Source organism: Pseudophryne corroboree, chromosome 4 (assembly GCF_028390025.1).
Source record: "Pseudophryne corroboree isolate aPseCor3 chromosome 4, aPseCor3.hap2, whole genome shotgun sequence".
NCBI classification, from domain to species: domain Eukaryota; kingdom Metazoa; phylum Chordata; class Amphibia; order Anura; family Myobatrachidae; genus Pseudophryne; species Pseudophryne corroboree.
Genome location: NC_086447.1, coordinates 398,550,534 through 399,127,249, shown reverse-complemented (window position 1 = coordinate 399,127,249; position 576,716 = coordinate 398,550,534). Strand labels below are relative to the sequence as shown.

The following is a 576,716-nucleotide window of genomic DNA, read 5'->3' as shown; positions in this document are numbered from 1 at the left end:
CTGCTATATAATACAGCTGCTCCCCAGTCCCCACAATTAAGCAGTGTGAGCACAGATATATGCAGCACACTGAGCACAGATAAGGAGCATTTTTTTCAGGCAGAGAACGGATAAAACTGGTGGTCACTGATCAGCAAAACTCTGCACTGTACTCCTCCTATATTAATATAAAGCTGCTCCCCAGTCCCCACAATGATATAAGCAAGCACAAATATTTGCATCAACTCAACAATGAATAAACGGAGAGGACGCCAGCCACGTCCTCTCCCTAACATTTCCAATGCACGAGTGAAAATGGCGGCGACGCGCGGCTGCTTATATAGAATCCGAATCTCGCGAGAATCCGACAGTGGGATGATGACGTTCGGGCGCGCTCGGGTTAACCGAGCCATACGGGAGAATCCGAGTATGGCTCGGACCCGTGTAAAATGGGAGAAGTTCGGGGGGTTCGGTTTCCGAGAAACCGAACCCGCTCATCACTAGGTAGAATTACTTTCAATCTATCAGCCCGAAGTTTAGCTAATAATTTATAATCAAGGTTCAACAATGAGATGGGTCTGTAAGAACACGTCTGAGCTAAATCCTTTCCTGGTTTGGGTAAAAATCTTTAGAATTGCTGAATTAAAATAAAGTGGTACCATTTTAGAAGAAATAGTATTGAAAATGGATACTAGGACCTCGCTTATTCTGGGAGACAGAATTTTATAAAATTCCCCACTAAGTCCTTACGGGCGAGGGGCCTTTACTGGCTTAAGAATTTGAATCACATTAGACACCTAATCAACTTTTATAGGTAATACCAAGGAAGAAGCCAATACATGGGGTTCTAAGGGATAAGGCAGCAATTCCCAATCAATAGAGGAAAGATCAATGACTGGTGGGGGAGAATACAAAGTAGAAAAGCTCAAATACAATTTGGTATAAAAGGAGTGCATTACTTCTGAAATTTGGGCATTAGAGAATGTGAGCGAACCATCAGGTTGGACCACCATTTGCAGACTGGAGCCTTTAAGAAGGTCCGTCCGTAAATGCCCTGTTTTTTTGCCAAATTTGTGAAAATGGAAATCAACGGCAAAAAGGTAACAATCATCTATAGTTTGGAGGAGTTCATCCAAGTGGGTTTTAGCTATCAAATCATCCAGTTTAGTCTGCGAATCTGGATGGGATTTAAGGCCATCACCGCCACCGCCCCCTCGCCAGCACTTAGACTGCGATTATCAAATAGCAATTTCCACACTTTTGCTAACAAAGCTGAATCGGGCCCTTAAAACGTTGGTATGCATCCAACAAAGAGAACTGGAGTTGTTGATAGGATAAAGCATATTTTTGTTTGTGGTTTTCCCACATTATAGATTTCAGTCTCCTGGAGGCCGTCTAAAAGGACAATTTATGAAGGATGTCGAGATACCGAAACAGTGTCAACCTAGGGCAACAGGTACAGAGCCAACTCTGTGGACTCTTTCAATGACTAGGTCAAAGCATTCATAGTCTTTCTTTAAAATGGCTAGCAGTGTATTGTGGAAAAAATGGGCTAAAGCCTGGCCGTTAACGGATTCCAGCAACATATATTGTTCCTGCATGATCTAGTTTCTATTTTATTTAGCTTGTTCCGTAATTTTCAATTTTCTGCTCTCAATTGCATGTTTGACAACAGTTACATCATGCATGGAGGACTCTAACTTCAGCTCTTTGACAAATAATCTCAGGTACCCCTTTCACACCGCCAATGCCGGATCCCACCCGGGAATTGGAATCGGGTCCTTCCCGGGTGGGATCTGGCAATGGACGCTGCTGCTGGCTCCCCCGCCCTGCAATATGCCGGGCGGGTTGCCATAGCGGCGGGGGGTGGAGACGGCGCCTACGCTGCCACTGACTCAGTATTCAACCCGGGAATAACACTGCTTTACTCCTGGGTTGAATTACTGGGTCAGATGACCCGGGATTTCAACTACGGCGCTTTCACACCACGCCGTCCCGTGTCGACCCAGCAATATGCCGGGTCGATACCAGGTTATATGTGCGGTGTGAAAGGGGTATGAGAAAGCTGCTGATATGTAAGTGACTGTCTGAGCCAAAAGAGGGCCCATGGTAGCTTTTATGGCCTCTACCTCATCCCTACAGGTGACAGGTGCATCAGTAGGGTGGATCACCTTATTAGCTGGATCAACAATGGGGTCAGCTGTGGCTTTCTTGGAGGCCGGGGAGACAGCATCCTGTTCCTTCTCGGGTGCCATAATGGAAGTGTATATCTCCTGCCAGGCCTGTTGAAAGGCCAACTGCGATCGGGGAGCCAGGAATCACTATATAGCTGCTCTCTGACACAATCCCACTGCTTTTATCATTATAAATCCGCCCCCCTTCCTGTTTTGACCTGTGGGAAGGAACACTTGTAACCCCTACACAGCAGATATGAGACAGTGCATCTGCATTAGCTATTTGTGTTCAACTGAAAATGTTACATTTTGTAATGCCAAGAACCATCTTGTTAATTCTTCCATTACTATCTTTATTTTCAGATATCCATTTTAATGGAGCATGGGCAGTAATTAATCTGAATTTTCTACCCAAGAGATAGTACCTGAGAGTTTCTAGTGCTCACTTAATCACCAAGGCTTCTTTTTCAATAGAGGCATAGTTTTCTCATGTACATTCAGTTTTCTACTCAAATAAATCAGAGGATGCTCTTCCCCATTTTTGTTCTGAGACAGGACAGCGCCTATCCCTACATCTGATGCATCAGTTTGCACCACAAACTCACGTTTAAAGTCACTGGTTAGGTGCATAGTGCTACCTTCAATGCCTGAAAAGCTCTTTCTGCATCCATATTCCACTTCATCATAACTGACTGTTTACCCTTAGTAAGATCAGTTAAAGGTACAGCAATGGTGGCATCAGTTTACCCTGTTTCAGTGATTATGCCATGCTTAATGAGTAACGTTTTACCTGGTACCTCATAAAACAAATTTCTATTTCTTACAAGAAACTCTTTAGCATCTTCCTATTGACTATTTGAGAGGATTTTGGCTATTGTCACTTCAGGAACCAAAGGTACTGAGGCTACTGGAGGGACCCGGTTTGCTGACGGAGCCACTATGTCCTTTCAAGGCTTTATAATATTTACATTGTATATCTGTCAAGGTTTTCTTTTCCCGGGATGGTATACTTTATAATTAACCTCACCCACTTGTTCTACTGTTTAAAAGGGTCCTTGCCATATTGTCAAAAACATTCTTTCTACTTGGGAACCAATATAAAAACTCTGGGCCTTATTCAGGTTTGTTAGCAAACCAAAAAAGCACACTAATGGGCAAAACCATATTGCACTGCAGGTGGGGCAGATGTAACCTGTGCAGAGAGATTTAAGATGTGCATACACTATACAATTGTCTGGCAGATTATCTGCAGGATCTGGCTGGTTGGAATGAAAATCTGTTAATGGATGATAGCAAATGCCAATCAACTATTTGCTCCCAAACACTGAAAAATGCACAAAACCTGTCATTCAGACAAATTGCTTAAATCACGGCTTTAACCAATTTGTAGGAACAGGAAGCAGTTACCTTCCCGACGAACGGGAATCCGGCAGTTAATATACTGACACTGGAATCCTGAGGCAAGACACAAACCCGGCATCAGAATGCCAGCGTCCTGCCGCACGCGCGGGGGGTAGGTTTAGCCAGTGCCGTGACTAGGCATTTTAGCGCTGTGTGCAAGAAATGACAGTGGCGCCCCCCCATGTAAGATAGGGGCAGTGCGTGCCGTAGGTGCGCGAAAAATTTATAGGGGCGTGGCTTCACGGGAAGGGGCGTGGCCACAAAATAATAGCAATTCATACTACAGTGCACAGTAGTCTACATTATTCAAATTACGCTGCACAGTAGCGCCACTACACCAGGTAGAGCCCCTTTTATACATTACAGCAGACAGCGTCCCCCTTTTTACACATTACAGCAGACAGTCCCCCTTTTTACACATTGCGGCAGCCAGTCCCCCTTTTTACACATTGCGGCAGCCAGGCCCCCTTTTTACACATTGCGGCAGCCAGTCCCCCTTTTTACACATTGCGGCAGCCAGGCCCCCTCTTTACACATTGCGGCAGCCAGGACCCCTTTTTACACATTGCGGCAGCCAGGACCCCTTTTTACACATTGCGGCAGCCGGTCCTCCTTTTTACACATTGCGGCAGCCAGGACCCCTTTTTACACATTGCGGCAGCCAGGCCCCCTTTTTACACATTGCGGCAGCCAGGCCCCCTCTTTACACATTGCGGCAGCCAGGCCCCCTTTTTACACATTGCGGCAGCCAGGCCCCCTTTTTACACATTGCGGCAGCCATTCCCCCTTTTTACACATTATGGCAGCCAGTCCCCCTTTTTACACATTGCGGCAGCCAGTCCCCCTTTTTACACATTGCGGTAGCCAGGACCCCTTTTTACACATTGCGGCAGCCAGGACCTTTTTTTACACATTGCGGCAGCCGGTCCCCCTTTTTACACATTGCGGCAGCCGGTCCCCCTTTTTACACATTGCGGCAGCCAGGCCCCCTCTTTACACATTGCGGCAGCCAGGCCCCCTCTTTACACATTGTGGCAGCCAGTCCCCCGTTGCGGCAGCCAGGACCCCTTTTTACACATTGCGGCAGCCAGTCCTCCATTGGGGCAGCCAGGACCCTTTTTTACACATTGCGGCAGCCAGGACCCCTTTTTACACATTGCGGCAGCCAGGACCCCTTTTTACACATTGCGGCAGCCAGGACCCCTTTTTACACATTGCGTCAGCCAGGCCCCCTTTTTACACATTGCGGCAGACGGTGTCCCCCTGAGAGAGAGAGAGAGAGAGAGAGAGAGAGAGAGAAAGAGAGAGAGAGGGATATACTTACCTTATCCCCGCTGACAGGCTCCTCATGCTGGCATCTCTCTCTCGGTGCAGGCAGTGAGGTGAGGAGGAGGGAGGGGGAGCAGGGAGCCGCAGCAGCGCTATTTCATTGGTAGTAAGCGCCGCTGCAGCATCCCCCTCTTCTTCCGTATTGGCTGCCTGGCACTGCTGTGGATGCTGGGATGAAGGAACCGCATCCCAGCATCCATAGCAGCGCCGGGCAGCCAATACAGAAGGAGAGGGGCATGCTGCAGCGGCGCTTACTACCAATGAAATAGCGCTGCTGCAGCTCCCTGCTCCCCCTCCCTCCTCCTCCTTGTCCGCTGCCCGGCGCTGGTCTCTTCTCCCTCCAGCGCGGCGCACGGCGCACACAGCAGAGGCGGCATGTAATGAGTCAATTTGACTCATTACATGCAGCTGGCCGTGCGCCCTCAGGGCAACTGCGCTGTGTGCCAAGCCCACTTGGCACACACGTAGTTACGGCCCTGGGTTTAGCCAGCAGAAGGGGGAATAGGGTGCAGCCGCAGGAAGGTTAGGGTCAGGTACATAGAAGGGGAAGTTAGGCACCCAGCGGGGAGGGTTAGGTTTAGGCAGCGGGGAAAGGAGGGATAGGGTTTGGCACCAAGCGGGGATGGTTACAGTTAGGCACCACTGGGAGGGCTAGGTTTAGGCACCCACAAAAGAGGGTTAGGTTGGGATGGGGAAAAGGTGTGGGTTAGGGGGCTTAATGGGGGGCTGTCAGGATTCCTATGGATGGGATGATGCTGTTGGTATACTGAACGAACACAGGCAACCCGTCCATCGGTGACTCATACGGACCCGTATGAATAATTTCTCTATTTTTCAGTGTTTGGGAGAAAATTGTCATTTGCTCTCATCCATTACCAGATTTTCATTCCAACCAACTAGATCTGGCAGATAATCTGCCAGATAATTGTATAGAATATGCCCAGCTTTAGATTTGGGTGGGGTGTGTTCAAACTGAAATCTAAATTGCATTGTAAAAAATAAAGCAGCCAGTATTTACCCTGCACAGAAACAAAATAACCCACCCAAATATAAGTCTATCTGCACGTTACATCTGCCCCACCTGTAGTGCAACATGGTGATGCCCATTAGTGTGCTTTTTTTGGTTTGATAACAAACCTGAAAACTCCCCTCTGTCCCCAGGAGCAAAGGTGCATACTTGAGCATTACGATTGTACACCTTTTATTGTTCCTGCTCCAAGTGTTCTCTCACTATCGGCACCACTGCAGCTATTCTCTCCTGCATCTGAGCTACATGTTCAATAACCGTTTTAAGAGGGATGGGTTGTCCCCCCATGTCTCTTTTGCAATATCCAGCCATCTCATTGGGAGTCTCCCATATAGTAAGTCAAAAGGAGAGAACCCTGTGCAGGATTATGGAACGTCTCTATTAGCCAGCAACATTATTAATTCTTTCCACCAAACCATCAGTTTAAAGACGATACACAGAGGTCTTTAGTTGAGTAACCTTAAAAAGGCAGCACAATTCTTTCATGATTTTGGACATAAATGGGGAACACTGATCTGTAAAATTTCCTTGGGTATTACTACTCTGCTAAAGACATGTACCAGTTCTCTAGCAATCCTCTTTGTTGATATTTTGCGCAACTGTGTATTTCCGGGTATCTCGATGCATAATCCATTATTACTAATATGTATTGATGACCCCAGGAAGACTTTTAACAGAGGTCCTACCAAATCCATAGCGTTTCTTTCAAATGGGCCCTCAATAATGGGCAACGGGACAAGTGGACTTTTATAGTGTGACCTAGGAGCATGGTACTCAGGTCAGGAGGCACAATATTCCGTTACATCTTCATGTATCCCTGGCCAGAAAAAAACGTTGTAAGATTTTCTCAACAGTTTTCTCTTTACCTAGATGTCCATCATGTAAGTGACTATGAACAAAGTCTAACACGCTTCTCCTATACATCTTAGGTGCTATCAATTGTACCCCAATATCAGCCCCCCTTTTAGACACTTTGTACAAGAATTCTTGATGTAATGACATATGGAGGTAGGCCAGCCTACTATCCAGATTCACTGGCTTTCCATCAATCACTTTTATATTATTTCTAGCCATCACCAGAGTAGGGTCTTTTAACTGCTCTGAGGCAAAGATCTCCTTACTCACTTCAAGGTCAGGCATACAATCAACTGGTTCAACATTTCCTACTTCAGTAGGAGGTACATTCATTTGCTTCCCACTGCTATTTTAATTATTCACAGACCCCAAACCAGACTAGCCCCATAGTATATCCATAACTTCCAGAAGTATGAAAAGTCAGTCACAAATATCGCATCATACACTAAATCATTAACTAAACCAACAGTGACAACAGTGGGCCCACATAGGGTTAATATGTTCACGTTCGTGGTAGCATAATACTGAGCATCCCCATTTGTGCATTTTACCCCAAATTCTCTTGCCATTTTGAGAGGTTGACCAACTCATCATTTATAAGATTCTCCAGACTACCAGAATCCAATAGAGCCTCTGCTCATTTGCCTTCGACAGGGATTACAAATAAATGTTTTGTTGGCTCAGCCTGTCGTTCTTCTGCACAGGCTAGCTGAGCAAAGCATGACATTCTACGATTTACATAGGCATAATCACATTGCATGGGTTCAGAGGTAAGTTAACAGCTGTTAGCAATTTGACCACTAGCCACCACAACGAAAATATGTGATCATATTATTTTCAAGTATTTTATCTCGAGGGAACCTTCCTGACACAGAGTGGCAGTCTCCAGGTCCCAAGCCCACAGTTTTAAATTAATTCCACCACCCAGTACCCTTGTTCCCTGGAACAGTCTTATCAGAAGACACTTGAGATCGCCGTTGCGGGACTTGGGTACATTGGGGTACACTCAATAGTTCCTCAATCGACACATACCTCTCCACAAATTGGTCTGCTGTATTGTGCTCTGTGCGGATCACTCATTTGCGTAGAGAAGTTGGCAGTGATCACAGATATCAGTTCATAACGACCCTATCAATGATCTGTGGACCCGTTAGAGTCTCTGGTTCTAGCCACCTCTTGGTGAGGTGATTGAGGTCATGCATTTGAGAGCGCAGAGGTTTATCCACTTTTTATTCCCAGCAATGCACTTGTTGTGCTTGTACCGACAGTCTAACACCCAAACGAGCTAAAATTTCTCATACATCCTAGAGGATGCTGGGGACAACATCAAGACCATGAGGTATAGAAGGGTTCCGCAGGAGACATGGGCACTCTAAAGACTTTTCATTGGGTGTGAACTGGCTCCTCCCTCTATGCCCCTCCTCCAGACCTCAGTTTTAGAAATGTGCCCAGGTCGACTGGATGCACTCTGAGGAGCTCTACTGAGTTTCTCTGAAAAGACTTATGTTAGGCTTTTTATTTTCAGGGAGATCTGCTGGCATCAGACTCCCTGCTTCGTGGGACTGAGGGGGCAGAATTAGGAAACAACTTCCTAAAGAGTTTCATGGCTCTGCTTCTGGCTGACAGGACACCATTAGCTCCTGAAAGGAACTGAATGCTAGCCGTGCCTAGATGCTCACTCCCACAGCATGCCGTCATCCCCCTCACAGAGCCAGAAGTCAGAAGACAGGTGAGTGTTAGAAGATAGATCTTCAATCAAGAAAGTGACGGCTAAAGGTACCGCGCGGCTGGCGGGAGCGCAGCGCGCCATGTTGCCCACACATACACAGGCACTGCGGGGTGCAGGGCACGGGGGGGGGGGGGGGGGCACCCTGGGCAGCATGAAAGCTATGGAAACTGGCATAAATAAGGGGCATAAGTTGCTGAGGCACAGTCCTACCCCCGCTAGTATAAAAAATTACCTCATAAAAGCTGAGGAGAAACACACCATTGAAGAGTGGAGCTTCCTCCTCAGTCAGCCAGCACACTGCTCAGCGCCATTTTCTCTCTCTCCTCAGGCTGCAGAGACAACACTGGTCCTCCTCCACTACTGAACAAGTATCAGGGTGCAAAACAGGGAAGGCCACAGTGAATTTGGTGCTATATAATTGTGTGATTAACACTATAAAAGCGCTGAATGTCAGTGGGCATTTTGTGTTCACAGACATTGTGTTACTGGCGCTGGGTTGTGAACTGGCAAAATCCTATCTGTGTCCCTCTGACAGATTTTACTGTGGGTCTGTCCCCTATAAATCCCGGAGTGTCTGTGGTGTGGTTCTGCACGTGTGTGACATGTCTGTGGCAGGGAACTCTGTGGAGACATGTTAGGGACACAGAGGTGTAATATGACACCAAGAGCCTGACTGGGTGAAAGGTTACATGATAGTGTGAATCATATCAGTAAGAGGTTGGACTGAATCTCATACAGAAAATGAAAATAATCTGTTGAAGATGTGATTTTTAATAGTTCTGCCTTTCATCCACAGGGACCTTTCTGGGTCACATACAAATTTGCACAAGTAGTACAAACTGATACCGACACGGACTCTGATTCCTGTGTCGACACTAGTGATTCCAGGGAATAGGTCCTAAGTTAGCAAAAAAGCATCCAAAACATGTTTTAGCTATAAAGGAGGTGTTAGAAGTTACAAAGCCCCCTCTCTTTTACCACAAGGAGAGGGTTTACTTTAGTAATGAAGTAATGTAATTTTCCCTCCACCTCAGGTCTGATTTAACCTGAAAATAAATTTCTGATTCCCAAAAGGATATCAGGCAGCTTACCTTTTTCCAAAAAAAGGTGGGAGTCACCCCAATTTTAGACAGGGCCCTGTCATAAAAGAGAAAAGGTGTTTCTCCATGCGCCTGGAATGGCTTCACTTAAGGAGCCGACAGACCGCAAGTGAGTGAGGTGATCTATTGATGTGGCCAATGGGACACTACTCAGTCTGTGCGTGGGTGAGTAGTGCTATTGAAAAGTGGTCAGAAAACTTGTCATTAGACTAGGGGTGGGCAACATGCGGCCCGCGGGCCGGATGCGGCCCGCGAACCGATCCTGCCTGTGCGCAATGACAAGCGGCCCGACTGGCTGAGCCGCTTCTCATTGCGCTACAGCAGCTCCGAGAGACGCGGCGCCGCTGAGGAAATCCTGGTCACGTCACAGGGGCTGCTGACCGGGATTTCCTTTTCGACGTCTCAGGCGCTGGGCGGTGCGGGGGGCGGATCCACATCAAGAAGAGTGTGGATCTGTACAGTGGCCAGCGGATCTCTCTCATGCGGGCAGCGGGCAGCGTGCAGCGGGAGCTGAGCTCTCCAGCGGGCAGCGGATCATGTGGGCAGCGGGAGCTGATCTGTCCCTAAAAAAAACAAACTCAAAGGTTGGTTAATTCATAGCTGGCACTGCCTGTTGAGGGGGGCTGGGGTCCCGAGTAGGGGGAGGAAACAGCAACCTGTGTCCAGGGAGGGAGGGAGTCTGTTGTTTAAAAGCTGCTATATGGGTCCAGGGGAGGGGGGTGGGTGGCATACAGACTGTCATATGAGTTCAGGGGAGGGGGGGGATAGAGAATGCCCAATCCCACCCACTCTGCCATCAGAGCCCAGACACCACCCCCTCAGGTAACACTGAGCGTCCCAACAACAGGCGCGCAGTTTACAGTGCAGCCTGACCAGTGACCACCCCCTACCCCTGATGGAGTGTGAGCCGTGGGCAATACTGCCCGATCTCCCTGTTGCCGCCGGAGTTAATGGTGAGCCGCGGGCTGTAATGCCCGACCCCCCTTCCCATCTCCATGTCGCTGCTGCAATTTAAATCCGTCCTCCTAATCTTGAGCATGTGACCCACAGGCTGTAACGCCCAATCCCCCCGCAGCCGTAGGAGTTTACTGTGAGGTTGAGCCGTTATGCCCAAGCCCACTCCCCCTCTCACTGCCAGCGCAGCATCTTAAAATCCAACCCACCCCAAAAGCTTATAGTGACCTGTGGGCTGTAATGCCCCACACCCGCCCCCACTCCTCCCTGCCACAACTTAAAGTCCACCACCACCAAAGCTGACAGAGAGCCATGTCTGTAACGCCCGATTACCCCCCTCCTCTCAAAGTTGTGTGTAAAAGGGGGCTCTGTCTGCCATAATATGTAAAAGGAGGGACTCTGCCTGCCGTAATGTGTAAAAGGGCAGGTAGAGCCCCCTTTTACACATTACGGCAGACAGAGCCGTCTGCCGTAATGTGTAAAAGGGGGCTCTACCTGCCGTAATGTGTAAAAGGGACCTCTACCTACTGTGCAGAGTAATTTGAATAATAGAGGCTGTTGTGCAGCCTAATATGAATTTGTATTGTTTTGTGGCCACGCCCCTTCCCCATGAAGCCACACCCCTATATTTTTGGCACATGCCTATGGCGGCCCTCGAATACTCATTGGAAAGTGTTAAGTGGCCCTTCAGCTGAAATAATTGCCCACCCCTGCATTAGACATTGCCACAATAGATGGAGACGAGATACTCCTAACGTTAGGTCATATCAAAGACGCTGCTGCGTACGTACTAGAAACCATGAAATATATTGGTCTCTTGGGATCAAGAACCGCTACCATGGCAGTATCAGCTCGGAGGGCGTTGTGGATTCGCCAGTGGAATGCTGATGCAGATTCCAAAAGAAATATGGAGGCTCTCCCGTATAAAGGTGAGGCCTTGTTTGGTGATGGGCTGGATGCGTTAGTCTCGGCGGCTACCGCAGGTAAGTCGACATTCTTGCCTTGTGCTCCTACACTGGCGAAAAAGACACATCACTCTCACATGCAGTCCTTTCGGCCCAACAAATACAAAAAGGCCAAAGGTTCCCCCTTTTTTTTGCAGGTAGGGGAAGGGGAAAAGGAAAGAAATCCGCAGCGTCTCCCGACCACCCCTGCTTCTGCCAAAACTGCAGCATAACGCTGGGGCTCCCTTGCGGGAGTCCGCTATGGTGGGAGCACGTCTGAAACTTTTCAGCCAAATCTGGATTCAATCTGGCCTGGACCAATGGGTCTTACAAATAGTGTCCCATGGGTACAAACTAGAGTTTCAAGACTCCCCCCATGACGATTTTTCAAATCGACCTTGCCAGCTTCTCTTCCGGGAAGAGAGGCAGTAACAACGGCAATTCAGAAATTATGTCAGGATCAGGTCATTGTCCTGGTACCCTTGGCACAGCAAGGAGAAGGTTTTTATTCAAGCCTTTTCGTAGTTCCGAAGCCGGACAGCTCGATCAGACCGATTTTAAACCTGAAAAATCTGAATCTCTACCTGAAAAGGTTCAAGTTCAAGATGGAATCCCTGAGGGTAGTGATTTCCAGTCTGGAGGAGGGGGACTTCATGGTGTCAGTAGACATAAAGGATGCTTACTTGAATGTTCCCATTTATCCTCCTCACCAAGCTTATCTGAGATTCGCAGTACAGGATTGCCATTACCAGTTCCAGACGTTGCCGTTCGGACTCTCCACGGCACCGAGGGTATTCACCAAGGTGATGGCAGAGATGATGGTCCTCCTTCGTTAAAAAGGAGTCAATATATTTCCTTATCTGGACGATCTCCTAATAAAAGCGAGATCCAGGGAACAGTTGGTGCAGAACATCGCACTCTCCCGGTCAATACTCCAACAACACGGTTGGATCATGAATTTTCCAAAGTTGCAGTTGGAACCGACAACAAGATCGTCCTTTTTAGGGATGATTCTGGACACAGAAGTACGGAGAGAATTTGTTCCAGTGGAAAAGGCTCTGGAAATCCAGAAAATGGTCAAACAAATATTGAAACCAACAAGGGTGTCGATCCATCAATGCATTCGGTTGTTGGGGAAAATGGTAGCGTCCTACGAGGCCATACAGTTTGGCCGATTTCATGCCAGAGTATTCCAGTGGGACCTGTTGGACAAGTGGTCCGGATCCCACCTACACATGCACTGGAAAATAATCCTGTCCCCCAAAGCCAGGATTTCGCTCTAGAGGGACGCAGGTTTGGGATTCACGACTGGGTCCTAATAACCACGGATGCAAGTCTCTGAGGCTGGGGAGCTGTCACACAGGGGGAAAGCTTCCAAGGAAAATGGTCAAGTCAGGAAGCCTGCCTTCACATAAACGTTCTGGAATTGAGAGCCATTTACAACGGCCTTCTACAAGCGGTACATCTTCTTCAAGATCCCATGCAGATCCAGTCGGACAATGTAACAGCAGTCGCATACATAAACAGACAAGGCGGAACAAAAAGCAGAGCAGCAATGGCAGAGGTGACAAGGATTCTCCTCTGGGCAGAAAGACATGTTAGAGCTCTGTCAGCAATTTTCATTCTGGAAGTGGACAACTGAGAAGCAGACTTCCTCAGCAGACACGATCTCCATCCAGGAGAGTGGGGCCTCCACCAAGAAGTCTTCGCAGAGGTGACAAGTCTTTGGGGAGTTCCTCAAGTAGACATGATGGCATCTCGTCTAGACAAGAAGCTTCAGAGATATTGTTACAGGTCGAGAGACCCTCAAGCAATAACAGTGGATACACTGGTGACCCAGTGGGTGTTTCGGTCGGTATATGTTTTCTCTCCACTTCCACTGATTCCAAAAGTTCTCAAAATAATAAGAAGAACAAGAGTTTGAGCAATCTTCATTGCCCCAGACTGGCCAAGGAGGGCTTGGTATCCAGATCTTCAGGAGTTGCTCATAGAAGATCCTCTGCCTCTTCCTCCTCGAGAGGACCTACTACAGCAGGGGCCGTGCGTCGGATCCTAGCCCGAAAGGGTATTCCTAAGTAAGTCATCCCCACTATTATTCAGGCCAGGAAAGGAGTAACGTCTAAACATTACCACCGTATTTTGAGAAAATATGTGTCTTAGTATGAATCCAAGAAGGCTCCTACGGAAGAGTTTGAGTTGGGACGTTTTCTCCATTTTCTACAGGCTGGTGTGGATGCGTGCCTTAGATTGGGGTCAATCAAGGTCCAGATTTCGGCCTTATCAGTTTTCTTTCAAAAACAATTGGCCTCCTTTCCAGAAGTTCAGACGTTCGTGAAAGGGGTTCTGCACATCCAGCCTCCATTTGTGCCTCCAGTGGCACCATGGGACCTTAATGTGGTGTTGCAGTCCTTCAATCAGATTGGTTTGAACCTCTGCAGGAGATAGAATTGAAGTTTCTCACTTGGAAAGTGGTGATGCTTTTGGCCTTGGCATCCGCAAGGCGGGTGTATGAGTTGGGGGCCTTGTCTCACAAGAGCCCTTACCTGATCTTCCATGAAGACAGGGCAGAGTTAAGAACTTGTCAACAATTTCTTCCAAAGGTGGTTTCGTCCTTCCACATAAATCAACCTATTGTGGTGCCAGTAGCTACTGACACTTTCACTGAGTCACAGTCTCTAGATGTGGTTAGAGCTTTGAAGATTTATGTCGCAAGAGCAGCTCGGTTAGGGAAAACAGACGCTCTGTTTGTCCTATATGCTCCCAACAAGATTGGGTGTCCTGCTTCTAAGCAGAATATTGCGCGCTGGATCAGAGGGACAATTCAGCACGCTCATTCTACGGCAGGCTTGCCGGTACCGAAGTCGGTGAAGGCCCATTCTACTACGAAAGTGGGCTCATCCTGGGCGGCTGCCCGGGGCGTCTCGGCTTTACAACTTTGCCGAGCAGCTACTTGGTCAGGGTCAAACACATTTGCTACATTTTATAAGTTTGACACCTTGGCCGATGAGGTCCTCAAGTTTGGTCAATCGGTGCTGCAGGGTCATCCGCACACTCCCGCCCGTACTGGAGCTTTGGTATAGACCCCATGGTCTTGATGTCATCCCCAGCATCCTCTAGGACATAAGAGAAAATAGGATTTTGATAACCTACCAGTAAATCCTTTTCTCCTAGTCCGTAGAGGATGCTGGGCGCCCGTCCCAGTGCATAATTTACTTGCAGTTTAGTTATTACAGTTACAGAAGTTGTGTTATCTTGGTTTCAGCATGTTGTGCAATTAGTTCATGCCTGTTGGCGTGTGTTATGTTGAATGCAATGTGTGCGGCATGGTTGTGGGTGTGAGTTGGTAGATATCTCACCACTAGTTAAGTAATTCCTTTCCTCGAAATGTCAGTCTCCCTGGGCACAGTTCCTACAACTGAGGTCTGGAGGAGGTGCATAGAGGGAGGAGCCAGTTCACACCCAATGAAAAGTCTTTAGAGTGCCCATGTCTCCTGCGGATCCCGTCTATACCCCATGGTCTATATGTCATCCCCAGCATCCTCTACAGACTTGGGGAAAATGATTTACCGGTAGGTTATCAAAATCCTATTTTCTGCTTTTAAATTATCATAGTCCCGACCATCATTAATACTTAGGTCATTATAGGCCTTTTGCGGCTCTCCTGACAGAAAGGGTACCAAAATTCCAGCCTATTGAGCTTTAAGCCAACTCTCTTTGAACATCGTCAAAAAGGCAACGTTAGAGAGAGAACTGGCCCATATGGAGCAGGTATTCACGTCTGTGGAAACATCTCCATACCGGGATACTAACTGCCGTATCACCTCTTTTAAGGCCTCACAGTTCTGGAGATTTTGTCTGCAGATATACTGAATGACCAACAGTTGTACTCTGGTGGCTTCATGCTGCACCATCGTAGCCTGCAGCAAGGCCTTAACAATGTCTTCCATGTTATCTGGTGGTGTAGAAGTGAAGCAGAATCTAGCTTTCCTACTCATCAGATGATGACCCCACCATAAAGATCACTCTTTTCAGCAACAACAACAAACAATTGGGCTTCTGTCACTATAAATTTGAAACTTTTTTCTTACAGTTGCAATTTCAGTGCATACTTGCATTCTCCATCATGTGTGAGCAGATCAGGGTAAGGAGACCATCTTCTGGGGTAGACGAATGGACTTTCTTACAGCAGCCCAAATAGTGACACACCAGTCCAGGGTGTTTGGTGCAAATATCCTCAGCTATTTTTATTGGCAGCAAAAGTAAAACAAAGTATAAACATAAATACTAGCCCATCTGGGCACTAACTATACAAGGTTTTCCTCTCTGTGTGTGAGAAGGATCTACCGTCCAGCTCACCAAAACAACAGTTCAACACAGCAGTCACTTCAGGCAATAATGGTGTATCTCTCTGCAAGCCAGTAGCTTGGTCCCCAGGCAATGAGCAACTTCCTGTCCAGACTGACAGGCTTTTATTAGGTGTAAGCACTAAGTAGCCTTCTCTAATCAAGTCTGTTGTGCAGGCCATTCCCTGGGGGTTTAATCTCATAAAACAGAAAACTAGGAAATATATACCTGCCCTCAAACACAATTCCACCTTTGATCACATTATTTCTATATAACACTAACATCAGCCCAATAGTCTTATCAAAACAATAAAAGGTATTTTATTATTTAGTGGATTATAAATAGTTTGCACAGTCCAAAAAATGTATACATTATAATTGTGTTTTATTTTAGTTTGACCTTCATTGAAGATACAGGTCAAATATTTTGATACACATTACTATAAAATGAATGTCTGTTATAATTCATTACAAAAATAAAAAATAAGTCAGTAATTTATCAAATACAGAACAATGTTTCCCAAATGTGTTTCCTTTCACAGTTTGGAACACGTTTTAAGTTTCATTACTGATTGTATTCCCTTGATAGCCATTCAACAAAATGTGTTGACAATAATGACTTTATGAAGTTCTTTTCCTGAAAGGATGGCAAATTAAGTCAACTGGCTGTTTTGGGCACTTTGAATAATAACACAATTAAAATGTAAGCACTCAAAGATTTAAAACGTAGGTCATTGTTTCCAGTAAAGGGAAATCTTGGGCCCACATTTTGCATCTTCTTTTGTAGCTTGAACCATAAGTTAAAAGCACTCCCGGTGAGTATACAGCTTGATTGGTTAAAATGGCTATGAGCGAGAGGACCAATAGGGAATTACACACTTTTATTGTATTATATAGCATTGGCTCCAAATGTATTCTGCAGCAGGACAAACATACAGCCAATGTCATTAAGAATTGTCTTCAGCGTAAATAAGAACAAGGAGTCCTGGAAGTGATGATATGGTCCCCACAGAGCCCTGATGTCAACATCAAGTCTGGCTTGTATTACATGAAAAGACAGAAGAATTTGAGCAAGCCTACACCCACAGATGTGAATTGATACTGTTTTGAATGCAAAGGGTGGTCACACCAAATACTGATTTGATTTAGATTTCTCTTCTGTTCATTCACTACACATTTTGTTAATTGGTAAAAAAAAAAAAAAAACTTCAAACACTTCCATTTTGTAAAGCATTCTTACTTTTCAGCATATTTTTCACACCTGCCTAAATTTTTTGCAGTGCAGTACAGTATGTTTTTTACTGGCCACAAGAAATATATTTAGTGGTTTTAAATTTACTTTTTTTTTTCATTTATATTTGTTTCATATGCTTTGAAAATGTAGAGTGTTTTTTCTAAATCAGTACTGGTACTCATATATTAAGTGTTATACCAGAACCAAACACTTATTTTATCAGGACTGCAAATACCAAGAGAGTGAAACTTAACACTAAGTGAAGACTCAATTGGGACTTTCCATAACAAGTGGGTGAGTTGCTGACTACAGGTGTCAGCCCCCCTTAAAGGAAGCCAACTACTAGGACCCTTTAATCCTAGAAACTGTACATTCCTGGATATGGATAAATAAAGGTCCAAAAGTCAGATAAGTAGAAGCTTTGAAGAACAAGTATCAACTCTAAATACCAAGCCCATCAAAAAGCGATACAAATAGAAGATTAACTCAATATTTGAAGTCCCTCTACGACCTTGAACACCCCTGATGAAGTCACGTCGGGTGATATACTGTTTGAGAATGCACTGAAACAAAGAAAACACACAGCTTATCTGTGTATACATTACATTTTATATATGCCTCATTGGGCTGTTATTTTATTGCTCTAAGTGTCTTAGATATTTTAATTCAGTTTATTTGGTTGCACTCAACCAAACGGGGACAGACTATCACTCAGGAATTCTTATGTGCATAATAATTTAGGTTCTGTTGGTGGACAATGTACAACAGGTGGGTGCTTTTCATAAAATCCACTAAGCCCATCTACCATCATGCTGTTTACACTACTGTACTACTGTAATCTTTCTGGAATACACAGAGATTAAAATCAAAAGATTCATGACGTAATTTCTTGTATAGATAGAGCATCATTCATTAATTTGTGATTATCACCTCGACAAGGGCCATGTTCTGTGGAACATTGTCTGTTGGCCTTCATTGCTGATTTTGTCCTGCTTCTTTTTTTTTATTAGCTAGATTAGTTGAACTTGATCTTGGTAGTTTGAAAGATTTACAAAGAATCCGAGGCAACAACAGGCTAAAAGCTTTGACTGTTCCCAAGATGCACAGCACCGCTTCCTCTGTAACCCCGCCTCCGTGCACAGGAGCTCAGTTTTGTTAACCAGTCCAATGCAGTACAAGGTAAAAGAGACAACAACTGTTAGTAGCCACATATACCACAATCTCGCGACAGGAGAAGGTACCAGCGGCTAATGCCATACAAAACCCAAAGAAGCTAAGTGCGTCAGGGTGGGCGCCCTGTGGAACCCAGTGTACCTCGCAGAAAGAGATTTAACAAAGGTAAGTTCTTACCATAAATCTCCTTTTCTGCAGCGGAGTACACTGGGGTTCCACAGGGAATAACATCAGGGATGTCCTAAAGCAGTTCCTCATGGAGGCATCCTGGGAGGCGGAAGTATAGAAGGCATACAACCTTATGAACATGTTCACTGAGGAACACGTAGCCACCTTGCACAATTGTTCAAGGGTTGCACCACGTTGGGCCGCCCAAGAAGGTCCAACAGACCGAGTAGAATGGGCTTTGATGGTAGCAGGATCTGGAAGACCAGCCTGTATATAAGTATGGGCAATCACCATTCTAATCCATCTGGCCAAGGTCTGCTTATTAGCAGGCCAGCCATGTTTGTGAAAATCAAAAAGGACAAAGAGGGAATCAGATCTCCTAAGAGAAGCTGTTCTCTTCACATAAATACGGAGAGCCCATACCACATCCAAAGACCACTCTTTGGAGGAAAAACCTGGAGAGGTAAATGCCAGAACCACAATTTCCTGGTTAAGGTGGAAAGACGACACCAACTTAGGCAAATAACCAGGACGAGTTCTAAGAACCGCCTGGTCACGGTGAAAAATTAGAAAGGCAGATCTACAGGACAAGGCCCAAGTCTGAAACCCGTCTAGTACAGGCAATAGCCAGCAAGAACAAGACCTTAAAAGTAAGCCACTTAAGGTCCACAGACTCAAGAGGTTCAAAAGGAGACTCTTGTAAAGCGACAACTGACAAATCCCAAGGAGCCACAGGTGGGACATAGGAAGGTTGTATCCGTAAAACACCCTAAGTGAATGTATGAACATCAGGCAGAGTCGCAATTTTTCTCTGAAACCATATCGACAAGGCAGAAATATGAACCTTGAGGGATGCCAGACGAAGGCCTAAGTCCAGGCCCTGTTACAGGAAAGCCAAAAGCTTGGCAGTACTGAACTTATATGCATCATAATGGTTAGTCGCACACCAGGCGAAGTAAGAATTCCAGACCCTATAATAAATCCGAGCAGACGCCGGTTTGTGGGCCTTCAACATAGTTTGAACGACCGCCTCAGAAAATCCTTTGGCCCTCAGTACGGAAGCTTCAAGAGCCATGCTGTCAAAGCCAGCTGGGCCAAATCCTGGTAGACACAAGGGCCCTGAACGAGGAGGTCTGGGCGCTGTGGAAGTAGAAGAGGAAGCTCTATCGAGAGACCCTGCAGGTCTGAGAACCAATGCCATCTGGGCCACGCTGGAGCGATTAGAAGTAGTATTCCTCCTTCTTGCTTGAACTTTCTTTTCACCCTGGCAGAAGTGATACTGGAGGGAACACGTATGGCAGTTGAAAGTTCCATGGAATTGCCAGTGCATCCATGAACGCTGCTTGAGGATCCCTTGTCCTTGCTCCGGAAACCAAAACCTTGTGATTGTGTCGAGACGCCATCAGGTCTACATCTGGTAGGCCCCACTTGTCCACTAGGAGTTGAAAGACTTCTGGATGAAGGCTCCACCCTCCGGCGTGTACGTCCTGATGACTGAGGAAGTCCGATTTCCAGTTGAGGACTCCCGAAATGAACACTGCGGATATGGCTGGCAGATGGCGTTCCGCCCAACAAAGGATTTTTGACACTTCCATCATTGCCATGTGGCTTCGAGTGCCACCTTGATGATTTATGTACGCCACCATTGTGGCATTGTCCGACTGTACTTGAACAGGTCTGTTCTGTACTAGAGGCAGGGCTAGTGTCAAAGCATTGAACACTGCCCACAATTCCAGAATGTTTATCGGGAGGAGAGATTCCTCCCTGGTCCACCAACCCTGAAGAGAGTGTTGCTCCAACATCGCTCCTCAGCCCTGCAGACTCGCATCTGTTGTCAGAAGGACCCAGTTGGGAGATCCAGAAGGGACGACCCCTGCTCAGTTGCTGGTCCTGTAGCCACCAGCTCAGTGACAAGCGGACCTCCAGAGTCAAGGAGCTCATGTAAATCCTGATCTGGTGAGGCAGGCCATCCCACTTGGAGAGTATCAACTGCTGCAGAAGGCGGGAATGAAATTGAGCATACTCTACCATGTCGAAATCCGACACCATGAGGCCTAGTACTTGCATCGCCGAGTGTACCGACACACGTGGGCATGAGAGGAAGCATCTTATCTTGTCCTGAAGTTTCAGGACCTTCTTTGGAAACAAAAACAACTGCTGGTTGTGGGTGTCCAATAGTACTCCCAGGTGCACCATGCTCTGAGCAGGGACCAGGAAAGATTTCTTCCAGTTGATGAGCCACCCGTGGGCTTTCAGGAATTGGACCATCAGTTCCAGATGACAGTGGAGAACCTCTGGAGAGTTCGCCAGGATCAACAAGTCATCCAGATACGGTAGGATCCTGATTCCCTGATGGCGGAGCAGAGCCGTCATGATGGCCATGACCTTGGTGAAAATTCTTGGAGCCATGGTCAGACCGAAAAGGTAAGGCCTGGAATTGAAAATGTAGGTTGCCAATATCAAACCGCAGGTATTGCTGATGCGATACTGCAATAGGTATATGCAGGTAAGCATCCTGTATGTCCAGGGATACCATATAGTCCTTGGGCTCCAAAGCCAGAACAATAAAGTGTTTCCATATGGAATTTGGAAACTTTCACAAATTTGTTCAAAGACTTGATGTTGAGAATGGGCTGAGAGGACCCATTCGGTTTCGGGACTAGGAAAAGTGTGGAATAGTACCTGCTGCCTCTCTGAGCCAGAGGCACCGGCACTATCACTCCTGTATGTAGAGATTGTACCACCAAATGGAGAGATTTTGCTTTTACCTGATCCAAAGGGATGTTTGTTGAGCAAAATTGGCGAGGGGGATGTTTCTTGAAATATATGGCGTATCGGTGAGTGACGAATTCCCTTACCCAGGCATCCGAAGTGGTCTGTAACCACGCCTTAGCAAACCGTAGAAGTCGGCCTCCCACCCTGGGATCCCACAGGAGGAGGCCCGCCCCGTCATGCAGCAGGCTTGTCTGTTTTGGAAGCAGGCTGACGGGCAGCCCAGGCACGTTTAGGTTTGGCAAAGCAAATAAATCGATATCATATGCGCTATGACAATAGGGTAAGAGATCATATGAAACCGTTTCTGGAAAGTCCACCAGGTGGAAACTTCAAGCTGTAACGATGGTTCTCTCTCTTTTTTTGCTTACATAAAAGCAGTGAGATGAAGCATGTAAAGGTATCTTTAGATTCCTATAAGGGAAATGTCTTCTTATGAAATGTGATTTTCTGATGTTTCAGGCTTACGTGTATGCTTACTTGAAAAACCTGCTGTATGTTCCCGTAGCAGTTTCTTTAATTCATATTCACGTCACAGACCCATTGAATCAAACCGTAGTACATATGCCTGGTGTGTTTCTCTGTCCATTATCACTTTCCTCGAGGGAATCTTCCTCACTTTCCAGCCTGCTCTCTGTCCTTCTTCCACCTTGTGTGTGTGTTTTTTGATGTATCAGAATACTGAGACTGTGTTCAGGGGAGGACTCAAGGAGACAGCTTGTTGGTTATGGATTCGGATATAGAAGTGATTGCATTATTCATATCTGGAGGAAGGTGGAAGAAGGACAGAGAGCGGGCTGGAAAGTGAGGAAGATTCCCTTGAGGAAAGTGATAATGGACAGAGAAACACACCAGGCATATGTACTACGGTTTGATTCAATGGGTCTGTGACGTGAATATGAACTAAAAGAAACTGCTACGGGAACATACAGCAGGTTTTTCAAGTAAGCATACACGTAAGCCTGAAACATCAGAAAATCACATTTCATAAGAAGACATTTCCCATATAGGAATCTAAAGATACCTTTACATGCTTCATCTCACTGCTTTTATGTAAGCAAAAGAGAGAGAACCATCGTTACAGCTTGAAGTTTCCACCTGGTGGACTTTCCAGAAACGGTTTAATTTGATCTCTTACCCTATTGTCATAGTGCATATGATATCGATTTATTTGCTTTGTCTTTCTGTTGAATCTTGGAGATAACACCAGAAGATATCAAATTTTGCTGCTGTTTCATATCCAGAGCAGGAAACTACCCCCATTTTCTTTATCTACGTTTAGGTTTGGGCTTAGAGGTCTTGGAAGTGCGAGCCTGTTTTGGGTACGCCTGACCCTTTGGAGGTCGAAAGGAACAAAAGGAAGTACTCTTAGCCTTTGGAGCCGAAGGAGAAGTACTAGGCAGACATGCAGTCTTTGCTGATACCAAGTCAGCAACAATCTTGTTGAGACCTTCCCGAAAAAGAATGTTTCCCTTAAAAGGGATCACCTCCAAGGTTTATTTAGAGTCCAGATCTACAGACCAAGGGGTAAATTTACAAAGGTGAGAGATTTTTAGAACTAGTGATGTAGCCCATAGCAACCAATCAGATTGTATCTATTATCTTCTAGAAGCAGCTCGACAAATGTTAAGTAGAATCTGATTGGTTGCTATGGGCAACATCACCAGTTCTAAAAAACTCCCACCTTAGTAAATTTACCCCCAGGACTGCAACCAAAGAATCCGGCGAGCCAGAATGGACGTAGTAGACGCCTTGGCCACCAGGACACCTGCATCAGATGCCGCCTCCTGAATATAATGAGAGGCTGTAATAATATATGAAAGACACTGTCCAGCATTATCAGGAAAATACGGCGGCAGTTTTGCTTCAACTTCCTGAACCCAGGCTTCAATATCTTTTGCCGCCCAAGAAGCCGCAATAGTGGGCCTATGCACAGCTCCAGCAAGAGTGTAAATGGACTTCAAGCAACCCTCCACACGCTTATCTGTCGGTTCCTTCAGTGAGGTGATGGTAGTGACAGGCAGAGCAGAGGACACCACCAGACGTGCGACTTGTGAATCCATCAGCGGTGTTTCCCAATTTTTAACTTAACTCTGCAGCGAGAGGATAACAAGCTAGCATCTTATTAGACAGGGAAAATTACTTTCCTGGATATCCCAGGATTCCTGATGAACTAATTTAGTAACTTTCTGATGTTTAAACTTATCTGGTTTCTTAGAGGTAGCTGGAGGCTCTTCGTCATCATCGATTTGAAGAATCAGCCTGATAGCCTCCAAGAGGTCAGGAACATCCACTTGTGTCAGAGATTCCCCATCAGAAGCATCTGCATCAGTGTCTGAAGGGTCAGTGTAAGCGCCATCTTCATCGGATGAGGTATCCAAAACGTGTGGATTGTGAGGAAGTAATGGTCGGTTTAGATGACCCCTTGGTCTTAGGCGGGCGAGAGTCAGGATTTTGCTTAGCCAGAGACTGATTTAATTGCTGTAATTGAGAGGACAGTGTAACTGCCCAAGGCGGATTAACAGCAGGGACAATATGTGGCTGTAATAGCACAGGAGGTCCCATAGGGGGCACAAGTCTAGTTACTAGCGTAGTCAGTAAATTAGAGAAAGCAGCCCAAGGTGGGTCTTGATTTGCCCCCATTGCTGCAGACTGACCATGGGTTATAGAACCCCCAGTACCTGAACCCCCAGCTGCTATGTTTTCCTTTGAGCAATCCGTGGCATCAGCACTGCATGGTGCAGGATCAGCCATGGATCTACCACCCTGTTTAGCAGACATTACATGTAAGCATACTTTAAGGGTGAAATAGTAAAAAATAAGCAGACAAATTACATGATAAAAAAAACCCTGTATAGTGTGACTACAAGCAGAGCACAAACAGGATTTAAGAGGTATGTGGTGACTAAAACACAGAGAAAAATACCAAGGTAGTATATCCTGTGAAACAGTATATTATATGATAACCCTGAAGCACTTAGTCCCCCTCAGGGTACAGAATATAGGGATAGCAATATGTGTGAGATACACGAAATAGAAATCACACAGCAGCTATTGGGACACACTCAGTTACATATACAATGCAGAAATTATTACAAACAAAAAATCTGCACTGGACTAGCAATACTAAGTACAAACTGTACCACTAAGTAATGCTATATAGGTATATAGATATAACAATGCACAGTAAAGACTGGATGTATATCACAGGATATTTGTACTAACTATCCCTGTAGTAATGCACTTGTTCTTAACGAACACTGTCTAAACGACATGTAGAATACTTAAGTGTCCTGTAAATGCACAGCGCTGATGATGCAGGCGGCTTTACAGAGGAGACATTGCCGAGCAGTCCCAGAATCAGCTCAGCACGTGTGTAATGGTGCCCAAATGCTGACAGGGAGTGAGGGAGACAGAGAAATGCAGCTCCATGGCGGGAACATTTGCAGTAAATGGCGCCTGGGGCAGGGGCTACAGGTCAGAGCCTTATCCCCTTGCTGGACTTCACCACCGGGTAATGCGGGGCCTACTAAAGTGGATTATGAGGTAATTCGACCTGTGGCCTGTCTCCTAGAGACCGCAGTGGATCGCGGTTTTCAGCAGGTCCTGCCTGGGGGACCCTCTTACCTCCTCCCTGTAATGCGGCCACGCGATCCTGGAGAGCTGCAGCAAGTGTATGTGCCTGAAGAGGAACCAGAGACCTCCGCTGTAAGTACCCGGCAACCAGGGCGCGGGAGTATACAGCGCGCTGGGGGAGGTGAGGGAGCCACAGCACGATATGTCAGAATGACATATAGCACTTTTAAGTGCCTGTGATGCGGCCCTTGAAGTCTTGTCTTCTTAAAAAAAGCTCTTTTCAGGGCAGCCCTCCCTGTTAGCTGCCTGAACTGAAGGCACCAACTTACAAACTGAGCTCCTGTGCACTGAGGCGGGGATATAGAGGAGGCAGCGCTGTGCATCTTGGCAACAGTCAAAGCTTTTAGCCTGTTGGTGCTTCGGATCAAGATCCAACTCTACACCCCAATGTTATTCCCTGTGGAACCCCAGTGTACCCCGCTGCAGAAAGGGACAGTATTTTTCCAAAAAGTCGGGAATTCCTGACTCATCGGAAAACACGTGGATCGGCGGAATAGCTGCCGATCCGCGTGGTTTTGGCCCCGTTTCTGACAATTTCAATCTGACTTTAAAAAAAGTGGATTGAGGTGAGGAGATGGGGGTGGGATGCGGTGGGCTATGGGGAACGGTGCAGCGGGCTACGGGGAGCAGGGCTGGCAGTTACCCTATGACGGCCATCCCCCGGCCATGCACCTCTCTCCCTGCACTGGGCTACACGGCTGTGATGTGTGGCTCCAGTAGCTCCCTGTGTTCTCACACACTGAGCTGCTGACAGCAGCTGCACAGACACCGGCCAAATCCGACAGTCAGATTTCGCCACTCTATTGAATAGGGATTGTAGGATCCATTCCGACAAATGTATGTCGGAATGGATCCAACTCTTATTGAATATACCCCATAGTGTGCATTCCTGTATATAAGATTCTGTGATCCTGGCATGTTTGCCTGTATTGCTGCTGACCTTGACCTTTAGCTTGCCTATTCTCTTGGATCCTGACTTTGTCATGTCTCTCCCAGTTTCTACAACTATCACAACTACTGTAGCTATGTGAAAGGGACCGCTAGAGGTGTCATTCCAATCCGCCTCACAGTGGTTGCTGGTGAAAACAGGGGGCTTTGCAGTGGCGTGCGGTGAGGTCAGTGGCTGGTGAGGCACTACAGCCATAATATATGCCGCATCCTGCCGATGACCCCTACCGCCTCCGAGCCAATGCCCGCTGCCACCGCCAATGGCTTACAAACTCGCCCACCATCAACTGACCCAGCCCTCCGACACTAATTTGCATCTCAGTCCGATGCCGCCAATGCCCGCTGCCTGCCTGCTCATCATACTTGTATATTGTACATTTTTATAGAGAAAAAAAATAAAAATAGTGTTTGGGACTGGGAAGGGAGTGGGAGGAGGGCATGAATGCAATTTTTTTGTCCAGAGCTTCCATTAACTTAATGGAGAAGGGTCTGAATGGGTTAAAAAATTGTAAGAAAAAAAATGCGTGAGGTCCCCTCTCCTAAGTATAACCAGCCTCGGGCTCTTTGAGCCGGTCCTGGTTGTTTAAATACTGGGGGGAAAATTGGACAGGGGTTCCCCGTATTTAGACAACCAGCACCGGGCACTTAGTCCGGTCCTGGTTCCAAAAATACCGGGAACAAAAGATGTAGGGGTCCCCCGTATTTTTAAAACCAGCACCGGGCTCCACTAGCCAGGGACATAATGCCACAGCCGGGGGACACATTTATGTAGGTCCCTGCGGCCGTGGCATTACCCCCCCAACTAGTCACCCCTGGCCGGGGTTCCCTGGAAGAGTGGGGACCCATTAAATCAAGGGGTCACCCCCCCTCCAGGCACCCAAGGGCCAGGGGTGAAGCCCGAGGCTGTCCCCAGCACCCCTGGGCGGTGGGTGCCGGGCTGATAGTCATGTGTGTAAAAAAAAGAATATTGTTTTTTGTTGTGGAACTACAAGGCCCAGCAAGCCTCCCCCGCTTGCTGGTACTTGGAGAACCTCAAGTACCAGCATGCGGGGAAATAACGGGCCCGTTGGTACCTGTAGTTCTACAACAACAACAAAATACCCAAATAAAAACACAACTCACACACCGTGAAAGTAAAAATTTATTAAAACACACTTACACACTCACACATACTTACCTACATCCCAAGCCGGTCACGTCCACTTGTCCAGTAGAATCCAATAGGGGTACCTGTAAAAATGAGAGACAGATTACTTACCTACATCCCACGCCGATTACGTCCACTTGTCCAGTAGAATCCAATAGGGTAGGGGTACCTGTAAAAATAAACATTATACTTACAAACTGAGAGAGAGAGAGAGAGAGAGAGAGAGAGTGTGAGGGCGGGATGTACTAAGCAGTAATATAGCGGTAAAACCTGTTACCGGCCCGATGTCTTTTCCCCGTATGTTCTGTTAATCCTCACCCTACTGCGCTGTCAGTTGCTTCTGCATCTCCTGTTACACGTGACTTCTTTGGCACGGTACCTGCTGTCATAGGTAGCCTATTGTTCCACCACGGGCACCGTATGTATGAACGTACAGGACCTGTCACCACCAGGCATATGTGCCATCGTTTAATGATCGGAGGTGATGGGTCCCGTACGTTCGTATATACGGTGCCCGCGGTGGACCAATAGGCTACCTATGAGAGCAGGTATCGTGCAGAAGTCACGTGTAACAGGTGCAAGTGACAGCGTGGCAGGCTGGGGGTTAATTAAATACGGGGAAAAGATACTGCGCTGGTAGGACACACACACACCCCTACCTGCTGCTGGGTAGAGCCGCACGAGACCGACACACACACACACACACACCCCTACCTGCTGCTGCACACACACACACACCCCTACCTGCTGCTGCACACACACCCCCTCCCCCCTACCTGCTGCTGCTGGACCCCCCCCCCCACACACACACACACACACACCTGCTGCTGCTGGACACACACACACACACACTACCTCTGCTGCTGCTGCTGCTGGACGACCCCCCACCCCTACCGGCTGCTACTGGACACACACACACACAACACACACAAACACTACCTCTGCTGCTGCTGGACACCCCCCCCCCCCACACACACACACACACCTGCTGCTGCTGGACACACACACACACACACACACACACACTACCTCTGCTGCTGCTGCTGGACGACCCCCCCCCCCCACCCCTACCTGCTGCTGCTGGACACACACACACACACACAAACACTACCTCTGCTGCTGCTGCTGGACACCCCCCCCCCCCCCCTCCCCCACACACACCTGCTGCTGCTGGACACACACACACACACACAAACACACACTACCTCTGCTGCTGCTGCTGGACGCCCCCCCCCCCCCCCCCCGCACCTCCCCCACCCACCCCTACCTGCTGCTGCTGGACACACACACACACAAACAGTACCTCTGCTGCTGCTGGGGAGAGACGCTCCGGTCAGCGGGAGGGTGGAGGAGGGGGAGAGCCGCACATCACGGCGCTTTGGTCAGCAGGAAGACGGAGGAGGTCGGGGGAGAGCCGCACTCCCGCCTACTTCCAGCGACACTCACCGCTGGGACCCGCCGCCTCCAGCGCCGCATGTGTGGGATTGGACAGCAGATCCAGCACTGGATCCGCTGTCCAATCACAGGTGCCTCGTTGACATGGGGGTGGTGTCCCTGTCAGCGAGGCACTTGTATAAGTGCCGCTTCCCCATCTGTTTTGAATGGGCTTTTACAGCCCAGTGCTTGGCCCCGCCCCCCGCTCAATCCCGTTTCAATTCTGTATGGGAGGCACCTGCTGTCAGTGCCTCGCAAGCACATTAAACTGCAAAAATTATTAGAATTAATTAAAGAAGATACTTATGACACAGAATATGTGTCATAAGTATCTTCTTTATATTATTTTAATAATTAATCACAGGGGAGGCACTGCCTCCCCTGCCTCCACGTCCCTGGGGCTTTGTGGCTTAACACTTTCAGTGCAAATCCCTTAATAGCTATAGTAATTCTTCTGTGTGTACAAGTGCAACTGCTCTTTGAGTGCTTACCATCAGAGTATGCATCCACTAAGGGGGTAATTCCAAGTTGATAGCAGCAGGAAATTTTTTAGCAGTTGGGCAAAACAATGTGCACTGCAGGGGGGGCAGATATAACATTTGCAGAGAGAGTTAGATTTGGGTGGGTTATTTTGTTTCTGTGCAGGGTAAATACTGGCTGCTTTATTTTTACACTGCAATTTAGATTGCAGATTGAACTCACCACACCTAAATCTATCTCTCTCTGCACATGTTATATCTGCCCCCCTGCAGTGCACATGGTTTTGCCCAACTGCTAAAAAATTTCCTGCTGCGATCAACTTGGAATTACCCCATAAGTCTAATGAATGTCAACAGTTGAGGACTAGCTCCTGCCAAAAGCCCAATACAAATCAATGCCTCATGCATAAGTTATGCTGCTCTCTGTAAATCATTTTAAGTTCTCTCCTCTTGATTTTATCTTGAATATTCTTCTTAAGTTAATTTCCATAAACATGCAAGGCCATTGCTTATGCTTCTTCTTTTATGAATCATTTTCATTGATTCTTAAAAGAAGCAGCACCATATATCTTTTATAAACCACTTTAAATCTTTCTATCCATAATGAAAAGTGTTCAGGGAACAGTTGTATCAACTCGTAAAATGGAGTGACACTTGATATGTCCAATATCTTGATCAGAGACCAAGGGATGGCAGCCTTCGATAAATGAGAAATTCAATTTGCCATAAGCCAGGATGGGATGTAGTTAAAATAAGGCCAGCGTGAAAATCCCGACAGAGCTCGGTATCCCGGGACCCCAGCACTTTAACATGTTATTTAGTTTCCACTTTTTTGGGAAGTGACATCTCACAATTTTGGAGTAGGAGAGAATATGTTTGTTTGCATACAGCTATTACATTCTTCAGAATTCACCTCCAGATAAACTGATCACAGCTACTATCCATTGCTCCTTAGGAAACATATTCTTTGAAGTGTGTCTAGTTTCTATTTGTATTTTTACGTATTCCATTAGTAACAAACGTGTCTTACATTATGGTCTGATAATGAACAATGGGGTCAATTCAACATCAGTCGCTATTGTGCTGAAAATAAGAATTTACTTACCGATAATTCTATTTCTCGGAGTCCGTAGTGGATGCTGGGGTTCCTGAAAGGACCATGGGGAATAGCGGCTCCGCAGGAGACAGGGCACAAAAAGTAAAGCTTTAGGATCAGGTGGTGTGCACTGGCTCCTCCCCCTATGACCCTCCTCCAAGCCTCAGTTAGGATACTGTGCCCGGACGAGCGTACACAATAAGGAAGGATTTATGAATCCCGGGTAAGACTCATACCAGCCACACCAATCACACTGTACAACCTGTGATCTGAACCCAGTTAACAGTATGATAACAGCGGAGCCTCTGAAAGATGGCTCACAACAATAATAACCCGATTTTTGTAACTATGTACAAGTATTGCAGATAATCCGCACTTGGGATGGGCGCCCAGCATCCACTACGGACTCCGAGAAATAGAATTATCGGTAAGTAAATTCTTATTTTCTCTATCGTCCTAGTGGATGCTGGGGTTCCTGAAAGGACCATGGGGATTATACCAAAGCTCCCAAACGGGCGGGAGAGTGCGGATGACTCTGCAGCACCGAATGAGAGAACTCCAGGTCCTCCTTAGCCAGGTTATCAAATTTGTAGGATTTTACAAACGTGTTTGCCCCTGACTAAATAGCCGCTCGGCAAAGTTGTAAAGCCGAGACCCCTCGGGCAGCCGCCCAAGATGAGCCCACCTTCCTTGTGGAATGGGCATTTACATATTTTGGCTGTGGCAGGCCTGCCACAGAATGTGCAAGCTGAATTGTATTACACATCCAACTAGCAAAAGTCTGCTTAGAAGCAAGAGCACCCAGTTTGTTGGGTGCATACAGGATAACAGCAAGTCAGTTTTCCTGACTCCAGCCGTCCTGGAACCTATATTTTCAGGGCCCTGACCACATCTAGCAACTTGGAGTCCTCCAAGTCCCTAGTAGGCGCAAGACACCACAATAAGCTGGTTCAGGTGAAACACTGACACCACCTTAGGGAGAGAACTGGGGACGAGTCCGCAGCTCTGCCCTGTCCGAATGGACAAACAGATATGGGCTTTTTTGAGAAAAAAAACACCAATTTGACACTCGCCTGGTCCAGGCCAGGTCCAAGAGCATGTTCACTTTTCATGTGAGATGCTTCAAATCCACAGATTTGACTGGTTTTAAACCAATGTGTTTTGAGGAATCCCAGAACTACGTTGAGATCCCACAGTGCCACTGGAGGCACAAAAGGGGGTTGTATATGCAATACTCCCTTGACAAACTTCTGGACTTCAGGAACTGAAGCCAATTCTTTCTGGAAGAAAAATCGACAGGGCCGAAATTTGAACCTTAATGGACCCCAATTTGAGGCCCATAGACACTCCTGTTTGCAGGAAATGCAGGAATCGACCGAGTTGAAATTTCTTCGTGGGGCCTTCCTGGCCTCACACCACGCAACATATTTTCGCCACATGTGGTGATAATGTTGTGCGGTCACCTCCTTTCTGGCTTTGACCAGGGTAGGAATGACCTCTTCCTGAATGCCTTTTCGCTTAGGATCCGGCGTTCCACCGCCATGCCGTCAAACGCAGCTGCGGTAAGTCTTGGAACAGACATGGTACTTGCTGAAACAAGTCCCTTCTTAGCGGCAGAGGCCATAAGTCCTCTGTGAGCATCTCTTGAAGTTCCGGGTACCAAGTCCTTCTTGGCCAATCCGGAGCCATGAGTATAGTTCTTACTCCTCTACGTCTTATAATTCTCAGTACCTTAGGTATGAAAAGCAGAGGATGGAACACATACACCGACTGGTACACCCACGGTGTTACCAGAACGTCCACAGCTATTGCCTGAGGGTCTCTTAACCTGGCGCAATACCTGTCCCGTTTTTTGTTCAGACGGGACGCCATCATGTCCACCTTTGGTAATTCCCAACGGTTTACAATCATGTGGAAAACTTCCCCATGAAGTTCCCACTCTGCCGGGTGGAGGTCGTGCCTACTGAGGAAGTCTGCTTCCCAGTTTCCATTCCCGGAATGAAACACTGCTGACAGTGCTATCACATGATTTTCCGCCCAGCGAAAAGCCCTTGCAGTTTTTGCCACTGCCCTCCTGCTTCTTGTGCCGCCCTGTCTATTTACGTGGGCGACTGCCGTGATGTTTTATCCCACTGGATCAATACCGGCTGACCTTGAAGCAGAGGTCTTGCTAAGCTTAGAGCATTATAAATTTACCCTTAGCTATATTTATGTGGAGAAAAGTCTCCAGACTTGATCACACTCCCTGGAAATTTTTTCCTTGTGTGACTGCTCCCCAGCCTCTCGGGCTGGCCTCCGTGGTCACCAACATCCAAAACTGAATGCCGAATCTGCGGCCCTCTAGAAGATGAACACTCTGTAACCACCACAGGAGAGACACCCTTGTCCTTGGATATAGGGTTATCCGCTGATGCATCTGAAGATGCGATCCGGACCATTTGTCCAGCAGATCCCACTGAAAAGTTCTTGCATGAAATCTGCCGACTGGAATTGCTTCGAAGGAAGTCACCATTTTTTTACCATGGCCCTTGTGCAATGATGCACTGATTTTAGGAGGTTCCTGACTAGCTCGGATAACTCCCTGGCTTTCTCTTCCGGGAGAAACACCTTTTTCTGGACTGTGTCCAGAATCATCCCTAAGCACAGGAGACTTGTTGTCGGGATCAGCTGCGATTTTGGAATATTTAGAATCCACCCCTGCTGTTGTAACAGTATCCGAGATAGTGCTACTCCGACCTCCAACTGTTCCCTGGACTTTGCCCTTATCAGGAGATCGTCCAAGTAAGGGATAATTAAGACGCCTTTTCTTCGAAGAAGAACCATCATTTCGGCCATTACCTTGGTAAAGACCCGGGGTGCCGTGGACAATCCAAACGGCAGCGTCAGAAACTGATAGTGACAGTTCTGTACCACGAACCTGAGGTACCCTTAGTGATAAGGGCAAATTTGGGACATGGAGGTAAGCATCCCTGATGTCTCGGGACACCATATAGTCCCCTTCTTCCCGGTTCGTTATCACTGCTCTGAGTGACTCCATCTTGATTTGAACCTTTGTAAGTGTTCAAATTTTTTTAGATTTAGAATAGGTCTCACCTAGCCTTCTGGCTTCAGTACCACAATATAGTGTGGAATAATACCCTTTTTCTTGTTGTAGGAGGGGTAATTTAATTATCACCTGCTGGGAATACAGCTCGTGAATTTTTTCCCATACTGCCTCCTTGTCGGAGGGAGACCTTGGTAAAGCAGACTTCAGGAGCCTGCGCAGGGGAAACGTCTCGACATTCCAATCTGTACCCCTGGGATACTACTTGTAGGATCCAGGGGTCCTGTACGGTCTCAGCGTCATGCTGAGAGCTTGTCAGAAGCGGTGGAACGCTTCTGTTCCTGGGAATGGGCTGCCTGCTGCAGTCTTCTTCCCTTTCCTCTATCCCTGGGCAGATATGACTCTTATAGGGACGAAAGGACTGAAGCTGAAAAGACGGTGTCTTTTTCTGCAGAGATGTGACTTAGGGTAAAAAACGGTGGATTTTCCAGCAGTTGCCGTGGCCACCAGGTCCGATGGACCGACCCCAAATAACTCCTCTTCCTTTATACGGCAATACACCTTTGTGCCGTTTGGAATCTGCATCACCTGACCACTGTCGTGTCCATAAACATCTTCTGGCAGATATGGACATCGCACTTACTCTTGATGCCAGAGTGCAAATATCCCTCTGTGCATCTCGCATATATAGAAATGCATCCTTTAAATGCTCTATAGTCAATAAAATACTGTCCCTGTCAAGGGTATCAATATTTTTAGTCAGGGAATCCGACCAAGCCACCCCAGCTCTGCACATCCAGGCTGAGGCGATCGCTGGTCGCAGTATAACACCAGTATGTGTGTATATACTTTTTATGATATTTTCCAGCCTCCTGTCAGCTGGCTCCTTGAGGACGGCCCTATCTATAGACGGTACCGCCACTTGTTCTGATAAGCGTGTGAGTGCCTTATCCACCCTAAGGGGTGTTTCCCAACGCGCCCTAACTTCTGGCGGGAAAGGGTATACCGCCCATATTTTCTATCGGGGGGAACCCACGCATCATCACACACTTCATTTAATTTATCTGATTCAGGAAAAACTACGGTAGTTTTTTCACATCCCACATAATACCCTCTTTTGTGGTACTTGTAGTATCAGAAATATGTAACACCTCCTTCATTGCCCTTAACGTGTGGCCCTAATAAGGAATACGTTTGTTTATTCACCGTCGACACTGGATTCAGTGTCCCTGTCTGTGTGGACCGACTAAAGTAAACGGGCGTTTTAAAACCCCTGACGGTGTTTTTGAGACGTCTGGACCGGTACTAATTGTTTGTCGGCCGTCTCATGTCGTCAACCGACCTTGCCGCGTGTTGACATTATCACGTAATTCCCTAAATAAGCCATCCATTCCGGTGTCGACTCCCTAGAGAGTGACATCACCATTACAGGCAATTGCTCCGCCTCCTCACCAACATCGTCCTCATACATGTCGACACACACGTACCGACACACAGCACACACACAGGGAATGCTCTGATAGAGGACAGGACCTACTAGCCCTTTGGAGAGACAGAGGGAGAGTTTGCCAGCACACACCAAAAACGCTATAATTATATAGGGACAACCTTATATAAGTGTTTTCCCTTATAGCATCTTTTTTATATATTTCTAACGCCAAATTAGTGCCCCCCCTCTCTGTTTTAACCCTGTTTCTGTAGTGCAGTGCAGGGGAGAGCCTGGGAGCCTTCCCTCCAGCCTTTCTGTGAGGGAAAATGGCGCTGTGTGCTGAGGAGATAGGCCCCGCCCCTTTTTCGGCGGCCTCGTCTCCCGCTCTTAACGGATTCTGGCAGGGGTTAAATATCTCCATATAGCCCCCGGAGGCTATATGTGAGGTATTTTTAGCCAAAAATAGGTTTTCATTGCCTCCCAGGGCGCCCCCCTTCCAGCGCCCTGCACCCTCAGTGACTGCCGTGTGAAGTGTGCTGAGAGGAAATGGCGCACAGCTGCAGTGCTGTGCGCTACCTTAAGAAGACTGAGGAGTCTTCATGCCGCCGATTCTGGACCTTCTTCTTGTTTCAGCATCTGCAAGGGGGCCGGCGGCGAGGCTCCGGTGACCATCCAGGCTGTACCTGTGATCGTCCCTCTGGAGCTAATGTCCAGTAGCCAAAGAAGCCAATCCATCCTGCACGCAGGTGAGTTCACTTCTTCTCCCCTAAGTCCCTCGTTGCAGTGATCCTGTTGCCAGCAGGACTCACTGTAAAATAAAAAACCTAAGCTAAACTTTTCTAAGCAGCTCTTTAGGAGAGCCACCTAGATTGCACCCTTCTCGGCCGGGCACAAAAATCTAACTGAGGCTTGGAGGAGGGTCATAGGGGGAGGAGCCAGTGCACACCACCTGATCCTAAAGCTTTACTTTTTGTGCCCTGTCTCCTGCGGAGCCGCTATTCCCCATGGTCCTTTCAGGAACCCCAGCATCCACTAGGACGATAGAGAAATCGCTATGAAGCTATTTCAGAATATGTGCGCATGCGCAAGGTCTTAAACTGCATTCTCTTCAGATGCCATGTTTTGTGGGCGTCAACGCACCATTTGGATGGCGGGCTGCGGGTCACCCAAAACATGGTGGCCCTCCGTCTGCCTACACTGAGCAAAGCGTTCGCATGTTAGCGGGTGTAAGAAGGGCTCAGCATGTGGGGCAACCTGTGCTGGGCGTCCCACTCATGTTAGTGTAAAGAGTTGTAGTTGTGCATTTTAACTGCAACTGCTTTACCCAATACTAGATACTTGATATAGCACTTGTGGGGTTGGTTCTGCACTGGACTGGGGTGACAATGTTTCTTATTACAATTATTGTCAAGATGACCAATGGTAAAAGTTACTTATTATACCCTCAGAGGGTGTGAGTAATTTCACCTGTTCGTGGTGCTCCCAGAGTCAGTAGTATTAGTCAAAAGAATAAAAAGAGGTAAGAAAGACTATTTATTGTAGCACACTTAATACAGTAAAGAAAAAGATTTAAAAAATTACCTTTTAATTAATTATTTAAAAGACAGTAAGGTTACACACATAGTCTATAATCTAAAGATTCATTTTGAGGTGTTCAGAATGTAACATAGATGAACAAAGTAATGTGAAAATATTATGTTATGATAATGTGGCACTTTAATTTGGATATCAATATCTGTTTATTAATCATGCCAAAATAATAATTCCTGGTTGTTCTGTCAAGAGAAAGGGCTTGATTGTCTGCATGGGGGACGGGATAGACCTATACGTATTGATGGAATAGTAGGTAAGAAATGTGTGGTCTGTAAATAGAGAAGGTAAAAATGTGCAGGGCTACCTTCTAGTCGAGAAGATAAAGGGCCTAATTCAGCTTGGAACGTAGGTACGAATGCGTTCGCATGCTGAATCTTTCTGGAGTGTGAGCACGCGGCAGAAGCCACACTGTGCGTGCGCACACAGTGAGATGTAGCAGCATCTCACATTTGCGAACGCTCCTGCATAACTGACAGGCAGAGTTATTTGCAGGACTGGAGGCAACTTCACGTCAGCGTTTCGTGGGCGGCATTGTGAGGGGGGGGGGGGAGGCGGTTAGGACATCACAGGCATGTCCGGACTGTTTGAGGGGCGTGATGTCACACACAGCCACTGTGAATCAAAAGATGGCGGGTTGCTGTCTGCCGTAGCAGCTAGGCTGCATAAGCAGAGGGCAATGCTAAACATGTGAGAGCATGACCATTGTGCGATGCGCTCACGTTTTTGCGTGGGGGGGTTCAGGGCAGCAGGACCCGGCAAGCAGGGCGGACTCGCCCTGTGCTGGGCGCCCCCCGCATGTCATTGTAATGGGTTGTAGAGGTGCAATTTTTCGCACATCTACGACCCAAGCTGAATTAGGCCCAGAGTAATAGCTCAGGTTGAGGGTTTCTCCATTACTTCTGCTTTCTGTGTCAGAATGATGTAATTACTGCACCTAGTATTCCTAGGGGGTCTCCCATCCAAGTTCTGACCATGTCTTTCACTGCTTAGCTACCAAGACCAGATGAGATTAGGTGTAGCCAGTAAAGTATGGCAGTACTGATTATAATGTCACAGATGAGAGAGTGTGGTTAACAACTTTTGAGCAGCAGGGTGTACTTTTGCTTTCCAGGTATTGTGTGCTCGGAATCCCTGTTAGATTTCCATTGCAGGGATTAGTAACTGGATGAAAGAGTACATGGAAGCGGAGAGTAGTATAAATGCCAGGAAAGGGTATAGGAACAGGTTAAAACAAAATTGCTTCTGCTGTCAGTCTTCATATATACAGTAATTCTGATGATAATATATGATCATATAGAGGACAAATGATGAGAGAGTTAAAATGTGGATTCGTTTGAAAGTAAGAGTAGAAATTTATATGCCCAAATGCAGGTTAGAGCTTGTGTGCAGTGGGTGGGGTCCTAGGATACATTGGGGATCCCAAACATGTGTAGGAGACACTGATTGTGCTGTGTGTTGCTAATTGCCACCATATCATAGCAAAAGCATGATAATGTGTTCAGGCAGGTAGGTTTAATAGGTCTAATATAATAAATGATTCTAGGGCCCAAGTGGGCAGATAAATCAGACAGGTGAACCAAGAAAACATGTATTTTAAATTCAAGGAGAAGGTGTACAGTATTCATTGGATGGCATAAAGATATGCAGGTGATTTAATAAGGCGTTCATGCAGATAGATTTATCAAGTATAATTTTGTAGGTAATACAGGAGGCCAAATGGGCAGGTAGGATCAGACAGGTAAATCAAGAAAACATGTATTTCTCAAATCAAGCAGATATTACATAACAAACATTAAGTAGCATAGAAATATGGAGGCAAAAAAGAAAGTCTTTGTAAAAAAACTTCCAAGTAGTCCCACATGGGCTATAGCAGCTGGTAATATGTCTTTATATTGCCGAAATTTGTGGGACTAAAAATGGAAGGCGCTTTTTACCAATACACACATATACCACAAAATACGTCCCTGAGGTTGCAGATAGACAAGATCTCCATAGAACAGCTTCAGAATCCTTTCCTTTTCCTTTAATGGTTGTCTTCTCTGAGGGCGATATCAGCATGCAAAAAAACAATAATATATATATACATATATATATATATATATATATGTGTGTAGTAAAATTTTAAACTAACAAAGTTTCTCTTAATATATAATACACGCAGCAAAATTCTCAGAAAGGGGGTGGGCTTTATCCACTAAAGGAGTGTACCCAAACTCACATTCCCATTCTAGACGATGTACAGGTATTGTACATATAAAGGTATCTGTATGCACCACAGTGTTAGAAGCACCAACATGTAACAGACCCCTTTAGATGGAAAATAAGCGTACCCCACTCACACAGCAATGGGTTAGATTGAAGCACATAAAGGTTTCTTTTATGCTCAAGGAAACATTCTCAACTGTTGATATGAAGCACTGATATTTCCCTACTCACGGGAAAGTCACTTGTATTCAAGAGTATCTGGGTTTCTTTCATAAACTCGATATATATGTTGTCATCATTATTTCATCCCCGTGTGTAAATCATCCCAAAGTGGGTACCAAAAACGATTTCAGCAGCAGAGATCCACATGAAAAATATTTAATTTATTTAAAAAACCACACAGTTGGGGTGCAACATAAAAAGACACTTTAAAATACAAAGAGTCCGAAAGATGGTACTGCAACAGGACTCGAAGGTGTATGAATTCACACAAAAATTCCGATATCCAGGACAAACGACTTTCTTTAAAAAATAATTGAATAAAAATATATATGAATCAGTTCATACCTAGATGGCATAAAGGATTGTCCACACTCTCTGCTGGTCAACGCGTTTCGGCGCTTCATAGGCCTTTATCAAGGCATACTGTACTAAGAGAGTGGAGAGACCAAATATTTATATGTGGAACAACCAATCAAATATTTCCCATTTGTGACATCATCAATCAGGGACATCCTTAGTAATACATAACCAAATGGAAAAAGAAATGTGCTTAATAAAAAAAAACATTTAAAAATTCAATAAGTAATTTGCCAGTGGTAAAGAAACTCCATGGCAACCATACCCCAACAAGAGATAATCTTCCATTTTTAGAGTTAAAATGGATACAAACAAAAATGATCTAAAGCTAGTTTCTTAATTTAAATGATATAATTCATCTTGTAAGGGCAATATAAACTAACACATAAATCTGGGTTATCCAAAACAATATTTTACAAGGGCTCCTACCATTGTCATGGCAACCGGACCTCAGGAGGAAGAGGTGGCGTCAATGCGAGTGTTGAACCGCACCATGAGACGCACGCAGGGCCGCAACTTCCTGTTTAGTCACTGAAAGTGTAAGGGCGGCCATGTTGACGAAAGGCGCGTCTATTATCAGGTTGGCCGGAAGTGTAAAGAGGCCATATTAAAAGGATGCACGCCATTGTCATGGTAACCAAAATAAATAAACTGGCGTGACGTTTAACAAATAATAGAGACACCAAGTGGTGACACTTACTGAATGCAAGTTGCCTATGAAAACATAGGGAACAGTCCGGCAGAAAGCAAGGGTTACCTCCCAGCGCTAGTTCAATCAAGTATGATGTTGACTCACACCACTCAAAATTTCTTAGAGTTCTATTAGTAATAATAAAAATTACAAACAAATAAAAGTTTTTTCAATCTTTCTAATTTTATTAATTTAAGCAAAAAGAGAAATAATGATCATCTATTCAATGAACATTTTTAAAAAATTGAACAAAAAAGGAAAAAGTTTAGTAGAGATTATGAGGATTATAAAGGAGATCACAGAAATTGGAAAGTAGAAAGAAGGGTGCGGAATATGATAGAAGAAAGAAAGAGAACCCCCTTTAAATATCAGATGAATTATCAATCTTCTAAGAGGTGGGATAGTAATCCAACCCCCTATAGAAGGGATCCCTATGACCACTCTAGAGAAAGAATCCATCATCCTTATACAGAAGCCAATAGGGACTTTGAAAACTATAGAAATAAGTCAAGGAGAAGGAATGATGAATATCGAAGATTCCCGGAAAAGAAAAGGATGCCACCACAAAGAAGAAGAACACAGGAAAGAGAGGTCTATGAGTCAAAGACGGAAAATAATAGATATCGGATGATGAAACAAACAACTAAGAAAGATTCTGAAAAGAAAGAGAAGAAACATGAAGAACCTATCACAGAAACCCCTATGAGGAATTCAAGGAATTATAAGGAGGACCATCAAGAAATCCTGGATACATCCGCTAGAACTTTGATGGAACGCCTCAATAATAGAGGTAGAAAAGATGAGAGAATGGGAGATAAACATCAAATCATGGAAGAGGAGGACTTTGAAGATACAGAAGCATTTCTGGATGCTTTTTTAGAATTAGCTCAGAGGAACAACTCGTCACAAAATCTGGGAGCAATCCCGAAGAAAACACCAGATTCAGAAACAAGAAAAAGAAGAAGACGAAAAAGAAGCTCAGTATCCACAAACGAGGAAAGCGGGGAGGGATCAAGAACCGGCCTAAAGAAAAGACCAAAGAAAACAAGAAAAAACCGCAGGGGATATTCAACATAAGTAACTATGTATTGAATACCTCTGAGTTAAAAATCCTGGAAAAAGGATTAAAATTTGCCCCAACAAATCAGCTAAATAAATTCAACACTATTATTGACCTTCAGAAGTTTATGAGGAAGATCACTCTGAGAAAATTCTTCAATCGTAAAAATCAAGGGAATAATATAGAGAAGAAAGAAAGTTATGACCCATTTGAACATACAGATTTGAAAGAAAAATCAACATTTTACCCTACATATTTAAAAGGACATTTTCTCAATACATTTCAAAAAATGGTAGAAGAAGATATAAAAAGTATTCCTGAAAATATGGGATATAAAGGGAAATATAACTTGACTAGGAAAGAGAAAGAGGCATTGGAAAAACTAAAACAGAACAAAGAGATTGTGATAAAACAAGCGGATAAGGGGGGGGGGTATCGTGATAATGGATAGAGTGAAATATGACGCAGAGTGTACCAGACTCTTGGGAGATACCACAACATATCAACAATTACAAAACAACCCCATGGAGAGATTTAAGAAGGATTTGGAAAAAATCCTCAGAAAAGCATTGGAAAAGGGGATTTTGACTAAAGATGAGTATAAATTCCTATATCCAGAACATCCGAAAATAGCAGTGTTCTATCATCTGCCAAAAATCCATAAGGATGCAAACTCTCCCCCAGGAAGACCCATAGTGGCGGGGATGCAATCCTTAACGGCACATCTTTCATGCTATATTGATACTTTCCTTAAGAAAATGGTCACTACACAACGTAGTTATATTAAGGATACTACACAAATCCTTAATATATTGAGTGGCATCACCTGGAAAAAGGGATATTTGCTGGCAACTTGTGATGTGAAGTCACTGTATACCTCAGTCCAACATCAACAGGGAGTGGAGAACGTTCGAAAAATTATGATCAATGAATCAAAGATGAAGAAAGCTCAAATAGACTTCATTTTAGAAGGTATTGAGTTTACGTTGAACCATAATTTTTTCTGGTACGACGGAAAATTCTTTATACAGACCCAAGGAACAGCTATGGGTACAAATTTTGCCCCTTCATATGCAAATTTGTTCCTTGCTCAATGGGAGAATGAATTTATATGGACGAACAATGAACACCTTTCAAATCTTACATTATGGGCGAGATATATCGACGATGTAATCATTGTATGGAATGGAACAAGAGAAGACTTGGAGCAGTTCATCATAAGGATTAACAATAACACGTTCAATCTGGAGTTTACAAAGGAAGTTAGTGACACCAGTATAAACTTCCTGGACCTAACCATTTTTATTGAGAACAATAAAATTGAGACTAAGACCTTCAATAAGGAAGTGGATTGTAATAGCTATTTAGACTCCCGGAGTAACCACCACCCGAAATGGTTGTCGAATATTCCCAAAGGCCAGATGAAAAGAGTTAGACGAAATTGTTCAAAAAAAGAAGACTATGAAACACAAACAATAGGCCTAATAGAACAATTTGAAGAGAGAAACTATAATAGAAATACTCTGGAGAAAAATAAAGAAGAGGTAGACAAAATAGATAGAAGAGATCTGCTCAAATACAAAGAAAAAGACAAACACGAGAGAAAGGATGTACTTTTCCTGACAGACTATTCCAGCCAACGCACATTTTTAGAACAAAGTATATACAAACATTGGCATATCCTGACTAGAGATGAAGATCTGAAGGATATCTTACCTCAGAAACCCAAAATTATATATAGAAGAGCAGCCACGATCAAGAACAGCATAGTACGAAGCTATCAGAAAATGGATAACAAGGGACAGACAACCTGGCTAAAAGATCTGGAGCCGGGTTTCTATAGATGCAATAATTGCATTGTCTGTAGAAAAACGAAGACAGCTACAACGAAACCCACCCTGAGCTATAAATCAAACAATACAGGCAAGGAATATAAGATTAAGGATAAGATTACATGTAATTCAAAAGGAGTCATCTATTTGCTGACATGTCCCTGCGGCCTTCAGTATGTAGGCAAGACCTACCGATGTCTCCATACCAGAATTAATGAACATCTTAACAATATAAGGACAAAAAAAGAGAACCACAGCATTCCGGAACACTTCACGAAAATCCATAATAGTGATCCCACATTTCTAAATTTTATTGGGATTAAATTAATACAAAAAGCATGGAGAGGAGGAGACTGGGATACTGAAATACTGAAGGAAGAAGCACGAATGATTTTCGAACTTGGGACTCTAATACCAAAGGGTCTCAATATAGATTGGGACCTTCATCCTTTCTTAAAAGAAGGATAAACAAATAAATACGAACAATGCATTTCCCTGCAAATACCAATTATATCCATTGAAGTGGAAAATTTATAGTTCAAGAGGGAGGGGGGGAAGGGGAAAAAAAAAAATGTAGTAAACAGAACATCTATATACAAATAGAGAATCAGATTAGTATTTATTTTTAAAAATAAATTTAAATATATGTTCTAAGTTTTAGGAAGTACGTTTTTAAATATATATTTTTATGTTTAATTTTATTCACTTTGTTTTATGTATGTTTTATGTTATTCTATATAAATTCAATAATGGGTGTAATATATAGGTGAATATGACCACCCATATACATATATACATTGAATATATATTTACATTGAAAAAGCCGCGAATATAAAACAGAACTTTTCACCATGATGGGCAAAATGTGTATATGATCATTTTTATGGACGTGGCCTACTAAGAGAACGTGTGGGGGACAAAGAAAATCTGAGAGAAAATCAACATCTATATAGAAACTACACGGCTTGTCCGAGAAGTGGGCGGAAGTAACGATGAATGAGAACCGCTGTAAAGCTTTATAGGAAGGGCGGAAGTGATGCGGCCGGAGTCTAGGCAACCGTAGTATACTATGAGGAGGAGAAGCCCGGACGGAAGAAAAACGAACTGGCGGAAGTGACGGAGAGAAGACCCATAGAAAGGGCGGAAGTGACGCGGCCGTTACTAAGACAACCATATAAACACATCACGGAGAAAGACAAACCTAAAAGGGGAGGAAATTATGTGATCACGTCCCTGGCAATTAAGGCACGCCAATAGGAGGACGTGATGCCAAGGTTACCATGACTACAGGCAACTGGAGGAGCATAAATAACGGGGTAAGAGGTGTGCTCTGGTATCCTGATGAAGCCTGCTTAGACAGGTGAAACTAGTAGATCACAGAGGCACCAGCAAACGTCTGCCGGCAGACACCTGTTGTTTATGCTTTCCTGCTACAAGAGAACACAGTAAGTCTTGATTGGATACAAAACTTTGGGAAACAACAGAGGAGAAATTTACATGTTGTTGCTCCCCTTGAGATATGTCCTATTGAAAAACTGACTTTAGCATTATTTAAGAGGAAGAAAAAACGCAAGAAGGAGACTCTAGAATGTAATTATGCTATTCCAGCAATTTAACTAAACACTGGAGTGATATATCCAAGGTGTATTGGATTTAGATTGAAAAATTTCACGGCTAAGAAAGTGAGTAAATCGCAAATAGGCGTATCACTAGCCCATATATGTTATATGTATGTATGTTATGTCCATGTCTTAGTATACCGGTATTAGGAATCACTATCGATATTTTAGTTATTTTTTAAAAATGTTCATTGAATAGATGATCATTATTTCTCTTTTTGCTTAAATTAATAAAATTAGAAAGATTGAAAAAACTTTTATTTGTTTGTAATTTTTATTATTACTAATAGAACTCTAAGAAATTTTGAGTGGTGTGAGTCAACATCATACTTGATTGAACTAGCGCTGGGAGGTAACCCTTGCTTTGTGTATTTGTATAGATTGAGAGGAACGTGGAATCCTCTTACTCCTCCATAAGCAGCTTACTATATCAAGTAAAGCAAGAAGCGCAGTCCTCGACTTTGTATTTGTTTCAACAGTCCGGCAGACATATTATGAAGGTCAAATCGACCTAAAAGGAAGTAGTGATTAAATATAAGGGCCTCTTATAAAATACTAAAATCCACAAACCTGACATTAAAAACAAATTATGAATCTTAATAATTCATTACAAAAATGAAGGTATATAATTGAAGATTTGTGCTCTTATGTACGTGATATAAAGTTGCCATGGAGATCCCCCACCACTTTTCTTATGACATTCTAGATCCAGATACAGGTGGGCAATCTTCTTAGACGAGGACCAATTCAAAGATACTCATAGACCTAAAAGCTAAAAAATAACAATCAGTGTCATATTGCATCACAAAATCATACTGCCAAATTTATAAGAACCACTTAAGCTGAAAATCGCTGTTCAATCCTCCTGGGGACAAGGTGTGACACTTGTAAATCATATGCATCTCAGTTTTTGCCAGCAGTTTTGAGCTATCATTATGTCTAATATTGCCCTTAATTGCCTTAATACCACAAAAGGATATTAACCCTGAAACAGAACAATCATGTACTTGTTTGAAGTGGGTAGAGAGTGCATGTGTCTCTAACTCTTTCTTGATGTTGCATATATGTTCGCTAAGTCTAATTTTTAAAGGTCGTGAAGTTCTTCCAATACTTTATCACAAGTACATCTCAAAGCATATAGAACATTTTTTACTTTACAGGTAATAAATTCATGTTTATTTCATATCCATTGATGCTAACTTGTTCAACCTTACTCCCACCTTGGTTTTTTACATTTTTACATCCAGGAGCCACATCGGTAAAAACCAAATGATGTAATATTTGATACAGTTGGTGCAGAAGGTAAAGCACTGAATACAAATTTAGATTTTAAAGTTGGTGCCCTCTAATAAATAAGCTTGGGTTTACCTGGTAATAAAGGTCCTAGTATTGTGTTTTTTTTTAAATAAGGGCCAGTGTTTATTAAAAACTTTTTCGACCATTTTATTATCTTTTATATAATTTTGTGACAAAAGACAGACCATAATCATTTCCTTCTTTTGGCACATTTTTCTTAGACAGTAAATATTTGCGATCAATGGTTTTCACAACCTCTATAGGATGGTCTACCTTATTTGTGTTGTACCCACATGCTTTGAATTTTCTTCCCATGGTTTGTGCTTGTGCTTGATCTAAAAAGACTTTTTCATTAGTACAGATTCTTTTGAGTCTTTTTAATTGGCCACTGGGTATCGAGCCAATCCAGTTGTTATGATGGCAACTATTCGCTAGAAGATATTCCCCTGTAGGTTTAGTATACATTTTTGAGCATATTTTACCATACTCTATATACACAGTAACATCTAGAAAATGAATAATTTCTTCCTGAATATCAAATGTAAGTACAATATTCTTATCATTGGAATTTAGATCTGCACAAAACTGGGCCAAACTTGTTCTATCACCTCGCCAAATAAAAAAATATTGTCTATATATCTAGCATAGGACACCAGGTTCACTCCGAGCTCATCATTGGACCATATAGTGTTGAGTTCCCATGCGCCCATAAACAGGTTCGCATAGCTCGGAGCGAACCTGGTGCCCATGGCAGTGCCCATTTTCTGTAAATAAAAATAGTCTTTGAATAAAATAAAATTATTTTGTCAAACAAATGCAATCACTTCCAACAAATTTTTTGGGAGATTCACTGATAAATCCACACACGGGTGGCTTGTATACCATCCTTATGGTTTATAATCGTATACAATGCGCTGACATCTGCTGTCACCAAAAGGAAATCTTTCTCCTCTGTCAGTATCTAGTAATTGTAAGAAACTAGTAGTATCTTTAAGATATGATCTATTCAAACCAACTAAAGGCTGTAAATAATAATCTATAAAGTTGGAAAGATTCGCTGTAATCGAGTCTACCCCCGATATGATCGGTCGCCCAGGGAGCTTTTCTAGACTCTTATGAATCTTAGGTAAGAGATATATTACCGGAACCACTGGGTCGCTGTTAATGATAAATTTGGCTTCCCTATCTGTGATAGTGCCTTTTACTGTGGCTCTATCAACTGACATAATCTCAGTTGTGTCTGTTTCAACTGGTCTCACCGTAATTTTTTATAGGTCTTAGAATCTTGTAGTTGTCTCAAAATTTCAACCTCATAGTCCCCTATATCCATAAGGACAATCCCCCCCCCACACACACACACTTTATCGGCTGGTTTTATTATAAACCCTTTATCATGTAAATCTTTTATAGCTCTTCTTTTCTTTAATAGTCAGATTTGAACCTTGAAACCCTTTTATCTATTTTAATTTTATTAAGATCCTCCAATACCAATGAATTGAAGGTTTCAATAAATCGGCCTTTAACATGTTGGGGGGAAAAATAGTCTTGGGACGAAATGGGGTGAGGGACTTCGCCTCGCCCAAGTCAGCCCTTTCCGGTGTGGCAAAGAATTTTTAAACAGTAAGTTTCCGTATAAATTTTTGCACATCCACATATATATATCGAAAGATTTTACATGGTTTGTCGGGGGCATATTTAAGGCCCTTCTGAAGAAGAGTATTTTCCTCACTAGACGGCACGTTTACTTAAATCAAATATTTTTTATCAGTGGGGGATTCTCATTTAATATTTCTGTAGGTGGGAAATTTTCATTTTTCCCTAAGACCTCTAGCGCTGTTTTACATTTTCTTTTATTTCTATTCTTGGGAGTCTTTTTTTGTTGTGTGTATCTCTTTCTACCTCCTTTTTCCTCTTGAACGGTGGGATCTACTTATCTGTATGGAATCCTCTCCCTATCTCTCTCTAAAAAAGTGGAATCATTTTTTAGAGATACTTATTGGATTTTTAAATGTTCTTTTTATTAAGCACATTTGTTAAACTATATAAAAAGGATCTATGTATATTTTATTGTCTTTTTCCATTTGGTTATGTATTACTATGGATATCCCTGATTGATGATGTCACAAATGGGAAATATTTGATTGGTTGTTCCACATATAAATATTTGGTCTCTCCACTCTCTCAGTATGTCTTGATAAAGGCCTATGAAGGGCCGAAACGCATTGACCAGCTGAGTGTGGACAATCCTTTATACCATCTAGGTATGAACTGATTCATATATATTTTTATGCAATTATTTTTTCAAGAAAGTCGTTTGTCCTGGATATTGGAATTTTTGTGTGAATTCATACACCTGTGAGTCCTGTTGCAGTACCATCTTCCGGACTCTGTGTATTTTAAAGTGTCATTAATGTTGTACCCCAACTGTGTTTTTTTTTTTTAAATAAAAATATTTTTTCACGTGGATCTCTGCTGCTGAAATCATTTTTGGTACCCACTTTGGGATGATTTACACACGGGGATGAAATTATGATGACAACATATATATTGAATCTTTGAAAGAAACCCAGATATGCTTGAATACAATGGACTTTCCCGTGAGTAGGGTACCCTTCATATCAACAGCTGAGAATGTTTATTTGAGCATAAAAGAAACCTTTATGTGCTTCACTCTAACCCATTGCTGTGTGAGTGGGTTACGCTTATTTTCCATCTAAAGGAGTCTGTTACATGTTGGTGCTTCTAACACTGTGGTGGATACAGATACCTTTATATGTATAATACATTGTCTGGAATGTGAGTTGGGGTACGCTCTTTTAGTGGATGAAGCCCACCCACTTTCCGAGAATTTTGCTGTGTACTATACATTAAGACAGACTTTATGTTGGTTTAAAACTTTACAACACACATATATATATATATATATATATATATATATATATATTATTGTTTTTTTGCATGCTGATATCACCCTGAGAGAAGACAACCATTAAAGGAAAAGGAAAGGATTCTGAAGCTGTTCTATGGGGATCTTATCTGCAACCTCAGGGATGTATTTTGTGGTATATGTTTGTACTGGTACAAAGCCCCTTCCATTTTGAGTCCCTCAAATTTCTGTATAATAATAGGTTGTTGTCTTTTGAACTTTTGGTGAGGTTCATTCGTGGTGAATCATTTTGTGGGCTGCTACTAGTGCGCCATATACCAGGGATCCACAAATACTATTTTTTTCTTTATATTGCAGTCTGCAGTGGTTGGTGTAGGTGCTTCCCTTTGTACTCACCATTGGCAGCATGTTTTTACCATGAATTACTTCACTGTGCCACTTTGGGATGTAGCTCTGGTATCTGTCAGCAGACAATCGATGAGCTCCGGGATCGACGTGCTTTACATGGCTAAGCAGGCTTCGTCAGGATGCCAGAGCTGGGTCTCTGTCTGGGGCTTTATCCCATTGCTTCATTGGATGCGGTGCGTCACTTCCGCCCTTCTCTACAGTTGTGGTGGTTCATCACTACCACCCTTACCTCGTGATATCACTCCTCGGTTTAGGCCAGTGGGACTGTTTTTTCCATTCGGGGTAATGAGCTTCTGGGTTTCTTATGTGTGTATCTGAAGTCTCATTTTGGCAGCAGTCCATCAGGAGTACCACATTTGTTTCTTAATGTTTACTGGACAAAATTTTACAGAAATCAGCACAGTCGCTGGATGTATAAATACCTAAGTAACAACACTGATGACATACTGTACATATATAGCTCATAATCATATACGCCCAATCTCATCTGACCTTAGAAGCTAAGCAGTGAAAGGCCTGGTCAGTACTTGGACGGGAGACCACCTAGGAACACCAGGTACAGAAATTATATCATCTTGACACAAAAAGCAGAAGTAGTGGAGAAAATAAGAATTTACTTACCGATAATTCTATTTCTCGGAGTCCGTAGTGGATGCTGGGGTTCCTGAAAGGACCATGGGGAATAGCGGCTCCGCAGGAGACAGGGCACAAAAGTAAAGCTTTCCGATCAGGTGGTGTGCACTGGCTCCTCCCCCTATGACCCTCCTCCAAGCCAGTTAGGTACTGTGCCCGGACGAGCGTACACAATAAGGGAGGAATTTTGAATCCCGGGTAAGACTCATACCAGCCACACCAATCACACCGTACAACTTGTGATCAAAACCAGTTAACAGTATGATAACAGAGGAGCCTCTGAAAGATGGCTTCTTAACAATAACCCGAATTAGTTAACAATAACTATGTACAATTATTGCAGATAATCCGCACTTGGGATGGGCGCCCAGCATCCACTACGGACTCCGAGAAATAGAATTATCGGTAAGTAAATTCTTATTTTCTCTATCGTCCTAGTGGATGCTGGGGTTCCTGAAAGGACCATGGGGATTATACCAAAGCTCCCAAACGGGCGGGAGAGTGCGGATGACTCTGCAGCACCGAATGAGAGAACTCCAGGTCCTCCTTAGCCAGAGTATCAAATTTGTAAAATTTTACAAACGTGTTCTCCCCTGACCACGTAGCTGCTCGGCAAAGTTGTAATGCCGAGACCCCTCGGGCAGCCGCCCAAGATGAGCCCACCTTCCTTGTGGAGTGGGCCTTTACAGATTTAGGCTGTGGCAGGCCTGCCACAGAATGTGCAAGTTGGATTGTGCTACAGATCCAACGAGCAATCGTCTGCTTAGACGCAGGAGCACCCATCTTGTTGGGTGCATACAATATAAACAACGAGTCAGATTTTCTGACTCCAGCTGTCCTTGCAATATATATTTTTAATGCTCTGACAACGTCCAGTAACTTGGAGTCCTCCAAGTCACTTGTAGCCGCAGGCACTACAATAGGCTGGTTCAGATGAAATGCTGACACCACCTTAGGGAGAAAATGCGGACGAGTCCGCAGTTCTGCCCTGTCCGAATGGAAAATCAGATATGGGCTTTTGTAAGATAAAGCTGCCAGTTCTGACACTCTCCTGGCCGAAGCCAGGGCTAGTAACATGGTCACTTTCCATGTGAGATATTTTAAATCCACCTTTTTTAGTGGTTCAAACCAATGAGATTTTAGAAATTCCAAAACCACATTGAGATCCCACGGTGCCACTGGAGGCACCACAGGAGGCTGTATATGCAGCACTCCCTTAACAAAAGTCTGGACTTCAGGAACTGAAGCCAATTCTTTTTGAAAGAAAATCGACAGGGCCGAAATTTGAACCTTAATAGATCCCAATTTGAGACCCATAGACAATCCTGATTGCAGGAAATGTAGGAATCGACCCAGTTGAAATTCCTCCGTCGGAGCACTCCGATCCTCGCACCACGCAACATATCTTCGCCAAATGCGGTGATAGTGTTGCACGGTTACTTCCTTCCTTGCTTTAATCAAAGTAGGAATGACTTCTTCCGGCATGCCTTTTTCCTTTAGGATCCGGCGTTCAACCGCCATGCCGTCAAACGCAGCCGCGGTAAGTCTTGAAACAGACAGGGACCCTGCTGAAGCAAGTCCCTCCTTAGAGGTAGAGGCCACGGATCTTCCGTGATCATCTCTTGAAGTTCCGGGTACCAAGTCCTTCTTGGCCAATCCGGAACCACTAGTATCGTTCTTACGCCTCTTTGCCGTATAATTCTCAATACTTTTGGTATGAGAGGCAGAGGAGGAAACACATACACCGACTGGTACACCCAAGGCGTTACCAGCGCGTCCACAGCTATTGCCTGCGGATCTCTTGACCTGGCGCAATACCTGTCCAGTTTTTTGTTGAGGCGAGACGCCATCATGTCCACAATTGGTCTTTCCCAACGGGTTACCAGCATGTGGAAGACTTCCGGATGAAGTCCCCACTCTCCCGGGTGAAGGTCGTGTCTGCTGAGGAAGTCTGCTTCCCAGTTGTCCACTCCCGGGATGAACACTGCTGACAGTGCTATCACATGATTCTCTGCCCAGCGAAGAATCCTTGCAGCTTCTGCCATTGCACTCCTGCTTCTTGTGCCGCCCTGTCTGTTCACATGGGCGACTGCCGTGATGTTGTCCGACTGGATCAACACCGGTTTTCCTTGAAGCAGAGGTTCTGCCTGGCTTAGAGCATTGTAGATTGCTCTTAGTTCCAGAATGTTTATGTGAAGAGACGTTTCCAGGCTCGTCCACACTCCCTGGAAGTTTCTTCCTTGTGTGACTGCTCCCCAGCCTCTCAGGCTGGCGTCCGTGGTCACCAGGATCCAATCCTGTATGCCGAATCTGCGGCCCTCCAATAGATGAGCACTCTGCAACCACCACAGAAGAGATACCCTTGTCCTTGGAGACAGGGTTATCCGCTGGTGCATCTGAAGATGCGACCCTGACCATTTGTTTAACAGATCCCTCTGGAAAATTCGTGCATGGAATCTGCCGAATGGAATTGCTTCGTAAGAAGCCACCATTTTCCCCAGGACTCTTGTGCATTGATGTACAGACACCTTTCCTGGTTTTAGGAGGTTCCTGACAAGCTCGGACAACTCCTTGGCTTTTTCCTCCGGGAGAAAAACCTTTTTCTGAACCGTGTCCAGAATCATCCCTAGGAACAGCAGACGAGTTGTCGGCATTAACTGGGATTTTGGAATATTCAGAATCCAGCCGTGCTGTTTTAGCACTTCTTGAGACAGTGCTAATCCCCTCTCTAGCTGTTCTCTGGACCTTGCCCTTATTAGGAGATCGTCCAAGTATGGGATAATTAATACGCCTTTTCTTCGAAGGAGAATCATCATCTCGGCCATTACCTTTGTAAAGACCCGAGGTGCCGTGGACAATCCGAACGGCAGCGTCTGAAACTGATAGTGACAGTTTTGTACAACGAACCTGAGGTACCCCTGGTGTGAGGGGTAAATTGGAACGTGGAGGTACGCATCCTTGATGTCCAAGGACACCATAAAGTCCCCTTCTTCCAGGTTCGCTATCACTGCTCTGAGTGACTCCATTTTGAACTTGAACTTCTTTATGTACAGGTTCAAGGACTTCAGATTTAGAATAGGTCTTACCGAGCCGTCCGGCTTCGGTACCACAAATAGAGTGGAATAATACCCCTTTCTCCTGTTGTAGAAGAGGTACCTTGACTATCACCTGCTGAGAGTACAGCTTGTGAATGGCTTCCAAAACCGTCTCCCTTTCGGAGGGGGACGTTGGTAAAGCAGACTTCAGGAAACGGCGAGGCGGATCTGTCTCTAGTTCCAACCTGTACCCCTGAGATATTATCTGCAGGATCCAGGGATCTACCTGCGAGTGAGCCCACTGCGCGCTGAAATGCTTGAGACGACCGCCCACCGCCCCCGAGTCCGCTTGAGAAGCCCCAGCGTCATGCTGAGGCTTTTGTAGAAGCGGGGGAGGGCTTCTGTTCCTGGGAAGGAGCTGCCTGTTGCTGTCTCTTTCCCCTTCCTCTGCCTCGTGGAAGATATGAATATCCCTTTGCTCTCTTGTTTTTAAAGGAACGAAAGGACTGCGGTTGAAAAGTCGGTGTCTTTTTCTGTTGGGGAGTAGCTTGAGGTAAAAAGGTGGATTTCCCGGCTGTAGCCGTGGCCACCAAATCTGATAGACCGACTCCAAATAACTCCTCCCCTTTATACGGCAAAACTTCCTTATGCCGTTTTGAGTCCGCATCGCCTGACCACTGTCGCGTCCATAAACTTCTTCTGGCCGAAATGGACATAGCACTTACCCGTGATGCCAGTGTGCAGATATCCCTCTGTGCATCACGCATATAAAGAAATGCATCCTTTATTTGCTCTAAAGACAGTAAAACATTGTCCCTATCCAGGGTATCAATATTTTCAATCAGGGACTCTGACCAAACTACTCCAGCACTGCACATCCAGGCTGACGCTATAGCTGGTCGTAGTATAACACCTGTATGTGTGTATATGGGCCCTCATTCCGAGTTGATCGGTCGCAAGGCGAATTTAGCAGAGTTACACACGCTAAGCCGCCGCCTACTGGGAGTGAATCTTAGCTTCTTAAAATTGCGACCGATGTATTCGCAATAATGCGATTACTAACTACTTAGCAGTTTCAGAGTAGCTCCAGACTTACTCTGCCTGTGCGATCATTTCAGTGCTTGTCGTTCCTGGTTGACGTCACAAACACACCCAGCGTTCGCCCAGGCACTCCCACCGTTTCTCCGGCCACTCCTGCGTTTTTTCCGGAAACGGTAGCGTTTTCAGCCACACGCCCCTGAAACGCAGTGTTTCCGCCCAGTAACACCCATTTCCTGTCAATCACATTACGATCGCCGGAGCGAAGAAAAAGCCGTGAGTAAAAATACTTTCTTCATAGTAAAGTTACTTGGCGCAGTCGCAGTGCGAACATTGCGCATGCGTACTAAGCGGATTTTCACTGCGATGCGATGAAAAATACCGAGCGAACAACTCGGAATGAGGGCCATACTTTTTTGGATATTTTCCATCCTCCTATCTATTGGATCTTTAAGTGCGGCCGTCTCAGGAGAGGGTAACGCCACTTGTTTAGATAAGCGTGTGAGCGCCTTATCCACCCTAGGAGGTGTTTCCCAGCGCGCCCTAACCTCTGACGGGAAAGGGTATAAAGCTAATAACTTCTTTGAAATTAGCATCTTTTTATCGGGGGCAACCCACGCTTCATCACATACATCATTTAGTTCTTCTGATTCAGGAAAAACTATAGGTAGTTTTTTCACACCCCACATAATACCCTGTTTAGTGGTACCAGTAGTATCAGCTAAATGTAACGCCTCCTTCATTGCCAAAATCATATAACGTGTGGCCCTACTGGAAAATACGGTTGATTCGTCACCGTCGCCACTGGAATCAGTGCCTGTGTCTGGGTCTGTGTCGACCGACTGAGGCAAAGGGCGTTTTACAGCCCCTGACGGTGTTTGAGGCGCCTGGACAGGCACTAACTGATTGTCCGGCCGTCTCATGTCGACAAACGACTGCTTTAGCGTGTTGACACTATCCCGTAATTCCATAAATAAAGGCATCCATTCTGGTGTCGACCCCCTAGGAGGTGACATCCCCATATTTGGCAATTGCTCCGCCTCCACACCAATATCGTCCTCATACATGTCGACACACACATACCGACACACAGCAGACACACAGGGAATGCTCTTAACGAAGACAGGACCCCACTAGCCCTTTGGGGAGACAGAGGGAGAGTTTGCCAGCACACACCAAAAGCGCTATATATGACAGGGATAGCCTTATAATAAGTGCTCCCTGTATAGCTGCTTTTATAATATAATTTTTGCCACTATTTTGCCCCCCCTCTCTTGTTTTACCCTGTTTCTGTAGTGCAGTGCAGGGGAGAGACCTGGGAGCCGTCCTGACCAGCGGAGCTGTGTAAGGAAAATGGCGCTGTGTGCTGAGGAGATAGGCCCCGCCCCTTTTCCGGCGGGCTCGTCTCCCGCTCTTTAGTGTATTCTGGCAGGGGTTAAATATCTCCATATAGCCCCGGAGGCTATATGTGAGGTATTTTTTAGCCAAATAGGTTTTCATTTGCCTCCCAGGGCGCTCCCCTCCCAGCGCCCTGCACCCTCAGTGACTGCCGTGTGAAGTGTGCTGAGAGGAAAATGGCGCACAGCTGCAGTGCTGTGCGCTACCTTTTGAAGACTGAGGAGTCTTCTGCCGCCGATTCTGGACCTCTTCATGTTTCAGCATCTGCAAGGGGGCCGGCGGCGAGGCTCCGGTGACCATCCAGGCTGTACCTGTGATCGTCCCTCTGGAGCTGATGTCCAGTAGCCAAGAAGCCAATCCATCCTGCACGCAGGTGAGTTCACTTCTTCTCCCCTAAGTCCCTCGTTGCAGTGATCCTGTTGCCAGCAGGACTCACTGTAAAATAAAAAACCTAAGCTAAACTTTCTCTAAGCAGCTCTTTAGGAGAGCCACCTAGATTGCACCCTTCTCGGCCGGGCACAAAAATCTAACTGGCTTGGAGGAGGGTCATAGGGGGAGGAGCCAGTGCACACCACCTGATCGGAAAGCTTTACTTTTGTGCCCTGTCTCCTGCGGAGCCGCTATTCCCCATGGTCCTTTCAGGAACCCCAGCATCCACTAGGACGATAGAGAAACCCTCAACCTGAGCTTTTACTCTATCCTCTGCACTAGAAGATAGCCCTGCACATTTTTACCTTGCCATATTTATTTACAGACCACACACTTTTTACCTACTCTTCCATCAATAAGTATAGGTCTATCACGTCCCCCATGCAGACAATCAAGCCCTTTCTCTTGACAGAACATTAAGTCTTTGCTTACAACCAGGAATGATTATCTATTGGCATGATTAAGAAACCGATATTGATATCCAAATTAAAGTGCCACATTATCATAACATAATATTTTCACCTTACTTTGTTATTTATATTATATTTTGAATACTTCAAAATTAATCTTTTAATCATTATAGACTACATGTTACTCCCTTTGAGGGTCCATTGGAGATGGTCACCTTGTTCTAATATTTTACTGAGTAACTTTATCCTTGTAAATTTCTGTGTGCAACCTTACTGTCTTTTTAATAGTTGATTAAAAGGTAATTTTTTTAAATCTTTTTCATTACTGTTGTAAAAGTTGACAACATTTAAAAACAAGTGCAATCGTTAATGTAACCGGACGCAACACTGCATCAATTAGCGTACGGCACCTCTGGTGCTATGAATACGCAAACTCAAGCCTGTGAGCGTATCGACGCAACTCTGATGAGAAGTGCGGCACTTTACCTTAAATAAACACGTTACAAGTGTACTGCGCTCCAACCGGCAAACAATTAATAAAGAGAAAAGGGAAAAACAGATACAGAATGCAGTAACAATTGATCAAACAATAAACACAGGTATACAGAGAAATGCAAGTACAGTATAATACACCAATAAGGACTTACAGGTAACAGACCAAATACATATGCAAGCGCCCATAGATACAGGCCCAAGTCATCAGCAGATAACCGTTATGATTTGAGATAGATCTAATGCTTACTGTAGCTTGTCTTATATTTATACAGGATTTCCAATCCCCACCGTGCACTGGGGGATGCACTACTACAATTGGTTAGTAAAGTACAGTTTCAAATTTTGATAGTCCGTTGGTCCCCTTCAAAGGTATTGTCTTCAGGAATGCGACTGTTACTGTCCTCAGGGTCACACCAGACAACTAGTTTCTGTGTACCTAATTACTTATTGATAATATGTTCACATATCTGATACTTGGTAATATCTTGTGAATGCTACGGTCTTTTCGCTACTATTGGATATTAGCTAATGAACTGACGATCATTTTGATACATGACATGGGGAGATAATATGTCCCTGCGTGTCTATAAGCGTTATTGCGCAATTGTCACTGTTACACATGTTACAATATATTTATATAAACGGTGTGTTGGGTAGATGGTGCCTATGTGTATATTATCTGTAAGAAATATTTGCTATGTGTTACTGTATATTAATTAACAAATGCGTCTTCTACCGTAATGTGCACAGTAACTCACCGTTACGGTCATTCACGCCCTACCGTATTACCTATAGCATGCGTATTTGACGCATGCGTCGTACACGCGTCCATTAGTTAATGCCATAGTGTATTATAAATATCGAAACATGTAATTTGACTTTGACACACCACCCTTTGATAGTAACCAAAACTATCACATAAATTTCATAATTCATAATACGTATACACAACATTTGAGTAAGTACCTTAGAAGAAGAATTGTAGATGGGAATATATCTATTATTGTATGACCTAGTGGGATAGGTAAAGTGTGTATGTATGGGTGTGTGTTTGAGGGGAATGTATCATTGTGCCACAATAAGTCCTAGTTCTACAAAAAGCTTCCAAGTCTGCAAAGTATTCATTTAGTACTTCTCATCCCGTATTAAGGGTCTGTAGATGTTCAACCATACCAAGCTTTTTTACAAAATGGCATTTCTAGCTGCCCTCATAATAAATGGGGAAGCACATTTACTCGATGATACATTTGGGTAGATGTATGTGTATGCCATTATGTGTTGATAATGTTTCTTCATCGGCTATATGTATTAACTGGAGATTACAGAACAGAGGGTAAGACAACCTATATACACACTCAGCGGGTATGTAAGGCCCATGGGTAAGACGTGGGAGTGCATCCAACTTATAAAGGATGTTTAGGAATTCCAAATCCAGGCGTTGTTGAGACGATGCATACATATATTGGTATTTACAAAGTATCCCTTATCTGATCACTGTTTCCACTTCAGGGTTATAGACTAGGTCTTCTTCCGCAGTACTGCTTCTCCTTAATCTCACTAAATTTGTGCTAACATCTTCCGGTCTCTCACGCCTACTTTTCCTCTGGTTTATCACCCAAACAATTGAATCACTAAATCGATAATAATGATGACACCACAGAGACACAGGAGCAGCTTCCCTATGCTGGTTATCATTTCCTGAGCCCATTCTTCTAAACCAGAAAACCATTTAAGCGGATTCAACCAGGAGGTCCATCCCACAATCTTCTCCCCCACGACCGATAAAGTAAGATTGTGCCTCCTCCTAAAATTCCCATTTGAGTTGTAAGATCTTGTCCATTTTGTGGTCTATCACCTCCTTTGGGTCCTCAGTACTATTCGTGATATATGTGCAACATTTGACTCCAAATTGTGTTGTCAATGTTACACAATGGGGGTAATTCTGAGTTGATTGTAGCAGGAACTTTGTTAGCAGTTGGGCAAAACCATGTGCACTGCAGGGGAGGTAGATATAACATGTGCAGAGAGAGTTAGATTTGGGTGGGGTGTGTTCAATCTGCAATCTAAATTGCAGTGTAAAAATAAAGCAGCCAGTATTTACCCTGCAGAAACAAAATAACCCACCCAAATCTAACTCTCTCTGCATATGTTATATCTGCCTCCCCGTGCAGTGCACATGGTTTTGCCCAACTGCTAACAAAGTTCCTGCTGCGATCAACTCAGAATTACCCCCAATATCCGCTAGTTACAGCTGTTACACAATTCAGAACCATACGGTGCTGCACCAGTTCTTTCTTATATGCCTGTAACTCCCAGCCCGTATATCTGAAGGTGTCATCATACATTTCAGTTATATTAGCAATCAAGACAGTAGAAAAAATTCTTCCTAAGGCGCTGCAAATTGGAGCAGCAGTAGACAGTATGGATAGGTCACCAACCTACAAAGACAATATAAAACAGAAAAATACAGTCTCACTTTCTGCGCTCCAAATGTCCCCTTGTTTTTAAACGATCCTCACAGCGATGTCATATTGTTCATGAAAAAAAGACAAACAAAATATAATAGTGTAATCCTGTATGAGCATAAAAGTTCTTTCCACTGTGTTAAGGGAGAACTAGGTGATGATGGTCCCAAAAGAGAAATGAGCCGTCCACCTTCTTTATAGGGTCACCCAAAGTGATGCCGTGAAGATACGGTAATAGATCCTTACGTGTATGCTTACTTGAAAATGGAGGATAGAAAGCACATAAAGGTTTCTTTTCCGTAAGGTTTTTTTTTTTTCCCCTCTGTGACACCGTATATTGAGTATGAATATCACTCATATGGTGAGTATGCAATTAAAAAAGAAAGGGGGAAGCCAATTAGGGCCAAAAGAACCCTCCTTTTATTAAAATATACAATTGAAACATAAATAGACAACCTGCCGTACCAAATGGGGGGCAGAGATGGAAATCAACTGACATGAAGTGATCCGGATATCATAAATGTCATATGCCCCCTTCAATGGATGTACTGGTTTAGGACATCAATATAGCACTGTATCAACGCGTTTTGACGCTCTACGGCGTCTTTGTCAAGATTTAACAGTGTGTTTCAACTACACGTTGCAGGAGGAAGGAGGAGAAGGAACCACCGTTGCTGTCACCGGAAAGCATAGGCAATGTGAGAGGGTGCCTAGCTCAGCAGAGCCTGTGTGTAATCACATTGCCTATCGTTTCCGGTGACAGCAGCGGTGGTTCCTTCTCCTTCTTCCTCCTGCAACGTGTAGTTGAAACACACTGTTAAATCTTGACAAAGACGCCGCAAAGCGTCGAAACGCGTTGATACAGTGCTATATTGATGTCCTAAACCAGTACATCCATTGAAGGGGGCATATGACATTTATGATATCCGGATCACTTCATGTCAGTTGATTTCCATCTCTGCCCCCCATTTGGTACGGCTGGTTGTCTATTTATGTTTCAATTGTATATTTTAATAAAAGGAGGGTTCTTTTGGCCCTAATTGGCTTCCCCCTTTCTTTTTTAATTGCATACTCACCATATGAGTGATATTCATACTCAATATACGGTGTCACAGAGGAAAAAAAAAACCCTTACGGAAAAGAAACCTTTATGTGCTTTCTATCCTCCATTTTCAAGTAAGCATACACGTAAGGATCTATTACCGTATCTTCACGGCATCACTTTGGGTGACCCTATAAGAAGGTGGACGGCTCATTTCTCTTTTGGGACCATCTTCATCACCTAGTTCTCCCTTAACACAGTGGAAAGAACTTTTATGCTCATACAGGATTACACTATTATATTTTTTTTGTCTTTTTTTCATGAACAATATGACATCGCTGTGAGGATTGTTTAAAAACAAGGGGACATTTGGAGCGCAGAAAGTGAGACTGTATTTTTCTGTTTTTTATGTTAGCAATCAAATTCGCCAATGCTTGGATGTACTTATAATTTACGATTCCTCTGGCAGTTTGAGTTATATCTAATGCCATCAGAATCTGAATCCCCGTGGATTCTTGGATCAAATTAGATGCATCGGTTCTACTCCATCTACATAATTTCTCCCATGAATGTGTTCATATTGGGTGTGAGTGTAAGGAAAAGGAATACTTTTGTGAATATTTACAATGTGGTCATGGGTAAGGGTCATTACCTCTGGCAGTATCCTCCCAAGGGAGCATAACCCTTCGGAGTTCGGAGAGAGCCACTTGTATGCTTTTCTACTACAGATAAAATAGATGTCATCTGGGAGTACATAGGGAACAGAGTCAATCATTATCATGTCACAAAATTCTGACAAAGAACCCTGTCCCCATTTCTTTTATTTGGGTATAACAAGTTTCTGGCTTTATGATTTTCATACAATAGTCTTCTATCACTTTGCCGACCATTATCTTGCTATACCCTCTTGTATACCTATACCTGTAGTGTTTTCCTCTAGTGATGATCCCTCTTACAGTTTCTGTATCGAGAGGCTCCCTATCAGCTCGATGTGAGTAGGTCATTGTCTGATTGTTCCATATTTTCTCCCAATTTCCTGATTTCTGGGAATTGGTGAAATCTAAACATATCAGGGATATATCTACATGGTACTGGTATAGTCTTAGGCTAGGGGACTTAGTTAAATTATATTTTTTATCCACCGGTCTCCCTCCAATCAATTCAAGCACCTCAGATAACTTTAGTGGGTATGGGACTAATCCTACATTACTTTGTCCTTGAGGTACCTGTGAGCACAACCAACATTCTGTTTGGTTTAAGACCTTACCCACTAGTGAGTGGTAATCACTCAAGGAATGTCTGTCAAATTCTGCCTTATTGCTAGACTGACAACTTTGCATGCACTCATCTTCAATTACAGGGTCACAATACTTACAAATACAGTATTCCTCAGACAATAATCCTTCACATTGTCTCCAAACTCCGTGCTCTCCAGACCTCTTACTCACTCCTGCTTTCAGCAAAGTATCAGACTGTGCCTGGGATTCTATCTAGTCATCGCTGTTTCCTGAAAAGCCTGTCCCAGGCCCCCACTCAATTCTTTCCAAACCTTCGCAAAAATGAACAGTCTTGAGAAAAATAAAGGCAAAAAGGAAAAAATAGTAAAATAAAAATGTTGATTGCCGCCGATCTTACATCTCTCAACCAAAAGTCCTGTGTGACCACTTTATACGCTTGGGGGGGGGGGGGATGTCCACTGTTCTCACCTCTCAGTTCTCCCAGAATAGGTTCTCTAGTGATATTCTCCATTTCACTTCTTTCCTGAGCTTCTTCCGGGTTACTGGCTTTCTTGCAATGTGGCGAATGGACCCAAGTCTCTCTCTCTCTGCTACCTTCAATGAAGTGGTGCTGGTCAACAAAATTTGGTACAGTCCCTCCCAACAATCTATCAAACAACCTGAGCGTAAATTTTTTTTGAATCATCACATACAGTAGTCCCCTGGTTCAATATCATGGCAGTTTGAACTTGGCATATCTGGAATCAACATTTTTAAGTTCTTTTGCTATTCTCTCAATTGCTTTTTATTTTTTTATGAGATATTGAACTGTCACCTCATTGTTGCATTTCAAATCGTCCTGAGGGTCTATCATCAAATGAGGTTGCCTTCCAAAAAAGAATTCCAAAGGATGATAAATTGAGAGGAGCCCTGGGATTGGTCCTGATGCTATACAACACTAGTGGCCACGGTAGTCCAGTTTCAGTCATCACTTTGCTCAATTTGTTCTTGATCGTACTATTCACTCTCTCCACCTTTGTACTGGCTATCAATCCCCAGGAGTTTACACATGACCTGAAAGACCTCTCGTCTGGGGGGACGGGGGGAAGAAGGGGTGGTGTGCATGTGCTCCCCTGTTAGGTGGACCTTGGTTACACCTATATGAATCATAATCCCTTCTATGTGTGTCATAACTCCAAGTGTTCCTAAGTCCAGGGCAGTCTCTAGAATAGTGCCCATCTCTCCCACAGGTGTAGTATCGGATAGGTCTTTCACATGGTTCCCAGTGCGTATTAGTCTGTTTTGGTCTTGTTGCTGTGTTCTCTAATACCTAGATACTTACCATCATTAGTTTCTCATTTTGTCTTTATACTTACCTATTTTCCTATCGTGTTCTAGTGTAGATTCCCTGAGGAATCCCACCTCAGTTTGATAAGGATGTTTGCACTCTTACTTTTAAACTTTCCTTAGGCCATCTATAAGCACTGAGACAGCCACCTCCCTATGGTGCGCATCTAGTTCCTGTGTATCAGTAATACCTGTGTATTTAGACATTGCTAGCAAACCTCAAGCAAAATAATCTGCGGCCGTTTTATTATCCTTTTGTTTTATGGAAAAAGTTGTGCTCCAGTCCACTACTACTAGAAAGTACATTCCTAACTGGGTATTTATATGGATCACATTGGTTTGGTTGTCGGCACCCGTTAAGATCTTATCTTCCTCTAACTGACAATCTTTGATAAATGTAAAAATATCAATATAAGGAGGAAGACATGACCTCAATACTACCCGCCAGCCTTTTTTTTTTTAAGGAACTTTTTATTAAGCAGATCACATAAATATACATCATACAAATAGCCAAAACATTGGAGCATCGAAATGTAGGCTGAAACGGATGCAACTGCTATAAACATACAAAAACATACTGCAAAAGTGACCCAATTTTGAAAGGAAGAGAGAGCGAGCCATATGTGCCTTCTCAAAGGCACTAACAAAAGGAAATAAAAGAGAATCGAAAGTGTAGAATGGATAGGAAAAAAAGGATTTTCTTGTAGTTCGTAAAGGATAATGGGGTTCCATTTAGTACCATAGGGTATAGACGGGTCCACTAGGAGCCATGGGCACTTTAAGGATTTGTTAGTGTGGGCTGGCTCCTCCCTCTATGCTCCTCCTACCAGACTCAGTCTAGGAAACTGTGCCCGAGGAGACGGACATACTTTGAGAGAAGGATAGATAAAGATAGTGGTAAGATTCCGAACCAGCACACCCAAACAGAGGAAAGCTATGCTAACCCAACTTTAAACAAGAACAGCAACAGCTGAACCAACAATACTTAAGCAAGTAACAGTGCAAGAAGAACGAAGCACCGGGCGGGCGCCCAGTATCCTAAACGGACTACAAGAAAAGGATTTACCAGTAGGTAATTAAAATCCTATTTTCTCTTACGTCCTAGAGGATGCTGGGGATCCATTTAGTACCATGGGGATGTACCAAAGCTCCCTAACCGGATGGGAGAGAGCTGAGGTTCCTGCAGAACTGATTGACCAAACTGAAGGTCCTCAGAGGCCAAAGTATCGAACTTGTAGAACTTAGAAAACGTGTTAGAACCAGACTGTCACAACTGAGGGCTGGTGTTGGTGTGAGGCTGCCTCAGTTGTAGGGGCTGGTGTATAGGTGAATCTAGGTGGCTGTATAGGACTCCTAGACATAGTGGACTTCTACCACCAATGCCCGAAGATGTGACCACGACAACAAAGATAAAAATATATGTTTGTTTATTAGACACAGTTCTGGTGGTACACCGGCAGTTAGCACAAGATGATATGAAAGATGATTAAAAACAGTACATGGTTCCAAGAACAACAACAGCTGCAATGTTTCCTTAGGTGTGGTATCCGCACAAGACTAGCTTGGGAGTTTAAGGAGATGGACAGTCCTTACCAACACCTAGGTGCTGTAGAATAGGTGATAGCTGGAACTAATCAGCAGATGGAATACGGAGGCTGAATGTACTGCAGAAGAATGAGTATCTGTAGACTGCCGGTTTTGCCGGATGAAACGGTAGGTGAAGAACTGTGGATGAAGTACAGGTCCGGATGAAACGGACAATGAAACTGAATAACACAAATGATGCTAGAGATCGATGAATTGAGAAACAGATGACTTGGTACTGTAAATATCAGCAACACTAATGACAGTAGACAGGTGAACACCACTGGGAGCACAATGCTGGAAGCTGGTGTTTATACAAATCCCTGCCACTCGCAGAGAACACTGATGATACAAGGAAGTCAGGCAGGCACCGCAGGGTGATGATTGGCGCTGGTCTCTGTAGAACTGGAGACTTCAGGAGCTGGAATACCTGGAACACAGTTAGAGTAACAGAGAGCAGAGACAGGATACACTTGGTGATGACAACCAAAGCACTGACGATTTCCTGGTCTAAGATCAGTACCTTTATATCCTCAGCAGTGCAGGGATTGGATCAGCAATCAGGCAAGCTCAGCAGGACTGTGGATTGGTAGAAACAGTGTCACATGATCAGAACCAACACGGCTGCGCCCATACTGATTCTTGGAGGGAAACCTGGCTTGTATTCTAAACGGACTTTCACAGCAATGGCAGCAGTGGCCACAGGACCCAGAGAATGACAATACTAGACAGCATTCCCCCAGCGCCAGCAACAGACGCTACAGCGGGTGAGAGGTGCTGCACAGACCCGTAGTGTTCTAACAAGGTAATCGCGGCAAGCGGCCGCGGCTGACAGGAGACGTCACACAGATCCATCCACACGCTGGAAGCGGAGCAAAAGTGGTGGAGGCCGCAACTGACAGGATGTGTAATGCAGAGCCGTCCACAAGCTGAGGGTCCAGTAATGGCGGCGGAGGCCGCAGTGATCCAGAAACGCCATTCCATTAAAGAGTTTCTTATGACAGCACCTGCAAGCTAACAGGGAGGGAATATGAAGTAAGGACATAACATCATGACTGAGACCCGGCCCTGGAACGCTGAGCCAGCCTCAGAAAACACCTGAAAGGTAAAAAACAATGTCCAGTAGTCCCGATCGTGACATAGACCAAGAAGCTGCTCAGCAGAGCTGTAAAGCCGAGACACATCGGGCAGCCACCCAGGAAGAACCCACGACCTAGTAGAAAGGGCCTGTACAGATTTTGGAACCGGCAAACCTGTCAGGGAATAAGCATGCTGGATAGTGAGCCTGATCCAGCGTGCAATTGTCTGCTTTGAAGCAGGACACCTAATTTTATTTGGATCATATAGAACGAACAGCGAGAAGGATTTCATGTGACGAGCTGTCCTTTTTACGTATACTTTCAAAGCCCTCACAACATCCAAAGATGTAGCGGAAGTGTCGGTGATAACCGGAACCACAATAGGTTGGTTGATGTGAATTGCTGACACCACTTTCGGAAGAAATTGCTGACAAGTTCTGAGTTTAGCTCTGTCCTCATGGAAAATTAAATAGGTGCTCTTGTGAGACAAAGCCCCCAGCTCCGACACACGTCTTGCTGGAGCCAAGGCCAACAGTGTGACGGTCTCCCACGTCAGATATTTTACGTCCACCTCCTGTAATGGTTCAAACCAGTCCGATTGGAGGAACTGAAGCACCAAATTGAGATCCCAAGGTGCCGTGGGAGGCACAAAGGGAGGTTGGATGCGCAGAACACCTTTCAAAAATGTCTGGACTTCAGGGAGAGAAGCCAATTGTTTCTGAAAGAAAATGGACATGGCCAAAATCTGGACTTTTATGGAGCCCAGAAGAAGGTCCACATCCACACCTGCCTGCAGAAAAAGCAGGAAATGTCCCAGGTGAAATTCCACCGCAGAATAATTTCTGCTCTCACACCAGGAGACGAATTTCTTCCAAATACGGTGGTAATGTTTAGACGTTACCCCCTTCCTGGCTTGGATCATAGTCGGGATAACTTTGTTAGGGATCCCTCTTCCGGGTAGAATCAGCCGCTCAACTCCATGCCGTCAAACGTAGCCACGGTAAGTCCTGATAGACGAACGTACCCTGTTGCAGAAGATCTTCACGAAGAGGTAGAGGCCACGGATCTTCGAGGAGCATCTCCAGAAGGTTGATAAAGCTGGATTCCTTTATCGTATAAACAACCCTTTATGAGGTCTAAGAACACTGTATGCTGTTTACTTAAGAAGTACCGTAAGGGTACGCTAGTTGCGTAACGATCGCTCAGCCGTAGGCGAGACGCTCAAGCGTCACGTTCGCTCACGGCCCAGAGATCACAGGCAGGCACGCTATTGGCTGTTGACTAACGTAATGATTCGCTATGGCGTAGCAGACGCTCGAGACCACGAGGAGATCACCAGCGGCGCAGACGCTCACAACGCTATACCTTGATATCTATACCTTTAACAATGAGATACACAGTATACCTTTATGTAGAGACAATGTGTAAGTGCAACCTGGTGTAACCTGATTAACTACAAAGCTGCTTGAGAGTCACCGACGCTCAAGTGAACACTTAACACTATAAGAAATACACAGATACTTGTTTAGGGTCCAAAGCCTATTATATGTATTATAACTAATATACTTGCAAAAAGGAATCACAGTACAAATGATACACTACAATATAACAGAGACTTCCTAACCAAAATAGCTACACTAGAAATACAATACAATACCAATCTAATACAATACAATACTAGTCAAGGGGAGATATGGGAGAAAAGAGAAGGGAGAGAGAGAGAGAGAGAGAGACGGAGAGAGAGAGAGAGAGAGAGATAGGGAGAGAGATGAGAGAAATGGCTCACAGTAAGACAATATGATTACGGAGAGAACTTACGCACAAGGGTAACGATCGCAAGCGCTTCTGGACATCCAGCTTCCCGATTATCAGCAATGAGAACCGTTTGATGAGAAGTGCAAGCTGGATGCCACAGGCCCGTCTTTTATGCTACTCACACAATGCAATCCAATGGTCCCTACAATCTCATTGTCCATTGGACGCAGGAATTCGGCTTCGCATTATAACAAAGGTCATAGGTTGATTCATACAGGTGGGCTGTCTTGTATCAGTGGCCTTGGTTATGCAACACAATGGGTGATGACCAACACATTCCTGTCTTCTGGAGAGCTATTGTTTGACGAATACAAAACAGAATCCTGTCTGGGTTTTGTTCTATATTCATGATGTCCACTTTCAGTTGAGACAATGACATCTCAGCCCTCATTCTCCTGGATACAAACCCTAATCCATTCGTAAACACAGGTGTTGGCCCTCCTCATTGAGTCTCAAAGCTCAGTGTAATTAAAGGCTATTGTACTCCGTCTGCGGGAAAGATACTGATTTGGAGTACAATTGATCTTCAATTACTATTCCGGTGCTTACCTTATGCATGTAAAGATATGAGGCCCTCCCAACATGCAAACTATTGTTTGGGGGATCTCTGAGGTCAAAGAGCCATTTGAGACCCACTGATACCTGTCTCCAACTGTTCAGGTGCATGACTAAGTAAGAACAAATAATAATAAATGGACATAACTTCTTATGTCCATAACTATTCGCACGAGCGATTAATCCGCTCCAAACCAACACCGGAATATTGCTATTTAAATACTCTTCCGATGGGTACCAAACACCACTGTATGACTCCTGTTAGACCCTTCGCACAATACAAAGAGGGATCCCTCCGTTCAGGGACATTCTATATTAACCAAACTTTCAGAATCTATCAAAGGGACCATGATCTACAAACTACCTTATTAATGAAAATATGTAACGATTGAGTCGCACGCTACGATTACATAAACTCTACCGTAAATACGCATACCGTGCGCCTGCGGGTGCACGCTATTGCGGGTATGCGCCTTCACGGGAGAGCGTACGCATGCGCAGCGCGGACCAGTGTGCGGTGCAAATATGGCAGTGTGCATAGAGATATTTTTCTGACTTTGACAGTCTACCCTTTGGCAGTCAATAATAACTGCCACCTTCTAAAACATTTCAAAAGGAGAAAAATATAGGTCAGGGGTTAATTCATTTCCATGGTTGGGTAGGGGAGGAGAGAGGAGTAGGTGTGAAGAGGGTATGACCTAGTGAGATAGCAGAAGCGTGTGTGTATGAGTCCATGTTTGGTGGGTCATGTATCATCGTGCCGTACGTGTTGTAAATCAAGCTTCGAGGTATTGCGAAGTATACATTTGAATTCCTTCTTATCCCGTATCAAGGGTCTGTGGATGGGCTGTCAAACTCTACCGAGCTCATTTTGGCTTTTAGTTGTAACAAAATGGGGATGCACATTTTAGTTGATGATACATGAATGGGGGAGGTATGTGGTTGCTGATATCTGTGCCTGTATTCCCTATCGACTATGTGTGTCATTACCTGAGGGTTGTAGAGATGAAGATAAAGAACACTTATGGAAAATGCAATGATATTCTATGTCAGGTAAATGTACATCTGTCGTCGAAGTTTTGTTCGGTATCAGTTGAAAGTCGTCTTCTTTGCGCTGTTTTGCTCCTTAGGCGTGAGCAATAAGCTTTGTCAGTGCCATTAGATTTACAAAAAATGTTGGGCTAGCGTGAGTTTAAAAATACTAGGGAAACTGGGGATCCATGGCAAAGTTCATCAAATGTCCATTTCTCAAGTGGTCAAAACTTCTTCTTTGGTCCATCCGTTGTCTGTATAGCGTCTCGTCAACTTCCTCGTCCAAGGGGGTCTTTTTATCTTGGAGAAAAGCAGAAAAACAGGTGAAAGAAACGGACCGTATAATCGCATTTTCATCACATCCTGGTTTCTATCATTGGGTCATAAATCAAATCCAGGTTAATTACAGTTTCCTCACTCCTCAAGCTCATCACTCTTGTACTTTGTTTGCACTTCATTAAAGCCTGCCCGCATCTAAATATCAATCCAATAAATATAACAACACCCAAAATACATAGGAGAAACTTCCCAACATCCATTATGACTCCTTGAGCCCAGTCTCCCAAACCGGAGAACCAATTTCGCGGGTTCAACCATGACACCCAACTAGTCAGCTCATTACCTACAGCAGCAAGGGTGAGATTGTGTTTTTGGCGAAATTCCCACTTTAATTGGAGAATATCGTCCATCTTTTGGTCTATGACCTCTACCGGATCCTCGGTGCTATTTGTGATATATGTGCAACACTTCACGCCGTACTGCGTTGCCAATGTAACACAATATCCGCCTGTCACTGCTGTGAGGTAATTAAGAACCATTCTATGCTGTACCAGTTCTGTTTTATAAGCTTGGAGTTCTCTTCCAGTGTATCTAAACGTGTCATCATACATTTCAGTGATATTATCTAACAAATTGGCGAGTGCGGAAATGTATCTATAATTCATCACTCCTCGAGCGGTGCGAGTGAAATCTAACGCTACCAGAACCTGAATCCCGGTGGATTCATGGATTAGGTCAGAGGCCGGATGCTCTAACCTTTCTGACAGTTGTCTTTTAACTCGGTGCTCGTAATGAGTGTGAGTATAAGGAGCTTGGGCACCACGGTGTATGTCTTTCATTTTGTCATGTGTTACAGTCATCACTTCAGGCAATACTTTTCCAATATAACACAATCCTTCAGAGTTTGGGGCAAGCCACTTGTACGCCTTTCTCCCGCATATGAAATATGCATCATCGGGGAGAACATAAGGGACGGAGAAGGACATGACCATGTTACATACTTTCCAGGTGAAATCTCCTGACCCTAATTCTTCCATCTGCTTAATGCACGTATCAGGCTGTACGATATGTGCACAGTATCCTGGTGATACTTCTCCAACTCTAGTAATCCTATTCCCTAAGGTGTACCTATACCGGAAAGATTTTCCTCTACTGGCTATGTGGCGTACAAGCTCTGTATCTGTAGGCATTCTATCTGCTCTATGCGAGAAGGTCATGGTTAAGTTGCTCCATGACACTTCCCAATTTCCCGGCTTTCGGGGATTGGAGATGTTAAAACATAAGAGGGACCTATCCACATGGTATTGGTGGAGCTTCAAGCTAGGAGGGCTGGAGATGTTAAATCTCCTGTCCACCGGTCTCCCACCCTTTAGCTCAAGTACCTCCCCTACCGTTAAAGGAAATGGTACTAGCCCTGATTTACGATGACCCTGAGGTACCTGAGAGCATACCCAACAATCTGTTTTGTTTAACACATTACCCACTAAGGAGTGATAGTCACTCAATGGATGCCGGTCCATATGGTTATTAAAACTGGATTGGCATTATTGTTACAGAGCCTACAGATACAGTTTTCTTTTTAACTAACAATCCTTCAAAGAAAATGTTTACAGATAACATGGTTGTTAGATCGTGCCCGGTACTCGCCTTTGCTTGGTGATTGGGTTGCTATTGGAAATTTACACCTCCGTCTCAGTCATCAGGACCTTTCTGGATCCTTTCTCGACCTCACTGGTACTCTCACCGAAACAGACTGTTCTGGTCAACATCATGGTCAACAGGAAAATCCATATCACAGTCTCTTGGGGCAAGTCCATCTTACAGGAGGAGAAAAGAAGAAATTTGTAAAGGGGGTATAAGAAAACAGTTTGAGGGGGAGAGAACTTGTTACGATAATAAGTTCTCTCGTCTTGTTGTTCTTCTTGTTCTGCTGTCCTCTCAAAGGTGCTGTCTCTCAGTCTTCCAAACGAACATTCTGGTGATGCAATATTCCTTCCTAACCGGCGATCTTTCTGTAAGGAGCAAAAATCTGGCATTACCATTGGTCCAACTGAGGGGTGACATACCATCTTTAAACCATGAAAACATGAGTGAGAAGAGAGAGAAAACACAAAAAAAAACAAAAGAGATAGAGAACAATTCATGTGCATATATACATTACATAACTCGACAATAACCATCAATAAGAAAAGAGAAACAAAACATTTTTAAACATTGTCAACATTAAGAAAACATTGTTAGCATTAGAAAAACATTGTCAGACTTATTAGGCTGTCATATCTATGTGTCTAATGGTCTCCTTGAGCAGTCCCTCCCCACCAGCACCTCCATATTCCATTGTCTGTATCTGGCCAGAATACATTGGTGCGGATAGGTCATGCTGGGGTTTGGTAGACTTCTGCAAGGACCAAGTGGATATGCAATGTGTGAATTCTTACCAATATTCATCAGAGATGGGGATAGAGAGAGAGAGAAAAAACATTTTTCACAAATACATTTACAACTTTTCACCTGGTCATTCCTGTGTCTTCAGTGAATGACCTCCCACTTTGTTAACCGTTACCTCAGGCTTACCATCCGTCGTATGCTCATCTTTCTTGACTACCTATCATGGGTGTGGCTCAAAATTCCTCCTATCTGATCTCTGATTATAATGGTGTGTGTTGTAATTTTGCTCATTTCTTGGTCTAGGGGGTCTAACTTTATGTGGGTTATTACAGTTGTTGGCATAATGCCCTTCTCTTCTACAATGGTAACAGATCCTTGGCTTTCTCCAAGTGTCAGTGAACTGGGGTCTTGGCTGATTTGATGCCTCCTCAAACGCTTGGATGCTCATCACCCTCAACCGCTTTCCCTGTACCTCCCTGCTTCCTTGGATATCATGGTTATGTTGTTGTCTAGGGGGTGTATATACCTTGTGTGTGCTTCTAGGCCTGCAATTTCTTGCATAATGACCTTCCTCCTGGCAGTTATAACAGACTTTCAGATTTGAATTTTTCGCAGTGGTGTGGGGCTTTTGTTGAGGTGGTCTTGTGGTTAGGGCCTGTATACTTGTTGCTATTAATCTGTTACTTGGTGACTCTCTGTATCTGGTGATGTTCTGATCCTGACTAATGATGGCCTCCCTTAATGCGTCCACCGAGATATCTTTCCAGTCTGGGTTGGTGGTCTGTACCCTTGTTTTTAATTCATCCTTTAAACCATTCATTAGCACATATACTGCTGTTTCTCTGTGCGGTGTGCTTGCTTCAATGTTTTCTATACCCGTATACCTAGTCAGGTCCTGCAATGCCCGGTGGAAATAATTGGAAGTACTTTCCCTTTCGTTTTGTCTTATGGAGAAAATTTTGTTCCACTCGACAATGGCTGGGAAATGTACTTCCAACTGTCGGTTGATCTGCTTAATACATTCCTGATTGTGTTCCTCCGTCCAAGGTACCTCCGTGTCTAATTTACAATCAGCAATAAATTTCGCAGGGTCAACACTGGAGGGCAAACATACCCTCAGCACTATCCGCCAATCTTTGTTGGTGGGTTCTGTGGAGTTTCCTAGTTCTTTAATAAATCTTTGGCAGGCTACTAGATCTTTCCTAGGATCAGGGAATTCAGACATAATTGATCCCAATTCGGTCCGGGACCAAAGACAGTGCATTGCACTGTCCTTGACGGAAATGATTCCCTGATCGTCAGTCTTCCCATTGGGGACTGCAATCACCCTGACCGGATCGAACTCAGCTACATCATCTGGTGTTGGTTTTACAATATGTGGTTCCCCTGTTGGTGCGTGATATAAAACATTGTACGTACCTGTGGACACGTCCTCACCTGACCCTCCGTTAGGGGGTTTGATTATTGCCTTTACCGATTTGATCGTGTCCACCTGGATGTCTTGTAGGATGGCTTCTGGAAGAGGTGCCGACATTGTTCTGGGCTCACTTTCTTGTTTGTATTCCTGAGGGAAGTTTGACATGGGGTGCAACTTGCATAGGTTAATAGTTGTACATTCAACAACATTACAATAATCATTGTTACATTTATTACACTTATTCTTATGATCTATACTACAGTTGCTAAGAGCGTTTTTATTGTTCAACCTTGTGCTTTTCTCCGCAACCACAATCCTCCCTGATGCCATGTCTCTCTTCTCAAGATAAGAGTCAGAAAAGTCAATTGAATCTCTTTGTAATTCACCTTCCTGTTGCCCTAACTGCAAATAATCATAATGTTTACTTCGTCTCTTTGTTGGTTCAATGAGACATATCCTCCTCCTTAAATTTTGTAACACTTTTGGGCTAAAGCTGCCTATATTTGGGAACTTCTCCCCATCATGTACAGTCATTCTTTCCCATTCATCACATAAAACTTCTGTGTGACTTCCGTATTTCTCACACATTATGTACCTGGCCGATCCTACTGGACGGTCTTCTGAATCAACCCGAACCGAGGTTGATCGCCCCCTACCTGAACAACTGGCCCCCATAATCTGCAGGTGTTGCTTACTACTCCTTTGATCTTTATATCACGGTCTTCAGCGAACCCTTACAGCAAACCAAATTATTCAAAATAGGCCGGCGGTGGCGGTTTACCGAGTACCCCACTCACTCGCCCACCTCGACCAATACGACCTGATCACACCGATATGGTGCTGGCGTACTCGATACAGGGCACCTACCAAAAACCTTCTGTTTACTGGAACATGTGAGGGTTACCCGCAGGACACTTACTCTTTCCAGTAAAGGTGGGGTTGTTAGACAGTTCCTGAGTGACCAGCGAACTTCCCTTCCAAAAATAAAAAATTACACAAATCACGTCAGAATGTACAACTAGCGTTTATGACCTTTGTATGCAAAATGATACTGGTCAGGTTTACTAATGCACACAATGACGTGCGGTACAATCGTTCAGTACATAAGACTACTTCTTATGTACAGAGAGATCAATGGAATCGAAAATTTCGGCTGCGAATTCCTTCAGCCAGAGCTTATATGGCCTATATGGGTTCTGCACCAACACCCCCCGGGGTTGTGCCTCTTCTCTTTATAGCGGACTTCTTTGTCCTTATGACCTCCTGGTCTGTGTGGTCCGCTATACTCTAATGCTCAAATATTTTATTTAACCAAGGATGCCTCCTTAGCCACCGTATATGTCACTTACACGTATGTTCCTGACGAGTACCCGACTTTCCTTTTGGTTCAACCTCTAAGTTATATAAACTTATGTAATAAAAAACACACTCACTCAACACATGTACACTTTCGTTTCTATATCTATTTCTGCGCAGAAATTTTCTTTAGCCCAGCTGTGTTACCAATTAGGAGCAGGATCTGTTAAACTAAATTTCAGATTTCCAAAAATAGACTTGCGTTATTTACCGCGTCGCGTTATCTACCGCTTTGCGCTAATTCAACTTATCGTGACTTGAGCTACGTGGGCGTAGCCGGACACTCCGCTGCGTAATGTACGCTGCGTGCCTCGGCCTTTGGATTGCGTACGCAAGTCTCAGTTAGGGACACGTGTACGCAAAACAAAGATCCACCGTAACACAATTTATACTTTTATCAATGTAGATGATCCCTGATCATCCACCGCGTACCCCACTGGCTTTGCCTTATCTCCCAGGCAAACCGTGTGTTGGTCTATACTTTAACTATTACCTCTATTCTTAAACTATGAAATAACAGCAAGTCTCTTTTAGCGCTTTTCTATCAACTATAAAACTGGCAAACAGGATAGTGATATACGAAAATTTTAAATGAAAAGGAAATACAGATGTATACGTAAAGCAGAAGAAAAATACAGTTTTTAAAAGACACAAGCGTTTTGTTCTTACCTCCGGTTCCCGGATTCCTTCAGCACTCTTTATCTAAGCAAAGCAGACGCTTATCCCGTCAGCACTGCGAGACAACCTCCCGCCCTTTGCTGAGGGATAATGTCTGCTGATCTACCTAGTGCAGATATGTGAAGGACTGGACGGCCCCCAATTGATAAAGCTGGATTCCTTTATCGTATAAACAACCCTTTATGAGGTCTAAGAACACTGTATGCTGTTTACTTAAGAAGTACCGTAAGGGTACGCTAGTTGCGTAACGATCGCTCAGCCGTAGGCGAGACGCTCAAGCGTCACGTTCGCTCACGGCCCAGAGATCACAGGCAGGCACGCTATTGGCTGTTGACTAACGTAATGATTCGCTATGGCGTAGCAGACGCTCGAGACCACGAGGAGATCACCAGCGGCGCAGACGCTCACAACGCTATACCTTGATATCTATACCTTTAACAATGAGATACACAGTATACCTTTATGTAGAGACAATGTGTAAGTGCAACCTGGTGTAACCTGATTAACTACAAAGCTGCTTGAGAGTCACCGACGCTCAAGTGAACACTTAACACTATAAGAAATACACAGATACTTGTTTAGGGTCCAAAGCCTATTATATGTATTATAACTAATATACTTGCAAAAAGGAATCACAGTACAAATGATACACTACAATATAACAGAGACTTCCTAACCAAAATAGCTACACTAGAAATACAATACAATACCAATCTAATACAATACAATACAATACTAGTCAAGGGGAGATATGGGAGAAAAGAGAAGGGAGGGAGAGAGAGAGAGAGAGAGAGAGAGAGAGAGAGACGGAGAGAGAGAGAGATAGGGAGAGAGATGAGAAAAATGGCTCACAGTAAGACAATATGATTACGGAGAGAACTTACGCACAAGGGTAACGATCGCAAGCGCTTCTGGACATCCAGCTTCCCGATTATCAGCAATGAGAACCGTTTGATGAGAAGTGCAAGCTGGATGCCACAGGCCCGTCTTTTATGCTACTCACACAATGCAATCCAATGGTCCCTACAATCTCATTGTCCATTGGACGCAGGAATTCGGCTTCGCATTATAACAAAGGTCATAGGTTGATTCATACAGGTGGGCTGTCTTGTATCAGTGGCCTTGGTTATGCAACACAATGGGTGATGACCAACACATTCCTGTCTTCTGGAGAGCTATTGTTTGACGAATACAAAACAGAATCCTGTCTGGGTTTTGTTCTATATTCATGATGTCCACTTTCAGTTGAGACAATGACATCTCAGCCCTCATTCTCCTGGATACAAACCCTAATCCATTCGTAAACACAGGTGTTGGCCCTCCTCATTGAGTCTCAAAGCTCAGTGTAATTAAAGGCTATTGTACTCCGTCTGCGGGAAAGATACTGATTTGGAGTACAATTGATCTTCAATTACTATTCCGGTGCTTACCTTATGCATGTAAAGATATGAGGCCCTCCCAACATGCAAACTATTGTTTGGGGGATCTCTGAGGTCAAAGAGCCATTTGAGACCCACTGATACCTGTCTCCAACTGTTCAGGTGCATGACTAAGTAAGAACAAATAATAATAAATGGACATAACTTCTTATGTCCATAACTATTCGCACGAGCGATTAATCCGCTCCAAACCAACACCGGAATATTGCTATTTAAATACTCTTCCGATGGGTACCAAACACCACTGTATGACTCCTGTTAGACCCTTCGCACAATACAAAGAGGGATCCCTCCGTTCAGGGACATTCTATATTAACCAAACTTTCAGAATCTATCAAAGGGCCCATGATCTACAAACTACCTTATTAATGAAAATATGTAACGATTGAGTCGCACGCTACGATTACATAAACTCTACCGTAAATACGCATACCGTGCGCCTGCGGGTGCACGCTATTGCGGGTATGCGCCTTCACGGGAGAGCGTACGCATGCGCAGCGCGGACCAGTGTGCGGTGCAAATATGGCAGTGTGCATAGAGATATTTTTCTGACTTTGACAAGGTCCGCGTACCAGGCCCTTCTTGGCCAGTGCGAAGCAATGAGGATTGCTTGAACATTTTCCCTTTTTATTCTTTTGAGAATTATTGGGATCAGAGGAAGTGAAGGAAACACGTACACCATCTGATAAACCCATGGAGTCATCAGAGCGTCTACCGCCACTGCCTGTGGGTCTCTCAACCTGGAACAATACCGCTTGAGCTTCTTGTTGAGGCGAGAGGTCATCATGTCGATTTGTGGATATCCCCACTGACGTGTCAAGAACCCGAACACTTCCGGGTGAAGGCCACACTTCCTCAGGTGCAGGTCGTGTCTGCTGAGGAAATCTGCTTCCCAGTTGTCTACTCCCGGAATGAAGACCGCTGACAATGCCACAGCGTTTTTTTTTCTGCACAGAGGAGAATTCTGACATTGCTGCGCTGCTTTTCGTTCCGCCCTGTCGGTTTATGTACGTCACTGCCGTTACATTGTTCGATTGGACTTGAATGGCCTGATCCTGAAGAAGATAAGAAGCCTGGAGAAGGGAGTTGTATATGGCCCTGAGTTCCAGAATGTTGATTGGAAGGACAACTTCCTAACTTGACCATCTTCCTTGAAACTGCACCCCCTGGGTGACTGCTCCACAAACCTCGGATGTTTGCATCCGGGGTTAACAGGATCCAGTCCTGAATTCAGAACCTCGACAAGGTGTGAGGTCTGTAGCCACCACAGAAGGGAGATCCTGGCTTTTGGTGACAGATGCGATCCGGACCATTTGTCCAACAGATCGAGCTGGAAGGGTCTTGCGCGAAACCTTCCGTATTGAAGAGCCTCGTAAGAGCCCACCATTTTCCACAGAAGGCGAATGCACAGATGTACAGATATCCAGGTTGACTTCAGGACATCTCGAACCATCGACTCGATTACCAATGCCTTTTCCAATGGAAGGAACACTTTCTGTGACTCCATATCCAGTATCATTCCCAGGAATGGGAGCCTCCGTGTTGGCTCTAGGTGCGATTTTGGAAGGTTCAGAATCCACCCGTGATCCTGGAGAAGTTTGATTGAGAGGCCAATGCTGTCCAGCAACCTCTCCCTGGATGGAGCCTTTATCAGAAGATAGTCCAGGTATGGAATTATGTTCACTCCCTGCTTGCGGAGTATAAACATCATCTCTGCCATCACTTTGGTGAACACCCTCGGTGCCGTGGAGAAACCAAATGGCAGGGCCTGGAACTGGTAGTGACAGTCCTGTAGTGCAAAAAGTAGATAAGCCTGGTGAGGCGGCCAGATCGGAATGTGAAGGTATGCATCCTTGATATCCAGAGACACAATGATTTCCCCTTCCTCCAGACCTGAGACCACCGCTCTCAGAGACTCCATCTTGAACTTGAACACTATAAAGAATGGGTTCAAGGACTTAAGGTTAAGAATCGGACGTACTGAACCATCCGGTTTCGGTACTACAAACAAGTTGGAATAGTACCTCTTGTTGTGTAGATGAGGTGGAACTGGAACAAAGACTTGAGTCTGTACCAGTTTTTGGATGGCCTGCTGTAAAGTTATTCTGGCCTCTTGTGAAGCTGGTAAGCCTGATTTGAAGAATCTGTGAGGTGGGAGCTCTTGGAACTCTAGTTTGTAGCCCTGGGAAATAAGATCTATTGTCCAGGGATCCCGTCACGAACTTGACCAGATGTGACTGAAAAATTGTAGTCGGACTCCCCACCTGACAGACCTCCAGGACTCGCGGTCCACCGTCATGCTGAAGGCTTTGAGGAACTAGAATCTGAACTCTATTCCTGAACACCTGCAGTTGCCGGTTTGCGTGGTTTACCTCTTGCGCCCCTGGAGGCTGTAGAAGCACCTCTGGATTTTCCCTTAAACTTGGCTGTCCGAAAGGACTGTAAATTTGAAGCTGAATAAGCTTTCCTGGCTGGGGGAGCTGCGGAAGGAAGATACGTAGACCTACCCACAGTAGCTTTGGAGATTCATTTGTCTAGTTCGTCTCCAAACAAGGCCTCTCCTGTGAATGGTAGGCCTTCCACGCCTTTCCTGGAGTCCGCATCAGCTGTCCACTGGCGTAGCCATAAGCCCCTGCGTGCTGACACTGCCATAGCCATGGTGCGTGCATAAAGCAAACTAATCTCTTTTATGGCTTTACCAATAAAGTTGGCAGAGTCCTGTATATGCTGCAGGAGTAAAACAACCCCCCCCCCCAGACAAGGAATCTAACCCCTCAATTAGGTTACCTGACCATTTAGCAATGGCTTTTGTGATCCACGCACATGCAATAGTGGGTCTCTGGGCCACCCCAGCAGCTGTGTACAATGATTTGAGTGTAGTTTCAATTTTACGATGAGCCGTATCTTTTAGGGAGGCTGCACAGGGGCAGGCAATACAATTTTACGGCCTAGAGACTGATGCATCCACTATCGGTGGATTTTCCCATTTTTTTCCTATCCTCCAGAGGAAAAGATGAGAGCAACATTTTAGGGATTTGAAATTTCTTATCAGGATTAACCCACGGTTCTTCAAACAGGGTATTAAATTCCTTTGACGCAGGAAAAGTGACTGAGGACTTCTTTTTTACATTAAAATAAGATTCCTCACACTCCTCTGACACCTTATCAGGAATTTGCAGAACATCTATGATAGCCTCTATAAGAGCTTCTATTCCCCCCCCCCCCTCTAAATCCACCTCATCCTCCTCCATGTCTGATCCGTCAGTGTCAGACTGCAGGATATAGGCCAGAGATCGTTTTTGCGGACAAATGGGAGGGGATTGAGACGTTGGTTTGGGGACTGAGTCTCTATTCATCAACTCATCCACAGTCTAACCACAGTATTCCTAGCGCCGTAATTAACAGATTTGTAAGCAGCCTTCTCAGGGGTAATAGGTCATTTAACCCCTTATACTGAAAACTAAAAAAAGAACAATCGAGAATGCGCTGTTCAAATCTGATGTATATTTTAAAAAAAGTTATTTTTTATTAAAAAATAAGTATCATTACTAATCACAAATGTATTCAGTGCTGGCCGGCATCTCAAAAAACAATATACTACCACAATATAAATTATATATGCACAATGAAAAAAACTGTATGAATCTTAGATATATTGCTCATAAGCCTCATATATACCCCATTAATTTTTTAGGCATGCATGTTATTCTCACATACTGTATGTGATATATTGTACTTAAGTCCATTCATCCATTAGTCAGATTAGTAGCTATTGCAAAGCATGTAATTAGTAGCAGTTTTGCTTAAACAAATCCTTTCTCACGGCTAAGCGGTGATGATAGAGCAGTTCATGCAGTTAGTTTAGTATAAACAGTCACTGTTTTGGGAGGGCTGTGTAGCAAAAACAAATTTTTTGTATATATGTTTTTGGTATACCATACAAAGTGCCACTGTCGTCCACAGTATATAAGGTGTCCCTCCTGGCTGGTGCTCTCACCGTCAGCTTTTCTGTCTTAAGTATTGCATCTCATTCTCATTGCGGGATAGCTTTGTAGAAATATTTGAGATCATTCCCTTAATGGAAATAACCCATTCCGGTTCAGCCCTGCTATTCTGGTAAGGTGCACTGCCCTGAGTACCCAGTAGTGAGCGCCCTGGTGAAGAGCAACACTCCGCTGTACAAGAAACACTCTTTTCCTGACATAATGTAAATGTGACAGCTCACACACACACACAGGAAAAGGTTAACCACAATTAACCTTCAGGGAGACAGAGTAATTAGGAGCCAGCCCCCACCACGCCCTTATCGCTAATACCAAGCTTAGCTGGGTCACAGACTAAGTACCCTGATAAGGGACTTAGTACACTAATAGTCGCTCCCCCCTGCTATGACCCCCTGGTAACGCTGAGGTAATCTGGAGTCACACTGGATGAGCTGCGCACCAGTCAGTCAGCGTCTGTGTCCACTGCTGAGGTAAAATAGCGCTGGTGAGCTACTGGATCCACTCATAATAAAGCCCCGCCACTTCACTGGCGCGTGGTCTTCCTGCTTTTTTTTATACTGGCTGAGGTAATCTGTTGCTTAAAATGTAGAGAAAAACGTTATAAGGCTTTTTTTTGCCAGTGTGGGTACTGTGTACAGTGTACTGAGACGCAGCTGTGTACTGTGTCTGGAGACGCAATCCGCCCCGGTTAGAAGCCGTGCTTCTCCGTACCCTCATGCTGCCATAATGGATAGAACCAGCATATGGCGCCCTTATCGCTAAAGCCAAGCTTAGCTGGGTCGCAAATCCGATGGTAATGTTTAGACGTTACCCCCTTCCAAGCTTGGATCAGAGTAGGAATGACCTTGTTTGGAACGCCCTTCCGAGCTAAGATGTTGGTGTTCAACCTCCATGCCGTCAAACGTAGCCACGGTAAGTCTTGATAAGCGAACGGCCCCTGTTGTAGAAGGTCCTCGCAAAAAGGAAGATGCCTCGGATCCTCCAGCAGTAATGCCAGAAGATACGCGTACCAAGCCCTTCTTGGCCAGTCCGGAGCAATGAGGATCGCCGGAGTTCCTGATCTTTTTATCAGTCTTAGAACCCTTGGGATGAGTGGAAGTGGAGGGAACACATACACTTACTGGAACACCCATGGAGTCACCAGGGCGTCCACCGCCACTTCTTGTGGGTCTCGTGACCCGGAACAGTACCTCCAAAGCTTCATGTTGAGGCTTGTTACCTCTGCGAACAAATCCGGGTGGAGGCCCCATTCTCCAGGATGGAGATTGTGTCTGCTGAGGAAGTCCGCTTCCCAGTTGTCCACTCCCGGAATGAAGATCGCCGACAGCGCCAGCGCATGCCTTTCTGCCCAGAGGAGGATTCTTGTTACCTCTGACATTGCAGCCCTGCTCTTCGTTCCGCCTTGCCTGTTTATGTAGGACACTGCTGTGACGTCCGACTGAACCTGAATGGCTCGATCTTGCAGAAGATGTGCTGATTGGAGAAGGCCGTTGTAGATGGCCCTTAGTTCCAGAATGTTTATTGGAAGCACAGATTACTGACTTGACCATCTTCTTTCTAAGTTTTCCCCCTGGGTGACTCCCCCCCAACCTCTGAGGCTTGCAACTGTGGTTAAAAGAATCCAATTCTGAATTCCGAACCTGCGGCCCTCGAGCAGGTGAGAAGTTTGCAGCAACCAGAAAAGTGAAATTCTGGCTTTCGACGACAGGCATATCACAGGCGTATCCGCTGGTGCATGTGAAGATGTGAGACTGACCACTTGTCCAGGAGATTCAGCTGGAAGAACCTTGCATGTAATCTTCCGTACTGTAGAGCCTCGTAGGAGGCTACCATCTACCCAAGAAGGCGAATGCACTGATGAACCGATACCCGGGCTGGTCGCAAGACATCCCAGACCTTTGATTGGATCACCAATGCTTTCCCCAGTTGTAGAAACACCCTCTGCACTTCCGTGTCAAGTATCATCCCCAGGAAGGGCAGTCTCCTTGTCGGTTCCAAATGTGACTTTGGAAGGTTCAGTATCCACCCATGATCCCGGAGTAGTTGAGTTGAGAGTGCAATACTCTGCAACAGCTTCTCCTTGGAAGATGCTTTTATCAGCAGATCATCCAGATACGGAATTATGTTCATTCCCTGTTTGCGGAGGAGGAGCATCATCTCCGCTATGACCTTGGTGAACACCCTCGGTGCTGTGGAGAGGCCGAATGGTAATGTCTGGAACTGATAGTGACAGTCCTGTAGTGCAAACCGTAGGTAGGCCTGGTGAGGCGGCCAGATCGGAATGTGAAGGTACGCATCCTTGATATCCAGGGATACCAGGAATTCCCCCTCCTCCAGACCAGAGACCACCACTCACAGAGACTCCATCTTGAATTGGAAAACCCTCAAGTAAGTGTTCAATGACTTCAGGTTCAAAACAGGCCTTACCGAACCGACAGGTTTCTTTCGGTACCACAAACAGGTTTGAGTAATAACCCTTGGTTTTTAGGTGAGGTGGAACTGGAACAATGACATTTGTTCGTACCAATTTTTGAATGGCTTCCTGTAGGATAGCACTTTCTATCAGCGAAACTGGTAAGCCTGATTTGAAGAATCTTTGAGGTGGGAGTTTTTGAAACTCCAGTCTGTACACCTGGGCAACAATATCTGTCACCCAGGGATCCAGGCATGATGACACCCAGATGTGACTGAAATCTTTTAGTCTCACTCCCACCTGACCGATCTCCAGGCTGGGAAGTCCAGCATCATGCTGAAGATTTTGAGGAAGCAGAACCTGGTTTCTGTTCCTGGGAACATGTTTAAGGTTTTCTGGACTTTACCCACCCTCCTCTAAAGGTGGGTTTTTTGGGGGGATTTTTTAAATTTAGCGGTCCGAAAGGACTACAGTGTAGGCGTAGGATAAGACTTCAGAGCCGGTGCAGCTGCGGAGGAAAGAAAGGCTGACTTACCCGCAGTTGCCGTGGATATCCACGCATCCAGAGCTTCCCCAAACAGGGCCTGACCTGTGAAGGGTAGGTTCTCCACACTTTTCTTGGATTGCGCATCCGCAGTCCATTGGCATAGCCAGAGTCCTCTGCGTGCTGGGACTGCCATGGAAGTAGCCCTTGCATTAAGCAGGCCAATGTACTTCATGGCCTCCACCATGAAACCTGCAGAATCCTGTATGTGACGTAAAAACAAGTTAATGTCACTCCTATCCATAGTATCTAAATCCTCAAGTAATGTGCCTGACCACTTTACTATAGCTTTAGAAATCCACGCACAAGCAATACTGGGCCTTAATGCCATGCCTGTAGCCATGTATAGTGATTTGAGCATAGTCTCAATCTTGCGGTCAGCCATCTCCTTTAATTCGGTTGAACCGGGGACAGGTAAAACCACCTTTTTTGACAATCTAGCTACAGAAGTCAACTACAGGTGGGTTTTCCCACTTTCTTCTGTATTCTTCAGGGAAAGGAAAAGCTATGAGAATTCTTTTAGGAATCTGGAATTTTTTCTCTGGGTTTCCCAGGACTTTTCAAACAAGGAGTTTAACTCATTAGAAGCAGGGAAGGTAAGCAAGGATTTCTTATTTACTGTAAAATAAGATTCTTCTTCTTGCTCAGGCACTTTCTCAGAATATGCAACACATCCCTAATTACTTCAATCATCAATTCCACCCCTATAGCAAGGGATGCATCTCCCCCCTGCATATCCCCATCACCTTCCCCAGCATCAGTCGGTATCAGTGTCAACTTGCATTATCTGGGCAAGTGTACATTTTTGAGGGTATGTAGGTGGGACCATAGTAGTAGGGGCTGAAATAAGCTCTCCACAGATTTTTATTCAATACCTGCATCTCCCTTTCAGTATGGGACATCCTAGTAGAAAATAGGATTTTAATTACCTACCAGTAAATCCTTTTCTCGTAGACCGTAGAGGATGCTGGGTCCACATTAGTACCATGGGGTATAGACGGGTCCACTAGGAGCCATTGGCACTTTAAGAGTTTGAGAGTGCTGGCTGGCTCCTCCCTCTATACTCCTCCTACCAGACCCAGTCTAGAAACTGTGCCCAAGGAGACGGACATCTTCGAGAGAAGGATTACACAGATACTGGTGATATTCACACCAGCTCACACACAAGGCATTCAAAGCTAACTAGATTAAAACATCAGCAACGGCTGAACCGGATTACTTACCAAGTAACAAAACAGTACTTACCAAGAACTAAGCAGTACCGAACGAAATAACCACTGCAGGATAACGAAAACGCTGGGCGGGCGTCCAGCATCCTCTACGGACTAAGAGAAAAGAATTTACCGGTAGGTAATTAAAATCCTATTTTCGCTTACGTCCTAGAGGTTGCTGGGGACGAGTACCATGGGGATGTACCAAAGCTCCCAGAACGGGAGGGAGAGCGCGGAGGCTCCTGCAGAACCAATTGACTGAACTTAAGGTCCTCAGAGGCCAAAGTATCTGCTCAGCAGAGTTGTAAAGCCGAGACACCCCGGGCAGCCGCCCAGGAAGAACCCACCTTACGAGTCGAGTGGGCCTTAACAGACGTAGGACACTGCAAGCCTGACGTAGAATACGCATGCTGGATAGTGAACCTGATCCAGCGAGAGATCGTCTGCTTAGAAGCAGGACACCCAATTTTCTTAGGATCATACAGGACAAACAGAGTCCGATTTTCTGTGACGAGCAGTCCTCCTCACATAGATTTTTAGAGCCCTTACAATATCTAAGGACTTTGCTGAAATTGAGGAGTCAGTCGCAACTGGCACCACAATAGGTTGGTTGATATGAAATGCCAACACAATCTTCGGAAGAAACTGCTGACGTGTCCGAAGCTCAGCTCAGTCTTCATGGAAGATGAAGTATGGGCTTTTACATGACAGAGCCCCCAACTCCGACACACGTCTAGCAGAAGCTAAGGCCAACAAAGTGACAGCCTTCCACGTGAGAAACTTGACTTCAACCTCCTGAAGAGGTTCAAACCAGTCCGACTGGAGGAACTGCAACAGCACGTTAAGATCCCAAGGTGCCATAGGCGGTACAAAGGGAGGTTGGATGTGCAGAACTCCCTTCAAAAAAGTCTGAACTTCAGGGAGGGCAGCCAACTGTTTCTGGAAAAAAATGGATAGAGCCGAAATTTGGACCTTTATGGATCCTAACCTCAGGCCCATATCCACACCTGCTTGCAGGAAAAGGAGAAAACATCCCAGTTGAAACTCCACCACAGGAAACTTCTTGGACTCACACCAAGATACATAGTTTTTCCAAATACGATGGTAATGTTTTGACGTTACCCCTTTCCTAGCTTGTATCATGTTAGGAATAACCTTGTTCGGAATGCCCTTCTGAGCTAGTATCTAGCGTTCAACCTCCATGCCGTCAAACGTAGCCACGGTAAGTCTTGATAGGCGAACAGCCCATGCTGCAGCAGGTCCAACGGAAGAGGAAGAGGTCTCGGATCTTCTAGCAGTAGATCCAGAAGATCCCTCGACCTGTAATAATACAGCCAAAGCTTCTTGTTGAGATGAGAGGCCATCATATCGATCTGGGGTATGCACCAAAGATCTGTTACCTCCCTGAACACCTCCGGATGGAGACTCCACTCCCCCCGGATGGAGATCGTGGGGTATATTTACTAAGGTCCCGATTTTGACCGATTTGGTGTTTTTTCTCCAAAGTGTCATCTCGGGAATTTACTAAACCAAAATCTCGGCAGTGATGAGGGCATTCGTATTGGAAGTCAAAGAAAAAAATTACGAATGAATACACCATCGGTCAAATACGCCTGTTATTTTATACAACTCGGTAACTTACTAAAAATTCTAAATCACAAACACTGCCGGCAATAGCCAAACACTGTCGTGAAAAAATACAATTCGTTAAAAAAAGCAGTTTTAAAATAGACCTGCTTTTTTTTACCGTGTTCTGATAGGCATGCACGGATCCGTGAGAAGGGGTGGGAAAGTGTTAAAAATCACACAAAAAAATGCGTGGGGTCCCCCCTCCTAAGCATAACCAGCCTCGGGCTCTTTGAGCCGGTCCTCGTTGTAAAAATATGGGGGGGAAATTGACAGGGGTTCCCCCATATTTGAACAACCAGCACCGGGCTCTGCGCCTGGTCCTGGTGCCAAAAATACGGGGGACAAAAGACGTAGGGGTCCCCCGTATTTTTAACACCAGCACCGGGCTCCACTAGTCAGAGAGATAATGCCACAGCCGGGGGACACTTTTATATAGGTCCCTGCGGCCCTGGCATTAAATCACTAACTAGTCACCCCTGGCCGGGGTACCCTGGAGGAGTGGGGACCCCTTAAATCAAGGGGTCCCCCCCCCTCCAGCCACCCAAGGGCCAGGGGTGAAGCCCGAGGCTGTCCCCCCCAGACAAGGGCGGCGGATGAGGGGTTGATAGCCAAGTGTAAAAATAAGAATATTGTTATTTGTAGCAGCACTACAAGTCCCAGCAAGCCTCCCCCGCAAGCTGGTACTTGGAGAACCACAAGTACCAGCATGCGGAGGAAAAATGGGCCCGCTGGTACCTGTAGTACTACTACAATAAAAATACCCAACAAAAAACAGAACACACACCGTGACAGTAAAACTTTATTACATACATGCACACCTACATACACACATACTTACCTATGTTCACACGAGGCTCGGTCCACTTCTCCATGTAGAATCCACGGGGTACCTGTGAATAAAATTATACTCACACAATCCAGTGTAGCTTGTGTCCTCTTTGTAATCCACGTACTTGGCAAAAAAACAAACCGTAAAACCCGAACCATGCACTGAAGGGGTCCCATGTTTACACATGGGACCCCTTTCCCCGACTGCCGGGACCCCCCGTGGCTCCTGTCAAAGAGGGTCCCTTCAGCCAATCAGGGAGCGCCACGTCGTGGCACTCTCCTGATTGGCTGTGCGCTCCTGATCTGTCAGTCAGGCTGAGCACTGAAGATACAATGTAGTGCATAGGCGCTCCATTGTATCCAATGGTGGGAACTTTGCGGTCAGCGGTTGACCGCGAGTTACCTCAACCGCTGACCGCAAAGTTCCCACCATTAGATACAATGGAGCGCCTATGCACTACATTGTATCTTCAGTGCGCAGCCTGACTGACAGATCAGGAGCGCACAGCCAATCAGGAGAGTGCCACGACGTGGTGCTCCCTGATTAGCTGAAGGGACCCTCTTTGACAGGAGTCACGGGGGGTCCCGGCAGTCGGGCAAAGGGGTCCCATGTGTAAACATGGGACCACTTTCAGTGCGTGGTACGGGTTTTCCGGTTTGTTTTTTTGCCAAGTACGTGGATTACAAAGAAGACACAAGCTACACTGGATTGTGTGAGTATAATTTTATTCACAGGTACCCCGTGGATTCTACATGGAGAAGTGGACCGAGCCTCGTGTGAACATAGGTAAGATGTGTGTATGTAGGTGTGCATGTATGTAATAAAGTTTTACTGTCACGGTGTGTGTGTTCTGTTTTTTGTTGGGTATTTTTTTTGTAGTAGTACTTCTACAGGTACCAGCGGGCCCGTTTTTCCACCGCATGCTGGTACTTGTGGTTCTCCAAGTACCAGCTTGCGGGGGAGGCTTGCTGGGACTTGTAGTACTGCTACAAAAAACAATATTCTTATTTTTACACTTGGCTATCAGCCCCCCATCCGCCGCCCTTGGATGGGGGGGGGACAGCCTCGGGCTTCACCCCTGGCCCTTGGGTGGCTGGAGGGGGGGGGGACACCCTTTGATTTAAGGGGTCCTCACTCCTCCAGGGTACCCCGGCCAAGGGTGACTAGTTAGTGATTTAATGCCAGGGCCGCAGGGACCTATATAAAAGTGTCCCCCGGCTGTGGCATTATCTCTCTGACTAGTGGAGCCCGGTGCTGGTGTTAAAAATACGGGGGACCCCTACTTTTGTCCCCCCGTATTTTTGGCACCAGGACCAGAGCCCGGTGCTGGTTGTTCAAATATGGGGGAACCCCTGTCAATTTCCCCCCCATATTTTTACAACCAGGACCGGCTCAAAGAGCCCGAGGTTGGTTATGCTTAGGAGGGGGGACCCCACGCATTTTTTTTTGTGAATTTTAACTCTGTAAACATCTTTTTAAGGTACACAATGAAGCCCTGCACGGATCTCACAGATCCGGCCGGGATTCATTGTTAAGTTCGGCAGTGTTTTACTAATCACTCCCGTAAAACACTGGCCGAAATAACGAATGACATCGACATCGGAAAAAACGAAAATGCAGAATACAACAGCATAGTAAATGTGACGTAAAAAATTCAAAAAGTTGCAAATTCACACATTCGATGTCATTCGTGTTTAATCTCCCTCCAAATCGACACAAATACGAATTTTAGTAAATATAACCCCGTGTCTGCTGAGGAAGTCCGCTTCCAAGTTGTCTGCTCCCGGAATGAAGATTGCTGACAGTGCCAACGCGTGCTTTTCTGCCCAGAGGATGATTCTTGTTACCTCTGACATTGCAGCCCTGCTCTTCGTTCTGCCCTGTCGGTTTATGTAAGCCACTGTCGTTACATTGTCCGACTGCACTTGAATGGCCCGATTTCTCAGAAGAGGGGCCGCTTGGAGAAGACCGTTGTAGACGGCTCTTAGTTCCAGAATGTTTATTGGCAGGCCGGCTTCCAGACTTGACCATCTTCCTTGGAAAGTTTCCGCTTGAGTGACTGCGCCTTGCATCCGTAGTTAGGATTCAGTCCTGAATCCCGAACCTGCAGCCCTCCAGAAGGTGAGGTAATTGTAGCCACCAGAGGAGTGAAATCATGACCTTTGGCGAAAAACGTATTCTCTGGTGCATGTGTAGATGGGATCCCGACCACTTGTCCAGGAGATCCAGTTGGAAGGGCCGAGCATGAAACCTCCGGTACTGCAGAGCCTCGTAAGAGGCCACCATCTTTCCCAGAAGACGAATGCACTGATGAACTGACACCCAGGATGGCTTCAGGACATCCCGGACCACTGTTTGTATCACCAATGCTTTTTCCACCAGAAGAAACACCCTCTGCACTTCCGTGTCGAGAATCATTCCCAGAAAGGACAACCTCCTGGTTGGTTCCAAATGTGATTTTGGGATATTCAGGATCCAACCATGTTCCCCGAGAAGCTGGGTCGTGAGAGCTATTGACCGTAAGAGCTTCTCTTCGGACGATGCCTTTATCAGCAGATCATCCAGATATGGAATTATGTTCACCCCCTGCCTGCGGAGGAGAACCATCATTTCCGCCATCACCTTGGTGAATATCCTTGGTGCTGTGGAGAGAACGAATGGTAGGACCTGTAACTGAAAATGACAGTCCGACAGTGCGAATCGGTGATAAGCTTGATGCGGCAGCCAAATTGGAATGTGCAGGTACGCATCCTTGATATCCAGGGATACCAGGAATTCCCCCTCTTCCAGACCTGATATCACCGCCCTTAGAGCCTCCATTTTGAACTTGAACTCACTCAGAGAGGGGTTTAGTGATTTTTAGTTCAGAATGGGCCTGACCGAACCATCCGGTTTCGGTACCATGAAAAGGTTCGAATAGTAACCTGTGTTTTGCATTTGAGGAGGGACTGGTACAATGACCTGTGCCTCCACCAACTTCTGGATGGCTCCCTGTAGGGTAGCCCTGTCTGCCGGCAAAGCTGGCAAGCCCGATTTGAAGAACTGATGAGAAGATCTTGAAATTTCAGCCAGTACCCCTGGGACACAATATCTAGTACCCAGGGATCCAGGCCGGACGACACCCAGACGTGTCTGAGTCTCGCCCACACCGGCCCTACCTCCAGGCTGCGCTGTTCACCGTCATGCAGAGGACTTTTGCGCACCTGAAGCAGGCTTCTGTTCCTGGGAACCCGCCACAGCAGTTTCTTTGATTTTGGTCGTCCCCCTCTAAAGAAGGTGTTGGACGGTTCGGCCTTTCTCAGTTTAGTAACCCGAAAGGACTGAGATGCAGGTGAAGAAAACGGTTTCTTCTTAGCAGGAGCTGCTGAGGGAAGAAAAGGGGACTTACCCGCTGTAGCCGTGGAGATCCACGCATCCAGTGCTTCCCCAAAGAGAGCCTGACCTGTGTAGGGTAGGGTCTCCACACCTCTCCTGGATTCTGCGTCGCCAGACCACTGGCACAGCCACAGTCCTCGACGAGCTGAGACGGACATGGTAGAAATTACTGCAGCCATTGAACCCAGGTCTTTCATGGATTCCACCATAAAACCTGCAGAATCCTGAATGTTACGGAGAAACAATTCAACGTCACTCTTATCTAGCGTATCCACATCCTCAAGTAAAGAACCTGACCATTTTACTATAGCCTTGGAAATCCATGCACAGGCAATAGTGGGTCACGCCCCTAAAGCCGTGTATATGGATTTGAGCGTAGTATAAATTTTGCGATCAGCCGGCTCCTTTAAGGCGGTAGAACCTGGGACAGGTAAAACCACATTTTTTGAGAGTCTGGATACAGACGCTCCACTATGGGTGGGTATTCCCATTTCCTTCTATCCTCCTCAGGGAAGGGGAAAGCAACCAGAACCTTCCCAGGGATCTGGAATTTTTTCTATGGATTTTCCCATGCTTTTTCAAAAATAGCATTTAATTCTTTGGACGCAGGGAAGGTTAGCGAGGCTTTTTTATTGTCAGTGAAGTAAGCTTCCTCATCCTGTTCAGGTGTCTTTTGCAAGAGATGTGGCCCCTCCGAGTATGTCCCCATCACCGCCTGCCGTGTCAGAGACGATATCCGTGTCGTCTTGCATGATCTGGGCAAGAGCACGTTTGTGGGAACCTGGGGGGTCCTGAGGTAACAGAACCAGACCAAACTGCCACAGAATTCTGTAAAACCTGAGTTGCAGATTCATTCTGAGCAGCCCTAGCAGAAATCAGAGAAATCATAGTTATGATAGAGCATAACCACTCAGGCTCCCTTGCTGGTGTCTGTGCTACAATAGTGCAATCCTGATTACATGGAATGAGATCATCCTGACAGGACATATCCTCAGCTGCATATGACACAGTCCCTGGACATAGCTAACTGGACACCCCAAACACTACACACACACACACACACACACACACACACACACACACACACACACACACGGTAGGTTAGACAGAGTTTCCCCCCTGAGAATGGCAAGAGAGACACAGAGTTCAGAGCCAACCCACACAAAGCGCTGTTATATATAAAGGACACCCCTTATCAGCGAAACTGTGTACTGTAATAGTTACACAGATCTAATTCACCACCTTCCCCCCTTCTACAACCCCCTGGTATCGCACAGGATAACTGGAGTTGCTTGGAGGGACAGCTCTTTCAGCGTCTGTGTACAGGAACTGCAGGCAGGAAAGTGGCGCTGAATGCTGCTGGGTCTGCTCTGAGAAGCTCCGCCCCCTGAAGATGGCGCATCTTCCCGCACAATTTTTTTATACTGGCCTGAGGACTCCGTCGCAAGGCGGGGGATTCCGTCCCCTGTGAGCGTCTGAGTATGGAGGATTCTGATGCTAGCCTGGGGATTCAGTCTCCGGTTAGCGTCTGTGACCAGTGTAGGGTATTAAGACGCTAGCTCAGGACGCCCCTCAAAGCGCCAACACTGTGTGCCGCTGAGCCCTCCCGGAGCGCAGCTGCTCAGAGCTGCGCTCGTACCCTTGTGCCGTCATATCTCGTCTCTTCTGATCTTCTGACTCTGTAAGGGGGTGGCGGCATGCTGCCGGGGTGAGTGATCCTCCGTGGCGGGGAACGTTTGATCCCCTCAGGAGCTCTGTGTCCTGTCAGCGGAGATAGTGGCTCAGACCCTGCAGGGCGGTCACTACTCCACCCCCTTAGTCCCTCGAAGCAGGGAACCTATTGCCAGCAGCCTTCCTGTAAAATAATAAACTCTAAAATAAACTTTTACTAAAGAAGCTCTGTAGAGCTCCCCTAGCTGTGACCTGCTCCTCCGGGCACATTTTCTAAACTGGGTCTGGCAGGAGGGGCATAGAGGGAGAAGCCAGCCCACACTCTCAAACTCTTGACTCTCCTGGTAGACCCGTCTATACCCCATGGTACTAATGTGAACCACTCTTAGAGGAAGCCCCGCCCCCCGACATGGCACGCTGCTTCCCGCACTAAATGTTTAAACTGGCCTGAGGTTTCCTAGAGCTAACAGCGGGATTAGCCCCTGTTAGCAGCATGACCAGTGTAGGCTGTTCCGCGCTGGCTCAGGATGCCCCTCACAGCGCCTACACATAGTGTTGCTGAGCCTTCCTGGAGCGCAGCCTGTCAGTGCTGCGCTACCACCCTTGTGCCGCCATACCCACCGGCGACCCGCTACCGGGACGCCGGCACTGTACTCACCACTCTTCTTTCTTCTGGCTGTTAGGGGATGGCGGCCATACTGCGGGAGTGAGCGGTCGCCTCGTGGGCTTGCGATCAGCACCCTCAGGAGCTCAGTGTCCTGTCAGAGGTGTAGAGGACCATTAGCTCTTTAGGAAGTTGATTCCTACTCCCCCCCCTAAGTCCCACGAAGCAGGGAGGCTGTTGCCAGCAGCCTCCCTGTAACCTAACTTACTCTAAAAAATAAAAAAACAAGAAAACTCCTAGGAGCTCCCCTAGCTGTGATCGGCTCCTCTGGGCACATTTTCTAAACTGATTCTGGTAAGAGGGGCATAGAGGGAGGGGCCAGCCCACACTATTAAACTCTTAAAGTGCCAGTGTCTCCCAAATGACCCGTCTATACCCCATGGTAAATTGGACCCCAGCATCCTCTAGGACGTAAGAGAAAATGGAGTAAGCCCCTGTTTAAGCCTGTATTGCCAGTGTGGGTACTGTGTACACTAGTGTACTAAAGTCTAGAGACTCATTCCGCCCCAGTTAGAAGCTGTGCGTCTCCGTACCCTTATGCCGCCATAATGGCCGGCGACCCGGTAACTGGGCTGCCGGCTTAGTACTCTTCTTTCTTCTGGCTGTTAGGGGTGGTGGCATGCTGCGGGAATGTGCGCTCGCCGTGGTGGGGCTTGCGAATAATTCCCTTGGGAGCTCAGTGTCCTGTCAGTGGGGAATGGGACCATTAACCCTTCAACAGGTTGGGCTGTACCCCCCCTTCCCCAAGTCCCATGAAGTAGACAGGCTGGTGCCAACCAGCCCTGCCTGAAAATAACATATAAATTAAATGCAGAAAACTCTTCAGGAGCTTCCATAAGCGTGACCGGCTCCTCCGAGTCTGGTAGGAGGGGCAAAGAGGGAGGAGCCAGTCCACACTATCAAATTCTTAAAGTGCCCATGGTTCCTAGTGGACCTGTCTATACCCCATGGTACTAAATGGAACCCCAGTATCCTCTAGGACGTAAGAGAAAAAGAGTTGTAGGAAAGAGAGAGGTGTAGAGCAGTTAGGGAGGACCGCGGCTAGAGGCTACAGCAGTGAAACCAGGTAAGTAAATCAGCTACGAAACGGGGATGCAGCATTCTGGGTGGTTAGCCAGGGGCCCCAGACTTTATCAAATTACTTAGATGAATGGTTAATTATATTGGTCATATACTCCATTTTATGAACATACCAGATCCGTGACAGGATTGACTGCATGGGGGATGGAATAGTTTTTTTTTCCCAATCTATAGCTATTTGACATGTCATGGCAGTGGAGATATGTCGCAGCAGTTTATTTTGGTGTCTAGAAAGGGTGGGAAGGTAAAGAGGAAGAAGGAAAAATCTAGGGTCAGAAGGGATGGGAACCTTGAATAGGTGCGAGAGGAGGGTGATGATCTCTTGCAATATTGCAGAGATCCGTGGACAGGTCCACCATATATGTAAGAAGGTGCATTCTTCTGAACAACCTCTCCAACACCTATCCGAGGTGTCCAGAAACATGGCCTTTAACCGGGAAGGTATATAGTACCATCGGTATAAAAGCTTATAAGTATTTTCTTTAATTTTGACAGAGATGGAACTAGAAGCAGCATTATCCCATATTTCTTACCATTCCTCAGAATCTAAGTTGGTTCCCAAATCCGCTTTCCATGCCAACTCATGGGAATCCCGTGTAGGGGACTCATCTTCAATAAACAATGTATTTACCTTAGAGATTAGTCCTCTGGTTGAAGATTACCCAAGCAAATAGATTCAAAGGAAGATAAAGACCTTCTTGTCAATAGGGAATTCATCTTGGAATGAAAGTGGCGTATTTGTAGAAAACTAAAAAATTCCCTAGCAGGGATTGCTGCTCGTTCCTGAATACCCGAAACTTGAAGGAAGATGTCATTTAAATACAGAATGTTCCCTGCCTTCCAGACCCGGAAAGATGACTTACACATGCCAGGGGGAAGTCAGGATTATGAAATAGTGGGATAAGGGGAGATGAGCCCACTGAGTTTAAACCGCCTGTTAGTAAAATCCCAGATGGCCAATGAGCGAGAAACTATAGGATGAGAGGACACAGTCTGAGGACGGCGAGTCCAGGGGAGCCACAAGAGGGAGGAGTGTGTTGATAAACCCAGCTCCTCTGGCTCAATGTTAACTCAGACCTTCCCTGCATCAGAAGCGCACCACTGCAAACATTGCGAGAGCTGCGCTGCGTAATAGTATTTCTGGAAATTGGGAATACCCAGCCCGCCACCACGGGAGGAACGCTGAAGAACTACCCGACAGTCTTTATTCGTGGGTTCATGAGCATTGCCCAAGTCCCTGATGAATTTCTGACACACTACTATATCCTTTTGAGGATCTGGAAATTCAGTCATAATGGACCTTAATTCAGCTCTGGTCCATGGACAGTGCATGGCGATATTATTAATGGGAATTACACCTTGTTTGTCTGCTTTCCCGCTTGGGACAGCCAGAGTACGTATGGGGTACATTCCTGTCACTGCGCTACTTACCGATTCGATTACAGGAAGTTCTGTTTCAGTGCTATGAACGGCCTCATACTCACTATGGGGGTAATTCCGACCCGTTCGCACGCAGCGGTTTATCGCTGCGGTGCGAATGGGTGCGGAATGCGCAGCGGACGCAGTGCGCGACGTTGCCCGGCGACAGGGGTCGCCGGGTTACGTCGCAGCTAAAGAAGAAAGCGGTCGCAGGACGGACCGCAAAGATTGACAGGAAGAGGGCGATGCAGGGCGGATCCAGACCATTTGGAGCCATTTTCGGGGAGTGGTAATTAAAGCGCAGGCGTGCCCAGGTGAACGGAGGGCGGAGGAGTGACGTCAAAGCCGAGCCCATCATGGCTGGATCCATCGCACAGGGTAAGTAGGTATAGGCCTAGTCTTGTTTTGAGTGAATTTTTTTTTGCTTAGCAGGGCTGCACAAGCGATCGCAGCCCTGCTAAGCTAAAATACACTCCCCCATAGACGTGGACTATTGATCGCAGCAGCAGCAAAAAGTTGCTGGCTGCGATCAACTCGGAATGACCACCTATGTTCACTGATCTCAGCTGTCTCCTCATCCTGAGGAGCAGCCCCTCCTTTTCCTTGTTGGGTCTGTCCCTCCTGCAGGCTAATACTAATAGCCTGTGAAATAGCCGAGATCAGTGCAGCTTTGTCCACCTCTCCTGCTCCGTTACCTTGGAACTTACTTAAGACAGGATATAAATTGCAAGGGTTAGTCTTATCACTTTATTGGCTGTTACCTTTTCCCCATCCACATATGGTGGTGGTGGTGCAGTTCCCCCTTATTGGTGTTATAGTTGCATTTGCTCCATACCCTATTCCTCTCTGAGCATCACCTTCATGCCGTCACAAATTTAAACAGTCATTATGTCTTATCCTCAGTTTATGGGCTTTTATAAGATATATTCTATTTCTTACAGTATGCAATACCTCTGGGTCAAAACTACCAATAATAGGAAAATAAGAATTTACTTACCGATAATTCTCTTTCTCGTAGTCCGTAGTGGATGCTGGGACTTCCGTAAGGACCATGGGGAATAGCGGCTCCGCAGGAGACTGGGCACAAAAGTAAAAGCTTTAGACTAGCTGGTGTGCACTGGCTCCTCCCCCTATGACCCTCCTTCAAGCCTCAGTTAGGATACTGTGCCCGGACGAGCGTACATAATAAGGAAGGATTTTGAATCCCGGGTAAAACTCATACCAGCCACACCAATCACACCGTACAACCTGTGATCTGAACCCAGTTAACAGTATGATAAACGTAGGAGCCTCTGAAAAGATGGCTCACAACAATAAACAACCCGATTTTTTTGTAACAATAACTATATACAAGTATTGCAGACAATCCGCACTTGGGATGGGCGCCCAGCATCCACTACGAACTACGAGAAATAGAATTATCGGTAAGTAAATTCTTATTTTCTCTGACGTCCTAGTGGATGCTGGGACTTCCGTAAGGACCATGGGGATTATACCAAAGCTCCCAAACGGGCGGGAGAGTGCGGATGACTCTGCAGCACCGAATGAGAGAACTCCAGGTCCTCCTCAGCCAGGATATCAAATTTGTAGAATTTAGCAAACGTGTTTGCCCCTGACCAAGTAGCTGCTCGGCAAAGTTGTAAAGCCGAGACCCCTCGGGCAGCCGCCCAAGATGAGCCCACTTTCCTTGTGGAATGGGCTTTTACAGATTTTGGCTGTGGCAGGCCTGCCACAGAATGTGCAAGCTGAATTGTACTACAAATCCAACGAGCAATCGTCTGCTTAGAAGCAGGAGCACCCAGCTTGTTGGGTGCATACAGGATAAACAGCGAGTCAGATTTTCTGACTCCAGCCGTCCTGGAAACATATATTTTCAGGGCCCTGACTACGTCCAGCAACTTGGAGTCCTCCAAGTCCCTAGTCGCCGCAGGTACCACGATAGGCTGGTTCATGTGAAACGCTGAAACCACCTTAGGGAGAAATTGAGGGCGAGTCCTCAGTTCTGCCCTGTCTGAATGAAAAATTAGGTAAGGGCTTTTATATGATAAAGCCGCCAATTCAGAGACACGCCTGGCTGAAGCCAGGGCTAACAGCATGACCACTTTCCATGTGAGATATTTCAAATCCACAGTGGTGAGTGGTTCAAACCAATGTGATTTTAGGAGACTCAACACTACATTGAGATCCCAAGGTGCCACTGGAGGCACAAAGGGAGGCTGTATATGCAGTACCCCTTTGACAAACGTCTGAACTTCAGGCACTGAAGCCAGTTCTTTTTGGAAGAAGATTGACAGGGCCGAAATTTGAACCTTAATGGACCCTAATTTTAGGCCCATAGATAGTCCTGTTTGCAGGAAATGCAGGAAACGACCCAGTTGAAATTCCTCTGTAGGGGCCTTCTTGGCCTCACACCACGCAACATATTTCCGCCAAATGCGGTGATAATGTTTTGCGGTTACATCCTTTCTGGCCTTGACCAGGGTAGGTATGACTTCATCTGGAATGCCTTTTTCCTTCAGGATCCGGCGTTCAACCTCCATGCCGTCAAACGCAGCCGCGGTAAGTCTTGAAACAGACAAGGTCCCTGCTGGAGCAGGTCCTTTCTGAGAGGTAGAGGCCACGGGTCCTCCGTGAGCATCTCTTGCAGTTCCGGGTACCAAGTTCTTCTTGGCCAATCCGGAGCCACGAGTAAAGTTCTTACTCCTCTCCTTCTTATGATTCTCAGTACTTTGGGTATGAGAGGCAGAGGAGGGAACACATACACCGACTGGTACACCCACGGTGTTACCAGAGCGTCCACCGCTATTGCCTGAGGGTCCCTTGACCTGGCGCAATATCTGTCCAGTTTTTTGTTGAGACGGGACGCCATCATGTCCACCTTTGGTTTTTCCCAACGGTTTACAATCACTTGGAAGACTTCTGGGTGAAGTCCCCACTCCCCCGGGTGGAGGTCGTGTCTGCTGAGGAAGTCTGCTTCCCAGTTGTCCACTCCCGGAATGAACACTGCTGACAGTGCTACCACATGATTTTCCGCCTAGCGGAGAATCCTTGCAGCTTCTGCCATTGCCCTCCTGCTTCTTGTGCCGCCCTGTCTGTTGACGTGGGCGACTGCCGTGATGTTGTCCGATTGGATCAATACCGACTGACCCTGAAGCAGAGGCCTTGCTTGACTTAGGGCATTGTAAATGGCCCTTAGTTCCAGGATATTTATGTGAAGAGACGTTTCCATGCTTGACCACAAGCCCTGGAAATTTCTTCCCTGTGTGACTGCTCCCCAGCCTCTCAGACTGGCATCCGTGGTCACCAGCATCCAATCCTGAATGCCGAATCTGCGGCCCTCTAGAAGATGAGCACTCTGTAACCACCACAGGAGAGACACCCTTGTCCTTGGATATAGGGTTATCCGCTGATGCATCTGAAGATGCGATCCGGACCATTTGTCCAGCAGATCCCACTGAAAAGTTCTTGCATGGAATCTTCCGAATGGAATTGCTTCGTAAGAAGCTACCATTTTTCCCAGGACTCTCGTGCATTGATGCACTGACACTTGGCCTGGTTTTAGGAGGTTCCTGACTAGCTCGGATAACTCCCTGGCCTTCTCCTCCGGGAGAAACACCTTTTTCTGGACTGTGTCCAGAATCATCCCCAGGAACAGTAGACGTGTTGTTGGAATCAGCTGTGATTTTGGGATATTTAGAATCCACCCGTGCTGACGTAGCACTACTTGAGACAGTGCTACTCCGAACTCTAACTGTTCCCTGGATCTTGCCCTTATCAGGAGATCATCCAAGTAAGGGATAATTAAGACGCCTTTTCTTCGAAGAAGAATCATTTCGGCCATTACCTTGGTAAAGACCCGGGGTGCCGTGGACAATCCAAACGGCAGCGTCTGAAACTGATAATGACAGTTTTGAACCACAAACCTGAGGTACCCTTGGTGAGGAGGGAAGATTGGGACATGGAGATAAGCATCTTTGATGTCCAGAGATACCATATAGTCCCCTTCTTCCAGGTTCGCTATCACTGCTCTGAGTGATTCCATCTTGAATTTGAACCTTTTTATGTAAGTGTTCAAGGATTTCAGATTTAAAATTGGTCTCACCGAGCCGTCCGGCTTCGGTACCACAAACAGCGTGGAATAATACCCCTTTCCCTGTTGTAGGAGGGGTACCTTGATTATCACCTGCTGGGAATACAGCTTGTGAATAGCTTCCAATACTGCCTCCCTGTCGGAGGGAGGCGTTGGAAGAGCAGACTTCAGGAACCGGCGAGGGGGAGACGTCTCGAATTCCAATTTGTACCCCTGTGATACTACCTGCAGGATCCAGGGGTCCACTTGCGAGTGAGCCCACTGCGCGTTGAAATTTTTGAGACGGGCCCCCACCGTGCCTGAGTCCGCTTGTAAAGCCCCAGCGTCATGCTGAAGACTTGGCAGAAGCGGGGGAGGGCTTCTGCTCCTGGGAAGAGGCTGCCTGGTGCTTCCTCTTCCTCTGCCCCGGGGCAGAAATGAGTGGCCTTTTGCTCGCTTGTTCTTATAGGAACGAAAGGACTGAGTTTGAAAAGACGGTGTCTTTTTCTGCTGAGAGGTGACCTGGGGTAAAAAGGTGGACTTTCCAGCCGTTGCCGTCAGGTCTGATAGACCGACCCCAAATAACTCCTCCCCTTTATACGGCAATACTTCCATATGTCGTGTGGAATCTGCATCACCTGACCACTGTCGCGTCCATAACGCCCTTCTGGCAGAAATGGACATCGCACTCACTCTTGATGCCAGGGTGCAAATATCCCTCTGTGCATCTCGCATATATAGAAATGCATCCTTTAAATGCTCTATAGTTAATAAAATACTGTCCCTATCCAGGGTATCAATATTTTCAGTCAGGGAATCCGACCAAGCCACTCCAGCGCTGCACATCCAGGCTGAGGCGATTGCTGGTCGCAGTATAACACCAGTATGTGTGTATATACCTTTTAGGATATGTTCCAGCCTTCTATCAGCTGGTTCCTTGAGGGCGGCCGTATCAGGAGACGGTAACGCCACTTGTTTTGATAAGCGTGTGAGCGCCTTATCTACCCTAGGGGGTGTTTCCCAACGTGCCCTAACCTCTGGCGGGAAAGGGTATAGTGCCAATAATTTGTTAGAAATCAGCAGTTTTTTATCGGGGGAAACCCACGCTTTATTTAATTCCTCTGATTCAGGAAAAACTACTGGTAGTTTTTTCACACCCCACATAATACCCTTTTTTGTGGTACTTGTAGTGTCAGAAATGTTCAATGCCTCCTTCATTGCCGTGATCATGTAACGTGTGGCCCTACTGGACATTACGTTTGTCTCCTCACCGTCGACACTGGATTCAGTATCCGTGTCTGGGTCTGTGTCGACCATCTGAGGTAACGGGCGTTTTTTTTGCAAAGTGCTGACATTGTCACGTAATTCTTTAAATACGACCATCCAGTCAGGTGTCGACTCCCTAGGGGGTGACATCACTAACACAGGCAATTGCTCTGCTTCCACATCATTTTCCTCCTCATACATGTCGACACAATCGTACCGACACCCAGCACACACACAGGGAATGCTCTGATAGAGGACAGGACCCCACTAGCCCTTTGGGGAGACAGAGGGAGAGTTTGCCAGCACACACCAGAGCGCTATATATATGCAGGGATAACCTTATATAAGTGTTACTCCCTGTTATAGCTGCTGTATTATATATTAGCTGCCAATAGTGCCCCCCCTCTCTTGTTTTACCCTGATTCTTGTAGCAGGACTGCAGGGGAGAGTCAGGGAGCCGTCCTTCCAGCGGAGCTGTGAGGGAAAATGGCGCTCGTGTGCTGAGGAGATAGGCTCCGCCCCCTTCTCGGCGGCCTTTTCTCCCGCTTTTTTCAGGAAAACTGGCAGGGGTTAAATGCATCCATATAGCCCAGGAGCTATATGTGATGCATTTCTTTAGCCATATAAGGTTTTTATAGTGTTTTATTGCGTCTCAGGGCGCTCCCCCCCAGCGCCCTGCACCCTCAGTGACCGGAGTGTGAAGTGTGCTGAGAGCAATGGCGCACAGCTGCAGTGCTGTGCGCTACCTTATTTGAAGACAGGAACGTCTTCTGCCGCCGCTTTCTCCGGACCTCTTCGCTCTTCTGGCTCTGTAAGGGGGCCGGCGGCGCGGCTCCGGGACCCATCCAGGCTGAACCTGTGATCGTCCCTCTGGAGCTAATGTCCAGTAGCCAAGAAGCCCAATCCACTCTGCACGCAGGTGAGTTCGCTTCTTCTCCCCTTAGTCCCACGATGCAGTGAGCCTGTTGCCAGCAGTACTCACTGAAAATAAAAAACCTATTTAAACTTTTACTTCTAAGCAGCTCAGGAGAGCCACCTAGCATGCACCCTTCTCGTTCGGGCACAAAAATCTAACTGAGGCTTGGAGGAGGGTCATAGGGGGAGGAGCCAGTGCACACCAGCTAGTCTAAAGCTTTTACTTTTGTGCCCAGTCTCCTGCGGAGCCGCTATTCCCCATGGTCCTTACGGAAGTCCCAGCATCCACTAGGACGTCAGAGAAATTATGTTTTACCATTCTCATTCATACGTATTTATTAATTCATTCACGAAAGCCAGTGTCTGCCTACCATATTTCTGCATCATTATAGATATCGCTGACCCTTTTGGCCCGATATCTCCCGCAAGCTGAACCTGAGTCGCAACAATGCCCATTCCAAGTGAACCTTTAGCTCCCATTGCGGCTTTCTGCAATCTTTAAAGGTTTCCCCGAGAAATGCCGGTGAGGGATTCCTGAGCTGCCCTCAAACACTCCCTCCAACTATTGAACAACTAACAAACAAGTAAGAAGTTAGCGTAACGGACTGGTCTGATTCTTTTGACCTGTTTCTTTCAACCCTTACCTCCCCCTTAGTAGAAGCTATAACTTAGAAGTTATGTGGCCTGTACTCTCTGTTGTGATAGGACAACAGATTTCCTCACAGTATCTCACACCAGCGGAGACGTTTGAACGACTGGTCTGGTTCTTTCAACCTGCTTGCTTTACACAAATCACATTTGCGTTTAATATGCAATGCGAATGACAGTGTCTCACACCAGCGGAGTCGTTTGCACGACTGGTCTGGTTCTTTTAACCTGACACAATGCGGATTGATGTACAGAGGCGCGGTCCGGCTATAAAACACACAGGTACTTGTTATCTTTATGTCTTATGGTTATGGAGACATTTGGTGAAGGTACGCCTCTCCTAACCCTGCCTATCAATTCTTCGTATTGTCGCTAATCGTACCTTCTACGAATTGACCTCATCCGTAGGCTATACACAAATCAATTTAACATACGGTATAAAGCCTGTATGCCGCTGGGACTCTCTACCCAGGCGTCACCTCGGTATACCCTTTTCTGGGTTCACTCCACACACACACTTTACTTTCAACCCACACAAATTCACAATATTTTTCTGTACAGAAAAGAATCAGTTCCCAAAACTGGTAATGTCCCAGGGGGTCTTACTATGCCCTAGCAAGATGTGCACTAGTAAGGTTACAATATATATATATATATATACACACACACACATATATAAACGGTGTGTTGGGTAGATGGTGCCTATCGGTACATTATCTGTAAGAAATATTTGCTGTGTTACAGTATGATATTTATTAACAAATGCGTCTTCTACCGTTATATACACAGTAACTCGCCGTTGCGGTCATTCGCGCCCTACCGTATTACCTATAGCATGCGTCGTAGACGCGTCCATTAGTAAATGCCATAGTGTATTCTAAATATTGAAATATGTAATTTCACTTTGACACTGTATTAAGTGTGCCTCAAAGAGAGTCTTTCCTAGTTTTTCATCTGAATACTTGATAAGCAGGATATGTTGAAGACAGGTTTTAGAATTTCTGGATGAAGTGGACGCCGAGACCTTTGCGCACTTTTGTACATTGGCTAATCAGAGGAATTGCACTGGAGCGGTACACAGTACTTCTTCCAGCTATCCAACAGTTTCTTATACAGAGTTCTCATGTACAACCTGAAACAGAGGCTTTTCAATCTAGCCTTTTCACAAATTTAAAATCTGCAGAAAAGAAACATTTCCCTGCAGGAAAAAAAACCTCATACCCATTGTTACAAATGTGAAAAAAATCATGATCACGTTATCAAAGAAGCCCTAAGAGTTCTGATGACTTTCAAACTCAGTACAGTGCATAAGATCACTTTGACATGCACACTGTACTAGGGGGGATATGTACTAAGCCTTGAAAAGTGATACATTTCACAGTGATAAAGTATCAGCCAATCAGCTCCTAACTTTAGTGTCACAGGCTAGGTGTGAAAAATAACAGTTAGGAGCTGTTTGGCTGATACTTTATCAATGTGAAATGTATCACTTTTTAAGGCTTAGTACATCTCCCAAAAACAGCAAATGTATATTCTATACTAAATTACCTGAAGCCCATCCTGTCTTAGCTCACTAATCCATTCAATTTGGATTTTGGGAAGAGTGGCATTATATGTGAGAGATTTGACGTAGTTTAGAAACATTCTGAGGAACAGTTCATTCATGTGCAAGCACTTGAGGAAGACCAAGTTAAACACTTCAAATAAAATTTTCCTTAACTTTGGCAAACCTTCCTGGGCCAAGTTCTGCACCAACGTGCTGCAAAGTTATTTATTTTCTGTTCCACTTATACATGTGAGCAGACAAGTTCTAAGATGGGGCAAACTAAAAACTACAAGCTCAATAGGTTAACAAATGGAAATCTCTCAGCAGAATTGCATTGTTTGGACCAGTCTTTCTAAAACCAGTGAAAAATCTAATAATCCAGTGTGTTTCTAAAACATACTGGATTATTAGTTATTTGTTATACTCATAATAAAATACAAGTTAATATGTTATTACAAAGGTGTCTTTCTGTGATTAAAAATACGGTGTATTGTGATTAAGGGTAAAATGCAGCCCCTGAAGTGTATCTAATTTCCAATCACTGCCATATACTGTCTGGGCCAAGCCCTGGGTTTATATGCATGTTGAAAAACAACACATAGAATAACAAATACAAGGCACATCTTTATTTTTTTTTAAATGTTTGACATACAGTACATATTCAGTAATGCAGAATAGCAAAACATTAAAAAATAAATGAATAACATCAGTGGCAAGTCACTGCATAAATGGAGATTCAGCATTCATTGAAAAATTGTTCCAGAACATCCATATCTTCAGGTTGCGTGTTTGTGATTTGTGAACCAGAGGTTGAAGTAGTTGTTATCTGGCTTGCAGAGGTTGATGGAGAACTTTCCACAGGTGTCTGCTCTTTCTTGATATCTCGGCCACCGGTAAGCAGTTTCTGACTTTCAGCAAAGTACTGATTTGGATGATTCAGTGAAAACCCACAATCATCAACCTATATGGAAATATTAACAAAATAACATTGTTTGTGACTATAGCAGTACTACTGCGAAAATATCTGAAAGACTTTCATTTAAAGAATAAAAAATGTCCTGATTGTTAAGAAACACTATAAAGCAACTGTTTAAATAAAAGAGGGAGCAAAAAAAAAAAAAAAAAAAAGATACACAGAGATAATCAGCTGTCCATACAATACACAATTAAATGGGGACAAATGCTACAATGACAAATATGTCACAGATGAACCTTTCATTGGCGGCGCCAACCTCTTTGGAGGAGAGGGACTGCCGCTGTCCATAGGAGGAGAGGAGAGCCCTGGCCAGCCTGGTACGAGCACCTGCACATTGAATCTGGCAGGCTCCAGTGCATGCGCATAAACGGCAGCAGGACTGCGCATGCGCAAACACCGGCTTCTATGGACTGCATCGGCTGCAGCACATAGAAGCCAAATAGGGCTGCCCGGAAGGAAGGAGTGGCTTCCCACAGAAAGCACACACTCTGCTAATCGCAGCCCGTATAGGCAGTCCCAGAGGGAGAAAACACCTCCCAATGCGACTGCCTGTCCTGCGGGTGATTGACAGGTAGCACTTCCAATAGAAAGTCACTGCCAGTCACAGTGAAGCCAGGCTTACTGATGTAGTTGATTTTACTGAGGGAACTTCAGCCCATAGGTAAAATACGCCACTGGTTGGTTTGTGTTTTGATGAAAAAAAAATTGTTAGGAAATTCATCCATTTGTCAGTGTTATATAGGCCTAATTAAACAAAAACTAAAAACAAAAAAACATGCTTCTACTCATAAATATGAGTAAGCAACCATAGACAGTCTCAGCTATTTTCCTATCTACAGTACTTCAGTACCAAATGTTTGTATGTAATAGAAATGTTTGTTTACAGCTCTATAACATGGTAGTTTTTTCACTTCATAACCAGGGCAGTTTTCAGGCTTTTACAATGTCATATTATCACTGTTTCACTTTGCTCACCCAGTAAATTTTTCTATTGCTTTTTAGGAACAGATAGGGCTTTCTTTTAGCAGCATATTATTCTTACAGATAATGTATATGGAGTAAAAATTAAACATTTTATAATACATAAAGTCTAATTTATTTCACTTCAAAATTGTTTTTATTACACAGAACTCAAATATAAGCATATTCAAAATAAGACAACAGCTGCATGTTTTACAAACATAATTTTCTAATTATTATTTTTCTTATATAATAGTACTAGCTGTTCTTCACATGGGAGTTTCTCATTTTCATGGTTGTAAATATACATGAGTGTTAAAAATTTGGTAATTCTATACAGCTGTAAATTTGAGACGTCTTAATGTAAGTACGTATTAATCCATGGTTCTTGGCGTTACCTGAGGAGCATCTATAGCAGATACAGTAAAAAGTGACAGGACCATTTGTGTAGTTTATTCAATTCTACACACTGGAGGCGTAATCTAAATTTTGATCCGATTGTCCGTTTGGGCGTTATTGTTCATGCACCGCAAGCCACGCATCGGTAATGACATCATTATGTCAACCCCTTTTTCATCCCCTTAGGGGAGGTTTATTAAAATTCTAATTACGCAGTTTTCCTATTTTCCAACTGAAGAATACCTATGTTAAATTTCATCTTCCTAACATATCGGGAAGTAAGAGAATTAGTGATGAGTCAGTCAGTCTGTGAGTCAGGGCTTTCACATTTATATATATATAGAAACTATTCCATATGCTCTCATACTTCTTTAAGCTAGCTACAGTATAGCACAACAGTAACCGTACACTATAACAACAGATACCATGGAATCACTGCTTCAAGCAAATGAGCACTTCTGCCGACAGTAGCAGGGAGTGGGCGTTCATGTGGAACACACCTCAATGGTGCCTGGGAGAAGGGGAGTGACTTGGGAGAAGCGTTAATGCAGTCAACCCAGGCTGGAAGGTGGTTCTGATAGGCTGGGCAGAGGTGAGGGCAGCAGCGGCTGCTCTGAGCTCGGGCTGCAGGAAGATTGCCTTCCTGCAGCCAAGGGTGGGTAATACAATTAGGATAGCCCTTCTATGGCCACTGAGTAGAAGATGACTGGGGGAAGGTTGCCAAGGTAACAGGGGGGAAGGGAAGTGCATAGCCCTGACAATGCTGGAAGATTGTCAATTCCCTGTCCAGGAAAGCTTAGCGTGATGTGGCCATGCCAAATAATTAGAGCCCCCACAGTGGTGGACACTTATTACTGGAGTTTACACCAAATATGGAAGCCATCACTCCTGCACAGAATTTTATAAAATGCAGCAATACTGTAACTAAGAGTCAGAAACCGTAAAGTTCCTGACCAAGTTTCTGAAATCCTCTTCATAGACATACAGTAGATAGGCATTATTCATTCAAGTGTCAAATGATATACTGGTAGAGGGTAGGTCGGTGTGTACACCCGTTATGTCTGTGAACGATGTTGTTCACAGACATATCGCATCGGCCCTACAGTAGAGCCGATGCTGATCTATCTTGCAGATTTATCGGCAAGTCTGTGAGTATGGGCAACCCGCCAACTGCCCGTACACTAGCTGTAGGGACTGACATCACAGCTGGACGGGCAAATTTAAAAAAAACACCCAGTTAAATGTCTGCACAGATATATCAAGCAGCCAAATGGTAAGTGTGTATGCTTACCAAATCAGCTCGAAAGTGCCACCTTGGTGAGGTTAGTGAGCCTAATCTCTTCTTTAAAAAACAATTAAACAAGCCCGTAACTGTCTCCGCTGTAATGATTTATAGTTTAAAACTACTGTATGTAGTAGGAACATATATTATAAGCATACAGTACTGTAGCTAGTGAAAGCAAAGACATAACATTTATATTACAAGACAATATACATATAATTATAGGTACATTAAGAATTATTAGACTACACCTTCAAAACTGTCAAACATCTAAAGCCAATAATTAATTGCCAGCATAAATTGGTTATACTAAAGTTTAATATTATTGTTACTGATGCTATCGTTCACGTCTTAGGGATTCTACATTTTAGGAATTGTGACTTTCTAATAAACAAAAGCTTCAGGTTTCAGGCAAAACAAAAGTGTTTTCTGAGCAATTAATGCTCTGACTGCAACACTTAAGAATTTCTCTTGGGTCTAATTAAGTGGTTTAGAGAAGCCAACTGATGAGACAGTTCATGTTACTAATGTCACAATTCACAATGCTTTGTGGTTACCAGGATTAATGAACAGGAAGCGGTGTCTTAGTTTAGAGGGCACTTTTGGACTTCCTATAGAAATTCAAGTTAGAAACAATGTGATACTCTATTACAGTTTGACCTTCTCATGGATCTTCAGTCTTAAAATGAACATGCACTAATATTGATATGTTATCGGCATAAAACAGATTAGAATATTAAAGTTCAAATGGCAATAAAAAAAAAAAAAGGCTCATAAACCTAGAACAAGGTATAATCTTTGGGTTCATAACAGACTACTGTAACAAGAATCAAATAGAAAATGAAACCAAGTGAATGCTGCATTTTATATATCATGAGGCCCAATCACCATGCATGTTTGAACAGTTTAGTCACAGAGTTGGTTAATAAGACCAGATAACCAACTCTGCCTATGTGAAGGCACCTTACATAGCATAAATATAAACTATTTCAGACAACGACTGATAATGATTGGCATTGCTGGCCAGCACATATTAATTAGCCCATTACTCCACAGTGTCAACCCTTGTGTTAAGGGTTACGTGATAAAGAGATATCGTGGTAGCAATCCATGATGACTCAGCCGCGTTATCCCCATGATGAATATTGGGTTTGACCCCTTTTTCTCCAGAAGTTTATGAAAAAGAATCCCCTGCTTGCATGGGTTAGGCACACCAAGTAGGTAGCTACATAGTCTCTTAGGTTCTATGTGAAGTGTGCGGGCGATATTCAAATGATATATCCCTCCCAATCTCCTTTCTAAAGTGATCCCCTGGGGTAGCAAGCTGAAATGATACCAGCAGAAACAGAATGGGTGTGGAAAAGGGCAGAAAGAATTTAATACTGCCTTGCGACTGCTGAGTACCCACTACTGTACATCCAGTCAGACAGTCCGTTCCCACTTAAAAGCAAAAATGACCTATGGGTGCCCTGTGGAAATGTTCTAGACAAACTCAAAACACATTGGCACACCAGTGTGTTCCATCTGCTTACCGATTGGTGTCTCCATCTGGAATCACCTACTAGCAACTGTTTGGAGTTTAAAGGGATCTGGAGTCATTCATTCCAATCCAAATGCTACAAAATTTCTTGGTTCTTGTGCAAGTACACCTCTTTGTGAGTTTATGTATAGTATATGTTGATGCTCTTATGTATGTGATTTTACCAATAAATGTGTTTCTCTGACGTCCTAGTGGATGCTGGGAACTCCGTAAGGACCATGGGGAATAGCGGGCTCCGAAGGAGGCTGGGCACTCTAGAAAGATTTATGATTACCTGGTGTGCACTGGCTCCTCCCACTATGACCCTCCTCCAAGCCTCAGTTAGATCTTGTGCCCGGCCGAGGTTGGATGCACACTAGGGGCTCTCCTGAGCCCTTAGAAAGAAAGTATAGATTTAGGTTTTTTATTTTCAGTGAGACCTGCTGGCAACAGGCTCACTGCAGCGAGGGACTAAGGGGAGAAGAAGCGAACTCGCCTGCTTGCAGCCGGATTGGGCTTCTTAGGCTACTGGACACCATTAGCTCCAGAGGGACCGACCGCAGGCCCAGTCCTTGGTGTTCGGTCCCGGAGCCGCGCCGCCGTCCCCCTTACAGAGCCAGAAGCAAGAAGAGGTCCGGAAAAACGGCGGCAGAAGACATCAGTCTTCACCAAGGTAGCGCACAGCACTGCAGCTGTGCGCCATTGCTCCTCATACACACTTCACACTCCGGTCACTGAGGGTGCAGGGCGCTTGGGGGGGGCGCCCTGAGCAGCAATAAAAACACCTTGGCTGGCAAAAATACCACAATATATGGCCCCAGAGGCTATATATATGTCTTAAATACCCCTGCCAGAATCCAGAAAAAAGCGGGAGAATAGGCCGCAGAAAAGGGGCGGAGTTATCTCCCTCAGACACACTGGCGCCATTTTCTCTTCACAGTGCAACTGGAAGAAAGCTCCCCAGGCTCTCCCCTGTAGTTTTCAGGCTCAAAGGGTAAAAAAGAGAGGGGGGGGCCACTAAATTTAGGCGCAATATTGTATATACAAGCAGCTATGGGGGAAAATTCACTCAGTTATAGTGTTAATCCCCTCATTATATAGCGCTCTGGTGTGTGCTGGCATACTCTCTCTCTGTCTCCCCAAAGGGCTTTGTGGGTCCTGTCCTCAGTCAGAGCATTCCCTGTGTGTGTGCGGTGTGTCGGTACAGCTGTGTCGACATGTTTGAGGAGGAGGCTTATATAGTGACGGAGCAGATGCCGATAAATGTGATGTCGCCCGCTGTGGGGCCGACACCAGAGTGGATGGTTAGGTAAAAGGTATTAACCGACAGTGTCAACTCCTTACATAAAAGGGTGGATGACGTAACAGCTGTGGGACAGCCGGCTTCTCAGCCCGTGCCTGCCCAGGCGTCTCAAAGGCCATCAGGGGCTCAAAAACGCCTGCTCATTCAGATGGCAGACACAGATGTCGACACGGAGTCTGACTCCAGTGTCGACAAGGTTGAGACATATACACAATCCACTAGGAACATCCGTGACTTGATCCCGGCAATAAAAAGAATGTGTTACACATTTCTGACATTAACCTCTAAAAATGGGGTTTTTATGTTTGGGGAGAAAAAGCAGGCAGTGTTTTGTTCCCCCATCAGATGAATGAATGAAGTGTGTGAAAAGCGTGGGTTCCCCCTGATAAGAAACTGGTAATTTCTAAAAAGTTACTGATGGCGTACCTTTTCCCGCCAGAGGATAAGTTACGCTGGGAGATATCCCCTAGGGTGGATAAGGCGCTCACACTGTTGTCAAAATAGGTGGCACTGCCGTTTTAGGAACGGCCACTTTGAAGGTACCTGTTGATAAAAAGCAGGAGGCTATCCTGAAGTCTGTATTTACACACTCAGGTACTAGACTGAAACCTGCAGAGCGTGCTGCTGCAGCGTGGTCGGTGACCCTGTCAAACATACTAGTTTGCTAACATGAGAACATATTAAAGACGTCGTCTTATATATGAGGGATGCACAGAGGGATATTTTGCCGGCTGGCATCCAAAATGAATGTAATGTCCATTCTGTCAGGAGGGTATTAGAGACCTGTCACTGGACAGGTGATGCTGACCTTAAAAGGCGCATAGAGATTCTGCCTTATAAGGGTGAGGAATTATTTGGGGATGGTCTCTGGGACCTCGTATCCGCAGCAACAGCTGGGAAGAAATATTTTTACCTCAGTTTTCCTCACAGACTAAGAAAGCACTGTATTATCAGGTACAGTCCTTTCGGCTTCAGAAAAGCAAGCGGGTCAAAGGCGCTTCCTTTCTGTACAAAGACAAGGGAAGAGGGAAAAAGCTGCACCAGTCAGCCTGTTCCCAGAATCATAATTCTTCTCTCGCCTCCTCTGAGTCCACAGCATGACGCGGGGGCTCCACAGGTGTAGCCAGGTACGGTGGGGGGCCGTCTCAAAAATTTCAGCGATCAGTGGGCTCGCTCACAGGTGGATCCCTGTTTCATTCAAGTACTGTTTCAGGGGTACAAGCTGGAATTCGAGATGTCTTCCCCCCGCCGTTTCCTCAAATATGCCTTGCCGACAACTCCCTCAGGCAGGGAGGCTGTGCTAGAGGCAATTAATAAGCTGTATTCCCAGCAGGTAATACTTAAGGTGCCCCTACTTCAACAAGGACGGGGTTACTATTCCACACGGTTTGGGGTACCGAAACCGCATGGTTCGGTGTGACCCTTCTTTATATTTAAAATCCTTGAACACATGCATAAAAAATTCAAGTTCAAGATGGAATCGCTCAGGGCGGTTATTGCAAGCCTGGACGAGGGGGATTACATGGTATCCCGGGATATCAAGGATGCTTACCTGCATGTCCCTATTTACTATCCTCGTCAGGAGTACCTCAGATTTGTGGTACAGGATTACCATTACCAAGTCCAGACTCTGCCGGTTGGACTGTACATGGCACCGAGGGTGTTACCAAGGTAATGGCCGGAATGATAATACTCCTTCAAAAAAGGGGAGTTTTAATTATCCCGTACTTGGACAATCTCCTTATAAGGGCGAGGTCCAAGGAGCAGTTGCTAGTCGGGGTAGCACTATTTTGGAAAGTGCTACAACAGCACGGTTGGATTCTAAACAGTCCAGAGTCACAGCTGGTTCCTACGACACGTCTACTGTTCCTGGGGATGGTTCTGGACACAGACCAGAAATAAGTGTTTCTCCCGGTGGAGAAAGCCAAGGAGCTGTCATCTCTAGTCAGAGACCTCCTGAAGCCAAAACAGCTATCGGTGCATCATTGCACGCGAGTCTTGGGAAAAATGTTAGCTTCCTACGAAGCAATCCCATTCGGCAGGTTCCATGCAAGAACTTTTCAGGGGGACCTGTTAGACAAGTGGTCCGGGTCGCATCTTCAGATGCATTAGGCTGATAACCCTGTCTCCAAGGACCAGGGTATCTCTACTGTAGTGGCTGCAGAGTGCCCATCTTCAAGAGGGCCGCAGGTTCAACATACAGGACTAGGTCCTAGTGACCATGGATGCCAGCCTTTGAGGCTGGGGGGCAGTCACACAGGGAAGAAGCTTCCAGGGACTTTGGTCAAGTCAGGTGACTTCCCTACATAAATATTCTGGAACTGAGGGCCATTTACAATGCCCTGAGTCAGGCAAGGCCTCTGCTTCAAAACCGGCCGGTCCTGATCCAATCGGACAACATCACGGCAGTCGCCCATGTAAACCAACAGGGCGGCACAAGAAGCAGGATGGCGATGGCAGAAGCCACAAGGATTCTCCGATGGGCGGAAAATCATGTGTTAGCACTGTCAGCAGTGTTCATTCCCGGAGTGGACAACTGGGAAGCAGATCTTCTCAGCAGACACGACTTCCACCCGAGAGAGTGGGGACTTCATCCAGAAGTCTTCCAAAGGATTGTACACCATTGGGAAAGGCCACAGGTGGACATGAAGGCGTCCCGCCTCAACAAAAAGCTATAAAAGATATTGCGCCAGGTCAAGGGACCTTCAGGCGATAGCTGTGGACGCTCTGGTAACACCGTGGGTGTACCAGTCTGTTTATGTGTTCCCCCCTCTGCCTCTCATACCAAAGGTACTGAGAATAATAAGGCGAGGAGTAAGAACGATACTCGTGGTTCAGGATTGGCCAAGAAGAGCCTTGTACCCAGAACTTCAAGAAATTATATCAGAGGACCCATGGCCTCTGCCGCTCAGACAGGACCTGCTGCAGCAGGGGCCCTGTCTGTTCCAAGACTTACCGCGGCTACGTTTTGATGGCATGGCGGTTGAACGCCGGATCCTAAAGGAAAAGGGCATTCCGGAGGAAGTCATTCCTACGCTGATTCAAGCCAGGAAAGATGTAACTGCAAAACATTATCACCGCATATGGCGGAAATATGTTGCTTGGTGTGAGGCCACAAAAGGCCCCAACAGAGGAATTTCAACTAGGTCGATTTCTGCATTTCCTACAAGCAGGAGTGTCTATGGGCCTAAAATTAGGCTCCATTAAGATACAGATCTCGGCTCTGTCGATTTTCTTCCAGAAAGAATTAGCTTCAGTACCTGAAGTTCAGACATTGTGAAAGGAGTGCTGCATATTCAGCCCCCGGTTGTGCCTCCAGTGGCACCTTGGGATCTCAACGTGGTGTTGAGTTTCTTAAAATCACATTGGTTTGAACCACTAAAAACCGTGGATCTAAAATATCTCACGCGGAAAGTGGTCATGTTATTGGCCTTGGCTTCGGCCAGGCGTGTATCAGAATTGGCGGCTTTGTTATATAAAAGTCCTTATCTGATTTTCCATATGGATAGGGCAGAATTGAGGACTCATCCCCAGTTTCTCCCTAAGGTGGTATCAGGTTTTCACTTGAACCAACCTATTGTGGTGCCTGCGGCTACTAGGGACTTGGAGGATTCCAAGTTACTGGACGTAGTCAGGGCCTTGAAAAATTATGTTTCCAGGACGGCTAGAGTCAGGAAAATTGACTCGCTATTTATCCTGTATGCACCCAACAGGCTGGGTGCTCCTGCTTCTAAGCAGCCTATCGCTCGCTGGATCTGTGACACGATTCAGCAGGCGCATTCTGCGGCTGGACTGCCGCATCTTAAATCAGTGAAAGCCCATTCCACAGGGAAGGTGGGCTCATCTTGGGCGGCTGCCCGAGGGGTCTCGGCTTTACAACTTTGCCGAGCTGTTACTTGGTCAGGGGCAAACACGTTTGCAAAATTCTACAAAATTGATACCCTGGCTGAGGAGGACCTGGAGTTCTCTCATTCGGTGCTGCAGAGTCACCCGCACTCTCCCGCCCGTTTGGGAGCTTTGGTATAATCCCCATGGTCCTTACGGAGTTCCCAGCATCCACTAGGACGTCAGAGAAAATAAGATTTTACTCACCGGTAAATCTATTTCTCGTAGTCCGTAGTGGATGCTGGGCGCCCATCCCAAGTGCGGATTGTCTGCAATACTTGTATATAGTTATTGCCTAACTAAAGGGTTATTGTTGAGCCATCTGTTGAGAGGCTCAGTTATATTCATACTGTTAACTGGGTATAGTATCACGAGTTATACGGTGTGATTGGTGTGGCTGGTATGAGTCTTACCCGGGATTCAAAATCCTTCCTTATTATGTCAGCTCGTCCGGGCACAGTGTCCTAACTGAGGCTTGGAGGAGGGTCATAGTGGGAGGAGCCAGTGCACACCAGGTAGTCATAAATCTTTCTAGAGTGCCCAGCCTCCTTCGGAGCCCGCTATTCCCCATGGTCCTTACGGAGTTCCCAGCATCCACTACGGACTACGAGAAATAGATTTACCGGTGAGTAAAATCTTATTTTTAGGATATCACACCAATATATCATTCCTTGTATCTAGTTGGGGTAAGGAGAATATTCTTATCTTCACACCACATTTTGAGCCAAGGGGAGAGCATCTGCTCCACAGACTGATGCTGAGGATACGTTCTAACGATTTATTTAATAAGGATAACTCGGTTAAGGAAAGTAGCTACGTGAATACATAATATTTACTAGGAAAGAAAAGAGAATCTTTTTGTATATGGGTGGACTAGTTCCCTTGCCAACATTATTATTATCAGTTATTTATATAATGCACACATATTCCGCAGCGCTTTACAGAGAATATTTGCCCATTCACATCAGTTCCTGCCCCAGTGGAGCTTACAACCTATATTCCCTATCACATGTACAGGCACACACATTCATGCTAGAGTTCATTTTTGCTGGGAGTCAATTAACATACCAGTATATTTTTGGATTGTGGGAGGAAACCGGAGTACACGGAGGAAACCCATGCAAGTACGGGGAGAACATACAAACTCCACACAGTTAGGGCTATGGTGGGAATTGAACCCATGACCTCAATACTGTGAGGCAGTAATACAAACCATTACACCATCCGTACTGCCCAAACATAAATTATAAAAACACTCCTTGTTAGATATACTTTAAAAGGTATCTGTACCCATATTAAACATGTCAACGGCTGTTTATTGCTCTTATTTCTTAATGCTAAATATGTTAATATGCCCTATGATAGTGCTATTGGAGCGAAGTGTTAAAAAAAACAATTGACAGAAAAGTATTTAAAGTATGCTAAAGAAAAATATACAATTTTGTAAATAAAAGATTAAAAACAAGGCTACATGTCATCTTTATTTCTTAGTTTCATAATTTTTGTTGCTGAGCTTTCAAATATGTGTAATACATAATTTCTTATATTTCCATACACCAAAACCACCTATTAAATCATAAGCCATTTCAGCATTATTTGCACAGTACATAATATTTTAAAACACTCAGCACATTAATCATTTATCAAAATACACATATAAATGTTTTCAATGGCACACAACAAAACCAATGCTCATTTCACCCCCTAAGAGCTTTGTCAAGGCTATACTGTCAATAATGCTGAAATGGCATAGGATATAATTACTGAATATAGGTGGTTTTTGGGTATGGAAGGATAAGAGATACCATATGCAAAAGTAACAAAACTGTATTTAGATTGTATTTAAGGTATATAAATGTTTATAATAAAAGTGTTTATGATGCACAGAGAATTGTCTGACTTTATATCCTTTTTGTGTAAAGAACTCTGATAAATTGCATTGTAAAGCACCTCTTTTCCTGACATAAATTAAACATTTGTAATGGGAATCTTTGAAAGCTCTAATTTAAAGAAATTATATAAATAACACGTGTTATTTATAGCACCGTGTGTACGCAGCTTTAGACAGATTGTTATATACAAGGGGATACTAAGTATCCTAATGATTGTAAGCAGTCTTCTGTAAACTTATCAGAGCACTTGATTCCCTCAGATACATCAAACATTATTAATGTGAATTTTTGAAAGCTAAGACACAAAGAAATTATAAAATTAAGAAATAAAAATGACAGCCTTGTTTTTAATAATTTGTAAATCTTTTTCTTTAGCACACTTTATAGATACTTTTCTTTCAATTGTTTTTTTTAACACTTTGCTCTAATAGCCCTATCACAGTGCATATTAACAATTAGAATTAAGAAATAAGAGCAATTCACAGCCTTTGACACATTTTATATAGATGCAATTATTATTTAAAGTATACCTAACAAGGAGTGTTTTATAATGTATGCATGCTGGTTGTGAGGTTCAGAGCTATAATAGAATCTCAATATATTCAGGTAGTTAAAAATATGTTGTTTTTAAAATGGGGTTATGAATTTGATGCCCATTTATCGTATATACTCGAGTATAAGCCGACTTTTTCAGCACATTTTTCTATGCTGAAAAAGCCACCCTCGGCTTATACTCGAATCAGCCAACGGAGGTGAGGGTGGAGCCTATGGTGAGTGGCGGGCGGCTTTTATAGGTGTGTGACTGAGGGAGGGTGGGTACGTACGCCCCCGGAGAGGGTCCTCCTGCAACTCCAGCCCGTCCCGCGGGTCCCGCCACCTGGGAAGACATCGCCTCCACTGCCGCCTGCCGTGCTTGGTGAGTCCGCAACTCCCGCTGCCCGGCAATACATTGCCGCCGGGCCCAGGCCGTTGCTGCCCGCACTGGGTGTGTTAGAGATGGTGCAGAGTCTGTCAGGGGGGGCACTGGCTGCTAAACACAGACTGACTCTCACTCTTAGTCTGTGTGTAATGTTTTTTAATATCTATGTGGCCTTTATCTTGATTAAATGACACTGGGGGCATATGTGTTTCTGGCACTATGGGGGCATGTTTTTATCTGGCATTGTGGGGGGATATCTGTCACTGGGGGTATGTGTGGCACTGGGGGCATAGCCCTAGCAACAAGCATTACCCCCTGGCAACAAGCATAACACCTACAGCATGAAACCCCTGGCAACGTGCATGACACCCTGAGCATGAAAACCCCTGGCACCGTGTATTTCCCACCCTAGGCTTATACTCGAGTCAATCATTTTTTCCAGTTTTTTTTGTGGTAAAATTAGGTGCCTCGCCTTATATTCGGGTCGATTTATACTCGAGTATATACAGTATCTATAAATTGATTAGTTTCTATGATGCAGGAGTTTGCTTTGTCAATTAACAGAGACAGCAGATTTAGGGAAGCCCTTATTAGCTCACAAAAGGTAATATTGGCATTCTAATGTTACTGTAATTCATGCATAGGAGATCCCTTGGTAAACATGTCCTGGGTTTCCAGCAGAGATAATCTGATCCAGGACACTTCAATAAATGAATACCTGTTAGGTTCATTAGAATGCATAAGCTGTGTGTCCATTTGACATGTACTGTATGTTCTCTATCTCTGATGGATCTCTGTATATTCTTGAAAAACCTCTTCACACTTATGAGATATTAATGTTAAGAAGTGTTAATTGGGACATAGAATGAGACAGGAGCTGGTAATCAGATTAACATCTGACAGCCACAGTAGTAACCAAATTGCCCAGTCATCTGAAAAGGACCACTTTAAAGGTAATTGGATTAAGAGGAAAATGGCAATTACCAGACAGGACAGACTCCTGTCTGGGTCAGCATCTCAAAAGAGGCACCCCATAGGTGGTCACTAGACCACATGTGTATTGAGTTGTCCACACAAGGTTACTACACTACATTAGATTATGGGAACATCATATGGGATATGGTATATGGAATAAAATGAATCTCTGAGAAGCATCATTTCTAAGATATAAAACCTCTCCACTATCCCATGTCACAAACACATGATATTCATATACCGGTAGTTGCTAAAATAGCAAAGAATAATCTGGACACCCCCATATTTTAGATCATCCTCCTGTGGGGGACGTTATGCCCAAATATGTGAATGTGAGTTATAAGAGCATTTCAGGGGAGGTCCCCGCAATAGTTATCGAATGAGCCAATCAGCAGGAACTGCGACTATTCACAGCCAGCAGTCGCTCTATTAATTGCTAAAGGAATTAATGAAGCCACCATTGGCTGTGAATAGCCTCAGCCTGGCATGTCATACAGCATGCCGTCATCTCTATTTGCATAATTATAGGGAAGGATCAACGATCCATACATGCAGAAAGAAGTTTGGTCAATTCCCTTGTTGATTATTTCTCATATTAACAATTTTTTGTTTCTGGTGCAATTTTTTTTGTGTTGAGTTAAGATACCTTTATATATTTTTTACCTTCATACTATATCACCCTTATTTGTCTAGCGCATGTGTATACTCCTAATGTCCTATTAATGTCCCAATTGCATCACCTAGGCCCTAGAGGGGGGCCTGAAGAGTATAAACAGGTGTATAGAAGTGCACAGGGTTAGACCTGGTACCCTTTTTGTTAACAACAAATCATACTACTGCATAAAAAAATGCAAAAAAGTGACCCCTGTTAACCACTAACATACTAAATAATTCATGTCCTAATAATGTCCTGCATTGAGCACTATAATTTTATTTTATTGGGTTCCCTGAAGCCTATATTGCTAACCTCCAATCTATCCAAAATGCTCTGCTTTGCTCAGCACTCTGTACTGGCTGCCTCAATGTCTGGACACCCTATCAAGTTTTTCTGTTAGCATAAAACGCCAGACAATTTCTGTACACCTATTACACTTCTTTTCTAAATATAAACCTTCAGCCCTCTCTACACCTACTGCTGTATACCATCTGAAGCTGTTTTTGTTCAGTGCTCCATACCTCTAGATTTTTAACCCACCCAAGTCACAGCTGAAGGCTACAATCTTCAATAAAGACTGATTGGAATTCTAATTCACTATAATGTGTGTCTGTAATTTTGGGTTTTTTTCTGACCAACAAAAACATTTTTTTCCTTGTTAAAGTCAACAAAAAATAGGATTTTAATTACCTACCGGTAAATCTTTTTTTCTCGTAGTCCGTAGGGGATACTGAGAATCCATTTAGTACCATGGGGTATAGATAGGTCCACTTGGAGCCATGGACACTATAGAAGTTTGTTAACATGTGCTGGCTCCTCCCTCTATGCCGCTCCTACCAGACTCTGTCTAGGAAAATGTGCCCGAGGAAACGGACATATTTTGAGAGAAGGAAAACAGTTGAGTAAAAGTGGTGAGATTTTGAACCAGCACAACCATGACAAGAGGATAGCCACGCTAACCATAACTTGAAAACCGGAACAGCAACAGCTGAACCAAACAACATTAGTTAAACCAGTAACCTTGCAGGAAGAACGAAGCACCAGGCGGGCGCCCAGTATCCACTACGGACTACGAGAAAATTATTTACCGGTAGGTAATTAAAATCCTATTTTCTTTTACGTCCTAGGGGATAATGGGAATCCATTTAGTACCATGGGGAAGTACCAAATCTCCCAAACCGGGTGGCAGAGTGCTGAGGTTCCTGCAGAACTGACTGACCAAACTGAAGGTCCTCAGAGGCCAAGGTATCGAACTTGTAAAACTTGGCAAACGTGTTCGAACCCGACCAAGAAGCTGCTCGGCAGAGCAGCAATGCCGAGACACCCCGGGCAGCCGCCCAAGAGGAACCAGTAACCTTGCAGGAAGAACGAAGCACCAGGCGGGCGCCCAGTATCCACTACAGACTACGAGAAAATGATTTACCGGTAGGTAATTAAAATCCTATTTTCTTTTACGTCCTAGGGGATAATGGGAATCCATTTAGTACCATGGGGAAGTACCAAATCTCCCAAACCGGGTGGCAGAATGCTGAGGTTCCTGCAGAACTGACTGACCAAACTGAAGGTCCTCAGAGGCCAAGGTATCGAACTTGTAAAACTTGGCAAACGTGTTCGAACCCGACCAAGAAGCTGCTCGGCAGAGCTGCAATGCCGAGACACCCCGGGCAGCCGCCCAAGAGGAACCCACCAACCTAGTAGAGTGGGCTTGTACAGATTTTGGAATCGGCAAGCCTGCCATGGAATAAGCATGTTGGATAGAGAGCCTGATCCAGCAAGCAATTGACTGCTTTGAAGCAGGACACCCAATCTTGTTGGCATCATATAAATCGAATAGCGAGTCAGATTTCCTGTGACGAGCAGTTCGCTTTACATATACAGTACCTTCAAAGCCCCTACAACATACAAGAACTTTGAAGTAGCAGAGGTGTCAGTAACAACCGGGACCACAATTGGATGGTTGATGTGAAACGCAGACACCACCTTAGGAAGGAATTTCTGACGAGTCCTGAGTTCAGCCCTGTCTTCATGGAAAATCAAGTAGGGGCTCTTGTGAGACAACGCCCCCAGCTCCGACACGCGCCTTGTTGAAGCCGAAGCAAAGGCCAACAGCGTGACGGTCTTCCACGTAAGATACTTTACATCTACCTCCTGTAACGGTTCAAACCAGTCCCATTGGAGGAAAGTCAGAACCAACTTTAGATCCCAAGGTGCCGTTGGAGGCACAAAGGGAGGTTGGATGTGAAGAACACCCTTCAAGTACTTTTGAAACTCAGGGAGAGAAGCCAATTGCTTCTGAAAGAAAAATGACAAGGTCGATATCTGAACTTTTATGGAGCCCAGGCCCACATCAATTCCCGACTGCAGAAAAAGGAAACGTCCCAGATGAAAGTTCACCGTAGAATATTGTCTGCTCTCACACCAAGAGACATAATTCTTCCACATACGATGGTAATGTTTTGGCGTCACCCCTTTCCTGGCTTGGATCATAGTCGGGATAACCTTGTTAGGAATCCATCTCCTGGCTAGAATCAGCCGTTCAACTTCCATGCCGTCAAACTTAGCCATGGTAAGTCTTGATAGGCGAACGGGCCCTGTTGCAGAATATCCTCTCAAAGAGGCAGAGGCCACAGATCTATCTCGAGAAGATCCGCATAGCAGGCCCTTCATGGGCAATCCAGAGCAATGAGAATTGCTTGAACTCTTTCCATTTTTATTCTTTTGAGAATTTTGGGATCAGAGGAATGGGAGGAAACATGTACACCAGCTGGTAGACCCACGGAGTTGTCAGGGAGTCTACCGCTACAGCTTATGGGTCCCTCGACCTGGAACAATACCGCTTGAGCTTATTATTGAGTCGAGAGGCCATTATGTTGATTTGTGGATAACCCCACAGATGTGTGTCAGCCACTGGAACACCTCCAGGTGGAGGCCCCATTCCCCCGGGTGCAGGTCGTGTCTGCTCAGGAAGTCTGCTCCCCAGTTGTCTACTCCCGGAATGTAGATCGTCAACAATGCCACGGCGTGTTTTTCCGCCCGGGTTGGCTTCAAGACAGCCCGAACCATCGACTGGATCACCATTGCCTTTTCCAAGGGGAGGAACACTCTCTGAGACTCGGTGTCCAGTATCATTCCCAGGAAATGAAGCTTCTGCGTTGGTTCTAGGTGAGATTTTGGTACGTTTGGAATCCACCCATGATCCAGGAGTAATCTGGTCGTGAGACAACTGCTCCCTGGATGAAGCCTTTATCAGAAGATCGTCCAGGTAAGGAATTATGTTTAAAACCTCTCTGCTGAGTAACATCATCATCTCTGCCATTACTTTGGTTAACACCCTGGTGCTGTGGAGAGACCAAATGGCAGGGACTGAAACTGGTAGTGACAGTCCTGCAGTGCAAATCGTAGAGAAACCTGATGAGGCGGCCAGATCAGAATGTGAAGGTACGCATCCTTGACATCCAGAGACGCTAGGAATTCCCCCTCTTCCAGACCTGAGATCACAGCTCTCAGAGACTCTATCTTAAACTTGAACTCTTTGCCTGACATACTGCAACAGTGACAGCACACACACAGGAAAAGGTTAAAAGCACAATTGACCCACAAAGAGCCCTTCATCAGAGACACAGAGAGAGGTCAGAGCCAGCACATGGCGCCCTTATCGCTAAAGCCAAGTTTAGCTGGGTCGCAGACTAAGTACCTAGATTAGGGACTTAGTACACTAGTATAACACCCCCCACTGCTATGAGCCTCTGGTACTGCTGAGGAAATCTGGAGGCTCTCCGGAAAAGTTGCGCGTCCCTGTAGTCAGTGTCTGTGTGGCTGCAGTAGGGTAGAATGGCGCCTGTGAGCTGCTGGATCCGCTCATAGTGAAGCCCCGCCCCTTCAATGGCGCGCGGCCTTCTTACTCTTCTTTATACTGGCATTATGTGTCTGTGTGCATAAAATGGAGTAAGCCCCCTTTTAAGCCTGTATTGCCAGTCTGGGTACTGTGTACACTATAGTGTACTAAGTCTGGAGACTCAATCCACCCCGTGTAGAAGCCGTGCGTCTCCGTACCCTCATGCCGCCATAATGGCCGGCGACCCGCTAACCGGGACGCTGGCTTAGTACTCACCACTCTTCTTTCTTCTGGCTGTGTTAGGGGTGGCGGTGTGATGCGTGAATGTACGCTCGCCGTGGTGGGGCTTGCAAATAGGTCCCTCAAAAGCTTGTGTCCTGTCAGCGGGGAACAGGACCATTAACCCTTAAAGGTGATGGGCAGTTCTCTCCCCCCCCACAAAGCAGGCCGGTAGCCATCCAGTCCTGCCTGAAAATAACAAACTTTAAAAATAATAAATGCAGAAAACTCTTCAGGAGCTTCCAGAGATGTGACCGGCTCCTTCGGGCACATTTTCTAAACTGAGTCTGGTGGGAGGGGCATAGAGGGAGGAGCCAGCACACGTTAACAAACTTCTATAGTGCCCATGGCTCCAAGTGGACCCGTCTATAGCTAGCACATGATAATAAATGGATTCCCAGTATCCCCTAGGACGTAAGAGAAATTCTATTACAACCTGTGCTTTTTCTCTTTTCTGTAACTTGCACTATGGTAAGGTGTTGTGTACACTGGTGGCGCTAAATAATAAATTATACACATGCATGAAAACATTAACTTACATTGTGTGTCAGCTCAAAATACTTCTGGCACGCCAGCTGGCAATGCATACCCTTTACCAGGTCCAAAACCTGAAACATAAATAGGAATCAATGCGTAAATGAAATCCAGTGAATTATACACACCAGCTATATTACAATATTAAAGAGAAAATTAAAGTACATTTAAGAGTACAATAATATTGACCAAAATATAGCACTAGAATTAAGTAAACATACATAAAAATGTAGAAGGTGTATCTACTGTAAGTCTAACATCCAAATGGATGAGCAGTGGACAGATTATACTATTAAAAATGTTATGCTGAACAGTGACCCTCCAGCATAGCAATACATGAAAACAATGTGCTTTTACCACTTTTAAAGAATAACTATTTATTAAGGCACAATGAAACTCAACACTGTTATATAATCAGATTTAGCAATGTTTCAGTTAAGTGAACACAGCTCTACAAGAGTTCTATTTTAAACATCTGTTAAAATGACAACCTTTTAAAAATACAATTTGCTCCTTAATATTATTTTATGTAATCTCTTCAGAGTTGAATGCTCTCCAATTCTTATCAACAAAATGCAATGCTGGATGACCTTTATAGTGGATAGACAACATCCCTTCGTAAGTCCCATATAACAATCAAAATAAGTCCTTTGCCAGCTTATCAAATACAGGAAATTGCTGCTATGAAGAGATAACCTAGAAGAGTACACAATTGAAGAAAGGTGACATTTTACCCCTCCTTTCTAGAGCCATGATTTTCCATGTCAGACACAGCAACTGAGTAAGCCTAAAATCCCTGCTGTCCACATTATTAGATACTGCATTACAGTTATTGAAGGCTGAAGAAATACTGTAAATTGCATTTATGGAATGGATTAAATCATAAGATACTACTAAAAAGTGCTAACTATATGGATTTCACCGTTATAGCAATATATTCTATTACTGTTTATTCCTTCATGTAAAGCTAGGTAAACACAATACAAATATTGAGACGATTTGCCAATAATGGGGTTCTCTGACAAATTTATTGTATAGTGTGTACGAAGGATAATTTTGTTGTTTCACCCATAATTCTGGAATATCTTGCACACACACACACACACACACACACACACACACACACGAGCGAGCGATTCTGCGATCTGTCAGACACAATCTGCCGATACCAAGCAGTGTGCACATTCTCAATAATCTGGCCATATTTCCTCTGTTTTCCTGCCACTATGTCATCCTCCATGCGGGCGGACATATGCAAATGCAGAGCGATGTGGCAGAACATCGGTAACTTTAAAAAAACAACAACAAAAAAACTTGTTAGTGTGCAACTCAGATATTCGTGCCTACAATTTCCCGAAAAATCGGACAATCAGGCCAGCCAAAAAAATCTGAGACTGGGTACTTAGCTTTAGAATGAATAAAATCCATATTGCTCCTGCAGCATGTATCGCAAATAAGGCGCCGTTTTGTTAGTCAATTAGAGCTCGCGAACCGCCAGCGGTGGCTCCTGATTGCCTGCCAGAATCCGAGTTTTCATTGGCTCCTGATTTAAGAAACATGCCACCGGAGATCAGACTGAGGGGCAGGAGAGGCGCGAGCTGCGCTCTCCTCCCCTCAGACACATCAGCAGCAAGAGCAGCAGTAGCGGTGAGCAGCACTGTAGGGGCATGTGTGTACCTGGCACTGCAGGGGAATATCTGGCACTCTGGGGGCATATGTGTATCAGGCACTGTGGGAGCATATCTGGCACTGTGGGGTATATTTGTATCTGTCAATGCACTATTGGGGCGCATATGTGTATCTGGCACGGGTCTGGGGGTCGACAGCACAAAGGTCGACACACCTTAGGTCGACGCCAATTGGTCGACACACCTTAGGTCGACATGGATAAAAGGTCGACAGGAACAAGGTCGACATGGAAAAAGGTCGACATGAGCTTTTTATGTTTTTTTGGTGTCGTTTTCTTCGTAGAGTGACCGGGAACCCCAATTAGTGCACCGCGTCCCCTCGCATGGCTCGCTTCGCTCGCCATGCTTCGGGCATGGTGCCTTCGCTCCGCTACCGCTTCGCTCGGCACACTTTACCGTTCCAATCGTAGTCCACGTGGATCGTTAAGTATGAAAAGGTTCAAAAAAAGAAAAAAATCGTGAAAAACTCATGTCGACCTTTTTCCATGTTGACCTTGTTCCTATCGACCTTTTGTCCATGTCGACCTTTTGTCCACGTCGACCTAAGGTGTGTCGACCTTTGTCCTGTCGACCTGGAGTCCGGATACCATCTGGCACTGCACTATTGGAGTCATATGTGTATCACTCCCCCATTTTCATTGGCATGTTGCCATTTTTTTGGGCGCACGCGCCTACCTCTAACACATTTTTTCTACTTGCACCACAGGTACACATAAGCAAGAAGGATTTCTTACCTTAATTCATAAATCTAATTTTTTATTTTTTTTTGTAAGTGGAATTCTATTGATAATCAAAAATGGCAATGAAAATGAAAGTGTAAAGGTATTGTTAAAAGATTTTACAAAAGAAACCAGATATTCAGCTTCAGATTTTTTACTTTTTAACCACTTGCCTGGCATGGTCGCATCAGATGCGACCATGCCTACAAGTGCTTTATCTGACCTGGTCGCACAGGATGCGACCAGTCAGATAAACAGTGTTAGCAGCGGCAGGGAAGGGAAACTTCCCTCCGCTGCTGCTGGCAGAGGGACCGGAGGGATCGGTCAGCACATCAGGATCCCCCCCTCCAGCGGCTGCAGACAATGGCAGCCATGGGGAGTGTAAATTAAACCCCGCCAAGCCACCCGCAGACCCCCCCGGTATACCTGGAGGCTATCCCAGCTTTCAAAATGATAGCCGCGATGGTCGCAATGTTTCCGATGGTCACAATTTTCCTGATCAATGTTTTGATGTTTGGATGGGGGGGATAATAAGAATTTACTTACCGATAATTCTATTTCTCGGAGTCCGTAGTGGATGCTGGGGTTCCTGAAAGGACCATGGGGAATAGCGGCTCCGCAGGAGACAGGGTACAAAAAGTAAAGCTTTAGGATCAGGTGGTGTGCACTGGCTCCTCCCCCTATGACCCTCCTCCAAGCCTCAGTTAGGTACTGTGCCCGGACGAGCGTACACAATAAGGAAGGATTTATGAATCCCGGGTAAGACTCATACCAGCCACACCAATCACACTGTACAACCTGTGATCTGAACCCAGTTAACAGTATGATAACAGCGGAGCCTCTGAAAAGATGGCTCACAACAATAATAACCCGATTTTTGTAACTATGTACAAGTAATGCAGATAATCCGCACTTGGGATGGGCGCCCAGCATCCACTACGGACTCCGAGAAATAGAATTATCGGTAAGTAAATTCTTATTTTCTCTATCGTCCTAGTGGATGCTGGGGTTCCTGAAAGGACCATGGGGATTATACCAAAGCTCCCAAACGGGCGGGAGAGTGCGGATGACTCTGCAGCACCGAATGAGAGAACTCCAGGTCCTCCTTAGCCAGGGTATCAATATTGTAGGATTTTACAAACGTGTTTGCCCCTGACTAAATAGCCGCTCGGCAAAGTTGTAAAGCCGAGACCCCTCGGGCAGCCGCCCAAGATGAGCCCACCTTCCCTGTGGAATGGGCATTTACATATTTTGGCTGTGGCAGGCCTGCCACAGAATGTGCAAGCTGAATTGTATTACACATCCAACTAGCAAAAGTCTGCTTAAAAGCAAGAGCACCCAGTTTGTTGGGTGCATACAGGATAACAGCAAGTCAGTTTTCCTGACTCCAGCCGTCCTGGAACCTATATTTTCAGGGCCCTGACCACATCTAGCAACTTGGAGTCCTCCAAGTCCCTAGTAGGCGCAAGACACCACAATAAGCTGGTTCAGGTGAAACACTGACACCACCTTAGGGAGAGAACTGGGGACGAGTCCGCAGCTCTGCCCTGTCCGAATGGACAAACAGATATGGGCTTTTTTGAGAAAAAAACCACCAATTTGACACTCGCCTGGTCCAGGCCAGGTCCAAGAGCATGTTCACTTTTCATGTGAGATGCTTCAAATCCACAGATTTGACTGGTTTTAAACCAATGTGTTTTGAGGAATCCCAGAACTACGTTGAGATCCCACAGTGCCACTGGAGGCACAAAAGGGGGTTGTATATGCAATACTCCCTTGACAAACTTCTGGACTTCAGGAACTGAAGCCAATTCTTTCTGGAAGAAAAATCGACAGGGCCGAAATTTGAACCTTAATGGACCCCAATTTGAGGCCCATAGACACTCCTGTTTGCAAGAAATGCAGGAATCGACCGAGTTGAAATTTCTTCGTGGGGCCTTCCTGGCCTCACACCACGCAACATATTTTCGCCACATGTGGTGATAATGTTGTGCGGTCACCTCCTTTCTGGCTTTGACCAGGGTAGGAATGACCTCTTCCTGAATGCCTTTTCCCTTAGGATCCGGCGTTCCACCGCCATGCCGTCAAACGCAGCTGCGGTAAGTCTTGGAACAGACATGGTACTTGCTGAAACAAGTCCCTTCTTAGCGGCAGAAGGCATAAGTCCTCTGTGAGCATCTCTTGAAGTTCCGGGTACCAAGTCCTTCTTGGCCAATCCGGAGCCATGAGTATAGTTCTTACTCCTCTACGTCTTATAATTCTCAGTACCTTAGGTATGAAAAGCAGAGGATGGAACACATACACCGACTGGTACACCCACGGTGTTACCAGAACGTCCACAGCTATTGCCTGAGGGTCTCTTAACCTGGCGCAATACCTGTCCCGTTTTTTGTTCAGACGGGACGCCATCATGTCCACCTTTGGTAATTCCCAACGGTTTACAATTATGTGGAAAACTTCCCCATGAAGTTCCCACTCTGCCGGGTGGAGGTCGTGCCTACTGAGGAAGTCTGCTTCCCAGTTTCCATTCCCGGAATGAAACACTGCTGACAGTGCTATCACATGATTTTCCGCCCAGCGAAAAGTCCTTGCAGTTTTTGCCACTGCCCTCCTGCTTCTTGTGCCGCCCTGTCTATTTACGTGGGCGACTGCCGTGATGTTTTATCCCACTGGATCAATACCGGCTGACCTTGAAGCAGAGGTCTTGCTAAGCTTAGAGCATTATAAATTTACCCTTAGCTATATTTATGTGGAGAAAAATCTCCAGACTTGATCACACTCCCTGGAAATTTTTTCCTTGTGTGACTGCTCCCCAGCCTCTCGGGCTGGCCTCCGTGGTCACCAACATCCAAAACTGAATGCCGAATCTGCGGCCCTCTAGAAGATGAGCACTCTGTAACCACCACAGGAGAGACACCCTTGTCCTTGGATATAGGGTTATCCGCTGATGCATCTGAAGATGCGATCCGGACCATTTGTCCAGCAGATCCCACTGAAAAGTTCTTGCATGAAATCTGCCGACTGGAATTGCTTCGAAGGAAGTCACCATTTTTTTACCATGGCCCTTGTGCAATGATGCACTGATTTTAGGAGGTTCCTGACTAGCTCGGATAACTCCCTGGCTTTCTCTTCCGGGAGAAACACCTTTTTCTGGACTGTGTCCAGAATCATCCCTAAGCACAGGAGACTTGTTGTCGGGATCAGCTGCGATTTTGGAATCTTTAGAATCCACCCCTGCTGTTGTAACAGTATCCGAGATAGTGCTACTCCGACCTCCAACTGTTCCCTGGACTTTGCCCTTATCAGGAGATCGTCCAAGTAAGGGATAATTTAGACGCCTTTTCTTCGAAGAAGAACCATCATTTCGGCCATTACCTTGGTAAAGACCCGGGGTGCCGTAGACAATCCAAACGGCAGCGTCTGAAACTGATAGTGACAGTTCTGTACCACGAACCTGAGGTACCCTTAGTGATAAGGGCAAATTTGGGACATGGAGGTAAGCATCCCTGATGTCTCGGGACACCAGATAGTCCCCTTCTTCCCGGTTCGTTATCACTGCTCTGAGTGACTCCATCTTGATTTGAACCTTTGTAAGTGTTCAAATTTTTTTAGATTTAGAATAGGTCTCACCTAGCCTTCTGGCTTCAGTACCACAATATAGTGTGGAATAATACCCCTTTTCTTGTTGTAGGAGGGGTAATTTAATTATCACCTGCTGGGAATACAGCTCGTGAATTTTTTCCCATACTGCCTCCTTGTCGGAGGGAGACCTTGGTAAAGCAGCCTTCAGGAGCCTGCGCAGGGGAAACGTCTCGACATTCCAAACTGTACCCCTGGGATACTACTTGTAGGATCCAGGGGTCCTGTACGGTCTCAGCGTCATGCTGAGAGCTTGTCAGAAGCGGTGGAACGCTTCTGTTCCTGGGAATGGGCTGCCTGCTGCAGTCTTCTTCCCTTTCCTCTATCCCTGGGCAGATATGACTCTTATAGGGACGAAAGGACTGAAGCTGAAAAGACGGTGTCTTTTTCTGCAGAGATGTGACTTAGGGTAAAAACGGTGGATTTTCCAGCAGTTGCCGTGGCCACCAGGTCCGATGGACCGACCCCAAATAACTCCTCTTCCTTTATACGGCAATACACCTTTGTGCCGTTTGGAATCTGCATCACCTGACCACTGTCGTGTCCATAAACATCTTCTGGCAGATATGGACATCGCACTTACTCTTGATGCCAGAGTGCAAATATCCCTCTGTGCATCTCGCATATATAGAAATACATCCTTTAAATGCTCTATAGTCAATAAAATACTGTCCCTGTCAAGGGTATCAATATTTTTAGTCAGGGAATCCGACCAAGCCACCCCAGCTCTGCACATCCAGGCTGAGGCGATCGCTGGTCGCAGTATAACACCAGTATGTGTGTATATACTTTTTATGATATTTTTCCAGCCTCCTGTCAGCTGGCTCCTTGAGGACGGCCCTATCTATAGACGGTACCGCCACTTGTTCTGATAAGCGTGTGAGCGCCTTATCCACCCTAAGGGGTGTTTCCCAACGCGCCCTAACTTCTGGCGGGAAAAGGTATACCGCCCATATTTTCTATCGGGGGGAACCCACGCATCATCACACACTTCATTTAATTTATCTGATTCAGGAAAAACTACGGTAGTTTTTTCACATCCCACATAATACCCTCTTTTGTGGTACTTGTAGTATCAGAAATATGTAACACCTCCTTCATTGCCCTTAACGTGTGGCCCTAATAAGGAATACGTTTGTTTATTCACCGTCGACACTGGATTCAGTGTCCCTGTCTGTGTCTGTGTCGACCGACTAAAGTAAACGGGCGTTTTAAAACGCCTGACGGTGTTTTTGAGACGTCTGGACCGGTACTAATTGTTTGTCGGCCGTCTCATGTCGTCAACCGACCTTGGCGCGTGTTGACATTATCACGTAATTCCCTAAATAAGCCATCCATTCCGGTGTCGACTCCCTAGAGAGTGACATCACCATTACAGGCAATTGCTCCGCCTCCTCACCAACATCGTCCTCATACATGTCGACACACACGTACCGACACACAGCACACACACAGGGAATGCTCTGATAGAGGACAGGACCCACTAGCCCTTTGGAGAGACAGAGGGAGAGTTTGCCAGCACACACCAAAAACGCTATAATTATATAGGGACAACCTTATATAAGTGTTTTCCCTTATAGCATCTTTTTTATATATTTCTAACGCCAAATTAGTGCCCCCCCTCTCTGTTTTAACCCTGTTTCTGTAGTGCAGTGCAGGGGAGAGCCTGGGAGCCTTCCCTCCAGCCTTTCTGTGAGGGAAAATGGCGCTGTGTGCTGAGGAGATAGGCCCCGCCCCTTTTTCGGCGGCCTCGTCTCCCGCTCTTAACGGATTCTGGCAGGGGTTAAATATCTCCATATAGCCCCCGGAGGCTATATGTGAGGTATTTTTAGCCAAAAAAGGTTTTCATTTGCCTCCCAGGGCGCCCCCCTCCCAGCGCCCTGCACCCTCAGTGACTGCCGTGTGAAGTGTGCTGAGAGGAAAATGGCGCACAGCTGCAGTGCTGTGCGCTACCTTAAGAAGACTGAGGAGTCTTCTGCCGCCGATTCTGGACCTCTTCTCGTTTCAGCATCTGCAAGGGGGCCGGCGGCGAGGCTCCGGTGACCATCCAGGCTGTACCTGTGATCGTCCCTCTGGAGCTAATGTCCAGTAGCCAAGAAGCCAATCCATCCTGCACGCAGGTGAGTTCACTTCTTCTCCCCTAAGTCCCTCGTTGCAGTGATCCTGTTGCCAGCAGGACTCACTGTAAAATAAAAAACCTAAGCTAAACTTTTCTAAGCAGCTCTTTAGGAGAGCCACCTAGATTGCACCCTTCTCGGCCGGGCACAAAAATCTAACTGAGGCTTGGAGGAGGGTCATAGGGGGAGGAGCCAGTGCACACCACCTGATCCTAAAGCTTTACTTTTTGTGCCCTGTCTCCTGCGGAGCCGCTATTCCCCATGGTCCTTTCAGGAACCCCAGCATCCACTAGGACGATAGAGAAAATTAAAAATAAAAATAAAAAAAATCACTTTTTTTTAAAATCATTTTGGATAGGGTTAAATTTAAGTTCTTCACCTAATTCACTCATAAAAAAAAAAAAAACCCAGACAATTTCGGAGTGGTTTTCTTGGGGGGGAGAAATAGTCAGTTAAGTGGTTAACAAGTGATTTATATGTACAATACTTTATAAATCTCAATAACATGGCTATCCTTAAAACTGGACTGTTTGTGTGCCTTGAAGACCGTGGTTCAGAAGGCCTGTATTAATTGGTCTCTTCAACTGGAGGTGGACATCTCTGGGACACCAGTTAGGCCCTCACTTGCTCCGTATCGCAGGGTGCGCCACCCTCTCCATGAGCACGTGGTGGCTCTAGCACACGGGGGTCAGGGACTATACTTTTTATTCTCGGCCACACAATATTTACTCCATACTTGATTATTTCTTTCTGCCCCACAGATTTCTGCATTTAATACAGTATACAGATATTGGGCTGATCGCCTCGTCTGACCCTTGAGACGTCCTGCCCTCATTTCAAACAGTGTACTTGGTTTTTAAACAAAGAGATCTTAATGGATCTACGGTTTTAACCTCAGTTGATCGAGACCACAGAAGACTACTTTACAGTTAACGAGATGCCGGATGTTTCCAGGGTCACGGTGTGGGAAGCACATAAATGTGTCCTGTGCAGGAAGTTTATCCAAGTAGGCTCAATGTTGAAAAAGGAAAAATTGGGGGAAAAAATTGCCTTGCTTCATCATTTGAAAGACCTGGAGACAACACACAAGGCTGGACCATCTGACCAAGTTTTGACTGAGTTGAACGAGACCAGGTCAGCCCTTAATGCTCTGCTATTTGAGGACATTAAGAAGGACAATAGGCCATGCAGAAACCACTTCTTTCAATAGGGTAACAAACCAGGGAAGCTTTTGCCTCGAGCGCTTCGCTCCGAAAGAACTACTTTATACAAACTGTAGAGGATGCGGTAGGTACCCGTCATACCCTTAAAAGAGACATAGCCGACACATTCCACTCCTACTATACTAAACTGCACAATCTCCAAGACCCTCGGTCCCCGAAGACTCTACCAGCTACCCGGGATCTAGTAGATCAATATTTATGTGAAGCAGGACTCCCAAGGCTGTCAGAAGATGACATCGACCGGCTGGATTTCCTGTTTTCCCTTCCTGAACTAGAATGGGCTCTTAAAGAGACACCCTCTGGGAAAAGCCCAGGCCCTGATGGCTATACTATCTCGTATTACAAACTCTTTAAAGAGTCTCTTTTACCTAAACTGTTGACGTCTTTTAATGAAGTCTCTGATGAGTGTGGGTTTTCATCCGCAACATTAGAGGCCTTCATTACAGTCATACTGAAGGAAGGGAAGGACCCGGCAAAATGTGCCAGTTACCGCCCAATATCCCTCCTTAACACAAACATCAAGCTGTTTGCTAAACCTATAGCAATCAGATTGAAGTTATTGCTCCCCAATATTATTCAGATCAGGTGGGATTTGTGCCTGGGAGGGAGGCACGTGATAACACGACCAAAATAATTGATCTGATACATTTAGCCTCGCAAAGTCAAACCCCAGTAGTAGTGATGTCCACCGACACCGAAAAATAAGATTTTACTTACCGATAAATCTATTTCTCGTAGTCCGTAATGGATGCTGGGGACTCCGTCAGGACCATGGGGATTAGCGGCTCCGCAGGAGACAGGGCACAAAACTAAAGCTTTAGGATCAGGTGGTGTGTACTGGCTCCTCCCCCTATGACCCTCCTCCAAGCCTCAGTTAGGATACTGTGCCCGGACGAGCGTACACAATAAGGAAGGATATTGAATCCCGGGTAAGACTCATACCAGCTACACCAATCACACCGTATAACTTGTGATCTAAACCCAGTTAACAGTATGACAAACGTAGGAGCCTCTGAACAGACGGCTCACAACAATAACAACCCGATTTTTTTTTTTTTTTTGTAACAATAACTATGTACAAGTATTGCAGACAATCCGCACTTGGGATGGGCGCCCAGCATCCACTACGGACTACGAGAAATAGATTTATCGGTAAGTAAAATCTTATTTTCTCTGACGTCCTAAGTGGATGCTGGGGACTCCGTCAGGACCATGGGGATTATACCAAAGCTCCCAAACAGGCGGGAAAGTGCGGATGACTCTGCAGCACCGAGTGAGAGAACTCCAGGTCCTCCTCAGCCAGGGTGTGCCCCTGACCAAGTAGCAGCTCGGCAAAGTTGTAAAGCCGAGACCCCTCGGGCAGTCGCCCAAGATGAGCCCCCTTCCTTGTGGAATGGGCATTTATATATTTTGGCTGTGGCAGTCCTGCCACAGAATGTGCAAGCTGAATTGTACTACACATTCAACTAGCAATCGTCTGCTTAGAAGCAAGAGCACCCAGTTTTTTGGGTGCATACAGGATAACAGCAAGTCAGTTTTCCTGACTCCAGCCGTCCTGGAAATCTATATTTTCAGGGCCCTGACAACATCTAGCAACTTGGAGTCCTCCAAGTCTCTAGTAGCCGCAGGTACCACAATAAGCTGGTTCAGATGAAACGCTGACACCACCTTAGGGAGAAACTGGGGACGAGTCCGCAGCTCTGCCCTGTCCGAATGGACAATCAGATATGGGCTTTTGTGAGACAAAGCCGCCAATTCTGACACTCGCCTGGCCGAGGCCAGGGCCAACATCATGGTCACTTTCCATGTGAGATATTTCAAATCCACAGATTTGAGCGGTTTAAACCAACGTGATTTGAGGAATCCCAGGACTACGTTGAGATCCCACAGTGCCACTGGAGGCACAAAAGGGGGTTGTATATGCAGTACTCCCTTGTCAAATTTCTGGACTTCAGGAACTGAAGCCAATTCTTTCTGGAAGAAAATCGACAGGGCCGAAATTTGAACCTTAATGGACCCCAATTTGAGGCCCATAGACACTCCTGTTTGCAGGAAATGCAGGAATCGACCGAGTTGAAATTTCTTCGTGGGGCCTTCCTGGCCTCTCACCACGCAACATATTTTCGCCACATGTGGTGATAATGTTGTGCGGTCACCTCCTTCCTGGCTTTGACCAGGGTAGGAATGACCTCTTCCGGAATGCCTTTTTTCCCTTAGGATCCGGCGTTCAACCGCCATGCCGTCAAACGCACCCGCGGTAAGTCTTGGAACAGACATGGTACTTGCTGAAGCAAGTCCCTTCTTATCGGCAGAGGCCCTGAGTCCTCTGTGAGCATCTCATGAAGTTCCGGGTACCAAGTCCTTCTTGGCCCATCCGGAGCCACGAGTATAGTTCTTACTCCTCTACGTCTTATAATTCTCAGTACCTTTGGTATGAGAAGCAGAGGAGGGAACACATACACCGACTGGTACACCCATGGTGTTACCAGAACGTCCACAGCTATTTCCTGAGGGTCTCTTGACCTGGCGCAATACCTGTCCAGTTTTTTGTTCAGGCGGGACGCCATCATGTCCACCTTTGGTCTTTCCCAACGGTGCACAATCATGTGGAAACAACTTCTCGATTAAGTCCCCACTCTCCCGGGTGGAGGTCGTGCTGAGGAAGTCTGCTTCCCAGTTGTCCACTCCCGGAATGAAAACTGCTGACAGTTCTATCACATGATTTTCCGCCCAGCGAAGAATCCTTGCAGTTTCTGCCATTGTCCTCCTGCTTCTTGTGCCGCCCTGTCTGTTTACGTGGGCGACTGCCGTGATGTTGTCCCACTGGATCACTACCGGCTGACCTTGAAGCAGAGGTCTTGCTAAGCTTAGAGCATTGTAAATTGCTCTTAGCTCCAGTATATTTATGCGGAGAGAAGTCCCCAGACTTGATCACACTCCCTGGAAATTTTTCCCCTGTGTGACTGCTCCCCAGCCTTTCAAGCTGGAATCCGTGGTCACCAGGACCCAGTCCTGAATGCATAACTGTGGCACTTTAGTAGATGAGCACTCTGCAGCCACCACAGAAGAGACACCCTTGTCCTAGGAGACAGGGTTATCCGCTGATGCATCTGAAGATGCGATCCGGACCATTTGTCCAGCAGATCCCACTGAAAAGTTCTTGCGTGAAATCTGCCGAATGGAATCGCTTCGTAAGAAGCCACCATTTTTCCCAGGACCCTTGTGCAATGATGCACTGACACTTTTCCTGGTTTTTGGAGGTTCCTGACTAGCTCGGATAACTCCCTGGCTTTCTCCTCCGGGAGAAACACCTTTTTCTGGACTGTGTCCAGAATCATCCCTAGGGACAGCAGACGTGTCGTCGGAGACAGCTGCGATTTTGGAATATTTAGAATCCACCCGTGCTGTCGTAAAACTACTTGAGATAGTGCTACTCAGACCTCCAACTGTTCTCTGGACCTTGCCCTTATCAGGAGATCGTCCAAATAAGGGATAATTAAGACGCCTTTTCTTTGAAGAAGAATCATCATTTCGGCCATTACCTTGGTAAAGACCCGGGGTGCCGTGGACAATCCAAACGGCAGCGTCTGAAACTGATAGTGACAGTTTTGTACCACGAACCTGAGGTACCCTTTGTGAGAAGGGCAAATTTGGACATGGAGGTAAGCATCCTTGATGTCCAGGGACACCATATAGTCCCCTTCTTCCTGGTTCGCTATCACTGCTCTGAGTGACTCCATTTAGAATAGGTCTCACCGAGCCGTCTGGCTTCAGTACCACAATATAGTGTGGAATAATACCCCTTTACTTGTTGTAGGAGGGGTACTTTGATTATCACCTGCTGGGAATACAGCTTGTGAATTGTTTCCAATACTGCCTCCCTGTCGGAGGTAGACGTTGGTAAAGCAAACTTCAGGAACCTGCGAGGAGGAGACGTCTCGAATTTCCAATCTGTACCCCTGGGATACTACTTGTAGGATCCAGGGGTCCACTTGCGAGTGAGCCCACTGCATGCTGAAACTCTTGAGACGACCCCCCCACCGCACCTGTTTGTACGGCCCCAGCGTCATGCTGAGGACTTGGCAGAAGCGGTGGAAGGCTTCTGTTCCTGGGAATGGGCTGCCTGCTGCAGTCTTCTTCCCTTACCTCTATTTCTAAGCAGCTCCTTAAGAGAGCCACCTAGATTGCACCCTGCTCGGACGGGCACAAAAACCTAACTGAGGCTTGGAGGAGGGTCATAGGGGGAGGAGCCAGTACACACCACCTGATCCTAAAGCTTTAGTTTTGTGCCCTGTCTCCTGCGGAGCCGCTAATCCCCATGGTCCTGACGGAGTCCCCAGCATCCACTTAGGACGTCAGAGAAAGGCTTTTGATAGCATTAGCTGGGTCTTCATGGAAGGAGTCCTAAGACATCTAGGACTCTGACCAGTTAGTCTATGCCGCATTTTGGCTCTCTATAATTCCCCTACAGCGAGGATTAAAATTAATGGGGCCCTATCCGAGCCAGTTTTGATTTGGAATGGGACTAGAAACTGCTGCCCTCTCTCGCCCCTCATTTTCATCCATCCATTAGGCTTAATCCAAATATCTCTGGACTTACAGTAGGGGAAAAAGAATATAAGCTCGCATTATTTGCGGATGATCTGTTAGTTGTCCTATCGAACCCAACTGTCTCAATCCCCAACCTGATGACTGAATTTCGTAGATTTGGTTCCTGTCTAATATTAAAATTAATTTCTCTAAGCCCATGGCAGTGAATGTGTCGGCTCCCTCTCAATGCCTGCTGGGCCTTCAAACATCCATTTCATTTACCTAGCATCCCACTAGCTGCGCTCCGAATTTAGGGACTGGGGTAACAGAAGGCTTTCTTGGTTGGGAAGACTTAGTGTAATTAAAATTAACGTCCTGCCCAGGGTTCTATACCTCCTCCAGGTGCTCCCAGTTCATATATCTAAAATTTGGTTTCGGGACTTACACAATGCAGTTAGAGAATTTGTTTGGGGGAACAAGAGGCCTCGTTTCCAACATGCCATACTTTTCCCCCGCAAACAAATGGGAGGCATTCAGTTGACCAATTTCTCATTGTACTACGACGCCACTGTCCTTAATAGGATAATGGAGTGGTCTCGATTATATGATACTAAACAATGGGTCCATATAGAGAGTGCCACCATACCCTCACCAATTGCTCAATATACCTGGTACTCGAAGCTCCCTATCATTTCTCATCCCACTATTGGCCCCACATGATTACGCTGGAATAGACTACGGATCCTTCAGTATATATCCTACACATTCTCCCCCCTGACCCCACTGTTTAATAATTCTGACTTTCTCCTGGGTGCATCCGGTCAGGGGTTTGATTCACGGAAACTGAAGGGGGTGACACGTGTCGGCTAGCTGGTGGAGGACAGGGAGATAATCCCCTTTCCTACCTTGCAGTTGAGATGGAGCCTTCAGTCATTGGAGATTTGGAAGTACCTTCAACTGCAGCACTTTGTATTGGGGAGTAAAGTTTGCTCTGATATTACTAGACCTCTGATTTTCGAGAGCATGTGCTTGGATTCCTCCCGTCCGGCGCACTTCCACTCAAAATGCTGTAGATTCCTGATTGAAAATAAGTTCCCAGACCTCCCTAAATACAAAAGAGATTATGGAAGGGACCTACAGATTGACCTAACGGAGGGGGACTGGGAAGAGAGTTTTAAGGCCACCTTCGTTAGCTTGATTAGTTACTCAGTGATTGAGACGCAATTCAAGGTTTTGTCACGCTGGCACAGGTGCCCCTCGACACATGCAAAAATGTTTCTTGGTGTACCGGATACGTGTTGGCGGTGTAACAACGAAATGGGCTCCCCACAACCTATCTGGTGGGACTGTCATGCACTTCGGCCCTTTTGGAACAAAGTTATATCAATCTCAAGGTTGATCGTGGGAATTGAAGTTCCTTCAGAGCCCGCCTTCTGGCTTCTTAACTTAGTTGCAGGTTCGCCTAACTACATATAAAAAAATCCCTATTAAAGTTCCTTAATAGTACCGCTAAAGCGGTTATCCCTGTTTGTTGGCGGAGCACTACCCCACCTACTGTGAAGGAGTAGTTCATTAGAATAGACATGTATATGTCAATGGAAGAATTACGGGTGACACCAGAAAGGTATAGGGATTTCCGGCTACTTGGTTTTCTTGGCTTGACTTCAAGTCCTCACAGGCATACTTAGTGAATATGACTTAAGAATGAGTCTAAACTATCACGTCCTCTATCGAGTCTGACTGCTTAATGTTGACTTGAGAATTGTATCCTTGCAGGTTTGAACAGATGGTAGAAATACCACACAACCCTAACTGCTCTCCCCTTCCTCTAGCCTCTCTATCTCTTTCCTTCGACTTTCTCTTTTGTCTTCTCTTTCTTTTCTTTGCTTATTTGTAAAGATTTTTGTAGTTTAGGCAGGAACGGATATGTTATTAACAGGTTGATTGAATTTTATGGGACGATAATTCAGGTATTGATTGTTTATTTCTGTGCTGCATTTTTCTGACCAAAAGCAGATGCTCAATATACTGTACGTGCACTGTGTTTTCCTGTATTACCTGGCTATATGTTTACTATGTATACAATGTTTATTATGCTAGAAATTCAAATACACATTTATTGGATAAAAAAAGAACCTTTAAACGGCTACTAATTTATAATTTCAGTGATATTGCAAAATGTTTCCAAGAATTCTATTTAAAACTCCACAAACCTGATCAATCAGAATTACAATCCTGAAAATATATATATTTTTCTTTAACTAAAAAAAAAATAAAAAAATAAGATTTCACTTACCGGTAAATCTATTTCTCGTAGTCCGTAGATGATGCTGGGGACTCCGTAAGGACCATGGGGAATAGACGGGCTCCGCAGGAGATAGGGCACTTTAAGAAAGCTTTGGATTCTGGGTGTGCACTGGCTCCTCCCTCTATGTCCCTCCTCCAGACCTCAGTTAGAGAAACTGTGCCCAGAGGATATGAACAGTACGAGGAAAGGATTTTTGTAATCTAAGGGCGAGATTCATACCAGCCACACCAATCACACCGTATAACTTGTGATAAATTACCCAGTTAACAGTATGAACAATTAACATAGCCTCGGTTCAAGACTGACCAACTATAACATAACCCTTATGTAAGCAATAGCTATATACAAGTCTTGCAGAAGAAGTCCGCACTTGGGACGGGCGCCCAGCATCCTCTACGGACTATGAGAAATAGATTTACCGGTAAGTAAAATCTTATTTTCTCTAACGTCCTAGAGGATGCTGGGGACTCCGTAAGGACCATGGGGATTATACCAAAGCTCCCAAACGGGCGGGAGAGTGCGGATGACTCTGCAGCACCGATTGAGCAAACCGGAGGTCCTCCTCAGCCAGGGTATCAAACTTAAAATAAGAATTTACTTACCGATAATTCTATTTCTCGGAGTCCGTAGTGGATGCTGGGGTTCCTGAAAGGACCATGGGGAATAGCGGCTCCGCAGGAGACAGGGCACAAAAAGTAAAGCTTTAGGATCAGGTGGTGTGCACTGGCTCCTCCCCCTATGACCCTCCTCCAAGCCAGTTAGGTACTGTGCCCGGACGAGCGTACACAATAAGGGAGGAATTATGAATCCCGGGTAAGACTCATACCAGCCACACCAATCACACCGTACAACTTGTGATCTAAACCCAGTTAACAGTATGATAACAGCGGAGCCTCTGAAAAGATGGCTCACAACAATAATAACCCGATTTTTGTAACTATGTACAAGTATTGCAGATAATCCGCACTTGGGATGGGCGCCCAGCATCCACTACGGACTCCGAGAAATAGAATTATCGGTAAGTAAATTCTTATTTTCTCTATCGTCCTAGTGGATGCTGGGGTTCCTGAAAGGACCATGGGGATTATACCAAAGCTCCCAAACGGGCGGGAGAGTGCGGATGACTCTGCAGCACCGAATGAGAGAACTCCAGGTCCTCTTTTGCCAGGATATCAAATTTGTAGAATTTTACAAACGTGTTCTCCCCTGACCACGTAGCTGCTCGGCAGAGTTGTAATGCCGAGACCTCTCGGGCAGCCGCCCAAGATGAGCCCACCTTCCTTGTGGAATGGGCCTTAACCGATTTAGACTGTGGCAGGCCTGCCTCAGAATGTGCAAGTTGAATTGTGTTACAAATCCAACGAGCAATCGCCTGCTTAGAAGCAGGCGCACCCAACTTGTTGGGTGCATACAGTATAAACAGCGAGTCAGATTTTCTGACTCCAGCTGTCCTGGAACATATTTTCAGGGCCCTGACAACTCCTAGCAACTTGGAGTCCTCCAAGTCCCTAGTAGGTGCAAGGCACCACAATAAGCTGGTTCAGGTGAAACACTGACACCACCTTAGGGAGAGAACTGGGGACGAGTCCGCAGCTCTGCCCTGTCCGAATGGACAAACAGATATGGGCTTTTTTGAGAAAAAACCACCAATTTGACACTCGCCTGGTCCAGGCCAGGGCCAAGAGCATGGTCACTTTTTATGTGAGATGCTTCAAATCCACATATTTGACTGGTTTTAAACCAATGTGATTTGAGGAATCCCAGAACTACGTTGAGATCCCACAGTGCCACTGGAGGCACAAAAAAGGGGTTTGTATATGCAATACTCCCTTGACAAACTTCTGGACTTCAGGAACTGAAGCCAATTCTTTCTGGAAGAAAATTTACAGGGCCGAATTTGAACCTTAATGGACCCCAATTTGAGGCCCATAGACACTCCTGTTTGCAGGAAATGCAGGAAACGACCGAGTTGAAATTTCTTTGTGGGGCCTTCCTGGCCTCACACCACGCAACATATTTTCGCCACACGTGGTGATAATGTTGTGCGGTCACCTCCTTTCTGGCTTTGACCAGGGTAGGAATGACCTCTTCCGGAATGCCTTTTTTCCCTTAGGATCCGGCTTTCCATCGCCATGCCGACAAACGCAGCTGCGTTAAGTCTTGGAACAGACATGGTACTTGCTGAAGCAAGTCCCTTCTTAGCGGCAGAGGCCATAAGACCTCTGTAAGCATCTCTTGAAGTTCCGGGTACCAAGTCCTTCTTGGCCAATCCGGAGCCATGAGTATAGTTCTTACTCCTCTACGTCTTATAATTCTCAGCACCTTAGGTATGAGAAGCAGAGGAGGGAACACATACACCGACTGGTACACCCACGGTGTTACCAGAACGTCCACATCTATTGCCTGAGGGTCTCTTGACCTGGCGCAATACCTGTCCCGTTTTTTTGTTCAGACGGGACGCCATCATGTCCACCTTTGGTATTTCCCAACGGTTTACAATCATGTGGAAAAAACTTCTCAATGAAGTTTCCACTCTCCCGGGTGGAGGTCGTGCTGAGGAAGTCTGCTTCCCAGTTTCCATTCCCGGGATGAAAAACTGCTGACAGTGTTATCACATGATTTTCCGCCCAGCGAAAAGTCCTTGCAGTTTCTGCCATTGCCCTCCTGCTTCTTGTGTCGCCCTGTCTGTTTACGTGGGCGACTGCCGTGATGTTTTTCCCACTGGATCAATACCGGCTGACCTTGAAGCAGAGGTCTTGCTAAGCTTAGAGCATTATAAATTTACCCTTAGCTCCAGTATATTTATGTGGAGAAAAATCTCCATACTTGATCACACTCCCTGGAAATTTTTTCCTTGTGTGACTGGTCCCCAACCTCTCAGGCTGGGCTCCGTGGTTACCAGCATCCAATCCTGAATGCCGAATCTGCTGCCCTCTAGAAGATGAGCACTCTATAACCACCACAGGAGAGACACCCTTGTCCTTGGATATTGGGTTATCCGCTGATGCATCTGAAGATGCGATCCGGACCATTTGTCCAGCAGATCCCACTGAAAAGTTCTTACGTGAAATCTGCCGAATGGAATTGCTTCGTAGGAAGCCACCATTTTTACCAGGACCCTTGTGCAATGATGCACTGTTTTTAGGAGGTTCCTGACTTGCTCGGATAACTCCCTGGCTTTCTCTTCCGGGAGAAACACCTTTTTCTGGACTGTGTCCAGAATCATCCCTAGGCACAGCAGACGTGTCGTCGGGATCAGCTGCGATTTTGGAATATTTAGAATCCACCCGTGCTGATTGTAGCAGTATCCGAGATAGTGCTACTCCGACCTCCAACTGTTCCCTGGACTATGCCCCTATCAGGAGATCGTCCAAGTAAGGGATAATTAAGACGCCTTTTCTTCGAAGAAGAATCATCAATTCGGCCATTACCTTGGTAAAGACCCCAGGGTGCCGTGGACAATCCAAACGGCAGCGTCTGAAACTGATAGTGACAGTTCTGCACCACGAACCTGAGGTACCCTTAGTGAGAAGGGCAAATTTGGGACATAGAGGTAAGCATCCCTGATGTCCCGGGACACTATATAGTCCCCTTATTCCTGGTTCGTTATCACTGCTCTGAGTGACTTCATCTTAATTTGAACCTTTGTAAGTGTTCAAAAACAAATTTTTAGAATAAGTCTCACCTAGCCTTCTGGCTTCAGTACCACAATATAGTGTGGAATAATACCCCTTTTCTGTAGTAGGAGGGGTAATTTAATTATCACCTGCTGGGAATACAGCTTGTGAATTTTTTCCCATACTACCTCCTTGTCGGAGGGAGACTTGGTAAAGCAGACTTCAGGAGCCTGCGAAGGGGAAACGTCTCGACATTCCCATCTGTACCCCCGGGATACTACTTGTAGGATCCAGGGGTCCTGTACGGTCTCAGCGCCATGCTGAGAACTTGTCAGACGCGGTGGAACGCTTCTGTTCCTGGGAATGGGCTGCCTGCTGCAGTCTTCTTCCCTTTCCTCTATCCCTGGGCAGATATGATCTTATAGGGACGAGAGGACTGAGGCTGAAAAGACGGTGTCTTTTTCTGCAGAGATGTGACTTAGGGTAAAAAACGGTGGATTTTCCAGCAGTTGCCGTGACCACCAGGTCCGATGGACCGACCCCAAACAAGTCCTCTTCCTGTATACGGCCATACTGTGCCGTTTGGAATCTGCATCACCTGACCACTGTCGTGTCCATAACATCTTCTGGCAGTTATGGACATCGCGTTTATTCATGATGCCAGAGTGCAAATATCCCTCTGTGCATCTCGCATATATAGAAATGCTCTATAGTCAATAAAATACTGTCCCTGTCAAGGGTATCAATATTTTTAGTCAGGGAATCCGACCAAGCCATCCTAGCTCTGCACATCCAGGCTGAGGCGATCGCTGGCCGCAGTATAACACCAGTATGTGTGTATATACTTTTTATTATATTTTCCAGCCTTGTCAGCTGGTCCTTGAGGACGGCCCTATCTATAGACGGTACCGCCACTTTTTTTGATAAGCGTGTGAGCGCCTTATCCACCTTAAAGGGTGTTTCCCAACGCGCCCTAACTTCTGGCGGGAAAGGGTATACCGCCCATAATTTTCTATCGGGGGGAACCCACGCATCATCACACACTTTATTTAATTTATCTGATTCAGGAAAAACTATGGTAGTTTTTTCACATCCCACATAATACCCTCTTTTGTGGTACTTGTAGTATCAGAAATACGTAACACCTCCTTCATTGCCTTTAACGTGTGGCCCTAATAAGGAATACGTTTGTTTATTCACCGTCGACACTGGATTCAGTGTCCCTGTCTGTGTCTGTGTCGACCGACTAAAGTAAACGGGCGTTTTAAAACCCTTGACGGTGTTTTTGAGACGTCTGGACCGTACTAATTGTTTGTCGGCCGTCTCATGTCGTCAACCGACCTTGCAGCGTGTTGACATTATCACGTAATTTCCTAAATAAGCCATCCATTCCGGTGTCGACTCCCTAGAGAGTGACATCACCATTACAGGCAATTGCTCCGCCTCCTCACCAACATCGTCCTCCTACCTGTCGACACACACGTACCGACACACAGCACACACACAGGGAATGCTCTGATAGAGGACAGGACCCACTAGCCCTTTGGAGAGACAGAGGGAGAGTTTGCCAGCACACACCAAAAACGCTATAATTATATAGGGACAACCTTATATAAGTGTTTTCCCTTATAGCATCTTAATATATATATAAGCATATCGCCAAATTAGTGCCCCCCCTCTCTGTTTTAACCCTGTTTCTGTAGTGCAGTGCAGGGGAGAGCCTGGGAGCCTTCCCTCCAGCCTTTCTGTGAGGGAAAATGGCGCTGTGTGCTGAGGAGATAGGCCCCGCCCCTTTTTCGGCGGCCTCGTCTCCCGCTCTTAACGGATTCTGGCAGGGGTTAAATATCTCCATATAGCCTCCGGAGGCTATATGTGAGGTATTTTTAGCCAAAATAGGTATTCATTTGCCTCCCAGGGCGCCCCCCTCCCAGCGCCCTGCACCCTCAGTGACTGCCGTGTGAAGTGTGCTGAGAGGAAAATGGCGCACAGCTGCAGTGCTGTGCGCTACCTTTAGAAGACTGAGGAGTCTTCTGCCGCCGATTCTGGACCTCTTCTTACTTCAGCATCTGCAAGGGGGCCGGCGGCAAGGCTCCGGTGACCATCCAGGCTGTACCTGTGATCGTCCCTCTGGAGCTGATGTCCAGTAGCCAAGAAGCCAATCCATCCTGCACGCAGGTGAGTTCACTTCTTCTCCCCTAAGTCCCTCGTTGCAGTGATCCTGTTGCCAGCAGGACTCACTGTAAAATAAAAAACCTAAGCTAAACTTTCCTAAGCAGCTCTTTAGGAGAGCCACCTAGATTGCACCCTTCTCGGCCGGGCACAAAAATCTAACTGGCTTGGAGGAGGGTCATAGGGGGAGGAGCCAGTGCACACCACCTGATCCTAAAGCTTTACTTTTTGTGCCCTGTCTCCTGCGGAGCCGCTATTCCCCATGGTCCTTTCAGGAACCCCAGCATCCACTAGGACGATAGAGAAAGAACTTTGCAAAGGTATTTGACCCCGACCAAGTAGCAGCTCGGCACAGTTGTGGAATGAGCCTTAACCGATTTAGGCAATGGCAATCCTGCCGTAGAATGCGCCTGCTGAATCGTGTTACAGATCCAGCGAGCAATTGTCTGCTTTGAAGCAGGAGGCCGCATACAGAACAAACAGAGCTTCGGTCTTCCTGATCCTAGCTGTTCTGGTCACATAAATCTTCAAAGCCCTGACCACATCGAGGGACTCGGAATCCTCCAAGTCCCGTGTAGCCACAGGCACGACAATAGGTTGGTTCATATGAAAAGATGAGACCACCTTTGGCAGAAATTGAGGACGAGTCCTCAACTCTGCCCTATCCACGTGAAAAATCAGGTATGGGCTTTTATATGATAAAGCCGCTAATTCCGAAACACGCCTTGCAGAAGCTAAGGCCAACAACATGACCACTTTCCAAGTGAGGTATTTCAACTCCACTGTTTTGAGTGGCTCAAACCAAGGTGACTTGAGGAAACTTAATACCACGTTAAGATCCCAAGGCGCCACCGGAGGTACAAAGGGAGGCTGAATATGCAGCACGCCCTTCACAAAAGTCTGCACTTCAGGAAGAGAAGCCAATTCTCTTTGAAAGAAAATGGATAAGGCCGAAATTTGGACCTTTATGGACCCTAATTTCAGGCCCAAATTCACTCCCGTTTGAAGGAAGTGAAGCAGACGGCCCAAATGGAACTCCTCCGTTGGAGCAGCTCTGGCCTGACACCAAGAAACATATTTCCGCCATATACGGTGATAATGTTTCGATGTCACATCCTTCCTAGCCTTGATCAGGGTAGCAATGACCTCCTCCGGAATCCCTTTTTCCGCTAGGATCCAGCGTTCAACCGCCATGCCGTCAAACGCAGCCGCGGTAAGTCTTGGAACAGACAGGGCCCCTGCTGCAGCAGGTCCTGCCTTAGAGGAAGAGGCCACGGATCTTCTGTGAGCAACTCTTGCAGATCCGGATACCAAGTCCTCCTTGGCCAATCTGGAACAATGAGAATTGTTCTGACCCTTCTTAGTCTTATTAAGCTCAACACTTGGGTATGAGAGGCAGAGGAGGAACCACATAGACCGATCTGAACACCCATGGTGTCACCAGAGCGTCTACCGCTACCGCTTGAGGGTCTCTTGACCTGGCGCAATACCTCTTTAGCTTTTTGTTGAGACGGGACGCCATCATGTCTATTTGAGGCAGTCCCCACCGATCCACGATCTGTGTGAAGACTTCTTGATGAAGTCCCCACTCTCCCGGATGCAGGTCCTCTGCTCCTTGTGCCGCCTTGTCGGTTTACATGAGCCACTGCCGTGACATTGTCCAACTGAATCAGAACCGGTTTGTTCTGAAGCCATTCCTCCGCCTGGCGTAGGGCATTGTAAATGGCCCTTAACTCCAGGACATTGATGTGGAGACAAGTCTCTAGGCTTGACCAGAGACCTTGGAAATTTCTTCCCAGTGCGACAGCTCCCCAACCTCGGAGGCTCGCGTCCGTGGTCACCAGGATCCAGTCCTGAATGCCGAACCTGCGACCCTCTAGGAGGTGAGCACTGTGCAGCCACCACAGGAGAGATATCCTGGCCCTGGGAGACAGGGTGATCCGTTTCTGCAAATGTAGATGGGACCCGGACCATTTGTCCAATAGGTCCCATTGGAAGGTCCTCGCATGGAACCTGCCGAAGGGGATGGCCTCTTATGAAGCCACCATCTTCCCCAGAACTTTTGTGCAATGATGTACAGAAACCTTTTTCAGCTTTAAAAGGTTCCTGACCAGGGCTATGAGCTCCTGAGCCTTCTCCACCGGAAGAAAAACTCTTTTTTGGTCTGTGTCTAGAATCAGGCCCAAAAAGGTCAGATGCGTTGCAGGTACTAGCTGGGATTTTGGTAAATTGAGAATCCAACCATGCCTCTGCAACGTCTTCACGGACAGAGACACGCTGTCCAGCAACTTCTCCCGAGATCTCGCCTATATAAGGAGATCGTCCAAGTACGGGATAATTGTAACTCCCTGCTTGCACAGGAGCACCATCATTTCCGCCATTACCTTGGTGAAAATTCTCGGGGCCGCGGAAAGACCAAACGGCAACGTCTGAAATTGGTAGTGACAATCCTGTACTGCAAATCTCAGAAACGCCTGGTGAGGGGGAAAAATCGGAACATGAAGGTACGCATCCTTTATGTCCAGGGACACCATCCAATCCCCTCCCTCCAGGCTGGCGATGACCATTCTGAGCGATTCCATCTTGAACTTGAACCTCTTCAGGTACAGGTTCAGGGATTTTAGATTTAGAATGGGTCTGACCGAACCGTCCGGTTTCGGTACCACAAACAGGGATGAATAATAACCCTCTCCTTGCTGGAGATGAGGAACCTTGATTATCACCTGTTGAATGTACAATTTGTGAATTGCCGCTAACACTAGCTCCCGCTCTGACGGGGAAGCCGGCAGAGCCGATTTGAAAAACCGGCGAGGGGGCATGTCTTCGAATTCCAGTCTGTATCCCTGGGAAACAATCTCTATTGCCCAGGGATCCACCTGTGATTGAACCCAGACGTGGCTGAAAAGACGAAGACGTGCCCCCACTTGATCTGACCCCCCTTCCCCCGGAAAGCCCCAGCGTCATGCTGTGGACTTTGCGGAAGTAGGGTAGGACTTCTGCTCCTGGGAACTAGCTGAGTGCAGCCTTTTTCCCTTGCCTTTACCTCTGGCAACGAAGGACGATCCTCGTACCTTCTTGTTTTTATTGGAACGAAAGGACTGCATTTGATAATGTGGTACCTTCTTAGAATGCTGCGGGGGAACATAAGGTAAAAAATTTGATTTACCGGCCGTAGCAGTAGAGACTAGGTCCGAGAGGCCTTCTCCAAACAACTCCTCCCCCTTGTACGGCAATGACTCCATATGCCGCTTTGAGCCGGCGTCTCCCGTCCAATGTTGGGTCCACAAGAGCCGCCTAGCAGAAATAGACATAGCGTTTATTCTAGAGCTTAGTAAACAAATGTCTCTCTGAGCATCCCTCATATACAAGGCAGCATCTCTGATATGCTCCATGGTCATTAGGATGGTATCCCTATCTAAGGTGTCAAACTCCGTAGATAAGTAGTCTGCCCATGCCACGACAGCACTACAAACCCAGGCCGACGCCGTGGCCGGCCTAACTATCGTTCCTGAATGTGTGTAAATGTGCTTCAGGGTAATTTCCTGCTTGCGATCAGCAGGATCCTTGAGGGAAGCAGTATCCGGAGACGGCAGTGCCACCTTCTTGGATAAGCGTGTCAGCGCCTTGTCTACTTTAGGCGCAGATTCCCATCATATCCGATCCTTCTGTGGAAAAGGATACGCCATGAGAATCCTTTTGGGAACCTGTAGTCTCCGATCCGGAGATTCCCAAGCCTTTTCGCATAATTCGCTTAGCTCAAATGAGGACGGAAACGTGACCTCAGGCTTTTTCCCTTTATACATGTGAACCCTCGTGTCAGGGACAGGGGGTTCCTCAGTGATATGCAAAACCTCTTTTATGGCATAATCATGTACCTAATACCTTTTGCCACCTTCGGCTGTAATTTTGCATCCTCATAGTCGACACTAGAGTCAGTATCTGTGTCGGTATCTGTGTCAGCGACCTGGGAGATGGGGCGCTTTTGAGACCCTGAAGGTCCTGACTCCACAGGGACAGGCACGGGTTGGCTACCTGACTGATCCCTAGCTTCAGCCTTGTCTAATCTTTTATGCAGAAGATTTACATTTGCATTCAAGACATTTAGCATATCCACCCAGTCCGGTGTCGGCGTTGGCGACGGCGACCTGACATTCAAGCACTCCCCCTCCACATTACGCGAGCCTTCCTCACCAAACATGTCGGCACACACGTACCGACACACCGCACACACCCAGGGAAACTTTTCTGAAGACAGTATCCCCTGAGAGGCCCTTAGGAGAGACAGAGTATGCCAGCACACACCCCAGCGCAACAACCTGGAGACCAACACAGAATTTTTTTCCCCAGCAGCGCCGTATTATACTGTATCCGCCAATTATGTGCCCTCCCCCCCTCTCTTATGTGCCCCCCCCTCTCTTTTTAAACCCCCTTCACCGTGTGTAAGCATGGGAGAGTCCGGGGAGCTTTCTCTAAGCGTTCTGTGGAGAGAAAGATGTCGCTGGTGAGTGCTGAGGTAGAAGCCCCGCCCCCTCGGCGGCGGGCTTCTATCCCGCTCAAAATCGTGAAAAAATGGCGGGGGCTCAATTGTATACATGTACAGTGCCCAGCTGTACATGTATATACCTATTTGCCATCCAAGAGGTGTTACTATTGCTGCCCAGGGCGCCCCCCCCCCTGCGCCCTGCACCCATACAGTGACCGGAGTGTGTGAGGTGATGTGGAGCAATGACGCACAGCTGCAGTGCTGTGCGTTACCTCTGTGAAGCTGAAGGCTTCTGCCGCCTGAGACGTCGTCTTGCTTCTTCTCTTCTGGCTCTGTGAGAACGGCGGCGCGGCTCCGGGGGTGGACGCCCAGGACGAACCTGTGTTCACCCCCTCTGAAGCTAATGGTGTTCAGTAGCCGAGGCAGCAGATCCTAGCAGTTAAGTGGGTCTGCCCCTCTCTCCTCAGTCCCTCGATGCAGGGAGCCTGTTGCCAGCAGTGCTCCCTGTGAAAAGGTAAAAATCCAAACAAAAATGCTTTCAGTAGCAAAGAACTCAAGAGAGCTCCCTGCAGTGCGCCCTTCATCCTCTGGGCACAATTTAAAACTGAGGTCTGGAGGAGGGACATAGAGGGAGGAGCCAGTGCACACCCAGAATCCAAAGCTTTCTTAAAGTGCCCTATCTCCTGCGGAGCCCGTCTATTCCCCATGGTCCTTACGGAGTCCCCAGCATCCTCTAGGACGTTAGAGAAACAGGATTTTAATAACCTACCGGTAAATCCTTTTCTGGTAGTCCATAAGGGATATTGGGGAGACTTAGTACGGTGGGGTATAGAAAGGGTCCAAAGGAGCCGATGCACTTCACTGGGTGTGCTGGCTCCTGCCCTCTAAGCCCCCTCCCATAAGCAGTTATAGGTAAAACGGGGCACCAGCGATGAACGAGCGCGGGGCAGCGCATCGGTCATCGTTGGTGCCTCCACATTGAAAGATACGAACGGTATCTCGTTCATTAATGAACAAGATCGTTCATATCTTTCAGTATTATCTGCCAGTGTGTAGTGCCCATTAGGAACAGGTAAGGCTGCTGACACACAGGCCTGTTGGATAGTAAGCCTAAGCCAACGAGCAATGGACTGCTTCGAAGCAAGACAACCCTTTTTGTGCGCATCATAGAGCACGAACAAGGAATGCGTCTTTTTGATCCAAGCCGTTCGTTTGACATAGATCTTCAAGGCTCACACAGCATCCAATGCCTCCGGAGGAGCAGAGGTGTCAGAACTGGACGGAACCACAATAGGTTGATTCAGGTGAAACGCAGAGACAACCTTCGGCAGGAACTGTAGCCTAGTCCTGAGCTACGCTCTGTCCTCATAAAAGACCAAGTATGGGCTCTTACACGATAAGGCCCCCAATTCTGAGACACGTCTAGCAGAAGGCAGGGCCAGTAACATCACTGTATGCCACGTGAGGTACTTATCTTCTACCGTCATCAGAGGCTCAAACTAGGATGACTGTAGAAATTCCAACACCACATTCAAATCCCAGGGTGCCATAGGCGTCACAAAAGGAGGTTGTATGTGGAGTACGCCTTGCAAGAAGGTCTGAACTTCTGGCAACACTGCCAATTTCCACTTTAAGAAAATGGAGACCTGAAATCTGGACCTTAATGGAACCCAGACGCTAGCCCTTATCCAAACCAGCCTGCGGGAAACGCAAGAAACATCCCAAGTGGAACTCTGCAGGTGGATACGTGCGTTCATCGCACCAAAAGACATATCTTCTCCAGATACGATAAGTGTTTTGACGTCACAGGTTTCCTGGCCTAAACCATGGTAGCAATAACCTTTTTGGAAAGTACTTTATGAGCTAGGATGTTTTGCTCAACCACCATGCCATCAAACAAAGTCGTCATAAGTCTGGGTAAACGAAGGTCCTTGTTTAAGAAGATCGCTTCTTAGTGGTAGAGGTCAAGGGTCTTCGACGGTCATGTCCAGAAAATCCGCGTACCACGCCCACCAAGGCCAATTCGGGGCAATCAGAATTGCCTAAACGCCTTGATTCCTGATTCGCTTAGGCACCCTTGGAAGCAACAAAATCGTAGGAAATAGGTAGACCAGCCGGTAAGGCCAAGGTGACGTCAGTGCATCTACTGCCCTCGCCTGAGGGTCCATGGTTCGTGAGCAATACCAGTGAAGCTTCTTGTTTAGACGAGAAGCCATCATGTCTATCTGCAGGCAGCCCCACCGGTGGATGATCTGTTTGAAAAGTTGATGGTGGAGACCCCACTTCCCCGGGTGGAGATTGTGACGACTCAGGAAGTCTGCTTCCCAATTGTCCACACCCGGAATAAAAAATTGCCGACATTGCTCTTTCATTTCTTTCCGCCCAGACGAGTATTTTTGACACCTCTAGCATGCAGGCTCTGCTTTTTGTTCCTCCTTGTCGATTGATGTACGCCACTGCTGTGGTGATGTCCGACTGAACTTGAATAGGGTGATCCATGAGCAGAGGAGAGGCCTGAAGCAGAGCATTGTAGATAGCCTGAAGTTCCAGATTGTTGATTGGAAGAACGGGTTCGTGGGCTGACCACCTGCCCTGGAACTGTGCTCCCTGGGTGACAGCACCACATCCTCGCATCCATCATGAGGAAGGTCCAATCCTGATTCACGAAACTCCGGCCTACCAGTAGGTTGAAGGACTGCAGCCACCACAGGAGAGAAATCCTTGCCTGAGGTGACAGCCAAATCACCCGCTGCATCTGTAAACGTGATCCTGACCTCTTGCTCAGGAGATCCAACTGAAATTTTCTGGCATGGAACCTCCCATATTGGATCGCCTCGTATGAGGCGACCATCTTCCCCAACAATCTGATGCAAAGATGGAGTAGCACCATGCGGACCATCTCCTGAAGTTGTCTCGCTTTGTCCTCCGAGAGGAACACCCTCTTTGCCACTGTATCCAGCAACATCCCCAGGAACAGGAGCCGTTGGGTCTGCTCCAGGTGGGACTTCTGTAGATTGAGAATCCACCCATGGTGTGAAAGAAGTTGGATAGTGTGGTCGATATGGAGAAATAAAAGCTCCCTGGATCTTGCTTTTATCAGAAGATCGTCCAGGTAAGGGACAACATTGACCCCCTGGAACCGGAGTTGGAGCATCATTTCCGTCATCACCTTTGTGAATACCCTCGGAGCCATCAACAGGCCAAAGGGTAGTGCCTGGAACTGGTAATGAGCGTCCAGTAAGGCAAACCTCAGATGAGCCTGATGAGGTGGCCAAATTGGAATATGAAGGTAGGCGTCCTTGATATCCAAGGAAACCAGGAATTCCTTTTCTTCCAGGCCCGGAAGCACTGCCCTCAGGTATTCCATTTTGAACTTGAAAACCTTCAGATAAGGATTCAAGGACTTCAGATTCAAAATGGGCCGTACCGAGCCGTCCGGCTTTGGTACCACAAACAGGTTGGCGTAATAACCCGACTCGTTGTGGTATCGGTACTGGAACAATGATGTGGGACTGGACAAACTTTCGGATGGCCTGTTGCAACGTAACCTGCGTATCTTCCATAGCTGGTAAGCTTGATTTGAAAAATTGTTGGGGAGGAGCACCGTCGAATTCCAGCTTGTAGCCCTGAGAAAAGAGTTCCCTTACCCAGGTATTCTGGCAGGAGCCTTCCCGGATGCGGCTGAAGTGACGCAGTCGAGCTCCTACCTCAAGATCTCCTCGGGGTGGGTGGGCACCATCATGCTGAGGACTAAGTGGAAGCAGAACTGGTGCTCCCTTCATGAGAACCGGGGTTGGCAGGTCTTTTTGACTTAACTCTGGTGCCTCTATTCGCATTGGAGGAACCTCTGGCCCTAGATCAAAATCCGTTAGACTGAAAGGACTGCACAGACGGACCCGGGTAGGAACGCCTAGCCAGCGGGGCCCCAGAGGGGAGAAAAGTGTTTTTTCCAGCCGTGACTTTGGAAATCCACGTATACAACTCAACTCCAAAGAGCCATTTCCCAGAAAAGGGGAGGGACTCCACACTGCACTTTGATTTTGTGTCCGCTATCCACTGACCCAACCACAAAACCCTGTGTAACAACACTGCCATGGCAGAAGTCCTAACATTAATATTCCCCATCTCCTTAAGCGAGTCACACTGGACGCTTGTAGTGTCCTGAATGTGCTTGAGGAGAGTCACCATAGTGACCAGAGGCATATCCACGGAGAGGCACCCCTGTATTTGAGTAGCCCACGTATGAATGGCATGGGTCATCCAGCACCCTGCTATGACCGGCCTCTGCGATACACCTGCTGCCATGTAAATAGATTTGAGTGTAGCTTTTATTTTTCTGTCCCCAGGGTCCTTAATAGAAAAGGAGCCTGGGGCAGGTAGCACCGCCTTTTTGGACAGTCGAGAGACTGCTACATCAACCCCCGGGGTTCCTCCCAAAATTAACTTCAGGAGCAAGTGGGAAAGTACGCAAAAACTTTTTTGACACTTGGAATTTTTTGTCTGGATTTTTCCATGCTAACTTGAATAGGTCATCTAACTCTGCAGAATCAGGGAAAGTGACATTAGGCTTGTTTTGTGTAAAGAAAAATTACTGTTGGGACGCAGCGTCCTCTAGAGGGAGCTTTAACACGTCCCGTATAGCTAGAATGAGGGGTTTAATACCCTGAGCAGCATCGGGATCCCCACTAATGGGATCCAAGTCCTCCCCATTCTCCTGTATTTCCTCATCTGAATCAGAGAGAAGAGCAGGCAAACCACGCTTCAGTGGTGCTGCATGAGTGGGGGGTGGGGGGGGCCCTGTGTAACATCTGACCTAGCAGCCTGTTGCAAAAGCTGAGTTTTTTGTACATTAGAAGTGAGCTGGGATGACATATCAGACATCATAGTTTTAAGAGATCCTAGCCAGGAGGGCCTCTGGACCCACTTCCCCAGCCCCTTCACCGATTTGTGAAGATTGGCTGCATTGCTCACAAGAAACAGAATCAGATGATATTGGAGAGAATGACAGGATAAAATGTTGATTTAAATTGGGGATAGCAAGCCTTCCTTCCTTGCAGACCTGTGGAGGCCTTGCATTTTTACTCAAGGGTCTCTACGTGCACACAAGAACAGCGTGAAATTAGCGCAAGCGCATTGTCTTTGAGGAAATTCCTAGTGGTACTGTTGAAAAACATGTTATCTTGGTAATGAATTCTTAAGTGAATTAACTTGTCCAGTCAGAAAGATAAAGTGAAAATTCAATCTACTGAGATCTGCTGCCATAATTTGCGAAAGGTCAGGATAGATTGCTGCATACAACTGATCATCTGCTTATGAAATTTCTACGAATTTTTTTCACTGCTAATTTTCAAACAACTTTTTTTTTTTTTTTTAATTTAAAACGGCCTTGTAAGGTGCAGAGCCGCTTTCACGCTGCAGGACCAGTGTCCTGAGGGGTTGTTGTTCAGCGGGCCACTGCACCTTGGCTGTCACAATCGCAGCACGCCGCACACCCCTAACATATGCCTGAAGGTGACGACTGTGGTGAGTACAAACAGGGGGTCCCCTGGTTCAAAGTGCGGCTGAACGTGGTCGCGGCATACGGGACCCACTAGAGCCCCCCGTGTAGACTGGCTTTAAACTAGCTTGAACTAGCATTTGTGTGGTGTTTTTAAGCAAACAGGAGACATTGCCAGGATAAAAATAACTGTACCTTTGGCGCCATTAGAGGTGCGTTCCGCTGCGTAATGCAGTCACAGATAGCACACACTGCGCTTCCTGCCTCACAAGCCACGCTGGATATCTGGTACAGGGTGTGGTAAAGGGGGAGAGCCGCTTTTGTTTACACTATCTGGGTCCTCTACACGACAGAAATTATTAGTGTTACTGGTATATAATTAGCTGTCAGCCTCACTGGGGCTGTGCAGCTAGGTGTGTGCTGGGGTCTCTCTCTCTCTCTCTCTCTTCTCACATACAGTAAGGGCAGGCTTGAAAAGTATACTGTCTGTGTATATCTGTATGTTATTGTGCTTACTGTGAAACATGGTTAAACACTAGCTGTGCAGTGTATGTCACACTAGATTCTCATACTTCCTCCACGGTTTAGGTGTTAAATTAATTGGAACTCACAAGTACAATATTAATTTTCTCTTCATTTTGGATTTATCCTGCTATTAGAGGTTTCACTTTTCCAAATATTCCATACAACAGCCAATATTTGGGACTTCTCTGTTAGGAAAAAGGAGATTTATGGTAAGAACTTACCTTTGTTAAATCTCTTTCTGCGAGGTACACTGGGTTCCACAGGGAATAACATTGGGGTGTAGAGTTGGATCTAGATCTGAGGTACCAACAGGCTAAAATCTTTGACTGTTCCCAAGATGCGCAGCCCCGCCTCCTCTATAACCCCACCTCCCTGCACAGGAGCTCAGTTTTATTAACCAGTCCAATGCAGTAGCAGGTAAAATAGACAATCGTTAGTAGCCACATATACCACATTTTCGCGACAGGAGAAGGTACCAGCGACTAATGCCATACAAACCCAAAGAAGTTAAGTGCGTCAGGGTGGGCGCCCTGTGGAACCCAGTGTACCTCACAGAAAGAGATTTAACAAAGGTAAGTTCTTACCATAAATCTCCTTTTCTGCAGCGGGGTACACTGAGGTTCCACAGGAAATAACATCGGGGATGTTCTAAAGCAGTTCCTTATGAGAAGGGACGCACTGTAGCGGGCACAAGTCCAAAGGAGGCATCCTGGGAGGCGGAAGTATCGAAGGCACAGAACTTTATGAACGTGTTCACGGATGACCACGTAGCCGCCTTGCACAATTGTTCAAGGGTCGCACCACGTCGGGCCACCCGAGAAGGTCCAACAGACCAAGTAGAATGGGCTTTGATGGTAGCAGGATCTGGAAGACCAGCCTGTATATAAGTATGGGCAATCACCATTCTAATCCATCTGGCCAAGGTCTGCTTATTAGTATGCCAGCCACGTTTGTGAAAACCAAAAAGGACAAAGAGGGAATCAGATCTCCTAAGAGAGGCTGATCTCTTTACATAAATATGGAGAGCACGTACCACATACTAAGACCGCTCTTTGGAGGATAAACCTGGAGAGGTAAAGGCCGGAACAACAATCTCTTGGTTAAGGTGGAAAGATGACACCACCTTAGACAGATAACCAGGGCGAGTTCAAAGAACCGCCCAGTCACGGTGAAAAATCAGAAAGAGTGACCGACAGAACAAGGCACCCAAGTCTGAAACCCATTTAGCAGAGGAAATAGCCAGTAAAAACAGGACCTTAAGAGTAAGCCACTTAAGGGCCACAGACTTGAGAGGTTCAAACGGAGACAGTTGTAAAGCATCCAGAACAACCGACAAATCCCAAGGAACTACAGGCGGGACATAGGAAGGTTGTATCCGTAAAACACCCTGAGTGAATGTATGAAAATCAGGCAGAGTCGCAATTTTCCTCTGAAACCAAATCGACAAGGCTGAAATATGAACCTTGAGGGAGGCCAGACTAAGACCTAAGTCCAGGCCCTGTTGCAGGAAAGGCAAAAGCTTGGCAGTACTGAACTTATATGCGTCATAATGGTTAGTCGCACACCAGGCGAAGTAAGAATTCCAGACCCTATAATAAATCCAAGCCGAAGTCGGTTTACGGTCCTTCAACATAGTTTGAATGACCGCCTCAGATAATCCTTTGGCCCAAAAAACTGAAGCTTCAAGAGCCAGGCGTGCCAAATCCTGGTAGACACAAGGGCCCTGAACGAGGAGGTCTGGGCACTGCAGAAGTAGAAGTGGACGTTCTATCGAGAGACCCTGCAGGTCTGCGAACCAATGCCGTCTGGGCCACGCTGGAGCGATTAGAAGTAGTATTCCTCCTTCTTGTTTGAATTTCCTTATCACCCTGGACAGAAGTGACACCGGAGGGAACACGTATGGCAGCCGAAAGTTCCATGGAATTGCCACTGCGTCCACAAACGCAGCTTGAGGATCCCTTGTCCTTGCTCCAAAGACCGAAACCTGGTGACTGTGTCGAGACGCCATCAGGTCTACATCTGGTAGGCCCCACTTGTCCACTAGGAGTTGAAAGACTTCCGGATGAAGACTTCACTCTCTGGCGTGTACGTCCTGGCAACTGAGGAAGTCTGCTTCCCAGTGGAGGACTCCCGGAATGAACACTGCCGATATAGCTGGCAGATGGCGTTCCGCCCAACAAAGGATTTTTGACACTTCCTTCATTGCCAGGCGGCTTCGAGTGCCGCCTTGATTCTGTTCTGTACTAGAGGCAGGGTTAGTGTCAATACATTGAACACTGCCCTCAATTCCAGAATGTTTATCGGGAGGAGAGATTCCTACCTGGTCCACCGACCCTGAAGAGAGTGTTGCTCCAACACCGCGCCCCAGCGCCGCAGACTGGAATTTTTCGTCAGAAGTACCCAGTTGGAGATTAAGAACGGACGACCCCTGCTCAGTTGCTGGTCCTGTAGCCACCAGCTCAGTGACAAGCGGACCTCCGGAGTCAAGGAGATCATGTGGGTCTTGATCCGGTGAGGCAGGCCGTCCCACTTGCAGATTATCAACCTATGCAGGGGGCGGGAATGAAATTGAGCGTACTCTACCATGTCGAAAGCCGACATCATGAGGCCTAGTACTTGCATCGCCGAATGTATCGACACACGTGGGCGAGAGAGGAAGCCTTTTTGTCTTGTCCTGAAGTTTCAGGATCTTTTCCGGGGACAAAAACAACCGCTGTTTGTGGGTGTCCAATAGTGCTCCCAGGTGCACCATGCTCTGAGCAGGGACCAGGGAAGATTTCTTCCAGTTGATGTGCCACCCGTGGGCTTGCAGGAATTGGACCGTCAGTTCCAGATGACAGAGGAGAACCTCTGGAGTGTTCACCAGGATCAACAAGTGGTCCAGATACGGTAGGATCCCGATTCCCTGACAGTGAAGTAGAGCCGCCATGACCTTGGTGAAAATTCTTGGAGCCGTAGTCAGACCGAAAGGTAAGGTCTGGTATTGAAAATGTAGGTTGCCAATAGCAAACCGCAGGTATTGTTGATGCGACACTGCAATAGGAATATGCAGGTAAGCATCCTGTATGTCCAGGGATACCATATAGTCATTGGGTTCCAAAGCCAGAACAAGAGCGAAGCGTTTCCATAGGGAATTTGGAAACTTTCACATATTTGTTCAAAGACTTGAGGTTGAGAATATGCTGAGAGGAACCATTCGGTTTCGGGACTAGGAACAGCGTGGAATAGTACCCCCTGCTTCTCTGAGCCAGAGGCAGCGGAACTATCACTCCTGTATCCAGGAGAGATTGCACCACTAAATGTAGAGTTTTTGCTTTTACCTGATCCAAAGGGATGTTTGTTGAGCAAAACTGGCGAGGGGGACATTTCTTGAAAGAGATGGCGTATCCGTGAGTGACGACTTCCCTTACCCAGGCGTCCGAAGTAGTCTGTAACCACGTCTGAGCAAACCGTAGAACTCGGCCTCCCACCCTGGGATCCCCCATGGGGAGGCCTGCCCCGTCATGCAGCAGGCTTGTCTGTTTTGGAAGCAGGCTGACGGGCAGCCCAGTCACGTTTAGGTTTGGGCTTAGAGGTTTTGGAAGTGCGAGCCTGTTTCGGGTACGCCTGACCCTTTGTTTTACCTGGAGGTCGAAAGGAAGTACTCTTAGCCTTTGGAGCCGAAGGAGAAGTACTAGGCAGACATGCAGTCTTAGCTGAAGCTAAGTCAGCAACAATCTTGTTGAGATCTTCCCCAAAAAGAATGTTTCCCTTAAAAGGGATCACCACCAAGGTCTTAAGAGTCCAGATCTATGGACCAGGATCGCAATCAGAGGATCCGGCGAGCCAGAATAGACATAGTAGACGCTTTGGCCGCCAGGATACTTGCATCAGATGCCGCCTCCAGAATATAATGAGAAGATGTAATAATGTATGAAAGACACTGTCTAGCATCATCAGGAAAATCAGCCGGTAGTTCCGCTTCCACTTCCTGAACCCAGGCCTCTATAGCCTTAACAGCACAAGAGGCCGCAATAGTGGGCCTATGCACAGCTCCAGCAAGAGTGTAAATGGACTTCAAGCAACCCTCCACACGCTTATCCGTCGGTTCCTTCAACGAGGTGACGGTAGTGAGAGGCAGAGCAGAGGACACCACCAGATGTGCGACTTGTGAATCCACCGGCGGAGGTGTTTCCCAATTTTTACTCAACTCTGCAGCGAGGGGATAAGGGGCTAGCATCTTTTTAGACAGAGCTAATTTCTTTCCTGGATTTTCCCAGGATTCCTGACGAATGTCAACCAAGTGGTCAGAATGAGGTAAAACTAATTTAGTAACCTTCTGACGTTTAAACTTATCTGATTCCTTAGAGGTAGCTGGAGGCTCTTCGTCATCATTGATTTGAAGAATCAGCCTGATAGCCTCCAAGAGGAACATCCACTTATGTCAGAGATTTCCCATCAGAAACATCTGCATCAATGTCTGAAGGATCAGTGTAAGCACCATCTTCATCGGATGAGATATCCGAAACATGTGTGGATTGTGAGGAAGTAATGGTCCGTTTAGATGACCCCTTGGTCTTAGTTGGGCGAGAGTCAGGATTTTGCTTAGCCAGAGACTGATTTAATTGCTGTAACTCAGAAGACAGAGTATCTGCCCATGGCGGATTAACTGCAGGGAAAATATGTGGCTGTAATGGCACAGGAGGTCCCATAGTGGGCGCAAGTCTAATTACTAGCGTAGTCAGTAAATTAGAGAAAGCAGCCCAAGGTGGGTCTTGATTTGCCCCCATTGCTGCAGACTGACCAGGGGGGTATAGAACCCCCAGTACCTGAACCCTCAGCTGCTATGCTTTCTTCCAAGTAATATGTGGCATCAGCACTGCATGGTGCAGGATCAGCCATAGATCGACCACCCTGTTTAGCAGACATTATATGTAAGCGTAACCTTAGGGTGTAACAGTACAATATAAGCAGACAAATTACCTGACAAAAACCCCCTGTATAGTGTGACTACAAGCAGAGCACAATCAGAGGATTTAAAAGGTATATGGTGACTGAAACACACAGAGAAAAATAGTAGTATATCCTGTGAAATACTATATTTATGAGGACCCTGACGCACTTAGCCCCCTCAGGGTACAGAATATAGGGATACCAATATGTGTGGGATACACAAAATATAGATCACACAGCAGCTATTGGCACACACTAAGTAAAACTATATAGGTATATATACATAATAATGCACAGTAAACACTGGATGTATATCACAGGGTACTTGTACTAAATATCACTGTAGTAATGCACTTGCTCTTAACTAACACTGTCTAAATGACATGTAGAATACTTAAGTGTCCTGTAAATGCACAGCGCTGATGATGCAGGCGGCTTTACAGAGGAGACATTGCCTAGCAGTCCCAGAATCAGCTCAGCATGTTGTGATGGCGCAAAAAGCTGACAGGGAGTGAGTGAGACAGAGAGATGCAGCGCCAGGGTGGGCGAATTTACTGTAAATGGCACCCAGGGGCTGGGGGAGGGGCTACAGGTCAGAGACTTATCCCCTTGCTGGACTTCACCACCGGGTACTGCGGGCCTCAATAAAATGAATTATAGGAGAATCCGACCTGTGCCCCTGCCCTGGTGGTCTAGTGGGGTTCCTGTACCAACACGGTGTCCACGCCAGCATGTGCGGCCCATCTCCTAATGGCCGCGCCGGATCGCGGTTTGCAGCGGGTCCTGCCTGGGGGACCCTCTTACCTCCTCACTAGATGCGGCCATGCGATCCCGGAGAGCTGTGGTGAGTGTGTGCGCCTGAGGAGAAAAACCAGAGCCCTCCGCTGTAAGTACCCGGCACCCAGGGCGCAGGAGTATACAGCGCCACCGGGAGAGGTGATGGCGCTGCAGCATGAGATGTCAAAATGACATCTAGCACTAGTAGTGCCTATGCTGCAGCCCTTGAAGTCTTCTATCTTCTTATAAAAGCTCTTTTCAGGGCTGCTCCTGCTAGTGTCTTGCCTGCAGTGCACCAACTTACAAACTAAGCTCCTGTGCACGGAGGCGGGGTTATAGAGGAGACGGCGCTGTGCATCTTGGGAACAGTCAAAGCTTTTAGCCTGTAGGTGCCCCGGATCAAGATCCAACTCTACATCCCAATGTTATTCCTTGTGGAACCCAGTGTACCCTGCTGCAGAAAACACAATTTAGTCTTCTATGGTATCCGGACTCTAGGTCGACACCCATTGGTCGACAGTGGATAGGGCGACACGACCATTAGGTCGACATGAGCAAGGTCAACATTAGTTTAAAAAAAATTGGGACTTTTTCATACTTTACGATCCACGTGGACTACGATTGGGAACTGTACCCTTTTCGTGAGCCATGCAAGGGGACACGGTGCACTAATATGGGTTCCCGGTCACTTGATGGAGAAAACTACACCAATTTTTTTTTTAAATCTAATGTCGACCTATTTCTAGTGTCGACCTACTCGGTGTCAACGAATGGGTGTCGACCTAATTGCCGTCAACCCTGTGTCCCATACCCATCTTCTACATCTCTAACTCCGATGTGAAACAACCCATTTTTTCCCCATGGACTACATCATATCAGATTTGCTTTGTGGTTCCTCTTTCTTACAGATATTGCCCTCTCGAAAGCTTTGATTCCTTTGTGGACATAAAAGATAGGAATTACATCCCAGTAACTTCTCTATTCCAAAACTATCAGCAGTAATTTTTAGAATGCTGTCAACATAACAAAACCCGGAACCTTATGCTGGCTCTTTTGTAGACTGCAAACACACTGGTGTGTTTGGTCAAAGGAATAGCAGAATTTGGCATGGCAGAGGAATATGGGGAAACCCTTGATCTAATCATATACCATCATAATATTAGGTTATCCTCCACTTTTGTTTTATTTTTTGGCACTAGAGTAAACTGTCTGAAAGCTTTGCAATCTCAGTATTTTGTCCCTGTGCATCATCAGAAATTAAGTTTGAGGTGTATACTCGGGTGTAGTACGGGTGACCGGCGGTCTCCTGACCGCCGGTCACCTTACCGACGCCGGGATCCCGGCAGCATACCGACGCCGGGATCCCGGCGGGGAGGGGCGAGTGCAGCAAGCCCCTTGCGGGCTCGCTGCGCTCGCCACCTTCGGGCTCGGTGGCAACCTGCGGTCGCCACGGGTTCTATTCCCACTCTATGGGTGTCGTGGACACCCACGAGTGGAAATAGTCCCTGTTGGTCGGCATGCCGACCATCGGGATAGTGAGCCGTCGGGCTCACGGAGGAGGTCATGTGACTGTCGGTCAGCCGACCGGCGGTCACATGACTACCACCCGTATACTCTGTCCTTTATTTTCGTCACCAGTGTGAAATCAATTGTCTGATTTAGAATGTCATTGGTGTAGACATGACAAGTTCTTAGTTACACTCAATAGCGCCCTTAGGCCAATTCCCAATACTCAGAAACATCTCCAAAAATGTATTTGGCAGGTACTGAATGCTAGAAAATGCTGAACTGCTTTCTGCTGGCAGTACGTGGGATCCATTCATTTGATCAGAGAATGGATGGTCAAATATCTGTCGAATACAATAACTTCTCCTCATAAAAAAAACGAAAAACTAGTAAATTTGGTGAACACATTGTGTTGCCTGCTCCGCACATCAAGGCCAATGCCTTGGATAGGTCTCACCTTTTACACTACTGTGACTTGTTTCACTGCCACAAAATTATAGTGAAAGTTTATTTATATCTCATCATACTCTCTATCGACTGACTAAGGGGGATATTCAATTAGTGCTGAGCTTTCAGACTGTCGGAAAACCGGCACTAGTTCGACCAATGGTTATTCAATCGGTGGCGTTTTCAACAAGAATTTGCTCTGTTTTCACCATGCCATTTCAATTTCTTTTTTCTCGAATTGGTATGGGCGAAAATGGACTAAAAAACTGTTGAAACCACCCGCAAATTCGACAAAACACATGGATCAAATTGAAAAATTGGGCCGGGCTTTGAATAGGTCAAATGTGAATTCGACATGCAAACTGGCGGAAATACCCTCCTAAGGGGAAATTCAAATAACCCCACAAATTTTCAAGGAGGAAAAAAAAAGAAAAAACAGGCTTTTACAGCAAAGTTTTGCCTGATGTTATTTTTCAAACAATTGAATTGGGACACATAGAATCTGGAGAAAGTTCCCAGACCTTTGTGTTTTAGCGGTTGCGATCGTGAAAACAGGGCAATTATTGGAATTTTTTTTCTAGACCTCAGCAAGTCCCGAAAAAAATCCAGAGAGGTGCCGGCATCGGGCTGCCTTCTGGGCTAATCGGATAGCCCTGGGGGATCAATTAGCCTTTGGTAAATTATCATGGCCAATTGAATTTCCTCCTGAATGTGCTATATGTGTATAAAGAAATTCTGGTTGAAGAAAGAAAAGGGTGTTCCACCTATTAAAAAAAAAAACAAACACACAGGTTTTAAGACACATATTAAGAAAGGCGTGAGTGATTTTTATGAATAAGCTTCTATAATTAGCACTGAAAACAGAATTTTAATACCTACCGGTAAATCCTTTTCTCTTAGTCCGTAGAGGATGCTGGGGACTCCAAAAGGACCATGGGGTATAGACGGGATCCGCAGGAGACATGGGCACAGTATAAGACATTGAATGGGTGTGAACTGACTCCTCCCTCTATGCCCCTCCTCCAGACTCCAGTTATAGAACTGTGCCCAGGGAGACGGACATTTCGAGGAAAGAAATTATTGTTTAAACACGGTGAGTGTCATACCAGCTCACACCTTGAACATGCCGCAGAACGTGGCATTCAATGGAACACAAGCTGACGGCATGAAAAACATACAGCAATATGCTGACCGAAAATGTAACACAACCTGTGTGTAAACACGACCAATAATCACATACCGCATGCCACGGCATGAATAACAGCAGCAACAGACTTGACTGAAAAGAAACACCACATGAGTGTAACCACAACCAATAGCTGCAGATATAGTACGCACTGGGACGGGCACCCAGCATCCTCTACGGACTAAGAGAAAAGGATTTACCGGTAGGTATTAAAGTCTTATTTTCTCATACGTCCTAGAAGATGTTGGGGACTCCAAAATGACCATGGGGTCTATACCAAAGCTCCAGACCGGGCGGGAGAGTGCGTATGACTCTGTAGCACTGATTGAGCAAACATGAGGTCCTCATCAGCCAGGGTATCAAACTTGTAAAACTTAGCAAAATTGTCTGAACCCGACCAAGTAGCTGCTTGGCAAAGTTGAACCGCCGAGCCTCCTTGGGCATCCGCCCAAAAAGAGCCAACCTTCCTGGTAGAATGGGCCTTCACTGACTTCGGTAACGGCAATCCAGCCGTAGAATGAGCATACCGAATCACATCACCGATCCAGCATGCAACCGTCTGCGTAGAAGCAGGACCCCCAATATTTGTTGGGAGCATACCGGGTAAACAGAGTCTCTGTTTCTCCAATCTGAGCCATTCTGGCGACATAAATATTCAAAACTCTGACTACCTCAAGAGACTTCGAATCAGCCAAGGCTTCAGTAGCCACAGACACCACAATAGATTGGTTCATGTGAAACGCAGAAACCACTTTTGGCAGAAATTGTTGCCGAGTTCTCAACTCCACTCTATGCACATGGAAGATCAAATGGGGCCTCTTGTGAGACAAAGCCGCTAATTTTAACACCCGCCTTGCGGACGCCAAGGCCAATAGCATGACCACTGCCCAAGTGAGAAATTATAACTCAACCTTTCGTAAAGGTTCCAACCAGTGTGACATAAGAAACTGCAACACCACGTTAAGGTCCCATGGTGCCACTGGAGGCACAAACGGAGTTTGGATGTGCAGCACTCCTTTCACGAAAGTCTGAACTTCTGGAAGGGTGGCCAAGTCTTTTTGAAAGAAAATTGATAAGGACCAAATCTGCACTTTAATGGAGCCTAACTTTAGGCCTGCATCCACACCTGCTTGCAAAAAAATGGAGAAAACGACCCAGCTGAAATTCTTCCGTAGGAGCCTTCTTGGATACCCTCCAAGACACATACTTCCTCCAAATACGGTGGTAAAGCTTCGCCGTTACTCCGTTCCTAGCCTGAAGCAATGTGGGAATGACTTCACCGGAAATACCCCATCGGGCTAGGATATGGCATTCAAACGCCGGCGTGTTAAGTCTTGATACATGCCCGGTCCTTGCCCTAACAGGCCATCTCGTAATAGAAAAGTCCAGGGATCTTCTATGAGTAAGTCTTGAAGATCTGGATACCAAGCCCTCCTTGGCTAGACCGGAGCAATGAGGATCGCCTGAACCTTTATTTTTCTCATGTTTATCACCTTTGGAAAGAGTGAAAATGGAGGGAACACATAGACTGACGGAAACACCCATGGTGTCACGAGGGCGTCCATTGCTATTGCTTGAGAGTCCCTAGACCTGAAACAATATTCCTGAAGTTTCTTGTTGAGGCGAGACGCCATCAAGTCTAATTGAGGAATTCCCCAAAGACTTGCTACTTCTGTAAAAACTCCTTGATGAAGACCCCACTCTCCTGAATGGAGATCGTGTCTGCTGAGGAAGTCTATTTTTCCGTTGTCTACACCGGGAACGAAGACCTCTATACATGCCTTTCCGCTCAGCGGAAACTTTTGCAGCTTCTACCATTTCCGCTTTTCTCCTTGTTCCGCCCTAGCGGCTTACTTACGCCACTGCTGTTAAGTCGTCCGACAGAATTAAGATGGGCAGATCGCTAAGAAGAAGTAGTCCCGTTGTAAATAGCTCTTAATTCAAGAATGCTTATTGCAGATAAGTATCCCGGCTTGACCTTTTCCCCTGGAAATTCTTCCCCTAGAAAGACGGCTCCCCAGCCTCGGAGACTTGTATCCCTGGACACCAGGATCTAATCCTGGATCCCGAACCTTAGTCCCTCTAGGAGGTGAGAACTGTGAAGCCACCACAGGAGAGATATCCTAGTCCTGGAAAATAAGACTATTTCCCGGTGCATGTGCAGGTGAGATCCGGACCACATGTCCAACTGGTCCCGCAAAAAACCACTCTGGTATTTGACCTGCTCACCGAATGGCCTCGTAGGCCTCAACCGTCTTCTGCATCAACGGAACGTATTGATGGGTTTACACTGTTGCAAATCTGATCCGACTCTGGATCCTCAGATCTCTTTCCACCGGAAAAACAAACTCTTAACAGTTCAGTAACTAATCTTATTCCCAACTCCGACCTCTGTGTCGTTGGGATCAACAGCGATTCTCTGTGTTGAAGAACTGTCAGAGAGAAACAACGATTTGTACCACTTGTTTCTTGACCTCACCGTAGTCAGGAGAGCGTCCCAGTACAGACTAAAAATGGCTGCTACTATTGAAGGAAACCCATCATACAGCCATCACTCCTCTGAAAAGCAATGACAATCCAGAATAGCAAACGCAGATAAGTTTAATGCGGATGAAACCGCATTTAAATCCTCTTTCTTTTTGGGATTGTTCTGACCAAGCTGTCTGGGCTCATAAGCACGAAAAAGCTTGAACAACAGCTTTTTTTATTTATTTATTTTTTGTGTGTGTCAGGGACAGCAGGACAATGTCCTGATCCTAACCCAACTCTTGTATGGTGTCGCACACTACCACCCCGTCCAGAGGAGAATTGATAAGATCTGTTTTAAAAATCAGCGAGGGGAATCATCTGGAAACTCCAGTATGTACCCCTTTGGACTCTATTCTTAACTCACTGGTCCTAGTCCATTCCAGGAATAACCGAAGAGTATTAGACGAGTTCCCACCGGTGTGGGCTCCAGCAAGATAGACCCAGCGACATACGGTGGATGTGGTAGAAAACAGAGGACGATATCTGCTTCTGTGACCTTAAAAAAGGCTGCAGACCTCTTACCTTTACACCTTCCTTTTCCTGCAAAGAAGGGGAAACAAACGGTATCCAACCGGTTAAAATGACTGCATCCTACAAAAAATGCGTCACCACCCGCTGTGAGAGAACATAGCTCAAGAAGGTAAACTTACCAGGTATCTGCCGAGATCAACTTAACAAAGCCATCCCCAAACCAGGTTTCACCTTCATAGGGAAGATACTCCAGCATTTCTCGGAGTCAGCCTCAGCATTCCCTTGGCGAATCCACAATGCCCTCCTAGTCGAGACGGTCATGGAATTGGCCCGCCAACCCGAGAGTTCCATACCTCTTGTAGTAGAAGGGCAGCAAGCTGCAATGTTCTAGATAAGACCCAACTCAAGGAATATCTCATCTCTCCCCAGGGTAATTATATTGGATGACAAGGTAACCGACCATTTCTGAATACAAGCACTCCCCCATGCGTATGTAATGCCAATATCTTCAAAGCATATAATTAAAATATCACTTAGCTTCCTGTATACGATCCTTTGTGACAGGGCCCCGTGCAGACCAGGGGTTGACTTTCACTTTATTCTATCCACGGCGGGAAAAGAATAAACACTCGGACTCCTCGTGAGGATTTGTCATCTTGTCACGGCTGACCTAGAGCTTTAACAACAGAGCGACCAGCACATGAGAAGGAACAACATCACTTCAGCATTCATTAGAAATTGTAATATAAATATACACCTTTAAATACACATATACACACATATATCTATATATACATCTCATATATATATATATATATATATATATATATATTTTGTCAGGAATAGCAGGGTCCCTAGTGACATTAATGTGTTCTGAATGTGTATGAACATGTACTGAATGCCAAAGTTGTGGATCTAACCAGGAAACATTATGGTCGACAGAAGACATAGTATTCGTCGACAACAGGGAGTAGTAACAGGGCAAAATAACATTCCTGCAACTCCGAGGGGTCTGAGGGGAATATATATATATATATATATATATATACATCATTTTAATATCACGTATGTGCTCGAGTTACCTCTCAATGCAACCGTACCATACATATATACAGGTACAGGTTTTCACATTATCATGTTAAATTACACCCAGTTCTAACAGTTGGTGCCGACAGGGTCACCCACATACGACTGTGTCTCCCATACAGTGTTTACTTTGTAAAAGCTTACAACACTGACATTTCATCTCCTGAATCAAGTACCATCAGGAGTCAGCAATGTCGACATAGGGATTCCAATAGTTGTTACTGGCAGAGCACTCACACATGTCGACCCACGTGTACTAAAACACCGCCCGACATCGCTATAATGGATAGCTTCCAGCATGACAGGGAAAACATAGAAATTTTTTAACAACTCCTTAACCACAACGCTCATTTATATATATATATATATATATATATATATATATATATAGGTGGTTGGGATCCAGTGAGGTTGTGCTTGTTCCTGTGAAAAAGGAGTAGCGCTGTTCAGGATTGGAAATTTCTCAAAGTCCTTCCTTTTGGTGATACTTATTGAAACAGAGGTGGACTGTAGGGCTCCACCATCCCTGATGAGAATAGGGAATATAACATCATCTAACTTCAACCTAATTGTTATTTTCTGTTACGATGAAGTCTATTTAGATACCATATTTATTGAATCGAACGTGTGATTGGATGTAACATTGAAAATTCTAACCAGTTCTAACCAGTGGTAATCCATTCTATTATAAGAACTGATTGTAAACCCCTGATGAAGTCCTAACGGACGAAACGCGTTGGGTTTCGCGACATCTGGTTAATAAAGCCTTTACCACAAGCACCTGGTTGGAGACATATCTCTTTCAAGTTCTGACTGTGATCACCTGATTGTAAATTCCTCACATCAACCGAAATATGTTTATGTATAAGATTGTAATATTGTTTTATTGAATTTTTAGAAATTTGTACTAATGACGAATGTTTAGGATATAAATATCGTTTGTTTATGTATGAATAAAAACTTTTAATAATTGTCATACTAAAGGCGTATTGGCTCCCACGAGAATCTTTTTGCATTTCAAATCTACTCTTAATACCTCATCTGACAGAGGGTATTTCTTAGTGGTTTGAGACTAGTGGTATAGCGCAAAAAAGGGGTTAATTTTTGTTTTGTATATATATATATATATATATATATATATATACATACATACACACATATATATGAATCTATAATGCACCAAACAACTGTGCCCCCCCTCGTTTTTCACTGTTTGTGTTCAACAGTGTTTGTGGCGGGGCCAGCGTCTCTGTGAGGAGAAAATGGCGCTGTATAGAGTTGTGAGGGCTAAGCCACGCCCCCTTCTCGGCGCGCTTCAGTCCCGCTATTTTTTTACTTTTTTTACACTGGCGGAGGTCGGTATACAGTGCCTATGCACTGTATACCTCTTTGCCAGGCCTGTATGTGAGGTATTTTTGCTGCCCAGGGCCCCCCCATTCCCCTCCCCCCCGCCTCCCACTGCGCCCTGCACCCTTGTAGTGCTGCTCGTGTGTGGGAGCAATGGCACACAGAGCTACCGCTACGGGTACCTCCTAGACTCTGAAGTCTTCTACCGTCACTGAAGTCTTCTGTTCTTCTAATACTCACCCGGCTTCTTTCTTCTGGCTTTGTGAGGGGGGTGACGGCGCGGCTCCGGGAACGAGCAACTAGGCGAACCAAGTGATCAGACCCTCTGGAGCTAATGGTGTCCAGTAGCCTAAGAAGCAGAGCCCCTGAACTCAGAAGAAGTAGGTCTGCTTCTCTCCCCTCACTCCCACGATGCAGGGAGCCTGTAGCCAACAGGTCTCCCTGAAAATAATAAACCTAACAAAGTCTTTTCAGAGAAACTCAGGAGAGCTCTGCTAGCGTGTGTCCAGTCTCTCTGGGCAGAGTCTAACTGGAGTCTGGAGGAGGGGCATAAAGGGAGGAACCAGTTCATACCCATTCAAAGTCTTATAGTGTGCCCATGTCTTCTGCGGATCCCGTCTATACCTTATGGTCCTTTTGGAGTCCCCAGCATCCTCTAGGACGTATGAGAAATGTATATTCTATGGCTCTGTATATACTATTCTATATAAAAAGCATTTTTTGCAGGCTAAATAATGGTGATGCAAGGGTACAGTACTTAAAGATCTTCAGTTGTGATAATTTAGCGGGTTGGGTACGGAATTCCGGTGAGTATTGTAATCCTAACTCACCCCTCTCACCCTCTCTTTCCGTCGGCATTGTAATCATCGGGATTCCACTGTCGGGATCCTGACTACATCCCCATTTAGCTACACAAAAGGAAACACGTCTGACATGAAACTTATCAGTGTAAACCATAGGTCTGCAAACTCTGTCCTCATTACCCCACACAGTGAATGTTTTGCAGGTAACCCAGCAGTTGCACAGGTGTATTAATTACTCACAGACCCATTTTAAAAGGTCCAGAGGTGGAGCTAATTATTTCACTTGTGATTCTGTGAGAAGACCTGCAAAACATGCACTGTGTGGGGTAACAAGGACCGAGTTTGCAGAACTACGGTGTAAACTGTTCTCTTGGCTAGCTTCATCTACCCCTATACAGTAACTCAAAAATGTTACGGCGATGGTACCAAAACAAAAGCATTTATGAAGAACTCCCTTTCCATCAAAGAAAAACACCCTAAAGTATATTTAGACTGTATAATAAATTCAGACTACTTGGACAATACAATATGTAAGTACACATACAGTACAGAATGTTCCCCATATAAGTTGTTTTGCCTAAAATGCTAGATTAGAGTAAAATTAATCACTATAGGGACTGTTTGGCTGATTGATTCCAGATCACAAAAAGACATGTGCCAAGCCCAGATGGTCTATCTTCCAGCACACTGAACTAAATTGCAATCAGATATAAAGATGGTGTCACTTTATAGTGATGCCGTTCTTTGAACATCAGCCAGAAGAGCAATAGCTCCCGGTGACTATAAACACATGTATTCCCAGTAACCAAAGGAATAAGCAATCTCTAAATAATTCCACAGTTCCACAGCTGGTATGAACGTCACTACTGCAGAACACAAGTGACTAAATTATGATAATGTTAACAAAGTGCTTACATGCAGATAAAACCATACTGAGCCAAAAACAGATGATAGTTACACACAAAAACATACCAATGCTTACGGCTAAAGTATAAACATTAAAAAAACTATTTATCAAATTTGCATGGCAACTACCTGTCTATGTCAATTCATTTTTTATTTTTTTTAACAAAGCAGGGGTGCACATCCCTCACTCCTATACTCATAGCAGGCTTCTCTGTAATAGGATGTTTTCTTCTCTCTAACCACCATGTAGAACAGCACATTCTCTTTATCTTCCCCCTAACAATCACAGGTAAATTATCCAGAGAACTATACTGTGTTCCTATTCCGCCTGCAGTACTGTTAGGAAGGCATACTACTTTCCGCCTGTCAGTGTTCTTCTAACTCCCACTTGTCTCTTCCCCACATCACAGCTCTTCTCTATCGATCGATCTACTGTATCTTCGCAAACCAGTCACCTGATGATGCTCTTACTAGCTTTTTATAACACTAGTACAATAAAATAAATGACATGGGGATGGAATGTATTATGGAGAACAAATAGTAAAGAATTAGTCCCAAGACACAAAACTGATCTCTCTTGAAGTCGACTGAAAAAAACAAGGACTACTAAGAGGTCCTGTTTGTCATCTGAAAACAAAAAAAACAAAACAGGCTAATATTGCGATATAAGCCCGATGATGAGTATCGGCCCATCCTATTCTAGCCCATTTTTCCAGCTGAAAAATTCAGTTTTCAGGCAGTAACACGTGATTTAGGATAATTTCCCAGGCCCATGTGTTATCGTGACTCTGAAGGGCTGCTTATTGGGGATTATGCGTCGCAGCATAATATCCAATAGGTGCCAGCATCAGGGCTTAGGATAGCACCCTTAATCCTGTTAACTGAGTAGAACAAACTAAAAAAATTAAGAAAGCCTAGTTGGTTATCTACTTACTATAGATATTCTTGAGATTCAGTACGTAATGGTTTCTTTCCCATCATCAGTGGTCCTCCCAGGCAGTATGTAAACAGATTATGGGGGGTATTCATTTAGTGCTTTTTTTTTTTTTTTTTTGTCCAGGCTGAAAACGGCACTTTTTGGCTGTTTATAGGTCAAATTTACATTCGACCTATTCAATGCCCTTGACGTTTTTTCGACTGGTCAAAAAAAACGGCACAGGCGAAAACCACGTGGACTGGCGGACTTTGCTGCAGATCCACGTGTTTTGGCGTATTTGTGGGTGTTTTCACCCATTTTTGGGTCCATTTTCGCCCATGCCAATTCGTCCACAAAAAGAAAAACGAAAGGCATGGGTGAAAAGTGACTCAAAAATGGGCGAAAACGTCCGCAATGGAATACACGGACATCGAATTAGTGCCATTTTTTTGGCTAGGCGAAGAAAACAGCATTAAATGAATACCCCCCCATGAGAGAAGAACAGAGAACTCTATTGGGTGGGACACTCCGTATATAAAATAAACAAAACTTTATTAAATAATTGGGACTCACAAACACACAAAAAACATTAAAACAGTGGTGGTTCATATGTGCATTATATTGGAACCACTCTCAGTGCTGCAAAGATTTTCTACACAATCCAATGTTAAAATATGTACAATTTATCAGTACTATATCACCATGAATGTATAAATAATATATATATAAAAAAAAACATTGTACTCAGCAGTTCTGCATACATACTCTTAGTGGGCAGTCTACAATACCAAAGTTTTGCCATACATATAATATGTGAGTACACAGATAAGATGATATCAAAATTATACAAAAACAAGGTAGTTTGTGTAATAAGTAGGAAGGAAGGCACACACAACATATATGCCACGTTCTTTTTTGAATATTATGTAGATGTTCATGGTGATATATTATTGACAATTGATACATTTTTTTAACAAAGGATTGAGTAGAACAGGGGTGGGCCAGACATTTTGAGTCAGTGATCTACTTTGAAAGCTGAAAAGCTTTTGTGATCTACCTAGGTGGGATAATAGCGCGTGCGTGCCTGCCCAAAAAGGTGGCGTTGCAAACAAAAAGGGAGCATGGTATAACAAAAAAAGGGGCGTAGCCTTGCTGCACAGTGTGTAATGACTGTCTTGCACGAAATCACGCATTGGCCCCACAGGTAAAAACCTCAAACACATATGCCCCCAAAGTGCCAGATACACATATGCCCCCACAGTGCCAGATACACATATGCCCCACAGTGCCAGATATGACCCCAAAGTGCCCTGTGCCCACAGTGCTAGATATGCACCCACAGTGCCAGATATGCCCCCACAGTGCCAGATATGGCCCCACAGTGCCAGATATGTCCCCACAATGCCATATATGCCCCCACAAGTGCCACATATGCCCCCACAGTGCCATGTGCTTTGCTGCTGTGGTGAGGAGAGCGCAGCGCGCGCCTCTCCTGCCTGACGCCCTGCCCCTCAGTCTGGTCTCTGGCGGTGGCGACAGCGTGTATATCTGAAATCAGGCGCCGGTCCGCGAACTCTGATTGGCTAATTAACTGGCGCCTGATTTGAGATATACACTCCGCCGTCACCGCCAGAGACCAGACTGAGGGGCAGGGCGGCAGGCGAGGCGCGCGCTGCGCTCTCCTCACCTCTGTGGATGGGGGGCGGATTGCGATCGACTGGTTGCATGTCCGCGTTCGACCAGTCGATCGCGATCGACTGTTTGGCCACCCCTGGAGTAGAAGATCTTTGCAGCACAGAGTGGTTCCAATATAATGCACATACGAATCCCCACTGATTAATGTTTTTTTGTGTTTGTGAGCCCTAATTTCAATAAAAGTTAGATTTTATTTTATGTACTCTCGTAAAATGTTTATTTATTACTCTTGGGCGCACCACCGGTTCTTTTCTATGCGGTTTAATACTTTAAGACCACTATAAGTGGAAACCAGTGCGCCTGTCCAGCCCCACCTTTTTTATACAGTATGTAAACAGACCATGGCATAGCATATACAAATTGAATATTTAGGGAGGTATTGGAGAATTGCGACTTTTATTGGAAAGCAGGCGGATCAGCGGAATAGCCACCAATCTGCATGCTTCTGACGGAAACGGGGCCATTTCCGACAGGTTTTGGCCCTGTTTCTGACGATCTCAATCCGACTTTAAAAAAAAGTCAGATTGAGATGAGGGAGCTGAAAGGAGCAGAGGGGGGGAGGGGACCATCGGGGAGATAGGGGAGAGCAGCAGCTATAGCAGCGTAGCAGGAGGATGTGGCACAGCAAGCGAGGTCTCGTTTGCTGTAGCTGGGTGGACACTGCCGTGAGGTCTGGCGGCATTGCCACATTCTCCTGCTATGCTGCTGTAACCGCTGCTCTCCCCCGTCTCCCCGCGGCTCTTCCCCGTCTCACCCCCTCTCCTCCTATCAGCTCCCTCATCTCAATTCGGCTTTTTTTTAAAGTCGGATTGAGATGGTCTTTGAATAGCCCTTGTTGGATCCAGTCCGACAAATGCATGTCAGAATGGATCCAACTTTAATTGAATATACCCACATGATTGGTGTATATTTCGAAATGAATGCATACTGTACCTATGTTTACTTTGTTCAGTTGGAATGTATTATGCTTGTGACAAACTCTGTGTACTATTATTATTATTACTACTACCAGTTACTTAAATAGCGAACTCGTATTCCGCAGCGCTTTACTGAGAATATTTGCCCATTCACATCAGTCCCTGCCCCAGTGGAGTTTAGAATCTATATTCCCTATCACATGTACACACAGACACATTCACGCTAGGGTTAATTTTGTTGGAAGCCAATTAAACCTACCAGTATATTTTTGGATTGTGGGAGGAAACCGGAGTACCCGGAGGAAACACAAGCAAGTACGGGGCGAATATACAAACTCCGCACAGTTAGGGCCATGGTGGGAATCGAACCCATGATATCAGTGCTGTGAGGCAGTAATGCTAACCATTACACCATCCGTACTGCCCTATCACCTCTATTTATTCAGATTTACTACAATTAGCCCACTCACCCATTACCTTAAAGCAAGGCGGTAGCTTTCAAACATGTATATTAAACTTTGGAGGGGAGGGAGGAGAGAGATCGAAGTGCAATAAATCTTGAACCTGGGCTGTACTCGTCAGATATAATTAAAGTATAAATAGACCCTGCTCCAGAAAGCCTAACTTTATATTGGGACAGTACATTTATTTACTTTTTATTGATAAATATTAACTATGGCTATGTATAACCAGCTTAAATTAATTAAATGCATTTTAGAAGTTCAGCAACACACAAATTAACACAGTGTTGGTCTAGATAAAAAAAAACAGGATTTTGATACCTACCAGTAAATCCTTTTCTCCTAGTCCGTAGAGGATGCTGGGGTCCACTTCATGACCATGGGGTATAGACGGTTCCGCAGGAGCCATGGGCACTCTTAAAACTTTTCAATGGGTGTGAACTGGCTCCTCCCTCTATGCCCCTCCTCCAGACCTCAGTTATAGGAACTGTGCCCAGGGAGACGGACATTTCGAGGAAAGGATTTACTTTAATACTAATGGTGAGATACATACCAGCTCACACCTCAACCATGCCGCACAACATGACATTCAACATAACACACGCCAACAGGCATGAACCAATTACAGCAAACATGCTGAAACTAATAAAACACAACATGTGTAACTCTAATAAACAAAACTGCAGGTAAAGTACGCACAGGGACGGGCGCCCAGCATCCTCTACGGACAAGGAGAAAAGGATTTACTGGTAGGTATCAAAATCCTGTTTTCTCATACGTCCTAGAGGATGCTGGGATCCACTTCATGACCATGGGGTTTATACCAAAGCTCCAGTACGGGCGGGAGAGTGCGGATGACCCTACAGCACCGATTGACCGAACTTGAGGTCTTCATTGGCCAAGATGTCAAACTTGTAGAATTTTGCAAATGTGTTTGACCCCGACCAAGTAGCTGCTCGGCAAAGTTGCAATGCCGAGACCCCCCGGGCAGCCGCACAGGATGAGCCCACCTTCCTAGTGGAATGGGCCTTCACCGACGTCGATAACGGCAATCCAGCCGTAGTATGAGCGTGCTGAATCGTACTTCTGATCCAACGCGCAATAGTCTGCTTGGAAGTAGGACACCCAATCTTGTTGGGGGCATACAGGACAAACAAAGACTCTGTTTTCCGTATTCGAGCTGTTCTAGCGACATAAATCTTCAAAGCTCTAACCACATCTAGAGACTTTGACTCAGTGAACATGTCAGTAACTACTGGCACCACAATAGGTTGGTTTATGTGGAAAGATGAAACCACCTTTGGAAGAAAATGTTGACGAGTTCTCAACTCTGCCCTATCTTCATGGAAGATCAGGTAAGGGCTCTTATGAGACAAGGCCCCCAACTCAGACACCCGCCGTGCGGATGCCAATGCTAAAAGCATCACCACTTTCCAAGTGAGAAACTGCAACTCTATCTCTTGTACAGGTTCAAACCAATCCGATTGTAGAACTGCAACACCACATTAAGGTCCCATGGTGCCACTGGAGGCACAAATGGAGGCTGGATGTGCAGAAACCCTTTCACGAAGGTCTGAACCTCTGGAAGAGAGGCCAATTGTTTTTGGAAGAACACTGACAAGGCCGAAATCTGGACCTTGATTGACCGCAATCGGAGGCCCGCCTCCACACCAGCCTGCAGAAAATGGAGAAAACATCCCAACTGAAACTCTTCCGTAGGAGCCTTCTTGGATTCACACCAAGACACATTTTCTCCAAATGCGGTGGTAATGTTTCGACGTTACTCCTTTCCTGGCCTGAGTAAGGGTGGGGATGACTTCCTTGGGAATATCCTTACGGGCTAGGATCCGGCGCTCAACAGCCATGCCGTCAAACGTAGCCGCGGTAAGTCTTGATACACGCACGGCCCCTGCTGCAGCAGGTCCTCGCGAAGAGGAAGAGGCCAAGGATCTTCTATGAGCAACTCCTGAAGATCTGGGTACCAAGCCATCCTTGGCCAGTCTGGGGCAATGAAGATTGCTCGAACTCTTGTTCTCCTTATGATCCTGAGCACCTTTGGGATCAGCGGAAGTGGAGGGAAGACATACACCGACCGGAACACCCACTGGGCCACTAGCGCATCCACTGCTATTGCTTGCGGGCCTCTCAACCTAGAACAATATTTTTGAAGCTTCTTGTTGAGACGAGATGCCATCATGTCTACTTGAGGAACTCTCCCCCCATTACTTGAGGAACTCCCCAAAGACTTGTCACCTCTGCAAAGACTTCTTGGTGGAGGCTCCACTCTCTTGGATGGAGATCGTGTTTGCTGAGGAAGTCTGCTTCCCAGTTGTCTACTCCCGGAATGAAAATTGCCGACAGAGCCTTTACATGTCTTTCTGCCCAGAGGAGGATCTTCGTCACCTCTGCCATTGCCGCTCTGCTTTTCGTTCCGCCCTGCCTGTCTATGTAGGCGACTGCTGTTACATTGTCCGACTGGATCTGCACTGGATGATCTTGAAGAAGATGTACTGCTTGTAGAAGGCCGTTGTAAATGGCTCTCAATTCCAGAACGTTTATGTGAAGGCAGGCTTCCTGATCCTTGGAAGCTTTCCCCCTGAGTGACAGCTCCACAGCCTCGGAGACTTGCATCCGTGGTTACCAGGACCCAGTCCTGAATCCCGAACCTGCGTCCCTCTAGTAGGTGAGAACTGTGTAGCCACCACAGGAGCGAAATCCTGGCTTTTGACGACAGGATTATCTTCCGGTGCATGTGTAGGTGGGATCCCGACCACTTGTCCAACAGGTCCCACTGGAATACCCTGGCATGGAACCTGCCAAACTGTATGGCCTCGTAGGCCGCCACCATCTTCCCCAACAATCGAATGCACTGATGGATCGACACACTCGATGGTTTCAATATCTGTTTTACAATTTTCTGGATTTCCAGAGCCTTTTCCACCGGAAGAAATACTCTCTGAACTTCTGTGTCCAGAATCATCCCGAGAAAAGACAATCTTGTCGTCGGTTTCAACTGTGACTTTGGATAATTTATGATCCAACCGTGTTGTTGGAGTATTGACAGGGAGAGTGTGATGTTTTGTAACAACTGCTCCCTGGATCTCGCCTTTATCAGGAGATCGTCTAGATAAGGAATTATATTGACTCCTTTTTGACGTAGGAGAACCATCATCTTCGCCATCACCTTGGTAATTACCCTCTGCGCCGTGGAGAGACCGAAAGGTAACGTCTGGAATTGGTAAATGGCAATCCTGAACAGCAAATCTCAGATAAGCCTGGTGAGGAGGATAAATGGGAACATGCAGGTAAGCATCTTTTATGTCTACAGATACCATGTAGTACCACTCCTCCAGACTGGAAATCACTGCCCTCAGGGATTCCATTTTGAACTTGAATCGTTTCAAGTAGAGATACAGATTTTTCAGGTTTAGGACCGATCTGACTGAGCCGTCCGGCTTCGGAACTACAAAAAGGCTTGAATAAAACCCCTCCCCTTGTTGTGACAAAGGTACCAGGACTATGACCTGATCCTGACATAATTTTTGGATTGTCACTGTTACTGTTTCCCTTTCTGGAAGAGAAGCTGGCAAGATCGATTTGAAAAATCAGCATGGGGGAACGTCTTGAAACTCCAGCTTGTATCCCTGGGACACTATTTGCAACACCCAGGGATCCAGGCCAGACAGAATCCAACCTTGGCTGAACAGGTTGGGACGTGCCCCCTCCCGAGCGGCCTCCCGCAAAGGAGTCCCAGCGTCATGCTGAAGATTTGGCAGAAGTAGGGGTAGACTTCTGCTCCTGGGAACCTGAAGCTGCTGTGGACTTCTTTCCTTTTCCCCTACCCGCAAAGGGGGAACCTCTCGCTTTTTTGAATTTATTGGGCCGAAAGGACTGCATGTGCGGGTGATATGTCTTTTTTGCCGATGCAGGCGCAGAGGGTAAAAATGTCGACGTACCCGCCGAGACTAACGCATCCAGTCCATCGCCAAATAAGGCCTCACCTTTATATGGGAGAGCCTCCATATTTCTTTTGGAATCTGCATCCGCGTTCCACTGGCGAATCCACAACGCCCGCTGAGCCGATACTTCCATGGTAGCGGCTTGTGAACTCAAGAGTCCAATATCTTTCATCGCTTCTAGCATGTATGCGGCAGCGTCTTTGATATTCCCTAACTTAAGGAGTATCTCATCTTTATCAATCATGTCAATTTCTGATGACACGCTTTCTGAACATTTTTCAATTGCGCGACTCACCGACGCGCAAGCAATTGTGGGCCTGAGCAGCGTACCATTGGCAACATAAATGGATTTCAATGTAGTTTCCATCTTTCGGTCTGCCCGCTCTTTTAGTGAAGACGTGCCAGGTGCAGGGAGAATGACCTTCTTTGTCAACCTGGACAGTGCACTGTCTAACACAGGGGGTGACTCCCATTTTTTCCTGTCCTCCACTGGGAAAGGATAAGCTATCTGAATTCTCTTGGGAATACGAAAATTTATTTTCGGTATTCACCCACATCCCTTCAAAGAGTGTATTAAGCTCATGGGAAGAAGGGAAAGTGACCTTAGATTTCTTTTCTTTATAGAAATAAGCCTTCTCCTGAGGTACGTCACGTCCAGAACTTCCCTTATAGCCACAATCATATATTGTATATTTTTTGCCAATTTATGATCTATTTCTCTGGAGTCACTATTGTCGACACAAGAATCAGTGTCCGTGTCGGTATCAGTATTCACAATATTCGCAAATGGTCTCTTTTGTGACCCAGAATGGTCGCCTGCGGATGGAAGAACAGAGCCCTGAAAAATCATATCCTCCACAGATTCATCCAGCACTCAGCATGAGATTCAGACTTATCTAATCTCCTATTGATATGATGCATACTATCACGTATTTCTTTCACCCATGCAGGCTCTTGGTGTGCCGGCAGCGCCACCACATTACACTTCTGTATCCCTAAAATGGTTTCCTCCGGGGAGGAACTCCCTGCCTCTGACATGTCTAACACACGTGTACAACACACACACACAGACACACTGGGACTTATAGGGGACAGACCCACAGTAAAATCTGTCCGAGGGACACAGTTTAGGAGCAGCCAGTTCACAACCCCAGCGCCAGTATCTAATGCCTGTGAACACAGAATGCTCACTGACATGCATCACTTTTTACACAGTAAAACACACTTGTAAAGCACCAAATTCGCTTGTGCCCCCCGTTTTGCACCCTGATAATGTAGTCAGAAGTGAAGGAGGACCAGCAATGTCTCTGCAGCCTGAGGAGAGAGAAAATGGCACTGAGCAGTGTGCTGGCTGCCTGAGGAAGAGGCTCCGCCCTTTTTACCTCAGAAACTTTTAATAATATTTATACTGGCGGGAGTAGGGCTGTGCCTGGGCATCTTATGCCCCCTTTTTGCCAGTTTATAGAGGTGTTTTTGCTGCCCAGGGCGCCCCCCCCACCCGCACCCTGCAGTGCCTATGTGTGTGGGCAGCAATGGCGCGCTGCGCTCCCGCCAACCGCGCTGTACCTCTGCCGTCACTTTTCTTGATAGAGGATCTGTCTTCTTCTACTCACCTGTCTTCTGACTTCTGGCTCTGTGAGGGGTGTGACGGTGTGCTGTGGGAGTGAGCATCTAGACACGGCTAGCGTTCAGTACCCTTCAGGAGCTAATCGTGTCCTGCCAGCCAGAAGCAGAGCCATGAAACTCTTCAGGAAGTTGGTTCCTACTTCTCTCCCCTCAGTCCCACAAAGCAGAGACTGTTGCCAGCAGTTATCCCTGAAAATAAAAAACCTAACATAAGTCTTTTCAGAGAAGCTCAGTAGAGCTCCCCTAGAGTGTATCCAGTCTGCCTGGGCACATTTCTAAAACTGAAGTCTGGAGGAGGGGCATAGAGGGAGGAGCCAGTTCACACCCATTGAAAGGTCTTAAGAGTGCCCATGGCTCCTGTGGAACCGTCTATACCCCATGGTCATGAAGGGGACCCCAGCATCCTCTAGGACGTATGAGAAATATTAAGGCACGGCTCGACAAATCTGCCAGACTACCAGATTACGCAGGGAGGGAGGAATCACGGGTGTGCCTGTGTTGCAGCTGCCATTTCACGCATAGGAGTGCATGTGCTGAGTGTCTGTTCCGGCCTGCACAAACTGCTGTGCCTCTCCATCCCAGTCGCCGCTGTCTGCATAGAGCTCTCTAACCGGGAGTTGAGCCTTTAAAGGTGGGTAGTGATGTCGCCACTAAGGAGGGGGGATTGTTTGCACAGGGGATGGCTGCATTGGGGTTGTTTGCCCGTGGGGTAGCTGCACAGCAGTGTGGCTACAGTGGGCTAGTTTGCCTGGGGGTGAACCCTTAGTTGTGTGGCCGTGGGGGTTGGTGGGTGTGGGGGACGCTGCTCAGTAATGTGGCTGTGGGGGAGTCTCAGTTATTTATGTAGACAGTGCTCTGGCTCCTACACTTTCATCCTGGCTCCTAAATTTTAGAAATATTTGTCAAGCACTGTATTAGTGGACTAAATGTGGCATTTGACACCTCATGGTCCTGGCGGATTATTCGGTTATTGCTCCTATAACGCCATCTGCATTATAATGGTTAATCCCCCTCTCCCACATGTTATTATAACTAGAGGCGATGTTCCCCAAACATTTCTAGAACTTAAGAAAAACAGCAATTGATTCATCCGTATCTCACTAACTGATTCCTCTGGGATGTAACGGTCTTTCCTACAAAAAAAAGAAAACTTAAAAATAACCCATCCCACAAAAGTGATCCTTGTTGTATAAGGGAAGGTTGAAGGGTGAGGCCTAGCAGCAAGGGTAAATTGCTTATTTACCAGAAAGAAAAAAAACTGTGTTCAGCAACTATTTACAGTACACACAACACAAAATGGACTGATATTCATATAATGGGGTGTATAGTGTATGTGCCCTAATAATCTATATTAAGACTACCTGATTGATCCCTGCAGAGGAAACTTTAAATGACTGCAACTTCTGTTTCAGCAACTCAGGATCACTGTGTTTAAAAGGACAACCTAAGAGAAGAAAACATAAAAAGAAGATTGTTTACCCAAGGATGATAACAATAAACATTGTTGATGCTTACTAAACTGACTAAATTACTTCTAATTGCTTTGAAGCCCAATAATGATAAAACGAAAGTTAATTATTTATACTTGGGACTGTTGCATTGTTTTATTTTTCATCCAAAAAAACTCTATTGTGTTTATTAGAGCATTGCAGATTAAAGATTTCCGTGGAGCATTATAGAAGAAACAAGGCAATACTTACTTCCTATGAAGAAAATTAGATAATTAAAAAAAAACATGTGAGCCAACAATGGCACAGGAAAAAACCTGATCATATTTGCGTCTCTGGTCTTTAAATGTCATTGCCACATAAGCTGGGTGCACACTAGGCAATATATCTGCAGTTTCAGCAAACGGTTAATATATACTGTGAGCCTGTCGACATGTGTGTACCCCCATTATGTCTGTGAACGATGTAATTCACAGGCATCCAGTCTCTAGGCCAATAAAACTTAGGTCGACAGTGTCTAGGTCGACAGGGTGTCTAGGTCACATTTTTTTCATTTTTGGAACTTTTTCATACTTTACGTTTCGCGTGGAATACATTGGGAACGGTAACCTTTACCAAGCGCAGCAAGGCACCTTGCCCGAAGGGGACACGGTGCACTAACTGGGGTTCCCGGTCACTGTACGGCGAAAATTACACCAAATTTTTTTTTTAAAACCTCATGACGACCTTTTGACCTGTCGACAGACCATGTCGACCTAGAGACCCTGTCAACCTAGAATACCTGTCGAACTGGATACTGGCGATCAATAGTGGTTGACCTAGACACTGTGGACCTAAGTGTGATCGACCTTGCATACCACACCCAATTCACAGACATATCGCATAGGTGATGCAGCACAGCCGTTTGCGGATATAAAAAGATATATATCGGGTGCATCTGGCTGTGTGTATGGGTGGTCGCCACTTGCTGCAGGGGGGGTGATGTTAAAGCTGGGCAGGTAAATTCAAATGGACCGACACATTGATCGCCGATCAGTAAGTGTGTATACTTACCTGAATTGGCCGCTCTGTCAGTGCAATGATGGGTCCACTGAAATGTCTGTCTGATGTGTGCCCAGTTTAGTTATATAAAGCTCGCTCTTTACACCACCCATTTTATAATGTAATGTGCTCTTAAAAATAGGATTTTAATACCTACCGGTAAATCCTTTTCTCTTAGTCCGTAGAGGATGCTGGGGATGCTCCAAGAACCATGAGGTAAAGACGGGATCCGCAGGAGACATGGGCACTTTAAGACTTTAAAAGGGTTGTGAACTGGCTCCTCCCTCTATGCCCCTCCTCCAGACTCCAGTTCTAGGAACTGTGCCCAGGGAGACGGACATTTAGAGGAAAGAATTTATTGTTAAACCATGGTGAGCATTTTACCAGCTCACACCTCGAGTATGCCAGAGAACGTGGCATTCAATAGAACACCAGCCAACGGCACAAAGAATTTGCAGCAATATGCTGACATAAAACGTAACACAATCTATGTGTGTAAACACAACCAGTAACAGCATAACGCATGCTATGGCCTGAATAACGTCAGCACCAGGCTGACAAACACAACACACCATGTGTGTAAACATACCCAATGACTGCAGATACAGTACGCACTGGGACGGGCGCCCAGCATCCTCTACGGACTAAGAAAAAGGATTTACCAGTAGGTATTAAAATCCTATTTTCTCATACGTCCTAGAGGATGCTGGGGATGCTTCAAGAACCATGGGGTTTATACCAAAGCTTTAGAATGGGCGGGAGAGTGCAGATGACTCTGCAGCACCGATTGACCCAACAAGAGGTCCTCATCAGCCAGGGTATCAAACTTGTAAAACTTCGCAAAGGTGTTTGAACCCGACCAAGTAGCTGCCCGGCAGAGTTGTAATGCCGAGACCCCCTGGGCAGCCGCCCAGGATGAGCCCACCTTCAGGTAGAATGGGCCTTCACCGATTTTGGTAACGGCAAACCTGCCGTAGAATGAGCCAGCTGAATCGTACTACAGATGCAGCGTGCAATAGTCTGCTTGGAAGCAGGAGCCCCAATCTTGTTGGGAGGCACAGGACAAACAGAGCCTCTGTTTTCCTAATCTGAGAAGTTCTGGCGACATAGATTTTCAAAGCTCTGACCACATCGAGAGACTTAGATTCCGCCAAGACGTCAGTAGCCACTGGCACCACAACAGGTTGGTTTACGTGAAACGATGAAACCACTTTTGGCAGAAATTGCTGACGAGTTCTCAACTCCGCTCTATCTGCATGGAAGATTAACTAGGGGCTTTTGTGAGACAAAGCCGCCAATTCAGACACCCGCTTTGCGGATGCCAAGGCCAACAGCATGACCACTTTCCGAGTAAGCAATTTCAACTCAACCTTACGTAAAGGTTCAAACCAATGGGAATTGCAGGAACTGCAACACCACATTAAGATCCCATGGTGCCACTGGGGGCACAAAGGGAGATTGGATGTGCATCACGCCCTTCAGGAAGGTCTGAACTTCTGGAAGGGAGGCCAATTCTTTCTGAAAGAAAATAGATAAGGCCGAAATTTGTACTTTAATGGAGCCTAAGTTTAGGCCCACATCCACACCTGCTTGCAAAAAAATGGAGCAAACGCCCCAGCTGAAAATCTTCCGTAGAAGCCTTCTTGGATTCACACCAAGACACATATTTTCTCCAAATACGGTGGTAAAGCTTCGCCGTTACTTCTTTTCTAGCCTGAAGCAGTGTGGGAATGACTTCACTGGGAACACCCTTTCGGGCTAGGATATGGCGTTCAACCGCCATGCCGTCAAACGCAGCCGCGGTAAGTCTTGATACACGCACGGTCCTTGCTGTAACAGGTCCTCTCGTAGAGGAAGAGGCCAAGGATCTTCTATGAGTAATTCTTGAAGATCTGGATACCAAGCCTGAGGATCGCCTGAACCTATGTTCTTCTTATGATCTTTATCACCTTCGGAAAGAGTGGAAGTGGAGGGAACACATAGACCGACTGAAACACCCACGGTGTCACCAGGGCGTCCACCGCTATTGCTTGAGGGTCCCTCGATCTGGAACAATATCTCTGAAGTTTCTTGTTGAGGCGAGACGCCATCATGTCTATTTGAGGAATTCCCCAAAGACTTGTCACTTCTGTGAAAACCTCTTGATAAAGACCTAACTCTCCTGGATGGAGATCGTGTCTGCTGAGGAAGTTTGTTTCTCAGTTGTCTACACCCGGAAATGAAGACCGCTAACCGAGCGTTTACATGCCTTTCCGCCCAGCGGAAAACTTTTGTGGCTTCTGCCATTGCCGCTTTGCTCTTCGTTCCGCCCTAGCGGTTTACTTACGCCACTGCTGTTAAGTTGTCCGACTGAATTAAGACAGACAGATCGCGAAGAAGATGATACGTTGTAAATAGTCCTTAATTCCAGAATGCTTATGGCAGACAAGCTTCCCGGCTTGACCTTTTTCCCTGGAAATTCTTCCCCTTGAAAGACTGATCCCCAGCCTCGGAGACTTATATCCATGGATACAAGGATCCAATCCTGGATCCCGAACCTTCGACCCTCTAGGAGGTGAGAACTGTGCAGCCACCACAGGAGAGATATTCTGGTTCTGGAAAAAAAGATTATTTTGATTATTTTCCGGTGCATGCACAGGTGAGACCCCGGCCACATGTCCAACTGGTCCCGCTAAAACCATTCTGGCATTTAACCTGCTCACCGAATGGCCTTGTCGGCCGCAACCATCTTCTTCATCAACGGAACGTATTGATGGATTTACACTGTTGCAAATCTGATCCGACTATGGATCCTCAGATCTCTTTCCACTGGAAAAAACAACTTTCAACAGTTCTGTTTTTAACCTTATTCCCAACTCGAACATCCGCGTCTTTGGGATCAACAGTGATTCTGGAAAGTTCAGGAGCCAACCACTGTGTTGAAGAACTGTCAGAAAGAAATCAACAATTTGCACCACTTGTTTCTTAACCTCGCCGTAGTCAGGAGAGCGTCCCAGGACAGAAAAATAATGGCTTTTACTACTGAAGGAAAACCATCATACTGCCATCACTCCGGTAAAATGGCAATGACAATCTTGAATAGGAAACCCAGGTAAGCCTAATGCGGAAGAAACCGTATTTAGACCCTCTTCCTCCTTTAACAGATTGGAGATCCCTGCCCTGAGAGATTCCATTTTGTAGTTCAACTTCTTAAGTAGAAATTTTTGGAATTGTTCTGACCGAGCTGTCTGGGCTCAGAAGCACGAAAAAGCTTGAATAACAGCTTTTTTTGTGTGACAGGGACAGCAGGCTAATGTCCTGATCCTGACCCAACTCTAGTATGGAGTCGCATACTACCTCCCCGTCCAGAGGAGAATCGGTAAGATCTATTTGAAAAATCAGTGAGGGGAATAATCTGGACACTCCAGTATGTCCCCTTTGGGACTCTAGTCTTAACTCACTGGTCCATGTCCACTCCAGGACTGACTGAAGAGTATTAGATATGGTCCCACCGGTGTGGGCTCCCGCAAGAAAGACCCAGCGAAATGCGGTGGATGTGGTAGAAACAGAGGATGATTTCTGCTTCTGCGAACTTGAAAAGGCTGCTGACCTTTTACCTTTTCACCTTCCTCTACCTGCAAAGAAGGGGAAAAACCGTATCCATCCGGTCGAAATGACTGCATCCTACAAAAATGCGTCACCAACCGTTGTGAGGGAACACAGCTCAAGAAGGTAGACTTACCAGTGGTATCTGCCGAGATCAACATAACAAAGCCATCCCCAAACCAGGTTTCACCTTCATAGGGAAGATACTCCAGTACTTCTCGGAGTCAGCCTCAGCATTCCATTGGTGAATCCACAACGCCCTCCTAGCCGAGACCGCCATGGAATTGGGCCGCGAACCCAAGAGTCCCATACCTCTTGTAGTCGCACGGCAGTATGCTGCAATGTTTCAGATATGACCCAACTTAAGGAGTATCCCATCTCTCCCCAGGGTAATTATATCGGATGACAAGGTAACCGACCATTTCTGAATACAAGCACTCCCTCATGCGCATGTAATGCAAATATAATCAAAGCATTTAATTAAAATATCACTTAGCTTCCTGTATACGATCCTTTGTGACAGGGCCCCGTGCAGAACAGGGGTTGACTCTCACTTTATTCTATCCACGGCGGGAAAAGAATAAACACTCGGACTCCTCGTGAGGATTTGAAAACATCTTGTCACGGCTGACCTAGAGCTTTTCAACAGAGCGACCAGCACATGAGAAGGAATAACTTTACTTCAGCATTCATTATAAATTTTAATATGAATATACACATTTAAATACACATATACACAGACATATATCTATATATAGATATTTTATCTATTTTTGTCAGGAACAGCAGGGTCCCTATTGACGTTAATACGTTTTTAATGTGTATGAAACATGTACTGAATGCCGATGTTGAGGATCTAATCAGGAAACATCATGGTCGACATAAGAAATAGTATTCGTGTCGATATCAGGGAGTAGTAACAGGGCAAAATAAAATTTTTGCGACCCCGAGAGGTCTGAGGGAAATAAATTATAAATATTACGCCCTCCACAAAAATTACCACGTCTGTGTTAGAGCCACAGATGTATGCCACTGTACCATACATATATATATATATATATATATATACATACATACATACATACATACAGGTATAGCTTTCTGAAATGCATCACATTATCAAGTAAATTTTTACCCAGTCAGATTAGTTGGTGCCGATAGGGTCACCCACACACGTCTGTGTCTCCCATATAGTTTTCTCACTGGAAAAACATACATCTACTGTACCATCAGGAGTCGGCGGTGCCGACAGACATTCCCATAGCCGTTTGTGGCAGAGCCCTCAGCCTCAGACATTTCGACTATAAGGGATAGACCAAGTACTTTCTGTCAGGGAAACACAGCAGACGTTTTCCAGCTCTTTTGCAGCCCACTCATTATATATTGTGCTTTATTTTTAACAGATATGGCACTAAACACTGTGCCCCCCCTTCCCCCCGTTTTCCACTGTGATCTGTTCAGCAGTGCTTTGGCAGGGCCAGCGTCTCTAAGGAGAAAATGGCGCTGGTTAGAGCTGTGAGGGCTAAGCCACGCCCCCTTGATGGCGCGCTTCAGTCCCGCTATTTTCTATATATTTATACTGGCGGGGGTCTGTATTTAGTGCCCAGGCACTTAATATCTCTCTTGCCAGTTTCACTCTGAGGTATACATGCTGCCCAGGGCCCCCCCCCCTGGGCCCTGCACCCTTGTAGTTTGTGTGAGTGGGAGCAATGGCGCGCAGCGCGGCCGTTGCGCAGTACCTCAGAGTCACAAAGTCTTCTGTCGTCACTGAAGTCTTCTGTTCTTCATTTACTCACCCGGTTTCTTTCTTCTGGCTCTGCAAGGGGGGTGACGGCGCGGCTCCGGGAACGAGCAGCTAGGCGTACCAAGTGATCACACCCTCTGGAGCTAATGGTGTCCAGTAGCCTAAGAAGCAGAGCCTTTGAACTCAGAGAAGTAGGTCTGCTTCTCTCCCCTCAGTCCCACGATGCAGGGAGTCTGTTGCCAGCAGTGCTCCCTGAAAATAATAAACCTAACAAAGTCTTTTCTAAGAAACTCAGTAGAGCTCCTCAGTGTGTGACCAGTCTCTCTGGGAACAGAATCTAACAGGAGTCTGGAGGAGGGGCATAGAGGGAGGAGCCAGTTCACACCACTTTTAAAGTCTTAAAGTGCCCATGTGTCCTGCGGATCCCGTCTATACCCCATGGTGTTGGGGCGGCACTCACTACTCAGTAGGGAGCTGCTGTCGCAGCTGTGGCAGTCACTCAGAATGGGAGCGGCAGGCTGACATCCAGAGCTGCAGACACGTGGCTGCACCGTTATGCAGTCAGCCAGAAGTACTGTACACTGTATGTATATATGCAAAAATATGTGTGTGAGAAAATAAGAATTTACTCACCGGTAATTCTATTTCTCGTAGTCCGTAGTGGATGCTGGGAACTCCGTAAGGACCATGGGGAATAGACGGGCTCTGCAGGAGACTGGGCACTCTAAAAGAAAGATTAGGTACTATCTGGTGTACACTGGCTCCTCCCTCTATGCCCCTCCTCCAGACCTCAGTTAGGGAAACTGTGCCCGGAAGAGCTGACACTACAAGGAAAGGATTTGGAATCCAGGGTAAGACTCATACCAGCCACACCAATCACACCGTATAACTTGTGATAACCATACCCAGTAAACAGTATGAACAACAACTGAGCCTCAATCAACGGATGGCTCATAACAATAACCCTTTAGTAAGCAATAACTATATACACGTATTGCAGAAGAAGTCCGCACTTGGGACGGGCGCCCAGCATCCACTACGGACTACGAGAAATAGAATTACCGGTGAGTAAATTCTTATTTTCTCTGACGTCCTAGTGGATGCTGGGGACTCCGTAAGGACCATGGGGATTATACCAAAGCTCCCAAACGGGCGGGAGAGTGCGGACGACTCTGCAGCACCGAATGAGCAAACTCAAGGTCCTCCTCAGCCAGGGTATCAAACTTGTAGAACTTAGCAAATGTGTTTGAACCCGACCAAGTAGCAGCTCGGCAAAGCTGTAAAGCCGAGACCCCTCGGGCAGCCGCCCAAGAAGAGCCCACCTTCCTTGTGGAATGGGCTTTTACTGATTTTGAATGTGGCAATCAAGCCGCAGAGTGAGCCAGCTGAATCGTGCTACAGATCCAGCTAGCAATAGTCTACTTTGAAGCAGGAGCGCCAACCTTGTTGGCTGCATACAGAATAAACAGCGAGTCAGACTTTCTGACTCCCGCCGTTCTGGAAACATAAATTTTCAAAGCCCGGACTACGTCCAGCAACTTGGAATCCTCCAAGTACCTAGTAGCCGCAGGCACCACAATAGGTTGGTTCAAATGAAACGATGATACCACCTTAGGGAGAAATTGGGGACGAGTCCTCAATTCAGCCCTGTCCATATGGAAGATCAGATAGGGGCTTTTACATGACAAAGCCGCCAATTCTGACACACGCCTAGCCGAAGCTAAGGCCAATAGCATGACCACTTTCCACGTGAGATATTTTAGCTCCACGGTCTTAAGTGGCTCAAACCAGTGGGATTTCAGGAAATCCAACACAACGTTAAGATCCCAAGGTGCCACTGGTGGCACAAAAGGAGGCTGAATATGCAGCACTCCCTTTACAAACGTCTGAACCTCAGGCAGTGAAGCCAGTTCTTTTTGAAAGAAAATGGACAGGGCCGAGATCTGAACCTTTATGGACCCTAATTTGAGGCCCATAGTCACACCTGACTGTAGGAAATGCAGAAAACGACCCAACTGGAAGTCCTCTGTAGGGGCCTTCCTGGCCTCACACCAAGCAACATATTTCCGCCATATGCGGTGATAATGCTTTGCTGTCACATCCTTCCTAGCTCTTATCAGCGTAGGAATTACTTAATCAGGTATACCCTTTTCCGCTATGATCCGGCGTTCAACCGCCATGCCGTCAAACGCAGCCGCGGTAAGTCTTGTAACAGACAGGGCCCCTGCTGCAACAGGTCCTGTCTGAGAGGCAAAGGCCATGGGTCCTCTGTGACCATCTCTTGAAGTTCTGGGTACCAAGTCCTTCTTGGCCAATCCGGAACAATGAGTATCGTTCTCACTCCTCTTTTTCTTACTATTCTCAGTACCTTGTGTATGAGAGGAAGAGGAGGAAACACATATACCGACTGGAACACCCACGGAGTTACCAGTGCGTCCACAGCTATCGCCTGAGGGTCCCTTGACCTGGCGCAATATTTTTTTAGCTTTTTGTTTAGGCGGGACGCCATCATGTCTACCTGTGGCCGTTCCCACCGATTTGCAATCTGCTCAAAGACTTCTTGATGAATTCCCCACTCTCCCGGGTGGAGGTCGTGCCTGCTGAGGAAGTCTGCTTCCCAGTTGTCCACTCCCGGAATGAACACTGCTGACAGTGCTTGTACGTGATTCTCCGCCCAACGAAGAATCCTTGTGGCTTCCGCCATCGCCACCCTGCTTCTTGTGCCGCCCTGTCGGTTTACATGGGCGACTGCCGTGATGTTCTCTGACTGAATCAGCACTGGTTGGTCTCGAAGCAGGGGCTTCGCTTGACTCAGGGCGTTGTATATGGCCCTTAATTCCAGCATGTTTATGTGCAGACGAGTCTCCTAACTTGGCCACAGCCCCTGGAAGTTTCTTCCCTGAGTGACTGCCCCCCATCCGCGGAGGCTTGCATCCGTGGTCACCAGGACCCAGTCCTGTATGCCGAACCTGCGGCCCTAGAGAAGATGAGCACTCTGCAGCCACCACAGAAGAGACACCCTGGCCCTCGGGGACAGGGCGATCAGCCGATGCATCTGAAGATACGATCCGGACCACTTGTCCAACAGATCCCACTGAAAGATCCTGGCATGGTACCTGCCGAAAGGAATGGCTTCGTATGACGCTACCATCTTTCCCAGGACTCGCGTGCAGTGATGCACCGACACCTGCTTTGGTTTCAGGAGATCCCTGACCATGGTCACTAACTCCTGAGCCTTCTCCTCCGGGAGAAATACCTTCTTCTGTTCTGTGTCCAGAATCATGCCCAGGAAGGGCAGACGCGTCGTAGGAATCAGCTGCGACTTTGGAATATTCAGAATCCAGCCGTGCCGTAGCAACACTTCCTGAGAGTACGCTACGCTGACCAACAACTGCTCTCTGGACCTCGCCTTTATGAGATCATCATCCAAGTACGGGATAACTGTAACTCCTTGCTTCCGGAGGAGTACCATCATCTCCGCCATTACCTTGGTAAAGACTCTCGGTGCCGTGGATAGACCAAACGGCAACGTCTGGAATTGGTAATGACAGTCCTGTACCACAAACCTGAGGTACTCCTGGTGAGGCGGATAAATGTGGACATGCAAGTACGCATCCTTGATGTCCAGAGATACCATAAAATCCCCCTCTTCCAGGCTGGCAATGACCGCTCTGAGCGATTCCATTTTGAACTTGAACTTTTTCATGTAAATGTTCAAGGATTTAGAATGGGTCTTACCGAACCGTCCGGTTTCGGTACCACAAATAGTGTGGAATAGTAACCCCTTCCCTGCTGAAGGGGGGGTACCATTATTATCACTTGCTGGAGGTACAGCTTGTGAATAGCCATTAGGACTATCTCCCTCCTTGTGGGAGAAGCTGGCAAGGCGGATTTTAGGTAACGGTGAGGGGGCGCCACTTCGAATTCCAGCTTGTATCCCTGAGATACAATTTGTATAGCCCAAGGATCCACTTGTGAGTGAACCCACTGGTTGCAGAAAATTTGGAGACGCGCCCCCACCGCTCCTGGCTCTGCCTGTGGAGCCCCAGCGTCATGCGGTGGACTTAGTGGAAGCAGGGGAGGACTTTTGTTCCTGAGAACTGGCTGCATGGTGCAGCTTCTTTCCTCTAACCCTGCCTCTGGCAAGAAAGGATGCACCTCTGACTCTCTTGCTTTTTTGAGAACGAAAGGACTGCATTTGGTAATACGGTGCTTTCTTAGGCTGTGAGGAAACCTGTGGCAAGAAAGTCGACTTTCCAGCTGTCGCTGTGGATACGAGGTCCGAGAGACCGTCCCCAAACAATTCCTCACCCTTATAAGGCAAAACCTCCATGTGTTTTTTAGAGTCGGCATCCCCTGTCCATTGCCGAGTCCATAAGACCCTCCTGGCAAAAATGGACATTGCATTTATTCGAGAGCCCAGCAGGCAAATGTCCCTCTGGGCATCCCGCATATATAAGACGACATCTTTAATATGGCTAAGTGTTAGCAATACGGTATTCCCTGTCCAGGGTATCCAACCCCTCTGACAGAGTATCTGTCCATGCTGCAACAGCACTGCACATCCAAGCTGAAGCAATAGCCGGTCTCAGTAGAGTACCAGAGTGTGTATACACAGACTTCAAGATACCTTCCTGCTTCCTATCCGCAGGTTCCTTTAGGGCGGCCGTATCCTGAGACGGCAGGGCCACTCTTTTAGATAAGCGCGTCAGGGCCTTGTCAACCCTAGGGGAGGATTCCCAGCGTAACCTATCCGTTGGCGGGAAAGGGTACGCCATTAGTATTCTCTTGGGAATCACCACTTTCTTATCAGGGGAAGACCACGCTTCTTCACATAACTCATTTAATTCATGTGACGGGGGAAAAGTCACTGGCTGCTTTTTCTCCCCAAACATATTTACCCTCTTGTCAGGGACAGGGTCAGCCTCTGAAATGTGTAATACATTTTTCATTGCAATAATCATGTATCGGATGGCCTTAGTCATTTTGGGCTGTAATAGTGCCTCATCCTCGTCGACGCTGGAGTCGGACTCCGTGTCGACATCTGTGTCAACCAACTGAGATATGGGCGTTTTTGAGACGCTGACGGCCTCTGAGGCGCCTGGGCAGGCCCGGGTTGAGAGCCCGGCTGTCCCCCGGCAGCAACATAATCAAATCTCTTATGTAATGAGTTTACATTGTCATTTAAGACCTTCCACATATCCATCCAATCAGGTGTCGGCACCGACGGGGGCGACACCACATTTATCTGCACTTGCTCCGCCTCCACGTAACCCTCCTCATCAAACATGTCGACACAGCCGTACCGACACACAGCACACACAAGGGAATGCTCTGACTGAGGACAGGACCCCACAAGGTCTATGGGGAGACAGAGAAAGAGTATGCCAGCACACACCGCAGCGCTATATACACAGGGATACACACTACCAGAAGTGAATTTTTCCCAATAGCTGCTGTATCAATACACCTTTTGCCTAAATTTATGTGCCCCCCCCCCCCCTCTTTTTACCCTCTTAGTGCCAGGAGACTGCAGGGGAGAGCCTGGAGAGCGTCCTTCCAGCGGAGCTGTGAAGAGAAATGGCGCTGGTGTGCTGAGGAAGAAGGCCCCGCCCCCTCAGCGGCGGGATTCTGTCCCGCTGTTTCTGACTAAAAAATTGCGGGGGTTTTACACATATACAGCCACAGACTGTATTATGTGTCTTTTTTATGCCAAAGGTATTGTTATTGCTGCCCAGGGCGCCCCCCCAGCGCCCTGCACCCTACAGTGACCGGAGTGTGTGGTGTGCAGTGGGAGCAATGGCACACAGCTGCGGTGCTGTGCGCTACCTTAATGAAGACAGGAGTCTTCTGCCGCCGAATTCATCACCAACTTCTGATCTTCTGGCTCTGCGAGGGGGACGGCGGCGCGGCTCCGGGAACGGACGACCGAGGACCTTTGCCTGTGTTCGAACCCTCTGGAGCTAATTGTGTCCAGTAGCCTAAGAAGCACAACCTAGCTGTGAACAGTTACGTTTGCTTCTCTCCCATCGGTCCCACGTAGCAGTGAGTCTGTTGCCAGCAGATCTCACTGAAAATAAAAAACCTAACATTACTTTCTTTACTAGCAGGCTCAGGAGAGCCCACTAGGTGCATCCAGCTCTGGCCGGGCACAGATTCTAACTGAGGTCTGGAGGAGGGGCATAGAGGGAGGAGCCAGTGCACACCAGATAGTACCTAATCTTTCTTTTAGAGTGCCCAGTCTCCTGCGGAGCCCGTCTATTCCCCATGGTCCTTACGGAGTCCCCAGCATCCACTAGGACGTCAGAGAAATATATATATATATATATATATATATACACTGCTCAAAAAAATAAAGGGAACACTAAAACAACACATCCTAGATCTGAATGAATTAAATATTCTTATTAAATACTTTGTTCTTTACATAGTTGAATGTGCTGACAACAAAATCACACAAAAATTATCAATGGAAATCAAATTTATTAACCCATGGAGGTCTGGATTTGGAGTCACCCTCAAAATTAAAGTGGAAAAACACACTACATGCTGATCCAACTTTGATGTAATGTCCTTAAAACAAGTCAAAATGAGGCTCAGTAGTGTGTGTGGCCTCCACGTGCCTGTATGACCTCCCTACAACCCACACAAGTGGCTCAGGTAGTGTAGATCATCCAGGATGGCACATCAATGCGATCTGTGGCAAGAAGGTTTGCTGTGTCTGTCAGCGTAGTGTCCAGAGCATGGAGGCGCTACCAGGAGACAGGCCAGTACATCAGGAGATGTGGAGGAGGCCGTAGGAGGGCAACAACCCAGCAGCAGGACCGCTACCTCTGCCTTTGTGCAAGGAGGAACAGGAGGAGCACTGCCAGAGCCCTGCAAAATGACCTCCAGCAAGCCACAAATGTGCATGTGTCTACTCAAATGATCAGAAACAGACTCCATGAGGGTGGTATGAGGGCCCGACGTCCACAGGTGGGGGTTGTGCTTACAGGCCAACACCGTGCAGGACGTTTGGCATTTGCCAGAGAACACCAAGATTGGCAAATTCGCCACTGGCACCCTGCGCTCTTTACAGATGAAAGCAGGTTCTCACTGAGCACGTGACAGATGTGACAGAGTCTGGAGACGTCAAGGAGAACGTTCTGCTGCCTGCAACATCCTCCAGCATGATCGGTTTGGCAGGTGGCCAGTAATGGTGTGGGGTGGCATTTCTTTGGGGGGGCCGCATAGCCCTCCATGTGCTCGCCAGAGGTAGCCTGACTGCCATTAGGTACCAAGATGAGATCCTCAGACCCCTTGTGAGACCATATGCTGGTGCGGTTGGCCCTGGGTTCCTCCTAATGCAAGACAATGCTAGACCTCATGTGACTGGAGTGTGTCAGCAGTTCCTGCAAGACGAAGGCATTGATGCTATGGACAGGCCCGCCCGTTCCCCAGACCTGAATCCAATTGAGCACATCTGGGACATCATGTCTCGCTCCATCCACCAACGCTACGTTGCACCACAGACTGTCCAGGAGTTGGCGGATGCTTTAGTCCAGGTCTGGGAGGAGATCCCTCAGGAGACCATCCGCCACCTCATCAGGAGCATGCCCAGGCATTGTAGGGAGGTCATTCAGGCACGTGGAGGCCACACACACTACTGAGCCTCATTTTGACTTGTTTTATGGACATTACATCAAAGTTGGATCAGACTGTAGTGTGTTTTTCCACTTTAATTTTGAGGGTGTCTCCAAATCCAGACCTCCATGGGTTAATACATTTGATTTCCATTGATAATTTTTGTGTGATTTTGTTGTCAGCACATTCAACTATGTAAAGTACAAAGTATTTAATAAGAATATTTCATTCATTCAGATCTAGGATGTGTTGTTTAAGTGTTCCCTTTATTTTTTTAAGCAGTGTATATATATATATATATATATATATATACACACAAACACACACATATATATATATATATATATATATATATATAAGTATGTATGTACATCTATAGCAATATATATCTCAGCAAATATCTCGTTTCCGAATGATATGTCAGTGTGAAGTAGTATTGATTTATGCCAGGAGTGCTTGCTACATTGGTGGGATATAAATGTGTGTGCGTGTGTGTGTGTATATATATATATACACACACACACACACACACACACACACACACACACACATACATAACTATAGCACGTACTGTATTTAAAGCAGGTAACAAACAGGAGACTGTAATAAAAAATTGAGAAATATCTATAAAAAGGTATTGTTTCTTTCCAAACACATTCCTATTGAAAGCCACTAAGGGTAGCATAATTAGCTGTTTTTGACCAATAAGGGACTGCAGCTTCGTCTGTGTTTTAAAGAGTTACCCTTTAGTTTGTTAGGTAATCAGTCTGGCGGTGGAGCACAAATTACACAAATAGCTGACACAAAACAGGCACAAAGCACTGGAAAATACATATTTAAATCACAGAGTATTACCATGATAGTCGCCTTGACCTGGTGGGTTTGATAAAATAATTTTCATACAACTGTATGGTGTATAGTCTGTTCTTTTTCCTTCTCTACCATAGTTGTGGCGAATGGAATATGCATACACCTTGTCAAACTGAAAACAAAATAATTTTTATTATAATATATACGCAGCTATCAAGATGAAAACACAAACAATACATCAAGCAATTCTAATGCTGTATAAAACATGTATACAAATTAAGCATTATTCTTGAAGATAAACAGCAGTTGTCAGAGCATAAAAATAAGAATTTACTCACCGGTAATTCTATTTCTCGTAGTCCGTAGTGGATGCTGGGGACTCCGTAAGGACCATGGGGAATAGACGGCTCCGCAGGAGACTGGGCACATCTAAAGAAAGATTTAGGACTATCTGGTGTGCACTGGCTCCTCCCCCTATGATCCTCCTCCAAGCCTCAGTTAGGAACTGTGCCCGGAAGAGCTGACACAATAAGGAAGGATTTTTGAATCCCGGGTAAGACTCATACCAGCCACACCAATCACACCATATAACACGTGATAGGAACCCCGGTTAACAGTATGATAACAAATGGAGCCACTGAAGAGATGGCTCACAACAAAACCCGATTTTTGTAACAATAACTATGTACAGGTATTGCAGACAATCCGCACTTGGGATGGGCGCCCAGCATCCACTACGGACTACGAGAAATAGAATTACCGGTGAGTAAATTCTTATTTTCTCTGACGTCCTAGTGGATGCTGGGGACTCCGTAAGGACCATGGGGATTATACCAAAGCTCCCAAACGGGCGGGAGAGTGCGGATGACTCTGCAGCACCGAATGAGAGAATTCCAGGTCCTCCTCAGCCAGGGTATCAAATTTGTAGAATTTTGCAAACGTGTTTGCCCCCGACCAAGTAGCTGCTCGGCAAAGTTGAAAAGCCGAGACCCCTCGGGCAGCAGCCCAAGATGAGCCCACCTTCCGTGTGGAATGGGCTTTTACAGATTTAGGCTGCGGTAAGCCTACCGCAGAATATGCCAGCTGAATAGTGCTACAAATCCAGCGCGCAATCGACTGCTTAGAAGCAGGAGCACCCAGCTTGGTGGGTGCATACAGGATAAACAGCGAGTCAGTCTTTCTGACTCCAGCCGTCCTGGAAATATAAATTTTTAGGGCCCTGACTACGTCCAGCAACTTGGAATCCTCCAAGTCCCTAGTAGCCGCAGGCACCACAATAGGTTGGTTCAAGTGAAAAGCTGAGACCACCTTTGGGAGAAACTGAGGACGAGTCCTCAATTCTGCCCTATCCATATGGAAAATCAGATAAGGGCTTTTACAAGACAAAGCCGCCAATTCTGAAACCCGCCTGGCCGACGCCAAGGCCAACAGCATGACCACTTTCCACGTGAGATATTTTAATTCCACAGTCTTAAGTGGTTCGAACCAATGTGATTTCAGGAATGCCAAAACCACATTGAGATCCCAAGGTGCCACTGGGGCACAAAAGGAGGCTGAATATGCAGTACTCCTTTGACAAAAGTCTGAACTTCGGGCAGTGAAGCCAGTTCTTTTTTTGGAAGAAAATCGACAGAGCCGAAATCTGGACCTTTATGGACCCCAATTTGCCCTGCTTGCAGGAATCGACCCAGTTGAAATTCCTCCGTCGGGGCCTTCATGGCCTCGCACCAAGCAACATATTTTCGCCAAATGCGGTGATAATGTCTTGCGGTGACATCCTTCCTGGCTTTGATCAGGGTAGGAATGACTTCTTCCGGAATGCCCTTTTCCTTTAGGATCCGGAATTCATCCGCCATGCCGTCAAACGCAGCCACGGTAAGTCTTGGAACAGACAGGGCCCCTGCTGTAGCAGATCCTCTCTGAGCGGTAGAGGCCATGGGTCCTCTGATATCATTTCTTGAAGTTCTGGGTACCAAGCTCTTCTTGGCCCATCCGGAACCACGAGTATCGTTCTTACTCCTCGTTTTCTTATTATTCTCAGTACCTTTGGTATGAGAGGCAGAGGAGGGAATACATAAACCGACTGGTACACCCACGGTGTCACTAGAGCGTCCACAGCTATTGCCTGAGGGTCCCTTGACCTGGCGCAATATCTCTCTAGTTTTTTGTTTAGGCGGGACGCCATCATGTCCACCTGTGGCCTTTCCCAACGGTTTACCAACAGTTGGAAGACTTCTGGATGAAGTCCCCACTCTCCCGGGTGTAGATCGTGTCTGCTGAGGAAGTCTGCTTCCCTGTTGTCCACTCCCGGAATGAACACTGCTGACAGTGCTAAGACGTGATTTTCCGCCCATCGGAGAATCCTTGTGGCTTCTGCTATCGCCATCCTGCTTCTTGTGCCGCCCTGTCGGTTTACATGGGCGACTGCCGTGATATTTTCTGATTGGATCAGTACCGGCTGGTTTTGAAGCAGAGGCCTTGCCAGACTTAGGGCATTGTAAATGGCCCTCAGTTCCAGAATATTTATGTGTAGGGACGACTCCTGACTTGACCAAAGTCCTTGGAAATTTCTTCCCTGTGTGACTGCCCCCCAGCCTCGAAGGCTGGCATCCGTGGTTACCAGGACCCAGTCCTGTATGCCGAATCTGCGGCCCTCTTGAAGATGAGCACTCTGCAGCCAACACAGTAGAGATACCCTGGTCCTTGGAGACAGGGTTATCAGCCGATGCATCTGAAGATGCGATCCCGACCACTTGTCCAAGAGGTCCCACTGAAAGGTTCTTGCATGGAACCTGCCGAATGGAATTTTGCTTCGTAAGAAGCTACCATTTTTCCCAGGACTCGTGTGCAGTGATGCACCGATACCTGTTTTGGTTTCAGGAGGTCTCTGACTAGAGATGACAGCTCCTTGGCTTTCTCCTGCGGGAGAAACACTTTTTTCTGTTCTGTATCCAGAACCATCCCCAGGAACAGTAGGCGTGTGGTAGGAACCAGCTGTGACTTTGGAATGTATAGAATCCATCCGTGCTGTTGTAGCACTTCCCGAGATAGTGCTACTCCGACCAACAACTGCTCCTTGGACCTCGCCTTTATAAGGAGATCGTCCAAGTACGGGATAATTAAAACTCCCTTTTTTCGAAGGAGTATCATCATTTCTGCCATTACCTTGGTAAAGACCCTCGGTGCCGTGGACAGTCCAAACGGCAGTGTTTGGAATTGGTAATGGCAATCTTGTACCACAAATCTGAGGTACTCCTGGTGAGGATGGTAAATGGGGAGATGTAGGTAAGCATCCTTGATGTCCAGGGATACCATGTAATCCCCCTCCTCCAGGCTTGCAATAACCGCCCTGAGCGATTCCATCTTGAACTTGAATTTTTTTATGTATGTGTTCAAGGATTTCAAATTTAAAATGGGTCTCACCGAACCGTCCGGTTTCGGTACCACAAACAGTGTGGAATAGTAACCCCGTCCTTGTTGAAGTAGGGGCACCTTGACTATCACCTGCTGGGAATACAGCTTGTGAATTGCCTCTAGCACAGCCTCCCTGCCTGAGGGAGTTGTCGGCAAGGCAGATTTGAGGAAACGGCGGGGGGGAGACGCCTCGAATTCCAGCTTGTACCCTGAGATACTACTTGAAGGATCCAGGGATCCACCTGTGAGCGAGCCCACTGATCGCTGAAATTTTTGAGGCGGCCCCCCACCGTACCTGGCTACGCCTGTGGAGCCCCCGCGTCATGCGGTGGACTCAGAGGAAGCGGGGGAAGAATTTTGATTCTGGGAACTGGCTGACTGGTGCAGCTTTTTCCCTCTTCCCTCGTCTCTGTGCAGAAAGGAAGCGCCTTTGACCCACTTGCTTTTCTGAAGCCGAAAGGACTGTACCTGATAATACAGTGCTTTCTTAGGCTGTGAGGAAACCTGAGGTAAAAATTTTTCTTCCCAGCTGTTGCTGTGGATACGAGGTCCCAGAGACCATCCCCAAACAATTCCTCGCCCTTATAAGGCTCTATGTGCCTTTTAAAGTCAGCATCACCTGTCCAGTGTCGGGTCTCTAATACCCTCCTGACAGAATGGACATTGCATTAATTCTGGATGCCAGCCGGCAAAATATCCCTCTGTGCATCCCTCATATATAAGACGACGTCTTATGTTCGCAAAATAGTATCCCTGTTTGACAGGGTTACAGACCACGCTGCAGCAGCACTATCTGCAGGTCTCAGTCTAGTACCTGAGTGTGTAAATACAGACTTCAGGATAGCCTCCTGCTTTTTATCAGCAGGTACCTTCAAAGTGGCCGTATCCTAAGACGGCAGTGCCACCTTTTTTGACAAACGTGTGAGCGCCCTATCCACCCTAGGGGATATCTCCCAGCGTAACTTATCCTCTGGCAGGAAAGGGTACGCCATCAGTAACTTTTTAGAAATTACCAGTTTCTTATCGGGGGAACCCACGCTTTTTCACACTTCATTCACTCATTTGATGGGGGAACAAAACACTGCCTGCTTTTTCTCCCCAAACATAAAACCCTTTTTTAGTGGTACTTGGGTTAATGTCAGAAATATGTAACACATTTTTTATTGCCGGGATCATGTAACGGATGTTCCTAGTGGATTGTGTATATGTCTCAACCTCGTCGACACTGGAGTCAGACTCCGTGTCGACATCTGTGTCTGCCATCTGAGGGAGCGGGCGTTTTTGAGCCCCTGATGGCCTTTGAGACGCATGGGCAGGCGCGGGCTGAGAAGCCGGCTGTCCCATAGCTGTTACGTCATCCAGCCTTTTATGTAAGGAGTTGACACTGTCGGTTTATACCTTCCACCTATCCATCCACTCTGGTGTCGGCCCCACAGGGGGCGACATCACATTTATCGGCATCTGCTCTGCCATCACATAAGCCTCCTCATCAAACGTGTCGACACAGCCGTACCGACACACCGCACACACACAGGGAATGCTCTGACTGAGGACAGGACCCCACACAGCCCTTTGGGGAGACAGAGAGAGAGTATGCCAGCACACACCAGAGCGCTATATAATTTTGGGATTAACACTATATTGAGTGAATTTTTCCCAATAGCTGCTTGTATATACAATATTGCGCCAAAATTTTGTGGCCCCCCCCCCCCTCTCTTTTTAACCCTTTGAGCCTGAAAACTACAGGGGAGAGCCTGGGGAGCTGTCTTCCAGCTGCACTGTGAAGAGAAAATGGCGCCAGTGTGCTGAGGGAGAAGCCCCGCCCCTTTTTCAACTGACTTTCTCCCGCTTTTTCTGGAATACTGGCAGGGGTAATTTTACATCTATATAGCCTCTAGGACTATATATGATGTAGATTTGCCAGCCAAGGTGTCATATATTGCCCTCAGGGCGCCCCCCCCCCAGCGCCCTGCACCCTCAGTGACCGGAGTGTGAAGTGTGCATGAGGAGCAATGGCGCACAGCTGCAGTGCTGTGCGCTACCTTGGTGAAGACCGAAGTCTTCTGCCGCCGATTTTCCGGACCTCTTCTTGCTTCTGGCTCTGTAAGGGGGACGGCGGCGCGGCTCCGGGAACGAACACCAAGGCCAGTTCCATGCGGTCGATCCCTCTGGAGCTAATGGTGTCCAGTAGCCTAAGAAGCCCAAGCTAGCTGCAAGCAGGTAGGTTCGCTTCTTCTCCCCTTGATGCAGTGAGCCTGTTGCCAGCAGGTCTCACTGTAAAATAAAAAACCTAAAATAAACTTTCTTTCTAGGAGCTCAGGAGAGCCCCTAGTGTGCATCCAGCTCGGCCGGGCACAGAAATCTAACTGAGGTCTGGAGGAGGGTCATAGTGGGAGGAGCCAGTGCACACCAGATAGTACCTAATCTTTCTTTTAGAGTGTCCAGTCTCCTGCGGAGCCCGTCTATTCCCCATGGTCCTTACGGAGTTCCCAGCATCCACTAGGACGTCAGAGAAATAGGATTTTAATACCTACCGGTAAATCCTTTTCTCTTAAGGCCCATACACATTAGACGATGTCGCTCTGTAATGTTTCCCCCTCCCGGGCCGGCGGCCGCCTGTACGCACTGAGCGATATGACCGCTCATATCGCTCAGTGACGTCACGTCCCCGCCAGCCCTGCATGAAGGTCGTGGACGACAGTCCACATCCTTCATGCATGCCCTACCGACAGCGACGATCGTTGCCGACCCGCGGGGATCGCGCATCGGTCGTCGCTGGCGGCATACACACTTGATGATAAAATGAGCGACGTCGCTCAAGGAGGGGGAAAATGAGCGACGTCGCTCATTTTATCGTTAAGTGTGTATGGACCTTAAGTCCGTAGAGGATGCTGGGGTCACATCAAGAACCATGGTGGGTATAGATGGGATCCGCAGGAGACATGGGCACTTTAAGACTTTGAATGGGTGTGAACTGGCTCCTCCCTCTATGCCCCTCCTCCAGACTCCAGTTATAGGAACTGTGCCCAGGGAGACGGACATTTCGAGGAAAGGAATTATTGTTAAACCACGGTGAGCATCTTACCAGCTCACACCTCAAGCACGCCGCTGAACGTGGCATTCCACAGAATACAAGCCAACGGCATGAACAATTGCAGCACCTGGCTGACAAAAAACGTAACACAACATGTGTGTAACCACAAATAATCACTGCAGATATAGTTCGCACTGGGACGGGCGCCCAGCATCCTCTACGGACTAAGAGAAAAGGATTTACCGGTAGGTATTAAAATCCTATTTTCTCATACGTGCTAGAGGATGCTGGGGTCACATCAATAACCGTGGGGTTATACCAAAGCTCTAGAATGGGCGGGAGAGTGCAGACGACTCTGCAGTACCGAATGACCAAACGTGAGGTCAACCTCGGCCAAGGTATTAAACTGTATTACTTAGCCAAATTGTTTGCTAAAGCTGCTCGGCAAAGTTGCAATGCCGAGACTCCCCGGTCAACCGCCCCGGACGAGCCCACCTTTCTAGTAGAATGGGCCTTCACCTATTTCGGTAACGGCAATCCTGCCGTGAGATAAACATGCTGAATCGTACCACAGATCCAGTGCGCAACGGTCTGCTTGGAAGCAGGACACCCAATCTCGTTGGGAGCAAACAGGACAAACAGAGCCTGTGTTCTTAAACGGAGCCGTCCTGGCGACATAAATTTTCAGAACTCTGACCACATGCAGAGACATCGACTCAGCGAAGGCGTCGGTAGTCACAGGCACCACAAAGGTTGGTACATGTGGAAAGAAGAAACAACCTTCGGTAGAAATTGTAGACGAGTTTCCAACTCTGCTCTATCTTAATGGAAGATCAAATAAGGTCTCTTGTGAGACCAGGCCGCTAACTCAGACATTCGCCTTGCGTATACCAAGGCCAACCTGACGACCACGAAAATTCACTCCTCCTTACTTAAAGGTTCAAACCAAAGTGATTGAAGGAACTGCAACACCCCATTAAGATCTCATGGTGCCACTGGGGCACAAATGGAGGTTGGATGTGCAACACGCCCTTCACGACAGTCTGAACTTCTGGAAGGGAGTCCAATTTATTCTGAAAGAAACCCGCTAAGGCCGATTTTAATTGAGCCCAAGTTTAGGCCTGCATCCACACCTGCTTGTAGAAAATGGAGAAAACGTCCTAGCTGAAAACTCCGCCGTAGGAGTCTTCTTGGATTCACACCAAGAAACTTATTTTCTCCAAATACGGCAGTAATGTTTATACGTTACCCCTTTTCTAGCCCGAATAAGCGTGGAGAACTAATTCCGTGGGAATACCCTTACGGACTAGGATTTGGCGGTCAACCGCCATGTAGTCAAACGTAGCCGCGGTACATCCTAATACACGCACGGCCCCTGTCGCAACAGGTCCTCACGCAAAGGAAAAAAACAGGGATCTCCTATGAGTAATTCCTGAGATCTGGATACCAAGCTCCCCTTGGCCAGTCTGGGACCATGAGGCTCGCTCGAATTTCCTTTTTATGCTCCCAGAACTTTTGGAATGAGAGAAAACGTAGGGAATACATATACCGACTGAAAACACCCACGGTGTCACTAGTGCATTCACTGTTCCTGTTTTAGGGACCCTTGACCTGGAACTCTGAAGCTTCTTGTTGAGACGAGATGCCATCATTCCTACTTGAGGAAATCGTAACGACATGTCACCTCTTCGTAGACTACTTGGAGGAGGTCTCCCCTCTCCTGGATGGAGATCGTGCCTGCTGAGGAAGTCTGCTTCTCAGTTGTCCACTCTTGGAACAACCATCGCCGACAGATCGCATGTATGTTTTTCCGACCCAGCGGAAAATCCTTGTGGTTTCTGCCATTGCTTTTCTGCTCTTCGTTTGTAGAAAACCGTTGTAAACGGCCCTTAACTCTAGACCATTTATGTGGTGACAAGTTTCCTAACTTGACCATCTTCCTTGGAAGTTTTCCCCCCTGTGTGACTGCACCACAGGAGTGAGATTCTGGTCTTGGAAGGCAGGATTATCCTACGGTGTATATGTAGGTGGGAACCGGACCACTTGTCCAACAGGTCCCACTGGAACACCCTAGCATGGAACCTGCCATGAGTGGCCTCGTAGGCCGCAACCATCTTTACTAGCAACCAAATGTATTGATGAATTGACACTCTTGCTGGTCTCGGAATTTGTTTGACCCAGACTCTGGATCTCCAGAGCCTTTTCCCGTGGAAGAAAAATCTCTCTGTATTTCTTTGTTTAGTATTCTACCCAAAACAGACAACCGCGTCGTTGGGACCAACAGTGATTCTGGCAAGTTCAGGAGCCAACCATGTTGTTGAAGAACTGTCAGGGTGAGTGCAATGTTTTGCACCAACTGGTTCCTTGACCTCGCCGTTATCAGGAGACAGTCCCAGTACGGGATAATTGTGACTCTTTACTAGCGACGGAGAACCATCATTACCGCCATCACCTTGGTGAAAATCCTTAGAGCCGTGGACAGACCAAACGGCAACATCTGAAATTGGTAATGACAGCCCTGAATTGCAAACCTCAGGTAAGCCTAATGAGAAGGAAAATTTAATTAGGCCTCCATTATGTCTGCTGATACCATAAAAAAAACTCATTTTTTTAAATTGGAAATCACTGCCTGAGAGATTCCATCTTGGATTTGAATTTCTTTAAGTAGAAATTGAGGGATTTCAGATTTAGGATTGGTCTGACCGAGCCGTCTGGCTCGGTCAGACCAAAATCGGTAATTGAAAAATTGGTGAGGAGAAAACGTCTGGAAACTCCAGTACGAACCCTTGGGACACTATTCGTAAAAGCCCCCGGGTCCAGATCCGTTCCAGGACTGACTAAAGAGTTTTAGACGTGGTCCCACCAGTGTGGGCTCCCGCAAGAGAGTCCCAGCGTCATGCGGTGGATGTGGCAGAAACCAGAGGATGATCTCTTCTCCTGTGATCTTGAAGAGGTTGCGGACCTCTTCCCTTTTCTCCTTCCTCTACCTGCAAAGAAAGAGGAATATGTATCTATTGGGCCGAAATGACTGCATCTGACAATGGTGTGTCATCATCCCTAGTGAGGGAACATAGGGCAAGAAGGCGGACATACTAGCGGCAGCTGTCGAGATCAAATTAACTAGGCCGTCACCCAACCAGGCTTCACCTTCATAGGGAAGAGACTCCCCTTCTTCTCGGACTCAGCATCAGCATTGCATTGGTGAATCCACAACGCCCTCCTAGCCGAGACCGCCATGGAATTGGCCCGTGAACCCAAGAGTCCTATATCTCTTGCAGTCGCACGAAAGTATGCTGCCGTGTCCTTGATATGACCCAACATAAGGAGTATTCCCCAGTTTATCTACATCGGATGACAAGGTACCCAACCATATTTGAATACTACTACTCCCCCATGTGCATGTAATGGCAGGACTAACTAACGTAGTCGTGGACACATAACTAGAATATAAAAAAAGTAATAAGAAAATCACTTAAAACCCATTGGAACATCCTCCTAATGGACCCAGTGCTTAAGGAGATCCTACCACCCCAACCGGAACTTATTTTTAAGAAGTCAAGAAATCTGAATGACATATTTGCACCAAGTATGTTAAGAGAAGAATCCGTCTGCAAGACCCTGAGGCTGAATGCACAGGTTCATATAAGTGTGGAAAATGCCACATATGCAGATACCTACACCGGGACCAGAAAAACTTTTAGCGGCACAGAAGGCAATAAGGAATATACCATAAAGGACTTTATGAACTGCAATACAACATCCGTGATTTACCTCCTGGAGTGTACCTGCAAAATGAAGTATGTGGGAAAGACAAAGAGACCGTTAAAATTACGGATCCAGGAGCATATAAGGAACATTAAAAACAAAGTGGAAAGCCATACAGTTTCCAGACACTTTGCGTTACAACATAATTCCAATCCAGAGGAAATTACATTCAAGGCTATTGAACATGTGGCTTTGGGTGAGAGAGGAGGGGACCTCGCTAATAAACTTTCCAGACCGGAAATGTACTGGATATTCCAGCTACAGACTCTACATCCAGCTGGTTTGAATGAAGGATACAAAATCGCACCTTTTCTTTAAGGTGTAGTATCCTTTACCCCCCTCTCTTCTCTTCATCGCTTTTCCTGTATCTCACGTCATGTAAGAAGGCACATTTAGCACTTTAAGATTAAAAATTTTAAACAACCTATTTTTTGTTGTCATGGTGTCTGTTTGATCCGCGTACAGTCACACCACACTGGTACGCCCAATCTCGTCTGATCTTGGAAGCTAAGCAGTGTCTGGGCCTGACCAGTACCAGGGAGGGAGACTACCTGGGAAGATCGGGTACTGTAAGGAGGACAGACGATGTATAATAAATATTGACCAAATAGCAGCACCACTATAGAATCACAGAATTTAGTGACAACCTGGTTTTTGGTGTCATGGTGTGTGTTAAAATTCACGTACAGTCAAACCACACTGGTACGCCCAATCTCGCCTGATCTTGGAAGCTAAGCAGTGGAAGCCTGACCAGAAGCTAAGCAGTGGAACCCTGACCAGTACCAGGGAGGGAGACTACCTGGGAAGATCAGGTACTGTAATGATGACCGACGATTTCCAATGAATATTCACCAAATAACAGCACTAGTATAGAACCACGTAGTTTGGTAGTTTGAATACCACATATTCGGATACACTGTTCCCTCTGATGCACTTATACACAGCCTCATGCACCAGTCATATATATATATTAATAGTCACGGGGCCCATCATCTAAATAAGCCTTTACGGTTATGTTTGCACTATCATTATCATTAGTAATATCCTAGGTCACCTTAGATTCACTTATATTGCACTTATATTACACTAGCACCTTTAGCATACTGGCAAGGGTTAAAGTTAATATATCTATTTATTTTGAGCTGTTGCTATGAAAACTGTGCCTCTAATATGCATATGTACCATTACTTTGAAATTACCACTTGTTTCTATTATTCCATGCATGTAACCCGTTGCTATGGAAACCGAGGAGCCTGGATCCTAAGAGTGTCTGCTGATCTACTTAAAGATGGCCGCCGCAGCCTGATTGAAAAGTATTCCAAGTATCCCACACAAAATGGACTCTGTCTGATGCAGCCCAAGAAGACAAAACACCTCCCTCTGTCTAGGAGCAGCTCAGAACAGCCGCGGGCGCATGCACAATGGGACTTGTGAAGCCGGGTGCCGCCGCGGGCGCATGCGCAGTCGCCGGCGGAAGTGACGAGCAGAGTCCTCTGTCACCGGAAGTGTGGCGGAAGTGACTCCAAATTGTACCGAGGATGTTTTTAAACGTTTTTCACTGCTGTAACCCACTCGTTTTTAGTAATATTAAGCATATCTGATCTGTTTCTTACTCCAGCTTTGATGTGAAATGAGCTTTGTTAACTTTTGTAACGTATAATGTATAATTGCATCACATGATCTATTATGATGTCACAACCCTCTAACCAAGTGATATGGGTATAAATAGACATGCAGCTTCATTCTGTCCCTACCCCTTGAAGAAGTCTGCTGAGACGAAACGCGTTGGGCCTGTACTGACCACCCATTGTTCTCAAGTTAAGTTTGAATTCCTATCCTTTTATTTCTCGGTAGTTTAATATGGGAAAAAAAATTTCTTGTATTTTAAAAATCATTTTTTTAAACTGTTTTTACTCTCGTATATATTAAAAACTTACTTTTATAATTGTATAACATCTTTTGGCGTTTTTAAAGCATATAAAAACAGTGTTTTTAGCCACACTTGTCGCCGGTACCCCTATCCCCCCATTTCTTATACTTTTTAACAATACTATACCAGTGTTGTATTTTTAGGGTTGGGCTGACACCATATTACAAGGTTACGTGGGCTTTTAGCTTTTTATCGAAATTTTGTAATTTATTTATATAGTTTTACTGAGATTTCACCTCACAAGTGGCGCTGTACTATCTTTTTGCACATATATATATATATATATATATACACACACACACACACACACACACACACACACATATATATATACAGGTTGAGTCTCCCTTATCCAAAATGCTTGGGACCAGAGGTATTTTGGATATAGGATTTTTCCGTATTTTAGAATAATTGCATACCATAATGAGATATCATGGTGATGGGACCTAAATCTAAGCACAGAATGCATTTATGTTTCATATACACCTTATTCACACAGCTTGAAGGTCATTTTAGCCAATATTTTTTTATAACTTTGTGCATTAAACAAAGTGTGTGTACATTCACACAATTTATTTATGTTTCATATACACCTTGTACACACAGCCTGCAGGTCATTTAATACAATATTTTTAATAACTTTGTGTATTAAACAAAGTTTGTGTACATTGAGCCATCAAAAACAAAGGTTTCACTATCTCAGTCTCACTCAAAAAAGTCCGTATTTCTGAATATTTGGATATGGGATACTCAACCTGTATATCCCTTCTGATAGGCAAATTTTTACCCAGTCAGATATTGGTGGTGCCTACATGGCCACCCACACACGTCTGTGTCCCTAATATCTTTTTCTCTTGGGAAAAACATTCAGCCACCGACGTGTCGACGCACATGTACCAAGTACCATCAGGAACCAGCGGTGCCGACAGGGTCACTCCCACAGGCATTTGTGGGAGGAGCACTCAGCCTCAGACATGCCGACACAAGTGTACCAAAACCCAGCGACACATCGGGCATATAGGGGACAGACCCACAGTAAAGTCTGTCAGAGAGACACAGAGGAATATTGCCAGCCCACAACCCAGCACCTAATCACCAGTTCTGAAACAATAAGGAATGCCCCAGACTTGCAGCGCTTTTATATTAAATATATATATATTGCACCAATATTTCTGATATTTATTCAGAAGCGTGAGGAAGGACCAGCATGTGCATAGAAAATGGCGCTGAGCTGTGTGAGCTGAGAGGGCTAAGCCCCGCCCCTTCAATGGCGCGCTTCAGTCCCGCTTTTTTTACCTAAATCTTTATACAGTCGGGGGTTAGGACAGTGCCTAGGCATCTATGTCCCCTCTTGCCAGTTTTAGTTTTGAGGTTTATATGCTGCCCAGGGCGCCCTGCAGTGCCTCTGTGTGTGGGAGCATGGCGCGCACCTCAGAAGCCGTCACTGAAGTCTTCTTTTCTTCTTCTACTCACCTGTCTTCTGACTTCTGGCTCTGCAAGGGGGATGACGGCCGGCTCTGGGAATGAGCTCCTAGGCGTACTTAGTGATCAAACCCTCAGGAGCTAATGGTGTCCTGTAGCCAAAGAAGCAGAGCCTTGAAACTCACAGAAGTAGGTCTGACTTCTCTCCCCTAAGTCCCACGAAGCAGGGAGACTGTTGCCAGCAGTTCTCCCTGAAAATAAAAAACCTAACATAAGTCTTTTCAGAGAAACTCAGTAGAGCTCCTCAGTGTGCATCCAGTCTCCCTGGGCACAATTCTAAACTGGAATCTGGAGGAGGGGCATAGAGGGAGGAGCCAGTTCACACCCATTCAAAGTCTTAAAGTGCCCATGTCTCCTGCGGATCCCGTCTATACCCCCCCATGGTTCTTGATGTGACCCCAGCATCCTCTAGGACGTATGACAAATGTGCACTGCACTCAAAACAGAATACAAAGACCTAAGCAAGGTATCATAGATAGAAAGGCTAACACACTTTACCGCTCTTCAGTTCTAGGAGATAAGGGAAGATTTTTTTTTCTAGTTTTACAGATTCATTCCCCAGCAGGGTCCACAGGTTATCCACAGGATAACATTGGGATATGATGTAAAGACAGCGGTTTTGCACCAATCAGTCAAAGCTCTCCCAGCATGCAACGGGCCCGTCCATATATCCCCGCCTTCTGGTTCAGGCAAATCAGTTTTGTTTGGTGCGGCAGGAGCCGGCCCATGGTCAGAGGGCTGCTGGTTTTTAGCAGCCCTAAGCTTTCTTAATTTTTTTTTATAGTCTTACTATTTTTTCTTGAGTGATCTTTCTAAAAAGAGTCTTATACGAACCTTAGAAAGAGTCGCTCCAACAACTCTCCGCCGGGTCGCGACAACGCTTACCCACGAGTACAGGGCGTGTGTCGGATATACTAGCAGGTCCAGCAGACGTTACCAGGCTGTGGCCGGAGCACGGGGAGAAGGTAAGGCATCGGTTTCGCTTAGAAGGGAAATACGGACATAGCCGTACTGTTTTGGGAGGAGACTACCAAACAGTCGCTGACGTGGCTGCAACCTCCAGTGCACCAGCTCTAGGCCTTAGGGATCAGAGGCTACAGGAATAATATGAGGCCGCGATCCCTATGGGTTGATGTCGGCAGTGGGGAGTCAGACGCTCTCCTGATCACCCCTCCCCCGGTTCATGACCAGTTTCCTCCAAGTCTCCCGCCATGAACTGTTCTCCGGCTTCCATTGGAGACACTGTATACGAAGGGGACCCAGTCACATCATAGACGGTTGTGTGACTGGTGCATCTGAATTCACTGGAGCGGCAGTGTGCACTAGTAGCGTCTGGATCCACTCAGCATTCGCAAACGTATTGATCGGTCTTGGAAGCGGGGTGAGTCTCCCTGTATCCCAATCTAACTGAATATGGGTAATACAGCACTAAGTCTCTATCTACCTTTTGAGCTAGATAAGTGCCTATTGCATATGAGTCTGTATAATATTACTGTGGTTTCTTTCGTTATGCGTCTGAATACAGTAGATCTGTTTAAACATGATTCAGTAATATGTTCTCCTACATACTTGAAATTTAGTTGTAGTTGATGATGTGCTCATATTGCTTATTAGACTAATGTATAACATGTGACTGACTGCTAGTGTGATTGCTGACTTTACTATATATTCTGTCAGTTTGTTCTAATCCGATCCTCAATACTGGTGAATGGGTAGGGTCGGATTGTATGTCACTTTAAAAAGCTTAAAGTGATTACAGTCACAAATTGTGTAGTACTCTGTGGAAGTGTTGATTATTTATCATGTCTAAGAGCGGCAAGGGAGAGGAAGATACACTCACAGCAACACCAACACTCATATTATGTTTGTCTTGCAAAGCTGGGTTAACCTCTCAGGATCTGGTTCAGGATGGTTTGTGTGCAAATTGTTTTACCTTTACCAGGGTCTCTTGAAAAATACAAGGCAGATTCAGGTGCAGGTTGATCCACCTTGGGCTATGTCTGCACAGACATTATCCAGTATAGCTGAACGGATAATTCCAACTCCTGTACCAGGGATAGGTTACACGATTAACCCTTACATGCAGCTTCCCACCCGTGTTTTATCACTTCCAGCAGCAGCCTCTCAAAAGAAGCAAACTGATAAGCCATTGGTAAGTAAATTTTCATCATCACAGGCTACAGGTTTCAGATAAATTCTGCTTCGGCATACGAAGAGGAGAAGGAATGTCTCAGCTCAGTGGATATAGCCGAGTTAATTAAAGCAATGAAAGCCATTATATCCTCAGAGGATTCAGCAGAGCCTGTGTTAAAAACCAAGGCACCTGTGTCCAAAAACAGTTAAGACTGAGTTTCCGGGGTCAGATCAGCTGACGGAATTCATGGAAGTGGCTTGGGCTATGCCAAATAAGAAGTTTAGAATTCCTAGGAAATGGAATTCCAGTTATCCTCTCCCAGCTGGGGATTGTTTAAAAAGGGAGGTGGGTCATAAGGTAGATACGCATGTGATTCGATTAGTGCGAAAATCTACATAATCTTTGCCTTCAACATCATTAAATGATGTCACGGATAGGAGAGTGGATGGGTTTTTAAAAACCATTTTTTCCCTGTCTGGGGCAGTCATAAGGCCAGCTATTGCTTCAGCTTGGATGGCAAAGGCAGTGGACTGCCTGGGCTGATGCATCGGAGGGGGATTTTTCAATAGCATCTACAGAGCAAAAATCCCATATAGCACATATAAAACAGGCTGCAATGTTCTTGGAAGAAGCAGCATTGGATATGGGTACTATTGCCTCCAGGGCATAAGCTTCAACAATAGCTGCTCGCAGAGCAGTTTGGCTACGTACGTGGAAAGCTGATTTAGAATCTAAGAAGGTTTTGGAATCTTTGCCTTTTTCTGGAGATATTCTTTTTGGTAAAGAATTGACAGATATGTTGGAGTCAGTAGCAGACTCCAAGAAGGTAGTTTCCTTCCACATACAATTTCAAACCCAAAGTTCCAGCTTTTCGGCCCTTTTGGTCTCAGGGAAAAGCTAAAGGAAAAAGTGATGGCAGGCAGTCCCAATACAACAAATCAGGTAAGACTAAAAAGCATTGAGCTACCAGTGGACCGGTTGGTAGAACAGATGATAAGCCATCAGCCTGATGGTGTGGGCCTCCAACTGGGGGATCCCAGGGTGGGGGGCCGGCTTTTCCCTTTCCACAGATCTGGCAGCAGTCTACAACAGATGCCTGGGTGCAATAAGCGGTATCTCAATGTTAAGCTTTTGCCTTCAAGAAATACCCTCCTCGAAGGATTTCTGGACCAGCCCGTCTTGGGTAGAGACGAAGGCAAGGGTTTTGCAAGAGGCAGTTCAGAAATTGCTTCAGTCAGGAGTAGTCATTCCAGTTCCTCCTGCACAACGAGGACAGGGTTTTAACTCCAACCTGTTTCTAGTTCAGAAACCAAATGGGTCATTCTGGCCCATTCTCAATCTCAGAGTGCTGAACATTTGGGTACCTCGGTTTCATATGGAGACTTTACGTTACATCATTTTGGCCATGGAGCCAGGGGATTATACGGTATCCCTGGATCTACATGATGCTTACCTAAATGTTCCTATAGCACTGTCCCATCAGTGCTGTCTCAGGTTCGCTAACCTTCAACAGCATTTTCAGTTCCAGGCCCTACCTTTTGGGTTAGCCACAGCCCCCAGAGAATTTACCAAAATTATGGTGGTAATGGCAGCTTATCTCCACCAGCAGGGGATAAGAATATTTCCATACCTCAACGCTCTTTTAATCCTGGCACAGTCACAGGAATTGTTCCTATGTCATCTGCAACAGACAATAACGTGTCTGCAAAGTCACGGGTGGCTCATAAATTGGGCAAAATCGTCTTTGGTTCCATCACAGCGGATGATTCACTTGGAGGCTGTACTGGATTCAAGCCTTCAGAGAGTAAATTTACCTCTGAACAAGATATCCAAGGTTCAGTCAAGGATTCAGCAGTTGCTACACAGTCAAAAGGTATCCATTCACGCAGCAATGCATGTGATGGGATTGATGGTGTCAACATTCAACATGGTGGAGTATGCACAGTTCCACTTGAGGCCTCTGCAGCATCTGATCCTTGCCAAGTGGGTTGCAGAAGATGATAGAAACGCAGACTATGGTTCTTACAATGGAAGTAAGAAGGTCATTAGCCTGGTGGCTACAGACATCCCATCTGGACAAGGGGAGACCCTTTTGGATATCAGATTGGGAAATTCTAATGATAGACACCAGTCTCCAGAGCTGTGGAGCAGTGTCAGGAAGGTTGTGTTTCCAGGGGCAATGGACCAAGGAAGAAGGTTGCCTGCCAATAAATATATTGGAACTTTCGGGACATATACATGGCACTGATTCAGGCAAAGGACATTCTTCGGGGAAAACCAGTTCAGATCCGCTCGGAACAATGTAACGGCAGAAGTGTACCTCAACCATCAGGGAGGAACTCGCAGCCGAAAAGCGATGAAGGAGGTAAGTCACACACTAAAGTGGGCAGAACTTCATCATCCAGCCTTGTCCACAGTGTTAGTCCCGGGAGACCTAAACTGGGAAGCGGCACGCCATTCAGGCAAGTGAATGGGCTCCACACCTGGAGGTATTCCAGACTCTAGTAGACAAGTGGGGGTTGCCAGAGATAGATCTCATGGCATCCCGTCAGAACAACAAAGTGCTCGTACACGGGTCAAGAACAAAGGATCCCAGAGCGATCTTTGTGGATGCCCTGTTGGTGAGATGGGACTTTCATCTGGCCTATGTATTTCCTCCAATTACCCTATTACCCAGGGAGGTGAGAAAGATAAAGCAAGGAAAGGGTGCCGTGATACTAATAACTCCGGCTTGGCCCAGAAGACATTGGTACACAGATCTGCAGAAAATGTTGATGGATGCTCAACTCCTGCTCCCTCAACGTCCAGATCTACTGATGCAGGGTCCTTGTTATCACAGACATCTGGATCGACTGTCTTTGACGGTGTGGCTGTTGAAACCTCTATCCTGAAGTCAAGACGATTCTCACAACAGGTAATTCAAACAATGCTCAGAGCAGGGAAACCTTCTTCAGCTCGCATTTATCACCGAATATGGCAAACCTATATTGATTGGTGCAGTGTACGGAAAATGGACCCTAAGTCTTTCAGAGTATCCAGGGTCTTAGCATTTCTTCAGGCAGGAATGGATAAAGGTTTGAAGGTGGCTTCCTTGAGAGTGCAAGTGTCAGCATTGACTGTATGGTTCCAAAAGAAAATTGCCAACTTACAAGACGTGCGTACTTTTTCCAGGGAATGCTGCGCTTTCAACCACCTTTTGTTCCTCTTACAGTGCCTTGGGACATTAATTTAGTCCTAAAGACCCTTCAAGTTGACCCATTTGAACCACTTAATAAAGTGGATCTTAAATGGTTGACAGCTAAAGTTCTCTTTCTACTGGCCATGGCGTCAGCTAGAAGAGTGTCAGATTTAGAGGCATTGTCATGTCGTTCCCCATTTCTGATTTTTTATCCAGATAAAGCAGTTCTCAGAACTAGATCTGGGTATCTTCCAAAGGTGGTGTCTAAATTCCACCTTAAAGAAGAAATTGTAGTACCGGCTTTCCAGGTACCGGGCCTTTCTGTGGGAGATGCATCGCTGGACGTGGTCCATGCCTTAAGGATCTACGTGGATCGTACCAGTGCCATCAGAAAGACAGATTCTCTCTTCCTTCTCTACGGATTTCACAAGAGAGGATGGCCTGCTGATGACGATTTCAGAAGAATATTCTCAAGCTGATCTCCTTGTTCCAGCTAATGTCTCTGCTCACTCTACTCATAAGGTAGGTCCATCATGGTCAGCACAAAGTGGTGCTTCAGCAGAACAGATATGTAAGGCATCCACATGGTGTTCCATTAACACATTCATTAGACATTATGTCATGAATACCTTTGCCTCTCACGACGCTGAATTCGGGCAAAGGATTCTTCTGTCCAATCAGGAGCGTCCCCACCACTAAATTGCTTTGGGAAATCCCAATGTTATCCTGTAGATAACCTTTGGACCCTGCCAGATAAATATACGTTATGGTAAGAACTTACCGTTGATAACGCTCCTAAGTACACAGGTTCCACAGGGATCCCACCCTGACACACCTGATTTGAGGATCCTGTTATTCACTAACCTCTTCCTTCTTGTACGGAAGGGTGTGCATGTGTTCATCTCGCCTGATTAGGGCTATCTATGTTGCTCCTGCCTTGAGCTTTGGGAATACAACCGATTTGCCTAAACCAAAAGGCGGGGATATATTGACGGGCCCGTTGCATGCTGGGAGGCCGAATAGCTTTGACCGTTTGGTGCTGTTGCTTCATCATATCCAAATGTTATCCTGTGGAACCTATGGACTTAGGAGATCATAGGATTTTAGTTACCTACCGGAAAATCCTTTTCTCGTAGTCCGTAGAGGATGCTGGGGTCCACATTAGTACCATGGGGTATAGACGGGTCCACCAGGAGCCATTGGTACTTTAAGAGTTTGAGAGTGTGAGCTGGCTCCTCCCTCTATGTCCCTCCTACCAGACAGTCTAGAAACTGTGCCCGAGGAGACTGATATCTACGAGAGAAAGATTATACAGATAGTGGCGAGATTCACACCAGCTCATACATACAAGGCACATCAAGCTAACTAGTTGAAAACTCAGCAACAGCTGAAACATTACTTACCAAGTAATAATGCAGTACGTAACCAAAACAAATTTGTACTGAACTAGATAACAATTTGCAGGAAAACGAAGCGCTGGGCGAGCGCCCAGCATCCTTTACGGACTACAAGAAAAGGATTTACGGTAGGTAACCAAAATCCTATTTTCTCTTACGTCCTAGAGGATGCTGGGGTCCACATTAGTACCATGGGGATGTACCAAAGCTCCCAGAATGAGAGGGAGAGCGCGGAGGCTCCTGCAGAACTGATAAACCAAACTTCAGGTCCTCAGAGGCCAAAGTATCGAACTTGTAGAACTTTGCAAACGTGTTCGACCCAGACCAAGTTGCTGCTCGGCAAAGTTGTAACGCCGAGACCCCCCTGGAAGCCGCCCAGGAAGACCCCACCTTACGAGTAGAGTGGGCCTTAACAGACGTAGGACACGGCAATCCTGTCGTAGAATACGCATGTTGGATAGTGAACCTGATCCAGCGAGAGAGAGTCTGCATAGATGCAGGACACACAATTTTCTTGGGATCATATAAGACAAACAGAGAATCCGATTTTCTGTGACGAGCAGTCCTCTTCACATAGATTTTCAGAGCCCTTACAAAATCCAAGGACTTTGAAGAAATTGAGGAGTCAGAAGCCACTGGCACCACAATAGGTTGGTTGATATGAAATGCTGACACAACCTTCGGAAGAAACTGCTGACGTGTCCGGACCCTCAGCTCTATCTTCATGGAAGATCAAGTATGGGCTTTTACAGGACAAAGCCCCCAACTCCGACACACGTCTAGCAGAAGCTAAAGCCAACAAAGTGACAGCCTTCCACGTGAGAAATTTGACCTCAACTTCCTGTAGAGGTTCAAACCAGTCAGATTGGAGAAACTGCAACACCACATTAAGATCCCATGGCACCGTAGGCGGTACAAAGGGAGATTGGATGTGCAGAACTTTCTTTAAAAAAGTCTGTACATCAGGGAGGGCAGCAAACTGTGTCTGGTAGAAAATGGATAGGGCAGAAATTTGGACTTTTACGGATCCTAAACTCAGGCCCATATCCACACCTGTTTGCAGAAAGACGAGAAACAGTGCCAGTTGAAACTCCACCACAGGAAACTTCTTGGACTCACACCTAGATACATATTTTTTCCAAATATGTTGGTAATCTTTTGATGTCACTCCTTTCCTAGCCTGTATCAGGGTAGGAATAACCTTGTCGGAATACCCTTCCTAGCTAGTATCTGGCGTTCAACCTCCATGCCGTCAAACGTAGCCGTGGTAAGTCTTGATAGGCGAACGGACCCTGCTGCAGCAGGTCCTCCCGAAGAGGCCTCGGCTCTTCTAGCAGTAGATCCAGAAGATCCGGATACCAAGCCCTTCTTGGCCTGTCCGGACCAATGAGGATTGCCTGAACTCTTGTTATCCTTATGATTTTGAGAACTCTTGGAATGAGTGGAAGTGGAGGAAACACATACACCGACTGGAACACCCACGGAGTCACTAGGGCGTCCACCGCCACTGCTTGAGGATCCCTCGACCTGGAACAATACCGCCAAAGCTACTTGTTGAGATGAGAGGCTATCGTAGATTTGGGGTACGCCCCAAAGATCTGTTACTTCCTTGAACACGAAAGCTCTTGTGTGGGCGCACTCTTGGAAAAAGAAAAAGAGAGGAGAAGAAAAATGGGTACTGGCGCTGTCAGTCATCCCACTCCCACCCGCGTGACTAATGTATTCCCAAGCCGATTGGCTGCTATCCCTACTACAGGGCTTTTAAACCTTGTATGCACAACATGCTGTGAGATCCCGGAAGTGAACAAGCCTGCGGGCGAAACGCGTTTTCCACGGACTCTACAGCAGGACCTGCTTATGGAGGCTTCTCTGGTTACCCTTTATCTGCTGCATCTGACCTTTTGAGTATCCTTGGCATTTTGTTGCCAACATTAATATCCATTGTATTTAACTTTATGTGTATATGGGTCTCTGTTTCCAACACAAGTCATTATTTTGATAATTTTCTGTCATATGCACCTACTCAGTATGATAAAAACCTTTCTTGCTGCATGGATAATATATTTCACAGGTAGTAGTTATACACACACATATGATAAGGTCTTTTTGTGTATAACCTAGCTCATTCATTTGAGTGATAAGAGGGTGATTCCAATCCCTTTATATTACAGGATCATATCTGCCTTAGTTAAATATACTGTATCACATGTGTTTATTTGGCTATCCAAAATCACCTACTACCTGATTTTGATTCATAACAGCTGTACTCAGTACTTCTTAACAGATGCACCTTTTCCACTTACAACTACGTAAGGGTTAGTATTTTTGCATATATTTAGATTTAGATTGGCTTTATGCAAAGAATGTATAGACAGCTTGCTTTTTGCTTTTGAAGCGGTCTGATTCCTTTTCTTTCCATTGGACATTTGTTCTCCAAATAATGAATGGTCTTTTAACCTCATAAAGTCCAATCCTCTTATTTTTCGTCCCCCTCTCCCCCCCCCCCCCCCTTTTTTTCTTATCTGGCTATTGTCGAGTGGACTCTCATCCCCGATCCAGGGTATACGGCGCCACTGTGTGACAGCCGCTTTTCCTTGCCTAACGAGGAAAGTAGATCCACGCACTACACTTTTTCTATCCTTTCTATCATTCTATATTTTCATATATAGGTGCACTCTCATTGGTAGATATCCTTCCTACTATCATACCACGCTGCTTATGCCCGATCTCGTCCGATCTTGGAAGCTAAACAGCGTCGGGCTGGGTTAGTACCACGAGAGGAGACTCCCTGGGAATACCCGGTGTTGTAGGATAGGAACTATTCCCCTTCCTCTGAAGGGTGGACACCAACAGCAGTATCACCACTGAATATACTTATTTCTGCCTTCCTTTTCTATATCACTCTTCATGAGGACATAGTTTCCATTAGCATTACTAGACTTACAATCTAAAACTATAACATTTGAATTTATGGGTAACCAGCTAAGTGTATAGCATTGACCAAAGTGGTCTTTCTATGACAAAATTTGCACACTGACCTCCTTCGTGGGTCCCATTAATACAGAATATCTGTACTGGTCAGGAGAAACGGCTGTCAGACTGTCCAGTGTCGGCAACCTTTCCAATCTTTCTCTCAGGATTCACAGACCAGAACATTCCCTATATATATATATATATATATATATATATATATATATATATCTCCAGCCAATTGAATCAGAGGGCGCTCTCAATCACTTAAACTGGTTACCAACTAAAAATTGACCAAATGATTATGGCTTTACACAATTTATTAAAAGCAAAGTATTGCCCAATCTAGACAGAGGTAACCCTTTTTCACAATTACAGATCACAATATATGTCAAATGTACAATAGTGTAGGGTTTCTTTTCTCTCTGTCTTCAACCCTGACGCGTTTCGTCCTTCGTGGACTTCTTCAGAGGGATGGTCAACACAGCAAATGGTCAGTCCATGAAGCAACCATATATGAATTAAATGGGTTGAAACACTCTAATGCTCAATAGTGTTGAACACTTTAGACTAAATTAGCAATGGACCTCTTTCCAAAAAACACGCTGGTCCAAATGGTATATGGGTAAATATCAGATACAGCAGTAGTTCCTATGTGCTCTCCCAAGTGCAACACATAGGAACTACTGCTGTATCTGATATTTACCCATATACCATTTGGACCAGCGTGTTTTTTGGAAAGAGGTCCATTGCTAATTTTAATTAAAATATATTATTATTATCTTTTTGCATTTTCTGTGCACTTTCTTTATTGGATCGTAGAAGGGTATTTGTTTTAACTACTCAATAAAATAATCTTTTTCCAATTGAAGAATTTTTCTTCTCCTCTCTTTTTCTTTTTCCAAGAGTGCGCCCACACAAGAGCTTTCTTTCTCTCCCACTGCCAGTACTTGTACTCTCTAGCTCTGGGCGCACCACCAAGAAGGACTATTATTGAAAGAACGTATCTCTCTTTCTTATAGTTTAATTGTCCGCCTTTGGTTTTCTACAATACTATAAACAACCAATTTCATACCAGTGCCCAGTCGCCCCTTTTCTTTGTACATTGCAATTGTCTATGCTGTAGGTTAAATACAGCCTCTGACTGGAGCACGGTTTTTCTGATAATTAGTGTTTTTTTCTATCACCTCTTTTCTATATCTTTCCCCTACGATCCTTCTTTTTAGCAGCCCTTTATCAGTTTTTCAACACCCATATTCCTGGGAAGACAAATAATAATTTTCAATTAGGCTCCTCTAACTGAGCATGACCACCTTCTCACTTAAGACGGAGCTATCCAAACGGCCTAATACTATCACAGATCCTTTCTCTGACACGTACGAACATACTATTCCCAACTCAGATTGGCGCTCCTCTTTCTCCAAATTACAGAAAAATTTACAAAAAAGAACACGTCTATCATGGGATGTTACTACATTAGAGAGTTATATCAAGCATAAAATTGTACCCCGTGGTCTCAGACCTAAAGTTTTTCCTTCCTTCCCACTCGCAAGTGATAATTTGAAGAGTGAGTGGGAAGCAGCGCTATTAAAGTGCTCTCATGAATTACTTCACCTTTTGGTGAAACATGACACTCTGTTACTCGACCAGGTAGAGAAAGAGATAGACGAAATTGGCAAGACTTTGGAAATCTGGGAGAAGGACGCACTTTTTCAAGCAGCTTTTGAAAAACACAAAAAAGAGATTGAACTATATGAACAGACTATAGTGGATCGCAAGAGGACCAAGTTCATCCGTGACAAACGGGATTTTGCAAGAGGGGACATCTTTAGGTGGAATCCCGTACCACCAAGCAGAAATCGTCCACTGAGGGATGATCCTACCTTTTCAGAATTTGAGTCATCTACCAGCGGTGAATCAGCAGGGGAAACCTTTGAAAGTCAAGAAGATTTCGCCAGTTTTCATCCTCGTTTTTTAGGACCGGGCCAGAGATCGAGAGGCCGCATCAGAACTCGAGGAAAACAAGGAGAGGGGGAAAGGAGAAGCGACGGAAGAAACTCAGATTGGGACCCACCAAGGACGGCGCGATATCCGGCTCGACAGAGGAAAACAGTGAGATAGACTCCAACAACCATTTAGAAGTTATCAATCTAACCAATAGATCCCTCTCTCCCGATCATATGGCGGTACTTTCCAAAGGACTCTCCTTCTCACCATCCAAGTCTTTCAATAGATTCGCCTGGGAAAAAGACCTTCGACTTTTTGGAAGGAAACTCCTCCTCAAAAAATTCTTTGCCAGGCAGCAAGGGAGTCAAGTGGAGAACACCCTCGATCCCGAATTCACCATGGATGACCTTAATGCGATCCAAGAACTGGAAGAACTACAAGCGGAATCCTGCATGGGTGCATCTACCATACACAGACCCAAATCTTCCTTCTTTCCCCCGGATAATAACAACCCTGAGATAAGGGTCTTTTTGAATAGAGTCGCCAAAGAATTCGACGATATATATGCCCAAACCAGACAGGGCCTCTACCGCTTCCCCAAGAACCTCAAATTCCGGGAACGCAAAGCCCTACAAGAACTGGAATCTTGGCACGATGTCATCTTCAAACCATCTGACAAAGGTGGGAATATCGTACTTTGGCCACGGGATATGTATATCACTGAGGCACAACGACAACTCAATAATACCTCCTGTTATAAGAAACTCCTCAATAACCCAACAACGAGATTCTTACAAACCTCCAATTCTTTAATACAGAACGCAGCAACTCAGGGCAGCATTACCAAAGTAGAATTCAAATACTTGACAGTTCAGAACCCCAAAACTCCTACCTACTTCCCAAGGTACATAAAAATGTTTCTGTACCCCCTGGAAGACCCATAATGTCCGGAAATGGTGGCTTATTAGAACAACCAAGTCGGTTCCTCGATCTTCACCTCCGGGATTTTGTCTTATCATTACCTTCCTATTTACAAGATACGTCGGATCTAATACGTAAGATACACAATATATACTGCGAAGATAATTTTTTACTGGTAACACTAGATGTAGAATCACTCTACACGAGTATCAATCATCATCACGGAATCCAAGCTGTCAAATATTTTCTGGATCAAGGAGGAATGAGTGCCTTTTCTGAATTTCTGTTGATGCTACTGGACTTTGTTCTGTCCAAGAACTACTTTGTCTTTCAAGACCATTTCTTTCTGCAAATAAGAGGAACAGCAATGGGCGCAGCGTGCGCCCCCACCTAAGCCAATTTATTCTTAGGGTGGTGGGAACACTTCCAGGTTTTTTGTCCTAACAACGAGAAGTATACCAATCATGTGGAATTATGGTTACGATATATCGACAATGTTTTCATCATCTGGAATGGAGAAAGGGATCTTCTAATGGAATTTATCGAATTGCTTAACAAGAATTAGTTGAACATCAAGCTGACTTACACAGTTAGCACAGAGAGGGTTCCCTTTCTTGACCTTAGTGTGTACAGATCACACACAGGTTTCTTAGAAACAGAGCTATATCAGAAGGAGACTGCTACCAACAGTCTCCTTTTCCAAACTAGTTCGCACTTTCCCCCCACCATTGAAAATATACCCAAGGGGAATACCTCAGACGAAACTGCTCGGAGGATCATATTTTTAAAAGTAAGAGTTGGGAACTCACCAATCGCCTTCTAGCCAGGGGCTATAGTAAATGGTCACTCAAACGAGCCTACCAAGCCACAACATTGGTGAAAAGGGATTGTTTGATTTTTGGGACTAACAACAAAAAAATTCCAGAACAAGAGGACACACGTTAGATTTATAGGAACCTTTTGTCCCGAATGGAAAATGCTGAAAGAGGCTATCACCAAACATCTCCCCATACTTCGAATGGACCCTGTTCTGTCTCCCATTGTTAGTCCCACGGTACAGATGAGCTGGCGAAGATCCAGAAACATCAAGGACCAATTAGTTCAGAGCCATCTATCAACATCAACACGCAAGAAACCAGTCACATCAGGCTCTTTTCCCTGTGGCCAATGTAAGGCATGCACACACATATTACAAACCAATATGGTTACTGATAAGTATGGACAAATAACAAAGATACGGCACTTCTTCAATTGCAATACCCAAGCAATAATTTATTGCATTACTTGCAGTTGCAACATTAAATATGTTGGTATGACTTCTCGCAAATTAAAAGATAGGACCCTGGAACATTTGGGGAACATTCGGAACGCGGAAAAAGACCTAACACGGATGAAACAACTTACTACAGTCGCCAAACACTTTCACCATCGGCACAAGGGTTCTACCAAAGAATTAAAAGTCTTTGGTCTAGACCGCATCCACTTGGGCATACGTGGAGGGGACCTGACTAAAGAATTATACAAGAAAGAGAGCGAATGGATTTTTCGGCTCGGGAGTCTTCGACCTGATGGACTCAATGAAAATATTAACTACGGTGCTTTTCTTTAACTCACAATACATAGAATGGTATCCATCCTCAATTTTTAACTTTTAAGATTTTCTCCTTATTTTAATCTATTCCTTATTCCTACGCTTTTATCAGTGTTTTTCCTACCAGTTCTTTTCACCCACCATGCCATCACCCTTTTTCCCCCCTTATATATATTCCCCCCCCCCCTTTCCTCCCCCCCTTATTATTATATTTTTTTCCCTCCTCTTTTCTTTCCTCCTTTCAAATGCATTCCTATCTGTCACTATCACAACCTCTTTACCCTTCCTCCACCCTTCCTTTCTCCCCCCCCCATACCCTCTTCCCCCTTATCCCCTCCGCTACCCACACCACATATCCCCTTCCCTCTCCATCAACCTCCCTCATTCCTGTTATTCCCACCTTCTCACCCATAATTTCCAATCATGCAACCGTTTTCACTGCAATCCCCTCATACACCCAACTCCTCACCCACACCCTGTTCCTTTACAGTGAGGTCTCCCTGCACTGCCCTATCTTTCACCCAGTATAGCATCAAGTATCCAATATTTATTAATATTTATTATTATAATTTTTTAAGTAATGATACCTCTAGCGTCTTTCCTCTACCTCAGCACAATTCCCCTGCTTCACCTCCTCCAACTCAAATAAATGTTTTTATTTTATTTTATTTAGTTATTCATATTATTTTTTTTGCATATTTTTTATTTTATTATATTATTTTATTATTTATTATTTTTTTTTATTTATTTAATATATATTTTTTTACACTACTTACCCTAGTCATTTTTACACCCTTCACTTTAATTTTCACACCTATACCAGACAAATGGTATTGTTATTATTTTTCTCCACTATACAACACCCCTATGCCCCACTTGTCCCTAAAACGGCACCCTCATTCTCTGCCCCCCTGTCATTTATAGTGCACCTTACACATACATCTTAGCCTCAGGTTGCCCTGCAGTTATTAAATTAATCAGGCATCCCCGGCCTGGCTATGACACGCCGTGTACACGCCCCCACTGGTTACTCACCAATACCACTCCTATTAATCTCAGATGCTGTAACGCATAGAGACCTGGTATTCCCTCTTTCAACATGGCGCCATACTACCTCCCCAGCAAGTGCGCCGTCCACAGTCCGTGCCTAGAGCACACACCCCCGGAGCGTCATCACGCCAGTGTGCCGTCTCCAGTGTATTGAGCACACACTCCCCCTGAGCGTCATGCACTTTACAGACGCGTCACCGCATCAGACGCGTCACTGAGGCATCGCATACTCTTCTCCATTGGGTACTGGCGCTGTCAGTCATCCCACTCCCGCCCGCATGACTAATGTATTCCCAAGCCGATTGGCTGCTATCCTACTACAGGGCTTTTAAACCTTGTATGCACAACATGCTGTGAGATCCCGGAAGTGAACAAGCCTGCGGGCGAAACGCGTTTTCCACGGACTCTACAGCGGGACCTGCTTATGGAGGCTTCTCTGGTTACCCTTTATCTGCTGCATCTGACCTTTTGAGTATCCTTGGCATTTTGTTGCCAACATTAATATCCATTGTATTTAACTTTATGTGTATATGGGTCTCTGTTTCCAACACAAGTCATTATTTTGATAATTTTCTGTCATATGCACCTACTCAGTATGATAAAAACCTTTCTTGCTGCATGGATAATATATTTCACAGGTAGTAGTTATACACACACATATGATAAGGTCTTTTTGTGTATAACCTAGCTCATTCATTTGAGTGATAAGAGGGTGATTCCAATCCCTTTATATTACAGGATCATATCTGCCTTAGTTAAATATACTGTATCACATGTGTTTATTTGGCTATCCATAATCACCTACTACCTGATTTTGATTCATAACAGCTGTACTCAGTACTTCTTAACAGATGCACCTTTTCCACTTACAACTACGTAAGGGTTAGTATTTTTGCATATATTTAGATTTAGATTGGCTTTATGCAAAGAATGTATAGACAGCTTGCTTTTTGCTTTTGAAGCTGTCTGAATCCTTTTCTTTCCATTGGACATTTGTTCTCCAAATAATGAATGGTCTTTTAACCTCATAAAGTCCAATCCTCTTATTTTTCTTTCCCCCCCCCCCTCTTTCCCCCCCCCCTTTTTTCCTATCTGGCTATTGTCGAGTGGACTCTCATCCCCGATCCAGGGTATACGGCGCCACTGTGTGACAGCCGCTTTTCCTTGCCTAACGAGGAAAGTAGATCCACGCACTACACTTTCTATCCTTTCTATCATTCTATATTTTCATATATAGGTGCACTCTCATTGGTAGATATCCTTCCTACTATCATACCACGCTGCTTATGCCCGATCTCGTCCGATCTTGGAAGCTAAACAGCGTCGGGCTGGGTTAGTACCACGAGAGGAGACTCCCTGGGAATACCCGGTGTTGTAGGATAGGAACTGTTCCCCTTCCTCTGAAGGGTGGACACCAACAGCAGTATCACCACTGAATATACTTATTTCTGCCTTCCTTTTCTATATCACTCTTCATGAGGACATAGTTTCCATTAGCATTACTAGACTTACAATCTAAAACTATAACATTTGAATTTATGGGTAACCAGCTAAGTGTATAGCATTGACCTAACCAAAGTGGTCTTTCTATGACAAAATTTGCACACTGACCTCCTTCGTGGGTCCCATTAATACAGAATATCTGTACTGGTCAGGAGAAACGGCTGTCAGACTGTCCAGTGTCGGCAACCTTTCCAATCTTTCTCTCAGGATTCACAGACCAGAACATTCCCTATATATATATATATATATATTATCTTTTTGCATTTTCTGTGCACTTTCTTTATTGGATCGTAGAAGGGTATTTGTTTTAACTACTCAATAAAATAATGTTTTAACATAATCTTTTTCCAATTGAAGAATTTTTCTTCTCCTCTCTTTTTCTTTTTCCAAGAGTGCGCCCACACAAGAGCTTTCTTTCTCTCCCACTGCCAGTACTTGTACTCTCTAGCTCTGGGCGCACCACCAAGAAGGACTATTATTGAAAGAACGTATCTCTCTTTCTTATAGTTTAATTGTCCGCCTTTGGTTTTCTACAATACTATAAACAACCAATTTCATACCAGTGCCCAGTCGCCCCTTTTCTTTGTACTTCCTTGAACACCTCCGGATGGAGATCGTGTCTGCTGAGAAAGTCCACTTCCCAGTTGTCTACTCCCGGAATGAAGACTGCTGATAGCGCCAACATGTGTTTTTCTGCCCAGAGGATGATTCTTGTTACCTCTGACACTGCAGCTCTGCTCTACGTTCCGCCCTGTCGGTTTATGTAAGCCACTGTTGTCACATTGTCCGACTGCACTTGAATGGCCCGATTTCTCAGAAGATGGGCAGCTTGGAGAAGCTCTTCGTTCCAGAATGTTTATCGGCAGGCCGGCTTCCAGACTTGACCACCTTCCTTGGAAGGTTTCCCCTTCAGTGATTGAACCCCAGCCCCGGAGACTTGCATCCGTCGTTAGAAGGATCCAGTCCTGAACACCGAACCTGCGGCCCTCCAGAAGGTGAGGTAATTGCAGCCACCAGAGGAGTGAAATCCTGGCCTTTGGCGACAGACGTATTCTCTGGTGCATGTGTAGATGGGATCCGGACCAGTTGTCCAGGAGATCCAGTTGGAAGGACCGAGCGTGAAACCTCCCGTACGGCAGAGCCTCGTAAGAGGCCACCATCTTCCCCAGAAGGCAAATGCACTGATTAATTGAGACCCGGGCTGGCTTCAGGACATCCCACACCATCGTTTGAAGCACCAACGCCTTTTCCTCTGGGAGAAACACCCACTGCATCTCCGTATCGAGGATCATTCCCAGAAAGGACAACTTTCTGGTTGGTTTCAAATGTGACTTTGGAAGATTCAGGATCCAATCATGTTTCCTGAGAAGCTGAGTCGTGAGTGTTATGGACCGTAACAGCTTCTCCTTGGACGATGCTTTTATCAGCAGATCGTCCAGATACGGAATTATATTCACCCCCTGTCTGCGGAGGATAATCATCATTTCCGCCATCACCTTGGTGAAAACCCTTGGTGCTGTGGAGAAACCAAATGGGAGGGCCTGGAACTGAAAATGACAGTCCAACAGTGCAAATCGCAGATAAGCTTGATGCGGTAGCCAGATCGGAATGTGGAGGTACGCATACTTGATATCCAGGGATACTAGGAATTCTCCCTCCTCCAGACCTGATATCACTGCCCTTAGGGACTCCATTTTGAACTTGAACTCCTTTAGAAAGGAGTTAGTGATTTTAAGTTCAGAATGGGTCTGACCGAACCATTCTGTTTCAGTAACACAATAAGGTTTGAATAGTAACCTTTGTTTTGCAGATGAGGTGGTACTGGCACAATGACCTGTGCCTCCACCAACTTCTGGACGACTTCTTGCAGGACAGTCCTGTCTGCCAGATTTGAAAAATCAGTGAGGAGGGAGATTTTGAAATTCCAGCCTGTACCCCTGAGACATAATATCTTGCACCCAGGGGTCCAGGCCGGATGACATCCAGAAGTGACTGAAATGCCTGAATCTCGCTCCCACCGGCCCCACCTCCGGGGGCGTGCAGTCCACCGTCATGCGGATGACTTTGGTGTACCTGAAGCAGGTTTCTGTTCCTGGGAACCTGCAGCAGCAGGTTTGTTGGACTTGGGCCGATCTCCCCGAAAGAAGGTGTTGGACGGCTTGGCCTTTCTGGGCTTGGTAGGCCGAAAAGGGCTGTGATGCAGCTGTAGAAAAGGATTTCTTCGGAGCAGGTGTAGCTGAGGGAAGAAAAGGTGACTTACCTGCCGTAGCCGTGGAGATCCACGCATCTAACTCTTCCCCAAAGAAAGCATGACCTGTGTAGGGTAGGGTCTCCACATTTCTCCTGGATTCCGCGTCGGCAGACCACTGGCGCAACCACAGTCCTCGACGAGCTGATACAGACATGGAAGAAATTCCCTCAGCCATGGAACCCAGGTCTTTCATGGATTCTACCAGAAATCCTGCCGAATCCTGAATGTTACGTATAAACAATTCAACATCACATTTCTCCATAGTATCCAAATCTTCAAGTAACGTGCCTGACCACTTTACTATAGCTTTTGCAATCCAAGCACTGGCAATAGTGGGATGTAGTATCGCTCCAAAAGCCGTGTACATGGATTTGAGCGTATTATCAATTTTACGATCAGCTGGCTCTTTCAAGGCGGTAGTTCCTGGAACAGGTAAAACCACCTTTTTTGAGAGTCTGGATACTGACGCGTCAACAATAGGCGGGTTTTCCCATTTTTTGCTATCCTCTACCGGGAAAAGAAATGCCAACTGAACCCTTTTAGGTATCTGGAATTTTTCATCCGGGTTTTCCCAAGCCTCTTCAAAAATAGCATTTAATTCCTTTGACGCAGGAGAGGTTAGCGAGACTTTCTTATTCTCAGTGAAGTAAGCCTCCTCAACCTGCTCAGGTGTTGTATCAGCAATATTCAACACATCTCTAATAGCCTCTATCATCAACTGCACCCCTTTAGCAAGAGATGCTGCCCCCCGGCAACACATCCCCATCACCGTCTGCAGTGTCAGAGTCGGTATCTGTGTCATCCTGCATGATCTGCGCAAGAGCACGTTTATGTGAATATACAGCAGGGGGCCCTGAGGTACCAGAACTGGGCCAGACTGCCATAGAGTTCTGTAAAGCCTGAGTTGCAGATTCATTTTGTGCAACCCTATTTGAAGTCTGAGAAATCATAGATTTGATAGAGGATAACCACTCAGGCTCCCTTGCTGGTATCTGTGCTAAACCAGTGCAATCCTGATTACATGGAATGGGATCATCCTGAGAGGACATATCCTCTGCAGCATATGACACAGAGTCCCTGGACATAGCTTAATGGAGACCATAGACACTCCACACACACACAGGGGAGGACATAGTTTCACCACCAAGAATGGCAAGAGAGACACAGAGACTGGAGCCAACCCACACCCACCGCTCCTAATAAAGGGAGAGCCTTACCAGCGCTGAATGTGCACCTTATTAGGTTACACAGCCTTTCTCATATGTCCTAGAGGATGCTGGGGACGCTTCAAGAACCATGGGGTATAGACGGGATCCGCAGGAGACATGGGCACTTTAAGACTTTGAAAGGGGTGTGAACTGGTTGATCCCTCTATGCCCCTCCTCCAGACTCCAGTTTAGAATCTGTGCCCAGGCAGACTGGATGCACAACTGAGGAGCTCTACTGTGTTTCTCGGAAAAGACTTTATGTTAGATTTTTTATTTTCAGGGAGGCTGCTGGCAACGGTCTCCCTGCACCGTGGGACTTAGGGGAGAGAAGTCAGACCTACTTCTAGGGAGTTTAAAGGCTCTGCTTCTTGGCTACAGGACACCATTAGCTCCTGAGGTTTTGGAACACTAGGTACGCCTAGGGGTTCACTCCCAGAGCCCGCCGTCACCCCCCTTGCAGAGCCAAAAGTCAGAAGACAGGTGAGTAGAAGAAGACTTTAGTGACGGCTTCTGAGGTACCGCACAGCGATCGCGCTGCGTGCCATGCTCCCATACACAGCGGCACGGCAGGGTGCAGGGCGTGGGGAGGGCCCTGGCCTGGGCAGCATTAGAAACCTCTTTTCAGGCTGGCAGAGTGGTAATGTAGTGCCTTGGCACTAAATTTGTACCCCCGCCAGCATTATTTGTTTTAAAAAAGAGCGGGCTGATGAAGCGCACCATGAAGGGGGCGGGGCTTAGCCCTCATAGCTCTCATCAGCGCCATTTTCTCTTCAGAGCTGCAGAGACGCTGGTCCTTCCTCACCACTGCTAACAAGTAATAGGGTGCAAAACGGGGGCGGGCGCACAGCAAATTTGGTGCTAAATTAAGTGATTATAAAGCGCTGCAGGGTCTGAGGCATTATATATTAAGGTTTCAGAACCGGGACAGGCGCTGGGTTGTGAGCTGGCAAACTCCCTCTGTGTTTCTCAGACAGGCTTTACTGTGGGTCTGTCCCCCTTTTGGCCCAGTGTGTCTGTGGGTGTCGGTACAGGTGTGTCGGCATGTCTGAGGCGGAGTGCTCTTCCAAGGAGGAGACTGTGTTGGGGGCAGAAACGGCTGTGGGAGTGACCCTGTCGGCACCGCCGACTCCTGACTGGGTAAATGTGTTGAATGCTTTGAATGCTAATGTGGCTCTTATTAATAAGAGATTAGATAAATCTGAGTCTCAGAACCAGGTATGGAAAAAACCTGTGGAGGATGTGTTATCACAGGTCCAGACACCCACGGGGTCACTTAAACGTTCGTTTGCTCAGTTAGCAGACACAGATACCGTCACGGACACTGACTCCAGTGTCGACTATAGTGATACCAGATTAGACCCAAAATTGGCAAAGAGAATTCAGTACATGATTGCGGCAATAAAAGACATGTTGCATATCACCGAGGACCCTGCTGTTCCTGATACTAGGGTCTGTATGTTTAAGGGAAAGAAACCTGAGGTAACGTTTACTCCCTCTCGTGTACTGAATGCCCTTTTTGAAAAAATGTGGGAAAATCCTGACAGAAAGTTTCTGATTCCCAAAAGGATTCAAATGGCGTATCCGTTCCCCTCTGGGGATAGAGAGAAGTGGGAGTCACCTCCCACTGTAGACAAGGCGCTGTCACGGTTGTCTAAAAAGGTGGCTTTACCGTCTCCTGACACGGCAGCCCTTACGGATCCTGTGGATCGTAGACCGGAAAATACGCTAAAATCCATTTACGTCACCACAGGTACACTACTCAGACCAGCTATTGCATCTGCGTGGGTGAGTGGTGCTATCGAAAAGTGGGCAGACTTGTCATCTGATATAGATACCCTGGATAGGGAGGCCATCCTTTTAATGCTAGGTTATATCAGGGACGCTGCAGCCTACTTAAAGGAAGCGGCGAGAGATATTGGCCTCTTGGGATCAAGGGAAAATGCCATGGCAGTCTCAGCTAGGAGAGCATTGTGGATTCATCAATGGAATGCTGATGCTGACTCTAAGAAAGCTATGGAGTCTCTACCGTATAAAGGTGGTGTGTTTGGTGAAGGTCTCGCTGAGTTGGTGTCTACGGCTACCGCGGGTAAGTCGTAATTCTTGCCTTATGTTCCTCCACAACAAAAGAAAGCTCACCACTTGCAGATGCAGTCCTTTCGGCCAAATAAATACAAAAAAGGCCGAGGTTATTCCTTCCTTGCTAATAGAGGAAGAGGAAAAGGTAAAAGATCTCCGGCCGTGGCAGGTTCTCAGGAGCAGAAGTCCTCCCCGGCTTCCGCCAAATCCACCGCAGGACGCTGGGGCTCTGCGGGAGTCCGCACCGGTGGGGGCACGTCTCAAGCTTTTGAGTCATTTCTGGGCTCGTTCGGCCCTAGAACCATGGATTCTAGAAATAGTGTCCCAGGGGTACAAACTGGAGTTTCAAGACGTACCCCATCGACATTTTTTTTTTCAAATCAGCCTTACCAGCTTCTCTTCTGAACAGGGAGGTAGTATGCAATGAATACAAAAGTAGTGTTGGAATCAAGTCATTGTCAGGGTTCCCCCGGCACAACAGGGAGAAGGCTTTTATTCAAACCTATTTGTGGTCGCGAACCCGGACGGCTCGGTCAGAACAATTCTGAACCTAAAATCCCTCAATCTTTACTTAAGAAAATTTAAATTCAAGATGGAATCTCTCCGAGCAGTGATCTCCAGTCTCGAGGAAGGGGATTTCATGGTGTCGGTCGACATAAAGGATGCCTACTTACACATCCCCATATATCCTCCGCATCAGTCTTACCTGCGGTTTGGTACTCAGGATTGTCATTACCAATTTCAGACGCTGCCGTTTGGTCTATCCACGGCTCCAAGGATTTTCACCAAGGTAATGGTGGAAATGATGGTTCTCCTTCGCAAGCAAGGAGTCACAATTATCCCTTACTTGGACGATCTCCTGATAAAGGCGAGATCCAAAGACAAGCTGAAGCAGGACATTGTGCTCTCCCTGACAGTTCTGCAACAACATGGTTGGCTCCTAAACCTGCCGAAGTCATAGCTGAATCCGACGAAGCGGCTGTTGTTTTTGGGAATGATTCTTGACACGGAATTACAGAGAGTTTTCCTTCCAGAAGAGAAGGCTCTGAGTTTGGTCAAACAAATTCTGAAACCAGTGAGAGCATCAATTCATCAATGCACTCGGTTGCTGGTGGCGGCCTGCGAGGCCATTCAATTTGGCAGATTCCATGCCGGGGTGTTTCAGTGGGACCTGTTCGACAAGTGGTCCGGATCCCATCTGCACATACACCTGAAAATAATCCTATCCTCCAAGACCAGAATCTCACTCCTGTGGTGGCTGCACAGCTCTCACCTCCTAGAGGGACGCAGGTTCGCGATCCAGGACTGGATAATAAGAACCACGGATGCGAGTCTCCGAGGCCGGGGAGCAGTCACACAAAGGGAAACCTTCCAGGGAAAATGGTCAAGCCAGGAAGTTTGTCTACACATAAACGTTCTGGAGTTAAGGGCCATTTACAACGGCCTTCTTCAAGCGGAACGCCTTCTTCACAACCGGCCCGTCCTAATACAATCGGACAATATAACAGCAGTAGCGCACATAAACCGCCAGGGCAGAACAAAGAGCAGGGCGGCAATGGCAGAGGCCACAAAAGTTCTCCGCTGGGCGGAAAGACATACAAGCGCTCTGTCAGCGATCTTCATTCCAGGAGTGGACAACTGGGAAGCAGACTTCCTCAGCAGACACGATCTCCATCCAGGAGAGTGGGGTCCTCATCAAGAGGTTTTCACAGAAGAAGTGACAAGTCATTGGGGAATTCCTCAAATAGCCTCCCTCCTTCTACAACCCTCTGGTACCGTGAGACATAGCTGGAGTTGCTGTGTAGGGACTTGCTCTTCCTGGACAGCGCTGTGCAGGCAGGTAAATGGCGCTGAACGCTGCTGGGTCCGCTCTGAGAAGCTCCGCCCCCAAAATGGTGCTGTCTTCCTGCTCTTCACAAGGATTAAACTGGCCTGAGGTAAAATGCTGGCTGAGATCCACGGATCCCGACAGGCTTGCTGAGCAGTGCAGGGTTCAGGCGCTGGCTCAGGGCGCCCCTCACAGCGCCGCACTAAGTACCGCTGAGCCTCCGGTGCGCAGTTAGTACTGCAATCCCACCCTGTTGCAGCCGTCTTCACACCAGAGCGCCGCTTGCTGGGGGGGGGCGGTGACTCACTCGCCACTGATCTTCTGGCTCTGTAAGGGGGTGGCGGCATGCTACTGGGGTGAGCGATCCCCTGTGGCGGGGAACGATCTATCCCCTCTGGAGCTCAGTGTCCTGTCAGCAGAGATAGTGGCTCAGACCCCGCAGGGTGGACACTACTTACCCCCCCCTTAGTCCCACGAAGCAGGGAGGCTGTTGCCAGCAGCCTCCCTGTAAAATAATGAACTCTAAAAAAACAACTTAACCAAAGAAGCTCTGTAGTGCTCCCCTAACTGTGACCGGATCCTCCGGGCACATTTTCTAAACTGAGTCTGGTAGGAGAGGCATAGAGGGAGGAGCCAGCCCACACTCTCAAACTCTTAAAGTGCCAATGGCTCCTGGTGGAACTGTCTATACCCCATGGTACTAATGTGGACCCCAGCATCCTCTAGAACGTACGAGAAATACCGTTATCAACGGTAAGTTCTTACCATAACGTATATTTTTTAAAGCCAAAATCTCATTTTTATCAAGATCATAGAAAAATAATAATGCCTTAACCCCACCAAGTATGCATTTTAACACAGATGCCTATGAAACATGATAAATTTGTTATTTGCAGCAATATTTAATTTCTTTAGATTCTTTTGGATGTTGGCACTTCTGCTTGACATATCTGATGTAACATTATGAAAACATACAGTGGTCATATCTAATATAAATTCTAAACACTATTGCTTCAGTGTATACATTTCCTATATGAAACATAAGGACTTAAAGGGTCCACACTATGGTGTTAATTGAATTAGCTGCAAGCCTGCTAAACCATGAGCAAGGTGGCACACATGCGTCACTTACAGCAGCTCTAAATTCCAAGATTTTTGTTTTAACCCCATTAACTCATCGTACAGCAATGCACCCAGACATATTGTATACAATTCTGACCCCATGGTAAAAATCGACAGAAATTACTGTTTCAATGCAAGACCAATGTATAGAGCCCTATGGGTTCGTATAGAGCGGTTATTAAAAAAAAAGATGCTGATCTAAAGGAAGAGTCAGTATCCAAAGAGTAAGGGCTAAAAAAATGGTAAAGGTAAACAGTGCCACATATGATATCAAATGGTACAATAATAAATAATAGATATGTGGATCATAAACAGGATTGCCATATCCATTTCATGTGGACTTTGATTAGGAAACGGACTGTGCAGTTCTAAAACCACAAGAGAGAGCTTTTATGTGGGTATTTACAATTGGGTTTTTTTCTGGTAAGGAGTTTAAATAAAATAAAAAAGGAGTTTAAAATTATAAGGACAAATAAATCTATCAACAATATATAACATATATAACCTTCTGTAAGAAGGTTTATCAACTTTGTGCATTCAGAAAGGTACTGTATAGTAAAGGAAACAATATATGAAAAAGTGAGGACATGACTTTAAAGTCTCACACATCTAATATGCAAAATTGTATTCAATCCACAGGTAAGTACTGTGAAATAAACATGGCAGACTTGAATATCGGGTTAACCAGAGAGGAAATTATCCAGAAAGTGCTGTGATATGTAAAGTGTTTTAAAGCCATGAGTACCATCTGCAAATTGATGGATACTGATCAAAAACTTTCATTCTGCATTATTTATTCCTAAATGGAAGGAAATTCATTTCCAACTGTTTATTGTGCTGAATACAAACAGAGTCTGGGACAGCTGCTAAAAAATAAAAATTTTCCCTTGTCATATTTTTTAACATTCAAAACCAAAATTCATCTGTTTTACCACAGTCCGTCACTGTAATTCACCTTATTACTGAAATGCGTGGACACATTCTGTTTATCTGTTTCCAGCTATATTCTTACGGAAACGTGAAATTGATAATACCTTAATACCATTTTAAATCATAAGAGCAAAACAGACTACCCCTTATAACCTGACATAAAAGCATTATTATTCCTGCTTGATCATTCAATATATTAAACTTTACATTACCATAAGCCTTTGTATTAGCATGTTAAGCGGAGCAGGGAAGGCAACTTGTCAGTGTTTCTGATTTAAAGAAAATGAATCTACATATTAAGTGAGTGGCTAGTTGACTTGTGATTTAGAAAGTGAAGTCATCACCCATAAAATGTCTGGCTTTGCCTTTGAGCGGTCAACCTTTACCACAGATCTTGCTTGTTTCTGCTATGCACCAAAATTATTCAGTAATCTAATGAGATGTGCTGTACAAATAATTATCCCCAGAACAGAACAGCCGTACTCTGCAGAAACAGATGGGATACTACCATACTTATGAATATATAATTTACAGCCAGCAAAGGCATTGAATAAACAGCAGGAGAATAAACTCATCCGTTACGAGATGCTGGTGTACTAGGAAAAAGCAGTCAAACCTGGACATTTATACACTTCATCATGTAACGCCTTTCAAGTCACTATGAAACTACTTAAAGGAACAGCCCAACAATGTTACTTGACTTGCAGCCACTGTAAGTCTTTGAGCCTGCCAACACAGAATGGTAATGCATTCTGAAAGTGTTGATACAGCAATTGAATGCAGAGGTTTGTGATAATTCCCATAATGAAAACTGCTGTAAAGTAATGACAGCGATATACTGTAGTACAGGCAGGGATTTGTGTGTAATGAAGCCAAGTTAAGGAACTGTCTCAAGCAGGTGATTTGAGGAAAAAAAGTGAAAAATTTAACTTGTGACACTTGGAGTTTTAGGCTGTTATACACTGCTCAAAAAAATAAAGGGAACACTAAAATAACACATCCTAGATCTGAAAGAATGAAATATTATTGCGGCAGACAGCACCCCCCTTTTTACACATTACGGCAGACAGCACCCCCCTTTTTACACATTACGGCAGACAGCGTCTCCTTTTTACACATTACGGCAGGCACAGTCCCCCTTTTTACACATTGCGGCAGACAGCGTCCCCCTTTTTACACATAAAGGCAGACAAGATAGAGAGAGACAGAGAAAGAGAGAGATACTTACCATCTCTCCTGCTGGCAGTCACGCTTCTCGTGCTGGCAGCTCCGGAGGCAGGGGAGGAGGAGGAGGAGGGAGGGGGAATGGAGCTGCAGCAGCGCTATTTCATTGGTAGTAAGCGCCACTGCAGCTGTCCCCTCTCCTTCCGTATTGGCTGCCCGGCGCTGCTGTGGATGAAGGAACTGCATCCCAGCATCCACAGCAGCGGCGCTTACTACCAATTACATTGTGCTGCTGCGGCTCCAGTCCCCCTTCCTCCTCCTCCTTCTCCGCTGCCCGGCGCTGCGCTCTCCTCCACAGCGTGGCGGCGGCGCACACAGCAGAGGCGGCATGTAATGAGTCAATTTGACTCATTACATGCCGCTGGCCGTTGAGCCCTTAGGGCAGGCATGTCCAAACTGCGGCCCTCCAGCTGTTGAGAAACTACACATCCCAGCATGCCCTGACACAGCTTTAGCATTCTCTGACAGCAAAACTGTGTCAGGGCATGCTGGGATATGTAGTTTCACAACAGCTGGAGGGCCGCAGTTTGGACATGCCTGCCTTAGGGCAACTGCGCTGTGTGCCAGGCACACCTGGCACACAGGTAGTTACGGCCCTGCATTATGGTCCGGGTTTCTTTCGGTTTATTATTTTGAACCCTGTGGATACCTACATGGACAGAAGAGGACTGAACTACACTGGAATTAGGCGAATATTTTTTTTTTTTTTATTACAGGTGACCTATGGATTCTACATGGACAAGGGGACCGGTTTTACACGTACCAGTATGCGGAGGTGGCTTGCTGGGACCTATAGTTCCACTGTAAAAGGCAATATTTCTCATTTTACACTTAATAGCTATCAGCCTGGCATCCACCGGCAACGGGTGCTGGGGAAAGTCTCGGGCTTCAGCCCTAGACCTTGGGTGCCTGTAAGGTGGGGACATCTTTTTGGGGAGGTCCCCACTCCCTCAATGAACCTCGGCCATGGCTGACTAGGTGGGGGTGTGATTGTGCGGCCACAGGGACCAATATAAAGTGTCCCCCAGCTGCGGCATTACCTCCCTGGGTAGTAAAGTCTGGTGCTGGTTTAAAAAATAAGGGGGACCGCTACGTCTTTTCCCCTCCGTACTTTTGGAACAAGAACTGGTCCAAAAGCCCTGTGCTGGTTGTTAAAATACGGGGGACCCCTGGTCAATTTTCTCCCCTGTATTTCAAAAATCAGGACCGGCTCAAAGAGCCCAGGGCTGGTTATGCTTTGGGGGGTGGGAGCTGGTCTACTTATTGAAGAGATTTTGGTAATGTTTTAGGTGCAAGTTGTAAGCTAGCACCCTATTAATTTAACCGAGTAGTATGTTTGCAATGGCAAAACATCTGGATGCGAGTTTTGCAATTGCAGGAAACATGCGAGTTTGCATGTCCCCGCACCCCATTACATTGATCGAGTTTGCAAAATGTGCGAGTTTAGCGATAAAATCACACCCCCATTACATCCCGCAGCTCATGTGTCGACCTTTAAAACCATATATATATTAATTACATTATGAACTGTTTTTTGTTTTTCTTCTGACAAAAATGCCATACCCACAAACGGGTTCTAGAATTCCATGTTGTATAAAAATCAGGCTACAGTGCCTATCTCCTGTGGTGCCATGCACTGCATGTCCGTCACCTACAATCAATGCTATGTCATGCTGTGCTTGGATGATTAATGTATTTGGCAGCAGGGAGCTCTATAATGAGCTCTCTGTTTTGACTGGCAATACCAGCATCTAATTGACTTCCATAATAAAACACTGCTTAGAAGAGAACTCAGCGATCACATATTGGTTGCACTCTGACAATCATGCTAGTAGAGGAGGGATAATAATAATGCACAATGGATGTGTTTAAAATTATAGATGCAAGGATTAATTATATAAAATAGGGGTTGATGATGCAAGGCGGTAATAATGATTGAGGTCAGTAAATATGAGAGGGTTAATTAAGACTGTGGCGGGGCATAATTATGATGGCAATAGTGATAAAAGCGACATGTTGATAAGGGGATTATTAGGTGGGTGATGAGTGGGGCAATGGAATGAAGGTGGTTTCAGTAGGCAATAATAATGCTAGGGAGGGTGGAGAATGGGTTTGAGTTGTAAGATGAATCGAGTAGAAACTTAAGCTGGTGAGATAGAGGTGTGAGATGAAAAGGATTGAGGGGTAGATAGAGCCGAAGTAAAAATTGTTATTAATGTGAACTGAATGGCAAGTAATTAGATGAGCTGAGTGTACAGTGAGTTTAGGTTAATGGCAGCATTCAATTAAACTCAGTACTTACTACGGCCTTGTAGCTTCAGATTTTAAATTCTGGAGCTATTCAATTATAAGCCAACTGAATTCTGCAGCTAACATGCGTTCACCCATAAATTCTGGGTTAACGCCCCAGAGCAAAGGGGTAACGCATTAGCAGCGGTAAAGGCAGAAAGGCGTACTTGGTGCGAATTACTGTTCTAGCCCTCAGGAGGAGGCGAACAGAAATCTGCATTAAGTACAGCCTGCGGGCTTATCGCCGGCTGTAATAGCCAGTGACACGATCCTGCGGCAATTACCACAGCCAATTGAATCCGCCTCTAAGTGTACGGTCAGATAGGTATTAGCAGATATCATGAAGAAATAATTTAAACTTTGCATGACTTCTAAAATATTTAAGCTGGTTACTAGATTCTTAAAAGGAAAAACAAATTATCTAGCCTCCCACACAAATATTATGCATTCTCTTAAAGCTCATATTGCAGTTTTGATGAAATAATCTATCCAAATCGTAGAACACATTTTCAAAAGAGTGTCTATTGCATAAAAAAAAAATTGTGAAAGTGTTTTGTTGTCTTTGGCAAAATACACCTTAAAATGTATATGTTGGAAATGCGTCAAATGGTCATAAACAAATGAAGATGTCTAAATACTATATTTTTTGAGTGTATTTACATTAAATGCTAAAAAAGCATACAAACTGAAGTAATCAGTAGGTGGTGTAAAGTAAATAAACAGAACAGGGACGTAAACTGCATTGCCAACAGAAATGTTAAGGCAGGAGTAAATAATAGAGTTGAAAATCTGGTTACAAGTACAAGGAAAGATACTGCAATAGGTTTTAATGCTGAATAAGGTAAAAATAAGATTTTACTTACCGGTAAATCTATTTCTCATAGTCCGTAGAGGATGCTGGGACTCCGTAAGGACCATGGGGAATAGACGGGCTCCACAGGAGATAGGGCACTTTAAGAAAGCTTTGGACTGGGTGTGCACTGGCTCCTCCCTCTATGCCCCACCTCCAGACCTCAGTTAGGGAAACTGTGCCCAGAGGAGATGGACAGTACGAGGAAAGATTTTTGTAAATCTAAGGGCGAGATCCATACCAGCCACACCATATAACTTGTGATAAACTTACCCAGTTAACAGTATGAACAACAACATAGCCACGGTTCCACCGAAAAACTATAACATAACCCTTATGTAAGCAATAACTATATACAAGTCTTGCAGAAGAAGTCCGCACATGGGGGGTCATTCCGAGTTGTTCGCTCGCAAGCTGCTTTTAGCAGCTTTGCACACGCTAAGCCGCCGCCCACTGGGAGTGAATCTTAGCTTATCAAAATTGCGAACGAAAGATTAGCAAAATTGCGAATAGACACTTCTTAGCAGTTTCTGAGTAGCTCCACACTTACTCGGCATCTGCGATCAGTTCAGTGCTTGTCGTTCCAGGTTTGACGTCACAAACACACCCAGCGTTCGCCCAGACACTCCTCCGTTTCTCCAGCCACTCCCGCGTTTTTCCCAGAAACGGTACCGTTTTTTTGCACACACCCATAAAACGGCCAGTTTCCGCCCAGAAACACCCACTTCCTGTCAATCACATTACGATCACCAGAACGAAGAAAAAACCTCGTAATGCCGTGAGTAAAATTCCTAACTGCATAGCAAATTTACTTGGCGCAGTCGCACTGCGGACATCGCGCATGCGCATTAGCGACTAATCGCTCCGTTGCGAGAAAAAAATAATGAGCGAACAACTCGGAATGACCCCCATGGGACGGGCGCCCAGCATCCTCTACGGACTACGAGAAATAGATTTACCGGTAAGTAAAATCTTATTTTCTCGAACGTCCTTGAGGATGCTGGGACTCCGTAAGGACCATGGGGATTATATACCAAAGCTCCCAAATGGGCGGGAGAGTGCGGATGACTCTGCAGCACCGATTGAGCAAACAGGAGGTCCTCCTCAGCCAAGGAATCAAACTTATAGAACTTTGCAAAGGTGTTTGTCCCCGACCAAGTAGCTGCTCGGCACAACTGTATTGCCGAGACCCCTCGGGCAGCCGCCCAAGAAGAGCCCACTTTCCTAGTGGAGTGGGCCTTAACCGATTTCGGTAACGGCAATCCTGCCGTAGAATGCGCCTGCTGAATCGTGTTACAGATCCAGCGAGCAATAGTCTGCTTTGAAGCAGGAGCGCCAACCTTGTTGGCCGCATACAGAACGAACAAAGCTTCAGTCTTCCTGATTCTAGCCGTTCTGGTCACATAAATCTTCAAAGCCCTGACTACATCCAGGGACTCGGAATCCTCCAAGTCCCGTGTAGCCACAGGCACGACAATAGGTTCGTTCACATGAAAAGATGAGACCACTTTTGGCAGAAAGTGAGGGCGAGTCCTCAACTCTGCCCTATCCACGTGAAAAAGCAAGTATGGGCTTTTATGCGATAAAGCCGCAAATTCGGAAACACGTCTTGCCGAAGCTAACGCCAACAACATGACCACTTTCCACGTGAGGTATTTCAACTCCACAGTTTTGAGTGGTTAAAACCAAGGTGACTTGAGGAAACGTAACACCACGTTAAGATCCCAAGGCGCCACCGGAGGCACAAGGGGAGGCTGAATATGCAGCACTCCCTTCACAAAGGTCTGCACTTCAGGAATAGAGGCCAATTCTCTTTGAAAGAAAATGGATAAGGCCGAAATCTGGACCTTTATGGACCCTAATTTTAGGCCCAAAGTCACTCCTGTTTGAAGGAAGTGAAGTAGACGGCCCAAATGGAACTCCTCCGTAGGAGCAGCTCTGGCCTCACACCAAGACACATATTTCCGCCATATACGGTGATAATGTTTTAACGTCACGTCTTTCCTAGCCTTGATCAGGGTAGGAATGACTTCCTCCGGAATCCCTTTTTCCACTAGGATCCGGCGTTCAACCGCCATGCCGTCAAACGCAGCCGCGGTAAGTCTTGGAACAGACAGGGCCCCTGCCGCAGCAGGTCCTGCCTTAGAGGAAGAGGCCACGGATCCCCTGCGAGCAACTCTTGCAGCTCCGGATACCAAGTCCTCCGTGGCCAATCCGGAACAATGAGTATTGTTCTGACCCTGCTTCTTCGTATTATTCTCAACACCTTGGGTATGAGAGGAAGAGGAGGAAACACATAGACCGATCTGAACACCCAAAGTGTCACCAGAGCGTCTACCGCTACCGCCTGAGGGTCCCTTGACCTGGCGCAATACCGCTTTAGCTTTTTGTTGAGACGGGATGCCATCATGTCGATTTGAGGCAGTCCCCAACGATCCGTGATCTGTGCGAAGACTTCTTGATGAAGTCCCCACTCTCCCGGATGCAGGTCGTGCTTGCTGAGGAAGTCCGCCTCCCGTGACATTGTCTGACTGAATCAGAACCGCTTTTCTCCGAAGCAATTCCTCCGCTTGACGCAGGGCGTTGTATATGGCCCTCAACTCCAGGACTTTGATGTGGAGACAAGACTCTAGGCTTGACCAGAGACCTTGGAAATTTCTTCCCAGTGTCACTGCTCCCAAGCCTCGGAGGCTTGCGTCCGTGGTCACCAGGACCCAGTCCTGAATGCCGAACCTGCGACCTTCTAGTAGGTGAGCACTGTTCAGCCACCACAGGAGAGATACCCTGGTCCTGGGAGACAGGGTGATCCTTTAATGCATTTGTAAATGGGACCCGGACCACTTGTCCAAGAGGTCCCATTGAAAAGTCTTCGCATGGAACCTGCCGAAAGGGATGGCCTCGTAGGAAGCCACCATCTTCCCCAGGACCCGCGTGCAATGATGCACTGAAACCTTTTTTGGTTTTAATAGGTTCCTGACCATGGCTATGAGTTCCTGAACCTTTTCGATCGGAAGAAAAACCTTTTTCTGGCCTGTGTCTAGAATCAGCCCCAAAAAGGTCAGACGCGTTGTAGGGACTAGCTGGGACTTCGGTGTATTGAGAATCCAACCGTGTATCTGCAACGTCTTCATGGACAGAGACACGCTGTCCAGCAACCTCTCCCGAGATCTCGCCTTTATGAGGAGATCGTCCAAGTATAAGATAATTGTGACCCCCTGCCTGCGCAGGAGCACCATCATTTCCGCCATTACCTTGGTGAAAATTCTCGGGGCCGTGGAAAGCCCAAACGGCAACGTCTGAAATTGGTAATGACAGTCCTGCACTGCCAATCTCAGGAACGCCTGATGCGGGGGGAATATCGGAACATGAAGGTAAGCATCCTTTATGTCCAGGGACACCATCCAATCCCCCCCTCCAGGCTGGCGATGACTGCCCTGAGTGATTCCATTTTGAACTTGAACCTCTTCAAGTACAGGTTCAGATATTTCAGGTTTAAAATGGGTCTGACCGAACCGTCCGGTTTCGGGACCACAAACAGGGTAGAGTAATATCCCTCTCTTTGCTGGAGATGAGGAACTGTGACAATCACCTGTTGAATATACAATTTTGGGATTGCTGCCAACACTATCTCCCTCTCTGACGGGGAAGCCGGAAAAGCCGATTTGAAAAATCGGCGAGGAGGCAAGTCTTCGAATTCCAGCCTGAATCCCTGAGAAACAATCTCTAATGCCCAGGGATCCACCTGCGAGTGAACCCAGACGTGGCTGAAAAACCGAAGACGAGCCCCCACCAGATCTGCCTCCCCTCAGGAAGCCCCAGCGTCATGCGGTGGACTTTGCAGACGCAGGGGAGGACTTCTGCTGGGAACTAGCTGTGTGCAGCTTTTTTCCCCTGCCTTTCCCTCTGGCAACAAAGGATGATCCACGTACCTTCTTGTTTTTATTGGAACGAAAGGACTGCATTTGATAATGAGGTGTCTTTTTAATAAGGAATCTGCCCATGCCACAACCGCACTACAAACCAAGGCCGACGCCATAGCCGGTCGAGCAATAGTACCGGAATGATTGTTAATGTGCTTTAAGGTAATTTCCTGCCTGCGATCAGCAGGTTCCTTGAGGGAAGCCGTATCCTGAGAAGGCAGTGTCACCTTTTTGGACAAACGTGTCAGCTCCTTGTCAACTTTTGGCGAAGATTCCCAGCGTATCCTATCAGTTTGTGGAAAAGGATACGCCATGAGAATCCTTTTGGGAACTTGTGGTCTCCTATCCGGAGATTCCCAAGCCTTTTCGCACAAGTCACTTAATTCAAATAAGGATGGAAAAGTGACTTCAGGCTTTTTCCCTTTATACATGTGTACCCTCGTGTCAGGGACAGGGGGTTCCTCAGTAATATGCAAAACCTCTTTAATGGCAATAATCATGTACCGTATACCCTTAGCCACCTTCGGCTGAATTTTGCATCTTCATAGTCGACACTAGTCAGTATCTGTGTCGGTATCTGTGTCATCGATCTGGGATATGGTGCGCTTCTGAGACCCCGAAGGACCTGGCACCCCAGGGACAGGCATTGACTGGCTACCTGACTGATCCCTAGCTTCTGCCTTGTCTAATCTTTTATGCAATAGATTGACATTTGCATTCAAGACATTCAGCATATCCACCCATTCCGGTGTCGGCGTTGCCGACGGCAACCTGACATTCAAGCACTCCCCCTCCACATTAAGCGAGCTTTCCTCGTCAAACATGTCGACACACGCGTACCGACACACTTCACACACACACACAGGGAACCCCTTTCCTGAAGACAGTATCCCTGTCAAGGCCCTTTGGAGAGACAGAGAGAGAGTATGCCAGCACACACCCCAGCGCAATAACCTTGGAGACCAACACAAAATGTATTTCCCCAGCAGCGCTGTATAATATGTAAACCGCCAATTATGTGCCTCCCCCCTCTCTTTTAAGCACCCTTTCACCGTGTGTAAGCAGGGGAGAGTTTGGGGAGCTTCCTCTCAGCAGTGCTGTGGAGAGAAAATGGCGCTGGTGAGTGCTGAGGGAGAAGCCCCACCCCCTCGGCGGCGGGCTTCTGTCCCGCTCAAACTTAGTAAAATATGGCGGGGGCTCTTTTATATACATGTACAGAGCCCACCTGTACATGTATATAGTCTTTTTGCCATGCAGAGGTTTATATTGCTGCCCAGGGCGCCCCCCCCTCCTGCGCCCTGCACCCTTACAGTGACCGGAGTATGTGAGGTGTATGGGAGCAATGACGCACAGCTGCAGTGCTGTGCGTTACCTCAGTGAAGCTGAAGGCTTCTGCCGCCTGACGACTTCTGTCTTCTGTACTTCTAGCTCTGTGAGGAGAGCGGCGGCGCGGCTCCGGGGGTGGACGCCCAGTAAGAACCTGCGTTCACCCCCTCTGGAGCTAATGGTGTCCAGTAGCCGAGGAAGCAGAGCCTATCTTTGACAAGAAGGTCTGCTCCTCTCTCCTCAGTCCCTCGATGCAGGGAGCCTGTTGCCAGCAGTGCTCCCTGTGAAAAAGTAGTAAAAGGTAGGAAAAAAAATCCAAACAAAAATGCTTCTAGGCAGAGAACTCTGGAGAGCTCTCTGCAGTGCACCCATCTTGCTCTGGGCACAGTGTAAAACTGAGGTCTGGAGGAGGGGCATAGAGGGAGGAGCCAGTGCACACCCAGAGTCCAAAGCTTTCTTAAAGTGCCCTATCTCCTGCGGAACCCGTCTATTCCCCATGGTCCTTACAGAGTCAAAGCATCCTCAAGGACGTTAGAGAAATATGGATTTTCTTGCACTGACCAATTGGCAGTTATAGACGTATAATGGCTGCTGCTCTAAACCCCCCACTGATTTCATATTTTATATAAACAGAATGAGACTGCGCTTCTCACTTTGATATATTTTATATATATATATATATATAACATCAATGAAAATACAAACATATAGATACCGGCGAGTATCACACAATAAAAAACATACAATATAAACCATAATATTTATGATGAGCCAATTACACTTTAGCACCACAAGTGGCAATCATAAGCCCCTACAGCTTGTTTGCACATTAATTTTTTAAAAAAGCTAAAAACTCAATCCTGATGAGGCTTCCGCTAAGGATAATTTAATGTTTCAGTCCACGTTAATGTGAGTTAGTAAAGCACTTGTTATTTAAGCATGCATCATATCCAGCTGGTAAGTATTTTTACAAGCAGTAGAAAAATAAAATGCCCAAATGCATTGCAGCAATAGATTAGTAAGGCACTTTTGATTCAGCATGCAGTTTTTCCCACTAGAGGGACTTGGAGCACAGTTAGTATGTTGTATTAGCCACACACAATGCAGTAATTGAATAAACGTTCAGCCAGGATTTAGAGTACACTTTACAAAGCACTCAATAAGATATCTTCTCCTTGTTGCTGTAAAGGCAAGCAGCCAATTAGCCAGGTGTCAGCCTGACAGCTGGGCTCCAATTTTTCCTTCCCCTTAGCACTGAGGCATATATTTCAACAATCAATCGGCCGGTATATGCAAATTATGAGACACCCAGATAATTACTGCAGTAATAGGGAGTATTCTCCTGTCCCACAACAACTCTCCTGTCCCACAAACGCGTTTCTCGGCCTCAGGGTCTGTTTCAGCGGACACTGAGGAAGCGCAGATGGCGGCGGGGGTAAGCTGGGCGGCGGGGAGAGTACAGATCGGCGGCCGACGGGAGGAGCTAGCTGTGGATCGGCTATTCCGCCGATCCACGTGTTTTCTGACAAGTCTGAAATTCCCGACTTGTCGGAAAAAATCAGCCCCTACTGAATAGGTCGGAACACCTTCCGACCTATTCCAGTCGGAAGCTGCCGTCTTTTCGACAAGACGACAGCTTCCGACAGTTATTGAATACACCCCCATAACTGTAATGAAAGAGCATGAACCCTTATAAATATCTTCCAAAACTACCAAGGTATACAGTTATATAGTACAGTTGTTTTTGCCTAACACTTTATTATTCACTTCAGGCCCCCTACAACAATATGTTGGAAACTTCCAATTAAGACAACCATTTGTTATGCCAGGGACAGTTGTGAAATAATTCAACATACATTTTTTTTCTTTTTTTCTTAAAGAACAGTCTACGTGATGATGAAATTCATTTCAATTGTCAACATTTACATAGTGTATTTAACCTTGGGGCGCACCAATGAATGTAGTTATTTAGGGTCTCGGTAATGAAAGTGCTTCACTGAAAAATACACAGAGGTATAATTAAATTCAATTGGAATTCACATTAGCTGTGCAGAATAATTAAAAGTGCATTACTATTTTAAATCTACATAACTAAGTCCTGGAGATATTCTCATTAGTAATACTTTAACTACTGTTCTACCAAAAGAGACCTTAGTTTCCAAGGTCAAACACCAAGTTAAGCAAACAGAAATCTGTAATTGCTGTAAAGATAAAAAAGAAAAAACATTTTTTTTTTCTTATTGTGGAGGTTATAATGCCCTTAGGCGCTTGAACACAAAATCACAAGAGGACAGTTAACCTTTGTTATTTACTAATACCTAACAAGTAAATACATACTATGACAGAAAGAGACACTGCCCTTCTCCATCATTATAAGGGCGTATAATGCATATACCGTGTACTGTTTTTCCTTTATAAATACAGATGTGTCCTCATACACCTATCCCACTCCACAAGCGCCGCGAGAAGCCGGTGTGATTCCCATGCTGTGGACATTTTGTTTAGTTTTGCTACTTTTTCCTCAACTGTGCTACTTTTTCCTGCTTCTTCCTCAGTCATGAGACTTTGATTTCGAAACACTATTCTAGGTTTCTGTCCGAAAGGAACGGGCATAAAGTTGCAGAATCAGCTTAATGCTACATTGCGAGTTTGCTTGTATTGAACTGCCCTGTTTACTTTTTCTTCAACTTTGCTACTTTATCCTCAATCTTGCATCTTAAGGCCCGTACACACTGGCCGATATATCAGGGAATTCGCTTGAACTGCCGATATATCGCGGCTCCGTCGGCCAGTGTGTACGGCCGATACGTCTGTGAACTCCGTCGTTCACAGACGTATCGCGTTGGCCCCGCAGCACAGCCGACGGCCAAAATAGCTACCGATATATTGGCGCGTCGCTGTGTGTGTACGGTGGTCGGCCGACCGCCCTTACACATGCTGCGGCGGCTGAACTGAGCGGGCTTGTGTACACGCCCACCCAGTTCATGACGTCAGTCCCCGACGGATCGGGCAGCGTGTATGCACAGCACACTGCCCGATCCATCCATAGATATATCTGCAGATCAATTGATCTGCAGATATATCTTTCTAGTGTGTACCCACTTTTACAGTAGTTCAAAAAGTGTGTACTAGTTTTTTGTTACAAATAAACTATTAATAAAAATAATAGTATATAGTTGCAAAATAAGAATAATTATGCATGTGGGGGATCACACATATCGTACCTGCACTGTGTACTTCTTGCTTCTTTTTCCTCAATTCTGCATCTTACTTTACAAACTGTGTACCACTGTAGGTACTTAGGATTAGTCTACTGGCTAAGTAGCAAAGTCTGTGTCACCATAAATGGGGCTATATTGTGAAATGTAAGGATACTGTAGGTGTATTTGGAAGCATCTGCACATTTTACTTCATGTTAAATTGTAGTTTGTAGTCTGGCCTGTTTAAGCCTTTATTGTGTAATAAAGGCTTAAGCAGGCCAGACTACAGGCATCAAACATCAAGGGGTGATAGCGCAGTTAGGTTTACAAACCCACCTTATTCCAATGACTTGAAAAGGGGAGTGGACATACCCCAGAACTGCAGCTACATATTAGTAATATACCTCAGTGCGCAGACCTTTCCATACCTTTACAATCATGTTAATTGGTTTATTCTAATTGTTTTGATTGCCAGTGTTCTTAGTGCCCAGAGTGTGCACCAGCATTTTCCTTTTTTTCTGTGTGACACTACAAACCTCACCAAGGTAGCACCTTTTATTTTAAAAATGAGGGTGTGCAGTCCAGCAAATCCCTCCCCCCCACCACCACCACCTCCCCCCTACTCTGTAACTGTACATGTATGTACACTTGAAGGAGGAGACTCTTCTATCTGGTCTAGTACCCCACTCACCTGCCCTTAGGTGTTTTCAATTAGTATGAGTCCTTGCATTTCCTGTCTACATATCAGAATGGGCACTAAGATAGGTAAGACCTGGATACATTTACTGTATATAATATGTCAGTATTAGGGAGGTTAGTGACCCATCTGATGAGGCCACCCGGACGTCGTAGGTGGACCTACATTTTTTTTGTCTAAGAACCTCAGTTTTACGCCATGTTAAATTGTAGTATATTATAATTATGTTGCGTACAAGTGTCCTTACTGCTTAGTGTGCACCTGCATTTTCCTTTTATTCTGTGATGCAGTACAAATCTCAGCACAGTATCACCTGTTATGTTTAAAATTAGTGTGTGTAGTCCAGCCCTCTCCCCCCCCCCCCCCCCCCACTTCATTACATTTTACAGACCTTACCTGGCTTCACAGTATACCAAATGGATGTGGTAAATTAGGGGTGCACAACCATTTTTGGTTTGAGGGCCACATTGAGAGATAGCACTTAGCTGAAGGGATCATAATAAAACGGAGCATACGTAAATATGAAAAATACGTAGTATATACACTACAGAAAAATAGTAATCTTACTGCTGTTCTTAAAAGCCTTAGTTACAGGATACCTTGTCGACATTGCCAAATAGTCCCCTGTGGAGACAGAAGTGTCTGTACTAACATGTATTGGATATTACATGATGTTAACTAGGGAGCTGTTGCTCTTTCTGGCACTACATGTCTTTGCACTTTTCTTATATGATCTTCTTGCAACAATAAACTCCGCATTAGTACATGGCAGTATGGTGGAGAATCAGAGTAAAGTTCATTCATTCTGATGTGCTTGCAGACTAAACTTACTGACAAATCACCATGTCTCAATATGATGGCGGTGGCGGTCATCCACACTCAGAGGGAACCACTGTACAATGATAACAAATAAATGGGGACCAGGATACAAATACTACAGTGGTATGTCTACATGTATCTGGCCACCCATCCCACAGACCACTAAAAATGGCCTAATGGACTGCATTACAGAGATGATCTGACAACCATAGCTGCATGCAGCATGTGCACTAATGTGGTACATAAACCTTTGTCATAGAGGTTTGCAGACACCTGACTAATATAAATGTACAACTGGCATGCCATAAACATAGGCACCAGGTTAATAAGAGTAATTTTACATACTATCCAGTTTCTCTGGAGTAAGAGGCCACCATCTTCCCCAACAGGTGTATGTAAAGATGTACTGATTTGGTTCCAGTAACTCCCGAACCACCTCCTTGCTTTGTCTGCCGGAAGGAAAACTTTCTGAGCCACCGTGTCCAGAATCATTCCCAGAAACTGACATTTTTGAGTCGGCTCGAGGTGAGATTTCTGTAAATTGAGAATCCACCATGGTGTGACAATAGCTGTGTAGTGCAGCTGATGCTGTCCAACAGATGCTCCCTGGATCTTGCTTTTATTAAAAGGTCGTCCAGCTAGGGGACAATATTGACCCCCTGAATTCGGAGCTGAAACATCATCTCCGCCAACACCTTTGTGAAGACCTTCGGTGCCGTAGACAGGCCGAAAGGCAGTGCTTGGAACTGGTAGTTTTCGTCCAGTAGAACAAACCTGAGGTAAGCCTGATGAGGATGCCAAATTGTAATATGGAGGTAGGTGTCCTTTATATCCAAAGATACGAAGAACTCCCCCTCCTCCAGTCCGGAGAACACTGCTCTCAAGGACTCCATCTTGAACTTGAAGATCCGCAGATACGGGTTTAAGGATTTGAGTTCAAAATGGGCCTTACCAAACCGTCCGGTTTGGGTACCACGAACAGGTTGAAATCATATACCTCGCCCTGTTGTCGAAGTCGAACTGGAACGATGAACTGGAATGATGATCTGGGTCTGAACCAACTTCTGAATTGCCTCTTGTGGCGTAACTCTGCGAAATTGGTAAGCTTGACATGAAATATCTGTGAGGTACAGAACTTACGAACTCCAGTTTGTAGCCCTGGGAGATCAGTTCTTTTACCCAGGCATCCTGGCAAGAGCTTCTCCAAATGAGGCTGAAAAACCTTAAGTGAGCTCCCACCTCGAGATCCCCCAGGGGTGGATGGATACTGTTATGCTGAGGCCTTGGTAGAAGCAGAGCTGGTGCTCTGTTCATGTGATCCTGGAATGGCAGGTTTTCGTGCCTTACCTCTGGTGCCTCTTGCTGCATTGGAGGAGCCTCTTGATTTCCCCTTAAACCTTGCAGTCCGAAAGGACTGCATGGAGGGTCCCGAGTAAGAGCATCTGGCCAGTGGAGCCGCAGATGGAAGAAACTTGGATTTTCCAGCAGTAGCCTTTGAAATCCATGCATCTAATTCACCCCCCAATAACCACTATCCTGTGAAAGGCAGAGCTTCAACACTCCTTTATGATTCGGCGTCCGCTACCCACCGACGCAGCCACAAGGCTCTCCCTTGTATAACACCCCTGTACCAAGTGTCCTGGTTGCTGGAGTATCTCTGGAGGAGCTGGCAATCGTGCTGCAGCGCTGGAAATGCAGAGAATAGTGCCAGGAAGCCTCTGGTACCGCTCTGAGTTAGCTCTGCCCCCTCCAATGGCGCCGGAGCTATACATATATTTATACTGGCAATGTCTCCGAAATGGTGCAAAATAAGGCCCCAGCACCTCCTTTCACCACCGCTGGCCAGTCTACACAGGGGGGGGCTATGGGATCACCCCAGGGGGAGTCCGCATGCCTGCCCCGCGATCACGCCGCACCAAGAACCAGGGGACCCCCCTGGCGGGTCTCCCGTTGTCACTCACTCTTCTGACCTTCAGGCTGCTCTTAGGGGTGTGCGGCGTGCTGCGGGTATGTGCGCTATAGCGCAATGCCATGCGGTACACTGCACATCAGGACCGGTGTCCTGTCAGCGGGGATACGGCTCAGCACCGAATGAGGTCGGTATCCGTCCTCCAGTGCAGGTCGGCTGTTGCCCAGAGAGCCTACCTGAAATAAATGTTTAAAAGAAATTGAAGAAAAAATCCCTGGAGCTCCAGAGTGTGCATCCTCTCCTGAGGCCACATTTTTCTAAACTGGCTGTGGGAGGGGTCATAGGGGGAAGGAGCCAGCACATCTAGTTTGAAGAATTTAAAGTGCACCGGCTCCTTTGGACCCCATCTATACCCCATCGTACTAAGTGGCCTCAGTATCCCTTATGGATGTTAGAGAAAGGTCGATTGTCATTTGCTCTAATCCATTACAACCAGCCATGATCTGCAAGATAATTGTATAGTGTATGCCCAGCTTTAGAGTGGCATCATTTACAAAATGAGAGCAGAAAAACTTTCTAAATGATTATTGCAGCAGTAAAATCCCAGCAGCCAGTGAACTCAACACAAGCTGCCATACTCCTCAGCTGTCAAGACATGCCAGATAACCCATTTATTTTAAATCAGTACTGCACTCCCTTTGTTCCCTCTTTCATTAAGCGTAAAAATACAAATTTCTCTGCATGAAACTGAAGTAAACAAAGTTTCAATATGAAGCAAAACTATTTAAAATAAATATGTACACATATATGCTTTAAAAATCAATTGTACACTAATGAAAATATGGAGAATAATATACTATACAAAAACAGACTATTGAATTTCAATTTACAAACAAGTCTGTGTGTACTGTAAATGACTTTTATACTGCAGAACAAAATTACTAATAGATTCTTTGCATTCTACAAGAGTTCAATACTCTGGTCTAATCTTATAATAAAAAAACATACTGACAACTAGTCATTCTACCAGTTCTCCAGAAAGCAGTCTTTATGAAATGAACAGCAACATTGTTTTGAATTTTTTAAATAATCAGTGATAGTAATTCAGGGGCAGATATATTAAACCTGGAGAAGTGATAAAGCAGTGATAAGTGGAAGGTGATAACGCACCAGCCAATCATTACGGGTTTGAAAAATGACAGGAGGTGATTGCCTGGTGCGTTATCACCTTCCACTTATCACTGCTTTATCACTTCTCCAGGCTTAATACATTTGCCCCTCAGTCACTAGTATAAAATAATGGAAAACAATAAATGTGATGATCAGCCTGCATTCCAACAGTAATCCAAATAAGGGTAGAAAATGTCACAAAGAATGAGAAGTGAGAAAACAAGTAAACCAAATTGTAAATAAAGCAACAAAAAGCGGGAAAGCCCTAAGCCAATGTTTCCGAATGACACCAAGACGTCATTCTGGCCGCTTGCCTTGTGAAATATTTCACATTTGTAGGGTGATATTTTGAAAATAACTTTTCAACTCTATTTTCCACATCCAATCAGCATTCCATTCAATCCATTTGGTATAGATAAAATAGGATTTTAATTACCTACCGGTAAATCATTTTCTCGTAGTCCGTAGAGGATGCTGGGGTCCACATTAGTACCATGGGGTATAGACGGGTCCACTAGGAGCTATGGGCACTTTGAGAGTTTAATTGTGTGAGCTGGCTCCTCCCTCTATGCCCTTCCTACCAGACAGTCTAGAAACTGTGCCCGAGGAGACGGACATACTTCGAGAGAAGAAAATACACAGATAGTGGGGAGATTCACACCAGCTCACACATAACAAGGCAAACCAGGCCAAACAGCCTGAACAACCTCAGCAACAGCTGAAAACAGTACTTAATCAAGTAACAACACAGTACTAAACCAAGTAACAAGGCAGTACTGAACCAAGTAACCACTGTAGGAAAACGTATTGCCGGGCGGGGGCCCAGCATCCTCTACGTACTACGAGAAAAGGATTTACCGGTAGGTAATTAAAATCCTATTTTCTCTTACGTCCTAGAGGATGCTGAGGTCCACATTAGTACCATGGGGATGTACCAAAGCTCCCAGTACGGGAGGGAGAGCGCAGAGGCTCCTGCAGAACCAACTGACCAAAACTTTAGGTCCTCAGAGGCCAAAGTATCGAACTTGTAGAACTTAGCAAACGTGTTCAATCCTGACCAAGTAGCTGCTCGCCAAAGCTGTAAAGCCGAGACACCCCGGGCAGCAGCCCAGGAAGAACCCACTTTACGAGTAGAGTGAGCCTTAACAGATTTTGGACACAGCAAGCCTGCCGTAGAATAAGCATGCTGGATAGTGAACCTGAGTCAGCAAGAACTTGTCTGCTTAGAAGCAGGACACCCAATCTTGTTGGGATCATAAAGGACAAACAGAGAGTCCGACTTTCTGTGACGTGAAGTCCTCTTCACATAAATCCTCAAAGACCTCACAACATCCAAGGACTTTGAGGAGTCAGTAGCCACTGGCACCACAATAAGTTGGTTGATATGAAAAGCTGACACAACCTTTGGAAGAAACTTCTGACGCATCCTGAGCTCAGCTCTATCTTCATGGAAAATCAAGTAGGGGCTCTTGCAGGACAATGCCCCCAATTCAGACACATGCCTAGCCGATGCTAATGCCAACAGTGTGACCGCCGTCAAGTGAGAAACTTGACCTCAACCTCCTATAGAGGCTCAAACCAATCCGATTGCAGGAACTGCAACTCCACGTTAAGATCCCAAGGTGCTGTAGGAGGCACAAAGGGAGGCTGGATGTGCAGCACCTCTTACAAGAAAGTCTGAACCTCAGGGAGGGAAACCAACTGTTTCTGGAAGTAAATGGATAGGGCCGAAATCTGGACTTTTATGGAGCCCAACCGTAGGCCCACATCCACACCTGCTTGCTGGAAGAGGAGAAACCGCCCAAGTTGAAACTCCAACCGTAGGAAACTTTTTGGATTCACACCAAGACACATACTTCTTCCAAATGCGATGGTAATGTTTAGACGTTACTCCTTTCATAGCCTGTATCAGGGTAGGAATAACCTTTTCGGAATGCCTTTCCGAGCTAAGATCTGGCGTTCAACCTCCATGCCATCAAAAGTAGCCATGGTAAGTCTTGATAAGCGAACGGCCCCTGTTGCAGAAGGTCCTCTTGAAGAGGAAGAGGCCTCAGATCTTCGAGCAGTAACTCCAGAAGATCCGCGTACCAGGCCTTCTTGGCCAATCTGGATCGCCTGAATTCTTGTTCTTTTGATTATTTTGAGAATCCTTGGGATGAGTGGAAGTAGAGGGAACACATACACTGACTTGAACACCCACGGAGTTACCAGGGCATCCACCGCCACTGGCTATGGGTCTTTTGACCTGAACCAATACCTACGAAGCTTCTTGTTGAGGTGTGAGGCCATAATGTCTATTAGAGGTACGCCCCAAAGACTCTGCAAACACCTCTGGGTGTAGGCCCCACTATCCCGGATGGAGATCGTGTCTGCTGAGGAAGGCCCAGTTGTCCACTCCCGGAATGAAGATTGCTGACAGCGCCACCGCGTGTTTTTCTGCCCAGAGGATGATTCTTGTTACCTCTGACAATGCAGCTCTGCTCGTCTTTCCGCCTTGTTGGTTTATGTAGGCCACTGTTGTTACATTGTCCGATTGAACTTGAATGGCCCGATCTTTTAAAAGATGAGCCACCTGTAGAAGACCGTTGTACACGGCTCTTAGTTCCAGAATATTTATCGGAAGGCTGGATTCCAGACTTGACCACCTTCCTTGGAAGTTTTCCCCCTGGGTGACTGCTCCCCAAACTCTGAGACTTGCATCCGTGGTTAGAAGGATCCAATTCTGAATCCCGAACTTGCGGCCCTCCAGCAGGTGAAAAGTTTGCAGCCACCAGAGGAGCGAGACTCAGGCTTTCGGCGACAGACATATCCTCTGGTGCATGTGCAGATGCGACCATGACCATTTGGCCAGGAGATCCAGCTGGAAAGACCGTGCATGAAATTTTCCGTACTGTAGAGCCTCGTAGGAAGCAACCATCTTCCCCATAAGGCGAATGCACTGATGAACCGACACTCGGACAGGATTCAGGACATCCCGTACCACTGATTGGATCACCAATGCTTTCTCCACCAGCAGAAACACCCTCTGCACTTCCGTGTCTAGAATCATCCCCAGGAAGGACAGTCTTCTCGTCGGCTCCAAATGTGACTTTGGAAGATTCAGGATCCAACCATGATCCCTGTGCAGTCGAGTTGTGAGAGCAATGGACTGCAACAACTTCTCCCTGGATGATGCTTTTTTCAGCAGATCGTCCAGATATGGAATTATGTTCACACTCTGTTTGCGGAGTAGAAGCATCATCTCTGCCATCACCTAGGTGAACACCCTCGGTGCTGTGAATAGGCCGAATGGCAGCGCCTGGAACTGATAGTGTCAGTATAACAGCGCAAACCTGAGATAAGCCTGGTGTGGTGGCCAAATAGGAATGTGAAGGTATGCATCCTTGCTATCTAAGGACACCAGGAATTCCCCCTCCTCCAAACCTGAGATCACCGCTCTCAGAGATTATATTTTTAACTTGAATTCCTTCAAATATGGATTTAACGATTTGAGGTTCAATATTGGTCTGACCGAACCATCCGGCTTCGGCACCACAAAAAGGTTTTAGTAGATAAACTTTGTTTTCCAGGTGAGACGGAACTGGAACAATGACATTTGCCCTTTCCAATTTTTGAATGGCTTCTTGTCAGATAGCCCTTTCTGTCAGCAAATCTTGTCAGATAGCCCTTTCGGTAAGCCTGATTTGAAAAATCTGTGAGGTGGGAGCTCTTGAAATTCCAGTCTGTACCCCTGAGATACAATATCTTGAACCCAAGGGTCCAGGCCTGAGGACGCCCAAACCTGACTGACATTTCGTAGACGTGCTCCCACCTGCCCGACCTCCAGGCTGGGAGGTCCATGCTGAGGATTTTGAGTAAACAGAACCCGGCTTCTGTTCCTGGGAACCTGCCGGTGCAGGTTTTCTGGATTTTCCCCGACCACCTCTGAAGAAGGTAGAAGGGGATTTGGACTTCTTAAACTTTGCAATCTGAAAGGACCACATTGTAGACGCAGAAAAGGATTTCTTTGGCGTTGGAGTGGCTGAGGGAAGAAAGGTCGACTTGCCAGCGGTTGCCGTGGAGATCCATGCATCCAAAGCTTCCCCAAATAGAGTCTGACCTGTGTAGGGTAGGTTCTCCACACTCTTCTTGGATTCCGCATCCGCAGACCATTGGTGCAGCCAGAGTCCCCTGCGTGCCAAGACAGCCATGGAAGACGTCCGTGAAGTCAGATTACCAAGGTCCATCAAGGCATCCACCATGAAACCCGCAGAATCCTGTGTGACGTAACATTTCAATGTCACTTCTATCTATAGTATCTAAATCCTCTAGTAACGTTCCTGACCACTTTACTATGGCTTTAGAAATCCATGCGCAAGCAATAGTGGGCTTAAGCGCCACGCCTGAAGCAGTGTATGTGGATTTGAGCGTAGTCTCAATCTTGCGGTCTGCCGGTTCTTTCAAAGCGGTACACCCAGGGACAGGTAAAACCACCTTTTTAGACAATCTAGAAACAGAAGCATCTACTATAGGAGGATTTTCCCACTTTTTCCTATCCTCTTCAGGGAAAGGAAAAGCAACCAGAACTCTCTTTGGGATCTGGAATTTTTTCTCTGGGTTTTCCCAGGATTTTTCAAATATTGCGTTTAATTCCCTAGAAGCAGGAAAGGTTAGGGAGACTTTCTTATTGTCTGTAAAGAAAGCCTCCTCGACCTGTTCAGGAACCTTGTCAGTAATGTGTAAAACATCCCGAATGGCCTCAATCATTAGCAGCACCCCTTTAGCAAGGGATGCCTCCCCCGGCAGTATCTCCCCATCACCGTCACCCGTATCAGAGTCGGTATCCGTGTCGACTTGCATTACCTGGGCAAGTGCACGCTTTTGGGGGCATATACCAGGGGACTTAGATGAGGTAGTGGGAGTTGAATATGATAAAACCTCTACAGATTGTTTTAAAACCTGTGTTTCAGTCTCATAATGAGCTATACTAGATGAAATCTGGGATATCATACCCTTAATAGAAGCCACCCACTTGGGTTCGGGTTCAGAGGGCTGAGACAGTGCATTGCATTCCTGAGTACATGGAATAGACACTTCTGGAGAAGATACATACTCTGCAACACAAGAGACAGAGTCCCTAGACATGGTAATGTGAGATATATAGCATACACACACATACACAGGAAAATGTCAGACACAGTTTCCCCCAAGTACCTTCAGAGAGACACAAAGTTATGGAGCCTGCCCACACAGCGCCCCAGTAGACAGTTATATAATAAATGCCTGGCGATGACTGTGCAACCTTAATATACTACACAGTATACTAAACACTCTCTCCCCTCCCCGCCCTTCTATAACCACCTGGTACCGCACAGGATAGCTGGAGTTATGTGGAGGGTCAGCGCTCCCTGTCAGCGTCTCTTTAGTGTGATCTGCAGGGAGAAAATGGCGCTGGTGAGTGATGGATCCGCTCTGAGGAGAAGCTCCGCCCCCTGAAATGGCACATCTTCCCGCACTTCTAGAGATTATACTGGCTTGAGGTAATGACTGCTAGCAGTAGTACAGTGTCCCTGTAATACTGCGTCTGTGACCAGTGTAAGGGTGTTGGCGCTGGCCCAGGGCGCCCCTCACAGCGCCGCACTCTGTACCTCTGAGCCTTCAGGAGCGCAGCCTCAGCGCTGCACTCCCACCCTGTTGCCGCCATTCTCACCGGATCCCCGCTTGTCGGGTCACCGGTGTCCAACTCACCACCGACGTCTTCTGGCTCTGTTAGGGGGTGGCGGCAGTGCTGCAGGAGCGAGCGGTCGCCTCGGGGGCTTCGCGATCGACACCCTCAGGAGCTCAGTGTCCTGTCAGCGGAGCTAGTGGCCATTAACCTCAGAGGGTTGGACACTACTCCCCCCTAAGTCCCACGAAGTAGGGAGGCTGTTGCAAGCAGCCTCCCTGTGCCTAACTCTAACTAAAAACAATAAAACTAGAAAAACTCCTATGGAGCTCCCCTAGCTGTGCCCGGCTCCTCCGGGCACATTTTCTAAACTGAGTCTGGTAGGACGGGCATAGAGGGAGGAGCCAGCCCACACTATTATTAAACTCTTAAAGTGCCCATGGCTCCTAGTGGACCCATCTATACCCCATGGTACTAATGTGGACCCCATCATCCTCTAGGACGTAAGAGAAATTAGCTTAGGAAACATTAAAGAAATAGAAGCGGCCCCAGTGTCAACCCACTGGGATAGAATGGTCTTATTCACAGCAGCAACCACCTAATAACAGAGTGCCTAACCAACATGCCAGATAATTATGGGTATGAAGATCCCATAGAGGTTATGCAGAATCAATTTGAAAGGTAACACCTAGATGCTAAGGGTATGTATGACTGAACGGGCTGCCAGAAACTCTACACCCTGTCACATAACCACATACAGTGCATCCGGAAAGTATTCACAGCGCTTCACTTTTTCCACATTTTGTTATGTTACAGCCTTATTCCAAAATGGAATACATTTATTTTTTCCCCTCAAAATTCTACACACACTACCCCATTAATGACAACGTGAAAAAAGGTTGTTGTTTTTTTCAATTTTTTCAAATGTATTAGAAATAAAAAAAAACTAAGAAATCACATGTACATTGCATGAGGTCTGTATCGGGATGAAAGCACCTGAAGCAATTTCAGTCAATAAAACAGCTGTAAGGCATCTCAATTTACAAGTATAGTTTAATCTGTGAAGTAATTTAAAGTGCATTTCTGCATAGAAAGAAGAAACTAGTCTGTTCAGTCATACACAGGCCTTAATGATATCTTGTAATTCAACCCCCAGGAATACAGTTTGCCACTTTACCATAACACTAGTCAAGTCGAGAACGTCTATATATATATGATGTAGGGTGTAGCAGCAGCGGCCTATGCCTTAAACTAGCATCTACTGGGCAACTAATGTATGAGGCAGATCAACACAATAATGTCATCATGGCATAACTGAGGACATGAAAATACAAAAATAAAGGAAACATCAATTGGGATATTTCTTCTGATGCAGAGAACCGAGGAGCAACCATCCATGAATTGATACACATAGCGCAGACCAGATAGATCCCAAGCATGTGCCACACAAAAATTATTCCAGTTTTAAAAACCAGGATTAGAAATAATGGAGAGAAAAAAAGAATGAGTAGCAGTACAACACTTCCTAAGGGCACACCATGCATGACATGGTACAGATTGCAACAGGTTTTCTTTAATAGAGGGTGGGTGTCCTATGGGATGCATATCGAGTAGACAAGCTAAGTGGACATCTGAATTAAATGCATGTTCAACAGACACATAAGCAAAGGCATCTTACCAGCATATCCAGTCCTGCATATAGCAATAATTAGCGGCCAGTGGGGAGTCATGGAGACTAGATAGATTAACACCATAACTCAGGGAGTTGCAGCGTTTAGAAAAAGATAAATACTTGGGTGTGTATTGAAACGGACTATGTGCCGTATTCAAAGTGCAGAAATCAGTGTTATCCCCAGAATTTTTTTTGGCAGGCAGCATTCTGAGGAATCACAACAGGTAAGCAGCAGTCCATCGTGCACCCTCTACCCCTCCCATCCAGCTTCTTACTGTTTGGCAGGCTCAGGGTAGGAAAGGGGGAGGCTGTGAGGCTGCAGTGCTCACCTCCAGTACAGGGTGGGCTGGTGTCAAGGTGGAGGGGGCGGCCGGCATACTCCTTCCTACGGCAGCAGCTCCAAGCATTAAGCTGTACTGTGACACGCCCAAAAAGTCGACCTGTGCTGAAGTTTCTATTTGAAACATCAGTGCAGCACGACTTTTAGATTCAGCAGGCAAATTTTGCTTTGTGGGTCTTCCATGTAGGGAGAAAACTGAGCAATATTTCCTGGCTAACACGAATGGTAGCATTTTACTAAAATAGAGTAGCTGGGGCAAACTAATAATTTGAAATAAGTGACAGCAAAAAAAAAAAGAAAGAAGGGAAAATGCTTTCAAAGTTGAAAGTTTGCCGAATGAATTTAATTGCGCGGCTTCAGGTGGGATGTTAAGACCTACATATGCAATACTGTTACTAGCCCATTTGAAAGGAAACAAATTTCCCCAGCCTAATTTAGACTCCTCATGGAAGCTGCAGTTTTGCTTACATTTATAAGGAAACCAGAGATTGAGTGTTAATCTCTGCGGGTATTTTAGATCTAACTGAATCTAGATCTAACTGAACGATATGAACGTTCCCATTCATTAATGAACGAGAACTCGTTCATATATCATTCAGTGTATAGGCATCAACGATGAACGATGCGCGGCCCTGCACTCGTTCATCGTTGGAGCTGGGTCGTTTATGCATGCAAGCCAATATGGACAATCTCGTCCATATTAGCATGCACTGCTATGGAGCTGGGTGACGGGGGGGGAAGTAAAGAAACCACACACACACCCCCGCCGCCAGATCGCCTGTATCCGCCGTCGGGCAACTCGGCGGCGGATCGCACAGTGTGTAGGGGGCATTACTATAGTACAGTAAATAAATCCTCACCAACAATCTATTCCAACTCTAATGGCCAAAAATGAACTATACTGTTCCACTTAAATGTCAAGAATGATTTTTTTTTTGTTTTCTTTTGTTAAAAACCTAGTCATAACTTACATCCTTTCATGGTTCAACAGAGGTTTTACTTACTCTATACATTGTAAGAGAAACCCAAAATTTAATTTCTTGCCTTGAAACTTATGTCCTAATCTACAGTTACCAGCACAGCACTAAATACAGCGATTATTTTCTACACAAATTTTATGCCGTGTTGACTTACAATTCCATTACTGCCATATGAACATTTCTCAGGAGTTGTTCAAATAAACACAAGCAACTATTTTAATTACCGTATATACTCGAGTATAAGTCGACCCGAATATAAGCCGAAGCACCTAATTTTACCACAAAAAAATGGGAAAAATTACTGACTCGATCAGGGTGTCATGCTCGTTGCCAGGGGTTTCATGCGGTAGGTGTTATGCTTGTTGCCAGGGGGTAATGCTTGTTGCTAGGGTTGTGCCCCCAGTGCCATATATACCCCCAGTGCCAGATAAAAACATGCCACCGTTGCTTTGCCCCCAGTAGTTATGCCCCTTCTTTGCCCCCAGTAGTTGTGCCCCCTCTTTCATTGCCCCCAGTAGTTATGCCCTCTCTTTCTTTGCCCCCAGTAGTTGTGCCCCCTCTTTCATTGCCCCCAGTAGTTATGACCCCTTTCTTTGCCCCCAGTAGTTGTGCCCCCTTTGTTTGCCCCCAGTAGTTGTGCCCCCTCTTTCTTTGCCCCCTGTTGCTGTGCCCCCGTCGCCGCTTACAAACACACAAACACACACAAAAACAATACTTACCACTGCCCCGCTCCTGCTTCCCGACCGCTTCTTCTGCTGCTGCGCTGCTCCGCTCAGTCTGTCCGCCCGCTCCGTCTGGCCGCCCGCTCCGGCGCCCGCTTCCCGGCACCTGATCATCTCTATGGGAGAGACGTCATGACGTCTCTCCCATAGCAACGACGCACAGACACTAGAGGTCAATAATGACCTCTAGTGTCTGTCCCTGGAGCCGGCTGCAGCGGACGCCCACACAGCCCACTGCGTCTGCTGCAGCCATTGACTCGAGTATAAGCCGAGGGGTTTTTTTCAGCATAGAAAAATGTGCTGAAAAAGTCGGCTTATACTCGAGTATATACGGTATGTTTTAAGTTCCTCGGTTTATCCCAGAAATAGCTTTCAAAAAGTAATTGGAAAGCTTTGTTGAAGTTCTGTACTTTAAGTCATAAACTTTATGTGATCAACCAAATGTACAGTTATAAAAACCAAACACTTCACATAAATCTTATCACCTCAAACCAAACAAGACAGACACATTCACCTCCCAATCCCCCCAAAAAACAAAGATATGGAACAATAATAATTTTCATTATACAAATACAGCCACTTTGTACAAATATTAAACCTTCAAGAATAAGCCATTACTATGACAAATATTTACCTTAATAATTGCGACAGAACAGATTAGTGAAGGGTAGTGTTACACAGGTGTTTTGAATGCTTGCATATATCCATCTTAAAACCCACTGATATTGCTCTGTGCTGACACATGGAAGTGAATGGGGAACACTTATCGCCTGTCATGCACTCTGCAATGCTTTCTTAAGCCTAAGCACTCCTGTGTGACAAGGGATGAGCCTTTTCCAATTACTTCAACGTGTAAGCACAGAACAATGGGAGCGCTTTGAGCAGTAACAGGTTTCTATCAGGAAACCTGACACTGGCACAACCCTTGACCTTAAAAGTTGAGCAGTAACTTAAGAAATTAAATATTGCAAAACATATAAATACCTTTTCTGGGTCAACTTTTCCCTTTATGAATTCCATTTTCCAGAACTGCAGAGCCTGTTCTAGTGTTAAACCAATTCCCTTGAGGAAAAGGCCATATTGCATGCGTCCACCGTGACGAAGGTGATGGTGCTCTCTCAAAGACTTATGCAGCTGACGCATGCAGAGAGGAAAGGACTTTGAAGCAAGCTGAAAATGTGAAACATATCATAATCACTACAATTATATGAGAGCCACTTATGCTGGGTACAAACTGGACGATATATTGTCCATTCTATCATTATGCGGATCAGACGGTGTGTACACGCAATATGTCTCAACAACATCGTTCACAGACATATTGCGTCGGCCCTGCAGCACAGCTGATCTCTGATATATCTGCAAATATCTCAGCGCACCTAGTTGTGTGTACGGGCAACCCACCGACAGCTCACGCATTTGCTGCAGGGTCCGCCAATGACTGACATATCAAATGGACGGGTAAATTCATATGCACTCCCAGTTGTGATGTCAGCACAGACACATTGAGCAGCCGATCGTTAAGTGTGTATGCTTACCGGAATTGCACACTCGAAGATAGATCTACCAGGTGCATTATTTTAACACTAAAAATGCCAATCTGACAATTGAGTTTTATTTATATATTTGTATTTTTAGGTTCAGTTAAGTTGTCGACATTCAGAAAGTTAACAATCCAAATGTTGACAGGTTCTGAATGCCAACTTATTTAGAATATCAACAGGGTACACTATTTTACAGCTACAGTATTTCTATCATTTTTTGAGCAGTGGTATCTGTTTTGTTTTAAATGTGCATACAGTATTTAGCAAAGTTATGGAATGAAAAACAAAAACTTTCCCAAGAGTGAAAAAAGTTGGTTCACCTGTGAGTGAAGGCACTCATTTTGGGGACCAAATCAGTTTGCAGCCAATTCAGTTTCTAAAAACCAGTAAGATCACTGAGGCAATTTCGGACTCATATTCATGGTGGCTTCCCTGGTTTGTAGGTGACATTTCCATTTTAAAATAAGTAGCCCATATGAGAACTTCCAAAGTTGTAATTTTATTAGCAAGGACTAAAACGTGTCATAGTTTTACAATACTTACAGCATCAATTTGGTCAAGGGAAATTTTCCCAGCGTTTCTTTGTGAACTGAAATCTTGACCAACGTATGAATGACTAAAAAAAAAAAAAAAAAAAAAATGTTTTTAAAACATACATTTTCACAGATAATGCCATCTTTGTGGCTTGTAAAGATATGAAAGGTGTTATCTGAATTCAAACATTCTTATCTACAGTCAGGAAAGCTGGGGTTACATTACTCCATTATTACTAAACCATTCTGCTAGTAATTAGCATGTCGGGATGTGCCAGATATACTTTCAGTACAACCCTGTAGACTATTTCAAAGCTGATGATTTCCACAGAAAAATTATTAAACCAGACCCCTTCACTTCAAGAGATACAAACAATTTTTTAACAGTATAGTATACCAGGTTGTTCTCCTAATTTATAAGTTACATTATTGTAACACATTGTAATGTGCGAGAACACCAAATTAGCTCCAACATGTTAACAAGAGCTGAGCGCCAAATATCTCCTGCCACTATTAGCACAAGAAACAGCCATTAGATGAATTAGAAGATAAAGACTGTCCAAACAATGGTGACAATATCTCACAAACATCAAGGGTCCTGTAGATAAACATTGGTAACTTTAAACATGCACTTAGGGGTCTATTTATATATAAGAGAAATTGTTACTTAGCACTATACATTGCATCAGTTTGATGCGATATACAGCTTAGATAAGTAGCAATTCATGTGTACTTACCCTTCCATCAATGCGAACAAGTATCCAGGGCTCCAGCGATGACTTCTTCTTACGTGGCCCCTCTACGTGATGTTGGAGTCAGCAGGCGGATCCTCTCTGCACATGCACAGGCATCGGAGGAAAAGGGAGGCTGCTGGGAGGTTAGCTGGCGGAGCCTGCAAAGGTGCCAGAGAGATAAGGGAAGCATTGAGCTTCCCTGTAGTTACCACGCCAGAGTTCAGAATCGACATCCTGAGATGGCAAATCTGAACAACATGGAGAAGCGGAAAGCAAAGCTTTCCATTCCTTCATGAAACGCACTCACCATACTAAAGTATGGTGATGCGATTCCACCATTTAAGGTGAAAAGAAGACACCACCTTAGGTAAATAACCTGAGCGAGTTCTAAGAACTGCCAGGTCACGAAGAAATGTTAGAAAGGGTGGACGACAGGACAATGCACCTAAGTCCGACACCCTTCTAGCAGAGGCAATAGCCAGTAAAAACAAGACCTTGGCCGTGAGACATTTAAGATCCACCATCTCAAGAGATTCAAATGGATACTCTTGCAGGGCATTAAGGACAACAGCCTGATCCCATGGAGCCACAGGAGGGACATAGGAAGGCTGAATCCGTAAGACACCCTGAGTGAATGTATGAATGTTAGGTATAGACGCAATTTTTCTCTGAAACCATACCGACAAGACATATATGTGAACCTTGAGGGAGGCCAGACGAAGGCCTAAGTCCAGGCCTCTTTGCAGAAAAGCCAGAAGTTTGGAAGTTCTGAATCTGAATGCATCATAATTCTTATCGGAACACCAGGTGAAGTAAGAATTCCAGACCCTATAATAAATGCGAGCTGCAGGCGGTTTACAGGCTTTTAACATAGTTTGGATGACTGCCTCAGAGAATCCTTTGACTCTCAGAAGAGATGGCTCAAGAGTCACGCCGTCAAAGCCAGCCTGGCCAAGTCCAGATAAAGACAAGGGCCCTGTACGAGAAGGTCTCGGTGCCGAGGAAGAGGATGCTCTGTCGATAGGCCCTGCAGGTCTGAGAACCAATGCCGTCTGGGCCACGCTGAAGCGACTAGAAGTAGAAATCCTCCTTCTTGTTTGAACATCCGCAGGACCCTGGGCAGGAGTGACACTGGAGGGAACATGTAGGGCAGCCGAAAAGTTGCATTGAATTGCTAGTGCATCCACGAATGCTGCTTGAGGATCCCTGGTCCTTGATCCGCAGACCGGAACCTTGTGATTGTGTCGAGACGCCATCAGGTCTACGTCTGGTAGGGCCCCACTTGTCCACTAGAAATTGAAAGACTTCTGGATGAAGACCCCACTCTCCGGCGTGCAAGTCCTGGCGACTGAGGAAGTCCGCTTCCAAGTTTAGGATGCCCAGACTGAACACTGCCGATATTGCTGGCAGATGGCGCTCCGCCCAACAAAGTAATTTTTACACTATCATCATAGCCATGTGGCTTCGAGTGTCACCTTGATGGTTTATGTATGCCACCGTAGTGGCATTGTCTGATTGTACTTGAACTGGCCTGTTCTGCACCAAAGGCAGGGCGAGAGTCAATGCATTGAACACCGCCCGCAACTCCAGATTGTTTATTGGGAGGAGTGAATCCTCCTTGGTCCAGCGACCTTGAAAAGAAAGTTGCTCCAACACCACACCCCATCCCCTCAGACTGGCGTCCGTTGGCAACCGAACCCAGTCGGGAATCCAGAAGGGATGGCCCCTGTTCAACTGTTGGTCCTATAGATACCAGCTCAGTGACAAACGAACCTCCGGAGTCAAGGAGATCATTTGAGACCTGATCCGATGAGGCAGGCCATCCCACTTGGAAAGGATTAACCTCTGCAGAAGGCGGGAATGAAACGGATCGTACTCTACCATGTCGAACGCTGACACCATGAGGCCTAGTACCTAGTATCGACACTCTTGGGCGAGAGAGGAAGCATTGTATCCTGTCCTGAAGTTTTTAGGACTTTCTCTGGAGACAGAAACAGTATTTGGCTTTGTGTGTTCAGCAGTGCCCCCAGGTGCACCAGGCTCCGAGCAGGGACCAGAGAGGACTTCTTCCAGATGACGAGCCACCCATGGGCTTATAGGAAGTTTACAGTCAGTTGTAGATAACGGAGAAGGACATCTTGGGAGATCGGCAGGATCAGCAAGTCGTCCAAATACGGCAGGATCCTGATACCCTGACGACGCAGATGAGCAGTCAACACGGTCATAACCTTGGTGAAGATCCAAGGGGCCGTGGCCAGTCCAAACGGCAGAGCCTGGAATTGATAATGAAGGTTGCCAATAGCAAACCGCAGATATTGCTGATGCGATATGGCAATCGGTATATGCAGATAGGCAATTTATATATCCAGGGATACCATATAATCTCCGGGTTCCATGACCAGTACAATCGAGTGCAACGTTTCCATATGGAACTTGGACACTCTCACAAATTTGTTCAGTGATTTGAGGTTGAGTATAGGCCGGAAAGAACCATTCAGTTTCGGGACTAGAAACAGGGTTGAGTAGTATCCTCCGCCTCTCTGGGACGGGGGGACCGGCACTACCACTCCTGTATCCAGGAGGGAACGCACAACCAGGTGTAGAGCTTGCACCTTCAACGGGTCCGAAGGGAAAAATGTCGGTCGGAAATGGCGAGGGGGACGTCTATTGAAAGAGACTGCATACCAATGAGAGACAACTTCTTACACCCATGCGTCTGAAGTGATGCTAAACCAGACCTGGGTGAATCACAGAAGTCGGCCTCCCACCCTGAGATCCCCCAAGGGGAGGCCCGCCCCGTCATGCAACAGGGATGTGTTGTTTGGAATCAGGCTGATGGGCAGCCCAAGATTATTTTGTTTTGGGCTTGGTGGTTTTGGGAGCACGAGCTTGTCTTTTGCTTTGCCTTGAGGTCGAAATAAACGAAAAGTGGTACCCTTTGCCTTTTGTGTAGAAGGATTAGTATTTGGGAGAAACACAGTCTTAGAAGCTGCTAAGTCAGTCACAATCTTATTCAGATCCTCCCCAAACAAGATGTTTCCCTTAAAAGGGAGTACCCTCCAAGGTCTTTTTGGAGTCCAGGTCCACCTTCCATGACCTCAACCACAGAATTCGGTGAGCCAGGATGGACGTAGTTGACGCCTTGGCCGCCATTACACCTGCCTCAGAGGACGTCTCCTGAATGTAATAGGAGGCGGTGGCAATATGAGACAGATATTGTCTGGCAGTGTCAGATATATCCTGAGGCAGCTCTTCCTCTAGTGCCTGAACCCATGCTTCATTCCTTTTTGCGGCTCAGGAGGCTGTTATAGTGGATCTATGTACAGCACCTGTAAGGGAGTAAATAGACTTCAGGCATCCTTCGACACGCTTATCGGTCGGTTCCTTCAGTGAGGTGACAGTGGTGACAGGCAGAGCAGATGACACCACAAGACGGGTGATATGGGAATCCCCCCGCCCTTTGTTAGACCAGTGGCTCTCCAGCTGTCGTGAAACTACAATCCCTACATGCCCTGCAACAGTTTTGCTATTAGGGAATACTAAACCTTTTGCAAAGCATGCTGAGATATGTAGTTTCACAACAGCTGGAGAGCCACAGGTTGGACATGCATGTGTTATACATTTTAGTGAATGTAACCGCAGAGCGAATGAGTACGATACAGCCAGACAGAATACACTACCTGCGAAGAAATCCCCTAGTATGTGACTGCATATACAGTACACAACACCAGCATCTAAATCTGGTACTATGTGACTGCGTACACAGTACACAACACCAGCAAATAAATCCGGTATTGGGTGATTGAGTATACAGTAGAATACACTTAACGGTAGATACAGTGCAGCACTATATATGAGACCCTGATGCACCTAGTCCTAGGGTACAGAGTACAGTGATAGATAAAGCTGGGATACACTGAAAGTGAAAATCACACTGCAGATACAGGCACACACAGTCACAGCGACAATGCAGAGAATTATTTTAGTAAGACAATAAAACTGCACTGGACTAGATAGATATATATATATATATATATGCTGGAAGTATCGGCGGCACTCAAACAGACTGATGGAATGATGCAAACGATGTCCCTTTATTGCCTACATGTTTCGGGGAAACTCCCCGTCCTCAGGGCTAAACAACAGTGAAAATCCACAAAAAAAACATTTATACACTACACAGACACAGACATTAGTGCAACAATTGTACTCACCTGTCCCCACGGCGCTGCCGCCTGCCTGCACATGCTGCGCGCTTCCGCGTCGCCGGGCAATGACGTCACGGTGCGTCACAGGACGGGAGGTTACCATGGTGACAAACAAAACAACTTCACAGGCTCCAACAATTCAGAGCCTGTATGTGATATATAAAAAAACAACACATTAAACACATTTAAAATACATAAACATCACCTTAGGTAGGGTCTCGGTTTAACCCCTATCTATTAATGCATTAATTAATCGCACACATGGATGCTACTGGTGCCTATCCCAGGATTAATTATATTACTACGTGCCTATCCATAGAAGCATATTACTCTATCTACAAGAACGCTGGCAGCCCCAGCGGCGCACTAAACCCCAGATAATTGTGTAATGGCCTTAAAGAATAAATAAGCTATAGATAAACTATAGGTAAATTAAAGGAAATACTGTAACCCCAGGTTATCATTTAGGCCACCAGGGGACAGTGTTCCCAAATTAAAGATCCACCGCGACTCTTTTTGCAAAAGTAGCCTATCCCTATTGCCACCCCTCAAAGTAATAGGGGTATGGTCAATAAGGATGGCTCTAATGCTAGCCACCCCATGCTTCGCCAACAGGCAGTGGCGAGCAAATGGCTGGTCGCTGGACCCTTTTTCGAACGCCTTTTTGATTGCACTCCTGTGGAGCGCCATCCTTTCCCTAAATTGTCGTATGGTCTTGCCCACATAAGCAAGACCACACGGACAAGTAAGTAAATGGGGGTAGATGGGTATTTTCTTGCCTGTTTGTGGATGATTAAATGTCATGCCAGTCTGCAAAGTATTGCAGGTGGCACATCCTAGACACCTATAGCATCCCATCTTAGGTCTAAGGAAACGAACTTGATCAGGTCTGGTCATGTTGGTAACATCAAGTCGAACCACATGATCCCCTATGTTGCTACCCCGAGTATGACTAGGCAATAAGCTGGTGTTAGATAAATTACTCAAGGCTACTTCCGTTTGAATAATAGGCCACAGTTGTTTTGCTTTTTTAACTGTCCGCTTTGAACATGTGGTGAATTTGCTTATCCATGGCAGTCTGTCTGCTTTAGTATCTTGGCAAGCCCTGGGTCTTAATAATTGTTCCCTAGGTATACAGAGTACTGCTTCCTTAGATTTTTCTAATTCCCTTATCGGGTAGCCTATCTGGGCAAACTTAAGCAACATGTCATCTAAGGCCTTGATGGTATCTTGGGGATCTGACGTGATTCGCTGCACTCGCAAAAATTGCGAGTACGGCAATCCTTTCTTTAAAGAAAGTGGGTGAAAACTTTGATGATTCAAAAAAGTATTCCTATCTGTGGCTTTAACAAATAAGGAAGTACTAAGTTGGCCATTCTTATGAGTGATAGTAACATTCAGATAGTTAATTTGCTTGTCAATCAATCACATACGTAAATTTCACCACATGGGCTGTCGCATTATGTTGGTCCCATAATTGTATGAGCTCTTCCCTGGGACCATTCCAACATACTATAAGGTCGTCAATGTAGCATCTGTAATAGATTACACCGGAGCTAACTAGAGGATCCAAATGAAACATAGTATTCTCAAGATGGTACTTAAAAGCATTAGTGTACGATGGGGCCACAGCGGACCCCATCGCACACCCCAATGTCTGTAAATAAAAAGCCCCATTAAATACGAAATAATTTCTTTTCAAGACCAAACTCAATAAATGTAAGAAAAAAGACAACTCTGGACCCTGGTAGGTCACATTACCTTCAATAAGTGCTCTTACCACCTCCACACCTGCATCATGTGGGATGCAGGTGTAGAGGCTGGTAACATCAGCACTACATAATAGTGTATCAGCAGGTAACGGTCCCAATTGTTGCAATTGCAGCAAGAGTGAGGAAGTATCCTTTAGAAAGGAAGGCAAAGCTTGAATACAGGGATTAAGGTAGGCGTCCAGATAGACGGCAATGGGTTGATATAAAGACCCCCTCGCTGACACAATTGGGTGGCCTGAGGGGTTCTCCAAGGTCTTATGCACCTTTGGTAAGGTGTAAAAGAGAGGTGCTATCGGGAAGTCTACCACAAGGGCAGCACACATTTCTTGTGATATGATACCTAAACCAGTAGACTCCCTTAAATAAGTGTCCAACTCGTTCTTAAAGTCCCTAATAGGGTCCTTACTAAGGCATGGATAGACTGTAGAATCATTCAACTGACGGTCACACTCAGCTATATAAGCCCCAATGTCTTGGACAACTATAGACCCCCCTTATCCGCTTTACGGATTACAATATCGGTCCTACTGGATAAGTTCCTGAGTGTGGCACGCTATTCCCTGGTGAGATTGAAGTACACCGGATCATTCATAGCCTGAAGGCCTTCGCTCTCCACCATACTAACAAATGTCCTAATGGACGAATTCTGACTCGGGGGGTCAAACTGTGATTTAGGGGCTATCTTTCGGAGTTGTGAAGGTATCTCTGTAGAGGTTACCTCTAGGGGTGCCTGGGAAGGAGATCTACAGTTAAAATATTCCTTACACTTCAAAGTCCTATTAAGGCGGTGAACTTCGGCTTTCCATTCAAGTGGATCCGGGATTGTTGTAGGTAGGACTTTCCTTTGTGCCTACCTTAATCCCTGTATTCAAGTTTTGCCTTCCTTTCTAAAGGATACTTCGTCACTCTTGCTGCAATTGCAACAATTGGGACCATTACCTGCTGATACACTATTATGTAGTGCTGATGTTACCAGCCTCTACACCTGCATCCCACATGATGCAGGTGTGGAGGCGGTAAGAGCACTTATTGAAGGTAATGTGACCTACCAGGGTCCAGAGTTGTCTTTTTTCTTACATTTATTGAGTTTGGTCTTAAAAAGAAATTATTTTGTATTTAATGGGGCTTTTTATTTACAGACATTGGGGTGTGCGATGGGGTCCGCTGTGGCCCCATCGTACACTAATGCTTTTATGTACCATCTTGAGAATATTATGTTTCATTTGGATGCTCTAGTTAGCTCCGGTGTAATCTATTACAGACACTACATTGACGACCTTATAGTATGTTGGAATGGTCCCAGGGAAGAGCTCATGCAATTATGGGACCAACATAATGCGACAGCCCATGTGGTGAAATTTACGTATGTGATTGATTGACAAGCAAATTAACTATCTGGATGTTACTATCACTCATAAGAATGGCCAACTTAGTACTTCCTTATTTGTTAAAGCCACAGATAGGAATACTTTTTTGAATCATCAAAGTTTTCACCCACTTTCTTTAAAGAAAGGATTGCCGTACTCGCAATTTTTACGAGTGCAGCGAATCACGTCAGATCCCCAAGATACCATCAAGGCCTTAGATGACATGTTGCTTAAGTTTGCCCAGATAGGCTACCCGATAAGGGAATTAGAAAAATCTAAGGAAGCAGTACTCTGTATACCTAGGGAACAATTATTAAGACCCAGGGCTTGCCAAGATACTAAAGCAGACAGACTGCCATGGATAAGCAAATTCACCACATGTTCAAAGCGGACAGTTAAAAAAGCAAAACAACTGTGGCCTATTATTCAAACGGAAGTAGCCTTGAGTAATTTATCTAACACCAGCTTATTGCCTAGTCATACTCGGGGTAGCAACATAGGGGATCATGTGGTCCGACTTGATGCTACCAACATGACCAGACCTGATCAAGTTCGTTTCCTTAGACCTAAGATGGGATGCTATAGGTGTCTAGGATGTGCCACCTGCAATACTTTGCAGACTGGCATGACATTTAATCATCCAAAAATAAGCAAGAAAATACCCATCAAATATTGACTTACATGTACCACTACTTATGTGATTTATTTACTTACTTGTCCGTGTGGTCTTGCTTATGTGGGCAAGACCATACGACAATTTAGGGAAAGGATGGCGCTCCACAGGAGTGCAATCAAAAAGGCGTTCGAAAAAGGGTCCAGCGACCAGCCATTTGCTCGCCACTGCCTGTTGGCGAAGCATGGGGTGGCTAGCATTAGAGCCATCCTTATTGACCATACCCCTATTACTTTGAGGGGTGGCAATAGGGATAGGCTACTTTTGCAAAAAGAGTCGCAGTGGATCTTTAATTTGGGAACACTGTCCCCTGGTGGACTAAATGAAAACCTGGGGTTACAGTGTTTCCTTTAATTTACCTATAGTTTATCTATAGCTTATTTATTCTTTAAGGCCATTACACAATTATCTGGGGTTTAGTGCGCCGCTGGGGCTGCCAGCGTTCTTATAGATAGAGTAATATGCTTCTATGGATAGGCACGTAGCAATATAATTAATCCTGGGATAGGCACCAGTAGCATCCATGTGTGTGATTAATTAATGCATTAATAGATAGGGGTTAAACCGAGGCCCTACCTAAGGTGGTTTATGTATTTTAAATGTGTTGTTTAATGTGTTGTTTTTTTATATATCACATACAGGCTCTGTATTGTTGGAGCCTGTGAAGTTGTTTTGTTTGTCACCATGGTAACCTCCCGTCCCGCGACGCACCGTGACGTCATAGCCCGGCGACGCGGAAGCAGGCGGGCGGCAGTGCCGTGGGGATAGGTGAGTACAATTGTTGCACTAATGTCTGTGTCTGTGTAATGTATAAATGTTTTGTTTGTGGATTTTCACTGTTGTCTAGCCCTGAGGACGGGGAGTTTCCCCGAAACATGAAGGCAATAAAGGGACATCGTTTGCATCATGCCATCACTCTGTTTGAGTGCCGCCGATACTTCCAGCCTGTACAGCAGCGGTGGCCAACCTGTGGCTCTTGAGCCACATGTGGCTCTTTCTTTCTTCAAATGTGGCTCCTAACACACAAAGTCACATGACCACAACAGATCCGGTAACCACTGCTCTCCAGAAAAACACGTAGCAGCACTACGGGGACTTAGAACTGAGGGAGCCAAATACTAGAGATGAGACACCCACCAGCCAACAGAGGACACATAAGGGGTTGCTGCAGTGGCATGAATTGGGGGAAGCTGAAGTGACACATGAGGGTGCTGGCTGAAGTGACAGCAGGGTGCTGGCTGAAGTGACAAGAGGGTGCTGGTTGGAGTGACAAGAGGGGGCTGGTTGGAGTGACACATGGGGGAGCTGAAGTGTATTATGTGAATCTGGATCTTTTATATATATATTATGTGGATCTGGCTTTTACAATTATTTTATGTGGAAGTGGCTTTTGTTCAATGTATTTTATGTTGTATCTGGCTTTTTCAATGTATTTTATACCAGGGGCGTGGCCTAGAAGGCACAAGGCCACACCCCATTTTTGCATGTGCGCTTTCGGCTCGAAGTCGGCTCTTTGACGCACCTAACACATTTTTTGGGGCTCTTTGTCTCTGACTGGTTGGCCACCCCTGCTGTACAGTCACTATTTGACCTGGAGGGCACCGCAGCAAAGTACTTATTGAAGTCTGGAGTGCCGGTAAAAATCCTTTCTTTTATATATATATATATATATATATATATATATATATTGATAATGCTGATTTATCATTAGGAATGAAAGCTATACCTTAAACACACCTTAAATACACTTTACCATGGAGCCGTTGCGGCCGCTGTACTTAATACACACTCTACGTACTTTGTACGCTATTAGCGTACAAAGTCCCGTGCTGTGTACGGACTTAGCGTACAAACGCCGCGCTGACGGTACAAATTACACACAGCGCGTACACACCCAGAGATACACTGTAAACCCTTAACAGCTATGCAATGCAATGATAATACACTTTAAACCTTAGCAGGGCAATGAAGACACGACACCAGATTATAATTAAACCGCTGGGTTCCGACACCACAGCGTATTATTGCTGAAAGGGGGTTACAATACAAACAATAAAATAAGAATTTACTTACCGATAATTCTATTTCTCGTAGTCCGTAGTGGATGCTGGGGACTCCGTAAGGACCATGGGGAATAGCGGCTCCGCAGGAGACTGGGCACATCTAAAGAAAGCTTTAGGATTATCTGGTGTGCACTGGCTCCTCCCCCTATGACCCTCCTCCAAGCCTCAGTTAGGATACTGTGCCCGGACGAGCGTACACAATAAGGAAGGATTTTGAATCCCGGGTAAGACTCATACCAGCCACACCAATCACACTGTACAACTTGTGATCTGAACCCAGTTAACAGCATGATAACAGAGGAGCCTCTAGAAAAGATGGCTCACTACAGCAATAACCCGATTTTATGGTAACAATAACTATGTACCAGTATTGCAGACAATCCGCACTTCGGATGGGCGCCCAGCATCCACTACGGACTACGAGAAATAGAATTATCGGTAAGTAAATTCTTATTTTCTCTAACGTCCTAAGTGGATGCTGGGGACTCCGTAAGGACCATGGGGATTATACCAAAGCTCCCAAACGGGCGGGAGAGTGCGGATGACTCTGCAGCACCAATTGAGAGAACTCCAGGTCCTCCTCAGCCAGGGTATCAATTTTGTAGAATTTTACAAACGTATTTGCTCCTGACCAAGTAGCTGCTCGGCAAAGTTGTAAAGCCGAGACCCCTCGGGCAGCCGCCCAAGATGAGCCCACCTTCCTTGTGGAGTGGGCATTTACAGATTTTTGGCTGTGGCAGGCCTGCCACAGAATGTGCAAGCTGAATTGTACTACAAATCCAACGAGCAATAGTCTGCTTAGAAGCAGGAGCACCCAGCTTGTTGGGTGCATACAGGATAAACAGCGAGTCAGATTTTCTGACTCCAGCCGTCCTGGAAACATATATTTTCAGGGCCCTGACAACGTCTAGCAACTTGGAGTCCTCCAAGTCCCTAGTAGCCGCAGGCACCACAATAGGTTGGTTCAGGTGAAACGCTGAAACCACCTTAGGGAGAAACGGAGGACGAGTCCTCAATTCCGCCCTGTCCAAATGGAAAATCAGATAAGGGCTTTTACAGGATAAAGCCGCCAATTCTGACAAGCGCCTGGCCCAGGCCAGGGCCAACAGCATGACCACTTTCCATGTGAGATATTTTAACTCCACAGATTTAAGTGGTTCAAACCAATGTGACTTTTGGAACCCAAAAAACTACATTGAGATCCCAAAGTGCCACTGGAGGCACAAAAGGAGGCTGTATATGCAGTACCCCTTTTACAAACGTCTGAACTTCAGGGACTGAAGCTAGTTCTTTTTGGAAGAAAATTGACAGGGCCGAAATCTGAACCTTAATGGACCCCAATTTCAGGCCCATAGACACTCCTGTTTGCAGGAAATGTAGGAATCGACCCAGTTGAATTTCCTCCGTCGGGCCTTACTGGCGTCGCACCACGCAACATATTTTCGCCAAATGCGGTGATAATGTTTTGCGGTTACATCCTTCCTGGCTTTGATCAGGATAGGGATGACTTCATCCGGAATGCCTTTTTTCCTTCAGGATCCGGCGTTCAACCGCCATGCCGTCAAAAGCAGCCGCGGTAAGTCTTGGAACAGACAGGGTCCTTGCTGGAGCAGGTCCCTTCTTAGAGGTAGAGGCCACGGATCCTCCGTGAGCCTCTCTTGAAGTTCCGGTTACCAAGTCCTTCTTGGCCAATCCGGAGCCACGAATATAGTGCTTACTCCTCTCCATCTTATCAATCTCAGTACCTTGGGTATGAGAGGCAGAGGAGGGAACACATACACTGACTGGTACACCCACGGTGTTACCAGAGCGTCTACAGCTATTGCCTGAGGGTCCCTTGACCTGGCGCAATACCTGTCGAGTTTTTCCCAACGGTTTATAATCATGTGGAAGACTTCTGGGTGAAGTCCCCACTCTCCCGGGTGGAGGTCGTGCTGAGGAAGTCTGCTTCCCAGTTGTCCACTCCCGGAATGAATACTGCTGACAGTGCTATCACATGATTTTCCGCCCAGCGAAGAATCCTTGCAGCTTCTGCCATTGCCCTCCTGCTTCTTGTGGCACCCTGTCTGTTTACGTGGGTGACTGCCGTGATGTTGTCCGACTGGATCAACACCGGCTGACCTTGAAGCAGAGGTCTTGCTAAGCTTAGAGCATTGTAAATGGCCCTTAGCTTCAGGATATTTATGTGAAGTGATGTCTCCAGGCTTGACCATAAGCCCTGGATATTCCTTCCCTGTGTGACTGCTCCTCAGCCTCGCAGGCTGGCATCCGTGGTCACCAGGACCCAGTCCTGAATGCCGAATCTGCGGCCCTCTAGAAGATGAGCACTCTGCAACCACCACAGGAGGGACACCCTTGTCCTTGGTGACAGGGTTATCCGCTGATGCATCTGAAGATGCGACCCGGACCATTTGTCCAGCAGGTCCCACTGGAAAGTTCTTGCGTGGAATCTGCCGAATGGGATTGCTTCGTAGGAAGCCACCATTTTACCCAGAACCCTTGTGCATTGATGCACTGAGACTTGGCTCGGTTTTAGGAGGTTCCTGACTAGCTCGGATAACTCCCTGTCTTTCCCCTCCGGGAGAAACACCTTTTTCTGGACTGTGTCCAGGATCATCCCTAGGAACCGAAGACAAGTCGTCGGAACCAGCTGCGATTTTGGAATATTGAGAATCCAATCGTGCTGCCGCAACACTACCTGAGATAGTGCTACACCGACCTCCAACTGTTCCCTGGATCTTACCCTTATCAGGGAATCGTCCAAGTAAGGGATAACTAAAATTCCCTTCCTTCGAAGGAATATCATCATTTCGGCCATTACCTTGGTAAAGACCCGGGGTGCCGTGAACCATCCATACGGCAGCGTCTGAACTGATAGTGACAGTTCTGTACCATAAACCTGAGGTACCCTTGGTGAGAAGGGTAAATTTTGACATGAAGGTAAGCATCCTTGATGTCCCGAGACATCATGTAGTCCCCTTCTTCCAGGTTCGCAATCACTGCTCTGAGTGACTCAATCTTGAATTTGAACCTCTGTATGTAAGTGTTCAAAGATTTTAGATTTAGAATCGGTCTCACCGAGCCGTCCGGCTTCGGTACCACAACAGTGTGGAATAATACCCCGTTCCCTGTTGCAGGAGGGGTACCTTGATTATCACCTGCTGGGAATACAGCTTGTGAATGGCTTCCAAAACTGTCTCCCTGTCAGAAGGAGACATCGGTAAAGCCGACTTTAGGAAAACGGCGAGGGGGAGACGTCTCGAATTCTAATTTGTACCCCTGAGATATCACCTGAAGGATCCAGGGGTCTACTTGCGAGTGAGCCCACTGCGCGCTGAAATTCATTGAGACGGGCCCCCCACCGTGCCTGATTCTGCTTGTAAAGCCCCAGCGTCATACTGAGGGCTTGGCAGAGGCGGGAGAGGGTTTCTGTTCCAGGGAACTGGCTGATTTCTGCAGCCTTTTTCCTCTCCCTCTGTCACGGGGCAGAAATGAGGAACATTTTGCCCGCTTGTCCACGAAAAGACTGCGCCTGATAATACGGCGTCTTCTCATGTTGAGAGGCGACCTGGGGTACAAACGTGGATTTCCCAGCTGTTGCCGTGGCCACCAGGTCTGAAAGACCGACCCCAAATAACTCCTCCCCTTATTAAGGCAATACTTCCAAATGCCGTTTGGAATACGCATCACCTGACCACTGACGTGTCCATAATCCTCTACTGGTAGAAATGGACAACGCACTTAGACTTGATGCCAGTCGGCAAATATTCCGCTGTGCATCACGCATATATAGAAATGCATCTTTTAAATGCTCTATAGGCAAAAATATACTGTCCCTATCTAGGGTATCAATATTTTCAGTCAGGGAATCCGACCACGCCAACCCAGCACTGCACATCCAGGCTGCGGCGATTGCTGGTCGCAGTATAACACCAGTATGTGTGTAAATACATTTTAGGATACCCTCCTGCTTTCTATCAGCAGGATCCTTAAGGGCGGCCATCTCAGGAGAGGGTAGAGCCCTTACAAGCGTGTGAGCGCTTTATCCACCCTAGGGGGTGTTTCCCAACGCACCCTAACCTCTGGCGGGAAAGGATATAATGCCAATAACATTTTAGAAATTATCAGTTGTTATCGGGGGAAAACCACGCATCATCAGCATCATCACACACCTCATTTAATTTCTCAGATTCAGGAAAACTACAGGTAGTTTTTCCTCACCGAACATAATACCCCTTTTTGGTGGTACTCGTATTATCAGAAATGTGTAAAACATTTTTCATTGCCTCAATCATGTAACGTGTGGCCCTACTGGAAGTCACAGTTGTCTCTTCACCGTCGACACTGGAGTCAGTATCCGTGTCGGCGTCTATATCTGCCATCTGAGGTAACGGGCGCTTTAGAGCCCCTGACGGCCTATGAGACGTCTGGACAGGCACAAGCTGAGTAGCCGGCTGTCTCATGTCAACCACTGTCTTTTATACAGAGCTGACACTGTCACGTAATTCCTTCCAACAGTTCATCCACTCAGGTGTCGACCCCCTAGGGGGTGACATCACTATTACAGGCAATCTGCTCCGTCTCCACATCATTTTTCTCCTCATACATGTCGACACAAACGTACCGACATACAGCACACACACAGGGAATGCTCTGATAGAGGACAGGACCCCACTAGCCCTTTGGGGAGACAGAGGGAGAGTTTGCCAGCACACACCAAAGCGCTATATATATACAGGGATAACCTTATATAAGTGTTTTTCCCCTTATAGCTGCTGTATTGTTAATACTGCGCCTAATTAGTGCCCCCCTCTCTTTTTTAACCCTTTCTGTAGTGTAGTGACTGCAGGGGAGAGCTAGGGGAGCTTCCCTCCAACTGAGCTGTGAGGGAAAATGGCGCCAGTGTGCTGAGGAGATAGGCTCCGCCCCTTTTTCGCGGACTTTTCTCCTGCTTTTTTATGGATTCTGGCAGGGGTTAAAATTCATCCATATAGCCCTGGGGGCTATATGTGATGTATTTTCGCCAGCCAAGGTGTTTTTATTGCTGCTCAGGGCGCCCCCCCCTAGCGCCCTGCACCCTCAGTGACCGAAGTGTGAAGTGTGCTGAGGAGCAATGGCGCACAGCTGCAGTGCTGTGCGCTACCTTGGTGAGGACAGGATGTCTTCTGCCGCCGATTTTCCGGACCTCTTCTGTCTTCTGGCTCTGTAAGGGGGCCGGCGGCGCGGCTCTGGGACCCATCCATGGCTGGGCCTGTGATCGTCCCTCTGGAGCTAATGTCCAGTAGCCTAAGAAGCCCAATCCACTCTGCACGCAGGTGAGTTCGCTTCTTCTCCCCTTAGTCCCTCGATGCAGTGAGCCTGTTGCCAGCAGGTCTCACTGAAAATAAAAAAACTAAACTAAAACTTTCACTAAGAAGCTCAGGAGAGCCCCTAGTGTGCACCCTTCTCGTTCGGGCACAGAGATCTAACTGAGGCTTGGAGGAGGGTCATAGGGGGAGGAGCCAGTGCACACCAGATAATCCTAAAGCTTTCTTTAGATGTGCCCAGTCTCCTGCGGAGCCGCTATTCCCCATGGTCCTTACGGAGTCCCCAGCATCCACTTAGGACGTTAGAGAAAATATAATATAACAGAGTAAATGGCTACAGTCAATGTTACATACGTGAGTGGATTCGCCGCCCTACCCATTCTGGTCCTCCGTCATCTGATAGATAACGTTGTGAGCCTTGTGTCTGACCAGGCCTGCTGCAGGCTCTCTTTATTCACTTCATCCAAAACATAACACAATGGATACTGTAATCTCTTTGTCCATTGGACACAGGGATGGTCATTTACAGTACAGGAGAGGTCATAGGTCTTTTTGAATAGGTGGGCGATGTCTATTTTCACTGCTCTTGTGGGTGGTCTCCTCTGGATTACCGCTGCATACATAATGTACAGTAAATACAGTTTATAATAAGAATTTACTTACCGATAATTCTATTTCTCATAGTCCGTAGTGGATGCTGGGGACTCCGAAAGGACCATGGGGAATAGCGGCTCCGCAGGAGACTGGGCACAAAGTAAAAGCTTTAGGACTAGCTGGTGTGCACTGGCTCCTCCCCCTATGACCCTCCTCCAAGCCTCAGTTAGGATACTGTGCCCGGACGAGCGTACACAATAAGGAAGGATTTTGAATCCCGGGTAAGACTCATACCAGCCACACCAATAACACCGTACAACTTGTGATCTGAACCCAGTTAACAGCATGATAACAGAAGGAGCCTCTGAAAAGATGGCTCACAACAACAATAACCCGATTTTTGTAACAATAACTATGTACAAGTAATGCAGACAATCCGCACTTGGGATGGGCGCCCAGCATCCACTACGGACTATGAGAAATAGAATTATCGGTAAGTAAATTCTTATTTTCTCTAACGTCCTAGTGGATGCTGGGGACACCGAAAGGACCATGGGGATTATACCAAAGCTCCCAAACGGGCGGGAGAGTGCGGATGACTCTGCAGCACCGAATGAGAGAACTCCAGGTCCTCCTCAGCCAGGGTATCAAATTTGTAGAATTTAGCAAACGTGTTTGCCCCTGACCAAGTAGCTGCTCGGCAAAGTTGTAAAGCCGAGACCCCTCGGGCAGCCGCCCAAGATGAGCCCACTTTCCGTGTGGAATGGGCTTTTACAGATTTTGGCTGTGGCAGGCCTGCCACAGAATGTGCAAGCTGAATTGTACTACAAATCCAACGAGCAATCGTCTGCTTAGAAGCAGGAGCACCCAGCTTGCTGGGTGCATACAGGATAAACAGCGAATCAGATTTTCTGACTCCAGCCGTCCAGGAAACATATATTTTCAGGGCCCTGACTACGTCCAGCAACTTGGAATCCTCCAAGTCCCTAGTAGCCGCAGGCACCACAATAGGCTGGTTTAAGTGAAATGCTGAAACCACCTTAGGAAGAAATTGAGGAAGAGTCCTCAATTCTGCCCTGTCCGTATGAAAAATTAGGTAAGGGCTTTTATAGGATAAAGCCGCCAATTCTGAGACACGCCTGGCTGAAGCCAGGGCTAACAGCATTACCACTTTCCATGTGAGATATTTTAAGTCCACAGTGGTGAGTGGTTCAAACCAATGTGATTTTAGGAATCCCAAAACTACATTGAGATCCCAAGGTGCCACTGGAGGCACAAAAGGAGGCTGTATATGCAGTACTCCCTTGACAAACGTCTGAACTTCAGGAACAGAAGCCAGTTCTTTTTGGAAGAATATTGACAGGGCCGAAATTTGAACCTTAATGGACCCTAATTTGAGGCCCATAGACAGTCCTGTTTGCAGGAAATGCAGGAAACGACCCAGTTGAAATTCGTCTGTAGGGGCCTTCCTGGCCTCGCACCACGCAACATATTTACGCCAAATACGGTGATAATGTTGTATGGTTACATCCTTCCTGGCTTTGATCAGGGTAGGGATGACTTCATCCGGAATGCCTTTTTCCTTCAGGATCCGGCGTTCAACCGCCATGCCGTCAAACGCAGCCGCGGTAAGTCTTGGAACAGACATGGTCCCTGCTGGAGCAGGTCCTTTCTTAGAGGTAGAGGCCACGGGTCTTCCGTGAGCATCTCTTGAATTTCCGGGTACCAAGTCCTTCTTGGCCAATCCGGATGATTCTCAGTACTTTTGGTATGAGAGGAAGAGGAGGGAACACATACACTGACTGGTACACCCACGGTGTTACCAGAGCGTCCACAGCTATTGCCTGAGGGTCCCTTGACCTGGCGCAATACCTGTCTAGTTTTTTGTTGAGGCGGGACGCCATCATGTCCACCTTTGGTTTTTCCCAACGGTTCACAATCATGTGGAAGACTTCTGGGTGAAGTCCCCACTCCCCCGGTTGAAGATCGTGTCTGCTGAGGAAGTCTGCTTCCCAGTTGTCCACTCCCGGAATGAACACTGCTGACAGTGCTATCACATGATTCTCCGCCCAGCGAAGAATCCTTGCCACTTCCATCATTGCCCTCCTGCTTCTTGTGCCGCCCCGTCTGTTTACGTGGGCGACTGCCGTGATGTTGTCCGACTGGATCAATACCGGCTGACCCTGAAGCAGAGGTCTTGCCTGACTTAGGGCATTGTAAATGGCCCTTAGTTCCAGGATATTTATGTGAAGTGACGTTTCCATGCTTGACCACAAGACCTGGAAATTTCTTCCCTGTGTGACTGCTCCCCAGCCTCTCAGGCTGGCATCCGTGGTCACCAGGACCCAATCCTGAATGCCGAATCTGCGGCCCTCTAGGAGATGAGCACTCTGTAACCACCACAGGAGAGACACCCTTGTCCTTGGAGACAGGGTTATCCGCTGATGCATTTGAAGATGCGATCCGGACCATTTGTCCAGCAGATCCCACTGAAAAGTTCTTGCGTGGAATCTGCCGAATGGAATCGCTTCGTAAGAAGCCACCATCTTTCCCAGGACCCTTGTGCATTGATGTACTGACACTTGGCCTGGTCTTAGGAGGTTCCTGACTAGGTCGGATAACTCCTTGGCTTTCTCCTCCGGGAGAAACACCTTTTTCTGTACTGTGTCCAGAATCATCCCTAGGAACAGCAGACGTGTCGTCGGAATCAGCTGCGATTTTGGAATATTTAGAATCCATCCGTGCTGTCGTAGTACTACTTGAGATAGTGCTACTCCGACCTCTAACTGTTCTCTGGACCTTGCCCTTATCAGGAGATCGTCCAAGTAAGGGATAATTAAGACGCCTTTTCTTCGAAGAATCATCATCATTTCGGCCATTACCTTGGTAAAGACCCGGGGTGCCGTGGACAATCCAAACGGCAGCGTCTGAAACTGATAGTGACAGTTCTGTACCACAAACCTGAGGTACCCTTGGTGAGAAGGGCAAATTGGGACATGGAGGTAAGCATCCTTGATGTCCAGAGACACCATATAGTCCCCTTCTTCCAGGTTCGCTATCACTGCTCTGAGTGACTCCATCTTGAACTTGAACCTTTTTATGTAAGTGTTCAAGGATTTCAGATTTAAAATGGGTCTCACCGAGCCGTCCGGCTTCGGTACCACAAACAGCGTGGAATAATACCCCTTTCCCTGTTGTAGGAGGGGTACCTTGATTATCACCTGCTGGGAATACAGCTTGTGAATGGCTTCCAATACCGCCTCCCTGTCGGGGGGAGACGTTGGTAAAGCAGACTTCAGGAACCGGCGAGGGGGAGACGTCTCGAATTCCAATTTGTACCCCTGAGATACTACCTGCAGGATCCAGGGGTCCACTTGCGAGTGTGCCCACTGCGCGCTGAAATTCTTGAGACGGGCCCCCACCTTGCCTGAGTCCGCTTGTAAGGCCCCAGCGTCATGCTGAGGACTTGGCAGAAGCGGGGGAGGGCTTCTGTTCCTGGGAAGAGGCTGTTTGCTGCAGTCTTTTTCCCCTTCCTCTGCCCCGGGGCAGATATGAGTGGCCTTTTGCCCGCTTGCCCTTATGGGGACGAAAGGACTGAGCCTGAAAAGACGGTATCTTTTTCTGCTGCGAGGTGACTTGGGGTAAAAAGGTGGATTTTCCAGCCGTTGCCGTGGCCACCAGGTCCGATAGACCGACCCCAAATAACTCCTCCCCTTTATACGGCAATACTTCCATATGCCGTTTGGAATCCGCATCCCCTGACCACTGTCGCGTCCATAATCCTCTTCTGGCCGAAATGGACATCGCACTTACTCTTGATGCCAGAGTGCAAATATCCCTCTGTGCATCTCGCATATATAGAAATGCATCCTTTAAATGCTCTATAGTCAATAATATATTGTCCCTGTCCAGGGTATCAATATTTTCAGTCAGGGAATCCGACCAAGCCACCCCAGCACTGCACATCCAGGCTGAGGCGATTGCTGGTCGCAGTATAATACCAGTATGTGTGTATATACTTTTAAGGATATTTTCCAGCTTCCTATCAGCTGGTTCCTTGAGGGCGGCCGTATCAGGGGACGGTAACGCCACTTGTTTTGATAAGCGTGTGAGCGCCTTATCTACGCTAGGGGGTGTTTCCCAACGCGCCCTAACCTCTGGCGGGAAAGGGTATAATGCCAATCATTTTTTAGAAATTAGCAGTTTTTTATCGGGGGAAACCCACGCTTCATCACACACCTCATTTAATTCATCTGACTCAGGAAAAACTACGGGTAGTTTTTTCACACCCCACATAATACCCCTCATGTCGTCAACAGTCTTTTGTAAAGTGCCGACACTATCACGTAATTCTTTCCATAAGACCATCCAGTCAGGTGTCGACTCCCTAGGGGGTGACATCACTAACACAGGCAATTGCTCCGCCTCCACACCATTTTCCTCCTCATACATGTCGACACAGCGTACCGACACACAGCACACACACAGGGAATGCTCTGATAGAGGACAGGACCCCACTAGCCCTTTGGGGAGACAGAGGGAGAGTTTGCCAGCACACACCAGAGCGCTATATATATATTTAGGGATAACCTTATATAAGTGTTTTTCCCTAATATAGCTGCTGTATATATTAATATGCCAATTTAGTGCCCCCCCTCTCTTGTTTTACCCTGTTTCTGTTGTGCAGGACTGCAGGGGAGAGTCAGGGAGCCTTCCTCCAACGGAGCTGTGAGGAAAAAATGGCGCTTGTGTGCCGAGGAGATAGGCTCCGCCCCTTTTTCGGCGGCCTTTCTCCCGCTTTTTTGTGGAAAACTGGCAGGGGTTAAATACATCCATATAGCCCAGGAGCTATATGTGATGTATTTTTAGCCATTTAAGGTATTTTCATTGCGTCCCAGGGCGCCCCCCCCCCAGCGCCCTGCACCCTCAGTGACCGGAGTGTGAAGTGTGCTGAGAGCAATGGCGCACAGCTGCGGTGCTGTGCGCTACCTTATTGAAGACAGGACGTCTTCTGCCGCCGATTTTCCGGACCTCTTCACTCTTCTGGCTCTGTAAGGGGGCCGGCGGCGCGGCTCCGGGACCCATCCATGGCTGGGCCTGTGATCGTCCCTCTGGAGCTAATGTCCAGTAGCCTAAGAAGCCCAATCCACTCTGCACGCAGGTGAGTTTGCTTCTTCTCCCCTTAGTCCCTCGATGCAGTGAGCCTGTTGCCAGCAGGTCTCACTGAAAATAAAAAAACCTATTTAAACTTTTACTCTAAGCAGCTCAGGAGAGCCACCTAGATTGCACCCTTCTCGTTCGGGCACAAAATCTTAACTGAGGCTTGGAGGAGGGTCATAGGGGGAGGAGCCAGTGCACACCAGCTAGTCCTAAAGCTTTTACTTTGTGCCCAGTCTCCTGCGGAGCCGCTATTCCCCATGGTCCTTTCGGAGTCCCCAGCATCCACTAGGACGTTAGAGAAATCTATATTCTGCTCCTGCACATAACTATCCGCAGGAACATGCGATCTTCCTCAAACCAACACCGGAATGTTTCCCTTAAAATACCCTACAGCTGGATACCAAACACCACCTTGTAACCTTGTTCTGTCCCCTCCTATCCTGCAAAGGTGAATCCCTTTGTTCTGTTACCATTTAAACTGCTGTTAATTTCTGATGTGGTGCACGGAGACTAAGGGGTATATGCAATTGCGGTCGAATTCCCGAAATTGTCGAATTTCGGGTCATTTTCGACCAAAAAAAAAAATCGCCTATGCAATTCAGTGCTTTCCGACCAAAAAACGGACTTTCAAAATTCGACTTTTTGAAATTCGACTTTTTGCAAATTCGACTTTTCTGCAATGATACAAGTGCTGCAATTCGACCAAAGCATATTCAATTCAAGTTTGGAAATTCGACAGCAGTGCTTTTAGACAGCAAATTCGTCATTTTCAATCCGCCACACTTTGGAGGGTGAAAACAAATAAAAAAAATTTAAACATGTTTTTTTTTGTGTTTTTTGGGGGGGGAATAGCAGATCTATTTATATTAGAAGGGATTAGGTACTTTTTTTTTTTTTTTGGAGGCACAAATATTATTTATATATTTTTTAAAATATTATTTTTTATTTTATTTTTTTTTTAATGCTGGAACGGTGAAATCATAAAAAAAAATGGCGTGGGGTCCCCCCTCCAAAGCATAACCAGCCTCGGGCTCTTCGAGCTGGTCCTGGTTCTAAAAATGCGGGGGAAAAATTGACAGGGGATCCCCCGTATTTTTAAAACCAGCACCGGGCTCTGCGCCTGGTGCTGGTGCCAAAAATACGGGGGACAAAAAGAGTAGGGGTCCCCCGTATTTTTAACACCAGCATCGGGCTCCACTAGCTGGACAGATAATGCCACAGCCGGGGGTCACTTTTATGCCGTGCCCTGCGGCCGTGGCATTAAATATCCAACTAGTCACCCCTGGCCGGGGTACCCTGGGGGAGTGGGGACCCCTTCAATCAAGGGGTCCCCCCCCCCCAGCCACCCAAGGGCCAGGGGTGAAGCCCGAGGCTGTCCCCCCCCATCCAATGGGCTGCGGATGGGGGGGCTGATAGCCTTTTGTGATAATAAAAAGATATTGTTTTTTCCAGTAGTACTACAAGTCCCAGCAAGCCTCCCCCGCAAGCTGGTACTTGGAGAACCACAAGTACCAGCATGCGGGAGAAAAACGGGCCCGCTGGTACCTGTAGTACTACTGGGAAAAAAATACCCAAATAAAAACAGGACACACACACCGTCGACAGTAAAACTTTATTTCATACGTCGACACACACATACTTACCTATGTTCACAAGCCGACATCGGTCCTCTTCTCCATGTAGAATCCACGGATACCTGAAAAGAAAAGATCAATATACTCACCTCAGCCATGGTCCAGAGATAAATCCACGTACTTGGCAAAAAAACAAACCGAACACCCGCTCCATGCCGGACTGAAAGGGGTCCTATGCTGACACATGGGACACCTTTCCACGAATGAGACCTGTCAGTGACAGCTGTCACAGAAAGGTCTCTAAGCCAATCAGGAAGCGCAACTTCGTTGCGCTCACCTGATTGGCTGTGCGCTGTCTGTACTGTGACAGCACATCGCAAAGCCGCTCCATTACTTTCAATGGTGGGAACTTAGCGGCTAGCGGTAAGGTCACCCGCCGGTCAGCGGCTGACCGGCGGGTGACCCCACCGCTACCCGCAAAGTTCCCACCATTGAAAGTAATGGAGCGGCTTTGCGATGTGCTGTCACAGTACAGACAGCGCACAGCCAATCAGGTGAGCGCCACGGAAGTAGCGCTTCCTGATTGGCTGAAGGGACGTCAGTGACAGGAGTCACGTGATGTCCCGGCATTCGGGAGAAAGGGGTCTGATGTGAAAACATTGGACCCCTTTCTAGTCCGGTATGGAGCGGGTTTTTGCGTGTTTTTTTTTTTAAACAAGTACGTGGATTTTACTCTCTGGACGTGGATTTATCTCTGGACGCTGGAAGGTGAGTATAATTTTTTCACAGGTACCCTCGGATCGTCGGAGACCGTGGCAGTCGGCGTGTCAACATAGGTAAGTATGTGTGTGTCGGTAGTGTGTAATAAAGTTTTACTATCAAGGTGTGTGTGTCCTGTTTTTATTTGGGTATTTTTTTCCCAGTAGTACTACAGGTACCAGCGGACCCGTTTTTCTCCCGCATGCTGGTACTTGTGGTTCTCCAAGTACCAGCTTGCGGGGGAGGCTTGCTGGGACTTGTAGTACTACTGGAAAAAACAATATCTTTTTATTATCACAAAAGGCTATCAGCCCCCCCATCCGCAGCCCATTGGATGGGTGGGGACAGCCTCGGGCTTCACCCCTGGCCCTTGGGTGGCTGGGGGGGGGGGGACCCCTTGATTGAAGGGGTCCCCACTCCCCCAGGGTACCCCGGCCAGGGGTGACTAGTTGGATATTTAATGCCACGGCCGCAGGGCACGGCATAAAAGTGACCCCCGGCTGTGGCATTATCTGTCCAGCTAGTGGAGCCCGATGCTGGTGTTAAAAATACGGGGGACCCCTACTCTTTTTGTCCCCCGTATTTTTGGCACCAGCACCAGGCGCAGAGCCCGGTGCTGGTTTTAAAAAATAAGAATTTACTTACCGATAATTCTATTTCTCGGAGTCCGTAGTGGATGCTGGGGTTCCTGAAAGGACCATGGGGAATAGCGGCTCCGCAGGAGACAGGGCACAAAAAAGTAAAGCTTTACTAGGTCAGGTGGTGTGCACTGGCTCCTCCCCCCATGACCCTCCTCCAGACTCCAGTTAGGTACTGTGCCCGGACGAGCATACACAATAAGGGAGGCATTTTGAATCCCGGGTAAGACTCATACCAGCCACACCAATCACACCGTACAACTTGTGATCTAAACCCAGTTAACAGTATGACAACAGAAAGGGCCTCTTAAAGATGGCTCCTTAACAATAACCCGAATTAGTTAACAATAACTATGTACAAGTATTGCAGATAATCCGCACTTGGGATGGGCGCCCAGCATCCACTACGGACTCCGAGAAATAGAATTATCGGTAAGTAAATTCTTATTTTCTCTATCGTCCTAAGTGGATGCTGGGGTTCCTGAAAGGACCATGGGGATTATACCAAAGCTCCCAAACGGGCGGGAGAGTGCGGATGACTCTGCAGCACCGAATGAGAGAACTCCAGGTCCTCCTTTGCCAGGGTATCAAATTTGTAAAATTTTACAAACGTGTTCTCCCCCGACCACGTAGCTGCTCGGCAGAGTTGTAATGCCGAGACCCCTCGGGCAGCCGCCCAAGATGAGCCCACCTTCCTTGTGGAGTGGGCTTTTACAGTTTTAGGCTGTGGCAGGCCTGCCACAGAATGTGCAAGTTGAATTGTGTTACAAATCCAACGAGCAATCGACTGCTTAGAAGCAGGTGCGCCCAACTTGTTGGGTGCATACAATATAAACAGCGAGTCAGATTTTCTGACTCCAGCCGTCCTTGCAATGTATATTTTTAAGGCTCTGACAACGTCCAACAACTTGGAGTCCTCCAAGTCGCTAGTGGCCCCAGGCACCACAATAGGTTGGTTCAGATGAAATGCTGATACCACTTTAGGGAGAAAATGCGGACGAGTCCGCAGTTCTGCCCTATCCGAATGGAAGATTAGATAAGGACTTTTATAAGATAAAGCCGCCAATTCAGATACTCTCCTGGCAGAGGCCAGGGCTAGTAACATAGTCACTTTCAATGTGAGATATTTCAAATCCACCTTTTTCAATGGTTCAAACCAATGGGATTTGAGGAAATCTAAAACTACATTTAGATCCCACGGTGCCACCGGAGGCACCACAGGAGGCTGTATATGCAGTACTCCCTTGACAAAAGTCTGGACCTCAGGGACAGAGGCCAATTCTTTTTGGAAGAATATTGACAGGGCCGAAATTTGAACCTTAATGGATCCCAATTTGAGACCCATAGATAATCCTGATTGCAGGAAATGTAGGAAACGACCCAGTTGGAATTCCTCCGTCGGAACCCTCCGATCCTCGCACCACGCTACATATTTTCGCCAAATGCGGTGATAATGTTTCACGGTGACTTCCTTCCGTGCCTTAATCAAGGTAGGAATGACTTCTTCTGGAATGCCTTTCCCTTTTAGGATCTGGCGTTCAACCGCCATGCCGTCAAACGCAGCCGCGGTAAGTCTTGAAAAAGACAGGGACCCTGCTGTAGCAGGTCCCTTCTCAGAGGTAGAGGCCACGGTTCGTCCGTGAGCATCTCTTGAAGTTCCGGATACCAAGTCCTTCTCGGCCAATCCGGAACCACTAGTATTGTTCTTACTCTTCTTTGCCGTATGATCTTCAATACCTTTGGTATGAGCGGCAGAGGAGGAAACACATACACTGACTGGTACACCCAAGGAGTTACCAGTGCGTCCACAGCTATTGCCTGTGGATCTCTTGACCTGGCGCAATATTTGTCCAGTTTCTTGTTGAGGCGAGACGCCATCATGTCTACAATTGGTCTTTCCCAACGGTCTATTAACATGTTGAAGACTTCTGGATGTAGACCCCACTCTCCCGGATGAAGATCGTGTCTGCTGAGGAAGTCTGCTTCCCAGTTGTCCACGCCCGGGATGAACACTGCTGACAGTGCTATCACGTGATTCTCCGCCCAGCGAAGAATCTTGGCAGCTTCTGCCATTGCACTCCTGCTTCTTGTGCCGCCCTGCCTGTTTACATGGGCGACCGCCGTGATGTTGTCCGACTGAATCAACACCGGCTTTCCTTGCAGGAGAAGTTCCGCCTGGCTTAGAGCATTGTAGATTGCTCTTAGTTCCAGAATGTTTATGTGAAGAGACTTTTCCAGACTCGTCCATACTCCCTGGAAGTTTCTTCCTTGTGTGACTGCTCCCCAGCCTCTCAGGCTGGCGTCCGTGGTCACCAGGATCCAATCCTGAATGCCGAATCTGCGGCCTTCTAATAGGTGAGCCTTCTGCAACCACCACAGAAGTGACACCCTTGTCTTTGGTGACAGGGTTATTCGCAGGTGCATCTGCAGATGCGACCCTGACCATTTGTCCAACAGATCCCTTTGGAATATTCTTGCATGGAATCTGCCGAATGGAATTGCTTCGTAAGAAGCCACCATTTTTCCCAGGACTCTTGTGCATTGATGTACTGACACTTTTCCTGGTTTTAGGAGGTTCCTGACCAGATCGGATAACTCCTTGGCTTTTTCCTCTGGAAGGAAAACCTTTTTCTGAACCGTGTCCAGAATCATTCCTAGGAACAGCAGACGAGTTGTCGGGATTAAATGGGATTTTGGAATATTCAGAATCCACCCGTGTTGTCTTAGCACCTCTTGAGATAGTGCTAAAGCTGTCTCCAGCTGTTCTCTGGACCTTGCCCTTATTAGGAGATCGTCCAAGTATGGGATAACTAATACGCCTTTTCTTCGAAGAAGAATCATCATCTCGGCCATTACCTTGGTAAAGACCCGAGGCGCCGTGGACAATCCGAACGGCAGCGTCTGAAACTGATAGTGACAGTTTTGAACAATGAACCTGAGGTACCCCTGGTGTGCGGGGTAAATCGGAACGTGTAGATACGCATCCTTGATGTCCAAGGATACCATAAAGTCCCCTTCTTCCAGGTTCGCTATCACTGCTCTGAGTGACTCCATCTTGAACTTGAACTTTTTTATGTAGAGGTTCAAGGACTTCAGATTTAGAATAGGCCTTACCGAGCCATCCGGCTTCGGTACCACAAATAGAGTGGAATAAATAAGAATTTACTTACCGATAATTCTATTTCTCGGAGTCCGTAGTGGATGCTGGGGTTCCTGAAAGGACCATGGGGAATAGCGGCTCCGCAGGAGACAGGGCACAAAAAAGTAAAGCTTTACTAGGTCAGGTGGTGTGCACTGGCTCCTCCCCCTATGACCCTCCTCCAGACTCCAGTTAGGTACTGTGCCCGGACGAGCATACACAATAAGGGAGGCATTTTGAATCCCGGGTAAGACTCATACCAGCCACACCAATCACACCGTACAACTTGTGATCTAAACCCAGTTAACAGTATGACAACAGAAAGGGCCTCTTAAAGATGGCTCCTTAACAATAACCCGAATTAGTTAACAATAACTATGTACAAGTATTGCAGATAATCCGCACTTGGGATGGGCGCCCAGCATCCACTACGGACTCCGAGAAATAGAATTATCGGTAAGTAAATTCTTATTTTCTCTATCGTCCTAAGTGGATGCTGGGGTTCCTGAAAGGACCATGGGGATTATACCAAAGCTCCCAAACGGGCGGGAGAGTGCGGATGACTCTGCAGCACCGAATGAGAGAACTCCAGGTCCTCCTTTGCCAGGGTATCAAATTTGTAAAATTTTACAAACGTGTTCTCCCCCAACCACGTAGCTGCTCGGCAGAGTTGTAATGCCGAGACCCCTCGGGCAGCCGCCCAAGATGAGCCCACCTTCCTTGTGGAGTGGGCTTTTACAGTTTTAGGCTGTGGCAGGCCTGCCACAGAATGTGCAAGTTGAATTGTGTTACAAATCCAACGAGCAATCGACTGCTTAGAAGCAGGTGCGCCCAACTTGTTGGGTGCATACAATATAAACAGCGAGTCAGATTTTCTGACTCCAGCCGTCCTTGCAATGTATATTTTTAAGGCTCTGACAACGTCCAACAACTTGGAGTCCTCCAAGTCGCTAGTGGCCGCAGGCACCACAATAGGTTGGTTCAGATGAAATGCTGATACCACTTTAGGGAGAAAATGCGGACGAGTCCGCAGTTCTGCCCTATCCGAATGGAAGATTAGATAAGGACTTTTATAAGATAAAGCCGCCAATTCAGATACTCTCCTGGCAGAGGCCAGGGCTAGTAACATAGTCACTTTCAATGTGAGATATTTCAAATCCACCTTTTTCAATGGTTCAAACCAATGGGATTTGAGGAAATCTAAAACTACATTTAGATCCCACGGTGCCACCGGAGGCACCACAGGAGGCTGTATATGCAGTACTCCCTTGACAAAAGTCTGGACCTCAGGGACAGAGGCCAATTCTTTTTGGAAGAATATTGACAGGGCCGAAATTTGAACCTTAATGGATCCCAATTTGAGACCCATAGATAATCCTGATTGCAGGAAATGTAGGAAACGACCCAGTTGGAATTCCTCCGTCGGAACCCTCCGATCCTCGCACCACGCTACATATTTTCGCCAAATGCGGTGATAATGTTTCACGGTGACTTCCTTCCGTGCCTTAATCAAGGTAGGAATGACTTCTTCTGGAATGCCTTTCCCTTTTAGGATCTGGCGTTCAACCGCCATGCCGTCAAACGCAGCCGCGGTAAGTCTTGAAAAAGACAGGGACCCTGCTGTAGCAGGTCCCTTCTCAGAGGTAGAGGCCACGGTTCGTCCGTGAGCATCTCTTGAAGTTCCGGATACCAAGTCCTTCTCGGCCAATCCGGAACCACTAGTATTGTTCTTACTCTTCTTTGCCGTATGATCTTCAATACCTTTGGTATGAGCGGCAGAGGAGGAAACACATACACTGACTGGTACACCCAAGGAGTTACCAGTGCGTCCACAGCTATTGCCTGTGGATCTCTTGACCTGGCGCAATATTTGTCCAGTTTCTTGTTGAGGCGAGACGCCATCATGTCTACAATTGGTCTTTCCCAACGGTCTATTAACATGTTGAAGACTTCTGGATGTAGACCCCACTCTCCCGGATGAAGATCGTGTCTGCTGAGGAAGTCTGCTTCCCAGTTGTCCACGCCCGGGATGAACACTGCTGACAGTGCTATCACGTGATTCTCCGCCCAGCGAAGAATCTTGGCAGCTTCTGCCATTGCACTCCTGCTTCTTGTGCCGCCCTGCCTGTTTACATGGGCGACCGCCGTGATGTTGTCCGACTGAATCAACACCGGCTTTCCTTGCAGGAGAAGTTCCGCCTGGCTTAGAGCATTGTAGATTGCTCTTAGTTCCAGAATGTTTATGTGAAGAGACTTTTCCAGACTCGTCCATACTCCCTGGAAGTTTCTTCCTTGTGTGACTGCTCCCCAGCCTCTCAGGCTGGCGTCCGTGGTCACCAGGATCCAATCCTGAATGCCGAATCTGCGGCCTTCTAATAGGTGAGCCTTCTGCAACCACCACAGAAGTGACACCCTTGTCTTTGGTGACAGGGTTATTCGCAGGTGCATCTGCAGATGCGACCCTGACCATTTGTCCAACAGATCCCTTTGGAATATTCTTGCATGGAATCTGCCGAATGGAATTGCTTCGTAAGAAGCCACCATTTTTCCCAGGACTCTTGTGCATTGATGTACTGACACTTTTCCTGGTTTTAGGAGGTTCCTGACCAGATCGGATAACTCCTTGGCTTTTTCCTCTGGAAGGAAAACCTTTTTCTGAACCGTGTCCAGAATCATTCCTAGGAACAGCAGACGAGTTGTCGGGATTAAATGGGATTTTGGAATATTCAGAATCCACCCGTGTTGTCTTAGCACCTCTTGAGATAGTGCTAAAGCTGTCTCCAGCTGTTCTCTGGACCTTGCCCTTATTAGGAGATCGTCCAAGTATGGGATAACTAATACGCCTTTTCTTCGAAGAAGAATCATCATCTCGGCCATTACCTTGGTAAAGACCCGAGGCGCCGTGGACAATCCGAACGGCAGCGTCTGAAACTGATAGTGACAGTTTTGAACAATGAACCTGAGGTACCCCTGGTGTGCGGGGTAAATCGGAACGTGTAGATACGCATCCTTGATGTCCAAGGATACCATAAAGTCCCCTTCTTCCAGGTTCGCTATCACTGCTCTGAGTGACTCCATCTTGAACTTGAACTTTTTTATGTAGAGGTTCAAGGACTTCAGATTTAGAATAGGCCTTACCGAGCCATCCGGCTTCGGTACCACAAATAGAGTGGAATAATACCCCTTTCCTTGTTGTAATAGGGGTACTTTGACTATCACCTGCTGAGCGTACAGCTTGTGAATGGCTTCCAACACCCTCTCCCTTTCGGAAGAGACGGTTGGTAAGGCAGACTTCAGGAAACGATGAGGAGGATCCGTCTCTAATTCCAACCTGTACCCCTGAGATATTATCTGCAGGATCCAGGGGTCTACCTGCGAGTGAGCCCACTGCGCGCTGTAATTTTTGAGACGGCCCCCCACTGTCCCCGAGTCCGCTTGAGAGGCCCCAGCGTCATGCTGAGGTTTTTGCAGGAGCCGGGGAGGGCTTCTGTTCCTGGGAAGGAGCTGCCTGTTGGTGTCTCTTCCCTCTTCCTCTGCCTCGTGGCAGGTACGACAAGCCCTTTGCTCTCTTATTTTTGTAGGAGCGAAAAGGCTGCGGTTGAAAGGTCGGTGCCTTTCTCTGTTGGGGAGTGACTTGAGGTAAAAAAGTGGATTTCCCGGCAGTAGCCGTGGCCACCAAGTCTGATAGACCAACTCCAAATAACTCCTCCCCTTTATACGGCAAAACCTCCATGTGACGTTTTGAATCCGCATCGCCTGTCCACTGTCGTGTCCATAAGGCTCTTCTGGCTGAAATGGACATAGCACTCACCCGAGATGCCAGTGTGCAAATATCCCTCTGTGCATCACGCATATAGATAAATGCATCCTTTATTTGTTCTAACGACAGTAAAACATTGTCCCTATCTAGGGTATCAATATTTTCAATCAGGGATTCTGACCAAACTACTCCAGCACTGCACATCCAGGCAGTTGCTATAGCTGGTCGTAGTATAACACCTGCATGTGTGTATATATTCTTTTGAATAACTTCCATCTTTCTATCTGATGGATCCTTAAGTGCGGCCGTCTCAGGAGAGGGTAACGCCACTTGTTTGGATAAGCGTGTGAGCGCCTTGTCCACCTTAGGGGGTGTTTCCCAGCGCGCCCTAACCTCTGGCGGGAAAGGGTATAATGCCAATAACTTTTTTGAAATTATCAACTTTTTATCAGGAGCAACCCACGCTTCATCACACACGTCATTTAATTCTTCTGATTCAGGAAAAACTGTTTGTAGTTTTTTCACACCATACATAATACCCTGTTTTACGGTATCTGTAGTATCAGCTAAATGTAACGTCTCCTTCATTGCCAAAATCATATAACGTGTGGCCCTACTGGAAAATACGTTTGAATTTCTACCGTCGTCACTGGAATCAGTGCCCGTGTCTGGGTCTGTGTCGACCGACTGAGGCAAAGGGCGTTTTACAGCCCCTGACGGTGTTTGAGGCGCCTGGACAGGCATTAATTGATTGTCCGGCCGCCTCATGTCCTCAACTGACTGTTTAAGGGAAGATAAACCATCACGTAATTCCACAAATAAAGGCATCCATTCTGGTGTCGACCCCCTGGGGGGTGACATCTGCATATTTGGCAATTGCTCCGCCTCCACACCAATATCGTCCTCATACATGTCGACACCACGTACCGACACACACCGCAAACTCACAGGGAATGCTCTAATGAAGACAGGACCCACTAGCCCTTTTGGGGAGACAGAGGGAGAGTCTGCCAGCACACACCACAAAGCGCTATATATACAAGGGATATCCTTATATTAAGTGCTCCCTTATAGCTGCTTTAATATATATATATATAGCCATTAATGTGCCCCCCCTCTCTGTTTTACCCTGTTTCTGTAGTGCAGTGCAGGGGAGAGACCTGGGAGCCGTTCTGACCAGCGGAGCTGTGACAGAAAATGGCGCCGTGTGCTGAGGAGATAGGCCCCGCCCCTTTTTCGGCGGGTTCTTCTCCCGCTATTTTTCCAGTCAGGCAGGGGTTAAATATCTCCATATAGCCCCTATGGGCTATATGTGAGGTATTTTTAGCCTTGTATAAGGTTTATATTTGCCTCTCAGAGCGCCCCCCCCCAGCGCTCTGCACCCTCAGTGACTGCCCAGTGAAGTGTGCTGAGAGGAAAATGGCGCACAGCTGCAGTGCTGTGCGCTACCTTATGAAGACTGAGGAGTCTTCAGCCGCCGGTTTCCGGACCTCTTCACGCTTCAGCATCTGCAAGGGGGTCGGCGGCGCGGCTCCGGGACCGGACTCCACGGCTGGGCCTGTGTTCGATCCCTCTGGAGCTAATGGTGTCCAGTAGCCAAGCAGCAAATCCACTCTGCATGCAGGTGAGTTTACTACTTTCCCCCTAAGTCCCACGTTGCAGTGATCCTGTTGCCAGCAGGACTCACTGTAAAGAAAAAAACCTAAACTAAACTTTCTCTAAGCAGCTCTTTAGGAGAGCCACCTAGATTGCACCCTTCTCGTTCGGGCACAAAATCTAACAGGAGTCTGGAGGAGGGTCATAGGGGGAGGAGCCAGTGCACACCACCTGACCTAGTAAAGCTTTACTTTTTTGTGCCCTGTCTCCTGCGGAGCCGCTATTCCCCATGGTCCTTTCAGGAACCCCAGCATCCACTTAGGACGATAGAGAAATACCCCTTTCCTTGTTGTAATAGGGGTACTTTGACTATCACCTGCTGAGCGTACAGCTTGTGAATGGCTTCCAACACCCTCTCCCTTTCGGAAGAGACGGTTGGTAAGGCAGACTTCAGGAAACGATGAGGAGGATCCGTCTCTAATTCCAACCTGTACCCCTGAGATATTATCTGCAGGATCCAGGGGTCTACCTGCGAGTGAGCCCACTGCGCGCTGTAATTTTTGAGACGGCCCCCCACTGTCCCCGAGTCCGCTTGAGAGGCCCCAGCGTCATGCTGAGGTTTTTGCAGGAGCCGGGGAGGGCTTCTGTTCCTGGGAAGGAGCTGCCTGTTGGTGTCTCTTCCCTCTTCCTCTGCCTCGTGGCAGGTACGACAAGCCCTTTGCTCTCTTATTTTTGTAGGAGCGAAAAGGCTGCGGTTGAAAGGTCGGTGCCTTTCTCTGTTGGGGAGTGACTTGAGGTAAAAAAGTGGATTTCCCGGCAGTAGCCGTGGCCACCAAGTCTGATAGACCAACTCCAAATAACTCCTCCCCTTTATACGGCAAAACCTCCATGTGACGTTTTGAATCCGCATCGCCTGTCCACTGTCGTGTCCATAAGGCTCTTCTGGCTGAAATGGACATAGCACTCACCCGAGATGCCAGTGTGCAAATATCCCTCTGTGCATCACGCATATAGATAAATGCATCCTTTATTTGTTCTAACGACAGTAAAACATTGTCCCTATCTAGGGTATCAATATTTTCAATCAGGGATTCTGACCAAACTACTCCAGCACTGCACATCCAGGCAGTTGCTATAGCTGGTCGTAGTATAACACCTGCATGTGTGTATATATTCTTTTGAATAACTTCCATCTTTCTATCTGATGGATCCTTAAGTGCGGCCGTCTCAGGAGAGGGTAACGCCACTTGTTTGGATAAGCGTGTGAGCGCCTTGTCCACCTTAGGGGGTGTTTCCCAGCGCGCCCTAACCTCTGGCGGGAAAGGGTATAATGCCAATAACTTTTTTGAAATTATCAACTTTTTATCAGGAGCAACCCACGCTTCATCACACACGTCATTTAATTCTTCTGATTCAGGAAAAACTGTTTGTAGTTTTTTCACACCATACATAATACCCTGTTTTACGGTATCTGTAGTATCAGCTAAATGTAACGTCTCCTTCATTGCCAAAATCATATAACGTGTGGCCCTACTGGAAAATACGTTTGAATTTCTACCGTCGTCACTGGAATCAGTGCCCGTGTCTGGGTCTGTGTCGACCGACTGAGGCAAAGGGCGTTTTACAGCCCCTGACGGTGTTTGAGGCGCCTGGACAGGCATTAATTGATTGTCCGGCCGCCTCATGTCCTCAACTGACTGTTTAAGGGAAGATAAACCATCACGTAATTCCACAAATAAAGGCATCCATTCTGGTGTCGACCCCCTGGGGGGTGACATCTGCATATTTGGCAATTGCTCCGCCTCCACACCAATATCGTCCTCATACATGTCGACACCACGTACCGACACACACCGCAAACTCACAGGGAATGCTCTAATGAAGACAGGACCCACTAGCCCTTTTGGGGAGACAGAGGGAGAGTCTGCCAGCACACACCACAAAGCGCTATATATACAAGGGATATCCTTATATTAAGTGCTCCCTTATAGCTGCTTTAATATATATATATATAGCCATTAATGTGCCCCCCCTCTCTGTTTTACCCTGTTTCTGTAGTGCAGTGCAGGGGAGAGACCTGGGAGCCGTTCTGACCAGCGGAGCTGTGACAGAAAATGGCGCCGTGTGCTGAGGAGATAGGCCCCGCCCCTTTTTCGGCGGGTTCTTCTCCCGCTATTTTTCCAGTCAGGCAGGGGTTAAATATCTCCATATAGCCCCTATGGGCTATATGTGAGGTATTTTTAGCCTTGTATAAGGTTTATATTTGCCTCTCAGAGCGCCCCCCCCCAGCGCTCTGCACCCTCAGTGACTGCCCAGTGAAGTGTGCTGAGAGGAAAATGGCGCACAGCTGCAGTGCTGTGCGCTACCTTATGAAGACTGAGGAGTCTTCAGCCGCCGGTTTCCGGACCTCTTCACGCTTCAGCATCTGCAAGGGGGTCGGCGGCGCGGCTCCGGGACCGGACTCCACGGCTGGGCCTGTGTTCGATCCCTCTGGAGCTAATGGTGTCCAGTAGCCAAGCAGCAAATCCACTCTGCATGCAGGTGAGTTTACTACTTTCCCCCTAAGTCCCACGTTGCAGTGATCCTGTTGCCAGCAGGACTCACTGTAAAGAAAAAAAACCTAAACTAAACTTTCTCTAAGCAGCTCTTTAGGAGAGCCACCTAGATTGCACCCTTCTCGTTCGGGCACAAAATCTAACTGGAGTCTGGAGGAGGGTCATGGGGGGAGGAGCCAGTGCACACCACCTGACCTAGTAAAGCTTTACTTTTTTGTGCCCTGTCTCCTGCGGAGCCGCTATTCCCCATGGTCCTTTCAGGAACCCCAGCATCCACTTAGGACGATAGAGAAATACGGGGGATCCCTGGCCAATTTTTCCCCTGCATTTTTAGAACCAGGACCAGCTCGATGAGCCCGAGGCTGGTTATGCTTTGGAGGGGGGACCCCACGCCATTTTTTTTTCGGGTTTTTCACGTTTTTTTACCGTTTTTTAAAATCGCGGCAAAATCCGCCAAATCGGCCGATTTTCGCCCGCGTCTCTGGCGAATCCGTTTTTCATTGAATATGGTGAATTCCGGAAGCCACCTTCCGGGATTCACCTGTCGAATTGAGTCGAATTAAAAAACGGCGAAAATTGCCGCGAATTCGACCGCAATTGCATATACCCCTATGTGTACATTGTGCACTATTTGGATTAAATATGTAATGTATTTTGATAGCCTTCCATGCGTTCACAAACTCTACCGTAAATACTCATACCACGCGCTAATGCGCAGGACCGCGGGAGCGACCATACGCAAATTGCGAATATGCGCACGCACAGCAGAGCAAGTACGCGCACGGAGGCCATCTGTGTGTAGTTTGTACATGATGTGTGTACTGCAATATTTTTCGACTTTGACAATATATATATATATATATATATATATATATATATATATATATAAACAATGCACGGTCCGAGACCGGATGTATAAATCAGAATACTCGTACAATATATTCTGGAAGAGGTACACTTGTTCTTAAATAACGCTGTCTCAGAATGACATGTAGAATACTTAAGTGTCTGTAGAATCACAGCGCTGATAAATCAGGCGGATTTACAGAGGAGACCTTGCCCTGCAGTCCCGGAGACCAGTCGCAGCTACTGTTAGAAGATGGCGCCCAGCGTCTCAGTCAGAGAGTGAGAGAGAGTGTAAGGCAGCTCCAGGGTGGGAACACCAGCATTATATGGCGCCCGGAGCTGGGGGCGGGGCTACAGGTCAAGCGCCTCATCCCCTATACTGGTCCTCACCACCTGGTACTATGGAGCCTTATTAACAATGGATAATGTATTATCCGACCTGTGCTCCACTGCCCTGGTGTATATAGTGGGGTCTCTGTACGGCCACAGTGTCCACGCCAGCGTCGCGGTCCGTCTCCTAAAACCGCGCCCAGAACGCGATTTAATGGCGGGTCCCGCCTGGAGGACCCTCTTACCTCCTCCCTGAGAAGCAGCTACGTGATCCAGGAGATCGTCTGCCGTGGTGTTCCTAGGAATCGGAGCGTCTCCGCCGCAAGTACCCGGGAACAGAGCCGGTGGGAGTATGCGACGCTGCTGGGGAGATGATGGAGCCACAGCACAGTATGTCACACTGACATATGAAGTGCTGCAGCCCTTGAAGTCTTCTAATAAGCTTTTTCAGGGCTGCATGCGCAGCCCCCCTGTTAAGTGACCTGATTATGCAGGCACCAACTGTAAAACGAAGCGCACAGTGCCTGGAGGCGGGGTTATATAGATGAGGCCCCGCAATGCACCTGGGACAGTCTAAAGCTTTAGCCTGTTGGTGCCTCTGGATCAAGAACCATCTCTACAACCCGATGTATTCGCTGTGGAACACAGTGTACCCTGCTGCAGAAAAACAGCTTAGAAAATAAAACAGTGTATTGATGTTGGAATGTGACAAGCACAAGTATCACAATAAGGCTTCAGCATAAGGATGAGAAAACCTTCAGTAGTGAATGGGTTAACAACAAACTGTCACAATTTTTTACATAAGAAACATACCTGAGGTGATTAAGTAAAGGTTGCAGTCTTTCATCTGACTGTATTTCTGGCAGAGAACGGGTTGATAACTGAAAGGAAATAAAGAAAGAAAAAAAAAATCACCTGTAAATAAATAAAAAAAATGAAAACAAAACAAACCTATATTTAATATGGTTTTGGTTTGATAAGTATTTGATTAGGTGTATTATATGCAAGCTTATCCCACAGAAACTGTACCAGTACTAGCTGTATTTCAGCTTGGAAGACCTTCCCACAGTTACAGAATTTTTGGTGATGACTTACATTAAATAGCTCTCATAAAATTAAATGTTACTGTGAACATGTGAAAAGTATCTTACAATGAGGAAATGACATTTCTTCAGAATTGGCAGGACCTAATTGAAAGTAGTAAGATTTTGATTTAGAAATGTGATACAGACAAACTTCAGCTACTGCACCAGAAGAAAAAGTAAAGAACTGCCAACGGGTAGTATTCATGTGACCGGCGGTCGGGAGACCGACGGTCACATCACCTCCACCGACATCCCGCCCCCTCACTATCCTGATGGTCGGCATGCCGACCAACGGGGACTATTTCCACTCGTGGGTGTCCATAACACCCATAGAGTGGGAATAGAACCTGTGGCGACCGCAGGTCGCCACCGAGCCCGCAGCGTGACGAGCGCAGCGACCCCGCAAGGGGCTCGCTGCACTCGCCCCTCCCCGCCGGGATCCCAGCATTGGTATGCTGCCGGGATCCTGGCGTCGGTATGCTGACCGGCGGTCTCCTGACCGCCGGTTAGACATACTACACCCCTGCCAACAATTGGAGTCTGTATCATAAACACAGACAGGACTACAGAGTGCAGATACAAATACAGTCCAAAGGTGGCAATAGCCAGCCAAGCCAGGAATTACAGTCCAGGCTGCAAGTTAGAGAATGATGCGGGCTGACCAGGAGAATTCACAGTGCAGGGGCAAAGAAGAAAGGGAGCCAGTCAGTTGTTTCCACACTAGAAGATGAACACAACAGATTTCAAACAGGCTGAAACTACCCTTGCAGGATGGCAATACAGAAGAGACATCAAGGTGAACGCAATACTCAGTCAGGCCAACCCCCACGTTATAAGTTCCATACACAAACAGGCAGACTCTCCAAACAACTAAATAATTATGACATTAAATATCAGGTAACCCAAAGTTTAAAAAGTTATAGGGGTGTATTCAATTACTGTCGGAAGCTGCCGTCTTATCGGAAAGAAGGCAGCTTCCGATAGGTTTAGGTCGGAAGGGGTTCCTACCTATTCAATGCCGGCGGATTTTTTCAGACAAGTCGGAAATTCCCGGACTTGTCGGAAGCCACATGGATTGTCGGAATCCACTTTGGCTGTCGGAAGCGCGGCCAAAACAGACAGGTTTTAGTCCCGTTTCCGACAATGTCAATTCGACTTCAAACAAAGTCAGATTGCCGTTGGAAAGGATCCCACAGGTATTGAATACACTTCATAGTGTCATTTAACTTAAAATAAGTCCTAGGAAAGTTAATCTATATATTTAAGGATGAAGAAAAATTGATCTGCATATTGTCTAGTCTGAGCTTATTTATATTATTTTTAAAGGCCCACATTTAAACCAGACGAACCAGAAGATTAGCTGTATGATATTTTCTCTAGAAGTAAAACATATCTGATAATTACCAAGTTTGTGCTGGTATCTATTATAAAAAAAACATTCATTTTTGACAAGTAGACAAGAATTTGCTCAATCGGAAACAATAAATCCAGTACTCCAAACATATGAGGCTTTAGACTAACCATATACAAATTATATAAAGTATAAATCATTATCACACATAAAATAACACAATAAGCTATGATATTTACTACTGCTGAAACTACCCAATTGTGGATTTTCAGGAATAAATCTGAATATTGTTGTACAATACAGTCTTTCATAATCATATTACTCAAGTAATATTGATCAGGATATTGCTGTGCATACAAAATGATTTATTAACACTGAACTGTTCTGTTCCCTGTTTGCATAGGCCTGTAATGGTTATTACAGAAGAGCGGAGTCTATGGCTGGTAAAGGGCACAATGGTGGTCATTCCGAGTTGTTCGCTCGGTAATTTTCTTCGCATCGAATCGATTTTCCGCTAATTGCGCATGCGCAATGTTTGCACTGCGCCAAGTAAATTTGCTATGAAGATTGGTATTTTACTCACGGCATTACGAGGTTTTTTCTTCGTTCTGGTGATCGTAATGTGATTGACAGGAAGTGGGTGTTTCTGGGCGGAAACTGGCCGTTTTATGGGAGTGTGTGAAAAAACGCTACCGTTTCTGGGAAAAACGCGGGAGTGGCTGGAGAAACGGAGGAGTGTCTGACCGAACGCTGGGTGTGTTTGTGACGTCAAACCAGGAACGACAAGCACTGAACTGATCGCACTGGAAGAGTAAGTCTCGAGCTACTCAGAAACTGCACAGAGAAGTCTTTTCGCAATATTGCAAATCTTTCGTTCGCAATTTTGATAAGCTAAGATTCACTCCCAGTAGGCGGCGGCTTAGCGTGTGCAATGCTGCTAAAAGCAGCTTGCGAGCGAACAACTCGGAATGAGGGCCAATGGCAGCACATGTGGACACAGCTAAAACACAGGTGTGGATTATTAGATCTACACTAAAAAGATCTACAGACAACAGATCTACCACTAAAGTTAGACATGCATTAGGTCGACAGGGTCAAAAGGTCGACATAGAATAGGTAGACAGTAGGAAAGTTCAACTTGGTCAAAAGGTCGACATGTAAATGGTCAATACAAAAAAAAATAAGAATTTACTCACCGGTAATTCTATTTCTCGTAGTCCGTAGTGGATGCTGGGAACTCCGTAAGGACCATGGGGAATAGCGGGCTCCGAAGGAGGCTGGGCACTCTAGAAAGATTTAGGACTACCTGGTGTGCACTGGCTCCTCCCACCATGACCCTCCTCCAAGCCTCAGTTAGGACACCATGCCCGGACGAGCAGACATAATAAGGAAGGATTTAGAATCCCGGGTAAGACTCTTACCAGCCACACCAATCACACCGTACAACTCGTGATACTATATCCAGTTTGACAGTATGAAAACAACTGAGCCTCTCAACAGATGGCTCAACAATAACCCTTTAGTTAACAATAATAAGAATTTACTTACCGATAATTCTATTTCTCGGAGTCCGTAGTGGATGCTGGGGTTCCTGAAAGGACCATGGGGAATAGCGGCTCCGCAGGAGACAGGGCACAAAAAGTAAAGCTTTCCGATCAGGTGGTGTGCACTAGCTCCTCCCCCTATGACCCTCCTCCAAGCCTCAGTTAGGTACTGTGCCCGGACGAGCGTACACAATAAGGGAGGAATTTTGAATCCCGGGTAAGACTCATACCAGCCACACCAATCACACCGTACAACTTGTGATCTAAACCCAGTTAACAGTATGATAACAGAGGAGCCTCTGAAAGATGGCTCCCTACAACAATAACCCGAATTAGTTAACAATAACTATGTACAATTATTGCAGATAATCCGCACTTGGGATGGGCGCCCAGCATCCACTACGGACTCCGAGAAATAGAATTATCGGTAAGTAAATTCTTATTTTCTCTATCGTCCTAGTGGATGCTGGGGTTCCTGAAAGGACCATGGGGATTATACCAAAGCTCCCAAACGGGCGGGAGAGTGCGGATGACTCTGCAGCACCGAATGAGAGAACTCCAGGTCCTCCTTAGCCAGAGTATCAAATTTGTAAAATTTTACAAACGTGTTCTCCCCTGACCACGTAGCTGCTCGGCAAAGTTGTAATGCCGAGACCCCTCGGGCAGCCGCCCAAGATGAGCCCACCTTCCTTGTGGAGTGGGCCTTTACAGATTTAGGCTGTGGCAGGCCTGCCACAGAATGTGCAAGTTGGATTGTGCTACAGATCCAACGAGCAATCGTCTGCTTAGACGCAGGAGCACCCATCTTGTTGGGTGCATACAATATAAACAACGAGCCAGATTTTCTGACTCCAGCTGTCCTTGCAATATATATTTTCAATGCTCTGACAACGTCCAGTAACTTGGAGTCCTCCAAGTCACTTGTAGCCGCAGGCACTACAATAGGCTGGTTCAGATGAAATGCTGACACCACCTTAGGGAGAAAATGCGGACGAGTCCTCAGTTCCGCCCTGTCCGAATGGAAAATCAGATATGGGCTTTTGTAAGATAAAGCTGCCAGTTCTGACACTCTCCTGGCCGAAGCCAGGGCTAGTAGCATGGTCACTTTCCATGTGAGATATTTCAAATCCACATTTTTTAGTGGTTCAAACCAATGAGATTTTAGAAAGTCCAAAACCACATTGAGATCCCACGGTGCCACTGGAGGCACCACAGGAGGCTGTATATGCAGCACTCCCTTAACGAAAGTCTGGACTTCAGGGACTGAAGCCAATTCTTTCTGGAAGAAAATCGACAGGGCCGAAATTTGAACCTTAATAGATCCCAATTTGAGACCCATAGACAATCCTGATTGCAGGAAATGTAGGAATCGACCCAGATGAAATTCCTCCGTCGGAGCAATCCGATCCTCGCACCACGCAACATATTTTCGCCAAATGCGGTGATAATGTTGCACGGTTACTTCCTTCCTTGCTTTAATCAAAGTAGGAATGACTTCTTCCGGCATGCCTTTTTCCTTTAGGATCCGGCGTTCAACCGCCATGCCGTCAAACGCAGCCGCGGTAAGTCTTGAAACAGACAGGGACCCTGCTGAAGCAAGTCCCTCCTTAGAGGTAGAGGCCACGGATCTTCCGTGATCATCTCTTGAAGTTCCGGGTACCAAGTCCTTCTTGGCCAATCCGGAACCACTAGTATCGTTCTTACGCCTCTTTGCCGTATAATTCTCAATACTTTTGGTATGAGAGGCAGAGGAGGAAACACATACACCGACTGGTACACCCAAGGCGTTACCAGCGCGTCCACAGCTATTGCCTGCGGATCTCTTGACCTGGCGCAATACCTGTCCAGTTTTTTGTTGAGGCGAGACGCCATCATGTCCACCATTGGTCTTTCCCAACGGGTTACCAGCATGTGGAAGACTTCTGGATGAAGTCCCCACTCTCCCGGGTGAAGGTCGTGTCTGCTGAGGAAGTCTGCTTCCCAGTTGTCCACTCCCGGGATGAACACTGCTGACAGTGCTATCACATGATTCTCTGCCCAGCGAAGAATCCTTGCAGCTTCTGCCATTGCACTCCTGCTTCTTGTGCCGCCCTGTCTGTTCACATGGGCGACTGCCGTGATGTTGTCCGACTGGATCAACACCGGTTTTCCCTGAAGCAGAGGTTCTGCCTGGCTTAGAGCATTGTAGATTGCTCTTAGTTCCAGAATGTTTATGTGAAGAGACGTTTCCAGGCTCGTCCACACTCCCTGGAAGTTTCTTCCTTGTGTGACTGCTCCCCAGCCTCTCAGGCTGGCGTCCGTGGTCACCAGGATCCAATCCTGTATGCCGAATCTGCGGCCCTCCAATAGATGAGCACTCTGCAACCACCACAGAAGAGATACCCTTGTCCTTGGAGACAGGGTTATCCGCTGGTGCATCTGAAGATGCGACCCTGACCATTTGTCCAACAGATCCCTCTGGAAAATTCTTGCGTGGAATCTGCCGAATGGAATTGCTTCGTAAGAAGCCACCATTTTTCCAAGGACTCTTGTGCATTGATGTACAGACACCTTTCCTGGTTTTAGGAGGTTCCTGACAAGCTCGGATAACTCCTTGGCTTTTTCCTCCGGGAGAAAAACCTTTTTCTGAACCGTGTCCAGAATCATCCCTAGGAACAGCAGACGAGTTGTTGGCATTAACTGGGATTTTGGAATATTCAGAATCCACCCGTGCTGTTTTAGCACTTCTTGAGACAGTGCTAATCCCATCTCTAGCTGTTCTCTGGACCTTGCCCTTATCAGGAGATCGTCCAAGTATGGGATAATTAATACGCCTTTTCTTCGAAGAAGAATCATCATCTCGGCCATTACCTTTGTAAAGACCCGAGGTGCCGTGGACAATCCGAACGGCAGCGTCTGAAACTGATAGTGACAGTTTTGTACGACGAACCTGAGGTACCCCTGGTGTGAGGGGTAAATTGGAACGTGGAGGTACGCATCCTTGATGTCCAAGGATACCATAAAGTCCCCTTCTTCCAGGTTCGCTATCACTGCTCTGAGTGACTCCGTCTTGAACTTGAACTTCTTTATGTACAGGTTCAATGACTTCAGATTTAGAATAGGTCTTACCGAGCCATCCGGCTTCGGTACCACAAATAGAGTGGAATAATACCCCTTTCCTTGTTGTAGAAGAGGTACCTTGACTATCACCTGCTGAGAGTACAGCTTGTGAATGGCTTCCAAGACCGTCTCCCTTTCGGAGGGGGACGTTGGTAAAGCAGACTTCAGGAAACGGCGAGGTGGATCTGTCTCTAGTTCCAACCTGTATCCCTGAGATATTATCTGCAGGATCCAGGGATCTACCTGCGAGTGAGCCCACTGCGCGCTGAAATTCTTGAGACGACCGCCCACCGCCCCCGAGTCCGCTTGAGAAGCCCCAGCGTCATGCTGAGGCTTTTGTAGAAGCGGGGGAGGGCTTCTGTTCCTGGGAAGGAGCTGCCTGTTGCTGTCTCTTCCCCCTTCCTCTGCCTCGTGGCAGATATGAATATCCCTTTGCTCTCTTGTTTTTAAAGGAACGAAAGGGCTGCGGTTGAAAAGTCGGTGTCTTTTTCTGTTGGGGAGTAACTTGAGGTAAAAAGGTGGATTTCCCGGCTGTAGCCGTGGCCACCAAATCTGATAGACCGACTCCAAATAACTCCTCCCCTTTATACGGCAAAACTTCCATATGCCGTTTTGAGTCCGCATCGCCTGACCACTGTCGCGTCCATAAACTTCTTCTGGCCGAAATGGACATAGCACTTACCCGTGATGCCAGTGTGCAGATATCCCTCTGTGCATCACGCATATAAAGAAATGCATCCTTTATTTGCTCTAAAGACAGTAAAACATTGTCCCTATCCAGGGTATCAATATTTTCAATCAGGGACTCTGACCAAGCTACTCCAGCACTGCACATCCAGGCTGTCGCTATAGCTGGTCGTAGTATAACACCTGTATGTGTGTATATACTTTTTTGGATATTTTCCATCCTCCTATCTACTGGATCTTTAAGTGCGGCCGTCTCAGGAGAGGGTAACGCCACTTGTTTAGATAAGCGTGTGAGCGCCTTGTCCACCCTAGGAGGTGTTTCCCAGCGCGCCCTAACCTCTGGCGGGAAAGGGTATAAAGCCAATAACTTCTTTGAAATTAGCATCTTTTTATCGGGGGCAACCCACGCTTCATCACACACCTCATTTAGTTCTTCTGATTCAGGAAAAACTATAGGTAGTTTTTTCACACCCCACATAATACCCTGTTTAGTGGTACCTGTAGTATCAGCTAAATGTAACGCCTCCTTCATTGCCAAAATCATATAACGTGTGGCCCTACTGGAAAATACGGTTGATTCGTCACCGTCGCCACTGGAATCAGTGCCTGTGTCTGGGTCTGTGTCGACCGACTGAGGCAAAGGGCGTTTTACAGCCCCTGACGGTGTTTGAGGCGCCTGGACAGGCACTAATTGATTGTCCGGCCGTCTCATGTCGTCAAACGACTGCTTTAGCGTGTTGACACTATCCCGTAATTCCATAAATAAAGGCATCCATTCTGGTGTCGACCCCCTAGGAGGTGACATCCCCATATTTGGCAATTGCTCCGCCTCCACACCAATATCGTCCTCATACATGTCGACACACACGTACCGACACACAGCAGACACACAGGGAATGCTCTTAACGAAGACAGGACCCGACTAGCCCTTTGGGGAGACAGAGGGAGAGTCTGCCAGCACACACCAAAGCGCTATATATATGACAGGGATAGCCTTATAATAAGTGCTCCCTGTATAGCTGCTTTTATAATATAATTTTTGCCACTATTTTGCCCCCCCTCTCTTGTTTTACCCTGTTTCTGTAGTGCAGTGCAGGGGAGAGACCTGGGAGCCGTCCTGACCAGCGGAGCTGTGTAAGGAAAATGGCGCTGTGTGCTGAGGAGATAGGCCCCGCCCCTTTTACGGCGGGCTCGTCTCCCGCTCTTTAGTGGATTCTGGCAGGGGTTAAATATCTCCATATAGCCCCCGGAGGCTATATGTGAGGTATTTTTTAGCCAAATAGGTTTTCATTTGCCTCCCAGGGCGCTCCCCTCCCAGCGCCCTGCACCCTCAGTGACTGCCGTGTGAAGTGTGCTGAGAGGAAAATGGCGCACAGCTGCAGTGCTGTGCGCTACCTTTAGAAGACTGAGGAGTCTTCTGCCGCCGATTCTGGACCTCTTCTTGTTTCAGCATCTGCAAGGGGGCCGGCGGCGAGGCTCCGGTGACCATCCAGGCTGTACCTGTGATCGTCCCTCTGGAGCTGGTGTCCAGTAGCCAAGAAGCCAATCCATCCTGCACGCAGGTGAGTTCACTTCTTCTCCCCTAAGTCCCTCGTTGCAGTGATCCTGTTGCCAGCAGGACTCACTGTAAAATAAAAAACCTAAGCTAAACTTTTCTAAGCAGCTCTTTAGGAGAGCCACCTAGATTGCACCCTTCTCGGCCGGGCACAAAAATCTAACTGAGGCTTGGAGGAGGGTCATAGGGGGAGGAGCCAGTGCACACCACCTGATCGGAAAGCTTTACTTTTTGTGCCCTGTCTCCTGCGGAGCCGCTATTCCCCATGGTCCTTTCAGGAACCCCAGCATCCACTAGGACGATAGAGAAAACTATTTACAAGTATTGCAGACAATCCGCACTTGGGATGGGCGCCCAGCATCCACTACGGACTACGAGAAATAGAATTACCGGTGAGTAAATTCTTATTTTCTCTAACGTCCTAGTGGATGCTGGGAACTCCGTAAGGACCATGGGGATTATACCAAAGCTCCCAAACGGGCGGGAGAGTGCGGATGACTCTGTAGCACCGAATGAGAGAACTCCAGGTCCTCCTCAGCCAGGGTATCAAATTTGTAGAATTTTGCAAATGTGTTTGCCCCTGACCAAGTAGCTGCTCGGCAAAGTTGTAAAGCCGAGACCCCTCGGGCAGCCGCCCAAGATGAGCCCACCTTCCTTGTGGAATGGGCATTGACAGATTTTGGCTGTGGCCTGCCTGCCACAGAATGTGCAAGCTGAATTGTACTACAAATCCAGCGAGCAATAGACTGCTTAGAAGCAGGAGCACCCAGCTTGTTGGGTGCATACAGGATAAACAGTGAGTCAGATTTTCTGACTCCAGCCGTCCTGGAAACATATATTTTCAGGGCCCTGTCAACGTCTAGCAACTTGGAGTCCTCCAAATCCTTAGTAGCCGCAGGCACCACAATAGGCTGGTTCAGGTGAAACGCTGACACCACCTTAGGGAGAAACTGGGGACGAGTCCTCAATTCTGCCCTATCCATATGGAAAATCAGATAAGGGCTTTTACATGATAAAGCCGCCAATTCTGACACTCGCCTGGCTGAAGCCAGGGCCAATAACATGACCACTTTCCACGTGAGATATTTCAGATCCACGGTTTTTAGTGGCTCAAACCAATGTGATTTTAAGAAACTCAACATCACGTTGAGATCCCAAGGTGCCACAGGAGGCACAAATGGGGGCTGAATATGCAGCACTCCTTTCACAAATGTCTGAACTTCAGGTACTGAAGCTAGTTCTTTTTGAAAGAAAATCGACAGAGCCGAGATTTGTACTTTAATGGAGCCTAGTTTTAGGCCCATATTCACTCCTGCTTGCAGGAAATGCAGAAATCGACCTAGTTGAAATTCCTCCGTTGGGGCCTTTTTGGCCTCGCACCATGCAACATATTTCCGCCATATGCGGTGATAATGCTTTGCCGTAACATCTTTCCTGGCCTTAATAAGCGTAGGAATGACTTCTTCCGGAATACCCTTTTCCTTAAGGATCCGGTGTTCAACCGCCATGCCGTCAAACGCAGCCGCGGTAAGTCTTGGAACAGACAGGGCCCCTGTTGTAGCAGGTCCTGTCTGAGCGGTAGAGGCCACGGGTCCTCTGAGAGCATCTCTTGAAGTTCCGGGTACCACGCTCGTCTTGGCCAATCCGGAACCACGAGAATGGTGTTTACTCCTCGCTTTCTTATTATTCTCAATACCTTTGGTATGAGAGGCAGAGGAAGGAACACATAAACCGACTGGTACACCCACGGTGTCACTAGAGCGTCCACAGCTATCGCCTGAGGGTCCCTTGACCTGGCGCAATATCTTTTTAACTTTTTGTTGAGGCGGGACGCCATCATGTCCACCTGTGGTTTTTCCCAACGGTTTACCAGCATTTGGAAGACTTCTGGATGAAGTCCCCACTCTCCCGGGTGGAGGTCGTGTCTGCTGAGGAAGTCTGCTTCCCAGTTGTCCACTCCCGGAATGAACACTGCTGACAGTGCTAGTACATGATTCTCCGCCCATCGGAGAATTCTTGTGGCTTCCGCCATCGCCATCCTGCTTCTTGTGCCGCCCTGTCGATTTACATGGGCGACTGCCGTGATGTTGTCTGACTGGATCAGCACCGGCTGGTGTAGGAGCAGGGATTTTGCTTGACTTAGGGCATTGTAGATGGCCCTTAGTTCCAGAATATTTATGTGAAGGTAAGTCTCCTGACTCGACCATAGTCCTTGGAAGTTTCTTCCCTGTGTGACTGCCCCCCAGCCTCGAAGGCTGGCATCCGTGGTCACCAGGACCCAGTCCTGTATGCCGAACCTGCTGCCCTCTAGAAGATGGGCACTCTGCAGCCACCACAGTAGCGACACCCTGGTTCTTGGAGACAGGGTTATCAAGCGATGCATCTGAAGATGCGATCCGGACCACTGGTCCAACAGGTCCCACTGAAAGATTCTGGCATGGAACCTGCCGAAGGGAATTGCTTCGTAAGAAGCCACCATCTTTCCCAGGACCCGCGTGCAGTGATGCACTGATACCTGTTTTGGTTTCAGGAGGTCTCTGACTAGAGATGACAACTCCCTGGCTTTCTCCTCCGGGAGAAACACTTTTTTCTGGACTGTATCCAGAATCATACCCAGGAACAGTAGCCGTGTTGTCGGAACCAGCTGTGACTTTGGGATATTCAGAATCCAGCCGTGCTGGTGCAGCACATCCTGGGATAGTGCTACTCCCACCAACAACTGTTCCTTGGACCTCGCTTTTATTAGGAGATCGTCCAAGTACGGGATAATTAAAACTCCCTTTCTTCGAAGGAGTATCATCATTTCCGCCATAACCTTGGTAAATACCCTCGGTGCAGTGGACAGTCCAAACGGCAGCGTCTGGAATTGGTAATGGCAATCCTGTACCACAAATCTGAGGTACTCCTGGTGAGGATGGTAAATGGGGACATGCAAGTAAGCATCCTTGATGTCCAGGGATACCATGTAATCCCCCTCGTCCAGGCTTGCAATAACCGCCCTGAGCGATTCCATCTTGAACTTGAATTTCTTTATGTATGTGTTCAAGGATTTCAAATTTAGAATGGGTCTCACCGAACCGTCCGGTTTCGGTACCACAAATAGTGTGGAATAATAACCCCGGCCTTGTTGAAGTAGGGGTACCTTGATTATCACCTGCTGAGAATACAGCTTGTGAATTGCCATTAGCACCGCCTCCCTGTCTGAGGGAGCAATTGGCAAGGCAGATTTTAGGAACCGGTGGGGTGGGGACGCCTCGAATTCCAGCTTGTACCCCTGAGATACTATTTGCAGGATCCAGGGATCCACCTGTGAGCGAACCCACTGATCGCTGAAATGTTTTAGGCGACCCCCCACCGTACCTGGCTCCGCCTGTGGAGCCCCACCGTCATGCGGCGGACTTGGAAGAAGAAGCGGGGGAGGACTTTTGCTCCTGGGAACCTGCTGTTTGTTGCAGCCTTTTTCCCCTACCTCTGCCTCTGGACAGAAAAGACCCGCCTTTTCCACGCCTGTTTTTCTGGGTCCGAAAGGACTGAACCTGATAAAACGGCGCCTTCTTAGGCTGTGAGGGGACATGGGGTAAAAATGCTGACTTCCCAGACGTTGCTGTGGAAACTAGGTCCGAGAGACCATCCCCAAATAATTCCTCACCCTTATATGGCAACACTTCCATGTGCTTTTTAGAATCTGCATCTCCTGTCCACTGGCGAGTCCATAAGCCTCTCCTAGCAGAAATGGACAATGCACTTACTTTAGATGCCAGTCGGCAGATTTCCCTCTGTGCATCTCTCATATATAAGACTGAGTCTTTTATATGGTCTATGGTTAACAGGATCGTGTCTCTGTCTAATGTGTCAATATTTTCTGACAGTTTATCTGACCAAGCAGCGGCAGCACTGCACATCCAAGCTGACGCAATAGCTGGCCTAAGTATAATGCCTGTGTGTGTATATACAGACTTCAGGATCGCCTCCTGCTTTCTATCAGCAGGTTCATTGAGGGCGGCCGTATCCGGAGACGGTAGTGCCACCTTTTTAGACAAACGTGTGAGCGCTTTATCCACTCTAGGGGGTGTTTCCCAACGTGACCTATCCTCTGGCGGGAAAGGGAACGCCATTAGTACCTTCTTAGGAATTACCAATTTTTTTTATCAGGGAAAGCCCACGCTTCTTCACACACTTCATTTAATTCATCTGATGGGGGAAAAACTACGGGTAGTTTTTTCTCTCCAAACATAATACCCTTTTTAGTGGTACCAGTAGTTATATCAGAAATGTTTAACACCTCTTTCATTGCCTCAATCATACAGTGAATGGCCTTAGTGGGCATCAGGTTTGACTCATCGTCGTCGACACTGGTGTCAGTATCAGTGTCGACATCTGGGTCTGCTTGAGGTAGCGGGCGTTTTAGAGCCCCTGACGACCCATGCGACGCCTGGGCAGGCACGAGCTGAGAAGTCGGCTGTCCCACATTTGGCATGTCGTCGATTTTCTTATATAAGGAGTCTATACGTGCACTCATTACTTTCCATAAGCCCATCCACTCAGGTGTCTGCCCCGCAGGGGGTGACATCCCTTCTAAAGGCATCTGCTCCGCCTCCACATCATTATCCTCATCAAACATGTCGACACAGCCGTACCGACACCCCGCACACACACAAGGAATGCTCCGAATGAGGACAGGACCCACAAAAGCCCTTTGGGGGGACAGAGTGAGAGTATGCCAGCACACACCAGAGCGCTATATAATGCAGGGACTAACTGAGTTATGTCCCCTATAGCTGCTTTTTATATTATATATGTATTGCGCCCAAATTTAGTGCCCCCCCTCTCTGTTTTTACCCTGTTCTGAAGTGTAGACTGCAGGGGAGAGCCAGGAAGCTTCCTTCCAGCGGATCTGTGAAGGAGAAATGGCGCCAGTGTGTCTGAGGGAGATAGCTCCGCCCCTTTTCCGTGGCCTATTCTCCCGCTTTTTTCTGGATTCTGGCAGGGGAATTTACCACATATATAGCCTCTAGGGCTATATATTGTGGTATTTTTGCCAGCCAAGGTGTTTTTATTGCAGGTCAGGGCGCCCCCCCCCAAGCGCCCTGCACCCTCAGTGACCGGAGTGTGAAGTGTGCATGAGGAGCAATGGCGCACAGCTGCAGTGCTGTGCGCTACCTTGGTGAAGACTGATGTCTTCTGCCGCCGTTTTTCCGGACCTCTTCTTGCTTCTGGCTCTGTAAGGGGGACGGCGGCGCGGCCCCGGGACCGAACACCAAGGACTGGGCCTGCGGTCGATCCCTCTGGAGCTAATGGTGTCCAGTAGCCTAAGAAGCCCAATCCGGCTGCAAGCAGGCGAGTTCGCTTCTTCTCCCCTTAGTCCCTCGCTGCAGTGAGCCTGTTGCCAGCAGGTCTCACTGAAAATAAAAAACCTAAAACTATACTTTCTTTCTAAGGGCTCAGGAGAGCCCCTAGTGTGCATCCAACCTCGGCCGGGCACGAAATCTAACTGAGGCTTGGAGGAGGGTCATGGTGGGAGGAGCCAGTGCACACCAGGTAGTCCTAAATCTTTCTAGAGTGCCCAGCCTCCTTCGGAGCCCGCTATTCCCCATGGTCCTTACGGAGTTCCCAGCATCCACTAGGACGTTAGAGAAATAGGATTTTAATACCTACCGGTAAATCCTTTTCTTTTAGTTCGTAGAGGATGCTGGGGATGCTTCAAGAACCATGGGGTGTAGACGGGATCCGCAGGAGACATGGGCACTTTAAGACTTTAAATGGGTGTGAACTGGCTCCTCCCTCTATGCCCCTCCTCCAGACTCCAGCTATAGGAACTGTGCCCAGGCAGACAGACATATCGAGGAAAAGGATTTATTTAATTTTTAAACTAAGGTGAGATACATACCAACTCACACCTCAAACACGGCGTACAACATGGCATTCAACAACAAAGCATGCAACGGCATGATCAACATCAGCCACAGACTGACTGAACTTAACATGAGCGTAACCACAACCAAACTGCAGATACAGTCCGCACTGGGACGGGCGCCCAGCATCCTCTACGGACTAAGAAAAAGGATTTACCGGTAGGTATTAAAATCCTATTTTCTCATACGTCCTAGAGGATGCTGGGGATGCTTCAAGAACCATGGGGTTTATACCAAAGCTCCAGAACAGGCGGGAGAGTGCGGATGACTCTGCAGCACCGATTGACCAAACAAGAGGTCCTCCTCCGCCACGGTATCAAACTTGTAAAACTTCGCAAAGGTGTTTGATCCCGACCAAGTAGCCGCTTGGAAAAGCTGTAATGCCGAGACCCCTTGGGCAGCCACCCAGGATGAGCCCACCTTTCTGGTAGAATGGGCCTTCACAGATTATGGTAACGGCAATCCTGCCATAGAGTGAGCTTGCTGAATCGTATTACAAATCCAACGCGCAATAGTCTGCTTGGAAGCAGGAGCCCCAATCTTGTTGGGAGCCCACAGAACAGAGCCTCTGTTTTCCTAATTTGAGCCGTTCTAGCGACAGAGTTTCAAAGCTCTGACCACATCGAGAGACTTTGATTCCGCCAAAGCGTCAGTAGCCACAGGCACCACAATAGGCTGGTTTACGTGAAACGAGGAAACCACCTTTGGCAAAAATTGCTGACGAGTTCTCAACTCCGCTCTCAGCATGGAAGATTAAATAGGGACTCTTGTGAGACAAAGCCGCTAATTCAGAGACCCGCCTTGCGGAAGCCAAGGCCAACAACATGACTACTTTCCAAGTAAGGAACTTTAACTCAACCTTACACAAAGGTTCAAACCAATGAGATTGCAGGAACTGCAACACCACATTAAGATCCCATGGCGCCACTGGGGCACAAAGGGAGGTTGGATGTGTAGTACGCCTTTCACGAAGGTCTGAACTTCTGGAAGGGAGGCCAATTCTTTCTGAAAGAAAATCGATAAGGCCGAAATTTGTACTTTAATTGAGCCCAACTTTAGGCCCGCATCCACACCAGCTTGTAAAAAATGGAGCAAACGCCCCAGCTGAAATTCCTCCGTAGGAGCCTTCTTGGATTCACACCAAGACACAAACTTTCTCCAAATACGGTGGTAATGCTTTGCCGTTACTTCTTTTCTAGCTTGAAGAAGTGTGGGAATGACTTCACTGGGAATACCCTTTCCGGGCTAGGATTTGTCACTCAACCGCCATGCCGTCAAACGCAGCCGCGGTAAGTCTTGATACACGCACGGTCCTTGCTGTAACAGGTCCTCTCGTAGAGGAAGAGGCCAGGGATCTTCTATGAGTAATTCTTTAAGATCTGGATACCAAGCCCTCCTTGGCCAGTCCGGTACAATGAGGATCGCCTGAACCTTTGTTCTTCTTATGATCTTTATCACCTTTGGAATGAGTGGAAGCGGAGGGAACACATAGACCGACTGAAACACCCACGGTGTCACCAGGGCGTCCACCGCTATTGCTTGAGGGTCCCTCGACCTGGAACAATATCTCGGAAGTTTCTTGTTGATGCGAGACGCCATCATGTCTATTTGAGGAATTCCCTAACAACTTGTCATTTCTGCAAAGACCTCTTGATGAAGACCCCACTCTCCTGGATGGGGATCGTGTCTGCTGAGGAAGTCTGCTTCCCAGTTGTCCACTCCTGGAATGAAGACTGCTGACAGAGCGCTTGCATGTTTCTCCGACCAGCGAAGAACTTTTGTGGCCTCCGCCATTGCCGCTCTGCTCTTTCTTCCGCCCTGGCGCATTATGTACGCTACTGCTGTAAGACGGGCAGACCGCGAAGAAGATGTTCCGCTTGCCGAAAGCCGTTGTAAATGGCCCTTAATTCCAGAATGTTTATGTGCAGACAAGCTTCCTGGCTTGACCACTTTCCCTGAAAATTTCTCCCCTGAGTGACTGCTCCCCAACCTCGGAGATTTGCATCTGTGGTCACCAGGATCCAATCCTGAATCCCGAACCTGCGTCCCTCCAGAAGGTGAGAAGTGTGCAGCCACCACAGAAGAGAGATCCTGGTCCTGGAAGATAGGAATATTTTCCGGTGCATGTCCAGGTGAGACCCGGACCACTGTCCAGCAGGTCCCACTGAAACACCCTGGCATGGAACCTGCCATACTGAATGGCCTCGTAGGCCGCCACCATCTTCCCCAGCAACCGAGTGCATTGAAGAATCGACACTCTTGCTGGTTTCAGAATCTGTTTTACCATGTTCTGTATTTCCAGAACCTTTTCCACTGGAAGAAAACTCTCTGTAATTCTGTATCCAGAATCATACCCAGGAACGACAACTGTGTCGTCGGAACCAGCTGTGATTTTGGCAAGTTTAGGAGCCAACCATGTTGTTGCAGAATCGTCAGAGAGTGTGCAATGTTTTTCAGCAATTGTTCCTTGGATCTCGCCTTTATCAGGAGATCGTCCAAGTACGGGATAATTGTGACTCCCTGTTTGCGCAGGAGAACCATCATCTCCGCCATAACCTTCTTTTTAGAAAGAAATTGAGAGATTTTAGGTTCAGAATCGGTCTGACCAAGCCATCCGGTTACGGCACCACGAACAGACTCGAATAAAAACCTTCCCCCTGTTGTGACGGGGGTACCGTGACAATGACTTGATTTTGACACAGCTTTAGTATCGCAGCGCATACCACCTCTCTTTTCGGAAGAGAAACTGGCAAGGCCGATTTGAAAAATCGGTGAAGGGGCACGTCCTGAAACTCTAATTTGTACCCTTGGCCTACTATTTCTAATATCCAAGGATCCAGGTCCGAGTGCACCCAGACCTGACTGAAGAGCCTCAGACGTGCCCCCACTGGTGCGGACTCCCGCAGAGGAGCCCCAGCGCCATGCGGTGGATTTGGCAGAAGCCGGAGAGGACTTCTGCTCTTGGGAACTTGCCACAGCCGGTGACCTTTTTCCCCTTCCTCCTTCTCTCGCAGCAAGGAAGGAGGATCCTCGTCCTTTTTTGTATTTATTGGGCCGAAAGGACTGCATCTGATAGTAGGCGTTTTCTTCTGTTGTGCAGGAACATAAGGTAAAAATGACGACTTACCCGCGGTAGCCGTAGATACCAGGTCAGTGAGGCCGTCACCAAACAGGACACTACCGTTAAACGGTAACGACTCCATCGCCTTCTTAGAGTCAGCATCAGCATTCCATTGATGAATCCACAATGCTCTCCTTGCTGAGACTGTCATGGCATTGGCCCTTGATCCCAAAAGGCCAATATCCCTTACAGCTTCTTCTAAATATGCTGCAGCGTCCTTGATATGACCCAAAGTCAAAAGCACGCTATCCCTGTCTAGGGTATCCATCTCAGATGACAAGTTATCTGCCCACTTTTCAATAGTGCTACTCACCCATGCCGAAGCAACGGCAGGCCTGAGTAGTGACCCTGTAGTGACATAAATGGATTTTAGTGTATTCTCCTGCTTACGATCCGCAGGATCTTTTAGGGCTGCCGTGTCAGGAGACGGAAGCGCCACCTTCTTGGATAGACGCGATAAAGCTTTGTCTACCATGGGGGTTGACTCCCACTTTTCCCTGTCCCCAAATGGAAACGGATATGCCACTGGAATTCTTTTGGGAACCTGTATTTTCTTGTCAGGATTTTCCCAAGCCTTTTCAAAAAGCGCATTCAGTTCATGAGAGGGAGGAAACGTTACCTCATGTTTCTTTCCTTTATACATACAGACCCTAGTATCAGGGACAGTAGGGTCCTCCGTGATATGTAACACGTCTTTTATCGCCACAATCATGTACTCAATGCTTTTAGCAAGTTTTGGATTTAATCTGGCATCACTATAGTCGACACTGGAAACAGAGTCCGTGTCGGTATCTGTATCAGCTATCTGGGTAAATGCACGTTTCTGTAACCCCGAAGGGGTCTGAGCTTGTGACAAAGCATCCTCCATGGACTTTCTCCATGTCTGGTTCTTAGACTCAGATTTATCAAATTTTTTAGACAACCGAGACACATTTGCATTCAAAACACTCAACATATTTACCCAATCGTCCGTCGGCGGTGCCGACACGGTCACTCTCACAGACTTTTCTGTCCCCGCTCCAGCCTCCTCCTGGGAAGAGCACTCAGCCTCAGACATGTCGACACACACGTACCGACACCCACAACCACACTGGGGCTATAGGACACAGACCCACAATAAAGCCTGTTAGAGAGACACAGAGGGAGTTCTGCCAGCTCACAACCCAGCGCCTATCCCGGTACTGAAGCGAGTAAAACGACTGCCCAGACCTGTTAGCGCTTTATATATATTTTAACACAGCATCAAATCACTTGTGCCCCACCCCCCATTTTGCACCCTGTTACTTGCACAGCAGTGTGGAGGATCAGGGCCAGCGTCTCTGCAGCCTTCTGTGAAGAGAGAATGGCGCCGGTCAGAGCTGTGTGGGCTAAGCCCCGCCCACTACATGGCGTGCTTAAGTCCCGCTTAAATTTATATTTATACTGGCGGGGGTCACTTAACCAGTGCCTAGGCACTGTTTTAACGTATGCCAGTGCTGTTTGAGGTCATCGTGCTGCCCAGGGCGCCCCCCCTGCGCCCTGCAATGCCGTGTAATGTGTGGGAGCATGGCGCGCAGCGCGGCCGCTGTGCGGTACCTCAAACGCGTCTTCTACAGTCACTGAAGTCTTCTGATCTTCTCATACTCACCCGGCTTCTATCTTCCGGCTCTGTGAGGGGGGTGACGGTGCGGCTTCGGGAACAAGCAGCTAGGCGGACCAAGTGATCGAACCCTCTGGAGCTAATGGTGTCCAGTAGCCTAAGATGCAGAGCCTTTAAACTCAGAGAAGTAGGTATGCTTCTCTCCCCTCAGTCCCACGATGCAGGGAGCCTGTTGCCAGCAGGTCTCCCTGAAAATAATAAACCTAACAAAAGTCTTTTTCCGAGAAACTCAGAAGAGATCCTCAGTGTGTGACCAGTCTCTCTGGGCACAGAATCTAACTGGAGTCTTGAGGAGGGGCATAGAGGGAGGAGCCAGTTCACACCCATTTAAAGTCTTAAAGTGCCCATGTCTCCTGCGGATCCCGTCTATACCCCATGGTTCTTGAAGCATCCCCAGCATCCTCTAGGACGTATGAGAAAGGTACACAATTTTTTTTTTTTTGTTTTTTTTGGGTGTTTTTTCACTTTTCTGCCACAAACAAGACCCATTAGTGTACCGCTTCGCTCGCCATGCTTCGGGTAGGATACTATTACCAGTCGTTGTCCACGTGGATGGTAAAAAGTTGAAAAAAGAAGTGAAAAAACTTGTGTCTACCTTATGTGTGTCGACCAATGTCATATCGACCTTTTGACCTGTCTTCCTTTTACATGTCGACCTAATGCATGTCTACCATCAGTGGTAGACCTATTGACCTTTTTACTGTAGATCTATAGTCCGTATACTACGACCACTCTAATGACAGATCATTAGAGAAACATCTGACTGCATTAGTAGTACACACAACAGACATAACTAACAAACACAACAAAATATTAGCTGTAATCAATGACTACTAGTATGTCCCTGTCTGTACTCTAGATGAAGATACAGTATGTTGAATACTGTGGTATCTTTAAGGTGAAGAAAAAAGAATGAGACAGAAACTGATTTACAATTGGAGAAAAAAAAACATTCAGCAACTACTGTTCCTGATTGTGACCATTTGTCTATATATATATATATATATATATATATATATATATATATATTTGGTCTTTTATATTTTAGCTGAGCATAGCACCTTGATAAAAACGCCCTAGAGGCGTTGAAACGTTGGTGTCTGTAACTATGTCTGCACTTGTTATCTGAAATGCTTTAAATACACGTTTATACGTTTAAAAAAGTCTGTGGAGCGCCGCCTGGTTCTTATTGCATGGAGGAGTGGAGCAGCAATCCATCCCAGAGAGCCGGTATAACTTTATATTTATATTGTATATAAATATTATATATTTATTAGATACCATAATTGTCATTAAAAGGGCAAAAGCTATTCTGTTAGTTATAATCAATGCATAATCACATAAGCGGGTCATACAAGCTGTCACCTATTGAGATCATAGTTCAGTCAGTTGGCCCATCCCAAAACAAGGCAAAGGCATCAGCAAAGACTGGCTGTCACTTCTACCCTTGCAATGGTTCCTTTGCCTTTCCTACAGCAATATAGCAGAAGCCCCACTTCCACTATATACCGAATACTACTGCTAAAAGTGGGGTTAAATGAAGTGGTACACAAAAATATTTTAAAAGATCAACTGAATTAAAAAACAAAACAAAAAACTAAGAATAAATTATATGATGTGAGCTTATATTAAATAAGTAACATATGTCTGCCTGCAAAATATACTAGCTTTGGAGTCAGAAATGCATTATTCCAGATGCACAGTTCATATGCCAACATAATTCTACCCAGTGCATCAGGCATGGTTGCAAGGGGAAGTCAAATTCAGTACATGTTTTCATGGTTGAGGAACAGTAAAGATGTTTTATTGAAACTTAAGTTCCTAAACACATTGTACTGTCAGGGAAAATTAATTTTACTTATTAAGGCTGCTGAAAGGAAAACCTTTAGTCAAGAATCATTAGAATCACTGGTTTTACTACATTTAACACCATAATTAAGTTAAAATAAGATTTTACTTACCGATAAATCTATTTCTCGTAGTCCGTAGTGGATGCTGGGGACTCCGTCAGGACCATGGGGAATAGCGGCTCCGCAGGAGACAGGGCACAAAAAGTAAGCTTTTAGGATCACATGGTGTGTACTGGCTCCTCCCCCCATGACCCTCCTCCAAGCCTCAGTTAGGTACTGTGCCCGGACGAGCGTACACAATAAGGAAGGATCTTGAATCCCGGGTAAGACTCATACCAGCCACACCAATCACACCGTACAACCTGTGATTTGAACCCAGTTAACAGTATGGTAACAACGAAGGAGCCTCTGAAAAGATGGCCCACAACAATAACAACCCGATTTTTGTAACAATAATTATGTACAAGTAATGCAGACAATCCGCACTTGGGATGGGCGCCCAGCATCCACTACGGACTACGAGAAATAGATTTATCGGTAAGTAAAATCTTATTTTCTCTAACGTCCTAGTGGATGCTGGGGACTCCGTCAGGACCATGGGGATTATACCAAAGCTCCCAAACGGGCGGGAGAGTGCGGATGACTCTGCAGCACCGAATGAGAGAAACTCCAGGTCCTCCTCAGCCAGGGTATCAAATTTGTAGAATTTTACAAACGTGTTCCCCCCTGACCACGTAGCTGCTCGGCAAAGTTGTAAAGCCGAGACCCCTCGGGCAGCCGCCCAAGATGAGCCCACCTTCCTTGTGGAATGGGCATTTACAGATTTTGGCTGTGGCAGGCCTGCCACAGAATGTGCAAGCTGAATTGTACTACAAATCCAACGAGCAATAGTCTGCTTAGAAGCAGGAGCACCCAGCTTTTTGGGTGCATACAATATAAACAGCAAGTCAGACTTTCTGACTCCAGCCGTCCTGGAATTATATATATATATATATATATATATATATATATATATATATTTTCAGGGCCCTGACAACGTCTAGCAACTTGGAGTCCTCCAAGTCCCTAGTAGCCGCAGGCACCACAATAGGTTGTTTCAGGTGAAAACGCTGACACCACCTTAGGAAGAAACTGGGGACAAGTCCGCAGTTCTGCCCTGTCCGAATGGAAAATCAAATATGGGCTTTTGTAAGACAAAGCCGCCAATTCTGACAATCGCCTGGCCGAGGCCAGGGCCAACAGCATGGTCACTTTCCATGTGAGATATTTCAAATCCACAGATTTGAGCGGTTCAAACCAATATGATTTGAGGAATCCCAACACTACGTTGAGATCCCACGGTGCCACTGGAGGCACAAAAGGGGCTGTATATGCAATACTCCCTTGACAAACGTCTGGACTTCAGGAACCGAAGCCAATTCTTTCCGGAAGAAAATCTACAGGGCCGAAACTTGAACCTTAATGGACCCCAATTTGAGGCTCATAGACACTCCTGTTTGCAGGAAGTGCAGAAATCGACCTAGTTGAAATTTCTTCGTGGGGCCTTCCTGGCCTCACCCACGCAACATATTTTCACCACATGTGGTGATAACGTTGTGCGGTCACCTCCTTCCTGGCTTTGACCAGGGTAGGTATGACCTCTTCCGAAATGCCTTTTCCCTTAGGATCCGGCGTTCAACCGCCATGCCGTCAAACGCAGCCGCGGTAAGTCTTGGAACAGACATGGTACTTGCTGAAGCAAGTCCCTTCTTAGCTCCCGAGGCCATTAGTCCTCTGTGAGCATCTCTTGAAGTTCCGGGTACCAAGTCCCTCTTGGCCAATCCGGAGCCACGAGTATAGTTCTTACTCCTCTACGTCTTACAATTCTCAATACCTTGGTTATGAGAAGCAGAGGAGGGAACACATACACCGACTGTTACACCCACGGTGTTACCAGGACGTCCACAGCTATCGCCTGAAGGTCTCGTGACCTGGCGCAATACCTGTCCCGTTTTTTGTTCGGGCGGGACGCCATCATGTCCACCTTTGGTCTTTCCCAACGGTTCACAATCATGCGGAAAACTTCCCGATGAAGTTCCCACTCTCCCGGGTGGAGGTCGTGCCTGCTGAGGAAGTCTGCTTCCCAGTCGTCCACTCCCGGAATGAACACTGCTGACAGTGCTATCACATGATTTTCCGCCTAGCGAAAAATCCTTGCAGTTTTGCCACTGCCCTCCTGCTTCTTGTGCCGCCCTTTCTGTTTACGTGGGCGACTGCCGTGATGTTATCCCACTGGATCAATACCGGCTGACCTTGAAGCAGAGGTCTTGCTAAGCTTAGAGCATTATAAATTTGCTCTTAGCTCCAGTATATTTATGTGGAGAGAATTCTCCAGACTTGATCACACTCCCTGGAAATTTTTTCCCTGTGTGACTGCTCCCCAGCCTCTCAGGCTGGCCTCCGTGGTCACCAGCATCCAATCCTGAATGCCGAATCTGCGGCCCTCTAGAAGATGAGCACTCTGTAATCACCACAGGAGAGACACCCTTGTCCTTGGATATAGGGTTATCCGCTGATGCATCTGAAGATGCGATCCGGACCATTTGTCCAGCAGATCCCACTGAAGAGTTCTTGCGTGAAATCTGCCGAATGGAATCGCTTCGTAATAAGCCACCATTTTTACCAGGACTCTTGTGCAATGATGCACTGACACTTTTCCTGGTTTTAGGAGGATCCCGATTAGCTCGGATAACTCCCTGGCTTTCTCCTCTGGGAGAAACACCTTTTTCTGGACTGTGTCCAGAATCATCCCTAGGACCAGCAGACGTGTCGTCGGAACAACTGCGGTTTTGGAATATTTAGAATCCACCCGTGCTGTCGTAGAACTACTTGAGATAGTGCTACTCCGACCTCCAACTGTTCTCTGGACCTTGTTCTTATCAGGAGGTCGTCCATTTTCTTTGAAGACGAATCCTCATTTCGGTCATTACCTTGGTAAGGACCCGGGGTGCCTTGGACAATCCAACGGCATCGTCTGAAACTGATAGTGACAGTTCTGTACCACGAACCTGAGGTACCCTTGGTGAGAAAGGCAAATTTTGGGACATGGAGGTAAGCATCCCTGATGTCCCGGGACACCATATAGTCCCCTTCTTCCCGGTTCGCTATCACTGCTCTGAGTGACTGCATCTGGATTTGAACCTTTGTAAGTGTTCAAATATTTCAGATTTAGAATAGGTCTCACCTAGCCTTCTGGCTTCAGTACCACCATATAGTGTGGAATAATACCCCTTTCCTTGTTGTAGGAGGGGTAATTTTATTATCACCTGCTGGGAATACAGCTTGTGAATTGTTTTCAATACTGCCTCCCTGTCGGAGGGAGACATTGGTACAGCAGACTACAGGAACCTGCGAGGGGGAAACGTCTCGACATTCCAATCTGTACCCCTTGGATGCTACTTGTAGGATCCAGGGGTCCTGTACGGTCCCAGCGTCATGCTGAGAACTTGGTAGAAGCGGTGGAGAGCTTCTGTTCCTGGGAATGGGCTGCCTGCTGCAGTCTTCTTCCCTTTCCTCTATCCCTGGGCAGATATGACTCTTATAGGGACGAAAGGACTGAGGCTGAAAAGACGGTGTCTTTTTCTGCAGAGATGTGACTTAGGGTAAAAAACGGCGGATTTTCCAGCAGTTGCCGTGGCCACCAGGTCCCATGGACCGACCCCAAATAATTCCTCCCCTTTATACGGCAATACATCTTTGTGCCGTTTGGAATCTGCATCACCTGACCACTGTCGTGTCCATAAACATCTTCTTGCAGATATGGACATCGCATTTACTCTTGATGCCAGAGTGCAAATATCCCTCTGCGCATCTCGCATATATAGAAATGCATCCTTTAAATGCTCTATAGTCAATAAAATACTGTCCCTGTCAAGGGTATCAATATTTTTAGTCAGGGAATCCGACCAAGCCACCTCAGCTCTGCACATCCAGGCTGAGGCGATCGCTGGTCGCAGTATAACACCAGCATGTGTGTGTATACTTTTTAGGATATTTTCCAGCCTCCTATCAGCTGGCTCCTTAAGTACGGCCCTATCTGTAGATGGTACCGCCACTTGTTCTGATAAGCATGTGAGCGCCTTATCCACCTTAAGGGGTGTTTCCCAACGCGCCCTAACTTCTGGCGGGAAAGGGTATACCGCCAATAATTTTCTATCGGGGGAAACCCACGCATCATCACACACTTCATTTAATTTATCTGATTCAGGAAAAACTACAGGTAGTTTTTTCACATCCCACATAATACCCTTTTTTGTGGTACTTGTAGTATCAGAAATATGTAACACCTCCTTCATTGCCCTTAACGTGTGGCCCTAAAGGAAAATACGTTTGTTTCTTCACCGTCGACACTGAAATCAGTGTCCGTGTCTGGGTCTGTGTCGACCGACTGAGGTAAATGGGCGTTTTACAGCCCCTGACGGTGTTTGAGACGCCTGGACAGGTACTAATTTGTTCGCCGGCCGTCTCATGTCGTCAACCGGCTTGCAGCGTGTTGACATTATCACGTAATTCCATAAATAAGCCATCCATTCCGGTGTCGACTCCCTAGAGAGTGACATCACCATTACAGGCAATTTGCTCCGCCTCCTCACCAACATTTTCCTCATACATGTCGACACACACGTACCGACATACAGCACACACATAGGGAATGCTCTGATAGAGGACAGGACCCACTAGCCCTTTGGGGAGACAGAGGGAGAGTTTGCCAGCACACACCAAAACGCTATAATTATACAGGGACAACCTTTATATAAGTGTTCCTCCCTTATAGCATTTTAATATATATTCATATCGCCAAATCAGTGCCCCCCCTCTCTGTTTTAACCCTGTTTCTGTAGTGCAGTGCAGGGGAGAGCATGGGAGCCTTCCCACCAGCATTTCTGTGAGGGAAAATGGCGGTGTGCTGAGGAGAATAGGCCCCGCCCCTTTTTCGGCGGGCTTCTTCTCCGGAGTCTGTGATATCTGGCAGGGGTTAAATACATCCATATAGCCTAGGGCTATATGTGATGTATTTTTCGCCATACAGGTATTATACATTGCTGCCCAGGGCGCCCCCCCCCGCACCCTGCACCCTCCGTGACCGCTGTGTGAAGTGTGCTGACAACAATGGCGCACAGCTGCAGTGCTGTGCACTACCTGATGAAGACTGAAAGTCTTCTGCCGCCTGGTTCCGGACCTCTTCAATCTTCAGCATCTGCAAGGGGGGTCGGCGGCGCGGCTCCGGGACGAACCCCAGGGCGAGACCTGTGTTCCGACTCCCTCTGGAGCTAATGGTGTCCAGTAGCCTAAGAAGCCAATCCATCCTGCACGCAGGTGAGTTCACTTCTCTCCCCTAAGTCCCTCGATGCAGTGAGCCTGTTGCCAGCAGGACTCACTGAAAATAAAGAACCTAAAAACTTTTTCTAAGCAACTCTTTAAGAGAGCCACCTAGATTGCACCCTGCTCGGACGGGCACAAAAACCTAACTGAGGCTTGGAGGAGGGTCATGGGGGGAGGAGCCAGTACACACCATGTGATCCTAAAAGCTTACTTTTTGTGCCCTGTCTCCTGCGGAGCCGCTATTCCCCATGGTCCTGACGGAGTCCCCAGCATCCACTAGGACGTTAGAGAAAATATAAACTCGTCATGTATAATTATTAAGTACTCTTTACTTGCAGCTAGCCATTCCCATGTCAGGGCATCAGTGGTAATTATACTCATATAATCTACTTGGATTGGAATGAGAGACAAAATTTATGCTATTGCAAATGTGGGGGAAAATTTTTTATTATGTTTTAGTACTCCAAAATATACTATACATGCAGAGATCACGCTAATGGATATACCAGCATCCCATTTCAAACCCTGTCTCTGTGATATGTTGGGCACACACCTGAGTGAACCACCAGCTGACCAACAGATTTGGTAAACTTACCAATCAGCCGCTTGATAGGTCTAGCTACGCATAACAAATGGGCTGGCATTTATATCCCCCCCCCCCCCCTTCGTATAACAGTACGGTCAGCAGGTCGCCCACACACCCAGGATGATGCACCAATATATTGGCCTTGGCCGTGCTGCAAAGCCAACCTGATACGTCTAGGAACAAAGTCAATCACAGACATATCGGCTGTACACACCCAGCAATGCACTTAGTGTGTATTCAGCCTTAGCTGGCTTGTATGGGGTTATATATATTCATTCCTAAGGCTTGGTTCTCAAGTCTGTTTTGTTTGTTTGATTGTTTGTTGTTGTTTTGTTTTTGTTTTTTGTTTTTTGGGGGGGGGGGACTTTTCGGTGTATGTGTTTTACATACACCGAAAAGCTTAACCCGACTCAGACCCGGGATTTAGGTCTGACAGGGGTAGAGGTCTATAGCTCTTCTTGTTTAAACTGCCCTGTAGACTTTTCAGCATTACCCTCTTAACTCTGCCTGGCAATACACAGCATTCTTTTTTTTTCTCTCTTTATTAAATGACCATTGCGTATACAAAGAAACCAATCTTCTAAAAAAAAATGTAAAAAAATACAGTGAAACTCGCATCTTATAAATATTACACTCATGTTAACACAATAACAAAGTTATTATTAAAGATATATAAAATCAGTGCACTAAACCATGACTAAATATTTGTGACAAAACCTTCCAATATTTCATCTCCATTATACAAAGCCAAACATGTCATAATATGACATAGCATTACATAACACAACAGGGCAGGACGAGTTCAACACTCCTTCATATCCGGTAAGTGATTATAGGAGTTTAAAATTATGGGCGGCCATTTATAGTTGTACGGGTCTCATACCATGTTGTAAATGCAAAACAATCTAATTAGTCTCTAGACTGGTCCAGATAAAATTGAGATAGAACTTTCCCATATTAAAAAAAAAAAAATGTGCATCTTTCTTTCTGAAGGGATGATTCCACCCAGTCCATGCGGAATATATTGTTCAATTTATCCAAAAACAGACATGGATGGAGGTGTTACATGAATCCATGTATGGCCGATGGTTAAATCAAATTGACTATGGTGTAAGTTACATGTGGCCAAGCACGGATAAACTTAAAACCTGGACCATTGGAGTGCCTTGAGAACCGTGTTTGAGAACCTCTGATGTATGAAAACTAGTTGAGTAGTTTCCGGCTTCCCAATGAAGTCGCAATACCATGAGTCAATATGCAGAATATAACCCATTCTGCAGTCACCTGAAAGTAATTCACCAAAAGGATGTCAGTGAAACACCCAATTTGTTTCATAATTGGACAATCCCATAGACAGTGAAAAAGATCCACCTTTCTAGCTTCACATTTTAAACCAGTGGTTCCCAAACTGTGTGCCGTGGCTCCCTGGGGTGCCTCGGGACACTTGCAGGAGTGCCTTGGATTGGTAGTCAAGGACCAATTCAAATTATTTATGGTCACTATAATAGGCAAAACTAGTGCTAGTAGCTGTCCGTCATAAAATATGGGGACAAACAGAAGCAAATCTTGTCCCTCACCACATAATTGAGCCTAAGGATGACATATAAACACAATCTGCTAAATTTTATATTTCTTTCTAAATTTCTCAATAAAAAATTTTTGGCCTAGGGGTGCCGTGAAATTTTTTTTGATACTCTAGGGTGCCGTGGTTCAAAAAAGTTTGGAAACCACTGTTTTAAACAATTACACAAGGTCTAGAGTACCATTTCTCAACCTCTTCATGGGAAAAGATAAGACCTATGAAATATTTGTAAAAACATTTCCACATAGGTTGGGGCAGGTAGTCGCGTAATGTGGTTTTTAGGACATTAAGCGAAGATAATCTCTCTCCCAATTTACTTAATCCAGTTATAAGAACATTGTAATTCAAATAAATCCTTAAAAAAGTATGAGATGATATCGCCTTACGGGTTGGAATATGGAAGGAAAAAATGTATTCAAATCACTGAATCAGTCCAAGTTACTAAACGCCCAAACCACCATTTTAGTATTATGTTGAGCTTGGATGAATGCTACATTTCGGGACATTAATCCCAAAAAGGCTTCATTAGTCTGTGTCGAGGTCATACATTTTCTTATCTATTAATTAGCGGGCATACCATGGAGAGGCCCATTGTTTTTTAGATGATAAAAGGAAATGCAGCTTCTCACCCTTGAAAGTTTGTAATGTCAATGAATGGTAAATGTACTGATATATACGGATGCACTTTAAATCTGTGAACTAAAATATGCTATATTTTCCTAGTTGTAATTAATAGAGGGTTAGAAAAATAGGCGATGTACCCTCACAATCTAAAGCTTAAAGAAATGCAGTGAGACCTACAGTATATTTGAAACTAACAAGCGTTCAAGCGAAGTATGAGCATAATTATAATTTTCATGTAACAAATCTCTGATGTAACAGGTGTGCTAAATTAAGTATCAAATTAGGTAAATTAACTCCTCAACTAGAGATACAGTGCATCCGGAAAGCATTTACAGCGCTTCACTTTTTCCACATTTTGTTATGTTACAGCCTTATTCCAAAATGGAATATATTTATTTTTTTCCCTTAAAATTCTACACACAATACTCCATAATGACGTGTAAAAGTTTGAGATTTTTGCAAAAATAAAAAAATAAAATCACATGTACATAAGTGTTCACAGCCTTTGCCATGACGCTCAAATGGAGCTCAGGTGTATCCTGTTTCCACTGATCATCCTTGAGATGTTCCTACAGCTTAATTGGAGACCACCTGTGGTAAATTCAGTTGATTGGACATGATTTAGAAAGGCACACACCTGTCTAATATAAGGTCCCACACTTGACAGTGCATGTCTGAGCACAAACCAAGCGGAATTGTCTGTAGACCTCCGAGACAGGATTGTCTCGAAGCACAAATCTGGGGAAAGGTACAGAAAAATATTTGCTGCTTTGAAGGTTCCAATGAGCACAGTGGCCTCCATCATCTGTAAGTGGAAGAAGTTCAGAATCACCAGGACTATTCCTAGAGCTGGCCGGCCATCTAAACTGAACGATCGGGGGAGAAAGGCCCTAGTCAGGGAGGTGACCAAGAACCCAATAGTCACTCTGTCAGAGCTACAGCATTTCTCTGTGGAGAGAGGAGAACCTTCCAGAAGGACAACCATCTATGCAGCAATCCACCAATCAGGCCTGTATGGTAGAGTGGCCAGATGGAAGCCACTCCTTAGTAAAAAGCACATGGCAGCCTGCCTGGAGTTTGCCAAAATGTACCTGAAGGACTCTCAGACCATGAGAAACAAGATTCTCTGGTCTGATGAGACAAAGATTGAGCATTTTGGCGTGAATGCCAGGCGTCATGTTTGGAGGAGACCAGGCACCGCTCATCACCAGGCCAATACCATCCCTACAGTTAAGCATTGTGGTGTCAGCATCATGCTGTGGGGATGTTTTTCAGCGGCAGGAACTGGGAGACTAGTCAGGGTAGAGGGAAAGATGAATTCAGCAATGTACAGAAACATCCTGGATAAAAACCTGCTCCAGAGCGCTCTTGATCTCAGACTGGGGTGACGGTTCATCTTTCAGCAGGACAACGACCCTAAGCACACAGCCAAAATATCAAAGCAGTGGCTTCAGGACAACTCCGTGAATGTCCTTGAGTGGCCCAGCCAGGGCCCAGACTTGAATCCGATTAAACATCTCGGGAGAGATCTGAAAATGGCTGTGCAGACGCTTCCCATCTAACCTGATGGAGCTTGAGAGGTGCTGTAAAGAGGAATGGGTGAAACTGCCCAAAGATAGGTGTGTCAAGCTTGTGGCATCATATTCAAAAAGACTTGAGGCTGTAATTGCTGCATCAACAAAGTATTGAGCAAAGGCTGTGAATACTTATGTACACGTGATTTCTTAGTTTTTTTTATTTTTAATAAATTTGCAAAAAAATAACAACTTTCTCACGTTGTCATTATGGGGTATGTATGTGTGTAGAATTTTGAGGGAAAACATTGATTTAGTCCATTATGGAATACAGCAGTAACATAACAAAAAGTGAAGTGCTGTGAATACTTTTCGGATGCACTGTAGGTTGCTGTCATCTTTAAAGACAAATTATTGCTTGTTTATTTACAAAATGTATCTGGAAAAGAAAGTATTTCTCACACATCTTCACGTGTAAGTAAAACTGGGAGAGATTTCAACGGATATAATAGCCTGGGAAAGGAAATCATTTTTATTAAATTAATTTGCCCTAAGAAGGAGATATTTGAGATTATGCAACAAGCTTAAATCCTTCAGAAGCTGTACCCCTAAATAAATTATAAACCCAGTGAATGGGTAAATCACGAGCCTATGCTGGATTTATAAAAATGAATTCTGAATCTGCAAACCTTATCAAATTCTAACAGTTTTTGCTTAACAAGACAAAGGGAAAATTTCAGATTTGTTATATATAAGTGATAGTCTGCAAACGCTTATAGTTTAATCTCTCGAGATCCAACCATAATGCCTCTTAACTCCAACCAATTTTGTAGATTGCAACATAGGATCCACTACTAAGTTAAATGAAACCGTAGGGAGTGGGCATCCTTGTAGTGTACCTCTGCTCATGTTCACTTTTTAACCAATAGTACCATTAACTAATAATGATGTGGTGGGAAACAAATATAAAAATTTAATAAAATAAATTGTTCGCCAAATTCCTTAATTTGCAGAATTTTACACAAGAAAGGCCAATATATTATAGGGGTATTCAATGCTTGTCGGATCCTTTCCGATAGATATTCCAGAGTCAATCGCCTCTGCAACTAATCTCTCTGCAATAAGTATATGATCTATGCATGAAAAAGATCTATGTACTCCTGAGTAAAATGTGTATGCTTGTCCTGTTGGATTGCATATACCCCAATAATCTACTAAACCATATGAATCTTTACGTTTGGTTATAGTTATCTCGTGAATGGTGCAGTATTCGGGAAACTACAGATTTATCCAAGGCTAGGACATCAACTGAATCAAAATCTCCCCTCGAGATAAGATTTGGACACACTCATTGTGATAACATAGGAGATATTGCAGAAAATAAATAATTTTGACAGGAAACTGGAGAGTAGACATTCACTAATGTGTACTTATTAGTGTAAATTTAAATTGTGAGCAGCAGGTAGCGCCCTTCTGGATCTTCTACTCTCTCCAAAATAGTATATGGCAAACAATGATTTAAAACAGCAGGATGCAGTCTGCAAACCAAGGGGCTTTAAGTATTGAACTGTGTCCCCCTCTCCAATGTGTTTCCTTTAAAAAGGCAATATCTGTTCAGTTTCTTTTTAAACACTCAACAACTGTCTTCCGCTTGACCGAAATATTAAGTCCCCTTATATTCCACGAAATTAAATGAATGTCATTTAAATAAAATAAAAACATGCCAATTACTACAATTCATCCTACTTGAAAACAATACATTAAAAAAATACGTAAAAAAAACTATGTGAAAGTATGATCCTTGCCATGAACTGCCACCGCCATTCACAAATACTTTACCTCATCTTCAAGATTGACTTGCTGACTACAAAGCACTACATGACCAGGACCCAAGGTACCTGAAGCAGCTTCTGATTCGATACTGCCCCACTCGATTACTGCGATCTGTAGATGAAAGACTATTAACAGTACCCAGAATCTCCCATAATTCATCTGGGGGTCGAGCTTTTAGCCACGTGGTCAAACTCTATGGAACTTGCTTCCCCGCACAGTTTGAGAGGCCCCTCATTCTAGAATCCTTAAAAAAATGAACTCAAGAGTTTCCTGTTAACTCAAACATATCCATAATTGTCCCTTCAATAGCTCTATGCTCCGTATTTTATGAAAAGCTTTTCTGTTCTTCATTGTTTCTCTAATGTATGTTAATTTAAGTCTGTTAAATGCCATGAGTCCTAGTGAAGAAAGAGCGCTATATAAATAAAAGTATTATTATTATTATTATTATTATTATTACTACTACTATCAAATCAACTGAAAGTGCTTAATGGTCGTGCATATCTTCATTTTACAAAATGTTCCAAATCAAAATATAAATAAGAGGTAAGGTGAACAAAACCCGTAGCTCGGGAATATAAATGATAAGAATTCCAAAGTAAGCATATTAACTCCAAAATTGTGACCAAAAAAAATCATCAAAACCGAAATATAACCACCACTTTAAGTCCAACATATACTGATATATGCATATAATTTAAGGCACTTTTTCCTTTTATCTCAAAGTCTAATACTTAAACGTGCGTTCAAAGAACCCTTGGGGGAAGTTACCAGATATAAATGGGCCCTACCTGCTTCTAGTGCAGGCATTCCCAACCACGGTCCTCAAGGCACACCAACAGTGCAGGTTTTAGTGATATCCAGGCTTCAGCACAGATGGTTAAATCAAAATAACTGAGCTACTAATTAAGTCACCTGTGCTGAAGCCTGGATATCACTAAAACCTGCACTGTTGGTGTGCCTTGAGGACCGTGGTTGGGAAAGCCTGTTCTAGTGTGTCAAATATTAACGTTAATAATAACGTTTCTCATTTTCCAATATACAAAGCTTAGCGGGGTACAGGAGTGCAAAGTGTTTCCCACTATCTGTTATATATTGCATATCGGTTAAAACGCCATGCGTCTCTGTTGTTATGACACTGACTAATCTTGAAAGATCAATATATTTGTACCTTTGAAGTTTAATGAGTAGTGTCTATGCCATGCTAACCAAATTTTATGTTTGGTACAAAAATCTGCTCTAGAGTTTCGATTCTAGAAGCATTCTCAGAGATTCTAGCTAAGGTAGAATCCAAGTAAGCTTGTATAATATCAAGGTTTTTTATCTATGGTCAGTAAACATGTTGATGACATCTGATATATGAGACAAAGAGAAGAAAAACTAAACACCACCACCAATGCAGGTTCAGGCAAGTGGTGCCCCCCACACCTTTAAAAAAAAAAAAAGAAAGGAAATCAAATATGGGGTGTATGGGTATACACTGGATAGAGATAGATAGATAGATAGATAGATAGATAGATAGATAGATAGATAGATAGATAGATAGATAGATAGATAGATAGATAGATAGATAGATAGATAGCTTACAGAGTTATATAGATAACGGTCTCAGCCAGTCTACAGGGACCGGAGCCCGAAGTGAACTGGCAGGGTTCCAGCTACACTGTGATTCAGCCGTCTGCAGAATGCAGATTCAGCATGCACCAGCTGGTCCCATTACATAAACAAGCAGCAGCAGTGGGTGCATAAGCACTTACTGCAACCCAGGCTGAGTGGTACCAGGCAGGAGCTGTCCTGTCCCCTATAGCAGGTGTTAGCAAGGCTCCTAGAACAGAGCCGATTAACTCTGCAGCATCAGCAGGTGCACTCCAGAGCTCCAGTGGAAGAGCAGTGGTCACACTTGGATCCCGCTGTGAACCACACAGGTGCTGCTGTACATGTAGGAGCCCCTTCAGGGCTTGGAGCAGGCGACTCCACGGCCTCTGGGAGTTACGCCCCTGACCCAGTGATCTAATAACTTTCAAGGAATTCTGCTTGTTTACATATACTGTATAGGAAAACAGTGGTTTCAATATACCAGCTTATTTATCTAGCCACTAAGTGGCAGTCTCATTAGTGTTTACTGTAGTGTTTCCAATATTTCAAAACAAGTATATGTAGCAATCACCAATATACAAAGGGAGAAAGCAGTTAGACTAAGTTTGTAAATATGAAACAACATTCAACTCTCCACAATAGCCATATTATCTTTCATAAAATTCTTTGTGCTTAATTCCTTAGTGTGAAACATTAAAAAAAAATAAAAAAAAATTATATATATATATATATATATATATATATATAATGATGGAATAATTAGAACAACAAGGTAGTCAAGAGTTAAGGATTGGGGAAAAAGATAAGTCTCAGCTTATATACTTTATGGCCAAAGTTCCTATATGCTTCTGGAGTCAGATGTACTTCTGGCTGCAAAAGAAGTGCTAAGCAGGACTCTTTAATTTCTTATTCAAAATCTCAAGTACAGATATTTATACCTCCAGTAAGTAAATAAAACCAGGTTATTCAGCTATTGAGTTATTCAGCTTTTAGTACTGATTAGCTCCTGGTATATCAACTGCTCTTGGAATACTTATCACATCACCCAAGATTACAAAAATAGGATTTTAATACCTACCGGTAAATCCTTTTCTCTTAGTCCGTAGAGGATGCTGGGGGTGATTCAAGAACCATGGGGTATAGACTGGATCCGCAGGAGGCATAGGCACTTTAAGACTTTGAATGGGTGTGAACTGGCTACTCCCTCTATGCCCCTTCTCCAGACTCCAGTTTAAGGAACTGTGCCCAGGGAGACGGACATTTCGAGGAAAGAATTTATTGTTAAACCACGGTGAGCATCTTACCAGCTCACACCTCCAGTATGCCCCAGAACGTGGCATTCAATAGAACACCAGCCGACGGCATGAAGAATATGCAGCAATATGCTGACATAAAGCATAACACGACCTGTGTGTAAACACAACCAATAACAGCATAACGCATGCCACGGCATGAATAACGTCAGCAACAGGCTGACTTAAATGCAACACACCATGTGTGTAAACATACCCAATAACTGCAGATACAGTACGCACTGGGACGGGCGCCCAGCATCCTCTACGGACTACGAGAAAAGGATTTACCTGTAGGTATTAAAATCCTATTTTCTCATACGTCCTAGAGGATGCTGGGGATGCTTCAAAAACCATGGGGTTTATACCAAAGCTCTAGTACGGGCGGGAGAGTGCGGATGACTCTGCAGCACCGATTGACCAAACAAGAGGTCCTCCTCAGCCAGGGTATCAAACTTGTAAACTTGGCAAAGGTGTTTGATCCCGACCAAGTAGCAGCTCGGCAAAGCTGTAATGCCGAGACCCCTCGGGCAGCCGCCCAGGATGAGCCCACCTTTCTGGTAGAATGGGCCTTCACTGATTTCGGTAACGGCAATCCTGCTGTAGAATGAGCCTGCTGAATCGTATCACAGATCCAGCGTGCAATAGTCTGCTTAGAAGCAGGAGCCCCAATCTTGTTGGGAGCCCACATGACAAACAGGGCCTATGTTTTCCTAATCTGAGCCGTTCTAGCGACATAGATTTTCAAAGCTCTGACCACATCGAGAGACTTCGATTCAGCCAAGGCGTCAGTAGCCACTGGCACCACAATAGGCTGGTTAATGTGAAACGATGAAACCACTTCTGGCAGAAATTGCTGACGAGTTCTCAACTCCGCTCTATCAGCATAGAAGATTAAATAGGGGCTTTCGTGAGACAAAGCCACCAATTTAGGCACCCGCCTTGCAGATGCCAAGGCCAAAAGCATGACTACTTTCCAAGTAAGGAATTTAAACTCAACCTTACACAAAGGTTCAAACCAAGGAGATCGCAGGAACTGCAACACCACATTAAGATCCCATGGCGCCACTGGGGCACAAAGGGAGGTTGGATGTGTAGTACGCCTTTCACGAAGGTCTGAACTTCTGGAAGGGAGGCCAATTCTTTCTGAAAGAAAATCGATAAGGCCGAAATTTGTACTTTAATTGAGCCCAACTTTAGGCCCGCATCCACACCAGCTTGTAAAAAATGGAGCAAACGCCCCAGCTGAAATTCCTCCGTAGGAGCCTTCTTGGATTCACACCAAGACACAAACTTTCTCCAAATACGGTGGTAATGCTTTGCCGTTACTTCTTTTCTAGCTTGAAGAAGTGTGGGAATGACTTCACTGGGAATACCCTTCCGGGCTAGGATTTGGCACTCAACTGCCATGCCGTCAAACGCAGCCGTGGTAAGTCTTGATACACGCACGGTCCTTGCTGTAACAGGTCCTCTCGTAGAGGAAGAGGCCAGGGATCTTCTATGAGTAATTCTTTAAGATCTGGATACCAAGCCCTCCTTGGCCAGTCCGGAACAATGAGGATCGCCTGAACCTTTGTTCTTCTTATGATCTTTATCACCTTTGGAATGAGTGGAAGCGGAGGGAACACATAGACCGACTGAAACACCCACGGTGTCACCAGGGCGTCCACTGCTATTGCTTGAGGGTCCCTCGACCTGGAACAATATCTCGGAAGTTTCTTGTTGATGCGAGACGCCATCATGTCTATTTGAGGAATTCCCTAACAACTTGTCACTTCTGCAAAGACCTCTTGATGAAGACCCCACTCTCCTGGATGGAGATCGTGTCTGCTGAGGAAGTCTGCTTCCCAGTTGTCCACTCCTGGAATGAAGACTGCTGACAGAGCGCTTGCATGTTTCTCCGACCAGCGAAGAACTTTTGTGGCCTCCGCCATTGCCGTTCTGCTCTTTCTTCCGCCCTGGCGGATTATGTACGCTACTGCTGTTACGTTGTCTGACTGAATCAAGACGGGCAGACCGCGAAGAAGATGTTCCGCTTGCCGAAAGCAGTTGTAAATGGCCCTTAATTCCAGAATGTTTATGTGCAGACAAGCTTCCTGGCTTGACTCTTTTCCCTGGAAATTTTCCCTGTGTGACTGCTCCCCAGCCTCGGAGACTTGCATCCGTGGTCACCAGGATCCAATCCTGGATCCCGAACCTGCGTCCCTCTAGGAGGTGAGAACTGTGGAGAGAGATTCTGGTCCTGGAAGATAGGATTATTTTACGGTGCATGTGCAGGTGAGACCCGGACCACATGTCCAACTGGTCCCGCTAAAACCACTCTGGTATTTAACCTGCTCACTGAATGGCCTCGTAGGCCGCAACCATCTTATTCATCAACGGAACTTATTGATGGATTGACACTGTTGCAGATCTGACCCGACTGAATCCTCAGAGCTTTTTTTTTTTTTTTCTTCACTGGAAGAAACAAACTCTCAACAGTTCTGTACTAACATTATTCCCAACGCCGACAACCGCGTCGTTGGGATCCACAGTGATTCTGGCAAGTTCAGGAGCCAACCACTTTGTTGAAGAACGGTCAGGGAGAAAGCAACGTTTTGCACCACTTGTTTCTTGACCTCGCCGTACTCAGGAGAGCTTCCCAGTACAGAATATTAATGACACTTTTACTATCGAAGGAAAACCATCATACCGCCATCACTCCAGTGAATTGGTAATGACAATCCTGCATAGCAAACCCGGGTAAGCCTAATGTGGAAGAATCCGCACTTAGACCTTCTTTCTCCTTTTACAGATTGGAGATCCCCGCCCTGAGAGATTCCATCTTGTAGTCCAACTTCTTAAGTAGAATTTTTTGGGGGATTTTAGATATAGGATTGTTCTGATCAAGCCGTCCAGCCTCAGAAGCACGAAAAAGCTTGAAAAACAGCTTTTTTGTGTGTGTGTGGCCGGGACAGCAGGACAATGACCTGATCCTGACAACTCTTGTATGGCGTCGCATACCACCTCCACGTCAAGAGGAGAATCGTAAGGTCTATTTGAAAAAACAGTGAGGGGAATCGCCTGGAAACTCCTGTATGTCCCCCTTGGGACTCTATTCTCAAACTCACTGGTCCATGTCCGTACCAGGACTAACTGAAGAGTATTAGACGTGGTCACACCGGCGTGGGCTCCCGCAAGATAGACCCAGCGTCATGCGGTGGATGTGGCAGAAACAGAGGATGATTTCAGCTTCTGCAAACTTGAAAAGGCTGCTGACCTCTTACCTTTTCACCTTCCTCTACCTGCAAAGAAAGGGAAAACCGTATCCATTCGGTCTAAAGGACTGCATCCCACAAAAATGCGTCACCAACAGTTGTGGGGGAGCATATGTCAATAAGGTAGACTTACCAGTGGTATCTGCCGAGATCAACTTAACAAGCCATCCCCAAACCAGGTTTCACCTTCATAGGGAAGAGACTCCAGTTCTTCTTGGAGTCAGCCTCACCATTCCATTGGTGAGTCCACAACGCCCTCCTAGTCGAGACCGCCATGGAATTGGCCCGCGAAACCAAGCGTCCTATATCCCTTATAGTCGCACGGCAGTATGCTGCAATGATATAGACATGACCCAACTTAAGGAGTACCCTGCATACAACTACTCCCCCATGCGAATGTAATGCAAGTATAATCAACGTACATGCGGACACATAATTAGAGTATCACATATTTTCCTGCATACGATCCTTTGTGACAGGGCCCCGTGCAGAACAGGGGGTGACTCTCACTTTATTCTATCCACGGCGGGAAAAGAATAAACACTCGGAATCCTTGACCCAGAGTTTTTAACAGAGCGCTCAGCACATGAGAAGGAATAACTTTACCTCAGCATGCATTATAAATTTTTTATATATATACCTTTTAAATGCACCTATGCACACATATATCCATATATATATAACACGTATACATATATCCCATAGTCAGGAACAGCAGGGTCCCTAGTGACGTTAATACGTTCTAATGTGTATGAACATGTACTGAATGCCGATTTTGTGAATCTAATCAGGAAACATTATGGTCGACATAAGAAATATTATCCGAGTCGATCTTAGGGAGTAGTAACTGGGCAAAATAACATTTTTGCAATCCCGAGGGGTCTGAGAGGAATCTATTCTATGAATATGACTCCCTCCATAAAGATTATCACGTCTGTGATCGTGCCACAGACCTATGTAACCTCACTATACATACATATAGGTATAGCTCTTTCTGATATGCATCCCATTATCATGCCAATTTTCACCCAGTCAGATATTGTTGGTATCGACAGGGTCACACCCCCCCCCCCCCCCACCCCACCCCCGGCGTCTGCGTCTCCCATATAGTTTTCTCTTGGGAAAAAAAAATATACCTCTACTGACATGTTGACATTTATTTACATGTACAAGTACCATTAGGAGTCGACAGTGTCGAGAGTCATTCCCTTTGTGGCAGAGCACTCAGCCTCAGATATGCCGACACACGTGTACCAAACACCCACCGACATTACACTGGCTATAAGGGATAGACCCCAGTACATTCTGTCAGGGAAACACAGAATGAGTTTACCAGCTCATTTCCACAGCGCTCATGATATAAATGAGCTGTGAGGGGGTAGCACCGCCCTCTTAATGGCGCGCTTCAGCCCCGCTATTATATACATATATTTATACTGGCGGGGGTTAAAATAAGAATTTACTCACCGGTAATTCTATTTCTCGTAGTCCGTAGTGGATGCTGGGTACTCCGTAAGGACCATGGGGAATAGACGGGCTCCGCAGGAGACTGGGCACTCTAAAAGAAAGATTAGGTACTATCTGGTGTGCACTGGCTCCTCCCTCTATGCCCCTCCTCCAGACCTCAGTTAGGGAAACTGTGCCCGGAAGAGCTGACACTACAAGGAAAGGATTTGGAATCCAGGGTAAGACTCATACCAGCCACACCAATCACACCATACAACTTGTGATAACTATACCCAGTTAACAGTATGAACAACAAAATGAGCCTCATTAACAGATGGCTCATAACAAAACCCTTTAGTTAAGCAATAACTATATACACGTATTGCAGAGAGTCCGCACTTGGGACAGGCTCCCAGCATCCACTACGGACTACGAGAAATAGAATTACCGGTGAATAAATTCTTATTTTCTCTGACGTCCTAGTGGATGCTGGGTACTCCGTAAGGACCATCGGGATTATACCAAAGCTCCCAAACGGGCGGGAGAGTGTGGATGACTCTGCAGCACCGCATGAGCAAACTCAAGGTCCTCCTCAGCCAGGGTATCAAACTTGTAGAATTTTGCAACCGTGTTTGACCCCGACCAGGTAGCAGCTCGGCAAAGTTGTAAAGCCGAGACCCCTTGGGCAGGCGCCCAAGAAGAGCCCCCTTCCTCGTGGAATGAGCTTTTACTGATTTAGGATGCGGCAGTCCAGCCGCAGAATGTGCAAGTTGAATCGTGCTACAGATCCAGCGAGCAATAGTCTGCTTAGAAGCAGGAGCACCAAGCTTTGGGTGCATGCAGGATAACAGCGAGTCAGTATTTCTGACTCTAGCCGTCCCGGAAACATAGATTTTCAGGGCCCGGACTACATCCAGCAACTTGGAGGCCTCCAAGTCCCGAGTAGCAATAGGTTGGTTCAAATGAAACACTGATACCACCATAGGGAGAAATTGGGGACGAATCCTCAATTCTGCCCTGTCCCTATGGAAGATCAGATAAGGGCTTTCACATGACAAAGCCGCCAATTCTGACACACGCCTAGCCGAAGCCAAGGTATATGACCACCTTCCACGTGAGATACTTCAACTCCACGTTCTGAAGTGGCTCAAAACAATGTGATTTCAGGAAATCCAACACCACGTTGAGATCCCAAAGTGCCACTGGAGGCACAAAAGGGGGCTGAATATGCAGCACTCCCTTAACAACGTCTGAAATTCAGGCATCGTCTTTCCTAGCCTTTAACAGCGTAGGAATCACTTCATCTGGAACGCCCTTTTCCATTAGGATCCGGCGTTCAACCGCCAAGCCTTCAAACGCAGCCGCGGTAAGTCTTGGAACAGACAGGGCCCCTGCAGTAACAGGTCCTGACTGAGAGACAGAGGCCATGGGTCCTCCGAGATCATTTCTTGTAGTTCTGGGTACCAAGTTCTTCTTGGCCAATCCGGAACTACGAGTATAGTTCTTACTCCTCTTTTACTTACTATCCTCAGTAACTTGGGTATGAGAGGAAGAGGAGGGAACACATCAACCGACTGGTACACCCATGGTGTCACTAGTGCGTCCACAGCTATCGCCTGAGGGTCTCTTGACCTGGCGCAATACTTTTTTAGCTTTTTGTTAAGGCGGGACCCCATCATGTCCACCTGTGGCCGTTCCCAACGGTTCACAACCTGCGTGAAGACTTCTGGATGAAGTCCCCACTCTCCCGGGTGGAGGTCGTGCCTGCTGAGGAAGTCTGCTTCCTAGTTTTCCACACCCGGAATGAACACTGCTGACAGTGTTAGCACGTGATACTCCGCCCATCGGAGAATCCTTGTGGCTTCTGCCAACGCCATCCTGCTTCTTGTGCCGCCTTGCCGGTTTACATGGGCGACAGCCGTGATGTTGTCTGACTGAATCAGCGCCGGCTGGTTTTGAAGCAGGGGTTCTGCTTGCCTTAGGGCATTGTAAATGGCCCTTAGGTCCAGAATATTTATGTGTAGGGAAGTCTCCTGACTCGACCATTGTCCTTGGAAATTTTTTCCCTGAGTGACTGCTCCCCAACCTCGGAGGCTTGCATCCGTGGTCACCAGGACCCAGTCCTGAATGCCGAATCTGCGGCCCTCGAGAAGATGAGCACTCTGCAGCCACCACAGCAGAGACACCCTGGCCCTCGGGGACAGGGTGATCAGCCGATGCATCTGAAGATGCGATCCTCACTTGTCTAACAGGTCCCACTGAAAGTTCCCTGCATGGAACCTGCCGAAGGGAATTGCTTCGTAAGAAGCTACCATCTTTTCCAGGACTCGCGTGCAATGATGCACCGACACCTGTTTTGGTTTCAGGAGGTCTCTGACCAGAGATGACAACTCCTTGGCCTTCTCCTCCGGGAGAAACACCTTCTTCTGTTCTGTGTCCAGAAACATGCCCAATATCAACAGACGCGTCGTAGGAACCAGCTGCGACTTTGGGATATTCAGAATCCAGCCGTGCTGTTGTAGCACTTCCTGAGATAGTGCTACTCCAATCAACGACTGCTCCTTGGACCTCGCCTTTATAAGGAGATCGTCCAAGTACGGGATAATTATAACTCCCTTCTTTCGAAGGAGTATCATCATTTTGGCCATTACCTTGGAACACACCCTCGGTGCCGTGGACAGACCAAACGGCAACGTCTGGAATTGGTAATGGCAGTTCTGTACCACAACCTTGAGGTACTCCTGGTGAGGTGGGTAAATGGGGACATGTAGGTAAGCATCCATGATGTCCAATGATACCATGTAATCCCCCTCTTCCAGGCTTGCAATAACCGCCCTGAGCGATTCCATTTTGAACTTAAACTTCCTTATATAAGTGTTCAAGGATTTCAAATTTAGAATGGGTCTCACCGAACCGTCTGGTTTCGGTACCACAAACATTGTGGAATAGTAACCCCGTCCCTGTTGAAGGAGGGGAACTTTTATTATCACCTGCTGGAGGTACAGCTTGTGAATTGGCGCCAGTACTACCTCCCTGTCCTGGGGAGTAGCTGGCAAGGCTGATTTGAGGTAACGGCGAGGGGGAGACGCCTCGAATTCCAACTTGTATCCCTGAGATACCACTTGTGGAACCCAGAGATCCACCTGTGAGCGAACCCACTGGTCGCTGAAGTTCCGGAGACGCGCCCCCACCGCACCTGGCTCCGTCTGTGGAGCCCCAGCGTCATGCGGTGGACGTAGTAGAAGCAGGGGAGGATTTTTGTTCCTGGGAACTGGCTGTCTGGTGCAGCTTTTTCCCTCTCCCCCTGCCTCTGGGCAGAAAGGAAGCACCTTTGATCCGCTTGCCTTTCTGAGGCCGAAAGGACTGTACCTGATAGTACGGTGCTTTCTTAGGTTGTGAGGGAGCCTGAGGTAAAAATGTCGATTTCCCAGCAGTTGCTGTGGATACGAGGTCCGAGAGACCATCCCCAAACAATTCCTCACCCTTATAAGGCAAAACCTCCATATGCCTTTTAGAATCAGTATCACCTGTCCACTGCCAGGTCCATAATACCCTCCTGGCAGAAATGGATATTGCATTAATTCTAGATGCCAGCCGGCAAATATCCCTCTGTGCATCCCTCATATATAAGACGACGTCTTTAATATGCTCTATGGTTAGCAAAATAGTATCCCTGTCGAGGGTATCAATATTATCTGACAGGGTATCAGACCACGCTGCAGCAGCACTACACATCCATGCTGAAGCAATTGCAGGTCTCAGTATAGTACCTGAGTGTGTATATACAGACTTCAGGATAGCCTCCTGCTTTCTATTAGCAGGCTCCTTCAAGGCAGCCGTATCCTGAGACGGCAGTGCCACCGTTTTTGACAAGCGTGTGAGCGCCTTATCCACCCTAGGAGATATCTCCCAACGTGACCTATCCTCTGGCGGGAAAGGGTACGCCATCAGTAACTTTTTAGAAATTACCAGTTTCTTATCGGGGGAACCCCACGCTTCTCCACACACTTCATTCAACTCATCTGATGGGGGAAAAAACACTGGCTGCTTTTTCTCCCCAAACATAATACCCTTTTTAGTGGTACCTGGGTTAATGTCAGAAATGTGTAACACATTTTTCATTGCCGTAATCATGCAACGGATGCCCCTCGTGGATTGTGTATATGCCTCATCCTCGTCGACACTGGAGTCAGACTCCGTGTCGACATCTGTGTCTGCCATCTGAGGTAGCGGGCGTTTGTGAGCCCCTGATGGTCTTTGAGACGCCTGGGCAGGCACGGGCTGAGAAGCAGGCTGTCCCACGGCTGTTACGTCATCCAGCCTTTTATGTAAGGAGTGGACACTGTCGGTTAATACCTTCCACAAATCCACCCACTCTGGTGTCGGCCTCGCAGGGGGTGACATCCCACTTATCGGCACCTGCTCCGCCTCCACATAAGCCTCCTCATCCAACATGTCAACACAGCCGTACCGACACACCGCACACACACAGGAAATGCTCTGACTGAGGACAGGATCCCACCAAGTCCTTTGGGGAGACAGAGAGAGAGTATGCCAGCACACACCACAGCGCTATATAAACAGGGATTTATACTATTACAGAAAGTGATTTTCCCTATAGCAGCTATACAATACAGTTTTGCGCCTAAATTTAGTGCCCCCCCTCTCTTTTTTACCCTTTGAGCCTGGAAACTGCAGGGGAGAGCCTGGGGAGCTGTCTTCCAGCGGAGCTGTGAAGAGGAAATGGCGCCAGTGTGCTGAGGGAGATAGCCCCGCCCCTTTTTCGGCGGACTTCTCCCGCTCATATATTAATATTATGGCAGGGGATTTTTGCACATATATAGTTTATTAGACTATATTATGTGCTTTTTTGCCAAAGTAAGGTACTCTAATTGCAGCCCAGGGCGCCCCCCCCCCCCAGCGCCCTGCACCCATCAGTGACCGGAGTATGCGGTGTGCATAGGGAGCAATGGCGCACAGCTGCAGTGCTGTGCGCTACCTTAATGAAGACCGGAGTCTTCAGCCGCCGATTTTCAGGATGTTCTTCTTGCTTCTGGCTCTGCAAGGGGGGCGGCGGCGCGGCTCCGGGACCAGACGACCGAGGCTAGGCCTGTGTTCGATCCCTCTGGAGCTAATGGTGTCCAGTAGCCTAAGAAGCCCAAGCTAGCTGCAAGCAGGAAGGTTCGCTTCTCTCCCCTAAGTCCCTCGTAGCAGTGAGTCTGTTGCCAGCAGATCTCACTGAAAATAAAAAACCCAATAAATACTTTCTTTTCTAGAAGCTCAGAAGAGGCCCTAGTGTGCAACCAGCTCGTGCCGGGCACAGATTCTAACTGAGGTCTGGAGGAGGGGCATAGAGGGAGGAGCCAGTGCACACCAGATAGTACCTAATCTTTCTTTTAGAGTGCCCAGTCTCCTGCGGAGCCCGTCTATTCCCCATGGTCCTTACGGAGTACCCAGCATCCACTAGGACGTCAGAGAAAATAAGATTTTACTTACCGGTAAATCTATTTCTCGTAGTCCGTAGTGGATGCTGGGGACTCCATAAGGACCATGGGGAATAGACGGGCTCCGCAGGAGACATGGGCACTTTAAGAAAGAATTTAGATTCTGGTGTGCTCTGGCTCCTCCCTCTATGTCCCTCCTCCAGACCTCAGTTAGAGAAACTGTGCCCGGAAGAGCTGGCAGTACAAGGAAAGGATTTTGGTAATCCAGGGCAAGATTCATACCAGCCACACCAATCACACCGTATAACTTGAGATAAACATACCCAGTCAACAGTATGAACAACAACAGAGCAACAGGTCAACCCTGATGCAACCATAACATAACCCTTATTTAAGCAATAACTATATACAAGCATTGCAGAAGAAGCCCGCACTTGGGACGGGCGCCCAGCATCCACTACGGACTACGAGAAATAGATTTACCGGTAAGTAAAATCTTATTTTCTCTAACGTCCTAGTGGATGCTGGGGACTCCGTAAGGACCATGGGGATTATACCAAAGCTCCCAAACCGGCGGGAGAGTGCGGATGACTCTGCAGCACCGATTGAGCAAACACAAGGTCCTCCTCGGCCAGGGTATCAAACTTGTAGAACTTTGCAAAAGTGTTTGAACCTGACAAAGTAGCCGCTCGGCAAAGTTGTAATGCCGAGACCCCTCGGGCAGCCGCCCAAGAAGAGCCCACCTTCCTAGTGGAATAGGCCTTAACTGATTTTGGCAGCGGCAATCCAGCCGCAGAATGAGCCTGCCTAATCGTGTTACAGATCCAGCGAGCAATAGTCTGCTTTGAAGCAGGAGCACCAAGCTTGTTGGAAGCATACAGGATAAACAAAGACTCTGTTTTCCTGACCCTAGCCGTTCTGGCTACATAAACCTTCAAAGCCCTGACTACATCAAGCAACTCGGAATCCTCCAAGTCAGTAGTAGCCACAGGCACCACAATAGGTTGGTTTATATGAAAGGATGAAACCACTTTCGGCAGAAATTGTGGGCGGTCCGCAATTCTGCTCTATCCGCATGGAAAACCAGATAGGGGCTTTTATGTGACAAAGCCGCCAACTCTGACACACGCCTAGCCGAAGCCAAGGCCTTCCACGTGAGATATTTCAACTCCACCGTTTTGAGTGGTTCAAACCAGTGGGATTTCAGGAAACTCAACACTACGTTAAGATCCCAAGGTGCCACTGGAGGCACAAAAGGGGGCTGAATATGCAGCACTCCCTTTACAAACGTCTGAACTTCAGGTAGAGAAGTCAACTCCTTTTGAAAGAAAATGGATAGGGCCGAAAACTGGACCTTAATGGAACCCAATTTTAGGCCCAAATTCACTCCTGACTGTAGGAAGTGAAGGAAACGGCCCAGCTGGAATTCCTCCGTAGGGGCATTTCTGTCCTCACACCATGCAACATATTTTCGCCATATACGGTGATAATGTTGAGCTGTCACGTCCTTCCTAGCCTTTATCAGCGTAGGAATGACCTCATCCGGAATGCCTTTCTCCGCTAGGATCCGGCGTTCAACCGCCATGCCGTCAAACGCAGCCGCGGTAAGTCTTGGAACAGACAGGGCCCCTGTTGCAACAAGTCCTGTCTTAGAGGAAGAGGCCACGGGTCCTCTGTGAGCATTTCTTGCAGATCTGGATACCAAGTCCTTCGTGGCCAATCTAGAACAATGAGTATCGTTCTCACTCCTCTTTTTCTTATTATTCTCAGCACCTTGGGTATGAGAGGAAGAGGAGGAAATACATAGACCGACTGGAACACCCACGGTGTCACCAGGGCGTCTACAGCTATCGCCTGAGGGTCTCTTGACCTGGCGCAATACCTCTGTAGTTTTTTGTTGAGGCGGGACGCCATCATGTCCACCTATGGCAGTTCCCACCGACTTGCAATCTGTGCGAAGACTTCCTGATGAAGTCCCCACTCTCCCGGGTGGAGGTCGTGTCTGCTGAGGAAGTCTGCTTCCCAGTTGTCCCCTCCCGGGATGAACACTGCTGACAGTGCGCTTACGTGATTTTCCGCCCAGCGAAGAATTCTGTTGGCTTCCGCCATCGCCACCCTGCTCCTTGTGCCGCCTTGTCAGTTTACATGAGCCACTGCGGTGATGTTGTCTGACTGAATCAGAACCGGTTGGTCTCGAAGCAGGGTCTCCGCTTGACGTAGGGCGTTGTATATGGCCCTTAGTTCCAGGATGTTGATGTGAAGGCAAGTCTCCTGATTTGACCACAGACCTTGGAAATTTCTTCCCTGTGTGACTGCTCCCCACCCTCGGAGGCTTGCATCTGTGGTCACCAGGACCCAGTCCTGAATGCCGAATCTGCAGCCCTCGAGAAGGTGAGCACTCTGCAGCCACCACAGGAGCGACACCCTGGCCCTGGGGGATAGGGTGATTAACCGATGCATCTGAAGATGTGATCCGGACCACTTGTCCAGTAAGTCCCATTGAAAGGTACTCGCATGGAACCTGCCGAAGGGAATGGCCTCGTATGATGCCACCATCTTTCCCAGGACTCGAGTGCAGTGATGCACAGACACCTGTTTTGGTTTTAATAGGTTCCTGACCAGTGTCATGAGTTCCTGAGCTTTCTCTATCGGGAGATAAACCCTTTTCTGGTCTGTGTCTAGGATCATGCCCAAGAAAGGCAGACGAGTCGTAGGGACCAACTGCGACTTTGGAATATTTAGGATCCAGCCGTGTTGCCGCAACACTTCCAGAGAAAGTGCTACGCTGATCAGCAACTGCTCTCTTGATCTCGCTTTTATGAGATCGTCCAAGTATGGGATAATTGTGACCCCTTGCTTTCGCAGGAGTACCATCATTTCCGCCATTACCTTGGTAAATATTCTCGGTGCCGTGGAGAGACCAAACGGCAACGTCTGAAATTGGTAATGACAATCCTGTACCACAAATCTGAGGTATGCCTGATGAGGCGGATAAATGGGGACATGAAGGTATGCCTCCTTTATGTCCAGAGACACCATAAAATTCCCCCCTTCCAGGCTTGCGATGACCACTCTCAGCGATTCCATCTTGAACCGGAACTTTTTCAGGTACATGTTCAGGGATTTTAAATTCAATATGGGTCTGACCGAACCGTCCGGTTTTGGGACTACGAACATGGTCGAATAATAACCCCTTCCTTGTTGAAGGAGGGGAACCTTCCACCACCTGTTGAAGATACAATTTGTGAATTGCAGTTAACACTAATTCCCTCTCGTGGGGGTAAGCTGGCAGGGCCGATTTGAGGTATCGGTGAGGGGGCATCTCTTCGAATTCCAGCTTGTATCCCTGAGACACAATTGAATTTTCGAAGACGCGCCCCCGCCGGGCCTAGCTCCACCTGTGGAGCCCCAGCGTCATGCGGTGGATTTTGTAGAGGCCGGGGAGGACTTTTGTTCTTGGGAACTAGCTGTGTTGTGCAGCTTCTTTCCTCTGCCCCTGCCTCCGGCAAGAAAGGACACACCTCGAACTTTCTTGTTTTTCTGAGATCGAAAGGACTGCATTTGATAATACGGTGCTTTCTTAGGCTGTGAGGAAATATATGGCAAAAAATTTTACTCTCCAGCAGTAGCTGTGGATACCAGGTCCGAGAGACCCTCCACAAACAATTCCTCACCCTTGTAAGGTAAAACCTCCATATTCCTTTTTGAGTCGGCATCACCTGTCCATTGCCGAGTCCACAGGACCCTCCTGGCAGAAATCGACATTGCATTTATTCTAGAGCCCAGTAGGCTAATGTCTCTTTGAGCATCTCTCATATATAGGACAGCGTCCTTAATATGCCCCAGGGTCATTAATATAGTATCCTTGTCTAAGGTATCAAGTTCCTCAGATAAGGTATCCGTCCATGCTGCTACAGCACTACACACCCAGGCCGACACGATTGCCGGCCTCAGTAAGGTACCTGAATGTGTATAAATGGACTTCAGGGTACCCTCCTGCTTTCTATCCGCAGCATCTTTGAGGCTAGCCGTATCCTGTGACGGCAGGGCTACCTTCTTGGACAAGCGTGTTAAAGCCTTGTCCACTCTAGGGGAGGATTCCCAGCGTAACCTGTCCGTTGGCGGGAAAGGATACGCCATAAGAATCCTTTTGGAAATCTGCAGTTTTTTATCTGGAGATTCTCAAGCCTTTTCACATAACTCATTTAGCTCATGTGAGGGGGGAAAGGTTACCAGTGTCTTCTTTTCCCCATACATATGAACCCTCCTGTCAGGGACTGGGGTGTCCTCTGTGATGTGCAACACATCCTTAATTGCTATAATCATATAACGGATGGATTTAGCCAATTTTGGCTGTAACTTTGCATCATCGTAATCAACACTGGAGTCAGAATCCATGTCGGTATCCGTGTCAACAATTTGGGATAGTGGGCGCTTCTGAGACCCTGACGGCCTCTGCGACATAGGATCAGGCAGGGGAAGGGACCCTGACTGTCCTAAGGCTTCAGCTTCTTCTAACCTTTTATGTAAGGAATTCACACTATCATTTAAAACCCCCCACATATCCATCCAATCAGGTGTCGGTGCCGTCGGCAGAAACACCACATTAATTTGCTCCCGCTCTGCTTCCACATAGCCTTCCTCATCAGACATGTCGACACACACACAGGGAATGCCCTTTTTGAAGACAGTTCCCCCACAAGGCCCTTTGGAGAGACAGAGAGAGAGTATGCCAGCACACACCCCAGCGCTATAACCCAGGAATAACACAGTAACTTAATGTTAGCCCAGTAGCTGCTGTATATTGTGTTTTTGCGTCTAATTTATGTGCCCCCCCTCTCTTCTACCGCGAATCTGCAGGGGAGAGCCTGGGGAGCTTCTTCTCAGCGGAGCTGTGGAGAAAAAATGGCGCTGGTGAGTGCTGAGGGAGAAGCCCCGCCCCCTCGACGGCGGGCTTCTGTCTATGCATTTTCTTGGCGGGGGCTCATACATATATACAGTGCCCAACTGTATATATGTTTAACTTTTGCCAAAAGAGGTCCCAAATGCTGCCCAGGGCGCCTCCCCCTGCGCCCTGCACCCTTACAGTGACCGGAGTATGTGAGGTGTGTGGGAGCAATGGCTCACAGCTGCAGTGCTGTGCGTTACCTCAGTGTCTTCTGCCACCGATTTCGAAGTCTTCTTGCTTCTCATACTCACCCGGCTTCTGTCTTCCGGCTCTGCAAGCAGGACGGCGGCGCGGCTCTGGGATCGGACGGTGAGGGTGAGATCCTGCATACGATCCCTCTGGAGCTAATGGTGTCCAGTAGCCTAAGAAGCAGGACCTAGCTTCAGAGAGTAGGGCTGCTTCTCTCCCCTCAGTCTCACGATGCAGGGTGTCTGTTGCCAGCAGAGTTCCCTGAAAATAAAAAACCTAACAAAATACTTTCTCACAGCAAGCTCAGGAGAGCTCACTGAACAGCACCCAGCCCGTCCGGGCACAGTCTCAAACTGAGGTCTGGAGGAGGGACATAGAGGGAGGAGCCAGAGCACACAAGAATCTAAATTCTTTCTTAAAGTGCCCATGTCTCCTGCGGAGCCCGTCTATTCCCCATGGTCCTTACGGAGTCCCCAGCATCCACTAGGACGTTAGAGAAATATAGTGTCTAGACACTTATATACTCGATTGCCAGTGTGTGTTGAGGATTTATATGCCGCCCAGGGCGTCCCCCCCACCCCCCGCGCCCTGCACCCTACAGTGCCTGTGTGTGTGGGAGCATGGCGCACAGCGCGGCTGCTGTGCGGTACCTCAAAGCCGTCACTGAAGTCTTCTGATCTTCTTCTACTCTCCCGTCTTCTGACTTCTGGCTCTGCAAGGGGGGTGACGGCGCGGCTCCGGGAACGAGCATCTAGGCGTACCTAGCGATCAGACCCTCTGGAGCTAATGGTGTCCAGTAGCCTAAGAAGCAGAGCCTTGAAACTCACAGAAGTAGGTCTGCTTCTCTCCCCTCAGTCCCACGATGCAGGGAGCCTGTTGCCAACAGGTCTCCCTGAAAATAATAAACCTAACAAAGTCTTTTCAGAGAAACTCAGTAGAGCTCCCCTGTGTGTGACCAGTCTCACTGGGCACAGAATATAAACTGCGGTCTGGAAGAGGGGCATAGAGGGAGGAGCCAGTTCACACCCATTCAAAGTCTTAAAGTGCCATGTCTCCTGCGGATCCCGTCTATACCCCATGGTTCTTGTAGCATCCCCAGCATCCTCTAGGACGTATGAGAAAGTCAGATAGGTTTACATATTGTAATTGGTTTGCCCTAAGATACACAATCTTTCTGCGTAACACTGAGAGCTCTTCTTAGGCAGAGTCTATGATAATTTTAGATAAAAGCCTTAATGCCAGCAGAGTTCCATTCCACCTATTTAGCTTAGGGTGGTTTAGTTATAAAACACAAAACTATAGCCACATCGATGCATGTTGCAGCTAGTTCCAAAACGTTAAGGACTATATGCACTACAAAAAGTACTTAAGTGTATCCAGGAACGACAGATACTACAGAGTTTTCCCAACTAATAGGCTCAGTCCCTATGTAGACAGGCACCGGCAGTTCCAGAATAGCAGCTGGCTACAGGCACCGCTATTGAGTTCCCTTCTAAGGACAAGGCCTTTCTGGAATATACCTTCCAAAATCAGCTCCCGGAAAGGACACTCCATCACTAAGGCTCCGTCTGCAAATACATCGCCATGCGAAAACCAACTGCAGGCACCCACTCACACACACAGCAACAGGAACACACACCTCCACAGGCAACCCAGCCCCAACCGACAACACGGCTCCAGCCAACGGTGGCCAAGCAGATAAGCCCCATCACTGGATGCGGACACCAAAGCCACGGACGGGAAGGCGCTCCGGAAGCATGGCTATAGCAAGAACATGCCAGCAGGTAAGAGAAGCATGAGACCTCTACTTGATGGCTCCCATGTGGGCCAGACTCTACAGACGTATAGGTCACCTCGAGCTCCGCAATATGAATTGGGCATCCCTCAGCCAGCACAAAGCAAACAGGGTACAGCCCAAAGCACACTTTTTAGTTCACCAGCAGTAGTCAGCTACACTATCTCGGACCTCTGTTAAAACGTGACACTCAAAATGCGCCGCAGACTAGAAGCCCACCAGGTATTCTTGTATTACGGTTTCCAATTGTAAAGTGCTGCCGAGTATACTGGCACTATATACCATTCCAGTCAGGATTCAGGAAAAGACAGTAAAACAGCCCTGGTATGTGTTCTTAATTATCTTCTAATGTGACTGTTCAATCTTAATCCTTCTGGATCTCTCTGCAGCATTTGATACCATGACCATGGGATTCTGATTGGAGTTCCTGAAAAATTTCTGTGGACTGGATGGCACAGCTTTCAGCTGGTTCAAATCATTTCTCACTGGCAGGTCACATGAGTTTCTTCTGGGGTATACTCATTGTCACCAGTGCCACTGCCATGCAGTATTCCACATGGTTCTATACTATCCCCCATACTTTACCATGTGAATATTGTACTTGTACTGTACTGTAGTGTGGGGTGACACTTTTACACCTACTGTCTTGTTAGCTGCTGATGCACACTTGGGACATCCTTATTTCTATTTTTTTGCAAAGTAAAAGACTATGGCATCAGCCAACCATCTGAACTTAACGTTAGGGGGTTCAGAATTACAAAATACTGAACATGTGCGGAATCATGCTGTTGCCCTGGAAGGTGGCTTGGCACTTAAACATCAGTTATCAGTCACTATCAAATCTTCATTTTTTTATCTGAGGAACATAACACAAATGAAGCACTTAATTCCTTCAGAAGATCTGCCTAAATTCATACATGAATTTGTATTATCATGCCTACACTACTGCACTGCCCTCTACCGGGGTCTCCCTGCAAAAGTATTGCACCCCTTGCAGCTGGTATAAAATTCAGCTACCAGGCTATTAACCAACCAGCCCTTTTCCATCAACATAACACCCATACTCTACTCCCTTCAATGCCTGCCTGTAAAATGGCAAATCTGTTTCAAATTTGGTTTATTGACTTTCGAAGCCCTACACAACCAAGGCCCTAAGTGCCTAAAGAAGCTTCTGATGCCTTCTGCCCCCACTAGATTACTGCAATCTGTAGATAAAGGACTATTAGCAGTACCTAGAATTACTTGAATTCATCTAGTGGTCAATGTCACGACTGGCCTCCCGATTCCCCAGGGACCTCAATCTGAAAATAGTCACCACTGACTTATGGTTACCTCAGAATGTGTGGTTAATCAAACATGGTAACTGCCACCAGCAAAGGAAAGAATCAATGGACTGACGCCAGGGAGTCCCTAGCTGCTACAGAATAATTAATTGCACACTCACACTTTGGTACATAGCTTTGTCCTCACAGGCTCACAAGTTCACCAGGAGACACGGAGAATAAGCAAGATTAACTCTTTAAAGCAAAAAATATTTTCAAGGTTTGATTACAAAAAATATACTACAAGTGTGTACAACAGGTTATACAGCAAACAATCTCAGAAAATTAAAAAGGATGAATTTAAGAAAACCAGAGTCATGACATCACTTAAGTTAGAGAACTCTGTTATGTAGGAGCCTCTGGAAGCATTGGGGACATCGCCAGTCATTGCAACTCTTAGGCAGAATGCACATTTAACACTCAGGGAAGATCCTAGTTATTCACTTGCAACTTCACTATTTTGCTGGGCACTGGACATAAATGAATCGGTCACACGGTGTATAGGGAGGGCTGGCACAGCCCAGCTGAACACAAAATTTCCTTTCTTCTTCAGAGGTGAAATTCTACTATAATTTATTCTACCTGGCCTAGCTTGAGCAGATCTGGTTGTCTTGAGAGTGAAGGATGCAGTTTTCCACTCCCAAACGTTTATGACTGGTAAGAGATGAGAAATCGTTATCTGTACGGTACCCTGAACATAAATTCTCCTTCTCCCATTTTCCTGGATAAAGTTAAGTCTACTGCAAGACACATCTTAGCAGCCATGTTGTTACATACATTTTACATGAAATACAATTTCTGATACCATGTTCTGCGTTTAAATGTCACAGTCGAGCTTTCAGCTTTATGGATCTCGCTGCCCCACACAGTTCGAGAGGCCTCTACTCTATAGTCATTTGTTGTTGTTTGCACATAGTTGACCTACAGTAGATGTGACCAAGTCATTCAAACACATATGCCTTAGTAGCTGGAACTTATCAATGGTAAAAATAGAGTCCATCTGTTTTAAGATACAAATGCAATATTTAAAATCGAAAGCCCAGGTATTATAGCAACCTAAAGTCCTCATATACAATCAGGCATATATCCAGAGGATTACTTTTACTGTAGCAACATTTAATGGGGAATATAATGAACACTGATTTGTTAGGCTGGTCTTGCCTTTAATCCCATCACTGCTGAATTTATTTTTGAACTTTTTGGATTAGTCATACTCCAAAACCAGTATCAGTACTTATTTATGCATTTCCCACACAATTCATATTTTGCTTTTTTAAGACAACTTTAGATTTCTTGAAAAAAAAGCATTAGTTTGCTTATTTATCTTCACACAGCAAAACCAGTCTATCCAAAATGATCAAAAAAGTTTGTTTTTTAAATTGAAAGTGAAATAAAGCCAGTATGCCAATTTATTTTCTAAACACCACCAATAAAAACGTTGTGGTTTAATCCACCTTTCTAAAACAACAAAACCTGGCTTCTACATGATGACTCTTGCATGTCCTTAGTACGGAAGGAGATAAAGAAGAAAGTAATATTGTCCCTTTACATCTCTCAGGCATTTTGACACATTGCTGTTCATTATTTTCTCCCAAGTTATTTTTGGTTAGTACAACACAAGAAAAGCATTCTGGAGATGTTTTCCGAGCAAGAAAAGAATATAAAAAGGTGAATTTTATGTTGACATTTCTCTTTTTATTACACCATCAATGTTACTTACAGTTAACCCTGTGTACAGCACTGTAGTCTGCAAAAGTATTTTGACATCTTTTCCAAGAAATCAATGAAGTAACATGTCAGGTACTTTACACAGTTATTGTGCATATACTTCCCCTTCTCATCTATCAGGACTGCCGTCTCTCAGGAGTGCGAATGATTGAATGTTAAAGCCAGTGTCCTTGACAATACAACACTATCGGATTTATCTATCTCTGAAAAATGTGTGCAAGTTCTGCAAGAAGTGATGCTACTCTTTCTGACAGTAAAAAATAAAAAAATATCTATAGCTATCTTGATTTAGTCTCCACAAAGCAGCATGCTGATTCAGCACTCTTCACCAAAATGTACTTGCCCACTCAAAGCAAGAAAAACACTGAACGCTCAAAAAAAAAAAAAACACATTGAAAAACAGAAGGTGAATAAATCCTGTGGACATTCTACTGGCTGTTATTTTGTAAATACAGAAACTTATAAAAATCAAGAACTATTTAAGAATTTTCTATAATCAAAGAATGCTTTCCATTCAGCTTATTGCTGTTTATTATAAAGCATCAGGATTATTTAATTATGGCAGAATTGATAGAAGAAACAAAAAAGACTTCAATTGGAAGAGGAATCTATTGTCTTATGACTACACACATCTCCATGCAATCTTAAGATGATATATCCTTCATGTATGAAGGAGGAGGCAGGAGGAAAGTGATATAAGTAGCCGCCAGGGTCGAACCCAGGAAGGACCCCAATTGCCTGTGGTGTAAACAGGGGCGACCCGGCTAACTAGCAATTGGAGATGATGTTATATCTAAGCACCGGCAAAGGGAAGTACTACCACTAAGCCGGATCCAGCCTGCGGGGCTTCAAGCTGCTGTGACATGGTTTAAAACTGTTCAATTACCCAAGCCAAACCCAGGTTTTTGGTGGAAAAGGGTACAACGCTGGCTTCCGGCTTATCGACATGCACACTTCACATAATCTATTGTAAATAAAATGTAAAACAAAATCACACTGGTCTTTTAGAAATTAAATACGAAAGGGATACCAAACTCTGGGAGAATGGAAAGTGACTTTGTTGGAGGTGTTATATCATGAATGCCGCATGGCTGCCTTCCACATTGAAAAAGTGTGGAACTTTCTCACAGGAAATTGGGTATGTACATAGAACGCTTACCTCCTTCCACACAAGGAAATATATGGAAGGTTTTGAAAAGCACAACATGGTTCCTATTACGTCAACTCACCTGAGGTGTTTGAGACGGGTTAGGGGATGGCATGCTGTCCCATCCAGACCATTCCTCTCCTCTGCAGATGGTCTAACTCTATAACATTCTCTAAATCAATTAACTTTTCTGCTCCCTTCCTTCTTTTTCTCTTCTTTTCACTCTCCTTCCACTCTATTCCTTCGTTTAGGTTTTGTGTTATACATATATACAGGGTGCTGTTTCTTCAGCACCATTTGCCGGCTAAAGTTACTGTGACATGCTTTTGCAAATTACAAAGTATAATTCTGAAAATCGCAGCAATTTATTGATGTTCTTTATTTTGGATATTTTATGCTCTTTGTGTGTCTATATTGACTACTGCGACTTAAACCTTGTATTATCTGTACTTCTTTGCTGCTTAACAAAACATACTTTCATAATACAAAAAAAAAAGGTATGAACGTAATAAATATCAGAAAGGAAAACAGCAAGCAAATGTTTTCAACTATGTAACACTGTATTTATAGTAACAGAAATAACTCACTATACAAAATTATAGGAATTCATGACCATAGAAGCCAAGTTGTCAACTATATAACTTTCCCATTCTAGCCATTTGTATATTTGCTAGCACAAGGTAGGAAGCAATGGATTCCATCCCAAACCTGTTTGCATATGTTGGCTAGCTACAAAACAAGCCAGTGCAGCATTTTTAAAACTTGCAGTTAAATCCTTTTACAGTTTCAAACACATAGGGCTCTAGGTTTTACATTGTTGTTTTCTAATTCTGGCATTTTTGCATTACATTTAAATGATAAATTCAATTCTGCCCAATGTGCATGAAGTCCTCTGGAATGGTCATGCGAAGGCACTCCACTTGCAATAACATTTGTCACGCAACTAAAAGAGGTGGGCAGGAAATTAAGCAACAACCACTTACAGTTGCAAGAAAAAGTATGTGAACCCTTTGGAATTTCCTGGATTTGTGCATAAATTGGTCATAAAATGTATTCCGATCTTCATCTAAGTCACAACAATAGACAAACACATTCTGCTGAAACTAATACCACACACACAATTATATGTTCTCATGTTTTTATTAAACACACCATGTAAATAGTCACAGTGCAGGGTGGACAAAGTATGTGAACCCCTAGGCTAATGACTTCTCCAAGAGCTAATTTGAGTCAGGAGTCAGCCAACCTGGAGTCCAATCAATGAGACAAGATTGGAGGTGTTGGTTAAAGCTGCCCTGCCCTATAAAAAACACACACCAGTTTTGAGTTTGAAATTCTCAAGAAGCATTGCCTGATGTGAACCATTCCTCACAGAAAAGAGCTCTCAGAAGACTTACAATTAAGAATTGTTGACGTGCATTAAGCTGGAAAGGGTTACAAAAGTATCTCTAAAAGCCTTGATGTTCATCAGTCCACAGTAACACATTGTCTATAAATGGAGAAAGTTCAGCACTGTTGCTACTCTCCCTAGGAGTGGGTGTCCTGTAAAGATGACTGCAAGAGCATAGCGCAGAATGCTCAATGAAGTGAAGAAGAATTCTAGAGTGTCAGCTAAAGACCTACAGAAATCTCTGGCACATGCTAACATCTCTGTTGACGAATCTACCATACGTAAAACACTGAACAAGAATGGAGTTCATGGGAGGATACCACGGAGGAAGCCACTGCTGTCCAAAAAAAACATTGCTGCACATTTGAAGTTTGCAAAAGAGCACCTGAATGTTCCACAGCACTACTGGCAAAATATTCTGTGGACAGATGAAACCAAAGTTGAGTTGTTTGGAAGGAACACACAACACTATGGCCCTCATTCAGAGTTGTTCGCTCGCTAGCTACTTTTAGCAGAAATGCAAACACAGAGCCGCCGCCCTCTGGGAGTATATCTTAGCACAGCAGAATTGTTAACGAAAGATTAGCAATTGCTAACGAAAGATTAGCAATTCTGCTATTATTAGCAGAATTGCTAACAAAAGCAATTTCCTTGCAGTTTCTGAGTAGCTCCAGACCTACTCCTAGATTGTGATCACCTCAGTCCGCTTAGTTCCTGGTTTGACGTCACAAACACGCCCTGCGTTTGGCCAGCCACTCCTGCGTTTCTCCAGCCACTCCTGCATTTTTACCTGGCACGCCTGCGTTTTTTAGCACACTCCCTGGAAAACGGCCAGTTTCCGCCCAGAAACACCCACTTTCTGACAATCACACTACGATCAGCAGAGCGATTGAAAAGCTTTGTTCGCCGGTGAGTAAAATAGCATATTTTTGTGTAAACTTGCTTAGCGCGTGCGCCCTGCTGTGCATACGCATGCGCAGAACTGCCGGATTTTAGCCTATTAGCAATTCTGCTAAAATTAGCAGCGAGTGAACAACTCAGAATGAGGGCCTATGTGTGGAGAAAGAAGGGCACAGCACACCAACATCAAAACCTCATCCCAACTGTGAAGTATGGTGGAGGGGGCATCATGGTTTGGGGCTGCTTTGCTGCCTCAGGGCCTGGACAGATTGCTATCATCGACGGAAAAATGAATTCCCAAGTTTATCAAGACATTTTGCAGACCTTAAGGCCATCTCTCCACCAATTGAAGCTCAACAGAAGATGGGTGATGCAACAGGACGACCCAAAGCACAGAAGTAAATCAACTACAGAATGGCGTAAACAGAAGATAATACGCCTTCTGGAGTGGCCCAGTCAAGAGTCCTGACCTCATCCTGATTGAGATGCTGTGGCATGACCTCAAGAGAGCAATTCACACTAGACAACCCAAGAATATAGCTGAACTGAAACAGTTTTGTAAAGAGGAATGGTCCAAAATTCCCCCTGACCGTTGTGCAGGTCTGATATTCAACTATAGGAATTGTTTGGTTGAGGTTATTGCTGCCAAAGGAGGGTCAACCAATTATTAAATCCAATGGTTCACATACTTTGTCCACCCTGCACTGTGAATATTTACATGGAGTGTTCAATAAAAACATATAATTGTTTGTGTAGTATTCGTTTCAGCAGACTGTTTGTCTATTGTTGTGATTTGCAAACTCAAAACTGGTGTGTGTTTTTTATAGGGCAGGGCAGCCTTAACCAATACCTCCAATCTCGTCTCATTGATTGGACTCCAGGTTGGCTGACTCATGACTCAAATTAGCTCTTGGAGAAGTCATTAGCCTAGGGGTTCACATACTTTGTCCACCCTGCACTATGACTATTTACATGGTGTGTTCAATAAAAACATGAGAACATATAATTGCTCGTGTGGTATTAGTTTCAGCAGAATGTGTTTGTCTATTGTTGTAACTTAGATGAAGATCGGAACACATTTTATGACCAATTTATGCACAAATCCAGGAAATTCCAAAGGGTTCACAAACTTTTTCTTGCAACTGTATTATAATAATAATAATAATAATTATGTGCCCAGTTGCACATTGCGATGATGTACGGCGACTTATCAAACTGAAATCGAGAGGAAAAAAAAACAAAGAAATCAGTTCAAGAAAGTTCAGTTATTTTGTATGTTTGAGAAAAGCTAAATACAAATTACATCTCTCTGTGTGTGTGATAGTTGTCTATTAAGAGCATTTATCTCACACAATCCTAATATTTCAATTTCACATGGTAATCCCAGACAGTCGATTAATTTGATAATAGGAAGTTAATACCTACCGGTGATTCCTTTTCTCGTAGTCCGCAGTGGAATACTAGGGAATAGTAAATTAACATGGGGTTTAGATCGGATCCACTGGAGCCTGGCACTTTAAGAAATCAATAGTTGTGCTGGCTCCTCCCCTCTATGCTCCTCCTAGCAGTCTCAGACTAAGAAACCGAGGAGACGGACATACTTTGAAAGAAGGATATAACACATAAAGAGGTGAGGTAACAAATCAACACACAAACAATAAGATAGCAGAGCTAACCAGCAACGCTAACAATAGAATGATAGCAATGCTAACCAAACATGGAACACGGAAGCAACAGCAAACCCATCCAATAACACTTACAACCAGGTAAGCAGGAAAACAAAGCACAGAGGCGGGCGCCCAGTATCCACTACGGACTACGAGAAAAGGAATTACTGGTAGGTATTAAATTCCTATTTTCTCTAACGTCCTAGTGGATACTGGGGAATAGTATATTACCATGGGGACGTCCCAAAGCTCCCAGAACGGGTGGGAGAGTGCGGAGACCCCTGCAAAACCGCCTGACCAAACTGAAGGTCATCTTTGGCCAAGGTGTCAAACCTATAGAACTTAACAAAGGTGTTAACCCCAGACCAAGTTGCTACACGGCACAACTGTAAGGTCGAGACACCCCAGGCAGCCGCCCAGGAAGAACCCACCGACCTCGTGGAGTGGGCCTGAACCGAACTCAGCAGAGGCAGAGCAGCCGAAGTATAGGCTTGTTGGATAGTCAATTTGAGCCAATGAGCAATGGACTGCTTGGAGGCAGGACGACCAATTTTCGTAGCACATAAAAGACAAAAAGCGAGTCAGACTTCCTGTGACGAGCAGTCCTTTTGCTGTAAACCCTCAAAGTCCTCACAACATCCAGGGATTTTGGAGCAACAGAAGTGTCAGATAAGACTGGAACCATGATTGGTTGATTTACATGAAAAGCTGATACCACTTTCGGCAAAACTGTGGGCGAGTTCTGAGCTCTGCCCTATCCTCATGAAACACCAAGTATGGGCTCTTACAGGATAAGGCCCCCAATTCCGACACTCGCCAGCCACGGCTAGTAACATAACTGTCTTCCACGTCAGGTATTTTAAAGTCAACCTTATGCAAGGGTTCAAACCAATCCGACTGGAGAAAGGTCAACACCACATTGAGGTCCCACGGAGCAGTGTGAGGAACAAAGGGTGGCTGAATGTGCAACACCCCCTTAAAAAAGGTCTGTACTTCAGGAAGTACCTCCAGTTGTTTCTGGAAGAAGATAAAGAGAAACAAAATCTGAAAATTGATGGAGCCTAATCGTAGGCCCTTATCCACTCCTGCTTGCAGTAACAGAAAAAACCGGCCCAGACGAAATTCCACAGGAAAACATTTTTGACCCTCACACCAAGAAACATATTTCTTCCAAATACGGTGGTAATGTTTGAAGGCCTGAATCATAATGGAAATAACCTTGGATGGAAGACCCTTCCTGGTTAAAATTTCCCTCTCAACCACCAAGCCGTCAAACGTAGCCGCTGTAAGTCTGGATAGACGAACGGTCCTTGTTGAAGAAGGTCCTTGAGAAGCGGCAGAGGGAGGGGTTCCTCCAACGACAGGATCAGGAGGTCCGCATCCCAGGCCCGTCGAGGCCAATCCAGGTCAATAAGAATTGCCTGAACCCTTTACTGTTTGAGTCTTTTGAGAACTCTTGGGATTAAAGGAATTTGAGGAAACAGGTAAACAAACTAGTAATTCCATGGCGTCGTCAGAGCATCTACCACAACCGCCTGCGGGTCCCTCGTTCAGGAGCGGTAACGACGGAGCTTCTTGTTGAGACGAGAAGCCATCAAGTCTATCTGTGGACAAACCCACTGGTGAACAAGTTGTTGAAACACCTGTGGGTGGAAGCCCCATTTCCCTGAATGGAGGTCGTGCCTGCTTCCCAGTTATCCACTCCTGGAATATACAAGGCTTAGATGGCCCTTGCGTTGGCTTCCGCCCAGAGGAGTATTCTTGACACCTCTCGCATTGCGGCACTGCTTCTGGTTTCTCCCTGCCGGTTGATATATGCTACTGCCATGGCGTTGTCCGACTGCACCTGGATGACCTGACTCCGAAGGAGGGATGAGGCCTGTACGAGAGCGTTGTAAGTTGCCCTGAGTTCCAGGATGTTGATTGGAAGAGCAGATTCCTGAAAGGACCACATCTCCTGGAACTGTGCTCCTTGAGTCACAGCCCCCCAACCTCGGAGGCTGGCATCTGTTGTCAACAGCGTCCATGACTGGGTGTTGAAACTCCGACCCTCTATCAGATGGGGAACTTGTAGCACCATAGCAGGGATATCCATGCTTCCGGTGACAGAGTTATCTGCGGATGCTTGGGCAGATGAGATCCCGACCATTTGTCCAACAAATCCAGTTGAAATGGTTGCGGATGGAACCTGCCTTATTGTATCGCCTCATAGGAGGCCACCATCTTGCCCAGCAAGCGGATGCAAAGATGAATTGAGACCACGCAAGGTTTCAGCACCGACCGGACCATAGACTGAATAGGCACCCGCCGGCCGCTCCCACTCGGCAGTGACGTGCCCATAACATGATTACCATGCGATCTATCGCATGGTAATCACTTTGGCAGTGCGATTCCACTTGGCGGGGCATCGCACAAGTGTATGGGCACCATAAGCACTTCAAAAAGTCAACAATGTATTTATCTAGACACAATACACATACACACATTGATCTTTCAAGGTTTAAAGTAACACATTCAGCTTCTATTCATCACCTGGAGAGTTATGGTACATAAGGGCTTTGGGGGTAAATGTATTATAGCAGCACGGATCGTGACGCTATAACACTTCCTGCTTCGCCTCATTACCGAGGCGAAGCAGGAAGGGACATCGACAAGATGTACGAACATCTTGTCTGTTGAAGCGATCCCCCTCCGGCAATGTCCCCTAAGCAAACAGCACTACCGCTCAGTGCTGAAGCGCTGTGTCTCCATGTCTCGGCCGGCTCCAGTGCACCTACGCGGGATCTTGCTACTCACATGAGATCCCCTGCGCATTCCGCAGCCGGAACCTGCCACAGCCAGGAACAGCTCTGTCCCTGCTGTGATGAATGGGCATCGCCACCTGCAGCTGTCAAAATCGAATGACAGTTCATACAGTGCCTACGCTTATCGACCTGCTATCTTTTAGCTCCCCTGTCACCCTGCAGACACCGCTGCCTTCATACATGGGGAGAAGCAGTATAGCGCACATAACATGCGCTGATACTGCTTCTCCTCCATAAGAATGGGTAATACATTTACCCATTAGTATGGAAATTCTTAATTACATGTCACAAACTGCTTCTAAAACTACCTTCAAGATTCAGTGGATAGAAGACAGGTCTATAAAATCTAAATGCATACAATTAAACTTATATTAATGCTTTACTGTAATTATCAAATATACACAGAATAGAATGGAGTAAGACAAAGAAAAATAATGGCACAACACTGCAACATTTCAATAAAGCAATAACTACATACAGTTCTACACATACCAAACGTATGTGTGTGAGTGTGTGTGTGTGTGTGTGTGTGTGTGTGTGTGTGTGTGTGTGTGTGTATATATATATATATATATATATATATATACACACACACACACATACACACACGCATACACACATACCCCTACTGTGCATATCTATATGAGTGTGTCCAATACAATAAAAAGTGTCTTTCACTACAAATGATGATGCATGTCAAGGTTAGGGATGTTAGGCATATAGTCAACCTGTTAAACGTAGAAGATACGGGCAGGTCATCTTTCCCTTGGAGTGATCATTTGGAAAGTATTTTTATATGTTGCACAAATTATTACATTTGCTATACTATGAGACGGAAAGGGGGGATGTCACTGCACAACCTATCAGAAAATAATAATAAATATTACAAACCAGCAATCTGGAAGACAATTGGGGAAAATATTTCCAGAAACAAATTATCCTGCTGGTGGTGCACCCCGAGGTAAAATAACAGCTAAATATTAGGAGAATTTGTTCCTTGAAAGAGATCAAGGAAACAAGAAGTAAACCTCTTTGTGGGGGCACTCTTATTAAATAGTTTGATTTTAAATTTTAAAACATAACTTTTATTTAGTCAAGTAAGAAAATGTTGTTTATAACCTTTCTCAAACAAAAAAGATTTTATAAATTTGACCTCTAGAAATGGGTCACCCTCGGGTGAAAATATATAGTGTATTGTATAAGAATAATAAAGGTTATATCAAAAAAAAAAAATATTTTAATTATGAAAAAATATTTTTTTTCATAATTAAAATATATATTTTTTTTTATATAACCTTTATTATTCTTATACAATACACTATATATTTTCACCCGAGGGTGACCCATTTCTAGAGGTCAAATTTATAAAATCTTTTTTGTTTGAGAAAGGTTATAAACAACATTTTCTTACTTGACTAAATAAAAGTTATGTTTTAAAATTTAAAATCAAACTATTTAATAAGAGTGCCCCCACAAAGAGGTTTACTTCTTGTTTCCTTGATCTCTTTCAAGGAACAAATTCTCCTAATATTTGCTATACTATCTAAGGGTATAACTAGTCTTGGAGCTATTGCTAAGAGCCATAAAATTACCTAAGTAGGTGCTCGTGTCGATACGTGGAGAGTACATACAAACTACAAAACAGTGCTATATGTTATATGAAGCTGAGCACCTGTGTAGCAATGTATATAAACACATTCACACGTGTGTGCGTATATTCTCTTACTTCCCAATATGTTAGGAAGATTACATTTAACATAGGTATTCTTCAGGGGGAAAACAGGAAAACTGTATTCTTCAGGGGGAAAACAGGAAAACTACGTAATTAGAATATTAATAAACCTCCCCTAGGTGGATGAAAAAGGGGTTGACATAATGAGGTTATTACCGATGCGTGGCTTGCGTTGCGTGAACCCAAACGGACAATCTGATCAAAATTTGAAAAACTACGTAATTTGAATATTAATAAACCTCCCCTAGGTGGATGAAAAGGGGGCTGACATAATGACATCATTATCGATGCGTGGCTTGCGTTGCGTGAACGATAATGCCTAAACGGACAATCGGATCAAAATTTGGATTTACCGTATCTGCTACGGGTACTCCTCAGATAACACCCAGAAGCATGGATTAATATTTACTTACATTAAGATGTCTCAAAATTACATCTCTATAGTTTTACCAAATTTTTAATACTCATTTATATTTACAGCCATGAAAATCATAAACTCTCGTGCAAAGAACAGGTAGAAAAGCTAGTGTAAAGTTGCAAAAGTTCTACGTAAGTGTGGAAAAATGCTGTAAAGTAAGAATGCTTTAAATAGAAGTGTTAATAGTTTACTTTTATCAATTAACAAATTACAAAGTGAATTAACAGAAGAGAAATCTAATTCAAATCAATGTTTGGTGTGACCACCCATTGCATGTACTTATCTATCATGCAATACCATCAGGGCGTCTGATTGGCTCCAAATTTATTCTGCAGTAGGACAACAACCCCAAACATACAGCCAATGTCATTAAGAACCATCTTCAGCATAAGGAAGAACAAGGGGTCATGGAAGTGATAAGGCCCCCACAGAGTCCTGCTCTCAACATTGAGTCTGTCTAGGATTACAGGACATGAAGAGACAGAAGGAATTGAGCAAGCCTACATTAACAGAAGATCTGTGGTTAGTTCTCCAAGATGTTTGAAGCAACCTCGCTGCCGAGTCCCACCAAAAACTGTATGCATGTGTACCTAGAAGAACTGATGCTGTTTTGAAGGCAAAGTGTGGTCACACCAATTATTGATTTGATTTAGATTTTTCTTCTGTTCATTCACTTTGCATTTTGTTAATCGATAAAAATAAACTATTAACACTTCAATTTTTGAAAGCTTTAGTACTCTGCAGCATATTTTCCATACTTGCCTAAAAATAGGATTTTAATTACCTACCGGTAAATCCTTGTCTCGTAGTCCGTACAGGATGCTGGGGTCCACATTAGTACCATAGGGTATAGCCGGTTCCAATAGGAGCTTCTGGCACTTTAAGAGTTTGAGAGTGTGGGTTGGCTCCTCCCTCTATGCCCCTCCTACCAGACTCAGTAAAGGAACTGTGCCCGAGGAGACGGACAACTTCGAGACAAGAATTTTACACAGATAGTGGCGAGATTCACACCAGCTCACACATAGAAGGCAAACCAAGCTAACTAAAAACTCAGCAACGGATGAACAAGATTACTTAACCATGTAACAAACAGTACTTAACCAAGAACCAATCAGTACTGAACTAAGTAACCACTGCAAGATCACGAAGCGCTGGGCGGGCACCCAGATTCCTCTACAGACTACGAGAAAAGGATTTACCGGTAGGTAATTAAAATCCTATTTTCTCTTACGTCCTAGAGGATGCTGGGGTCCACATTAGTACCATGGTTATGTACCAAAGCTCCCAAAACGGGAGGGAGAGCGCGAAGGCTCCTGCAGAACTGATTGACCAAACTTTAGGTCCTCAGAGGTCAAAGTATCGAACTTGTGGAACTTAGCAAACGTGTTCGACCCTGACCAAGTAGCCGCTCGGCAAAGCTGCAAAGTCGAGACACCCCGGGCAGCCACTCAGGAAGAACCCACCTTACGAGTAGAGTGGGCCTTAATAGATGTAGGACACGGCAATCCTGCCGTAGAATACGCATGCTGGATAGTGAACCTGATCCAGCGCGAGATCGTCTGCTTAGAAGCAGGACACCCAATTTTCTTGGGATCATACAGGACAAACAGAGTCCGATTTTCTGTGACGAGCAGTCCTCTTCACATAGATTTTCAGAGCTCTTACAACATCCAAGGACTTTGATGCAATTGAGGAGTCAGTAGCAACTGGCACCACAATAGGTTGGTTGATATGAAACGCTGACACAACCTTCGGAAGGAACTGCTGACGTGTCCGAAGCTCAGCTCTATCTTCATGGAAGATTAAGTAGGGGCTTTTACAAGACAAAGCCCCCAACTCTGACACACGTCTAGCAGAAGCTAAGGCCAACAAAGTGACAGCCTTCCACGTGAGAAACTTGACCTCAACCTCCTGTAAAGGCTCGAACCAATACGATTGGAGAAACTGCAACACCTCGTTAAGGTCCCTGGGTGCCGTAGGTGGCACAAACGGAGGCTGGGCAAAACCCCTTTTAAAAAAAGTCTGAACCTCAGGGAGGGAAGTCAACTGTTATTGGAAGAAAATGGATAGGGCCGAAATCTGGACCTTTACGGATCCCAACCTCAGGCACATATCCACACCTACTTGCAGGAAGAGAAGAAAACGTCCCAGTAGAAACTCCACCATAGGAAATTTCTTGGATTCACACCAAGATACATACTTTTTCCAAATGCAATGGTAATGTTTAGACGTTACTCCTTTCCTAGCCTGTATCAGGGTAGGAATAATCTTGCCCGGAATGCCGTTCCGAGCTAATATCTGGAGTTCAACTTCCATGCCGTCAAACGTAGCGGCAGTAAGTCTTGATAAGCGAACGGCCCCTGCTGCATCAGGTCCTCCCGAAGAGGAAGAGGCCTCGGATCTTCCAGCAGAAGACCCAGAAGATCCGCGTACCAAGCCCTTCTTGGCCAGTCCGGAGCAATGAGGATAGCCTGAACTCTTGTTGTCCTTATGAGTTTTAGAACTCTTGGAATGAGTGGAAGTGGAGGAAACACGTATACCGACTGGAACACTCACGGAGTCACCAGGGTGTCCACCGCCACGGATTGCGGGTCCCTTGACCTGGAATAATACCTCCGAAGCTTCTTGTTGAGACGGGAGGCCATCATGTCTATTTGAGGTACACCCCAAAGATTTGTCACCTCCGTGAACTCCTTCGGATGGAGGCCCCACTCTCCTGGATGGAGATCGTGTCTGAGGAAGTCCGCTTCCCAGTTGTCTACTACCGGAATGAAGATTGCTGATAGCGCCACCGCGTGTTTTCCTGCCCAGAGGATGATTCTTGTTACCTCTGACATTGCAGCTCTGCTTTTCGTTCCGCCCTGTTGGTTTATGTAGGCCACCGTCGTTACATTGTCCGACTGTACTTGAATGGCTTGATCTCGCAGAAGATGAGTCACTTGGAGAAGACTGTTGTAATTGGCTCTTAGTTCCAGAATGTTTATTGGAAGACTGGATTCCAGGTTTGACCACCTTCCTTGAAAGGTTTCCCCTTGAGTGACTGCGCCCCAGCCCCGGATACTTGCATCTGTGGTTAGAATGATCCAGTCCTGAATCCCGAACCTTTGGCCCTCCAGAAGGGGAAGGCATTTGCAGCCACCAGAGGAGTGAAATCCTGGCTTTCAGCGACACAATGTATCCTCTGGTGCATGTGTAGGCGAGTTCCCGACTACTTGTCTAGGAGATCCAATTGGAAGGACCGAGCATGAAACCTTCCATACTGTAGAGCCTCGTAGGAGGCAACCATCTTCCCCAGAAGGCGAATGCACTGAAGAACCGATACCTGGGATGGCTGCAGGACATCCCGGACCATTGTTTGAATCACCAACGCTTTGTCCTGCGGCAGAAACACCATCTGCACTTCCTTGTCGAGGATCATCCCCAGAAAAGACAATCTCCTTGTCGGCTCCAAATGGGACTTTGGAAGGTTCAGGATCCAACCGTGTTCCCTGAGCAGATTAGTCGTGAGAACAATGGACTTCAACAAAGTCTCCTTGGTCGATGCCTTTATCAGCAGATCGTCCAGATATGGGATTATGTTCACCCCTTGTCTGTGGAGGAGAACCATCATCTTGGCCATCACCTTGGTGAACACCCTCGGTGCTGTGGAGAGGCCGAATGGCAGTGCCTGAAATTTATAGTGACTGTTTAACAGTGCAAATCTGAGATAAGCCTGGTGCGGCGGCCAAATCGAAATGTGAAGGCACGCATCCTTGATATCCAGGGATACCAGGAACTGAAATCACTGCTGTCAGAGACTCCATTTTGAATTTGAACACCCTTAGGTAAGGGATCAACGATTTCAAGTTCAAAATCGGTCTGACCGAACCATCCGGTTTCGGTACCACGAAAAGGTTTGAATAATAACCCTTATTTTGCATATGAGGTGGAACTGGGACAATGACCGGTGACTTTTCCAATTTTAGGATGGCATCCTGTAGGATAGCCCTGTCAGCAAAGCTGGCAAGCCTGATTTGAAGAAACGGTGAGGTGGAATTTCTTGAAACTCGAGTCTGTACCCCTGGGACACAATATCCTGTATCCAGGGATCCAGGCCGGACAACACCCAGAAGTGGCTGAAACGTCTGAGTCTCGCACCCATCAGGCCGTCTTCCAGGCTGTGTGATCCACCGTCATGCTGAGGATTTTCAGGAAGCAGAAGTGGGTTTCTGGGAGCCTGCGGGTGCAGGCTTTTTGGATTTTGCACGATCACCTCTAAAGAAGGTGGTAGTAGGCTTGGACTTTTTTTTGACTTAGCGGTCCGACAGGACTGCGATGTAGTTGAAGAAAATGGTTTCTACGTGTAAGGTGTAGCAGAGGGAAGGAAAGGAGACTTACCTGCGGTTGCCGTGGAAATCCACACATCTAACGCTTCCCCAAATAGAGCCTGACCTGTGTAGGGTAGGTTCTCCACACTTCTCCTGGATTCCGCGTGTGCAGACCATTGGCGTAGCCAGAGTGCCCTGCGAGCTGAGACAGACATGGAAGATATCCGTGCAGTCAGCGTACCCAGGTCCTTCATGGATTCCACCATGAACCCCGAAGAATACTGTATGTTACGTAAAAACAATTCAATGTCACTTCTATCCATTGTATAAAAATCCTCTAGTAATGTGCCTGACCACTTTACTATGGCTTTAGAAATCCATGCACAGGCAATAGCGGGCCTTAACGCCACTCCTGAAACAGTGTAAAAGGATTTGAGAGTAGTGTTAATCTTACGATCAGCCGTTTTTTTTAACGTGGTAGATCCAGGGACAGGTAAAACCACCTTTTTAGACAGTCTGGAGACAGATGCGTCAACAATGGGTGGGTTTTCCCATTTTTTCCTTTCCTCCTCAGGGAAGGGAAAAGCAACCAGTATCATTTTTGGGATCTGGAATTTTTTCTCTGGGTTTTCCCAGGATTTTTCAAATATAGCGTTTAATTCTTTAGATGCAGGGAAGGTTAGCGAGGCTTTCTTATTGTCAGTGAAGCATGCCTCCTCAACCTGCTCAGGTGGCGTGTAAGTAATGTTTAACACATCTCTAATGGCCTCAATCATGAGCTGCACGCCCTTTGCAAGGGATGCTGCCCCCCTCAGCACATCCCCATCCCCGTCTGCAGTATCAGAGTCGGTATCCGTGTCATCTTGCATAATTTGGGCAAGTGCACGTTTCTGTGGGAATATGCTAGGGGATTTTGCAGGAATGGGAACAGAGCCTGACCAAACTGCCAATGACATCTTCAACACCTGAGTTTCATGCTCAGTATTAGCTAACCTAGTAGAGATCTGAGAAATCATTCCTCTGATGGAAGTTAACCACTCAGGCTCAACAATAGAGATCTGATATAAAGCATTACAATCCTGTGTACATGGAATGAATTCCTCCTGAGAGGAAACATCTTCTGCAGAATATGACACAGAGTCTCTAGACAAGGCTATGGGAGATATTAAACACCCACACACACCCACACAGGGAAATGTCAGACACAGTTTCCCCCCAAGCATGCCACAGAGAGACACAGAGATTGGAGCCAACCCACACACAGCGCTTTCTGAGGTAGAACTAATAAAACTACTCCCCCCCCCTTTCTACAACCCCCTGGTACCGCAAAGGATAGCTAGAGTTGCTTGGAGGGACAGCTCTTCCTGTCAGCATCTGTGTACAGGAACTGCAGGCAGGAAAATGGCGCTGAACGCTGCTGGGTCCACTCTGAGAAGCTCCGCCCCCGAACATGGTGCTGCTTCCTGCTCTTCATTTTATTGAGGATATCTGCTGGCAGTGATCTGGTCACCCTGACAGGCTTGCTAGTCAGTGTAGGGTATAGGCGCTGGCTCAGGGCGCCCCTCACAGCACCGCACTATGTACGCTGAGCCCCGGAGTGTAGTTAGTACTGCGCTCCCTGCCCTGTTGCCGCCATCTTCACACCGGCTCCACAATTGCAAGGGGGGCTGGTGACTCACTCGTCACCAAAATCTTCTGGCTCTGTAAAGAGGTGGCGGCATGCTGCGGGAGTGAGTGGTCGCCTGGAGCGGCTAACGATCAGTACCCTCAGAAGCTCAGTGTCCTGTCAGCGGAGATAGTGGCCCAGACCCCTCAGGGCAGACACTACTCCCCCCCTTAGCCCCAAGAAGCAGGGAGGCTGTTGCCAGCAGCCTCCCTGTGCTTAAACTAACTCTTAGAAAAAAATAAAACTAAAGAAGCTCTAGGAGCTCCCCTGGCTGTGACCGGCTCCTCCCTCTATGCCCCTCCGACATTTTATAAGCTGAGTCTGGTAGGAGGGGCATAGAGGGAGGAGCCAGACCACACTCTCAAACTCTTAAAGTGCCAGTGGCTCCTAGTGTACCCGTCTATACCCCATGGTACTAATGTGGACCCCAGTACCCTCTAGGACGTAAGAGAAACTTTGGTGCAGTACTGTGTATGTATTTATGTATATATATATATATATATATATATATATATATTCACAAATATACATACACTGTATATATGAAAGAGAAAAAGTCTTGCGCTAGAATTTTGACTAGTCTTGCGCTAGAATTTTAACTAAAGCAGCACCTCAAACTGAATCCCCTGTTAGAGAGGGTTCAAAAAATAGTATAGACAAAGGATCTGAGGGCGCTTAACTCGATAACATAGAAACACCACCTCATACATATAAGAATATTCTTGTACGTTAAAAAAAAAAGGGGGGGGGGGATAAAATAAGATTTTACTTACCGGTAAATCTATTTCTCGTAGTCCGTAGTGTGCTGGGGACTCCGTAAGGACCATGGGGAATAGACGGGCTCCGCAGGAGACAGGGCACTTTAAGAAAGAATTTGGATTCTGGTGTGTTCTGGCTCCTCCCTCTATGTCCCTCCTCCAGACCTCAGTTAGAGAAACTGTGCCCGGAAGAGCTGACAGTACAAGGAAAGGATTTTGGAATCCAGGGCAAGACTCATACCAGTCACACCAATCACACCGTATAACTTGTGATAAACATACCCAGTTAACAGTATGAACAACAACGGAGCATCAGATCAACCCTGATGCAACCATAACATAACCCTTATTTAAGCAATAACTATATACAAGTATTGCAGAAGAAGTCCGCACTTGTGACGGGCGCCCAGCATCCACTACGGACTACGAGAAATAGATTTCCGCATGGAAAACCAGATAGCGGCTTTTATGTGACAAAGCCGCCAATTCTGACACACGCCTAGCCGAAGCCAAGGCTAATAGCATGACCACCTTCCACGTGAGATATTTTATTTCCATTGTTTTGAGTGGTTCAAACCAGTTGATTTCAGGAAACTCAACACCACGTTAAGATCCCAAGGTGCCACTGGAGGCACAAAAGGGGGCTGAATATGCAGCACTCCCTTTACAAACGTCTGAACTTCAGGCAGAGAAGCCAGTTCTTTTTGAAAGAAAATGGATAGAGCCGAAATCTGAACCTTAATGGAACCCAATTTAAGGCCCAAAGTCACTCCCGACTGTAGGAAGTGAAGGAAAAGGCCCAGCTGGAATTCCTCCGTAGGGGAATTCCTGGCCTCACACCAAGCCACATATTTTCGCCATATACGGTGATAATGTTGAGCCGTCACATCCTTCCTAGCCTCTATCAGCGTAGGAATGACCTCATCCGGAATGCCTTTTTCTGCTAGGATCCGGCGTTCAACCGCCATGCCGTCAAACGCAGCCGCGGTAAGTCTTGGAACAGACAGGGCCCCTGTTGCACAAGTCCTGTCCTAGAGGCAGAGGCCACGGGTCCTCTGTGAGCATTTCTTGCAGATCTGGATACCAAGTCCTTCGTGGCCAATCCGGAATAATAAGTATTGTTCTCACTCCTCGTTTCCTTATGATTCTCAGCACCTTGGGTATGAGAGGAAGAGGAGGAAATACATAGACCGACGGGAACACCCACGGTGTCACCAGTGCGTCCACAGTTATCGCCTGAGGGTCTCTTGACCTGGCGCAATATCTCTGCAGCTTTTTGGTGAGGCGGGATGCCATCATGTCCACCTGTGGCAGTTCCCACCGACTTGCAATCTGCGTGAAGACTTCTTGATGAAGTCCCCACTCTCCTGGGTGGAGGTCGTGCCTGCTGAGGAAGTCTGCTTGCCAGTTGTCCACTCCCGGAATGAACACTGCTGACAGTGCGCTTACGTGATTCTCCGCCCAGCGAAGAATTCTGGTGGCTTCTACCATCGCCACCCTGCTCCTTGTGCCGCCTTGGCGGTTTACATGAGCCACTGCGGTGATGTTGTCTGACTGAATCAGAACCGGTTGGTCGCGAAGCAGGGACTCCGCTTGACGTAGGGCGTTGTATATGGCCCTTAGTTCCAGGATGTTGATGTGAAGGCAAGTTTCCTGACTTGACCACAGCCCTTGGAAATTTCTTCCCTGTGTGACTGCCCCCCCACCCTCGGAGGCTTGCATCCGTGGTCACCAGGACCCAGTCCTGAATGCCGAATCTGCGACCTTCGAGAAGGTGAGCACTCTGCAGCCACCACAGGAGAGACACCCTGGCCCTGGGGGATAGGGTGATTAACCGATGCATCTGAAGATGTGATCCGGACCACTTGTCCAGTAAGTCCCATTGGAAGGTCCTCGCATGGAACCTGCCGAAGGGAATGGCCTCGTATGATGCCACCATCCTTCCCAGGACTCGAGTGCAGTGATGCACTGACACCTGTTTTGGTTTTAATAGATTCCTGACCAGTGTCACGAGCTCCTGAGCTCTCTCTGTCGGGAGATAAACCCTTTTCTGGTCTGTCTAGGATCATGCCTAGGAGAGGCAGATGAGCTGTAGGAACCAACTGCGACTTTGGAATATATAGACTCCAGCCGTGTTTCCGCAAAACTTCCAGAGAAAGTGATACGCTGTTCAGCAACTGCTCTCTTGATCTCGCTTTTATGAGGAGATCGTCCAAGTACGTGATAATAGTGACACCTTACTTCCGCAGGAGCACCATCATTTCCGCCATTACCTTGGTGAATATTCTCGGGGCCGTGGAGAGACCAAACGGCAACGTCTGAAATTGGTAATAACAATCCCGTACCGCAATTCTGAGGTACGCCTGATGAGGTGGATAAATGGGGACATGAAGGTATGCATCCTTTATGTCCAGAGTCACCATAAAATCTCCCCCTTTCAGGCTTGCAATGACCGCTCTTAGCGATTCCATCTTGAACTTGAACCTTTTCAGGTATATGTTCAGGGATTTTAAATTCAATATGGGTCTGACCGAACCGTTTGGTTTCGGGACTACAACAAGGTCGAACAATAACCCCCTCCTTGTTGAAGGAGGGGAACCTTGACCACCACCTGTTGAAGATACAATTTGTGAATTGCAGTTAACACTGTTTCCCTCTCGTGGGGGGAAGCTGGCAGGGCCGTCGGTGAGGGGGCATCTCCTCAAAGTCCAGCTTGTATCCCTGAGACACAATATCTATTGCCCATGGATCTAACAGGGAGTGAACCCACTTGTGGCTGAACTTACAAAGGCGTGCCTCCACCGGTGGAGCCCCAGCGACATGCGGTGGATTTTGTAGAGGCCGGGGAGGACTTCTGTTCCTGGGAACTAGCTGTGTTGTGCAGCTTCTTTCCTCTGCCCCCGCCTCTGGCAAGAAAGGACGCACCTCCGACTTTCTTGTTTCTTTGTTCGAAAGGCTGCATTTGGTAATGTCGTGCTTTCCTAGGCTGTGCAGGAATATAAGGCAAAATATCAGAATTGCCAGCTATAGCTGTGGAGACCAGGTCCGAGAACCCTTCTCCACACAATCCTCAGCCTTCCATATGCCTCTTAAGTCGGCATCATCTGTCCATTGCATATTCTACAGGACACGTCAAGCAGAAATCGACATAGCTTTGTCTCTAGTACCCAGTAGACTCATGTCTCTTTGGGCATGTTTTATATATATATATCTCTTAAGACAGCATCTTTAATATATATATCTCTCTATATATACATATATATATATATATATATATATATACATACTAGGGTCTCAATCTCTGCTGATAAGGTACCTGTCCACGCTGCCACAGCGCTATAAACCCATGCCGACACAATCGCCGGTCTGAATAGTGTACCAGAATGCGCACGCTATCTGCAGGATCCCTGAGAATAGCTGTTACGTCAGGGCTACCTTTTGGGCAAACATGACACCCTAGGGGAAGATTCCCATCGTATCCTGGCCCTAGTGGGGAAAGGATACTCCCTGAAAATTCTTTGTGGGAAACTGCAGTCTCTTGTCTGGAGATTCCCGCTCTTTTTCCTCATGAGAGGAGGGAAATTTACCTCAGCTTTCTTCCCCTTAAACATGTGTACCCTTGTGTCAGGGACAGATGAGTCATCAGTGATATGCAAATCATCTTTTATTACAATAATCATTTTGGCTGTAACTTTGCATTATCGTAGTCGACACTGGAGTCAGACTCCGTGTCGATATCAGTGTCTATTATTTTGGATAGTGAGCATTGAGAGACTCTGAAGGTCTCTGCGACATAGGGACAGACATGGGTAGATTCCCTGTCTGTTCTCTAATCTTTTGTGCAATAAATTCACCTTAGCACTTAATTACACATATCTAAACAGGTGTCGGCATTGTCGACGGAGACACCCTCTCACACACATATTTGCTCCATCTCCTCCTTAGGGGAGCCTTTTACCTCAGACATGTCGACACACACGTACCGACACACCACACACTCAGGGAATGCTCATCTGAAGACAAATCCCCCATAAGGCCCTTTGGAGAGACATAGAGAGAGTATGCCAGCACACACCCCAGCGCTATTAACCCAGGAATAACACAGTAACTTAATGTTAACCAAGTAGCTGCTGTTTATATTGATTTTTGCGCCTAATTATGTGCCCCCCCTCTCTTTTTACCCTCTTCTACCGTGTAACTGCAGGGGAGAGGCTGGGGAGCTTCCTCTCAGCGGTGCTGTGGAGAAAAAACATGGCGCTGGTGAGTGCTGAGGAAGAAGCCCCGCCCCCTCGACGGCGGGCTTCTGTCCCGCTTTCATGTACAATTTTTGGCGGGGGCTCATGCATATATACAGTGCCCAACTGTATATATGCCCACTTTTGCCAAGAGGTCCTAATTGCTGCCCAGGGCGCCCCCCCCCCCCCCCCGCTCCCTGCACCCTACAGTGACCGGAGTATGTGGGTGTAGTTTGGGAGCAATGGTGCACAGCTGCAGTGCTGTGCGCTACCTCAGTTTGAAGACTGTAGTCTTCTGCCGCCGATTTCGAAGTCTTCTTGCTTCTTTCACCCGGCTTCTGTCTTCCGGCTCTGCGAGGGGGACGACGGCGCGGGTCCGGGATCGGACGACAAAGGGTGAGATCCTGTGTACGATCCCTCTGGAGCTAATGGTGTCCAGTAGCCTAAGAAGCAGGACCTATCTTCAGAGAGTAGGGTTGCTTCTCTCCCCTCAGTCCCACGATGCAGGGAGTCTGTTGCCAGCAGATCTCCCTGAAAATAAAAAACCTAACAAAATACTTTCTTATAGCAAGCTCAGGAGAGCTCACTAAGTAGCACGGGCACAGATTCAAACTGAGGTCTGGAGGAGGGACATAGAGGGAGGAGCCAGAACACACCAGAATCCAAATTCTTTCTTAAAGTGCCCTGTCTCCTGCGGAGCCCGTCTATTCCCCATGGTCCTTACGGAGTCCCCAGCATCCACTAGGACGTTAGAGAAATATGAATTTATTCTTAGCGAACTCCTGATGATACAACTTTCAATATGTATCAGTGGCCAGACACATGTGCATCTTTCACCAGCAGTGAGGTTCATCCACCCCTTCCTATTGGACCTAATTGGTGATTTAGGGGTACATTTACTAAGCAGTGATAAGAGCGGAGAAGTGAGCCAGTGGAGAATTTGCCCATGGCAACCAATCAGCACTGAAGTAACATCTATAATTTGCATACTATAAAATGATACAGAGTTGCTGAACACAATATGACTGGCATGCACAAGGAAAATGTGCGGATTCAAATGACATATGATACTTGCATATTGTGTGTGAGTCTGCATACGGAACAGAACTTGCATTGGAAAAAAGCTTCAGCTGCTACATTGTAGCAGATAGTATATAGATTCAGAGACTCAGTCACACATAGATATAGAAGTGTCACATCAAACTAATTAGCACAGTCTCTGTGCATCCTAGTCACATTCATTGCGTTGCAACTAAGAAAGTTTTGTCAAAAAAAGAAAGTATAAAAAATGCCAGATGCTAGAACACTCTCTTGCGACCTGGGCCAGTATTTACTAAAAATCCGAGTTTGGCCGATTTGTGTTTTTTTTTTTCTAAGTCCCAATCCGGGAATTCACTAAGCACCAATCTCGGCAGTGTTTGGACTATTAGTAATGGTTTGAATGACAACGTTCAGAAATACGAATGAATAGACCATCGGTCAAACGCGGCTGTTATTTCATAGAATACGGGCATTTACTATTCATTCGTATTTGGGTGTTAGTTTCTGAGTGCTCAAGTGCGTTCTGTTTTTTTTCGATTCGTTAAAAAAAGCAGCAATAAAATAGACCTGCTTTTTCCAGTCGAGTTTGGATAACCATGCACGAATCAGTGAGATCTGTGCATGGTTATCTATGGGAAAGGGTCTGTTTAGTGTAAAATCTGAAAAAAAAATTGCGTGGGGTCCCCCCCTAAGCATAACCAGCCTCGGGCTCTTTGAGCCGGTCCTGGTTGAAAAAATATGGGGGGGGAAATGACAGGGGTTCCCCCATATTTAATCAACCAGCACCGGGCTCTGCGCCTGGTACTGGTTCCAAAAATACGGGGGACCCCTACGCTTTTTGTCCCCCGTATTTTTGGAACCAGGACCAGGCGCAGAGCCCGATGCTGGTTGATTAAATATGGGGGAACCCCTGTAATTTTTCCCCCCATATTTTTTCAACCAGGACCGGCTCAAAGAGCCCGAGGCTGGTTATGCTTAGGAGGGGGGACCCCACGCAATTTTTTCTAACTTTTCTAAGACTTTAATGAACTTTTTAAGGTACACAATGAAGCCCTGCACGGATCTCACAGATCCGGCCGGGATTCCTTGTGTTTTGTCAGGCAGTGTTTTTCTCATCACTCCCGTAAAACACTGCCTGATATTACGAATCACATCGACATCGGAAAAAACGAATGTGCAAAACTCGGCAGCTTAGTGAATGACCGTATCATGATTCAAAAAGTTGCAGTAAAATGCACCCGATACAATTCGAGATCAAACACCCTTCAAAACGGCAAAAACACGAATATTAGTAAATAAACCCCCTGGTGTCCCACAAGAGGATGTTTGGTATATATATATATATATATATATATATATATATAAAATATATATATATATATATATATATATATATCATCACAGTATGTGTACACAATATTAGTTTTATAGGCCACATAAATATACTAAATATGCTCTAAACTCCAAAGGTATTTGTTCCAGTATAGCTGCAAAAACAGAACAAAAAAATAATGACACACTGTGGAGACCAACAATACAGGTTGAGCATCCCATATCCAAAATGCTTGAGACCAGAAGTATTTTGGATATCGGATTTTTCCGTATTTTGGAATAACTGCATACCATAATGAGATACAAGTCAAAGCACAGAATGCACTTAGACTTATGATTCATATACAACTTATACCCCTTTCACACCGCACAAATAACCTGGTATCGACCCGGCATATTCCAGGGTCGACATGGGTCGGCGTGCGGTGTGAAAGGGGCATTGCCGAAAAAGCAGTGTTATACTCAGGTTGAATACCGGGTCATTGGCTGCGTAAACGGGCTCCCGGGTCGATGCGACCCGGGACCCATTTACCAGATAGGGAGAGGCGGCGCGGAGATGAGCTCATCTCCCAGCACCGCCTACACCTCCGCCCCCCGCCGCCAGCTTCCTCCCCCCCGCTACTATGGCAACCCACCCGGCTTATTGCCGAGTCGGGAAAGCCTGCTGCAGCTGCCAATGCCGGATCCCACCCGGGAACGACCCGCTTCCAATTCCCGGGTGGGATCCGGCATTGGCAGTGTGAAAGGGGTATTATACACACAGCCTGAGGGTAATTGTAGCCAATATTTTTAATAACTTTGTGCATTAAACAAAGTGTGTGTACATTCACACAATTCATTTATGCTTCATATACACTTTATACAAACAGCCTTAAGGTCATTTAATACAATATTTTTAATAACGTTGTGTATTAAACAAAGTTTGTGTACATTGAGCCATCAGAAAACAAAGGTTTCACTATCTCACTATCACTCAAAAAAATAAGATTTTAAACCTACCGGTAAATCTTTTTCTCCTAGAGGATGCTGGGGACTCCGTAAGGACCATGGGGGATAGACGGGCTCCGCAGGAGACATGGGCACTAAAAAGAACTTTAGATATGGGTGTGCACTGGCTCCTCCCTCTATGCCCCTACTCCAGACCTCAGTTAGAGAAACTGTGCCCAGAGGAGACGGACAGTACGAGGAAAGGATTTTTGTTAATCTAAGGGCAAGATTCATACGAGCCCACACCATCCACACCGTATAACATGGAATATACGAAACAGTTAACAGCATGAAACAAAACAGTATCAGCCCGAGACTGATCAAACTGTAACATAACCCTTAAGTAAGCAAAAACTATATACAAGTCTTGCAGATGTAGTCCGCACTGGGACGGGCGCCCAGCATCCTCTACGGACTAGGAGAAAAAGATTTAACGGTAGGTTTAAAATCTTATTTTCTCTTACGTCCTAGAGGATGCTGGGGACTCCGTAAGTACCATGGGGATTATACCAAAGCTCCAAAACGGGCGGGAGAGTGCGGATGACTCTGCAGCACCGATTGAGCAAACATGAGGTCCTCATTAGCCAGGGTATCAAACTTGTAGAACTTCGCAAAGGTGTTTGAACCCGACCACGTAGCAGCTCGGCACAGCTGTAACGCAGAGACAACTCGGTCAGCCGCCCAAGAAGAGCCCACCTTCCTAGTGAAATGGGCCTTTACAGAATTTGGTAACGGCAATCCAGCCGTAGAATGAGCCTGCTGAATCATGTTACAGATCCAACGAGCAATAGTCTGCTTCAAAGCAGGAGCGCCAACCTTGTCGGCTGCATACAGGACAAACAGTGCCTCTGTTTTCCTAACCCGAGCCGTTCTGGCCACATAAATTTTCAATGCCCTGACCACATCAAGGGACTCGGAATCCTCCAAGTCCGGTGTAGCCACAGGCACCACAATAGGTTGGTTCATATGAAAAGAAGAAACCACCTTGGGCAAAAATTGAGGACGAGTACGCAACTCTGCTCTATCCGCATGGAAAATCAGATAGGGGCTTTTGTGAGATAAAGCCGCCAACTCCGACACTCGCCTCGCAGATGCCAAGGCCAACAACATGACCACTTTCCAAGTGAGATATTTTAATTCCACCTTTTTAAGTGGTTCAAACCAGTGAGACTTAAGGAACCGCAACACCACGTTAAGGTCCCAGGGTGCCACTGGAGGTACAAAAGGAGGCTGGATATGCAGCACTCCCTTCACAAAAGTCTGGACTTCTGGGAGAGAAGCAAATTCCTTCTGAAAGAAAATAGATAGGGCCGAAATCTGAACCTTAATGGAGCCTAATTTTAGGCCCAAATTCACTCCCGTCTGTAGGAAGTGAAGGAAACGGCCCAAATAGAATTCTTCCTGAGGAGCATTCCTGGACTCACACCAAGATACGTACTTTCGCCATATACGGTGATAATGTTTCGCTGTCACGTCTTTCCTAGCCTTAATCAGAGTAGGAATGACCTCATCCGGAATGCCCTTTTCCGCTAGGATCCGGCGTTCAACCGCCATGCCGTCAAACGCAGCCGCGGTAAGTCTTGGAACAGACAGGGCCCCTGTTGTAACAGGTCCTCTCTGAGAGGAAGAGGCCACGGATCTTCTGTGAGCATTTCCTGCAGATCCGGAAACCAGGCCCTTCGCGGCCAATCTGGAACAATGCGAATTGTCTGTACTCCTCTTCGTCTTATGATTCTCAATATCTTTGAGATGAGCGGAAGAGGAGGGAACACATAGACCGACTGAAACATCCATGGTGTCACCAGGGCGTCCACCGCCACTGCCTGAGGGTCCCTCGAACTGGCGCAATACTTCGGTAGTTTTTGTTGAGGCGTGACGCCATCATGTCTATCTGGGGCAGTCCCCGCCGACTTGCAATCTCTGCGAAGACTTCCTGATGAAGTCCCCACTCTCCTGGATGTAGATCGTGTCTGCTGAGGAAGTCTGCTTCCCAGTTGTCCACTCCCGGAATGAAGACTGCTGTCAGGGCGCTTACATGATTCTCCGCCCAGCGAAGAATCCTGGTGGCTTCTGCCATTGCCACTCTGCTCTTTGTTCCGCCTTGGCGGTTTACATGCGCCACTGCGGTGATGTTGTCTGACTGGATCAGAACCGGAAGGTCGCGAAGCAGATTTGTCGAAGGGCGTTGTATATAGCCCTCAACTCCAGAACGTTGATGTGAAGACAAGCCTCCTGGCTTGACCAGAGACCCTAGAAGTTTCTTCCCTGTGTGACTGCACCCCAACCTCGGAGGCTCGCGTCCGTGGTTACCAGAACCCAGTCCTGAATGTCCAACCTGCGACCCTCCAGAAGGTGAGCACTCTGCAGCCACCACAGGAGAGATACCCTGGCCCTGGGGGACAGGGTGATCATCTGATGAATCTGTAAATGTGACCCGGACCACTTGTCCAGAAGGTCCCATTGAAAAGCTCTCGCATGGAACCTGCCGAATGGAATGGCCTTGTAAGTCGCCACCATCTTTCCCAGAACTCGAGTGCAGTGATGCACCGACACCCTTTTTGGCTTCAATAGGTCCCTGACCAAAGACATGAGTTCTTGGGCCTTTTGCATCGGAAGATAAACCCTTTTCTGGTCTGTATCCAGAATCATGCCTAAGAAAGGCAAACGAGTCGTTGGAATCAACTGTGACTTCGGGATATTGAGAATCCAGCCGTGCTGTTGCAACACCCTCAGGGAGAGTGATACGCATTTTAGCAACTGTTCTCTCGATCTCGCTTTTATTAGGAGATCGTCCAAGTACGGGATAACTGTGACACCCTGCTTGCGCAGGAGCACCATCATTTCCGCCATTACCTTGGTAAAATCCTCAGGGCCGTGGAAAGCCCAAACGGCAACGTCTGAAATTGGTAATGACAATCCTGTACCGCAAACCTCAGGAACGCCTGATGAGGCGGATATATGGGGACATGAAGGAACACATCCTTTATGTCCAGGGACACCATATAATCCCCCCCTTCCAGGCTGGCGATGACCGCTCTGAGCGACTCCATCTTGAACTTGAACCTCTTTAAGTATAGGTTTAAGGATTTTAATTTTAAAATGGGCCTGACCGAACCGTCCGGTTTCGGGACTACAAACAGGGTTGAGTAATACCCCATCCCCTGCTGCAACAGGGGGACTTTGACCACCACTTGTTGAGGACACTATTTTTGAATTGCCTTTAACACTATCTCCCTCTCTGGGGGAGAAGCCGGTAGGGCCGATTTGAAAAACCGGCGAGGAGGCACCTCTTTGAATTCCAGCTTGTAACCCTGGGAAATAATTACTATTGCCCAGGGATCCACCTGTGAGTGAACCCAGACGTGGCTGAAAAGTCGAAGACATGCCCCCACTGGGGCGGACTCCCTCAGCGGAGCCCCAGCGTCATGCGGTGGATTTTGTAGAGGCTGGGGAGGACTTCTGCTCCTGGGAACTAGCTGTGGCTGGCAGCTTTTTCCCCTTGCCCTTACCTCTGGCAAGAAAGGAAGATCCCCGCACTCTCTTGGGTTTATGCGACCGAAAGGACTGCATCTGATAATGTGGCATTTTCTTAGGCTGTGAGGAAACATAAGGCAAAAAAGTTGATTTACCAGCCGTAGCCGTGGAAACTAGGTCCGTGAGACCTTCCCCAAACAATTCCTCACCCTTGTAAGGTGAGACCTCCATATGCCTCTTCGAGTCGGCATCGCCCGTCCATTGTCGGGTCCATAGGGCTCGTCTAGCCGAAATCGCCATAGCGTTGGCTCTGGAACCCAGTAGGCCAATGTCTCTCTGAGCATCTCTCATATATAGGACAGCATCTTTAATATGACCCAGGGTCAATAAAATGGTCTCCTTATCCAGCGTATTTATATCAGCAGATAAGTTATCTGTCCACGCTGCTACAGCGCTACAAACCCAAGCCGACGCTATCGCCGGTCTGAGTAAGGTACCAGTATGTGTGTAAATAGACTTCAAGGTAGTCTCCTGCCTGTGATCCGCCGGATCCTTGAGGGTTGCTGTATCTTGAGACGGCAGCGCTACCTTTTAGGATAAGCGTGTCAGCGCTTTGTCCACCCTCTGTGAGGATTCCTACCGTATCCTGTCCTTAGTCGGGAAAGGATACGCCATAAGAATCCTATTGGGAATCTGCAGTTTTTTGTCTGGAGTTTCCCAAGCCCTTTCAAACAACTCATTCAGCTCATGAGATGGGGGAAAGGTTACCTCAGGTTTCTTTTCTTTAAACATGTGTACCCTCGTGTCAGGGACAGAGGGTTCATCCGTGATATGCAACACCTCTTTTATAGCAATAATCATATAATGAATACTTTTAGCCAATTTTGGCTGCAATTTTGCATCATCATAGTCAACACTGGAGTCAGAATCCGTGTCGGTATCAGTGTCTACTATTTGGGATAGTGGGCGCTTTTGAGACCCAGAAGGTCCCTGTGACATAGTGAAAGGCAGGGCTAAACTCCCTGTACATTCCCTGGACTCAGCTTTGTCCAACCTTTTGTGCAATAAACTCACATTTGCATTTAAAACATTCCACATATCCAACCAGTCAGGTGTCGGTGTTGCCGATGGAGACACCACACTCATTTGCTCCACCTCCTCCCTAGAAGAGCCTTCCGCTTCAGACATGCCGACACACGCGTACCGACACACCACACACTCAGGGAATTCTCTATCTGGAGACAGTTCCCCCACAAGGCCCTTTGGAGAGACATAGAGAGAGTATGCCAGCACACACCAAGCGCCAATGACCCAGGGAAAAAATTACCCAGATAGCGCTTTTATTACCAATATATATAATACTGCGCCAAATTATGTGACACCCCCCCTTCTTTTAAACACTCTGTCACCGTGTTCAGCAGGGGAGAGTCCGGGGAGCCAGCTTCTCAGCCGTGTGCTGTGGAGAAAATGGTGCTGGTGAGTGCTGAGGATCAAGCTCCGCCCCCTCAGCGGCGGGCTTCGGTCCCGCTTGATTTCATTTAAAACCTGGCGGTGGATCTCTAATATAAGTGCAGAGCCTATATATGCACTGTTTTTGCCAGACCAGAGGTTTAAATTGCTGCCCAGGGTGCCCCCCCTGTGCCCTGCACCCTTACAGTGCCTGCCGTGTGTGTGTTGTGTGGGAGCAATGGCGCGCAGCGTTACCGCTGCGCGTTACCTCAGTGAAGATCCGAAGTCTTCTGCCGCCTCTGAAGTCTACTTTCTTCATATACTCACACGGCTTCTATCTTCCGGCTCTGTGAGGAGGACGGCGGCGCGGCTCCGGGACGAACAGCTAGGAGAGACCTGCGTTCCGACTCCCTCTGGAGCTAATGGTGTCCAGTAGCCTAAGAAGCAGAGCTTAGCAGTTAAGTAGGTCTGCTTCTCTCTCCTAAGTCCCTCGATGCAGGGAGCCTGTTGCCAGCAGGCTCCCTGAAAATAAAAAACCTAACAAAAATTATTTCTTTCAGGAAACTCAGGAGAGCTCCCTGTAATGCACCCAGTATCCTCTGGGCACAGTATCAAACTTAGGTCTGGAGGAGGGGCATAGAGGGAGGAGCCAGTGCACACCCATATCTAAAGTTCTTTTTAGTGCCCATGTCTCCTGCGGAGCCCGTCTATCCCCCATGGTCCTTACGGAGTCCCCAGCATCCTCTAGGACGTAAGAGAAATTCTGTATTTCTGAATATTTGGATATGGGATACTCAACCTGTATAAGGAAATAGGCTTTGAGATAAACAAGACTGTAAAGTAGCTTCAAATGTAAAACAAGCAAGCACAAATAATACAACAGTGATGGAAAATTATCCATTAGATCACGGCAGACACATTAAATTAAATTAATTCTTCATTATTAATCAAATTTTGATCCCTAGTTTCACATATGTATTAGATCTGTTACTTCAACATGAATGTACAACAAGCATACATTTTCCTTAAAAACTTAAGACAGCATTATAATAAGTCATATGCTGAAGACTCAAAAAAGAGAAATAGTCGCATTTCAATTAATAACAATTTAATTAAACATATTTCAATAGATATTTTATTTCCACAGCTCAGATGATATATTATGCAGAAGAGCAGAGGTATGCTAATTGAAATTCTGCTGCAATAAAAAAAAACTGCTTTTGGACTCTTTATAATCAAGTTCAATCAAATGTATAATAGTCAAAGGACAAAGTTGTGTTAATCATGTTTTATACTGCCCTGCCAAAGTTATTACCTTGCTAACCTTGTGTTTGCATGTTATTATAAAAATCATCCATCTATGTTACAATGAATTACTTTGGTTTAACACTGAGGAGATAATATCTGAAATGAATTTCAAGTGACACGGCTCTCATTAATCACAATTTTTAGACACCAACCTCTCAAAGCGCAGGCTGCTGAATATTTTCCATCAACATTACATTTTACAAGGAATGGGTTTCCACCTTTAATTTACACATCTCACTTAAAGCATTCATTTTATCAATGTATTCCTAGTATGGCCAGCTACTATTGCTACATTAACCTGTTTTCTGTCCAGTGCTTTCTTGCCTGCTTTGTTGTTACCATTAATCACATCACTTGCTCATGTTCTGGTTTGCTGATGGATAGCTTTCTTATATCACATTCATGCACAAATCTAATAATCTTCTAGTTCTAGAACACTTTGGCTTATTTAACCTTGCCTATGTTTAATAGCACTTTCACGGTTAAATAACACTAATATTTTTTTTCCAATACCACCAAACACACACATTCCACTGATGCTATTCTCCAACACATAGAATAAACATATTAATGAAATAAACGTACCAATGCATATACAATTGTATTTATATAAACAACAGAAACACTATAGTCACACCATAAATCTGGAAAAATAATTACTTTTTTTGTGCAATGCTGGGAGGAGGCTGGGTACAAAGCTAAAAAAGGACAAGGATCACAAAGCATTTAACTTCATGCAAATAAAGACTGACATCTTATTACTGCACTATTTCGAGCTACACCTGGTGCCCAAAATGACTTCAGGTGACATCTTTAGAGAGCATACTTTTCCATTTGCAGATATAAATTATATAGGATACAGACAACGTGACAGCTCTCTGTCATAAAAGGAAATAAAGGCTCTCCGTAGTTGACTATGTAACAAGCTCAAGGAGCCAGCCTTTTACATATTAAATTTAAATGACAGATTGTGGGAGTTCAGTGAATACAATGTGACACATCCCAAACAGCTGTCACTGCAGTGGTGTGGACATGAATAAAAAAAAGAAACAGTAGACAAAGAACATTACAGACCTACACCAACATCAAAAAGCCAAACATTTATCCACTGGAATTACAAGGTTAAAGGGATGTCATTTATGAGAGGCACCATTAAAAGTTGCAGCAACTTTTAAGGACCAAACAATATTTTTTTGCAACTAAATACTATCTTAAGCTAGGTACACACTGGCTGATAATTTTCAGCAGGTGTGTACCAGCGATATGTCTGAACAAGCCAAACACAGATATAGCGCTTCGGCAGTGCATTTGTATCGTTTCATCGTGCTGTGTGCACGGGCGGACAGCCTACTGCCTGTACACTTGCTGCAGAGGTCGCCAATGACTGGCAACACACCTGGGCGGGCACATGGAAATGCTCGCTCAGTTGTGACATCAGGCACAACATATTGGGCCGATGATTGGTGATGAGTACATGGTCAACAGACTTAATAATGGCATTAGGAGTTTGAAGTTGCAGTGGAGACTTCATCTGAGTACTAATGACAGTATATGAGTACGGCTTACTACACTGATCACTAGTACCGTATACAGTACTTGTCACACTGGTATCTGCACTGTATATAGTAGCTGCCAGATAGTGATCTGCAAAATAGAAGAGACTTGTCTACATGGGTTGAAAGTGTTCTTGCTGGTGTAAAAGAGGAAGTGAAAAGGTATAGTTTAACATTTTTGTTCTTTTGTCTCTGTTTGTGCTCTGTATCTTTTAAAATACTGTATCACGTGATAACAAACATTTGGCTGCTGCTATACGGACTAAGAGAAAACATTTAATGCAATGAAGAAGTTATCTACAGTTGTGTCCTCTTACATCCTTGCTGCAGTCACGCTAAACAGCCCTTCAAGTCGCGCCATGCCGTGGCGGAAGTCTAACACCGAGTGTCTTTTTTGAGTCTTAGACATAATGAAATGCAATAGGATGCAAAAGCAGCTTCTGCTGATTAAAATGATATGCAGCATGCCTATATTCTGTGTGTAATAGCCGCTCTATCCGCATCCAAAATGAAAAGTTACACAGCATTTTGTATGCAAATACAGACGCAGTCACACACAGAATACAGGCATGCTGCATATCATTATAATCAGCAGAAGCTGCTTGTGCATCATATTGCATTACACTGCGTGTAGGAAGCATTTTCACGGGGGGGGGGGGGGGGGGGGGAGTGCAAAAACAGATGCTCGGCGCAAACGGGTCGCACGACTTGCAGCACATGGAGCAAAGTTGTAAGAGGACACCAGTGCCGTTTCTAGCGGCGGGCGAGCCGTGCAACCGCACGGGGCGCCCGCCGCGGCACTTTGTGACTACTCCTCTCCTCCCTCTCTCTCCCCCCGAGCGCTCCTGCTCGGGGGGCGGGGCTTCGCGGAATGACGCGTTTGCGTGGTGACGTCACGACGCAAATGCGTCATTCCGCGAAGCGCCGCCCCCCGAGCAGGAGCGCTCGGCGGGGGGAGAGGACTAGAGATAACCATCGAAGGAGGAGGCGGCCGGCGCGAGGGACGTGAGTCGGCGGGACCCGAAGAGCGGCAAGTTGTAAGTATTTTCTCTCTCTCTCTCTCTCCCCCTCTCCCTCCCCCCCCCACTTGACACCTGCCGCACTGTGTAAAATGGGGATACCTGTCGCACTGTGTAAAATGGGGATACCTGCCGCACTGTGTAAAATGGGGACACCTGCCGCACTGTGTAAAATGGGGATACCTGCCGCACTGTTTAAAATGGGGATACCTGCCGCACTGTATAAAATGGGGATACCTGCCGCACTTTGTAAAATGGGGGCACCTGCCGCACTGTGTAAAATGGGGATACCTGCCGCACTGTATAAAATGGGGATACCTGCCGCACTTTGTAAAATGGGGGCACCTGCCGCACTGTATAAAATGGGGATACCTGCCGCACTGTGTAAAATGGGGGCACCTGCCGCACTGTGTAAAATGGGGGCACCTGCCGCACTGTGTAAAATGGGGGCACCTGCCGCACTGTATAAAATGGGGATACCTGCCGCACTGTGTAAAATGGGGATACCTGCCGCACTGTGTAAAATGGGGATACCTGCCGCACTGTGTAAAATGGGGATACCTGCCGCACTGTGTAAAATGGGGATACCTGCCGCACTGTGTAAAATGGGGATACCTGCCGCACTGTGTAAAATGGGGATACCTGCCGCACTGTGTAAAATGGGGATACCTGCCGCACTGTGTAAAATGGGGATACCTGCCACACTGTGTAAAATGGGGATACCTTCCGCACTGTGTAAAATGGGGATACCTGCCGCACTGTGTAAAATGGGGATACCTGCCGCACTGTGTAAAATGGGGATACCTGCCGCACTGTGTAAAATGGGGATACCTGCCACACTGTGTAAAATGGGGACACCTGCCAGCCGCACTTTGTAAATGGGGACACCTGCCTGCCGCGCTGTGTAATATGGGGACACTTGCCTGGTGTAATGTGTAAAAAGGGGACTTTTTTATTTTTATTTTTTCCCCCTGTGGTGGGTGCGATATCAGACGAGGCCACGCCCACTGCAATGAGACCACGCCCATTTTAATCAGGCCACATAGCCTTGTCGGGAGCGCGCGCGCCTTCGGCGCGCGCATGCTTTTTTTCTGGCTATATGGGGGGGGCACGCAATTTTTTTTTATAGCAATGGGGGGGGGGGGGGCGCATTTTGAAATCTCGCACTGGGAGCCAAATTGTCTAGAAACGGCCCTGGAGGACACATCTGTAGGTGTATCTGACCTAGCAAACCCTCGGTGCCAGTTTTTCCAGTTTACTCACGTTTCTTATTCAGAAGGCATGATCACTACATATGAATGTATGACGCCTGAAAGTGTGAATTGTAGAAATACTTAGCATGTGGACAGCTCTAGCTACTGCATCTTCACCTGCTAGACCTGCCCAACTAGCCAGAAAATGGTGGCTGCCTACTCCATTACACCAGCCTCTACCTCCTCCACATCCATGCACTACATGGATAAGTGCTTGTTCAATAAACTTGCAATAACTACCCAAACTAATCCATAAACACAGATTCTCTTTCTATATCATGCACCTATTCAATTTACCTCCCCTATTTCTCCCAAATCCCTTCGCAGAATTTCTCTCTAAGCTCCTCTTTAGCATCGTATTTGTCCCCCAATCATCAGCAGTCACACGTCACTAGTTCCCATCTTAGTCCATATTCATTAGTAGTTTTATTGCACTTGCATTATTCATTCCCCTACACAGCTGGACACAGAGCTCACGCTCACAAATGATACCAATATTTCTTCTTTTTCTATTCACACTGGCAACATGTCAATCAAACTGGGCCCCTTGCAAGGGCGTAGCTACCATAGGTGCAAGGAGTGCAGCTGCTATGGGGCTAAGAGCTGAGAAGGTGCCCTTACTTCTCTGTCACAGTTACATTTGTTATATACATTTTACGCCATTGGTTGATACATACGGGCCCTTACATCCTTACAAACTATTGCCGTGAGTCCTACAAAAATCTAGTTACGCCCCTGGACTTGCTCATTGTAATGTGGTATAAAATGAACTAGAGGACATTATAATGTTACATAATATGAACTGGGGCACTGTATGGCATAACGTAAATTGGGGGTACTGTGTTCCATAATGTGTACTGGCAGACCTACAATGTGACATAATGTGAACCAGGGAACTACTATGGTGCATGACATTAACTAAGGCACTACTATGACTCAGTAAATTAACTAGCGCACTATTATGGGGCACAAAAAATAAGATTTTACTCACCGGTAAATCTATTTCTCGTAGTCCGTAGTGGATGCTGGGTACTCCGTAAGGACCATGGGGAATAGACGGGCTCCGCAGGAGACTGGGCACTCTAAAGAAAGATTTAGGTCTACCTGGTGTGCACTGGCTCCTCCCCCTATGACCCTCCTCCAAGCCTCAGTTAGGACACTGTGCCCGGAAGAGCTGACACAATAAGGAAGGATTTTGAATCCCGGGTAAGACTCATACCAGCCACACCAATCACACCATATAACTCGTGATAGGAACCCCGGTTAACAGTATGATAACAATGGAGCCTCTGAACAGATGGCTCGCAATAACAACCCGATTCTTGTAACAATAACTATTTACAAGTATTGCAGACAATCCGCACTTGGGATGGGCGCCCAGCATCCACTACGGACTACGAGAAATAGATTTACCGGTGAGTAAAATCTTATTTTCTCTGACGTCCTAGTGGATGCTGGGTACTCCGTAAGGACCATGGGGATTATACCAAAGCTCCCAAACGGGCGGGAGAGTGCGGATGACTCTGCAGCACCGAATGAGAGAACTCCAGGTCCTCCTCAGCCAGGGTATCAAATTTATAAAATTTTGCAAACGTGTTTGCCCCTGACCAAGTAGCAGCTCGGCAAAGTTGTAAAGCCGAGACCCCTCGGGCAGCCCCCCTTCCTCGTGGAATGGGCTTTTACAGATTTAGGCTGCGGTAGTCCCACAGCAGAATGCGCCAGCTGAATAGTGCTACAAATCCAGCGCGCGATAGTCTGCTTAGAAGCAGGTGCACCCAGCTTGTTGGGTGCATATAAAATAAACAGCGAGTCAGTTTTCCTGACTCCAGCCGTCCTGGAAATATACATTTTCAGGGCCCTGACTACGTCCAGAAACTTGGAATCCTCCAAGTCCCTAGTAGCCGCAGGCACCACAATAGGTTGGTTCAAGTGAAAAGCTGATACCACCTTCGGGAGAAACTGAGGACGAGTCCTCAACTCTGCCCTATCCATATGGAAAATCAGATAGGGGCTTTTACAGGACAAAGCCGCCAATTCTGACACACGTCTGGCCGAAGCCAGAGCCAACCACATAACCACTTTCCCCGTGAGATATTTTAAATCCACAGTCTTAAGTGGCTCAAACCAATGTGATTTCAGAAACTCCCAAAACCACATTGAGATCCCAAGGTGCCACTGGGGGCACAAAAGGAGGCTGAATATGCAGAACTCCCTTAACAAAAGTCTGAACTTCAGGCAGTGAAGCCAGTTCTTTCTGGAAGAAAATCGACAGGGGCGAGATCTGGACCTTAATGGACCCCAATTTGAGGCCCAACGTCACACCTGCTTGCAGGAAATGCAGGAATCGACCCAGTTGAAATTCCTCCGTTGGGGCCTTCTTGGCCTCACACCAAGCAACATATTTCCGCCAAATGCGGTGATAATGTTTTGCGGTGACATCCTTCCTGGCCTTGATCAGGGTAGGGATGACTTCCTCCGGAATGCCTTTTTCCTTTAGGATCCGGCGTTCAACCGCCATGCCGTCAAACACAGCCGCGGTAAGTCTTGGAACAGACAGGGTCCCTGCTGCAGCAGGTCTTGTCTGAGCGGCAGAGGCCAAGGGTCCTCTGCAAGCATCTCTTGAAGCTCCGGGTACCAAGCCCTTCTTGGCCAATCCGGAGCCACGAGAATAGTTCTCACTCCTCGCTTTCTTATTATTCTCAGTACTTTGGGTATGAGAGGTAGAGGAGGAAACACATAAACCGACTGGTACACCCACGGTGTCACTAGAGCGTCCACAGCGATCGCCTGAGGGTCCCTTGACCTGGCGCAATATCTTTTTAGCTTTTTGTTGAGGCGGGACGCCATCATGTCCACCTGTGGTTTTTCCCAACGGTTTACCAGCATCTGGAAGACTTCTGGATGAAGTCCCCATTCTCCCGGGTGGAGGTCGTGCCTGCTGAGGAAGTCTGCTTCCCAGTTGTCCACTCCCGGAATGAACACAGCTGTCAGTGCTAACACATGATTCTCTGCCCATCGGAGAATCCTTGTGACTTCTGCCATTGCCCTCCTGCTTCTTGTGCCGCCCTGTCTGTTTACATGGGCGACCGCCGTGATGTTGTCTGATTGGATCAGTACCGGCCGGTTCTGAAGCAGGGGTCTTGCTTGGCTTAGGGCATTGTAAATGGCCCTTAGCTCCAGAATATTTATGTGAAGCGAAATCTCCTGATTTGACCACAGTCCTCGGAAATTTCCTCCCTGTGTGACTGCACCCCAGCCCCGAAGGCTGGCATCCGTGGTCACCAGGACCCAGTCCTGTATTTCGAATCTGCGGCCCTCTAGTAGATGAGCCCTCTGCAGCCACCACAGCAGCGACACCCTGGTCCTTGCCGACAGGGTTATACGCTGTTGCATCTGGAGATGGGACCCGGACCATTTTTCCAACAGGTCCCACTGGAAAGTCCTTGCGTGGAACCTTCCGAATGGAATCGCCTCGTACGAAGCTACCATTTTTCCCAGGACTCGTGTGCATTGATGTACCGCCACCTGTCCCGGTGATGTCTCTGACTAGAGATGACAACTCCTCGGCTTTTTCCATTGGAAGAAACACTTTTTTCTGGTCTGTTTCCAGAATCATTCCCAGGAACAGAAGACGTGTCGTCGGGACCAGCTGTGACTTTGGAATTGAGAATCCAGTCCTGCTGTTGCAGCACTTCCGGAGAAAGTGCTACCCCCTTACCAACTGTTCCTTGGACCTCGCCTGTATCAGGAGATCGTCCAAGTACGGGATAATTAAAACTCCCTTCTTGCGAAGGAGTATCATCATTTCGGTCATTACCCATGGTAAAGACCCTCGGTGCCGTGGATAATCCAAACGGCAGCGTCTGGAACTGATAGTGACAGTCCGGTACCACAATCTTGAGGTACTCCTGGTGAGGAGGGTAAATGGGGACATGCAGGTAAGTATCCTTGATGTCCAGAGAGACCCTGTAATCCCCCTCGTCCAGGATCGCAATAATCGCCCTGAGCGATTCCATCTTGAACTTTGTTATATGTGTTCAAGGATTTTAAATTTAAGATGGGTCTCACCGAACCGTCCGGTTTCGGTACCACAAACATTGTGGAAAAGTAACCCTTTTCCTGTTGAAGGAGGGGTACCTTGATAATCACTTGCTGTGAATACAGTTTTTTGGATAGCCACCAACACTGCCTCCCTGGCAGAGGGAGTTGCCGGTAAGGCAGATTTTAGGAAACGGCGGGGGGGAGACGTCTCGAATTCCAGCCTGTACCTCTGAGATACTGTTTGAAGAACCCAGGGATCCACCTGTGAGAGAGCCCACTGTGCGCTGAAATTTCTGAGACGGGCCCCCACCGTACCCGGGTCCGCCTGAGCAGCCCCAGCGTCATGCTGTGGACTTACCGGACGCAGGGGAGGACTTCTGCTCCCGGGAAACTAGCTGTGTGCTGCAGCTTTTTCCCTCTACCTTTTCCTCTTGGCAGAAAAGATGAGCCTCTAGCCCTCTACTTTTCTGGGGCCGAAGGGACTGTACCTGATAATACAGTGCTTACTTTTGCTGTGGGGTAGCTTGTGGCAAAAGTTTTGATTTCCCAGCCGTAGCTGTGGAAACGAGGTCTGAAAGACCATCCCCAAACAGTTCCACCCCCTTCTAGGGCAAACTTCCATGTGCCGTTTTTAATCGGCATCGCCCGACCATTGCCGAGTCCATAACCCCCGTCTGGCGGCAATGGTTTTACATAGCGCTTATTAGTGATGTCAGTCGGCAAATATCCCTCTGTGCATCACGCATGTATAAGACAGCGTCTTTTATATGCTCTATTTTCAGCAAAATATTGTCCCTATCTATAGTATAAATATTATCCGACAGGGAATCTGACCACGCAGCTGCCGCACTGCACATCCATGCCGAGGCAATAGCAGGTCTCAATATAATGCCCGTGTGTGTGTATATAGCTTTTAAGGGTAGTTTTCTGCTTTCTATCAGCAGGTCCTTCAGGGCGGCCGTATCCGTGACGGTAGTGCCACCTTTTTTAATAAGCGTGTAACCGCTTTTTCTACCCTAGGGGTTATTTCCCAACGTGACCTATCCTCTGGCGGAAAAGGGTACGCTGCTTAGAAATTATCAATTTCTTATCGGGGGAAGTCCACGCTTCCTCACACACCTCATATCAATTCCTCAGATGCAGGAAAACTACTGGTAGTTTTCTGTCACCACACATAATACCCTTTTTTGTGGTATCTGGGGTATTATCAGAAATGTGTAATACATTTTTCATTGCCTCAATCATGTAACGGGTGGCCCTATTGGAAGATACACTAGTCTCATCGTCGTCGACACTGGAGTCGGTATCCGTGTCAACATCTGTGTCTGCCATCTGAGGTAGCGGGCGTTTTAGAGCCCCTGATGACATGTGAGACGCTTGGACAGGCACAAGCTGAGCAGCCGGCTGTCCTATTATCGTCAAACCTTTTATGTAAGGAGTTGACACTGTCACGTAATTCCTTCCATAAGTCCATCCACACCGGTGTCGACCCCGCAGGGGGTGACATCCCATTCACAGGCATTTGCTCCGCCTCCACATCATTATCCTCATCATACATGTCGACACAGCAGTACCGACACACAGCACACACACAGGGAATGCTCTGACAGAGGACAGGACCCCACAAAGCCCTTTGGGGAGACAGAGGGAGAGTATGCCAGCACACACCAGAGCGCTATATATCACAGGGATATCACCTATAGAGAGTGTTTTCCCTTATAGCTGCATAATATATATATATATACTGCGCCTAATTTGTGCCCCCCCTCTCTTTTTAACCCTCTTCTGTAGTGCAGGACTGCAGGGGAGAGCCAGGGAGCGATCCCTCCAGCAGAGCTGTGAGGGAAAATGGCGCCAGTGTGCTGAGGGAGATGGCTCCGCCCCTTTTTCGGTGGGCTTTCTCCCGCTATTGTAAAAGTTCTGGCAGGGGTTAATAAACACCTATATAGCCCCTGGGGCTATATATGGTGTCAGTTCGCCAGCCAAGGTGTTAATATTGCTGCTCAGGGCGCCCCCCCCCCCAGCGCCCTGCACCCATCAGTGACCGCAGTGTGTGGTGTGCATGAGGAGCAATGGCGCACAGCTGCAGTGCTGTGCGCTACCTTGGAGAAGACAGAAGTCTTCAGCCACCGATTTTCCGGACCACCTTCTTGCTTCTGGCTCTGTAAGGGGGACGGCGGCGCGGCTCCGGGAACGGACGACGAGGTCGGGTCCTGTGTTCGATCCCTCTGGAGCTAATGGTGTCCAGTAGCCTAAGAAGCCCAAGCTACCACCACTTAGGTAGGTTCGCTTCTTCTCCCCTTAGTCCCTCGGTGCAGTGAGCCTGTTGCCAGCAGGTCTCACTGAAAATAAAAAACCTAACATATACTTTCTTCCTAGGAGCTCAGGAGAGCCCCTAGTGTGCATCCAGCTCAGCCGGGCACAGAAATCTAACTGAGGCTTGGAGAAGGGTCATAGGGGGAGGAGCCAGTGCACACCAGGTAGACCTAAATCTTTCTTTAGAGTGCCCAGTCTCCTGCGGAGCCCGTCTATTCCCCATGGTCCTTACGGAGTACCCAGCATCCACTAGGACGTCAGAGAAAATAAGAATTTACTTACCGATAATTCTATTTCTCGTAGTCCGTAGTGGATGCTGGGGACTCCGTCAGGACCATGGGGAATAGCGGCTCCGCAGGAGACAGGGCACAAAAGTAAAAGCTTTAGGATCAGGTGGTGTGCACTGGCTCCTCCCCCTATGACCCTCCTCCAAGCCTCAGTTAGGATACTGTGCCCGGACGAGCGTACACAATAAGGAAGGATTTTGAATCCCGGGTAAGACTCATACCAGCCACACCAATCACACTGTACAACCTGTGATCTAAACCCAGTTAACAGCATGATAACAGCGGAGCCTCTGAAAAGATGGCTCACAACAATAATAACCCGATTTTTGTAACAATAACTATGTACAAGTATTGCAGACAATCCGCACTTGGGATGGGCGCCCAGCATCCACTACGGACTACGAGAAATAGAATTATCGGTAAGTAAATTCTTATTTTCTCTGACGTCCTAAGTGGATGCTGGGGACTCCGTCAGGACCATGGGGATTATACCAAAGCTCCCAAACGGGCGGGAGAGTGCGGATGACTCTGCAGCACCGAGTGAGAGAACTCCAGGTCCTCCTCAGCCAGGGTGTGCCCCTGACCAAGTAGCAGCTCGGCAAAGTTGTAAAGCCGAGACCCCTCGGGCAGCCGCCCAAGATGAGCCCACCTTCCTTGTGGAATGGGCATTTACATATTTTGGCTGTGGCAGGCCTGCCACAGAATGTGCAAGCTGAATTGTACTACACATCCAACTAGCAATCGTCTGCTTAGAAGCAAGAGCACCCAGTTTGTTGGGTGCATACAGGATAACAGCAAGTCAGTTTTCCTGACTCCAGCCGTCCTGGAAACCTATATTTTCAGGGCCCTGACAACATCTAGCAACTTGGAGTCCTCCAAGTCCCTTGTAGCCGCAGGTACCACAATAAGCTGGTTCAGGTGAAACGCTGACACCACCTTAGGGAGAAACTGGGGACGAGTCCGCAGCTCTGCCCTGTCCGAATGGACAATCAGATATGGGCTTTTGTGAGACAAAGCCGCCAATTCTGACACTCGCCTGGCCGAGGCCAGGGCCAACATCATGGTCACTTTCCATGTGAGATATTTCAAATCCACAGATTTGAGCGGTTTAAACCAATGTGATTTGAGGAATCCCAGAACTACGTTGAGATCCCACAGTGCCACTGGAGGCACAAAAGGGGGTTGTATATGCAGTACTCCCTTGACAAACTTCTGGACTTCAGGAACTGAAGCCAATTTTTTCTGGAAGAAAATCGACAGGGCCGAAATTTGAACCTTAATGGACCCCAATTTGAGGCCCATAGACACTCCTGTTTGCAGGAAATGCAGGAATCGACCGAGTTGAAATTTCTTCGTGGGGCCTTCCTGGCCTCATACCACGCAACATATTTTCGCCACATGTGGTGATAATGTTGTGCGGTCACCTCCTTCCTGGCTTTGACCAGGGTAGGAATGACCTCTTCCGGAATGCCTTTTTCCCTTAGGATCCGGCGTTCAACCGCCATGCCGTCAAACGCAGCCGCGGTAAGTCTTGGAACAGACATGGTACTTGCTGAAGCAAGTCCCTTCTTAGCGGCAGAGGCCATGAGTCCTCTGAGAAGGGCAAATTGGGACATGGAGGTAAGCATCCTTGATGCCCAGGGACATCATATAGTCCCCTTCTTCCTGGTTCGCTATCACTGCTCTGAGTGACTCCATCTTGATTTGAACCTTTGTATGTAAGTGTTCAAATATTTCAGATTTAGAATAGGTCTCACCGAGCCGTCTGGCTTCAGTACCACAATATAGTGTGGAATAATACCCCTTTCCTTGTTGTAGGAGGGGTACTTTGATTATCACCTGCTGGGAATACAGCTTGTGAATTGTTTCCAATACTGCCTCCCTGTCGGAGGGAGACGTTGGTAAAGCAGACTTCAGGGACCTGCGAGGGGGAGACGTCTCGAATTTCCAATCTGTACCCCTGGGATACTACTTGTAGGATCCAGGGGTCCACTTGCGAGTGAGCCCACTGCGCGCTGAAACTCTTGAGACGACCCACCACCGCACCTGAGTCCGCTTGTACGGCCCCAGCGTCATGCTGAGGACTTGGCAAAAGCGGTGGAGGGCTTCTGTTCCTGGGAATGGGCTGCCTGCTGCAGTCTTCTTCCCTTTCCTCTATCCCTGGGCAGATATGACTGGCCTTTTGCCTGCTTGCCCTTATGGGAACGAAAGGACTGAAGCTGAAAAGACGGTGTCTTTATCTGCTGAGATGTGACTTGGGGTAAAAAAGGTGGATTTTCCAGCTGTTGCCGTGGCCACCAGGTCCGATGGACCGACCCCAAATAACTCCTCCCCTTTATACGGCAATACTTCCATGTGCCGTTTGGAATCTGCATCACCTGACCACTGTCGTGTCCATAAACATCTTCTGGCAGATATGGACATCGCACTTACTCTTGATGCCAGAGTGCAAATATCCCTCTGTGCATCTCGCATATATAGAAATGCATCCTTTAAATGCTCTATAGTCAATAAAATACTGTCCCTGTCAAGGGTATCAATATTTTCAGTCAGGGAATCCGACCAAGCCACCCCAGCGCTGCACATCCAGGCTGAGGCGATCGCTGGTCGCAGTATAACACCAGTATGTGTGTATATACTTTTTAGGATATTTTCCAGCCTCCTATCAGCTGGCTCCTTGAGGGCGGCCGTATCTGGAGACGGTAACGCCACTTGTTTTGATAAGCGTGTGAGCGCCTTATCCACCCTAAGGGGTGTTTCCCAACGCGCCCTAACTTCTGGCGGGAAAGGGTATAACGCCAATAATTTTCTATCGGGGGAAACCCACGCATCATCACACACTTCATTTAATTTATCTGATTCAGGAAAAACTACAGGTAGTTTTTTCACACCCCACATAATACCCTCTTTTGTGATACTTGTAGTATCAGAAATATGTAACACCTCCTTCATTGCCCTTAACATGTAACGTGTGGCCCAAATGGAAAATACGTTTGTTTCTTCACCGTCGACACTGGAGTCAGTGTCCGTGTCTGTGTCGACCGACTGAGGTAAATGGGCGTTTTAAAGCCCCTGACGGTGTTTGAGACGCCTGGACAGGTACTAATTGGTTTGCCGGCCGTCTCATGTCGTCAACCGACCTTGCAGCGTGTTGACATTATCACGTAATTCCCTAAATAAGCCATCCATTCCGGTGTCGACTCCCTAGAGAGTGACATCACCATTACAGGCAATTGCTCCGCCTCCTCACCAACATCGTCCTCATACATGTCGACACACACGTACCGACACACAGCACACACACAGGGAATGCTCTGATAGAGGACAGGACCCCACTAGCCCTTTGGGGAGACAGAGGGAGAGTTTGCCAGCACACACCAAAACGCTATATTATACAGGGACAACCTTATATAAGTGTTTTCCCTTATAGCATCTTAATATATAATAATATCGCCAAATAAGTGCCCCCCCTCTCTGTTTTAACCCTGTTTCTGTAGTGCAGTGCAGGGGAGAGCCTGGGAGCCTTCCTAGCAGCGGAGCTGTGTAGGAAAATGGCGCTGTGTGCTGAGGAGAATAGGCCCCGCCCCCTTTTCGGCGGGCTTCTTCTCCCGTTTTTCTGACAACCTGGCAGGGGTTAAATACATCCATATAGCCCCAGGGGCTATTTTTAGCCAGCATAGGTACTTTCATTGCTGCCCAGGGCGCCCCCCCAAGCGCCCTGCACCCTCAGTGACCGTTGGTGTGAAGTGTGCTGAGAGCAATGGCGCACAGCTGCAGTGCTGTGCGCTACCTCATGAAGACTGAGAAGTCTTCAGCCGCCGATTTCTGGACCTCTTCTCTCTTCAGCATCTGCAAGGGGGTCGGCGGCGCGGCTCCGGTGACCCATCCAGGCTGTACCTGTGATCGTCCCTCTGGAGCTAGTGTCCAGTAGCCTAAGAAGCCAATCCATCCTGCACGCAGGTGAGTTCACTTCTTCTCCCCTAAGTCCCTCGTTGCAGTAAGCCTGTTGCCAGCAGGACTCACTGAAAATAAAAAACCTAACAAAACTTTTACTCTAAGCAGCTCTTTAGGAGAGCCACCTAGATTGCACCCTTCTCGGCCGGGCACAAAAACCTAACTGAGGCTTGGAGGAGGGTCATAGGGGGAGGAGCCAGTGCACACCACCTGATCCTAAAGCTTTTACTTTTGTGCCCTGTCTCCTGCGGAGCCGCTATTCCCCATGGTCCTGACGGAGTCCCCAGCATCCACTTAGGACGTCAGAGAAATTAACAATTGTTTTGCAGAGAGGTGCCTCTAGAAGCATTGGGTCAGGGGCCCCTTTAAAATGTTGCTATGGGGCCCGCAAAGTTCTGGCTATGCCCCTGGCCCCTTGCAACCCTCAAATCAACTCCAATGCCTTGTTCCACCCAAAACTTCAGATTCACCTCATACCTATACACAAATTTCCACTAGCCTACCTCCCTTTCCCCTGTGCATTCTGGAATGTGAGATCTGTTCTTAAACTCATATGCATTTATGATCAATATATATGAAAATCCTTCACCCTCCTTGCTATAATAGAAAGCTGGTTGTGTTGAGTTTGCATGTTCTTCTTTGTACAGTATGCTATGCTATATGGTATTTTGAAAGTCTCCAATTACTATGTGATTATCTAATATCTATTATGTTATACAGTGGTACTGTTGCTAAACAGTAAATTGATATACTCTTTAATAAAAACAGATTGCATATATTGCATTACATTCAGCATCTATAAAAAAAACAGGCTTAGTTATAAGTTAAAAGAAGTACAAAACATTTAAAATGTGTTGGCGATGCTTTGGAAACAAGCAATCGTGAAGCATGTTGGGCCTAATGTTACTGCAAATTTTGTTTATAGCTGTTATTGCAGAAACATTTTAATCTACTTTATCATGAACTCCACTACGAGTCATTTCCTTGAAATTACACAATTGAATTGAAATCTTTGTATCTAGATCACACATTGTGATCGAACTTTGAATCAGTACATATATTTTTCTTACTTCATGCCAGCACAATCAGTACACTAGTTACTTTTCTAATATATTTAAAAGAACTAAGAAATGTCTATTTGCAATGGATCTAGATAGCTTAATTTGATTTTTCTGTACACAAATACCCCAAGTTCCTTCTTTCAAATTAGACTGTGCTGTGATGCATTTTTCTTTGTAGTGATTGAATACATTTTGCTCTTTAAAAAGTAGAACTGTCAAAAGAACTGAATTTACAAGTACAAAAAGCTATTCCACTTTTCTCCAGTCTCCTAGCAACACGAAACTGCTTATGTTTTCTCAGCACTAGCGGGTAATGTGAATGAAATCTGTTGTGATTAAGTGCAGCCAAGTGTCAAGAGGAGTGGATCTGGGCTATATAAATTGTACCAAAACTTGAGAATCCAAAGAATTCTCAAACACAATGCTGTACTTGGCAAACTAATTAACTACATTATTAGAGAATTAGTTCATCACATTACATACACAACAATGAGGAATTTATATTGTACAAACTGATGTAACTAGCTATCCAAGCTGCCAAATTTCACTATACTTAATAAAATAGTAAAGACATTGCAAAAGCATTAGGGACCAAATTCTTACTAAGAAAAAGAATTCCATATAAAAGAGGTGAAAATTGTAAAATTTAGCACACCACTATTCAGTGAGAGTTAATCTGCTACATTCCAGCACACAACGTTGTATAAAATGATTAACATTTTGTTTGTTTCAAATATTAAAGGTGTGTACACACGGTGAGATCCTTGCTATGGCCGATTTTGACTATGCTATTTCCCCTGAACTCCCCGGAGCCCAGCACCACTGATTTCTACTAACTTTTCTTGAGATGTGGACTATGTGTGCTTACGATTTTGGCTTATGTGAGATGTAATTGAAATGTGAGATGAACTAGATAGTACACCGATCTAGCAAGGATTGACTTGCATGCACGGTCTATCTTTTCTTGCGATGCCGACCTGGCGGGACCGCCCATTGGGATCGAATCTGGATCGCAAGGTGACTTTCACCTTGCGATCTGCACTAACTTTTCTTGAGATTTTGTCTATATAGTCAAAATCGAAAGAAAATCTCTCTCCGTGTGTACACACCTTAAGTCACATTAAGTAATGAGAAGTATTACAAGTTGCAAATGTTCTGCTATTTCAAGTCACTGAATAAGAGTTCAACCGTAACTAAAATACTGTACATACAGTATGATCTAAATTAATCTAACTTCCTAAACTTTCATCTTTTACCACAACCACCACATGCAGGAGTACCCACTGCTACGCTAAAGTATCCCAATGACAAAAACATAACAGCTACTCACATGGCCATACCACCCAAACAACACACACAATTCTTTAACACTGCTATGTTTTATGACATAGAAACTATTAAATCATCCTCACTGCTCTTAAAATACTGCAGAACTATTAAATAATAATAATAATACATACAACTCCTTAACACACAGTAGAAAGTATTTTTACATGAATGAATGGAGATAATAGAAAGTGTCCTACTGTATGTCACTTAACTTAAAAATAAGAATTTACTCACCGGTAATTCTATTTCTCGTAGTCCGTAGTGGATGCTGGGACTCCGTAAGGACCATGGGGAATAGCGGCTCCGCAGGAGACTGGGCACAACTATAAAGAAAGCTTTAGGTCTAACTGGTGTGCACTGGCTCCTCCCACTATGACCCTCCTCCAGACTTCAGTTAGGATACTGTGCCCGGAAGAGCTGACACAATAAGGAAGGATTTTGAATCCCGGGTAAGACTCATACCAGCCACACCAATCACACCGTATAACTCGTGATACAATACCCAGTTAACAGTATGACAACAACTGAGCCTCTCAACAGATGGCTCAACAATAACCCTTTAGTTGAACAATAACTATATACAAATATTGCAGACAATCCGCACTTGGGATAGGCGCCCAGCATCCATTACGGACTACGAGAAATAGAATTACCGGTGAGTAAATTCTTATTTTCTCTGACGTCCTAAGTGGATGCTGGGACTCCGTAAGGACCATGGGGATTATACCAAAGCTCCCAAAACGGGCGGGAGAGTGCGGATGACTCTGCAGCACCGAATGGGCAAACTCTAGGTCCTCCTCAGCCAGGGTGTCAAACTTGTAGAATTTAGCAAATGTGTTTGACCCCGACCAAGTAGCTGCTCGGCAAATTTGTAGAGCCGAGACCCCTCGGGCAGCCGCCCAAGAAGAGCCCACCTTCATCGTGGAATGGGCTTTCACTGATTTAGGATGCGGCAGTCCAGCCGCAGAATGTGCAAGCTGAATCGTACTGAAGATCCAGCGAGCAATAGTCTGCTTTGAAGCAGGTGCACCCAACTTGTTGGGCGCATACAGGATAAATAGCGAGTCAGTCTTTCTGACTCCAGCTGCCCTGGAAACATAAATTTTCAGGGCCCTGACTACGTCCAACAACTTGGAAGCCTCCAAGTCTTTAGTAGCCGCAGGCACCACGATAGGTTGGTTTACATGAAAAGCTGATACCACCTTAGGGAGAAATTGGGGACGAGTCCTCAATTCTGCCCTATCCATATGGAAAATCAGATAAGGGCTTTTACATGACAAAGCCGCCAATTCTGATACACGCCTGGCCGAAGCCAAGGTCAACAACATGACCACTTTCCACGTGAGATACTTCAATTCCACGGTTTTAAGTGGCTCAAACCAATGTGACTTTAGGAAATCCAACACCACGTTGAGATCCCAAGGTGCCACAGGAGGCACAAAAGGGGGCTGAATATGCAGCACTCCCTTAACAAAAGTTTGAACTTCAGGTAGTGAAGCCAGTTCTCTCTGGAAGAAAATCGATAGAGCCGAAATCTGGACCTTAATGGAACCCAATTTTAGGCCCATAGTCACCCCTGACTGTAGGAAGTGCAGGAAACGGCCCAGCTGAAATTCCTCCGTTGGGGCCTTCCTGGCCTCACACCACGCAACATATTTTCGCCATATGCGGTGATAATGGTTTGCGGTTACTTCTTTCCTAGCTTTAATCAGCGTAGGAATGACTTCCTCCGGGATGCCCTATTCCTTCAGGATCCGGTGTTCAACCGCCATGCCGTCAAACGCAGCCGCGGTAAGTCTTGGAACAGACAGGGCCCCTGCTGCAGCAGGTCCTGTGGGTCCTCTGAGATCATTTCTTAAAGTTCCGGGCACCAAGCTCTTCTTGGCCAATCCGGAACAATGAGTATAGTTCTTACTCCTCTTCTCCTTATTATCCTCAGTACCTTTGGTATGAGAGGAAGAGGAGGGAACACATAAACCGACCGGTACACCCACGGTGTCACTAGAGCGTCCACAGCTATCGCCTGCGGGTCTCTTGACCTGGCGCAATATCTTTCTAGCTTTTTGTTTAGGCGGGACGCCATCATGTCCACCTGTGGCCTTTCCCAACGGTTTACAATCAGTTGGAAGACTTCTGGATGAAGTCCCCACTCTCCCGGGTGGAGGTCGTGCCTGCTGAGGAAGTCTGCTTCCCAGTTGTCCACTCCCGGAATGAACACTGCTGACAGTGCTAACACGTGATTTTCAGCCCATCGGAGAATCCTTGTGGCTTCTGCCATCGCCGTCCTGCTTCTCGTGCCGCCCTGTCGGTTTACATGGGCGACCGCCGTGATGTTGTCTGACTGGATCAGTACCGGCTGGTTTTGAAGCAGGGGTTTTGCCTGACTTAGGGCATTGTAAATGTCCCTCAGTTCCAGAATATTTATGTGTAGGGAAGTCTCCTGACTTGACCATAGTCCTTGGAAGTTTCTTCCCTGTGTGACTGCCCCCCAGCCTCGAAGGCTGGCATCCGTGGTCACCAGGACCTAGTCCTGTATGCCGAATCTGCGGCCCTCTTGAAGATGAGCACTCTGCAGCCACCACAGCAGAGACACCCTGGTCCTTGGAGACAGGGTTATCAGCCGATGCATCTGAAGATGCGATCCGGACCACTTGTCCAACAGGTCCCACTGAAAGGTTCTTGCATGGAACCTGCCGAATGGAATTGCTTCGTAGGAAGCTACCATTTTTCCCAGGATTCGCGTGCAGTGATGCACCGACACCTGTTTTGGTTTTAGGAGGCCTCTGACTAGAGATGACAGCTCCTTGGCCTTCTCCTCCGGGAGAAACACTTTTTTCTGTTCTGTGTCCAAAACCATCCCCAGGAACAGTAGACGTGTCGTAGGGACCAGCTGTGACTTTGGAATATTTAGAATCCAGCCGTGCTGTTGTAGCACCTCCCGAGATAGTGCTACCCCGACCAACAACTGCTCCCTGGACCTCGCCTTTATCAGGAGATCGTCCAAGTACGGGATAATTAAAACTCCCTTCTTTCAAAGGAGTATCATCATTTCGGCCATTACCTTGGTAAAGACCCTCGGAGCCGTGGATAGACCGAACGGCAACGTCTGGAATTGGTAATGACAATCCTGTACCACAAATCTGAGGTACTCCTGGTGAGGATGATAAATGGGGACATGCAGGTAAGCATCCTTGATGTCCAGGGATACCATGTAATCCCCCTCGTCCAGGCTTGCAATAACCGCCCTGAGCGATTCCATCTTGAACTTGAATTTTTTTATATATGTGTTCAAGGATTTCAAATTTAAAATGGGTCTCACCGAACCGTCCGGTTTCGGTACCACAAACATTGTGGAATAGTAACCCCGTCCTTGTTGAAGTAGGGGCACCTTTACTATCACCTGCTGGGAATACAGCTTGTGAATTGCCTCTATCACTGCCTCCCTGCCTGAGGGAGTTGTTGGCAAGGCAGATTTGAGGAAACGGCGGGGGGGAGACGTCTCAAATTCCAGCTTGTACCCCTGAGATACTACTTGAAAGATCCAGGGATCCACCCGTGAGCGAGCCCACTGATCGCTGAAATTTTTGAGACGGGCCCCCACCGTACCTGGCTCCGCCTGTGGAGCCCCAGCGTCATGCGGTGGACTTAGAGGAAGCGGGGGAGGACTTTTGCTCCTGGGAACTGGCTGTATGCTGCAGCTTTTTCCCTCTACCTCTGCCTCTGGGCAGAAAGGATGCGCCTTTAACCCGCTTGCCCTTATGGGGCCGAAAGGACTGTACCTGATAATACGGTACTTTCTTTGGCTGTGAGGGAACATGGGGTAAAAATGCAGACTTCCCAGCAGTTGCTGTGGAAACTAGGTCCGAGAGACCATCCCCGAACAACTCCTCACCTTTATAAGGCAAAACTTCCATGTGCCTTTTTGAGTCTGCATCACCTGTCCACTGCCGAGTCCATAACCCTCTCCTGGCAGAAATGGACATTGCACTTATTTTAGAGGCCAGCCGGCAAATATCCCTCTGTGCATCTCTCATGTATAAGACTGCGTCTTTAATATGCTCTACGGTTAGCAATATAGTGTCCCTGTCTAGGGTATCAATATTTTCCGACAGGGAATCTGACCACACAGCTGCAGCACTGTACATCCATGCTGAAGCAATAGCTGGTCTCAGTATAATACCTGTGTGTGTATATACAGACTTCAGGATAGCCTCCTGCTTTCTATCAGCAGGTTCCTTTAGGGCGGCCGTATCCGGAGACGGTAGTGCCACCTTCTTTGACAAGCGTGTAAGCGCTTTATCCACCCTAGGGGATGTTTCCCAACGTGACCTATCCTCTGGCGGGAAAGGGTACGTCATTAGTAACCTTTTAGAAATTACTAGTTTCTTATCGGGGGAAGCCCACGCTTCTTCACACACTTCATTTAACTCCTCAGATGGAGGAAAAACTACTGGTAGTTTTTTCTCTCCAAACATAATACCCTTTTTTGTGGTACCGGGGGTAACATCAGAAATGTGCAACACATTTTTCATTGCCTCAATCATGTAACGTGTGGCCCTATTGGAAGTTACATTAGTCTCATCGTCGTCGACACTGAAGTCAGTATCCGTGTCGACGTCTGTGTCTGCCATCTGAGGTAGCGGGCATTTTAGAGCCCCTGATGGCTTTTGAGACGCCTGGGCAGGCACAGGCTGAGAAGCCGGCTGTCCCATATTTGGTATGTCGTCAAACCTTTTATGTAAGGAGTCGACACTGTCACGTAGTTCCTTCCACATAACCATCCACTCAGGAGTCGGCCCCGCAGGGGGTTACATCACATTTATAGGCATCTGCTCCGCCTCCACATAAGCCTCCTCATCAAACATGTCGACACAGCCGTACCGACACACCGCATACACACAGGGAATGCTCTGACAGAGGACAGGACCCCACAAAGCCCTTTGGGGAGACAGAGAGAGAGTATGCCAGCACACACCAGAGCGCTATATAACACAGGGATCCCAATATAAATGAGTGTTTTTTCCCTTATAGCTGCTTATATTATATATACTGCGCCTAAATTTAGTGCCCCCCCTCTCTTTTTTACCCTTATGTAGCTTGACACTGCAGGGGAGAGCCAGGGAGCGTCCTTCCAGCGGAGCTGTGAGGGAAAAATGGCGCCAGTGTGCTGAGGGAGATAGCCCCGCCCCTTTTCCGGCTGACTTCTCCCGCTTTTTCTGGAATTCTGGCAGGGGTATTTTTACACCTATATAGCCTTCCTGACTATATATGTTGTATATTTGCCAGCCAAGGTGTATTATATTGCCCTCAGGGCGCCCCCCCCCCCCCAGCGCCCTGCACCCATCAGTGACCGGAGTGTGAGGTGTGCATGAGGAGCAATGGCGCACAGCTGCAGTGCTGTGCGCTGCCTTGTTGAAGACAGAAGTCTTTTGCCGCCGATTTTCCGGAACACTTCTTGCTTCTGGCTCTGTAAGGGGGCCGGCGGCGCGGCTCCGGGACCGAACGATCGAGGTCGGGTCCTGTGTTCGATCCCTCTGGAGCTAATGGTGTCCAGTAGCCTAAGAAGCCCAAGCTATCTCCAGTCAGGTAGGTTCGCTTCTTCTCCCCTTAGTCCCTCGCTGTAGTGAGTCTGTTGCCAGCAGATCTCACTGTAAAATAAAAAACCTAAAATATACTTTCTTTCTAGGAGCTCAGGAGAGCCCCTAGTGTGCATCCAGCTCAGCCGGGCACAAGATTCTAACTGAAGTCTGGAGGAGGGTCATAGTGGGAGGAGCCAGTGCACACCAGTTATACCTAAAGCTTTCTTTATAGTTGTGCCCAGTCTCCTGCGGAGCCGCTATTCCCCATGGTCCTTACGGAGTCCCAGCATCCACTTAGGACGTCAGAGAAATGTGGTGTTAGATTTGCAATTATACAGCATGCATACTAAGGGACAGCTGTATCAAAGCAATATTCATGTAAATGTGGCAAAAATCGCATTTTTCTCATGGTCTCCATTGTTCATTTATTTTTTTAAGACATGTATTAAACTGTTAATGGATTAGGGGAGGCATTCAATTTGCCGGTTGTCAGGATCCCGGCTGTCAGGGGACCGATGCCGGAATTCCGACCACTGGCCGAAATCCCCATTGCCTCAATCATCACCACCACCCGAGGGGGAATACAACCCTGTGGCGACCAAAGGTCCCCACCGGGCCTGAAGCGTGGAGAGCGCAACTAGCCCAAGAGAGGACACGCTGCGCTCGCCGCCAGTATTACGGCTGTCGGGAACCCAGCGTTGGTCTCCGGACGGCCGGGATATCATACTGATCCCATCATGAGGTATCTGCCACGAAAATTACTAAATTGCAAAATATGGACAACAATCTGCTTTTTATTTTGAAAAGTGATCCTTTTAGAATGCATCAAGCACAGACAGGGATTTTCATTTACACATTTAATTACTTTAGTTTTTGACATCTTTTAACAGCTAGTTAGACATAATTTTATGAAAATGCATGAGGGACATTTTTCAACAGTTTTACTTATCCCTGAAAGTATACTTTTTGAACTTGAATTCACATTATACTTTTGGCTGAAAACTCCTCTATTACCACAGCTTAAAAAGTGATAATTTATGAATGAAAGATGCGATTAATAATACTTATAACCCAGGGATGGGGAACTTTCGGCCCTCCAGCTGTTGTGGAACTACACATACCAGCATGCCTTGCTACAGTTTTGCTAACTGGCCATGATAAAACTGTTGCAGGGCATGCTGGTATATGTAGTTTAACATCAGCTGGAGGTCCGAAGGTTCCCCATCCCTGTTCTAACCCGTTCACTGCCAGAGGTACTTGTAAATGTTTATTTTTTTAAAGTTTCTTACAACTTTCAGTCCTTCAATCAGGGTAATAGTGTAAACCAGGGTTCTCAATTCCAGTCCTCAAGTACCACCAACAGACCGAGGTTCTTTAACCATGCACAGGTGAGCTAATCTATTATTCTGGGTCAGTAATTATACCACTTGCTTCCACAGACAGAAATCCCCAAAACATTACCTGATGGGAAAACTTTAGCGCTGAGGATGAGAACCACTTGTGTTACACAGTAAAGATTGTAGCCTATATTTATCAAGCCTTGGAGAGTGCTAAATTGCATGGTGATAAAGTACCAACCAATCAGCTCCTGTCATTTTTCAACAGCCTGTAATATGGCCTGTAACATTTTAACAGCCTGTAACATGGTAGTTAGGAGCTGGTTGGTTGGTACTTTATCACTATGTAATTTAGAACTCTCCAAGGCTTTATAAATCTGGGTCTTCGTATGTTACAAAACATTTACCTTATTGAAGTACTTACGCTATATCTGAAAAATTGTACAGTAATTCAACAGCCTAACTTTCCTATTAAATACAGCAAAAACTATCTTTGTTTTCTATTTTCCTTTAAACCTGACTTTCAAGATTAGAAATTCCTATAAAAACTCTGAAGAATGTAGGTACTAATCTATTAAATCTGTATTTCCCAGAGACCTAAAATATGAGGGCACAGAGATTCACAGAGAAGTGGGAGTAACTGTACGTATACAGTATGTCACTATTAAAAAAAAAATCAAAACCACTCTGTATCTAGTATTTGTAACACTTCTGGCTTTCAGATCTATGAATAAAGACAAATTACTACGGAGATATGACAATGCTTATTTTAGGCTAAAGAGGCTTTGTTTGGTCAACTTATTTACCGACGAACAAATAAAATAATTTAACTTACAGCTAGAGCTCTGGATAATCTTGTTCTGAACTCATTGAGAATGATAGTGACAATATCTCTGTGTGGAATGAATGCAAATCCTTGTGCGAGGTACACTTTTCTTGGCCGCACTAAATCAAGGGCATCTTGAAAAGGAACCTTAAAATAAAATGAGAATGTTATTTAAACATAACTATTTAACAATATAAACATCATAACAATCACCTATGATAGGAGCAGATTTGGAGAAATGGCAACTAGTAATACTGAATTTATCATACAGTACATTCGAGTAATGACTGCCATCACTGCCATTAGTTGAACTACAAAAGAAAAAAGGCATTTAATTTACCTAGCATTACCCAAGTCACAACCAAACATAATTACAAATCCATCTGATTTTATTTTTTGCATGGAACTTCAGATTTATCAAACACCAGTGTACTTAATAAATCCACCCAATGGGGAACTGTTGTAAAAGAGGACTTGGTAAACATGCAAATACAATACAAGAGTGATTTCTCCAAAATGAGATTGGCAAAGTCTTTGCTGGATAAGGCGCCCAGCAAGAGATGTGCATTTCAAACCACGACACGTCTACATTCAATAACTGCGCTGCTTTAACGGGGTAATTCAGATCGTTTTTGCACAGCGGACGAGCAGGTACTAACTGCGTATGCATATACACCGCAATGCGCACGTGCGTCGGACAACAACGGGCATCGCCGGTCAGCGACAGGATGGTGTGAAAAATCTGATCGCACAGGTGTTCGCAAGGTGATTGACAGGAAGAGGCCGTTTGTGGGTGGCAACTGAGTGTTTACAGGGAGTGTCTGGAAAAACGCAGGCGTGCCCAAGCGTTTTCAGGGAGGATGTCGGACGTCAGCTCCTGCCCCTATCAGCCTGTTCTCATCGCACTGGAGGAGTAAGTCCTGGGTTGCGCACAGACTGCACAAAGTGGATTTTCGCAGCTTGGCATACACATGCGATCGCACACTTGCACAGCGATTTTACACTTCCCCCGTAGGCAGCGACTATCTGATCGCAGGACAGCAAAAGTAGCAGCCCAGAGATCAGATCTAAATAACCTCCTAAGTTTCTAATTCAAACCTGATAACTGATTACCACTGCAGCTTGGCAGGATGTGATACAGAAGACAGATGATATTAAGATCTACAGTCATTAGGTCTACACCATAGGGCGGGTCGACATGATCAAAAGGACACAATTTTTATTTGCTATTATTTTGGGTTTTTAAACATTTTTTTACCCAAATTTGTTGAAATGTGTCCGCTCCCCACACCATTATGGGCACGGTGGCTTGCTCGCCACAAGGTTACTAAAAGGTAATATAGTGTGTGACACGGACAGCAAGTACAGCAAAGGTTGAAAAAAAAAATAGGATTTTAATTACTTACCGGTAAATCCTTTTCTCATAGTCCGTAGAGGATACTGGGGATCCGTTTAGTACCATGGGGTATAGACGGGTCCACTAGGAGCCATGGGCACTTTACGAATTTGATAGTGTGCGCTGGCTCCTCCTTCTATGCCCCTCCTACCAGACTCAGTCTAGGAAACTGTGCCCGAGGAGACAGACATACTTTGAGAGAAGGATAGATAATAAAAGTTGTGAGATTACGAAGCAGCACACACAAACAAGAGGAAAGCCATGCTAACCAAACTTGAAAGCGGAACAGCAACAGCTGAACCAAACAACAATACTTAACTGTGCAGGAAGAACGTAGCACCGGGCGGGCGCCCAGTATCCTCTACAGACTACGAGAAAATGATTTACCGGTAGGTAATTAAAATTCTATTTTCTCTTAGGTCCTAGAGGATACTGGGGATCCATTTAGTACCATGGGGAAGTACCAAAGCTCCCAAACCAGGTGGGAGAGTGCTGAGGTTCTTGCAGGACTGACTGACCAAACTGAAGGTCCTCAGAGGCCAAAGTATCGAACTTGTAGAACTTTGCAAACGTACTCAAACCTGACCAAGTAGCTGCTTGTCAGAGTTGTAAAGCAGAGACACCCCTGGCAGCCACCCAAGAAGAACCCACCAACCTACTCGAGTGTGCCTGTACAGATTTTGGAACCGGCAATCCTGCCGTGGAATAAGCATGCTGGATAGTAAATCTGATCCAGCGCGCAATGGACTGCTTCGAAGCAGGATACCCAATCTTATTGGGATCATAAAGGACAAACAGCGAGTTCGACTTCCTGTGAGGAGCTGTTCGCTTTACATACACCTTCAAAGCCCTCACAACATCCAAAGACTTTGAAGCAGCAGAGGTGACGGTAACAACCAGAACCACAACAGGATGGTTGATGTGAAACACAGACACCACTTTAGGAAGAAATTGCTGACGAGTTCTGAGTTCAGCTCTGTCCTCAAGGAAAATTAAATTGGGGCTTTTGTGAGAAAACGCCACCAGCTCCGACACACGTCCTGCTGAAGCCAAGGCCAACAGTATGACGGTCTGCCACGTGAGGTACTTCACGTCTACCTCCTGTAACGGTTCAAACCAGACCGACTGGAGGAACTGCAACACCAAATTGAGATCCCAAGGTGCCGCGGGAGGCACAAAGGGAGGTTGGATGTGCAGCACACCTTTCAAGAACGTCTCGATCTCAGGAATAGAAGCCAAAAAAGAAAATGGGCAAGGCCGAAATCTGGACTTTTATGGAGCCCAGACATAGGCCCACATCCACACCTGATTGGAGAAAAAGTAGGAAACGTCCCAGATGAAATTCCACCTCAGAAAATTTTCTGCTCTCACACCAAGAGACATATTTCTTATAAATACGATGGTAATGTTTAGATGTTACCCCCTTTCTGGCTTGGATCATAGTCGGGATAACCTTGTCAGGGTTCCCTCTCCCGGCTAGAATCAGCCGCTCAACTTCCATACCATTAAACGTAGCCGCGGTAAGTCTTAATTAACGAACAGGCCCTGTTGCAGAAGTTCCTCGCGAAGATGTAGAGGCCACGGATCTTCGAGGAGCATCTCGAGAAGACCCGCGTACCAGGCCCTTCTTGGCCAGTCCGGAGCAATGAGTATTGCTTGAACCTTTTCCCTTTTTATTCTCTTTAGAATTCTTGGGATCAGAGGAAGTGGAGGAAACACGTCCACTATCTGATAGACCCATGAAGTCGTCAGAGCGTTTACCGCCACTGCCTGTGGGTCTCTCGACTTGAAACAATACCGCCTGAGCTTCTTGTTGAGACGAGAGGCCATCATGTCGATTTGTGGCTATCCCCATCAACATGTCAAGCACCTGAACACTTCCGGGTGAAGGCCCCGCTACCCCGGGTGCAGGTCGTGTCTGCTAAGGAAGTCTGTTTCCCAGTTGTCTACTCCCGGAATGAAGACCGCTGACAACACCACAGCGTCTTTTTCTGCCCAGAGGAGAATTCTTGACACCTCTGACATGGGTGTAGTACTGCTGACCGGCGGTCAGGAGACCGCCGGTCAGCTTACCGACGCCGGGATCCCGGCAGCATACCGACGCCGGGATCCCGGCGGGGAGGGGCGAGTGCAGCAAGCCCCTTGCGGGCTCGGTGGCGACCCACGAGAGGAAATAGTCCCTGTTGGTCGGCATGACCGGCGGTCACATGAATACCACCCCTCTGACACTGCTGCTCTGCTTTTCATTCCGCCCTGTCAGTTTATGTACGTTACGTCGTCACATTGTCCGACTGGACCTGAAGGGCCCGATCCAGAAGAGATGAAGTCTACAGAAGGGCGTTGTATATAGCCCTGAGTCCCAGAATGTTGACTGGAAGGACAACTTCCTGATTTCACCATCTTCCGTGAAACTGCACCCCCTTGATGACTGCTCCCCAACCTCTGATACTTGCGTCTGTGGTTAGCAGAATCCAATTCTGAGTTCCGAACCTCCGACCCTGAACAAGGTCAGAAGTCTGTAGCCACCACAGAAGGGAGATTCTGGGTTTTGGCGACAGACAGATCCTCTGATGCGATCTGGACCATTTGTCTAACAGATCGAGCTGGAAGGGTCTTGCATGAAATCTTCCGTACTCAAGTGCCTCGTAAGAGGCCACCATTTTCCCCAGAAGGTGAGTGCATAGATGCACCGATATACGGGTTGGCTTCAGGACATCCCAAACCATAGACTGGATTACTAATGCCTTTTCCAACAGAAGGAACACTTTATGCGACTCCGTGTCTAGTATCATTCCCAGTAAAGGACGCCTCCGTGTTGGCTCTAAGTGAGATTTCGGAAGGTTCAGCATCCACCCATGATCCTGGAGAAGTTTGGTTGAGAGACCAATGCTGTCCAGAAACCTCTTCCTGGACAGCACCTTTATCAGAAGATCGTTAGGTATGGAATTATATTCACTCCCTGTTTTCTGAGGACCAACATCATCTCTGCCATCACCTTGGTCAACACCCTCAGTGCTGTGGAGAGACCAAACGGCAGGGCCTGGAACTGGTAGTGATAGTCCTGCAGTGCGTAAATAAGCCTGATGAGGCGGCCAGATCGGAATGTGAAGGTACACATCCTTGATATCCAGAGACACTAGGAATTCCCCCTCCTCCAGACCTCAGATCACCGCTCACAGAGACTCCATCTTGAACTTGAACACTCCTAAGTACGGGTTCAACGACTTATTTAGAATCGGACGTACCGAATCGTCCGGTTTCGGTACTACAAACAAGTTGGAATAATATCCCTTGCTTTGCAGATGAGGTGGAACTGGAACAATGACCAGAGTCTGTACCTGTTTTTGAATGGTATCCAGTAAAGTTATGCTCGCCTCTTGTGAAACTGGTAAGCCTGATATGAGGAATCTGAGGTTGGAGTTCTTGGAACTCCAGTCTGTAACCCTGGGAAAGAAGATCTATGACCCAGGGATCCTGGCATGATGTTCTCCAGATGTGCCTGAAGAATTTTAGTCGGGCTCCTACCTGCCAGTCCTCCAGGCCTCGCGGTCCACCGTCATGCTGAAGGTTTTGAGGACGCAGAGCTTGAGCTCTGTTCCTGAGAGAACAGAGAACCGGCGGTTGCTGGTTTGCGTGGTTTACCTCTAGCGCCTCTGGTGGCTGTAGTAGAACCTCTGGTTTTGCCCTTGACCTTGACCGTCCGAAAGGACTGTATATTCAAAGCTGAGTAAGCCTTCTTGGTTGGGGAAGCTGCGGAAGATAGATACGTAGACTTACCCGCAGTAGCTTTGGAGATGCATTTATCTAGTTAATCTCCAAATAAGGCCTCTCCTGTGAATGGTAGGCCTTCCATGCCTTTCCTGGAGTCCGCATCAGCAGTCCACTGGCGTAGCCATAAGCCCCTGCGTGCTGGCACTGCCATGGCAGTGGTACGTGCATTAAGCAAGCCTCTCTCTTTTATGCCTTCCACCATAAAGTTCGCAGAGTCCTGTATATGTGGCAGGACTAAAAACCATCTCCCTCCTAAATAAGGAATCTAATGGATCAATTAGGTTACCTGAACATTTAGCAATGGCTTTAGTAATCCACGCACATGCTATAGTGGGTCTCTGGGCCACCCCAGCAGCTTTGTATAAGGATTTGAGTGTAGTCTCAATTTTACGATCAGTCGTGTCTTTCAGGGAAGCTGCACCAGGGACAGGCCATACAATCTTTCGTGACAGCCTGGACACTGATGCATTCACTATTGGTGGACTTTCAAAAAATTTTCCTATCTTCAGGAGGAAAAGGAAAAGATGAGAGCAACCTTTTAGGGATTTAAAATTTCCTATGAGGATAAACCCACGGTTCTTCAAACAGGGTATTCATTCTCTTGACACAGGAAAAGTGACTGAGGATTTCTTTTTTACATTACAATAACATTCTTCACACTCCTCTGTCACCATATCAGTAATTTGCAGAACGTCTCTGATAGCTTCAATAAGAGCCTCTATTCCCTGTGACAGAGCAGCATCCCCCCTCTGAATCCACCTCACCCTCCTCCATGTCTGACCCCTCAGCGTCAGAGTCAGACGCTGGTTTGGGGACTGAGTCTCTGTTCATAATCTCATCCACAGACTGTTTTAAGTATTGCATCTCTTTTTCATTGCAGGACAATTTATTAGAAATATTGGAAATCATTCCTTTAATGGAATCTAGCCACAGTGGTTCAGCCCCGCTATTCTGGGAAAGTGCACTACACTGACAACATAGTAGTGAGCTCCCTGGGGAAGAGGAACACTCTGCCGTAAATGAAACACAATCTTTGCCTGACATATTGTAAATGTGACAGCACACACACACATAGGAAAAGGTTAAAAGCACAACTAACCCACAAAGAGCCCTTCCAGGCAGACACAGAGATATTTTGGAGCCAGCACAAACAGCGCCCTTATTGCTAATGCCAAGGTTAGCCGGGTCACAGACTAAGTACCCAGATTGGGGACTTAGTACACTAATAATCGCTCCCCCCTGCTATGACCCCCTGGTACCGCTGAGGTAATCTGGAGTCACTCCGGAGGAGCTTCGTGTCCCTGTTAGTCAGCGTTTGTGTCCACTGCAGAGGATAAATGGTGCTGGTGATCTGCTGGATCCGCTCATAGTGAAGCCCCGCCCCCTCAATGGCGCACAGTCTTCCCGCATTTTTTTATACTGACTGAGGTAATTTAGTGCTTAAAATGGAGTTAGATCCACTTTAAGGTTATGTTTGCCAGTGTGGGTACTGTGTACAGTGTACTTAGACGCAGATGTGTACCGAGTCTGGAAACGCAGTCCGCCCGGTTAGAAGCTGTGCGTCTACGTACCCTCATGCCGCCATAATGGCCAGTGACTCACTAACCGGGATGCCAGCTTAGTACTCGCCACTCTTCTGGCTCTGTTAGGGGTGGCGGCGTGCTGCAGAATTGCACGCTCGCCATGGTGGGGCTTGCGAATAGTTCCCTCAGGAGCTAGTGTCCTGTCAGCGGGGAACGGGACCATTAACCCTTCAAGAGGATGGGCCATCCCCCCCCCCCCTCCTCCCTAACTCCCTCGAAGCAGGCAGGCTGGTGCCATCCAGTCCTGCCTGAAAACAATAAACAGATCAAATAAATGCAGAAAACTCTTCAGGAGCTTCTATAAGCGTGACCGGCTCCTCCGGGCACATTTTCTAAACTGAGTCTGGTAGGAGGGGCATAGAGGGAGGAGCCAGCGCACACTATCAAATTCTTAAAGTGCCCATGGCTCCTAGTGGACCCGTCTATACCCCATGGTACTAAATGGATCCCCAGTATCCTCTAGGACGTAAAAGAAAAATGTGTGTTGACCTTTTAACTGTCCATCTATCAATCACCCCCCGCTTGGCAAACTCAGACCCCTAATACTGTAAAAAAAAAAAAAAAAAAAAGCGAATGTTTGTTTTTTTTTTCGTTTTTTTTTTATAGACTGTAAAACTGCACTGAACACAACTGAAACAGTAAGAGTTATGGTAGATTTACCATTGTTGACTTTTTTTTCTGCGAGGTACATTGAGTTTCACAGGGAAACATCGGGGTGTAGAGATGGATCTGGAGCCAGGGGCACCAACAGGCAAAGCTTTAGCTGTCCTAGGATGCATTGGGGCCTTCTCTATAACCCCGCCTCCAGGCACTGTGAGCTCAGTTTTGTTAACCAGCCCAATGCAGGAAGCAGGCAAGAGTAAAGGCAGATGTTAGTCACATAAGAACACAATCTCACGACAGGAGAGGGTACCAGTGGCTAATGCCACACAAACCCAATGAAGGTAGGTGCGTCAGGGTGGGTGCCCTGTGGAACCCAATGTACCTCGCAGAAAAAGAGTTAACAATGGTAAGTCTACCATAACTCTTACTTTCTGCAGCAGGTAACATTGGTTTCCAGAGAAACATCAGGGATGTCCTAAAGCAGTTCCTCAAGGGAGGGGACACGCCTTAGCAGATATCAGAATAAGGTGTCCAAATGAAGCATCCTGAGAGGCGAAGGTATCAAATGAACGTGTTCACTGAGGACCACGTAGCCGCCTTGCACAATTGTTCTGGGGATGCGCCACAGCGGGCCGCCCAAGACAGTCCAATAGACCGAGTAGAATGGGTCTTAACTGCAGCAGGAGCTTTGAGTCCAACCTGCGCATAAGCATGTGCAATCACCATTCTAATCCATCTGGCCAAGGTTTGCTTATTTGCAGGCCAGACACATTTGTGGAAACCAAACAGGACAAAGAGGGCATCAGACCATCTAATGGAAGCAGTTCTGTCAACATAGACATGGAGAGCCCTAACTACATCTAAAGAACATTCTTTAGCTGACAAGTCAGAAAAGATAAAGGCTGGGACCACAATCTCTTGGTTCAGGTGAAATGATGACACCAGTTTAGGTAAATAACCAGGTCGCGTTCGGAGAATCACCCTGTCACGATGAAAAATCAAAAAGGGAGGGCGACAGGACAAAGTGTCTAAGTCTAACATCCTTCTCGTAGAGACAATACCCAGCAAGAACAGGACCTTGGCCGTGAGCCACTTGAGGTCCACTGATTCAAGAGGTTCGAATGGAGACTCTTGTAGGACTTTCAACACAATAGATAAGTCCCATGGAGCCACAGGAGGGACATAGGGAGGCTGAATATGCAGAACACCCTGAATGAACGTATGTACATCAGGAATATAGGCAATTTTGCGCTGAAACCACAACGACAAGCCAGAAATATGAACCTTGAGGGGGGCCAGGCGAAGACCTAAATCCAGACAAGCTAGATTTCTGGAAGTTCTGAATCTATGGGCGTATTAATTCTTATCAGCACACCTGGTGAAGTAAGAATGCCACGTTCTGTAATAAATACGGGCAGAGGCCGGTTTGCGGGCCTTCAGCACAGTCTGAATAACCGCCTCAAAGAAACCTTTTGACCGTAGGAGTCATGCTTTAAGAGCCACGCCGTCAAAGCCAGTCTGGCCAGGTCCGGGTAGAAGGTCTTGACGATGAGGAAGCAGAAGGGGACGCTCTGAAGAGAGACCCTGTAGGTCTGAGAACCAGTGACGTGTGGGCCACGCCGAGTATTCAGAATCAGCAGACCTCCTCCTTGTTTGAACTTCCGAAGTACCCTGGGCAGAAGTGACACCGGAGGGAATATGTAAGGCAACTGAAAGTTACACGGAACTGCCAATGCGTCCACGAACGCTGCCTGAGGATCCCTGGTTCGTGATCCGAAGACTGGAGCCTTGTGATTGTGTCGAGACACCATGAGATTTACGTCTGGTAGACCCCATCTGTCCACGAGGAGCTGTAAGACTTTGGGATGAAGGCCGCACTCCTCGGAACGAACATCCTGGCGACTGAGGAAGTCCGCTTTTCAGTTTAGGACGCCTGGAATGAACACTGCCGATATGGCTAGTAGATGGCGTTCCGGCCAACAGAGGATTTTGGACACTTCCAACATTACCATGCGGCTTTGAGTGCCGCCTTGATGGTTTATGTACGCCACCGTGGTGGCGTTGTCTGACTGTACCTGAACAGGCCTGTTCTGCACCACAGGCAGGGTAAGAGACAGTGCGCGTTGAACAATGCTCTCAGTTCCAGAATATTGATTGGAAGGAGAGATTCTTCCTTTGTCCAATTACCCTGGAACGAGTGTTGCTCCAACACCGCTCCACAGCCCCAAAGGCTGGCGTTCGTTGTCAGTAGGACCCAGTTGGGGATCCAGAAGGGATGGCCCCTGCTCAATTGCTGGTCCTGGAGCCACCAAGTCAGCGACAGACGAACCTCCAAAATCAAAGAGATCGTTTGGGATCTGATCCGATGAGGTAGGCCGTCCCACTTGGAAAGGATCAAACGTTGTATAGGGCGGGAATGAAATTGAGCGTACTCTATCATGTCGAAGGATGACACCATCAGGCCAAGGACCTGCATCGCTGAGTGTATTGACATTCTTGGGCGACGATGGAAGTGCCTGATCCTGTCCTGCAGTTTCAGGACCTTGTCTGGAGACAGGGACAGTCTCTGACTGTGTGTGTCCAAGAGCGTCCCTAGTTGCACAATGCACTGAGCTGGAACCAGCGAGGACTTCTTCTAATTTATTAGCCACCCGTGGACTTGCAGGAAATTTACAGTCAGTTGCAGATGACTGAGGAGAATTTTGTGTGAACTTGCTAGAATCGCAGATCGTTCAAGTATGGGAGGATTCTGGTTCCCTGGAGACGTAGGTGTGCCGTCATTACCGCCATGACCTTGGTGAAGATCCAAGGAGCCGTAGCCAGTCCAAATGGCAGAGCCTGGAATTAGTAATGAAGGCCGCCAATAGCAAACCGCAAGAAACTGCTGATGCGAGATGGCATTAGGAATATGCAGATATCTATCCTGTATAGGATTGTTTTGCAAAGAAGCAAAAGAAAGGCTGTTTGGTATGTCTCTCTGGGGCACACTTTATTTTAAATTAACTGGATGGTGAAGTTATGAAACCGTGATATATGATGTTTAACTTTTAATATATTCAACAGACGAAAAAATTATATACTACAAGATTAATTAACAAATTAGCCATATGAGAAAAAATCTCGCTGCTTAAATCAGCAAAATAGGTTAAAACAAGTATTAAATAGCATATATAGATGACGATATAGTGATATGTCACTCGCTTATTTAGAAGTGGGTGACAGGAAGTTTGTCTATACACCCACTGTATTTTAAGCGAGTATTACTGTTAGACATTTGTCCAGTGCGAAAATAGAAATCCTTGTTATCTCTATCAATTTATGATTGGATATACACATGTATATTTCATATGAGAGATACAAGAGAAAACCGGCTTTTATATTACCGGACTCCTATTACAGTGGTCAGCTGAAATGCGTATTCTGCAATGTGTAGCTTGCAAATAAGTTTTGCTGATCAATGAAAGGTAAGTACCCTAATGGGACTACAGTACCCAGTATTCCCAGAAGGTCACCCTTTCTGGTTACTGACCGGGCCCAGTGCTGCTTGGCTTCCAAGATCAGACGAGATCGGGCAGGTCCAGCATGGTATGACTGTAGAAAATATGGTAAATACCTCTCAGCATAGAAAATGGCTGCTACTCTTAGCAGGTTGAGGTTCCGTGATCAGGTATGTCAAGTTCTCAATGGCCTATTATTGGCCCTAAGGGAAGACCCCCGTGGTTTTAAGGGGGACCAAAATGTGGAGAGATTATTCACTAATGAAATCCTCCACGTTGGAATTGTGGTGAGGAACACATATAAGAATGTATAATGATTCATGTATCAATATGACAATGCCCTTAGAATACACCACTAGGGCTGCAAATCATTATTCACATTATACTTAGCTATACTGTGGAAATTATTTAAATTAGCCACATCTCGTTACAATGAGATAGGGTGCTGCTTATGGTATTCCGCAAGACTTTCTACTATAATCCCATCACATTAATTTTTGACATACTATTACTACAATTGTCTCACCTTAATTCGTCCGAGGTGATTCTTATATGTGTTCCTCACCACAATTCCAACGTGGAGGATTTCATTAGTGAATAATCTCTCCACATTTTGGTCCCCCTTAAAACCACGGGGGTCTTCCCTTAGGGCCAATAATAGTCCATTGAGAACTTGACATACCTGATCACGGAACCTCAACCTGCTAAGAGTAGCAGCCATTTTCTATGCTGAGAGGTATTTACCATATTTTCTACAGTCATACCATGCTGGACCTGCCCGATCTCGTCTGATCTTGGAAGCCAAGCAGCACTGGGCCCGGTCAGTACCAGAAAGGGTGACCTTCTGGGAATACTGGGTACTGTAGTCCCATTAGGGTACATACCTTTCATTGATCAGCAAAACTTATTTGCAAGCTACACATTGCAGAATACGCATTTCAGCTGACCACTGTAATAGGAGTCCGGTAATATAAAAGCCGGTTTTCTCTTGTATCTCTCATATGAAATATACATGTGTATATCCAATCATAAATTGATAGAGATAACAAGGATTTCTATTTTCGCACTGGACAAATGTCTAACAGTAATACTCGCTTAAAATACAGTGGGTGTATAGACAAACTTCCTGTCACCCACTTCTAAATAAGCGAGTGACATATCACTATATCGTCATCTATATATGCTATTTAATACTTGTTTTAAACCTATTTTGCTGATTTAAGCAGCGAGATTTTTTCTCATATGGCTAATTTGTTAATTAATTAATCTTGTAGTATATAATTTTTTTGTCTGTTGAATATATTAAAAGTTAAGTTTTAATACATCATATATCACGGTTTCATAACTTCACCATCCAGTTAATTTAAAATAAAGTGTGCCCCAGAGAGACATACCAAACAGCCTTTCTTTTGCTTCTTTGCAAAACAATCCTTAACAGTTTCTTCTGAAATAATGTCCGGGAGCACCGCCAACCCTGTTCTGCCCCAAAAGCTTTTTTAGGCAAAATGGGCAGCTTTATGTTGGTTTAAATTCTAATTTCTTATTTCATTGGTATCACAATTCTGTATCAAGTAATGTACAATCTGGTCCAGTGCAGACTCCAAAAAACCCCACCCAGTATAATCTATCCTGTATATCCAGGGATACCATATAGTCTCCGGGTTCCATATCCAGAACTATTAAGCGCAGTGTTTCCATACGAAACTTGGATACTCTCACAAACTTGTTCAAAGACTTGAGGTTGAGTATAGGCAGGAATAACCCACTGGGTTTCAGTACCGGCACAATCACTCTAGTTTTCAGGATGGAATTTACAACCGTTCGCAGAGATTGCGCTTTTAACGGGTCCGATGGGAGAGCCGTTGTGCAGAACTCTTGAAAGAGACAGCATACCCGTGAGAGACAACTCACAGTACCCAAGCGTCTGAAGTGGTCGTGAGCCAGACCTGGGCGAACTTCAGAAGTCAGCCTAGGGGGAGGTCCGCCCCGTCATGTAGCAAGCTTGTCGTGTTTTATAACAGGCTGCCCAGGGCTGTTTTGCCTTGGGCTTGGGGGTTTTGGAAACGCAAGGTTGTCTAGGGTAAGACTGAACTTTTGCTTTCCCTTGTGGCCGAAAGGATCGAAAAGTGGTACTTTTAGCAGTAGCTAGCTCCGACACAATTTAATTCAGGTCTTCCCCAAACAAAATGTTTCCTGTGAAAGGGAGGACTTCCAGAGTCTTCTTGGAATCCAAGTCCACTTTCCACAACCTCAACCATAGTATGCGGCACTCCAGGACAGACGTAGTTGACGCCTTGGCCGCCAACACTCCCGTCTCGGTGGACGCTTCCTGAATGTAAAACGAAGCAGTGGTAATATGAGACAGGTATTGTCTGGCAGTTTCAGAGATAACCTCGGGTAGCTCCTCCTCTAACGCCTGAACCCATTCCTCAATACCTTTTGCAGCCAAGAGGCAGCTATAGTGAGTCTATGAACAGCCCCTGTAAGGGAGTATATAGATTTCAAGTATTCCTCAATACGCTTATCTGTTGGCTCCCTCAGTGAGGTGACAGTGGTAACTGGCAGAGTGGATGACACCACTAGGCAGGTGACATGAGAATCCACCGGCAGTAAAGTCTCCCACTTGGTACACAACTCTGCAGGGAGAGGATGGCGAGCCAAAGCCCGTTTGGGAACAGGGAATTTCTTCCCAGGGGTAGCCCAGGGTTTCCATCAGTTTTAACCACCTTCTGCTGTTTAAACTTTTTCTTTGAACAGTTTTCTTTGCCACAGTAGTTGAATCCTCATCCTCAGTGATTTGCAGGATATGCTTAATAGCAACCACTGGACAGGGACATCTATTAATAAGGGAGATCCCTCATCAATAACACAGGATTCGGTGTCAGGCAGGACAGTATGCGGCCCCTCCTCTTCAGATGAGACATCAGAGAGGTTTGTAGACTGAGAGGAGAAAGCAGCCCGCTTAGAGGGACCAGCGACACGTTTATGACCTGAGGGAGTTTTCTGTCTAACCAGATAATTGCAGTTGGTTAGACAAGTTTCCAGTCCAAGGCGCGTTTACCATAGGTACCATTTGTGGATGTAGTGCCACAGGCAGCCCCCTAGGGGGCGTACCCAGCATTGCAGTAAATGCTTCCCATGGCGGCACCTGATTAGGAGGTGCAAGAGCTGCGGACTGAGTGGGAAGTATATGAAAGCAGTGCAAAGACCACCCTGTAATGCCTCCTCCTCTGATAAATCCACGGAGCACCCAAATTGCAGGTGCTTCTGATGATTTGGTACCTTTTGTTAGACGTTGCACAATGTAAACAAATGGACGTACACAGCACAATAATATAGCCAGGCAAATATAATAACCTGTGGAATAAAAAGACGGTTATATGGTCACTGTAACACAGAAGTAATATACTTATATAGGGATATAGATAAACTCTGTGTAGAACTATATTGCTTGACCCAACTGCACGTAGTCAAGGGTATAGAATATAGTTATAGCTGGGAAACACTGAGAGTGAAACCACACAGCAGAACAGGCACATGCAATGCAGAAATTATATTACAATAAAGCTGCACTGGATTTATATATCACCACGCAAACAGTAGACCGGAGGATATATAGCAGATATTGGGGCAGATGTATTACCCTGGAGAAGGCATAAGAAAGTGATAAACGCACCAGCCAATCAGCTCCAATATGTAAATTAACAGTTAGGAGCTGATTGGCTGGTGCGTTTATCACCTTGCATTTATCACTGCGTTATCACTTCCTGATGCCTTCTAAAGGTTAATACATCTGCCCCATAATCTGCGATGTACACCTTTTCTCAACTAATGTTGTCTCTAAGACATGTAGGATACTGAAGTGCTGTGTACAGGTGGCTTTATATGGAAGACCTTGCCTGGCAATCCCGGAGACTTGCTGTTGCTATGCTGTAAGATGGGGCCAAGCGTCTTTGTGAGGGAATGAGGCAGAGTGAGGCAGCTCCAGGGCGGAAAATCTGCAGTAGATGGCGCCCTGAGCCGGTGGGAGGGGATACAGGTCAAGCGCCGCATCCCCTATGCTGTTCTTCCACCCCAGGTACTATGGAGCCTTATTTAATTAGGTGTTACTACACCTGACCTGTGCTCCTATTGCACTGGTGGCCTAGTGGGGTCCCTGCTTGGTGACCGTGTCCACGCCAGCACCATGGTCCGTTTCCCTAGATCACGGACGTAAAACGATTTAATGGCGTGTCCCGTTAGGAGACCCTCATACCTGCCTCCCGGTAGCACCCATGCGATCCTGGAGAGCAGTCCGCCGCAAGTGTCTGGGAACCAGGCCAGCGGGAGTTTGCGGCACCGCTTGGGAGGTGATGGAGTTGCAGCACTGAAGTCACTCTGACGTACAATGCTGCTAGCTCAGAGAAAAAAGTAAATTTTCAGTCAAAATCAAAAAGCTTTCAGGGCTGCCAGTGCAGCCCTCCTGTTTAGTGACCTGCTCTGCAGGCACCAACTTCAAAACTGAGCTCACAGTGACTGGAGGCGGGGTTATAGAGCAGGCCCCAATAAATCCTGGGACAGCTAAAGCTTTGCCTGTTGGTGCCTCTGGATCCAGATTCATATCTACATCCCGATGTTCTCTGTGGAAACCAATGTAAACTGCAGCAGAAATATGAATCTGCATGTTACGTATTATGTGAAATATCCACTTAGGTTAACATAAACCTCTATGATGAAAACAACATAAAAAAATAAGATTTTAAACCTACCGGTAAATCTTTTTCTCCTAGTCCGTAGAGGATGCTGGGGACTCCGTAAGGACCATGGGGTATAGACGGGCTCCGCAGGAGACATGGGCACTCTAAAGAATTTAGAATGGGTGTGCACTGGCTCCTCCCTCTATGCCCCTCCTCCAGACCTCAGTTAGAGAAACTGTGCCCAGAGGAGACGGACAGTACGAGGAAAGGATTTTTGTTAATCTAAGGGCAAGATTCATACCAGCCCACACCATCCACACCGTATAACCTGGAATATACGCAACCAGTTAACAGTATGAACAAAACAGCATCAGCCAAATACTGATCTTAACTGTAACATAACCTTTATGTAAGCAAAAACTATATACAAGCCTTGCAGAAATATGTCCGCACTGGGACTGGCGCCCAGCATCCTCTACGGACTAGGAGAAAAGATTTACCGGTAGGTTTTAAAATCTTATTTTCTCTTACGTCCTAGAGGATGCTGGGGACTCCGTAAGGACCATGGGGATTATACCAAAGCTCCAAACCGGGCGGGAGAGTGCGGATGACTCTGCAGCACAGATTGAGCAAACATGAGGTCCTCATCAGCCAGGGTATCAAACTTGTAGAATTTTGCAAAGGTGTTTGAACCCGACCAAGTAGCTGCTCGGCAAAGCTGTAACGCCGAGACGCCTTGGGCAGCCGCCCAAGAAGAGCCCACCTTCCTAGTGGAATGGGCTTTTACCGAATTTGGTAACGGCAATCCAGCCGAAGAATGAGCCTGCTGAATCCTGTTACAGATCCAGCGAGCAATAGTCTGCTTAGAAGCAGGAGCGCCAACCTTGTTGGCCGCATACAGGACAAACAGTGCCTCTGTTTTCCTAATCCGAGCCGTCCTGGCTACGTAAATTTTTAAGGCCCTGACTACATCCAGGGACTTGGAATCCTCCAAGTCCCCCGTAGCCACCGGCATCACAATAGGTTGGTTCATATGAAACAATGAAACCACCTTAGGCAAAAATTGAGGACGCGTCCTCAACTCTGCTCTATCCACATGGAAAATCAGATAGAGGCTTTTGTGAGACAAAGCCGCCAATTCGGACACCCGCCTTGCAGATGCCAAGGCCAACAACATGACCACCTTCCAAGTGACAAATTTTAATTCAACTGTTTGAAGAGGTTCAAACCAGTGAGATTTTAGGAACTGTAACACCACGTTAAGGTCCCAAGGTGCCACTGGGGGCACAAAAGGAGGCTGGATGTGCAGCACTCCCTTTACAAAAGTCTGTACTTCTGGGAGAGAAGCCAATTCCTTCTGAAGGAATATAGATAGGCTCCATTAAGGTACAGATTTCGGCCCTAACTTCAGGCCAATATCCACTCCTGTCTGTAGAAAGTGGAGAAAACGGCCCAAGTGGAAATCTTCCGTAGGAAGTCTGCTTCCCAGTTGTCCACTCCCGGAATGAAGACTGCTGACAGAGCGCTTACGTGATTTTCCACCCAGCGAAGAATCCTGGTGGCTTCCGCCATTGCCACTCTGCTCCTTGTCCCACCTTGGCGGTTTACATGAGCCACGGCTGTGACGTTGTCCGATTGAATCAGACCGGTAGGTCGCGAAGAAGATTCTCCGCTTGTCGTAGGCCATTGTATATGGCCCTTAATTCTAGAATGATGATGTGTAGACAAGCCTCCTGGCTCGACCATAGTCCCTGAAAATTTCTTCCTTGTGTGACTGCTCCCCATCCTCGGAGGCTCGCGTCCGTGGTCACCAGAACCCAGTCCTGAATGCCGAACCTGCGACCCTGTAGAAGGTGAGCACTCTGCAGCCACCACAGGAGACACACCCTGGCCCTGGGAGACAGGCTTATCTTCTGATGAATTTGAAGATGGGACCCGGACCACTTGTCCAGAAGATCCCATTGAAACGTCCTCGCATGAAACCTGCCGAAGAGGATCGCCTCGTAGGTCGCCACCATTTTTCCCATTACTCGAGTGCATTGATGAACTGACGTTCGGTTTTAACAGGTCTCTGACCATGTTCTGGAGTTCCTGGGCTTTTTCCATCTGGAGAAAAACCCTCTTTTGTTCTGTGTCCAGAATCATGCCTAAGAACGATAGGCGAGTCGTTGGAACCAACTGTGACTTTGGTAGATTTAGAATCCAGCCATGCTGCTGGAGCACTCTCAGGGAGAGTGACACGCTTTTCAGCAACTGTTCTCTCGATCTCGCTTTTATCAGGAGATCGTCCAAGTATGGGATAATTGTGACTCCCTGCCTGCGCAGGAGCACCATCATTTCCGCCATTACCTTGGTGAAAATCCTCGGGGCCATGGAAAGGCCAAACGGCAACGTCTGAAACTGGTAATGACAGTCCTGTACAGAGAATCTCAGGTATGCCTGATGAGGGGGATATATGGGGACATGAAGGTATGCATCCTTTCTGTCCAGTGACACCATAAAATCCCCCCCTTCCAGGCTGGAGAGAACTGCCCGGAGCGATTCCATCTTGAATTTGAACTTTTGCAAGTACAGGTTTAGGGATTTTAGATTTAGAATGGGTCTGACCGAGCCATCCGGTTTCGGAACCACAAACAGGGTTGAATAGTAACCCTTCCCCTGTTGAACTAGGGGAACCTTGACAATCACTTGCTGTTGACACAGCTTTTGAATTGCAGCTAAAACTATCTCCCTTTCTGGGGGAGAAGCTGATAAAGCCGATTTGAAAAATCGGCACGGAGGCACCTCTTCGAATTCCAGCTTGTAGCCTTGGCATACAATTTCCATCGCCCAAGGATCCACGTCTGACTGAACCCAGACGTGGCTGAAGAGTCGAAGACGTGCCCCCACCGGCGCGGACTCCCTCAGTGGAGCCCCAGCGCCATGCGGTGGATTTAGTAAAAGCCGGGGAGGACTTCTGCTCCTGGGAACTTGCCATGGCAGGATTTCTTTTCCCTTTACCCTTACCTCTGGCGAGGAAGGAAGAGCCCCGACCTCTTCTGGATTTATGCGACCGAAAGGACTGCATCTGATATTGTGGTGTTTTCTTTTGCTGTGGGGGAACATAAGGCAAAAAGGTAGATTTACCCGCGGTAGCTGTGGAAACCAGGTCCGCGAGACCTTCCCCAAATAAAACCTCACCCTTGTAAGGCAAAACTTCCATATGCCTCTGAGTCGGCATCACCCGTCCATTGGCGGGTCCACAGGGCTCGTCTAGCAGAAACCACCATGGCGTTGGCTCTTGAACCTAGTAGCCCAACGTCTCTCTGAGCGTCTCTCATACATAAGACTGCGTCTTTAATGTGACCAAAGGTCAATAAAATGGTATCCCTATCTAGGGTATCAATGTCAGCTGACAAGGTATCTGTCCAAGCTGCTACCGCACTACAAACCCAAGCTGATGCTATTGCCGGTCTGAGCAAAGCACTCGTATGTGAATAAATTGATTTTAAGGTACTGTAGTTTCCTGTCTGCGATCAGCAGGATCCTTGAGGGCCGCCGTGTCTGGAGACGGTAGCGCCACCTTCTTGGACAAGCGCGTTAAAGCCTTGTCCACCCTGGGCGAGGATTCCCACCGTACCCTGTCCTGTGCAGGGAAAGGATACGCCATAAGAATCCTCTTGGGAATCTGCAGTTTTTTGTCTGGAGTTTTCCAAGCTTTTTCAAATAACGCGTTCAGCTCATGAGATGGGGGAAAGGTTACCTCAGGTTTCTTTTCCTTAAACATGCATACCCTCGTGTCAGGAACAGAGGGGTCATCTGTGATATGTTAAACATCTTTTATTGCAATAATCATATAATGAATACTTTTGGCCACCCTTGGGCGTAACCTCGCATCATCGTAGTCGACACTGGAGTCAGAATCCGTGTCGGTATCAGTGTCTGCAACTTGGGACAGGGGACGTTTTTGAGACCCTGAAGGGCCCTGTGACAGTCAAAGCCATTGATTGACTCCCTGTTTTATCCCTGGACTCTGTTTGTCCAATCTCTTATGTAATAAAGCCACATTTGCATTTAAAACATTCCACATATCTAACCAATCAGGTGTCGGCGTTGCCGACGGAGACACCACAATCATCTGCTCCACCTCCTCCTTAGATGAGCCTTCCGCTTCAGACATGCCGACACACGTACCGACACTCCCACACACCCAGGGATATATCTATATGGAGACAGTCCCCCAATAAGGCCCTTTGGAGAGACAGAGAGAGAGTATGCCAGCACACACCCAGCGCCACCTGAAACTGGAATAAAATCCAAGTAAGTACAGCGCTTTTATATAAATATATAAATACACTCACTGCACCAATGAAATGTGCCCCCCCCCCCCTCTTTTTTACCCTCTGTAACCTTGTTCAGCAGGGGAGAGTCCGCGGGGCCAGCTTCTCTGCAGTGTGCTGTGGAGAAAATGGCGCTGGTTAGTGCTGGAGGACCAAGCCCCGCCCCCTCACCGGCGGGCTTCGGTCCTGCTCAAATTATTTATACTGGCGGGGGTTTATTAATATACTGCCTCCGCAGTATCTACTTTATATGCCAGTGTCCCTAGAGGTTTAAAATTGCTGCCCAGGGCGCCCACCCTGCTCCCTGCACCCTTACAGTGCCCGCTGTGTGTGTCTGTGTGGGAGCAATGGCGTTACCTCAGTGAAGATCTGAAGTCTTCTGCCGCCTGTGAAGTCTTCTTTTCTTCTTAATACTCACCCGGCTTCTATCTTCCGGCTCTGTGAGGAGGACGGCGGCGCGGCTCCAGGACGAATGGCGAGGGTGAGACCTGCGTTCCGACCCTCTGGAGCTAATGGTGTCCAGTAGCCTAAGAAGCAGAGCCTATCATTCAAGTAGGTCTGCTTCTCTCCCCTCAGTCCCACGATGCAGGGAGCCTGTTGCCTGCAGTGCTCCCTGAAAATAAAAAAACTAACAAAATTCAGAGAAACTCAGGAGAGCTCCCCTGCAGTGCACCCAGTATCCTCTGGGCACATGATCTAACTGAGGTCTGGAGGAGGGGCATAGATGGAGGAGCCAGTGCACACCCATTCTAAAGTCTTTAGAGTGCCCATGTCTCCTGCGGAGCCCGTCTATACCCCATGGTTTTTACGGAGTCCCCAGCATCCTCTAGGACGTAAGAGAAATATATATATATAAAAACATGTTCAGAACCTTCTATGAAACGTATTAATTTTAAAAATTAGGTACTCAAATGGAAGACCTCTTAAGGTCACAGCCGTCAGGAATGAGTCAAATACGCTGTGGGCCAGAACAAAGGTCTGAAGCCTGGAGGGCACCTCCTACGCTTACACACCCCTCACACACACAGTGTATCTGAGGACGTGACAGTAGAGTCTGTGGCCCGTACTGACTGGAAGAGGCAGCATCACACTCGGAAGCCACTCCCTGTATGCACTATAATCAGTGTGCGTAGACAGCCTCCAATGAGAGCGAGCACCCATCCCCCTGTGCCCACTCCTGTGATGTTTCAGCCATCACTCTGTGCTCCCACTGCCGGCTCCTGCACCCTGCACTGGGTTCCAGCAGATAAGGAGGGGAAAATTGAGCGAGCAACAGTATACCCATACCCTTCTGGCCAGTGGTAAGGTAAGACAGCTGCACTGTGAACCAGAGAGATTCATTTTATTTTTGGATTTCTTGTTTTTTCTTTTCATTTTTTTTTATTTTTTTTATTTCACCTCATTGTCCTATAATCTGCTTATCCATATACTATCTACCTGACCCAGACTGTAACCCAGGCACATATACTACTGTTCTACCCTGGTGTAACCCAGGCACATACACTACTGTTCTCCACTGGTGTAACCAAAGCGCATACACTACTGTTTTCCCCTGGTGTAACCCAGGCGCATATACTACTGTTCTCCCCTAGTGTAACTCAGGCATGTACTACTGTACTCCCCTGGTGTAACCAAGGCATATACTAATGTTCTCCCCTGGTGTAGATCAGGCATATACTACTGTTCTCTCTTGGTGTAAACCAGGCAAATATATAGTATTGGTCTCCCCTTGTGTAACCCAGGCACATATACCACTGTTCTACCCTGGTGTAAGACAGGCATATACTACTGTTCTCCACTGGTGTAACCCAGGCATATACTACTGTTGTCCCCTGGTGTAACACAGGCAAATTTATAGTATTGTTCTCCCCTGGTGTAACCCAGGCGCATATACCACTGTTCTCCACTGGTGTGACCCAGGCATATACTACTGTTGTCCCCTGGTGTAACACAGGCAAATTTATAGTATTGTTCTCCCCTGGTGTAACCCAGGCGCATATACCACTGTTCTCCACTGGTGTGACCAAGGCATATACTACTGTTCTCCCCTGGTGTAACCCAGGTAAATATATAGTATTTTTGTCCCCTGGTGTAACCCTGGCATATACTACTGTTCTCCCCTGGTGTAACCGAGGCATATACTACTGTTCTCCCCTGGTGTAACCCAGACATATACTACTGTTCTCCCCTTGTGTAACCCAGGCATATATTACTGTTCTCCCCGGTATAAACCAGGCAAATATATAGTATTTGATAAAGATAGTATGAGCGCAAAAACAAGGAAAAGTCAGAGTCCCGTGAAACTACAAGTCCCAGGCTGGACGAGAAGCAAATGTTCCTCACAATCACTGACACCAAGTCTCGCTGGTCGATCGGTCTTTATCAGTGTGCACCTCTGGGACTTCCAACTGTCGCTTCCCCACCACAAACCCGATTCCGAACGGGTGATGATTCTACCAAGAAATTTGAAAAGAGCAGGGAGCGCCAATAGTGCACTATTGGCGCTCCCTGCTCTTTTCAAATTTCTTGGTAAAATATATAGTATTGTTCTTCCCTGGTGTAACTCAGGCATATACTACTGTTCTCCCCTGGTGTAACCCAGGCACATGGGTAATGTTCTCCCCTAGTGTAAGCAGCTTCTTGTTGAGATGAGAAGCCATCAGGTAAATCTGTGGACAGCCCCACCAGTGAACCAGCAGTTGAAACACCTGAAGGTGAAGGCTCCATTCCCCCGGATGGAGGTTGTGCCTGCTGAGGAAGTCCGCTTCACAGTTGTCCACTCCCGGAATGAATATGGCCGAGGCGGCCCTTGCGTTGGTTTCCGCCCAGAGGAGTATTTTTGACACCTCTCGCATTGCGGCCCTGCTTTTTGTTCCTCCCTGTCGGTTTATGTACGCCACTGCCGTGGCATTGTCCGACTGCACCTTTACGGCCTGTAGAAGAGCACTGTAAATTGCCCCGAGTTCCAGAACATTTATCGGAAGCGAAGACTGCTGAAGCGACCACTTCAGTTGGAACTGAGCATCCTGAATCACCGCTCCCCAACCGCGGAGGCTGGCATCCGTTGTCAGCAGAGTCCAAGACTGGGGTCTGAAGCTCCGACCCTCCACAAGGTGAGAAACTTGTAGCTACCACAACAGAGAGATCTGTGCTTTTGGCGACAGAGATATACTCTGGTGCATGTGCAGGTGAGACCCTGACCACTTGTCCAGCAGATCCAGCTGGAACGGACAGGCATGGAATCTGCCATACTGGATTGCCTCGTAGGAGGACACCATGTTGCCTAGTAGGCGAATGCAAAGGTGTACCAAGATCTTGCGGTGTCTGAGCAGAGCGGACCATAGCCTGAATTGTCAAGGCCTTGTCCATGGGGAGGAATACCTTCTGAGACACCGTGTCTTCTATCATTCCCAGGAACTGAACTCTCTGACGGTTCCAGGTGAGCTTTCTGGAAATTTAGGATCCACCCATGGTCCGTAAGAAGACGAGTAGTCAAGTTGATGCTGTTCAGCACTCTCTCCCTGGACACCACCTTTATTAGATCATCCAAGTAGGGAACTATGGGAGTAATTCCAAGTTGATCGCAGCAGGAAATTTTTTTAGCAGTTGGGCAAAACCATGTGCACTGCAGGGGGGGCAGATATAACATTTGCAGAGAGAGTTAGATTTGGGTGGGTTATTTTGTTTCTGTGCAGGGTAAATACTGGCTGCTTTATTTTTACACTGCAATTTAGATTGCAGACTGAACTCACCACACCCAAATCTATCTCTCTCTGCACGTTATATCTGCCCCCCCTGCAGTGCACATGGTTTTGCCCAACTGCTAAAAAAAATTCCTGCTGCAATCACCTTGGAATTACCCCCTATGTTGACTCCTATCATGTGGAGTTGGAGCATCATCTGCGCCATGACTTTTGTGAATGCCCTTGGAGCCGTGGAGAGACCAAAGGGTAAGGCTTGAAACTGGAAGTGGTGGCCCAGTATAGCGAATCTGAGATAAGCCTGATGAGGGGGCCATATTCGGATGTGTGGATATTTATCATTGATATCTAGAGAAACCAGGATTTCCCCCTCCTCCAGACCAGAGACCACCGCTCTTAGGGGTTCCATCTTGAACTTAAACACCTGTAGGTATGGGTTCAGAGATTTGAGGTTCAAGATCGGCCGCACCGAACCGTCCGGTTTCAGTGCCACGAATAGACTTCAATAAAATCCCCTGTTGTGCAACAGGGGAGGGACTGGAACAAGAAGCTTCATTTGAAGTACTTTTTGAATGGCATCCTGTAAAGTAACTTTGCTACAGGAGAAGCTAGTAAGCTTAACTTGAATAATCTGTGATGAGGGAGTGCTTGAAATGCCAACCAGTAACCCTGGGATATGAGGTCCCTTATCCAAGGGTCCCGGCAGGATTCCGTCCACACATGGGTGAAGTATTGTAGTCGAGCGCCCACCTGAAAGTCCCCCTGCAGCTAGGGCCAACCGCCACGCAGACAGCTTAGTGGATGAGGATCCGGAGGCCTGGTCCAGAGATCCAGCAGCCGCTGGTTTACAGGATTTACCTCAAATTTTCTCTAGCTGCATTTGAGGTACCTCTGGCTCTGCCTCTAAATCTGGCCACACGAAAGAACTACAGAGAGGGCCCATGATAGGGACATCTAGCCGGAGTCGCAGCAGACGGCAGATAGGTAGACTTACACGCCGTTGCTTAAGAAATCTACTTGTTCAGTTCTTCCCAAACAAGGCATCTCCTGTAAAAGGAAGATTCTCCACGCCTTTCTTGGAATCAGCATCCGCTGACCATTGTCGCAGCCACAGAGCTCTGCAAGCGGAGAACGACATAGCGGTGGCACGGGCATTAATGAGGCCTATTTCCTTGATCACCTCACTCATGAAATTAGCAGAATCCTGGATATGTTTCAGTAGAGTCAGGATCTCATCCTGAGGCAGAGTGTTAAACCCCTCTATGACATTACCAGACCATTTAACCATGGCCCTCATGATCCACCCACAAGCAATGGTGGACATCTGAGCGACACCCACTTCAGTGTAAGCAGGGTCTTTAAGAGAGATTGCCCCAGGTACAAGCAGCACAATCTTACGTGACAGCCTGGACACTGACGTATCCACAATCAGATGGATCTCCCAGACTTTCCTATCCTCAGGCGGGAAAGTGAGAGAATTTAGTAGTCGTTTAGGAGTTTGAAATTTCTTGTCAGGATTGACCCACGCCTCTTTAAAGAGTGAGTTTAATTCCTTGGAGATAGGAGAGGTGGCAGTCGATTTTGGTTTTACATTACAAAAACAACTCCTCAGGTTCTGTCTCTCTATCTGGTATGTTGAGGACTTCCCTAAGAAACTATATCAGGGCCTCCACACCCTGAGAAAGAGTATTGTCACCCTCCATGTCCACTTCATCTTCATCCAAATCTGGCATCTCAGTAACAGAGTCAGATTGAAGTAGATGTGGGAGTGTGCATTTATGAGAGAACAGCGGGGGAAGCGGAGGAGCCTACCTGTGGTCAACAGCTTTGACTAAAAAAACATCCACAGACTTCTTGAGGGTCTGCCTTTCTTGTCTGGCAGTAGCCAACTCTGTATCAATACTGTATTAACAATCATTCCTTTAAATGATTCTAACCACTCTGGCTCCTGCATACTGCTACCCTGTGAAGGGAGAGAGCACTGATACATAGGAGAGGTCCCCCTAGTGAAAGGGAAAACTTTGTGTTGCATGAGGGACACACAGCCTTTTTGCCAGACATTCTGAAACAGTAGAAATACACACAGTATCAAAGAAAAAAAAACAGTGCAATAATATAACACAGATTAGTGAAATAACACAGAATCCCAGACAGCCTGAATGGAGTGATATAGAGAGGGATGAGGCCAGCACACAATGCCACACAGTCAAAGCAGTGCTCTGCTGGTAATAAACCAGAGACCTAGATAAGGCAGCTGGCGTTTGTTATTATCTATTTGCTCCCCCCATTTATAAATCCCCTGGTACCAGTACAAGGTGATTTAGCAGGGTCTGTGGAGGAGGAGGAGCGCGTTGCATGCAGCCTGGAGGTCAGCAGCCACTGGAAATGGCGCCTCTGAGCCGCTGGTCCCGCTCTCTGGGAAGTCCCGCCCCCATAATGGTGCGCGGTCCCTCTATAAGATTATACTGGCTTTAACCATTATTTTGTGCAAAACGTAGTAAAAACCCCTTTTCACGCCAGCACCAGTGTGGGTGTCCTCAGCGGGCACCACAGCCCGCAATCAGGTGCCCGCCTCGCCCTTATGCCGACATGGTCACCGGGAACCTGCTAATCGGGACCCCGGTTCTGTACTCACCGCACCTTCGGCACCTGTTAGGGGTGGGGGCATGCAGCCGGCAAGTGCGCACACCCTGGGGGGATTTGAAACAGCGATTCAGAAGCCATTGTCCTGTCAGCGGGGATGCAAATCATTCGGTCAAACACCTAAGTCCCACGACGCAGGCAGACTGGTGCCAGCTAAAATAAATTTCTGAAGAAAACACTCTGGAGCTCCAGAGAATGCACCCGGCTTCTCTGGCACATTTTTCTAAACTGAGTCTGGTGAAGGGGCATAGGGGGAGGAGCCAGCACACACTGAACATTTATTAAAGTGTCAGGCTCCAATGGACCCGATCTATACCCCATGGTACTAATCCATCCCAGTATCCCCTAGGACATTAGAGAAAAATACCTTACATCCTAAGTAGACAGACATAAAAATACGACCTACTCTGTAAAACGTCAAGTCTTCCAACTTAACAGAACTGAGCCCAAAGCTTGAGCTGGTGAGTTCATCCTGAAGATTCAGCTTTTCTTCATCACTGATCTAAAACAAAAACAAAAAAAACACAAATGTAAACATTTTGTGAAATTTTAAAATAAATTGTGATCATTAAAAAAATACAAAGCAAGAACTGTATTAAAAAATAATAATAATTTTATTTTGCTTATCTCCTACAATTACATACAGATTTTATTTGAGAAATGCTCAAAAAGTCATTGTACATCATCATATAAAAGTCAGAAGTGCATTTAGAAACATGTTGGGACACTTTGGAGTCAGAACTAATAATTAGGGCAATTATTTTTCCAAGTTCAAACAAGTCCACAACCTCATTGATCAAAACTTTATGATTTGTATGTGGCAGATAAATACATATTTTTATCATTTTAAGATTTAGGTCCAGTTTCTGCATAATTTTGGAATAAAAAATAATTTTAATCATATTTTACATGTCAAACTTGTTGATGTCGACCTAATGGCTGTGTCAACCTATTTCTAGTGTCGACTTATCCACTGTCGACCAATGGGTGTCGACCCTCAGTCCCATACCCACATTTTTCATCACCTCCAGTTAATGTATAACAGGGTGTTATATGATATCTAGTCATTCAGGATGCCGGTCAGAAGACCGACTGCAGCATCCCGATGAAGTCAATCCCGATAGGGCTAGGTAAGTATACGTCACATCACCCAAACCCTAGACCCCCCCTGACCCTCCTTTCCGTGCAGCCTAACCCTAACCTCCCCATCATGTGCTGACGATGACTGTCCCCCCATACTTACAACTGGAATGCTGGCGGTCGGTATTCTGGCATCCGCACTTTATCCGGTGTAAGAGTGCAGCGTCAGCATTATGACCACGTTTCTGGATTCCGACTGCCAGCATCCTGACCTCATCCCGTATAATATACATCTTGTTTACGTGCAGGGTTCAGGATGTGATTTTATATATATATATAGAGAGAGAGAGAGAGAGAGAGGGAAAGAGAGAGAGAGAAAGAGAGAGAGCGAGAGAGAGAACCTGCACATTCACAATTTGTGAATTAGATTTCAGAAATTCCTTTATTAACACAAATTTGAATGAGCAATATAATAATGAAGAATACAAAACATAAGGTTATATTTAAACCTTTTTAAGAATGTAAATTCATGAATATTTCTAAAACTTTAAGGTGTAAGAAATACTCGCCCTATTGATAATCTACAGATGTGTCCTTATACACTGTGGTAGCAGTCGCTCCAAACAGAACGTCTCAGGGCACCAGGTTCTGTGGAACTTGAGAGCCCAGAGCATCTTATTTGTTTAAAACATGCATGTTATTTGCACAAAAAATAAGATTTTACTCACCGGTAAATCTATTTCTCGTAGTCCGTAGTGGATGCTGGGGACTCCGTAAGGACCATGGGGAATAGACGGGCTCCGCAGGAGACTGGGCACTCTAAGAAAGATTTAGTACTACTGGTGTGCACTGGCTCCTCCCTCTATGCCCCTCCTCCAGACCTCAGTTAAGGAAACTGTGCCCGGAAGAGCTGACATTATAAGGAAAGGATTTTGGAATCCAGGGTAAGACTCATACCAGCCACACCAATCACACCGTATAACTTGTGATAAACTTACCCAGTCAACAGTATGAACCACAACAGAGCATCAACAATGGATGCCCACATAACATAACCCTTTATTAAGCAATAACTATGTACACGTATTGCAGAAAGTCCGCACTTGGGACGGGCGCCCAGCATCCACTACGGACTACGAGAAATAGATTTACCGGTGAGTAAAATCTTATTTTCTCTAACGTCCTAGTGGATGCTGGGGACTCCGTAAGGACCATGGGGATTATACCAAAGCTCCCAAACGGGCGGGAGAGTGCGGATGACTCTGCAGCACCGAATGGGCAAACACAAGGTCCTCCTCAGCCAGGGTATCAAACTTGTAGAACTTAGCAAATGTGTTTGTACCCGACCAAGTAGCTGCTCGGCAAAGCTGTAATGCCGAGACCCCTCGGGCAGCCGCCCAAGAAGAGCCCACTTTCCTTGTGGAATGGGCTTTCACTGATTTTGGATGCGGCAAACCAGCCGCAGAATGAGCCTGCTGAATCGTGCTACAGATCCAGCGAGCAATGGTTTGCTTTGAAGCAGGAGCACCCAGCTTGTTGGATGCATACAGGATAAACAGCGAGTCAGTCTTCCTGACTCCAGCCGTCCTGGCTACATAGATCTTCAAAGCCCTGACTACATCAAGCAACTTGGAATCCTCCAAGTCACGAGTAGCCGCAGGCACCACAATAGGTTGGTTCAAATGAAAAGATGACACCGCCTTCGGCAGAAATTGCGGACGAGTCCGTAATTCTGCCCTGTCCATATGGAAAACCAGATAGGGGCTTTTACATGACAAAGCCGCCAATTCTGACACACGCCTAGCCGAAGCTAAGGCCAATAGCATGACCACCTTCCACGTGAGATACTTTAGCTCCACGGTCTTAAGTGGCTCAAACCAGTGGGATTTCAGGAAACCCAACACCACGTTGAGATCCCAAGGTGCCACTGGTGGCACAAAAGGGGGCCGAATATGCAGCACTCCCTTAACAAACGTCTGAACTTCAGGAAGAGAAGCCAGTTCCTTTTGAAAGAAAATGGATAGGGCCGAAATCTGGACCTTTATGGACCCCAACTTCAGGCCCATAGTCACTCCAGACTGTAGGAAGTGAAGGAACCGGCCCAGCTGGAATTCCTCTGTAGGGGCCTTCCTGGCCTCACACCAGGCAACATATTTTCGCCATATACGGTGATAGTGTCTTGCTGTCACGTCCTTCCTAGCCTTTATCAGCGTAGGAATAACTTCCTCCGGAATGCCTTTTTCCGCTAGGATCCTGCGTTCAACCGCCATGCCGTCAAACGCAGCCGCGGTAAGTCTTGGAACAGACAGGGCCCCTGTTGCAACAGGTCCTGTCTGAGAGGCAGAGGCCATGGGTCCTCTGTGAGCATTTCTTGCAGTTCCGGGTACCAAGTCCTTCTTGGCCAATCCGGAACAATGAGTATTGTTCTCACTCCTCTTTTTCTTACGATTCTCAGCACCTTGGGTATGAGAGGAAGAGGAGGAAACACATAGACCGACTGGAACACCCACGGTGTCACCAGTGCGTCCACAGCTATCGCCTGAGGGTCTCTTGACCTGGCGCAATACCTTTGTAGCTTTTTGTTGAGATGGGACGCCATCATGTCTACCTGTGGCAGTTCCCATCGATTTGTAATCTGAGTGAAGACTTCGTGATGAAGTCCCCACTCTCCCGGGTGGAGGTCGTGCCTGCTGAGGAAGTCTGCTTCCCAGTTGTCCACTCCCGGAATGAACACTGCTGACAGTGCTTGCACGTGATTCTCCGCCCAACGAAGAATCCTGGTGGCTTCCGCCATCGCCACTCTGCTTCTTGTGCCGCCCTGGCGGTTTACATGAGCCACTGCGGTGATGTTGTCTGACTGAATCAGCACCGGTTGGTTGCGAAGCAGAGGCTCCGCTTGACTCAGGGCGTTGTATATGGCCCTTAGTTCCAGGATATTTATGTGCAGACAAGCCTCCTGACTTGACCACAACCCTTGGAAGTTTCATCCCTGAGTGACTGAACCCCACCCTCGGAGGCTCGCATCCGTGGTCACCAGGACCCAGTCCTGTATGCCGAACCTGCGGCCCTCGAGAAGGTGAGCACTCTGTAGCCACCACAGAAGAGACACCCTGGCCCTCGGGGACAGGGTGATCAGCCGATGCATCTGAAGATGCGATCCGGACCACTTGTACAACAGATCCCACTGAAAGATCCTCGCATGGAACCTGCCGAAGGGAATGGCTTCGTATGATGCCACCATCTTTCCCAGGACTCGCGTGCAGCGATGCACCGACACCTGTTTCGGTTTTAAGAGGTCTCTGACTAGAGTCACGAGCTCTTCAGCCTTCTCCGCCGGGAGAAACACCTTCTTCTGGTCCGTGTCCAGAATCATGCCCAGAAAGGGCAGACGCGTTGTAGGAATCAGCTGCGACTTTGGGATATTCAGAATCCAGCCGTGCTGTTGCAACACTTCCTGAGAGTGTGCTACGCTGATCAGCAACTGCTCTCTGGACCTCGCCTTTATGAGGAGATTGTCCAAGTATGGGATAATTGTGACTCCTTGCTTTCGAAAAAGCACCATCATTTCTGCCATTACCTTGGTAAATATTCTCGGTGCCGTGGAGAGCCCAAACGGCAACGTCTGGAATTGGTAATGACAGTCCTGTACCACAAATCTGAGGTACTCCTGATGAGGTGGATAAATGGGGACATGCAAGTAAGCATCCTTGATGTCCAGAGACACCATAAAATCCCCCTCTTCCAGGCTTGCAATGACCGCTCTGAGCGATTCCATTTTGAACTTGAATCTTTTCAGATAAATGTTCAGGGACTTTAAATTCAATATGGGTCTGACCGAACCGTCCGGTTTCGGTACCACAAACATTGTGGAATAGTATCCTCTTCCTTGTTGAAGGAGGGGAACCTTTACCACCACCTGCTGGAGATATAACTTGTGAATTGCCGCTAACACTACTTCCCGTTCCATGGGGGAAGCTGGCAGGGCCAATTTGAGGTAACGGTGAGGGGGCATCACTTCGAATTCCAGCTTGTATCCCTGAGACACAATCTGTATAGCCCAGGGATCCACCTGTGAGCGAACCCACTGGTGGCTGAAATTTCGGAGACGCGCCCCCACCGCTCCTGGCTCCTGTGGAGCCCCAGCGTCATGCGGTGGATTTAGTGGAAGCCGGGACGGACTTCTGTTCCTGGGAACTCGCTGTATGGTGCAGCTTCTTTCCTCTACCCCTGCCTCTGGCAAGAAAGGACGCACCTCTGACCTTCTTGCTTCTTTGTGATCGAAAGGACTGCATTTGGTAATACGGTGCTTTCTTAGGCTGTGAGGGAATATATGGCAAAAAATTTGACTTCCCAGCCGTAGCTGTGGAAACTAGGTCCGAGAGGCCGTCCCCAAACAATTCCTCACCCTTGTAAGGTAAAACCTCCATGTGCTTTTTGGAGTCGGCATCACCTGTCCATTGCCGAGTCCACAGGACCCTTCTGGCAGAAATTGACATTGCATTTATTCTAGAGCCCAGTAGGCAAATGTCCCTCTGGGCATCCCTCATATATAGGACAGCGTCTTTTATATGCCCCAGGGTCAGTAAAATGGTGTCCTTGTCTAAGGTATCCATTTCCTCAGACAGATTATCTGTCCATGCTGCTACAGCACTACACATCCAGGCCGACGCAATTGCCGGCCTCAGTAGAGTACCTGAATGTGTATAAACAGACTTCAGGATACTTTCCTGCTTCCTATCTGCAGGATCCTTTAGGGCGGCCGTATCCTGTGACGGCAGGGCCACCTTCTTAGATAAGCGTGTCAAAGCTTTATCTACCCTAGGGGAGGATTCCCAGCGCACCCTGTCCGTTGGCGGGAAAGGGTACGCCATAAGTAACCTTTTGGAAAATCAGCACTTTCCTATCGGGGGAATCCCACGCTTTTTCACATAATTCATTTAACTCATGTGAAGGGGGAAAAGTCACCTCTTGCTTTTTCTCCCCATACATATAAACCCTCTTGTCAGGGACAGGGTTTACCTCTGATATGTGCAAAACATCCTTCATTGCTATAATCATGTAGCGGATGGCTTTAGCCATTTTAGGCTGCAATTTTGCATCATCCTCATCGACACTGGAGTCAGAATCCGTGTCGATATCTGTGTCAACAATTTTGGATAGTGGGCGCTTCTGAGACCCTGACGGCCTCTGCGCTGTAGGATCAGGCATGGGCTGAGACCCCGACTGTCCCAAGGCATCAGCTTTATCCAACCTTTTATGCAAGGAGTTTACATTATCATTTAACACCTTCCACATATCCATCCAATCAGGTGTCGGCGCCGTCGGCGGAGACACGTCATTCATATGCACTTGCTCTGCCTCCACATAGCCCTCTTCGTCAAACATGTCGACACACGCGTACAGACACACCACACACACACAGGGGATGCTCTATATGAGGACAGGACCCCCACAAGGCCTTTTGGAGAGACAGAGAGAGAGTATGCCAGCACACACCCCAGCGCTATATGACCCAGGAATCACACAGTAACTTAGTGTTTACCCAGTAGCTGCTGTATATATGATTAATGCGCTAAATTTATGTGCCCCCCCTCTCTTTTTACCCTTTCTACCGTGAGTCTGCAGGGGAGAGCCTGGGAGCTTCCTCTCAGCGGAGCTGTGGAGAGAAAATGGCGCTGGTGAGTGCTGAGGAAGAAGGCCCCGCCCCCTCAGCGGCAGGCTTTTGTCCCGCGATTTTGTGTGAAATTAATGGCGGGGGCTCATGCATATAACAGTGTCCAACTGTATATATGCTGCTTTTGCCAGGAGGTACTTAATTGCTGCCCAGGGCGCCCCCCCCCCCCTGTGCCCTGCACCCTACAGTGACCGGAGTGTGTGGGTAGTGTGGGCGCAATGGCGCATAGCTCCAGTGCTGTGCGCTACCTCATATGAAAACAGGAGTCTTCTGCCGCCGATTTTGACGTCTTCTTGCTTCTGGCTCTGCGAGGGGGACGGCGGCGCGGCTCCGGGAACGGACGACCAAGGTTAGGTTCCTGTGTTCGATCCCTCTGGAGCTAATGGTGTCCAGTAGCCTAAGAAGCGCAACCTAGCCGCAGTTAGTAGGTTTGCTTCTCTCCCCTCAGTCCCACGTAGCAGAGAGTCTGTTGCCAGCAGAAACTCTCTGAAAATAAAAAAACCTAACTAAAATACTTTCTTATTAGCAAGCTCAGGAGAGCTCACTAAAATGCACCCAGCTCTGTCCGGGCACAGATTCTAACGGAGGTCTGGAGGAGGGGCATAGAGGGAGGAGCCAGTGCACACCAGTAGTACTAAATCTTTCTTAGAGTGCCCAGTCTCCTGCGGAGCCCGTCTATTCCCCATGGTCCTTACGGAGTCCCCAGCATCCACTAGGACGTTAGAGAAAAAACTGAAAGTAACAAAACTGCTTAGCTAGGCTACAGTGATCATTTTGAGGTGCGACTTTTGAACATCCATGTGCAAATGAGTCTGTAGCTATGATGCAGACACCGCAGTCAAGTTTATATACGAGTCTGTTTGTGTTTAAACCTAATTCCTGTGCAGCTAGTCGCAGCCCAGCATCTCTAGTACAGATCGTGTGGTGTTCTGCTGCATCTGCAATGTGAATACGATTAAAATTTTACAGAAAAAGTCGCTACACTAAACCGCTCAGTATGGCTCAGTCGTATTGGGCATCTTATGCCGTATGGCACACTGATACTTGGTGTATGAGGATACATCTGTATCCACAGGTTTCAGATCATCAATTTTGTTGTCCTGCATCACTTCAATGGAACATGATTTGTGTGTGTGTGTGTGTGTGTGTGTGTGTGTGTGTGTGTGTGTGTGTGTGTGTGTGTGTGTGTGTGTGTGTGTAGGTATGTGATACCACACGATCTTCGTAAGCTTTCTGTAAGATTTTGTTAATCATATTTTATTATGTACAGTATTAAAAAATATGTTTAAAAGCTGGACATAGACGCTATAATTATCTGGCCGATTTATCCAAAGTCAGCGGATTGCCCAGATAATTTTAGAGAGTGTATGCGGGCATTCCATCAGAAAGTGTGGATCGGTCAGGCATGCCGAAACACCCAGGATGTTCATTCAATGCAATATTTTGCTCAGTTGAAAGACTGACACATCGGGCAGTGTATGCCCAACGGATGGACATTTCCCCTGTTCCTTCACATGCTATGGAATGGGGAAAGGTCTCCTTCCCAGGGGCGAAGCGCCAATATCATGTACAATACTCTGAGTTAGAAGAAAATTTATTGAAATTAATAGTGTAGTAAAAAATGCTAAATACTTGTAGAAAAATCAACAAATAGTTTTTACTATTTAATTGGGAATCCTTAAGCCTTGGTAATTGGGGCACAGTGTGCACAAGGTTTTGTAGCAAGGGTGACTTGTTCCGTTTTAGAGATTTTGTAGCCAATTTTTTGCGACAAACTTTCTACTGGATTGAGGTCTGACGATTATCCTGGCAATTGAATTCACTTGATCACAGGTATACTACTTTCTTTACAGTATTTGCACTAAGGCACTTGATCATAGGTATACAGCTTTCTTTACAATCTGTGCACTAAGACACTAAGGGGTCTATTTACTAAGCCTGGGCTGGAGATAAAGTTGCTGGAGATAAAGTACTAGCCAATCGGCTCCTAACTGCCTGTGTTTGAAAAATGACAGTTAGGAGCCGATTGGCTGGTACTTTATCTACAGCGACTTTATCTCCAGTCAAGGCTTAGTAAATAGACCCCTAAGTTGCTTCCAGCAACATCACAATATTTTTCACCATTCCTCAGTCCATTAACAATGTGAAGACAAACACCAGCTGCTGACATCCTGCCCTCAACCCTAATCTTTACAGATCTTTTACATTCAGGGCGGGATTCAAATGAAATATCACCCCCAATCTCCTTTCGAAAGTGATCCCCGTTACCGCGTACATCGCGACCATAGTAATCAGATTTAGCTACGTAAATGGTTGGGCGCCCTCGCTACCCTGAAATTATTATACCAAGCCCGTCGGCAGAAACAGAACGGGTGTGGAAGAAGGTGAAAAGAATTGAATACCGCCCTCAGAATGAGATACGACATACAATCATGGTGTGGAAACATCCTAGGTTAGAACTTGGTTGGATTCTAACAAACAAAAGTTACTTTCAGAGAAAATTAAATTTCTATACCCTTGAAAGGTCCACAACTTAGCCATTCTTGGATGCTCTTAGATGTGTTTTTGGTTATCCTGTTGACCTGAGACTGAGACAGAGCTTTCCGACAATGAACAGTATGTTTTGCTCCAGAATGTCTTGTTAGGCTTGGGATTTCATTGAGTCCTGCACAGAGACAGGGCATCTCCCCATGCCAGACGTAGCAAAGAGGCCTAAAACATGACAGACTCCTCCATGTTTCACAGTAGGCATGGTGTTCTTTTCTTTTACAGCTGAATTTCTTCATCTGTGAACAGAGAACTGATGTGACTTGCCTAAAAGCTCCAGATTTGACTCATCTCTCCAAAGGACATTCTCCCAAAAGCATTGTGGCTTGTCAATATGCATATTAGAAAATTAGTCTGGATATTTTAAGAGGAGCCCTCCTGGGTCTTGTTCCATGGAGCCCACTGTCACTCAAAAAGCGTTGGCTGGTTGAGGATACTTGGTCCCTTTTTATTTGGTCTATATGCCCCTAATTCTCGCCAAGTTCCTTTACTTCTGGAAACTTTTGGAGGAAATACATAGTATGCCAGGGAGCACTATACTAATAAGTGATTTTAGCTTAGATCTAGATCCTAAAATAGATAGATCTTCTTCTCTTGCTTTTAAGAAGTTGCCTGTGAAGTTTGAATTGTACGATGCCTGGCATACCACTTTTCCTGATGAGAGGGATATCTTTTTCTTCTTAGTCTATAATAGCTACTCTGGAATAGATCATGTCCTTTCTGATAAGAGAATCCTCCAGTGTACCAAGGTAATTCAAATTCTTCCCATTACATGACCATGTCCCTATTTTATGGATTTGGGCCACAGGTCGCAATTTGCCCCCTGCACGCTCCTGGCAATTTCCTGAATACCATCTGACTGATCCTGAGACTCTAAAGGCTATTACCGAGTCTCTCATTTTATACATGCAGACCAACTCCCCTGAAAATACTATCTTCACTTAATGGTGCACTCTGAAAGCGGTACCTCTATTCAGGAGGAGGCTTACCTTTAAGTTTGTTCTCGAAAAACACAATCTGATCTAGAGTCTACCTTACTGCCTTTGGAGTCCCAGAATCAAGAAAGTTCAACTAGAGTCCTATGAAAATAGCTCCAAGAGGTGTGGCGCAAGCTACAGAATCTTTTTATGCTTTGCATGCAATCTGCTCTTGCACACTTATACAGCTGGGAATAAAGCAAGTAAACTCCATTGTCAGCAGGCCTGTAATTGGATTAACACTTTCGATCCCCTTGATATTGCTAACCTGTATTCTGAATATTATGCTAAATTGTATAATCTGCATTAGGATCCCTCTGCCCCCCAAACCCTCCGCTAAAACAATTTCCTCATTTTGGATAGCCATCCTCTCCCCTCCTGTAAATGTCCCTTAGTTCTTAGAAAAAAAAATAAGATTTTAAACCTACCGGTAAATCTTTTTCTCCTAGTCCGTAGAGGATGCTGGGGACTCCGTAAGGACCATGGGGTATAGACGTGCTCCGCAGGAGACATGGGCACTACAAAGAACTTTAGCTGGGTGTGCACTGGCTCCTCCCTCTATGCCCCTACTCCAGATCTCAGTTAGAGAAACTGTGCCCAGAGGAGACGGACAGTACGAGGAAAGGATTTTTGTTAATCTAAGGGCAAGATTCATACCAGCCCACACCATCCACACCGTATAACCTGGAATATACGCAACCAGTTAACAGTATGAACAAAACAGTATCAGCCAACGACTGATCCCAACTGTAACATAACCCTTATGAAAGCAACAACTATATACAAGACATGCAGAAATATGTCCGCACTGGGACGGGCTCCCAGCATCCTCTACGGACTAGGAGAAAAAGTTTTACCGGTAGGTTTAAAATCTTATTTTCTCTTACGTCCTAGAGGATGCTGGGGACTCCGTAAGGACCATGGGGATTATACCAAAGCTCCAGACCGGGCGGGAGAGTGCGGATGACTCTGCAGCACCGATTGAGCAAACAGGTGGTCCTCCTCAGCCAAGGTATCAAACTTGTAGAATTTAGCAAAAGTGTTTGACCCCGACCAAGTCGCCGCTCGGCAAAGCTGTAAAGCCGAGACACCTCGGGCAGCCGCCCAAGAAGAGCCCACCTTCCTAGTGGAATGGGCCTTTACCGAGTTTGGTAACGGCAATCCAACCGTAGAATGAGCCTGCTGAATCGTGTTACAGATCCAGTGAGCAATAGTCTGCTTAGAAGCAGGAGCGCCAACTTTGTTGGCTGCATACAGGACAAACAGTGCCTCTGTTTTCCTAATCCGAGCCGTCCTGGCTACGTAAATTTTTAAGGCCCTGACTACATCAAGGGACTTGGAATCCTCCAAGTCTCCCGTAGCCACAGGCACCACAATAGGTTGGTTCATATGAAACGATGACACCACCTTAGGCAAAAATTGAGGACGAGTCCTCAACTCTGCTCTATCCACATGGAAAACGAGATAGGGGCTCTTATGAGACAAAGCCGCCAATTCGGACACCCGCCTTGCAGACGCCAAGGCCAACAACATGACCACCTTCCAAGTGACAAATTTAAATTCAACTGTCTGAAGAGGTTCAAACCAGTGAGATTTTAGGAACTGTAACACCACGTTATGGTCCCATGGTGCCACTGGGGGCACAAAAGGAGGCTGGATGTGTAGCACTCCCTTTACAAAAATCTGGACTTCTCGGAGAGAAGCCAATTCCTTCTGGAAGAATATAGATAGGGCCGAAATCTGTACCTTAATGGAGCCTAACTTTAGGCCCATATCCACTCCTGTCTGTAGAAAGTGGAGAAAACGGCCCAGGTGGAAATCTTCCGTAGGAGCATTCTTGACTTCACACCAAGATATATATTTCCTCCAGATACGGTGATAATGTTTCGCCGTCACCTCCTTCCTAGCCTTTATCAGAGTAGGGATGACTTCCTCAGGAATACCTTTCCCAGCTAGGAATCGGTGTTCAATCGCCATGCCTTCAAACGTAACCGCGGTAAGTCTTGGAACACGCAGGGCCCCTGCTGCAACAGGTCCTCCCTGAGAGAAAGAGGCCATGGATCTTCTGTGAGCATCTCCTGAAGATCCGAATACCAGGCCCTTCGAGGCCAATCTGGAACAATGAGTATTGTCTGCACTCTCTTTTGTCTTATGATTCTCAATATTTTTGAGATGAGAGGAAGAGGAGGGAACACATAGACCGACTGAAACACCCATGGTGTCACCAGGGCGTCCACCGCTACTGCCTGAGGGTCCCTTGACCTGGCACAATACCTCTGAAGCTTCTTGTTGAGGCGTGACGCCATCATGTCTATTTGAGGAAGTCCCCAAAGACTTGTTATCTCTGCAAAAACTTCTTGATGAAGTCTCCACTCTCCTGAATGGAGATCGTGTCTGCTAAGGAAGTCTGCTTCCCAGTTGTCCACTCCCGGAATGAATACCGCTGACAGAGCGCTTACGTGATTTTCTGCCCAGCGTAGAATCCTGGTGGCTTCCGCCATTGCCACTCTGCTCCTTGTCCCACCTTGGCGGTTTACATGAGCCACGGCTGTGACGTTGTCTGATTGGATCAGAACCGGTAGGTCGCGAAGAAGATTCTCCGCTTGTCGTAGGCCGTTGTATATGGCCCTTAATTCCAGTATGTTGATGTGTAGACAAGCCTCCTGACTTGACCATAGTCCCTGAAAATTCCTTCCTTGTGTGACTGCTCCCCATCCTCGGAGGCTCGCGTCCGTGGTCACCAGAACCCAGTCTTGAATGGCGAACCTGCGACCCTCTAGAAGGTGAGCACTCTGCAGCCACCACAGGAGAGACACCCTGGCCCTGGGGGACAGGGTTATTTTCTGATATATTTGAAGATGGGACCCGAACCACTTGCCCAGAAGGTCCCACTGAAAAGTCCTCGCATGAAACCTGCCGAAAGGGATGGCTTCGTAGGTCGCCACCATTTTTGCCAGTACTCGAGTGCATTGATGGACTGACACTCTTTTCGGTTTTAACAGGTCTCTGACCATGTTCTGGAGTTCTTGGGCTTTTTCCCTCGGGAGAAAAACCCTCTTTTGTTCTGTGTCCAGAATCATGCCTAAGAAAGACAGTCGAATCGTTGGAACCAACTGTGACTTTGGTAGATTTAGAATCCAGCCATGCTGCTGCAGCACTCTCAGGGAGAGCGACACGCTTTTCTGCAAATGTTCCTCTGATCTCGCTTTTATCAGGAGATCGTCCAAGTACGGGATAATTGTGACTCCTTGTCTGCGCAGGAGCACCATCATTTCCGCCATTACCTTGGTGAAAACCCTCGGGGCCGTGGAAAGCCCAAACGGCAACGTCTGAAACTGGTAATGACAGTCCTGTACAGCGAATCTCAGGTATGCCTGATGAGGAGGATATATGGGGACGTGAAGGTATGCATCCTTTATGTCCAGTGACACCATAAAATCCCCCCCTTCCAGGCTGGAGATAACTGCCCTGAGCGATTCCATCTTGAACTTGAACTTTTTTAAGTACAGGTTTAGGGATTTTAAATTTAGAATGGGTCTTACCGAGCCATCCGGTTTCGGGACCACAAATAGGGTTGAATAGTACCCTTTTCCCTGTTGTATTAGGGGAACCTTGATAATCACTTGCTGTTGTCACAGCTTTTGAATTGCCGCTAAAACTATCTCCCTCTCTGGGGGAGAAGCTAGTAAAGCCGATTTGAAGAATCGGCGAGGAGGTACGTCTTCGAATTCCAGCTTGTAGCCTTGGGATACAATTTCCATCGCCCAAGGATCCACGTCCGACTGAACCCAGACGTGGCTGAAGAGTCGAAGACGTGCCCCCACCGGCGCGGACTCCCTCAGTGGAGCCCCAGCGTCATGCAGTGGATTTAGTAGAAGCCGGGGAGGACTTCTGCTCCTGGGAACTATCCGTAGTAGGCATTCTTTTCCCTCTACCCTTACCTCTGGCGAGGAAAGAAGAGCCCCGACCTCTTCTGGACTTATGCGACCAAAAGGACTGCATCTGATAGTTTGGTGTTTTCTTTTGCTGTGGGGGAACATAAGGCAAAAAAGTAGATTTACCCGCGGTAGCTGTGGAAACCAGGTCCGTGAGACCTTCCCCAAATAAAACCTCACCCTTGTAAGGCAAAACTTCCATATGCCTCTTTGAGTCGGCATCACCCGTCCATTGGCGGGTCCACAGTGCTCGACTAGCAGAAATCGCCATGGCGTTGGCTCTCGAACCTAGCAGCCCAACGTCACTCTGAGCGTCTCTCATATATAAGACTGCGTCTTTGATGTGATCTAAGGTCAATAAAATGGTATCCCTATCTAGGGTATCAATATCAGCTGACAAGGTATCTGTCTAAGCTGCTACCGCGCTACAAACCCAAGCCGATGCTATTGCCGGTCTGAGCAAAGCACCCGTATGTGTATAAATTGATTTTAAAGTCGTTTCCTGTCTGCGATCAGCAGGATCCTTGAGGGCTGCCGTGTCTGGAGACGGCAGCGCCACCTTCTTGGATAAGCGCGTTAAAGCCTTGTCCACCCTGGGCGAGGATTCCCACCGTACCCTGTCCTATGCAGGGAAAGGATACGCCATAAGAATTCTTTTGGGAATCTGCAGTTTCTTGTCTGGAGTTTCCCAAGCCTTTTCAAATAACATGTTCAGCTCATGAGATGGGGGAAAGGTTACCTCATGTTTCTTTTCCTTAAACATGTGTACCCTCGTGTCAGGGACAGAGGGGTCATCTGTGATATGCAAAACATCTTTTATTGCAATAATCATATAATGAATACTTTTGGCCACCCTTGGGTGTAACCTTGCATCATCGTAGTCGACACTGGAGTCAGAATCCGTGTCGGTATCAGTGTCTGCTATTTGGGATAGGGGACGTTTTTGAGACCCTGAAGGGCCCTGTGACACCGTCAAAGCCATTGATTGACTCCCTGTATTACCCCTGGACTCTGCTTTGTCTAATCTCTTATGCAATAAAGTCATATTTGCATTTAAAACATTCCACATGTCCAACCAATCAGGTGTCGGCGTTGCCGACGGAGACACCACAATCATCTGCTCCACCTCCTCCTTAGATGAGCGTTCCGCTTCAGACATGCCGACACACGCGTACCGACACCCACACACACACAGGGATATATTTATATGGAGACAGTTCCCCAATAAGGCCCTTTGGAGAGACAGAGAGAGAGTATGCCAGCACACACCCAGCGCCAACTGATACTGGAACAGATTTCCCAGATAAACAGCGCTTTTATATAATTATATGTATATATACACTCACTGCGCCTTACAAGTGCCCCCCCCCCCCTCTTTTTTGCCCTGTGTCACCGTGTTCAGCAGGGGAGAGTCCGGGGAGCCAGCTTCTCTGCAGTGTGCTGTGGAGAAAATGGCGCTGGTTAGTGCTGTGGGATCAAGCTCCGCCCCCTCAGCGGCAGGCTTCGGTCCCACTCAATTTTTTTAATACTGGCGGGGGATTATAATATATACTGCCTCCGCAGCCTGTATATGCATGTTAGCCAGTCCTAGAGGTTTATTATTGCTGCCCAGGGCGCCCCCCCTGCGCCCTGCACCCATCAGTGCCTGCAGTGTGTGTTGTGTGTGGGAGCAATGGGGTACAGGCAAGTATAAGTTCAGGGTGGTATTCTTCTAACTATTTTTGCTAGTTAGTCTGGTCCCTCAGCTAGAATCTTTAGCAATGGTGTGCATTCTTCCTAATTTCTAACGGCACCTGACAGGGGGTGCCCTCTCTACCTGTTAATATTTGTTAGCCATTGAACAAGTCGCTCAAACAATCTGTATTCTGAGAGATTCCTGGGCTCTCAGTCTGTAATATTTATCATGAATTGTATTATTTATTTATTAACAGTTTCTTATACAGCGCAGCAAAATCCATTACAACCGGACACAATGATAAGACAAAACTGGGTAATAACAAACAGTCATAGGCCTTGTTCGCAAACTTACAATCTATTTCATAAAATGTGTCTCTTCACGGACGATGCTTTACTGTTTGTAATCAACTCTGATACCTTACCTCATTGATCTCCATCCAGACTATCTTGGAAACAAAACTGATGCCCTTCCGAATAATATCCCTCCTATGGTTCTCAAGATCTTAAAAGAAACATTTTCTATTAATTTGGAAGAATTCTTCCTTGCTATAATTGGGGTTCATTCAATTAACTTTAATGCCAAAATTAATGTCATTATTTCATGCGATCCCCTATGCAATCCCTTGTAAATTACAGTGCATCCGGAAAGTATCGACAGCGTTTCACTTTTTCCACATTTTGTTATGTTACAGCCTTATTCCAAAATGGAATTAATTAATTTTTTCCTTCAAAATTCTACACAATACCTCATAATGACAATGTGAAAAAGTTTTTTTGAGATTTTTCCGAATTTATTAAAAATAAAAAACTAAGAAATCATATGTACATAAGTATTCACAGCCTTAGCTCAATACTTTGTTGATGCACCTTTGGCAGCAATTACAGCCTCAAGTCTTTTTGAATATGATGCCACAAGTTTGGCACACCTATCTTTGGGCAGTTTAGCCCCTTCCTCTTTGCAGCACCTCTCAAGCTCCATCAGGTTGGATGGGAAGCGTCTGCACAGCCATTTTCAGATCTCTCCAGAGATGTTCAATCGAATTCCAGTATGGGCTCTGGCTGGGCCACGCCAGGACATTTACAGAGATGTCCTGAAGCCACTCCTTTGACATCTTGGCTGTGTACTTAGGGTCGCTGTCCTGCTGAAAGATGAACTGGTCACCCCAGTCTGAGTCAAGAGCGCTCTGGAACAGGTTTCATACAGGATCTCTCTGTACATTGCTGCTTTCATCTTTCCCTCCATCCTGACTAGTCTTTCAGTTCCTGCCGCTGAAAAACATCCTCACAGCATGATGCTGCCACTACCATGTTTCACTGTGGGGATGGTATTGGCCTGGTGATGAGTGGTGCCTGGTTTCCTCCAAACATGACGCCTGACATTCACGCTAAAGATTTCAATCTTTGTCTCATCAGACAAGAGAATTTTGTTTCTCATGGTCTGAGAGTCCTTCAGGTGCATTTTGGCAAACTCCAGGCGGGCTGCAATGTGTTTTTTACTAAAGACTGGCTTCAGTCTGGCCACTCTACCATACAGGGCTGATTGGTGGATTGCTGCAGACATGGTTGTCCTTCTGGGAGGTTCTCCTCTCTCCACAGGGGAATGCTGTAGCTCTGAGTTTTCTGGGTTCTTGGTCACCTCCCTGACTAGGGCCCTTCTCCCCCGATCACTCAGTTTAGACGGCCAGCCAGCTCTAGGAAGAGTCCTGGTAGTTCCGAACTTCTTCCATTTATGGATGATGGAGGCCTCTGTGCTCATTGGGACCTTCAAAGCAGCAGATATTTTTCTGCACCCTTCCCCAGATTTGTGCCTCGAGACAATCCTATCTCGGAGGTCTACAGACAATTCCTTTGACTTCATGCTTGGTTTGTGAGCAGACATGCACTGTCAAGTGTGGAACCTTATATAGACATCATGTCCAATCAACTGAATTTACAACAGGTGGACTCCAATTAAGGATCAGTGGAAACAGGATGCACCTGTGCTCAATTAGCCGACACCAATATGATCCACTCCAAATCGCGGGGGAAGGTGTGGGCTCTCTCACGCTTCCAGATCTGAATAGGTATCACAAGGCCACATTGCTCCCCCAACTGTGCAACTGGTTTCAACCCCCCCACCCCCATTCTAATCCTTGGGTAAATCTACAGATGAAAATTTTCTCCTCCAGGATTTCGCTCTCACGGACCTTTTTTGGCTGCCCCAGCAACTCCACCCTCCTCCCCTGCAGCTGTCCTCAATACCCTGAGAGTCTGGGATCTTCAGCACTCATCTCATTTTGACACCACCCTCCCCACTAGTTTCTCTTCGGGCGTTGGATAGATCATTGCCTCATCTTCATATCTCCTATTGGGTACAGCTTGGCATTGAACCCTTAGCGGATTTTTTCTATCCGTCCTCTATCCTGCCATTTACTGACCTTAGTGTTAAATTTCATTTAGATGACTCCACTTTTATTATTTTCAACTTAAGCAATGGGTGGATAAAATTGGTGCTAATTCTGATGTATTTTGGACTCCCCAGTTAGCGTCTTGAGCAGATTGTCTAAATCTTCCTCCCGTGGTGCCATATCTTTTTGGTATGGATTATTGTCGCCCACAGACTCAACGGTCAAATCTCCTGTTCAACTTAAGTGGACGAAGGACCTTCAATGTACCTTCACCCTTAACCCCTTGCCTGGCATGATAACATCAGATGCGGCCATGCCTGCAAGTGCTCTATCTGACCTGGTCGCACAGGATGCGACCAGTCAGATAGAGAGTGTTAGCAGCGGCAGGGAAGGAAAACTTCCCTCCACTGCTGCCGTCAGAGGGACCGGAAGGTCCCTCTGCCTCTCTGCACTCTCCCCCACTAATTGCTGTGCTGCCGATCCCCCCCTCCAGCGGCTGCAGACAATGGCAGCCGCTGGGGAGTGTAAATTAACCCTCCCAAGCCACCCACAGACTTCCCCTGTATACCTGGAGGCTGTCCCGACTTTCAAAATGAAAACCGCGATTGGCACGATGTTTCCGATCGATGTTTCGATGTTTGACAAAATACTAGCTAAAATCATTTGGGATAGGGTTAAATTCATGTTCTTCACTTTTTTTTCCCATGTCTTTTAGGAATGCCCCATTTTAAGCCTTGTATGATAGAAGTGTTTGCCCTGTTTCAAGCTGTTCTAGGCCTTAACTAACCCCAGATCCTTCTTTCGCCCTTTTACACAGGTATTCTAGTAATGTCCCCAAACCTGCTTGTTATGTTCTTGGACACATTTTAATATCTGCCAGGGCCACTAGTGCTCAGCATTGGATATCTCCCTCCCCTTCTCCATTTGCGAATGTTATCTCTAAAACCCAATTCCATTTTCGAAATTGAGGCTAGAGAGATCCCTTATTCCATAGCTCTCTCTTCTCCCATTGTGAAATGGCTCCCATGGCATGTAAATATAACAGAGGGAAAGGGTGCTGTTCCGCATGTTCTATCTACTCCAAGGAGCTCTCCCCCCTCCTTTTACTTTAAACAAAACCCCAACGGGTGATTTAGAGGACTGATTTTTATATTGAGAATTCTGATTGTTTAATGCCTGTGGTTGATCTGTCATTGCCCCCACCCCACTTATATTTTTGCTTCCCCTATCTTTTTTCTGTATCACCAGCTTTTTTTCTGTATAAAGCATTTACTTCATATACAGGTTGCTTGGGACCAGAGGTATTTTGGATATCGGATTTTTCCGTATTTTGGAATAATTGCATACCATAATGAGATATCATGGTGATAGGACCTAAATCTAAGCACAGAATGCATTTTTGTTACATATACACCTTATACACACAGCCTGAAGGTAATTTTAGCCAATATTTTTTGTAACTTTGTGCATTGAACAAAGTGTGTGTACATTCACACAATTAATTTATGTTTCATATACACCTTATACACACAGCCTGAAGGTCATTTAATACAATAGTTTTAATAACTTTGTGTATAAAACAAAGTTTATGTACATTGAGCCATCAAAAAACAAAGGTTTCACTATCTCAGTCTCACGCAAAAAAGTCCGTATTTCGGAATATTCCGTATTTCGGAATATTTGGATATGGGATACTCAACCTGTATTTGAATAAAAATTTCCTGTAGGAAAAAGAAAAAAAAAGCGCTTGATGGTGCAGTCAAACATTGAGATAGCTTGAAATCTATACCGGCTTGTATCTTTTTGGCATTTTCCTTGGTTCCTTTTCTACCATTCTAACTAAGCTTCTGTTTAAGATACTGTTTAAGTGACAAAAGAGGTTGGCTACAGTCCCATGTACTGTAAACTTTTAAATCATATTTGCAACTGTAGCCACAGAAAACTTAAGCAGCTTGGACATGGTCTTAGCGCATTTACCTTTAACATGTTTATCTATAATTATATTTTTAATCTTCTAATACTATGCTCCGCTTTGCTTTCTCTGGTCCACACTATGATACCAAACTGCAGAGTGATTTTTGTTTTTTCCATTTAAATATACTATTTAACTGAATAGAACCACAAACTTGTGCGCTACTAATTCAAGAAAGCAATATTTTCACAATATCACTATAATCTAATTATTTGTTATCTTTTCTAAGGGGTACCAACAATCTGTACAGGCTATTTAGAAAATCTTTGCAGAATAAGAAATTAATTTATCTGTGTTCAGTTTGTTATTTAATGACATAACAAAGGCATGCAGGTACACATGAAACAGCAGGATTTAATTTCTTCACTTTTCAGGAGGAACAGAGCATTTATCCACATCTGTATATGAATTATTTAGGTATTAAGCACTTACCATTATAAACAATATTAGATTACTAGTTTCCAGCACTTCAAAACGACAGATCATCATAACAGCAATGTTAGTGCCGGCGGCTGTGTGTGCCCGAACATAGCTCTGTCGGGCGCCAACTAGTGGCTGCCGGCATGCAAAACACTTGATTTTCCACCAAGGAGCTGAGAAGCAGCGTTAGCCTTTTATTATATAGGATTATACACTTCAGGTTTTTACAAATGAATCATTACTAGTACTGGTCTTTCAGTGAGCATGGATCCTATGAGTAGCTGATTAGAAAAAAAAATAGGATTTTAATACCTACCGGTAAATCCTTTTCTCTTAGTCCGTAGAGGATGCTGGGGACACTTCAAGAACCATGGGGTATAGACGGAATCCGCAGGAGACATAGACACTTTAAGACTTTGAATGGGTGTGAACTGGCTCCTCCCTCTATGCCCCTCCTCCAGACTCCAGTTATAGGAACTGTACCCAGGGAGACGGACATTTAGAGTAAAGGATTTATTGTTAAACTAAGGTGGGATACATACCAGCTCACACCACAAACATGCCGTACAACATGGCATTTAACAGAAATCCAGTCAACGGCATGAACAATGTCAGCAACAGGCTGACTACAACAGAAACACAACCTGTGTGTAACATAACCAAAACTTAGTAAGTAAGAACTGCAGATAGAGTCCGCACTGGGACGGGCGCCCAGCATCCTCTACGGACTAAGAGAAAAGGATTTACCGGTAGGTATTAAAATCCTATTTTCTCATACGTCCTAGAGGATGCTGGGGACACTTCAAGAACCATGGGGTTTATACCAAAGCTCTAGAATGGGCGGGGGAGTGCGGATGACTCTGCAGCACCGATAGACCAAACATGAGGTCCTCCTCAGCCAGGGTATCAAACTTGTAAAATTTCGCTAAAGTGTTTGAACCCGACCACGAAGTTGCTCGGTAGAGATGTAATGCCGAGACCCCTCGGGCAGCCGCCCAGGATGAGCCCACCTTTCTGGTAGAATGGGCCTTCACTGATTTCGGTAACGACAATCCAGCCGTAGAATGAGCCTGCCGAATCGTATGACAGATTCGGCGATCAATAGTCTGCTTAGAAGCAAGATTTCCAATCTTGTTGGAAGCATACAGGACAAACAAAGCTTCAGTTTTCCTAAGTGGAACCGTTCTGGTGACATAAATCTTTAAAGCCCTGACCACATCGAAAGATTTTGATTCGGTAAAAACGTCAGTAGCCACTGGCACCACAAAAGGCTGGTTCATGTGGAACGATGAAATCACCTTCGGCAGAAATTGTTGACGAGTCCTCAACTCTGCTCTATCTTCATGGAAGATTAAATACGGACTCTTGTGAGACAAAGCCGCCAACTCAGACACCCGTCTTGCGGATGCTAAGGCCAATAACATGACCACTTTCCAAGTGAGAAATTTCAACTCTACCTTCTGTAAAGGTTCAAACCAATGAGATGTGCAACACCACATTAAGATCCCATGGTGCCACTGGGGGCACAAAGGGAGGTTGGATGTGCAAAACGCCCTTCACGAAAGTCTGAACTTCAGGAAGGGAGGCCAATTTTTTTTTAAAGAAAATTGATAAGGCCAAAATTTGTACTTTTATGGAGCCTAACTTCAGGCCCCCATCCACACCTGCTTGCAGAAAATGGAGAAAACGCCCCAGCTGAAATTCTTCAGTTGGAGCCCTCTTGGATTAACACCAAGACACATATTTTCTCCAATGATGTTTTGCCGTTACTTCTTTTCTAGCCTGAAGAAGTGTGGGAATGACTTCACTTGGAATACCCTTTCGGGCTAGGATCCGGCGTTAACCGCCAAGCCGTCAAACGTAGCCGCGGTAAGTCATGATATACGCACGGTCCCTGCTGTAACAGATCCTCTTGTAGAGGAAGAGGCCAGGGATCTCCTATGAGTAATTCCTGAAGATCTGGATAATTCCTTGGCCAATCTGGAACAATGAGGATCGCTTGAACCTTTGTTCTTCTTATGATCTTTATCACTTTTGGAATGAGTGGAAGCGGAGGAAACACGTACACCGACCGAAAAAACCCACGGTGTCACAAGAGCGACCACTGCTATTGTTTGAGGGTCTCTCGACCTGGAACAATATCTCTGAAGTTTCTTGTTGAGGCGAGATGCCATCATATCTATTTGAGGAATTCCCCAAAGACTTGTCACTTCTGCAAAGACCTCTTGATGAAGACCCCACTCTCCTGGATGGAGATCGTGTCTGCTGAGGAAGTCTGCTTCCAAGTTGTCCACTCCTGGAATGAAGATTGCTGACAGACCGCTTGTATGTCTTTCCGCCCAGCGGAGAACTTTTGTGGCCTCTGCCATCGCTGCTCTGCTCTTCGTTCCGCCCTGGCGGTTTATGTGCGCTACTGCTGTTATATTGTCCGACTGGATTAGTACGGGCAGGTTTAGAAGGAGACGTTCCGCTTGCAGAAGACCGTTGTAAATGGCTCTTAACTCTAGAACGTTTATGTGCAGACAAACTTCCTGGCTTGACCATCTTCCCTGGAAGTTTTTCCCCTGTTTGACTGCTCCCCAGCCCCGGAGACTCGCATCCGTGGTTACCAGGATCCACTCCTGAATCCCGAACCTGCGTCCCTCTAGGAGGTGAGAGCTGTGCAGCCACCACAGGAGTGAGATTCTCGTCTTGGAGGACAGGTTTATTTTCCGGTGCATGTGCAGATAGGATCCTGACCACTTGTCCTACAGGTCCCACTGAAAAAGTCTGGCATGGAATCTGCCAAATTGAATGGCCTCGTAGGCCGCAACCATCTTTCCCAGCAAACGAGTGCATTGATGGATCGACACTCTAGCTGGTTTCAGAATCTGTCTGACCAAACTCTGGATTTCCAGCTTTTTCTTCTGGAAGAAACACTCTCTGTAATTCTGTGTCCAGAATCATTCCCAAGAACGACAGTCGTTTCGTCGGATTCAACTGTGATTTTGGCAGTTTAGGATCCAACCATGTTGTTGTAGAACTGTCAGGGATGTAATATCCTGCACCAGCTTGTATTTGGATCTCGCCTTTATCAGGAGATCATCCAAGTAAGGGATAAATGTGACTCCTTGCCTGCGAAGGAGAACCATCATTTCCGCCATTACCTTGGTGAAAATCCTCGGAGCCGTGGACGGACGAAACGGCAACGTCTGAAATTGGTAATGACAATCCTGAATAGCAAACCTCAGGTAAGCCTGATGCAGAGGATATATGGGGATGTGTAAGTAGGCATCCTTTATGTCGACCGACACCATGAAATCCCCTTCCTCCAGACTGGAAATCACTGCTCGGAGAGATTCCATCTTGAATTTGAATTTTCTTAGGTGAAGATTGAGGGACTTTAGGTTCAGAATTGGTCTGACCGAACCGTCCGGTTTCGGGACCACAAACAGGCTGGAATAAAAGCCTTCTCCCTGTTGAGACTGGGGGACCCTGATAATGACTTGATTTAGGCATAACTTTTGTATTGCATCGCATACAACCTTCCTGTCCGGAAGAGAAGCTGGTAAGGCCGATTTGAAAAATCGGTGAGGGGGAACGTCTTGAAACTCCAGTTTGTACCCCTGGGACACGATCTCTAAAACCAATGGGTCCAGGGCCGAACGAGCCCAGAATTGACTGAAGAGCTTGAGACGTGCCCCCACCTGTGCGGACTCCCTCAGAGGAGCCTCGGCGTCATGCGGTGGATTTGGCAGAAGCCGGGGAGGGACTTCTGCTCCTGGGAAGCTGCGACGGCTGGAGATCTTTTACCTTTTCCTCTTCCCCTATTAGCGAGGAAGGAATAACCTCTGCCTTTTTTTGTATTTATTTGGCCGAAAGGACTGCATCTGAAAATGGCCTCTCTTTTGTTGTGGAGGAACATAAGGCAAAAAAGACGACTTACCCGCGGTAGCCGTAGATACCAATTCAGTGAGACCATCACCAAACAAGACACCACCTTTATATGGGAGCGACTCCATAGCTTTTTTAGAGTCAGCATCAGCATTCCATTGATGAATCCACAATGCCCTCCTAGCTGAAATTGCCATGGCATTGGCTTTTGCTCCCAAAATGCCAATATCCCTCGCCGTCTCCTTTAGGTAGGCCGCAGCGTCCTTGATATAACCCAGAGTTAACAGGATACTATCCCTATCTAGGGTATCTATATCAGATGACAAGTTATCTGCCCACTTTTCAATAGTACTACTCACCCACGCCGATGCAATGGTTGGTCTGAGCAGTGAACTTGTGGTGACGTAAATAGATTTTAACGTATTTTCCTGTCTACGATCCGCAGGATCCTTAAGGGCTGCCGTGTCAGTAGATGGTAAAACCACCTTTTTAGACAACCGTGACAGAGCGTTGTCCACAATGGGGGAAGACTCCCACTTTTCTCTATCCCCAGAGGGGAATGGATACGTCACCTGAATCCTCTTGGGAATCAGAAACTTTTTGTCAGGATTTTCCCACATTTTCTCCAAAAAAGTATTCAGTTCATGAGAGGGAGGAAACGTTACCTCAGGTTTCTTTCCCTTATACATACAGACCCTAGTATCAGGAACAGCAGGGTCCTCAGTGATATTTAACACGTATTTTATTGCCACAATCATGTACTGAATATTCTTTGCCAACTTTGGGTCTAATCTGGCATCACTATAGTCGACACTGTAGTCAGTGTCCGTGTCTGCCAACTGAGCAAATGAACGTTTATGTGACCCCGAGGAGGTCTGGACCTGTGATAACACATCCTCCACAGATTTCTTCCATGCCTGGTTCTGAGATTCAGATTTATCCAATCTCTTATTAATAAGAGCCACATTAGCATTCAAGGCATTCAACACATTTACCCAATCAGGAGTCGGCGGTGCCGACATGGTCATTCCCACAGTCGTTTCTGTCCCTAACACAGTCTCCTCCTGGGAAGAACACTCAGCCTCATAACATGCTACGTTAGGGCCAGTTCTAGACCTAGTGGCGCCCAGGGCGAAAGTTTCCTTTGGCGTCCCCCCGTCTCCTGACAAGTAAAACAGGATAAGTGCCCGCTGAGGGTGCGTGTCAGAAAATAGGGGCGTGGCTACAGTTATGCTGGACAGCGAAGCAGAAGATTTCCAGGGACTCAGAGCACAAAGCACATCTGTGGGAACAGAGTTGGAGCACCTTCTAGGAAGAGCAATAGAAAGCACTGGCAATGTTTGATTCAAATCCAACCCCTTTTAAAAAGGGGAAGCAGACTTGGATTGGCTCAAACCACGGAGAGCACTGCTATCGGTTACACAGCACGCATTGGTCTCCAACATGGCGGCTCCCATTACTGCAGACACGCAAGGAAGCGCTCCCTTTCCCTGATGAGTCCCCGATTCCGGAGCTCCAGTGCTCACACCAGCTGACTCTGCCAGACACACTGCAACCTCACACCACGAGCGGGAACCGGCAACCCACCACCACAGCACTGCCATGACCCGAGCAGGGAAACACTGGGACCCAGAACGGATAGTAAGACTCCAGACCCTGACATTACACAACGTTTCCATCAAACTGTAGTTTGTCAGCTCACTTGGGCAGAAAACAATATTCCTCATGAATGTTTCCTGTAAAGACTGGAATTAGCTAGCAATATCACTACATACGTTGTACAGTACTGTAGAAAATGGCACCACTGAATAATGATATAACCATTCACATGGAATGAAACTGAACTTGTCTTTTGCAGCAAAACAATTAAAGCCGAAATTGTTAAATAGTTGCTCTGTACTTTGAGAATCTGCTGTGAATAAAAAAAAAAATCTAACATGTATTTTAAATATAAATTTGTTGCATAGTCTTAATATTCTAACACATTTGTGTGAAGAGAAAGTCTATTACATTTACAAGAGTCTATTATATATTTCCTCCCCCCCCCCCGCCCCCCCCAAGTTTATAAATATTTTATCAATGTGCAGTGATTAAAGTAGAAAATCCATAGTGTGTGACACAAAGCAATTATCCAGCAAAATCTGTGTGTTGGAATAAATGAGAAGGACCATGGGGAAAATAGATTATTGTCGAATTTAGCATTTTGTCAGAATGTGTTAATGTGTTTTACAGCCAGTGGTAAAAATCATTTAGCTTTTCCAGAGAATTCCTTTAAATAAGATAAAATACCAGCTACAAAATAACTGAAAATCACTGGAAAATTTGATTTAGTCGTGGGTCACTGGCGGCTTTGAAAAGGAGTCATGCGTCAACCTTATGACCGTAACAATCTCCATTTGTATTTTCATTCTAGCAAATACCATCACAGCAAAAGGAAATACATGTAATAGACAAAGTATCATGGATTTATTCAAAGGAGACAGGGAAAGCTTAAATGCAACCAGTCTGTCCTAGCTATTCATACTGCACGGTGACAATGAGGAAACTTTATTATGCAGAAAGCCACCTAGACAAAAATAAGATTTTACTTACCAGTAAATCTATTTCTCGTAGTCCGTAGTGGATGCTGGGGACTCCGTAAGGACCATGGGGGGGAATAGACGGGCTCCGCAGGAGACAGGGCACTTTAAGAAAGAATTTGGATTCTGGTGTGTTCTGGCTCCTCCCTCTATGACCCTCCTCCAGACCTCAGTTAGAGAAACAGTGCCCGGAAGAGCTGACAGTACAAGGAAAGGATTTTGGAATCCAGAGCAAGACTCATACCAGTCACACCAATCACACCGTATAACTTGTGATAAACATACCCAGTTAACAGTAAGAACAACAACGGAGCATCAGATCAACCCTGATGAAACCAAACATAACCCTTATTTAAGCAATAACTATATACAAGTATTGCAGAAGAAGTCCGCACTTGGGACGGGCGCCCAGCATCCACTACGGACTACGAGAAATAGATTTACCGGTAAGTAAAATCTTATTTTCTCTAACGTCCTAGTGGATGCTGGGGACTCCGTAAGGACCATGGGGATTATACCAAAGCTCCCAAACGGGCGGGAGAGTGCGGATGACTCTGCAGCACCGAATGAGCAAACACAAGGTCCTCCTCAGCCAGGGTATCAAACTTGTAAAACTTTTCAAAAGTGTTCGAACCTGACCAAGTAGCTGCTCGGCAAAGCTGTAATGCCGAGACCCCTCGGGCAGCCGCCCAAGAAGAGCCCACCTTCCTTGTGGAGTGGGCTTTTACTGATTTTGGCAGCGGCAATCCAGCCGCAGAATGAGCCTGCTGAATCGTGTTACAGATCCAGCGAGCAATAGTTTGCTTTGAAGCAGGAGCACCCAGCTTGTTGGATGCATACAGGATAAACAGCGACTCAGTTTTCCTGACTCTAGCCGTTCTGGCTACATAAACCTTCAAAGCCCTGACCACTCGGAATCCTCCAAATCACGAGTAGCCACAGGCACCACAATAGGTTGGTTCATATGAAAGGATGACACCACCTATGGCAGAAATTGTGGACGAGTCCGCAATTCTGCCCTGTCCATATGGAAAACCAGATAGGGCTTTTATGTGACAAAGCCGCTAATTCTGACACACGCCTAGCTGACGCCAAGGCTAATAGCATGACCACCTTCCACGTGAGAAATTTTAACCCCACGGTTTTGAGTGGCTCAAACCAGTGTGACTTCAGGAAACTCAACACCACGTTAAGATCCCAAGGTGCCACTGGAGGCACAAAAGAGGGCTGAATATGCAGCACTCCCTTTACAAACGTCTGGAATTCAGGAAGAGAAGCCAGGTCTTCTTGAAAGAAAATGGATAGAGCCGAAATCTGGACCTTAATGGAACCCAATTTCAGGCCCAAAGTCACTCCCGACCGTAGGCAGTGAATGCAACGGCCCAGCTGGAATTCCTCCGTAGGGGCATTCCTGGCCTCACACCAAGCAACATATTTTCGCCATATACGGTGATAATGTTGAGCCGTCACATCCTTCCTAGCCTCTATCAGCGTAGGAATGACCTCATCCGGAATGCCTTTTTCTGCTAGGATCCGGCGTTCAACCGCCATGCCGTCAAACGCAGCCGCGGTAAGTCTTGGAACAGACAGGGCCCCTGTTGCACAAGTCCTGTCTTAGAGGCAGAGGCCACGGGTCCCCTGTGAGCATTTCTTGTAGATCTGGAAACCAAGTCCTTCTTGGCCAATCCAGAACAAAGAGTATTGTTCTCACTCCTCTTTCCTTATGATTCTCAGAACACCTTGGGTATGAGAGGAAGAGGAGGAAATACATAGACCGACGGGAACACCCACGGTGTCACCAGTGCGTCCACAGCTATCGCCTGAGGGTCTCTTGACCTGGCGCAACATCTCTGCAGCTTTTTGTGGAGGCGAGATGCCATCATGTCCACCTGTGTCAGTTCCCACCGACTTGCAATCTGCATGAAGACTTCTTGATGAAGTCCCCACTCTCCCGGGTGGAGGTCGTGCCTGCTGAGGAAGTCTGCTTCCCAGTTGTCCACTCCCGGAATGAACACTGCTGCCAGTGCGCTTACGTGATTCTCCGCCCAGCGAAGAATTCTGGTGGCTTCTACCATCGCCACCCTGCTCCTTGTGCCGCCTTGGCGGTTACATGAGCCACTGCGGTGATATTGTCTGACTGAATCAGAACCGGTTGGTCGCGAAGCAGGGTCTCCGCTTGACTTAGGGCGTTGTATATGGCCCTTAGTTCCAGGATATTGATGTGAAGGCAAGTCTCCTGCCTTGACCACAGCCCTTGGAAATTTCTTCCCTGTGTGACTGCCCCCCACCCTCGGAGGCTTGCATCCGTAGTCACCAGGACCCAGTCCTGAATGCCGAATCTGCGACCTTCGAGAAGGTGAGCACTCTGCAGCCACCACAGGAGAGACACCCTGGCCCTGGGGGATAGGGTGATCAGCCGATGCATCTGAAGATGTGATCCGGACCACTTGTCCAGTAAGTCCCATTGGAAGGTCCTCGCATGGAACCTGCCGAAGGGAATGGCCTCGTATGATGCCACCCTCCTTCCCAGGACTCGAGTGCAGTGATGCACTGACACCTGTTTTGGTTTTAATAGATTCCTGACCAGTGTCACGAGCTCCTGAGCTCTCTCTATCAGGAGATAAACCCTTTTCTGGTCTGTGTCTAGGATCATGCCTAGGAGAGGCAAATGAGCTGTAAGAACCAACTGCGACTTTGGAATATATAGAATCCAGCCGTGTTTCCGTTACACTTCCAGAGAAAGTGATACGCTGTTCAGCAACTGCTCTCTTGATCTCGCTTTTATGAGGAGATCGTCCAAGTACAGGTTGAGTATCCCATATCCAAATATTCCGAAATACGGAATATTCCGAAATACGGACTTTTTTTAATGAGAGTGAGATAGTGAAACCTTTGTTTTTTGATGACTTAATGTACACAAACTTTGTTTAATACACAAAGTTATTAAATATATTGTATTAAATGACCTTTAGGCTGTGTGTATAAGGTGTATATGAAACATAAATGAATTGTGTGAATGTAGACACACTTTGTTTAATGCACAAAGTTATAAAAAATATTGGCTAAAATTGCCTTCAGGCTGTGTGTATAAGGTGTATATGAAACATAAATGCATTCTGTGCTTAGATTTAGGTCCGATCACCATGATATCTCATTATGGTATGCAATTATTCCAAAATACGGAAAAATCCGATATCCAAAATACGTCTGGTCCCAAGCATTTTGGATAAGGGATACTCAACCTGTACGTGATAATAGTGACACCTTGCTTCTGCAGGAGCACCATCATTTCCGCCATTACCATGGTGAATATTCTCAAGGCCGTGGAGAGACCAAACGGCAACGTCTGAAATTGGTAATGACAATCCCGTACCTCAATTCTGAGGTACGCCTGATGAGGTGGATAAATGGAGACATGAAGGTATGCATCCGTTATGTCCCGAGCCACTATAAACTCTCCCCCTTTCAGGCTTGCAATGACCGCTCTTAGCGATTCCATCTTGAACTTGAACCTTTTCAGGTATATGTTCAGGGATTTTAAATTCAATATGGGTCTGACCGAACCGTCTGGTTTCGGGACTACAACATGGTCGAATAATACCCCCCTCCTTGTTGAAGGAGGGGAACCTTGACCACCACCTGTTGAAGATATAATTTGTGAATTGCAGTTAACACTGTTTCCCTCTCGTGGGGGGAAGCCGGCAGGGCCGTCGGTGAGGGGGCATCTTCTCAAAGTCCAGCTTGTATCCCTGAGACACAACATCTATTGCCCAGGGATCTAACAGGGAGTGAACCCACTTGTGGCTGAACTTACGAAGGCGTGCCCCCACCGGGCCTAGCTCCGCTTGTGGAGCCCCAGCGACATGCGGTGGATTTTTGTAGAGGCCGGGGAGGACTTCTGTTCCTGGGAACTAGCTGTGTTGTGCAGCTTCTTTCCTCTACCCCCGCCTCTGGCAAGAAAGGACGCACCTCGGACTTTGTCTCTTTTTTCGAAAGGCTGCATTTAATAATGTCGTGCTTTCCTAGGCTGTGCAGGAATATAAGGCAAAATATCAGAATTACCAGCCATAGCTGTGGAGACCAGGTCCGAGAACCCTTCTCCACACAATCCTCAGCCTTCCATATGCCTCTTACGTCGGCATCATCTGTCCATTGCATATTCTACAGGACACGACAAGCAGAAATCGACATAGCTTTGACTCTAGGACCCAGTATACTCATGTCTCTTTGGGCATGTTTTATACATACATATCTCTTAAGACAGCATCTTTAATATATATATATATATATATATATATATCTATACATACATATATATATCTATATGCATAATGGGGTCTCAATCTCTGCTGATAAGGTACCTCTCCACGCTGCCACAGCACTATAAACCCATGCCAACACAATCGCCGGTCTGAGTAGTGTACCAGAATGTGCACGCTATCTGCAGGATCCCTGAGAATAGCTGTTACGTCAGGGCTACCTTTTGGGCAAACGTGACCCCCTAGGGGAAGATTCCCATCATATCCTGGCCCTAGTGGGGAAAGGATACTGCCTGAGAATTCTTTGTGGGAAACTGCAGTCTCTTGTCTGGAGATTCCCGCTCTTTTTCATCAAGAGAGGAGGGAAATTTACCTCAGCTTTCTTCCCCTTAAACATGTGTACCGTTGTGTCAGGGACAGATGAGTCATCAGTGATATGCAAATCATCTTTTTTTACAATAATCATATATTGAATACTTTTCTGCCATTTTGGCTGTAACTTTGCATTATCGTAGTCGACACTGGAGTCAAACTCCGTGTCGATATCAGTGTCTATTATTTTGGATAGTGAGCATTGAGAGACTCTAAAGGTCTCTGCGACATAGGGACAGACATGGGTAGATTTTCCTGTCTGTTCTCTAATCTTTTGTGCAATAAATTCACCTTAGCACTTAATTACACATATCCAAACAGGTGTCGGCGTTGTCGACGGAGACACCCTCTCACACACATATTTGCTCCATCTCCTCCTTAGGGGAGCCTTTTACCTCAGACATGTCGACACACACGTACCGACACACCACACACTCAGGGAATGCTCATCTGAAGACAATTCCTCCATAAGGCCTTTTGGAGAGACAGAGAGTATGCCAGCACACACCCCAGCGCTATTAACCCAGGAATAACACAGTAACTTAATGTTAACCCAGTAGCTGCTGTTTATATTGATTTTTGCGCCTAATTATGTGCCCCCCCCTCTCTTTTTACCCTCTTCTACCGTGTTACTGCAGGGGAGAGACTGGGGAGCTTCCTCTCAGCGGTGCTGTGGAGAAAAAACATGGCGCTGGTGAGTGCTGAGGAAGAAGCCCCGCCCCCTCGACGGCGGGCTTCTGTCCCGCTTTCATGTACAATTTTGGCGGGGGCTCATACATATATACAGTGCCCAACTGTATATTATGCCAACTTTTGCCAAAGAGGTCTCTAATTGCTGCCCAGGGCGCCCCCCCCCCCCCCCCCCCCCAGCGCCCTGCACCCAACAGTGACCGGAGTATGTGGGTTTAGTGTGGGAGCAATGGCGCACAGCTGCAGTGCTGTGCGCTACCTCATATGAAGACTGGAGTCTTCTGCCGCCGATTTTGAAGTCTTCTTGCTTCTGTCTTCCGGCTCTGCGAGGGGGACAGCGGTGCGGCACCGGGATCGGACGACCAAGGGTGCGATCCTGTGTACGATCCCTCTGGAGCTAATGGTGTCCAGTAGCCTAAGAAGCAGGACCTATCTTCAGTGAGTAGGGCTGCTTCTCTCCCCTCAGTCCCACGTAGCAGAGTCTGTTGCCAGCAGATCTCTCCGAAAATAAAAAACCTAACAAAATACTTTCTTATAGCAAGCTCAGGAGAGCTCACTAAGTAGCACCCAGCTCGTCCGGGCACAGATTCAAATTGAGGTCTGGAGGAGGGACATAGAGGGAGGAGCCAGAACACACCAGAATCCAAATTCTTTCTTAAAGTGCCCTGTCTCCTGCGGAGCCCGTCTTTTCCCCCCCATGGTCCTTACGGAGTCCCCAGCATCCACTAGGACGTTAGAGAAATCATGTTTACCTCGGATATTCCTTTCTATATCTACAAAGCAGAAAACTCTGTCACCTACTTAGCAGTTAATCGATTGCAAGCACAAAATTATAGTGTGTGTATAAAGGGTATGCCAAAATAAATTACAATTTCCTGATTAATAAAAACTAGCACAGGCGGTCCAATGCGTAAGAGTAGGGATCGTGGAGCGGATATATTTAATAACCTGCAGCTAAAAAACAGGGAAGAACCATTTAGCCACAAGTTAGACGAAAACTAATTATAGTGGGTTTAAAAACTACAGACCCAACCCTGTGCTGTTCAATATGAAATCAGAGTTAAGTTGATGTGGGTCCTCAGTGGGAGTCAACACAGATTTTAGTTTGCAGCTCATGACTAAATGAAAAGTAGGGGAAAAAATAGGAATTTGATATCTACCGGTACTGTAATTCCTTTTCTCGTAGTCTGTAGGGGATACTGGGATGGATTAGTACCATGGGTATAGATCGGGTCTATTGGAGCCTGGCACTTTAAGAAATGTTCAGTGTGTGCTGGCTCCTCCCCTCTATGCCCCCCCACAAGACAGGAAAACTGTGTCAGAGAAGACGGACATACTTTGAGAGAAGGAAAACAGATATCTGCAGCGGTAAGGTAACGAACCAACACACAACAATAAGACAGGATAGCCGCGCTAACCAGAACAAAGGATAGCCACGCTAACCAAACCAAGAATAGCAACGCTAACGTGAACAGTAATAGGGACAGCAACAGCAAACCCAACCAAGAACTTAAAACCAGGTAAGCAGGAAACACGAAGCACTGAGGCGGGCGCCCAGTATCCCCTATGGACTATGAGAAAATGAATTACCGGTAGGTATCAAATTCCTATTTTCTCTAACGTCTTAGGGGATACTGGGATGGATTAGTACCATGGGGAAGTCCCAAAGCTCCCAGAACGGGTGGGAGAGTGCGTCATCACTGGCCAAGTTATCGAACTTCTAGAACTTTACAGACGTGTTCGAACCACACCAAGTAGCAGCTCAGCACAACTGCAAGGCCGAGACGCCGCGGGCAGTCGCCCATGAAGATCCCACCGACCTTGTAGAGTGTGCCTGAATAGAACTCGGCAGCGGCAAAGCTGCTGAAGAGTAAGCCTATTGGATAGTTAGATGGATCCAACGAGCAATGGACTGCTTCGAGGCAAGACATCCAATCTTCGTAGCGTCATAGAGGACAAAGAGCAAGTCCGTCTTTCTGCGACGAGCAGTCCTTTTGACGGAAAACAATGCCCGAACCACGTCCAAGGACTTTGGAGTAACCAATGTGTCAGACATTTCCGGAACCACTATCGGTTGATTAATGTGAAAAGCAGATACCACTTTCGGCAAAAACTGTGGGCGAGTCCTGAGCTCCGCCCTAGCCTTGTGAAATATCAAATAAGTGCTCCTACAGGATAAGGCCCCTAATTAAGACACTCGTCGTGCAGAGGCTAAAGCCAATAACATGACAGTCTTCCAAGTAAAATATTTCAAATCCACCCTGTGCAACGGTTCAAACCAGTCCGATTGAAGACCACATTGAGATCCCACGTCGTGGGAGAGACAAAAGGTGGTTGCATGTGTAGAACACCCTTCAAGAATGTCTGCACCTCCAGAAGAACAGCAAGTTGCCTCTAGAAGAATATGGAAAGGGTCGAAATCTGAACTTTGATGGAGCCCAACCGTAGGCCCATATCCACGCCTACTTGCAGGAAGAGCAGAAAACGTCCAAGTTGAAAATCCATAGTAGAATATTTTCTACCCTCACACCAAGAAACATTTTTCTTCCAGATGTGGTGGTAATGCCTAGACGTCACTACCTTCCGGGCTTGGACCATAGTCGTGATAACCCTGGAGGGAAGACCTTTCCAGGCTAGAATCTCCCTTTCAACCTCCAAGCAGTCAAACAAAGCCGCAGTAAGTTCGGATAGATGAATAGGCCTTGTTGAAGAAGATCCTTGAGCAGCGGCAAAGGCCGGGGCTCCTCCATAGACATGGTTAGGAGGTCCGCATACCAGGCCCGTCGAGGCCAATCCGGGGCAATTAGAATTGCCTGAACATTTTCCCTATTCAGTCTTTTTAGAACTCTGGGAATCAGAGGGATTGGAGGAAACAGGTATACGAACTGGTAAGTCCATGGGGACGTCAGAGCGTCCACCGCAGCCGCCTGCAGAACCCTCGTCCTGGAACAGTAGCGGCGCAGCTTCTTGTTGAGACGAGAAGCCATCAGACTCTACCTGAACACCACGTTTATCAGGAGTTCGTCCAAGTAGGGGACTATGTTGACTCCCATCATGCAGAGTTGCAGCATCATCTCCGCCATGACTTTTGTGAATACCCTTGAAGCTGTGGAAAGACCAAAGGGTAAGGCCTGAACCTGGAAGCGGTGATAAGCCTGATGAGGGGGCCATATTGGGATGTGTAGATAGGCATCATTGATATCCAGGGATACCAGGAACTCCTCTTCTTTCAGACCTGAGACCACCGCCCTTAGAGATTCTATTTTGAACCTGGGACACCCAAAGATACGGGTTCAGAGATTTAAGGTTCAAGATCGGCCTTACCGAACCGTCCAGTTTCGGTACCACGAATAGACTTGAATAAAATCCCCTGTTGTGCAACAGAGGAGGTACCGGAACAATAACTTTTGTTTGTAGTAGTTTCTGAATGGCGTCCTGCAAGGTAACTCTTGCTACAGGTAAGCCTGACCTGAAGAATCTGTGAGGAGGGAGTGCTTGGAATTCCAACCGGTAACCCTGGGATATGAGGTCCCCCACCCAAGGGTCCTGGCAGGATTCTGCCCACACATGAGCGAAGTGTTGAAAGCCGAGCGCCCACTTGAAAGTCCCCCTGCAGCTGGGGCCAACCGTCACGCGGAGGGCTTAGTGGATGAGGATCTGGAGGCCTGGTCCAGAGACCCAACAGCCGTTGGTTTACAGGGGGTTTACCCTCTGTTTCCTCTAGCTCCATTTGACGCACCCCTGGCTCTGCCTCTAAATCTGGCCACACGAAAGAAATGCAGAGAGCGCCCAGGATAGGGACGTTTAGCCGAAGGCGCAGCAGACGGCAGATAGGTAGACTTAACTGCCGTTGCTTGAGAAATCCACTTGTTCAGTTCTTACCCAAACAAGGCATCCCCTGTAAAGGGAATTATTTCCACACCCTTCTTGGAATCAGCTTCTGCTGACTATTGTCGCAGCCACAGAGCTCTGCGAGCCAAAACTGGCTTTGCGGTGGCACGGGCATTGATGAGGCCTATTTCTTTGATTGACTCACTCATGAAATTTCCAGCATTCTGGATACGATGCAGTAGAGTCAGGATCTCATCCCTCCCACGTGTTCGACAGTACCCTGATACTATAAGCTGTTAAAGGAGCAGCATTCCTAGCCCACTTCTCTTTGCGTGATCACCAATATTTTGCCTTGCATCGGGAGCACAGACAGGGACAGTGTTTTAGGCTACGCCAAACCCCAGCCTCCGTAGGCTGATCATACCCCAACCGCCCTACACAGCCATTCAAGGAATTGTGATATCTGCTAAACAGCAGGAACTCATGTTTGTACTTTTCAGGATTATGTAAAGGGTCGGAGACTGCTTTTACTAGACCCACAGCGCCAGCTAGTGGCTTATTGATACGCCATTCCAATATTCACGTAACTACTTTTTAAATGTCTGAGTACTGAAGTTCTTAAATACTCGTATGTTAATGTTGGGTTATGCTTATGCTCACCATGCCGATAATATGTGATAAATGGTAATGTGCCTGATTGAAATATGCTAGGTTTATTAACCCGCAAATCCAGTTTCCTTAAACGGGGACTAATCTCTTTTTCAATAAATCTTTGTTACCGTGTCCCACCGTAGTGGTCCTTGCACACTTGGGGGTGTTGTCCGTACTGAGGTATCTCCGTCCTTCTGCCATATTCCTATACAGGTGTTCTACATAGATTCCGGCAGGAGCCGCAGCAAGCGAGAACTGGTCGACCAGACGGACCGTAACTGGATAGACGTGAGAATCCAGGTACGCTGACATATTACATTAGCATGTGCAAGAGATTTCTGTAAGTCTTTAGCTGACACTCTAGGATTCTTCTTCACCTCATTGAGCATTCTGTGCTGTGCTCTTGCAATCATCTTTACAGGACGCCCACTACTAGGGAGAGTAGCAACAGTGCAGAACTTTCTCCATTTATAGACCATTTGTCTTACTGTGGGCTGATGAATAACAAGGCTTTTAGAGATACTTGTCACAACTGAGGGCTGATGTTGGTCTGGGACAGCCTCAGTTGTAAGGGCTGGTGTATAGGTGAATAGGACTCCTAGACATAGAGGACTTCTACCACCAATGCCCGAAGATGTGACCACGACAAAAAAAAGATAAAATTTATGTTTGTTTATTGAACACAGTTCTGGTGGTACACCGGCAGTTGCACAGTATGAAATTAGAAATGATTAAAAACAGTACATAGTTCAACAAGAAGTAGCAGTTGTAATATTCCCTTAGGTGTGTGGTATCCACACAAGGCTAGCTTGGGAGATTAGGAGATGGAAAGTCCTTTTACCGACACCTAGGTGCTGTAGAGTAGATGAAAGCTGGAACTGGTCAGCAAATGTAATACAGAGTCTGAACGTACTGCGGAATGAGTGATACTTATAGACTGCCGGTTTTGCCAGATGGAACGGATAATGAAGAACTGTGAATGAAGTGCAGATGAACCAATGTTAGTAGCGGTGTTTGGATGACACTGGTGATGCTAGAGATCGATGAATAGGGAAAAACAGATGACTGAATACTGTAGATATCAGGAACACAGATGACGGAGCACCAATGACAATAGGTAGCTGAACACCACTGGAAGCCCAATGCTGGAAGCTGGTGTTTTTGGAGCACTGCCAATAGCAGAAGGCAATGAGGATACTATGGAGTCAGGCAGGCACCGCAGGGTGGTGATTGGTGCAGGTCTCTGTAGAACTGGAGACTTCAGGAGCTGGAATACCTGGAACACAGTTAGAATCACAGAGAGCAGAGACAGGATACACTGGTAATGACAACCAAAGCATTGACAACTTCCTGGTCTAGGATCAGTCCCTTTATACCCTCAGCAGTGCAGCGATTGGATCAGCAATTAGGCAGGGCTCAGCGAGACTGTAGATTGGTGGAATTATCATCATGTGATCAGAACCAACATGGCTGCGACCATACTGGTTCTTGGAGGGAAACCTGGTTTGTAATTCCATGTGGAGCTTTCACAGTAATGGCGGCAGCGGCCGCAGGACACAGTGAATGTTAAACTGTACAGCAACCTCCCAGAACCGGCGGCGGAAGCTACAGTGGATGAGAGGCGCCGCACAGACCTGTAGTGCTTTACTGTAGTAATCGCGGCAAAGGTCGCGGCTGACAGGAGCCGACACACAGATCCTTCCACACGCTGAGAGGACAGCAATAGCGGCGGAGGCCGCAATTGACAGGAGACGCTATGCAGAGCCGTCCAAGTGCTGAGAGTACAGTAATGGCAACGGAGGCCGCGATGAGCTAGAAACGCTATTCCATTTAAGAGTTCCCAATAACAGCACCTGCAGACTGGCAGAGAGGAAATATGAAGTAAGGACAATTAGCAACATGATTGAGACCCAGCCTTGGAACGCTGAGCCAGCCTCAGAAGACACCTGAAAGGTAAAAAATAATGTCCAGTAGTCTGGATCGTGACAATACTTTTGTAACCCTTTCCAGCTTTATGCAAGTCAACAATTCTTAATCGTAGGTCTTCTGAGAGCTCTTTTCTGTGAGGCATGGTTCACATCAGGCAGTGCTTCTTGAGAATTGCAAACTCAAAACTGGTGTGTTTTTTATAGGGCAGGGCAGCTTTAACCAACACCTCCAATCTCGTCTCATTGATGACTCCTGACTCAAATTAGCTCTTGGAGAAGTCATTAGCCTAGGGGTTCACATACTTTGTCCACCCTGCACTGTGAATGCTTACATGGTGTGTTCAATAAAAACATGAAAACATATAATTGTTTGTGTGGTATCAGTTTCAGCAGACTGTGTTTGTCTATTGTTGTGACTTAGATGAAGATCAGAACACATTTTATGACCAATTTATGCACAAATCAAGGAAATTCCAAAGGGTTCACATACTTTTTCTTGCAACTGTAAGTACCCTGATAGGGGACTTAGTACACTAACAATCGCTCCCCCCTTTGCTATGACCCCCTGGTACCGCTGAGGTAATCTGGAGTCTCTCTGGAGGAGCTGCGCGTCCCTGTCAGTCAGCGGCTGTGTCCACTGCAGAAGGAAAATGGCGCTGGTGAGCTGCTGGATCCTCTCAGAGTGAAGCCCCACCTCTTCAATGGCGTGCGGTCTTCCCGCTTTTTTAAACTGGCTGAGGTAATCTGGTGCTTAAAATGGAGAGAATACCGTTTTAAGGCTTTTTTGCCAGTGTAGGTACTGTGTACAGTGTACTGAGACGCAGCTGTGTACTTTGTCCGGAGACGAAGCCGTGCGTCTCCGTACCCTCATGTCGCCATAATGGTCAGCGACCCAGTAGCCGGGACGCCGTCTTAGTACTCACCACTCTTCATTCTTCTGGCTCGGTTAGGGGTGGTGGCGTGCTGTGGGAATGTACGCTCGCCGTGGTGGGGCTTGCGAATAGTTCCCTCAGGAGCTTAGTGTCCTGTCAGTGGGGAACGGGACCATTAACCCTCCAAGAGGTTGGGCCGTTACCCCCCCCTAAGTCCCACGAAGCAGGCAGGCTGGTGCCAACCAGCCCTGCCTGAAAATAACAAACATATAAAATAAATGCAGAAAACTCTTCAGGAGCTTCCATAAGCGTGACCGGCTCCTCCGGGCACATTTTCTAAACCGAGTTTGGTGGGAGGGGCATAGAGAGAGGAGCCAGCCCACACTATCAAATTCTTAAAGTGCCCATGGCTCCTAGTGGACCCATCTATACCCCATGGTACTAAATGGATCCCAAGTATCCTCTAGGACGTAAGAGGAAAAAAAATGACATTTGGGACCATAATTAAGACAATACGTATAATGGCATTAGAACTTAATATAACTAAATAACCATGATTCAAGCCAGGACAACACAGACACACACAGTAGTAGCTAGAATCGCCTATGAAATTATATAACAAACATTTGACCCTCTATTTTAAGAAAAGTGGCAGGAAGACATGAAGAAACCAGGTTTCTACAATGCACAGCATACGTATACCAATACACAAAAAAAAAATATCATAGTACAGGTAATATTAAACGAGAAAAAAAAATCAGTTTTTTTTTAGAAGAAAAAATAAATAGCAAAAATGTAGCTGTCCTTTCCTGACATTTCTATAAATATATTGTATTATCTAAGTAGCAGAGTAGATCAAGAGCTCCCCCTAATGACACCAAACAGATATGCCACCAAAAGCGATTTCTGCTTACAAGTGATGTGTATTATTGTTCTTCTCTATTTAATTTATGATCTGCAGAAGTTAAACATTGATATCCTTGACAAATATTTGTAAAACATATTTGTTTTGTCATAGCGTAAACGAAGCTCTCATTTTGCAACAGGGCCACAAGAGAGTTACATTATGAAGAGAACCTTAATCATCTGACAAGTACAGTAAAAGTTCAACCAGGTAGAATCTGCCTGAAATGATGACTGAAAAGCATGAAAAGTCATTAAAAAAAAAGGCTAAACAGGTAAAAGCTCATTCAAACATATGTGCTGGATAAGGAAATAAAGAATTCATGTAAAATAAGCTGCTCTTTTAGTGATGCACGATATCCTGTATGTTGAACTATAACTAGAACAGCTACCGTATGATATATTAAAAGATGTGCTGCGCTCTATAATATTAAGCACACCATTAAAATGTAAGAATAGTGGGATTGAGGGCCTAATTCTCTATGGAGCACTACTGAGGCTGAATTAGCAATTCTCTCAAACATGCTACTGCTAAAAATCGCATGTGAAGAGCCGCCCAGAAATAAAAGACGCCCACCGATGCCTTCGTAAATCTGTGTGTGCATTAGCAGAATCGCATTGCATACACAAAAAATGAGCTGAAGCGGTAGTTGCAGCTGACCCATCCCTACTCAAAATAATGTGAATGCATTCATACCCGAAAACGGCCATGACACGCCTACGTTTTTCCAACCACTCCCCACAAACGCCATGTTGCCACCAACAGTCACTTTCAATCAATCAAATTGCATTCTCTTTATAATTAGGCTGCATACGCAGAGCGATCACATTTTGGTCTTCGTGCACGTGCAATGCGTTCGCAGCACATGCGCAGTCTGCCGAAAATCAATCAGTGCGTGCGTTCTCACATTAGCAAATAACAGTGAATCAGGCTCTGAGCCCATAAGAAACCAGTCATTCTATTTTTGAGTCCTTTTAAGGCAGTGTAAGCAGCTGAAGGGCATATTAACACAACTTTAAATGCATGTACTATGGCTGCACAGGAATTAATTTGGAAAAATAATTTCAAACTAATACCCCTTTTACACAGACATAAATATCCCAGGTTATAGCTCGTGAAGGAGCAGCGAAGAGGATACTATACAGTGTAAAAGCACACTGTTGGAATTACCCGTGTCAAGCGACCCGGCATTTCAACCCAGGAAGCGATCAGGGTTGAACACAGGTGCAACATGCCTCTCAGTGCAGTGTAAACGGGTAAGCCAGGTCGATGCGGTCACTGCACAAAGAAAAGGCGGCGCTTGGAAATCTGATCTCCAAGTGCTGACTCCGCATGCGTCGGAGGTGACATCACCAACTCGACATACTGTATTGCAGGGTCGTGCTGCCTGTCTGAAAGAGGAGTGGCCGAGTCGTGGCTGGGAAGTACCCGTGCACAAATCCCGGTGCGAATCGGAAGTTTAGTATAAAAGCGGTGTAACAAGGGTATTTATTTAGTTAACCTCAGATCGCTAGCAGACCTCATCATTGGTTCAATCACACATGTAAGGGAATATGCAGCTCCCTGTATAACATGCAGAATATTTTCAAATAAAGTGCACTCCATATACACATACCATTACACAAAATAAAGTGTACGCAATATATAAATTTTATTGAACTCCACTGGTGACTTATAACTAAGGGGCAGATTTATTAAGCCTGGTGAAGTGATAACGTGGACGGAGATGAAGTTCCAGCCAGTCAGCTCCTAACTGTCATTTTTCAAACCCAGCCTGTGACATGTTAGTTAGGAGCTGATTGGCTGGGACTTTATCACCTTTCACTTTATCACTTCACCAGGCTTAATAAATCTGCCCCTAAATAACTAAAACCCGTTACTCTCTCCTTTAAATTTCTCACGTACAGTACCTATTCATCACATAATTTATTTTTTTTAAAAGCAGGTGAAAATTAACATGTTTGGAGCTTGACTGCGGGTACCTTCACCATCTTCAGATGGGAGTTTTTTTACTGCACCCCGGCTACTTCCCTATGGAAAAGAGCCCTAGTTGTAAAGAGGGATATTTGCACCTGAAGTCGAGCATGCGTGAACCCAAGTTCACACATGCACACTGCAGAGTCTGCTTAGTTCCACCAGTAAGGATTTACGGGGACAGCTGATCTTCGGATCACCTGGCTACTCACAGTGCAATGTTGAACTGCTCCAGTGCTCGCAGTGAGTTAGATACTTAAATGAACAGGCCCATATACTCTTAGATGTATACAGCATCATCTTTCTACTCATTCTCTCATTAAGTCTACATTTACTATATCAGGTATGTGAGTTTATTTGGAGGTAGAATGAACACTCACTGTCTTCTATAAAGAGGTGAAGAAAAGTACACTACATAAAAAATAATCCACAGTGCTCAGAATAGTAAAATATTGATTTGAATTTCATTGAGTAAGATCTAAATCTAAGCTTTAGCTAAAGCTCAATAAAACTGAAGGTTCCAGCAGATGGCTAGGATTGCTCTCAGTTCAGCATATTGATTTTTTTACGCTCTTCAAAGAGGTTTCTTGTTAACACACGAGTTTCATGTAAACAGGGTCATTACGACTACTTTCACATGATCAGAAGTGGAACCTTTCTTATGGGCAATGTTAATAACACAAAATATAGCAAGGGATGACAGAACAATAGCACATTTATATCAAATTCCATTACACTTTTGTATAGTGTACATAGACTATTTTCCTGAACAGACAAGTTCTACAGAAGTTACTTACAGAAACATATTCCAAATCATTGAACTTGAGAAACTCTTCGACTTTCTCTTTTGATAACTCTGCAAATCGGAATTTGAACAAATCCATTTCTTGCTGTATAAACCAGCGCCTTAGGTCCTCTCTACAAAAACAGACAGAATGTTTATACTTAATTAAAGAAAAGCAAAAATAAACTCTCACATTTCTAAAGATTGCAGAATAGGGGAAATAGTAGCAAAAGCAGGTGTCCCTAAAAAGGACCAGTATATTTTCATTCACACAGTGAGTGTTTTGTTGCATGTTTTTTCATGCATTCCCCCAAATTTCAAAATGGAATTTTTGTCTTGCCTGTAAAATCCTTTTTTTCTGAAGCTATGGTGGACACTAGGACTGTGGGTATGGTATTAGGAGCGGGATCCAGTCTGAAGATCGACAGTGTCTAGGTCGACAAGTTTTAGGTCGACCACTATAGGTCGACAGTCACTAGGTCGACATGGATGGAAGGTCGACAGGGTTTCTAGGTCGACATGTGCTAGGTCGACAGGTCTAAAGGTCGACATGAGTTTTTCACATTTTTTTTTTTCATACTTAACGATCCACGTGGACTACGATTGGAACGGTAAAGTGTGCCGAGCGAAGCGGTAGCGGAGCGAAGGCACCATGCCCGAAGCATGGCGAGCGAAGCGAGCCATGCGAGGGGACGCGGTGCACTAATTTGGGATCCCGGTCACTCTACGAAGAAAACGACACCAAAAAAAAAATCCTCATGTCGACCTTTAGACCTGTCGACCTAGCACATGTCGACCTAGAAACCCTGTCGACCTTCCATCCATGTCGACCTAGTGACTGTCGACCTATAGTGGTCGACCTAAACACTGTCGATTTGATGAACCACACCCATCAGGAGCACTGCGGACAACAAGAAGCTAAACTTCTTGCAGAGCGCAGCAGAGCTTACTCCTTCCCTATACCCCACCTGCTCATGGGAGGACCAGTTTTCAACTTAAAAAGCCTCAAGAACAGGTAAAGGAGAGAAGCAGAAAGAAAACCGGCACACACACACACACACATATACTGCCCCTGTTAAAAGTGCCGAAAGAAAGGCCCATTATATAAGGGATCGTGACGGTGGGCGCACAGTGTCCACCACAGCTTCAGAAAAAAAATAAGATTTTACTTACCGGTAAATCTATTTCTCGTAGTCCGTAGAGGATGCTGGGGACTCCGTAAGGACCATGGGGAATAGACGGGCTCCGCAGGAGATAGGGCACTTTAAGAAAGACTTTAGGATTCTGGGTGTGCACTGGCTCCTCCCTCTATGCCCCTCCTCCAGACCTCAGTTAGGGAAACTGTGCCAAGAGGAGACGGACAGTACGAGGAAAGGATTTTAGTTAACCTAAGGGCAAGATTCATACCAGCCACACCAATCACACCGTATAACTTGTGATAAACTATCCAGTTAACAGCATGAACAACAACATAGACTCGGTTCGAACCGATGAAACTATAACATAACCCTTATGTAAGCAATAACTATATACAAGTCTTGCAGAAGAAGTCCGCACTTGGGACGGGCGCCCAGCATCCTCTACGGACTACGAGAAATAGATTTACCGGTAAGTAAAATCTTATTTTCTCTTAACGTCCTAGAGGATGCTGGGGACTCCGTAAGGACCATGGGCATTATACCAAAGCTCCCAAACGGGCGGGAGAGTGCGGATGACTCTGCAGCACCGATTGAGCAAACAGGAGGTCCTCCTCAGCCAGGGTATCAAACTTATAGAACTTTGCAAAGGTGTTTGACCCCCGACCAAGTAGCTGCTCGGCACAACTGTAATGCCGAGACCCCTCGGGCAGCCGCCCAAGAAGAGCCCACCTTCCTAGTGGAATGGGCCTTAACCGATTTAGGCAATGGTAATCCTGCCGTAGAATGCGCCTGCTGAATCGTGTTACAGATCCAGCGAGCAATAGTCTGCTTTGAAGCAGGAGCGCCAACCTTGTTGGCCGCATACAGAACAAACAGAGCTTCAGTCTTCCTGATCCTAGCTGTTCTGGACACATAAATCTTCAAAGCCCTGACCACATCCAGGGACTCGGAATCCCCCAAGTCCCGCGTAGCCACAGACACGACAATAGGTTGGTTCATATGAAAAGATGAGACCACCTTTGGTAGAAATTGAGGACGAGTCCTCAATTCTGCCCTATCCACATGAAAAACCAGGTAGGGGCTTTTATACGACAAAGCCGCCAATTCCGAAACACGCCTTGCAGAAGCCAAGGCCAATAACATAACCACTTCCCATGTGAGATATTTCAATTCCACCGTCTTGAGTGGTTCAAACCAAGGTGACTTGAGGAAACTTAATACCACGTTAAGATCCCAAGGCGCCACCGGAGGTACAAAGGGAGGCTGAATATGCAGTACCCCCTTCACAAATGTCTGTACTTCAGGAAGAGAAGCCAATTCTTTTTGGAAGAAAATGGATAAGGCCGAAATTTGGACCTTTATGGACCCTAATATTAGGCCCAAATTCACTCCCGTTTGCAGGAAGTGAAGCAGACGGCCCAAATGAAACTCCTCCGTAGGAGCAGTTCTGGCCTCACACCAAGACACATATTTTCGCCATATACGGTGATAATGTTTCGATGTCACGTCCTTCCTAGCCTTGATCAGGGTAGGAATGACCTCCTCCGAAATACCTTTTTCCGCTAGGATCCGGCGTTCAACCGCCATGCCGTCAAACGCAGCCGCGGTAAGTCTTGGAACAGACAGGGCCCCTGCTGCAGCAGATCCTGCCTTAGGGGAAGAGGCCACGGATCTTCTTTGAGCAACTCTTGCAGATCCGGATACCAAATCCTTCGTGGCCAATCCGGAACAATGAGGATCGTTCTGACTCCTCTTAGCCTTATTATTCTCAACACCTTGGGTATGAGAGGTAGAGGAGGGAACACATAGACCGATCTGAACACCCAAGGTGTCACTAGAGCGTCTACCGCTACCGCCTGAGGGTCCCTGGACCTGGCGCAATACCGCTTTAGCTTTTTGTTGAGACGGGACGCCATCATGTCTATTTGAGGCAGTCCCCACCGACCTACGATCTGTGCGAAGACTTCTGGATGAAGTCCCCACTCTCCCGGATGCAGGTCGTGTCTGCTGAGGAAGTCCGCTTCCCAGTTGTCCGCCCCCGGGATGAATACTGCTGATAGGGCGCTTACATGGCCTTTCGCCCAGCGAAGAATCCTGTTCGCTTCTGCCATGGCCACTCTGCTCCTTGTGCCGCCTTGGCGGTTTACATGAGCCACTGCCGTGACATTGTCTGACTGAATCAGAACCGGTTTGTCCCGAAGCAATGCCTCCGCTTGGCGTAGGGTGTTGTATATGGCCCTCAACTCCAGGACATTGATGTGGAGACCAGTCTCTAGATTTGACCAGAGACCTTAGAAATTTCTTCCCAGTGTGACCGCTCCACAACCTCGGAGGCTTGCGTCCGTGGTCACCAGGACCCAGTCCTGAATTCCGAACCTGCGGCCTTCTAGGAGGTGAGCACTGTGCAGCCACCACAGGAGAGATACCCTGGCTCTGGGAGACAGGGTGATCCTCTGATGCATTTCCGCCATTACCATCATTTCCGCCATTACCTTGGTGAAAATTCTCGGGGGCTGTGGAAAGCCCAAACGGCAACGTCTGAAATTGGTAATGACAGTCCTGTACTGCAAATCTCAGGAACGCCTGATGAGGAGGGAAAATCGGAACATGAAGGTATGCATCCTTTATGTCCAGGGACACCATCCAATCCCCCCCCTCCAGGCTGGCGATGACCGCTCTGAGCGATTCCATCTTGAACTTGAACTTTTTCAAGTACAAGTTCAGGGATTTTAGATTCAAAATGGGCCTGACCGAACCGTCCGGTTTCGGGACCACAAACAGGGTTGAGTAATACCCCTTTCCTTGCTGGAGAAGAGGAACTTTGACTATCACCTGTTGAAGATACAATTTTTGAATTGCAGTCAACACTAACTCCCTCTCTGACGGGGAAGCTAGCAGAGCCGATTTGAAAAACCGGCGAGGAGGCACGTCTTCGAATTCCAGCCTGTATCTCTGAGAAACAATCTCCATAGCCCAGGGATCCACCTGTGAGTGAACCCAGACCTGGCTGAAAAATCGAAGACGCGCCCCCACTTGAGCTGACTCCCCCCGGGAAGCCTCAGCGTCATGCGGTGGACTTTGCAGATGTAGGGGAGGACTTCTGCTCCTGGGAACTTGCTGCATGCAGCTTTTTTCCCTTGCCTTTTCCTCTGGCAAGGAAGGACGATCCCCGAACCTTCTTGCTTTTATTGGAACGAAAGGACTGCATTTGATAATGAGGTGCCTTTTTAGTATGCTGCGGGGGGACATAAGGTAAGAAATTCGATTTACCGGCCGTAGCAGTAGAGACAAGGTCTGAGAGGCCTTCTCCAAACAACTCCTCCCCCTTGTAAGGCAACAACTCCATATGCCGCTTTGAGTCGGCATCCCCCGTCCACTGTCGGGTCCACAGGAGTCGCCTAGCAGAAATAGACATAGCATTTATTCTGGAGCTTAGTAAACAAATGTCTCTTTGAGCATCCCTCATATATAAAGCAGCATCTTTGATATGCTCTAGGGTCATTAGAATGGAATCCTTATCTAGGGTTTCAAATTCCGTAGATAAGGAATCTGTCCATGCTGCGATAGCACTACACACCCAGGCCGATGCCATAGCCGGTCTAACGATAGTACCGGAATGTGTGTAAATGTGCTTCATGGTAACCTCCTGCTTACGATCAGCAGGATCCTTGAGGGAAGCTGTATCCTGAGAAGGTAGTGCCACCTTCTTGGATAAGCGTGTCAGCGCCTTGTCTACCTTCGGCGAAGATTCCCATCGTATCCTGTCATTTTGTGGAAAGGGATACGCCATAAGAATCCTTTTGGGAACTTGTAGTCTCCTAACTGGAGATTCCCAAGCCTTTTCGCACAAGTCGCTTAGTTCAAATGAGGACGGAAAAGTGACCTCAGGCTTTTTCCCTTTATACATGTGTACCCTCGTGTCAGGGACAGTGGGTTCCTCAGTGATATGCAAAGCCTCTTTAATGGCCATAATCATGTAACGAATACCTTTCGCCACCTTTGGCTGTAATTTTGCATCCTCATAGTCGACACTAGAGTCAGTCTCTGTGTCGGTATCTGTGTCAGTGATCTGGGATATGGTGCGTTTTTGAGACCCCGAAGGTCCTGGTGCCACGGGACAGGCATGGTCTGACTACCTGACTGATCCCTAGCTTCAGCCTTGTCTAATCGTTTATGCAGTAAATTTACATTTGCATTCAAGACATTCCACATATCTACCCAGTCCGGTGTCGGCGTTGCCGACGACGACCTGACCATCATGCACTCCCCCTCCTCCTTAGGTGAGCCTTCCTCGTCAAACATGTCGACACACACGTACCGACACACTTCACACACACAGGGAATCTCTTTTCTGATGACAGGTTTCCCCTGAGGCCCTTTGGAGAGACAGAGAGAGAGTATGCCAGCACACACCCCAGCGCTATATGTCCCTGGAGAAAAACACAGAATGTTTACCCAGTAGCGCTGCTGTAGTGTATAAACGCCAATAATGTGCCCCCCCTCTACTTTAAAACCCCCTTTCACTGTGTGACAAGCAGGGGAAGAGTCCGGGGAGCTTCCTCTCAGCGGTGCTGTGTAGAGAAAATGGCGCTGGTGAGTGCTGAGGGTGAAGCCCCGCCCCCTCGGCGGCGGGCTTCTATCCCGCTCAAACTTATAAAAAAATTGCAGGGGCTCTTTTATATACATGAACAGTGCCCACCTGTACATGTATATACACTTTTGCCATAGGTGAGGTGTTTTATTGCTGCCCAGGGCGCCCCCCCTGCGCCCTGCACCCTTACAGTGACCAGAGTGTGTGAGGTGTGTGGAGCAATGACGCACAGCTGCAGTGCTGTGCGTTACCTCAGTGAAGCTCTGAAGGCTTCTGCCGCCTGAGACGTCTTCTGTCTTCGTTTCTTCTGGCTCTGTGAGGAGAACGGCGGCGCGGCTCTAGGGTGAACGCCCAGGACGAACCTGTGTTCATTCCCTCTGGAGCTAATGGTGTCCAGTAGCCGAGGAAGCAGAGCCTAACATTTAAGTAGGTCTGCTCCTCTCTCCTCAGTCCCTCGATGCAGGGAGCCTGTTGCCAGCAGTGCTCCCTGAAAAAGAGAAAAAATCCTAACAAAAATTCTTTCTAAGCAGTAAACTCAGGAGAGCTCCCTGCAGTGCACCCATTCTCCTCTGGGCACAGTCTAAAACTGAGGTCTGGAGGAGGGGCATAGAGGGAGGAGCCAGTGCACACCCAGAATCCTAAAGTATTTCTTAAAGTGCCTTATCTCCTGCTGAGCCCGTCTATTCCCCATGGTCCTTACGGAGTCCCCAGCATCCTCTAGGACGTTAGAGAAAATTCCCTTACAGGCACACTAATGAGCATAAAAACTTGCTATTTTGTAATGAAATGAAATAGATTTACCAGTTCTATATTAGATTTACAATGTAGGTGGCAGTACAGCATTAAACAGTATGGATTTAAAAAAAAATGCCTTTACTGGTACAAAATATGATGTAAAGTAACATCTCATTAAATCAGATCAATTTTCTGGTGACAAAAGTTAATGTTAACTTACGATTGGCAGTATGCAAGGCGCAAAATAAAGTGTGATATGTGATCTTTTCTCCGCTGCTCACATTCCTCAACCTGTAATCAGAATCAGCTTTATTGGCCAGGTGTACTCACGTATACTAGGAATTTTTAATGATCAACATACAAAAAATCATGTGACAGAATACACAAAGAGCAATAAATGTGCTACATTTCCATCAGGTTATATATAGCTTCATTACCATGCACAATTAAGAGGCTCAGTCTATGAGGTACATGCAACTAGATATAGCCCTGAAATATAATACCAGGGATTTGTGTTTTGTTGCTGGTGAGAAACAGGCACATGCTACTATGTTTGAAGCTAGTGGAGTAGACGCTAGATGGCAGAAGATACTTGATGGCAGCAAAAATTCAAAACCCATGTAGACGTGACAGGTGCCTCTTTTCCATTTGTGGTAAAATAAAAAGGATTCTTAACACTATTGGAGATATTTTAACATTTCAAGAATTTATTTCCCAATTGCAGTCTCTAAGGGGGTGATTCAAGTGTGTGTATTGGCGCCCACAGCTCCCACATAAAGTGTTGAGCAACATTCAATTTTTACTTTGCATGTTACGCACAAATTCACTGGGTTTAGACATGTAAAGTAGGTAAATCCATGCAAAGTGCTGCTTGTGCTGCGTTTAGATGCACAAACGCTCGACTTTGAGCAAATTTCTGCTAGTCATCTCAGGAGGGTGCAAGCTGAAATAATGGACGTCCACTGCACAAAGTGCAATGGGAACTGCGGACATGAAAAAAAACAAAAAAAACTAGTGTTCCTTCTAGGCTTTTTTAGCAGGGTGCTGCAGCCTGCCCATTTTTGAAATGTGAAAAAGCACCCTGCAGGACCATAAATCACCCCCTTGTATACAGAATACAACAGTCAGAGTGCATGTTACAATGCAGTGGTCTACTCCTTGCCCATCTCTGAAATTGGAGCACAATTTTTATCCTTAGCGAACTGGATGGCAGATGAAGGACTGTAAATAACATCACTTTTGTGGCTGCCTCCAAAGCACAGCACCCTGATAAAGAGGGAAAGAACAGGGTAAGCAGTGAGCAGGTACTGCTTACAGTATTTCCCTAGTAGAACACTTTTTTTTTTTTACCTTTATATTTTAACCCTCTGCTTAACTTTTCTGTTTTATAACACATATGGATTATAACCACTTCAGCACTGGAGGAGACGTTTATAATTATCTACTTATGTATATGCTACAGCCAATCTTTCACAAAGACTGGACATATACAGTATGTTGCTCAGTACAGATGTTGGGTGTTACATTGGTGTCCTATATGTATGTATGGGTATATGATATACTAAGGGGAAAATGTATGTACAAAAACTATAAACATTTGCGCTATACTTTGTGCGCAAAGCATCACAGCAAAAATGTGCCCTTCAAAATAAAAATGTGCCCTCCTCAACGATCAGCACCCTGCCCTAAAAAAATCCTAGTGTGAACACTAAAAAAATCAAATTCCTCCCTGTGGGTCTTTTACCCTTCTGATCCTTAGGTATAGATTGAGTCTCCCATATCAGAAATGCTTGCGACCAGACATTTTTTTGGATTACAGGTTTTTCTGTACTTTGAAATACTGGCATACCTGTCTTGGCGATGGGACCCAAGTCTAACACAGAATGCATTTATGTTTCATATACAGATGTAGCCACGCTCACACACCCCATGAATGGTGGCAGCAATAAGTGCTGCTCGGCTTACTGCAGATGTAGCCTGAATGGAATTGTATACAATATTCTAAACAATTTTGCAGGCCATACTCTGATCAAGGTTCTGCATCTAACATGAGGCTGGAGCAAGTTTAGATGGTGCAACCGATGTTTGCATCTAAAGACACAAAGTGGGGTGTCTTAGTCTTACACATTCAGATGCACACCTGCAGACCAGGGGAAAGCTGCAGACGTGACTATGACAAATTACACTGAATCGGTAGTAGCCCCTGCATGCGTGATATTTGGTAATAATTAGCTCCATATTACAGGTTGAGTATCCCTTATCCAAAATACTTGGGACCAGAGGTATTTTGGATATGGGATTTTTCTGTATTTTGGAATAATTGCATACCATAATGAGATATCATGGCGATGGGACCTAAATTCTAAGCACAGAATGCATTTATGTTTCATATACACCTTATACACACAGCCTGAAGGTCATTTTAGCCAATATTTTTAATAACTTTGTGCATTAAACAAAGTGTGTCTACCTTCACACAATTCATTTATGTTTCATATACACCTTATACACAAAGCCTGAAGGTCATTTAATGCAATATTTTTAATAACTTTGTGTATTAAACAAAGTTTGTGTACATTGAGCCATCAGAAAACAAAGGTTTCACTATCTCACTCTCACTCAAAAAAGTCTGTATTTCGGAATATTCCGTATTTCGGAATATTTGGATATGGGATACTCAACCTGTATTAGCGACAGTGATACAATACATGCCAGCATACAGTTTACCTCAGAGAAGGTGTGGAAAATCTAGATAGAATAGCAGGTGGGTCTGGCAATCAGGCAGGTAGTATGGAGGTGCAACAAAAAAATATGATCTACAATTTCAATTATTGGTGCCTTACTTCTGGAGACATGTGACCAGATTAGCATAGAGAACCATGATTGCTTATGTGACACTGGGTAAATAAGGGCACCATGCATTTAATGATAGATGTAAACAAGCCAATATTACTGAAATCAAGTGGAAAAGGAAAATAAATCTTACTCTGACGACAGTAAAATACTCAGCCCACTGACTCTGCCGATTCTATAATTTTACTACTATTACCAGTTATTTATATAGAGCCCACATATTCCAAAGCGCTTTATAGAGAATATTTGGCTGTTCGAATCAGTCCCTGCTACAGTGGAGCTTACACTCTATATTCCCTGCCACATGTACACACACAGAGTCACGCTAGGGTTAGGATTTTGTTGGGAACTAATTAACCTACCAGTATAAATTTGGATTGTGAGAGGAAATCGTAGTACCTGGAGAAAACCCACATAAGCACGGGGAGAATATACAAACTCCATACAGTTAGGGCCATGGTGGGAGTCAAACCCATGTTCTCAGTGCTGTGAGGGGTTGGGTATGGGTGACCCGCAGTCACTTAACTACATCCCACTGTGAGGCAGTAATGCTAACCATTACACCATCCATGCTGCCCTATATAATCCTTAATAACCGCGTTATCCTTGGGAGAGGTTTTATTTTATTAGTAGTGTTATGACTGCAACACTGTCTGATGGAAGCAGAATGTAATTTGTTCAGATGAACAGACTAATTATTCTAAAATAGACCGCAGGGGCCATTTTAATCTGATTATTCATAAAGCTAAACAGCCAATTCACCGCAGTGCACACAGGGGGTAATTCAGAGCTGATCACTCACTAGCGTTAATTTTTGCAGCACTGCGATCAGGTCAGAACTGCGCATGCACCGCAATGCACAGGCGCGTCACATGGGTACAAAGCGGATCGTTGCTGTGCGATGGGTTTTACGAAGAATGCATTCGCACAGCCGATCGCAAGGAGATTGACAGGAAGAAGGCGTTTGTGGGTGGCAACTGACAGTTTTCAGGTAGTGGTTGGAAAAACGCAGGCTTGTTCAAGCGTTTGCAGGGCGGGTGTCTGATGTCAATTCCGGCCCCAGACAGGCTGAAGTGATCGTAGCGGCTGAGTAAGTCCTGGGCAACAGCTAGCGAGCGATCAGGTCTAAATTACCCCCAAAGTCCTCAGAACACTGTTACAGGGTGCATTTGGTTTCCAATTCAATAAAGATGTAATTTCAGTGATGTTCAAATATATATTAATCCACTTGGGTTATATTGGAAAAAAATAAGAATTTACTCACCGGTAATTCTATTTCTCGTAGTCCGTAGTGGATGCTGGGGACTCCGTAAGGACCATGGGGAATAGACGGGCTCCGCAGGAGACTGGGCACACTATAAGAAAGATTTGGTACTACCTGGTGTGCACTGGCTCCTCCCTCTATGCCCCTCCTCCAGACCTCAGTTAGGATACTGTGCCCGGAAGAGCTGACACAATAAGGAAGGATTTTGAATCCCGGGTAAGACTCATACCAGCCACACCAATCACACCGTATAACTCGTGATATTAAACCCAGTTAACAGTATGAAATAAAACTGAGCCTCTCAACAGATGGCTCAACAATAACCCTTTAGTTAGGCAATAACTATATACAAGTATTGCAGACAACCCGCACTTGGGATGGGCGCCCAGCATCCACTACGGACTACGAGAAATAGAATTACCGGTGAGTAAATTCTTATTTTCTCTGACGTCCTAGTGGATGCTGGGGACTCCGTAAGGACCATGGGGATTATACCAAAGCTCCCAAACGGGCGGGAGAGTGCGGATGACTCTGCAGCACCGAATGAGAGAACTCAAGGTCCTCCTCAGCCAGGGTATCAAATTTGTAGAATTTAGCAAACGTGTTTGCCCCTGACCAAGTTGCAGCTCGGCAAAGTTGTAAAGCCGAGACCCCTCGGGCAGCCGCCCAAGATGAGCCCACCTTCCTCGTGGAATGGGCTTTCACTGATTTAGGATGCGGCAATCCAGCCGCAGAATGCGCCAGCTGAATTGTGCTACAAATCCAGCGAGCAATAGTCTGCTTAGAAGCAGGAGCACCTATTTTGTTGGGTGCATACAGGATAAAAAGCGAGTCAGTTTTCCTGACTCCAGCCGTCCTGGAAACATAAATTTTCAAGGCCCTGACTACGTCCAGTAACTTGGAATCCTCCAAGTCCCTAGTAGCCGCAGGCACCACAATAGGTTGGTTCAAGTGAAAAGCTGATACCACCTTAGGGAGAAACTGGGGACGAGTCCTCAATTCTGCCCTATCCATATGGAAAATCAGATAAGGGCTTTTACATGACAAAGCCGCCAATTCTGACACACGCCTGGCCGAAGCCAAGGAAAATAACATGACCACTTTCCACGTGAGATATTTCAGATCCACGGTTTTAAGTGGTTCAAACCAATGTGATTTTAGGAAACTCAACACCACATTGAGATCCCAAGGTGCCACAGGAGGCACAAAAGGGGGCTGAATATGAAGCACTCCCTTTACAAAAGTCTGAACTTCAGGCAGTGAAGCCAGTTCTTTCTGGAAGAAAATCGACAGAGCCGAAATCTGGACCTTAATGGAACCCAATTTTAGGCCCATAGTCACTCCTGACTGTAGGAAGTGCAGAAAACGACCCAGCTGAAATTCCTCTGTAGGGGCCTTCCTGGCCTCACACCACGCAACATATTTTCGCCAAATGCGGTGATAATGGTTTGCGGTTACTTCTTTCCTGGCTTTTATCAGCGTAGGAATGACTTCCTCCGGAATGCCCTTTTCCTTTAGGATCCGGAATTCAACCGCCATGCCGTCAAATGCAGCCGCGGTAAGTCTTGGAACAGACAGGGCCCCTGCTGTAGCAGATCCTGTCTGAGCGGTAGAGGCCATGGGTCCTCTGATAACATTTCTTGAAGTTCCGGGTACCAAGCTCTTCTTGGCCAATCCGGAACCACGAGTATCGCTCTTACTCCTCGCCTTCTTATTATTCTCAGTACCTTTGGTATGAGAGGCAGAGGAGGGAACACATAAACCGACTGGTACACCCACGGTGTCACTAGAGCGTCCACAGCTATCGCCTGAGGGTCCCTTGACCTGGCGCAATATCTTTTTAGCTTTTTGTTGAGGCGGGACGCCATCATGTCCACCAGTGGCCTTTCCCAACGGTTTACCAACAGTAGGAAGACTTCTGGATGAAGTCCCCACTCTCCCGGGTGTAGGTCGCGTCTGCTGAGGAAGTCTGCTTCCCAGTTGTCCACTCCCGGAATGAACACTGCTGACAGTGCTAGTACGTGATTTTCCGCCCATCGGAGAATCCTTGTGGCTTCTGCCATCGCCACCCTGCTTCTTGTGCCGCCCTGTCGGTTTACATGGGCGACTGCCGTGATGTTGTCTGATTGGATCAGAACCGGCTGGTTTTGAAGCAGGGGCCTTGCCTGACTTAGGGCATTGTAAATGGCCCTCAGTTCCAGAATGTTTATGTGTAGGGACGACTCCTGACTTGACCAAAGTCCCTGGAAATTTCTTCCCTGTGTGACTGCGCCCCAGCCCCGAAGGCTGGCATCCGTGGTCACCAGGACCCATTCCTGTATGCCGAATCTGCGGCCCTCTAGAAGATGAGCACTCTGCAGCCACCACAGTAGAGACACCCTGGTCCTTGGAGACAGGGTTATCAGTTGATGCATCTGAAGATGCGATCCCGACCACTTGTCCAAGAGGTCCCACTGGAAGGTCCTTGCATGGAACCTGCCGAACGGAATTGCTTCGTATGAAGCCACCATTTTTCCCAGGACTCGTGTGCAGTGATGCACCGATACCCGTTTTGGTTTTAGGAGGTCTCTGACTAGAGATGACAGCTCCTTGGCTTTCTCCTGCGGGAGAAACACTTTTTTCTGTTCTGTGTCCAGTATCATCCCCAGGAACAGTAAGCGTGTGGAAGGAACCAGTTGTGACTTTGGAATGTTCAGAATCCAGCCATACTGTTGTAGCACTTCCCGAGATAGTGCTACTCCGACCAGTAACTGCTCCCTGGACCTCGCCTTTATTAGGAGATCGTCCAAGTACGGGATAATTAAAACTCCCTTTTTTTCGAAGGAGTATCATCATTTCTGCCATTACCTTGGTAAACACCCTCGGTGCCGTGGACAGTCCAAACGGTAGTGTCTGGAATTGGTAATGGCAATCCTGTACCACAAATCTGAGGTACTCCTGGTGAGGAAGGTAAATTGGGACATGCAGGTAAGCATCCTTGATGTCCAGGGATACCATGTAATCCCCCTCGTCCAGGCTTGCAATAACCGCCCTGAGCGATTCCATCTTGAACTTGAATCTTTTTATGTATGTGTTCAAGGATTTCAAATTTAAAATGGGTCTCACCGAACCGTCCGGTTTCGGTACCACAAACAGTGTAGAATAGTAACCCCGTCCTTGTTGAAGTAGGGGTACTTTGACTATCACCTGCTGGGAATACAGCTTGTGAATTGCCTCTAGTACAGCCTCCCTGCCCGAGGGAGTTGTCGGTAAGGCCGATTTGAGGAAACGGCGGGGGGAGGCGCCTCGAATTCCAGCTTGTACCCCTGAGATACTACTTGAAGGATCCAGGGATCCACCCGTGAGCGAACCCACTGATCGCTGAAATTTTTGAGGCGGCCCCCCACCGTACCTGGCTCCGCCTGTGGAGCCCCACCATCATGCGGCGGATTTGGAAGAAGCGGGGGAGGACTTTTGTTCCTGGGAACCTGCTGCGTGGTGCAGCTTTTTTCCCCTTCCTCTGCCTCTAGACAGAAAGGACCCGCCTTTTCCCCGCCTGTTTTTCTGGGGTCGAAAGGACTGTACCTGATAATACGGCGCTTTCTTAGGCTGTGAGGGGACATGGGGCAAAAATGCTGACTTCCCAGCTGTTGCTGTGGAAACAAGGTCTGAGAGACCATCCCCGAATAATTCCTCACCCTTATAAGGCAAAACTTCCATGTGCCTTTTAGAATCTGCATCCCCTGTCCACTGCCGAGTCCATAAGCCTCTCCTAGCAGAAATGGACAATGCACTTATTCTAGATGCCAGCCGGCAGATCTCCCTCTGTGCATCTCTCATGTACAAGACTGAGTCTTTTATATGCTCTACGGTTAGCAATATAGTGTCCCTGTCCAGGGTGTCAATATTTTCTGACAGGGAATCTGACCAAGCAGCAGCAGCACTGCACATCCACGCTGAAGCAATAGCTGGTCTCAGTATAACACCAGTGTGTGTATATATAGACTTTAGGATAGCCTCCTGCTTTCTATCAGCAGGTTCCTTTAGGGCGGCCGTATCCGGAGACGGTAGTGCCACCTTTTTAGACAAACGTGTGAGCGCTTTATCCACCCTAGGGGGAGTTTCCCAACGTGACCTATCCTCTGGCGAGAAAGGGAACGCCATTAGTAATTTTTTTGAAATCACCAATTTTTTATCAGGGAAAGCCCACGCTTCTTCACACACTTCATTTAATTCTTCAGATGGGGGAAAAACTATTGGTAGTTTTTTCTCCACAAACATAATACCCTTTTTTGAGGTACCTGGGTTTATATCAGAAATGTGTAAAACCTCTTTCATTGCCTCAATCATGCAACGAATGGCCCTAGTGGACATTAAATTTGACTCATCGTCGTCGACACTGGTATCAGTATCCGTGTCGACATCTGTGTCTGCCATCTGAAGTAGTGGGCGTTTTAGAGCCCCTGATGGCCTTTGAATTGCCTGGGCAGGCACGAGCTGAGAAGCCGGCTGTCCCGCATTTGGCATGTCGTCAAATTTTTTATGTAAGGAGTCGACACTTGCACGTAATTCCTTCCATAAGTCCATCCACTCAGGTGTCTGCCCCGCAGGGGGTGACATCACATTTATAGGCATCTGCTCCGCCTCCACATAAGTCTCCTCATCAAACATGTCGACACAGCCGTACCGACACACCGCACACACACACAGGGAATGCTCTTAAAGGAGACAGGACCCCACAAAAGCCCTTTGGGGAGACAGAGAGAGAGTATGCCAGCACACACCAGAGCGCTATATAATGCAGGGACTAACTGAATTATGTCCCCTATAGCTGCTATAATATTTACTGCGCCTCAAATTTGTGCCCCCCCTCTCTTTTTTACCCTTTTCTGTAGTGTAGACTGCAGGGGAGAGTCAGGGAGCTTCCTTCCAGCGGAACTGTGAGGGAGAAATGGCGCCAGTGTGCTGAGGGAGATGGCTCCGCCCCTTTTTCGGTGGACTTTTCTCCCGCTTTTTTCTGTATTCTGGCAGGGGTAATTACCACATATATAGCCTCTGGGGCTATATATTGTGGTTATTTTGCCAGCCAAGGTGATTTTATTGCTGCTCAGGGCGCCCCCCCCCAGCGCCCTGCACCCTCAGTGACCGGAGTGTGAAGTGTGTATGAGGAGCAATGGCGTACAGCTGCAGTGCTGTGCGCTACCTTGGTGAAGACTGAAGTCTTCTGCCGCCGATTTTCCGGACCATCTTCTTGCTTCTGGCTCTGTAAGGGGGACGGCGGCGCGGCTCCGGGAACGAACACCAAGGACGGGTCCTGCGGTCGATCCCTCTGGAGCTAATGGTGTCCAGTAGCCTAAGAAGCCCAAGCTAGCTGCAAGCAGGTAGGTTCACTTCTTCTCCCCTTAGTCCCTCGTTGCAGTGAGCCTGTTGCCAGCAGGTCTCACTGTAAAATAAAAAACCTAACATATACTTTCTTTCTAGGAGCTCAGGAGAGCCCCTAGTGTGCATCCAGCTCGGCCGGGCACAGAAATCTAACTGAGGTCTGGAGGAGGGGCATAGAGGGAGGAGCCAGTGCACACCAGGTAGTACCAAATCTTTCTTATAGTGTGCCCAGTCTCCTGCGGAGCCCGTCTATTCCCCATGGTCCTTACGGAGTCCCCAGCATCCACTAGGACGTCAGAGAAAAAGGGCATAAGTGTACAGACGTTTTTGTACTAAAGGATTTCCCACATTTATACTTACGCGAAACTTGAGTTTTTTAAGTTCAGCATCCAACTTCACTTTGTAATCCTTCGAATTCTTTACATGGCTAATACCCAGATTCTCTATGGTCTTCAAAACTAAAAGACAACAATTGATGAGAGTTCTAGGATGCACATGTTCAGCTTGTAAAACAGATGTGGGGTAATTCAGTAATGCCTATTTTTATAAATATAAAGGAAAGAAAAAATCAATTTAAAAAGAAAAAAGGAGCAGCAATCCTAAACACTTTAATAGGAGGTGTTCCAAAACAGTTTGTGTGTATGATCACCAAGCTATAACTATTATTTATGGAGATGAGTGCCTATTATAATTCATGAATCCATCTGCACCCCTATTACAAATGAAGTTAACAACATTTCTCGCTCCAGCCCGTCAGTGTAGCATGTTCATCTACTATTTCCCTGTTCCGTAAGTGGTATGACTGACAGTCATCAGGTCAGCATGAGAAAGTCTACCCGGATGATATGTCAACATGATGAACTGTTGACAAACCATCCCTGCTAGTCTAGTGGCCTCTAACCTATCAGCGGCAATTCCAGCATCTTCTCCCAGGTCCCAGTGGTGCTGTGAGAGTGACTTCCAATATGGACATGTCATGCTGCAGTGTTCTGGTGTTTCTCCCTTTGTCCCTCACATTTAATCCTCCCCTCTAATGTCTAAGCCTACCCCCAATCCACCCTAACAGTCAAGGACATTTCAGATGTTGACATTGTGAACCTGTCAACAGTTTGAGGATGTTGGCCTAATGTACAGTATGTTAACAGTTTAAACCAAACTGACGTTCTGATGTCAATAATAATAATTTACTCACCGGTAATTCTATTTCTCGTAGTCCGTAGTGGATTCTGGGGACTCCGTAAGGACCATGGGGAATAGCGGGCTCCGCAGGAGACTAGGCACTCTTAAAAGAAAGATTAGGTACTATATCTGGTGTGCACTGGCTCCTCCCTCTATGCCCCTCCTCCAGACCTCAGTTAGGGAAACTGTGCCCGGAAGAGCTGACATTACTAGGAAAGGATTTGGAATCCAGGGTAAGACTCATACCAGCCACACCAATCACACCGTACAACTCGTGATAACTATACCCAGTTAACAGTATGAACAATAACTGAGCCTCTCTCAACAGATGGCTCATACAATAACCCTTTAGTTAAGCAATAACTATATACATGTATTGCAGAGAGTCCGCACTTGGGACGGGCTCCCAGCATCCACTACGGACTACGAGAAATAGAATTACCGGCGAGTAAATTCTTATTTTCTCTGACGTCCTAGTGGATGCTGGGTACTCCGTAAGGACCATGGGGATTATACCAAAGCTCCCAAACGGGCGGGAGAGTGCGGATGACTCTGCAGCACCGAATGAGCAAACTCAAGGTCCTCCTCAGCCAGGGTATCAAACTTGTAGAATTTTGCAAAAGTGTTTGAACCCGACCAAGTAGCAGCTCGGCAAAGTTGTAAAGCCGAGACCCCTCGGGCAGCCGCCCAAGAAGAGCCCACCTTCCTTGTGGAATGGGCTTTTACTGATTTTGGATGCGGCAATCCAGCCGCAGAATGAGCCTGCTGAATCGTGTTACAGATCCAGCGAGCAATGGTTTGCTTTGAAGCAGGAGCACCCAGCTTGTTGGATGCATACAGGATAAACAGCGAGTCAGTCTTCCTGACTCCAGCCGTCCTGGCAACATAGATCTTCAAAGCCCTGACCACATCAAGCAACTTGGAATCCTCCAAGTCACGAGTAGCCGCAGGCACCACAATGGGTTGGTTCAGATGAAAAGATGACACCACCTTTGGCAGAAACTGCGGACGAGTTCGCAATTCTGCCCTGTCCATATGGAAAACCAGATAGGGGCTTTTACATGACAAAGCCGCCAATTCTGACACACGCCTAGCTGAGGCTAGGGCCAACAGCATGACCACTTTCCATGTGAGATACTTTAGCTCCACCGTCTTAAGTGGCTCAAACCAGTGGGATTTCAGGAAAGCCAATACCACGTTAAGATCCCAAGGTGCCACTGGTGGCACAAAAGGAGGCTGAATATGCAGCACTCCCTTAACAAACGTCTGAACCTCAGGCAGTGAAGCCAGTTCTTTTTGAAAGAAAATGGATAGGGCCGAAATCTGGACCTTTATGGACCCTCATTTTAGGCCCATAGTCACACCCGACTGTAGGAAGTGCAGGAATCGACCCAGTTGGAATTCCTCTGTAGGGGCCTTCCTGGCCTCACACCAAGCAACATATTTTCGCCATATACGGTGATAATGTTTTGCTGTCACGTCCTTCCTAGCCTTTATCAGCGTAGGAATAACTGCTTCCGGAATGCCCTTTTCTGCTAGGATCCGGTGTTCAACCGCCATGCCGTCAAACGCAGCCGCGGTAAGTCTTGGAACAGACAGGGCCCCTGCTGTAACAGGTCCTGTCTGAGAGGCAGAGGCCATGGGTCCTCTGTGAGCATTTCTTGCAATTCCGGGTACCAAGTCCTTCTTGGCCAATCCGGAACAATGAGTATTGTTCTCACTCCTCTTTTCCTTACAATTCTCAGCACCTTTGGTATGAGAGGAAGAGGAGGAAACACATAGACCGACTGGAACACCCACGGTGTTACTAGTGCGTCCACAGCTATCGCCTGAGGGTCCCTTGACCTGGCGCAATATCTTTTTAGCTTTTTGTTGAGACGGGACGCCATCATGTCCACCTGTGGCAGTTCCCATCGATTTGCAATCTGCGTGAAGACTTCTTGATGAAGTCCCCACTCTCCCGGGTGGAGGACGTGTCTGCTGAGGAAGTCTGCTTCCCAGTTGTCCACTCCCGGAATGAACACTGCTGACAGTGCTAGTACGTGATTCTCCGCCCACCGAAGAATCCTGGTGGCTTCTGCCATTGCCACCCTGCTTCTTGTGCCGCCTTGGCGGTTTACATGGGCCACTGCCGTGATGTTGTCTGACTGAATCAGCACTGGTTGGTTTCGAAGCAGAGGCTCCGCTTGACTCAGGGCGTTGCATATGGCCCTTAGTTCCAGGATATTGATGTGCAGACAAGTCTCCTGACTTGACCACAACCCTTGGAAGTTTCTTCCTTGAGTGACTGCCCCCCACCCTCGGAGGCTTGCATCCGTGGTCACCAGGACCCAGTCCTGTATGCCGAATCTGCGGCCCTCGAGGAGGTGAGCACCTTGTAGCCACCACAGAAGAGACACCCTGGCCCTGGGGGACAGGGTGATCATCCGATGTATCTGAAGATGCGATCCGGACCACTTGTCCAGCAGATCCCACTGAAAGATCCTCGCATGGAACCTGCCGAAGGGAATGGCTTCGTATGACGCCACCATCTTTCCCAGGACTCGCGTGCAGCGATGCACCGACACCTGTTTTGGCTTTAGGAGGTCTCTGACCAGAGTCACGAGCTCCTGAGCCTTCTCCTCCGGGAGAAACACCTTCTTCTGGTCTGTGTCCAGAATCATGCCCAGGAAGGGCAGACGCGTCGCAGGAATCAGCTGCGACTTTGGAATGTTCAGAATCCAGCCGTGCTGACGCAACACTTCCTGATAGTGTGCTACGCTGATCAGCAACTGCTCCCTGGACCTCGCCTTTATGGGGAGATCGTCCAAGTATGGGATAATTGTAACCCCTTGCTTCCGAAGGAGCACCATCATTTCCGCTATCACCTTGGTAAACACTCTCAGTGCCGTGGACAGGCCAAACGGCAACGTCTGGAATTGGTAATGACAGTCCCGTACCACAAACCTGAGGTACTCCTGATGAGGCGGATAAATGGGGACATGCAAGTAAGCATCCTTGATGTCCAGAGACACCATAAGATCCCCTTCCTCCAGGCTTGCAATGACCGCTCTGAGCGATTCCATTTTGAACTTGAATTTCTTCAGATAAATGTTAAGGGATTTTAAATTTAAAATGGGTCTGACCGAACCGTCCGGTTTCGGTACCACAAACATAGTGGAATAGTAGCCCCTTCCCGGTTGAAGGGGGGGGACCTCTACCACCACTTTCTGGAGAAAAAGTTTGTGAATTGCCTCCACCACTATCTCCCTTTCCCTGGGGGAAGTTGGTAAGGCCGATTTTAGGTAACGGTGAGGGGGCATCACCTCGAATTCCAGCTTGTATCCCTGAGGCACAATTTGTATAGCCCAAGGATCCACCTGTGAGCGAACCCACTGGTGGCTGAAATGTCGGAGACGCGCCCCCACAGCTCCTGGATCCGCCTGTGGAGCCCCAGCGTCATGCGGTGGATTTAGTGGAAGCCGGGGAAGACTTTTGTTCCTGGGAACTAGCTGCATGGCGCAGCTTTTCTCCTCTACCCCTGCCTCTGGCAAGAAAGGACGCACCTCTGACCTTCTTGCTCCTCTGAGAACGAAAGGACTGCATTTGGTAATACGGTGCTTTCTTAGGTTGTGGAGGGACATAAGGCAAGAAATTTGACTTCCCAGCCGTAGCTGTGGAAACTAGGTCCGAGAGACCGTCCCCAAACAATTCCTCACCCTTATAAGGTAAAACCTCCATGTGTTTTTTAGAGTCGGTATCCCCTGTCCATTGCCGAGTCCATAAGACCCTTCTGGCAGAAATGGACATTGCGTTAACTCTAGAGCCCAGCAGCCAAATGTCCCTCCGGGCATCCCGCATATATAGGACCGCGTCCTTGATATGTGCCAGGGTCAGTAGAACAGTGTCCCTGTCCAGGGTATCTAACTCCTCAGACAGAGAATCCGTCCATGCAGCTACCGCACTACACATCCAGGCCGAAGCAATTGCTGGCCTCAGCAGTGTGCCAGAATGTGTATAAACAGACTTCAGGATAGCTTCCTGCTTTCTATCCGCAGGATCCTTTAGGGCGACCATATCCGGAGACGGCAGGGCCACCTTCTTAGACAAGCGTGTCAACGCCTTGTTTACCCTAGGGGAGGATTCCCAGCGTAACCTGTCCGTTGGCGGGAAAGGATACGCCACAAGTAATCTCTTGGAAACTATCACCTTCCTGTCAGGGGAATCCCACGCTTTTTCACATAATTCATTTAATTCATGTGAAGGGGGAAAAGTCACTTCATGCTTTTTCTCCCCATACATATAAATCCTCTTGTCAGGGACAGGATTTTCCTCAGAAATGTGTAATACATCCTTCATAGCCACAATCATGTAGCGGATGGCTTTAGTCATTTTAGGCTGCAAGTTTGCCTCATCGTCATCGACACTGGAGTCAGATTCCGTGTCGACATCTGTGTCAACTATCTGGGATAGTGTGCGCTTTTGAGACCCTGACGGCCTCTGCGCTGTAGGATCAGGCATGGGTTGAGACCCTGACTGTCCCCCGGTTACAGTTTTATCCAATCTGTTATGCAAGGAGTTTACATTATCATTTAACACCTTCCACATATCCATCCAATCAGGTGTCGGCACAGTCGGCGGCGACACCACACTCAGCTGCACTTGTTCTGCCTCCACGTATCCTTCCTCATCAAACATGCCGACACAGGCGTACCGACACACAGCACACACACAGGGAATGCTCTGACTGAGGACAGGACCCCACAAAGGCTTTTGGGGAGACAGAGAGAGAGTATGCCAGCACACACCCCAGCACTATATAACCCAGGGATTACACTGTACCTTAGTGTTTACCCTGTAGCTGCTGTTAATATATATACTGCACCTAAATTTATGTGCCCCCCCTCTCTTTTTTACCCTTTAATGCACCTGTATACTGCAGGGGAGAGCCTGGGGAGCGTCCTTCCAGCGGAGCTGTTAAGAGAAAATGGCGCTGGTGTGCTGAGGAAGAAGGCCCCGCCCCCTCAGCGGCGGGCTTCTGTCCCGCTTTAATGTGTAAAAAATGGCGGGGGCTCGGGCATATATACAGTCCCAGACTGTATATATGTCTCTTTTTGCCAAAAAGGTACTTAATTGCTGCCCAGGGCGCCCCCCCCTGCGCCCTGCACCCTACAGTGACCGGAGTGTGCGGTGTGCTGTGGGAGCAATGGCGCACAGCTGCAGCGCTGTGCGCTACCTTAAGTGAAGACAGGAGTCTTCAGCCGCCGATTTCGATGTCTTCATGCTTCTGCTGCTTCTGTTCTTCTGGCTCTGCGAGGGGGACGGCGGCGCGGCTCCGGGAACGGACGATCAAGGTTAGGTACCTGTGTTCGATCCCTCTGGAGCTAATGGTGTCCAGTAGCCTAAGAAGCGCTACCTAGCTGCCGTGAGTAGGTTTGCTTCTCTCCCCTCAGTCTCTCGTAGCAGAGAGTCTGTTGCCAGCAGAAGCTCTCTGAAAACAAAAAACCTAACAAAATACTTTCTTTTCTAGCAAGCTCAGGAGAGCCCACTAGGAGCACCCAGCTCGGCCGGGCACAGATTCTAACTGAGGTCTGGAGGAGGGGCATAGAGGGAGGAGCCAGTGCACACCAGATAGTACTAAATCTTTCTTTAGAGTGCCCAGTCTCCTGCGGAGCCCGCTATTCCCCATGGTCCTTACGGAGTCCCCAGCATCCACTAGGACGTTAGAGAAATTGTGGTGTCAATATGGTTATTGTCAACCATTCCACCGTATACCTGTTCCTCCTCCTGACTCAAAGCACACAAACGCACTACAGGACTCCTGCACTTCATCCTGCCCTGCGTCTCAGGCACCCTGAGCAGCTGATGCAAAGGCTCTCTGGACAGTTATCTAAGCACTAAATATAACCTCCTCCTATCTCAAAGCACACAACACACTACAGCAGTGTTTATCCACACTTGAGTCCAGATAGTTAAAAACCAAAATGACTGAAAATAAGATTTTACTTACTGGTAAATCTATTTCTCGTAGTCCGTAGAGGATGCTGGGGACTCCGTAAGGACCATGGGGAATAGACGGGCTCCGCAGGAGATAGGGCACTTTAAGAAAGCTTTGGACTCTGGGTGTGCACTGGCTTCTCCCTCTATGCCCCTCCTCCAGACCTCAGTTAGGGAAACTGTGCCCAGAGGAGATGGACAGTACGAGGAAGGATTTTTGTAAATCTAAGGGCGAGATTCATACCAGCCACACCAATCACACCGTATAACTTGTGATAAACTTACCCAGTTAACAGTATGAACAACAACATATCCACGGTACCACCGAAAACTATAACATAACCCTTATGTAAGCAATAACTATATACAAGTCTTGCAGAAGAAGTCCGCACTTGGGACGGGCACCCAGCATCCTCTACGGACTACGAGAAATAGATTTACCGGTAAGTAAAATCTTATTTTCTCTAATGTCCTAGAGGATGCTAGGGACTCCGTAAGGACCATGGGGATTATACCAAAGCTCCCAAACGGGCGGGAGAGTGCGGATGACTCTGCAGCACCGATTGAGCAAACAGGAGGTCCTCCTCAGCCAGGGTATCAAACTTATAGAACTTTGCAAAGGTGTTTGTCCCCGACCAAGTAGCTGCTCGGCACAACTGTAATGCCGAGACCCCTCGGGCAGCCGCCCAAGAAGAGCCCACTTTCCGCGTGGAGTGGGCCTTAACCGATTTCGGTAACGGCAATCCTGCCGTAGAATGCACCTGCTGAATCGTGTTACAGATCCAGCGAGCAATAGTCTGCTTTGAAGCAGGAGCGCCAACCTTGTTGACCGCATACAGAACGAACAAAGCTTCAGTCTTCCTGATCCTAGCCGTTCTGGTCACATAAATCTTCAAAGCCCTGACTACATCCAGGGACTCGGAATCCTCCAAGTCCCGTGTAGCCACAGGCACGACAATAGGTTGGTTCACATGAAAAGAGGAGACCACTTTTGGCAGAAAGTGAGGGCGAGTCCTCAACTCTGCCCTATCCACGTGAAAAACCAAGTATGGGCTTTTATGTATAAAGCCGCCAATTCGTAAAAACACGTCTTGCCGAAGCTAACGCCAACAACATGACCACTTTCCCACGTGAGGTATTTCAACTCCACAGTTTTGAGTGGTTCAAACCTAGGTGACTTGAGGAACCGTAACATCACGTTAAGATCCCAAGGCGCCACCAGAGGCACAAAAGGAGGCTGAATATGCAGCACTCCCTTCACAAACGTCTGTACTTCAGGAATAGAGGCCAATTCTCTTTGAAAGAAAATGGATAAGGCCGAAATCTGGACCTTTATGGACCCTAATTTTAGGCCCAAAGTCGCTCCTGTTTAAAGGAAGTGGAGAAGACGGCCCAAATGGAACTCCTCCGTAGGAGCGGCTCTGGCCTCACACCAAGAAACATATTTCCGCCATATACGGTGATAATGTTTTAACGTCACATCTTTCCTAGCCTTGATCAGGGTAGGAATGACCTCCTCCGGAATACCTTTTTCCGCTAGGATCCGGCGTTCAACCGCCATGCCGTCAAACGCAGCCGCAGTAAGTCTTAGAACAGACAGGGCCCCTGCCGCAGCAGGTCCTGCCTTAGAGGAAGAGGCCACGGATCCCCTGCGAGCAACTCTTGCAGCTCCGGATACCAAGTCCTCCGTGGCCAATCCAGAACAATGAGTATTGTTCTGACCCTGCTTCTTCGTATTATTCTCAACACCTTGGGTATGAGAGGAAGAGGAGGAAACACATAGACCGATCTGAACACCCAAGGTGTCACCAGAGCGTCTACCGCTACCGCCTGAGGGTCCCTTGACCTGGCGCAATACCGCTTTAGCTTTTTGTTGAGACGGGATGCCATCATGTCGATTTGAGGCAGTCCCCAACGATCCGTGATCTGTGCGAAGACTTCTTGATGAAGTCCCCACTCTCCTGGATGCAGGTCGTGCCTGCTGAGGAAGTCCGCCTCCCAGTTGTCCACCCCCGGGATGAACACCGCTGACAGCGCGCTTACATGGCCTTCCGCCCAGCGTAGAATCCTGGTCGCTTCTGCCATGGCCATTCTGCTCCTTGTTCCGCCTTGGCGGTTTATATGAGCCACTGCCGTGACATTGTCTGACTGAATCAGAACCGGTTTTCTCCGAAGCCATTCCTCCGCTTGACGCAGGGCGTTGTATATGGCCCTCAACTCAAGGACGTTGATGTGGAGACAAGACTCTAGGCTTGACCAGAGACCCTGGAAATTTCTTCCCAGTGTCACTGCACCCCAGCCTCGGAGGCTTGCGTCCGTGGTCACCAGGACCCAGTCCTGAATGCCGAACCTGCGACCTTCTAGTAGGTGAGCACTGTTCAGCCACCACAGGAGAGATACCCTGGTCCTGGGAGACAGGGTGATCTTTTGATGCATTTGTAGATGGGACCCGGACCACTTCTCCAAAAGGTCCCATTGAAAGGTCCTCGCATGGAACCTGCCAAAAGGGATGGCCTCGTAGGAAGCCACCATCTTCCCCAGGACCCGCGTGCAATGATGCACTGAAACCTTTTTTGGTTTAATAGGTTCCTGATCATGGCTATGAGTTCCTGAACCTTTTCGATCGGAAGAAAAACCTTTTTCTGGTCTGTGTCTAGAATCAGCCCCAAAAAGGTCAGACGCGTTGTAGGGACTAGCTGGGACTTCGGTATATTATTGAGAATCCAGCCGTGTAACTGCAACGTCTTCATGGACAGAGACACGCTGTCCAGCAACCTCTCCCGAGATCTCGCCTTTATGAGGAGATCGTCCAAGTATGGGATAATTGTGACCCCCTGCCTGCGCAGGAGCACCATCATTTCCGCCATTACCTTGGTGAAAATTCTCGGGGCCGTGGAAAGCCCAAACGGCAACGTCTGAAATTGGTAATGACAGTCCTGTACTTCTAATCTCAGGAACGCCTGATGAGGAGGGAAAAATCGGAACATGAAGGTATGCATCCTTTATGTCCAGGGACACCATCCAATCCCCCCCCTCCAGGCTGGCGATGACCGCTCTGAGCGATTCCATCTTGAACTTGAACTTTTTCAAGTACAAGTTCAGGGATTTTAGATTCAAAATGGGCCTGACCGAACCGTTCGGTTTCGGGACCACAAACAGGGTTGAGTAATATCCCTCTACTTGCTGGAGATGAGGAACTGTGACAATCACCTGTTGAGTATACAATTTTTGGATTGCTGTCAACACTAGCTCCCTCTCTGACGGGGAAGCCGGCAGAGCCGATTTGAAAAATCGGCGAGGAGGCAAGTCTTCAAATTCCAGCCTGTATCCCTGGGAAACAATCTCTAATGCCCAGGGATCCACCTGCGAGTGAACCCAGACGTGGCTGAAAAATCGAAGACGAGCCCCCACCAGATCTGCCTCCCCCCGGAAAGCCCCAGTGTCATGCGGTGGACTTTGCCGACGCGGGGGAGGACTTCTGCTCTTGGGAACTAGCTGTGTGCAGCTGTTTTCCCCTGCCTTTCCCTCTGGCAACAAAGGATGATCCACGTACCTTTTTGTTTTTATTGGAACGAAAGGACTGCATTTGATAATGAGGTGCCTTTTTTGTACGTTGCGGGGGGACATAAGGTAAGAAATTTGACTTACCAGCCGTAGCCGTAAAGACAAGATCCGAGAGGCCGTCTCCAAACAACTCCACCCCCTTGTAAGGCAAGGACTCCATATGCCGCTTTGAATCGGCATCTCCCGTCCACTGTCGGGTCCACAAGAGCCGCCTAGCAGAAATAGACATAGCATTTATTCTGGAGCTTAATAAACAAATGTCTCTCTGAGCATCCCTCATATACAAGGCAGCATCTCTGATATGCTCTATGGTCATTTGAATGGCGTCCCTATCTAAGGTGTCAATTTCCGTAGATAAGGAATCTGCCCATGCTACAACCGCACTACAAACCCAGGTCGACGCCATAGCCGGTCGAGCAATAGTACCGGAATGATTGTAAATGTGCTTTAAGGTAATTTCCTGCCTGCGATCAGCAGGTTCCTTGAGGGAAGCCGTATCCTGAGAAGGCAGTGCCACCTTTTTGGACAAACGTGTCAGCGCCTTGTCAACTTTTGGCGAAGATTTGTTTGTGGAAAAGGATACGCCATGAGAATCCTTTTGGGAACTTGTGGTCTCCTATCCGGAGATTCCCAAGCCTTTTCGCACAAGTCACTTAATTCAAATGAGGATGGGTAAGTGACTTCAGGCTTTTTCCCTTTATACATGTGTACCCTCGTGTCAGGGACACGAGTAATATGCAAAACCTCTTTAATGGCCATAATCATGTACCGTATACCCTTAGCCACCTTTGGCTGTAATTTTGCATCTTCATAGTCGACACTAGAGTCAGTATCTGTGTCGGTATCTGTGTCATCGATCTGGGATATGGTGCGCTTCTGAGACCCCGAAGGACCTGGCGTCCCAGGGACAGGCATAGACTGGCTACCTGACTGATCCCTAGCTTCTGCTTTGTCTAATCTTTTATGCAATAGATTGACATTTGCATTCAAGACATTCAGCATATCCACCCATTCCGGTGTCGGCGTTGCCGACGGCGACCTGACATTCAAGCACTCCCCCTCCACATTAAGCAAGCCTTCCTCGTCAAACATGTCGACACACGCGTACCGACACACTTCACACACACACAGGGAAACCCTTTCCTGAAGACAGTATCCCTGTCAAGGCCCTTTGGAGAGACAGAGAGAGAGTAAGCCAGCACACACCCCAGTGCAATAACCCTGGAGACCAACACAAATTGTTTTTCCCCAGCAGCGCTGTATAATATGTATACCGCCAATTATGTGCCCCCCCCCCCCCCCTCTCTTTTAAGCACCTTTTCACCGTGTGTAAGTAGGGGAGAGTCCGGGGAGCTTCCTCTCAGCAGTGCTGTGGAGAGAAAATGGCGCTGGTGAGTGCTGAGGGAGAAGCCCCGCCCCCTCGGCGGCGGGCTTCTGTCCCGCTCAAACTTAGTGAAATATGGCGGGGGCTCTTTTATATACATGTACAGAGCCCACCTGTACATGTATATATTCTTTATGCCATGCAGAGGTTTATATTGCCGCCTAGGGCGCCCCCCCCTGCGCCCTGCACCCTTACAGTGACCGGAGTATGTGAGGTGTATGGGAGCAATGACGCACAGCTGCAGTGCTGTGCGTTACCTCAGTGAAGCTGAAGGCTTCTGCCGCCTGACGACTTCTGTCTTCTATACTTCTAGCTCTGTGAGGAGAACGGCGGCGCGGCTCCGGGGGTGGACGCCCAGTAAGAACCTGCGTTCACCCCCTCTGGAGCTAATGGTGTCCAGTAGCCGAGGAAGCAGAGCCTATCTTTGACAAGAAGGTCTGCTCCTCTCTCCTCAGTCCCACGATGCAGGGAGCCTGTTGCCAGCAGTGCTCCCTGTGAAAAAGTAAATTGTAGAAAGAAAAAATACAAACAAAAATGCTTCTAGGCAGAGAACTCTGGAGAGCTCTCTGCAGTGCACCCATCTTGCTCTGGGCACAGTGTAAAACTGAGGTCTGGAAGAGGGGCATAGAGGGAGAAGCCAGTGCACACCCAGAGTCCAAAGCTTTCTTAAAGTGCCCTATCTCCTGCGGAACCCGTCTATTCGCCATGGTCCTTACGGAGTCCCAGCATCCTCAAGGACGTTAGAGAAATATATATATACACACACACACTGCTCAAAAAAATAAAAGGAACACTTAAACAACACAATGTAACTCCAAGTCAATCACACTTCTGTGAAATCAAACTGTCCACTTAGGAAGCAACACAGACTTACAATCAATTGCACATGCTGTTGTGCAAATGGAATAGACAACAGGTGAAAATTATAGGCAATTAGCAAGACACCACCAATAAAGGAGTTGTTCTGCAGGTGGTGACCACAGACCACTTCTCAGCTCCTATGCTTTCTGGCTGATGTTTTGGCGCTTTTGAAAGCTGGCGGTGCTTTCACTCTAGTGGTACCATGAGACAGAGTCTACAATCCACACAAGTGGCTCAGGTAGTGCCGCTCATCCAGGATGGCACATCAATGCGAGCTGTGGCAAGAAGGTTTGTTGTGTCGTCAGCGTAGTGTCCAGAGCATGGAGGCGCTACCAGGAGACAGGCCAGTACATCAGGAGACGTGAAGGAGGCCGTAGGAGGGCAACAACCCAGCAGCAGGACCGCTACCTCCGCCTTTATGCAAGGAGGAACAGGAGGAGCACTGCCAGAGCCCTGCAAAATGACCTCCAGCAAGCCACAAATGTGCATGTGTCTACTCAAACGATCAGAAACAGACTCCATGAGGGTGGTATGAGGGCCCAACGTCCACAGGTGGGGGTTGTGCTTACAGCCCAACACCATGCAGGACGTTTGGCATTTGCCAGAGAACACCAAGATTGGCAAATTCGCCACTGGCGCCCTGTGCTCTTCACAGATGAAAGCAGGTTCTCAATGAGCACATTTGACAGACGTGACAGAGTCAGGAGACGCCAAGGAGAACGTTCTGCTGCCTGCAACATCCTCCAGCATGACCGGTTTGGCAGTGAGTCAGTAATGGTGTGGGGTGGCATTTCTTTGGGGGGGCGCACAGCCCTCCATGTGCTCGCCAGAGGTAGCCTGACTGCCATTAGGTACCAAGATGAGATCCTCAGACCCCTTGTGAGACCATATGCTGGTGCGGTTGGCCCTGGGTTCCTCCTAATGCAATAAAATGCTAGACCTCATGTGTCTGGAGTGTGTCAGCAGTTCCTGCAAGACGAAGGCATTGATGCTATGGACTGGCCCGCCCGTTCCCCAGACCTGAATCCAATTGAGCACATCTGGGACATCATGTCTCGCTCCATCCACCAACGTCACGTTGCACTACAGACTGTCCAGGAGTTGGCAGATGCTGTAGTCCAGGTCTGGGAGGAGATCCCTCAGGAGACCATCCGCCACCTCATCAGGAGCATGCCCAGGCGTTGTAGGGAGGTCATACAGGCACGTGGAGGCCACACAAACTACTGAGCCTCATTTTGACTTGTTTTAAGGACACTACATCAAAGTTGGATCAGCCTGTAGTGTGTTTTTCCACTTTAATTTTGAGTGTGACTCCAAACCCAGACCTCCATGGGTTAATAAATTTAATTTCCATTGATAATTTTTGTGATTTTGATGTCAGCACATTCAACTATGTAAAGAACAAAGTATTTAATAAGAATATTTAATTCATTCAGATCTAGGATGTGTTATTTTAGTGTTCCCTTTATTTTTTTGAGCAGTATATATATATATATATATATATATATATATATATATATATATATATATATATATATAGCAGCAGCGCTCTACAGTCTGAAGTAGTAAAATTCATCATTACAGTGACATGGAGCCATTTAGAACAGGTTCCCAGTGTTAAGCATTCCCTAACCCAGCTCTGTAGAATACTGAGCTATTACAGCAGCACTCCTCACAGAAATGTTGTTTACAGTATGATGACATAGCCAGCGTTTAGCCACTGTAGCTAACACTAGTGGATATTTATCAAAGCTTGGAGCAAGATAAAGTACCAGGCAGCTTTTTACTGTTAATTTACAAGCTGTTTTTAAAAAGCAACAGTTATGCTAGATACACACCAGACGATACGCTCCATGAGCGATATTATCAGTGTTTCCCTTCAACATCCCTGGCAAACAAGGTAGTGCATACACACTGAACAATATTGTTCAGCAATGTCATCCTGCCTCCGTCCTGTATATGCATCATCAACGATATAGTCAAAATTGACCTGCATGTACAGACAACAGAGACCCTTGTTAACGACCCGCAGGAGCACGCATCGTTAACGATATTGTGCGTACACACTGGTTGACATTACAAACAGTATCGCTCAAAAGAATGAAAAAGGGGATTTTTGTTACTTACCGTAAAATCTCTTTCTCTGATTCCATCTGGGGGACGCTGCGCACTTACTGATGGGTTAGTGTGTGGGATGGAGAGTTTGGCACAGAACCTATAGAAGCTAACTCCTCCCCCCTCTAACCCCTCCCATCTCCAGCCTGACTAGCAGATCACCTCAGTTTATCTTTAGCAAAGCCGGAAGAGACAGAACAGAACATAACCAATAATTCCAGACAAAACTACGGGAGGGATCGCAGCGCGCCCCAGATGGAATCAGAGAAAGAGATTTTACAGTTATACCCCTTTCACACCGCAGCTTGTACCCGGTAATTTGCTGTTTTTACTGGCTTCCTAAACGGTTCGAGCTGCAATGTGAAAGGGTCACCTTCAATTTTCCGTTTACAAAATACCGGTATTTTGAAACGGTAAAAAAGCAGGGTCCTACCCGTTTCAGACCTGTTTAATTGTGCAGTGTGAAAGGGTCTGAAACGGTATTTGCAAGCCCCAGAAGGTGATAGGCTGTCTCCATGTGTGATCTCACCAGGCAGAAGCAGGAAATAAACATTTAAAATGACAACCACTGTTTTGTATGGGTGAAACGGGTTCAGTGTGAAAGGTACCAAAACGGTAATGAAATGGTAATATACTGGTTACAACATGCGATGTGAAGGGGGTTTAACTGCTCAGACCCGTTTTAAGAACCGTTTAAAGAACAGTTTCAAAAGCAGGTTTTGCGATGTGAAAGCAGCATAAGTAACAAAAATCCCCTTTTCTCTTTCATCCATCTGGGGGACGCTGCACACTTACTGATGGGATTTCCCAAAGCAAGCTAATTAGAGGAGGGAGAAACAGACGGCATAGCTGTCTGCAAAATTTGACGCCCCCAACAGAGGCAGTCTCCAAACCGAAAGTATGAAAACGGTAAAACTTAGTAAAGGTATGCACGGACGACCAGGTCGCCGCCCTACACAGCTGCTCGACAGAAACACCACCGCGAACAGCCCAGGAAGCTCCCACAGCCCTAGTCGAATGAGCCCTCAATGAGTCAGGAACAGGCAATGCCGAAGAAATATAAGACTGCCGAATAGCAGACGTAACCCAGCGTGCCACCGTTTTCTTAGAGGCCGGCCAGCCTCGTTTGGGAGCATCGATCAAAACCAACAAGGTATCCGTACAACGAATATCCTTAGTACGGGACAAATAAATTCGTAAGGCTCTAACAACATCTAATAACTCTAAATGACAATCCTGTCCAGAAGACTCCGGAACAAATGCTGGAAGGACTATGTCCTGATTCATATGGAAAGCCGACACAACCTTTGGCAAGAAGGAAGGCTTTGTACGTAAGACCACTCGATTTTCATGAAAGACCAACAAGGGCGGTTTACAAGAAAGCGCCGCTAACTCGGAAACACGCCTGGCCGAAGCAATGGCCAAAAGAAAAACCACCTTTAGAGTAAGATAGTGAAGCTCAACAGAGTCCAGCGGCTCAAACGGAGGCTGCTGGAGTGCCCGAAGAACCAGATTTAAATCCCACGGTGGGACCGGAGGAACAAAAGGAGGCTGAATCCGGACCACACCTTGAAGGAACGTTTGAACCTCCGGAATAATAGCCAATCTTTTCTGAAAGAGAAACGACAATGCCGAAACCTGCCCCTTAAGGGAAGACACACGAAGTCCTTTAGTCATACCATCCTGAAGGAAAGACAACAGAAGAGGTAAACGAAAGAGGTGCGGTGACAACTCCCGCTTTTCACACCAAGCAATGTAAATACGCCATACTCTGTGATAAATACGAGAAGTGACCGGCTTCCAAGCCTGAAGCATAGTCTTCACCACCGGTCGAGATAACCCTTTTGCTCTTAAAATGCTGTATTCAAGAACCAAGCTGTCAAAGCCAGACGATTTAAATCGTGGTGGAGACAACGACCTTGTAGCAGGAGATCGGGTCGCAGGGGCAGATGGAACGGTTCCTTGGTCACCATGCTGCGAAGAAGAGTGTACCACTGACGACAAGGCCAGTTTGGTGCTATAAGAATGACCGGAAGACCCTCTCTCTGGATACGTTGAAGTAGACGTGGTATCAAGGGAATTGGTGGAAGCACATATCCCAGGCGAAATTGCCACGGAGCTGTTAATGCATCGATTAGTGCTGCTTGAGGGTCCTGAGTTCGCGATCCGTACGGAGGTAGCTTTCGGTTTAGACGGGATGCCATGAGATCGATGTCGGGTGTTCCTCACAAAGACACTAGGGCTTGAAAGACCTCCTGATGAAGTTCCCATTCTCCCGGATGAATCGTGTGACGGCTCAAGAAATCCGCTTCCCAGTTGTCCACTCCTGGAATGTGAATTGCGGAGATGGTCGGAACCCACCGTTCTGCCCACTGTAGGATATGGGCGACCTCCTGCATTGCTCCCCAACTGCGAGTTCCGCCCTGTTTGTTTATGTAGGCCACCGCCGTGGCGTTGTCCGATTGAATGCGCACTGGACGACCTTGGACTTCGTTTTGTACCTGAAGTAGAGCATAACGAATTGCTCTTAACTCGAGAATGTTGATCGGTAACCTCGATTCTTGATCGCTCCAGAGACACTGGAAGTGCTGAGATTGAAACACTGCCCCCCAAACGACTAGGCTGGCGTCCATGGTGACCATCATCCAAGACCAAACAGCGAACGGTGCCCCCCTGGTCAGATTGGGACTGTGAAGCCACCAATGGAGAGACTGTCGAGTCCGAACCGACAGCCGGCACAATTGCAAGTCCAGATGTGGGCTCGTTAGATCCCAAGAGCCCAGAATCTGAGCCTGAAGGGCCCGAGCATGGAATCTGGCATATGGTACTGCTTCGAACGTCGCCACCATCTTGCCCAACACCTGCATACATCGGAGGACCGAGACCCTTGGTAAGTGTATCAGGGAGCGGACTCTGGATTGCAGATCCTGAAGTCTGTCCTGAGGAAGAAAAACCTTCTGACGTCTCGTGTCGAACAGGAGACCTAGGAAAATCATCTCCTGAGAGGGGATCAAGGAAGACTTCCGGAAATTCACAATCCATCCGAAGGATTGGAGAGTGTCCGTGGTGTGTTGTAGATGTTGTTGAAGAAGGTCCGGTGACGAAGCCTTTATCAACAAATCGTCCAGGTAAGGAGTATAGTTGACCCCCTGACACCTGAGGATGGCCACCACGTGACCCAATATTTTTGTAAATACCTGAGGGGCCGTGGAGAGACCGAAAGGAAGAGCTCGAAACTGGAAATGCCAAGGGCCTAGTGCGAACCTCAACAGTTGTTGATGACCTGACCAAATTAGAATATGAAGGTATGCGTCTTTTATGTCGATAGATGCCAAATACTCCTCCGGTTCCATGGCCGCGATGATCGAACTTATCGACTCCGGCTTGAATTTGTGAGTGGAAAGATATGGATTGAGGCATTTTAGGTTTAAAATGGGACGAAATGAACCGTCCGGTTTGTTTACCAGAAAAAGACTCGAGTAAAATCCCTGACCCTCTTGAGACCTGGGAACTGAAGAAATTACTCCTTGCTGAAAAAGTGTGTAAGTAGCCTGAATGAGTGCTTGTCGTCTGAAGGGATCGCGTGGGAGAGGAGTAACGAAAAAACGGTGTGGAACAGGTTCCTCGAGGTCCAAAATGTAACCCCGGGTTATGACCCCTGTCACCCATTGATCTGGATGTGACAGAAGCCACATGTCTTTGAACCGTAGTAGTCGTGCTCCCACCACCAAGGATCCCTCCTGATTGCTCCCCGAATCATGCGGCAGGTTTATCGGTAGGCTTGGCTGCCGGTCTACGAGGTGCCTGTGCGCCTCTACCACGGTATGCACCTCTGCGTGGAAATCGTGAGAAGGCTCGAAAGGACTGGACACCACCCCTGCTTTGAGTACGAAAGGACCGAAATTTCGTTGGCTTTGATTTTTGAGAGGCACTTGGAAGAAACGGGATCTTGCCACCGTAGTGTTGGAAAATAAGATTTTACTCACCGGTAAATCTATTTCTCGTAGTCCGTAGTGGATGCTGGGGACTCCGTAAGGACCATGGGGAATAGACGGGCTCCGCAGGAGACTGGGCACTCTATAAGAAAGATTTGGTACTATCTGGTGTGCACTGGCTCCTCCCTCTATGCCCCTCCTCCAGACCTCAGTTAGGATACTGTGCCCGGAAGAGCTGACACAATAAGGAAGGATTTTGAATCCCGGGTAAGACTCATACCAGCCACACCAATCACACCGTATAACTCGTGATACTATACCCAGTTAACAGTATGAAATATAACTGAGCCTCTCAACAGATGGCTCAACAATAACCCTTTAGTTAGGCAATAATTATATACAAGCATTGCAGACAATCCGCACTTGGGATGGGCGCCCAGCATCCACTACGGACTACGAGAAATAGATTTACCGGTGAGTAAAATCTTATTTTCTCTAACGTCCTAGTGGATGCTGGGGACTCCGTAAGGACCATGGGGATTATACCAAAGCTCCCAAACGGGCGGGAGAGTGCGGATGACTCTGCAGCACCGAATGAGAGAACTCAAGGTCCTCCTCAGCCAGGGTATCAAATTTGTAGAATTTAGCAAACGTGTTTGCCCCTGACCAAGTTGCAGCTCGGCAAAGTTGTAAAGCCGAGACCCCTCGGGCAGCCGCCCAAGATGAGCCCACTTTCCTCGTGGAATGGGCTTTCACTGATTTAGGATGCGGCAATCCAGCCGCAGAATGCGCCAGCTGAATTGTGCTACAAATCCAGCGAGCAATAGTCTGCTTAGAAGCAGGAGCACCTATCTTGTTGGGTGCATACAGGACAAAAAGCGAATCAGTCTTCCTGACTCCAGCCGTCCTGGAAACATAAAGTTTCAAGGCCCTGACTACATCCAGTAACTTGGAATCCTCCAAGTCCCTAGTAGCCGCAGGCACCACAATAGGTTGGTTCAAGTGAAAAGCAGATACCACCTTAGGGAGAAACTGGGGACGAGTCCTCAATTCTGCCCTATCCATATGAAAAATCAAATAAGGGCTTTTACAAGACAAAGCCGCCAATTCTGACACACGCCTGGCCGAAGCCAAGGCCAATAACATGACCACTTTCCACGTGAGATACTTCAGATCCACGGTTTTAAGTGGTTCAAACCAATGTGATTTTAGGAAACTCAACACCACATTGAGATCCCAAGGTGCCACGGGAGGCACAAAAGGGGGCTGAATATGAAGCACTCCCTTTACAAAAGTCTGAACTTCAGGCAGTGAAGCCAGTTCTTTCTGGAAGAAAATCGACAGGGCCGAAATCTGGACCTTAATGGAACCCAATTTTAGGCCCATAGTCACTCCCGATTGTAGGAAGTGTAGAAAGCGACCCAGCTGAAATTCCTCTGTTGGGGCCTTCCTGGCCTCACACCACGCAACATATTTTCGACAAATACGGTGATAATGGTTCGCGGTTACTTCTTTCCTGGCTTTTATCAGCGTAGGAATGACTTCCTCCGGAATGCCCTTTTCCTTTAGGATCCGGAATTCAACCGCCATGCCGTCAAACGCAGCCGCGGTAAGTCTTGGAACAGACAGGGCCCCTGCTGCAGCAGATCCTGTCTGAGCGGTAGAGGCCATGGGTCCTCTGATATCATTTCTTGAAGTTCCGGGTACCAAGCCCTTCTTGGCCAATCCGGAACCACGAGTATCGTTCTTACTCCTCGCCTTCTTATTATTCTCAGTACCTTTGGTATGAGAGGCAGAGGAGGGAACACATAAACCGACTGGTACACCCACGGTGTCACTAGAGCGTCCACTGCTATCGCCTGAGGGTCCCTTGACCTGGCGCAATATCTCTTTAGCTTTTTGTTGAGGCAGGACGCCATCATGTCCACCTGTGGCCTTTCCCAACGGTTTACCAACAGTAGGAAGACTTCTGGATGAAGTCCCCACTCTCCCGGGTGTAGGTCGTGTCTGCTGAGGAAGTCTGCTTCCCAGTTGTCCACTCCCGGAATGAACACTGCTGACAGTGCTAGTACGTGATTTTCCGCCCATCGGAGAATCCTTGTGGCTTCTGCCATTGCCATCCTGCTTCTTGTGCCGCCCTGTCGGTTCACATGGGCGACTGCCGTGATGTTGTCTGACTGGATCAGTACCGGCTGGTTTTGAAGCAGGGGTCTTGCCTGACTTAGGGCATTGTAAATGGCCCTCAGTTCCAGAATATTTATGTGTAGGGAAGTCTCCTGACTTGACCATAGTCCTTGGAAGTTTCTTCCCTGTGTGACTGCTCCCCAGCCTCGAAGGCTGGCATCCGTGGTCACCAGGACCCAGTCCTGTATGCCGAATCTGCGGCCCTCTAGAAGATGAGCACTCTGCAGCCACCACAGTAGAGACACCCTGGTCCTTGGAGACAGGGTTATCAGTTGATGCATCTGAAGATGCGATCCCGACCACTTGTCCAAGAGGTCCCACTGGAAGGTCCTCGCATGGAACCTGCCGAATGGCATTGCTTCGTATGAAGCCACCATTTTTCCCAGGACTCGTGTGCAGCGATGCACCGATACCCGTTTTGGTTTTAGGAGGTCTCTGACTAGAGATGACAGCTCCTTGGCTTTCTCCTGCGGGAAAACACTTTTTTCAGTTCTGTATCCAAAATCATCCCCAGGAACAGTAAGCGAGTGGAAGGAACCAGTTGTGACTTTGGAATGTTCAGAATCCAGCCATGCTGTTGTAGCACTTCCCGAGATAGTGCTACTCCGACCAGTAACTGCTCCCTGGACCTCGCCTTTATAAGGAGATCGTCCAAGTACGGGATAATTAAAACTCCCTTTTTTCGAAGGAGTATCATCATTTCTGCCATTACTTTGGTAAACACCCTCGGTGCCGTGGACAGTCCAAACGGTAGTGTCTGGAATTGGTAATGGCAATCCTGTACCACAAATCTGAGGTACTCCTGGTGAGGAAGGTAAATAGGGACATGCAGGTAAGCATCCTTGATGTCCAGGGATACCATGTAATCCCCCTCGTCCAGGCTTGCAATAACCGCCCTGAGCGATTCCATCTTGAACTTGAATTTTGTTATGAAAGTGTTCAAGGATTTCAAATTTAAAATGGGTCTCACCGAACCGTCTGGTTTCGGTACCACAAACAGTGTGGAATAGTAGCCCCGGCCTTGTTGAAGTAGGGGCACCTTGACTATCACCTGCTGGGAATACAGCTTGTGAATGGCCTCTAGCACAGCCTCCCTGCCCGATGGAGTCGTCGGTAAGGCTGATTTGAGGAAACGGCGGGGGGAGGCGCCTCGAATTTCAGCTTGTACCCCTGAGATACTACTTGAAGGATCCAGGGATCCACCCGTGAGCGAGCCCACTGATCGCTGAAATTCTGGAGGCGGCCCCCCACCGTACCTGGCTCCGCCTGTGGAGCCCCACCGTCATGCGGCGGATTTGGAAGAAGCGGGGGAGGACTTTTGGTCCTGGGAACCTGCTGTGTGTTGCAGCTTTTTCCCCCTTCCTCTGCCTCTAGACAGAAAGGACCCGCCTTTTCCCCGCCTGTTTTTCTGGGGTCGAAAGGACTGTACTTGGTAATACGGTGCTTTCTTAGGCTGTGAGGGGACATGGGGCAAAAATGCAGACTTCCCAGCTGTTGATGTGGAAACAAGGTCTGAGAGACCGTCCCCGAATAACTCCTCACCCTTATAAGGCAAAACTTCCATGTGCCTTTTAGAATCTGCATCCCCTGTCCACTGCCGAGTCCATAAGCCTCTCCTAGCAGAAATGGACAAGGCACTTATTCTAGATGCCAGCCGGCAGATCTCCCTCTGTGCATCTCTCATGTATAAGACCGAGTCTTTTATATGCTCTATGGTTAGCAATATAGTGTCTCTATCTAGGGTGTCAATATTTTCCGACAGGGAATCTGACCAAGCAGCAGCAGCACTGCACATCCAGGCTGAAGCAATAGCTGGTCTCAGTATAACACCAGTGTGTGTGTATATAGATTTTAGGATAGCCTCCTGCTTTCTATCAGCAGGTTCCTTTAGGGCGGCCGTATCCGGAGACGGTAGTGCCACCTTTTTAGACAAACGTGTGAGCGCTTTATCCACCCTAGGGGGAGTTTCCCAACGTGACCTATCCTCTGGCGAGAAAGGGAACGCCATTAGTAATTTTTTTTAAATCACCAATTTTTTATCGGGGAAAGCCCACGCTTCTGCACACACCTCATTCAATTCCTCAGATGGGGGAAAAACTATAGGTAGTTTTTTTCTCTCCAAACATAATACCCTTTTTTGAGGTACCTGGGTTTATATCAGCAAGGTGTAATACCTCTTTCATTGCCTCAATCATGCCACAAATGGCCCTAGTGGACATTAAATTTGACTCATCGTCGTCGACACTTGCATCAGTATCCGTGTCGACATCTGTGTCTTCCATCTGAGGTAGTGGTCGTTTCAGGGCCCCTGACGGCCTTTGAATCGTGTGGGCAGGCACGAGCTGAGAAGCCGGCTGTCCCGCATTTGGCATGTCGTCAAATTTTTTATGTAAGGAGTCGACACTTGCACGTAATTCCTTCCATAAATCCATCCACTCAGGTGTCTGCCCCGCAGGGGGTGACATCACATTTATAGGCATCTGCTCCGCCTCCACATAAGTCTCCTCATCAAACATGTCGACACAGCCGTACCGACACACCGCACACACACAGGGAATGCTCTTAAAGGAGACAGGACCCCACAAAAGCCCTTTGGGGAGACAGAGAGAAAGTATGCCAGCACACACCAGAGCGCTATAATAATACAGGGACTAACTGAATTATGACCCTTTATAGCTGCTTATTGTATTAAACTGCGCCCAAATTTAGTGCCCCCCTCTCTTTTTTACCCTTTCTGTAGTGTAGACTGCAGGGGAGAGTCAGGGAGCTTCCTTCCAGCGGAACTGTGAGGGAATAATGGCGCCAGTGTGCTGAGGGAGATGGCTCCGCCCCTTTTTCGGCGGCCTTTTCTCCCGCTTTTTTCTGTTTTCTGGCAGGGGTAATTACCACATATATAGCCTCTGGGGCTATATATTGTGGTTATTTTGCCAGCCAAGGTGATATTATTGCTGCTCAGGGCGCCCCCCCCTCAGCGCCCTGCACCCTCAGTGACCGGAGTGTGAAGTGTGTATGAGGAGCAATGGCGCACAGCTGCAGTGCTGTGCGCTACCTTGGTGAAGACTGAAGTCTTCTGCCGCCGATTTTCCGGACCATCTTCATGCTTCTGGCTCTGTAAGGGGGACGGCGGCGCGGCTCCGGGAACGAACACCAAGGACGAGTCCTGCGGTCGATCCCTCTGGAGCTAATGGTGTCCAGTAGCCTAAGAAGCCCAAGCTAGCTGCAAGCAGGTAGGTTCGCTTCTTCTCCCCTTAGTCCCTCGATGCAGTGAGCCTGTTGCCAGCAGGTCTCACTGTAAAATAAAAAACCTAATTTAAACTTTCTTTCTAGCAGCTCAGGAGAGCTCCTAGTGTGCAACCAGCTCGGGCCGGGCACAGAAATCTAACTGAGGTCTGGAGGAGGGGCATAGAGGGAGGAGCCAGTGCACACCAGATAGTACCAAATCTTTCTTATAGAGTGCCCAGTCTCCTGCGGAGCCCGTCTATTCCCCATGGTCCTTACGGAGTCCCCAGCATCCACTAGGACGTTAGAGAAATAATCTTTTTAAGTTCCGGGCCAAAAAGAAATTCACCCTCAAACGGAACGGCTGTCAAAGTCTGTTTTGAATCAGAATCCGCGTTCCAAACACGAAGCCATAGTGAACGCCTCGCCGTAACCGCTAGAGCAGATACCCGTGATTGTAACGAGGCCGAGTCCAACATGGCTTCTCCAACATAAGCGAGAGCTTCAGAAATTTGTTCAGCTAGTTGGATAGCCTCTGACGGATCATCCGACTGCATACCAGAAATTACTTGAGCTAGCCAGTCATCAACTCCCTTAAGGACCCAGGCACTAGCTAACATTGGACGCAGAGAAATACCTGATAAGGTAAAAACGGACTTAAGAATCGCTTCAATCTTCCGATCCGTCGAATCCTTCAACGTCACAGATTGTACCGGAGGGATTACCATAGCCTTTGCCAAATGAGAGATAGGAGCATCCACCTTTGGTGCAGTTTCCCAGAACTTTGTATCTTCCTCTGCAAATGGATATAAAAATCTTAATTTTTTAGGAGCCTGAAAGCGTGAGTCCGGCTTAAGCCAAGGCTCTTTTAAAATCTCTGCAAAATGTGTATATGAAGGAAAGACCGTTACATGCCTTTTCTGGCGTTTGAAGAAGCCCGACGAAGTCTCCACCTCCACCGCATCCTGAAGATTAAGAGTCTGACGGATGGCCTCTATCAATAACCTGACACCTGAACAGGAAGACAATTCTTCTTCTTCCCAACCGGAAGCATCCTCCCACTCAGAATCCAATTGGCCTTCTTCCAGGGGGGTGGCTACCTGATCTAATTCCTCTCCTGGGAATGTGATAGCGGGAAGCTGATGTCGTCGTTTACTAGCCACGGGACCTGAAGAAGCGACAAAATTGTTAATAGACTGTGCTAAGTCTGAAAGACTCTTGCCCATATTTCTTGCCCATGGAGTTTCCACAATAGATTGACTAGAATCAATACTTGACTGCGATTGGCGCAAATCAGCAATAGCCTTGGCCATGCTTTTGGCCCATAGAGTGACAGACTGGTCTGTAGACACACTAGGCTGCTCTACGTCAGGTGTAATGGAGCACGCCGTGCAGAGAGGACCCGGATCCGTGCTACCCTTTGAAAGTTTGGAGCCACACTGAGAACAAGCAAAATATACAGCTGAACCTGCTTTCCCTTTAGCAGTCTTGTCTGGCTTACTGATCATTGTTAAACCTATCAGCAAGTATGACTATCAAAGAAAAAATTATAGTAGTCCTATAGAGAGGTAACCTTATACAAGAATTCCCTCTAATATGTACTGTACTGTAGTATATCCTATAGTGATCCTAAAGAATCCCTTAGAATAAATTGAGCATTGATCGCAAAAACGCGCTACGGCGCGTATTTTACCCGATTTTGAGGGAAGGTGACTCACTTTTCTGAAATGGGCGAGTCCCCGGGGACGCGCTCTGCTGCAGCAGCGAATCACTTCCTGTTAAGTGACTGATTGATGCCTGTGGGGGGAGAAGGTGAGCACCGCGGAGGCGCCGATTCATCACAGACTTGGCGCTGCTGTTGCCTGAACCCTCCGCTCCGGCGCCCGTGCTCATGGACTGAGCGCACCGCCTCTCCGCAGGTCAGTTTCCCCGCTGCTCCTGACAGCCGCTCTGAGCGCCGGCCAGTGTGTGTGTGTGTGTGCGGTGTACATCTCCCGCCATCCCGGTCTCCGCGCTGCTGTAAACGGACTTCTGGCTGCCGGCTCTCGCCGTGCCTGCCATATGGGCTCTGCCAGCGAGGAGGTGCTTGCACTGTTGCGGTGTGTAAGTGAAGGGGGCCAGTTAGTGTGTGTGTGTGCCTGGGGTACAAGGGGAGATGGTCAATTACTGCTTGTGTGTCCGGGTTGTTTTGGGAGGGGGGGGGCAATTACTGGGTGTGTGCACGGGGTATAAGGAGAGAAGGTTAAATTACTGCTTGTGTGTCCGGGTTGTATGGGGGTTGGGGGGCAATTACTGGGTGTGTGCACGGGGTATAAGGGGGGGGGATTATGAGGTGTGTGTGTGTGTGTGTGTGTGTGTGTGTGTGTGTGTGTGTGTGTGTGTGTGTGTGTGTGTGTCTGGAGTATGAGGTGGGCAGCTGCTGAGTGTGCCCGAGGTATGAGGTGGTCAGATGCTGTGTGTGTGCACGGTGAATGAGGTGGTCAGATGCTGTATGTGTGCACGGTGAATGAGGTGGTCAGATGCTGTGTGTGTGTCGGGGGTATACGGTGGGCAGATGCTGTGTGTGTGCGTCCAGGGTATAAGGTGGGCAGATGCTGTGTGTGTAGATGGTGTGTGTGTGTGTGTGTGTGTGTGTGCGTGCGTGCGTGCGTGTGTGCGTGCGTGCGTGCGCGCGTCCGGGGTGTGTGGTGGGTAGCTGCTGTGTGTGTGCCCGGGGTATGATGCAATGTGTCTTGGCGCTCTACCTGGTGCAATGTGTCTCGGTGCTCTACCTGGTGCAATGTGTCTCGGCGCTCTACCTGGCGCAATGTGTATAACGTGCTCTGCCTGGCGCATTGTGTGTAACGTGCTCTGCCTGGCGCATTGTGTGTAACGTGCTCTACCTGGCGCAATGTGTGTAACGTGCTCTACCTGGCGCAATGTGTGTAACGTGCTCTACCTGGCGCAATGTGTGTAATGTGCTCTACCTGGCGCAATGTGTGTAACGTGCTCTGCCTGGGCGCAATGTGTGTAACGTGCTCTGCCTGCTGGAATGTGTGTAATGTGCTCTACCTGGCGCATTGTGTGTAACGTGCTCTACCTGGTGCAATGTTTATATTTGATTTACCTGGTGCAATGTGTCTTAAGTGTTCTACCTAGTGCAATGTTTATATGTGCTCTACCTGGTGCAATGTATATAACGTGCTCTACCGGGCGCATTGTGTATAACGAGCTCTACTGGGCGCAATGTGTATAATAATGCGCTCTAACTGGCGCAATGTGTATAAAGTGATTTACCTGGCGTAATGTGTATAACGTGCTCTGCCTGGCGCAATGTGTATAAAGTGCTCTACCTGGTGCAATGTGTATAACGTGTTCTACCTGGCGCAATGTGTATAATGTGCTCTACTTGGAGCAAAGTGTATAGCGAGCTGTACCTGGAGCAAAGTGTATAACGTGCTGTACCTGGTGCAATATGTATAATGTGCTCTACCTGGTGCAATATGTATAACGTGCTCTACCTGGCGCAGTGTGTATAGGAGGTTCTACCTGGTGCAATCTGTATAAGCGGAACTACTGTGTGGTGTAATGTGAATTGGCACTATTATGTGGTCACGCCCCTTCCCCATGAAGCCACGTCCCTTAAATTTTGCGGCGCGCCTTTGGCGCGCACTGCCTATACTTGACGGTCTAGTAAGGTGGAACACCAATTCACTTTCTACCTAAGGGCACCAAAATGTCTAGTTACAGCTCTGGTGCAGGGTGTCCTGCATGCTACACAGCCCAGCAGCACTGTCACCCCATCCCCCCACCTTGCAACACTTTTGTAGTGTCCAAACAAGATTAAGATTAATAAGAACCTTCATTCCGATGGGACCCAGAAAAAGACCGGTAGGACCCCAATTTTCGAAAGTGAGGGGTCCCTGGGACCCACTTTTTTTTTTGGATCAGCGCGATCACTGAATGAGTCCCAGAGCACATGAAATAGGCCTGTTATACTTGCTGTTTTTGCTGCCCCCAGCCTGTACAAACAGGGTGAGTACGCTGGGCTCCCTTGTGCTGTGTTATGTGCAGCGCAGAATCCCCCGCTGATCTCTCAGGCAGAGAGACGAAGATGGCGTCTGTAGCTGAGTACCGCCCCCACAGAGTAAGGACGGCGGCGGGAAGACGCTGCAAGGCGGGAGATAACAGGGCACGAACACGTCATCGTCTAGCGCCCGCCGCGGTGACCGCCTCCCTCCCCTGCAACCTCCGTACAGACAGCGCGGCAGGCAAGACATGGCTCCCAGGAAACGAGCGGCGGAAGTGGGACTGAACCGCTCCGTCCGCTCGCGGGGGGGTGTTGTAGTTGGAGAAGTGCCGCATAGACACCAATTCGTCCGCGCGGGGGGGGGGGGGGGTTGGTTGGGGCAGGAGATCCAGCGCTGCATTTATAAATAAAAAAACATGGAATAACAGCCCAACGCTGCACAGGCAGGTTGTGGCTGTCTTACCCGCCCAGTGCCTCCTAGGACAACCTCCAACCTTTATCCAGTAAGCCCCAGTGACTAAAAGTATGGTGGCTACTTAGAGGCTCTGAAGAGTGGGAAACACACAACTAACTAACCCCACTCTCAGCATGCTTGTTTCCCGTAAACAGGGACTAAGCATACTTAAATAAAAATCAAAAGAAACAAAAAAAACAAAAAAAAATAAAATCTATACTGAAGAAATCTGTGCCAGTACTCCTCAGGCACAAAACTAAAACTGAGGTGATCTGCTAGTCAGGCTGGAGATGGGAGGGGTTAGAGGGGGGAGGAGTTAGTTTCTATAGGTTCTGTGCCAAACTCCCCATCCCACACACTCTAACCCATCAGTAAGTGCGCAGCGTCCCCCAGATGGATGAAAGAGAAATTAGCGATATTGTTTAAAATATCACCTAGTGTGTACCCAGCTTTAGCAGACCCATCTGACGAGCGCCAAGTGCATATACACTTATCGGTCGCTGGCCCAATGTGGTTTGCGCCTGACATCACAACTGGACAGGTATTTACATGTGCCCGCCCAGTTGTGTTGTCAGTCACCAGCTACCTCTGCAGTAAGTGTATTAGCGGTCACAGCACGATGCACCAATATATCTGCAGATACATCAGCCATCATCTGCGCTGCAAGGCCAACACAATATGTCTGAGCAGCTGATCTATCGCACAGTGCGTACCCAACCTAAGAAAGCGATTGGTATTTTTATCTCTCTCCAAGCTTTGACAGATCTCCCTCACTGTACTGGAGAATCTGTTCTAAATGTTACTGTCAGGTACAGTGAAAAGTCGTAGCTAGCCCACTTGGAGGTAGGCAACGCAAGGAAGACAAGTTATGGTCTACCTGCGCACCTTTCTTAGCTGCCATGGCAACTGGAATTTGTTCAGCCTTTTTAATTTAGTGTCTCCCATAATCCACAATAACAGAATATTTTTTCTTTGACATGTGTTCTTACATGTAAATATCCTACAGCAGATACACAAGGACTATCTTAGATACAGGATACATAACAGTATGATTTGAGTCTCTGGGAGGTAACTGAAGAAAACAGAAGGTATGCACTTGAATGGGGTAATAAAAAAATTGTGTGGAAATGGAATTACCACCTCCAAATAATAGGATTTTAATACCTACCGGTAAACCTTTTCTCATAGTCCATAAGGGATATTGGGGAGAACTAGTACGATGGGGTATTCGCGGGGTCCAAAGGAGCCAGTGCACTTTAAATTTCTTCAGCTGGGTGTGCTGGCTCCTCCTCTGTATGCCCCCTCCCACAGGCAGTTATAGGTAAAAACGTGCCCGAAGGAGAAAGTACATATATGAGAGAAGGAACAAGATAACAAAAGGTGGTGAGATTTACACACCAGCACACCACAACCATACAACAACGGCTGATAACAACAACAGCACCATCTGAACAGGTAACCACATAAAAGAGAACCTGCAGAAAAGTCAGTGGAGGTAATTCTGAGTTGATCGCAGCAGCAAGTTTGCTAGCAATAGGGCAAAACCATGAGATAGATTTGGGTGGGTTATATTGTTTCTGTGCAGGGTAAATACTGGCTGCTTTATTTTTACACTGCAATTTAGATTTCAGATTGAACACGCCACAACCAAATCTAACGCTCTCTGCACATGTTATATCTGCCCCTCCTGCAGTGCACATGGTTTTGCCCAACTGCTAACAAAATTCCTGCTGCAATCAACTCAGAATTAGGCCCAATATCCTTTATGGACTACGAGAGAAGGATTTACCGGTAGGTATTAAAATCCTATTTTCTCTAGCATCCATAAGGGATATTGGGGAGAACTAGTATGATGGGGACGTCCCAAAGCTTCCAGAATGGGCGGGAATGTGCAGAGACTGCTGCAGCACTGATTGCCCAAACTGGGTATCTTCTCTGGTCAGGGTATCAAATTTGTAGAATTTCACAAAAGTGTTCTTCCCCGACCAGGTAGCAGCTCGGCATAGTTGCAGGGCCGAGACTCCATGGGCAGCCGCCCAGGAAGAGCCCACTGATCTTGTAGAATGGGCCTCTAGAGACTTAGGAACAGGCTGCCGACACATAGGCCTGTTGGATAGTAAGCCTAATCCAACAAGCAATAGACTGCTTTGAAGCAGGACAACCCTTTTCATGCGCGTCATAGAGCACGAACAAAGAATCCGTCTTACTGACCCGAGCTGTGCGCCTGACATAGATCTTCAAAGCACGCACAACATCCAAAGTCTCCGGAGGAGCAGAAGCGTCAGAACTGGACAGGACCACAATAGGTTGATTCAGGTGGAACGCGGAGACAACCTTCGTCAGGAACTGCTTTCTGGTCCGGAGCTCCGCTCTGTCCACATAAAAGACCAAGTAGGGACTTTTACATGATAAGGACCCCAATTCCGAGACACGTCGAGCAGAACCCAGGGCCAGTAACATCACCGTCTTCCACGTGAGGTACTTGTCTTCTACTGTCATCAGAGGTTCAAACCAGGAGGACTGTAGAAAGTTCAACCCCACATCCAAATCCCAGGGTGCCGTAGGCGGCACAAAAGATGGTTGTATGTGGCGTACCCCTTGCAAGAAGGTCTGAACTTCTGGCAATGCTGCCAAATTCTTCTGAAATCTGAAATCTGGACATTAATAGAACCCAGACGTAAGTCCTTATCCACACCAGCCTGTAGGAAACGTCCCAAAAGAAAGTGTTCCTTGCACCAAGAGACATATTGCCTCCAGATATGATGATAACGTTTTGACTTCACAGGTTTCCTGGCCTGAACTATGATTACAGCAACCTTCTTGGAAAGGCCTTTGAGAGCTAGGATGTTCCGCTCAACCTCCATGCCGTCAAACGAAGACGCCGTAAGTTCGGGTAGACGAACGGTCCTTGTTGAAGAAGATCTCTTCTTAGTGGTAGAGGCCAGGGGTCTTGGACGGACATGTCCAGAAGATCAGCGTATCACGCCCTCCGAGGCAAGTAGAATTGCCTAGACACCTTGATTCCTGATTCGCTTTAGCACTTGTGAAAGCAATTAGAATCGGAGGAAACCGGTAAATCAGCTGGTACAGCCAAGGCGACGACAGCGCGTCCACTGCCCTCACCTGAGGGTCCCTGGTCTGCGAGCAATACCAGGGAAGTTTCTTGTTGAGACAAGAAGCCATCATGTCTATTTGTGGGCAATCCCGCCGGTCGATGATCTGCTGGAACACCAGATGGTGGAGCCCCCACTCCCCCAGATGGAGATTGTGACGAATCAGGAAGTCCGTCTCACAGTTGTCCACCCCCAGAATGAACATTGCTGACATGGCTCTTGCATTTCTTTCCGCCCAGAGAAGTATCTTTGACACCTTTCGCATGCAGGCTCTGCTTCTTGTCCTTCCTTGCCGATTGATGTACGCCACTGCGGTGGCGTTGTCCGACTGCACCTGGACTGTGAGATCCTTGATCAGAGGAGAGGCTTGAAGTAGAGCATTGTAGATTGCCCGAAGTTCTTTCTGGACACTTGGGGGTATATGCAATTGCGGTCGAATTCCGGCTAGAATTCAACCGTTTTTAATTCGACACAATTCGACAGTCAGACACCCTCCCGCCGGGACCCGAATTCAACATATTCAATAAAAAGCGGATTCGACAGTCCCGCTGTCGAAAAACGGACCAATTGACGATAGTGTGCGTCCTGGATTCGACTTCATGGACGGCACAAAAGTGTTTAAAAAAATCAAGAAAAAAAATGCGTGGTGCCCCCCTCCTAAGCATAACCAGCCTCGGGCTCTTTGAGCCGATCCTGGTTGTAAAAATACGGGGGGGAAATTGACAGAGGAACCCCCGTATTTTAACAACCAGCACCGGGCTCTGCGTTCGGTAATGGTGCAAAAAATACGGGGGACAAAAGACGTAGGGGTCCCCTGTATTTTTCACACCAGCACCGGGCTCCACTAGCTGGAGAGATAATGCCACAGCCGGGGGACACTTTTATACCGGTTCCTGCGGCCGTGGCATTAAATCCCCACTAGTCACCCCTGGCCGGGGTACCCTGGAGTGGGGACCCCTTAAATCAAGGGGTCCCCCCGCTCCAGCCACCCAAGGGCCAGGGGTGAAGCCAGAGGCTGTCCCCCCCCATCCAAGGGCGGCGGATGGGAGGCTGATAGCCAAGTGACAAAATAAAGAATATTGTTTTTTTGTAGCAGAACTACAAGTCCCAGCAAGCCTCCCCCGCAAGCTGGTACTTGGAGAACCACAAGTACCAGCATGCGGGGGGGAAACGGGCCCGTTGGTACCTGTAGTTCTACTGCAAAAAAAATATGTGCGGCTGATGGCTTCTGTCAGCAGAGGAAAGTGCCAAAAACGCTCTGGTCCCGCTCTGAGGAAGCTCCGCCCCCCCAATGGCGCCGGAGCTAAGCATAATATTAATACTGGCAAAGTCTCCAAACAAACTAAAACCTCACACAAGTGCTCAGTTCTGCATTTTTGTGCCAGTTTACACACATCTTAGCGGGACTTCCCAGGGAGGGTCCTGTACGCCGCGCCCGTGGTCTGCCGCACTTTGAAACCGGGGACCCCCCTAGGGGGGCCCCCGGTGTGTACTCCACACCGATGTCACCTTCAGGCAGCATTAGGGGTGTGCGGCATGCTGCAACTGTGACAGCCAAGGCGCAGTGCCCCGCTAAACAAACAGCCCCTCAGGACGATGTTCCTGCAGCGGGGAAGCGGCTCTGCACCTCGTAAGGCCGGTGACCGTCCCCCCCCTAACTCCCATGGTGCAGGTATGCTGTTGCCCAGACAGCATACCAAAAAAATAAGAATTTACTCACCGGTAATTCTATTTCTCGTAGTCCGTAGTGGATGCTTGGGACTCCGTAAGGACCATGGGGAATAGCGGGACCGCAGGAGACTGGGCACTCTAAAGAAAAATTTAGTACTATCTGGTGTGCACTGGCTCCTCCCTCTATGCCCCTCCTCCAGACCTCAGTTAAGGAAACTGTGCCCGGAAGAGCTGACATTACAAGGAAAGGATTTTGGAATCCAGGGTAAGACTCATACCAGCCACACCAATCACACCGTATAACTTGTGATAAACTTAAACAAGTTAACAGTATGAACAAACAACAGAGCATCAACCAATGGATGCCAACATAACATAACCCTTTATTAAGCAATAACTATAAACACGTATTGCAGAAAGTCCGCACTTGGGACGGGCGCCCAGCATCCACTACGGACTACGTGAAATAGAATTACCGGTGAGTAAATTCTTATTTTCTCTAACGTCCTAGTGGATGCTGGGGACTCCGTAAGGACCATGGGGATTATAACAAAGCACCCAAACGGGCGGGAGAGTGCGGATGACTCTGCAGCACCGAATGGGCAAACACCAGGTCCTCCTCAGCCAGGGTATCAAACTTGTAGAACTTTGCAAATATGTTTGAACCCGACCAAGTAGCAGCTCGGCAAAGCTGTAATGCCGAGACCCCTCGGGCAGCCGCCCAAGAAGAGCCCACCTTCCTTGTGGAATGGGCTTTTACTGATTTTGGATGCGGCAATCCAGCCGCAGAATGAGCCTGCTGAATCGTGTTACAGATCCAGCGAGCAATGGTTTGCTTTGAAGCAGGAGCACCCAGCTTGTTGGATGCATACAGAATAAACAGCGAGTCAGTCTTCCTGACTCCAGTTGTCCTGGCAACATAGATCTTCAAAGCCCTGACTACATCAAGCAACTTGGAATCCTCCAAGTCACGAGTAGCCGCAGGCACCACAATAGGTTGGTTCAGATGAAAAGATGACACCACCTTTGGCAGAAACTGCGGACGAGTTCGCAATTCTGCCCTGTCCATATGGAAAACCAGATAGGGGCTTTTACATGACAAAGCCGCCAATTCTGACACACGCCTAGCTGAGGCTAGGGCCAACAGCATGACCACTTTCCACGTGAGATACTTTAGTTCCACCGTCTTAAGTGGCTCAAACCAGTGGGATTTCAGGAAAGCCAATACCACGTTAAGATCCCAAGGTGCCACTGGTGGCACAAAAGGAGGCTGAATATGCAGCACTCCCTTAACAAACGTCTGAACCTCAGGCAGTGAAGCCAGTTCTTTTTGAAAGAAAATGGATAGGGCCGAAATCTGGACCTTTATGGATCCTAATTTCAGGCCCAAAGTCACACCCGACTGTAGGAAGTGCAGGAATCGACCCAGTTGGAATTCCTCTGTAGGGGCCTTCCTGGCCTCACACCAAGCAACATATTTTCGCCATATACGGTGATAATGTTTTGCTGTCACGTCCTTCCTAGCCTTTATCAGCGTAGGAATAACTGCTTCCGGAATGCCCTTTTCTGCTAGGATCCGGTGTTCAACCGCCATGCCGCCAAACGCAGCCGCGGTAAGTCTTGGAACTGACAGGGCCCTTGTTGCAACAGGTCCTGTCTGAGAGGCAGAGGCCACGGGTCCTCTGTGAGCATTTCTTGCAATTCCGGGTACCAAGTCCTTCTTGGCCAATCCGGAACAATGAGTATTGTTCTCACTCCTCTTTTTCTTACAATTCTCAGCACCTTTGGTATGAGAGGAAGAGGAGGAAACACATAGACCGACTGGAACACCCACGGTGTTACTAGTGCGTCCACAGCTATCGCCTGAGGGTCCCTTAACCTGGCGCAATGTCTTCTTAGCTTTTTGTTGAGACGGGACGGCATCATGTCCACCTGTGGCAGTTCCCATCGATTTGCAATCTGCGTGAAGACTTCCTGATGAAGTCCCCACTCTCCCGGGTGGAGGTCGTGTCTGCTGAGGAAGTCTGCTTCCCAGTTGTCCACTCCCGGAATGAACACTGCTGACAGTGCTAGTACATGATTCTCCGCCCACCGAAGAATCCTGGTGGCTTCTGCCATTGCCACCTTGCTTCTTGTGCCGCCCTGGCGGTTTACATGGGCCACTGCCGTGATGTTGTCTGACTGAATCAGCACTGGTTGGTATCGAAGCAGAGGCTCCGCTTGACTCAGGGCGTTGTATATGGCCCTTAGTTCCAGGATATTGATGTGCAGACAAGTCTCCTGACTTGACCACAACCCTTGGAAGTTTCTTCCCTGAGTGACTGCCCCCCACCCTCGGAGGCTTGCATCCATGGTCACCAGGACCCAGTCCTGTATGCCGAATCTGCGGCCCTCGAGGAGGTGAGCACCTTGTAGCCACCACAGAAGAGACACCCTGGCCCTGGGGGACAGGGTGATCATCCGATGCATCTGAAGATGCGATCCGGACCACTTGTCCAGCAGATCCCACTGAAAGATCCTCGCATGGAACCTGCCGAAGGGAATGGCTTCGTATGACGCCACCATCTTTCCCAGGACTCGCGTGCAGCGATGCACCGACACCTGTTTTGGCTTTTGGAGGTCTCTGACCAGAGTCACGAGCTCCTGAGCCTCCTCCTCCGGGAGAAACACCTTCTTCTGGTCTGTGTCCAGAATCATGCCCAGGAAGGGAAGACGCGTCGCAGGAATCAGCTGCGACTTTGGAATGTTCAGAATCCAGCCGTGCTGACGCAACACTTCCTGAGAGTGTGCTACACTGATCAGCAACTGCTCCCTGGACCTCGCCTTTATGAGGAGATCGTCCAAGTATGGGATAATTGTAACCCCCTGCTTCCGAAGGAGCACCATCATCTCTGCCATCACCTTGGTAAACACTCTCTGTGCCGTGGACAGGCCAAACGGCAACGTCTGGAATTGGTAATGACAGTCCTGTACCACAAACCTGAGGTACTCCTGATGAGGCGGATAAATGGGGACATGCAAGTAAGCATCCTTGATGTCCAGAGACACCATAAAATCCCCTTCCTCCAGGCTTGCAATGACCGCTCTGAGCGATTCCATTTTGAACTTGAATCTCTTCAGATAAATGTTCAGGGATTTTAAATTTAAAATGGGTCTGACCGAACCGTCCGGTTTCGGTACCACAAACATAGTGGAATAGTAGCCCCTTCCCCGTTGAAGGGGGGGACCTCTACCACCACTTTCTGGAGAAAAAGTTTGTGAATTGCCTCTACCGCTATCTCCCTTTCCATGGGGGAAGTTGGTAAGGCCGATTTTAGGTAACGGTGAGGGGGCATCACCTCGAATTCCAGCTTGTATCCCTGAGGCACAATTTGTATAGCCCAAGGATCCACCTGTGAGCGAATCCACTGGTGGCTGAAATGTCGGAGACGCGCCCCCACAGCTCCTGGCCCCGCCTGTGGAGCCCCAGCGTCATGCGGTGGATTTAGTGGAAGCCGGGGAAGACTTTTGTTCCTGGGAACTAGCTGCGTGGAGCAGCTTTTTTCCTCTACCCCTGCCTCTGGCAAGAAAGGACGCACCCCTGACCTTCTTGCTCCTCTGAGAACGAAAGGACTGCATTTGGTAATACGGTGCTTTCTTTGGTTGTGGAGGGACATAAGGTAAGAAATTTGACTTCCCAGCCGTAGCTGTGGAAACTAGGTCCGAGAGACCGTCCCCAAACAATTCCTCACCCTTATAAGGTACAACCTCCATGTGTTTTTTAGAGTCGGTATCCCCTGTCCATTGCAGAGTCCACAGGACCCTTCTGGCAGAAATGGACATAGCGTTAACTCTAGAGCCCAGCAGGCAAATGTCCCTCTGGGCATCCCGCATATATAGGATCGCGTCCTTAATATGTGCCAGGGTCAGTAGAACAGTGTCCCTGTCCAGGGTATCTAACTCCCCAGACAGAGAATCCGTCCATGCAGCTACCGCACTACACATCCAGGCCGAAGCAATTGCTGGCCTCAGCAGTGTGCCAGAATGTGTATAAACTGACTTCAGGATAGCTTCCTGCTTTCTATCTGCAGGATCCTTTAGGGCGGCCGTATCCGGAGACGGCAGGGCCACCTTCTTAGACAAGCGTGTCAACGCCTTGTCTACCCTAGGGGAGGATTCCCAGCGTAACCTGTCCGTTGGCGGGAAAGGATACACCATGAGTAATCTCTTGGAAACTATCACCTTCCTGTCAGGGGAATCCCACGCTTTTTCACATAATTCATTTAATTCATGGGAAGGGGGAAAAGTCACTTCATGCTTTTTCTCCCCATACATATAAATCCTCTGGTCAGGGACAGGATTTTCCTCAGAAATGTTTAATACAGGTTGAGTCTCCCTTATCCAAAATGCTTGGGACCAGAGGTATTTTGGATATCGGATTTTTCCGTATTTTGGAATAATTGCATACCATAATGAGAGATCATGGTGATGGGACCTAAATCTAAGCACAGAATGCATTTATGTTACATATACACCTTGTACACACAGCCTGAAGGTCATTTTAGCCAATATTTTTTATAACTTTGTGCATTAAACAAAGTGTGTCTACATTCACACAATTCATTTATGTTTCATATACACCTTATACACACAGCCTGAAGGTCATTTAATACAATATTTTTAATAACTTTGTGTATTAAACAAAGTTTGTGTACATTGAGACATCAAAAAACAAAGGTTTCACTATCTCACTCTCACTCAAAAAAGTCCGTATTTCGGAATATTCCGTATTTCGGAATATATGGATATGGGATACTCAACCTGTACATCCTTCATAGCTACAATCATGTAGCGGATGGCTTTAGTCATTTTAGGCTGCAACTTTGCCTCATCGTCATCGACACTGGAGTCAGATTCCGTGTCGACATCTGTGTCAACTATCTGGGATAGTGTGCGCTTTTGGGACCCTGACGGCCTCTGCGCTGTAGGAGCAGGCATGGGTTGAGACCCTGCCTGTCCCCCGGTTACAGTTTTATTCAATCTGTTATGCAAGGAGTTTACATTATCATTTAACACCTTCCACATATCCATCTAATCAGGTGTCGGCACCGTCGGCGGCGACACCACACTCAGCTGCACTTGTTCTGCCTCCACGTATCCTTCCTCATCAAACATGTCGACACAGGCGTACCGACACACAGCACACACACAGGAAATGCTCTGACGGAGGACAGGACCCCACAAAGGCTTTTGGGGAGACAGAGAGAGAGTATGCCAGCACACACCCCAGCGCTATATAACCCAGGGATTACACAGTACCTTAGTGTTTACCCTGTAGCTGCTGTTAATAATAAGAATTTACTTACCGATAATTCTATTTCTCGGAGTCCGTAGTGGATGCTGGGGTTCCTGAAAGGACCATGGGGAATAGCGGCTCCGCAGGAGACAGGGCACAAAAAGTAAAGCTTTCCGATCAGGTGGTGTGCACTGGCTCCTCCCCCTATGACCCTCCTCCAAGCCTCAGTTAGGTACTGTGCCCGGACGAGCGTACACAATAAGGGAGGAATTTTGAATCCCGGGTAAGACTCATACCAGCCACACCAATCACACCGTACAACTTGTGATCAAACCCAGTTAACAGTATGATAACAGAGGAGCCTCTGAAAGATGGCTTCCTAAACAATAACCCGAATTAGTTAACAATAACTATGTACAATTATTGCAGATAATCCGCACTTGGGATGGGCGCCCAGCATCCACTACGGACTCCGAGAAATAGAATTATCGGTAAGTAAATTCTTATTTTCTCTATCGTCCTAGTGGATGCTGGGGTTCCTGAAAGGACCATGGGGATTATACCAAAGCTCCCAAACGGGCGGGAGAGTGCGGATGACTCTGCAGCACCGAATGAGAGAACTCCAGGTCCTCCTTAGCCAGAGTATCAAATTTGTAAAATTTTACAAACGTGTTCTCCCCTGACCACGTAGCTGCTCGGCAAAGTTGTAATGCCGAGACCCCTCGGGCAGCCGCCCAAGATGAGCCCACCTTCCTTGTGGAGTGGGCCTTTACAGATTTAGGCTGTGGCAGGCCTGCCACAGAATGTGCAAGTTGGATTGTGCTACAGATCCAACGAGCAATCGTCTGCTTAGACGCAGGAGCACCCATCTTGTTGGGTGCATACAATATAAACAACGAGTCAGATTTTCTGACTCCAGCTGTCCTTGCAATATATATTTTTAATGCTCTGACAACGTCCAGTAACTTGGAGTCCTCCAAGTCACTTGTAGCCGCAGGCACTACAATAGGCTGGTTCAGATGAAATGCTGACACCACCTTAGGGAGAAAATGCGGACGAGTCCGCAGTTCTGCCCTGTCCGAATGGAAAATCAGATATGGGCTTTTGTAAGATAAAGCTGCCAGTTCTGACACTCTCCTGGCCGAAGCCAGGGCTAGTAACATGGTCACTTTCCATGTGAGATATTTTAAATCCACCTTTTTTAGTGGTTCAAACCAATGAGATTTTAGAAATTCCAAAACCACATTGAGATCCCACGGTGCCACTGGAGGCACCACAGGAGGCTGTATATGCAGCACTCCCTTAACAAAAGTCTGGACTTCAGGAACTGAAGCCAATTCTTTTTGAAAGAAAATCGACAGGGCCGAAATTTGAACCTTAATAGATCCCAATTTGAGACCCATAGACAATCCTGATTGCAGGAAATGTAGGAATCGACCCAGTTGAAATTCCTCCATCGGAGCACTCCGATCCTCGCACCACGCAACATATCTTCGCCAAATGCGGTGATAGTGTTGTACGGTTACTTCCTTCCTTGCTTTAATCAAAGTAGGAATGACTTCTTCCGGCATGCCTTTTTCCTTTAGGATCCGGCGTTCAACCGCCATGCCGTCAAACGCAGCCGCGGTAAGTCTTGAAACAGACAGGGACCCTGCTGAAGCAAGTCCCTCCTTAGAGGTAGAGGCCACGGATCTTCCGTGATCATCTCTTGAAGTTCCGGGTACCAAGTCCTTCTTGGCCAATCCGGAACCACTAGTATCGTTCTTACGCCTCTTTGCCGTATAATTCTCAATACTTTTGGTATGAGAGGCAGAGGAGGAAACACATACACCGACTGGTACACCCAAGGCGTTACCAGCGCGTCCACAGCTATTGCCTGCGGATCTCTTGACCTGGCGCAATACCTGTCCAGTTTTTTGTTGAGGCGAGACGCCATCATGTCCACCATTGGTCTTTCCCAACGGGTTACCAGCATGTGGAAGACTTCCGGATGAAGTCCCCACTCTCCCGGGTGAAGGTCGTGTCTGCTGAGGAAGTCTGCTTCCCAGTTGTCCACTCCCGGGATGAACACTGCTGACAGTGCTATCACATGATTCTCTGCCCAGCGAAGAATCCTTGCAGCTTCTGCCATTGCACTCCTGCTTCTTGTGCCGCCCTGTCTGTTTACATGGGCGACTGCCGTGATGTTGTCCGACTGGATCAACACCGGTTTTCCTTGAAGCAGAGGTTCTGCCTGGCTTAGAGCATTGTAGATTGCTCTTAGTTCCAGAATGTTTATGTGAAGAGACGTTTCCAGGCTCGTCCACACTCCCTGGAAGTTTCTTCCTTGTGTGACTGCTCCCCAGCCTCTCAGGCTGGCGTCCGTGGTCACCAGGATCCAATCCTGTATGCCGAATCTGCGGCCCTCCAATAGATGAGCACTCTGCAACCACCACAGAAGAGATACCCTTGTCCTTGGAGACAGGGTTATCCGCTGGTGCATCTGAAGATGCGACCCTGACCATTTGTCCAACAGATCCCTCTGGAAAATTCGTGCATGGAATCTGCCGAATGGAATTGCTTCGTAAGAAGCCACCATTTTTCCCAGGACTCTTGTGCATTGATGTACAGACACCTTTCCTGGTTTTAGGAGGTTCCTGACAAGCTCGGATAACTCCTTGGCTTTTTCCTCCGGGAGAAAAACCTTTTTCTGAACCGTGTCCAGAATCATCCCTAGGAACAGCAGACGAGTTGTCGGCATTAACTGGGATTTTGGAATATTCAGAATCCAGCCGTGCTGTTTTAGCACTTCTTGAGACAGTGCTAATCCCCTCTCTAGCTGTTCTCTGGACCTTGCCCTTATTAGGAGATCGTCCAAGTATGGGATAATTAATACGCCTTTTCTTCGAAGAAGAATCATCATCTCGGCCATTACCTTTGTAAAGACCCGAGGTGCCGTGGACAATCCGAACGGCAGCGTCTGAAACTGATAGTGACAGTTTTGTACAACGAACCTGAGGTACCCCTGGTGTGAGGGGTAAATTGGAACGTGGAGGTACGCATCCTTGATGTCCAAGGACACCATAAAGTCCCCTTCTTCCAGGTTCGCTATCACTGCTCTGAGTGACTCCATTTTGAACTTGAACTTCTTTATGTACAGGTTCAAGGACTTCAGATTTAGAATAGGTCTTACCGAGCCGTCCGGCTTCGGTACCACAAATAGAGTGGAATAATACCCCTTTCCCTGTTGTAGAAGAGGTACCTTGACTATCACCTGCTGAGAGTACAGCTTGTGAATGGCTTCCAAAACCGTCTCCCTTTCGGAGGGGGACGTTGGTAAAGCAGACTTCAGGAAACGGCGAGGCGGATCTGTCTCTAGTTCCAACCTGTACCCCTGAGATATTATCTGCAGGATCCAGGGATCTACCTGCGAGTGAGCCCACTGCGCGCTGAAATTCTTGAGACGACCGCCCACCGCCCCCGAGTCCGCTTGAGAAGCCCCAGCGTCATGCTGAGGCTTTTGTAGAAGCGGGGGAGGGCTTCTGTTCCTGGGAAGGAGCTGCCTGTTGGTGTCTCTTCCCCCTTCCCCTGCCTCGTGGCAGATATGAATATCCCTTTGCTCTCTTGTTTTTAAAGGAACGAAAGGGCTGCGGTTGAAAAGTCGGTGTCTTTTTCTGTTGGGGAGTAGCTTGAGGTAAAAAGGTGGATTTCCCGGCTGTAGCCGTGGCCACCAAATCTGATAGACCGACTCCAAATAACTCCTCCCCTTTATACGGCAAAACTTCCATATGCCGTTTTGAGTCCGCATCGCCTGACCACTGTCGCGTCCATAAACTTCTTCTGGCCGAAATGGACATAGCACTTACCCGTGATGCCAGTGTGCAGATATCCCTCTGTGCATCACGCATATAAAGAAATGCATCCTTTATTTGCTCTAAAGACAGTAAAACATTGTCCCTATCCAGGGTATCAATATTTTCAATCAGGGACTCTGACCAAGCTACTCCAGCACTGCACATCCAGGCTGTCGCTATAGCTGGTCGTAGTATAACACCTGTATGTGTGTATATACTTTTTTGGATATTTTCCATCCTCCTATCTGCTGGATCTTTAAGTGCGGCCGTCTCAGGAGAGGGTAACGCCACTTGTTTAGATAAGCGTGTGAGCGCCTTGTCCACCCTAGGAGGTGTTTCCCAGCGCGCCCTAACCTCTGACGGGAAAGGGTATAAAGCTAATAACTTCTTTGAAATTAGCATCTTTTTATCGGGGGCAACCCACGCTTCATCACATACATCATTTAGTTCTTCTGATTCAGGAAAAACTATAGGTAGTTTTTTCACACCCCACATAATACCCTGTTTAGTGGTACCTGTAGTATCAGCTAAATGTAACGCCTCCTTCATTGCCAAAATCATATAACGTGTGGCCCTACTGGAAAATACGGTTGATTCGTCACCGTCGCCACTGGAATCAGTGCCTGTGTCTGGGTCTGTGTCGACCGACTGAGGCAAAGGGCGTTTTACAGCCCCTGACGGTGTTTGAGGCGCCTGGACAGGCACTAACTGATTGTCCGGCCGTCTCATGTCGTCAAACGACTGCTTTAGCGTGTTGACACTATCCCGTAATTCCATAAATAAAGGCATCCATTCTGGTGTCGACCCCCTAGGAGGTGACATCCCCATATTTGGCAATTGCTCCGCCTCCACACCAATATCGTCCTCATACATGTCGAGACACACGTACCGACACACAGCAGACACACAGGGAATGCTCTTAACGAAGACAGGACCCCACTAGCCCTTTGGGGAGACAGAGGGAGAGTTTGCCAGCACACACCAAAAGCGCTATATATGACAGGGATAGCCTTATAATAAGTGCTCCCTGTATAGCTGCTTTTATAATATAATTTTTGCCACTATTTTGCCCCCCCTCTCTTGTTTTACCCTGTTTCTGTAGTGCAGTGCAGGGGAGAGACCTGGGAGCCGTCCTGACCAGCGGAGCTGTGTAAGGAAAATGGCGCTGTGTGCTGAGGAGATAGGCCCCGCCCCTTTTCCGGCGGGCTCGTCTCCCGCTCTTTAGTGTATTCTGGCAGGGGTTAAATATCTCCATATAGCCCCCGGAGGCTATATGTGAGGTATTTTTTAGCCAAATAGGTTTTCATTTGCCTCCCAGGGCGCTCCCCTCCCAGCGCCCTGCACCCTCAGTGACTGCCGTGTGAAGTGTGCTGAGAGGAAAATGGCGCACAGCTGCAGTGCTGTGCGCTACCTTTAGAAGACTGAGGAGTCTTCTGCCGCCGATTCTGGACCTCTTCATGTTTCAGCATCTGCAAGGGGGCCGGCGGCGAGGCTCCGGTGACCATCCAGGCTGTACCTGTGATCGTCCCTCTGGAGCTGATGTCCAGTAGCCAAGAAGCCAATCCATCCTGCACGCAGGTGAGTTCACTTCTTCTCCCCTAAGTCCCTCGTTGCAGTGATCCTGTTGCCAGCAGGACTCACTGTAAAATAAAAAACCTAAGCTAAACTTTCTCTAAGCAGCTCTTTAGGAGAGCCACCTAGATTGCACCCTTCTCGGCCGGGCACAAAAATCTAACTGAGGCTTGGAGGAGGGTCATAGGGGGAGGAGCCAGTGCACACCACCTGATCGGAAAGCTTTACTTTTTGTGCCCTGTCTCCTGCGGAGCCGCTATTCCCCATGGTCCTTTCAGGAACCCCAGCATCCACTAGGACGATAGAGAAATATATATATATATATATATATATATATATATATACTGCGCCTAAATTTATGTGCCCCCCCTCTCTTTTTTACCCTCTAATGCCCCTGTATACTGCAGGGAAGAGCCTGGGGAGCGTCCTTCCAGCGGAGCTGTGAAGAGAAAATGGCGCTGGTGTGCTGAGGAAAAAGGCCCCGCCCCCTCAGCGGCGGGCTTCTGTCCCGCTTTAATGTATAAAAAATGGCGGGGGCTCTGGCATATATACAGTCCCAGACTGTATATATGTCTCTTTTTGCCAAAAAAGGTACTTAATTGCTGCCCAGGGCGGCCCCCCCCCCCTGCGCCCTGCACCCTACAGTGACCGGAGTGTGCGGTGTGCTGTGGGAGCAATGGCGCACAGCTGCAGTGCTGTGCGCTACCCTAAATGAAGACAGGAGTCTTCAGCCGCCGATTTCGATGTCTTCATGCTACTGCTGCTTCTGTTCTTCTGGCTCTGCGAGAGGGACGGCGGTGCGGCTCCGGGAACGGACGTTCAAGGTTAGGTACCTGTGTTCGATCCCTCTGGAGCTAATGGTGTCCAGTAGCCTAAGAAGCGCTACCTAGCTGCCATAAGTAGGTTTGCTTCTCTCCCCTCAGTCCCTCGTAGCAGAGAGTCTAACAAAATACTTTCTTTTCTAGCAAGCTCAGGAGAGCCCACTAGGAGCACCCAGCTCGGCCGGGCACAGATTCTAACTGAGGTCTGGAGGAGGGGCATAGAGGGAGGAGCCAGTGCACACCAGATAGTACTAAATCTTTCTTAAGAGTGCCCAGTCTCCTGCGGAGCCCGCTATTCCCCATGGTCCTTACGGAGTCCCCAGCATCCACTAGGACGTTAGAGAAAAATAAAAGTTTTACATGAAATTAAAGAAAACTCTCTGGAGCTGCAGATGTGCATCTCTCCTGAGGGCACTTTTTTCTAAACTGCCTTTGGGAGGGGGCATAGAGGGGAGGAGCCAGCACACCCAGTTGAAGAAATTTAAAGTGCACTGGCTCCTTTGGACCCCGTCTATACCCCATCGTACTAATATCCCTTATGGAGGATAGAGAAAAAATAAGATTTTAAACCTACCGGTAAATCTTTTTCTCCTAGTCCGTAGAGGATGCTGGGGACTCCGTAAGACCCATGGGGTATAGACGGGCTCCGCAGAAGACATGGGCACTCTAAGACTTTAGATGGGTGTGAATTGGCTCCTCCCTCTATGCCCCTCCTCCAGACCTCAGTTAAAGAACTGTGCCCAGAGGAGACGGACAGTACGAGGAAAGGATTTTTGTTAATCTAAGGGCGAGATACATACCAGCCCACACCATACACACCGTACAACATGGAATATGCAAACCAGTTAACAGTATGAATAAAACAGCATCAGTCAGAAATTGATCACAACTGTAACATAACCCTTATGTAAGCAACAACTATATACAAGCCTTGCAGAAATTGTCCGCACTGGGACGGGCGCCCAGCATCCTCTACGGACTAGGAGAAAAAGATTTACCAGTAGGTTTAAAATCTTATTTTCTCTTATGTCCTAGAGGATGCTGGGGATTCCGTAAGGACCATGGGGATTATACCAAAGCTCCAGACCGGGCGGGAGAGTGCGGATGACTCTGCAGCACCGATTGAGCAAACATGAGGTCCTCATCAGCCAGGGTATCAAATTTGTAGAATTTTGCAAAAGTGTTTGAACCCGACCAAGTAGCTGCTCGGCACAGCTGTAATGCAGAGATGCCTCGGGCAGCCGCCCAAGAGCCCAACTTCCTAGTGGAATGGGCCTTTACAGAATTTGGTAACGGCAATCCCGCCGTAGAATGAGCCTGCTGAATCGTGTTACAGATCCAGCAAGCAATCGTCTGCTTAGAAGCAGGAGCACCAACCTTGTTGGCCGCATACAGGACAAACAGTGCCTCTGTACTGGCTACATAAATTTTTAAGGCCCTGACTACATCAAGGGACTTGGAATCCTCCAAGTCACCCGTAGCCACAGGCACCACAATAGGTTGGTTCATATGGAACGACGAAACCACCTTAGGTAGAAATTGAGGACGAGTTCTCAACTCCGCTCGATCCACATGGAAAATCAAATAGGGGCTCTTGTGAGACAAAGCCGCCAATTCGGACACCCGCCTCGCAGATGCCAAGGCCAACAACATTTTAACTCCACCGTTTGAAGAGGTTCAAACCAGTGTGATTTAAGGAACCGTAACACCACGTTAAGGTCCCACGGTGCCACTGGGGGCACAAAAGGAGGTTGGATGTGCAGCACTCCCTTTACAAAAGTCTGGACTTCTGGGAAAGATGCCAATTCCTTCTGAAAGAATATAGATAAGGCCGAAATCTGCACCTTAATGTAGCCTAACTTAAGGCCCATATCCACTCCTGTCTGTAGAAAGTGGAGAAAACGCCCCAGCTGAAAATCCTCCGTAGGAGCATGCTTGGCCTCACACCAAGAAATATATTTCCTCCAAATACAGTGATAATGCTTCGCCGTTACCTCCTTCCTAGCTTTGATTAGAGTAGGGATGACTTCCCCCGGAATACCTTTTCTAGCTAGGATTTGGTGTTCAACCGCCATGCCGTCAAACGTAACCGCGGTAAGTCTTGGAACAGACAGGGCCCCTGTTGCAACAGGTCCTCCCTGGGAGGAAGAGGCCACGGATCTTCCGCGATCATTTCCTGAAGATCTGAATACCAGGCCCTTCGAGGCCAATCTGGAACAATGAGTATTGTCTGCACTCTTGTTCGTCTTATGATTCTCAATATTTTTGAGATGAGTGGAAGTGGAGGGAACACATAGACCGACTGAAACACCCACGGTGTCACTAGTGCATCCACCGCCACTGCCTGAGGGTCCCTTGACCTAGAACAATACATCCAAAGCTTTTTGTTGAGGCGTGACGCCATCATGTCTATTTGAGGAAGTCCCCAACGACTTGTTATCTCTGCAAAGACCTCTTGATGAAGTCCCCACTCTCCTGGATGGAGATCGTGTCTGCTGAGGAAGTCTGCTTCCCAGTTGTCCACTCCCAGAATGAAGACAGCTGACAGAGCGCTTACATGATTTCCTGCCCAGCGAAGAATCCTGGTGGCTTCTGCCATTGCTGCTCTGCTCCTTGTCCTGCCCTGGCAGTTTACATGCGCCACGGCTGTGACGTTGTCTGATTGGATCAGAACAGGGTAGGTTCCGAAGAAAACTCTCCGCCTGTTGCAGGCCGTTGTATATGGCCCTTAATTCCAGCACATTGATGTGTAGACAAGCCTCCTGGCTTGACCATATTCCCTGAAAATTTCTTCCTTGTGTGACAGCTCCCCATCCTCGAGGCTCGCGTCTGTGGTCACAAGAACCCAATCTTGAAAGGCCGACCCTGCGACCCTCTAGGTGAGCACTCTGAAGCCACAACAGGAGAGAGACCCTGGCCTTGGGAGACAGGCTTATCCTCTGATGTATCTGTAGATGGGACCCTGACCATTTGTCCAGAAGGTCCCACTGAAAAGTTCTTGCATGGAACCTGCCGAACGGAATGGCCCCGTAGGCTGCCACCATCTTTCCCAATACTCGAGTGCATTGATGAAATGACACTCTTTTTGGTTTCAGCAGGTCCTTGACCATGCTCTGGAGTTCCTGGGCTTTTTCCATTGGGAGAAAAACCCTCTTTTTTTCCGTGTCCAGAACCATGCCCAAAAATGACAGCCGAGTCGTCAGAACCAACTGCGACTTCGGTAGATTTAGAATCCAGCCGTGTTGTTGTAGTACTCTCAGGGAGAGAGACACGCTCTTTAGTAACTGATCTCTCGATCTTGCCTTTATCAGGAGATCGTCCAAGTATGGGATAATTGTGACCCCCGGCTTGCGCAGGAGCACCATCATTTCCGCCATCACCTTGGTGAAAATTGTCGGGGCCGTGGAAAACCCAAACGGCAACGTCTGAAATCCGACTGAACCCAAGCCTGGCTGAAGAGACGAAGACGTGCCCCCACCGGTGCGGACTCCCCCAGCGGAGCCCCAGCGTCATGCGGTGGATTTTGTAGAGGCCGGGGAGGATTTTTGTTCCTGGGAACTAGCTGTAGCTGGTGTTCTTTTCCCTCTACCTCTACCTCTGTCGAGGAAGGAAGAGCCCCGACCCTTTCTGAACTTATGTGACCGAAAGGACTGCATCTGGTATTGAGGTGATTTCTTTTGCTGTGGGGGAACATAAGGCAAAAAAGAAGACTTACCTGCGGTAGCTGTGGAAACCAGGTCCGCGAGGCCCTCCCCAAATAAAACTTCACCCTTGTAATCCAAAGCATCCATAAGTCTCTTTGAATCAGCATCAGCCGTCCATTGACGGGTCCACAGGGACCTTCTAGCAGAAACTGCCATGGCATTGGCTCTTGAACCCAACAGCCCAATATCTCGCGCAGCCTCTCTCATATATAACGCTGCGTCCTTAATGTGACCCAAGGTCAACAAAATACTATCCTTATCTAAGGTGTCAATGTCCGATGACAAGTTAGCTACCCACGCTGCAATTGCGCTACCAACCCAAGCCAACGCTACTGCAGGCCTGAGTAGGGCTCCAGTATGCGCGTAAATTGATTTTAAGGTAGTTTCCTGCCTGCGATCCGCAGGATCCTTTAGGGCCGCCGTGTCCGGGGACGGTAGCGCCACCTTTTTGAATAAGCGCGTTAAGGCCTTGTCCACCGTGGGCGAGGATTCCCACCATAACCTGTCCTTTGAGGGGAAAGGATACGCCATAATAATTCTCTTGGGGACCTGCAGTTTCTTGTCTGGAGTTTCCCAAGCCTTTTCAAATAAAGCGTTCAGCTCATGAGATGGGGGAAACGTTACCTCAGGTTTCTTTTCCTTAAACATGCAGACCCTCATGTCAGGGACAGAAGGGTCCTCTGTGATATGTAACACATCTTTTATTGCAATAATCATATATTGAATACTCTTGGCCACTCTTGGGTGTAACCTCGCATCATCATAGTCGACACTGGAGTCAGAATCCGTGTCGGTATCAGTGTCTGCTACCTGGGAAAAGGGACGTTTATAGGACCCTGAAGGGTCTTGTGACACAGTCAAAGCCATGGATTGACTCCCTGCTTTGTCCTTGGACTCTGCCTTGTCCAATCTCTTATGTAATAAAGTCACATTAGCATTTAACACATTCCACATGTCCAACCAATCAGGTGTCGGCTGTGCCGACGGAGACACCACCACCATCTGCTCTGCATCCTCCCTAGACGAGCCTTCCGCTTCAGACATGTCGACACACACGTTCTGACACCCCTACACACTCTGGGATATATGAATATGGGGACAGCCCCCCAATAAGGCCCTTGGGAGAGACAGAGAGAGAGTATGCCAGCACACACCCAGCGCCACTAGATACTGAAAACACAGTCCCAGCCTATACAGCGCTTTTTTATATATATGATTTGCGCCAAATAAATGTGCCCCCCCCCCTCGTTTTTTGTCCCGTTACTTGGTTCAGCACGGGAGAGTCCGGGAGCAGCTTCTCTGCAGCATGCTGTGGAGAAAATGGCGCTGGTTATAGTGCTGGAGGATCAAGCCGCGCCTCCTCGACGGCGGGCTTCGGTCCCGCTCATTTTTCTATACTGGCGGGGGTTTTATAATATACTGCCTCCGCAGTATCTAACAATGTTGCCAGTGTTATCTGAGGTAATTATTGCTGCCCAGGGCGCCCCCCCTGCGCCCTGCACCCTTGCTGTGCGTGTGTGTGTGTGTGTGTGTGTGTGTGTGTGTGTGTGTGAGCAATGGCGCGCAGCGCGACCGCTGCACTGCACCTCTCTGAAGAACTGAAGTCTTCTGCCGCCTTTGTTGTCTTCTAACTTCATATACTTACCCGGCTTCTATCTTCCGGCTCTGTGAGGAGGAGGACGGCGGCGGCGCGGCTCTGGGATGAACAGCGAGGACGACACCTGTGTTCCGACCCTCTGGAGCTAATGGTGTCCAGTAGCCTAAGAAGCAGAGCCTATCAGTAAAGTAGGTCTGCTTCTCTCCCCTCAGTCCCACAAAGCAGGGAGCCTGTTGCCAGCAGTGCTCCCTGAAAATAAAAAACCTAACAAAAGTATTTTCAGAGAAACTCAGTAGAGCTCCCCTGCAGTGCATCCAGTCTCCTCTGGGCACAGGATCTAACTGAGGTCTGGAGGAGGGGCATAGAGGGAGGAGCCAGTTCACACCCACCTAAAGTCTTAGAGTGCCCGTGTCACCTGCGGAGCCCGTCTATACCCCATGGTCCTTACGGAGTCCCCAGCATCCTCTAGGACGTAAGAGAAATCTATTTATCCACTGCCTGTCTTTAGGCCATCCGTTTTCTATGAGAGGCTGGAAGACCACTAGTGAAGAATTGAACAGGAAGGGAGCTAATTCCCGGCGCTATTCATCTGTTGCCGAATTGAATCGACCCCTAGGATATTTCAAACCCAATCAACTGAAAAAGTCTGAAACCAAATGTGTTAGAAACAAATGACGAGCACCCACCATAGGATCTTCTAGGTGAGAGGTGAACTAGTCAAGCTGTTGGCTTTTCTAAAGGTTTGGTCTCAGGACCTTTTGAATTTATCCCCTTCTAGAGAAGGGTGGAACAACCCTAGTTCCACGAAATCTAAACTCAGGGTAGACCCGATAGGATAGTCCCGTGTAAAACTTCTTGGGAGCAGACGAAGAGGAGAATAAAAAAGAACCCATAGCGAGGGCAATAATTTTGTCTTGCTCTGGTCCAAACGAAACCTCTCTGATCTTCCAAAGAACGTGTAGATTCCTCGTGCCAGGGCCTCAGCAACACAGCACGACAAGCAACCATCGCAGCAGTGGACATTTTTTTTTTTTTAACAGATTTAGCTTGCAGCCAGCAGAGCTGCCTCACCCAGATAATTTGCTAAATCCTTAATATGTCACACCAAAGTAATGAGGTCAGCTCTGGGAGCGTTGGAACGAAGATCGTCCGCCAGCTATTTTGGCCACTTTTCTACAGTCTTGTTTACCAAAGCGGACAGTAGAATGGGTTGGAGAAAAACACTAGACGTGACACCCCTGCAAAAGTCACTAGTCTGACCTGCTGAGACTGGGGCCATTGGGGAAGGCCTGATCTATCTGGAGGCTGCTAGTTGTTGTAATTCAGACAATACCCCAGCCGGAGAAGCCAACCAAGCTGGCGTTTCTGTAAGCGGGAAGGTGGGGGGGGGGGGGCGCGCACTTGATGGGACAGACTTAGGCAGAAACTCCACCTCACAAGTCACACACTGAAAAAAAAAAGTATGCACCATGAAGTCGCCAATGTTCTGCCGATTGCATAGCAGTCCATAGGAAGTCCAAACTTCCTCTGGCATTAATGTAAGCACAAAAACTCTATGGCGGGAGCTTAAAGGAATCGATTGCCATCGTCGAGCAACTGCATGCAAGCCTCACATCACTAAGTGCAATGTCACGCATCGGATGGAGTGGTGTAAAGCACACAGACACTGGACTGTGGAGCAGTGGAAACGTGTTCTGTGGAGTAACGACTCAAGCTTCTCTGGCAGTTAGATGGGCGAATCTGGGTTTGGCAGATGCCGGGAGAACATAACCTGCATGATTGCCTTATGCCAAATGTAAAGTTTGGTGGAGAAGGAATAATGGTATGTGTCTGTTTTTCAGTGTTTGGACTAGGCATCTTATCTCCAGTAAAAGGAAATCTTAAAGCTTCAGCATATCAAGACATCTTGAACAATGTTATGCTTCCAACTTTGTGGCAAACGTTTGGGTAAGACCCTTTTCTGTTCCAATATGACTGTGCTCCAGTGCACAAAGCAAGGACTATAAAGACATTATTTGAGGAATTCGGTGTGGAAGAACTTGACTGTCCCACACAGAGCCCTGGCATTAACCCCATCGAGCACCTTTGGGATGCCCTGGAACGGAGATTGCGAGTCAGGCCTACTCTCTCAACATCAGTACCTGGCCTCATAAATGCTCTACAGAATGAATGGGCACAAATTCCCACAGAAACACTCCAAAATCTTGTGGAGAGCCTTATAAAGAATGGAAGCTGTTATAAATGCAAAAGAGGGAACAACTCCAAATTAAAGTATATGTATTTGAATACAAAGTCATTACAGTCCCTGTTGGTATAATGGTCAGGCATCCGAATACTTTTGTCTATATAGTGTATGGTCAAAAGTCACTGCCGTACTAACTAGTAGGCTGGAGGCACACCGCAGATTGTAGAGAATGACCCATCCTCTAAAGCAGTGGTTCTCAAACTCGGTCCTCGGGACCCCACACGGTTCACGTTTTCCATGTCACCCAGCAGGTGTTCTGTGTATCACCAACTGTCACATTTTAAAAATGTACAGGTGACCTGCAAAACGTGGACCGTGTGGGGGTCCTGAGGACCGAGTTTGAGAACCTGTGCTCTAAAGTGACTGGTGGGTCCCTCCAGAGGCTCCCTCAGGGCAGGTTAGCTATAGCAGCCTACAGTCTGCCCAATGGGGACTAAAACAGAAAGTCAGTAATAGCCTGCATAGCAGCCTAAGAATACCTGACTCCAATGGGAACATGACCAAAACTGAAGTCATTTGGAATATAGAGAGGAAGGGGCCTGGTCCAAATCTCAAAGATTTAAAGGGCCAGGCTCCATGCACCTCCATTTATATCCCAGTGTAACTCCAGCATCCTCCGGTGGACACAAGAAAAGACTGTTCAACTCTTATTTCATTAACATTTAATATACTATAAACACATTCACACACACTTTTCATTTAGTACATTATGAATTGCTATGAGTATATATGGACTGCTCCTGAACTAAATATAGGGATAGATGCATCATCGCTTGGAAAGTGATAAAATGGAGAGTGAAAAAGCACCAGGCAATCAGGTCCTAACTGCCATGTCACAGGCTGTGTTCGAAAAAATAAGAATTTACTTACCGATAATTCTATTTCTCGTAGTCCGTAGTGGATGCTGGGGACTCCGTCAGGACCATGGGGAATAGCGGGCTCCGCAGGAGACAGGGCACATCTAAAAAGCTTTTTAGGTCACATGGTGTGTACTGGCTCCTCCCCCTATGACCCTCCTCCAAGCCTCAGTTAGGTACTGTGCCCGTCCGAGAAGGGTGCAAACTGGATGGCTCTCTTAAGGAGCTATTTAGTAAAGTTTTTTTTTAGGTTTCTAATCAGTGATTCCTGCTGGCGACAGGATCACTGCAACGAGGGACTTAGGGGAGAGACTGGCAACTCACCTGCGTGCAGGAGGATTGAAGTCTTAGGCTACTGGACACTGAGCTCCAGAGGGAGTCGGAACACAGGTCAGCCTGGGGTTCGTCCCGGAGCCGCGCCGCCGATCCCCCTTACAGACGCTGAAGAAAGACGGCGGAACGGAGGTCCGGAAACAGGCGGCAGAAGACTTCACAGTCTTCAGAGAGGTAGCGCACAGCACTGCAGCTGTGCGCCATTGTTGTCACACGGCTCACTGACACGGTCACGGAGGGTGCAGGGCGCTACTGGGGGCGCCCTGGGCAGCAATATAAATACCTATTTGGCAAATAAATACATCACATATAGCCATTAAGGCTATATGTATGTATTTTAACCCAGGCCAGTTATTAAAAAACCGGGAGGAAAAGCCCGCCGAAAAGGGGGCGGAGCTTATTCTCCTCAGCACTCAGCGCCATTTTCCTGATCAGCTCCGCTGGTGAGGAAGGCTCCCACTCTCCCCTGCACTGCACTACAGAAACAGGGTTAAAAGAGAAGGGGGGCATAAATTGGCGATATAATGATATATTAAGAGCGCATATAATAAGAATTTACTTACCGATAATTCTATTTCTCGTAGTCCGTAGTGGATGCTGGGGACTCCGTAAGGACCATGGGGAATAGCGGCTCCGCAGGAGACAGGGCACAAAAGTAAAAGCTTTAGGATCAGGTGGTGTGCACTGGCTCCTCCCCCTATGACCCTCCTCCAAGCCTCAGTTAGGATACTGTGCCCGGACGAGCGTACACAATAAGGAAGGATTTTGAATCCCGGGTAAGACTCATACCAGCCACACCAATCACACTGTACAACCTGTGATCTGAACCCAGTTAACAGCATGATAACAGCGGAGCCTCTGAAAAGATGGCTCACAACAATAATAACCCGATTTTTGTAACAATAACTATGTACAAGTATTGCAGACAATCCGCACTTGGGATGGGCGCCCAGCATCCACTACGGACTACGAGAAATAGAATTATCGGTAAGTAAATTCTTATTTTCTCTGACGTCCTAAGTGGATGCTGGGGACTCCGTAAGGACCATGGGGATTATACCAAAGCTCCCAAACGGGCGGGAGAGTGCGGATGACTCTGCAGCACCGAATGAGAGAACTCCAGGTCCTCCTCTGCCAGGGTATCAAATTTGTAGAATTTTGCAAACGTGTTTGCCCCTGACCAAGTAGCAGCTCGGCAAAGTTGTAAAGCCGAGACCCCTCGGGCAGCCGCCCAAGATGAGCCCACCTTCCTTGTGGAATGGGCATTTACATATTTTGGCTGTGGCAGGCCTGCCACAGAATGTGCAAGCTGAATTGTACTACACATCCAACTAGCAATCGTCTGCTTAGAAGCAAGAGCACCCCGTTTGTTGGGTGCATACAGGATAACAGCAAGTCAGTTTTCCTGACTCCAGCCGTCCTGGAAACATATATTTTCAGGGCCCTGACAACATCTAGCAACTTGGAGTCCTCCAAGTCCCTAGTAGCCGCAGGTACCACAATAAGCTGGTTCAGGTGAAACGCTGACACCACCTTAGGGAGAAACTGGGGACGAGTCCGCAGCTCTGCCCTGTCCGAATGGACAATCAGATATGGGCTTTTGTGAGACAAAGCCGCCAATTCTGACACTCGCCTGGCCGAGGCCAGGGCCAACAGCATGGTCACTTTCCATGTGAGATATTTCAAATCCACAGATTTGAGCGGTTTAAACCAATGTGATTTGAGGAATCCCAGAACTACGTTGAGATCCCACAGTGCCACTGGAGGCACAAAAGGGGGTTGTATATGCAGTACTCCCTTGACAAACTTCTGGACTTCAGGAACTGAAGCCAATTCTTTCTGGAAGAAAATCGACAGGGCCGAAATTTGAACCTTAATGGACCCCAATTTGAGGCCCATAGACAGTCCTGTTTGCAGGAAATGCAGGAATCGACAGAGTTGAAATTCCTCCGTGGGGGCCTTCCTGGCCTCACACCATGCAACATATTTTCGCCAAATGCGGTGATAATGTTGTGCGGTCACCTCCTTCCTGGCTCTGACCAGGGTAGGGATGACCTCTTCCGTAATGCCTTTTTCCCTTAGGATCCGGCGTTCAACCGCCATGCCGTCAAACGCAGCCGCGGTAAGTCTTGGAACAGACATGATCCTTGCTGAAGCAAGTCCCTTCTTAGTATCTCTTGAAGTTCCGGGTACCAAGTCCTTCTTGGCCAATCCGGAGCCACGAGTATAGTTCTTACTCCTCTCCGTCTTATAATTCTCAGTACCTTGGGTATGAGAGGCAGAGGAGGGAACACATACACCGACTGGTACACCCACGGTGTTACCAGAGCGTCCCAGCTATTGCCTGAGGGTCTCTTGACCTGGCGCAATACCTGTCCAGTTTTTTGTTCAGACGGGACGCCATCATGTCCACCTTTGGTCTTTCCCAACGGTTCACAATCATGTGGAAGACTTCCAGATGAAGTCCCCACTCTCCCGGGTGGAGGTCGTGCCTGCTGAGGAAGTCTGCTTCCCAGTTGTCCACTCCCGGAATGAACACCGCTGACAGTGTTATCACATGATTTTTCACCCAGCGAAGAATCCTTGCTGCCATTGCCCTCCTGCTTCTTGTGCCGCCCTGTCTGTTTACGTGGGCGACTGCCGTGATGTTGTCCGACTGGATCAGCACCAGTTGACTTTGAAGCAGAGGTCTTCCTAGGCTCAGAGCATTGTAACTTGCCCTTAGCTCCAGTATATTTATGTGGAGAGAAGTCTCCAGACTTGACCACACTCCTTGGAAATTTCTTCCCTGTGTGACTGCTCCCCAGCCTCTCAGGCTGGCATCCGTGGTCACCAGGACCCAGTCCTGAATGCCGAATCTGCTGCCCTCTAGTAGATGAGCACTCTGCAGCCACTACAGAAGAGACACCCTTGTCCTTGGAGACAGGATTATCCGCTGATGCATCTGAAGATGCGATCCGGACCATTCGTCCAGCAGATCCCACTGAAAAATTCTTGCGTGAAATCTGCCGAATGGAATCGCTTCGTAAGAAGCCACCATTTTTCCCAGGACTCTTGTGCATTGATGCACTGACACTTGGCCTGGTTATAGGAGGTTCCTAACTAGCTCGGATAACTCCCTGGCTTTCTCCTCCGGGAGAAACACCTTTTTCTGGACTGTGTCCAGAATCATCCCTAGGAACAGCAGACGTGTCGTCGGAATCAGCTGCGATTTTGGAATATTTAGAATCCATCCGTTGTGTCGTAGAACTACTTGAGATAGTGCTACTCCGACCTCCAACTGTTCTCTGGACTTTGCCCTTATCAGGAGATCGTCCAAGTAAGGGATAATTAAGACGCCTTTTCTTTGAAGAAGAATCATCATTTCGGCCATTACCTTGGTAAAGACCCGGGGTGCCGTGGACAATCCAAACGGCAGCGTCTGAAACTGATAGTGACAGTTCTGTACCACGAACCTGAGGTACCCTTGGTGAGAAGGGCAATTTGGGACATGGAGGTAAGCATCCTTGATGTCCAGGGACACCATATAGTCCCCTTCTTCCTGGTTCGCTATCACTGCTCTGAGTGACTCCATCTTGATTTGAACCTTTGTATGTAAGTGTTCAAAGATTTCAGATTTAGAATAGATCTCACCGAGCCGTCTGGCTTCAGTACCACAAATAGTGTGGAATAATACCCCTTTCCTTGTTGTAGGAGGGGTACTTTGATTATCACCTGCTGGGAATACAGCTTGTGAATTGTTTCCAATACTGCCTCCCTGTTGGAGGGAGACGTTGGTAAAGCAGACTTCAGGAACCTGCGAGGGGGAGACGTCTCGAATTTCCAATCTGTACCCCTGGGATACTACTTGTAGGATCCAGGGGTCCACTTGCGAGTGAGCCCACTGCGCGCTGAAACTCTTGAGACGACCCCCCACCGCACCTGAGTCCGCTTGTACGGCCCCAGCGTCATGCTGAGGACTTGGCAGAAGCGGTGGAGGGCTTCTGTTCCTGGGAAGGGGCTGCCTGCTGCAGTCTTCTTCCCTTTCCTCTACCCCTGGGCAGATATGACTGGCCTTTTGCCCGCTTGCCCTTATGGGGACGAAAGGACTGAGGCTGAAAGACGGTGTCTTTTTCTTTATACGGCAATACTTCCATGTGCCGTTTGGAATCTGCATCACCTGACCACTGTCGTGTCCATAAACATCTTCTGGCAGACATGGACATCGCACTTACTCTTGATGCCAGAGTGCAAATATCCCTCTGTGCATCTCTCATATATAGTAATGCATCCTTTAAATGCTCTATAGTCAATAAAATACTGTCCCTGTCAAGGGTATCAATATTTTCAGTCAGGGAATCCGACCAAGCCACCCCAGCGCTGCACATCCAGGCTGAGGCGATCGCTGGTCGCAGTATAACACCAGTATGTGTGTATATACTTTTTAGGATATTTTCCAGCCTCCTATTAGCTGGCTCCTTGAGGGCGGCCGTATCTGGAGACGGTAACGCCACTTGTTTTGATAAGCGTGTGAGCGCCTTATCCACCCTAGGGGGTGTTTCCCAACGCGCCTTAACTTCTGGCGGAAAAGGGTATAACGCCAATAATTTTCTATCGGGGGAAACCCACGCATCATCACACACTTCATTTAATTTATCTGATTCAGGAAAAACTACAGGTAGTTTTTTCACACCCCACATAATACCCTTTTTTGTGGTACTTGTAGTATCAGAAATATGTAACACCTCCTTCATTGCCCTTAACATGTAACGTGTGGCCCTAATGGAAAATACGTTTTAAATAAGCCATCCATTCCGGTGTCGACTCCCTAGAGAGTGACATCACCATTACAGGCAATTGCTCCGCCTCCTCACCAACATCGTCCTCATACATGTCGACACACACGTACCGACACACAGCACACACACAGGGAATGCTCTGATAGAGGATAGGACCCCACTAGCCCTTTGGGGAGACAGAGGGAGAGTTTGCCAGCACACACCAAAACGCTATAATTTTACAGGGACAACCTTATATAAGTGTTTTCCCTTATAGCATCTTAATATGTAATAATATCGCCACAAAAATGCCCCCCCTCTCTGTTTTAACCCTGTTTCTGTAGTGCAGTGCAGGGGAGAGCCTGGGAGCCTTCCCACCAGCAGTTCTGTGAGGGAAAATGGCGCTGTGTGCTGAGGAGAATAGGCCCCGCCCCCTTTTTGGCGGGCTTCTTCTCCCGTTTTTCTGACAATCTGGCAGGGGTTAAATACATCCATATAGCCCCAGAGGCTATATGTGATGTATATTTAGCCAGCATAGGTACTTTCATTGCTGCCCAGGGCGCCCCCCCCAGCGCCCTGCACCCTCAGTGACCGTTGGTGTGAAGTGTGCTGAGAGCAATGGCGCACAGCTGCAGTGCTGTGCGCTACCTTAAGAAGACTGGGAAGTCTTCAGCCGCCGATTTCTGGACCTCTTCTCTCTTCAGCATCTGCAAGGGGGTCGGCGGCGCGGCTCCGGTGACCCATCCAGGCTGTACCTGTGATCGTCCCTCTGGAGCTAGTGTCCAGTAGCCTAAGAAGCCAATCCATCCTGCACGCAGGTGAGTTCACTTCTTCTCCCCTAAGTCCCTCGTTGCAGTGAGCCTGTTGCCAGCAGGACTCACTGAAAATAAAAAAACCTAATAAAACTTTTACTCTAAGCAGCTCTTTAGGAGAGCCACCTAGATTGCACCCTTCTCGGCCGGGCACAAAAACCTAACTGAGGCTTGGAGGAGGGTCATAGGGGGAGGAGCCAGTGCACACCACCTGATCCTAAAGCTTTTACTTTTGTGCCCTGTCTCCTGCGGAGCCGCTATTCCCCATGGTCCTTACGGAGTCCCCAGCATCCACTTAGGACGTCAGAGAAATAGAAACAACACCTTCTAGGGTTGTTATATACATTATAGCGCTTTTGGTGTGTGCTGGCAAACTCTCCCTCTGTCTCCCCAAAGGGCTAGTGGGTCCTGTCCTCTATCAGAGCATTCCCTGTGTGTGTGCTGTATGTCGGTACGTGTGTGTCGACATGTATGAGGAAAATGTTGGTGAGGAGGCGGAGCAAATTGCCTGTAATGTTGATGTCACTCTCTAGGGAGTCGACACCGGAATGGATTGCTATTATTATGAATTGCTATGAGTATATATGGACTGCTCCTGAACTAAATATAGGGATAGATGCATCATCGCTTGGAAAGTGATAAAATGGAGAGTGAAAAAGCACCAGGCAATCAGGTCCTAACTGCCATGTCACAGGCTGTGTTCGAAAAATGTCAGTTAGGAGCTGATTGGCTGGTACTTTTTCATTCTCCATTTTAGCACTTTCCACGCGATGATGCATCTAGCCCACAGAGTGGAATGCGCAAATAATTATATTACTTATAGCAACTCACGTTTCAGTCTCTCAATGGCAAAGGTCTCAAACTCCAAGAGGGAAATATTTTCAGTAGGTGGAAGCTGGTAGAACTGCAGGCTGTACGGATATTGATTCCTATCCCCATGCAATCTGGCGTTATGCTTCTGTTGCCTCTTCCGGAATTCCATTGCCAAAGCCAAAAGATGGTGATGCCAGTCACAGCCAATTGCCTGCAAGGACATGGAGACATTGGAGACAGCAAGATGCATCATTTCCCCTATTGCAGTGATGGGCAAGCACTTTGGGGGCTACATTGGGTGGCCCTCGAACATAAAGGTATGTCGCCAGATTGTAGACAGTGATAACGTTGACACTGTCAAAATATCAACACTAGCAGTAAACTTACCTTAAAACAACTGTGTTGACATTCTGGCCATGCCATCAATTCATCAGTATTGACAGGAGGAATGTAAACCTAAACTACAGAACCATTCTAAAGGACAACAATTTTTTATTAGTAAGTAAAATGACTATAGTAAGTGTGGTCAGCAACCACTGACGTTTGCCTTACATTAATGGTGAGAACACTAAACATCACCATACATACCATAGACCAGTGTTTCCCAGACTTTTTTGAATCACGGTGCCCTAGAGTATCAGCGTTTTGTTTCACGACACCCCTAAGCCAAACGTTTATTATTGAGAAATTTAGAAATAGATATTAAATTAAGTAAACTGTGTTTATATGTCATACTAAAGGCCCATACACACTGGGCGATTTTGAGCTGAAAGCAGCTCACTTTTGGTGTTTTGAGCTGCATTCAGCTCAATGCTGCCCAGTGTGTACGCCCCGGCGATGAGCGCTGATGCGTGCTCCCGCTTTATCGGCGTCCGCCGCCGTTTATCTGCTGGTATTACAAGTAGATGAACGGCGGGGTGAACGGCTTTCCGTAGCATCCCGCTATGGAAAGCCGTTCACACACGCTGACATTACTGGGCAGGTGGGAAAAGTGGTCAGTGTGTATGCACTGAGCGATTTTCAGCCCAGCGATGTCAGCCATCATCGCTGTGCATACACACTGGGCAAAAACAACCAGTGTGTATGCACCTTTAGATTCAGTTATGTGGCGAGGGACAGGATTTGCTTCTGTTTGCCCACATATTTTATGATTGACAGTCACCAGAACTGGTTTTGCTATTGACATTTACCATAAATAATAACCAATCCAAGGCACCCCTGCAAGTGTCCAGAGGCACCCCAGGGTGCCACGGCACAGTTTGAGAACTGTCACGGCTAAAACCAAGTTGGAGAAAGGACCTCTGACGTCACCAGGGGGAGGAGCCATGCCCCAACAAGGTACCCAAAACTTACCCACGAGGACTCGCTTTGCTCGCCACGCTTCAGGCTCGGTGGCTCGCCACTGGGTTACCAAAAGGAGTAGTTGGTGGCATGGACAGTAAAATAACTATCCCGCTGGCCTAGCTCCTCCCCCTGATATCAGAGGTACTTTCTCCAACTCGGTTCTTGCATCTACCGTTCGAGAACCACTGCCATAGACAGTTGCTAACCATCGATGGTCGGCGGGCAATCGCTGCTATATACAGTAGTAACTACGGCTAAATATGCCCTAATAAAAATGCTGCATTCCTCCTGTTTGAGCATGTCAGTGAGATGTTAATTACTAATTTGGATATTCCACACATTTTATAATGATTGTCCCCTCCCAGGCTTCTGCCAGGGAATGAACACGTCTGTAGAATGTACAGTACATAAGCAAGGCGAAAGTATATATATATATATATATATATATATATATATATATATATATATATATATATATATATATAAAAGCAGGCGCCGAGTCCTTGCCTATCCCTATATGCGCATACCCTCCAACATGACCAGCCCCACAAGGTACAAAATGCTGTTTCTGGACTTCCCTCTTAATTTATGATTGCCATCACCTGTGAAGAAACAGCTTTCTTATCATTTAACTAGTTCAACACAGGTGATGGAAATCATAAATTAAGAGGGAAGTCCAGAAACAGAGCATTTTGTACCTAGTGGGGTGGGTCATGTTGGAGGGTCTGTCTGCATGCAACGCTACGAGATGTAGACGTTACCGAATTGCGCACGCACTACACCGAGGATGACTCACTCAAAAACGTCAGTATCGGGAAGAGGGAGTTGTGCTCGTGCACTGTGTGAGCGGCTGCGGCGACTGCAGCTGTAATGACAGCAATCACCGGTTTCCAGTATCGCGCCACCTGGCTTGAACGCGGGAAAATGGAGACTGTGCACAGACCGAAGCAATTGCACAAGTGAACACATCGATTTACTATTCAGGCGCCGTGAAATGTAGTTGAAAATAGGACGCCAGGGCTGATCGCAGATTCAGCGTCAATGATCAAGCCGTGCGTCCAATAGCAGAAGAGACCGTTCTGCTGTCACTGATTGGGGGAACGCCGCACACTCACAACTGACGCCAGAAAGGAGAAATGTTGCCATTATATTGGTGGCTATTACGAGCTAGTGCAGTTTTCTTGATTGTCGCAAGGGGGTACTCCAGAAAGTCAAATTTTCTATACGAATGTGTTAAATATTAATATTTCTTTTAAATGTATTTATTGTATCCATACATGAGTGAGAACTTATTATCTGGCTGCATTATCATTTGATTTAAAGTATATTTCCTAATAATTTGTACATAGTGTAAAACAAAGTGGGCTGCATACCCTCACGTAACCTGCATGCTTATACTTTTCCAGTATAAGATCCATATATCGCTTTTCTCACCTGTAACCTGCTGTACCAATCTTGGCAAGTCTAATTAACACTTTTCTGGCTAATTTTTTTTTCCCCAAAAATGTACCCAAAATTGACATTTTGTTAATTAGCTAATTAGGTAAATAACTATTTAAACCTGATTCAATAAAAGTTTAACAAAAATGCGAACTCAAGTTTAAATAGCTATTGTTTACACATTGTGATAATAAATGTAAAAAAAAAATATATTTTGGGGAAATTAATTGTTTTATAGTTTAAATGAACAAAACACTTTACTGTATTAACTTTAATATTAGAGATGAGCGGGTTCGGTTCTCTGAGAACCGAACCCTACCCAGCATCACGTCCCGAGCCCGGATCTGAGTCCGGCTCGGGTTTTCCCGCCAGACTCGGAAACCAGAACGAGGCAAAACATTATCATCCCGCTGTCGGATTCTCGTGGGTTTTGGATTCGATATAAGGAGCCGCGCGTCGCCGCCATTTTCACTCCAGTTCTGGAGAGTGTAGCGAGAGGATATGTCTCCTTAATGTCTGTGCGGGAAAGTGGTGCAGAGCGTGGGGTGGCGACCTGCTCTTATGTGTCATTCCAGTGCTGTCTTGTGCTGCATCAGTCCAGTGGTGATGTCTTGTGCTGCATCAGTCCAGTTACAGTGGTGGTGTCCTGTGCTGCCATAAGTCCAGTGCTGCTGTATAAGTCCAGTCCAGTGCTGCTGTCTTGTGATGCATCAGTACAGTGGTGGTGTACTGTGCTGCCATAAGTCCAGTGCTGCTGCTGTATAAGTCCAGTGCAGTGGTTCTGTGTTGTACTGCATCAGTTCAGTGGTGGTGTCCTGTGCTGCCATAAGTCCAGTGCTGCTGCCGTATAAGTCCAGGGGTACTGCCGTATAGGTCCAGGGGTACTGCCGTATAAGTCATGGGGTACTGCCATATAAGTCTAGTGGTGCTGCCATATAAGTTCAGGGGTTCTGCCGTATAAGTTCAGGGGTGCAGCCGTATAAGTGCAGGGGTACTGCCGTATAAGTCCAGGGGTACTGCCGTATAAGCTAGTCCAGTGGTGCAGCCATATAAGTTCAGGGGTACTGCCGTATAAGTTCAGGGGTACTGCCGTATAAGTTCAGGGGTACTGCCGTAAAAGTCCAGCGGTACTGCCGTAAAAGTCCAGCGGTACTGCCATATAAGTCCAGCGGTACTGCTGTATAAGTCCAGGGGTACTGCTGTATAAGTCCAGGGGTACTGCCATATAAGTCCAGTGGTGCAGCCGTATAAGTTCAGGGGTACTGCCGTATAAGTCCAGGGGTACTGCCGTATAAGTCCAGGGGTACTGCTGTATAAGTCTAGTGGTACTGCCGTATAAGTCCAGTCCAGGGGTACTGCCGTATAAGTCCAGAGGTACTGCCGTATAAGTCCAGTCCAGTGGTGCAACCATATAAGTTCAGAGGTACTGCCGTATAAGTCCAGTGGTACTGCTGTACAAATCCTGTGGTACTGCCGTATAAGTCCAGTGGTGCAGCCGTATAAGTTCAGGGGTACTGTCGTATAAGTTAACTATATTGTGTATTACATGTGGGCAAATTCCAGTACTTCCCATGTTTTGCACAATTAATTTGGTGGTGCAGAATTTTTTGAAAAATGACAGGGGCATGCAGGAGATGCTGTCTTTGGCCTGATAATGTCAAATATTACCTATAAACATTAAGCTATATTCTATTACGGACTAAGTACGCTATTGGCGCACTGAGTACCGTAAGGGTACGCACCTAGCGTAGCAGACACTAGGCCGTGGGCGTGACGCACGAGCGACACGTACGCTCACGGAAAGATACACAGTAACCCTTAGTAACAACACACAGTAAGGGTATGCTTACACTTTAAACCTTGGCAATGTAATACTATAATGATGTAATGCTTATTAACCTTGATAATATGAAAGCTGTTTGAGCGATTGAGACGCTAAGAAAACCCTTTACAGTAACTAGTGAAAACACAAGACCTGGTTTGGATTTAAAAACCACTCCGGCTCTAACACCTTCGTGGATTGCTTTAGAGTAAAAAGGGGAAAAACAGTACAGCTTATACACTACAAACCTAACATCAAAATCTAAACAGAATAACAAATAATATGAACAATAGCGAACGATCGCAAACACAAGCAAACAGAATGAGTACACAATGAGAACAAATGGCAAACACAGAGGATAACAAAATGGCTACAGAGAACTTACACACGAGGGAATGATTCGCAAGCGCGTCCTGGATCCAGCCCTCAGCCTTCAATATGAAAACCTTGCAGAGCGAGTAAGTGACTGGACAGGCAATGGTGGTCTTTATATACACAGCATACAGTAACAATACAATGGTCCCTATAATCTCATGGTTCATTGGACACAGGAATGTGTCTCTGCATTATAACAAAAGGTCATAGGTGGGTTCGAACAGGTGGACTGTGTCTTTCTCCAACTGCTGTAGTGGGTGGTATCCTCTGGATTCCCCCCGCATGTGTAATAAACAGCAAAATACAATTAATGTCCATAAACTACTTTTGTACATAACTATACGCAGGAGCGAGCAATCTCTTCCTAACCAACACCGAAATGTTACCATTAAAATACTCTACAGCTGGATACTAGACACCACCGTTCAACCTTTATCTGACCCTTCCTATCATGCAAAGAGGAATCTCTCTGTCCAAGAACCGTTTAAACTAAACATACTTGCTGACATTGTTAAGGGGAATATTATCTATAAAACACACTATATGGGTTAAATATGATATGATCGAGTCGCCCGCTACATGCTCACAAACCCTACCGTAAATGCGCATACCACGCGCCAAAGCGCACGGCCGTAGAAGCTCTTTTACGCAATGTGCGAATATGCGCACGCACGGCAGGGCATGTGCACGCGCAGCGGGCATGTGCATGGGGTTAGTACAAGGCATGTGATTCATGATATTTTTCGACTTTGACAGTCCACCCTTTGGCAGTCAACAATAACTGCCACTATCTAAACAATTTAAGCAGAAAAATATATATTACCATGAAATACCTTATTATGATTGGGAGTAGGGAGGAGAGGAGAAGGTGGGAAATGTATGACCTAGTGAGATAGTAAAAAGCATGTATGTATGAAATCCATGTCTGAGGGGTCATGTATCATCGTGCCGTACATGTTCTAAAAATAAGCTTCGAGGTATTGCGAAGTATACATTGAATCCTTCTTATCCCGTATTAAGGGTCTGTAAGTGGGCTAACAAACTCTACCGAGCTCTTTTCGGCTTTTTAGTTCCAACAAATGGGGTGCACATTAGTTGATGATACATGAAGGGGAGAAAATGTGAGTGCTAATATATGTGCCTATATCACCTGTCGACTATGTGTGTCACTACCTGAAGATAGTAGAGATGAAGATAAGAAACATGCGTTATAAATGCATTCTTATGATTATTGTATGTGCTTGTCCTTGGGTGTCTTGTTGGTGTCTTGTCGATGTCTTGTATCTTTGCTGTAAGTGGCAAGCAAAGCTCTTCAAGTGTCCATAAAAATTAAAGTTTCTAAGGGTTCATCAATTGTCGGTGAAACAGTTCATCAATGGTCTGTATAATGGGTCATCAAATTCTTCTTCCGAGTGGATGTCTTTTTTCCTTGGAGGAAAACAAAGGAGAAACGGGTGAAAGAAATGGACCGTGGAATCACGTCTTATCACAACATTGTCTCGATTGATGGGTCATAAATTAAACCAGTTGTTATTACAATGCCCTCGCTCCTCAAACTCATCAATTTGGTACTGCGCTTGCAACTCATTAAAATCCGAACACATCTGAATATCAGACCAATCATTATGACAACTCCTAGGATACATAAGAGGAATTTCCCTACAGTAACGATAACATTTTGAGCCCATTCTCCTAAACCTGAGAACCAATTGCGTGGGTTCAACCATGATACCCAGCCGGTCAGTTCATTACCCACAGAAGTAAGGGTAAGGTTGTGTCTCCTTCAGAACTCCCACTTCAATTGCAAGATATCGTCCATCTTTTGATCTATGACCTCTGTTGGGTCCTCAGTGCTGTTTGTGATATACGTACAACACTTCACACCATACTGAGTTGCTAGGGTGACACAATACCCTCCTGTCACTGCTGTGATGTAATTGAGAACCATCCTGTGCTGGATCAGTTCCGTTTTGTAAGCTTGCAATTCTCTCCCAGTATATCTGAAGGTGTCATCATACATCTCGGTGATATTGTCTATCAGGTTCGCTAGCGCGGTAATATACCTAAAATTTATAACTCCTCTGGCGGTACGGGTGATATCTAACGCGAGTAGGAGTTGAATCCCGGTGGATTCGTGGATCAAATCAGAGGCTGCATGCTCTGTCCTATCTATAAGGTGTCTTTTTACAATGTGTTCGTAATGGGTGTGAGTGTAAGGAGCTTGAGCATTGCGGTGAACGTCTTTCATTCTATCATGGGTAATGGTCATTACTTCCGGTAACACTCTTCCAATGTAACACAATCCCTCTGAGTTTGGGGCAAGCCACTTATACGCCTTCCTCCCACATATGAAATATGCATCATCGGGGAGGACATATGGGACAGAAAATGACATCACCATATTACAAACCTTCCAAGTGAAAAATCCTATCCCTAACTCTCTCATCTGTCTAGTACACGTATCAGGTTGTATGATATGCGCACAGTATCCTGGTGATACTTCTCCAACTCGCATGGGCCTACTTCCTAGAGTGTACCTATATTGGAAATATCTCCCACTGTTGGCTATTTGGCGTATAAGCTCTGAATCTACGGGCATTCTATCGGCTCTGTGTGAGAATGTCATGGTTTGGTTGTTCCATGTCACCTCCCAATTTCCCGGCTTTCGGGGATTGGAAATGTTAAAACATATTAAGGACCTATCCACATAATATTGGTGGAGCTTCAAACTAGGAGGCCTAGAAATATTAAATTTCTTGTCCACCGGTCTCCCACCCCTTAATTCAAGTACCTCATCTATCATTAAAGAGTATGGCACTAGTCCTGACTTTCTATGACCTTGAGGTACTTGTGAGCACACCCAGCATTCCGTTTGGTTTAAAACCTTACCCACTAATGAGTGATAGTCACTCAATGGATGACGGTCCAGATTGATATTAATGCTGGACTTACATCTCTGGATGCACCCGTCCTCAACTATGTTTTCACAATTCCTACAGATACAATTCTCTTCAGCTAACAATCCTTCACAATGTCTACTAGTGTCATGGCTACCAGATCTTTTTCTGATACTCGCCTTTGCTCGGTGATTGTGTTGCTCTTGGAATTCTATGAATCCATCCTGGTCATCAGAACCCATTCCAGATCCTTTCTCGACCTCACTGGTACTCTCACTGAAACAGACTGCTCTGGTCAACAACAGGGTCAACAGGAAAACACGGACTGCAGTCTCTTGGGGCGAGTCCATCTTACAGGAGGAGAAAGAAAGTTGTAATGGGGGTACCGAAAATAATTGAAGGGAAAGAAAAATGTTACGATAATTGTCCTATAGTCTTGTTGTTCTTCTTGCTCAGATGTCGTCTCAACGGTGCCGTCTCTCAGTCTTCCCAAATCGAACACTCCAGTGATACGGTATTCTTTCCGAATCAGCGATCTTTCTGTAAGGAGCATAAATCTTGCATTACCATTTGTCTAACTGTTGTGTGACATACCATCCGTAAAACATGAAAGAACAAAAAAGAGAGAGAACAATAGAAAAAAAACATTGTCAGATTTCCGTTCACCATCAGGCTGTCACACCAACATGTCCATCGGTATCTCTGCACAGTCTCCCCCACCAGTATTTCCACTCTCCACCCTTTGTGTTTGGCCAGACACAACGATGCTGGTAAGATATACTGGGGTTGGGTAGACCTCTGAAAAGACCAAGTAGATATGTGACGTTTGAGCTGCAGTTCTGCTGGTGAACGTCAGAGATGAAAAGGAAATATTTAAAGATAAATCACAGAGTTTACCTGGCCGCCCTTGCGTCTACAAGGAATGACCTACCAATTACATCGACTGTAACCTCAGGCTTACTATCAAGGCTAATAATCAACTTCACTGGCTGCAAATTACAGGTGCGACCCAAAATTTTTCCAGTATGATCCCTGATTACAATTACGTGTGTCATAACTTTGCTCGTGTTCTTGTCTAGGAGGTCTGACTTTATGTGTGCTGTTACAGTTGCTGGCATAATGCCCTTCCCTTTTACACAGATAACAAACCCTTGGCTTCCTCCATGTGCCAGGGGCCTGGGGTTTTGGTCGATTTGATGCCTCTTCTAGTGCTTGGATGCTCATCACCATCAACCGCTCTCCCTGTGCTTCCCTGGTTCTTCGGATATTATGGTCATGCTCGATAGCGGACTCCCTTAATGCAGCCACCGAGATACCTCTCCAGTTAGGTTGAGTGGTCTGTACCCTTGTTCTCAACACTTCTTTTAAACCTTCCATTAATACGGACACCGCTACCTCTCTATAATGTACACTTTCCTCAATGTCCGCGATCCCAGTGTATCTAGCCATTTCCTCTAATGCTCAATGGAAATAATCAGAAGCAGTTTCACCTTCTTTTTGTCTAATGGAGAAAATTTTGTTCCACTTGACAACAGTTGGGAAATATACTCCTAATTGCAGGTTGATCCGTTTTACATTGTCCTGATTGTATTCCTCAGTAAGAGGTACTTCTGCGTCTAACTTACAATCAGTGATAAATTTCGCAGGGTCAATATTGGAGGGTAGACATACCCTCAGCAATGTCCGCCAATCTTTATTATGGGGTTCGGCTGTGTTTCCTAGTTCTTTAATAAACCTTTGGCAGGCGGCTAGATCTTTCCTGGGATCAGGAAATTCAGACATAATTGTCCTTAATTCTCTCCGGGACCAGGGGCAATGCATTGCAATGTTCCTGACGGGAGTGACTCCCAGAGTGTCAGTCTGTCCATTTGGGACTGCAATCACCCTGACAGGATTAAGTTCAACTACATCATCTTGTGTTGACTCTACAATGTGAGGTGCAATTATCTGTGCATAATATACAATACCGTGCTTACCTGTGGACACGACCTCACCTGACCCTCCGTTAGGGGGCTCAACTACTGCCTTTACCGATTGGGCCGTGACCACCTGGGTGTCTCGTATGGTGGCTGCTGGAGAAAGTGCCGACATCGTGCTGGGCTCACTTTCTTGCTTGTAATCCTGAGGGAAGTTTAACATGGGGTGCAACTTGCACGGGTTAGAATTTGTACATTTATCAGTTTTACTCCTATCGTCATTAACACATTTATTACATTTACTCTTATTGTCATTAATACATTTATTACATTTACTCTTATTGTCATTAATACATTTATTAAGTGCACTATTATCATCATATCCCAGTATGCCATTCTCTGTAGCCATTGTTTCTCCAGTTGCCATCAGTTTCCTGTTAGGGTTAGAACCAGCTGTGTAACCTAATTCCTTCTGTATATCACTCTCTCGTTGCCATAAATGTAAACAGTTTGTGTGTCTGATCCTTTGTTTTTGGGACTTTAACAGACAGATCCTAAGCCTTAGATTATGCAATACCTCTGTGTCAAAACTACCTATCCCAGGAAATGGTGCTTTATCTCCCACAGTCATTCGTGTCCATTCATCACAAAAGGTCTCAGTGTGGGGACCATACTTCCCCCACATTACTAACCGAGCAGACCCCCAGGGTCTGCACATCTCTTCAGTCTGAACCCTGACTGCCAAACGTCCCTGTGTTGTGCATTTGGCTTCCATTGTGGACCTTTTTAACGCAGAAAAACTTCCTAAAAATGCACCAAACACAGAAGTCTACGGTGGAAGTTCTTCAAGCTCTTCCACCAGCTTCTTCTGCTCCGAGTATCACGGATCCGCCTCTTTTAGCAGACACACATAGTCGTTGCAGGCCCTACCTCTAGAGATTTTCCTGAGAGACCAGCGAAAATTCCCTTCCTATATTTTACACAAATCACGCTTGCATGTGCTCTCTACAACACGTATGAGGGCAATTTACGCATGAATATGCGACCTCATATCACGTTGCGTCATGGGTTTACACCTACAACCGTGCGGTCCAATCGTACCACTTATAGACACTTGTTGTCCATAAATGGTAGGATCATTGGAGTCTTCCTACTGTGCTCCACAACAGCCGGAGCGTAATACCACGAAAACTCTTCTCACACTTCGTCGCACGTGTTCACCAAAACTGTGCTCACACGTTTTCACCTAGACCGTGCTTCACCAAGCTTCACCAAGATTCACCAAGCTTCATCAAGATCACCAAGCTTCACCAAGATCACCAAGACCACCAAGCGGGTTTCAATACACTCATACCTTTTTCAGCCCACACTATCATTCTATAGTTTTATGATCAGAAAAATAATTTCACGTAAACTGATAGCTCTCCCCAAAGGTACTACAGTAAAGTAAGGTATTTAAACTAAATATTGGAAACTGAACAAATTTGTGCTATTATCGCGTGGCTACCGTATCGCCTAAATTAAAACAATGCTATCGTGTGATTTGTATTTAGTGGGCGTATCCGTACGCACGTTGCGTAATATACGCCACGTGTGTAGGCCTTTGCGTTGTGTACGCAGTCTCGCACGTTGCCCGAGACACGTGTACACAGGCCGGATACGTCCGCAGCAATACAAATAACACGCTTCTATAAAATGTAAACGATATTTCTCCTTCATCCACTAGGGGCCACTGGAGCGTAGTTACAATGGGGAAATAGTAGGCAGTAATTGGGAGCTGGCACTTTAAAACTCTCACACTGTGGCTAGCTCCTCCCCTACTATCTTCCCTCCAAGCCAGTCTTAGTTTAGTGCCCAAGGGAGCTGGTTCACTTGGGTTTAGCTGAAGAAATTTTTCTTTTTTCTTTATTATTTTATTTTTCTTTCTTACACACACAGACTGGCAGCTCTGCCACTGCCAGTCTGCACCGCGGGAGCTGCCGGCGGGGTCCCATCGCAGCTGCGTGCGGCTCGGGATGGGCCCCGGCTGAGGGAGACACTAAGCTCTCCTGAGTTGGCCGGACACCGCGCGTGCGGCGCGTGTCGGGGCCGCTCCACCAGCAGAAGATTCCGGCAGCATGGCAGCGGTGAGTATAAGAGAGGACACCGCTGCGTGCGGCGCGTGTCGGGGCCGCTCCACCAGAGCGGTAAATCTAAAAAGGGGCCGGACACCGCTGCGTGCGGCGCGTGTCGGGGCCGTTCTGTCGAGCAGTGAACGACGCCTGACGGAACTACAGGACAGCGGTGAGTACAATCTCCCCCCTCCTCCAGACTGATTTATATTTTATACTGTCAGTTTTAGTGGTATTATGTGGTGGTTGGACGGCTCCCCTATACTCCCCAGTCATAGAAGGCTGGGGGGTATCAAAGGCGCACTTTGTATTTTACACAGTAAGAGAGTATCTGTGGAAAAGCTATGTGTGCATGTGCCATATACAATAGCATTGTTCTTATTTTGTAGATCTCACAGAAAAGGGCTTGGCGCTCTCCGCTCCCCGGCCGCAGCATACAGGCGGCCGGGGAGATACAGGGCGCTTCCCGCTTACTCTGCACAACAGCGGGTTTTTCATTTTAAATTTGGCGCCAAAGCGGGGGGGCGGAGCTAACTCCCGCTCTGTACGGCGGGCTCAGGGCTCTCCGCCCCCCGGCCGCTACAGCACCTCCGCTCCCCGGCCGCTGCAGCGGCGTGTACACGGCCGCTACAGCACCTCCACCTCCGCTCTCTGGAACACCTCCGCCTCCACTCTCCGGAGCACCTCTGCCTCCACTCTCCGGACCCCGGGCCGCTACAGCACCGATTACAGGTCCTCGGCTCCCTGGGCCGCTGCAAGGAGGTAATGGTGGGGGTGAAGCTTACAGCGGGCTCCCGGCGGCGGTTCCCAGCGCTCAGGGTCAGGCAGCAGAGCCTGTCTTAGGGGGATGTTAGTTTTCTCTGTGCAGGGAGATGCGGACATATTTATTTTACCTCACTTTGGCTACATCCCTCCCTGCAGGGGAGTCCTCAGCCAGGCATTTCATAGAGGCTGTAGTTCAAACAGGAGCTGGGGCTCTACTCATTAATGATTAAAATCTGGTATGCAATATTTATTTACCCTACAGTATTTCACATAGACAGTATTTATCTACCCTGTTGGGTTCACTGTGTGTGTGATATATATGTGTGTGTGTGTGTGTGTGTGTGTGTGTGTGTGTGTGTGTGTATATATGTATATATATGTGTATATATGTATATATGTATGTATATGCATACAATACCATATATATAGGGGGTAAAACCACTTCCACAATGTTTTATAATAATAAAATACCGAAAACATCTGGTGCACCTAAATTAGCGGTACACTACATACAGGGCGGGGTGTTGCCTTCCCTTTATTATTCCTTGGTGTCACTGGGTACTAATGATATTGGTAATTTGGGGAATGTGTATATATGAAACCAGGGCCGAAACTAGGGGGGGGCTAGGGGGGCAGGCGACCTGGGCGCCGGATTGGAGGGGGCGCCGAGACCCCCTAACACCCTCTCCCTATTCTTTGTACTTTGAAACCCCCTTCTCCCTCCTCCCGAGTGCCCAGCTCGGGGGGGCGGGGTTTCGCGGAATGATGCGATTGCGTCGTGACGTCACGACGCAAACGCGTCATTCCACGAAACCCCGCCCCCCGAGCTGGGCACTCGGGAGGAGGGAGAAGGGGGAGCCGCGCAGACGAGGAGGGAGAGGCGGCTGAAGAGCGGCAAGAACCGCTTCAAATGTAAGTCAGCCCCTCTCCCTCCCTCTCTCTCTCTCTCTCTCTCTCTCTCTCTCTCCCTCCCTCTCCCCACCACCTGCCGGAATGTGTAAAATGGGGACCTGTCTGCCGCAATGTGTAAGATGGGGACACTTTTTCCTGCCGCAATGTGTAAAATGGGGACACTTTTTCCTGCTGCAATGTGTAAAATGGGGACACTTTTTCCTGCCGCAATGTGTAAAATGGGGACACTTTTTCCTGCCGCAATGTGTAAAATGGGGACACTTTTTCCTGCCGCAATGTGTAAAATGGGGACACTTTTTCCTGCCGCAATGTGTAAAATGGGGACACCTGTCTGCCGCAATGTGTAAAATGGGGACACTTGCCTGTCGTACTGTGTAAAATGGGGACACGTGTCTGCCGCAATGTGTAAAATGGGGACACTTGCCAGCGTACTTTGTAAAATGGGGACACGTGCCTGCCGCAATGTGTAAAATGGGGACACTTCTTCCTGCCGCAATGTGTAAAATGGGGTCACCTGTCTGCCGCAATGTGTAAAATGGGGACACTTGCCTGTCGTACTGTGTAAAATGGGGACACGTGTCTGCCGCAATGTGTAAAATGGGGACACTTGCCAGCGTACTGTGTAAAATGGGGACACGTACCTGCCGCAATGTGTAAAATGGGGACACTTTTTCCTGCCGCAATGTGTAAAATGGGGACACCTGTCTGCCGCAATGTGTAAAATGGGGTCACCTGTCTGCCGCAATGTGTAAAATGGGGACACTTGCCTGTCGTACTGTGTAAAATGGGGACACTTTTTCCTGGATATGAAATTTATGTTAGAAAAGGCAATTTTTCAGGTAAAAAAGTTCTGAAAGAGATATATATATATATATAAATAATATTTTTATTCATTTATTTATTTATTTTAAAATGTTTATTTTTTTTATTTTTTTATTTGTTTATTGTAAAAAAAAAATCTTTTTTTTTGGGGGGGGGGGGGGGGGGGGGGGGCGTCAAATGACTACCTTGCCCCGGGTGACAAAAATCCTAGTTTCGGCCCTGATGAAACAGTGTGGCTCAGCACACTAATCCCCTAAACACCCAATCACAGAGGCCTGGGTTCAAGTACCACAACAGATACTTTAAGGCATCAGACAAATAGCGCTGCGGCTTAGTACGCTAGTAGCGGGTATCTGAACAGGGGGACCAGGGTTTGAATCCCAACTAAAAAAAAAAAAAAAACAACTTTAAAGGGAGCTCTTATAGCCTAGTGGCTAGGACTCCTGTCCCACAGCGCAGCGCTACTGGTTCAGGTCTCCGCTGCTCCAGAAAATTTATTTAAATCGTGTCGGTCACTACACGTTATAGTGCAGACCTTACATAGGGCTCGGTTTATTTAACCCACCTTTTCTCCTTTCGTTTGTCTCACCTGGGATAGTCAAAAAGAATTCCCTCTTAGGTGTGAAGTATGCGGTGGAGCCATCTGCTTAGCCCTCCACGCACCTGCAGGACACTCCTGTTTGAACAGCTCAGATTATACAGGTAATGTCACTGTTAACCAGAGACCTTGTACGTCATTTCCCCTCTCCAGGTTTCTAAATGAACCTTGATAGCCTTCCATGTTACACGACTCAGCGGTGGAAAGGCCTCTCTGGGAGGAGGCGAGAGATGTCCAGGATACGGAGGATGTCCGGTTTCGAGTCCATCAGGGTTCGACGCCAATGACGAAATGGTCCAGTTTCGGATGGGCTAGGCAGGCTCCGGTAGGCGGCTTGCAGACACCCGAATACAAAGTTTCATATATCAAACAATGTTGGTTTTCCTATCCTTTCCCCGCAGATGGAAGGAAATGGCATCAGAACCTCTCCAGGTATACCCCTCAATGTATCACCGGTCCAACAAGCTGCCATTTTCCTGAGGCAACATTGCTCAGGTATCCATCGAAGACACATATACGGCAGCGGGGTTCTACCTTGTCCGGAGCAGGTAGGTTGTGGAACAATTGTCCTCTAGGTTACAGGATATTTCGCATCAGGATCAATTGATACTTTGGGATAGATCAGAATCAGGATTCTGCTTTTATGTTCTTTTGAGGTCTGCAGACTCGGAACCTGCATTTTCGCTTGGGCTGTCTTAACCCAAAGACCGCTGGGGCTGCGACAGTGACAGGTGAATATGAAATCCTACGGGGCAGATGGTTCAGGGGAAGAAACTTTCTGCAGGATTTCTTGAACCATTGGAGGTAAGTCCACTTTTCTTTCTCCTACTACTAGCCTCAGCTCCAAGACGGACCTTTACCGGTCTTTCCTTTAGATCTTTCCGTGACTTTTCAGGCTTCCACTCCACACGGGCGATATCTCCGTCGCCAGGGGATCTCAGGGTAACAGGCTGAAGCAGAGGCTCAGCATCCTCGGTCCAGTCTGATTTTAGGTCATCCTATACACCCACTACAGGTTAGACCTTCCTACCACCTGGAGGGTCCCAGGGTAGGCGCAGGTCGGTGGTCCTACGGGGAGAACTGAGAAGGCTTGGGCGGTTACAGATTAGATTTTGGAGTACAGCCGTCTCAGGAGTCCTTCGGCATGGGTCGGCCGATTTACAAGGACAAGAGAGTCATAATACAGGCGGCGCTCCATATGCGTCTAACCGCAAAGGGTGTTGATCCCTGTTTTTCACATATCATTTGAATCGGGACAGTTCTCAGGCCTTTGTTTTCTTTTCACGTTCCGAAGCCAGATGGCTCGGCCACGCCTATTCTGTCCTTAGAATCCTTTCAGTCTTCTGTCCTTAGAATCCTTTCAGTCTGTGATTGCTAGTTTTAAACAGACAAAAAGGGGGTTTTACGCGTCCCTTGTCTTCAGGGATGCCTGTTTACTGAGTTCCGTTGGGTTTCCTTATCTGGCTTTTCTCAGATTCGCATTACAGGATTCTCATTTTCACTGTCGGTCCTTTCCTTTCGGTCACTCTTCCACTCCCACAGGGTTCAGGAAGATCGCAGAATAACTCTTTTTCAAGGGCAGGAAGTGAGGTTTGTTCCCTAATGGGACAATCTACTGCTACAATCCAACTCTGTACATTAGGTGGCTTCTGAATTTCCAGAGGATCCAGGAGCTTCTGGTTCGACACGGATCCACTTTATGCTCCTCGTAGACTTTTCTCAACATGGTCCGTCAGAGGATTTTTCCTTCCTCGGCACCAGGTACTCTATTTCTTAAGTCAGGTTGCGACGCAATGAGTGGTCGCCTACACTCCCCTCTGAGCGAAGGACAACAATCTTCTTTCCAGGTCAAGCCGCCAGGTCAGACTCCCGGGTGAGGGTTCATTTCCCGGAGTTTTCTCAGCTGGTCCGCTGTTGGCGGAGATTTCGGATCGACCTCAGGGCGTTCTGTCTGACTCTTTAACCCTTTACTGCTCTCGGACGTGAGCTCTAGCGGTAGTAGCCGAGGATACCCTCAG

General features: G+C 46.6%; 1 protein-coding gene and 5 pseudogenes across 2 annotated transcripts; 4 read left to right on the top strand and 2 right to left on the bottom strand.

Moving 5' to 3' along the window:
* Positions 1-103,582: 103,582 nt before the first annotated feature.
* PRIM2 (DNA primase subunit 2) lies at positions 103,583-561,998 on the bottom strand. 2 transcript variants are annotated; one of them, XM_063916740.1, is made up of 15 exons: positions 560,285-560,380; positions 560,084-560,170; positions 559,715-559,907; positions 499,774-499,871; positions 490,156-490,226; positions 483,484-483,604; positions 440,491-440,586; positions 413,905-414,042; positions 303,179-303,246; positions 265,302-265,374; positions 264,199-264,384; positions 196,767-196,893; positions 181,832-181,914; positions 122,397-122,465; positions 103,583-103,939 (listed from the first exon to the last, which is right to left on the bottom strand). In XM_063916740.1, exons 2-15 carry the CDS (start codon positions 560,117-560,119, stop codon positions 103,715-103,717), a joined length of 1,584 nt encoding a protein of 527 aa, XP_063772810.1. In that variant the 5' UTR covers positions 560,120-560,170; positions 560,285-560,380; the 3' UTR covers positions 103,583-103,714. The 2 variants fall into 2 exon arrangements, with proteins under 2 accessions (XP_063772810.1, XP_063772811.1); XM_063916741.1 differs by lacking the exons at positions 560,084-560,170; positions 560,285-560,380 and adding an exon at positions 561,837-561,998.
* On the top strand, positions 207,392-207,510 carry LOC134912538 (5S ribosomal RNA; annotated as a pseudogene).
* On the top strand, positions 219,750-219,868 carry LOC134912787 (5S ribosomal RNA; annotated as a pseudogene).
* LOC134912775 (5S ribosomal RNA) lies at positions 226,797-226,915 on the top strand (annotated as a pseudogene).
* LOC134912310 (5S ribosomal RNA) lies at positions 424,728-424,847 on the bottom strand (annotated as a pseudogene).
* LOC134913118 (5S ribosomal RNA) lies at positions 425,496-425,614 on the top strand (annotated as a pseudogene).
* Positions 561,999-576,716: the final 14,718 nt, after the last annotated feature.

Bases quoted from the DNA above. Each gene is read 5' to 3' on its own strand.
- PRIM2 (XM_063916740.1), bottom strand. From the start codon at position 560,119: ATGGCATGGCCAGAATGTCAACACAGTTGTTTTAAG. The intron at 499,872-559,714 runs GTGAGTTGCTAT...GTTGTCTTTTAG, and splicing joins TGCCATTGAGAGACTGAAAC to TTTTGAAGACCATAGAGAAT. The intron at 303,247-413,904 runs GTAAGTTAAATT...ATTTCCTTTCAG, and splicing joins GATTATCCAGAGCTCTAGCT to TTATCAACCCGTTCTCTGCC.